At 39.3% G+C, this 576,716-nt stretch overlaps 2 protein-coding genes and 7 long non-coding RNA genes across 25 annotated transcripts; 3 read left to right on the top strand and 6 right to left on the bottom strand.

Moving 5' to 3' along the window:
- Nucleotides 1-16,796: 16,796 nt before the first annotated feature.
- Nucleotides 16,797-137,395, bottom strand: LOC140631498 (uncharacterized). The gene is made up of 4 exons (XR_012029042.1): nucleotides 137,346-137,395; nucleotides 29,050-29,132; nucleotides 17,977-18,099; nucleotides 16,797-17,508 (listed from the first exon to the last, which is right to left on the bottom strand). It is a non-coding gene; the product is annotated as an uncharacterized lncRNA (long non-coding RNA).
- Nucleotides 86,642-111,599, top strand: LOC140631902 (uncharacterized). 2 transcript variants are annotated; one of them, XR_012029445.1, is made up of 5 exons: nucleotides 86,642-86,801; nucleotides 87,103-87,181; nucleotides 89,652-89,714; nucleotides 91,693-91,817; nucleotides 110,161-111,599. It is a non-coding gene; the product is annotated as an uncharacterized lncRNA (long non-coding RNA). The 2 variants fall into 2 exon arrangements; XR_012029444.1 differs by having other exon boundaries at nucleotides 91,693-91,854; nucleotides 110,161-111,595.
- Nucleotides 137,396-154,999: 17,604 nt separating the features above from the next.
- LOC140631901 (uncharacterized) lies at nucleotides 155,000-238,388 on the top strand. The gene is made up of 4 exons (XR_012029443.1): nucleotides 155,000-155,148; nucleotides 165,879-166,083; nucleotides 191,691-191,881; nucleotides 238,181-238,388. It is a non-coding gene; the product is annotated as an uncharacterized lncRNA (long non-coding RNA).
- LOC140631497 (uncharacterized) lies at nucleotides 176,715-187,753 on the bottom strand. Its single transcript, XR_012029041.1, has 3 exons — nucleotides 187,645-187,753; nucleotides 178,201-178,336; nucleotides 176,715-176,906 (listed from the first exon to the last, which is right to left on the bottom strand). It is a non-coding gene; the product is annotated as an uncharacterized lncRNA (long non-coding RNA).
- Nucleotides 238,389-254,634: 16,246 nt separating the features above from the next.
- ZNF365 (zinc finger protein 365) lies at nucleotides 254,635-370,477 on the bottom strand. 6 transcript variants are annotated; one of them, XR_012029438.1, is made up of 7 exons: nucleotides 370,319-370,477; nucleotides 367,978-368,736; nucleotides 356,180-356,360; nucleotides 282,554-282,780; nucleotides 265,865-266,068; nucleotides 262,857-262,923; nucleotides 257,834-261,841 (listed from the first exon to the last, which is right to left on the bottom strand). XR_012029438.1 is itself a non-coding variant. In XM_072823231.1 (5 exons), the coding sequence occupies exons 2-5, from the start codon at nucleotides 368,721-368,723 to the stop codon at nucleotides 348,645-348,647; spliced, it is 972 nt and encodes a 323-aa protein (XP_072679332.1). In that variant the 5' UTR covers nucleotides 368,724-368,736; nucleotides 370,319-370,477; the 3' UTR covers nucleotides 345,636-348,644. The 6 variants fall into 6 exon arrangements, 4 of the variants coding, with proteins under 4 accessions (XP_072679330.1, XP_072679332.1, XP_072679329.1 ...); XR_012029439.1 differs by lacking the exon at nucleotides 262,857-262,923; XM_072823231.1 differs by lacking the exons at nucleotides 257,834-261,841; nucleotides 262,857-262,923; nucleotides 265,865-266,068; nucleotides 282,554-282,780 and adding exons at nucleotides 345,636-348,651; nucleotides 349,372-349,409.
- A 6,857-nt stretch (nucleotides 370,478-377,334) lies between these two features.
- On the bottom strand, nucleotides 377,335-437,617 carry LOC140631899 (uncharacterized). 2 transcript variants are annotated; one of them, XR_012029441.1, is made up of 4 exons: nucleotides 437,183-437,617; nucleotides 382,146-382,380; nucleotides 380,700-380,800; nucleotides 377,335-377,677 (listed from the first exon to the last, which is right to left on the bottom strand). It is a non-coding gene; the product is annotated as an uncharacterized lncRNA (long non-coding RNA). The 2 variants fall into 2 exon arrangements; XR_012029440.1 differs by lacking the exons at nucleotides 377,335-377,677; nucleotides 380,700-380,800; nucleotides 382,146-382,380 and adding exons at nucleotides 403,198-404,209; nucleotides 424,805-424,999.
- On the top strand, nucleotides 437,133-517,095 carry RTKN2 (rhotekin 2). Of its 10 annotated transcripts, none has more exons than XM_072823221.1 (13): nucleotides 437,135-437,294; nucleotides 443,885-444,081; nucleotides 458,034-458,092; nucleotides 463,544-463,597; nucleotides 464,918-465,035; nucleotides 467,441-467,623; nucleotides 477,253-477,347; nucleotides 487,726-487,832; nucleotides 488,735-488,866; nucleotides 500,243-500,408; nucleotides 504,505-504,612; nucleotides 505,894-506,425; nucleotides 512,697-512,751. In XM_072823221.1, the coding sequence occupies exons 1-13, from the start codon at nucleotides 437,235-437,237 to the stop codon at nucleotides 512,734-512,736; spliced, it is 1,851 nt and encodes a 616-aa protein (XP_072679322.1). In that variant the 5' UTR covers nucleotides 437,135-437,234; the 3' UTR covers nucleotides 512,737-512,751. The 10 variants fall into 10 exon arrangements, 7 of the variants coding, with proteins under 7 accessions (XP_072679325.1, XP_072679322.1, XP_072679321.1 ...); XM_072823220.1 differs by lacking the exon at nucleotides 512,697-512,751 and adding an exon at nucleotides 516,208-517,095 and having other exon boundaries at nucleotides 437,136-437,294; XR_012029437.1 differs by lacking the exon at nucleotides 512,697-512,751 and adding an exon at nucleotides 516,208-516,344 and having other exon boundaries at nucleotides 437,137-437,294; nucleotides 505,894-506,505.
- LOC140631900 (uncharacterized) lies at nucleotides 451,190-498,741 on the bottom strand. Its single transcript, XR_012029442.1, has 3 exons — nucleotides 498,583-498,741; nucleotides 455,435-455,503; nucleotides 451,190-451,343 (listed from the first exon to the last, which is right to left on the bottom strand). It is a non-coding gene; the product is annotated as an uncharacterized lncRNA (long non-coding RNA).
- Nucleotides 517,096-518,445: 1,350 nt separating the features above from the next.
- Nucleotides 518,446-525,118, bottom strand: LOC140631896 (uncharacterized). Its single transcript, XR_012029434.1, has 4 exons — nucleotides 524,959-525,118; nucleotides 520,100-520,823; nucleotides 519,937-519,993; nucleotides 518,446-518,913 (listed from the first exon to the last, which is right to left on the bottom strand). It is a non-coding gene; the product is annotated as an uncharacterized lncRNA (long non-coding RNA).
- Between the last annotated feature and the right edge of the window lie 51,598 nt (nucleotides 525,119-576,716).

The following is a 576,716-nucleotide window of genomic DNA, read 5'->3' as shown; positions in this document are numbered from 1 at the left end:
TAAAAAGCAATCCCAGGTTTTCTGCTTTGTTCAGGTGCTACTGTACAATGTATAAGTCGTAATGCTAATGCCCTGGACCTGACTCTTCTGACAGTGCTGCCAGAATAATGGACAGTTGATAAAAGAACCAACCGATCAAGGAGCTGTGTATGTGTGAGTCAATGAAGATAAATGATATTTCACTGTGAAAATAGTACCTAGTCACTATTTCATAATTGAAAATCCCCCTCTCTTTCACACCCACTAGTCAAGCTTCTCTTCAATTTAATATTTAAAATAAAATAGTTCAGCTCTCCAGGGGCCACGGGACTTCCCCGGTACCACAGGGTGTGATGTGTCTCTTCACACCTCTAGGCTGGGGAAACCCCACACTGGGCAAAGGGCCAGTTTTAGAACCAGCAGCTCATTGAGAAGATTCGGAATCTAAGGGGCCATGGAGAGACAATTAGAGGAAGGAGACAAATACAGGGAAACAGTACCTGAAGCTGGCACTCTGGCCAAGCTAACCATTATCTCGCCATACTAGAAAGGGGCATGGGATCCGTGAATGAGGCAGTATGGAATTTAGGAAAATACATTATTCTGCACAAGTAAAAGGTAATTTCATGGATGGCAACCCTTGGGAGAAGATAAGGCCATTTATTTTAAGTGACTCAAAGAGATGGCATATGAACTGAGAGAAAGTCATTCTCAAAACCTCCTAGTCACACCACTTAGGAACAAAAGCCAGCCCAAATGATGGAAGGGGCTCTTGGAAAGCATCTGGTTTATCCTCCGACTCAGGTGCAGGAATATCTTTCAGGGGCTCTTGACTGATGGTCCCCCCGACTTTGCATCTGGCCCTAGTGGTGCCAGAGTGCCCATTGCTGAACACACGTGGGTGAGACAGCCACCCCTTGGCTGGACAGTGCAATTGGTAAAAGAGTTCTTCATGTCAAGATGAAATTGCCTTCCTCTAATCTGCAGCCAGAGTTCTTCCTTTGACATACAACACGTCATCTCTCCCTTTCTAACGACTCATTCCAAATATTGAAGACCCTCTTATAAGTTCTAAGTTTTCTCTTCTGCGTGCCAAGCATGTCAGATGTTTCAGTTCTTTTCATGTTTACAGTTCTCACTGTGCTAGTCATCCTTTTCTAGATTCATTTAGTTTATGGTGGTCCTTCATGAAACCCAGGGCTGGGAATGGAACATAATCCTCTGATAGGGTCACCTCAGGCTAAGAACTGTTTGCTTTTTTATGGCACAGGATGTGGTTTGTCTTGGTAAATGCACCATGTCAGCTTGAGAAGAATTGTATTTTGCTGTTGTTGGATGAAGTAGTCTATAGATATCTGTTATATCCAGTTGATTGATAGTGTTGTTCAGTTCAACTATGTCCTTAACTGATTTTCTGTCTGCTGGATCTGTCCATTTCTGATAGAGGGGTGTTGAAGTCTTTAAGAGTGGGTTCATCTGTTTCTCCTTGCCGTTCTATCAGTTTTTGCCTCATTTAGTTGGATGCTGTATTGTTAGGCACATATATGTTAAAGATTGTTGTTTTCTTGGAGAACTGCCCCTTTGTCATGTGTAATGCCCTTCTTTATCCCTGTTTCTTTTTTAAATTTTCTTTCTTTGAAGTCTGCTCTGTCTAAAATTAACATAGCTACTTCTGCTTTCTTTTGATTAGTGTTAGCATGGTATATTTTGCTCTATGCATTTACTTTCAATCTATATGTGTCTTTATAGTTAAGGCTGGTTACAACATATATTTGGGTCTTGTTTTTAAGCCATTCTGACAATATCTGTCTTTTAATTGGTACATTTAGACCATTGATGTTCAAGGTGATTACTGACGTAGTTGGAATAATATCTACCATATTTGTTATGTTTTCTATTTGTTGCCCTTATTCTTTGTTCTTATTTTTGTCTTCCACTTTTTTCCTGCTTTTTGTGGTAAAAATTGAACATTTTTAGAACATTTTATAGAACTCCATTTTATATCCTTTCTTAGCATATCATTTATACTTCTTTTTTTAAAGTAATGCCCTAGAGATTGCAATCTGCATGTATAGCTGCCCAAGCGTACTTTTACATAATGCTATGCCACTTCACAGGTAGTGTAAATACCTTATAATAGTAAATGAGTCCTAATTCCTCCCTTTCATTCTTTTTTTAGAAAAGATTTTATTTGAGAGAGAGAGAGAGAGAGAGAGAGAATACAAGTGCGAATGGGGTAGGGGTCCAGGCAGAAAGAGCAGGAGAAGCAGACTCCTTGCTGAGCAGGGAGCTGGTGCAGGACTCAATCCTAGGATCTTGGGATCACAACCTGAGCTAAAGGCAGACACTTAACCAAATGAGCCACGTGGGTCTCCCCCTGCCCCATTCTTTATATCATTGCTGTTATAGACAAGCACATATAATTGAGTCTATTGTTGCTAGTAATAATTATTGTTGTTAATATATTGTTATTATTTTGAACAAGCTTATATGTTAGACCAATGAAGAATAAAAAATAAAAGTTTGTATATTACCTTCATATTTCTCTTTTGATACTCTTCCTTTATGTAGATCTGAGTGACCTATATATTTTCCTTCTCTCTAAAGAACTTTATTTAATATTTCTTGCAAGACAGGACTTATTGGCAACAAATTTCCCCCATTTTCATTTTTCTGGGAAGATCTTTATTTTTCCTTCACTTTTAAGAGATAATTTAACAAGATATGAGATTCTAGATTGGTCATATTATTCTCTCTACACTTTAAATATATCACTCTACTCTCTTGTTGCTTGCATGGTTTCTGAGAAGTTGGGTGTAATTCTTTTTTTTTTTCTCTATAGGTAACATGCTTTTCCGATCTGGTGGCTGCAGAGGCTTCTTCTTTTTCCTCCTTCTCCTCCTCCTCCTCCTCCTCCTCCGCCTCCTCCTCCTCCTCTTCTTCTTCTACAAGATTTTATTTATTTATTCATAAGAGACACAGAGACAGGCAGAGACAGGAAGAGGGAGAAGCAGGCTCCCTGAGGGGAACCTGATGTGGGCCTCGATCCCAGGACCCTGGGAACACTACCTGAGCCAAAGGCAGATGCTCAACCACTGAGCCACCCAGGTGTCCCTCCCCTTTGGCTTCTTTAAGAATTTTTTTCTTTGTCTTTGATTTTCTGTAGTTTTAAAATGATATGCCTATTTTTTTCCTTTTTCTTTTTTTCCCCTCTGTTTGGAATTTATCCTGCTTTGTGTTCTTTGAACTTTGTGGATCTGTGGTTTTGTGTCTGACATGAATTTGGGGGGAAATTCTGTCATTATTCTTTCAAATATTTTTTCTGTTTCCTTCTTTCTTCTCCTATGGTATTCCCATCACACACTTACTACACCTTCTTAGTTGTCTCACAGTCCTTGGAAATTCTGTCGCCCCCCCCCCCCCCGTTTTGGTGGTTTCTATTAAGATATCCTCAAGCTTAGCAATTCTTCCCTCAGCCACATCCAGTCCACTAATAAGCCCATCAAAGGCGTTCTTCATTTCTGTTACAGTGTTTTTGCTCTAAAGCATTTCTTTTTGGTTCTTAGGATTTCCATCTCTCTGCTTACATTGCCCATCTGTTCTTGCATGCTGTCTACTTTATCCATTATAGCCCTTAGCATATTAATCATGGTTGTTTTAAATTCCTGGTCTGATAATTCCAGCATCCCTGCAAGTCTGGTTCTGATGCTTACTTTATTTCTTCACATTGTGTTTTTTGCCTTTTAATGCCTTGGAATTTTTTCTTGATAGCTGCACATGGTGTACTGAGTAAAAGAAACTACTATAAATAGGCCATAGTAATGTGGTGGTGAGGTGTAGGGAGGGAGAAGTGATCTATAGTCAGTGATTAGGTCTCAGTCTTTCAGTGAGCCATTGCTTCTAGAGTGAACTTCACAAGTCTTTCTCAGTTTTTCCTCCTCCCTTAGGTGGGATAAGATGACTAGAGTAGGCTAGAATTGGGTACTTTTCCCAGGTCAGTGAAACTTTGATAATAATGCATAAGGTTAGGCTCTGGTTAACTAGTTTTCCCTGAGCACTGGCCTTATTAAGAAGCACAGCATGCTGTGGTATATTTCCAAATGGTTCTTTTCTTCTTCCCTCTCCGGTCTTGGGACAGTGGTTTGTTTACCTTGTGTCCTCCCACTTCTTGAGGATCCAAGAAGAGTTGTAGATTTTTCAGTCTGTTTATCTTTTTACTTGATGTTAGGATGCAGTAGAAACTTCTAAGTTCCTTACATGTGGAACCAGAAACTGGAAGTTTATTTGCTTTTTTAGATACCTGTATTGCCCTAGTGGCTTATATTAAACTTGTCACATGAGACTTATTTGCTGCTTTTTAAAATTTGTTTTAATATGACCCATTATAAGTCAGCTTCCTCTCATACTATATCTGTAATAAAAATTATATATATATATGCATGTGTGTGTTCATATTTTATATATATTTACATATATATTTAAATTTGTTTTTCAATACTAGCTCAATTTTCCAATTTCCCTGCCTGCTTAGCATTATGAAATGTAGATTCGATAGACATGTTTTTGCTATTTCTACCTCAAGTCATTAATACAGATATGTCAATGGGAGGAGTGCAGCACACAACAGGTGATACCCAATAGTTAATTTGCTCTGCTGTTAAACCATTCAACTCTTCTATATCCTTTGAGCTATTCCCAGAACCCCACCACATTTTTCTATCTTGTCTGCAAGGTTTTCACCACCAGTAGTGTTAAAATGCTTTGCTGGAATGAGGATATACCCCAACTCCATGATGTTTCCTGGTCTAATTGCTTATTAAAGATGAGTTTGTTGCAACTTTGTGAATTCTGTTGGTCTCTTTCTGAACCCAATTTCTTCCTAATGACCATCACTTTATTTTTTTTTCTTTAAATATTTTTATTTATTCATTCATGAGAGACAGAGACAGAGAGAGAGAGAGAGGCGCAGAGACACAGGCAGAGGGAGACGCAGGCTCCATGCAGGGAGCCCAACGCGGGACTCGATCCCGGGAATCCAGGATCATGACCTGGGCCGAAGGCAGGCGCCAAACCACTGAGCCACCCAGGGATCCCCATCACTTTATTTTTTAAGTGTTCTAAGACACATCAGGACATAACCCAAGTTACTGTCTCATTTCCCTGTTATGCTTAGTTTTATGACTTTAAGCAAGTCAGTTTGTCTCTTTTACCCTCTGTTTTTTAAACCTGTAATATTATGACCTTGATTATTTCTAGAATTTTATAATTTGGGGCCATCTGTTTAACATCCTATTCTTTAATATTTCTAGAAATGATGTGGTTTCTAGATTCTGCTTTTTCCTCTCCTACCCTGTACCTTCCCTTTGAAATCAGAGGCTTTGATCCATCCTCAGTCTTTCTTCTTGATTTCTTAAATGTTACTGACTATGGTGCTCTGATTACATTTGAAATGTTACTTTTCTCTGTCTCTCTCTCTCTCTCTCTCTGTGTGTGTGTGTGTGTGTGTGACACATAGGGTATAATTCTCACTTAACAGTTATTTTCTAATATCTATTTTAAACTTCAGTGCCCTCTTTTTAAAATAAATTTTAAAGTTTTTATTCAAATTCCAATTTATTAACATATAGTATATTAGTATCAGGTGTACAATATAGTAATTCAACACTTCCATATAACACCCAGTGCTCATCACAGTGCACTCCTTCATCTCCATCACCTATTTAACACATCCCCCCATCCACCCTCCTCTAGTGACCATCAGTTTGTTCTCTATAGTTTAGTCTGTTTCATGGTTTGCCTCTCTCTCTCTTTTGTTCCCCTTTGCAAGTTTGTTTTGTTTCTCAAATTCCACATATAAGTGAAATCTTATGCTCTTTGTCTTTCTCTGACTGATTTGTTTTGCTTAGTGTAATATTCTCCGGCTCCATCCATATTGTGCAAATGGCAAGATTTCATTCTTTTTGGTGGCCAAATAGTATTCCATTGTATATATACCACATCTTCTTTATCCATTCATCTATTGGTGGACACTTTGGCTGTTTCCATAATTTGGCCATTGTAGATAATGCTGCTATAAACATCAGGATGCATGTATCCCTTTGAATTAGTATTTTTGTATTCTTTGGGTAAATACCTATTAGTGTAATTGCTGGATTATAGGATATTTCTATTTTTAACTTTTTGAGGAAACTACACTGTTTTCCACAGTGGCTATACCAGTTTGCAGTCCCACCAATGGTGCAAGAAGGTTCCTTTTTTGCCACATCCTTGGCAATACCTATTGTTTCTTGTGTTCTTGATTTTAGCCGTTCTGACAGGTGTGAGTAGATATCTCATTGTAGTTTTGATTTGTAGTTTCCTGATGATCAGTGATATGCATCTTTTCATATGTCTGTTGGCTATCTGGATGTCTTCTTTGGAAAATGTCTGTTCTTGTCTTCTGCCCATTTTTAATTAGATTTTTATTTTTGGAGGGTGGTGAGTTTAAGAAGTTTAAGTTCTTTATATATTTTATCTATTTTACTTTATATATTTTACTAACCCTTTGTCAGATGTGTCATTTGCAAACATCTCCCATTCCAGAAACTGCCCTTTAATTTTATTCATTGTCTCCTTCACTGAGCAGAAGCTTTGTATTTTGATGTAGTCCTAATAATTTATTTTTGCTTTTGTTTCCCTTGCCTCAGGAGACACATCTAGTAAGATGTTTCTATGGCCATTGTCCAAAATTCTAGGATTTTTATGGTTTCAAGACATTCAATGCCCTCTTAATGGTAACTGCCTTATCTTTTCCCATTTGAAAATTGTTCTTTCTGGTGAATAGGTGACTGTAAAACAGTACTAACCTAATTTGGTAATTACTCTTTTTTGCTGGATTATCCTTCAAAAGATTGTTGGCTACTTCAGTCTCCTCATCATTTCCCTTAAACTGTGCCCACCACCAAACAAAAGAGATATTTTGATAAAGTTTCACCACTGCCGAGGATATTCTAAAGAATTTGCTGGAGGCTCTGAAGGAAATGACAAAAGAGTTCTCCATGTTTTAAGCAATAGCAGCATCCTTAGGACAAATGTACCCTTGTCCGAACTACCTACCTAGAACCAATTCTAGGTTGAAAAGTTTTTTATGTTTGTTTAAAAACCAGCGGTGGTGCTTTCCATCGATCTCCCAGATATCCTAAACCACAGATACTGACTGTTCTTTCACTTGGCCTGGAAAACAGCACTTGATTGTTACAATTTTGATATCTAGGATTAGGTCTAATTTTCACTCTACTTTTGGTTTAGTCAGCTCTGACTTGAGTTATTCGGATTTGAAGGTATCACTGAACAGACTGGGCCTTAATTAGCTTCCTTGGGAACCTATCCCTTCATAGTCTATGTGATTACAGGTATCTTTGATAATCTCATTTGGTTTCAGAAGATTTTGGTCTAAAAAGTAGATTCAAAATGTAAATATATGAAATCATCAGTTTTAGAAGTGCATGGAAAACTATGTTATATAGATATAAATAAAGTGGTTTGCTCCAGCTAGTTGGGAGTGTTGTCCTAAGTCCTTCTGATGCTAAGTCTTGCTAAGGCCCTGAAGGCATTTAATTTTTTTTTTTTAATTCATGAGGGATACACAGAGAAAAGCAGACACATAGGCAGAGGGAGAAGCAGGCTTCCTGCAGGCAGCCCGATGTGGGACTTGATCCCAGGACCCTGAGATCACAACATGAGCTGAAGGCAGATGCTCAACCACTGAGCCATCCAGGTGCCCCGGGACAAAAAATTGCCATGTACTTTTTCCCCTTACCAAGGTAGGAAATATTTATTCAGAGCCCTTTTAGGATATTGTCCTTATTCAAGAAGGAGTAAGAAAGGGAGCATTGTTAAAGTGACTCTGAAATGGGGTTCAGAGAAGGCATGGTCACCGACCATCAGAAGAGAGATTTTTAGCTCTGGGAATCTTGGGGTATTAAGAATGCTACATTATTTTCTTTCATAAGATTTTCTTTTTTTAAGATTTTATTTATTTATTTATTCATGAGAGAAACAGAGAGAGAGAGAGGCAGAGCCACAGGCAGAGAGAGCGGCAGGCTCCATGCAGGGAGCCTGACGTGAGACTCGATCCTGGGTCTCCAGGATCATGCCCTGGGCTGAAGGCAGCGCTAAACCGCTGAGCTACCCGGGCTGCCCGTCTTTTGTAAGATTTTCTAATATAATAAGCATAGAGCTATGCACCACAACTTTGTTACTGGAAAAAAAAATATGTGTGGGTCAGTTGATATTTTAGTTGTTTAATCACATTTAAAATCATTTCTATAAAAAGACAATTTATGATAAACCATTTAATAGAACCAAATACTGTTTTTTAATTTATAATACCTGTCTGTATCTGGATATATTTTTGTATGTTCACAGCTTTCTCATTTCTCCATAAAATTTGTGCACAAGACATATTATATCTTAGTTTATAGGAATAAAAGCCTCAAATTGTAGCCACTTTCTTATAGACAAATCTCTTTATTTCTGTCAAACTATTTTACAACTTTCATAGTTCTTCTCCTTGAGGCTTTTGATGCTCCTTTGCCTGTGACTTTAGGAGCAGCATATTGTGGCCCCTCTTAACAATTGTAGGCGGTTGTGGGTGACTGAGGGGAAATAGAGAATCTTTAAGTGGTGAACCTGAAGAGCCTCAAAGCCTTCATTCACCACGAAGGAGGCTGGATTTTCTGATCACGTGGATTTCAGAATATCTGGTTCTGCTCAGACTGATGTGGCAGCACGGAGTATGACGATAAATCAGCTGAGCTTATCAAAGAGCTGCACAGTGTCCTACAGATAACTGGGAATTGATAAGAGCTTGATGCTGCTGGTGGTTAAATAAGCTTATGAATGTAAATTTAGAACCTGGAACATATGCTAATGGGGATAGTACCTTGTCAGTGAGAATGCTTTGGGCTCCCAGAAAACAAACTGTAAGTCTCTTAAATAAGGAGGGATTTATTATCTCACAGAATAAAAAGCCTAGAGGTAGGGCAGTTTTGGGATTGGTTAATTCAGTGGTTTCAACAATGGTGAATCAAGACCCCAGTTTCTCTTTTGCTATTTTCAACATGTAGGCCTTTTCCTAGGTTTATACCCTCATGGTTGCAAGATGGGTACTCATGCTGCAGGCATCATATCCTCATCTGTTTTCTTTGAAATGAAGAAAAAGATAGTTTCCCAATTTGTGTCTTATGAAGGAAGAAAACTTCTGCAGAGTCCTTAGCAGACTTCCCTTCATGAATCATTGGTCAGAATTATTTTGCATCCTTATTCTTAAACCAATTATTGGGATGCCTGGGGGCTCAGTTGGTTAAGCGTTTGACTCCCAATCTCAGCTCAGGTCTTGATCTCAGGTTCATGAGTTCAAGCCCCACAGTTGGGCTCTGTGCTGGGTGTGGAACCTACTTAAAAATGAAAAACAAACAAAAAAACCCAAACCAATTACTGATTTAGGAAGTCAAGTTATTATGATTGGATTAGATTAAGACTCACTTCTGGTCATTTAAAGGGGTATTTTGTTGAGTATATGATCATATAGAGGGTGAGCAAGATCAGGGCTTAATTAACAAAGGGGAACTGGGGCAAACTGTTGTAGGGTGGGCAACCAATAGTGTCTGTCACAAGTGCTTTCTCTTTGAACAGCATACCTCTTATCTCACGTAATAAAATGAGTCTAGGACATCAAAGTGAAAGGGCGATTCTTTTCATGCCATACCATATTGGAACCAAGTTAGAAGAACTTTGCATGAAAAATGGAAGTCATACTTCTGCTTCTGTGTAACAGCAAGAAGAAAATCTTCAGGTTTTCATCAAAATAGAAACAAGGGAACACCGAAGACACTATTCATTGACCACTCAGCTGCCATTTTCACCCTCTTTACTTTTTGATCCTTGCTAATGAAACTTCATCTCTTCTGGCAGCATCATACTGACTGTAGGGTTTGCATCATGATTCTCCAGGCTGGTCACAGTAATCTTACAACTAGATGCCCACAGTTCTAGTTTTCCTCAATGGAGTAGGAGCCATATGATGTAGTTCTGGCCAGCAAGTAGAAATCCTCTGAGAATGAGACTTCTGGGAAAGCTTTTGTTTCCTTGATAAATGGGACAAGTGTTAGAAGAGAGCTTACTGGGGCCTTCAGTCCTCTCTTCTTCCTGCCATGAATGTAAATGTGATGTCAGGTGCTATAGTAGCTCTCTTGACAACATGTGATAATGATCACGGGGAAAAAACTGCACATTAGCAAATGGTACAACAAAAAGATTTAAAAAAATATCCTGAGTCACAAGACCAAGCCTGGAACTGCGTACTTTCAAATTTCTGGTTATGTGAAATAACTTCTCATTGTTTAAGTGACTGGAGTTGGGTATCCTATTACTTGCAACTTAATGCATACTGTTACAAAAGCAATGAATGATATCTTCTGTGGTTTCTATCCTATCACCTCTCTCCCCCCAGCTCTCTTCCATTTTAATTTTACTTGGACTCTGGCATCCGAGAGCCTGAATAACTTGCCCACAGCTATACAGCCCTTCAACTCTTCACGCTCAGGTCACTTCATTCTTACATACCCTTAACACTTTAGGATCTACTCTACTTTCTACTTCTTTTCTATACCATTTCATGTTTTCTTTCCCAGTTCCTTCAGAGCAGTGTCTGGGTCTCTTATTCTTCTGTTGTTGATTACTATATTCAGTGTAGAGGGGGTTCTCAGTGACAGGGAAGTGAATGAATACTGTGACTTCCCTTCTTTATCTCAGCCAGCAGGGAGGGGAGTAAGCAAATGACTTATCTTTAGAAGATACAAACTTACCACCTTTTTCATCTCTAAGTAGGAAAACAGCAACCATGGAATATCCTGTGGAGACTATTTCAGATTACATCACTAGTCATAGGAAGTGGACATTTTTGAATTTTGGTTACATATCAAAATTTCTATTTCTCTTCTTTATGAACAACTTAGATGTAGGATTGGGTCTGTAACCATCCTTTGATGGTTAGATTGAAACAAAGCATTTTAGGGAAGCACTCTCATGTATTTGAGTTACAGTTGGCAAATGTGGAATAAGGGAACTTCATAGCTTAGGGAAGATTTCCAATGGACATGGTGCCTTTGGGGGTGGTTGGATTGCTACAGCTAAAAAATTCCCTTGCATGAGTTTGTCATTTCAGGGGATTTTGGTCATGATTCAGTGAAGTGGAACTTTTCAGTTGAAATGAGAATCTCATGGTCTCTGAATCTTTGCTCATAGCCAGGGTGACACCTTGTGTGTATTAATGCCCATCACCAGCTTTGCACTTGTCCCTGATTATGGCACATGGCTCTCACTGGGGCACCTTCTCATCCAAAGCCTCGGCTGCTATTTATTCCTCTAATAAGCACAAGTGCTTTTTGTGGTTGGGAGATGTAGCTCCAATACAGTGCTTTATACTGAAGACTGTGGGTTTTCCTTAAGGTAACTGTGGGTGGCCCTTCCATTTATTTTCTTGCTTCCTTTTTGTTTCTGTAAATTCTGCCCTCCACTTTCCCCTGAAGCACATGCTGTTCATGTAATCTGAATGGCCATTTAGAGGAAAGATCAGAAGTTTGTTGTTTCATTACCAACATAAATCAAAACTTTGTGTTCGCACTGCAATCTGAGTGAGCCCAGGAATAGCTTTGGGATTGCTAAGTGTCTGGAGAGCACTGACTACACAGACATGTTTTGAAGCTGGCTATAATAGTTTCTACAGCTGTTAACAGTTCATAGAAGAATGGCAGCATTATATATCAGTGTTTAAAATGTGCATGACTTGCATTGCACAGAAGTCAGATTGGGATAGAATCAGATTTTTTTTTCTGAAACTTGGCCAGGAAAGTCTTTAATAACTAGAGAAATTCTTTTCACTGCTGAAATCAACATGAAGGACATTGTGTTATTATAATTGCTATAGCTCACCATGAAAGTTGTCTTTGTATGAGTGGATGTACGGGCTGTACTGTTTTGTTTTTATTTATTCTGCATTCTTTATTCTAATGTCCTTTCCTTTTTCCTGACCAGAAAGATTGTTATTGAGCCCTTCACAAAGCTGAAATAATGCAGTGTGTTAAAAAAAATGTTAACAATTCAAAGAAGTTATAAAAATTTATAAGTTGGCTGAATGCTTGAGAAATTTCTGCATATTTTAATATAAATAGGTAATGCAAATATTTGTTCTTTGCATTGAGAGGTGAGTCTCTGTTTTCCAAAAGGCCCTGCTATTTACATTAGAGTCACTTTATTGTTTTGAAATAAGGACAGTTTCCATTTTGAATGATGGCAAAAGATTAAATATCATGATTATCAAATACAAAAAAAGCCTTAAAAGTTAGATTTGTTACTGCATCATGGGGTTAAAAAATTTCCAGAAATCAGTAGGAATTGCTTCATGATTAGAATTCCCGTGCTGGTAACTTGCTCAATAATTTTTTTGAGATTTCCAAGTTGAGATTGAGGTTTCACATATGATAGGAACTATTTGGACCAGCTCTGTACCCTGTCAATTTTACTGTCTCTTTAAAGACTTAATTGCCAGACTTAATTCAAGGTAGGAGTGGGAGAGATATCTTGGTAGAATATATATAAATAAAGAAAAATAAATTAAGTAAAAATTAGAAAAAAAATCAAATTGTGAAAGAGCTCCTTCTATTGAACTACCACATCAAGATGCATACATTTTGAATGACTATGGGTCAGAGATCTTTGCAGAAGGTATAAGATCTAAGGTCTAAGGCCTTTGATCTTTCTGAAGTAGCATGCCAAGGCTCATCCAGTGGGAAGCCAGCACCATCCTGGTGGCACTACCTAGGGGAAACCCACCTGGTGGAGTCAGTGTCCAGAGGTGAAGTTGAGATGCTCTGGGGATCATGTTCCAGGCATGAGATAACAGCATCCTGGACACTATTCCAGTGGTCTGTTCCTCCATAAGCGATGCAGGCTGTTAGATCAACTTGAAGATCTGGGAAAACCTCAGCACAACTTTGAGGTTCCTTTGAGAGTGCTAAGGAATTCTCATACCTCACCTTTGTCAGCTCCTCGTTTACCAGCAAATGCTTTAGCAAATAGTCATCAGGATGATAGAGGGAGACAATGGGAAAGTATGAAGGAAGACTTTGAGGGTGAAGGGAATGCCTCCCACAGACTTGACACACCAGCCTCACAGATTTATCCAGATAGCATTTGGCTGCCATCACCTGACATCTTCACACTCGTGGCATGGGGGTCATGTCATCTGTGAAGCCAGTTTGCATCTTCCCATTGGCCTATGCTTCTCTTATGCTTGTGGAAACTAAGGACACATCTGGAGTTTACCTTTCCTTGGAAAAAGTGACTGGCCTGAAATTAAATTGATAACATTTTCCAGGAAGAACTGCCACAAAAACATGAATTTTCACTTTCCAAACTAAGAGGCCCTATGTGATTGAGAAGATTAATGGCTGACGTTTTTGTTCATTGCTTATGATGTGCCAAGCACTGTATTGTCTTTATTTTTATTTTTATTATTATTTTTTTTTGTATCAGTCTTGTTTAAAAACAGGGATGTCAGTGGATATCATGATCAGCAGAATGGAATGTAAAAGTAGTTTGATGCAATGGAGCATAGGCCACAGGTGAACTAGAAAATAAGTAGGGAAAGTAGACTCAAATCCGGGTTTCTTCAGACACTGAGAATCCTTGGTAAATACATTCCCCTCATTCATGCCTGGTTTTGTTATAAAATAAGAATAAACACTAGCCTGGAATATACAATTCCCATTTCTCAGTCAGGAAATGGCTCTACAGCAGTGGTTTTGTTTTGGTTTTTGTCTTTTCAGACTAACGGAACTCTTAAGAATTGAGAAGTGAGTGCTATGAGCTCTTCAAGAAAGTACACACACATATATGCAGGCAAACTGTGGCACACAAGTTCTGGGGTTGCCAGCTGCAGGAAATTCAGAGAGAGAGAGAGAGAGAGAGAGCGCCCAATGTACTTTCCCAGCTATAGGAAAGGGAGCAAACAACAAAACATGTTTCACTGAGGTGGGAGCCGGTGCTGGGTATGACTAGCTGTAGGTGTCAAAGCCTAAGCATGAGGACTGAAATTTAACAGTATAATACCCATCTAGAGACTCTTGGATTGCCAAGAAAGGAGCCAAGAGAAGGCATCTGGAATTATATGAGATGAAATTACTTGGGACTGGTTTAGAAGGTGCAGACCAGGCCACAAAGAAAGCCCAATAACCAAAACTAGGGTCAGAGCTGAATGGGCTCAGGATTGCTTAGCAAAATTTTCCCATCCATGAGATACTTGGCTTCAGATCCTGGCAGTTAAGCTTAAGCCCTCAAATAGGGCAGTGTGAGCCTGACTCTGGGATTCTGGTGGGAAAGAGAGAGCTGGGCAAAGACTGCCTAGTTAGTACAACCCTGGTGTAATTTCTCATGAAAGCTTTAGTAACTTGGCTAAGGGTATGGGTGAATTACATATTCAAAGCTTCTTAACACATTAACTTTGAAATTAGAGAATGTTCTTACTAGGTATTTATCCAAAGAATACAAACATTGTAATCCAAAGGAGCACCTGCACCTCAGTATTTATAGCAGCAATGTCCGCAATAGCCAAACTATGGAAAGAGCCCAGATGTCCATCAACAGAAGAATGAATAAAGAAGAGGTGGTATATGTACAGTGGAATATTACTAAGACAGCAAAAGGATGAAATCTTTTACAAGGATGTGGATGGAACTGGAGTGTATTATGCTAAGCAAAATAAGTCAATCAGAGAAAGGTAACTATCATATGGCTTCACTCATATGTGGAATTTAAGAAACCAGAGTAATATAGGGGAAGGGAGGGAAATAAAATCAGAGAGGGAAACAAACCATAAGAGACTTTTAACTATAGCAAATGAAATGAGGGTTGCTGGAGGGGAGGTGGGGATGGGGAAACTGGGTGCTAGGCATTAAGGAGGGCATGTGATATAATGAGCATTGGATGTTATATGCAACTAATGATTAATTGAACTTACATCTGAAACTAATGACATATATATATATGTTAACTAATTGAATTTAAATAAAATATTAAAAAGGAAAAAATAGAGAATGTTCTTTACTTCTTGTACTTTTGTCATCTTATGGATTTGTCCATTTATTTACAATTACCTTTAGCCTGCTACTTCTGTACCATCAGCCAGTTCATTTCCAGGCTCTCATTGGGAGACCCACTGGTCTTCATGCTGTGGCCTTTCTCCACAAAATAGAAATTTGTCAGCATCTGTTAGTCCACCAAACAGTTTGGGAATTTTTCTGGTCTGTAAAATCTAAATATTGAGAACTATTGGATTATAGTGTCCTTGATTGGGTAGAGTAAGTACTCAAGAAATATTTATAGTTATAGTGAATAAATGAGTAAATGAGACATGAATTATATCACGTAAAACCAAGGGCTTAAATACCCTAAAAGGTATGAGGTATGCCTACCTCACTTTGATATCTCTTAAAAGCTTAAGGTGGAAGCAGGTTGAAGTCCACCTGTGCATGGTAAATTAGTAGACTGGGCTATCTTGACTATTCAACAGAGTAGAATAGATAATCTACTGGCAGTTTTTGTTGATGGCATTCAGTATATTAAAATAGTGCTGTTGTCTTTGGTAAAGTACTGATTGTTTTCAGGAATTTTGACAGAGAGCATGCATAAAGAGACAGCTTAGCTGATGAGGTAAATAGGGTCAGAAAAGATTCCCAGTTCTGACTCACACTGGTGAATGCTGTTTCATAGCGTTCCTCTGTGGCCTAAATCACGAATGCTTAACAGCAATTAATTACACTGCTGTAGGAGCTTAAGTAAGTGCTAGCTGAAATTTAAGATGTAAAATTTGAGAAGTCATGAATACAATGGAGATTAGAGGGAACAAGTAAGGAGATATGAAGGAGATTCATAATTCTGGCATAAAGGCCAGACCAAATACTGTAAGAGCTTTTGTGCTTGAAATGATCAAAGTTCTCTTCTTCAGATTAGATTAAAATTATAAAGGGGAGGCTTTTCTCCCCTTCGATGACTGCATTTAGCAAGAGATTAGTTGCTTAAATTTACCCCTTGACCAGTAGAAAGAAACACAATGTAACTCGAAGTCTAAATCAATGTAATTTAAAATATAATATGTGTGTATGGGAGTGTCCATGGTAAATTAGATGACTGTGGTTTTGAAGAAGGAATAGGATTGAAGAGATTCTTGTCAAATAGGAAAGAATCAATAAGTAGACAAATTTTCTCATTAAGAAATGGAGCTCCACATTTCTGAGGTAAATGGTAATGTAAAAGTGACTGAAAAAATATATCACTCCTCATACAGATTCATAATGCTTTTAAGTGGCTGAGGGATATGTGTGTGTGTGTGTGTGTGTGTGTGTTGCACATGCATCACAAAGCACAGTGTAGTAAGAAAAGAAGAAACCATGAGAGACAGGACAGAGATCATTTGGCTAGGGGTAATCCTACTAATTCATCTCTGTTTCTCCATTAGAACCTCAACTTCTCACCACCTCTTGATGCCCACACTTTCTGCCCAGGTGAGAACCCAGTTACTTCCAAAATGGATGAAACACTTAATCCTCCTTTCATCTTTGGAGCAGTTGGTGGGGATCAGGACAAAGGGGAAGACTGAGGTGTCTTTTTTTTTTAATTTATTTTTATTGGTGTTCAATTTACTAACACACAGAATAACCCCCAGTGCCCGTCACCCATTCACTCCTACCCCCCGCCCTCCTCCCCTTCTACCACCCCTAGTTCGTTTCCCAGAGTTAGCAGTCTTTACGTTCTGTCTCCCTTTCTGATATTTCCCACACATTTCTTCTTAAAGGCAGTGTCTTAAGTGTCTTAAAGGCAGGAGCTCAGCCTGGTTAACCAAAGCCTGGATTATATATGAGGTTCAGATGATTATGGAACACTTTGGGATTCTAAGATGTTGTATGTCGTGGGTATCTTTTCCTTTTTAAAAATTTATTCATCTTTATCAAGTGGTCACTTATAGGGTAAATGTGGCAGATTGTATTTTCCATAAATGACCAAATCAAGTTTTTTCATCCCACACAATCTTATCATATACAACCTTGACTTTCCTTTGTTAAATGGTGGGATCTATGTTTTCCCCCCTTAGGCTGGTTTATCATTATGGTGGAAGTGACACCACATGACTTCTGAGGCTAGATCATAAAACATAAACAACTTCCTCCTAGGTTTCTTGAGATCTTTGCCTTGGGAGCCCTAAACCCCAATGTAGGAAGTCAAAAGGTCTCCATGCTGTGAGGAAGCCCAGGTCACTTGTAGGCCTTCTGGTTGACAGCCAGCATCAGCCACCAGAAATGTGAGTGAAAAATGCCTCCAGACGATTCTAGGTTCTGGGAGTTGAATCACACAAAGCCTTTAGTTCCTTCTTGCTGAGGTTCCAGATGTCATAGAGCAGAATAAAAGCATTCCTACTCTGCCCTTTCCAAGTTTCTGGTACACAGAATCAGTGAGAATAATAAAATGGTTATTTTATGAAGCTGGGTTTGGGGTAATTTGTTATGCTGTGGTTGTAACTAGAACAGTAAGAAAAAAAAATAAAGAACAGTAAGCACTAATGACCTTTTGCAGTTCATCTGTCTGTTTTGGCAAGATCGGTATTGTAAAGAAGGGAGGGAGGGAATGATCATTGTTTAGAAGGCCCTTGTAGGTGATTTACATATATTATCTCATTTGATCTTCCTAATGACATTGCAAAATTAACATTAGCAACTCTATTATCCAGAGAACTAAGGCTCAGAGAGGTTAACTGATTTCCCCAAGGTCATACAACTAGAAAGCAAACCTATTTTTTTGTGGCTCTGTAGTTCAAAGGATTTCCCCTAGCATATGAAGCTTCCCTAGGCTGGGTGGGAGCCTCTGCAGTATCATAGGAAAAATGAATTCTGCTGTCTAGCTTACCTCTCCATCAGATGGCACCCTTGATGAACAACTGGGACAGGAGATGGGAGGGAGATGAGGAAAGACATGGCCTCTGCGTTTGCAGCAGTGATCAGCATTTTGGTGGCTAGACAACTGTAAGTCCTATGGAAAGATAAAAGCAACACAAGGCAGTGACTGATCTAGCACTGTGGACCTTAACAGAGGGGATGAGCCACTTTGGAGTCTTGGGCAAGTAGGTGACCTCCTGGTGATTTTCTTTCTAACTGATGAAAGTGGGGGGGGGGTGCATATCTCCCACTTCTCCCAGATAGTCTTGCTTTATGCTCATTTTCCCAGGGAAATTATTAATAGCATTTCCTTTTAGTGTCAAGTCTCCTGTTTTGGATGATAAATTACATGGTCACCCTAGGGTGGTGCTTTCAAATTGAACTTTTTCAGGTGAAATACTATTGAGTAACAATGTGAAGTGGCATGAAAGCCATGACTCATGGCCCCAAACAAGTAGCAGAGTGTGTTATTTCAGTGAAAAACTTGTCAAAGTTTTGAAAAAACTTTGAAAAAAAGGTAAATAGTGATTTTGTTTGACATAAGTGAATGTTTATTGGGATCAACTGTGTGCCACAATTAAAAATCTGAATTGACAAAAACAAACAATAAACCCTTGCCAAACCAACCAACCAACCAACCACTATTGAATTGGTCAACTAAATTGATCTAATTGGTTTGTGTCTGGCCAAAGTGGCAAGGACAGTCCGTACCTGTCTTGAGGAAAATGAAGGTAAATAAATCTGATGCAAGAACCAGCTATATATCTCAAAGTGTGGTGCACAAACCTTGGGCATCAAACTTACTTGGGGCAGGGGATGAGCAATGGAGAGTGGAGCTTAAAATGTAGATTCTGGGTCTCTACCCCAGCTTCCAGAATCATTCTCATTAAAGGGCTCAGTTCTTGACATTTAGAGCAAGTTCACCAGTTAATTCTGCTGTACTCTAAAAGTTTGAGGATATCTGAGACTAGGTGCTTAGAACCAAGGAAACACTGAGGCCCTAGAGAAAGTTCATTATTTGGGGAATGTTGTTAGTTTTTTTATTTAAAGTTGATTTAAAATCACAAGTATGTACAGAACTTGGACCAATGGACTGATCCCAGGTGCAGTATTAACCTCAGTCAGCACTATGAAAAGAATATAAAGCTAGTCTTAATTCCAAACCACTTCCCCACATTATAAACCCACCCACAAGGATGGGGAAAGGGTTGCATCATTATATTACAAGAAAAGGGGATATGTTTAAACATAAGTTTTTTTTTTTCATTATCACCTCTGTCTTTGGGATTAATCCCATAGATTTGCTAACTACTCTCTAACAATATTTTGGAGCTGCAGAAAATGAGGAGCTGTGTTGGTTAGAGTTTGGTCCATTTTGGCCAATTCTTATAAAGATGGGCAGAAGGGACAGAGGTAAAAATGGTGCCCTGCAAATTTAAGGTGGTATAGATTGCATATTTCACTCTCTGGAGATAGTTTGTGCCTATGTAAACAGAACTTTGCAGCAGAGTGAAAGAGCTAGGATATTAGAGCTGAAATGGAGTTTTGAGTTCATCAAACCCAGCCTTCTTATATAGATGGATAAAGTGGGGCCCAGAAAAAGGAAATGGCTGGAATAAATCCTGGCTTTGCTGCTTTCTATGTCTGTAGTCTTGGACAAGGCCCTACTTGGCACTTGTCATCTCTGAAATACAGGATGATAATGCCTACTTTTTGTAGTTTTGGGGGAAGAGAAAGTGAAATGAAAGAATGTACATCAAGTGCTGAGTACACCACCTGACACCTTGTTGAGGTGCTGTTTTTTATTATTATTAGTTAAAGTCATAGAGCTAGTTAATGACAGATCAGGGCCCAGGCCCCCACTTTCCAACACTCTGCATTTTCTGTGGTATCCACAGGGTTCCAGAGATTACACGAGATACCTGTGTGTTTCCACATCATCAAATGCTATTTTAAGACCTTTCAGAAGGGCCCCAGGACAATGGGCTCTGGCTGGCTGCCTCCAGCCGTACAGTCTGTTCTCAGGGGTGTGTGGCTTCTGGGCTCTGGCTGGCCATCTGTCTGTGCCCCACAGGGCCCGGTGCTACTGGCCCCATCGCTGCTCCTAAACCACATAGTGGTGTGAAAGGGGGGCTGAGGCCACAGATGCTAGAGCCACTATGAGGGGAGCATTCCTCAGTTGTGAGAAAACCAGGAGGCCTGGGAAGTGTAGGGGTAAAGTATGTGGGTTCTGAAGGCAAACTGCCTGGCGCCACGACTTACTGGTTATGGGGCTTGAGTAAGTTACTTGCCCTTGAAAAAAAAGCCTCAGTTTTTCTCATCTATAAAATCTGTAACAAGAGTGCCTACTTCACAGGGTTATCGTGAGGGTCAGTGAGGAGATTCACACACAGCAAAGAGCCTGGACCATAGTCTACAACTGGTGACTTATTGTTGACTTTGAATGACAGCTCATGAATTTAGAGGGGAATTAGTATATAGAGAACTTCTTGATGGAAGAGACAAAAGTCAGAACAGAGAATTGTCATTTATAATGAGTAATGCAGTAGTATTTTGAATATCATAGAAAGGTAAGGCTGAAATTGAGAATTGGTTGAAAATACTGTATAGCCATTGGTGAAACAAGTTACAAAAACTGGCAGTAGCTTTGCAAAGGAAGAACTGGAAGTGTTTTCTACACTTTTCTGCTTTATGAGGTCCTCCTCTTCCACCCATATGCCTACTTTCCCCTCAGAGTTTGCTATGGTATTTAAGGAATTGGTGTACAAATAAATATAAAGTTTCTATCCATGTTTATTAGCCTACAGTGTAGGGACTTTGAAAGAACTTTTAATGAAAAATAAATTACATCAATAGAATTTATTAGCATCTGTAGTATTTAATTAAATAATAGAAGCCTGCTGGCTACCATATAGTAGGCGAGTGAAATGTATTTTGCTAGGTTTTATAATGAAGGGAAAACTACCAACTCTCTTTAAAATAATTGTTGATATAGGTTAACCAATTTGGGTGATGACTAATGTAAACCTCTAGCTTCCTGATACTTCTGCCATGGTGGATATTTACTCATCAGGTTAGGCCAGGTAATGCTGAGGTGACAAGAACTCTGAAAACTCTCAATGGCCTAAACGAGATTTATTTCTTCCTTATGAGACATGCCCATTTCAGTTTGTCTAGGTCTCAGCTCCAAATTGGCCTCCTTGGGGCCCTGGGCTAATGGAGCTGCCACCATGGGACATGTTGCCAATTATCATGGCTCAGAGAAACAGGATAGTGGATTGAGCCCAGGGTCCTAAAGCTCCCACCTGGAAGGGGCATGCATCATTTCAGCTCAAAATGTCACTAGCAAAAGCATGGACATACCCCACTGTAAGGAAGCAGAAAAGTACAGCTGTGCCATATGTTTGGCTAGAGAACAGAAATGCTGGGTGATTAGCACTAATACTACCACATTTATGTCTAAGTCTTACCAGCCGTAAACTTCTGGAAGGTAATGACACTGACTCATTCCTCTGTTTTTCAGCACCAGCCTGCAGTGGGGGAGCAATATGTGTTAGGTAACTGGCTGCCTGCAGAGCTTAGCATGGGAATGACAAAAGATGGAAAAGAGAACCAGACAACTTGGCCTTCTTTCCCCCTCCTATTTGGCACACCCGTCCTTCCCTTGTGCTGGAGTTCTGACTGCAGCCGGAAAATGGAGATATTATTATTCCCCTGTAAAGACGGAGTGAGATGGCATTATGTGAAAGCCATTGGTCAACTTGGGCTTGTGGCCCTGGCTAGTGCCCAGTGTCCTTTCTGGGGGCCCAAATGTGTCCACTGCTCTACTTTGCTGCCACACTGAGGCTGCTGTCCACAAGCAAAGCCTTACTGTGCACTCAGTTTCCTCTGATCTATCCCCCACTTTTCTCTTCAGATGTCCGTATTGAGACTTACTTGCCCTGTATCCTGTGTCTTCAGGATAGAATATGATAAAATAATCTCTATTAATTCATTAATAGATAATAATGAGTTAAAAAAATCCCCCCAAACCCAACAATTGCTCAACTGAAGGGGTAGTTCACCCAAGGTAAACTGCCGACAGTCACAGATTCTCCATGTGTTCAGAATAAAAGGTACCTTAGAGATCATTTACTATGATAGTTTTCAACCTTTTTTTTTTTCTCCAACTGAAAGATAATTCAGGACACCACCTACAAAACAAAAAGGGCTCTGCTCTGATTGAGAGGAGGTGGGCAGCACCTTCCTGCTCAGCAGCTCTCCTCAACCAAAAAGCCCTAAAGACATGTGCAGAATTCCACTGATTCTAGACTAATGCTCTGGTTTTGCAGAACAAGACTCAGAGGAAGGGACCAAGGATCCCCCAGATAGGTAGGACTGGGGTCCAAACACCACTGTCATGTGGGTTCTGATCCAGACTGTCTATTCTGACAGACCTACTTGGGAGAAGGTGGTAGCCAGAGCAGACAGGGTTATTTTTGATGACTCATAGAATTTGTTCATCTAAGGGCAAAGCAAGTACGTGTGTGTGTGCATGTGTGTGCGTGTTTCTTCTAAGGATCTGAGTGATTCTAACCAGAGATAATAAGATACAAAAACTTTTACCTCCAAGCTACTGGTTTGAATGTAGTACATACTGTTAGTAATTCAAGGTCATTATCCTGTGATGGGTTATCGAAGGCCTATGTGAAACGTGTGGGATTTTTATGAGCTTGTTTTTATTATAGTAGAATGTTTAAAGGCCCCTTATGTACAAAGCACTTTGAAAACTCTAATGGGGCCTCATAATCACCCGCATAATTATGAAGGTCAAATTGTGCTGAACAAACTTGAGAGCTATTTTTGAACAAATTAGTGGATGAACAGAACAATATAAAAAACCCCCACAATTCTTTTGGTCACCCCTTTTAGCCCTTCTGGGTACAACAAAATCTTAGAGCTAGAGAAAATTGCTACTCTGATGGATTTCCCCACTTTGTTGGAAACCCAAGGAGGTTTTCTTTCCCTGGGTTTAAGATACAGAATGGACAGAATGTAGGCTAGGTTTCCGAGTAAAGAGTTGGTTGTCATGAGTATTGAGATGTATTCGCTAAGGAAACTTGTTTCAGTTTGTTTTTACCCCGGTGCGCCATTACTCCACAGTCTACATGTGCCCCTCAGGAGCAGGTCGGGCCTCACCGGATGTCCTTCTATAGAGACGCCTGCTGCTTTCACTTACCATCCAGTTTTCCATCTCACACTAGGAAACTGCAAGGTTAGAAAAACAATGGACCATTTCCTTCCTCTTTCTTTAAACTGAGAGGCTGAAAGGAGAGGACTTCATATTCATTACTCACAAGCCAGACTTCAGGATAAAGGTCATTACAGTTCAAGTGTAACAAAAGTGAAAATCCACCAGTCTCAGTGGGTCCCCAGCCCCACTGGGGTCAAATAAGCACTCGTCCTGTCATTAGGGTCCTGTCTTAACCCCAGGCTTGCCCTAGCTTTGCAAGGATTTCGGGCTGACATTTGGAATCCGAACTTTCTAAGTAAGAGCTTAAAAGGGGCACCTGGGTGGCTCAGTGGTGGAGCGTCTGCTTCTGGCTCAGGTTGTGATCCTGGGATCCTGGGATTGAGTCCCGCTGGCTCCCCGCAGGGCTCCTGCTTCTCCCTCTGCCTATGTCTCTGCCTCTCTCTCTCTGTGTCTCTCATGAATTAAAAAAAAAGGGGGTTTAAAATTATGGGCATGGGGAGGAGGATGAAAGGGCTCAGAACAGCCTCAAGTTGGGGAAAGTCTTCCCTTCTATAGGGCCTTGGCCCCCAGGTGACCTAAAACTGTCATTGTTGTCACTGGTTGTGGCAAGTATATTTCTTAGAACCCCAGATTTGAGTGCTTCCATTGAGCAGTTAAGATGGGTTTTCCTGACATTTTCTGTTTCCTCTCTGTAATACCCTTTGGTGTACACTGTTTTCTCGTGGCTAGACACTTTGTGGCCAGAAAACCCTCCCTGATGGGTGATATAGGCACCCCAGTGGCCGCATTTCCTCATCACGCTGAAAGGGAGAAGGAAACCACCTTCTAACAAGTCACACCAGGCTCCCAGGGTGTGCTATTTATGCTAAGGAGTAGCTATCATGTTTTCTACAAGCCAGACTCTCACCACACTTGACATCCACAGAGCCAGAAGTCACAAGCTACAGTGGTGTGACCATGGGAGCAATGAGAGAGATGCAATGAGAAACTGCATCATTAATACAGAGAATGCTGATAAAGCCTGCAGAGCCCACAAGCAGGACTATAGTAGGGCTTTCGGGGAGCCGAAAGGTGTGTTTGCCATTGTGGTCCCCTCCTCCATAAAAATTAGATAAATAAGTAAATAATTAAGTTTCATGCTTGCATAGGTATAAAGATAGCATATTAATGTTACGTATTATATTTCTTCTGACCTAAACGTTCCCTTTCCTCTTATTTTAAAGGAAATTAAAAGATTTTTGGGGTCTCCTAAAAGTCTTTTGAGATGTAAGCAGTGTCTCTGTTGTAATTAATGGATAAATGAGCCCTGCCAACAGGAAGCTTCCTTGGTACAAATTGGAGAGACTGAATATTTATGAATTAGGCTGGTTTCATTAGTTTAAATGACAATGCAAATTGTAAGTGGTCTTCAGTCATAAAATGAGAGAGATTATTTAAACGTGTTATAAATCCACAAACCAAGTTCTCACAGTTAGCAATAGTCTTGTATATAGACCTTTGATATTTCAAAGTAAATTTTGAATGTTTGGTTTGGGAGCAAAAACCAGGACTGTTATAAATGTTAAGGTGGTGTGGCCTTGAATCAGAATCCTGTTCCAGTACACAGACTCAGGCAAGCTACTTTATTCTTCTGTGCCTTGGCTTCCATCTCTGTAAATGAGATGTGATGAAAGCTACTTCTCATAAGGTTACAGGGAGGATGAGATGAAGTCATATTTGTAAGGCATTTAGTATAATGTCTCAGGTATTGTAAATGTCCAGTACATGCTAGTTATTATAACTACTATTATTACCATCATCATGAAATACTGTTATATCCTGTTGATAAGATGAAGAAACTCAAGGTCTTCCATCCATTATTTTGCTGGACAATCATTTTGCTAAACTCAGGTAATAAGTCATTTTAAAAAAGGATTTATCTGAGATTAGAATTAACAGCACATGAAGAGAAAATAGGAAGTGATATGGAAGGTTCAAAGATAATTAAAATACAGATCCTGGCCTCAGGAAGAGTACTTCATAGTTAGGAAGACAAGACACACCCAAACGGGGTCAGAGACAGTCAAAATGGCACAAGCAAGCTCAAAGGCCTGCTCAGCGGAAAAGGATTTCCAAGAGGGGAAATTGCTCCAGACTTTTACTCAGAAGCACCTACCACAGCCTATCTAGAACTGCCAAAGTTCAGTTTGGATAATTGTCCTCTATTTCAACCGAGTAGGGGCAAAGGTGGGTGTGACGTTGCCGCTGCTGCCACACTGGCAGACTAGGATGGATGGAACTCGGAGGTACCCAGCTGGAAATAGGACAGAATGAGCAGCAAAAACAAACACATGGGCTATGTGGCCACTGCAGCAGTCCCAGCACTTATTTGGATCATACTTTATACAGTGCTTTTAATTTTTAGAGATTTATACATTTGTATTTTTCACCATTAAAATTATATACTCTACAAGGATTGCAATTATTATTTTCATTTAAGGATAAGGCAGTTGGACCTGATTGACTTATCTAGTAGCATATTGCTAGGTTTGGGACCTTTAGGGGTGGAACTCAGATCTGCGAATGCCCTGTCTTTGTTGAATTACCACCAAATCTTCATGTTGACCATAAAAATAATGTGTTGACCATAACAATAATGGAGTATTTCCTGATCCCCTACTATCTCTTTGGCACATGTACTGTTTCTCATGGCTTTCTTATACGGTGAGGCTTCCTAATTCCATTTATAGTTGAGGAAACCTAGTCTCCTCCATGACAAGTAACTTATTCCAGGTTCTATTTCTCATAAATTGAGAGCTTACTCTTGATTTGTCTGATTTTCAGGGTCAAGTTCTTTTCTCTATACATCTTTCTCATTAGTTCTTGGGGTTTGGTTGGATATAATTTTACTTTAATCTTTCATGAATATTGACCCATATGATAAACAAGTAAAGATTATTCTAAGATAATATCCAATGACTTCAGAAAGATGCCTTTGAAAATAATCCCTAGTGTTGTTTACACAAATGAGATTTTTCAAAAATTAGGCTGAGGCATAGGAAAAACATTATGAATCCCACCCTTATACTTGATCACAGTAAGATTATGTGAGTGTCTGGAGGATTTAAGTCTGCAGGTCTGGGCTAGATGGTGTCAACCTTTGTTTTCACCTTGCTGAGTGAGGTAAGAGGAGCCTTTGGGCTGAGCTCATGTTGGAGAACCATTGCCACTTGGTAAGTTGCCTGCCTAGAATGTTTTCCTGTTTATTCATGAGGTCGTCTGAAACACTGAGTTCTCTGCCACACGTCTTATGTAGCTTTCAATGTAGATAGTGTTGAATATGACACTCCCACCCATCAGAGTGAGAGCAGATTGGAAATGGTGGAGACTAGTTGTGAATTGGTCTTTTTTTTTTTTTTTAAGATTTTACTTATTTATTCATGGGAGACACACACACACAGAGAGGCAGAGACGGGCAGAGAGAGAAGCAGGCTCCATGCAGGGAGCCCGACGTGGGACTCGATCCCAGGTCTCCAGAATCACACCCTGGGCTGAAGGCAGGCGCTAAACCACTGAGCCACCCAGGCTGCCCGTGAATTGGTCTTTTATCCCTGGACCTCAACCTTGTCTCCATGTAAAGGATTCGTGATTCACAAAGGCTTGCCTATATGTTAAAACAGTACTCATGTCCCACCTCAGTGATGTTTCGTATTGCTTTTGTGAGCCTAAGTTTCTTTTAAATTCAATAAGTAATAATTTTGAAAAATAAAATTCTTCATGAGCATCCCAAGTCAAGTTTAAAGTTTGAAAGGAAGTCTACAATAACTCTTTTTAAGCATGTGGAAGCATCTGTTAAGAATGCAGCTGGCTGGGGCACCTGGGTGGCTCAGTCGGTAGAATGGCTGGCTCTTGATCTCAGGTCTTGATCTCAGGGTGGAGCCTACTTAAAAAAGTGCAGCTGGCCATTTATTACTGTTTTGTATTAGCTAATTGGAAAACACCTAAATTATAACTAGTCACCCCCGCAGTTCAGGGTTGATTAAACAGCCCATGACACTTTTTCCCTCATAGGCTGTCTCAGGAGTAATTATAATGACTTGCCCATTGGATTGAGTTAATTGTTCCTTATTCTTTCTAGTGTTCCTCTCTGCAAATGTCCTAAAAATATCATACCATCTTGCACCATTTTCTCCCTGCATATTTCACAATGGACATATATAACCAGGAAAGTTTAAGCAATTGTTTGGTTTGGTTCTTTCAAAGGAATAGATAAATCATCATGCTACAACTTGAGAGAGGAAATGACAGTTTTTATCTTTATTCAGGTACCCTATATTTACATGAGACCACAAAAAGTTACTGACAGGATGTTATTGATTGCATTTACCCAACTGGGGACTGAAATGGGGCCCTGCTATACCACATGGCATGCTCTTCTTTTCATTCTTGCCTGGAAACTTGATGCCAGATCTTCTGGACGCTCATATGAAATTGAGAATTTTTAGAATAGAGATTTCAGGCCTTCTGACAGATTTCCCATTAATTATTCTTCTAATTTAGCTCCTTTTTCTCTGTGCCAGTCAGTTACAATATCTCTTTTGTTGGATGCTTGACTAAGTGCTTGAAGGAACTAAGTGAAGATCAAATATTCATTGTTGTAACTAAGGTTGACTGAGTACCAGGCCCTCTTGTAAGTTATTTAAGTGTATTCACTCATTTAATCCTTACAACTTTATGAGGGAGGATATTTTAATTTTTATTTTCCATTTTTATTCTTATTTTATGGGACAGGAAACTGAGACATACTGATTTGTGATTTACCTAAGGCAAAGGCCTTCCCCCTGCCTCCCTCCCCTCCTTTTTCCTCCCCTCCCCTATTTTTTCCTTCCCCTTCCCATCCCTACCTTTTCCCTTTGTTCTTCCTCCTTTCCCCTTTTCCCTCTCCATACCCCTCTTTTGTTCCCATCTCCATCTCTTTCCATCCATCCATGTATCCATCCAAGTCCAGTTGAGCACTTAGAGTGTGCTAAGCAGTATTGTAGGTACTGGAGCTGACAGTGAACACAGCAGACAAAATCCATGCACTCATGGGACTAAACCACTACTATCCTATAATACTCCAGCTTACACCTCTCCTCTAAGGAGCTTTTCCAGGTTAATTACACCTAACTGCTAACCCATCTGGATGATCTCAATCTACTTTCCATTTTAATTCACTTGAGTAATCACAAACTTCAAAATTTTAGCTAGTGTGACTGCTTCAAAACCTTTCTGTGCCAATAGGCAGTATCTCTCTTTATCTTAGGCACCTTGGTGCATGGTCTTACCTCCCGCGAGGGGTCACAGAATTCAGTGTAACTGGGAGACTGTTTGTGTTGCAATGAGAGAGAGATAATCTGGGACATGACTGGACCCACTTCAGTAAGAGAAGCTAATTTGGATTTCCGGAATGACATTTGCTATTTGGGAGTGGGACGTTTAATCCCAAAAACCATGGATCATGCCATCTTTGGACATCAGCCCGAGTTTTATTAAAACATTCGCCCCTAGGGAGAATTTCTAGATATTTTGATTATGATCAATTAAACTCGCTTTTTCCTCTCTAACTTTCTCACTTCTCACGTGACACTTCTCATGTCTGCTAGTATAGGGGAAGCCATACCTTTTATATATTTTCAAAATCTGACTTAGCAAAAGTATAACTGGAGATACAGTAAGTATGGGTTTAGTTGGATATATTTACATGGTTTTCCATCCCTTCCATGTCCTGCCTAATTATCCCAGTATACATGTCTTCCAGGAATATTTCTGTTGTCCAATGTGCCAGCTTACCTCATATCTTGATACAGATTCAGACAAAGGTTCTGTCTTAATATTAATATGTCTGATGGTCCCCAGTACTGGAAGCACGTGGACTGTAGAAGAGAAACAAGGTTTGAGATATATAGAGTTGAAAGCTAGTCTGTGGATTATTCTTCTAAGCCTACAGCATATATATATGCTGTAGGCTTAGAAGAATATATAGACTTCATAGAGATCTTCCCAAAGTTGACAATAATCCTAAATATACATATGGTATTACCAGCAATAATAAAAACAAATTTTGACCAACTATCTGAAAGAAAGATTTTTCTTTCTGTTCTCTCTCTTAAAAAATATAAAATCATTGTCCTAGGAAGGGGTGATGAAAGAATATGTAGCCAAAAGTGTATGAATAAATATTATGTTAGGCAGTTAATTAATGAAAAATATTATGTTCTCTTTTCTGGATTTTGTGACACTATGGTATTTCTCAGCTTTTAATGTTTTTATTTTGTTGTAATTCTCAATAAATACTTACTTTTATACCTAGTTTTAATTTGCAATTTGTGTTCTTCAAAAAGATCACTCCCCCATTATATAAATTTTATTTTTTCAAAGCCTGAATTCACCCAGTTTAGGAATGACTTGACACAAAGCAAAATGTGTGTGTGTGAAAACAGTCTTCGACCTTTCCTGAACCAGTTACTTATTAAGATTTTTCTTGGTCAAATATAAGAGAACACTAAAAGTTAAAGACACTTTGGAAAATTTCTAATATGTCTCCTCTTCTGAAATAAAAGGAGAAACATGCATATAGGTGAGTAGTAGTGTTCTCAGCCATAGGCTTCAATAGATGTGTAAAAAAACCTTTTTTTTTTTTTTTTTTTTTTTTTTTGTAGATGGGAATGGATTCACAGGGGAATAGTCACAGCTCCCAAATCTATGTGCATTTAATTGGGGATGCTGTTGTGCTTTGGTGAAAAGAGTATGGATTTGAAATCAGAATACCTGGTTTTGTATTTGTCCTAGCTCATCTCTCGTTAGCTATGTGGCCTCCATAGGACATGATCTTTCAGAGCATCATTTTCATTAACTGTAAAATAGGAATGATAATAATATCAGCTTCAACTACTTCATAAATTGTTTTCTGGGTCAAACAAGATCAATGGAAAAATGTATTGTAATCTGTGAGGTACTTTACATAAATAAGTACTCTCTCCTTCCTTCTTCTCTTTGGAGGTCCCACTTTTACTGGCAGGATGATATGTTGTATCTACCTGGCTGTAAGGAAGACAGATGCTAATGCCTATGTTACTAGGAAACTAAACATTGTTTTCAATTTTCCCTCGGGAGAGAACATTTATTTTATAAAAAATATATATTTTAGTTCCTGGATTTGAGGAGAGAAAGAAACCAAGATGGAAGGTATTCCTTTAAACCAATGTTAAAAACAAAACAGTGAATTGTCAGCATCCCCAAGTCTTGCCTTATGCCATCAGCCCTTAAAATTCAGCATGAAAAAATCTTAACTGTCCTTAAAGTCACCTCATTCCTTCTGCAGAGGGAAGGCTTTTAGAATATGATGACACATATGTGAGGAGTGCGGTCTCTTGAAATATTTTCTTTGGGAGAAAAAGTAGAGGAAAAAAGAGTACTATCTTGAATTTTTCTTGAGTTGAGATTATTGAACAAGTAGTATATTAAATGGAGTAGAATGTTCTTAATGAAGGTATTTCATATTTTAAATGTTTGTCACATCTATTGATTAACTATTGATATGCACGTATTAATTACAATAAGCCATAAAGGACTGATTGATTTTTATCCATGCAGATTATTTTATGAGCCTCTGGGTCTCTGCCTTGGAAACAGAATGAACCTCTCCCAAAATGTATCCAAAATGGATACGGTTCGGAGATAATGAAGGGTGTGTGTGTGTGTGTGTGTGTGTGTGTGTGTGTTTTCTTTTTTCACGTTTTCCTTACTTCTTTGCAACCTTCCATCTATTGCTGCAGTGGAATTTATTACTTTAGGAAAAGGCTAAAATAGTTGATCCCAAGAAGTCAACTGAGTTTCTGAATTTATTTTTTAAAGTCATCAGAGAGACATACTCTGGACAGCTGAGACTTTTGCTATAAAAGCCTGATCTCCAAAAGCTTAAGATTTTAGAAGTTTGAATACATAGTGTTTATGCCAAACCATAGAGTGAGCAGGAATGATTTATGACAATTTTTTTGCCCAAGAGAGATCAGGTTTGATCTCCTCAGTTACCCATGAAGAGAAATAGAAGTTAGAGGCTTGTGAGCAGCTGGAGCAAATTTTTAGTGCTCTGCTTCCCTCTTACAGAGCCTTTGGAGAACCTGAGGATAGGATAGGATAGGATAGGATAGGATAGGATAGGATAGGATAGATAGGATGGGATGGGATGGGATGAGACGGGACAGGATAAGATAGGATAGATTTGGGGCCTTGAACCTTGCTTCATGATGAAGCTCAAGAAAAAGGAGCAATTCGTGTAGGTAAGTTCCCATTCCAGAGTGGTTCTGCAGAGCAAAGTATAAAAGGCAAACAGGAAAGTCTCGGTAGAGAAAAATCTTAAGTAGCACTCCAGAAAGCTTGCAGCCCTGGACATTCTAGAGAGTCAGAAATTTCCCATTCCCCCTAGATGAGCATATAAGAGTGGGCATTTGCATTTACCATTTTTTAACATGTAAAGTTTGTAACTGCTACAAGAGTGAATCATTGCAATCTAATTTTCCTTCCTCATGACTGGTTGTCAAATAACTCAAAGTCTCAGGAGTCATCTCTGTGACCTTCAAGGACCCATCAACCTGAGAAAAGAGCAGGAAGATGAAGAGTTTTCAATCATGGATACCACAGTGGCAGGTCACAAGAATCATAGAAAAAGTCCCACTGGAAGTCAGTGTGGATGGATGCTGATAGGTGAGGTTGACATTACATGGTACTCACCAGCAATGCCACATCAGTTGGTGTCTGTTCTGATTGGTTGGTACATATACCTTATTGTTTGTTGAATATTTTGAGAATCATACCTACTGATGACTTTGTCCTAATACCAGGAAGTTTCTTTTTTTTCTTTTTTTTTAATTTTTATTTATTTATGATAGTCACACAGAAAGAGAGAGAGAGAGAGAGGCAGAGACACAGGCAGAGGGAGAAGCAGGCTCCATGCACCGGGAGCCTGACGTGGGACTCGATCCCGGGTCTCCAGGATCGCGCCCTGGGCCAAAGGCGGGCACTAAACCGCTGAGCCACCCAGGGATCCCCACCAGGAAGTTTCAAAAGCCCCTTCCCCCAACTTGGATCACCCCACAGATATAGAATAAAAGAAAAGTATGGGAGCATCCTGAAATGATGATGATTCCCTCCCAAGGAGACTGGAATAAACTAGTGACTAAGTTCACCTTGATTGTCAAGCTTAAGTTTTCCACTATCAGTTGGTGAACAAATTTAAGTTCATTTACACTGAATAATAAGGGCTCCATTTTTTAACATGTAAATTTCAATACTGCTACAAATGTGAATCACTATATTCTAGCTTTTGCTTCTCCTATCTAGATGTCACAAGTGCCTCCAGGCCTCTAAAGCCATTGGGCATTATGGTTGGGGAAGTCTAAAGGGAAACATGTTCTGCAATTTTAGGGAGTGGAAAAGAGGGCTCAGTGATGGTGTGTTACCGCAGTGGAGTTGGACTTGCAGGCTGGCCTAGTGGAACTTTACTTTTCCAATTTGTAAGCATTGAGAAGAATTTGTCAAACCCCACAACAGATAAGAAGGTAAATGATAAGTCTCTTTCACAGGGATTAAAACCAAGACAGCTCAATATCAGATGGGGAAAAAAGCAGCTGGAAGAAGAGTAGAAAAAAGAAAACAAAATACTAGAAAGGAAATGGACTGATGACCATAACTTACCATGGAGTTAATTAAAGGGGCTTAAATAATCTTTGAGGGAAGGGATTTTATCAGCATGTCTCAGGATGAAATTTTAAAAGAAATAAATATTTTGAGTCTATGTTTGAAAGCAACAGATAAATTTGGAGGAATTTAGGGCATGGTCTTTGTAGAAAAGTTATATGCTCCTTAAAAAAATGTTCTATTTGCCTGGATAGACTACGACAGGGTCATTGGATGTCTCTGGTTAGGACCCCAGGGGAGAGATATGTTCATCAGATCAAGGGTGAGTTCCTCATATGGAAGTAGTATGGATACTGTTAGACATTGGGATGGGTGATTGGTCAGGGTGATGGAATCTCTTCTCCAGAGGTTATGAAAACCAGGAAACATTTACATTGGTCTATTTGAGTTTTAAACTATTTCAAAGCAGGAGGAAGAAAAGAGGGTAAAGCAGCTGGGTCAGATGTAGTGAGAATCCTGGGCCGGTGCTATACTAGATTGTCTTCAAATACGAATTACCTATATTTGAAATTTAAACAGTTACAGAATTTTCACTTAAAATAGTGGATAACCAAAATAAGTAAGAATGAAGAGAGCATGGGGAAATATTATGGACAAGAGACAAAGAGAATTGGTCTGATTGGTCTCAACGTTTAATTTTAAGAGTCAATATGTTTTCAAAATTCCACTGGAAGACATTCCATCAGATTGCTACAAAATATCATCAAGCGGCTCTAATAATGATATTCAAGGCAACCTACAAACCTCCCAGGAATTTGCTACACTAAAAACTGACTTGTGAAAGGTATTCTTCATTCGGGATCTCCAGGTTTCAGGGTAGTTTCTAGAAAATTTGTATAGGATCAGGATCACTTTTAGGTTGTACAAGGCCCTAGAAAAATATGTTTTGCAAGGCTTTATTTATATAAACACTTTGATTAAAAAAAGTTAATGGACCCGTGTGAGGTATAATCATTTATCACTGATGACTTAGAATGATGGGTAAAGAAGTGATACTAACACGTTTGTTTACTGTCCAGTCAGCGCTTGTGAAGAGGCGACACTGCAGTGGTGGGAACACTGACATGCCAGCCAATGCCCGGCTGGAACCCCAAAGTGGACAGTTAACTCACCGCCCTGAATAATCCTATGTCCAATGTGAGTGAGTCACCCAAAGTCAGTGTGCCAACACCTACTCTGGCAGCCCAATCGTATGTGAAGAAACAGCATGCTTGCTGGTGGGGGGTGACCTGTTTGCCAGGCTAACCTCCTGGAACAGATCTGGACCACAGGTCCCAGACAACCAAGAGGTGTGAGGTCAGGGGTTCCTTGGAGGGGGGGTGCGCATCTGCTGGATGCCACCCTAGGACAGAGCTGTTGGAGAGTGCCCTGAAAAGAAGAGGTGGGGGCCAGGGCCTCTGCAGGCACTGGTCTGGGATGGCGCTGCTGGACTCTTATGGCACTGCCATCCCTGGGAGACCCCAGGCACCTGAGGAAGACTTAAAAAAATTTGCACAATGAGGCAGCCCGGGGTGGAGGGCTCAGCGGTTTAGCGTCCCAGGATGCTGGAGTCCCGGGATGGGGTCCCGAGTCGGGCTCCCTGCATGGAGCCTGCTTCTCCCTCTGCCTGTGTCTCTGCCTCTCTCTCTTGTCTCTCATGAATAAGTAAGTAAAAATCTTAAATAAAAGAAAGAAAGAAAGAAAGAAAGAAAGAAAGAAAGAAAGAAAGAAAGAAAGATTTGCACAGACTTCCAAAGCACAGGTGCTCTGAATTGTGGCTGGGATTGGGCTACTTGCCTGGGTCTAAGGGTGGTACTATGTGGGGTGTTGGGTTGTAGATTCGGAAGCATGTAGAGTTCATATGTATATGGCCATACTGTTGACTCAAAACTGGGTATACGTTAGACCTTCAGCAATGTTCTGTCAGAGTGAAGGGGTATAATTTTCCAAAAAATGCAGCTATATAATAATTTGTAAAAAAAAAAAAAATAATTTGTTAGGGGAAGCATACATATGTGTGTGTATTCTCCTAATGCACATGTGTGTTCATATATATTTATATACACATGCATATAAAATAATATATAAACACATAATTCATTTTATAAATTTTTATGAACTTGCATAAACTTAAATACATGTGTATCTTTCACACATATCTTTCATCTGAAAAATTGGGCTTCATTAATTCATTTGACTCTATTTTTTATTCATATACACCTATTTATTGCAAAACAACTGTTTTCATGTTTTTGATCCAATAAATTATTTCAATATGAGAAATCATGACACTAATCTTCATTTTTTCACTTTTTAAAAGTAATCTGAATGCTCAAAATAGGTCTTAAACTCACAACCTTGAGCTCAAGAGTCACAAGCTCTACAGACTGAGCCAGGCAGGTGCCCCTCGTTTCTTCAGTTCATAAGGGAGCTGAGTGGGTATACTGACAACATACTGATTTCTCGTTACGACCATATTTTCTTTATGACTGATACTTTAGTGTAATTTTGTACAATGTAGAAGATTTCTTATTAATTTGACTCTGCTTGTCTACCCTGACTTTTCCTTTTCAGTATATAGTACTTCTTGTTATATTTTCAAGAGAATACTTTATAAAGAAAAATTATTCAGCAAATGAAGGAAATGAAAACCCCAATGGATGTTGTGTAAGAATAGAATTGTATCATTACCAATGAAATATTCTTTCCTATAAACAAAATGAGGAACCATACAGAGAAGTATTAAGTATGCTTAAATATGCTGAGGTCTTGGAAATTTTAGCAAGAAGAAGAACATGCATCATTGCATGTGTTTAAGGGGTATAACTCTCTTGTTCTCTACATTCACTGGAATTTTGAGAAGTAGTACCAAATATATGTTTTGAGCTTTGTCAACTCTGAACTCAGTAGTAAGGCACCTGGTTTGGTGGCCATATCTCAAGTATGAAGAGAGACAATACAGGTTCAGAGTGGACTTCATGGTGAGGCCTGGTGAATATGGGCCTTGAGGTCTGGGCAGTGGTTTGGAAACTGGAGTAGTGGATGTGATGGGGTGCTGCCCAGATGCCCCTTCAGGAGGAGACAGATACACATGGCCCAGCTGTAGGGAGGGTTGGCTGCTGATGGAGCTCCGCTGAATCTGTCTCTGAGAGCTGCCTCTTGCCAAAGGTTATACCTCTCTCCGGGGGAAGCTCACCTCCAGTGACTGGTCAGTGTGGTGTGGAATGGAGTGCACAACACCTTGACACAATTTCTGACACCCTGAAGGGCCACCTCAGCTCCAGAGGAGCTTCAGGTAGGATCCACTGGGGCCTCAGTTCTGGACACATCATGGTTCAACTTCACCCTTTGCCCAATCCTGCACCCCTCGCTCCCTCATGGGTCTTCCCAAGAGCTCCCCAGTAAGCATTCTGCACACAAATCACAGCTTCTCATTGTCTCTTCCCAGGATCCCTGACTTAGGACAATGTCAGGCTTTCCTGCAGAGGGTGACTTTGGGAAACAGATGAGACATCCAGTCGACTGTGTGTTGTGTTAAATGTAGGGGCAAGCAACATAGAAGTGTGGAAAGGATTCAGTATAGTAGACAAAGGGGCGGGTCTGGGGGATGATGAGGATCTGCCATTTTGAGCATGGAGCAGCCTTCTGGCCAAATCAGGTCAGATTACCAAAGTTTTCTGTATATTTAGGGACCGTATTATAATAAGAAATGTAACTGAAAGAAGTCAGTTTATAATGTGCTCTCATTTTTAGATGCAAATCCCATCACTAGTGAGCCTTGTCTTTTGATTTTTTTTTTCAAGAAATCAGGATAGATCTGAGAAGATTGTCTACATAAGCAATCTCCACATGCATTTGCCAAATAGCTGGTAAGGGTTAAAAGTCTCACTCTTCCTTTTGTTCCTGCTTGCCCCTATGTGAAAAGTCTACTAAGTACCAGAGATTATGTGTGTGGTCTCTGAGTCTCACAACAACCCTGCAAGGCAGTATTAATATCCCAGTCTTAGGGAGAGGGAAACTGAGCCTTGGGAGGATGGAGGGATTTGCCTAGTGAGTAAGGGGGAAAGATGGGATCCAATCCTGGATTTCTTTAACTTGAAGTCTTCTGCTGCTCACATCAGATGAGCAGGTCTCATGGAGCCCATGATCTGGGCCTCATGCTCTAGGGCTCTGACTCACCACCAGGCCTAACCGGTGACCAAGACATGTGTTAATTAACCCTTACAAGTCATCTGTTCAAATAACCCAAGCTGCCACTCAGTAACCTAGCAGTCGATTTAAACAACTGTTCCTTCTTCAGTAACAATAATAATCACAAGAAGCATTTCTATTTTTATTATTTGCAAAGCCCTTTCTATGTGTCGTATTGTCTGAGCTTCACAACAGAGCTGTGCGGTAAGTGTAACAAAGCACTAGCCGCATTCTATGGACGGAGGAACGGAGGCTCAGGGAAGATCATGTGCTCACATTCACTTGACTCAATGGGGGTAAGACCGGGCCCTGACCTCCCATGTTCCCTTTTGTGTTCCTTGTAGCTTCTCTGAAGCTACTTACTTACGCATCTGAGAGGGAATGAGGCTCTGAAGAGAATGTTACCTCTGTCTTTGACCTTGGTTGAACCAAATGCTCTGTAAATACACCAAGGTTGTCTGTGAACAATTCATCAGCCAAGAAATAAAAGTGGCATGTTCAAAATGATTAGAACCGAGGTTTGACCCTACTGTAACTTGCTGTGTAGACACCAAAATTCTGGCACCCTCGTACTTGACTATAATTATCTCTAATTATCATTCCATTCTGGTGGATGCTTTCTACTTTTATCAAAACCTGATCTTTCCCCCTCATGTCACCTGCAAGGCCCTTTTTCTACACTCCCCAGGATTTGTCATTTCAAGTTGATTGCCATGTCTCACCAGCAAAAAACTCCTGGCTTAGTGAGACAAGTACCTTCTTCTCTGTACTTGGGGTTTTATATCATTGTTTACCTGACACTTTGTACTCTCATAAGTTTTAAGGATTTTCTTTGATTTTTTTTTTCTGTCTTTCTGATGCCATATCACCAAAATAACAATGATTTCTAAGCACTATCGTTTGTATTGGGTTCCTGGCTTTGCAATATACCTGGTATTTGTTAGCACCACAACCCTGCAGGAAAAAGGAAGAGAGATGAAGAGTATTTATAATGGGGGAAAAATGGGATATACCAAATGGGGATGGGAAGAAGTGTAGGAAGAAAGGGGAGGAGCAGAAACAGCCTTCGTGAGAAAATACTTCCTCTGGGCTTGGTCAGACATTGGGGCGTCTCTGTTTCTGAGAAAAACTCGCCCCTCCATTAAAAAAAAAAAAAAAAAACTCCATGAAAGTGAATTGTGTATGAAGGAAAAATGACCTCACACATTACTCTGCTTTCTGTAAAGTAAAAAAAAAAAAAAAAAAATCATGGTTGAAAATTTACAAGGAAAACAATTTAATTTCTCTATTTCTCTTGCCATATGATTTTCAAGATTAGCCAACACTTGGATCATTCCTACTAAGTGTCTGTCCTTATTGACCTCATTTCTATTTCCCAATCACTTTATTTAGCAGCTTGCTAAATATAATGCCCCTTCACCCTGGGTCCTTTTTTAAACAGAAGAAGGATGAGACAGGAAGTGGTGATATAATTTCCCTGGATTCACACTGCGTGTTAACAGCAGAGGCCAAGCCTGTGTCAGGAGTCAGATCAGCCCTTTCCCCACTTCTGCTCTAGGGCACAAATCATAGGAGGCAGACCACCCCTCCAGCCTGAAGACTTTATCAGAGGTGAAGGATTTAGTCCTATAGAACAGGGGTGGGCAGACCACAGCCAAGGGCCAAAGCTGGCCTGCTGTCTGTTTTTCTTGTGGCCCAAAAGGTAAGCTTTTTTTTGTGTGTGTGTGTGTATTTTATTCGAATTTTAAAAATCACAAGGAGAGTACTATTTCACGACACACGAAAATTACATGAAATCAGCCTTTTGTGTCCACAAATACAATTGTACTGGGACATAGCCATGCTTGTTTGCTTACATACTGATGCTGTCTTTGGCTGCTTTCGTGCTACGATGGAAGAGTTGAGTGGTTGCAACAGAAACTTGAAAAGCCTAAAATAGTTTATAATTTGTAAATTAGATGGCCTGCAAAGCCTAAAATATTCACCATAGTGCCTTTTATAGAAAAAGCTTGCTGACCCCTGATACAGAAGATTCTGAGGGATGAGGCATGAAATAAGTATTCATTTTTTGGCTCACGCCCGGGGCCCCTGTCTGTCAGCAAAGGGAGGCAGCAGGGGTGGGGCAGTGGATGAAGCTGCAGAAAGTGTAGTTTTTCTCACACTAGGTCCTGTGTGAATCCCTAAGAATATAAAGGCACCTCCCCCCCCCCTTTTCAAAGCGATTCTGAGTTTTTCAGTTATGAGAGAGGAAACGGACACTTATGGGAGTTCAGTGATTTCCTGAAAGCTATACAGCCAGTCAGTGGCCCGTCTGTGACTTAAGCCCAGAGCTTTTCATTCAAGGCAGGGTGTGCTTCTGCGAGCTGGGGCAGAGAGAAGCCGCCCTTGCTGGCGAGACCCCTCCATGGAGAAGCAGAGAAGGGCTTCCCCCGGGGGGGGTCCCCCGGTACTCCTGAACGGCACCTCCCTTGTGTCCTTAGCGTGCTCTGCTAAGCCTGGCCGTGCTAAGGACCCATGCAGTCGCATCTTATTTCAGCAACTGGAGTATGAGGCCTTTGAATAGGGTTTCCAGATTTAACAAATTAACATTCAAGATGCCCAGTTAAATTTGAATTTCAAATAAATACTTTTTTAGTTCATGTATGTCCCATGCAGTATTTGAATCTATTTGTATGAGATATATTTAAAAAAGTTACATTAAGAATTGTTTATTGCTTATCTGAAATTCCAGTTTAACTGGGCATTTTGTATTTTCTCTGTTGACTCTTCGTTTGAGGGCAGGGATCAGGGACTCTATCTCTTTCTTCCCACGTTGCCATCACTCCCACACCCAGTCCCACTGTGCCTTACACTGTGCCTTTCGAAGATACTTGGGTACTAAATTTAATGAAAACCACCCTCTTTCAGGCTAAGCACTTAGCTCCCACCAAGGCTGAGGAGGCAAACATGCAAATAGATTCATTTCACTATATTCTGATACCCACTAACGGCAGGATGAGCCAAGAGCTGCGAGGATCTCAGGGAGGGAGCCCCCTCAGCCTTCAGAATAGGCTTCCCAGAGGATGTGATCCCCAGGGTGACTTTTGAAGTCAGGGTAGGAGTTGACAGACCAGGCAGGGGAGGGGGGTTGGGGAGAGGGAGCAGCAGCAGGTCCCAAGTCCTAACTATATAAAAGGGAGTGGTATGCTCAGGAATGGAGAGATAAGCTGGGTGATTGGTGAGCTAGGATTTGGGACACAAGAGGCACTTGATAAACAGTGATTCAGAGATTCATCCCAAATGCTAAATTAGGTAGCTCCGTAGAAGTGACCCTGGAGTTAAGACCACACATAGTCTTTGTTCTCACTTCTGTGACTCTAACTGCCAATGCTTGGGCCACTAAGCCCACAGACTTTTCAATCAAGCAAATGTTCTTGGAAAGTGCCTGTTTGCTTCTGGTTAGCTTCATGGCATGTCCTTCACCGTGGCATGAAAGAAATCCCATAGTGAGATCTAATATTCACTTACTATTCTTGACCTAGCGATGGGAGGAGACTCATGGCCTGCCTGGGCCTGAAGCTGGGCATTTAATCTACCTTGAGGCTCCAAATGGCCAGGAGTGACTGACTCTGTGATATAAAGGAGTCCATTGTTCGTCGTCCTGATTCCTATTATCATCAACCTCATGTCTTGCTGTCCTTAGTCTTTCCAAACAACATCAAAAGATAATATGTGTGGTGTCTTCTATGTGTTCCTCTTCTCCACGTTTCCATCTTGCTGGGCACCCCAGGAGGCTGTACTGTATGGACAGTTTTAATGGACCACTTTGCCCTCACTTTGGAAGCTAGGCAGTCAGTGAGGTGGCTCTCTCCCACTGAGTCACTTGAAGTTCAAAGTGTCCTGCTACAAAAGGCCCCAGGTTTCATCAAGTATCTTCTCCATACAGCAGCCCTTTCTGGTTCCAGTAAGTGCCTCTCTCCTTGGTCTTCCACTACTGCAGGCTTGGGTAGTCATAACTTCCCACTCCTGCTTGCCATTGGGTATGCATTTTTCATGGGTGGTTTTCCTAAACACTGCCCACACCTTGATAAATAGTCATCACTTTATTAAACTTTCCTCAATTACTGTTTGAGTGTGCCATTTGTTTCTTGATGGGACCCTGACTGATACAGATAAAACTAGTATGACAACAATCATTTATTTGCTTAGTAATTCCTATTTATAATACTAAAGATGGAGGAAAGGTTAATTCAAGGACATGCCATACTTCACTCTACCATCCACTTTGAACAACATTTATTATGTAAGGAAATATGCTGGTTTGGAAAATAAATCGCATTTCAACTTAGTTAATATCTCTAGGGAGTCTCTGGTAGTCAAACAAAACCAAGTGAATTGTTCAATAGAGTTGCTATTTCTTTTGCAAGTGCATATGAGTTTTGATGTCAGAAAGATTTAGTTTTGAATCTGAGCTCTTTTAGTTACTACCTTGTGGTTATCGGATGAGTTGCTTCTCTTGGCCTTATCTATAACATGGGAGTGATAATTCCTCCCTCACACAGTGGTTATAAAAATAAGATGAGATATTGGGTAAATGACCTGGATAAACATTTTTCCAAAGAAGATGTACAAATGGCAAATAGGGACATAAAAAAGTGTTTAACATCACTAGTCATCAGGGAAATGCAAATCAAAACCATGAAGAGATATCATTTCATAATTGTTAAGATGAATATTATGAAAAAGACAAGAGCTAACAAACTTTGGTGAGAATGTGGAGAAAAAGAACCCCTTCTGCACTTTTGGTGGGAATGTAAATTGGTACATTCACTTTGGAAAACAGTATGGTGGTTCCTCAAAAAATAAAAAATACAACTATCATATAATCCAACAATTCCACTCCTGGATATATATATGAAGGATATGAAAACAGGATCTCAAAGAGAAATATCTGTACTTCCATTTTCATTGCAGCATTATTCACAATAGCCAAGATATGGAAACAACCTACATGCCTGGCAATGGATGAATGTGGTGTTTATACAATGGAATATTATTTAGCCATAAAAAGAAGGAAATCCTGCCATTTGCAACAATGTTGATGAATCTGTAGGGCATTATGTTAAGTAAAATAAATCAGACAGAGTAAGATAAATATTGTATGGTATCATTCATGTGTGGAATCTTTAAAAAAAAAGTCAATCTCATATAAACAGAGAGTAAAATGGTTGCTGGGATGTGGGGAAGGGGCAAACAGGAAAATGTAGGTCAAAGGGTACCAATTCTGTTATAGGTTCTGAGGATCCAACGTACAGAATGGTGACTATAATAAATAATACCATATTGTATACTTGAAACATCCTGATAGTAGAACTTAAGTGTTCTCACCACACACACACACACACACACACACACACACACACGTGCACAGATTAAATGAGATAATGTTTATAAAGCATTTAGTTTGTTGCCCTGTACCTAATAGGATTCTTGAAATGCCTGAATGATACATGAGTATTTACCCAAAAAACTAATTCAAAGGGATAAGGCACCCTGTATTTATTGCAGCATTATTTACAGAAGCCCAATTATGGAAGCAGCCCAAGTGTCCATTGATAGATGAACAGATAAAGAAAAAGTGGTATATACACACAAAAGAATATTTTTTAGCCATTGAAAAGAATGAACTCTTGCCATTTGCAACAATGTGGATGGAGCTAGAGAGTATTATGCTAAGTGAAATAAGTCAGTTCGAGAAAGACACCATTATGATTTCACTCATTTGTGGAACTTAAACAAAACAAATGAACAAAGAGAAATAAGAGAGAGATAAATCAAGAATCAGACTCTTGACTATAAAGAACCAACTGATTATTACCAGAGGAGAAATGGGTCGGGGGAATGGGTGAAATAGGTGATGGGGATTAAGGAGGGCACTTGTGATGAGCCCTTGGTGTTGTATGGAATTGTTGAGTCACTATACTGTAGACCTGAAACTAATATAACACTGTATGTTAACTATCCTGGAGTTAAAATAAAAAGGTTTTTTAAAAAGATTTTATTTATTTATTCATGAGAGACACAGAGAGAGAGAGAGAGAGGCAGAGACACAGGCAGAGGGAGAAGCAGGCTCCATGCAGGGAGCCCGACATGAGACTCGATCCCGGGACTCCAGGATCATGCCCCAGGCCGAAGGCAGGTGCTAAACCCGCTGAGCCACTCAGGGATCCCCCAAAATAAAAAGCTTAATAAAAAAATGCCTAAGTAATGCTTACAGACACATCATTTTTATTGTGTCCAACAATAAGCCTTGGATTCTAGAGAAGCACCTTCCAAGAGAATTTTCTGCAGTGATGGAACTGTTCTATGTTTGTACTGTCTAATATGCACATGTTGGATATTTGAAATGTGGATAGTGTGACTTAAAAGATGAATTTTTAATTTTATTTAATTCTAATTAAATTAAAATAGCCACATATGGCTCATGGCTACCATTTTGGACTATGTAGTTCTAGAAAGTGAAGATGAAGATAACCAGTAATTTTGTAAGATCATCTATGCCATTTGGACATGTGAACATAAAAGCCATCAGTAGGATAAAATCAGAAGTATCAACTGTTCATGCTCCTAGAAACTGACATGATAATAGTGTATGTAGTACTCATATAACATTTTTCCTGTATGGGACAGATTGAAGTTATATGCAAACACATAAATATACACACACTTAAAGGGAATATTTTAGGTAAATTTATTTTAAATCAGATTATCTGGATAATTACCTCAATTCCTCGTTTTGCTTTAGTTCAGATATTAATATGAAGACTTCTCTGCCCCTTGCCCTTCCAGAGTCCATGGTGGGCATACTTAACAATATAGCACTTATTCCTGCCAAGCCCAGTTGGGCCTCCCAATCCTCAACAAGACAATGGAGGCCGGTACAACCCATTGATTGAAACTGACATATGAGATAAAGCCCATTTCCCACCTTAGATTTAGATACATTCTTTTAAGGGAGTGCTTGGGTAATCTAGAAAGAAAAGTAGCAAATGACATAATAAAAAATAAATATATTTAGAGTTATAGGATTTTAGAGTCAGAGAAGCCTCAAAGCATTGTCTAATTTTTCTTGGACTTATTTGTCTATACACAAATGTACTGTATTTGCTGCGTGTCTTCCGATTATACTCCACCCACCCCTGCTCAGATCCAGTGTCCACCATTCTCCACCCAGCTACGTACCTTGGAAGGCTAACCTGTGAACTGATCACTGGGCTTCCTTGCCCTGGGCTTTCTGTTGTAATTGGCCATTTGGAGACACCAGCAGGAGATCTGGCAATCAGGTGAGGTGACATTGGTGTATTTATTCCACTGACTCCCTTCCTGAGGGGACAACGTGGACTTTCTGGATCCTAAGACTGTGAATCATAGCTCCTGTCACCTGTTGAGGACCCTCTCCTCCTACTTCTCTGTTTCCTTGGAAACTGCTCCTTCTCATTGCCTCTTAGGGCCTAGGGAGGATAAAGGGAGTGCTGCTACACTCTTTCTTCTTTAACCATACCCTGGCCACTCCTCTAAAGAGAGTCTCATTATCATAAACTGTCCTCATACCCCACAATTTGAGTGTGCCATTACTTTCTGCTGGTACTTTGAGTATCAGGATGCCCTCTCTCTGGGCCTTGCTTCCAAATGGCAATTGCTACAGGGATAATTTAGGACATTGCTTTTTAGAGCAGTTGTTTAATCTCCCTGCCTTACCAGACATCAACTTAGACCCCTCTGGAGTGAGTCATTCTATTTGTGTGGGTGGGGCTAGTTAAAAAAATTTAAGAATTTTCTCAAAAGTCCAAGTGCAGAGCCCCAAATAAAATAAACAACTGAAAAAAAACCAACCAGGACTGTGCATTTAGATGCCTTGGACAGTGACCCACAGCCCAGCCCCTCCTTTCTGGGCAGGATGTGGTCAGAGTACTATACACGGTTAAGAAATTTCCCTTTTGAGCCTCTTCATCATGTAGTGTGGTGTGGATGAAATCAATTCCAAGTAATACCTAGAAGTTAAGGTATCATGTGAACAATATTAGTAGGAGAGCTTTGACAGAGTCAGGATGGCGTGTTAATTTTCTTCTGACCCAAAGATTGTTAAAAATGGCTCTTGGTAGGACTCCCTTTCTTTATTTTGGTCCCAAGCAGAAAAGGACTGGCTTTCTGTGGCATGCAATGATAGATGGTGACCCACCTGGACTCTTGTCTGTCTGGTGTCATGCTTTAAGAGTGCTAAAAGCTCCCTGCCCCAAAATACCTTTCTTCCCAGAAGTTCTGTCATAATTCCAGAAATTTCCATTATGTGTATGTTACCTTAATGGTATTACTGAGTTAAGGTATCATTTTCTGGGAAAAGGACATGACATATCAGGTGGTTGATGTCCTGGCAGAAATAAACATATGTGGTTTAAACAATTACCTCCTGGCCTCATGTGCAGAGAAATGGGGAAATGGGAACCCTGGTTGGGAAGGAGGTAAACAAAGGTGTGAGGCTTACAAAATCACTCAGGAACAGAGGCCTATTAGGGAGAACAACACAATGGTGTAGGTGGTGACCACGAAGGTTCTGGGATGCCTGGGTGTGCTGGCCTGTGATCAACACTGTCATCAAAGATGAACTCTGCGAAAACATGACACAACAGTCTATGTAAAGTGTTCAGGTTAAAGCTTAATAAATCTATTTCCTTTTCTGCTTCATCCATAATGTGGCTGAAAGCTGTCCCAGCTAGGAGACTATCAAAGGCTACCTAAGGATGTGTCTGATATTGAAGAACTAAACCGTTATGATCAATCAGGAGCCAGAATGGCAATTATCTGTCAGGCTGCCAGTCATTAATTGGTAGTAGCTGCATGAAGTGTTGTAGTTGATATGGAATGTGAGGTGGCATCTAGTCACAGTGAATAAGAATGACATTGTAGATTAGTGGTGGGCTTGTGGGTGTGAGCTTGGACTTGAAGGGCGGAGGAGGTGATAGACATGCTGCACGTTTGCCAGACCCACCAAGGGCCTTTTTCTGCCTTATTCCACACTCAAACTGTAATTTCTGGGTTTTCTGGGGCCTGAGACTTGCTTCCAGAATCCCTAGTACTGCCTTCCTGGGAATATACTGTTACTGGATGAGTTTACAAAGAGTATATGCGTTAATCTTTTTCACCTCTTCCTACGATTAAGCCTCTAATTCAGCGTAGATGTCGGTCGATAGCCTCTAATTCAGGGTAGATGCCAGTCGATGGCTTGGGAATTTAGGCTGTGATGGAATGGGCCAAGAAGCGTGGTCTTCAAAAGGAATGGCTGGTGAGGAACCCATCTTCCTATCCTTATTTTCCCATTTCATACCTCTAAACTGAGTCAGGACTACGGGAAGGCCTAGGAGACATCCTTGCCTCTTTCTGTTCCTTCACATTCTCCATCCAACCTCTCTGGAAGAGCTGACATAATCTGTGCTGATGTGACCACTTCTCATCACCTCCACCACCACCACTCCAGCCCACCTGGTGCCATCTCTCATCTGGTCCGCTGTCGTAGATTCCTATCTGGCTCCCTGTATTCACTCCTGTGCCCTGCAGCCTGTCCTCCACACACATTTTAAAAATGTGAATCGGATCGCATTCTTCTGCTTACCACCCTCCGATGGCTTTCCGGCACAGTTGGAGTACAATCAGAAGGCCTCACCATGGCCTCAAATATCCACGTGATTTATGCTCTGCTCCTTGTGATTTGGTCTCTCTGGCCTCGTCTCGCCCATTCTCTTCCTCTCTCCCTCTCTTCAAGCCACCCTGGCCTGCCTTCTGTTCCGCCATCTTGCCAAACTCATTTCCACCTCAGCCCCTTTGCCAGGTATGTTCTCCCCCTAGAGCTTCATGTGGCTTTCTCATTAATTCAGGTCTTATTCAAATGTTACCTTCTTCCTTGCCTTCTTTATCTGAAGTGACATCTCTTCCCCATGTTACTCCCTATTCTCTGAACTTTAGTTTTTCTCGATGCTGCTGCTCATTACTGCTGAATATCACATTAACTAGTTATTTATGTATAGATTTTCTTTCCTCCTCCCTGGAATATAAGTCTTTGAGGGAAGGAACTTGTTCGTTGTTGTCATGTTTAGAAGAATGCCTAGAACATAGTAGGTACTCAGGAAATATTTATCAAATGAATGTATGGATTTTAAAAGTGAGGGGTCTTCTCTAGGCCATGGGATTGCATGTTATTTCATGTGGAGGATCAAGATAGTGTGTGAATCCACGGCAAGGAGTGTGGTGCCTGAGGCCAGGATCAGCTAATGGGTAAGCGCTGATTGGGAAGCCACACGGCTGGGTAACAGTCAGAAAGTACAGAGCTTCCAGGGAATTGTGAGTCAATGTCAGAATCCAAGTGAATGATTATGACAGCAGATAAGAGTTTCTAGCACAAAGAAGTTAACACTGAGACACTTTCTCAAATGGAAAGCTTCCTAAATTCTTATGCCTGGAGGAGGGACCACAACATGGGGGTCTTGAGTAGGGTCGGGAGTTGAGCTCAGTTCAGAGATGGTAAACAGGGTAATCCAAGGTATTTGGAGCTAGAAGCCTATCTGCTATGAAGTCATCACCAACCAATCCATTTAATTCTACAGAATCTGGGGAGAGACTCCTGCCTTCTGAGATCAGCTCCTAACGCGCTACAACTTTGCAGATGTTTTCCCCAAAACCAGTACATCAGAGGAGATGTCATGGTACTGATGATCCCCAAGAGACCAGAGATCAATGAGTTCTGTGTCCCACTTACATCTCATGTTGGGGAACTCCACTCAGCATCAGGGGCCTCTGTGCTGGCTGGGAATCCCCACTGCAGCATCAGTCTCTGCAGGGTTGGGCTGCAAGCTGCTTTTTAGATTAACCACACAGCCTTGTGAGGAGACAAAGTTGTGTTGCCTCTGATGAGAAACAAAGCCATTGATGCTGACATATCTGGAAAATGGGAAGGTTTCTAGAGGTTGGAAGCAAATATCCAAGCTGGAAGTATGGCTTGTATTGACCTTTGTGTGCCCCCATCTTCAACTTTTGTTTGTACATTTCCAGGCTCTATGTAGAAAGAGGTACCTTGCTGTGTGTTTGTAACTCAGCCCATCAGTAGAGGGTAAGGAACAAAAAGGTTTGGCATGGCTTTCAGAGGAAGTAAGGTAAAGATTCTTCTCCCCCGGTCTACTAAGTAAACTGCTTAGGCCTTTCATGACTCAGAAACCACAGACCCACAGACAACATGCATCTATTCATTCTTGTCTACAAATATTGATGGAGAGCCTATTGTGTGACTAACACGGTGCTTGGGTTGAAGATGTAATGGTAAAATAAGATTAACTCCCTCCCCTCAAAAACAGATAATCCCACTCTGGTGTGGAACATTCTACAAAATGAAGGGCAGCATAGTCTAGCAATAAGGAATGTAAACTGAGTTTTGCCACTCACCAGGCTGTGTGATCTTACACAAGTCACTTCCCTTCTGTTTCAGTTTTCTCATGTATATTTCAAGGAAATTACCCATGTTATGGGATTTAATAAAGTAACACCTATCAAGTGTTTAGCCCATGTGCTAAATGTAAGCTATGGCTCTGGCTATGATTTTATAATAAGAGTTGGCAGGTAATGCTGTGGGAGCACATTTACGTATCGAAATACCATATTTCTAGACATATGTATTTACATTCAAGGCCAAGCCTAGAAAAAAACTTGAGTAATTAGAGATATCTTTTTTTTTTTTTTGCTTCTTGCCCAAGAGCCTCTCTATCCAAATCTATTTTCTTCCTCTTTCTGGAAGCCCTGAGTGCCCTGGATCTCTCCCTGATTTTCTCCATCAATACTTCTCTCAGTGGATTGGCAGATCAGAAGGAATCAATCCAAGCAAGATATGCATGTCATGTTGTCATTGATTTAGAGCATTGCCCTTCCTGGAGGTGTTCACATATCACCCAAAGAATGGCATCATTTCAGGTGTCAGTAAAGCTGCCTTTTCTGAAAGTAATGAAAGAGCTTGGTATTTGTACAGGAAGAGACAGATAGATTGATGGAATGGTCTCAACAACTGACTCATGAACACATGGGAACTTGGTTCACAACAGAGATGGCAATACAAACCTACAGAGAGAGAAAGAATTATTCAAGGGCTGGGATGATTGACGGAAACAGGAAATCCCTACCTCACATGTTAGACACAAGTAAATTCCAGATGGAAATAAGACTCATATATGAGAAGGAAAATTCAAAACTTTGAGGAGGAAGCATAGAGAACTTTTAAAAATAGGGGCTTATGTTTCAAAAGGCATACACCAAAAGGAAGCAGTTTTAAAATAAGACTATGTTGAAATATTAAACATCTGTACCAACAAAGACACAATAAACAAAGTTAAAGTACAAGCTTGAGACTGAAAAAAAAATATCAGGATGCCTATAACCGCAAAGAATTCTTAATAAAAGTTTATTTTTAAAAATTCCTCTGAATCAATAAGAAAAGATAATCTAAGAATGGACAAATAATATGAACTGGACACTCAGAAAAAGAAACTCAATCTCATTAACAACAAGAGAAATTAAAGTTAAAACCAAAGTGTGATACTGTTTTATACCCATGAGGCTGGCCAACACGATAATATCTTCCAAAACCAGTTTTAGCGAGGCTGTGGGGAAGTACATCTCACAAATTGCTGGTTAGGGTGCAAGTCAGGAAGACTACTCAAGAAACCACACTGGCAGTATCTCTTAAAATTGAAGAAGTGCATATCCTGAGACCGAGAAATTCTACTTATAAGTCTACATCCTGGAAAATCTCTTGCATGTGTATACAAAGTAACAGGCACAAGAATGATCATTGCATCCTTGTAAAGACAAGGAAGCTGGAAGGAATTAATGCCTATCCATAACAGGATAGACAAGTAAGTTGTGAATTAGTCATATAATGCAATCTTACACAGCACTTAATTACAATGAGTGAGATAGAGCTACATGTATCAATATGGATCAATCTCTGAAAGATAACAGTGGCATGCAAATAGCAAACTATAGAAGGGTCTGAATTATATGATATTGTTTAGGTAAAAATATAAAAACACACCAAACTTTACATGGTTAACATTATATACTTATTATATGTACATTATATTGTGTACTTATGATATGTTTATATATGTCACTTATATGTGCTTATTACATATATATATCTAAATCATATGTTTTTTCAAAATACACTATCTTATTTGTGTAAAAATACATAGAAAGTATGTATTTCTGCATGGGCAGAACAGATATTAACTGGAGGGCAGTTTGGAGATGGATGAAGGAGAAATAGTTTGGCAAGGGAGAGCTTCAATCAAATTTGAACGAAGTACGATCAAATGCCATAATTAAATCTATGTTGTTGCTGGTATATGCACAGATGTTAATACATATGTTTTCCATATGTTTGGCATTTTAAAATAAAAAGAACTGGTTCCCTTTTTTGATGCCCAGGCTGGCCTTCCTTATGGCTTTCCCAGTTAGGTCTCCAAGAGGATATTGTTGTGTTAATAGGGGCCTATTTAGTACTTCCTGGATCTGTAGTACTTGGTTTGAGTCTACATCATGTTCTCTTCTTTGGAGATGGGGCTCATCTAGGGCAGAGATGCCATGTATATATGTGTAGTCCCTTCACTTCCCAAAGATGCTGGCCAAATGGGGTCTGAAATGCGGTCCCTGCTCTGCTCCCCTAACGATGGCCCTCGACACAGAACTGCACACCTTGTATGCAGCATCCAACTAGAGTAGGCTAATTTTGCTAATTCAAGTGCCTAGGGAAGAGTCTTTCTAATCTGACCACATGGTAGGCAGCTCCTTTTTCTATGTGCACAAAGGCACACCCTGGAGGAAGAGCAGACTTGACCTAGGAGGTCACCCAGGGTTTCCCAGACTTCTTGGAGTAGGTATTAACCCAGTCTTTGACTAGAAGGTTGAAAACATGCTTATCCTGTGTGGGACAGCCAGACAGAGGATGGAGGAAGATCTGACTGGCTCACTAGTCCCTATCTCAGTTATGGGCCTGGCACGGGTTTTCTCAACATTCCCTAAGTCCACAGCACACAGGAGCTAGTCATGTCCTGTGGACCTGCACCCTCCAAACCAAGAAGTACCCACATTGAAGAACACTTGGCAAATTCTTTTATACATTTCTGGGCATTTTTTGATGAACTTGAATGGGAAAGTGTGATCAATGTGTAATGAATTAGACCTTTGCTGGGAGGACAAATAGGTGCTAGCAGCTATCTGAGGTGAAGAGTTTTGATTTAATTTATTTTACCTGGTGTGTTTACTTAGCATCTGCTTTACTAGCTATGGAGTAGAAAATAAACAGGTACTTACATTCTATGCTCCAAAAGCTGCAACAAATCCTTTAAAAATCTGTATTGATCCTGCTCTGAAGATAATACTTATTGGATCAATATATTATAGTTGAATCCTTCTGCCTATATAAAGATATAGCTATAACTTAGAGTCAAAATAGTCCAGAGACTACAAAGTATCAGATTCATCACTGGTCCATTTTTCTTTTCAAGTAATCATCCAAGAGAATTCTGTTGAGTGCCCACTATGTGCTAGTGCCAAGAATTGAAGATTGAATAATAAATTGTTTCTTTTTTCAAGGAAGTCAGATTTTCAGAGAATTATACCTTGATGTTTTAAAAGAGTAAGAGAAGGGAACCCAGGAGACTGTGAGTGTCTAACTCAGCAGCTGGTGAGGGGATATCTGAACTGGACTAGAGTCTGCAGTGGGGAAGGGCATTCCAGGTAGAGGAAGCAGTCTGATCAAAGGCCTGTATATGGCATCTTTTGGGCTTTTTTGTCCATCCAGGTGTCATTTTCCTTTTCTTGATAATCCCTTGGGAACTCCCCCCTCCTCCTTTGAGAGCAGTCTTGGTGGAACTGTCAAACAAGGGACCCTGAGATCCAAGCCAATGGCCATTGAGCCAAGCAAGGCCCATGGAGTTCTCTTGCCCAGGAATTTGACTCTTTAGCCCAGTTATTGAAACAAAGAAAAGTGGTCATTGCAGGTCACTACATCTGAATGTTCATAGTTCCTACCTGGGATCCCAGATTTATTCTGGTTCCCAACTTTTTTCATGCTTGATTCTTTAGCTTTTCCTTCAATTCTGTAAGCTATCTCATATCCTTACAATAAAATCTATTTTGCTTGTTATCCAGAATTAGTATCTGTTGCTTACAACTGAAAAAAACCCTAACTGATACAGGAGGGGAAAATCAGTGCTGGAAACTATCAGTAGAAGTCTAGGAAGTCTACTTTTTATCTGCCAGAATTTCTTAAGGAGAATTTCCAAATCCTTCAGAGGTGGGAGAGGAAAGGAAGGAAGGAAGGAAGGAAGGAAGGAAGGAAGGAAGGAAGGAAAGAAGGAAGGAAGGAAGGAAGGAAGGAAGGAAGGAAGGAAGGAAGAAAAGAAAGAAAGAAGAAAGAAAGAAAGAAAGAAAGAAAGAAAGAAAGAAAGAAAGAAAGAAAGAAAGAAAGAAAAGGGAAAGAGGGACACCTGGGTGGTTCAGTGGTTGAGCATCTGCCTTTGGCTCAAGTCGTGATCTCCTCAGGGAGCCTGCGTCTCCCTCTGCCTATGTCCCTGCCTTTCTCTCTGTGTCTCTCATGAATAAATAAATAAAATCTTAAAAAAAAAAGAAAAGAAAGAAAAAAGAGAATAAGGCATGGGGGAAGGAAGGAAGGAAAGAAAGAAAAGGGAAGGAAAGACAAGCAGATTTCTCTTCCACGCCACAAGTAGGCACCTTCCCAGGTAGTGTGACGGGAAAGCACATTCCTGAGGATGGCTGGGCTGAGGGAGGACCCCATCGGCATCACTTGACCTGCTGCTGGCCAGCCTTGGTCTCTCTTTCCCCGGAGTGGCTGTTACATACAACGTGCAGGAGGAAAAGGAATGGTTCACTGCTATTTCACACAGAACCCAGATGGAATCTGCCAGAGACTGCTCTGCATCCGGAGACAATTTACCTGGTTGGCCCTCAGGGCAAAATGTGGGTGACAAAGAGCCGGGGATGTCAGAGTTTGAGCCTGAGGCTGGCTGACTCTCTGAGCTTCTAGCCTACACACCCAAGGTCTATACTGAAGTGGAAACAATTAAAAGCTCTGGCTTTTTCATGGTATTGTAATTACAGCAACATCTCTGGTACAAATTATGACTCACTCACTGTTCTAGCAGTTAGCATCTGGACTGCCACCAAGGAAACCCTTTGGAGGTTGCAGAGCGGTAGCCCTGGGTGCCCTCAGAAAGCTCCTGAGGAAGAAAGAGGCTTTGCTCAAAGCAGGGAGGGGGGAGGGGTCTGCTCTTCATAGACGAGGCATCCCACTGACAATACGTGGGCTCTGACACCCCCTGGAAAGTCATTGGTAGTTACAAGGCTTTACTCTTGTTTTCGCTATTGTGTATATTGCTATTATCAGAATTTAGCTGCAAAATGATCATGGGAGTTTAGTCTGTAGGGAAGTGCCTTATGAATTTTGGGCAATTTTTTTTTTTTTTTACTTACATTAAATTTGTCTTTCTTTACCACTTCTCTGTTAAAGACAACCAAGGGAGGACTTCCTTTGGCAGGTATATAGAATGTAGTGTCTAAGAGAAAGCAATCAATCCTAAATTTTGTAGCAGTTCTGGGAGCATCAGGAATTTCTTCTGATAAGTACTGGTTCAAGTACTCTCGGGTTGCCTCCAGTAGCAGTCACAAATTTGCCAGGGACAAAAATCCAGGCTTGAACTGATTCAATCACAGTGGAGAATTTACTGTCTCTGGCCATTGAAAACCTAGATGCCAATTTGGCATTGACTCCATTTGGAGTTGAAGTGTCTCTGTTTTTAATCCTACCCTTTCCTGTGTCAGAGTTATTCCCAGGCCCCACATCACACCCCCAGAAACTCCAGGTTTATCCCATCGCAAGGCCAAACCCATCAGAGGAGAGCAAATATTTTGATCCAGAATGTCGTGTCAGATCCCTGAAATTCACCATATGGGACCAACTTAGGCCACATGCACACTCCTGAATGGATCTCTGTGACCAGAGAGGGCCACAATCCCATTGGCTTAAACATAAGGTATGGGTGGAATCTCACAGCCTGTGGGGCTGAGAATCAGAGACGATGGACCACCACAAACAAACTTCATGTAAACAATTCCAATAAATCAGTGCCTTTGCAGGAGGAGAGGGGAATAGTTGCTGGAGAGGAAAATCGCACATGTCCTCTTTAGTCTGGGCACCTCTAAATGTAGTCTGAAGACCCCAAGGATGGCAGAGGGAATGGGGCCTCTGCCCCGAAGTGTTGCCCTCATTTCTTTCAGTTAACTCCAAAAATTCCTAAATTCTTCTAAACCCAGAAATCCATGGAGAGCAGCCACATTGTGGGGGTGGGGGGGGGGCAGCGGCGATGGAAAATGAACTAATGCATAATCAGAAGGTTTTCCTGAAAGATTAGATCTTCCAACTACTTGCAAATCTCCCCAGAGCATATGAAACAGGATTCAAATATTCATTTTCTCTGAAGGGATTTTGCAAGATAGAATTATGCGATCTAATAATTTTTTAAATAGGCTCCTGAAAACAACTCCCATTGACCAAAGGCCTACTCTATGCTAGACTCAGTATTAGATGCTCAGTTAATTATTTTCCACAGCAACCCTTTGGGGAAAAATACCATCATTTCCTTTATAATCCAGATAAAGGAACTGTAGATCAGAGAGCTTAAGTAAGTTTCTGGGTCCAGCCAGGATTGAAGCCCAGCCTGTTCAACCTCAGAGCCCCAGGCATTGTTCATCCTCCGTGGTATTAGACATGACAGAGGAACTCCATCTCCCTTCTCCACAAGGGATGAGAAAGTCTCTCTGTGCTGTTGGGACAAATTTTTATACTTTTTGTAGCTAGGAGAGGGAGAATAGTCCTGAACAATTTCTGGAGCATCAACTGGAGTTGGGCCACTGGGAGTGGAGGGAAAAATCCTTTGTAGTAGACTTTGAGTGGAGGAGAATATGATTTCTCAGGCCTCTTATCAGATTCAACTCGTGCACCGGGTTGTGCATACAAGGGCAATCAGTGCCGACAAGAGTGCTGGAGGTCAGCATTAGCAGACATCACATGGCTCTCCACCTGCCTCACAGCTACTCCCAAGCACTAATGAAATGATGCATCAAAAAGCTGCCCTGACTCACTACTGGAGTCTGTCCACGCCAGCCTCTGCCACCCCCGCTCCACAGAGACCACACTTACTAAGATCACTGAAAATCCTCTTGCTCCTAAACCCACGCGGAAATTCTCTGTGACTCTTTCTGGTCTCTGCGGTGCTTGATCCAATGGGCCATTCTATGCTCTATATCCTCTCCAGCAAGCCATAGCGTCACTGCTGGACTGTCTTCTCTTCCAGGACGTTTCTAGGACGTTTCTTAAATGGGCAGGAGATCCTAAGTGTTCTGTCTGGGATTGATGACCTTGTGGATGACAGATCGAGACCCCGAGCAGTTCCACTTGTCTCTGTGTGTTCCCTATGCAGGAATTCCATTCAATAGGTTCAAATCTCAAGTCTGGAGGTTTTTATAAATAACCTGACTTTTGCATAAAGGTCATCCAACAAGAGCACTGGACACACAAATCTCTGATCCTCTGCCCATTGCAGCGTGTTTATAACATATTTTGAACTGTGATGTATGGATTTTTGTCATCGATTTAAGGCAAGCACAATACATCTTTCCTCATTTAAATAGAATTTAATAAGGACGCAGTTCAATAAGTGCTGGAGGACTGACAATAATACTAAAGTATCACAGAAGTCTTGGCTACAGAAAGTGGCTAAGGGACAGGAGGAAGAGGTTGTGGTGATTAGGAACCTAGAACTTGGAGAAGAAGACACACGGAGAGCTAAGGCTTAGGCTGCTTAGGAGGGGCCATGTGGTGTTGGGGTCTCTGAGGGAGTTCTGGTTGTGCAGGAAAAACTGTGGGAACAGGGACCAGTAGCTGCTGCTGAGGTAAAGGCCAGAGAATAGAAACAATATAAACAAAAAGCAAGACAGGAACGAGCAAGTCTCCTCTCCTGTCCCACCAGTCTCTGTTCTGCCCCTCTAAGCACCTAAAAGGATCAGCTGGCCAAAGTGCAACAGGTTTGCTAAATCCCAGCCCCAGTATTACAAAACAGAGCACTGAAGAATGGATGGCAGCTATGAGACAACAGCTTCATAAACACACACCTCTGACCCACTCACTCTCACTGCTGTCTTTGAACTTTCTGCAAGAAGCGTTCTTTGTCCAGAATTTCCATTTCCCCAACCCTGCGAATCATTATCCCTAATCACACACACACACACACACACACACACAAAATCCAAGTCTCTATTTCCTTCATGAGATCTTCCTGAATTGATCACAGAAAAAAAAGAGGGCTGTCCTTGCCCATTGTGCTGCATGTACTGCTCTCCAACTGTGCCTACTACTAACATGATGAAAATCCATCTTCTCTGGCTGTGTTTCCTTTGTGGCTTAAGGGTGTCCTGTGCACTCAGTGTACGAGGAGTTACTGAGGAGTCACCTCCCAGCTGTGTGCAAACAAATGCTTCCTTTTCTTTATGAAAGCACTTATGTTTCTTTGGCAAATTCCCATTCCCTCTTGGAGGAAAGGATACTAAATTTCATCCAAACTGTAAAAATAGGTTGGATCCTAAGAATTTTAAGTTGCTAATGGTTTAGAATAGTCTCATTTCAAATGAATATTCAGTCCACGTCAGGTGTTTTTATACTTAGCTATTGTCCAATTTAAAACATCAATTTCATGCTTTCTATTTCTTAAGGATTTTCCTTCCCTCCCTCTGGGATCTTGAGCTTGCCTATGCACCTCCATTGCAGGGAGGGGAGGAAGTTCTCTTGCAAGTGAAGGTATGTGACTAGAAAGAAAATTGATCAGCTGGAATGGAGTCAAGTATTCTCCAGCAGATCCCAGGCACTGGTGTCTTGCTGGTCTGCTGTCAGGTGCTGGTGATGCCAGCTGTCCTGACAGGTGGCTCTCTTGGCCTGGACGTTACCTGCTGCTGCTTACTCATGGGGCATGTTGGATGATACATTCTAGCCTGAAAGTGTCAGGGCACCATTGGATAGTATCACTTCGTTTCCCTCATCCTTGGAGAGCAGACTCCACAGGCCCCACCACGCTCCTCCTTCCAACATTGGAAATTTCTGGGGTGTTGCTATCTGCCCTCTGCTACTCGCCTTCCTGTACCAGTCTCAGGCATTTTACTCTTGAGCTCATTTGTCATCCTTCCCCTGCTACCCCCTGCTATCACAAGGCACTGATCCTACAGGCTGTGTTGCCCAGGCTCCCAGGTCAGCTGGATTTTGTCCAGAATCAGCAAGTGGGAGGATTGGCAGGAGATTGGAGGTTGTGGCTGGCATTGCTGACAGCCATGAGGTGTCCTCTGTGGCTCCAGCTCCCACTGGATGTGTGTTCCACAGTCCTTGGCTTCTGCATCCCAGTGACACCACCTCCATCCTTTTCTCTCCATTCTAGAGCTAGTATTCATTCCTACTTTGCTAACTTCTGGGTTGTCTCATTATTCCGTTTGACTCTTGGCTTCTTCATCACCTATATGGCAATTCCTTGCCCTAAATTCCTTCTGTAATAAATACTTAAGTGGATTCTGTTTTTCTGTTTCCTGAGGCCCAGCCTGGCCTAGCTCATTGGGAACCTTGGGACCCCCCTGCACATCTACCTTGGTTCTATGAAAAACACATGTTTGCCAAATCTCACTTGCTATGAGTGTCATATATGTCCCTGTATAAGATATGCCTATAGCCTAAGGTTTTAAAGATATTCTTAGAAAACTGTAGGATCTGGGGTATATGCCCATGCCACCATTGTGTTGGATCAAATTAAACGAATATCAAAGGAAATCTTGCATTAGCAGAAGGCATTTCAAAAGAGAAACTTGCATTCTTTTAGGAATATGGTCCTGCAGAGAGAAAAGAAAGATCTCTCTCTAAATGATACAGTATTCCTGGATATTCCTAAACCGTCTGGTAGAAGTTACCTCCTTTCCCAGTGACCTACACCTCCATCTTGTTAACATATGCTTCCCTGAGAGTAAAGTGTACTCCATGGAGATCCATTTGTTTTTCTTTTCATTTCTGCCCCCCTCACCCTGTAATCTAAAAGATACCTTGAAAAACAGAGTGGCTCCATGGAGCCACTTCTTTTTTTTTTAATAAATTAATTTTTTATTGGTGTTCAATTTGTCAACATACAGAATAACACCCAGTGCTCATCCCGTCAAGTGCCCACCTCAGTGCCCGCCACCCAGTCACCCCCACCCCCCGCCGACCTCACCTTCCACCACCCCTAGTTCGTTTTCCCATGGATCCACTTCAAATGGAACTGATTCAAAGTAAAACAAAACAAAAGTCCCACTAAACTAAAACACAGCCCATTAGTTCTAATTCTATATGTTATGCTCAACACAATGGATTAAAACTGTGACATGCACACTTATCAAGTCTAGAACTTGCCACAGCCCCTTTAGTTTTATTTTTATTGTCTGAAATTCTCCAACGATTCAATGTCACTTTTTCTCTTTGGGATCATTAATTTTCAGAGTTAGATAGAGATCAATAGTCATAGTTTGAAATTGGCATCTTTGGAGGAGAAATATGTTGTGCCACTGTACATAGATTGGATGGTGCCTCAGTTGAGAAAATGGTGTGCTCTTTCATGGTTGCGTTCATCGACAGTACCTTGAGCATTATTTTATTCTGTTGTGACGACTCTGACAGTCTTTTGTAGTATCTTATCTATCACCAAGTTTTCTTTCCTCTCCTTTCATATTGGGTCTCTGGAGTGGAACTTTATTTAAAAGGCCCTGACATGAGAAAGAATGGCCGTGGCCAGGCCATTCTCCTTTAGCACCATGGAAGGTTGCCAAATGGTCAAACACCCAAGTCAAGGACTCAGTCTAGTGCCTGTGCAGCCAAGGTGTGGCTTTCAAAGTAATCAACCTCAATTGGGGGACTATATGACAATGGATATTTTGATCTTATAAAACCCTGGGCAAAGTCGACAGTCACTTCCCTGAGCATGGTTGCTGACTGACTCTTGGCTCGGGCAGCTGCTCAGAGTCACCCCATCTGGGAGGGAGAAATTCATTTTATTACTTGTCCTTTCAACAAATATTTCTTAAGTACCAATAATGTGCCAGGTGCTATAAACACACAACACAATTGATAAAAATTTCTGCCTTCATAGAAATTATATGTATGTGTGCGTGTATACATAGACAATAAAAAATTAACCAAGGCATTATCTATCTATCTATCTATCTACCTATCTATCTATCATCTATCTATCTATCTATCTATCTATCTATCTATCTATCTTTTAGATGCTGAAAATATTACAAAGAAAATATACCAGAAAAGGTTGACCAAAGTATGTGTATGGGAGGAGAGTTGCCATTTTAAACTGAGTGGCCAGGGAAGGCATTACTGGCAAGGTGACATTTGATCAGAGACCTGAAAGAAGAACAGGAATAACCCAGGCAGATATTTGGGGAACAGCAAATTCCAAGTTTCTGGGGCAGAAGCATGCTTGAAGAATCAGCAAAATGGCCATGGTAGCTCAAGCCAAATGGTTGGAGGAGAGTAGTAGGAACTGAGTTCAGAAACATAGCAAGGACCAGATTGTCCAGAGCAAAAACTGACTCAGGTCTGCCAGATACTGTTATTTAGTGCAATAAAGAAGCTCATGTATTAACATATCATAAATTTGGACTTATTTAATTTTTATTCACTGTATTACAATATAGTTGGTTTCTTTTTAAACCTCATGTATTTTATTTTATGTACTTAAAATGTTATTTTGGAATCTATAGACTTCAACTGTCTGCCAAAGAGATTTCACATCACAAATAAAGTTCAGAATTCTGGATGCAGGGCCTTTAAGTTAGTATGGGACTTAAGCTTTTCCTCAGAGATATAATGAATGATCACTCTGGCTGTCATGTTGAGTATAGACTAAAGATGGACAAGGTTGGGGACATGGGACAAGTTAGGAAGCCAGGACAGCAATTCAGGCAAGACTTGATGACAGCTTGAACCAGAGTAGTAGCAGTGGAGGTAGTAGGAAAAGGCCAAATCCTAGAGAGATTTTGAAGATAAAGCTAACAGGATTTACTGATGGATTGGACATGAGCTTAGAGGGAAAAGGAATCAAGGGTGACCATGAGATTTTTGTCCTTAGCAACTGGAAGGATGAAGTTGCTTTCCTCTGAGGTAGGGAAGTATGCTGAGGTAGGAAAGTATTTTATATATATATATATATATATATATATATATATATATATATATATTCCCCTGCCAGGGAGGAGAGTGGGGAAGATCAGATTTCGTTTTTGTACATCTTATGTTTGAAATGTTCCCAAGTGGAAATGTCACATAGACAGTTAGAAGCAGAAGTCTGGAAGGGTTGGGGGGGGGGGCAGTCATGCTGGAAATACAAAGTTGAGAATCATCAGTCTACACCTGCAGTTAAAGCTGTGTGACCAGATGAGATTGTTACCCTAGAAAGTGATATACATGGAAAAGAGATGGGTTTTGATGGCTGTTACCTGGGGTCACCTAATGTTTAGGATTTGCAAAGAAGAGAATTCAGCCAGGGAGAGCAGCCAGTAATTTAGGAGGAAATTAGGAAGGTTTGATGTCCCTGAACCCAAAGGAAGAAAATGTCAAAGAGGAGCGATTACCTGTTACATGCTGCTGATATGTCAAGTAAGATGAGTCCTGAGTTGACTGTGGATTTAGCAACTTGGAATTCATTAGTGACCTCGAAGAGAGTTTTAGCCAAATGACCAGAACAAAAATCCTATTGGAATGGGTTCAAGAAAGAATAAGGAGAGGGAAGTTGCAAACAATGGGAAGAGGAAACTCCTTTCAGATATTTCCCTCAAAGGGAAACAGAATATTTAGATTATAGCTGGGGGGGGGGGTGTATGAAGATCAAACTTTTTTTTTTTTTGATATGGGGGAAATTTTAGCATATTTGAACATTGATAGGAATGATTTAAAGAGAGGTCACTCAGTTTACTAAGGTAATATGGAGGCCATCATTGAAGCAATGTCTTTGGGTAGGTAAGACTGGTAACAACTAGAGGGAGAACAGACAGGTTGCCCTTAAACAGAACCTGAAGAGTTCTCCCATAGTAACAGGAGGGAGGGCAGAGTATAAGGGCAGACTATTAAAGGGAGCAGTGGTATTGCAACATGTGGAATTTCTCTTCTGATTCCCACCATTTTCTTAAGAGAAATAAGAAGCATGGTAATCAACAAAAAATGAGAATGGATAGGGAGAAGAGGGTGGAGATTTGAAAAGAGAGGAAGAGTGCTGTGTGGTTGTCTAGTATTGTGGAAGAGTGAATGGAACAGCAAAATGCAGTAGGATTGCCAAGCAGCATTCAGGACCCCCTTGGTTTTAGTGGTCAAGCATTTAAAATGAACCTCTTCAAAATGTTATATTTTTCCCCAGTCATATTCAACTCTTTGGGTACAGGCCAGAAATAGGTAGGGAGTTAGATTCAATCAAGATTGGGTTTTGTTATATAAGTGAGTTGAAGGGAGGACAGAGCAAGAGAACTGAGGGTAGATCCAAGGGAATAACTAATCAACTATGATATTTAAGTAAAGGAATGAGTGTATGAAGGTGGTGTGGATAGTGAAAAGGTGGAAGAACCTAACAGATCGTAGGTTCTAATGCAGTGCGACAATTTTCAGAATCAAGGCCCTAGAGGGAGAGAGCTGGAACAATAAGAGGTGGGGGACAGAGGGTAGGATAGTTAAAATAGAGATTATGGAAGTGATGTGGCTATTGGTAAGGACTAGGTCAAAGTATGACCTTGAGAAAGAGGATCTGAGTTAGGGTGGAGAGGGGAGGAGGTCAAGGAACCAAGAGTCCAGACTCTTAGATAGATCATCTACTTAAATAAATATTGAAACCACTAAGAATTAGGTCAGGAGTAATGTTGACAATGATAGTAATTAATCCTGGAGATCAGTTCTTTATGAAAAAGGGGTGGTGGTAAACATAGGTTTTTAGATGTGTGCAGAAGAGTATGAGACATTGTCAAAGAGCATATGATTTAAAGCTGGTGTCTGCATAGTGATCTTCTGTTTGCCAGGATCAAGGTAATAACACAAACTCTCTCAACTCTGTCTCTGGGAGCTCTCTTCATTGAGTAGGTAGATGGGGGAAGCATATAATTATCCTTGTCTTTTTTTCGGGGGGGGGGCGATTTTATATTTTTCATCTTCCTCTTGGTGATTTATTTTTTTCATCATTCACTAGGGTGACAGACACTCTTTGTGAGTGATAGTGAGGGTTGACCTAACTTTTATCACTAACTCTCTTTTACCTAGTCACCTTCTCGCTACTGGTGGCTATGTGACACCATTCTGGCCAATGACAACCAAGCAGAAGTAATTGAGTGAGGTTTCTGAGAAAGTTTTTCCTTTACTGAGAAAAAGAGACAGACTCAGTAGTCATTTCCCTTTTACTCTTTGCCCTTTCTTCTTCTTTTCCTTTCTGCAAAGCAGATGGGCAGCCCCAAGGTGCAGCAATCATCTTGTAACCACGAGTGACAAGTGGCAGAACAGAAAGATTGTAAGAATCTGGGTTCCTGATTCCACTGGGGAGCCACTGCCTCAGCGCTAACTCTTACCTCTGGAGTCCTTGTTATGTGAGACAAACAAATTCCTTTTCCTTAAAGCCAGAACACTAGCTTGTTTTTTTTTTTATTTGCAACTTACTGCTTCCCTAACTAATAAAGCTACTTTCTTATGAAGATAGAAATGCTAGTCGGTTGGATTTTATTTTTAAAGATTTTATTTATTTACTCATGAGAGACAGAGAGAGGCAGAGACACAGGCAGAGGGAGAAGCAGGCTCCATGCAGGGAGCCCGACGTGGAACTCGATCCCGCGTCTCCAGGATCACGCCCTGGGTCGAAGGCGGCGCTAAACTGCTGAGCCAGCTGGGCTGCCCATAGTCAGTTGGATTTAAGAGGGAAATGTTTACTTGACTCTACCTCTTCTTTGGGTTACTGCCTTATCCTCCTTTCTCACTTCACTGTCAGATTATTGGATGAGTAGCCCACCCATGCTTTCTCCATTTCTTTGTGGTCCACCACGTACCAGAACTTTAGAGTTGATCTCTAGATAACTTCCACAGAAACTATTATAACTAACATTACTGATGACCCTACGGCATCTCTTTGATCCTTATCCTTCTTGAAACCTTTGTTGGCTCAACTGGCCATTTCCTCCTCCTCTTCCTCCATGGGCTTTGGCCATACCACTCTTCCCTAGTAGAAGTTCTCAACTTCTTTTTTTTTTTTTTTTTAAGATTTTATTTATTTATTCATGAGAGTCAGAGAGAGAGAGAGAGAGAGAGAGAGGCAGACACAGGCAAAGGGAGAAGCAGGACCCTAGGATCACAACCCAAACCAAAGGTACTCGCTCAACCACTGAGCCACTGAGGCACTCCCGAAGTTCTCAGCTTCTTAATTATTCTCTTGACTTTTTTCATAGCTCCTTGTCATCTGCCTAACTCTCACAATTCTTCCCTAGTATACTCCCCTCGGTCCTCTCCTCCTGTTCCCCCTCCCCCACTTTCCTTTCTTTCACTCTCTAGGTTTTCCCAGGATGCTTTCATACACTACTAGGTCTCTACTTGTTTTTAAAAGGTCAGCGATTTATAAGTTTATCGTTTCATTCCAGACCTCTCATTAGAGCTTTAGATGCCTATTTTTAACTGCTTCCAGAACACCTTACTTCAAATATTACTTTATTAAAACTGGATTTAATCCCGTTTTTCAGAAATCCTGCCTATTTTTTTCCAATTTCGTTTCTTCGGTCACCACCATTCATCCAAGTGCCCAAGTAAGGATCATTAAGGCAACTTCAACTCTACTTTCTTCTCCTCTCATTTTTTCATATCCATTTGGTGAATAGCTCCATTAATTTGTTCCTTGGAAATATTTCTCAAACATCTTTTCTCTTCTCCATTTTCATCATCTCTACCTCTGTTTAGGAACTGCCTTACCTGTATACTCTCCCTTGGCTCATTCCAGTAGCGAAAGGTTTTCTCTCCATTTATAGCAAGAGCCATCCTCAACTTTTAGAAAAGGTTATCAATCCTTTCTCTGACTTGATTATCTACGAAGACAAAAAGACCTGTGATATGAAGAGAGGAAGCAACATGAAGGGTGGATGGCTTGAAGATGAAATGTAGCCTTGGGACAGCCCAGGTGGCTCAGCAGTTTAGTGCTGCCTTCAGCCCAGGGCCTGATCCTGGGGACCCGGGATCAAGTCCCATGTTGGGCTCCCTGCATGGAGCCTGCTTCTCCCTCTGCCTGTGTCTCTGCCTCTCTCTCTCTCTCTGTCTCTCATGAATAAATAATAATAAAAAACTTAAATAAAAAGGTTAGATTTTAACCTTGTATCAAACAGATCTGCAGAGCGCTAGCTAAAAAAGAGATGATCAAGGGTCTTAGTCTTCACTCAGGAGATGTTTCTGTCTCATGTCAATACTGAGAAGAGTGAGTTGTACTTCTCTTAGGCAATCAGTAACCAACATCTAGAGAATTTATTTTTAATTCTTGATTTGTGGCTCAACCCCAGATGAAGCCTTTTGATCCTTGTTTTTCATTTTTCATTGGCTCCACATATATTTTATACTCTTTATATTTATGTATCTTTGGGTGTTACCTTTACTTTTCTCTGGAACAAGCTGAAAACAAACAAATATATAAATAGTATAGGTTCTCATTATGTCTTTTCCTAGCTATTATGATATTGGCCTTCCTTGCCCACCTCATATCTCTCCTTCTATATATCCTTTACTTATTTGTTTTCTTGAGATGGAGAGATGGAGAGAGGGTAGAGGCAGAGGGAGAGAGAGAATCTTCTTTTTGTTTTTTGTTTTACTTAAATTCAAGTTAGCTAACATATAGTGTAGTATTAATTTTGGGGTAGAATTTAGTGTTTCATTATTTGCATATAACACTCAGTGCTCATTCCATCACGTGCCCTCCTTAATGCCTATCACCCAGTTACCCCATCTTCCCTCTCACCTCTCCTCCAGCAACCCTTAGTTCTCTATAGTTAAGAGTCTTTTATGGTTTGTCCCCCTTTCTGCCTTTGTCCTATTTTATTTTTCTTTCCCTTCCCCTATGTTGATCAGTTTTGTTTCTTAAATTCCACGAGTGAAATCATATGGTATTTATTTTTCTCTGACTTATTTCACTTAGTATAATACCTTCTGATTCCATCCATGTCATTTCAAATGGCAAGATTTCATTCTTTTTGATGCCTGAATTATATTACATTATATAATATATATATAAGAATAATATTCCATTATATATAATGGAATATATACACACACACCACAATCTTCTTTATCCATTCACCTGTCGATGGACATCTAGGCTCTTTCCATAGTTTGGCTTTTGTGGACATTGCTGCAATAAACATTTGGGTGCATATGCCAAATACCTAGTTGTGCAATGGCTGAATTGTAGGGTAGTTCTATTTTTAACTTTTTGAGGAAACTCCATATTGTTTTCCAGAGTGGCTGCACCAGTTTCCACTCTCACCAATAGTATAAGAGGGTTCCTCTTGAGAGAGAGAAACTCAAGTAGGCTCCCTGCCCAGCATGAAGCCTAACACAGGACTTGATCTCATGATCCTGAGATCATGACCTGAGCTGAAATCAAGAGTCAGATGGTTAACCAACTGAACCACCCAGGCACCCCTATCTTTTATTTATTAATCACATTATTCTTCTGCTTAAGAGCATTTAGTAGTTTCCTTCATTGCTCTTTAATGGGATATATATATATTTATATATATAAATATGGGATATATAAATATAAATATATATTTATATATAAATGTGGGATAAATATAAATATATATTTATATAAATATAAATATATATATATTTATCTTCTGATCTCTCTCTCTATATATATATATTTCCTGTCACAATCCTACAATTATCTTTTCCCAACCGTGGCCCACTAGCCTCCTCCATGCTTTTTTCTAACTATGCCAAGCCACTCACTTGGAAATGTGTTTCATGCATCTAAGCTTCATTTTGTTCAAAATAGTAAATATAGTTGTTTATGCATAGATGCTGTGCCTGATACTCACTCAATGCTCATGACACTTATTCGACTCCTATTCATTCTTTAAGACCCAAAGCAAAAGTTACCTTCTTTGTGGTGCCTTTCCTCATTCCTTCTAAAAAGTTTTTCTTTCCTTTAAGTACTCCCATAATACCTTCAGATTCTTTTGCTAATAGTAATTATCACTCTGTATTTTATTAATTTGTTCCTTTGCACATTACTTAACTATTTGTTTTAATTCATCTTTATACTTTCCTTGGCATAGTGTAGTGCTTAATAAGTTTGTTTTGATTGTGCAAGTGAACACTACAGTGTTTTCTGGTAGATGTCTGTGGCTGACATTTCACCACCTCATGTGATACTGTGGCCACATGACTTTTTGGATTTGTGGGGTTTGTTCAGTTACAATAGTAAGTCACTTTTTTAGAAGAGTTTTGATTCCAATAATAGATTTATTGAGTCATAATTGTCATCCCTAGGTCAAAATAACTAGAATACAGCATACTGACTGCCCCTAGTATCTTTTGGGTTCCACCATTCTATCTTTAAAAAAAATCATTCCATCAATCTATGAGAGAATCTCAGTGATTAGGAGGTTAATGAGAAATTAGTGATAGTAGGAAGTCTTGAATTAAAATTGGAAATGAGGGCTATTATTATGGATTCTTTTTTTTAAAAGATTTTATTTATTTATTCATGAGAGACACACACAGAGAGAGAGAGAGAGAGAGAGAGGCAGAGACACAGGCAGAGGGAGAAGCAGGCTCCATGCAGGGAGCCCGATGCAGGACTCCATCCTGAGACTCCAGGATCAGGCCCTGGGCTGAAGGTAGTCGCTAAACCACTGAGCCACCCAGGGATCTCCTATTATTATGGATTCTATATTTATGGTAGATAATTAAATAGGAACCATTATAAACTGAGCGATTTTTGAAAAATAGATTTTGGTATGTTTTACTGGCTACTCCTCAGACATAGCACCTGTTTTCCAGCAATGTACTAGTCATTTTAGGTGTCTGTATCTTCTTCCCTCAACTAGATTAAAGGTAATGTAAGATCAGGGATCACACATTACCTACTACTAGCCATGAACTGAGCATACTGATAGCAGATTACCACCTGCCATAGCCCTTTCAAACATGCGCACGATGTAGGAGAGATTCTTACTGCATCATGGGAATACAGTTTAAACTGCCATGAAAGTGGAACATCCGTCTTCTTCCTCCTGCCATGAGGCCCAGTGTGTTTTGTTTTGTTTTCTCCATATTTGGCTCTGTGGGAAGTCATCTGATCTTGGGCCCTTGCCAGGGACTAATGGGCACATGAGATCTTGAGGGTTCTGATCCAACATGCAATGGAAAAAAAAAAAAAAAAAAAACCCAACCAACTGATAGACTTTTGTCAAGGCAGAGAATATATTCAAGAAATAAAACATTCTCAAAATGAGGATTTTCCTGACCCTGGCCTAAAGTCAATGAGGATTTTCCTGACCCTGGCCTAAAGTAGTTACAGCATTCGTGCAAAAGGATCTCCTGGAGACAAAAACCAGGAAATATTAAACATAAGTTTTCTGTTAGGAACACTTAAAATTGTTATACTTTTAAGGGGAAGAGCTGACCTAGAAAGTGAGGATGCGCTTTTAGGAGAGCTTGTCCTGGTAACCTTTCAGTGCTATTTAGCTCTAGCATTGAAGTGCATGCAGAGGTTAAGTACACCGCCTGTAACTATGACATTAGGAAAAATGGAAAAAAAAACATAAATACACAAAATCAATCTGCTATCGCACCAAGAAAACATAGATTAAACCAAAACAATACAGTTAGCTTCTATATGTGTTAAAAACAAGAGGAAAAAAACCCAACGTTAATGTTATTATGCCAGTTTGAATCCCAAAAGGATCAAATAGTAGTTGAGAGTGGTTCTAGTTATGAAAAGATGAATATTTAGCAAATACATTTTCTTTCTTTTTTTTTTTTTTTTGCAAATATATTTTCTTCATTGATATTAGACTATGGGCATCCATGGGAGCCAGACTGTTTATAGTCTCTAATTTGTATTTTTTCTCTTTCTTTCTTTCTTTCTTTCTTTCTTTCTTTCTTTCTTTCTTTCTTTCTTTCTTTCTTTCTTTTCTTTCTTTCTTTTCTTTCTTTCTTTCTTCTTTCTTTTCTTTCTTTCTTTTCTTTTTCTTTCCTTTCTTCTTTCTTCTTTCTTTCTTCTTTTTCTTTCTTTTTTTTTTTTTTTTTTTGCATCAGTAGAGTAGGGGTGGGCAGGGTAAAAATAGTCTCACACTAATTTTAGATAATTTACATAACATTCTTAGAACATGATCTCTCTTTGACTTTCATGAAATGAGCAAGTGGGCCAAGGAGAACAGGATAAAAATGAAGCATTTTTGTGTGGATCGTTCAGTCTTTGCTGGCATAATACATCTATAAGGCATACTTGAAAAAGTAACTTAGAAGGCCCTTATTGTATATGTCAGGTGGTTGCTTCTCTATTTAATAACCTTAGACAAGACTAAATGTTAGAGAAGAAGCTTCCAATGTTTCTCTGCAAAATGTTGGTTATGTATTGACGATATAGGATAGAACTCAAAGTGATGGAAAGATTCCATCACTGTGAGTAGCTACAGTTCCTAATAAATGATAAGGAACAGGACTGCGATTTGCAGCTCCCCTGTGTGATGTAGGCATGTGGAGAGAGAGTGGCAAAAGGGATTGAATGGATTGATTATATGTTTTGAAGTTCTCTGATCTTTTTTCCTGTGTTTCTGAGTAAAGTACAGTGACTACTATATCTCTTACAATAAACATAGAGGTTTGTATGCTGCCCATATTCAGAAGTAAGCCAATCTTCTTTGCTTAAAGTACCCGGAATCTTATAAAAAAATTAAATATTACAAAATTAAGTTTTCAAACAAAAACACGCTTGTATTTTCAAGTAATGCAATTATTCTATCAACTTAACCCAATGCCTCAAATGACTTAGAATACCTTCTACTCTTCTTAAAGCTTTTATTTTTTTTAGCCAGCTAGTACAGAACAATAGTGAAGTTCATGAAATTTACCCAAACACAGAACCTTTTAAATACGTTAGCAATGTTTAAGGAAAATCCATGGATCAAGGACACCAGTAGTTGTGTATCAAATGCCAGCAGGCCAAGAGTTACTGCTATGTAGCATTTCACAGTGAGAATCTGGCCATCCTCATGTCTATCTACATATATACATCAACTTTTCTCTAACTCAAATCCCTTAATGCCAATCTGGTTCTAATTTTATTAAAATTTTGTCAAAGCTGTTCCTGGACTGGAAACTTGCCTGCTGAGTTTTAGCCCAAGGCAGATTTTAATGGCCAAGTTCTACAGGCATCAAAGGGAGGAGGAGTTAGTAGGAGAGTGCTGTCTTTTCCTGAACGTGACAGCCTGCTCTCGTACAAAAATTCCATAGAAGTGTCGCAAGTTAGTAGACTGGAACATCTCTGACAGGCAGCCTGGAGTTTCATTACGCCTCTCTCTTCCGTAGTGCCACCTCAGCACAGGCATTTCGTGCCCTTATAAGTTTTAAATGCTTGAAGTGATCAAAGCATTTGGAAGTCGACGCTAATTGCACCTGTTCCTTCCACACAAATTGTGCTTCTCATGTATTAACTTACTTCTTCTTAACTTGTATTTAGTTTTGGTTATTCACTAATCATTCATTTTCCCATTTCTCTTATCCCCGAATGAGACTCATGAAGACAAAGGGGATTGAGATGCCTGGATTGCCTCAATGAATTCCAAATTATTGTGAAGATTTGAGTTTTGCTAAAAGTTTTTGTTTATTTAATTTTATTTTTTAAAAGATTTTATTTATTTATGTATTTATTTATTGTGTGGAAATGGGGGGAGGGGCAGAGGGAGAAGAGAGACAATCCCAAGCAGACTCTGTACTGAGCCTGAAGCCAGATGTGGAGCTCCATCCCATGACCCTGAGATAATAACCCAAGCCAAAATCATGAGTTGGTCACTCAATCGAGTCACCCAGGTGCCCCATTTTCTAAAAGTTTTAAATGAGAAAGCAATGCATGGACAGCCCATGGTCCAAGTTTCACCTTTACATTGTCCTTATTTTGCAAGGGGCATAATTTTAACGAAGTCAGGTTAAAGACAGAGAGGCACAGGACATGATTACATTATTAAATTTTCTGGAGGTGGATGCTAAGGGATACAGTTGGACCAATTATGCTAACAGGCACCTCCTTACTGATTGGGGTGGTTCAGAAGTAAATAATTCTCAACCAGAAAGGGGTTGACCAAAATCTACACATTAGTAGTTGGTTCAGGAATAGCCATGCAAAGCCCAGCTTCAGGGTTGATTGACAGTTTCACTCTGGCTAGCCTCCTGAAGCTCAAGGAAGCCAAAGAAAGGAGACTCAGCAGAAGCTGAAGCTACCCAGCTTCTATATGATAATTCGTGGTCCCAGTTGTATGTGTGAATGGGGGAAGGAGGAAGGGCAGTTAAAGGTTATAGGAAACTTCCTCAGAGGGGTCATGACTCAGGCAACAGGTGAATCTATTTGGAGAAAGGTCAAACAGTATAAAAATCATCACAGACCCACCAGTATCCTTCCCCTCCAGCCACCCACACTAATCAGCAATAAGTTCATGTATTCTGGGCCATCTGCAAAAGGAAAATGACAATACAAGGTTAGGATTAATTTTCCCTTCCTCTATGGCATTGACTCCTGGCATCTTCTCTGCCTTTGTTTTCAGCAAGTGTAGACTCATGGGCTCATCACCAGGAGTCCTATTAGTTGGTACAAAGTGTCTTGAAAGTCAGTTGGAGAAGGACAATCATCATATGGTTTCACTCATACAGGGAATACAAAAAATAGTGAAAGGGATTATGAGGGAGAGGAGGGAAGATGAGTGGGACAAATTAGAGAGGGTGACAAAACATGAAGGACTCCTAACTCTAGGAAATGAACAAATGGTAGTGGAAGGGAATGGGGTACCTGGATGATAGGCACTGACGAGGGCACTTGACAGGATGAGCACTGGGTGTTCTACTATATGTTGGCAAATCGAACTTCAATTAAAAAAAAAAAACTAAAAAACAAATAAGAAAGTGTCTTGAAAAAACAGTCAGCTGCTACTATCTTAGACTAAGTCCCTCCCAGAGCAATCAAATAAGAATTTCTGAGAATGAGACCTGTAGAGCTGTTTGTTTGTTTTAAAGCTTTATGTATTTATTTGAGAGAGAGAGTGAATGCAAGTAGAGGGAATAGAAGAGGGGGAAGGAGAAGCAGACTTCCCTTGAGCAGAGAGCCTTATGTGGGGCTTGATCTCAGGATCTTGAGACTTCTGACCTGAGCCAAAGGCAGACACTTAACCTACTGAGCCACCCGGGTGCCCCAACAGCTGTTGTTAACAGTACCCCGGGTGATTCTAACTTATAACAAGGGCTGAGAAACAAAGAACCAGAGCATTACACAATTCAATATACCTTATGGATGTAGAATGAATGCAAGGCTCCTGAATACAAGCAAAGCTAGCACTGTTTTCCCCCATCTGTTTAGAAAGCTATCTATCCAGACATTTACTAAGGGTAGGTCATATCTAGGTTTTGGGTTAGGCATAGAATTCTCACAGTTTATGTGCATGAGAATGGCTTGGGACCTCATTAAAATAAAAAGTCTGGTTCACTAGGTCTAGGGTGAAGCTGAGTTTCTGTGTGTCCTGCAATCGTCCGGGTGATACTAGAGCTGTTGGCCTGTAGACCACACTTTGAGTAGCAAGGCTAAGAAGGCTCTTTTCCTCCTTCCTGCAGCAATTTCTTATGCTTCCTTCAGGGTTGACACAAAGCCCATTTGGACAGAGAAGTCTGCCTCCCCATCCCCCCCACCCCACCACCTGGGGTCCTTTTCTTCTCATCAAAATCTTATCCTTGAAGAGAATAAACATATAAACATGTTTTATAAGGACAATGATAGTGGCTTTGCTTTAACTATTTAGTTCTGCTCCCTCCCACTCTTCCCCACCTCCATCCCCATCTTTTTGACTAGGTTATAAAAACTTAAACTACGCTTTTCCTGAAAATATTTCAGGGACCCATGAGGCTACATGAGAGATAGATCTTTAGGGGTTGGGGAAGGGGCAGGAGGACCAACACCTTGGTAAAGCCTCTAAAGGTCACACCATATAGCAAGAATAAATGACATTTGTACCTTTGTCTCACAGATGCTTTGTGTACTGATAGCTTATCTCATTGTAACAAAATTGTGACCAAAGTGAAGATATGTTTCTTCTTGGCAATTCCTATGAGCTAATATGCACAGCGTGTTTTTTACAAAGTATTTTTATTATAGAGAATTTTAGCATACCCTAAAAGTAGAGCACTATGTGCCCATCACTCAGCCTCAGCAAAAATTAGCCCATGGCTGGTCTTACTCCATTCATACCTCTACATACTTCCCCTAAATCCTAGATAGCACATCAATTACAGAATGCTGTGTATGAGCCAGGCATCATTCAAGTGATTTACATACATTAGCTCCTTTAATCCTCATCACACCCTTATTAGGGAGGCTTGATTATTATCACCATTTTACAGATGATAAACAGAGGCACAAAAAGCTTAAGTGTCTTGCCCAGAGTCCTACAGCTAGGAAGTAATGGAGTTGGTACTTGAGCCCAGGCAGTCTGTCTCTGGAGGAAATATTTGGAACCACTAGACTATACTGCCCAACTGATCAAGATTGGGGAAATTGAGCCTTTCTTTTTCCAACACTTAGGGCCTCTGCTTCCCCTGAAAGGCACTAGTGATATTTCAGCTTTGAGTTTGTACTCAATGCTAGCAGCCTACCTACAATGTTCCTTGGGGAAAATGAAGCAACTTTCCCAGTTCCACTTTTTTTTTCCAGGGCCATGTATATGGAGCTGTGGGTCCCAGGATGATCAAGCTTCCTGGCTCTGTTGCCCTTCAGGGTTTTTGATAGTTCGGTTGCCTATAACATTTATGGCATGCTATGTAGAAAAGGAAAAATGGTACAGTAGGATCTTATTTTTGTGAAGAAACATAGTATATAACAATATTTATATCCAGACACAGACAAGATGTATACACATAGATGCACACCAGACACGTACACAAAGACTCATACCAAAGATACACACAGATGCACACAATGTTTACACAGAAACATACACACACAGAAATACCCAGATAAATTTGCTGTTATCCTTCCATATAATTTTCTTTGCTGTTAAAAGCAAAGCTAGTAAATGTTCTTTGTTCCATTTTCCCTTCTGTTGGTTTAAAATTATATGCTCCATTTCTATTCTGTTATTGGTTGAAGGGGTTTTTTTTTACATTGTGGTTTTCATTACATACCCATCAACATATATTTTTATAATAAAGACAAGAGTTATAATCAGTCTCTGTCCCTCTCTAGATGACGACAAGAATCTTTACTTTTCTTTGTGCTTCCTCTACTTTCAATGTTCATATAATACAGAAGGTGATTGAAATTGTTCCAATAGTCCTTTAAAATAAATACTTATTTAGAATTAATCCAGTCATTGTATTCTTTGCTTGTAAGTGTTTCTGACATCCCACTCCTTTCTTCTATGTTCATTTGTTTCTCAGTTGGAGTACGTTCTGAAGTATTTCTTTAGAGTGAGTGCTAAGCCTTCTGAGATTTAAATATTGGAAGATTTTTAAAAATTTTTATTTCTTAAAAAGTAGTTTTCTTTTAGTATTTTATGTCTTCTTGAGTTCCTGAAATTTTACTGTGATGTCTATAGATTAAGTTTAAAAAATCCTGTTGTGCATTATGAGTAGTGGCACTCATTTGATCTGAGGATGCTTATCTTTTTTTGGTTCTGGAAGGTTCTTGGTGATAATTCCCTCAAACACTGCCTTTTTTTCCATTCTCTCTGTTCTCGGAATAGTAAATTTCCCAATTATCATCCTTTGACCCTGTAGGTTCTTGTTATTTATTTTACTTCTGGCTATTCTATATGCTCCACAATGCACGGTTATTTTTACTTTAAGTGATTAAAAGCATTTTAAAGAAATTTGGACATACTGCACATATATGAAAACATTTTCAAAATAATGTTTGATATACTGACATATTTCCCTTTCTGGAGTTCTTCATTTCTTCCTGCAGAGCCAGGTTTTCATCTGATGCAATTTCTCTACACCTGCAGAACTTCCCTTTGCATTCCATGAGGCGTTGTCTGCCAGAGAAAGACTCTTTCTGCTTTTGTCTGTCTAATAATGTCTTTACTTCTCCTTCACTTTTGAAAGATATACTCACTGGATATGGGATTCAGAGTTGTCAGAGTTTTTTCTTTCAGCTTTAAAGATGTCAGGCCATTGTCTTCTGGCCCCTATTTTTTTTTTGGCCCCTATTTTTGATGAAAAACTAGTTCTCATTCTTTTTATTCTTTTCTTATATAAAATATGTGCCTCCTCCTACCTTCTGAAGCCCTCATTTGCTTTCAGGATGTTCTGGTTTAGTTTTTTGCTTATTTTCCACTATTGGACTATAAGTGTGGATTTTGGTTTGTTTTCAGATTGTTTGGGGTTTGCTGGTCTTGTATCTGTGGGTTGGTATCTTTCAACCATTTTGAAAAAATTTCAGCCATTATCTCTTCAAATACTTCTTCTGTCCCTTTCTTTTTTTTTTTTTTTTTCTCTTTCTGGAATCCCAGTTACACACACACACACACACACACAAACACACACACGTGTGTGTATATATATATGTATACATATATGTGTGTATATATGTATATACATGGTCTATTATATATATTGTGAATATTTCCCTCCATATTATATCTTCCAATCTTGTTTATAGTGTTTTTTTCCCCCATCTTGGCATGAATTTGAATATCTTATATTGACATCATTGTATAAGAATATTACAACTGCAGGGGAGCCTGAGTGCCTCAGTTGGTTAAGCATTTGCTTTCAGCTCAGGTCGTGATCCCAGGGTCCTGGGATTAGCCCCACATGAGGGTTCCTGCTCAGTGGGGAGTATGCTTCTCTCTCTCCCTCTGCCACTCCCTCTCCTTACTCATACTCTTTCTCTCTCTCTCAAATAAATAAATGAATTTTTTAAAAAGAATATTATAACTCCATACTAGTCTATTTTTTTTAGATTCAGGCATTATGATCAACATGTGAAATTGGGCAGCATACATATGCCGTTGTCAATTTTAAAATAGTTTAACAGTCAATTGAGATAGAAACACATAGTGTGCCATGTTGGGAATGCATGTTGGAGATAGTTAAAGTTGTAGATGTTTTTATACACTGTGGGTAAAATGTATAAATACTTAAAATACTTATTCACTTATATATTAGAGTTCACTGTAAGTTTTGGTTCAAAAAATTCTCTTCCTAAAATTGTTGTAAAACCACTGATCTAGATGATACTTTGGCATTAGGTTTTGACTGGTCGTATTTATGTGAAAGTCTGATCTGATTGTTGTTTGGACTTTAGTTTTGTTCTGTTTTAACTGAAGGAACATTCTTTTGCTATTATCTTTCCATGATAGGAACTTAGTTCAATATTCTTGGTGGCTCACTGGGGACAGATCTGCTCTGAATCCTAGTCAAATTTTCTGCCCTAAGAAGCTAGTGTGGTCTCCCAAAGATTTTTTTTTTTTTTTTTTTTAGCTGTTCTGACCCAGGGGAGAGCTCTAGGTAAGCCAGAGGACCTTGAGATTAATGTTTTTAAAATTATAAAAATTTAAAAAATGAATTAATATTAAACATAAGGTGGCTGCATCCCTAGATAAAGCAGACAACTTCCCAAATTTTAATAAACATTAATGAGCATTTATGGAATACCCTTGCTAAATTGAAATAAAATGGTTCTTTTATGGTGTTGGCTATTTAAGTTACTTTTTAGAATGTTTGGTTTGGAACCATATTATTTAGGTTAATTTACCTGTGAAATTAGCATATGGGTCTGAGTTTATCCAGTTTTTCTTTCCCTAAAGATCAGAGCCAGATTAACTGTGGCACTAATGAAAAGTAGCTTCATCCACTATCCTTTACTTGCATGGACACCCACCCCCACCCCCACCAAGAGGCCTTGCCAAGGATTGGAGAGTGTTCTGATGGGGAGGGGAGCCAGGTTACAACCACAGAGTACTTCCATATAAGCACTTCTGCTAAATTACTAGAGAGAAAAGATCTAATTTCTAAACCTCCGGATTTGTGTGTGTGTATGATTTATTTTCTCATTCTAAATTGAAATTCACACCAGTCACTAAGCTCCTAAACTATATAAGCCTCAGGTTCCACATAGACTCATATCCACCCCTCATACTGATGGGTGTATTGTTTTTTATATTACATTTTTTTTCTGACTATGAAACTATAGTAAGGAACCAGTATCTTACATGGTGCCATTGTATGGATTTAAAAAGTCATCCTGTGAACAGAGGCAGTGCATGGCCCTTAGCTCAGAATGCTCCATAGACTTGATTCCCTTCTGCAGGGTATAACTGCACAATTGCATGTGGCAGCCTGAGGTCCATGTGAAGATTTAGAAAATGCAGAGAACTTTATAAAAGGAAACAAATATTACTTATAATTCTACCTAAAAATAAGTAGAGTTCACATTTTAATGTGCTACACACACACATGCACACACATACAACTGGTATCATATGCATATACAATTTTTATTACCTTTTTTGTATAGCATTAAGAATGTTCTCATGTAGTAAAATACTCCTTCTAATTGGCTATTCCTTAATTAATTTTCCATTTTTCTAATATTGGTTATTTAGTTTGATATCTACTTTTTCTATTATAAATAACATGATATGGAACATCTCTATGCATACAGTTTGATTCCAGCTTCTTAATATCTCTTTATGACAGATCCTTGGGAGGGCAATTATGGGTCAAATGATTTAAGCTTTTATTTTAAAGCATTTGAGGCATGTTCTCAAATCGTTTTCCTAAAATGTGATTCAAACACATGGGCTACCATGAGCTCATTCTACTCAATGCCTCCATGGCATAGTTTTAATAAAGACAGCAGCACTTATTCAGTCTGCCCCTTTAGTCTCTGTGATCATCTACAGTACTGATTTGGTTAAGTAGCTCTAAACTAGAATAACAGTTCACCCAAGACAATTTAATGTCTGACCTAAATTTTGCAAAACTATCTTATTTCTTCACCCTAGAGTGAAGCAGACACTCCTGTCTGACAGCATTATAAGTAACTCAGGTCAAAGTATTGATCAGGAGTGGATATGTTGCTTTCCAGTGGGAGGATAAGGATGGAGAAGCCAATCTATTATTACCTCTATCAGCTATCTCACTGAAAAGCAACTGGGCTAATGATACTAACTTATAATTGTCAATTTGTTTTAGCTAGAAAGTAAGTAATAACTCATTGTGTTGTCATGGCATCTAGTAAGAGGATACCATTGAGGATGTCAGTTTCCAAATTTGATGCTCTTCTTCACATACATTTTTTCAAAAGAGAAACAAAACCCAATCTTTCCTTAGATAAAAAGCATGGATGTCTCTTCAGCCTCTCTTTCTGATCTCTAAGAACACAGATTTTGTCATTTGATTAGAATTCTCTTCTGACGACCTGATCTTTGCTAGTGTCAGAGCTCTGCCTCCTCAGCTAGATTCTGTAGAATTAATCAGGGACTAATTGGGGCCCTTGCTTCCATAAAATAGAATCATAAAACCTTAGGGAACCTGAACAAACCTTTGAAATCCTGTTGTTCAGAATTGTTAACCTGTAGTCTTTAGACTGAATCTGACCTATAGTTATATTTAGTTTGGTTTATAGTATTTTTATATCTTAGGAATAATTCTAGCTAATATTTATTAAGCATTTACTATGCATTATCCCTTCACATGTGTTGTGTTATTTAATCCTGACAATAATCTTATGAGATGGGTATTATTATTGTCTTTATTTTACAGATGAGAAAACCGAGGCCTAGCAATGTTAAGGAACTTGCCAAATACTGAAGTCAGTAAGATTTGAACTTGGATTTGAACTCAGGCAGGATAGCTCCCGAACTTAACTTCTTAACTGCTACAAGGAATGAGGTGTCAACTTAAAAAAAGAAGCAGAAGAAGGAGAAGAAGAAGGAGAAGAAGAAGGAGAAGGAGAAGAAGGAGAAGAACAAGAAGAAGAAGAAGAAGAAGAAGAAGAAGAAGAAGAAGTCATCGAAGAAGTCGTCAAATCATTTCACAGAATCATGATTCATGTCCTCCCTTGAACGATTATAACATATGGTGAGCACCCACTAGAGGTGAAGAGTGTTCTCTCCTTTTGATATGATAAATGTTCTTGAATTTGCCTTTCTTTCATATAGCCTACTTTTCTGATATGTACAGTAGCTTGACCCTTGTTGCTTTTTCTTCATAAAGTGTGCATTTATGACCCCTGATCTAATTCAGTGGTTTTTTTATCTGGGGTGATTTTGCATCCCTATCCCAGAGGACATTTGACAATGTGTAGAGATATGTCTGATGGTCCCAACTGCAGCGGGGTAGGGTCGGGGAGCTACTGGTGTCTAGTGGGTAAATGCCAGGGAGGCTGCTAAACATCTATAGAATTATCTGATACAAAATACCAGTAGAGTTGAGGTTGAGAAATTCTGATCTAATTCAATCTCCCCAACTCATAGGTGGCAAAAAATGAGATCAGGAAGGACATGACTTGCTCCAGATCCCACAACAAGTCAAAATCAAGGGTGGGAGAGTCCACATATCTTAGTTCTCCCTGACCATTTCCAGATTATAAGACCTTGAAGGGAGATTTTTGGAAATATCTTTCTAGTTTGCTTTGTTCAAAATGAGAAAAAGAGAACTAAATAGTACAATTGTTGTGAAAAATCTACATTGTCTAATCGATTGGTTGTAAGATTTGCTAATTAAGAACTCTCTAATTAGCCTTAAGTAAAAAATTGTATGCTTCAAAGTAGCTGGCAGGATCCAACTATAAATCACACTCTTTTCAAAGAATCTATAATGTGTATTTATTATATAATGTCCTAAGTCACATGTTGGCTGGGAATATTATTGCTTTTTCTTCATAAAGTGTGCAGCTTACAAGGAAGAGGAGAGACACTACTTTCAGTTTTGTTTCGATTAATAAACAAGACCAGGAAATTCACAAGAAATCTCTAAACTATATCCTTTATTGTGACTTTTTATGATTTTGTAGTCAGGTGAGAGAAGGTGGTAGTAGCAGCTCAAATCTCTGAACTTCTTTGCTATGCATAGATTACATTCAGACTGTTGCCATGGTTCAACAGGTTAAGTATTTCTAAGATTTCTTGAAGACCTGAAATGGGTTACATAGACCAATTGTCTTTGTTAGCCTATTTACTCAAAGGCAGGAGAGAAGACAGAGCTGAGAGCTTCAAAAACATACAAAGGATGTAATCATAGCTAAAATTTCCTACATGGCAGTCACCACCAAGTAAGTGTGATTATTTAATTTAATTTCACTTAACTAGTGTTTTCTGCACTGACCTCTGTTGATACATAAGGAAAAATCTGTATCTTACAAAATCAAAAAGCCAAAATAGAAGAGTTCCAGGGTTGGTTAATTTAGTGCCTTCAAGGACTCAAGTTTTTCCATCATTTTAGGCTGCCCTTCTTAGGGTGGTTGGATTAGTTCTCAGGGGAGATAGCCTGAGGTAGCAACACAGCTGCTGTAGTTCCAGCCATCACATCTTCTCATGAGAATTTATGGAGGAAAAAAAAGATCATTACTTTCTCTGTGTGTGTGTCTCTTGCTTTTTTTTAAAATTCAGTGCAAAAACCTTTCCACAGCCCCCCTTCACAGCTGATTGGCCACAATTATGTCATTTATCTATTCCTTAGTCGCTCCCTTGTGTAGGGACCGGAGTTACCATATGGGTGCAGTGAAACACTGGACTGTGAGGAGTAATGTTAGTTGAACAAGATCAGGGTTCTACCAACAGAAAGAAAGGAGATAACTGACAGGTAGTTAGGAAACCATAGGTCTCTTATAACAATTTTGAGTTGGGTGGAGTTTCTGTTGTTTCTGCCTTAACACTGGGCATGATAGCAGCCCTTTTCTAAGCAAGTGGGTCAGATTCCATGCAGTAGAATTACCTAGTTCAATTCTTAGGGGCCCAGGACAAACTAGTGCCTCCTTTAAGCAAAGATAGGCTGAAAGGGTGCATTTATGCCATGCCACCCCACCCCACCTGGGAGGCCCGGGAGCTGGAGCCCTACATGCTGGCCATTGCCAGGCAGGCAGTCCCCTGGTGCTCTTTCCTCTGCCCAACAGCAGTGCCTGCTGGAGAGCACGCCATGGCTCCACAGGCTGACACCAGGAAAGAACCAAACTCTATTCACAATTAGCTGATAGGCTCTCCCTCTCAAAACCAAGGCAGGGCTTGGGTCTTCCTCACCCACAGTGGTGACCTATTTTCTCCTTTGAGACTTGCCTTGAGGATCATTTTCACCCGATTTCACCTGAATTAACACTGCTGAGGAATCCAGTAATGAATGCTCTTATACTCCATGGTTGCTTCCTTCCACTGTGATAGTCTATACTCCTGGACAGCAAAGCAGTATTTACATTGGCTATAGATAGACACTAGAGTCTGCGTTGGAATCCTAACTCCAGCAACTGCTAGTGGGGGACCTGGTGAGTTACTTAATTTCTCTAAATTCCAGTCTCCCCTGCTGGAAAATACTGTAGATAATGATAATAGTAATGTCTGTCTCTCAAAGTGGTGTTACTTGTGCAGATTAAATGAAAATATGTGTGTAAGGTGTTTAGAACAGCTCCTGACACATGGCAGGACTCAAGGAATAGTCACTATTAACATTATTATTTGGGAAATATGCACAAATTCTGGAGTGTTCATAACCGACCCTTTCATACACTACAGTGTCAAGATCTAGAAATCAGACAAATAGCTTTCTTCTAATTTTGGCTGAACCTCTAAGCCTCAATTTTGCCCCCTAAAAAATGTCTTGTAAGTGTAAAACAAGACTGTTGTGAGAATTTAATAAAATGGTACACCTCATGTTTAATTAAATACAATACGTGTTCCAGTTTTCAGAGACAATGTGTCTTTGCTGTGTCAGGGCTCATTGTATCCATATTTCCTGAGCTCTTCTGATTTGGGTTTTTTTTTCTCCCTCTCCCTCCCCTCTCAGGAGCCCTCTCCCAGCAGCTCCAGAGATTGTGGAAGTTTATTTAAACTTCTGATTTACAAACTGGCTGTCCTCCCCCACTCTTCAAAGCCCTGGGCCTAATTGGAATGCAAATGTCTCCCCTGGTAGCTGAGCATTGCTTCTGTCACCAGGGGAAGGCCCTTGGCCATCCAGGGCAGGATGGTAGGCAAAAAAGACCCCACCCGCAGGCTCTCCATCTTTGTGGGGAGAAACAGTGATGATGTATGAGACAGTGATGCCTTTGGAGTCCAAGGAGGACATGACAGACGGGATAATATGGGAGGAAAATACTGTCTTCATAATGGAGACGGATGGCCTTTGCTTGTCTTCCTGGCATTGTTAGGGTTGGGGCTGAGCCGGGCCTTCTTCATTTGGTGGCAGGTTGGGTATGTCATCCACGCTGCCCTCAGTGGTAGTCTTCAACCAAGGGGTGAGGGTGGGAGAAACAAACAGAGGGGTTTGTGGGGGCGTTGAGTGCCAGGCCTCAACCCCCCTTGGCTTTGACATGCATGTCAGGAATGACAGGCCTCTCTTGATCTGTTCAAAATTGCTGGCTTTGGGTTTTTTGGCTTCCACCTTAAGTCCTCTCTGCCCCACAAGCCCCCAATAAAAAATAACTGTGTTAAACTAAAAACTCTAAAATTAAAAAAAAAAAAAAAAGAAAGTCCCCAGATCCTTTACCTAACAACTCCTACACCCCCTCAGGCCTCTACTTGGCCGCAGGAAAGAAAGCCTAAAACTAGAGTAGGAATGTCATCTTTAGAAATCATCTTTTGGAGCAGTTTTATTAATTTCACTTCTCTGTGGTTACCACATGTTTGGGGAAGACAATTGGTTTCACAGATCTGTGTGGGAGGCTGAAGATTTGGCTCTGAGGCGGCAGAGAAAACCTACAGCAAGAACAGACTCACTAATTGACACACAGCAAAGATATTCTTTAAGGAAACTTTTCTCGTGGTGCCTGGTGGTTTTTTTTTTTATTTAATTTTTAATTTTTAAGTTAATTGTATTTTTTAAAAGAGAGGCTCTATTTTTATTTTCCCTCCACCCATCCATTTCCCACCCCGACTCCCTCCCCACAATTTCCACTTCCGAAGTGAAAGGGAAGACTACACCAAGTATTAAGTTGGAATTTTGGCTTCAAAGTCTCTGCCAGTGGCTACCAAAGTGTCCAAAGCCGGGGTTCCAACAGAAATGAGCCCTTGCTGGGGTGCTTGGGTGGTTCAGTCCGTTAAGTGCCTGAGTCTTGATCTTAGCTCAGGTCTTGATCTCAAGGTCATAAGTTCAAGCCCAGCGGTTGCTTGGGCTTCCATCTCAGACGCCTCCAGCTGAGGTGTCTCTGGTCTGAGCATGGTCTCAGCAAGGTAGGAGGAAACAGGTGATTCAGGTCAGTTCATGAGCACTCTTGTATTTGGGAGAAGCTGGCTCACAGCTATGGAGGGTGCCGTTATAGGACCTCCTTAGTATGTTTTTAAGAAAGAGGGGACTGTACTATGGGATGGTTTTTGAGATGTCAGCTTGAATGACTACATCATCCAGATAGAAATCAGTACTGATTCTAAATAAATAATAGGCAAGGAGGAAAAAAACCCACAAAACTCAATCATTCGATCTGTGGGTGGTGGTGGGTGAGTAGCTGCTGTTTTAGAGCTTTGAATGTGGGTCCCTTGGCATCAACTTTATTTAAAATAGAGTAGTAGCTCTTCACGCTCTCTGAAAAGTTAATAGCCCACCTTAAAGAAGCTGGTAGTCCCACAGCGCTTTTACATTACTAATTATACTGCCCTTGTGGGAGGAGGAGTACATGGCCCTTTAGAGAACTCACAGAAGACAGTGTTCCTCCCTAGCAGCTTCCATGATGACTTGAGCTGGGTAAGAGGTTGATCAGCAGATGTTTGGGAACCTGATGTGAAAGAGACAGGAGTGGGTACAGGGACTTGTCTTTGCCCAAACATGTAAGAAATCCCTCCGGTATGGTCGAAGGCAGCCACGGTCACTTTTCCCTTCCCTCTGTTCTTTCATTTGCTCTGTCCTTTCATTTGCTCCGTCCTCTACTTCTTTGTATGGTGCAATCAGATCCAAAGTGAGCCAGGAGGGGCTGGTCCCCACTATCATGGTCCTGCCCCAAGGTTTCCCTGACTAGCGTGAAGGTAAATGGCTTGCCCGGGATGGTCATGTGTGTGAGTCCCAAAGAACTGGTTCTGTGAGGTTATGGGATGGGAGAGAGGCGCCTGCAAAGTCCGGGCGTGGGTGGCAGGTCCGTCCAAGTTCAGACGATGACAAGAAAACTGCTATGGGGCTCATCTAGAGGCTCCTGGGGTGAGGATTTGAATCTTTGCTCTGCTGTTTTGTGACCTTGGCTGAGATCAAAACTCTCCCCAGAAAAATGGGAGTTCCAGCATGTCAGCCTGCCAAAGAGGGGTATTATTTCAAACGCTGAAGTATTATATTAAAAAAAAAAAAAGAAAGAAAAAAAAGCGCAACCCAGGGGAAGGAAGGAAAAAGGGGGCTGTGAGTGGAGAGGAAGTGACACATTTCATGAAATCGGAGCTTTTTAAGGTTGTTTTGGGCACAGTTTCAAGAGGAAGTGCCGGTTATTAAGACAAACAATTGCTAATCTAATCTCTATCAAGAGACATATTTAAGTTCAAGCACACATTTTTTTTTTTTTTGCCTCTTCTGGATTTTCAATTGAATGCTGGAATATGAGTATAAATCCAATGGAAGCAAAACAATTTACAGAAGAACCATTTCTGATCTCTGCTACATGTATGAAGTTGAAGAAAATTGATCAGCAATCCAGAACAATCTAATTTTTTTGGACTTCTGCCTAAAGCCTACTTTCCTAATTAACTAATTAATTAATCTTCCTTTAACTTTAACTTCCTCCTTTGAAGGCTTCCCATACCCTTGTTCTTAGCCTGCCTTCCTTCAGGCTGTGAGGCCCCTCAGGCACACCTCCATCGTGACCACAGCATGCCCTGCTGGAATGGCTTGGTTACTTGTCTGCTTTCTCTACCATCCTGGCTTCTTGGAGATTGAAAACACCTGGCCCATGTTAGCAGCACTAAACATTAGGCTGATGCTGAATGTAGAGGGGATATAGAGAGATAAGGATCATCCCCCTATTAGTTTTGTAGTGCCGTGTAATGAATTATCACAAAGGGAGTTGCTTAAAACAACATTCATTTCTTAATACCATTTAATTTACTAATGATTTCCATGCGTCAGGAGACTGGTGGGTCTCCTGCCTAAGGTCTCAGAAGAGATGCAACCAGGTGGTAACCTGGGCTACAGTCTCTCCTGGGGGCTCTGAGGATGATCTTTTCCAAGCTCATTGAGGTTGTTGTTTAGAATTCATTTCCTTGTAGTTGAATGATTGCGGGTCTCTGCTTCTTACGAGCTGTTGGCTGGAAGCCACCCTGAGATCCTAGAAGCCACCAGCACTTCACAACATGGATGTTTACCATGAAGACGAGGCTGGTAGGAGAACCTTTCTCACTGCAAATGGTTGGCCAGGATAGAATCCACATAACATAATGTAGTCAAAGGAGTGACAGCTCATCACCTTTACCTACTCTGTTAAAACCAATTCCCAAGTCTGGCCTCTACTCAAGGGAGAGGATTATTCAAGGGCATAAACCAATGGGGTCAAGCTTAGGGTATGTCTGCCTCAATCTCTATACATAACGGATTCCACTATTACGAGAACTTTCACTCAAAAAAAAAAAAAAAAAGGCTGTTTCTTTGTCTTTGAGGCTTGCAGGAGAATAGCGTACTATTTCCAGTCCGTGCTCTATTATCTGAATCAGCTTCTGTATTTCGTGATTGCTTGTTCAGAAAATAAGGATGGCAATCTGATATTTATCAGATCACGTGCTGTGTAAGAGTCCTCAAGTTAGTTACTCAACTCTTGGTTCTCGGCTCCAATTCCACCCTTCTGTAGTCTCTGTGATGCTGGCACTCTGCAAATTGTCTCTCCTTTGTTAGCTGGCTTCCTGTAGGTCTTTCCAATAGGAGGCAGGAGGGAAGGAGAGAGGAGAGGACACTTGTTTCTTCTTCTTTGGTTGCTCATGCCAGCAGTACTCCTTCACCCAGCAGTGGTAGTTGGTTCAGGTTCAGCTTCCTCCAGAACTTCCACAGCCAGCTTCACTGGTCCCCCTCAGAGAGCAGCACGCGGTGGACAGTGCTCCCTTCATGGAGTTCTGAGCCCCAGCTCCATGGGATCTTTCTCTAAGCCTGGAGATTCGGATCACCCCCATTCTTTTCTCTCTCTTCTCCTTAGTGGGGATGGCGAGTGCCTGCATGTATCACCTTGGTATTATTTCCCGTTTTCATTTTGCTTTTTTAGTCCTCCAACACCTATTTAACCAGATCCCTGCATTATATTCTCTCTGTTAAAATACCTAGTATGGTTCATTTTTCTGATTGACCCCTGACAGAGGATTATAATTTTCATACAAATTGCCAAGAAATTACAGGGTTTTGATAACTGCTGTTGGAAATCTGTACACCAAAGAAACTGACATTTAGCAAACAGTTGAAACCCATTTTCTGGTTTCCAAGTTGATGCTTTTAGAGTGTTGGGCCTATGGTTGACTTCACTAGCCTGTTTAAGGCTTCCTGACTAGCAATAGATATAAATAGGCTCACCAGGGTGATTCATTTACTCCCCAAATTACAGTGAATCATGACTGAAGAGACTCTAGGCCCTGAGAAGCCCAGACTTAAAGTCAGGAAAGCTGTTCGTGAGAAGTTATGGAATATATTCAGATATCCCCATTTCACAGATGAGGAAACAGAGTTCTTTCCATCCAAGGCCTTCTTGTCAGTAGAAGGCTTTGAGTCAGGCTCAAAGAGCTACAAATGTCTTCTCACTTGGCCCCTGGACTGGTTCCTCTTCCTGGGTTCTATACCTTCTTTAATGGCATCCATAGCCAAGGTTGAAATGCAAATTATTGAAAGCTGACTCTGGCCATCCTGAAATTAGGATCCTCCAGAATGTCTCCTTCATTCGTATTCTATAGTCTCTGAGTTCCCTTTGCCATTGTTACCTCCTACCCCTGGCTATTAACATAGCCTTCTGATCAGTCTCTTTGCTGTTCTGCATTTGGTCCACTGCTACCAGAAAGACGGATCACACATATAACTCAGAATATTACTCCTCTCTTCGGAAACCTTCAGTAGCTCCCTATGACCTACAGCGTAACACTCAAACCTCTCAGCTGGGAAGGTAAAAAACTTCCTTCAAAGTTTGATCTCAAACTTTGTTCCTAGACATACCTCCTGTTTTTTCCTGTTAGATATCCTTCCTGCCAGCTAGACCTGTCCACAGCCTTGAGTACCTGGCCTAGGGTCCTGCTGAACTATACTTCCTCCTGCGGCAGTTCACACACCCCCTTTGCCTGGACTCCTCCTCCCCGACCCCATCTCCCCTCCCTAAAGACCCTCTCACATTCCATTTCCTCCACTCAGCCTTCCTTGATTCTCCTAACTGAATAATCTCTTCTTTCTACTTTCTGAAATGAGCACAGAAGACACACGTGGATAGATGAGAATTGCAGGAGCCAGACAGCTAACACCTGACAATGGCCTGTTCTGTTCCCTGGCACGGTATGTACTCTTGACCTGCATCATCTCCTCTAATCCTCATGGAGATCCTCTGAGATACTGACTTCCATTTTTATTGCCGAGGAAGCCGATTTAGTAAGATTGCATAAATTGTTCAAGATTTCATAGCTCATTCTCTGTCTTATATAAATTATTTGTATTCCTTCTTATTTATCCTCCAAATGAGAACAGGGAGCATTCCTCGTTCAGCTATGACCCTCTAGTCTAAGCTTATGGAGTATCTTGTGCGTGGTCGGCAATAAATCATTGATTTGCTGAAAAGTCTCAGAATTCACAACTTTCACCACCAAATTGTTTTGTCATATTCGTTGGTGCAGAATTTTACTTTATTTTATTTTTTTTGGTTGTAGTTCAAGCACACACCTGTGTTCTATGTAATGTAAGTGGAGATGGAGGACAAAGAAGGAGTGTTTCTAAGAAATTTGGAATAAATTATTTCCTGTTTTCCTTCTGCTGTAATTTGAGAGATAGTACTTATTTGGCAGGGGTTCCCGAATGTCTCTGCTTTAAGAAATTCAGGAGCACTTTCAATTTGTAAAGAAACTGCTCATCATGCACAGAATCCTTCTGAAAGTCTGCTAGTGATCACTTTGTTTTCAAAGTTTGAATTTTAGCTTATCAGCAGGGCATTGCCTGATCCACAATGAGGGAGGCACGTCCCTTTGGAAAAACTGAATGTAGCCAGGATCGGGGTGGGAATTATTCAAAAGCTGCTCAAATGACTTATTAAACAAAAAGTCAGGAGCATAGATTCAAGGTCACGAGTTAGAACCTTGAAGTCTCTTGGAAATAATAAGGCTGACCTTTTTGAGGGCAGCTTTGGGGAGATGGTTGTATAGATATAACTCCTCGAGACTTACATGCAGAGAGGCGCATTTTTGGTAAATGCATTCTGTTGCCTTTTGCTCTGCTTTCAGAGCTGCGAGAGCTGTGGGAACCACTCCTGGATTTGAGATAGATTTCAAAGAACCAAGGGCTCCTTATGCAGCCCCACATCCGGGTGGCCATTTCGTATTCTTGTGAGGGGCCCGGGGAACAGAGATGGAAGTGTCTGAGGTGCGGGGGAGGAGGGAGGAAGTTCAGGAAAGAGGCTAGGGTAACCAGACTGCTTGTCAAACAAGTGGAGGAGGCGTGGGGGGAAATAGTCATTCAGCATTTCTCTTTCTCTTTTCTGGACACCTTGTCCAGGATCCATTCCTCTGACCCTTGATGAGGGATGGTGGCTATAATAAAGTATCCCCCTCTTTGTACAGACAGGTATACCATGAATGACCTGCCTCTGATGGGATCAGGGTTTCAAGGATTTCCTGCACTGAGCATGAAATCCTGTTGCTCTCTCCTCACTGTTCTGGCTTCAGTTAGAGTTGTTCTGCATCATTGATAGGGCAGGGGTAACTGGTCACGATTGGACTATACCCTTCTTGAAAGTGTTACTAAAGTTGGGTGCCTTGATTGGCCCTAGCCCACTGGGCTATGTGTGCACAGGCTTTTGAACTTGCATTGGCAAGCTCTTTGACCTGGCTCCACAGTTCTTTAGGCCAAGGCCCTCAGAAGACAGGGATGCAGATTTGCTGGCCGACACTGGCAAGGAGACCTGAGTTCTTCTATTGCTGGTCCCATGGACAGGCTAAGCAGGCAGCCCAGCCACCTATGCACTGTGGTTCAAAGGATGCTGAAAGTTGGGGCAACCATATCATTTATCATAAACATGGGTGATTTCTGAGAGTGGAAAGAGGCACTAATTAATAATAATGTTGGGGCCGCAAGCCCAACTGCAATTGTCTCTGGAAAACCTGGAATCACTATACTGAAAGGTACCTTGACTTCTAATCAATTCAACAACATTTCTTAAGCATCTCTGCATGAGGCTTTGTCCCCTTCCATAATTGGACACAGGTATGTCAAGAAGCAATGCCAAGATAGAGGGTTAAGTGCAATCATGGAAGCAGGAGCAAACAGGCAACAAAAGGAAGGCAAGGTTACTCTCCAGGGCAGGGGTGAAGAGGATACATAGGGAAGACATCAACAAGCAAGGGGTTTTGAAAGACATGTTTCAGAGGTGTACAGATGGCAGAGGGATTTCTAGAAAGGAAGAACAAGTGTAAAGTCACAGATACTTGAAGGCACATAGCACATTTGATGGATTGTAAGAAGATGGAGAGTGGTGTGTGAAATAGGAGTGCCAGGAGACAAAGCTAAACAAAGCCAGGCCATGAGCTGCCCATAGGCCATGCAGGACAGCTTGGATGTGCTTACAGCAGGGTTAGCAATTGCACCTTGTGAGCTAAATCTAGTCCACCCCTTGTTTATGTCAATCAAGTTTTATTAGACTACAACCAAGCTCACTCATCATGTATCATATATGGCTACTTCACCCTACAACAATAGAGTTGAGGAGTTGCAACAGACTACATGGCCCATGAAACCTGAAATATCTGCTTTTTCTTTACAGAGAAAGTTTGATGACCCCTAGCTAAGAGCCATGGTAGACCACTGAAGGACTTCAAGTAATAATGTGAGCATATCTCTGATTTAGAAAGATCTCATGGGGTAGGAGGGAGGATATATTGCTGGGGGAAGAAAGGTGGGAGGCCACTGTGATAGACTTTTCGTCATGCAATCAACCTTACTGAGGACCCACCAGATGCCAGACATGGTGCCAGGCATTGAGGACACAATCCACTCCTCATGCCCATCACAAACAAGACAAGAAAAGGTAAGGACCTGTACCTGTACCGAGGCAATACAAATGATGATGGGTAAGAGAGGGTGAACCAGAGGGAGGTTTTGAGATATGAAGAAGAGATTTTAGGGCTCTAAGTTTGGGATGAGGTGGTTGGGGGTGGCCTTCTCTGAAAGGGGGACACTTAAGGAGAAGCAGGTTTACTTCTGCTTAGCTCCCTCTGGCCTCCTTGAACTCACTACATTTGTCCTATTGGATAAAGTTCATAGGAGCTTTCTAGAAGCATAGGTGTTTTAACTGAATTCAGCTTTATCTGGTACTGACACCTAAGCAAGAACTAATTGCACAGAATGTACACCATCTTCATTCCTTTTCCCCTAGAAAAGAGCTAAGCCCTGACTGAATCTGGAGGAAGAAGTCCTGTTTTAGGCCCATGGGAAATCTCTGCTAGAAGTGCTCCTCTAAGCCAGCAGGTGGAAAGGACTGGCTTCCTTATGCTGGTACCACCAGTACCAGATTGACTTCCTAGAACATAACTGGTGCTCCATAAATATGCACTGGATGAAATTCTGAGGTTGAATTGCTTAGGATCCTAGCAAAATGAATGGTGAACTCCAGGGCTTCAACTGGCGGTGGGGGTGGGGGGTATAGCTACAGAGGTGAGGGCAGGTGCGTGGAAGCAACGGGGATGGTGATGCAACCAGAGACTAGCAACAATGGGAACTGTTTCCTCTTTGAGACCTGAGGGGGAAGGAAAGGTGTCACCAACCCAGTGTGAGTCATCGCCATAAAAGAGAGGCACCATTCAGAGAGAGCTGAGGCTAGCTGAGGCTGCAAGGAATTTCAACCACTCAGGAAACTACAACTTGTCATGGAGGGGGAAGAGAGGGGAATCAGGACTCCAATCTTTCACTCTTCCTTTTGTGTTGCTTATGTGTCCCACTGGCTGAACCGAATCAGGACTCCCAGAACAGGGAGGCCAGGATAACATAGCAGCCATCCTCTTGGCACAAAGAGCTGGGAACAGAAGAGTCTTTCTCATTTCTTTTAGTTTTGCAGAACTCAGGTCTGGTCACACTTGTTCTACTGAGTTGTTAGTAGCAGTGTTGAAGTACGTGGACAAACATATCATTATTTAGCTAACTAAATACTTATTGTTCTTATATTTCTGTAAATAGTCCCAGCATGCCTAACAAGTGCCAGGTGCTCACATACAGACATGACTAGAGATCTCGCACAGACAGCACCATATGGAGCATCCTCGTACGTAAAGCTTTTTGTGTATTCCAGAAGCATAGATCCCTGGAAGTGGGATCCTGCCAAGTGGAATTCACAGTGTACACTCTGATAGAACTGGACAAATCACCTTTCTGAAAAGGCCAATGTATACTCTAAGGGTGTTTGCACATGCCCACTTCACTACACTGTCTTCCTGGTCACTGGTGAGGTTAAGCATTTTTTTTTTTTCATATTTTGATCAGTCCTTTGAAATTTTTCTTTGGTGAAACATAGTGGTTTAGAGTTTAGTGCCTGAAACCAAGCTGCTATGTGGATTCAAACTCTGCCCTTGCCTCTTTTTTTTTTTTTTTTTTTTTTTTTTGCCCTTGCCTCTTATTGGCTGTGTGACCTTAGGCAAGTTATTTAACCCCTTGCCCCCTACCCCCATTCTTCATGTGTGAAGTGAAGATAATGATGTTATCTACCCTTTGGGGTTTTAGAGATTGTTAAGTGTCTGGAACATACTGAGTTTGATGTAAGAATTAGCTATCATGATATTTGCCCACATCTTTGGCCCATTTTTCTCTCCTAGGGATATTGAAGTGTGACCAGGGCTAAGGACCACCAGATAGAAGACAGCACATTTCTGTAGCTCTCATCCTATTGCTGAAATTAGACCTTTCTGCTATCCGTGTAACATGACCCTGCACTGACATGGTAACACTTCACTTTCCTACCTGGACCATAGCCAAGGGTATGTTTTGAGTGGGCAGAGGGTCATCTGACTGTGCTGGTTCTTCCAGTGTCTGGGGTTCTGGGACACTGGTATTTGACTGAGGTTCTCTGAGAGTCAGTTTTGCACCAGGGAAGGACAGCCAGCTCCTGCGTGCTCGCTGCTCTGAGTGAGCCCAGACACCTGTAAGCTCAGCCAGCCTTTTCTCAGGCAGCCACCAGATGGAACTGCTCTGGAGCTTTGGGCCTGCAGGAGCCCAGGTGCTCTACACACTCCCTTGCAGCGGCTGAGGGCTGTGGTTGTGGCTGCCTGAGCTATTGCTGCCTTTGGGGAGATCACACGCCCACAAGGGGAATGCCTCAAGTTGCTGAAAAAAAAATTGAAGGAGGAAGAGAAGGGCGGCTTCCTTTATAGGCCAGCCTCACAGTTACGCAACTCTGACTGTACAGTTTCAGATTTTCCATACGAGTGAATGTCACCTGAAGGTAGACTGAAAAGTTTGTACCATAGTCACAGGAAAGTTCAAAGGTATGAGTGTGTGTTAACTTGAGCAGAGATGAATGCATGTGCAGAGTCCTACGGTGAGGGTGAGGCTTACACAGGTGATGGAGGGAAGCCACGGCAAGCCACCAGCACAGCCAGCACTGGCGCCAGCGCCACTCTTCTCCACTCATGCCAGCTATGCACCAGGAATTGTCCCATGTGCTAGCTCTAATTCTCATCAGTATACAGCAAGGAACATAATAGCTCAATTTCAGTGATGAGGAAAATTAATTAATCTCGTCATGACCGAGATCCATCAGCTGGAAAGCGGCAAGTGGCATTTTGAGAGCAGATCTTTCTGGTGTCAGAGACAATGTTCTTCCCACTGAGTGGTGCATGGGATTGCAGAGTTTAGAAGTAGAGGGGCTTTATTTATTTATTTATTTATTTATTTATTTATTTATTTAATTTATTTTCTTGAGAGAGAGAGAGGGAGGAAAAGAGAGAATGTGTGTGTGAGTAGGGGGCAGGGGGCTTAGAGGGAGAGAATCTTGAGCAGAGACCACACTGAGTGTGGAGCCTGATGCGGGGCTCCATCTCACGACCCTGAGATCATGACCTGAGAGGAAATCAAGAGTCGGTCGCTTAACCAACTAAGCCACCCAGGCACCCTCAGAAGGGGAAGGGCCTTTAGAACTCATGATTCCTCTGTGCCCGAGATCACAAAGTTAGTCAGTGGCACCACTGGAACTAGAATCTTCTGTGTCTTATTCAAGTACATTTCCCAGCAGATGAGTTTATTTCATAAAAGTCTTAGCTAAAAGAAGTGGTTAATGAATAAGCAACATGTAATAGCTGGGAGTCAGCTGGGGAAGCTGGCAAGGAGTTATAGGTCGTAGATTGAGATTCTGGTTCTACTGCTTCCTAGCTATATAGGCAAGTTACATAACTTATGTGAGCCTCAGTCTGTTGTCTGTAAAATGGTAATAAAAATAACACTGAAATAAAAATACGGAAAAGGAGTTGATATAAGATATATGGCATACAGTAGGTCCTTAAGTTGTCTCTAGAAGGACAATTTTGAAATAATGTCAGATCCAGGATTTTTTTTTTTTAGCTCAAAGCATCTTGAAAGTGAGATCTGAAAAGGTAGGGGCTATTTGTTGAAACTGGGAACTGTGCAATGCTTAGCTCAGAATATAGGTTTTAGACTCAAGGCTGCATACATTCAAATATTGATGCCATTACTGGTTAGTTGTGTGACCTCAGGCAAGTCATCTAACTTCCCTATGCCTCAGTAACTCATCTGCGATTGACAGTCATCATGATATTCATTTCATTAAAGATGTGCATAGGTTAAATGAGACAATGCAGGAAAAGCATGAGCATGGTGTATTGATGTAGCAGATACACAGCAAATGTTAGTTATCATTGTAAGAATCAGGTAACCTAGGATCTGAGAGTAGAACTAATATCATATGGTCATAATAAATATATAACCAGAAAGATCTGCTCAGTGAATTCATAGTAGATTTTGTAAAATAGTAACCAACTGTCCTGTCTATACATAACTTGATTTTGGGGATCAACTCCAATACTATTGATGTAATTTGGCAGTCATTTTTAACTGGCTATTTAAAAAATAAGTGATAGTTTTTCTGAAGGCATACAAAAGGGAGACCTGCACTCTATATCCACACTAATGATGGTATAGGAATCACTACTTTTCTAGAGGACAATTGAACAATGTTTGAAAAATAATAGAAATGTACCTATTATTTGAACCATGCTTTGGCTTTACTTAAGAAAATAGTTGAGGGTGTCCACAAAGATTCATTCATATATTTCTTCAAAGGTACTAAGTACCTACTGCATGCTCTTGGTATGCTCTGCGATAGCATGGTGAAAAATGGAGTCACAGATGCTGCCCTCACAAAACTTATAATCTATTAGGGAAGACTGCCATTAGACAAAGAATTATATGACCAATTAATGAATCACAAATGTTAAATGCAACAAAGGAGCTGTGTAGGAGCCACAAGCACAAACAAACAAGGGACCTGATCCAATCCAGACAGTCTTGGAAGGCTTCCTGAAGAAACTCCATTTCAGCTGAGACTGGAGAGACTTTAAGTGGAGGGTGGGGAGGAGCGCTCCTGGTAGATGAGCCAAAGCCAGGTTCCCTCCAACTACGGAGTGTTGACGGATTTGGAAGAGGCTGTGAGGAGTCTGTTCAGAAGGCTTTGGCCATACAGATGCCCATCACAGAATTAATTACAAGAGTGCAAGCCTGAAAAACCAAACAAAATCCAAGCCCTAAATGTCTAGCAATAAATACTGGTTTAAAAAGTTGTGGTACATCCATTTAAAGGAATCTAGCAGCTCTATACAGCCTCCCATAGCATAGAAGACTATTTTAATGATAAGAAATATATGATACACTGTTTTATGAGCAAAAGTTACAAAACTATATGTGCTGTATAATTCTATTTTCATTAAAGAAGAATAGTATGTATAGCCATAGAGAAATCCAGGAGCAGTTTACTGACATGTTAACAGTAACTATTTCTGGATGGTGAGGTACTTAATAGGATTTTTCATTTTCTTTTGTTTATCTATACTTTATAATCACCACATACTCACAGACAGTGTGACTATGTTACTTTTGTGACAAAACATTTTTTCCCCCTGAGGATATGTGGGGAAGTATACAGGGCTCTAGAACTGGCACTTTCAACCTTGGGACCCCGGGTACATTTTTGTGAGCTTAACCTGCCTCTTTGCAGAATGTGGTTGTTGTGTGGATTAAATAATACAATGCCTAGAAAGTGCTTAGCACAGAGTCTAGCCCATTTGTAACAGCTTGACAATGTTAGCTAGTAATATTAAAAAGAAATATAACCAATGTTTATAAACACTCTCTAGAAGTGCTTCTTTAGGTTGCTTGGTTTTGCATTTAGGAAGGTGTTAGGGGAAGTAAGTCCCATTCTACAGTCATGGTTGCCCATGTTGTACCTGTGTGGATAGCAGGGAGGGGTGAGGAAGAGTGCCCAGAAATAGACTGGGACAGAGCAGACCAAAGGTTTCCATAGCAAACCATGAGACTGGCAGATTCTCTCCATAGCCCACACCCAATTCCCTTCTCCCCTCTCTCCACCTCCTACCCTTTCCTCTCACATTCCTCCCACCATCTCTTTCCTATAGTCTCTGCTGAGTTGTAAATTCTTCTCAGGCCAGAGACCATGCATTAGGCAGGATGTACATCAGGTTCTCCGTAGCACACATCTACTACTGCTATGTTGTGTGCACCTGCTGCCCTTGATTGTTAGAAGCAGGGAGACTTGTTAGAGATTCCCCCCCATGGGGTGTGACATTAAATGGGAGTGGTAGGAGGGAAATGGAAAAATAGACATATGCAAGAGTTATTTCAGGAGAAAAATAAAAGATCTTGGTGAAGAATGATGAGAACACAAACCTTAGAGTCAAACAGACCTGAGTTTAAATCCCAGTCCTATTTTTTTTAAAGCTACTTTTAGCTTCACTTTCCAATATCAGGCAAATTCTTTATCTCTTCTTGGCCCCTGTCTTCTCACTTATGGAGACAATATTGTCTACCCCCTTGCCTGTTGTGAGGATTAAATGAGACTGGAGGGTGATGATAACTGTGGTACCTGGCATTCTATGTAGTATCATTTTCTTCCCTCTTGGGTTTTCAGAACATGGTTGACAGATAGAGGAATGATGGTACCCTTCAGAAAACAAGGGAAGCAGCAAGCCATTCTATTTTATAGGTAAAGATGAGTTTGACTTTGGGCATGTTGACATCGAGTGGCCGTTAAGACAGCCAGATGGAAATTTCCATCAGGTAACTGAAATGAAGGATAGACAGAAATTTCTGAACCATCTTCATAATTTATGCCCATCATTATGGAGGTTGATAGGAAGAAATAAGCACTGTGAAGGAGAGATCCAGAGAGGAAAAGAAGAAAGACAACATTCAGAGTTCAAGACTGTTGAGGGGGCTGTTTCAAAGTTTGATACAGTTGGGTGAAGTTGGGTAAAGATAAGAATCACCGGAATTAAGGAGATCAAGAAACTATACCTACACCTGTTTTGCAGGAAAAAGTTCTAAGAACCTTCGACATAATCCATCTGGTAGAGCCAATATAAATGCTTCTCTGCCTTCTGAATATGCCAGGCACATTCCCCCTATTTATGCTGGTTGTTATTCACCACCCAGGAAGCTCTGTCAGGATTGTGGCAATCTTTCAAGGTTCAGTACAGGTCCTACCACCATGGATACTTTCTCCTCTCTCTAACCCACCATAGTCCAACTGTCCTGCTCCTAAACTCCTAAAGCATTTCCTGACTACTGCTCCTTTAGCATTTATTCTTTATGGTGGGGATAGGAAGTGGATTTCATCCCACATACCAATACTGGTCAGCAACCAATGGCTGCAGAGAATTCTAAGACATTTTTCAGATTCAATGGGAATAAGCCATGGTCAATATGTATGTCTGTCAGGAGCACTGGAAGGAGAGGGTGGTACATGTGCTAAGTACTTGCTGACCATAGCAAATGACTACCTCAGTTTGAGTTCCCCCAAAAGAAGATGCCAAGACAAAGGCTTGGGTTCAGGTAGTTAATTTGGGAAAAGAATCTTAGAACCCACAAATGACAAAGTGTGGAAGATGAGACAAAGAAGGGAGAGAAGTCAAAAAAGTGTCTGGTAAAATGTGGGCTACCACTGCTGCACAATCGTTCTAAGGACTCTCTGGGAATCTGTGTGATCTACTTCAGAATTCTCCATCAGAGTGTGGAAGGCTGGGCGTTGACAGAGGGTTGTCCCTGTGCTGTCAGGGAAAACCTCAGGAAGAAATCAGAGCGATACAGACTTGAGTAAAAGGCTGTCAGTGAAATGTGGTAAAGGGTCTCTCACAGGTGCAGCCTGATAAGTACGTCCAGGGTGTCCACAGGTCCACTACAATGGCCTGGTCCTGTTGCCTTCTCATCTCATCTCATTTCTGTTAGCTGCTGAAGGCAGAGCCTCGTGAAAAGCAGATGGCACAGTGCCTAACACCTAAAAAGTGTTCTGTCATTATAAAGTAAATGACTGTTGATTAGTCTATGCAAAGAGAGAAAAGGGGCAATGATGAGATTCACGAATCAGAGTTTCTGGCTTCAAGTCCAAGACTGGCTCCATCCTCCGCTTATGTATCCAGCTGTTTGGCCAAAGTAGCATGCTTCTCATTTATATCATTTTTTATCACACAAGTATCACTCAGGAGGCTGGAGAATAAGTGAGACAGCATGTTCCCAGGAAAACAACTTTGGGTTCTGGGAAAAAGTGGAGGATGTTTTAGTGAAGGCTCTTTAACTCAGATTGCCCTCCCACAAACGGAGCAGCACAGATTGCCCTGGGAGGTAGTTGAAAGCGCTTCTTCGAGATGGGGTACTGGGCCAACCGATCACACAATATTTATGCCCTTTACATTTTAAAACTCTCCTTTTTGTCAAAAGTGCTTCCATCTTAACTTGCCACAGATGATGATTACAATTGCTAATTCAACCAAACACAAATGCTTTAAGAGGTGTGTACACCTGCAGAAATCTGCACCAGAATCTCACTGCTATGAACTGGGTTGAGACCCTGCAAAAGTACATTCAAGCTCTAATGTGACTGTATTTGGAGATACAGCCTATAAAGAAGTAGCTAAGGTTAAATGAGATGGTGGGGGGCTGATCTGATAGATTACACTAATCTTTAACTCCTTAAAGGAAAAGACCAGAGAACTAGTGCTCTTGTGCATGTTCTTTCTGTCTGTCTCTCTCTCTGTTGCTCCCTTTCTGAATCTCCCATCCCCACCTCTCTCTACCATGTGAGGACATAGGAAGAAGATGGCTCCCGTTAGCCAGGAAGACTCCTTCACCAGAGACTGAATTGGCTGGCACTTTGATCTTGGGCTGAGCCTCCAGAAAGAAAATAGTTTCTGCTGGGTAAGCCACTCAGTCTGTGGCATTTTGTTATGGCAGCCTTAGCTGACTAATACAATCACCCTGGCCCATCTGCAGTGGTTCATCCTGAAGTCCCAGAAATAGTGCTACCAAAATGAGCCTTACACTGGAGGATGGCTTTCTCATCTAAAAGCCTCACTATGATTTCCACAATGCCCTTGAGGGAGAGATTGGCCAGGAATATTCATGCCCGTCTCAGAATCAGAGAGTTACGGTTCTCTAGCATTTAGTGTGATGCCTGGCTCACAGCAGAAGCTTGATAAGTGTTTGGTGGATGTAACCTTTGAGCATCTCAAGTCTGAAATGGACATTTTCCATCTCCTCTCCCAGGGCTTTTTATTTTCTTCAGCATTGCCTTTTCTCTAATGTCACATAGTTTAAGGTGCTAAGAAAGCACTTCTCATAGCTACCTTCAGTTGTAATCTGGAATTGAAGTCCTAGCTGAGTCCTAACAGGCTCTAACTGGGCCAGTTAAAAGTTTGGGATTCATTTGGGATTCCCCTACCAAAAGTTTCAGACCCACCTAGTTTATTTGGGAGGTATGGGAAACACCAGTACTATGGTAGAGAGACAGCAGGGAAAGGAAGGCAGCCGATCAAATTGTGTTATCACACAGGTCACCACTATGGTCCACAGGAGCTCAACGCCCCTAGGGAACTTAAGAGATCATGCTAGAACGCATGCCTCAGAATTAACCCCCCACCCTGCCAACCAAGGCTCAAGGGGGCCAGGAAAGGTATACACCAACTCCTGTCGGTTACTAGTTGGAGGCCACTCCTAGAGGATATTTCTTCCCCAACATATCTGGCACGCCAGAACACAGCAGGCAGAAGGTCTCAGGTCAAGTCTTGGCATTTGGAAGTTGAGCTCCTAGATGCTGAAACAGTGAGGACCCAGCACATACGGATACACCATCTGCTATCTGTAAGAGAAAGTCTAGTGCCCAAGCTCATTAAATGAGTTGATATTTGTAATGTACTCAGAACACTGTAGAGTGTACAAATGCTCTGAGCGTGGCAGATTATATTGTCCGTACACAGACACAGTGGTTTTTTGATCCCATATGCTCTTCAATAACCTTGTCATTCCCTTGGGGCGCCTGGGTGATTCAGTGGGTCAAGCGTCTGCCTTTGGCTCAGGTCATAATTCCAGGGTCCTGGGATCGAGCCCCACATTGGGCTCCCTGCTCAGTGGGGAGTCTGCTTCTCCCTCTTGCTCTGCCCCTCCCCCATTCATGCATGCTCTCTCACTCTTTCTCTCAAATAAATAAATAAAATCTTAAAAAAAAAAAAAAAAAAGGGAAACTTGCCATTCCCTGATAAGGGGGAGAATCTGTTTCTCTTTCTCCTGAACCAGTGGGACATTGTGACTGCCTCAATGGACATAGTGCTACAGAAGTGAAGCTGCTGGCTTAAGAGTCTAGGTCATGTGGATCTACCTATGTTTAGGTCTCTTTCTCTCTGTGTGTATGTATATAGACACACACACACACACACACACGCACACACACACATGCATGCACCTTGGGATCCCTGCCCTAGACTGCCACACTAGAAGGATCACATGAAGATAAAACACAGGAACAGAGGGATGGCCAAGGAGCCAGTGCCAGATGGGTGAGCAGAGAAGCCTCTGCAAAGACTCAAGCCATGGCCATCTAATAACTACAAGCACAGGGCGGACCTTGAGCCCTGTCCAATGACACAGATAGGCCCAATGACACCGGGCCTGAATTCCTGATCCACAGAAACAGTGAGACATAATAAATGATCATTGTTATTTTAAGATACTACGTTTTGAGATAACTTCGTATGTCTCCATAGAAACTGGAACAGTGCTTGATAAATAAAATAAATACAATCTCACCTCCTCTACTCACAACCCCTCCTAAGATATGAAAAGAAACCTTCATATTCTGGATTTCATAGTCTAGCAGATGGTCATAGCCCAAGCTCATGTTTCCTAAAAGTCAGATTCTCAGTGTTGATATGGTAAGGTTTTATGTAAGGCTGGTATGTTAAGGGTAATGTGCAAAGGTTAGGTTTAGTCCTGGACTGCTTGCTGTGCTGACTCCTCATCCATTTTGCTCATCTTCTACCCAGTAGCTGCCGGCTTGTCTGGTCACTCACCTCCAGCTCCAGAAGTACGCCCTAAATGGTCTAAGCCAGCAAGATGTCCCAGATTTTTGGCCATAGCGATTGGACCACACAGGTCAGGCACAAGCCAATCAGCATCTGGCTTTCCCTTAGGATTGGTTAGGGATGCTATAATCAGTACCACATCTAGGACTTTTGCTGGGAATTCTGGGACATAGGATCATTCTTCCTCTGGGAAGTGGGAGGTACAATCATGAGGCAAGACAGCCTGAGGATGGAGCTTACATACAAAAGAGGCAAGATTGAAAGAATCACATAGAAATTAGTCTAGAGCCTTGATCAAACCATGCCTAAAGCCAAGACTACATCTGCATTTTCAGGTGTGGGAACCAAGTCATCTTTATTGTTTAAACCACTTTGGTATAGATTTTCTATTACATGTAACCCAGTGTTCTAACTAATTCAGATAACAACACGCTAGCCACTGATACTAGAAATCTTCTCCAGAGGTGGAAAACAGGAATAATATTTAATTTATATAAAATTTCCTAACATTCCCTTTGGACATGTTTTGCTAAAACCTGGAGTTTTTCCAACAAAATAACTACCATTTTCGGGCTACCTCTTAGATGTAAGTGTGTATATGTTGCATAAAAGTCCCAGAGAAGGATTTGTTCCTGACCTCTCTCCTAGCTTCTGGTGGCCTCAGGCACTCGTTGTCTTGTGGACGGCCATCTTCTCCCTGTCACTTCAGATCATTTTCTCTCTCTGGGTGGTTGTCTTTGTGTCCACATTTCCCCCTTTTTTAAAAGTTATTTATTTATTTATTTATTTATTTATTTATTTATTTATTTATTTATGAGACACACACACACACACACACACACACAGACACACACACACAGAGGCAGAGACACAGGCAGAGGGAGAAGCAGGCTCCATGCAGGGAGCCCGATGCGGGACTCGATCCCGGGACCCCAGGATCACACCCTGGGCAGAAGGCAGGTGCTAAACCACTGAGCCATCCAGGGACCCCCTACTGGGAAAAAGGGGGATCCCTGGGTGGCTCAGCGGTTTAGCGCCTGCCTTCGGCCCAGGGTGTGATCCTGGGGTCCCGGGATCGAGTCCCGCATCGGGCTCCCTGCATGGAGCCTGCTTCTCCCTCTGCCTGTGTCTCTGCCTCTCTCTCTCAGTCTCTATCTCTCATGAATAAGTAAGTAAAATCTTAAAAAATAAAAAGATACCAGTCATATTGGAATAGGCCCCTTCCTATTTTAACTTGATTACCTCTACATGGACCTGATTTCCAAATAGGGCTGCATTCTGAGGTACTGGGCATTAGAAATTCAACATATTTGGATTGGGGGATACAATTCAACTCAGAACAGTGGGGTAGAGGGAGTGACTTGAGAGGATGTATATGGAAATGACATGACATCAAATGTAGAAAAGTTAAAAAAAAAAAACTTTATCAAACATAGTTCAGAGTTGTCCACGTGTAAGAAGGCCTTGCTTTGATTTGTAGAAGGGAAGGCATGGGTTCCTGACAGAAGACACTTTCTCTGCCGAGACACAGTGATGAAGATGAAAGAATCCGAGCTAGGTTCCTAAAACACAGAGCCTTTTTTTTCCTAGCCTAGATGTTTCCATTACAACAATCTCTGTTTTGTTTGGTAAATTTTTTTAAGGGAATCCACACAAAGCTTTCTCATTGCATCCAACTGAATGAAATTTATGAAGCTTCTTGCACAGTGTGTTCATTGTTTGGATTGGGATAATTGAAGTGTCAGGAATATTTGCCTATTGAAAACAACTCAGGAAGGCCCTGAACACCCAGCCGGGCTGGGGCCACAAGTCATACCACATTCAGGACAGCAATTTCCTAATGTCATTGACAGCAGTGGTATCTTCCCAGGTAAACTAATTTCACAGTTGGGGAGGAGCACTGGATTAGGAGTCAGAGAGCCTTATTTCTAATACGAACTTCACAATTCACTCACCGTTGGACTAACTGCGGATAAATCATTTAACCTCTCCGGGCTTCAGAGTTGACCTGAATAGCATGGTCTTAATCTACTGCACAAGAGATATTCAGGGGTGCTGTGTAACTCAGAAGGGAGAATCTATGTGAAGATACTCTATGGAGCGTAAAATGTTACACAAATATGTGCTACAGGTGATAAAAGCAAATCATTTCTACTTTCTCTCAGGGGATGACATTGAGCTAAGGAATCCTACTGGGTCAATATTCTGGTTTGCCATTTTCTCCCCAAGGTCTGTTCACCGTTTTCTGCCTACACTTCCTTATCTTGTGGTTTCTGCTTGGGCTTGGCCAATGAGAACTGTTCTTAAGAAATGGGAAGGTGTGAGGAGAGCAAAGCTGAGGTATATGTATTGCTCTCGTTCTCTCCTGGACCATTGAAGGTTAAGGCAGTAGCTGGTTCTCCTATAACCACTTGCTCTATGGCCCTCACTAGGCTCCAGGTAACATCATTCCCTCTTCTCCTTTTCAGGTTGAGGAGGATGGTTCATCCCTGATGCCTGTCTCTGTAAACAGCCCCTTTATGATCACTCTTTTGCCCTTTGAATGTACCATCTGATTCCCAAAGGATGCTGAATGTGGCCATGATGACCCCCATGTGGACACTAACTGAACTCTTCCTGAGTGAAGAATTCTCTCTCTTGTTTGGGATAGTCTGTATTTTCTCTTGTTTTGAGCTGTTGGGCAGGATTCTCTTATAGAAATGAGCACAACTGGATCTCAAAGAATTATAGGGATATGGAAGCTTTTGCTGTTTCCCTTCCATCAGTTGAAGGGAGGCTAGGGCTTTGCTTGTTCTTTCTCTGGTCCCTCCCGCCTCTCCCTGCATTGGGACACCCCCAAGTTCATCCCATCCTTTTCTCACACCCATCCCTTCTGCTCTCAACCAGCCTGCAGGCAGGTTACTCTTTGGTGTACCCTTTGGTGCTTGAGAAGATCTTTGGTGAGACTCACTGAATCTCCACATGGGATATAGACTCTTTTCTCTCTTCTACTCCCAACCCCCAGGTTCCCTGCTTCTCTTCAAGCTGCCCAGGATTGGCATTTTGACTCCTACTTACCATTTCTGCTCCTGTGTGCAAGTAGGCACCATGAACCATTGCTTCTTTCCTTCAAAATATTTCTTGCATTCCTCTTTGCACTGTTATCATTTCGGCTCAGAGCTCTCTGGGCTGCCTGCGTGTTAGTATCAGTATTTCCAACTGGCCTTTCTTTTGACAGTCTGTCCCCAACTCAAGACTGCCCATAGACTTTTAACACTTTAGCTTTCCTGAAACCTGGCTTTCATTGTTCCCCTTGTCTATATGAAGTTCGATGACTCTCTGCTGCCCCAGAGAGTCAGAATCTGAACTCCTGTTCTTGGCAAAGTAATGCACAGTCTACTTCTTGGCCTATTTATTCCCTGAAAAACCTGCTCTGCTCTCTCTCCCTTCTGACCACACCGGGGGCTTTCCAGCCTCCAGCCCAGTGTTCACGTCCTGCCCCACTCCAGGAGTGCCCCCCTTCCACTTCCCCTAGTGAACACCACCCTTTCTTCAGAGCTGAACTCCAATGCTGCTTGCTCTCTGAACCTTGGCTACTACAAGCCATGGTGATATTCCCTTCCTTTGGAGTCCTGTAGGAAATCCTAGAACATGTTTGCTGAACTTCAACTCCTAAGGATGTTGTTTACACTAGTCATTTGAGACTTATCTCATGTTTTGGCCCATGTCCTGCATGGTAGTAGGCCCATATCCTTTATTGAATGAACATATAAATACACAAAATACATTGGCTTATTCAAATTGCTGATTCTTTTTTTTTTAAGATTTATTTATTTATTTATTTGAGAAAAAGAGAGAGAGAGAGAGGATGAATGGGGAGGCGCAGAGGGAGAGAATCCTCAAGCAGACTCCCTGCTCAGCACAGAGCCCCGCACAGGGCTCCATCTCAGGACTCATGAGATCATGACCTGGGCTGAAACTGAGAGTTGGAGACTAACTGATTGAGCCACCCAGACACCCCTTAAAGTGCCGATTCTTTAAAGGACTGGGCACCCACATGTATTTTTCATATTGTTGGGTCTGTGGCCCTAAAGCCACATGTTTACTCAGTTGGGTATTGGGTCCAAGAAGGAACAGTGATAATGATGATGACAATACAATTTAATATACCTACCATACACTTAACGGGATGAGCACTGGGTGTTATGGTATATGTTGGCAAATTGAACTCCAATAAAAATATATGCAAAAAAAAATTCCATGAAATAAATAAATAAATAATATGCCTACCATTTATTGAGAATCTACTATGTGCCAGTACTTCACATACACGATCTATTTTTATGCTTATAATCAACTAGTGAAATAAGTATTGTTATTATCTCTGTATAATCAGGGAATGAAGGCTCAGAGCAATTAAGTAAATTGCTCCAAATCATACATCTAGTTGGGGGCAAGGCTGAGTATGAACTCAGTCTGATGATGCTAAAGCCTCTTCTACCAACCAAACACCTGGCCGAGTTTGGAAGTCTCCTGTAGGCATCCAGGGCTGTACCATGTGTAAATGTCTTTGTAGATCATGTCTATCTTATCTCCCTTCTCCTGAGAGCAGGATACTGTCTTAAAGCTCTCTCTGTACACCACCCCGCCCCCTGCCACCCCCCTCAGATGCCGAGGACAGTGCCTGGCACGTCGGAGTTTGTTCATTTGTTCCCAGCTCTAACCCACTCCATGCCTGAATTGCAAGTGTTTCTTGTAGAAGGACCTAGCCAGGGTTGTGTTACGGCTTTGAGTAGGAATTCTCTTTCCACCCCACCCACATTATAAAACCTTTAGTTTATCTGGTTACTTGTCTTTGGAGCTCTCCTCTTGCTATGCTTCGTTCTGCGTCAAATTCGCCAAGCTGGCAGTGTTGCCCAGAATCCTCTTCCCTGCATGGTGCCAGGTCAGGGCTGGCCACGAGAGGCATTGGCTTGGTGTCGGGAAGGCAGAGGGGAAGCAACAGCAACTCTGCAGACTGGTGTAGGGTGCCAGGCAAGGCCCCGAGCTCACGCTGACCCAGTGGCTCATCTCTTTGGCGTTCAGCAGCACCTGAGCCTGCACTTCCCCCAGCTCCCACCCAGTCTCCTCCTCCAGACTCTCTGAGCCACAAGCTGGCTCCACGGAGAAGGTTCGAGATTTGCAGGTGCCCTGTGTTGTCCAAGTTGCTGGCTGGGAGAGACTGTCACGGGTCCCGGCCTATTCTTTTTGGCTCTGTGCTTCCTGTGCTTTCAGTTTGGGTTGCTTGCCTCACGTTAAGTCCTGGGTCCTGTTTTGATCACCAGAGCTGCTAACCTACAGTGAGCTGAGGCCCCCACCAGATGCAGAGGCAACCACCTACAACTGACTCCACTAGCCTACGTAGTTGTGAAAGGTCTAATCCTTAGGACAAATCCCTTGCTCTGTGTCACTCCGAGCAGCTCTGCTTCTCTGATAAGACTCTGGCTGATACAGCCTTCCTACACAGGTCCTGGGGTACATCTTGTCCTTGGTCTGCCCCAGAGAAATTTGTTCATGGTGATTGGGTGAAATCACCATCAAAGCAGAAAGAAACCCAGGATTGGTGAGCCTCTCATAGCCTTTCTGATTTTCTCCCACAAGACTGTGGTGTTGTTTCTAGAGGCAGGAGCTAGATCAGATCTGACTCGTAGTGAAACCCAGTGTAAGAGGCCACAGAATTACTCAAGGCTGTACCTGCCCAAGCAAACCTGAGCTGAACTCAGCTCTGCTGTCACTGCTTTTGGAGGTTGTGCAGCCACCCCCAACCTCTTTATGGTTGCTCTCAGATGTCACAGGCCTCCAGCTCCTGTGCATGGAGCTGGGCTTGTGATCAGTCACAGTTGGAATGGAGTAAGGAGTTACCTATAGTAAGTGCTAGGGGACTGATGCTTAAAGGTACTTGCCTTCAACCAGGTATTTTAGAGTCTCAAATTTCACCATTAGAGAGTCTTTCCTTTGGATTACTCTTCCTGATGTTTGTTATTAAAATGACATATGCCTTTGATGAAGGGATCATCATATACTGAATTCAAATCCTATATCTGCCCTTTAAAATAGCTATGAGACTTCAATACAATCATTATTAATCTCTTCAAGCTGCATTTTCCTCACCTATTAAAATGGGAATAAGAATATCTAATTTGATATATGTCTTAGTCTGTTCAGGCTATTATAACAAAAATTCATTGGCTGAGTGGCTTATAAACAACAGAAATTTATTCTCACACTCTAGAGGCTGGGAAGTCCAAGATCAAGATCCTGGCAGGTTCTGTGTCTGGTGAGGACCTGCCTGCTTCCTGATTAGTGGATGGCCATCACCTGATATGTCCTCACATGATGCAAGGGGCAAGGAACCTCTCCAGGAGCCTTTTAGAAGGACACTAATCCTATTCATGAGGGCTCCATTCTCATCACCTGCTGTCCTCCCAGAGGCCCCATCTCCTGATACCGTCACAATGAGAGTTTGGATTTTGACATATGAATTTAGGGGGAGGAACAAACATGCAAGTCCCTCATAGTACGCAAGCTAAAAGTACCTGGCACAATGCCTGGCACATAGTTGATGTTGAGTAAAGGCTAGCATTTACTCCTGATTTCCTTCCCCGAACTCAGTAATGCATTGGGATTTGTAGTGGGGCCATCATTCCTACACTCATCACAACTAAGGTTTAGTGAGTGAGTGTGTGAGGGTTTGCTGTGAATGTGTGTACATGAGTTTGATGGGATAGGAGGGGGAAAGAGAGACAGAGACAGATAGAAAGAGATTAGAGGGAGAGAGAGAAATCTGGAGGGGAGGCAGGCAGAGAGAGAGAGAATCTCAAGCAGACTCCCTGCTGAGCCTAGAGCCCAACTTGGGGCTCAACCCCATGACCCTGAGATCATGACCTGAGCCAAAATAAAGAGTTGGTTGCTCAACCCACTAAGCCACTGAGGTGCCCCTATTCTTATTTATTTTTAGTTTATTCTTTTCTTGGAAACTTTGGAAATCTGTTGAAAATGTAAGCTAAATCTTACAACCCTTAGAACATGTCGACTCTTCATACTATACTTGGCATTTGATCCGAACCCTAATCCTCGCCTGGTACTCCACACCCTGGCCCCAATCTACCCCTCCTCCCTCAGCTTCATTTCCCTTTTCTCCCCCCATCACTCACTACATTTCAGCCACATTAGAATTCTCCCAGAATCTCAGATCAGAGAACTGAAGACTTCGTCCTGCTTCTCTCTTCTCCCCTCTCCTCTGCCCCTTTCTTCCCTCCCTACCTCTCTCCCTTATTCTTCTGGCTCACTCCTCTCCAGCCTTCATATCTCTCTTCATATGTGATTTTCTCAGGGAGACTTTCCTCCTAGGCCCACCTTTTATTCTTTCTCATAGAAGATCTCTCCTATGCTTTCTTCTTAGAGCCTGTGTCACACGGAATTATGTGCATAGTTGCTTTCTGAACCATTTCTCCCTCTTCTATGGAGGGGACATAACAGTCTTATGGCCCTATTGTATGGCCAGCAGCTAGCCCACTGCCTGACATGCAGATTTCCATGATGTTTGCTAATGATGAATGAGTATTCCACATTGTAATCCTGGGATAAATCAAACCATATGGAACTCACATTTTTTTTCAACTTTTAGAAACTGTTCATTTTTTTTTTCCCAACCTTATTTGCATTTTGCTTGTCTTTGTGGAAGAGCAGCTTAAGACCACTCAATGGTTGTTTGTCCCCATTCATTTGGTGGCCTGGGCAGTGGAAGCTGGCAGGCTGAGTGCTCCAGTCTTTAGTAGGAAGCTGCTGAGTAGGTACCGAGGCACCGGCACCCCTCCAGACCAGTCCCCAACTTCAGATTGAGTAGCAGGGAACCCAAGAGCCAGGGCAGTGCATTCACCCTGAAATTCCCCTGGGTGCAGCCTTTGCAGCAGCAACCTGCCCTTCCTCTCCAGTCTCTTCAGGCTTTCTGTAGAAGGAGGTATGAAGCAGGACCTCCCATAGGTGGTTAGCCCCTGGGATCAGTAACCACCAGAAGACACTGGGGAGGCTGCCTGGATCTGGTTGGCAAAGGTTCTAGAGGTGAAGTGGCCCACAGTAGGAGTGGTTCCCAGAGCAGCAGCAAAATTCAGCTCAGCTTATTGGCTGATATTCCTGGAGGATATGATGCTCACAATACCCAGGTTTTCAATAGCAACAATGGTGTGATCTGCCAGCAGAAGCTTCTCCCAGGTTCTCTTCAGATTTAGGTTGTAGATGACCTCACTTTTCCCTTTGCAGACCTATTGTTCCATATGGAAGCCAAGGTTAGTGCTGCCCAAGTGGGTTCTTGTTGCAAGGGACTTGAAGGCATCCTCCTCCTTCACTGGCAGGATGTCAAGGGTTCCAGACATTGTGAAGTTTTCCCTTTAGGTTACTCTGGGAATGCAAAACGATGCTGTGTGGAGCCCCCCTGGGTAGTATGGAAATAGGTGGAATTCACATTTTCTCTCCTCACAGAGGAATCATAGATCTTGCGTTTTACAATCCCAGAATCTTAGAAAAGCCACCTAGAAAACTGAGATCCAGTTAATCTCCAGATTTAATTTTTTGTTTGTCTCCTTATATTTTTTCTTAAAATCAAGGTATAACTTAATGCAGAGTAAACTGCACAAATACTAAATGCATAGAAGGTGAATTTTTCATAGGTATCTCCCCATGGAAGCATCACCCCAATCAAGATCAAGAATATCCTAGAACCCAGTGGGCTCCTTTGTACCCTTCTGGTTCCCTAACACCCTCCCTGCCCCAGCTGGCCAGGTTACCTGGAGATCCACTGATTTCCATCTCTGTAGGTTAGTTTTAGCTGCTTCAGAACCTCATGCACATGGAATCATACAGCATGTATGTTTTTGTTTCTGCTTCTTTTCCTCGGTATGTTTTGAGATCCATCATGTTGCTGTACATAACAATAATTTCTTGAGTAGTACTTTGTTGAACATATATACTACAATCAATGTGTTCTATACTGTTAGACGTTCAGTTGTTTTCAGCTTTGACTATTATGAATAAAGCTGCTATGAATATTCTTGCACAGATGTCTTGGTGGGCGTGTCTTTGGGGATAGAACAAGGAGCGGAATTGGTGGGTCTCTGTCGTTAAATCAGGTTCATCTGTCCTGTGGTGCATTTTTCAAAAAGTCCTGACACATCTCAATCTAAACTTACAACTGAGATGAGCTGGGTCAACATCCACATTGCACCAGGCTTCTGGTCTGTGAGGAATCCTTTCTATGGTTTTTAAGTGCACTTCAGGAGTTTGGGTCAAAGTCATTTTACTATTTGACACTGAATCTGTGTGCTGACAGGCCTGCGCAACACAAAAAATCATAACTTGAAGGAGTTCTGCCTTTTGAAGCTTCGGCAGGAACCATGATAAGTCATCTCAAAGATGGCCCTCTGAGCCAATAAAAAGACATTATTTGTTTAAGTCAGTGACCTACAGAAACATTTCTAGGACTCGCTTTTTCCAATGACAGTGATCTGAAGGCAATCGTTTGGGCTGTTCCTATAAAATGGGATAACTGTTACTAATGTGTCATTTATTCACTGATTTCTACTATTGCCAATAGTAATACTGAGTGTCTGCTATAGCGTAGTCATGGAAGACTTCCTGACATAACCGTGTGGTGATCTTTTTTTCTTTCTACAGGATCACATGGAGTTAATAAGCTGTGACCATTGAACAACATTCACTAAATTCTGTGTGTCCTTTTCCCAAAAGATAAATTACACTGAAGGAGGAAAAATATAACGCCTGTAGATTCTTTCACTCAAGGCCTCCTTGTCTAGGAAGGGCGCTTGCTTATTGTCTCACATTTCTCTCAGAGAATTCACAAACATACCTCAATGCCTTCACAAGGAAAGGAAAGCTCAGAATCTGTTCCCAGGGGAGGCGGTAAGTGTAGTTGGAATCTCTTCCACATTGGAGGCACTGGACTGACTGCTTCCCTAGACCACAGACAGGACTGAGACCTCCCCATGGCTACCTCTAAGAACTCGAGAGGCTTATCAGTGTGGGGGGCTGGGACCACCCAACAGGGGAAGACTAGAATGTCCAGTAGAGAAACTACTGAATACAGGATATATCTGAATATCTGAATCATGCTCTAAGTGGAAACCCAGAGACAACCACATCATTTGGATACCTCTAAGGATTCCTGAAACATCTTTCCCATTGCAATGGCACTCCAGAAATAGGAGGCAGCCCCCAATTTTGGCTAAATTCTAAAATAGCATTAAATGATTTCATTCCATCCTCACTAGAAGCTTACTGGAAGCAGACAGGCTCATCCCTAATGATAATGGTGGAATGGGGATTTGAACCCAGGCAGCCCAACTCCAGACAGCCTGATGGGTGTCTGGAGAGAAGTAGGTTCCAACATAGGGTGACACCTTCCAATCTCCACCATACCTTTTTAAACTTCATCTGAAAATATCCTACAAGGCACCTTTACCACACAGAGGAGATGAAGAAACAAATAAATACGAGGGAGGAGGAAATGGAAAATAAAACCCCCACTGGGTCTGGCTATTAATGTGTCTGCGCTGTTCCTACACTTGAATAGATCTGGTTCTGAGTCTGCTACTGAAAAGGAACCAAAAATGACCTTGAATTGAAACTCTTGCCTAGGAAGGTGCTGTGATGAGCTCAGAGAGACCACAGCACATCTCTGCAAGGGCTCTGAGCACCACCGTCATGGTTGCTTCCAGCGGGCTGAGGGAGTGTCGGTTAGGTGGTTTCCGGTTCCGGTGACCTGCCTCGCTGTCAACGCCAAGCCTGGGTTTTCCTCTCTACAGGATGGAGAGGATGGGAGGTGAGATGGTCTTTCCAAGGGAGAGACTCTTCCATCAGTGCCTTCTTAAGATGTGTTGCCCTTGTGAAGGTGGAACCCCAGGTAACAGGAACATGGGTTAGGGTTCTCTTGAGCAAATACCAATGCCAGCCAAGCCCTCCCTGGCCTCATTTTCTATTCTTTTCATTTACTCTGCCTTGGCCACACTGGTCCTTTTGCTCTTCCTGGAACATGCCAGGCACATCCCTGCCTCAAGGCCTTTGCACATGTTCTTTCTTCTGCCTGGAACCCTTTTCCCTGGATAACTCCTTGGCTGGCTGGCTTTCTTTTTTTCTTTTCTTTCTTTCTTTCTTTCTTTCTTTCTTTCTTTCTTTCTTTCTTTCTTTCTTTCTTTCTTTCTTTCTTTTTCTTTCTTTCTTTCTCTCTCTCAAATCTCTCCTCAAATATCCCCTTCTCAGCATGACCTTCCCTAGTTACATTTTCTAGCCATAATGGCATTCTGAATTTCCACCCTTCTCCCCCTCTGACACACACACACACACACACACACACACGTTCCCTCTCCTCTTCCCTGCTTTTGTTTACTTAGCACACCCCACTATCCCATCTACCATATATTTTACTGATTTCTCCTGTTTTTTGACTGTCTTGCCTAATTGAAAGTAAGTTCTATGAGGGCAAGGATTTTTGTCTGCTTGGTTCTGTATTCTAGCTCCTAGAATAGTATGTAGCCAAAGCTCAATAAAAACAGGTTGAGTGAATTAGTGAGTGGATTAATGAATCCTTACTCTGTGATTTAATGAAGAGTCAACCTTTCACAAATTAGTTAACTTTTTCTGTGCCTCATTTCTACAATGGTAAAATTGAGATGATAATCCTTCCCTTCCCCTTGTGAGTTTTAAACAAAATTACAGAAGTACACACCTCCACAATATTTGCATGTACTCAATGATTTACTTTGTGAGTTCAACGGGAGTAATACAAGTAATAGAAGCAAACATTTGGCAGGGTCAGGGACTGCTTTAAGCATTTAACGTACCTTAATTCATTTAAGTCATATAACATCCCATAAGGTATTATTCCCATCATACTTATTTGAGAAATAAAGAAACTGCGGGACAAACTTGCCCAGGGCCCTATAACTAGAAAATCACTGGGGCACATGAGTGGCTCATTTGGTTAGGTGTCTGCGTTTGTCTCAGGTCATGATCCCAGGAGTCTGGGATTGAGCCCTGTGTCAGGATCCCTGCTCAGTGGGCAGTCTGCTTCTCCCTCTGGCCCTCCCCCATCCAACCCCTGCTCATACTCTCTCTTGCTCTTTCTCTCAAATGAATAAATTTTAAAAATCTAAAAAAAAAAAAAATCACTGAGTCTGGGATTTTAACTGAAGCCCATCTGTCTCCAAAGTCCGTAACTTAGCCATATCACCACACTGCTTCCCCTTGGCAAGAAGAGACAATTAATATAATACAGGCATAGAAAAAAATGTATTCAAGTAGTGAAAACTCCAATTTACAGTTTAATTTTTAAGCTACTGGAATATCTTCATGGATCAAGCATGATAATTATTCAATTTCTAAATGAGTTGAAATATTTAGAGAGTGGCCAAAATTGTATTTAACTCCAAGCCATGAAACATCTTTGGCCATGAAATACTACCATTGAGGAGATATTTGGAAACTGTGTTTTATTTAGACACAGTCTATATGAACCAATACATTTACATTTTTAAATAAAGAGCAGTGTCATTTAGTTTCCAAAGCTGAGTGGAAACAAAAACTAGGGCCACGTAGACACACCCTACTCTGAGCACCTGCTTTTGAGGTGGCCTAAAATCCTATCCTGTTTTTCTTGTGAATTGGCTTCCATCACTTGTGACTCCAGTGCCTCATCAGCAGCAACCAGTCTTTCATTGCCTGTTTTAGGTTTGGTTGTTCAAATGCTGGGTCTTGCTAATGGGAGAGAGCTCGGGGAATCTCTGTCTTCTCCATTCATGGTGTTGGTTCTATAAGTCACTGTATACTAGACAAGGGGGCTCACACGCACACTTTCCAAGTAGTCTTTAAAGGCTTTCAGTTCCCTTTTTTCTTTTTTTGGTTTCTATTGCCTTCCCAGTAGTGGCTAAGACATTGCCAGTTTGTCTTTCTTCTCATGATTTCTCTAGAAGGCTTCATGGCCCAGGGAAGAGTTCAGCGGGAACCCAGTTTTAATTTCTCATTATTTTCAGTCTGGCTCTTTTTCTTGTGAGGAATAGTAAGCTATTCAACCCAGCTTGAGACAAAGGGTTTTAGCTCATTGTATTATTTCACAGTATTTTTATTTTTATTTACTTATTTATTTTTAAAGATTCATTTATTTATTTTAGAGAGAGAGAGAGAACCTGGCAAGGGGAGAGTAGAGAGAGAGAGGGAGAGAAGTAGACTCTCTGCTGAGTGTAGAGCCCTGAGTGGGGCTTGATCTCATGACCCTGAGATCATAACCTGAGCAAAAATCAAGAGCCAGCCTCTTAACCAGCTGAGGTGTTCAGGCACCCCTGTCACATCATTTTTAAATAATAAAGGAGTTTTTATGGAAATCCAAGAACAGATATTAAGTCTTGGTCTCAAGGAGCCCAGAGCCAATGGTGACTCTAGATTCACAAGGGCTTCTGCGTGTTCAGCTGCAGGAATTCATGGATCTTTGGTTTCTATGATTAGGCAACACACTACATGTCTACTTCTGGTCCCAGTACTAATTGATGGCTTTGTTTGCTTCTAGTTCAGGGGCTTAAGAGAGAATGTGATTGATCCAGTCTATCTTTTAAGGCAGACTGTAATTCCCTGACTGGCAGATGGATTGTGTACAGTCAGCCCAGGGACCTGGGCCAGGGCCAATTATTGATGGACAGAGGAGGTGGGGCACTGAGTACTTAACAGTCTGGGCCTGCCCCTCCAGCAGGAAGTGTGGGCAGGGTGGATCCCCACAGAAGAGGCTGTGGGTGTGTTGGCACAGTACTGACCTTTCCAGAATACCATCTTGTAAAACAATGATGTGTTACCCAAATCACACAGTGTTATACCAAGGTAAGAAGTTGTTATATTGACAAAGATACAGATGCAACTCAAAAGACATCTACAAAGCCACATGCATGCATCTTTGCCGTTAGCATGCTTAAAACATGAAACAAATGTCATTATTTGTTTGTGATATGTTTTATCTAAAAACGTTCATCCTTTTGTCTGACAAGTCTAGCTGTTAAAACCCCATGGCTTTCTCAGTCAGGGCCTCCAAGTTTTGGTGAGCAGATTGCACTCAGCACAACTTTAGTTGATACCATTCATAGAGATTTCAATGTGATAACCAAACTGAAGCTGTATTAACCTTTGCAGTTTCCCAACTAGTTATTGAGGTTTTGCTGTGATTGAGCTGGTCAAAACCCACTGATTTCTTATTATCTTGACTAAGGATCCAGTGTGCCATGCGCCACAGCCTTAAACACAAACAGAATAGATTCATGGCTTCAGAGGTCCCTTGTGTCACAAATATGGTGCCCATGATGCCGGTGAGTTTTTCTCTGGGGATTGGCCCACTGTTACCCAGGGCCCCTGAAAAACAGGAGACATATAGTGGGGACGTTTTGATCAAGGTGAGAATGTTAAAGAGCACAGGACCAGATCCAGGTCTGGATGCATTGCTGCAATGGGAGGAGTTATGATGGAGGTGGTGGTGGGGGGAATGCTGATATAAAGGTGCAAGACATGACAAACTTGACCTGCATTCTAATCCTGGCATGGATCAAAACCCCCTAAACATGGATCAAATCCTTACACTTAAGGTAATTGGCCTAAGGCAAGTTGAGTCACTACCCGCAGAAGGCGTCAGTGATCTGTGTTTGTATGAACTGCACTCTCTTTCCTTGGGTCCCCAGCAGAAACCAGTCTCTCCTGTCACTGAAGAGCCACAGACCTCCAGCTGTGCTTCTCTGTGGCCCACATCACTTTCTACCTGTATTAATGATCTGATTTTTCCCCACTCTTCTGACAGACATTTCTTTCAAGAAAACATTAGCTCCTGATTCATCCTGGTGTTTCTACCATGGCTTGAAACATAGGCTTCAAATAAATATTGGTTGGATAAATGGGAATAAGAACCTAAACTGCCTTTCCAGTCACCAGATCAACTGTGTTCCAATGTTGCTTCACTGTTCTCTCCATACACTTGACAGTATATGGCACAGGAAGACGGTCAAGGGAGATGACTGCCGATTGAAGTTAATTTCAGTTGTTGAGTTCATTTAAATTTTTCAAATGTCTCTAATGTAGATGCTATGAAACACTATCAGTATGTCCTATAATACATGGAAGGGCACATGGGCCTAGTTAATTACCAGCATGAGGATGGAATTCCGTGCAGATCAGGAAAGCTCTCTGTGTATAGAGAAGGTGGAGGAGAAGGGGGAGAGGAGGGTAATAGTGACATTTCTTGACGATTTACCATGTGCCAGGCTTCATTATAAACATTACATACGTTAACTCATTGTTATGGGGAAGGTACTATTGTCCCATTTTACAGATGAATCTGGCACAAAACAAAGCAGGTTGTCCTGTGGTCCATGCTGTCTGAACTGTTGGGTTCTGCAACTCCCTTCTCCTTCTCTTTCTCCTTTCTCCCTCTCATTATGTTTGCACCTTATAAATTCAAAATATTATTTGATAAATGTTAAATATTGCTAAATATAAAAATATGGTTTAGTTAAGAATCATTTCTTCACTCATTCATTTATTCACAAAATTTTGTGGACCATGATGATATGTCAGAGACTTCTCCAGCAGGGAATGTATTTGCCTTCTCAGAAAGCCTTGAGTGGTCAAAGATGAGGTGATGATCATGTCTGATATTTTATCATATAGAGGCCATGCTGGCTCTTTCCTGCCCATGCTGAAGGTTAAATTTTTTTATATTCTTCAAAATAAAGTTCAGTAAGATAGACAAATCCATTTTTGATTGATATTAATACTTCTCAGGGCATAATTTTGGTACAGTATTTTTCAGAACAAAACAAAACATTCCTTCACTGGCATGTGAGGATGGGGAGAGATGCAGTGAAGGCAGGAGTCAGGCAGCCCTGGCCTACCACAGCTCTGTGTATGCCTGCTTGGGCAGATCTGTTTTTCCAGTCATGCCAGATGAAGTAGTGCACTGCCTCAAATCCGTGCTGACTTTCAAAGACACTACAGAGCCTCCTCTGTTATTTGGCTAAACAATTCCCGCTTCCTGGAAGGATCCCTTTTCGGATCCCACATTTTTGGTGGGTGACAGAGAAAACCTCCTCATTGTGAGCTGGAGGCCGTGTCTAAGATAGAGTGGCCAAGTCAACTGGCAGAAAGGCTTGACTTGGTCCTTACAGACAAAAGAATTCACTCTTCCCGGATCTTAGGTGTCATGTGTACACACTGCTCAAAGAACAGAGAGAAAAGTGGAGAATTAAGGTAGCATCCAGAGTTCTGGTTTGGCAAGATGCGTACTTCCCGATAACATAACACTATTCCTAGTATCCACATACCTAGAACAGCCAGGCATATAGTGACACTCAGAAATATTTGTGGAGTGGATGGGTGAATAGAAAAAAGTCTAGAAACGTATCAACTATAAATATTAAAAATAATTATCTCTTTACTTTTATTTATTTTTTCTTTCAAGCTTTTATTTAAATTCTAGTTAGTTAACATATAGTGTTATATTGATTTCAGGAGTAGAATTTAGTGATTCACCACTTACATACAACACCCAGTGCTCATCATAGCAAGTGTTCTGGAATGATCTCTTTAATAGCTACAGATTCTGATTTTTCTATTATAAATATATTATTTGTGTAAAATCATTTAAAAAAATATAACCCCAATTTTACAGGAGATTACTGTAGCTAAAGTGAGGGCAAAGTTTGGACTGGGATTTGCTGGCTGTATTATTGTCAAGCTCAGCTTGATTGTCAGTAGTATAGCTAAAACTCTTGTGGATAAGTTCCTGGAAAACTGGGTTCTAGCTAACAGAGAAGTAACTACTTTGTTCTGTACGCAAAGGGTTTCTTGAAATCACAGAATATTAGAGGTCATCTTGCCCAATCTTCTTAGTTTTCAGATGATTTGAGCCCAAAAAGCCTTGAGGCTTTGGCTTTGAGCAAGCCAGTGATGAAACTAGGTGTTAGAACTTGGCTGTCTGGACTGTAAGCACGTTTCCCCATTTTGCACAGTCAGTCATAAACCCAGCAAGACATTGGAGACATACTCAACTGGGTAATTGAGGAAAATTTAATAAAGGATTATTTAAAAGATATAGACAGAGTTAAGAAGACAGGCAAAGGAAGTGAAGCACTGCAGATCATGCAAAAACGAAGAGCTGTTACTCGCATAAGCCCAAGGGAGGCAAGGGCAGGAGCAGTTCCAGGCTCCCAGTAGGGAGGGGCACCAAGAAGTCACTCACCAGGCATTGGGCCTTGGGTAGAGGGACACAGCCCATGGGCAGCAGCCTGAGGGTGGGGGGGGACAAATAGCCCAACCTCATTTTTTTTCCCAAATGGAAGCCAAAGGTCAAGTAAGCTTGTTGACTCAAAGAGGACAATAGAGCAGGGCACAGAGCAGAGTGAGGAAGGGTAGGAAGTGGACTCAGAGTTGAACTATCCATCACATGCGCCCTCTAGAAGATAATCCTGATCCTACCTTCCCTCTCACTTCAGCTTTAAATCAGCAATAACCTGGATAATTAAGACAATTTTTAAAAATTCTTATTATGCAAATAGTATATATCTATAACAGAAAAGCCAGAATATGTAACTGCAATTATTTTCAACATTTATGATATTTATATTTGTAGGCTTTTTCTATTTGTTCATGTATGCATTCATTCATGCCACAAATATTTATTGAATGTCAATGTTCACACTCTTCTAGGCAACATATATATTGAAACAAAGAAAAAAGACAAAACCTTTTTCCCTCAAGGAGCTAACATTCTAGTGGGGATGAGTCACAATAAACAAGGTAAATAACCCAATTGATAGTTTATGAGATAATGTTAAGTAGTAAGAAGAAAAATAAAGCAAGGAAATAGAGTAAGACTGTACTTGGAGAGGTATTATAATTTTAAATAAGGTGGCCAGCGTGTGTGTGTTTGTGTGTGTTTGTGTGTGTGTGTGTGTGTGTGTGTGTGTGTGTGAAAAGAGAAAGAGACAAAGCAATGATTATTTGTAGGGCTTTTCCTCTGGCTAATTGCTGAGTGTTCAGGTAATGGGGAGCGTAGGTGGCGTGACTTCCCCCCCTCCCTCGCAGTTTCAAAATGTCTCTGTTTAGATTTTTTAAAGGGCAAAGCTTTCTCCACTTCTTATATTAACCATTTAAAAAGTGCCACGGGGAATCCTCCGTGCAAGTTAATTAGCCAAGTTCTTGATGTCTATCTGTCCCTTTCTAGCTGGGTGATTTGGGGGAGGTCAGTTTACCTCTCTGAGGCTCAAATTCCTCATGGGCAAAAACAAGGGCTTTGGGGACAATTAAAGGAAATGAGATGAGATCTGTGAGGGACCAGCACACAGTTGATGGTCAGTAGGTGGTGGCTTCTTTCCTTCTCTGGACAGAACTATGTGAAAGGCATGTTCTGGTAAAAGTAGACTCAAGATCCACAGAACTGGAAAGTCTGCTAAACAGTCTTTCTTTAATAATAAATTTATTTTTTATTGGTGTTCAATTTGCCAACATACAGAATAACACCCAGTGCTCAACAGTCTCTTAATGTTAATAGCTGGCATCAATTGGCCACTTAGGTATGCAGTGGAGGCTGAGACGCCCCCTTACACAGATGACAGGTCTTAGAAACAAGGCTTGTCTCCAAATGTGCCTGCCAACAAAGCCAGTGCTCTCTTCATCAGGTGCTGTGTCCCTCCTCTCCCTTTTCCTACTCTGTCTCCATAAGGAAGGGTTAAGGTTGGGTTAAGCCAAAGTGTAGGAAACAGTTTTCTCATAGTCCGAAAGCCCATGAAGACTTTAGACTACCAGCTCTATTATGACCCTGGAAAAGCTTCTTTGCTAAATCCTACCAATGCAGTGGTTCTAAAGATGGGTTGCTCGGCTGATTATCTGTGGATTACGTGGGCAGTTAAAAAAGAAAAGCCAGAACTTTACCCCTGAAATCTGAGTTAAGCAGGCCTGGGGAAAGGCCTGTCTATATGTTTTCAATATGGCCCCTTGTGTTTCTGGTATGAACCGGGTTTGGACAACACCTCCCAAACTAATGCACCTCCAAGATCTTCTGTTTCCTTTTCCCAGCTGCCACCAGAATTTTCCAAATGGTTGTGAGCATGCTGAGGAATCTGACACAGGCTTCATCCAACTCCTTTGATAAAAGTCCTGGGACGGGCCAAGGTCTAGATGTCTTGAAGCACTAAGAGGAGAGACTTCTTCCTGGTCAGTCCATCAGTCAGTGTTCTTTGGCCACCATAAGAACAACCCATCAGCTCTACTATCCTACAGTCCATAGCTTCTATAAAAACATTATGAGATACCTTGTTAAAAGCCTTGCCAAAATCAAGGCACACAATGTCTGTGCTGCTCCTTGGCTTCACACACTAGAAACACCATTAAAAACAAAGTATGACGGCACAACTCTTTATCAGTGAACCCACACTAACTTCTTTTCCAGAAGCTCAGAAGTATTTTTTTTTTTTTTAAGAAACAGAAGAGCCTACTATCTTCTTGGTAGGTTTCCACAAATGTGAGCTGGAAAATGGTGCTCACGTAAGTCAGTAGTAAAATCAATTTGGGCCTCACTTAGCTCTAAGACTGCATTTCCATCAAGAACAAGGGCTCAGATTATCAGCATATCTAGGAACTTTGGAGAGCAGGTTGCTGAGAAAAATGTGCTGGAGTAACTAATATAGTGGTCTTGAAGGCATACATTTTGTACCTTTCTTTGATAATCAAGAAAGGTGAAAGCTACACAATCATTCATATTAAGTGTAGATCATTTAATTAGTCTGCACTGGCAACTCTGAACCATTATCCATGCTACTGCTTTCTCCATAACAGCAAATGTGGGGCCAATGTTCCTAATTAGAAGAAAGTTTTCTTGTTATTTTATGTTTTTTATTTTAATTTGTTTGTTAGATGAGTTGGTCTTTCCTTACACTTGGGTCTAAAGTGACTCTCAATTCCTTATGACTCTTTCTGTGCCACAGCCAGTACTTTGAAAGTAAATTTTATTCTCTGAAGGATATGGCTTAATCAACATTGCCCAATATGTCCGATCTCTGTATTACCTTTCATCTCAGTGCTCATACTTTAGATCCAGAGTGAAACCCTTTATTTGGCTCATTTATCCTATGGTTCCCTATTTGAATGAAACCCTCTCTATAAAAACCAATGCATTCAAAAATTGTAGCAGAAATACAAGCTTGAAGAAGTATTCTTTACTTTTGTAGGGGATTCACTATGTGATCCTTTAAGTAATGAACACAGCCAAGAAAATATATTTAAATCTATGCTTTCATTTTCATAACTGCGTGTGTCACATATGCTAGGCTGTATTTGTAAAGATTGTCTTGTCATTGTCCATTAGCTACTTTCTTTTCTTCTAAAATACCAAGCCCATATATTCCTTGGTCGTGTATAAATTATGATTTCAAGTTATTATTTTTCTGGGTATTATTTTTTAATCATTGAAGAACACGAAAAAAATTGAAGAATAATAATGATAGTCAGCATCTAGTGAGTGCATTGACACCAGACACTGCTCTCTAAATGCCATGCATGCGTCCAGTTATTAAAACCACATATTAAATTATAACATTAAGCTACCATTATTATTCCATCTTTATCTTTGACCATTTTGCTTTTTTTCCCCTGAAATATCATCCCAAATATTATAACTTAGAGAAAGCCAGTATTTTTCTCCCTTGGAAAAAAAGAATTCCAATATATTAATAAAATACTTTCTCATTGCTCTTTTGGCTTCCCAAGTAAGCTTGTCCTAAGGCTGCATGAATGAGTCTTTAATGTAAAGGCTGGAAATTTTTATCAAGGATAGTATTAGATCTATGCTACTAGACCCAGAATGGGATTTAAAGATTGAGCACTTATGCTATATAGGACAATATGCTAGACATTAGGGATACAAGGATAAATAACACATACATTCAGATTCCTCTTCAATGTCCATTACAATAAGTTTTTTTAAAGATTTTATTTATTTATTCATGAGAGACACAGGGAGAGAGACAAAGACATAGGCAGAGTGAGAAGCAGGCTCCTCGCAGGGAGCCTGTTGTGAGATTTGATCCTGGACCCCCAGATCATGCCCTGAGCCAAAAGCAAATGTTCAACCCCTGAGCCACCCAGGCATCCCACCATTACAATAAATTAAGTGCAGGTTCCACTTAGGCCTTTGGGCAAATGTGCTGGTGCATTTTAGAGGCAGATTTCCTCTGCCCAAGGCTGGCCCCAACTCTCTGAGTCTCCCTTAGTCTTTCATTTGTACTATTCTAGAAGACTACTTGTGTTTTCATTGGGCTACTCCATGCTCTACCACTTGATCTGGATCCAAGGCTCTTGGTGGCACAAAATCCATTTACTCTCCAATCTATTCCCGAAGACTCTTTCTGCTAAGTGGATTCCTTATGTCTCACACCCTTGAACTACCTGGTCTTTTAGGGGGGAATTCATCTACAGACAGTGATGGTTATCTGGGCCAGTACAGATATTATTAAGTGGTGATGCTCTCATCCAGTCTAGGGCTCATGACACTCTTTTTGGGTGTTCTTTCTTCCAAAGTGGGCAGGAGGTCCACCTCGTGATTTCTCTGAAAAAACTGTTAAATATTTTGTCTCTCCAGCTTCCTTCTACTTCATCCTTTGACCCAATATTTGCAACGTAATTTGTCAAGGCCAATTCCTATAAAATAATAATGCCCCACTCAGTCTTTGATCTAGATGTGGGCTAGATTTTCAGCAACCATGGAAATAATTGGGAGGAGGAGTGGGGGTGTGAGGGAATAAAACCTCAGAGCAGCCAAAATAGCAGTCATCAAGGCCATGCTCTAAAGCCTGTAGGCTTCTAGGCTCAGTGTGTTAGCTGCCTATTGGTGCTGTAACAAATCACCCCCAGCTTAGTAGTTTAAAACAACACATATTTATTCTTACAATTTTGGAGGTCAGAAGTTTGGAATGGGTCTCACTGGGCTAAAGTCAGGTGCTAGGAGGCTGTATTCCTTTTTGAAGTTTCTCAGGGAGACTTCGTTTGCTTTCTTTTGCCAGCTTCTAGCTCTCAGCTGCCTGAATTCTTTGGTTTGTAGCCACCTTCCATTTTCAAAACCAGTCATGGTAGGCTGAGTCTTCCTTATGTTAGATCACTCCAACACTCCTGCTCTTCTCCTTCATTTATAAGGAAATTTGTGATTATATTGAGCTCACCCCGTAATCCAGAACGACTTTCATATCTCAAGGTCAGCTGATCAGCAACCTAAATTCCTCCAGCCCATTAACATAAGATACCCAGGGATTCCAGGGATTAGGACAAAATCATCTTTGCCAGGGACATTATTTTGACTTCTACACCCATGCTCAACTGTACACCTCATTAGTCCACAGTAATACAAATCCAGTTATTTAGGGTGTGAGCTGTTCAAAGTAGGGGGCACTGTGAGTGGCAGACAATTCTCTGCAATAGGAAGTGAGAGCTGGGAGCCTAATGTCAAAAAAAAGATCAAAACCGAAAGTCAGCCATAGAACCAGCAAATTGCAGGAGTCTGAGGTCACAGAGCATGGAGAACATTCTATCTACTTCAGTGGTTCCTGGGAATGTTCTGTTTTATGGCACCGTGCTTTAAATGCTGTTCAAAATTGTGACCCTGAGTCATTAAGAAAATGTTGTATTCAATTTAAAAAGCAAGTAGCACACCACATTTTAAAAAAAGGATTTAAAAAATAAAATCATAAAACATTCAGAGGAAATCTAGTGAATATTCATCAGATTTCTCAATGAGAAAGGATTCTCTAAGCAGGAAAACAAAGGAAGAGATAAAAGAAGAAAAGGAGCCATATTTTTATATAAATACATATTAATATTGATGCCTTAAAATGAAATTATTTAATAATATGCTATGAGCAAGTTAAAAGGTAAGCAGGAAGTTGTGCATATTATTTGTCATATAGTAATCTTAGCAGAATTCACAGAAATCCATGAGAAAAATATTAAAGCTACAATAGAAAAATGGGCATATTACATGAGAAAATAGTGGAAAATTTGTATATAAAAATGTTTATATTTAATGGTAGTAAAAGGTCAAAACAGCTATGCAGTTTTAACTTACCAAATTAACAGTCATTTTTAAAAAATGATATTTAATGCTGGTGAGGGTGTGGTAAAATAATATCTTTATAAATTACTGGGAGTATATAAATGATACAAATCCTTTGGAAGGCAATTTGACTGTATGTGTCAAGATCCTGCAGATATTTATATATTTTGACATATGAATTCCACATACAGGTATCTGTTCAAAAGAAATAAAAATAGAGACAAAGATTTCTGCAAAAAGATGCTCATGTTTATTTATAATTTTAAAAAACCCTGCTTTATCTAATGAAGGTAATGGTTAAGTGAAGTATGATATATTTATATTATTTTTTTAAGATTTTAGTTACTAAAAAAAATATTTTATTTACTTACTCATGAGAGACACACAGAGAGGCAGAGACACAGACAGAGGGAGAAGCAGGTTCCCTGCAGGGAGCCCCATAAGGGACTCGATCCCAAGACCCCAGGATCATGCTCCAAGCTGAAGGCAGATGCTCAACCACTGAGCCACCCAAGTACCCCAATATGTTTATATTATAGTCAGATCCATTAAAATGTACTTTCAAAGAATGTTTGATGACATAGAAAACATTAAGTGACTTGTGAAATATTAAAAAAAATACCTCAGCATATATTAGATGCAGAGTAAGATATGGAAAAATATACAAATGTTAATAGTTACAGATTTGTGAGTAAGTAGGCCTTATTTTTTCTTTTCTAAATTTATATACTTTAAAATAGGCCTGTGTTTACTTTTATACTCAGAATGCATTGTTTTGTTTTTAATAATCAAAAGTAGAGATGTGTGTAGTACATTTTAGAAAGATTTTTAGATAAAATTGCTGAATGATTTTGGTGTTTAAGATTCAGTTATGTGAATAATTCATCTATGTGCAGTCCTGTCTCCCAAGTGTGTGGATAAGACAATGTACTTTGAATATACTGGCTTATGTTAATGCAAAGTAAAACTCTAAATTCATAGAATTGGTTAAGTGCTTGGCTCATCAGAGCATTTTCCAAAGTGTGTTTAGGAAAATGGAGTGTTTTGAGTTGTTCTCTGACAAAAAGAATTTGGAGTTCAGATGAAATTGGGACATACAGTCTTCTATATTCTCTTTTTGGAGGGTCACAATTTACATTTTCAAGGCTCTGAAAAGTCCTACAGAAATGAATCTTCTGTCTTTTTTTTTTTTTTTTGAAGCATGGTTGACACATAAATTACATTAGTTTCAGGTGTACAACATAGTGATTTGACAAGTCTGTATGTCATACTGTGCTCACCGCAAGTATAGCCACCATCTGTCACCATACAATGTTACTACAATGCCACTGACTATATTCCCTATGCTGTGCCTTTCATTCCCAGGACTTATTCATTCCATAGAAACCTGCTTGGTTTTGTTTCAAGCAGAATTTCCCAAAGTAGTGCTCTTCAGAATTCTATTGACTAACACCTATTAACATTTTCCCCGCCCAAATCATGTGTCACGTATGTTACACACTTTGGAAAATCATGGGTTTAAGGAAAGCTCAGTTGACTCACTTTTGCTCACAGTTTAAACTATGAGGCTAGAAGATGTGAGTCCAGTTTTGAAAATCTTTTCTAGAAGTGTCAGGAAAATTCTAGCTGAAAGGATAATAAGGTTCTGACTGGGCAAACTTGAAGCTCTGTGTGGTCACTCTTTGCTTGGGAGGACCTTGAGCTGTATTTCAAGTTGCGAGATTACCCGCTCCCAACATCCCACATTCCGTCACCAGTCCCAGCCAGTGAATAGCTGCCAGCCCCAAGTATTCGGAGTTGTTGTGCTCCGAATGTTTTCCTTTCTGAGCACACTGGACCCAAAGGGGCTGGGACTTTCCAGGTATGAAACTTGAAGGGAGAATACTTCTCTAACTTCCTGCTCCGGGTTGCAGAATAACGTGCAATCCCATAGTTACACCTGGAATATCTGGGTGCGACGATAGGGTCCGTTGCTAGGAAGTCAGACTTATACTCATGGGGTCATGGGGTCACCAGAGTATGGTGCAGACAAGTTGTTCGGTGTTTCAGTGAGTGGCCTCTGAGTGCCTTCTCTCTGTCTGGTCTTTTGTCCTCTTCCCACAAGGTCCTTTTCATCCTTTTGAACCCATGGGCTTTTCTTCAAGATTCAGGATGCCAGGAGATGTGCTCTTTTAGGAGCTGGAGGAGTCACACTGTGATCTTCAGGTCCATTCAAAAAAATGTCTTTGGCTCATATTGATATCCTCAGACAGCATTCTGTTATACATCCAGAATCTCTCTTTTATCTGGCTTCAGCAGATTCCCAGGAAAAGGTGGAAGTGGGTAAGAGGGAGGGGAAGACTCTGGTGAGAAACCTATGCCATCCTGCTCAGCTCCACAGGTCCCAATGACACTAGGGTAACCTGGGAGTTTGTGATCACCTTATCCAGTGACCTGTGGATATCTAGGGTTTAGTGGACAGAGGAGCATTCAGAGAGCCCTCTAGATCCACATTTGCCACTGCAACCATAGTGATCCTGCTTTTTAATGTTAAGGTAAGATTTAGTTCTAAAACAGATCCCTGCTGCTAAAAGAAAAAAAATGGAAGCCAATGGATAGTCCAGCTTTATGCATGAATCTCTCTGCAACAAGCAGTCATGTAGCTTCTTCCCACACTCCTCCAGTGATGGGAGCTTATTACCATTCCATATTTGGTCGTATAGTATATGAAACAGAAATTTGATTCCCTGAGACTCCTACCCATTTGTCCTAGTTCTGCTTTCTGGAGACAGATGGAAACAGTTTAAACCAATTTCCAGCTTTAATCTCTAGCAGGGTAAAGACTGTCAATTTTGATTTTTGCATCTTTGGAACAAACTCTGGCACATAGTGGGAGCTTAATAAGTGATTAATAAATGAATGCATGACTACACTTGTCTGTTGTAATATTACCATATGACTTGAATCCTAAAAATGACACAGCTAAGGGCTCATGTGATAACAACCTCCCTACCCTTCTAAGTCAGTGTCCTCTCTGTCAAAGAAGTCTGGGGTAGAATAGCAATATGCTAAGGATCTTTGGGTATGGGGCAGGAGACTTGGGTTTTATTCTGCTTAGTGCTTCCAAAAAAAAAGCTAAAATGAACACTGCATAAAAGGCAACTTGACACCCTCTTGTCAGGGAATAAAGTATGACCCAAGTGTGAGGGTCATTCATGAGGGTCATGCTCACGTATCCTCATCATTGGTGGTCACCAGTGTAGTAGGCTTGAGAGGCACTGGAAAGTCCCACCAGCTCCCATGGTAAGACCAGAAACTTCACCATTAGTGATTCCTTTGGATTAAGTACTTCTCTTTCTTCTAAATGTAAACACTATTCAGATTGAGTTGCCAACATGTTGGAGTGAATTAGCTGACTGGGTTATTTACCTTAAGGATAAGAGTTCTTTAAGATATTAGATTCCAAGGGATAGGGAGCAGGCATGGGGAAAGAACTGGGTATTAGAGTGACAAGAGGCACAGGCAAGTTAGCTGGAGGGTGAAATAAAGTACATTTTGTTTAACTCAATACAGGTACAGGCTCCATGCAAGCTGTTGTAGTTTCAAAAAGGCTGTTAATGGGGAAGGTGTTGGTCTGGCTCCATGGAAACCTATTGAAACTGCAGACAACACTCACCCGCCATTGTGAGTTTTCCATATGAATTTGATGTAACAGCACCAGTGTGCTCAAACAGTTTGGAAGATAGGGGCTAGATATGTTCAAATATCTGTCAGGCTGGTAGGGAAGATGTCCAAGCTTGCCTGTGACCATCCTCTCACCACAGAAGGGAAAAACCAATCCCTGACAAGCACGAGGCTGATTATCAGCCGTGTGATGAAGTGTTACTTCCTGTGCAGGACATTCACAATTCTTGAGAAATTCTTTCCCAATCCGAGTGAGTGACAGTTTTAGAAAATGAAGGCCTTTGTTTTCTTCCTCTAAGTGTGAGCTCCATCCTTCCCTTCACTTCTCCCAAATCATACACCTACCTCAGAGGGAAGATTTGATTGGGGAGTGTGTACCCACACTGTGGGTAAGAGGTAGTAGTCAAAAAAATGAATTTACCTGCCCTAATAGAACTTGAATTACCCATACAGACATCTCTTCCATGGTCCTTGCAGCCAAATGCTGCTTTTTGTTCCTTTCCAGATAATGCTACTAATATCATTATCCATGTGGGGGTGTGTTTACTATTCTGAGATCACATTAACATTACTCATTTAACGATCTGCAATGTTTTGAAACCAACATGTCTCACCATATCCCAGAGTGGGATTTTTTTTCTCTACTGATGCTTTGATTGATAAGGACCACCCATGACCATGACCTTTAAGATGCACCATCTGTAGGGTGTGAGATTGGGGCTCAAGGAGGCAAAGGCCACCCTATCAGCAGCAGGATCACTGTTGACTCCCGCTCAGCAAATGACAGTACACACTTCACGGCAGGTTGGATGCTCTCTGCACCAGTGTGAGGGCTCAGGAAGCTGCTCTGAGCTGCTCACACTGAGCAACTGACACTGAAACTGTTGCTGGCAAAGGTGGCTTCTTGAATTTTCCATTTTGGTTGATTAGAAGGATAATGAGGCACTGTGTTCATGTACTGATCATCCATAGAAAAAAATGCCTGTTTTATGGCAGGCCTGGGGCTCAGGGTGAGGGGAAAGACTGAGAGCACATCATACCCAATCTTAAGGAGTTTTCAGTCTAGCCGAGAGACAGACATGCAACCAAGTGTGGTAGATACCTTACAGAGATATACTGTGGCAGATCAGAGAAAGTAGGCTGCTGTCTGGGATGGGGGTCGGGGACAGTTAGAGAAGACAGGAGAGAGAGAATGCTTGGACTGGGCCTCCAAGAAGAAATAGGCACTTGTATAGGTGGGAATGAGACACAAATGCAAAACACATATATTCACATTTGCAAATATGTAGAATGGCATGATGCTTTGGGAGGACTTCTAAAAGTTTGATGGCCAGGGTCTAAGTTGGAGTGAGGGAGGGGAGAAGAATAGAAATGAAATAGGGAGGCCAGGTCAAAGAGCCCCTTGCAGGCTCTGCAAAGGGTTTGTATTCTACTTTGTAAACAATGGGAGCCACCAGCTAGACATTAAGTAAGGTAGTGACTTATTGGATCTTCATTTTAGGTATCTGAGAGGAGAATGGGTCTGAGAGTGGAAAGACAGGAGTCAGGAAAATGCGCTGGGAGCCTATCAAGATAATTTAAGGAAGATGTGAGAGTTGCAACTGAGATAGTGGGAGTGTGAAAGGAGCAGAGAAGTTTTGGAAAGACAAGACCACCCAAGACCTGGTGGATGTGTAGAAGGAGGAAGGATCATGAGGTAATGGGAAATGAGAAACCCAAGGTGACACCCAGAGTCCTGTTTGAGTGACTACAGAAGATACAGGGAGGAGAGAGTGTAAGGAATGAACTCAATTTTGTGCCAGCTGAATTTGAGATACCTGTGGGATGCCCAAGGGGAGGGGCCCAGCAGGCACTTGCTGATGTGGGTTCGATGCTCATAAACTAGATCAGAGATGAGGAGAAAAACATGAAAGTTGTTTACATGTTAGGTAGTTAAAACCAGGGCAGAGGATGGCCATGTCCTCTGAGAAGGATGGACAACCAGAGATAGATCTTTTGACACAGCCTCTGAAAGCAGCAGCTCAAGGAAAAGAGGCCAAAAAAGAGAAACTGTGAAAGAGAAGAAAGGAAAAGTAGTTACAAGGAGACAGAGAGGCAGGGAAGAGGCTTTTGAGGTTGAAGAGACTGATCAACAGTGTCAGAATCTTTGGGGAGGCTAGTGAGGGACAGGCAGGGGGCCCCCATGGGAGAGGGCCTCAGGTAGTGCTGGGGGGACCCACTACAGTGGGGAGGTCAAAGTCAAGTGCGAGGGAGCAGGTGGGAAGTGAGTAAATGTAGACTGAGCATCGACAATACCTGTGGAAGGCTTTCCTGTGAAAAGGAGACAGCTGATTTTGTCTGCAAGTCATTTCGTAAGCGAAAAGGCTAGGGCAGCCTGATGAGACAAGAAAGATTCCAAAGTAGAGATTTAAACGACCAAGCACTTGCCGCTATGTTCTTGGCCCTGGGATGGGCGCTTTGTCATCATTACCTTGAGTATTTGTCTTTCGTCTCACTTTTGTTTTCTTCCATGTCTTCTGCTGCTTTCCCCATCCCCTACACACACACACACACACACACACACACGCACATCAGACCCCAACTCTACTGATGTTGGGTTTGCTCCTGGAGAGCATTCAGGGTCTGGATGCAACCTGAGAAATATAAGATCATCTCAACATTTTTTAATAAACAAGGGTAATAAAAATAAATGTTAAACAGTAAGAAATCGTGTCATTAAACCCTAATCAGCCATAAAAGAACTTAAGAAGGTTGTCAGAATGGAAATAGGGGTACAGTCCCACCATGTCAGAGTGAAGCAGACACATGGCAAATGACACGTGGCAAATGAGGGTCTTAGGAGGTGGTGGCGCCCGGCATCCATCACACAGCGCTTGCCTGCCCTGGGTTGTTTTTAACGGCATATCCTACACCCAGCCTCTTCTAATTGTGTAATTGTGGAGTGGTAATCACCTATTTCAAAGGACGGGGAGCCTAAGACAACTGTCCGCAGATGGACAATAATAGAGAAGACACACGTTCCTGAGTGCAGAGGAGGTGAATTGAAAGAAGTAACGGGCGGAACACCCGTCAGGGTTTCCAACTTCTCTAACGTGGAAGGAGTCATTAGGTGAATAAATAGCACACTCCCACTCACCCTAGCAGAAGCCAGAATGACCCAGTGGGTAGACTGGGAGTAGTAATAGAAGTTCTAAGTGTTTCCGCATCGAGTTTTTAATAGAGCTCAGGATCCAGTGGGGCCCTAGACAATTTGTGAAGTAGGCCAAGTTTGGTTCCTCTGGTGGCTTCTTCCAGCATTCTTCCTCCCTCCTAGACGACAGTTTCTATATTATAAGCTTGGAGGAAGTAGCAGGCACTGGACTAAGCATATCGAACATATTCACTCATTGGTGTCTTACAAGCCATCTACTGGGATAGCTACTATCATCATCTCCATTTTACAGATGAAGAAACTGATGTTTGTGGGATTAAGTAACCTGATCAAGACACATTGTTAGGTGATCCAGGTGTTTCTGATTCTCATGTCTGTGCTTTTAATCACTTAGCAATAAGGCTGTAGCCAAGATATAATCTTTGAGCTTTGTCCTCAGTTGGCTGTTTTCTCTTAAAGTGTTACTCCTCCCAAAGTTTCTTGGTACTGGAAAAGGCTTCAAGAATCTCGAATTTCGAATTTGACACAAGTCACTTCCTGCTCTGATATATAATGTATTCATGAAAACATATGAAAATGGAAAGGATGGATATCAAACAATAGACTTAGATACTATTTGTTTAAGGCATGGAAGGACTCCCAGAGATTTAAAACATAATTATAGAAATGCTAACTATGCCTTGCCTTCTGGATACTATATTTGACACTACACTTCCAGATTTCACTGTGCCTTTAATTTGTTCTTTTTCTTCATTATTGAACATACAATCAAACTATCCTCCACTGAACATCCAATTGAGGCCAAAGACTGGCCACTTTTAGCACACCTAATCATTTCTATTTTCATCTTGATCTTATTAAATTGATGAGACCTCTCTGCTTATTTTCACTAATATCAGCATTTTCTTTTTCTGTTTCCCACTCATTTTTGTAAATGAGTATTTGAATAATGAGACGTGAACCTTCCATTACCAAGATGACGTTGCTGTCACAACTAAGCAGTCATGCAGCTCCAGTAGAGGAAATTTCCCAGTGTTGTTTTGTTAGCTAACGAATGAGCATCTAAACTCAGCATGTGGAAAACAATTTAGGGGTAGGCGTGTCTAAGGTATTGAAAGTGTGGGCTGTAAGATAGTTAGACATGACAGTCAAAGACTATGAATAGATCGGTTTAGCAAAATTTTAAGTAGGGTCTACTCTGTGCTCAGCCTTGTGCTAGGCCTGTGGATGCTAAGAATGACCTGCCATTCCATGATCCTTTTGAATGATCGAGAGGGCATGGCATCAAATTTCTTTCATCAGACTTTCCAGGTGGCCACTGCATGGCCTTTTTGATATGAAGGGGCTCAGTTCACATTTATTAAGATACATTAGGTGCTGGGACTAGTCCAAGGGAAGAAGAGACAGAATGAGAGACCTGGTGATGTGCCCTAAGGAGCTTCCATACCAATAGGGACACAGACAGATAAACAGATAACTTGAATTATACCAGTGAATGTGCTGATAGAGTACAAAAGGGCAGGGCAGTAACAGATTTGCTCAAATCCTGGTGTGATTTTGGTTTTCCCTCAAAGGTAAATAAAACCACTTCTTACTCTAATTATCGGCCAGCCTGAAACTCTTTGAGGGAGGTCCTGATCAGATAAAAACAAAAGTAATGCTCTGCGTTAGCAGTCAACCCCCAAGGTTCATGATGCACAAACTATATTTCTAATTAGGCTCCACTGAATGAAGTTAATTTATCCACAGGTATAATCCTATCACAGGAGTGAGATCCACCAAGCTGACCAGATTCAATCTTCAGACAGATTCATTTTCCTAGAATGGGAGAAGTAGAGTAGAGTAATCCTGTTGTGATCTGCAGAGGTCTTCTACATGAGGGGAATAGCCATCCCTGCCCTTTTCAAAAGCACATGAGCTGTAGCTGGACCTGCATAAACCCTCCGCCTGAAGCAGCTTGCTTCCCTCCCCAGGTGCCAGCAGACCACCTACCTCCTCCTGTTATTATTCTCCATCTCACTGTGGCACATCCAACTTCTCTGGTTTTTCACAGCTCAACTGCCCAAATGTATCACTTCTTACCTTTACTTTTAATAGCTCCATTGAGATATAATTCTCACATCACACAGTTCACCCAATTAAAGCCACTTCTACGACTTCCAGCATATCCACAGTCATATATCCATCACCACTATCCATTTTAGAAACTTTCACCATTCCAGAAAGAAATCCTCCACTCCTTGGCCATCACTCTCCAATTTCCTGTGCCCCTCAGCCCCAGACCATCATCTCTCTGTCTCTATATATTTGCCTATGCCAGATATTTTATATACATGGAAGCACACGATATGTGGTTCTTCATGACTGGCTTCCTTCACTGCTTACCTTCTACCTCATGACCTGTCACATGCTTGTCTGACCTCAGAACCTGCTCTTTGGACACCATGTAGGTATATTCCTCATGGCTTCATGTACTACCAGTTAGAACCCTACCACTAATTAGAATCCAATGTGCCTCAATATTCAAGTGGCCACATAGTCAGCTCTGGGAGTATCCTTGAGCTATGCCTAAGCCTTTCCCTTGGCACACCAGAGAACCAGGAGAAAATATGGGAAAAGTGACTTCCCCGCTTCATGGGTTAAGGGATTGCATGTCCCCTTGGGGGACCAAAAGAGCTTATATTACAGAATACAAAAATTTCCTGGACACGTGTACTACAATTCACCAAGTTCCCTTGTGGATCATCATTTCTGTTGGACCCATGAATCGTCTTAACACATTTATCTGCATTTATTTGGAAAATGCTTTGTCACCACAAAGGGAGAAATCTTGCTTATACCATCTGCCAGCAGAAAGAGAAACAACTGTCTCTTGCTGGCCCATTATTTCTCTTAAAGAAGGCATTGACTACACAGGTTGAAATGAGAATGGTGATGTGGATTATCTTGAAATCTTTCAATCTCTCTGGCTACTTGAGTTGTCCAGGAAACACAGCAGTGACTAGACATGAGGGACCTTATGATAGGGTTGTGAGTTCAGACACCCCCGGTGTGGGGCTTGTGCAAAGAGGAAACTAAGAGGAGGAACTATTCATCAGTACCCATCTTCACCCACGCGTCTATAATTACCAACAACGGTTGCAGTGCAACCTAAAAACATAAACACAGTGAGTTGGCTGAAGCTGAGGGCTCTATTTATAGCCTCCATGGACCTACTAATAGCCTTAACCCCCTCCTTGAAACAGACCCCAAATTGGGAGCAGAACGCAAAGGGGCAGTCTCAGTCATGAGGTGAAGTAATGACTCTACCCCTCCAGTTCAACATGGTCCACGTATGAATGGCCATCAAAAACACCTAGCCATTCTGAGAGAGGCATATAGCAAAAATAAACACTTTTCTGGGCAGGCCAGACGAGAACACAGAGCCAAAGGATTTCCAACTCAGACTTCAAAATTATAGGGTTTAATTGGGAGGTGTGACAGGGGCACGTCATCCTTGCTTGGACATTTGACCTGAACCGCATTTGTTCAGGCAAGACAGGAAGTGGCCAAGAAGTGTGACATAGTGGAAAAAGCTGGGGCCAGGGAGTCAGGCAGCTCCACATTTAGCTGGGTGGCCTTGAATGAGTTTCCTGATCTCTGTGAACCTCAGTTTCCTCCTCTGTAAAATGGGATTACTAAAAATATCTACCTCATAGGGAGCTGTTAGAATCATATATGGCATATAGATCCTTAAATGGGATTAAAAAAAAGATTTATTTATTTATTGTTAGAGGCAGAGAGAGAAAGAGAAAGGGGGGTGAGCAAGCAGGGGAGGGGGAGAGGGAGAGGGAAAGAGAAAGAATCTTTAGTAGCCTCCCTAGACTCCTGTTGAGCGCAGAGCCTGACCCAGGACTTGATCCCATGACACTGAGATCATGACCTGAGCTGAAACCAAGAGTCAGACACTTAACTGACTGAGCCACCCTGGTGCCCTCTTGAATGGGATTTTTAAATGAGCATAATTACTAATGATGCATTATCATGAATCAGGATTTCTGAAAGATTTGGTTGACATATCTCACAGTGGGTTAATCCTGCCATGTCTTTGAAATGGTCTATATTATTTTTTTTAAAAAAAGCTTTAAAGAATTGAGAGATATTTTTAGAGATCCTTCTACATAGAGCCTACAAAGCTATTTTGGAAAGTTGAAATAGTTTAGTTTGCTGTATATTATGTATTTTCAATATTCAAAGATAATATCTATTTATATAGAATAGTTGCAAATTCCATTTCTTGCACATTTTAATAAGCAACCCATTTGATGGGATCATTAGATTATACTGTATCTATTTTAATGTTCAGGAAAACAAAGCATAGAAATTCTCTATCTAGGTAGAATTTTATTTAATCTTAAAGAGGATCAGAGATGTCATTGTAACCAATCTTCCATCCCTTCAATCATTTATAACATCCCTGAGACCTGGGCACCCAGCTCCTGCTTGAGCCTTTCAGAAACGGGCCCAGAGGCAATCCATTCCATTTTGAGGGCCACAGACATGGTTAAGAAGTTCTTCCTTCCACTGAGTCCAGTTAGATCTCTTTTACTCTCATTCATTGTCCCTGCTTATCCAGTAAGAAAAAAAAAAAAAAAAAAAAAAAACAGAACAAATGCTTTCCTGTACATGATGGCCCTCAAAGTTCAGAAAAAAGAGACCAGAGCTTTTCACGTCTTCTCTCCAGGCAAACATTCTTGGTTCTCTCATCAAGCCATGAGAAAACTCCTGATCTCTTGTTCAGTTAAATTCCTTTTTGGGGGTTTGTTTGTTTATTTATGAGCATCGTGAGTCAATCTTCTTCTTTCTCTTTCAAGCTGCCTTGACTCTTTACATGTGGACTAAATCTAAGCATGTAAACCACGTGCAATAACATTTTCTTCTCTGTCCCTCAGCGATGTTGAACCCCTCTCATTCCCAAGTTTAAATTTGTTGATATATGTTAGGGAATCAGATCTCACTTTGCTTTTATGGGAATCCAAGCTAGAAATGGTTTGGAGGTAAATCTGTGTGCATGCTTATGCGTGCATACACACACACACACACACACACACACACACACATGCATGCACATACACACACAAAATGTAGGGTATTCCAATGTCAAAAAGAAATTAATTTTTAGTTATCTCACTTCGGGTTTCTGCATAAATATAGTTGACTATCCCTTTGCTCTTGGGGGCCTCATACACATTTGTGTGTAGGTTTACATAAAGTCTCAAGCCACAAAGTCCTCTGGTATAGTCCTTGTACCAAGACCCAATGGATACGCACTTGCTAATAGTTCTTGTACTTCACGGTGATAATGACAGCAATGGTAACAATAGCACCAATGACACTCATAAGTTATTTGGTGGCTTACTTGCTTAGCTTTGCTAACCCCATTATAAGAAAACATCTATCTTCCTAATAAGAAAAAAATATGTGATAGATGTTATTATCCCCATTTACAGATGGGAAAATCAAGTTCCCAAATGGGTAACCTTGTCCAGGATCCCAGGATGAATAGTTGGCCACTGTCACTGTCAGGGTGGTTGTTGAAGTCAAAAGAACAGCTGGATTCCAAGCAGCTTGCTGTTTAGTTATGTAAAGTCGGGGGCTCTCAGACATGTTAAGCAAAGAAGGATTCTCTAAAGCATGGACTCAAGGAGTGTGTCATTACCACATCCAGTTGGGACCAAGACAAAGACACCAGGGCAGAGGCTGAGCACCCCTCCAAGACCACCAGAGGGTCTCCAATATAGGTGTGAGGGACACAGCCCAGGGATGAGTCCAGAAAGGGCTAAGTGAGGAAAGGATAAAAGGAAGAGATTTTTCTATTTGCTCAGAGCATAGAATTACATATACCATAGCTGGGGTCCACTGCCAATGTCAGCATATACATGCTAGGGGTATCCATTTACAGACCACGGAGGGGGCAAATGAGATTACTTCTTATCTGATGTTTAAAGTCTCATTTGCCATTGTCCACTGGAAAGCTTGGCAAGTACCTGGTGTGCTGCAATACTGTGTCTTTGCAAATTGGGCTCAAGGCATTTTGTGAATTATTTTTTTAAAGGAATTGTGGTTTTTTGTTTTTGGGTTGTTTTTTTTGAAATAGTTTATTTATTTATTCATGAGAGACACACACACACAGAAGCGAGACATAGGCAGAGGGAGAAGCAGGCTCCCTGTGGGGACCCTGATGTGGGACTCAATCCCAGGATTCCAGGATCACCATCTGAGCCAGAGGGAGATGCTCAACCACTGAGCCACCCAGGTGTCCGAACATTTTGTGAACTAAATCACACTTAAAATGAACTAGGATACTTGGCTCCTTAATGATGTTAATTATAATATATAATATTACACAATAATCATGACAGTAAACATTGTTAATTATTCCATAAGGTGAAGAATTGTTGCAGAATCATTCCCAAGTTCCTTTTTAAAATCTAAACATCAATTTGAGGCATCAGATCACCTCTTGTTCACATCCCATAGTTTCTAACATCTACCTCAAACATGGTGAAAACAATAATCAAGCCATGAGCCACAGAGACTTCTATGGTAAACATTTACATTTTGATGTCTTTTTCGTTTTCAATCTTTCTCATGTATATTCCCATAGCTAATGTGGATTAAGTTGTTCAAACTTAGGGGTGCCTGGGTGGCTCAGTCAGTTAAGTGTCTGACTCTTGATTTCAGCTCAGGTCAGGATCTCAGGGTCATGAGCCCCTGAATCGGGCTCCATGGTCAGCAGGGAGTCTGCTTGAAAGTCTCTCTCTCCCTCTGTCCACCCTCCCCCCTACCCACTCATGCCCGTGCACACTCTCTCTAAAATAAATAAATAAGTAAATAAATCTTTTTTAAAACTCAATTGTTCACACTTACACAGGTGGAGTGTTTTGTAGTTTATGAAATTGTTCTCTATCAGCAACACCTGTGGACAGAGAAGGGACAATGAGGCTTGGAGAGAAGTAGCTTAGCTAAGTTCACCCAGCTAGAAAATGGTAAAATCAAGATTTTAATCCAGTCATTTTTAAGTATAGCACATCGAGAAACTTCTAAAGCCAAACAATAGATGGTTTTTGAGCTATTTTGAGGCGAAACGGTAACTGGCGTTTAAAGATACTACATCTCTTAGCAACCACAGGATTTCCATGGAGTTCGTCTGATTTTCAGTAAGATTCACACCCCGAACCAGGCTAGCCAGCATTAAATTGATGCTCTGTGCAAGTTCCCAGAGGCCGTTGTGCAACATAACACATTCACTGTTTCTGAGTAGAGAGGAGATGACTAATGGGCATGTCATCAGCCAGAAATGGATAGAAAAATTTTTGCCCTTTCTCTGATAGTGAGTTAACCAGTGCAATCAACCACTAGAAGGGCAAGAATAAACCCTAGTTCACAACCCCAAAGGGAGGCGCAACACGAATTTCAGATGCTTTCTCTTCGAACTTCTCACCACAGCCGGGTGCTGTGCTATTCTAAATAATCTGTTCATTTCTGTGCAGCTGGAAAAAAAGCAATCCTTGCTATTCCAGTAACAGAAGTTTGGACAGAGAAGCATGATCTTTGTTTTCCCTTCCCTGCTGATACATCTATTTTACACTTCTTTGTTTGCATATTTATTCATCTTTGCACAAATACAATAAACACTATAAAGGCAATTTGTCCTAAAAAAAACTACAGCTGTGATCTCACCATTTGAACTCATCAACTGGTTTCATTTTGGGGTTTTCTGCAGGTGTGGGCAGGTACACAGGATGGAGGTCTGCTTTTGTGTTTCTGCTTAGTATGAGGATGAAAACCATCTTCATGCTCTGAGCAAACTTGCTAATACCTTTTCACTGATCCTGAAAACGTAGCAATGATGTAGAGCAACCGTAGCTTGCATTCATATAGGAGTTAAAGTCACAAAGGTAAGAACTTTGGGGGAAAACCCAAGATCTAACTGGGTGAGAATATTCACTTTGCTAGGAGAGATGGCCCTCCCTGCTCTGCACGGGGTCCCTTGCACTCAGAGGGTCCTACATGCAGCCAGAGCACACTCGGCCATGCCGCTGTGACCCTTATTTGTGTCAGGCACAGCCGTGCACACGGGCAGTACCAGCACGGGGCAGCCATGTGTCTGCACTCAGAAAGTCCAGAATCTAAAGGTGAGGACAGATGCTGAAACAATCATTGCAATGCAGTGGAGAACAGACTACAGAGAGGGAAGGCTCTGAGCCTTTAGAGAAGGGAGTAGTGACCCCAGAGACTCCAAGAAGTCCCCCCAGAGAGGGAGGTTTTGGGGGAAATTGGTTCAAATATAGGCACATTTACTATTCTGGAAATATTTCCCCTAAATAACGCCTCTCTCCATCCTCTCTTTTATTATCTCCCCATTTGTATCTCCTCCCCGCCTATCTCCCCAGGCTCCCCATTCTCTGCTGGGGAAAGACGGCTTACTTTGCAGATGGGTAGAAAATAGTAGCCCAGCATGTTCTGGTCCACCTGACATACCTGCCGTCTTCCCTGACTTCTACTCTCTCTGGGGGCCAATTAAGTTGTTGTTGTTGCTATTTTGCTACTTCCGTCTCCAGTTCCTGTTTGCTGGGAGTTGTATGTAAAGCAAAGACAGACGGTGTTGAGACAGTGCTCAAGGAAGCCAGATGATGGATGCTGTCCACTGTAAAATCAATGTAAAATTACCACGGATTAGTATATAATTGAATCTGCATCCAAAGCTGTGAATTGATTGCTCTTTTCCTTTTAGGCATTCTACCTCCAGAGATCAGAGACGAGGAGTTTTTAATATGCTTTTCTCCGTCATGGGCTCTGGAAGGATGTACAATCCATGGTCCAGATCTGTGACCTCCAGTCAGGATGCAACTATCCTGAAGGCAACCAGACAACCCCCTATCCTCCTATGGAACAATCACCCAGTTATCTGGTAAGGCAGCAAAGCCTAGAGAGTCGAGTACAGAAATGTTCTACTGGCTCCTGCTCTAGTCATTGTCAGGCTCATCTCCCAGCACCTATGGATCCACCTCACATGACCTGCTTCTTCAAATTCCTTCATTCAAGTTATCTTTTCCCTTGATGGCTTTTATGTCCCATAAATGAGTTTGGCTTTTCCTATCTAGAGGGTTCCTCCCACCAGGGGTGGCAACCAGGGGTGGAGGATAGCGCATTCCTATCGTCCAGAGAATGTGAGTCAAGGGGTAGCCCTGCAAATAGTGCTACATGCACTCTGAGCATCCTCCCTGCCCACTCTTTTCAGAGACCCTTCAGTGTCCTCCGGGAATATCAAGACCTGGAATGTTAGATTCTCAAATGGAGATGGGTTGCTGTCTTGCTACCCTACCTGGTTCCAGCTGCCTCCAGATAATTTCCTGGTTCCAGCTAGCTGCCTCAGGGCCTGATCTGAGCTAGTTCTCCATCACAGCTTCGGATGGAAAAAGACACAGAGAAGATCTGATGGTTCTACTTGTGCCCTGCAAATTCCTCTCTGCTTATATCAGACCCCTTCCTGCAGCTGCTCCCATGTCCACATGTGCAAATGGGGTGTGGGCTTCCACTGTGTCACAGTGTTAGGAATTCTTTTTTCTTTTTTAAAAAAGATTTTATTTATTCATGAGAGACAGAGAGAGGGGGTGGGGGGCAGAGGGACAAGCAGGCTCCATGCAGGGAGCCCGACATGGGACTCAATCCCGGGTCTCCAGGACCACGTCCTGGGCTGAAGGCGGCGCTAAACTGCTGAGCCACCTGGGCTGTCCTCTTCCTTTTTTTCTGGAAGCATATATAACATACAATGTTATATGAGTTACAGGGGTATAACATATTGATTCAACAATTCTATACATTATTCAGTGCTCACCACAAGCGTAGTCGTCATCTGTCACCATACGGCGTTATTGCAATATTATTGACTATATTCCTAATGCTGTATTTTTTATCTCCATGACTTACTTATTTTATAACTGGAAGTTTGTAGCTCTTAATCCCTTTTATTTTGGTCATCTCCTCCATACCTCCCTTCTGGCAACCATAGTTCATTCTTCGTATTTAAGAGCCTGGTTTCTGTTTGTTTTGTTTTTTAGATTGCACATATAAGTGAAATCATATGGTATTTGACTTTTTTTGTCTGACCTATTTTACTTCGTATAATACCCTCTAGGTCCATCCTTGTTGTCGCCGGTGGCAAGATTTCATTGGTCGTGTGTGTGTGTGTGTGTGTGTGTGTGTGTGTGTGTGACATCTTTATCCATTCATCTATTGATGGACATTTGGACTGCTTCCATATGTTGCCTACTGTAATTGAAGCTGCAATAAACATAGAGGTGTATATATCTTTTCAAATGAGTGTTTTTGTTTTCTTTAGGTAAATACTCGGTAGTGAGATTATTGGATCATAGGGCCGTTCTATATTTAATTTTTTAAAGATTTTATTTATTTATTCATGAGAGACACATAGAGAGAGGCAGAGACACAGGCAGAGAGAGAAGCAGGCTCTCTACAGGGAGCCCAATGTGGGACTCAATCCTAGGACCCCGGGATCACGCCTTGAGCCAAAGGCAGACGCTCAACCATTGAGCCACCCAGGCGTTCCTATTTTTAATTTTTAAAGTAACCACCATACCCTTTCCACAGTGGCTGCACCAGCTTGCATTTCCATCTATAGTAAACGGGGGGTTCTTTTTCTCCACGTCCTTGCTAACATTTGTTTCCTGTGTTTTTGATTCTAGCCACTCTGACAGGTATAAGGCAACATGTCACTATGGTTTTGATTTGCATTTCCCTGATGATTAGTGATATTGGGCATATTTTCACATGTCTTTTGGTTATCTGTATGTCTTCTTTGGAAAAAGGTCTATTCAGGTCCTCTGCCTATTTTAAACTGGATTATTTGTGAGGTTTTTTTTGTTTATTTTTTATTTTATTTTATTTTTTAGTGTTGAGTTGTATAAATTCAATTCAGTTGTATTCAGTTTGGATATTAACCCCTTATTGGGTGTATCACTTGCAAATATCTTCTCCCATTCTTTAGGTTGCCTTTTTGTTTTGTTGGTGGTTTCCTTCACTTTTTTTTTTTCCACAAAAAAGCTTTTTATTTTAGTGTTGTCTCAATAGTTTATTCTTATTTTTGTTTCCCTTGCCTTGGGAGACATATCTAGAAAAATGTTGGTAAGTCCAATGTCAAAGAGATACTGCCTATGTTTTTCTAGGAATTTTATGGTTTTGGATCATGAATTTAGGTCTTTAATCCATTTTGAGTTTATTGTGCATGGTATAAGAATGTGGTCTAGTTTCATTCTTCTGCATGTGGCTGTCCAGTGTTCCCAATACCATTTATTGACGAGACTGTCTTTTCTCCATTGTATATTCTTGCCTCCTTTGTCATAGATTAATTGATCATATAAGTGTGGATTTATTTCTGTCCAATTGATCTATTTTTGTGCCAATACCTTCCTGTTTTGATTCTGGTGGCTTTGTAATATATTTTGAAATCTGGGACTAGTACACATAGCTTTGTCCTTCTTTCTCAAGATTGCTTTGTTGCAGTGTTTCGAATTCTTTGAGTGCATTCTGAGGACCCACTTGAATTTAGGCTCATGTGACACCTAAGAGAAACTCCTCAAATACCTTCCACTCAGCAGGTAAATTTTGCATCCTTATTGAATTATTTGAAATTACTTTGGTTTTTTGGCTAGTGAATCCTACTGTTATCCAGATGTAACTCAGGATATAAATAAGATAGAAGCTCAACCAACGTTAGTGGGAGAGCAAGAGCGAGAGATGAAATGCTGTAAGATAAGTGCTAAAATCCTGATGTGAAACACAAGGTAAAAAGGTAGCTGACACCTGGAAAATGTAATGCCCTTGCAAAGTGGCAAAGAACCTAGGAAAGTGGATAGACCCCAGGTACATCCTGGCTTCAGCACTTCTTAGTTATCCAGCATTGGTCAAGTTGCTTAATTGCTCTCATCCTGTTTCCTCGTCCATAAAATCTATCCCATATGATTTTAGGGATTAAACAAGATAATACAGGCAGAAAAACTTTGCATGGAACACATCGAGCTTAACAGACATGGACTACTATTATTACAGAAGTTCTCACAGCGAGTATGCGATGGAGCCACGTCTGATTCCAAAACCCTTGGGCTGTATCTACGAAGCCACGTGTGTGGCCGTCCCTGTCCTTCCTCTCAGAGTACAGTTCTAGGAAGTCAACACGTCACTGCCTGCTGAATCACGCCTGACATGGATCTGGCTCTGAGCAACACGTGCTTCCAGCTCTGCAGTTGCCTGGGTCTTGCCTCCCCACCAGCTCAGGGGGCAGCTGAGGAAGTTCGTGGGCCTTGCCACGAGGATTGCTCAAGAGGGCCCGGCAGGGACCACAGGGGCTGCTTCATGCCAGACCCTGAGAACTTCTGCCATGGGAATGGGTAGGGTGGGGTAGGGTGTGGTGGGGAGGTGAGGGGCTGTGTACCACCGAGTGCCTGCGGAGGGAGGTTGGGAAACCAACAGAACCACTCTCTAGCCAAACCACAATCTATGCAGATCTTCTAAAGAGAAGCTAAATGATGAGAATCTCTCAATCCAGGAAGATGGTGATTTATATGGCCAAAACTCTAAAAAAGAAAAAAAAAAGCAAACGGAATTGAGAGTATAACCACAAACACAAGCCATACCACCAAATGGCACAGTGTTCAGACTAGAGGGAAACCATTCAGACTCCAGTGCTTAGTTAAGGACAAGATAAGGGAATGTCAAATTATGAAGTGGGTATGGAAGAAACAATGAATATATTGCTTATTAAATGGCATAGTTAAAATATATTCCTTGTTATTTATACCCTGTCTGTTTCCAAAGTAAGGATGTGAAACTGCAGCTCAGAATGAAAACTGCCTTGGGAAAAACAAAATGAAGTACTTGTCCCAGACCACCCTGAAGTGTGAAGGCATTTCAATCCTCATAGGTTCCCAGCGTGCAGGGCCCCACATCCATAGATGCCACAAAGCTAAATAAAGTTTGGCAAATTCTTCCTCCAGACTCATTTACAAACAAGGAAACTGAAGCCCAGGGAGGGAAGGAATGTTCTAAGGAGCACAGCCACTCAGGGTATCAATGAGAGTCCAATTGGGAAAAGAGACACAGCACGGAGGGAAACAGAGGAAAGTTCATGCGAGGAATTGGTTGCACAGGTAATAGGGATGTGGGAAAGCCAACAGGCCATCGAGACAACACGAGATTGCCAACAGCAGAGAGCCGACCATCCCTGCTGGAAGGAAAAGAGGAGAAAGCAGAGTTGCAGGAGGCCAGATGTCACGCTCCTGGCACAAGCCTCGTCCTGTGAGAACTGGTACCACCAAGGTTAGAGACCGCGGCCTGGGATGCTCCCTGAGGCAGAGAGGAAGGAGGAGAAATATCCTGGCTTTCTCCTCACTCCCCCTCTCCAGTCACCTTTCAATACCTCCCACTGGTCAGACCCAGCAAGAAGCCAGGAGCCACAGTGGGAGTGGGAGATGCAAAAGCGGGGTAAAGACCACGGCTCAGGCCTGTGGCCACACTGTCCATCATTAGACACTCGTTTCTTGGGCACCGCTCTGGGCGACACCGCTGTCTGGGCAGAACACAGGAATCTCTTGGTAGCAACCATCAGAGCTGCCTCTCGAGTGGCAGCTATGGGGACCGTGTCCCAGTTTGCCAGTGAGTGTGCTCCTGAGAGGTCTCGGGATCAGGGCAAGGCTCACACGTAGAGGCTCACTGTTATCAATCTTTCTAGATAGCGTTTTAAAAAATGCATTTGTTTGGATTTCCATAGATTGAGTTGATTATTTTCTCCTCCTCTTCCCTAGATTTTATTCATTTATTCATGAGAGACACAGAGAGAGAGACAGAGACTAGGCAGAGGAAGAAGCAGGCTCCCTGTGGGGAGCCCGATGCAGGACTCGATCCCAGGACCCTAGGATCATACCCTGAGCCAAAGGCAGACGCTCAACCACTGAGCCACCCAGGCATCCCGATTTTTCTTTTTCTTTATGAGAGGGACTTTCGGGAAATACAGAAGTCCTAAAATTTTAAGTTTAGAGTGGAAGCATTACCAGGAAGCGGTTTGTGGGGGGAAGGACTTTAACCCCTTAAAATAGCCACTGGCTCCCCTAAGCTATCCCAAATAGACACAAGTGTTGAAGTAAAACACTGAACCTCTGCATATGCAGCTTCAAGACAGGTTTCTAATCTCTGCCTTGCAAGTAGATTATTGCCCCTGAGACCTCTCTGTATAGAACTTCTAGAGCAGCATTTGCCAAGAGGCAGGGGCAAATTTTGGGATGTTGGTCAGCTTGCTCACCACAGGCACTAACCATTCGGGAGGCAAGGGTGCTGCCAAAACACTGTCCTGAGACCTCTTATGTGCCAACAGTTAATCCTTTCAATGCTGCATTTTCAAGGTGATAGTGGGAGGGTTAGTGGAGTGGTAGGGCAGCGACAGTTTGCCCACTGATTCAGAAGCATCTCAATAGTTTCTTGTATTTAAAGATTTTATTTATTTATTTGAGAGAAAGAGAGCGTGAGAGAGGGCACACAAGTTAGGGAGGAGGAGGGAGGGGCAGAGGGAGAGGGACAAGCAGACACCCCTCAGAGCAGGGAACCCAAGGCCAAGCTCAATTCCAGAACCCTTAGATCACGACCTGAGCTGAAAAAAGACAGACGCTTAACCAACCGAGCCATCCAGGTGCCCCCATCTCAGTGGTTGGATAGCCAGGTGGCCACACTGGTGCATACTACTGAATATGGACATTGCTGTGAGGTTCCTGACACAGGGTGCTCACTGACAGAATGGAGAGCCCTTTCAGGTGGCCCAGCAAAAGAGTCCTAGCAGCTGGAGCGGAGCTTGTCTGTACTCCTCTGTTTCTCTCCAGGCCCACTGCTGACTCCAGGGCCGTGACATCTCTAACTTGTGCTCAGGGTTTGGTCCCCAGCACAGCGTGGGGCACACAGGTAAGGAAAGTGAACTTGGAAGCTCATGGAACAGATGAGCTCCCTCCCTCCAGGACAAGTTTTGTTTTTTTTTGTTTTTTTTTTTTTTTCCAAGATCTTCCAGAAAAAGCAGAACCTTTGCCCAGACAGGGCAAGTATGTCACAAAGTTCTGCTTTCACTGTGTGTTAAGTGGAAATGATTAGGCAAGCGAGTAGTAAGAGATTCCTCTCTGCATTTCCTCTGTTTTGGGAGGTCCTGCCTGGGCTTCTGCACACTCAGATCGACAGTACAAACTGCCATGATTTGCACTGATAACCCCAGGATGCCTCACTTATCTGTCATCAGGACTTATCCACAGAGAATGCTGCTAATGGGGCCACTTCCTGCAAACATATGTCAGTGTGAGTGTGTGTATGTTCAGGACTGACTTGAAGGAGTTAGTGTTGACAAAAGAGTTAGGGCTTGTTTCAAGTGCCTGTGGCTAACCAAGTGCTGTCCTTGAGCTGTGAAATCTGGACTAGGTTCATAAAACTACTGCCCCTAAGACCACAGCTACTGTCTTCATCCCCACACTCATTCACTGGGTACTGATTCTGTGCTAGGTTAGACATTCTACATCCGAGATGCAATCAGTAGCTCTGCATCATCTCATTCTCCCAATTTTACAAATGAGCAAACTGAGCAAATATCCTCAGCTCTCATGGGGGCCTGTGGGGGTAACCTAATTGCCCACCTCCAGGCGCTTCCCAGCTCAACTGGACTGGCAGGCATATGAAACAGGTGAAACATTTTGGTTGGTTGAGTTTTAGACTGAGAATTGGTAGACCTGTCAGAGGTTCTCAAGCCTGGCAGCATTTTTTAGAATCCCCTGGAAACATCTCTAAAAACATCAATGTTGGGGTCTCTCCCCAAATCAATTAAATCACATTTGTTAAGGATGCAGCCTGGGCATTGTTTTTTGTTGTGTTTTTAACTCGCCAGGTGATTCTAATGAGCCTCCAAGGCTGGTAACCACTATCATGGACTCTAGTTTCGACTCATCTTTTTGGGCATTTACCTTGAGCTGCCTTAGCTGTAAAAAGGACTTCACGGTGGCAGGAGCTCACCTCTCAGAAACGGGAGCAGGAGTGCAGGAGCTATCATAAGAGGAGCCCTAGTGCTGGAGTTCCAGTTTCCAGCTATGTGACTGCTGCGGGCAAGCTACCTAACCTTTCTTGGTCTCAGGCAATAACTGAACTGACATGGCTTGTGTGAGTTAAATCATGACAATTTAACAAGATGGCCCAAAGAGAACATTTAGACCTGGCATAGAGGAAGCACCCGTTGCATGTGAGCTGTTCGTGTTGTCAGAGTTCCCTGAGTTCTTTGGAAGTGCTGTCTACCCAAGACAGTGGTTGTCTAGTAATGATTCAGTCAGTATTGTTGTAGTGAATTGTGGTTCTCAAGTCCTTAGACATGGAAAATGTTGCCTAAATTAAGCGGAAGGGAAGAAAAAGGATGGACCTAGGGGACCCAGAAGCAGGAGGCGTTTCCCAATAGCAGGGAAAAGTTGGTCTAATTGACTTCCTCAGGTAGAATCATCACAAACCAGCTGAACGAGTCACAGTTTCCCCTAGCAGTTAGGTTAGCTTGGGAGGAGTTTTGTAGATGCCCCTCGCACACAGAGTCCCTGGGGTTTAGATGCACTTCAGCTGAAAGGCATCAACTAGTATGGACAATGAACCTGAGGCTTTGAGTCGGCTGCAAGGCAAAGAAACACCAGCAGCTCAGGAATGAAGACTAACCCACTATCTGGGTTCACCATGAATTGATGCTCTGGGCTCCCCATACATGCAGAGCATCTCCACTAGCTGTCAGCACATCAGTAAGACTCTGCAAGGTGAAAGCAAACCTTGTGCCCTGGCTGTTCAGAGTCCTGGTGATGCAATAGTCTAACCCAATAACAGAGGAGGCCAGACTGCCTAGTTGGAAAATAAAGCCCGTTTAAATGACTTTAAGAAGGAAAAAAAAAAGGAGGGGGGATTTCACAGGTCTGAACACAGGAAGCGTAAGTTCAGATATCTCCTTTGTTGTCTTTCTGTGGAAGTCACGCCATTCTTTCCACCATAGAACGTTATTTAGCTACATTTGGAAAGCCAAGTGGCTCCCCATTCCCACTGGGTTTCTTTCTCTTTCCTACAGAATTATATAATGTTGAAGAGCCTAGAACATGGGTTCTGAGCAGGACCCCCATGGCAGCTAAGCATGGCTGGCTTGGGGTCTAGACTCAGGAAATTGCAGTCTGGGACCCCATTCAACAGCCTCTCAGACCACAACATCCCATGCTCGCAGGAAAAATAAAAGCCAACATTTAAAATTTAAAAGCCAAGAACAACAGAACTTGTGGTTGAAGTTACCTATTCACCATTTCCTCCTCTGTTACTCAAACCTAACTTTATAACTATAACTGTGTCTATTTAGTAACTGCTTGGTACTCTGTCCCAGGGTTCACAGAAATGGGCCAGGGGACCCTGGTGGATCTTCACATACTCTTTGACGTAGGTGCTGAAGGCCTCCTTATTGGGCTTAGAATAGTTATGATAACTCCCCTAGGCTCCTGCTACAGGAGCATATACATTTCAGGGTGTTAAGCTGGAAGAGTTATGGTGTCATATGTTGGGGGATCTAGGTTCCCATTGGAATCTTCTCAGGAAGGACTCTCTGCCAAAAGAAGACGGTATGACTCTCCAATTATTGTAAAGAGGAAGGCAGGCTAGCCAGCCAAAATGAGATAGGACATTCATCTTAGGGAGCGAAGCCATTTCTGGGTTATGTAATAGACCAGCAGCTGGTGTCTTTCAGAATCCAGTTGAGAAACCAACTAAGCTACAAACCCAACCGATAATCCCTTGGTACCTGACAGCAATCACATTCACAGAGACTGAACATAATGAATTCAAATAGTAATGAGGACCTTAAAACAAGTACAATGCCCATCCCAGTCCAACAGCACTGGACAAGAACAGTGTGGAACGTAGAGAAGAGCCTAGAAGAAGAGGACCAAGTGGGGCCTGGTGAAAGGTGATCTGTAAATGCTGGCTGGTGGTCCCTGCCGGGCCGTGTGGGAAGCCCCTAGGTGTATACTCAGCCCATAGCTGTCTGCAGGCACTGCCTTCCTCTCTGAGCTCCCTCTACTCTTTGCAGGTTAAAGCCCCACCTGCACAAGAGTGGAAGGGCTGTGAGGGACATGCCCGGTGGTCCGCAGGCAGTGGCATGAGGACGTTTATATCACACAATACTCGGAATCTGTCTCATAAAATCTCTTAGATGTATTTCTTCTCCTAACTGCTTTCCTGCAGGACCTTCACATGGGCTTCTTTTCCCATGATTCTTCCCCAAAGCAGTTCTCAGCCCAACTCCCACCTTTTGCTTCTTTCTCTCCTGGATGTTTTCCTGTAACATTGAAATCCTGCCCCTTTATCTGAAGAGCTTTCCCACTGTCTCACAGAACTAGGGCATCAGCCTGGCACCCAGCCTGCAAGGCTCCCTTCTGGCCCAGGCAGGTTCATTGAAGCGCATCCCAGCTGCACAGCCCTTCCTACGAAGCGTGTCTGCATGGGGGGCACAGATTCACTCACTCACCACGTCCTTGTAGGAGGTGCACCTTGTGGTAGGCTTCTCTTCTGGAAGACAAAACAGACAAATATCTCTGCCCTTGGAGCTCCCATTCTAACAGGGGAACGAAGTTTTATCTAACACATACACACCTGCAAACACGTTATTTGGTAATTGATTTCCACGTGTGCATGTGCATGTGTGTGCATGTGTGACTGTGTGCATGTGTGTGTGTGTGTGTGTATAAATCAATAGGTAAATCTAAGTCAGTCTCTAGCATGTGGGTTCTGTCATCCTCAGCAAGTCCTTCTGGCATTTTCTTTGTCTCTTGCTTTTCCCCTGAGAGATGGTAGGTGAGCAGGGCCCAGCTCAGCTAGGGTGATTCCTACAGGGGTTGTGGGGAACACACTATTTGAAGGCCTCTTACTTCAGATACAGTACTTAGGAGACTATAGCCTGGAGGGGCATAGCAGAGCCAGGTGAGACAACCATCGTGGAGTTGGGGGGAAGACAATGCCTTGGAGGCAAGGTGCAATATAGCAGTCAAGAAATCAGAACACACAAAGCAAGGAGTGGTGGAACAGCAAATGGGAAGTGGTCCCCAGCAACACTGGAGGCAGAAGAGGTGATGTTTTCGTCAGGTGTGGAGGGATAGCCAGGTTCACTGAAGGGTCTAGGTACACACTCTATCCTGAAGAAAGGTCCTTTCTCCTCTTCCTCTCCCTCAGCTCTTCCAATCCTCCTCTTCCTCTCCTCTTCCTCTCCCTCACAGCTCTTCCAATCCTTCCCCACAAACCCTATAATGGAAACAGGAATCTTGTCTGTCTTGCTCAGAATAATGCTTTGCAAATAGTGGGTACATGCTAGGCGGTGACTGGTGGGCTGAATGATGGGCTTACTCCTCCTAAGCCTTTGCAGCCCACCTCAGCTCCCTGATTTCTTCGGAACTGAAGCCCTCAGTCACCTGGCATGAAGTTCTTATAGCATGGAAAGCACACAGAACCAAATCCTGACTCTGACTCTTACCAGATGTTTCCAAACTACTTAAATTATCTCCACCCTCAATTTTCTCATCTGCAAAGGGGGATATTCCTCACAGGTTGGTAGTGAGAACCATGGGAACAATGTGTAGGCACAGAAGTCCCCGGCACATTAATGCATGAATTCAGCACTTCTCTTGCACTGCTACATTTGATGCCTCTTTTGTAATTGCTTCCAATTCTTTAAGTTTTCCACTTAACAATAATAGGAATGGCCCTCATTTGTGGAGCAACTTCCCTCCAGCCCTGCACACTGCAGCTGTTGCATGCATACATTATCTTTAATGATCATATCCTCCATGGGAGGCAGGCCCTCTTATCCCCATTTGTGGAACAAGGAAACAGAAGCTGGGACAGGAAAAGGGGATCAATCAGGCTTGCCTCTGTTGTCAGTGCTGGAGTTGGAATTTGAAATTGGATTCATCTGCCAAGTGGCTTTGCTGGCCTCCTAGCCTAGAGCATACACTTAGGCTGTATGGCTATGCTAAGTTCAAGGCCAGCCATCACATCTATGTTTTTTTTAGGTTTTGCTCTATTTTATTATGTTTAAATTTTATTTTTTGTTTTATTGGGGTATAATTGACAATTAAAATTTTATGTAGTTAAAGTGTGTGACTTAATGTTTGGATATAGGCATACTTTGGTATATTCACGATCAAGCCTCACATGATTACCTTTTTTTGCTGTGAGAACACTTACGATACACATTTTAACCAATCCCAAGTATACAACACAGTGTGGTTACCTCTAGTCACCATGACGTACACTAGATCTCCTGGATTTATTCATCTTGCATAACTGAAACTTTGTACCCTTGACCAACATCTCCCCATTTCCCCTTCCCCCAGCCCCTGGAAACCACTGTTCCACTCTGTGTTTTTATGAGTTTGTCTATTTTAAACAGGAATGACGTCTTCATCATCTGTGTCTCCAATAACTCTTATAGTATAGATATCAATATATTTGTTTGGTTTTAAACATTCTAGGAGAAATAGTATCAAGACTGAAGATGCAGAAGCTCATTTGCTAGCTCTAAAACTTTATGATGCTCTTTACAGACTGCAGTCTCTTGACTCAGAGAGGTTAAGTAAACTAAAAGTATGAATAATCTCAAGAAAGTGGTATATTCCTGCATGATAAAAGATACAAGGGATGCTGGAGGAACATCCCAGGGTATATGGGATGCTGTCCAGAAGAACAAACACTTTCCCTGGCCTGTTTGGACTATGGGTTAGACTGGGTTGGCATGTGATGCCTTGCTTGGCAAGACAGGACAAGAAATGAATCAATTGCCCAGCGCGATGGTATGTGCTATTTCCAAGCTGCCTAGCTCATGAGTACTGCACAATCCAGCAGCCCACTCTAATTTGTCACACCAAAGGCTGCCTTCTTAGTAAACAGTTGTCCACACTTCTGTTCGTTCTGAGTCACCACTTAGTGTTCAAACTGAAATGCCAGCGCAGTCCTTGGAATACACCATGCAGTGTGAAACCGAGGGAGGTGGGGTTGGGTGGGATGGCACTTCCCGTGGAAACTTCCGTGTCCTGCAACGGAGCCAGAACCTCCAGCTGGAGTTCTGCAAGGATGGCTGCAGGGCAGCCCCTGTTGATAGCTATCCTCTGTAGGTGAATCTCCTCTCTTTATGACTGAGGAAACGGGATGAACTGGTTCAGTGACTTGCCCAAGGTCTCCCAAGTCCTTTCATGACTGGGCTCTTACCTCTCCTATGTTATCCCCCATCTCATCCCACATGTATTTTTTTATGATTGTGTTCAGTGGCAAGTAACAAAAAGCTCAATTAATCCATTGCTTAGACAAACTGGGAGGTTAATTTTTTTACTTTTTACTTTTTTTTTTTTTTTTTTGGTAGCCAAGGTTGCTATGATGACTCCATGATATCTTTAGGAATCCAGGATCCTATCTTTATCCTATGGCTTTTTTCCCACATGCTTGTCATCCAGTGGTCACCAAATGGCTACTCCTTTACCGTATCTACATTCCAGTCTGGAAAAAACATAGGAGTGATGGATAATGAAGTATTCACTAACCAAGGCTGCCCCTTTTACTGAGCTTTTCTGGAAGCCCTCCTTAGTGACTCTTACTTGTGTCTCCTTGGTCAGATGGGATTATATGGATGCCTACAGTGGCAAAAAGAATTGGAGACTGTTTGTTTAATTGGGCATATTGAAATTCACAATACAACCAGGGTTTGATTAATGAGGAAAAGGGGGAATTGATAATGGGTAGGTATATGGCAGCGTCTACCATATTCAGGAAATGTGTCTCATTTATTATTCTCCCTCTGGGGCTTAGCTTAAGGCATGGCACATAGTAGGCACTCAATAAGAGTCCAAGTAAGAGAGGAAGTTTTCTGATCCTTAGACCAATGCTACTTGCCCAATGTGACTCAGCACATCTTTGACCTTTCAGACATGAAGCAAAGCCTTCTGGGGATGGGGAAAAATAACAGGGTGAGATCACTGGGGGTTGGGGATGGGATAAATCTCAGACATACTTACTGCTCAGCTGGAAACACTCAACTTAGCAATGCCTGGGAGCTAGAAAAGAGGAAAAGAAGGGTCCTCCTGAGAAGTATAACTGTATGTTGTCTGTAGAGCTCCTATTCTCAAATCAAAAAGAACCTGTTGGTCACTATAAGACTGTAAGAGCCTCATTAGGTTTGTGGGACATCTTCATCCCATTTTCCTTTCTTTGTAGTTGAGAATTCCTCTGCTACAGAACTAGGCTGTCTTTTGTCCTCTAAGGCCAAGCACTATTTCTGTATGTCATGCTTGTTTCCAGCTTTTCACAATTATAAACAACTTTGCAATAAACATCCTTGAAATAAATCTTTGGGTTCATCCTTGTGCATCTTAATTATTATTAGTCTAAATTCCAAAAAGTAGAAATGCTCATTTTTAAGGACTCCAATGAGCATTGTCTAACTTCCAGAAAGTCTAGTTACTTTACACTTCCATCAGTCATAAATGGAAAAGTCTTCCATCTTTCCAGCAGTGGTTGACCTTTCCTTCTGAAAGCTTCAATTGTCTGGCACTCATTCTGAGGGTCTAGTCCTTCTTCCTCTCCTCCAAAATAACAGCAGAATAACTCCAAACTGAAAACAGATATGGAGGACACCTGGTGTTAACATGTTTCAATTTCCTGACTTGATTGTAAATTTCACTTCAGAAAGAATGTGGTTCTAGACTGTGTACATAAAGGAAACATTCATTAAACGCTTGATGAGGGAACTCTGAGATGGTTCCATGGGCTCAGCTGGGATCCTAAGGGTCATTCTTGACCTGTTTATTGTTCTCCATCAAGTCATCAAGTCCTGTCAATTTGACCTCCTAAATACAAAGGTATTACCTTTTCCTCTTCTGAATCATCTTTGCATTTGCCTCTGACTCAATCATGTCCTCTTCATCTCCCCCCATTGCTTATCTTGCCATTCGTTTCTTTCCTACTATGCCTTCAATCCATTCTCCACATAGCTCCAGATTGATTTTTCTAAATACCTATGACCATGTCAAAACCAGCTTCACCCCTTTTTTAAACCTGTGCTCACAACCTAGCAACTACCTAAGGTGCTATTTTCCCTCACGTCCATGTGCAAAATAAAGATTCCATAAATGAGACTTATTGAAAGGAGTCTCCTTTGTTCACTATTTCCCTCCCCTTTCTTCAGAGAGCCATCTTAAAAACCACCTAGTTGAACTTCTACATTTTATAGATGAGGACACTGGAGAGCTCACACCTAAAACACCATTCCTTTCCACCTCAAATAGCAAACTTACATTCCCTGTTAAGATTCAGCTCATTTCACTCAGAATAATACCCTCCAGTTCCATTCTCTTTCCAGGAAGGCTTGTGACACCCTCTCTTTTTAGCCCAGGCTAGGGGCCCTTTCTACATGTCCTCATAGCAAGCTGTGCTCACCCTTTCTTTACATGGTGACTGTTTTTTTCATTTATCTTTTAATCTTCCTCAACTAGACTGTAAATTCCTTGAGGGCAAGGATTGTGCTTTGTTCATCTTTCTATAGACTCTCAACAGTGCACATATTCAATGATGGCTACATAAATGTTTATTGAGTGAATAAATGAATGCCTGGTTACAGATAGAGAAAACACACTGATAGTGACTGTCTCCAAGATGTATAGACAAGATTACTAGCTTCCCTCTTTCACATCCATGTGATGTGGGTGCCTTCCTTTCAGTGAAATACCTAAGAAGGTTAGGGCCAAGTGGGGCTTCCATTTGGTAAAGGCTTTTTCCTTCTAGACAGTGGTCTAGAAGGAAAACCATTGTCTAGAAGGAAAACCAAACCAAATTTGTGGGATAACGAAACCAAATCATCACCTCACCTGTGTACAATGTGACAGGGTTTGAAAACATTTACGTTTCAATAGCTATATTTTCTAAATCTATCATTCATTAAGAGCTTACGATGTACTGGTCCTATTTAATTCATGGTGCATATTTTTCATCTATTCCTTACAACAGTCCTAAGTGTTTAGTGCAAATTAGATTTACAAATTTACATATCAAAAATTTCAGAGGTGGAGAGGTGAGAAACCTGGCCAAAGCCCTGTGGCTAGTAATTGGTTCAAAACTGGTATTTCAGCCTCTAGGGCTCACATCCTTAATTTTAACCTGACACCCTTTCCAAGCAATCTTCTTACCCACCCCACAAAGCTGATGGAGCTTGTGCCCCTGTGCCCACCTTACTTATGAGGACACTGAGCCTGAGCGGTAACAGAACATACCCAACACCACCTGGTTAGGACCTTGAGGCAGGTGGGACAGGATTACAGGTCTCCTGACTCTTAGAACTCTTGTCTGTTTAGTGGACACAATTTAAAAAAAAACGATCATGACAGTGTAACGGGTTTGTTTAATGATACATGAAGTTTATTAAGAGCCCCAGCTGCTGTGGTCCTGCAAACCCCCAGGCTCTGGGCAGGCCCTTTGCTCAGGCATTCTAAAGAAACGGCTCCCTCTTTAGGCCAACTGGAAAAACAGCAGGGACTCTGGGCACACAGCCCCCAAACTCCCCTGAGCACCTGCCAGCGTGGTGGAACTCGGCCAGGTATATTTTGGATGTCTTCAAACGTTTGTCGTCGTTGTTGTCGTCGTCATTGTCATTGTTGCTGTTGAGTGCCCATTAAGAGATCATATATTATCCGGGACTGTGCAGTTGAAAAATGGTTTGGTGGCTAGTATTAAATCACACATTAATCTCATCTCTGTGAGTTTGTAATGCCTTCCTACAAGGGAAGCTGATTGCCTCTTTTTCTCCATCTCCATCATGATGGAAAATAAGAGGGAGGAGAACTGAAGCTGCAGAGGGAGGTGATCTGGAAGGGGCAGATTCTGAGCTATAGCCCATGGGTGGGTTGGCCTGTTGCTGACCAGATGGCGGAGATGGGAAGTGGCTGGGCTCCAGGGCCTCTGTGATGCAAACCTTCTGCTGCGTCTAAGGAGCAAGAGTGGAGGAGGAGGGGTGAGAAGATGGAGGGAAAAACAGGGTGTGACTTGGACAAATATGAAGACCCAAGACACAAAACACAGGTTGAGATATCTCTTCCACGCTTAGAACTAATTAATATTATTGACTAGATGCTCATAAAATATTTGATCTGGAAGGATTCTAGTGTCACCAAATCCAAATTCACCTCCTAAATTCTCATCCACTCATTGGACACAAGTGGTTCCCCCAAAATCCATATTCCCTTTCTTTTAGAGAAAATTTTAGGATGTGTACATTGCCGACCAATTTCCTTTCTGTGTGGAGAGCTGGAATGTCATACAGTTATAGCCCCAAAGTAGAGACTTGCTGTCAGAGAGCCCCCACTGACACAGCTTGAAGCCTTTTATTGCACCATAGAATGAGTCGCACTTCTGAATATTGGATAAGCAACTGATACCAGATCCTCTGTAAGGCCACCTGGATGGCCCCAGGGTATCCACATGCCCTCCCAGTGATGCAAACACCCAGTGGAATGTGCCCTTTCCCCCACTGGCACAGGGATTCCCAAGATTGAGAATGAACATTTAGCCTCCACTGTGAAGCAGTTGGCAATTTCTAATCCTCTTGGGCCCTTATTGCTCCCTTCTCTGAAATGAGAAGTTTGACAAGGATAGCTCCTAGCTATGCTGTCCAGAATCTAGAAGACCCTGGGGTGCAAGCCCTTCAGTCTATCTCATGGACTAAAGAGGCTCTATTGGGTATCCACCAAATATTTAGAGTCCAAAGCTAAAAATATGTTTGAAAACTACTGGACTACATGATCCCTGCTTTGGTTCACTCACTTATTCATTCATTCAACAAACATTTATTGAGCACTTGTTGTGTGTAGGGTACTGTTGTCAAGGAAACAACGTGAGTGAAAAACAGATTCCTTTGTGCAATAGAAGCTATAACTTAAAATCAGGACTATATGGCTTTCTACTATAGATGTGACCTTGGACACAGAGACCACATCCTCATCCAAAACATACTTTTGCACACATTTAACTTCCTGTTTTCTGGTTGTCTCACTTCCTCTTGAGAACTTGAAGCTTGATTGTTGAATACATGGTATTCACCTAGACCCAAAGTGTTAAGGAATATGATTTTCCTAACTAGGAATTAGGGCAATTTTTCTGACAAAAGAGGCTTTTAAAAAATGATTCATTTATTTATAGGAAAATTTGTCTGAAAGATATAAAAATATCATGTTTTGTGAATCCTACTTGACAGATTTTTTTAATGAAAAGAATAAGATTTCATGGGAAGAAATATCAAATATATCATAACAATGCAGTTAACATATTATTTGTGTAGTCTTCTTCATCATTGGTCCACAGGTGGACTGATTGAGGGCTGATCCATGACAGGTATTTTTCTAGGCATATATGCATCTGTTGCCTCATCTAATCACTTAAGCTGCCCAGCAATCCTGTGAGAGCTATTTACCAATTTTTAGAGATAATGACACTAAAGCTCAATATCTTTCTGAAGTTCACAAAGCCAGTTAGAAATCCATGTTTGAAATCCATTGCCGTCTCATCCTAAAGCCTGTCTTTATTATTTCTATCACATGGTGCAACCTTCCCTCTTACTCAATATTATTTGTTCCCAGTGCCTTGCAATCACCTTTAGGCACATCTCTGAGTAATCATTAGGAAAACCAAGTAATATTGTATCATTTAAAAGGTCACAAGAGGCTCTCTAACTCTGTTCAGCAGTGAAGGGACAAATGTGTACATGTCCTGATTTAGCACTCAGGAATTTAGGAATCTAGGTACCAATATTTTCTGCTGTGCATAATTTCATCTTGTTCCAATTAACTACCAAGTTCACCCTACATTAAGGACACAAAATCTTTTAAAAATGGGATTTTAGAACAAAGCAGTTAAAGGTTTGCAAAAAGAATGAAATAATTTCCCCCTAGATTATCCCATTTAGGGCCTTTTGCACCCCAGTAAATCAGGGATAATGATGAAGACTAGTATATTCTATGTCCTCAAGGTCTTCATGATTAAGACTTTTCATATATAATTTCCTGGAATACAACTATAAAATTCTACATCAAAGTGACTATTATCAGTAAAAATTTTCTTAGAGAATTTTCCTTTGTAGAGCAAAAATAAGCTTCTCCAAAATTCTTGCATGAGCACACATATGCACCTTTGGCTTTCGATGCCAACATTTTCTATTTTCTAACCAAATAGGGCCCAACCTTGCCCTTTTCTCTCTCCACTGTTTCGAAATCAATGGTAAAGATGGAGAATAGTCAATGTTGAAAAAGGACGAAGTTGGTGGATCCACATTTCCCAATTTTAAAACCTACTACAAAACTATAGTAATCAAAACAGAGTGGTACTAGCAAGGAATAGACACAGAGGTCAAAGGGATACAATTGGGAGTCCAGAAATAAACTCTTACATTTAAGGTCAATTGATTTTTTACAAAGACACCAACACAATTCAATGGAGAAAAAATAGTCTTTCAACAAATGGTGCTTGGATAACTGCATACACACATGCAAAAGAATGAAGTTGAACCTCTACCTCAACTTACATAAAAATGAACTCAAAATGCATCATAGACTTAGACGTAAGAGCTAAAACTATAAAACTCCTAGAAGAAAACCTAAGAGTTAGTCTCTGTGATCTTGGATTTAGGCAATGGTTTCTAAAAGCACAACAGAGAAAAATAAATTTTAAAAACTGCAATTCATCACAATGAAAACTTTTGTTCTTCAAAGAACAATCAAGAAAGTGAAAAGAAAAATACATAATGGAATAACATATTTACAAACCAAGGAAATTGATAAGGAACTTATATCCAGGATATGTATAGAGGTCTTGCAACCCTATGGTAAAAAGAAAAATAAGTAATTCAAAAGTAAATAGGATTTGAAAAGACATTTTTTTCCAAAGAAGATAAATAACCATTAAACACATAAAAGTATGCTCAACATTATTAGGGTCAATGAAATGTAAATCAAAACCACAGTGAGATACTACTTCACACCCTCTAGGATGACTAAAATAAAGAAGACAGATAATTAAGTGTTGGTAAGGATATGGAATTTTCAGAACCCTCACATATTGCCAGTTGGATTGTAAAATGGTGCAACCACTTTGGGAAATAGTTTGTTAGTCCCTCAAAATATAAAAACAGAGTTACCAAATGACCCAGCAACTCCACTCCTAGGTATATACCCAAGGGAATTGAAAACATTATGTCCACACAAAAGCCTGTATAAGAATGTTCATAGCAGCATAATTCATAATAGTCAAAAAATGAGGGACGCCTGGGTGGCTCAGGGGTTGAGCCTCTGCCTTCGCTCAAGGTGATGATCCTGGGGTTCTGGGATTGAATCCCATATCCAGCTCCCCACAGAGAGCCTGCTTCTCCCTCTGCCTGTGTCTGCCTCTCTCTCTCTCTCACTCTCTCTCTGTATCTCATAAATAAATAAATAAATAAATAAATAATAAATAAATAAATAAAATCTTTTTAAAAAAATGAAAACAATACAAATGTCTGTCAGTTGAGGAATGAATAAATAAAATGTGTTATATCCATATGAAAAAAATATTATTCAGCAATACAGAGGATAAAATATCAACACATTACAATTGCAACATATTACAGCTACAATAGAGATGAACCTCAAAAACACTGTACTAAGAAGCCATTTATAAAAGGTCATATATTGCATAATTCCACTTATGCGGAATGTCTAGAATAGAAAGTATTAAAAAAAAAAAAAAGAAAGTATTTAGTGGCTGCCAGGAGTGGGCAGTAGAGAATGACTACTAATGGGTATGGGGTTTCTTTTGGGGGCTCTGAAATTAGTTAGTAGTGATGATTGCACAGCTTTGTAAACATACTAAAAACTACTGAATTGTAGTCTTGCAAATGATGAATTCATGGTACGTTAATTAAATCTCAAAAAGGCTGCTTTTAAAAAATCAATGGTAATATCATAAAACAAGAATCAGTAAGACAGAGATGCTGCTGCCCAGCCATATCTGCTTCTCTTTCTCCTCCCGTGCATACAACTAAATTATTTCTTCCAGAGTCCCTTGCAGCTAACTGTGGCCAAGTGGCTGGATTCCATCCAGCAGAATGTGAATCAAGGTGATACGTACACTTTCAGGCCTGGCCAATAAAAATTTAAATCTTTCCAATAAAAATCTTACAGTGAAGAAAACTCAAAGGAAATAGAAGGTGGTAGAACCTTAACATGGCTGAAGCCTGAATCCCTGAATGACTAGATGAGAGTCATAGTTCATTCCACTGAACTATGACATGTGTAAGGAATATACCTTTATTGTCTTTAACCATGAGATCTGGAGGTTTGTTACAACACTTAGCTTGCCCTAACCAATAAAACAAATATGAAAATTATGACTCAAGATCTATAAGGTGTCTTAAGAATCATTTATTTTTAACTGATAAAGTTGACCTTATACGAGTAGAAATATTGGTATCCTTCAAGGACAGGCATGAATCTTAGAAATCGTACATTCAAACATAATCAAATTTGTCTGCAAAGCATTTGGGAAAAAATTACAAAATCATTTAAATATCTTTAGTAATAGTTTATAAATATGAAAATATTTCAGTATCTTATAATATCAACTTCCATATGAACTGAAGAACTTCAGATGTGTTATTTGTATAATTCTTTCAAGCTTATGCCATTGGCATTATAACATTGGCATCCATTCTCACCAGTTATGTTATAGTTATTTGATAATTTATAAAAAATATTCTTAGAACTTATATGTTTTATACCTCCAAAGTTAGCATTAATAATGTTTTATGACCATATCAATAATCTTATCAAGTGTCATATAGTTTATAAGAGAAAACAACAACCACAACCACATAACCATTAGTTAGCAGAATGTCAAGGTCAAAAACTTTCATATTAATTCCAGTGCTAATTTTTAAAAACCCAGCTTTAGTGAGCTATAATTATATAATTCCATTCATATGAAATACCTATAACATTCATTTATTTTACATGTACAATTAAATGATTTTTTAGTAAATTTGAAGAGTTGTTCAACCAACTCCACCATCCAGTTTTAGAACATGTCCATCATCCAAAAAATATCCTTCATTTCTGTTTGTAGTGAACCTCCATTCTTTCCCCCAGCCTCAAGCAATCACTAATTTACTTTCTAAGCCTATAAAATTGTTTTCTGGACACTTCATATTACATATAACTTTTTGCACCCGGTTTCTTTTAGTTAACATAATGTTTGGGGGGGGGTGGTCATCCATGTAGTAGTAGTTAGTTCCTTTTTATTGCTGACTAGAATTCTATTGTGTGATGCACCAGAGTTTGTTTATCCACCCACCAGTTAAATAGCATTTGAGTTTTTCCTGGTTTGGGTTATTATGAACGATGTCACTATCAATATTTGTGCATAAGTTTTTTGTGAATATAAACTTTCATTTCTTTTGAATAAATGTATAGGAGTAAGATCGTTAAATTGAATGATAAACATTTGCTTATAATAAAACTGCCAAAATGTTTTCCAAATCAGCTGTACCAGTAATGTGTGAAAGTTTCAGTTCTTCTGCATCCTTATCAGGAATTTTTTTAAACCTATTTTAATGGGTATGTAATTGTATTTCACTGTAGTTTTAACTTTCATTTCCTTAGTGACTGAATATGCTGAACATCTTTTCATTTACTTGTTTGCTGTAAATACATTTTCTTTGGTGAAATGGCTGCTCAAATCTTTTGTCTATTCTCTATTTGGGCTGTTTGCTTTCTTCTTATTGAATTGTAAGAGTTCTTTATGTATTCTGGATGCAAGTCCCATATCAGTTATGTGATTTGCAAATATTTTCACTCATCTGTGGATTGTCTTTTCCATTTTTAATAGTACTTTTTGAAGCATTAATATTTTCATTTTGATGAAGTCCAGTTTACCAATTTTTTCTTTTATCAATCATGCTTTTGATGTCATATCTAAAAACTCTTTGCCTAACAGAATCACAAAGATTTTTCTCCTATGTTTTCCCCTCAAACTTTTATCATTTTGCTCTCACATTTAGGTATATAATCTATTTTGAGTACATGTTTTATATGGTGTGAAATTAGGGCTCAAATTCATTTTTGTGCACGTGCATATCCAGTTGCCCCAGTACCATTTGTTGAAAAGATAATTCTTTCCCCACTTATTTGCCTTGATCTTTTTGTTGAAAATCAATTGACTATAAATAAGGTGGATTCCTGGATTATCAATTCTGATCCATTGATTTATAGGTCCATCCATATGCTAATACTCTAGTGTTAACTTTTAAGACACAACACTATGATAGAGGCAACTTTTTATACTAACAGTAAGCTAAATCTATCTTAGTGGTGAGGTGCAATGTTTTGCCCCATACCTGAAACTTCTGGAACAATAGTGTTTTTTTTTTTATTATTATTCACATTGATATAAAATTAGGTTTGAGAGAGGTGGAAATCAGAGGTGCAGTCTAAATATCTGGAACTTATAACCGTGTCTTATATAAGAATATGTGAATTGCTACAAATTGCATTTTTAAAGGAATATTTGTAATAAATTTCTTCAATATGATATTGAAAGCTATCAGATTGACAGCCAGTTTGTGCTTATCTAATATAAGAAATACTATCAAATTTTCCACTTTGAGTAACATTTACATCACTATTGCTGTATATTATTGAACCTAAGATACCATTAATTATAAAATGCACCACTTTTAAGTCTACTCCAGGAAAGAAAAGAAATGCTTTGGTTTCAAATGCATACTGCCATAACTGAAAAAAAAAAGCACTCTAGTTCCAGAGATGTAAAATTATAAGTAAATGTGCATCTTTAAATTGATGAGATATAATGTTTCAGGGGCAAAATGTTACTTTTGAATTGTCACATTTCTTCCAAAAGAACTATTGCTATTGTGGGATCTCTTTAAAATTGTATTTTTTTCTCCTTTGCTTTGTATACATTTTGACAATAAAATAAAATTATATAATTATTTCCAGGTTTTTGAATATATTTCAAATAATTTTGACGTAGAAGATTGCATCTAGGCATCTTTAGATACATAGTATATCTGTGTCTCCATGAATCCTTAATATTTCTTCAGCCAGTGAGATCCTATCATTTGAATACAAGTGCATCCTTATCTTAATGCCCACCAGTTTGAATTATTTTGAAATTATTTACTAGTCATTGGAACTTATGGAATAGACCAATGATTTATAGCAACCCTGGGACAGCATATTTGAAATCTGGATAATCCCAGAAAATTTGGGATGTAGACTCTATACCATGGGCATTAGTCACTGGCGGGACTGCTGAGAAGCCACAAGCTCAGCCTTCTGTGGAATGTACATTCCAGTGTCAAAGAATTGCCAGATGTGAATAGATCCCTGTCATTTTCTCCAGGACCGAATTCCTACCATGAAGCTGGAGATGCAAATAGTCTGAGCAGTTGCTTACACGGGGTCATCCCAGGGGCACTGCAACTGTCCTCACTTCCACCAAATCTCTCGCTTATTGGCCTACTCCAGTGCCTTGGTATCACCCCTTCAAGGTGACGCCCTACCTCTAGAGAGTTACTGTCTATGGAGAGATGATATCTATTAGATATCATTGTTTATTACTGGCCTGGAGAAAAACAGGAGAAAGTCAGGGTGTGGGGCATCAGGTCCCCCAGGTTTTTCTACTCATAAGAAAGCTGAGACATGCTTGGGCTCACTTAAAAAAGAAGAGGAACTACTAGGTAGCAGATATTATAAGGAAATCTGGACTGAACCAAGAATTTCAAAGTTGTCCAGAGTCTGATGTTTCTCTAGGGAACACCTCAGGATCCCTGGTTCCTGGTCTGTATGGTCTTCTCATGTTGAGTCTGCTTCTCTCTGCACATCTGCTGTCCTCCACTGTCACCATGGACAAGCTAATCTTTAATATATTTTCATGTCCAATTTTTTAATAAGTAGCTAGGTTCTACTCAACCTAGCTGAGTAGAACCTTTCTCACCTGGCCACGTAATAGGCCACCTGATGGGCCATAATAAGCCAACACAAGGGTAGCCAATAACCAGTCCATGGCCACTTCTAGCCCCTGAGCAGTGGTGGCACTGTTGTCTAGAGCTGGAACTGTCAGAGAGATAGGACATAGAAGACACTGACACCAGGGAGAGTAAGCAGTGGGGAAGGGAGGAGTAGGGCACTGCAGATAAACTTTGTCTTTGAGGTCCTGTATATAAAATGCTTTGCATCTAAGTGCTGTGAAGGCCACTGTTGAAGAGTAAGGTGTTTTTCCTAGCAGACAATTTTGTCTCTGGATAACCCATGGCAGTTTGTATCTGACAACAGTTTTTCTCATAACAAATGAACAAGCATGGTGTCTTAGCCTGGATTTTTCCAAAAGGAGAGCCTCAGACAAAGGCTTTTATACAGGTGATTTATCACGTGATCCCAGGGAGCAATGATGGATGGGAGAGTAAAAAAGGAACGAAGGGAGTCGATGCCAAGATTTTTCTGGAACTTGGCCCATGCTGTAGGCAACTGGTGCTTGATCCTTCCAGGGCGTTTTGAGGAACTTTGTAGGATGTGGTCTCAGAAACATCTACATTAAGAAGAAAGGAGGAAACATTTATTCACTGAATCCCATCCCCTATTGGTAAGGGAGCTCTACGTTTCCATGATACCCATGTATAAGGACAGAGCTGTTTCTACCTAGAGTCAGAGGAGCAGTGAGAAAAGTATGACCACAGACCTGTTTGACTGAACCGGCACAAAGCCGGTCCAAACTTTCAGGGAACTGGTTTCTGCTGTAGTGCCTGGTGTAAGAGATCTCCAACATGATCAATGATATGAGTAAACCTCTCTCTTGGGAAGGAAATACATTTTCATCTGGTCCAGAGAACTTGATTTTATTTGGCATGCAAAAAATCTCAACCATGTCAATTTCCTTCATTTCCCAAGGAGGAAAACTCTAATTTTTTTTTTTTTTTTTTTAATGATAGGCACACAGTGAGAGAGAGAGGCAGAGACACAGGCAGAGGGAGAAGCAGGCTCCATGCACTGGGAGCCCGACATGGGATTCGATCCCAGGTCCCCAGGATTGCGCCCTGGGCCAAAGGCAGGCGCCAAACCACTGCGCCACCCAGGGATCCCAAGGAGGAAAACTCTAAATCACAAACTTACACATTAGTTATCTACTCCTTAGGGAGCTTGGCCTCTCTTAGGAATTGCTACACACACACACACACACACACACACACACTGTATTACACAACTCCAAAAGATGTCATTCACATCCCAATCCATAGAGTTCTGTAAAGCCACAGGGTTATATACAGTGGCCCGACTCAGGATTTCTCCTGGATTTTCCCACTGACCATGACCAGTGGAAAGTGAAAGTAGAATCCACTTTCAAATAATAAAAATCATCCCCAGGAGGCATAACATCCCATCATTAGTACTGTGTCCCCTTATTCAAATGCTCTCAACTTTATTAAAATGTGAGTATCTCTCAATGGGAAGTGATTTAATCTGTTATTAGTTACTTCTATTTTAGCTAAGTGAAGAATCAAGTTTTTGATGGGAGAGAAAGTAGGGAGCATGAATGAGAGGACTGAATACTGGAAGAGGAGGGGTAGAGAGTGTGTGTCTAGAAGTTTCTAAAGACATATTTTAGTTACTTCACAGTTTGAGCTGGGACTGACCTTTCTCAGGCTGGTTGAATATTGTCCAGAGCAGTATAATTCCCCGACACTTCATATTCTACAGCTTGACATCAACCACATTGTTTCATCTATGCCTTTATGGAATCTTCAGAAGCTACGTGTCATGAGAATTTCAAAGTTAAGGAAGATAGGAACACTTAGGGTATATCGAAGCCATCTATGGGGACTTACAGATTCCAAGGTGTTTATAGTCTAAGATCATGGCATCAACACAGACTAAGAGAGAGACCAATGGATAGTCATGTGCTAAAAGAGTGGTATTGGAACAAAGAGGATGTAATAGAAAGTTCGGAGAAACCATAAAGATTATCTTAGAACCCAAAGCCCTGAAGTTTTGACAAATGCTTGGTCAAATCTGATCTGCTGCCTGTTCTCATAAATAAAGTTTTATTGGCACACTGCCACACCCATTTATTTACCAATGGTCAGTGGCTGCTTTTAAGCTACCTTGGCAGAGACTATAGGGTCACAAAAACTAAAATAGTCACCACCCAGCCCCTTATGAATAAGTTTGTCAATCCCCGGGTAATCTATCCTCTCTCTGTGTTGATATTCCTGTTTTGTTTCTTTACAAGGCAAAGATTTGCCATTGATTGCGAGCCACAGTGAGGAACCACTCTTTGAATTTTCAGCTGAGTTATCCCAGAACAATAGAATGGAATATTCAGACAGAAGCTGCCTCAACCTCCCCATTTAAGGATCTTTTTCTGGAGGGGCTACAGCATTCATTCCATCAGTTGACAGACCCAGAGCATCATCAGTGGAGTGCCAGGCACCAAGGTAGGTACTGGGGAAATAAAGTTGGATAAAACATGCTCACCTCATCGTTCTGTGTCAGTGGTGCCTACAAAGGCCACACGAGGCAGTTGGCACCTGTGACCTAGTCTTCCTTTTCCGTCTCTCCTTTCTCTCTTTCATCTCTCTCCCTCTCATCTCCCCCTCCACCTTGACTCTCTCCTGTCTTTTCCTTTCATCCTCTCTCTTGCCTATAACTCAGGCCTGCTAGTGCCACCCAGTGGCTCTGACAGGCATTACTCGGACTTGCAGACTGCCCTCAGGGTGGGGGATGACCACGGGGAAGTGGGTGAGAGCCTGTAATTTGAGAGCCAGGGACTAGATCTAGAAGGCTCTAGTGCATTTTGCAATTATCTCCTGATTGTTCAAAGCATTAATTTTTAACGTCATTTTAATACCTTGGTGTAAACGAAGAGACGAAGGTAGGTTTGTTAGAAAGAGAGAGATCCAGAGTTCCCTAAAAGCTGAAGTTAAAGAACTAAATGCATAGGGCTCTGAGCAGAACTCGCACAGTCACAAAGGTGTTATTTAGATGGGATATGATATGGATGGAATACTATCTGCAGTGATGGCTTTAGGACTGTAAGCAGTTTATTGAGCTATCCCAATGGGGTTAAGGGAATTGGCTCTCACATAGACGATTTCCCTGCAAGGCTGTTGTCCAGAGCCCTTTGGATTCTTGCAGGGCTGGCCTGAGACCCTTGCTGATTCCTTCCCTCCTGCCACGCCTCTGCCTCTGAGGAATGGACTGCAGGGTGGGGTGGGGAAATGACTGTGGTTGCCTCTAAGAAGGCTGGTTCTTAGGACATTGAGTAAGCTGGGGCGGGGCGGGCGTAGCCACTATCTTAGAAGGAGGGTTCTGCCTGCTGTTTGAGAAAATTCTGGGGCAGCATGAAGAGTCCCAGTGTACATTCTGCTATATGATGCTGGCGGCCTGTCCAGTCCTAGCCTTAGGACAGACATCCTCGATCCATGGCCAGGTGGATTTCTGTTGGTGCAAGGGAGGCTGCCTAGCCTTTCCTAGCCTCCCAGAATCCACTCAAGGATACCGGCTGTCCTCAAGCGATACTTACACTGTGACTTTAATTTTCTGACTTGCCCAAATTATTTTTTTTCTCTTGGAGGAATCTGGGTCTCAGAGTTCAATCTCAGTAAGCACCAGACTTGTCCAGGTGAAATGGAAGTTCTAGCACTAGCCTTTTAAACGTCAGAAGAAAGAAGAAGAGGCCACTGTCTAGTATCATCACATTTTTGGGTGGAAAAGTAGTTATTTGAATTATAGTAGTGTTTGAAAGATTTCCCTGTCCTAAACCATCTCTTCCACTTATATGCCTGAAGCTCAAGAATTCACCATGAGAAATTCATTTTTGGGGTAAAGCATTGACCTGTCCTCCATGACTTCTCTTAAAATAAAAACGCTCCAAAGGACCTTCCCCATAAAGTCACTAGCCATCTACGGGTATGGCTTCTGAGTTGAAAAGTGCCAATCAGCTTAGTACTTTGGAGTCTTCTCTGAAACTAGTAATAAGTTTGCCTTTATTTTCACAGTTAAACTTACCAAAGAAGTTATCAGTCACGAACACAATATTTTTAATGCTTAAGTTTAGTATTTTATTTTACTTTTAAAGATTTATTTTTATTTATTTTAGAGAGAGTGGGGGCAGTGGCAGAGGTAGAGGGAGAGAGAGTCTTAATCCAACTCTGCACTCAGCATGGAACCCTTCATTACAACATGACTTCAGAAATGCATTGCTTTATTACTTATGTCTCAAGTTATGTAGTTTAGCCCATGTAGATATATATTGTTTTGCCTACCTACCTGGAAGGTCAACAGCTTTGCAATCCCCAGTGGTAGGTATGGTGCTGGGCAGATGATAGTTACTCAATTGTCTATTAAATGGGTCAACTAAAGGCAATAGAAAAATAAATAAATAAATAAATAAATAAATAAATAAATAAATAATGTGATAGTTAGACCTATGCTTAGAGGAAAGGTCACATATACATTTTGAGGTCTCTATTCTTTGACCCCAAAGGAGAGGTCTTATTGAACAAACTGACCACATTTGGCAGCTAAAACATGAAACCCTGGTCCTTTAGAATCAAGGAAGTAACACAAACCAATATTTCCAAAAAGTTCAGCTCACATGAAGTGCTAATTCTGTCCTTGTCACCATGACTATATGTTTGTTGTCAGGACTTGAAGTGGATAATGAAGGTGGTTGAGGGGAGAAAGGGCCCCCAACTGGCCTGAAGGGAAGGACCCCTCTGAGTCATCCATGAGTCAGGGTCTTTGATTGGGCCCATCAGGAAAGGATTCAGTTAATGAAAATGAGTATCAACTAGAGATATACTGTACTAGAAAACTGATCATTAGGATATTAACTCTGGTTCAGAATGAGGTTGAACCATATAAAAACTGTTGATCTTTGGCTAATTTAAACTAAAAATAATTTCTGGGTGCCTGGGTGGCTTAGTGAGTTAAATGTCTGCCCTCGGCTCAGATCATGATTTCAGGGTTCTGAGATGAAGCCCCACATCAGGTTCCCTGCCCAGTGGGGAATCTGCTTCTCCCTCTCCCTCTGCTGCTCCTCCTGCTTATACTTTCTCTCTCTCTCTCTCTCTCTGTCAAATCTTTTTCAAAAAATTTTAAAAAATAAACTACAAAACAATTTCCATTTGATTCATGCTAATGTTAACTCTCATAAAGTTGAATGCACAGTTCTCATTTCCTTGCTGAGTGTGTTAACATCATGGCTGTAGATACATTTGGTTGGAACATTCACTTACACAAGGCAAATCATAATTTTTAGTAACAATAGAATGCCATAATTTAAATTTTACCTTAGAAGTTATCTATTTGAAAAGTCCTTACTCTTATAAATGTGCATCGATGTAGAAATCTTTTGTCAGTCTACCCTGCTCTTCCAAACATTTTTGACACCATACTATAACTTTGATGAAATTTAAGGTTGTTGTAAATAGGAAAGGCCATTTTAAATAAGCTTTCTTCCCAATTCTTTTCTCTCCAGGTTTATTATTTTTTTTAATGGAGGTGTTTGCTCTATTCTGTTTTCTCTAGTGGATTTTTGTGACATTTTAGGATTCTCAAGAGGATTGAGTGTCTTCATCCTACCCACTCCCTCTCCCCTGCTGCACACAACATTATTACTCTATTTACCTTCTGTCTCCTTTCCCTAACTGAAAATGAAGGTAATATTTACTCACCCCTCTTTCTTGCTCAGTGAGATAGCAACAACCCAACAGCACCGAAGGAGTGTAACATTGGAGCTTGTTTTCTCAGCAAGTGCATTGTGGAAGGATTTGTCAGCCCCAGAGCAGAGGTCCATGGCTCTGATAATTTGTCATCAGGCTCAGAATGTGGAGTTTGGAGTTTTTATCTAAGTTATGGCAGTTACTCTTGGAATACTTTTAGTAAAATCTATTGAACTTTTAGCTTGGCCATTTATTCCCATAATACTTACATTGAAACTCTTATTTACCCCTACCAGGCTTAGCTGATTTATCAGATTCTTTAAAAATTGGGTTGTATTTCTTTCCAGTGGTTCCGATTCTTTAAGTTCTCCATAAACTTATGTTTGTTTGGTTTTTGCTGTGAGGATTTGACAGCAAGTAGCTATTGAGGGCTTAGTATCCTCTGAGAGATGCTAACTCCTCTGAACTGTCACTCAGTGGTGCCACCAAGGCAGTAGATAGCCTGCCTTCTAGTGTCCAACCTAGCTGGAAAAGAACTGATTTGATCTCTGGGTAAGCAGAATTAGAAGAGTCCAGAATGTACCCTTTAGTCAGCAAATGAAGTCTGTTGCTCTATTGGGTACAACTGGATATCTCTCACCGGACCAACAGTGCTGGACGTGGTAGTCATTATAGAGCACAGTCTTTGTCTCAAGAAATATACTTGAACTGTTGAAGCAAAACAACGTATATGAGAACTTTAGATAAAAATTAACTGCTATATGATATAGCACTTTCTCTATATCCAAAGACAGCACTGTAATTATCTTTTCTATTCCTTAAATCTATGCAACTTACTTTGTAAGATCATGATGTGGTGAAACTGAATAATGGATGAAGGCACAAAGAATTTAAGTTTTAGGATTAGTTTCATCAACAACCAGCTATAAACTCTTAGAAGAAAATTTTTGCGGCTTATGAATTATTAGACAATAATTTCTTAAATATGGCACCAAAAGTACAAAGAGAAAAGAAAAATGATAAGTTGAACTTACTCAAAATAAAAACCTTCTGATCTGCAGAGATACTGTCAACAGAATGAAAACACAAGCTAGGGGTATCTGAGTCATTCAATGGTTGAGCATCTGCCTTTGGCTCAGGTCTTGATCCTGGGGTCCTGGGATGGAGTCCTGCATCGGGCTCCCCACAAGGAGCCTACCTCTCCCTCTCCCTATGTCCCTGCCTCTCTCTGTGTGTCTCATGAATAAAACAAACAAACAAACAAACAAACAAAAAACAAAAATGAAAACACAAGCTACATACTGGGAGAAATATTGTAAAGCAAGTATCTGATAAAGGACTTATATCCAGAATATGTAAAGAACTCTTGCAATTCAATAAGAAAATAATCCACTTTTAAAAAATAGGGAAAACATTGAACAGATCTTTTTCCACCATCTCTTCTTTCTTTACCCAATAAGATATACATATGGCAAAAAAGTACCTGAAAAGATATTCAATCTCTTTTGTCATTTGGGCAGCGGAAATTAAAACCACAATGAGATACTACTACACACTCTATTAGAATGGCTAAAGTCTAATATCAGTGATAATATCAGTGCTGACAAGGATGCAGAGCAACTGCAACTCTCATACATCACTGGTGGGAACGCAAAATGATACGGCTAACTTGGAAAACAGTCCTTTATAAAGACAAACACACACCATTTGACCATTTACCCAAGAGAATGGAAAGTTACGTTCACATCAAAACCTCTACACAAATCTTTGGGTGGCTTTGTTGATATTGGAAACAATCAAATATCCTTTGATGGGTGAATGGATAAACAAACTCTAGGGAGATCCACACGATGGAATACTTCTCAGTAATAAAAGGGACCTGACTACTGTAGCATGCTGCAACATCGATGAATGTCTAATGCACTATGCTAAGTGAAAGAAGTCAGATGCAAAAGGCTCCACTGATACGATGTGGATCAGATGATTCCACTGATACGAAGCAAAAGTTAAAAAAAAAAGGAATGTCAGCAGTAAAAGCAGAACTACAGGACTGAAAAGAGATCAGGGGTTAACAGGAGCTGGAGTAAGACTTGAGGTTGACTGAAAGGAGCATCAGAGAATCTTTCTGGGGGACAGATCTGTTCTCTACCTTGATTGTGGTGGTTCTTATATGACTATATGTTGTCAAAACTCAGAATTGTAATGGCAAAACATGAGACTATCAACATATATATATTATACATCAGTTTTTTTAACGGAAAAAATGAAGTGTCTGCCTCAGTTGCACATTTATCAAATAGGAGTGATGCAGTTGTTACTGATGATAATGATGATCTTAATCAAGCTCACATGATTTGAGGAGTTTCTGCAAATGAAAACAAATCTGAGTGCTTTGCAATGCATGAAATGCTATACAATTGCTAGATATTATTAGATTTTTCTGTTTTGTTTTTGTATTCAGCTACCTCACTTAAACTCCTATTATTTATAAAAGTTTGTCCATTGACTCCCTCAACTTTTCAAAATAAATTATCAAATAGGCTACAAAAGACAGTTAATCTCTTCCTTTCCAGTCTTAGATCTTTTTTTATAACTTCTTTGCTTATTTTCTTGTGTTGGTTAAGACTGCCAAGTCAATGTTGAATAACAGATGTGGTAATAGACATTCTTGTCTTATTCCTAACTAAAGAAAGAAGTTTATAAAATTTGAAAATTGAATATGATTTTTGATGGGTTTGGTAGATACCCTTCATCAGTTGAAGGAAGCTTCTTTTTACTACTGTTTCTTAAGAGGTTTTTTTTTTAAGTGAATGTTTTTCCTGCATCTACTGAGATCATTATATCATTCAAACTTTTTTAAAAAATTATTTATTTATTTGAATGAGAGAGAGAGAGAGTGAGCAGGGGGAGGAGCAGAGGGAGAGGGAGAGAATACCAAGCAGACTCCCTGCTGAGCAGGGAACCTGACACAGGGCTCAGTCCCAGGACCCTGAGATCATGACCTGAGCCAAAATCAAGAATCGGCCACTTAACTGACTGAGTACCCAGGCACCCCCAATCTCTTTAATAACAATATTTGTTACCTATTATATTTCAGAGCCTCCATTTTTATACTCTTGTGTTCCCTTTTCTAGACAATGTCTAATCTCCTAAAGGGTACAGACTTTGCCTTTTTGTCACTGTGTCTCCATCACCTAGTCCAGGTCTGATTTAAACAGAACGTTTATCCCTAGAAATTTACTCATCTGTCGAGAGAGGATAGCACTCCAACTACCTGTGGAGGACTAGAGAGCTCAGAATCTTCTTCTTCCATTAGAATTCTAAACCCTTAGTCTTAAGACTAGCCTCAGCTCACTCAGCCATCTGTATCTCACATTCTTTTTGCCCCGAAACTAGACAGATTTTTTTTACATAGTTAATAGGAGTGCAAATACTTTTTCAGCCTTCCTCAGGCCCTGCTGCAAATTTACATTTATTTTGATATCTCTCTTTCCTTATCAAGAGTGGGTTATGTAGGTTGTATCTAGAAGCCAGAAGAAGCATTCTTCAAAGATCAGGGTATGAGCAGAAGAGAGAAAGATTGCTGGTAGCACCTGCAGATGTGTAGCAGGAAGTTTGCCTCTGTAACACGGGATGTGATGGAGACAGCTGGTTGTGGACCAGGTGGCCAACCTCAGCCTAGCTTTAGTTTGAGAGAGTTTAGTCTCTCTAGGCTTCTGCTCAGAGAGGAGACTGGGGAGATGGTGTAGTGTGTGGATAGAAGCAACACCATGGACTCTGGACAAGTGGCCCTAAGTTCAGTTCTTGGCTGTGACAAGTAGTGACTAGGTAACCATAGAAAAGCCACTTACCCTCTCTATTTTTGGTTTCCTCTTCTCTAAAACAGGTCTAGAAATAGGTGGTTTTGAGTGCCTGTCATGACAGACTCTTAAAAAATGCTGGCTCTGATTTCAATAGTGATCACTGAGGCCCAATGTGATGTGAGAAAATAGGTTCCTCCGTAAGAGGGCACTTAGAGGTTTTTAAAATTTTTGTTTTGTTTCAGATTTGTATCATGAAGCAAAAATATATAATTTAAAAATGCAGTTATTAAGATGCAGAACAAAGAGAATCATGACTCATATTTCACAATTTACAGAGCTTATTTATTGTTTCATGTTCTGCAATACTTCAGGCAGTTATATAAACCCCCACCCCCTTTCATGGTGCCAAGATATGACATCAGGAAACTAGGGAGGAAGCATTTTGGGGTGGGGGGGGATGATATGCTGTAATGACAAGGCATATGCTCTTTTGATATTAATGTCCTGCCACTTACCTTGGATAAAGCAATCCCAAATGCCGACTGATACCAGGAAACAGGTTTTGTTTTTTGTTTTTTGTTTTGTTTTGTTTTGTTTTTTTCCATTATGGTTGTTCTAAATCTAAATTTCTAAGAGATCTTTAGATAAAGTTAGGAGCCATTGTCATCCTGGCCTGTAGTCAGGCACTGGATTTAAGCCCTTGGTTAATTCCCATTTGTACTGGCTTCCAAATCTTTCATTTCTTGAAGTCATAGCCTGGACTTCCCCACTTCTCTGGGAATAAATTTTCTTAGACGCTGGTTCTCCTATAACATTCTTCTTTCCAAAGGCTACATTTCCCCCCCTCTTATCTATCCAGTAAGAAAGGAATCATTCACCAGACTCTCTTGTCTCTATCCCTTTGCCTCCGACTCACCTCACCGAACTCCCAGCGCCTCCTCTCCTGGGAGGCTGCCCTGTCTTCCAGCCAGGACCATTTGTGTGCCATTTTCATCTGGATCGTTTTAACTTACCATTGCCTTGCCTCCATGAGGGTGACTTCTCCATCTTGCTGTTCTTCATTCTTCTCTTTCTGGATTCATGAGATGGAGAGGATTATAACCTCTTGGCATCTTGGAAAGATATCTGTTACTAGGTTAACCTGTGTTTGTGTCTGTTAAGAGGAAGTGCTTCGATATACCCTGGAATTGAAGCAAGAGTCTAAGAGAAAGCTCAAGGAACAGAACAAAAATGGTTGCTAAGTTGCATTTTAAGAGGCAGAGTCTTGCTCACGGAATTTCTGTCCAGATCCATGACGGCTGGATATGTGAGTATGCTATTGCTACTGAGAGAGTGTTTAGTTGATGATGTTGAGAAGAGTTCTGATCTGACTGCTCTTGGGTTTCATTCAATGTTTTTCACAAGGATAATGGTGGGCTACTTCCAGAGGCAGCCTTGGAGGCCTGGGGCAAAAACCAAAACCAAACACAAACATAAAACAAACAAGCAAACACCAGTCCAGGTAAAACTGGGATTCAGGCACCATTTCCCAAAGACTCCCTGCTTGCCTTTTCTGTGCTACTTTCTGCTTCCCCTCCTGTCTTCTGCAATCCTCTGATTTCAGAGAAAGGACTTACCATGAGCCATTTATATCTGTATGGGAATCAACATTCTTTTTCTTAACATCTCCAATGCATTTTAGTATCTTAAGATTTATCTCCAACTATGAAAGAACAGTCTTTAATTTCTTTGACCTCATGAAGAAAATTTTAAATATCAATAAGCATTTGGGGAATGTCCAGAAAGAAAAGAAAATAGAAAAGGGTATTTCCTGATGTTCCTGAGGTTATACTGTACCAGAAAACGAATTACTTTGTCTGAAATCACCACCTTCTCTTTTTGGTTGAATATCCCCATGTCTGAGCTGAGAGGAGCCTATGTATCTTATGACTCGTTTTCCCTAATGCACATCCACTATCCCTGCTGGGACCATGGTAGATTGGGCTATGGAGGGGCATTTGATCCAAATGGAATCAATTCAAAAGGTAAGCTTGGCCAAAGAGATTCTTTCTTGGGGGATTTGAGATGGTGACCTGAAGTGACTGAGACATTTAGCTATGGGGAGCAGAGCAGAAAGACCCTGTCAGCCATGGCTGAAGCTGGAGCTAGTAGGGGTTGGGGGTGTGAAAGCCATGGAGAAAACCAAAGCTGTAGGGAAGCAGAAATCTTGAGCCAAGAGAAGAAGCTATAATAGATCCTTATTACCTGTATGTTCCATTTTTGTGAATTTGATTGTTAAAATCTATCACCCTCAATCAGTACTCACAGTACTTTTGTAGTTATTTTCAGGCATGAGCAAAGTGGTGAAAACCTAGAGTCACTCAGCACTGTGTTTCCAACTGAGGCTGAACCAGGTGACACTCGCCTTCTTGTTTGAGCTTCCATGCTATTAAAAAGTGTCCTTTCCACAGTTGATTAAGTGCCAGGTTTTCCACATTTTTCTGATTTTGTTGGTAATTTCATTGTTTAAAATGACCCTAAGCATAGTCCTGAAGTGCTGTCTAGTGTTATGAAAGCTCAGGAGGCTGTGATATTCTTTACAGATAAAAAACATGTATTAGAAAAGTTTCCTTTAGGCATGGGTTAGATTGCTATTGGCTGTGAGTTCAATGTTAATGAATCAATAATATATATTCATAAAGTGCCTTAAAACAGAAATGCAAGGGTTGCAACATAAAACAAGGGTTGTTCAGTCAGCAAACATGTTGGGATCAGAGGTTTGCAGGAATGTAATCCTGTATTTTCCCTACAAGTAATTAGCTCAGCATTTACTAATTCAGTGATTGTGTGATTTTAGAGGACATAACTTCTGTGAATAATGAGAATTAAGTATGTTTGCAGAGAAGAGAAAGAAGCAAATTCAGAGAAAAGCAGATGACAGACTGAGCTGCTCCAGAGAGACAGAGGAGATGCTGTCTCCCAGCATCTGGGAGACTCTGGTGGCTCCCAGTCTGGTGGCTCCCAGTTTCAAGCTCAGTTCCTTTGAGAACCAACTGAAACTCATCTCAACAGCATCTCAATACTTTTATAACCTTTATTTAAGCTTGCTTGAGTTTCCTCTCCTTGCAAACAATGAATTTTTGACTAAAAAGCATATTCTTTATATTACTATCCTTAGCTCCCTTGGAAAGAAGCAGTGGTCTCCCCATTTGAGGACTGGCCAAGGGTCACAATGAAGTCCATGCCTCATGGCTGCTAAGGCTGCAGTGGCAGTCAGGTGCTGCCTCAGAAAACCAACATTCCCCTCATCTCAGGGAGGTCTATGTTCTGACTAAATGCTCAATGACACCTGAAAAGAGAGTTTGAGGACTTAAGCTTTAAAAAAACAAACCCAAACTCTGGTTTCAGTGTGAGTTATTGATGACAAATACATTACAGCAACTTGCTTTGGCTTCTAATTTGAAGGATGCCAGTTTTAGGATAGTTTGTTTTCTTTGTTGGGAGACACATTTTTGAAAACATGTTCCAGTCTGAACACCCCTTAGGTAAGGACTGTTTATTTGGCAAAGCTGTGTGTCCCCACATGGGAAATTATATATAAAGAGAAGCACCAGACTGTGCAGGAAAAAAAAGTTTTAATTTTCTCTAAGGTTGTGACCTGGTTGAGGGAACAGGTTCTTCCCCACATACTTGGTTTGATGGCCACAGAAAGTACATACTCTGAGACAGGAAACCATCAAAATCCTAGAGGAGAACACAGGCAGCAATCTCCTTGACCTTGGTGGTAGCAACTTCTTATTAGACACATCACTGGAGACAAGGGAAACAAAAGCAAAAATGAACTATTGGGACTTCATCAAGATAAAAACCTTCTGCACAGTGAAGGAAACAATCAACAAAATTAAAAGGGAACCTAAGGAATGGGAGAAGATTATTTGCAAACCACATATCTGATAAAGGGTTAGTATCCAAAATCTATAAAGAATGTATCAAACTCAATACTCAAAAAACGAATAATTCAGTTAAGAGAAGGGCAGAAGATATGAATAGACACTTTTCCAAAGAAGACTAACAGACACATGAAAAATTGCTCCTCATCAGTCATCATCAGGGAAATGAAAATCAAAGCTATAATGAGATATCACCTCATACCAGTCAGAATGGCTAAAATTAACAACACAAGAAACAACAGGTATTGGTGAGGATGTGGAGAAAGGGGAGCCCTCTTGCACTGTTGGTGGGAATGCAAACCACCAGAGTTGGGGCAGCTATTCTGGAGAACAGTTTGGAGGTTCCTCAAAAAGTTAAAAATAGAACTACCCTACAATCCAGCAATTGCACTACCAGGTATTTATCCAAAGGATGCAAAATTACAGATGTGAAGGGGTACATGCACCCGATATTTAAAGCAGCATTATTAACAATAGCCAAAGTATGGAGAGAGCCCAAATGTCCATTGATTGATGAATGGATAAAGAAGATGTGGTGTATATATACAATGGAATATTACTCAGCCATCAAAAACAATGAAATCTTGCCATTTGCAGCATGGTGGATGGAGCTACAGTGTATTATGCTAAGTGAAATAAGTAAGTCAGAGAAAGACAAATACCATTTGATTTCACTCATATATGGAATTTTCTTTTAAAGATTTTCTATATTTGAGAGAGAGAGAGAGACAAGGAGAGAGAGAGAGAGAGAATCTGAAGCAGACTCCATGCTGAGCACAGAGCCCAACTTGGGACTCGATCCCACGATGGAGAGATCATGACCTGAGTTGAAACCAAGAACTGGACACCCAACCAACTGAGTCACCGAGGTGTCCCTCACTCATATGTAGGACTTAAGACAGAAAATAGATGATCATATGGGAAGGGGGGAAAGAAGAAAAGGAGAGAGGTGACTCTTAACAAAAAGAGCAAACTGAGAGTTGATTGAGGGGGGTGGATGGGGATTGGGCTAGATGTGTGAGGAGTATAAGGAGGGCATGTGTGATGAGCACTGAGTGCTGTATGTAAATGATGAATCACTGAATTCTACTCTGAAAACCAATATTGCACTGGAGGTTAACTAACAATATTTAAATAAAAAAAAGTAGGAGCACCTGGGTGGCTCAGTTGGTTAAGCCTCTGCCTTTGGCTCAGGGTCCTGGGATCAAGCCCCATGTTGGGCTCCCTTCTCAGCAAGGAGGCTGCTTCTCCCGTTGTCCCTGTCCCTGCTCATGCTTGTGTTCTCCGTCTCTATGAAATAAATAGATAAAATCTTTTTTAAAAAGTACATATTCAGTGTGTCCAAGTACCAAGCCCAGGTTTCATGGCGCTTTCTTAGCCCTCTATGGTCTCTGGTTTGTGTTGACTCCACCCCACACTTCCCTATCTCTCATTCTCCAAAAGTGCAATCTCCATTCCAATCAATTGTGTATCCCACTAACACATCAAACTGTTTCTCTGCCCATGCGATCTCTCACGTCTGTCTTATCTGCTTCTGAGCTGCCAGATTCTTCCCTTCAGAGCCAATGCAGTTGCTCCTCCCAGGGATCTCTCATTGGTTTTATGAGTTTCTCGTGCTGCAACCCCATCCCTTCTCTCTGAGCCCATCTGGTTCTTTGAAGACAACCTTTTCCTATAACCTACAGCATTTCCTAATGAGGCTGACGCTAAGAATAATGAATGTTACAATTCTCAACTCAAGGATTGTATTAGTACAGAGGGGTAATAATAATTTCAAGGCCACTTAAAATCCCTAATTTTCCAAAGCATGGTTGATTTGAGGTCAGCCTTATTGCTTGGGGATCCTGGGGCACATTAGCCCTTATTAATTTCCGTGGTCATCCCAGCACATGGAATAAGTTAGTTTAGCTCATATGGCTAAATTTTTCATTCCCAAAGAGTAATTTTGTTAGTGCCAACTTGAAAATAATACTACATTGTCTTTGGGGAAGACTTTCCCCAAGTAATGTAAATCCCTTTTTTTTGCTAGCTCATTCAGTCTCATAAAAGATTTCTGAGGTGGGGAATCCTCTTCTTTTAAGGCAAAGACACTGAGGCCTGACAGGAATAGTTTACACTGAAAGAAAGTAGAGGCTAAGAGAGAGAAGACATTTTATGTTTAGGTCCATGTGTAGCAAGAGAAACCATGGAAGCCTCACGCCCCTGGGAGGGAGGGCTACCCTAGACAGTTGGGCAGACTGTACCCTGCATAGAGCGGTGCTTCCTGAAGTTGACCTGTTCACCCAGATGTGGTGGCCCTGCCTAGAGGACCTAGCCTGAGAAGAAGTAAAAGCTAGAGACTGAGGGTGCTTCATTTTAGTCATCTCCATGGACATGAAATCTGGATGGCTTCTGCTCTCTTTTCACCCTTACTTAGGTCATAGAGATGGGAGAGTTTGTCAGGCTTGTCTTCCCAGTCTCCTCTTAACAGGGTTTTCATTTCTACAGAAGCCCAAGCCAAGAATTCTTAAAGGGTCAGACTTTCAGACACATTTGGTTACTGTGCAGCCTGTGTCAGAAATAGAGAGGCCACATCCCAAAGAGATCTGAGGCCAAGATCTATGCATTATGGACTTAACTCCTGACACATTTGGCACAAGTTGAAAAATGAAAGAAAAAAATCCCGCCCACTGTCTCGAGAGGCCTTGGGCAGGAACATACAAGGCAAAATGTTCTAGTTGTAGACAAGAAAATGCTGGAGAGTTAGCAAGGGATGAGCTGGTCAGGAAATATCTATTTCCTGTGGGTACTCCCCAAAGTTCTCCCACTCTGGCCAACCCCAGTTGCAGATGATAGATCCAACAAAACACTGTACCAATGTGAGCACCCCTGGCTCACAGAGCTCCAGTCAGCTGTGCCATTGACCCCACTTGCCCATGCAGAACCTTCTGGGTTTCTTTCTGAGGCAAAGGATGTTCCTATAAGCCAGCAAGAAAGATTGGGATTGGAAACATGGCATTCTGAAATCAAGGGCAGGCGAATGTATAAGCTGTGGCTAAAGATAAATTTCCTGACTCTTTCAGGCGCAAACAAGAATTTAGGTTGACTTTACTACAAAAAAGATGGCTCAAGGGAAATGGTTTTTATTTAATAATGGATGTTTTTCAATACCATGGTATAAGAATTCTGTGATTCACCTCCACTCAAATGAAAACCTACTCCTTGAATTTGCTGCATTAATGGGAATCCGTATGCTAAGTCCATTAACCACAATCATTGTTTTCAGGGTAAGTCAGACTTGTCTCTTAAATTAAGAAAAAAAAGGGGGAAGAAAAGCAATCACAGCAAGGAGTCATGTGGAGATGCCTTGCCTGTAGTGAAAAGGGAAGTATGTTTTCTCTGAGCAGCCCACACAAAATCAGATATTTAATATGATTACTGAGAAGACGGAAAAGGTTTTCAGGAATGATTCTTGTGGCTCAGCTCCTAGTAGCCTGCAAAGGAATAAGTAGGAAGTAGGGGCCTGGCCAGCCCATTAAAAGGAGGCTGAAAGCCAGGCTCCCTGACCCCGCTGGGCAGACCCGTGAGACGGAGGGTACAGTGGATGGATGAGGCTGGCAAGAGACTGCATACCAACCTACTAAGCAACCAACTTATTTTTAAGCACATACTACATAAGGGCACCCAAATGCAGGGTAACCTCACCCTCAGGAAGTGGTTTTATTTTGGATGTTTGGCTAACCAGGAAAATAGGAAATATTGGGTTGGCTAAACAGGTGATAGAAGAGCGGAGGCAGGAGGACAGGACAACGCGAGCCAGAAGCCTCCACCAGCCCCTGGATCGAAGGTACAAAGGCCACATTTCCAGAAGTCCAGGGCCTGGGGTTAGGAGGCAGAAGTGGAACTATGCTGGGTGTGTCTTGTGAAGGCCCCAGCCATGGAGGAGGGCAGGTACTGCCGCAGACTCAAGGAAGAAACCCCTTGTCTTGCCCTCACCCCCATGCTTCTCTCCGGGGCGCTGCCCCTGCCATTACCACACCAGGCACCCAGGAGCCATCAAACAGGAGCCTGGAAAGGCCGCCACGGGGCAGTCCCCCTCGAAGCAGGGCAGGGCAGGGGAAAGGCAAAGAATGGACGGGGGGCAAACACGCCCCAGCTGGGCACCATGAACATGCTTGGATCCTTTTTCACCTTCAACCACAATGACTTCACCTCGCCCTGGGCCAGACCATGACAAATGGATCATAAGCCACAAATGTTGGTCGAATGGATTCTGGGGTCAACGTCTGCCTCATCCTCTCACCAACCACTTAACCCCCTCTGGGTCTATCTCAAGACCCTTTCCAGGAGGTGCTTAATTCTTACAGGTGGCAAGGAACTATAGTACACATAGGCTGAAAACATGCTTGTCTCTTCACAGGAGCCCGGGAACTGACTGCCCTCACTCCTGTTCCCTGGGAACAATCCCAGGATCTAAGTAGCCCCATGGCCAAGTCAGCAGCATTTTGTCTGGCTTACGTTTCATCCACTGTAAGCTCTGACAAAACTGGCTGAGTAAAGATTCTGAGGCTCCAACATGCCTAAATTCATGCTCTCACTGCCTTAGTGATAGCTCGCGAAGCCCTCCCATGTGAATGTTTCTCTGAGTTGATGTCACAGGCCCTTCTTGTTGAAGTCAGTCTTATCAATATTATCAATTCAGAGGTTTTGGTGTTCCTTACCAGCTGTAGTACCTCAGACAGGTCGCTTAACTTCTTTAAATCTATTTCCTTATCTATACAGTGAGAACAAACATAGGACTACTGAGTGGATTAAAGGAGAGGATGTCTATTAAAGTGCCTGTCTAGGTGCCTGGTGCACAAACTGTGCTCAACACATGACATGGCTTCCATTGTATTGTCAAGATTCTTCCGGTTGTACAGAAGCCCAGCTAAACCTCACTTAAACAAAAAGTTTTTGGTTTCAGAAGCATCTGGATCTATGGCTCATCCAAGGTCCTCACTGTAGTTTAAATCACTTGTATTTATGTTCCTCTGATTGCTTTCATCCTCAGACTATCCCCCATGAGATGACAAAATGGGTGCTGAGCCATCCTCCCAGCCGAGCAGCCACAGGAGAAAGAGACACCAAGAGAACCTCCTGGAATGAGATTTCATTGGCCTGGTTGGATCTCATGTCCAGCTGTGAGTCAGTCACTGGGGCTGGAGGATGGAATATTCTGGTTGGCCAGATCTGGATCCTATGTCCACATAGACTGAGAATAAGAATGGTCAAGTCTCCAAATGGAAATGGAAGAGCTGCTTTTTTTTTTTTTTTCAGAAGGAGAAATTGATACTAGGAAGGTGAAAACAAGCTATTTTCACAGCTGCTTGTGTTCCATTATTATTACTACAATTTACTATTATTATGGTAAATAATAGTAAAAATAAATTACAGCAAATAAATTAACAAATAATACTATTTAATATTATGCTACCATCCCCACTACTGCACTCTATAATTAGTACAAAACTCTGGAGGATTACTTGGTGAACAATGGGACTGACAGGTGAGTAAAAGGAAAATCATAGAAAGTCAGAAAAAAGCTATAGCAGGAGAAAAAGGATCCTGGATAGAAGGAAATAAGATGAAAGAGCTCTGAGTAGTAGATGAGAAATTAAAGCAAAGCCTAATGTGGTCAGTTCTAGAAGATGATTGAAACATATTTCAAAACCAAAAGCTAACTTATGGGCAGTGCTATCTTGTAGTTGCTAAACTAAAACCATTGTTCAGTGATTGTGCATATAAAGCTTCGACGGCCATCAAATCTCATGTGATGTATGCCGTCAGCATGCACGTGGTCTCTCTGCACTGATCCAGAAATCTCTGAAACAAGCCAGCAACTCTCCCTGCCCAGGAACCCCATGTCCACAAACACCTTGCTGCAGGCACAGTCAGCAATACCTTCTTCCCAGAGAGGCCTCAGGACGCTGGGACATTCTCATTTTTTCCTTTCCACTATCTTAAGTGAAATAGGTATGGGATGTATTGCTCCTGGCAGCAGGTTCAGTAGCTATAACCTATAGTGAAACGTTGTTTGGCTATTTGGCAATACTACACTATCCTTGAACAATTGATTCATTCCAAGGTTAATGATGTACGTAGGTGTATAAATGTTGAGAGAAGTCAGCTGACTGGGCCAAGCAGATTCTTCAGTTTGATGTGAGCAAAATATATGTTCTCTGCTTGTTTGATTTTTTTTCTCTGCTTGTTTGAGTTTTTAAAAAAGATTCTACAATGGTTAGATCACATAGGCTCCAATGAGAAAGAACACCTGTAAGGTAACACCTGTAAGGTAAGGACTTCAGATAGCCTCATTGAGGGCATGAGGGAATGTATTTGCTGGACTTCCAGTAGTGTTCTGGGGGAACTAGTCAAGTAGTACAGATGAGGTCTGATAGGCTCACCAAATAGACAAGAATAATATGACTTTACATTTCTAGAGTTTTTAGACTTTCCCAACCACTTGAAATGTAGTAATTCTCTCAAACACCTCACAGGCAGGTAGGGCTGACATCTAATTGAGGTGCCCCCCCCACACACCTTCTTCTGTAACAACACAAACAGAATGAAAACATTCTTCACTCATGTTGAGAAAAGACAGTCATTTGGTTTTCTAAGGCTTTTTTTTTTTCTTTCATATTTTGAAGGGTGGTGTAGACCAGATTAAAAAACATGGCTCAGGGAAGCCAGAAATCATTCCCCCAAGTGTTTATTAAGTGAATCACAAATTCATTCAGCATGACTGCTCACCCAGAGAAACAAAGGCAAAATGGTAACAAGCTGTGAGCCTCCAAGTACCTTCGACGTTAGGTTCTCTCTGGGAAAGGGTCACAAGTGTAATCATTTCCAGCTGTCCCTCCTCTCTTCCGCTGTCAGTGGAAATATCCAGGCAGGATGAATACACTTTCTGACTAGACTCCGGAATGACCTAGACAGCTTTTTGGAAATTCAGGATATACTTTTCCTGAAGCTTCTTAATTTCTCCCATCCCTCCCTGATTGAAAACATCATTTATCCCATTACAGCATGTGGAAAGGAGGGGAGGGGGGAGCAGCAGACGGGATCTGAATTCAGGATAAAAATTACTCTGAGAGTTTATTATTCTCATCCATAACAGATGACAATTTTCATGTCATTTAGCTGTTTCCAGAACGGAATCACCCAGAGAGATATTAAGTACTATTTTTCATACTATTTATCTTGTGGGCCCCAATGAGACATGTACACCTACATTTAATAACGTGACCCACAGCTTGCCCATTTCCTGGAAATGTTTGGTAGGCATTATTGCCCTGGCCACACGTGAAAGAATTCCCCTCCTTCACTTATACTGGGGTGGGTTCCAGAGACTTGGACTCACTTCAGTGTCTGAGAACTGTCTGGAGCCCTCAATTCTAAAGAAATTTGTGGATTCGAGTTTCTGAAGTAACTCTATTCCTCATTTGTTGGGTGACAGCCACTTAATGCCATGACTCTTCCATCAGCTCTTACATAGGCTCAGCCCTCTCTGATTTGGAAATCTCTTTGAAACTCTAAGATGATGTGTCATTTCAAGGGCAAAAAAGCAAAAATGTTATAAATATGGGCAGATGCTGGAGTCCCAAGGATTTTCATCAGGCTGTAGCCCCCTAGCTGCTGACATCAGCAATGTGGTTCTTATTACACACTTGGGTTTCAGACTGGTACTTTCCAAGTATCATTTCTACTTTATGTAAAGAACATGGATTCAACACAGCTTCTGTTGAGCTAATGGATAATATTTGAAATGAATCTTTCTCTCAGTCATTCCTACAAATTAGTGAGAGGACTGGACCACTAACCCATTTCCAGGGACAAAGGTAAAGGGCAAGAATCTGACTGTCAATTCATCAGAACTGAAATTGTCTTTCAGTAGTTCAAACACCCAGATGGCTCCAAATCTACTGGATAACTTAGAGCTTTCTCTTTTTTTAAGTATTTATTTATTCATGAGAGACACAGAGGGAGAGGCAGAGACACAGGTAGAGGGAGAAGCAGGCTCCATGCAGGAAGCCCAATCTGGGACTCCATCCTGGAACTCCAGGATCACGCCCTGAGCCAAAGGCAGATGCTCAACTGCTGAGCCTCCCAGGCATCTCATCTTAGAACTTTCTAAGGCATTAGTAAAGGGAAAGCAACAAGCATCACTTAAAAAAAAAATCAGAGCATTCAGGTAGAAACTAACCATTCTGTCCAGAAATAACCTGCTCTCAATCTGCACTTTTAAGTGAACAGGTTGTTCTTTTGTTTTGTTTAAGACTTTATTTATTCATGAAAGACCCAGAGACATAGACAGAGGGAGAAGCAGGCTCCTTGCAGGGAGCCTGATGTGGGATTCAATCCCCAGACTGAGATCACACCCTGAGCCGAAGGCGGATGCTCAAACCCTGAGCCACCCAGGCATCGCTAAGTGAACGGCTTGTTAACTTGGATGGATTAAGGATACAAGTCCTCTTAAAAATTACCTCTTCAGCAAATACCAATCCAATAGGGTCAAGCTCCTGGCTACGTTCTATATAGGCATGATCTCCCATATCCTTCACAACTGTCCCATGAGGTCCGTACTTCCCGGCCCATTTTACAGATGAAGATATCAAGGCAAAGCCTGATTAGGTAATTTGCCCAAGTTCCCACAGAAAGTAAGGGGCAGAACTAGGAACATGAAAACAGTCCCAATTGACTTTAAACCCTCTTAACCATCTTGTTATACTGCCTTGAATGATAGGACAAATCTCATGGCCTCAGTGGATTAGAATTCAAAAAGAGGGGATCCCTGGGTGGCTCAGCAGTTTAGCGCCTGCCTTTGGCCCAGGGCACGATCCTGGAGTCCCAGGATCGAGTCCCACATCGGGGTCCCTGCATGGAGCCTGCTTCTCCCTCCTCCTGTGTCTCTGCCTCTCAATCTCTCTCTCTCTCTCTATCATAAATAAATAAATCTTTAAAAAAATTAAAATTCAAAAAGAAATAACAATTGTTACTGAATATTTCACCTCACGTGTCATCTGTGGCTACGCTTTCCCTCTCTCCGGCCTCCTACTTGCTAGGCTTCTAATGATACTTACATTTTTCATTTAACAAATCTCCTTCTGCACTTTACCTCTTTTTTTTTTTTTTCACTTGAGTGATGCATGTTTCTTATCAGCAACAGAGCATCCGGGAGGGATCTGCACACAGCAAGGTAAGAGGAGTCTTCGCAATTCAGTTTGGTTGTAAACTTGACACATGCTGCAAGTCCTAATGGAGCCTCATGCCTGTAGAAGTCTCTGGTTTTCCACTCCCAAGATTTCTCAGCCTCCACAAGTACATTTCTTATCTCCACATGAGCAAGTTAGTGCTTCAAAGCAGAATCCAATTTTGTGATTTTTATGCCATTTAGAGAACAATAAATAATTTTTGCTCTGTGAAAAATGCGTACAATAAGCTACCATTTCTTTTTTCTTAAACATTTATTTATTTATTTGAGAGAGAGAGAGAGATAGAAAGTGAGCATGAGTAGGGGGAGAGGCAGAGGGGAGGGAGAGAGAAAATTCCAAGCAAGCAAACTCCTCGCTGAGTGAGGAGCCTGACTCCAGGGTCATGATCTCATGACTCTCAAATCACAACATGAGCTGAAACCAAGAGTCAAATGCTTAACACACTGAATCACCCAAGTGCCCCACTAAACTAACATTTCTTATTTTGAAAAAAAGAACACATACACTCACTATAGATCTAGATTTAGATCTATGCATTGATGTGCCTAAACATTATCTAAGAATTAAAAGCAGCAGTTAGAGGATCCCTGAGTGGCTCAGTGGTTTAGCGCCTGCCTTTGGCCCAGGGCGCGATCCTGGAGTCCCGGGATCGAGTCCAGCGTCGGGCTCCCAGCATGGGGTCTGCTTCTCCCTCTGCCTGTGTCTCTGCCTCTCTCTCTCTCTCTATGTCTATCATGAATAAATAAATAAATAAATAAATAAATAAATAAATAAATATATAAATCTTTAAAAAAAATAAAAGCAGCAGTTAGTTCTGGAGGTGCTGGTGATGGGAAGTAGCATCCAAGCAGAGGAGGAATGGAGTATTAGGTGAGAGGGAGACTTCTCACTCAACCCCTTTTCTTACTTTTTGGTGTTTGAAACATGAGAAATCACTGACTACTCAAAAAAAAAAAAAAACAATAAGTTGAAGAAAAAAATTCTGTTTTACATGAAGGCAATCAGAGATTACAATGTCACCATAAATTAGTCATTCAGGAATTAGGTTAGTCTAGAGACAAATTTTCACAGGCAATGAATGGCAGTTAAAAGGCTAAGAAGATGTGGTTCCCTTACTGCACACACAAACCACATGACTCCAGTAAGACTTTAGAAAACTGATATACTAAGAGCAAAATTTACCAAGTTGTGTCAAATATGAACAGGCTCTCAAACAATAAAAACAGTAAGTTGGACCACTGCAGGACTTCTGAGAGCCTTTAAGTGCCATGTTGCATTGAGACCTCAGGAGGTCTTGAGGGGATGGGTAGTGTTGTCTAAAATTATCGAACAATGGAATACCACCCCCCTTTAGGAGTAACTTACATGATTAATGTTCTATGGAATACACTTTGGAAAATGCTAGGCTGTCGAAGATCCTTCCAAACAAGAGATCTGTCTCAACTCTATGTGGAACACTGAGTTCCACAGAGAAGTATTGTTATCACCACCTCATTCACCAATGTAGTGTATCTTTGACCACAATCTTCCTTTGGATAAAAAGTACATGTTCAGGTCACTGCTGAGCAAGTCAGTGGAATGCTGAGAGCCCATCTGTGTAAGGTGCTTGGGCGCTGGGCCTACAGAAGGAGGAGGCTGACAAGTGGGATCAACCCGCTTCCCACAGCAGGGAGAGGAGCAAAGACATCACAGGGGCTGGTTCTAATTCCAAATATGACATGACCTCCTTTACTGTAATTTCAGAAGTGCTCATTTTGAGCTGGATGGCCCCATAACCACCACTTCTGAATCTAACTGAACGTGAGCGCTGGCCTTTGACGGCAGCACAGCTCATCACCCTTCAGGGCAGGGTAGTATCAGTGGATGACAGAGGCCTGACCATGGCATGAGGCACAGAGAGCATTTTCATCTATGTAAATGTGTAGCTTAACTCTTGTGTTATGGCCCAAAAGCAGAGGGCCCAAGCAGCCACCCCTCCGTGTGCTGCGACTAGTCAGGGAGTAGGTCCCCGTGTGCACAGTGCACAGCAGCACTCCGGTCCACTCACCCAGCAGGGAGAAGCTCGGAGAAGTGAAAGATTCTCTGTAAGTGAACCTTTTAAACTGACACATGCGATGAAAATAAAAAACAATGACCACTTTGAGATTTAATAAAACATTTTTACATAGGTCCTTGTCTCTTCATCACATGCTTGAGAGGGAAGGAAGTTCTCACGTTTCCATTTCACAGAAAACCAAAGACTCAAGAGAGCCTTACTTAGTGTACCTTGGTTATGCAGCCAGCACATAATAATGTGGGGAATCCAATCTACCTATTCTGGGGCCAAATCTCACATTCATTTTATTTTATTTTATTTTATTTTATTTATTTTATTTTATTTTATTTTATTTCATTTTATTTTTTTATTTTATTTTATTCACTTTTTAGAAGGATGCTTTAAAAAATTATTTTACTTGGGAGAGAGAGAGAGAGAGATAGAGAGGAGAGAGATAGCAAGAGCAGTGGGCAAAGGGAGAAGCAGACTCCCTGCTGAGCCAGGAGTCTGACTTGGGGCTTAACCCCAGGACCTTGGTATGATGACCTGAGCTGAAGGCAGATGCTTAGCCTACTGAACCACCCAGGCACCCCCCTCCCCTTGGACACATCCATCTTAGTATACCTCAGTTACATGGACAGAGCTGCTCTATGAGGGATTTATTCTCATATCTCACTAAGAGACAGCATTATGAATTCAGAAGGCCCTCTTCCTGGCTTCCCTACACACACCTTGGCTCCCTTCCTTCACATCAGCAGCACCTTGTTTGAAGAGCTTACAAATGGCTACTAGAAGATGTGTAGATGAGGTCCAGAGGGTTGTCAGGGTCTGAGTAGGAGTCCTTCAGTGGGTGAGATGAGGACCTGGGTTTCTTCCACATGGTGGTTCTCAAACAAGGGTGCGCAGAATAACCACCTGAGCGAATGTCAATGATGCAGATTGCCTGGCTCCATCACCAGATATTCTGCTTCACTAGGTTTCAGGCAGAGTCTGAGTGTCTGCATGGTTCTTTTAATGATTTTGTTTATTTATTTAGCACAGGCAGGGGGGTGGGGTGGGGGCAGAGAAGCAGGCTGGGGAGAAGGAGAGGGGGGAGGAGAGAGAGAGAGAGAGAGAATCCTAAGCAGACTCCTCACTGAGCGGAAGCCCCACATGGGACTGGATCTCATGACCACGAGATCATGATCTGAGCCGAGACCAAGAGTCAGATGCTCAACGGACTGAGCCATCCAGGTGGCCCTAGAATGTCTGTAGTTTTAATGAGTCTCCTGGGTGATTCAGTTCCACAGTTCAAGTCCACCCTTCTACAGTTCTAGGAATATGTGGTGTTATCAGAGTAAGTCTAGTGTTTTAAATAATTATGCATCCTACTCATCAATAGCTCTTTGAGTTTGTTTAATTGCACAATCAGTGATCAATCAACATTCAATTCAGTTCAGTAAACGTCTCATTTATTTCACGCAAGGCTCTGTATGAGGCTCTCATACAGATATGATATCTGAATATACAACATGATATCTGAATTCTACAAACTTACCTTATTAGATGAGAGGGATGTGCACACAAATCACATGATTCAATGATTCTAAAAATCAGAATTATTGGCACATTTCTGAAACACAGAAAAGAAAGGATTTATCCTGCCTGGAAGCCTTGGAACGCTCTCAGAGGTGGCATCATTTAGGCTGAGCCTGCTCTCAACAGGTAGGAACAAAGAAGAGGCATTTTAGCAGGAAGGGACACTATGAGCAAAGATAAGGCAACAGGAAAATATAAATGTGTTCTACGAACCCTGAGAAGAGCATCTATGATAGGAAAGTAGAGGTAGTTAATAAAAACAGCTTTTAGGTGCTTGGCTTTTTACACTATTTCATTTAATCTGTTCAACTACCTGTTATGTGGGAGAGTCACTCCTATATTAAAGATGGAAATACTGACTTGTTAAAGAAAAAAAGCCCACAGGACCTAGAACAAAATGCTAATTTTGGGTGATGAGGGGGATAACGGGATCATAGAATGTTGTTACTGCTATTGTCAATGTAGAAAGGGAGTATTAGTGGTTGACAAGGCCATGTGGAGTAGGAAAAGAAGCATATGGAAACACACCATACCAAGGTGCAAAATTCTATGTGAACTCATGCTTCCTTTAACAATGTACATGTATTATCCAGTTCTGCTATTTAGTACTCTCACCACTCATTCTCACTGTGCATTGCTAATGCTCAGATTTGGCTCTCTCTCACTTTCCTCCATTAAAGGATCTCAAGATCCTTTGGAAGGTAGCTGATTTCATGTCTTGGGGCTCAGAGAAAGTCAGGATGGGTCTGGGACAAGCTGTGCAGCCACATAGTGTGCAAACTTTTATAAAATGCCAGAGGCAATGATCAAAGGACAAAAGAGCCAACTTAAAGGGGCTTCCCTTGGCCAAGCTGATTCAAAGATGAATTAGCCTCTTGTAGAAAGGAGCATTGACCACACTGACTCAATCCCTTCTCTCTCTGGAAATTAATTGTGCCAACCAGTGCTTCCTAAATTTTTCATTTCATGGGACATGGAGAGAGGGATAACATTTATCTAATGACACATTAATTCATGGCACACTAAAGGCTGCCCTCCCCTAGGGCTCCCAAGCACTGAGGATCCAAGCAGCTCAGGGTAGAGGGGTCTTTGTCTTGGCACCCTGTAATCATTGGTAGCAATGGGGAATGGCACACAGTAGGCTGGTTGCAAAGTTTGGCTCTAGATGACCCTTTTAAGTATGATAAAATAGCAATCTTATATTCAATAAGATACCAAAAAGTTTATATTCAAGTAAGGTTTATATTCATTTTCAGTAATGCCAAGAGGCCAAATCACAATATCTCAAATGACAAGACAATGTGTGAAGTACTGTTAGCTGTGCCCAATTAAAGAAGAAATCATTTCCAGAAAGGCACTAGGTTTGAAAAATTTAAATCTACATGGAAAACAGAAAATTAGAACTCCTATGTTGTAATAAGTGAAGCATATTTATAAAAAGGAACTTGGTTAAAAAAAGAAACAGAGAAAAAGAACTACCTTAGATGCTATAGCAGGACAAATGTCAATTCTTTGATTACTCAGACAAGGTACCCGGATTCTTCTCCTTTGGTCAGATGAGATTAAAACCACTAAAATTTCATTATTGGATTGTTTGTTTCTTTGCTGTTGAGTTTAATAAGTTCTTTATAGATCTTGGATACTAGCTCTTTATCTGATAGGTCATTTGCAAATATCTTCTCCCATTCCGCAGGTTGTCTTTTAGTTTTGTTGACTGTTTCTTTTGCTGTGCATAAGCTTTTAATCTTGATGAGGCCCTAATAGTTCATTTTTGCTTTTGTTTCCCTTGCCTTCATAGATGTATCTTGCAAGAAGTTGATGTCCACAATAGTCAAACTGTGGAAGGAGCCTTGGTGTCCATCGAAAGATGAATGGATAAGGAAGGTGTGGTCTCTGTATACAATGGAATATTCCTCAGCCATTAGAAATGACAAATACCCACCATTTGCTTTGACGTGGAGGGACCTGGAGGGTATTATGCTGAGTGAAGTAAGTCAATCGGAGAAGGACAAACATATGGTTTCATTCATTTGGGGAATATAAAAAATAGTGAAAGGGATTATAGGGTAAAGGAGAGAAAATGAGTGGGAAATATCAGTGAGGAAGACAGAACATAAGAGACTCCTAACTCTGGGAAACGAACAAGGGGGAGTAGAAAGGGAAGTGGGCGGGGGGATGGGGTCACTGGGTGACAGGCACTGAGGGGGCACTTGACAGGATGAGCACTGGGTGTATGCTATATGTTGGCAAATCAAACTCCAATAAAAAAAGTATACCAAAAAAAAAAAAAACCACTAAAATTACTGTAACTTTCAGAAGGCAAACCTAGAAAGAAATGCAAATAAAATAATGGTATTTAAATCTAAAGTATTAAGAATACAGTAACTACTTTTCATATCAGGGTACACATCAGCTTTTTATCATTTCAGTAGTACTCATGTCTTCTTTTTAAGTGTTTAAATTCTAAAGATAGTTTATTATGGTAGGATTGTGGTTTTAACCAAATATTTTGAAGTATTTGCATTAGCAACCAGTATTTAAAAATTTGGGAAATTTTATTTTGATAGCTACATATGTTTTCAATTTTTTTCTGTTTTGAAGTATGTACAAATTTTTAAAGGAATATTGATTGTTTAAGGATAAGGAAATCCTAATTATCTGACAATTCATAAGAATATTAAGCTGGTATTAAAGCACAAAATAATGAGTACCAAAGGATGCTCAAATATCAAAGACTAACTATCACAATAGCTCTCATTTAATTTAAGGAGCATACATCAATTAATTAATTAATTTATTATTGAGATATAATCAATATATAACATTGTATTCACTTTAGGCATACACCATGATTTGATGTATGTGTATATTGTAAAATGAACACTGCAATACTTAGTTATTGTCCGTCCCCACATAGAGTTACAAGTAATTCGTGTATGAGATGAGAACTTTTAAGATCAACTTCTAGCAACTTCCAAATATACAATGCAGTATTAGTAAGTATAATCACTATGTTGTACATTACATCCCAAAAACTTCTTTATTTTGTAAGTAAAAGTTTGTGCTTTTTGACCTTCCCCCCTTTCACCCATCCCCTCACCAATCTATTCTCTGTGTCTGTAAGTTTGGGGGATTCTTTTGTTTGTTGTTTTGCTTTTGTTTTGTTTTAGACACCATATTTAAGTGAGACAATATAGTGTTTATTTTTCCTGTTTGGCTTATTTCACTTAACATAAGGCCTCACGGTCCATCCATATTGTTGCAAATGGCAGGATTTCTTGCTCTTTTTCATTGCTGAATAATATTCCCATACAATATTTCCTTTTTCTTTTTTTAAGATTTTATTTATTTATTCATGAGAGACACACAGTGAGAGGCAAGAGACACAAGGAAGAGGGAGAAGCAGACTCTATGCAGGGAGCCCAATGTGGGACTCAATCCTGGGACTCCAGGATCATGCCCTGAGCTGAAGGCATACACTCAACCTCTGAGCCACCCAGGCATCCTCCCACACATTATTTTCTTAAGTGAAAAAGAAAAACACAAATTAAAAGCCCATCCCCACTTGCTCCACCCTGAAAACCCCATCCCCATTTGCCCCACTGCACTTCTTAAGACACCACATCTCCCCACAAAGTACAAGGCAGGCAAATCAACACAGTTACTCAAGCACAGAGCTGAGGCTTTTTGTCTTCTGACCCCTGGCTCAGTAGTTTCTTCCATGCCTCATGCAACAGTGTGATAGAGGCATAAGTAATGGGACAGGTAAAGGGGACTTAGTCATGGGAAGCCTTGACAATCCTGATCATCTAACACAGGTGGTGAAATATGATGGGACGTGTACTGGAAAAGAGATATGGTTTATTACCTTATGTCTGTGAGCTACTAGTGGGTGACGGGGGGCAATGTCTTATTTTCCCTATGCCTCATTTTCCTCACTGGTTCAATGCTGTGTTTAGAACTGCATTTTCTTCTCTTTTCTATTTTTAAGATTTTATTTATTTATTTGAGGGAGAGAAAGCACAAGCAGAGAAAGGAGCAGAGGGAGAAGGAGAAGCAGACTCCCTGCTGAGCAAGAACCCTGATGCGGAGCTCTATCCCAGGACCCTGAGCTCTATCCCAGGACCCTGAGACCATGACCTGAGCCAAAGGCAGATGCTTAACCAACTGAACAACCCAGGCATCCCTAGAATTGTATTTTCTAATGTCTCTTCCAAATTCTCTAATTCTATGAAATTTTGTAAAGGAGCCTGATTAACTTCTGGAGTAGAGAGAGCTTACTAAACTTGTAGGCCCAGTTCCTAAGTAACCCACCCCAGGATTTACCAACAGGAGTACAAGTATACTCAACATGGTCCAAGAAGGGTCTATAGTCTTCTCTCCTCTTCAGTTTTTCAGACATTAACTGAAATCTTTTGTATCATCTTAGTGTTCTTCCTATTCTCTTTGTTCTTATGGGGCTACTCTTTTGCAATAACTTTATTGGCTTTTGGAAGGCAGAGAAAATGTTTGGGTCAGACAGTCATCTTAACTGGCACCTCATCATTTGATTTTTGAGTAGCATTGCCTTACAGGAGCCTGATGTCCTACTTCCTCTTCCTGTCAGAGATACTTGCACATAGTAGTTAAAGTAACAGTCTGAATTAATGAATAAATTTAAGTTTTATTTATTTGAATTTAGACAATTGTGTTCTTTAAAACACAAAGATTTCACATCAGCCTTAAGAGTCTCAGATGCTACTTACCCTACTTGCCAGTATTTTTTGTGCCTTTGGTTTTGGTTTAATATCCCATTTCCCTCCATTTTAAACCAAGCTTGGAAGAGAAGGAGTATCTCAAATATTAGAGGCAGTAGTAAAATTGTCATGATAAAGCTTTGGCCCGTATCAGTGGTTCTCAAATTTTAGCCTGCATCAGAATCACCTGGAGGGCTTGTTAAAGACTGCTAGACCCCAGCCCTAGAGTGTCTGGCTCAGTATGTCTGGAGTAAGATCTGAGAACTTCTTTTCTAGCAAGTTCCCAGGTGGAGTCAATGATGATATTCCAGGGACAATACTTTGAGAGTCATAAGCCTACGTGAAATACAGCATTTAGGTATTAAGTAGATAAGTGATTTATTTATTCACTTAATAAATATTGTTGAATACTTATTTTGTATTGAGCATTGTTATAGGCACAGGTGCAAAAGAAGGTGGGAGGGGTTTCTGCTCACAAGGAACCATTCTGAGGGAATTCTTTAGTTTTTAAGTAGAAGTCTGCTCAGCACAGAAAGTCTCTTCATGGTGCTTTGTAGTATATCATGTCCATTCCCTTCCTTGTGCCTCGCTGAGGTTGCCTTATTTGTTTGTTTTTCCTTTCAACTTTATTGAGATATAATTGATACCCAATACTGTACTGTATAAATTTAAGACATATACCATAATAACTTGACATATGTATATATTATGAAGTGATAACCAAACAAATTTAGTGAACATCTATCACCCTCACTGGTGCTCTCTTCCTCCTCTTAAGTGGAAAGCCCCTTCTCTCCAACAGTTCCAAGTCTTGCCTATACCTCTACTCTGTTTCTCTCTCTTCTGGAGCCCAGTCCTTGACCATCGTTGTCCACCTTCACTTCCACCATGGAGTTATGAGTTCCTAACATACCATTTACCCTTTATTCTACACTGTTCTGTATCTCCAAATGCTTCATTTGTGCCCTCATCATCTGGAGCCCCTACAAGGCCATGGGCCATAAATTACATTCCTTCCCAACTCTAGCCCTCGGTTCCTTAAGGAGTGAGAAACACTTTAGGAGCTAAATTTGAACTTATTGATAGATTTGCTTGGAATCCCAACCTCCCTTCTAGAGGAGCTGGGGTAGAATTGAAATCGCCATCACTAAAACAACCAGTCAGACCACATGGTCAGACAGAGTTTGTGGTGACCAGGGTGGAGTCAAGAGATTAGAGACCAGGAAATGGGTGTTTGGGTTAGGATTGTACTAATTGGAAAGAAGCCAAGAGCAGTCAATTTCCCTTTCAGTATAAAATTCACTTTCTAAACAGGGTTTGTGCCTAAAAAATGTAACGTGGTCAGAATGAACTGGAGAATAAGTTATGGAATCAAATGGCCATCTGTTTTCTTGACTAGTATATCTTAATTTTGCTGAAAATTAGTTCTGAACCAGTTATAACTGAATAAATAGGTTTGAGATCACATTTTTATTACAATTGGGTGAACTGGAAATTAACTGTCACAGTCTGGTTCAAATACATTCAGATAAAAAGGAAACCCAATTCATCCAGAAATAGAATGTTACATAGAAATAGAAGAAGAGTATTTTAAAGCTGGAAGAATCTTTGAGATCCTTCCAGAATAATAGTATCAGATAGTGGTTATGTGTGAGGCTTTGACCTGGAGCTTGATCTAACCCAGAGTGAATTTTTATTCTGCCTCCTACTATCATGTGAGTTTAGGAAAATTTCCTCATCTCTCCAAGCCTCCATTTCCTTATGTATACAGAATTAGAGATTAAAAAGCATCACTTATTAAAGAATTAGTGGGAGAAATAAATGTACAATCATGTACATGAAGCTTCTAGTACAATGTCTAGCATACAGTAATAGCTCAATAAATGGCGGTTACTATGTCATCCAATCCTATCATTTTACGGATGAAGAAACTGAGGCTCAAGTTATTGAAGTAAATCAGAGACAAAGCTAAGACAAGAACTTGGAATTTCTGAATTCCAACCCAACACTCTATTCAGAGTAACTTACCATTCTATCACTTACTCCGTAATTTGGATCTTTCGAGTGTGTAATTTGTGAAAATTTAAACTGGGCTGAAATACATGTTTTCCTACTTTCTGTGAAAATTGGATTTCAAGTTGAACATATATAAATTACCTATGAAAAGGGCAATTTTCAAGGTCTTTAATAGTATCATTTAATATATCAACCATAAACTTATTATTTATAAACTAATTACAAGTCATTCTTAACTGTTTAATTGAAAGATCTTATTCTTGGCAGCGCTAATTTGAATGTTGACAAAATTGGTCTGAATTGTGGTACACACTTACATGTGCCCAGTAAAAACTGATGTCCTCCAGTCATTCCACCTATCAACGCAGGAAGTCACCAACCCAAGGTGCCCCTCATGGAACAGTTATCTCTTGTGAGTAATTTCAGTGAGAGCAAAGTCATTACACCTAACACATCTAGCTCTGTGTTTTATTCTTGTGATAGTCAAAATGTCCTTCAAGCTCCCAGATAATCTTAAATCCAGCATCTATGCGGCACTTAATTTATTCCAGAGGTTGCAGCCATCACTGATCAACCAAAGAGTTTCTCCTCCTTGTCAGCGACAGAGCCTGGGGAAGTTGTAGCTTGTTTATTTTGCATTGTAAGCATAGCCAGATTCCAGGTACTTCATCTAGTCCAAATGGGAGCCAGTTGTCATGGACCTAATAGGTATTCAATATCATAGTTGAATTAAAGAGTCAAAGATATGTAGTAATCCTTTCTTGTGAGGTGTGTTGATAAAAGAGATTAAAATTTCATTTTACGGGCACCTGGGCAACTCAGTGGTTGAGCATCTGCCTTTGGCTCAGGTCATGATCCCGGGATCCCGGAATTGAGTTCCACATCAGGCTCCCTGCGGGGAGCCTGTTTTCTCCCTCTGCCTATGTCTCTGACTCTCCTCTGTGTCCCTCATAAATAATATCTTAAAAAAATAAATAAAATTTCATTTTAGAAATGACTCTGCAAAGAGTATATCCATGAAGAAGCCTTGCCCTAATGAAAAAGAAACAGAGCTGGACAAATTCTTTTTTTAAAAGATTTATTTATTCATGATAGACACAGAGATTGAGAGAGAGGCAGAGACACAGGAGGAGGGAGAAGCAGGCTCCATGCCGGGAGCCCGATGTGGGACTCGATCCCGGGACTCCAGGATCGTGCCCTGGGCCAAAGGCAGGCGCCAAACCGCTGAGCCACCCAGGGATCCCCTGGACAAATTTTTTAATGACAGTATGATTCCAGATAAAAGATGTATTGGCCAGAATAATTTGGGGTACAAGAAAGAGAAACCTACTTGAGAAGAAAAGGGAAATATATTGGTTTATGAACCTGTGGGAGGATAGAATGAGGTTGGCTGAACTCAGGGACTGCAGGGCTACTGACTCTCTCTCCACTCATTCTCAGACCAGCTTTTCCACAAGGCAGGAAATGCATCTGTCATCAGTCATGGGTTCATATCTTTTACAGCTTTGGGAAAAGAGAAATTAGGTCCTCTTCACTCTTTTTCAGTTGAAATAAATTAGGGAAGAACTCTGAAAGGCCTGACTTGAGCCACGTGCCCCCCCCCCCCCCCCCCCAGGGACAATCGTCATGACCAGGGATGTGCGGTACCCATGAAAGGGGATACCTTTCTGAGTACACAAAATTTGTCTACGACTGCCAGCGTTTTTGAGTCCTTCATTTGTGCCAGGCATATGAACTCTCATTTACTTCTAAGATAAGGATCATGAATATAGGAGGTGTCTGTAAGGAAGCATCAAATTGTTCTGAGGGGTACAAGGGAGCCTGGCCTGGAAGAAGAAAGAGGAGCCCTAAATCACCTTGAAAATGAAAAACTGGACCCCCACAGCAGGGTACCTCCTCTACTCCTGAATCAAGAGTGAGCTTCAAAGGCAATCCCCTTTACCATCACCGCCAGCTCTCAATACCTTTCTGAACTGGGGTGGATTCAGGATCTAGAGTTTACACAAGTCATGATCCCTCTCTAAGAAAAAGAATATTGAAACACTTTACTTTTGCAAATTTTACAACATACAACCATGCAAACACATCATGAGTGCCCCTTAGCTAAGTCCCAAAATACAAGCTTCATTGGTTTCATGATGAATCCACCTCTGGTAACATGTATCACAGCAAACTGCAGTTGGAGCTAGAACTTAATTGACATCTAGGAGCTCAAATACATGTCCTTTTTCTTTTTTTTTTTTTTTTTTTTTTAGAACACCACCCAGTAGGACCACTCCCCACTGGCACTTGTCTTTTGAGAACTTCTACAATTCAGGCTCTTTACTAATTTACAATGTCCTTCTACCTCAATTAACTCAAATCCTGGAAATGCTCTTTGTAACTTTTGCAATTATCTGAAACTGACTTCCACCCTCCCATACATGCATGATTTTTCTTTCTTTAGTAAAGTATGGTCACTGATTAAGGAGATATCGGCTTGAGAACCTCACTTATTTCAAGGCAAACACGTTGACCTCGGTGTCACAGGCTTGAACCTGACATTCCAGCCACAGCACTGCTGAAACTGATAGTCTAGTCATGTAGGGGATTTTCCTGACTCCGTGTCTGTCTCCCCATGGCTGTTTATTTGTACTGCTGTCTGCTTTGGTTTGGGACACTGACCTTATAAGCTGCTTCCTCAGCCCAAGACTGCAGCCAGAAAACTAGTAGGAGTTTCCCTCTGTGTTCCTCACAGCCAACTGGAAGGAATTGGCTATTAATTCACACTGTGTAATTGGAGAGAGAGACAGAGAGACAGAGAAAGAGCGAGATTGAGAGAGGGGAGATTTTTAAAATCCACACCAAGCCAGCTGTGGCTCTCTGGACAGCTGAGTCATAGACAACCAGGCAGTTCAATTGGAAGGCACACTGTACATGCTAACTCTTGGGTTCCGGCTAGGGCGGCGGATAGTCCAATTAAAAGAGAAGGGGGATAAAAAAAAAAAGAAAGAAAGAAAGAAGAAAGAAAGAAAGAAAGAAAGAAAGAAAGAAAGAAAGAAAGAAAGAAAGCCACAATTTAATCTCAGCTAGCACTTCATTCTGAGACTCGCTGTGATCAGGACTAGAAGCTGGTTCCCCTATAAATGAGATTCTATCCTCATGTGGTTAGTCGAGAATCAAAGAGAAATCTGAGTATTGCTATTTTGTTTTTTTAATACATAAATTACAATAATTGCTAGAAGATGCTGGCTGCTGACTTTTATTGGAACTGGCTAAAGGTTGTCTTGAAATGTCGGCCCCTGAGTCACAAGTTCATAATTAGCTGTGTCATGGCCAGACTTGGCAATCTCACAATGTATAAGAAGGTCATTATTATAGAAATAATTGGAGTGATGGTTGTAGGTCTAAAATTTGTCTGAAATGAAAAAATAGTTGCCAAAGGATGGCAAAGGCAGGTTTAAAAGAATCTAGGGAACATAGATATGAACATAGTGTACTACCATTGTCCTGGACAGGGAATTTATTCCAGATAGCATTTCCTGGGTAGTGGAATAATAATGCCCACTTGTAGTGGGATCTGTTCATTGGAGTCATCACTGGTTTGTTGTATTCGTGATACAAGGGCAATCTTCATGGAATCTATCAACAGGCTGCCATCACCCCTTAGTTCTATGGCTATTGAGAGTCCAAATCCATCTTGTCTACCCAAAGTTCTAAATAACTCCCAGGTCTGTTCTTTCCACTTCTATGCTCAGAGTATGATGTATTCCAGAAGAAAACCATAGGGCCATGCTGATAGGATTTCCCATGAATCCCCACCATCAAGAACCAGCTGGGCCCAAGGCTAGGCAGTGTTCCCTTTAGTCATCTTTTCTTGCTGCTGTCTTGTTCCCACAAGGTATTTCTCCCCTTCTGGACAGACTAGACAGATAAAGGTGTGTGTGTGTGTGTGTGTGTGTGTGTGTGTGTGTGTGTGATGAGGAGATGAGCACCAAGGTCTCCTCTCTGTGGAGGACCTCGGCATACTCCTGCTTGAGGCCTCAGCTGCCATCATCCTCTCCTTCTGTCCAACTCCAGATCCTGTTTTGCTCTAGGTTAGTGGTTTCCCATTCAATCTAAACTAGAATCATCTAAAAAAAAAATAATAAAATAAATAAACTAGAATCATCTGAGGCACTTTAAAAAGTACAGCTATCAGGGGTTCTCAGTCAGTTGAGTGGCCAATTCTTGATTTGGGCTCTGGTCATTATCCCAGAGTCCTGGGATCAAACCCCACATCTGGCTCCACGCTCAGCGTGGAGCCTGCTCAAGCATTCTCCCTCTTCCACTGCCCCTCCCCTGCTCTTGTGTGTGTGTGTGTGTGTGTGTGTGTGTGTGTGTGTGTAAGTGCTCTCTCATAAATAAATAAATAAATATTAAAAAAAATGTTAAAGGTACAGACATCAGAGCACCATCCTACCTCCAAATTTTAAAGCTTCTCACATAATGTGAAATCACCAGCCATCTCTCAATTGCTTTCTTACTAAGGCTACATGGTATTTCAGGGTCTAGCATGTAAAGGTCCTATAACATTTAGCAGAAGCTCTTACACAGTACATGGAAAATCTTGGTTAACAATCACTCCGGCTAGCATAATTAAATTAATTTTGGTTTTGTCTGCTTCTAAGGAGAAGGAAGAAAGCCTGAGCTGTAGTCCAGACTCTGCTTGTAAAGGTTTGGGCAAGTAATTTATTCTCTTTGGAGCTGTATTTCCTCTCCTAGAAAAATTAATTGTTTAAATTAGATACTCTTTAAGATTTCTTTCAGTTCTAGGCTATCAGGATTATAAAATTCAATGGGCTTTTGTTCAGTACTATTATTAAATCAGGCTATCGTTTATCAGCTGTGAGACCCTGGGTGGCTCATCCATTTTCTCCAGGCTCCTCAGGTCCACATGTGTGAAATCAGATGGGAAGACCAGGTCCAGGTTTCCAAATCTAATTTGCAGAACATCCCTAGCCCAAGAAATGCAAAACAGATTTCCAGTGCACAGCAAAGAATCTGACAAATCTTGAAGTAACAAACCTAGGCTGACTCTCTGTAACTCCGAAATTTTCAGTTATCTGACCGTGAAGCTACTGCTTTCTTATAAATCCAATTGACATCACATAGAACTAACTGTGATACCTGATGATCAGATCTCTTCCACTTCTTAAGGTTTACTGCTTTATGGTCAAGGCCAGCAAGTTTATTAGATAAAGGAATGAATAATTTACTGTTCTTTTGACATGTAAAATAGAAAATTATTTATTCACTGCTCCACCCCAGCCTTTGGCTGCCCAGCAGGTCAGGACACAATCTGACACTAGGACCTTTTGGGGCTTGCCTACTTTTGAGAAGACAATTTTTGTAATGAGATGAAATGTCACAAGTCATTCTGGCTCAAGTCTAAAATGGATTCTAACTCTCTTCACTGTAACCTGTATGAAACAGGTCATGTACAAAAGAAGTAAACAAAAGTTGCTCACTTTCTTTAGTTTGATCAAATAAGACCAATTTCACATAATCAAGAAGTTTAGAATCAAAGAAATCACCTATGGAGGCAACATAGAGGGTCAAAAACGGGTCTAAATTTAGACTTCTTGGCTGGCCAGGTAACGGGCTCCTCATTTCATTTTTTTGTGCCTTGGTTTTCTCATCTGTAAGATGGAGGTAATAATTGTTCCTAACAAGAATGCCTTAATTATAGGAATAAGTGACTTAATATGTGTAAAGTACTTAGAACAATGTTAGCACATGGTAAGCACTTAATCTTTGTTTTTACCTGGACCACGAATCACCACTTTGTGATCAATGTTAAATACATCTTGTAGACCTATTTTACCTGACCCACAAAATGAGTATAATTTTAGCACTTGAATGCATTGTAGTAGGGCTTATACTCTCTAGTTTGCCTCAGGCCCCATCTCTCCCTGTTGTCATATCTGACCATTGTTACCTGCTGGGCCCCGAGTCTAGAGTGCCGACTTACTAAGGCAGAAACTGTCAGTGTCATGTTTCAATGCTGACTCATCAGTGCCTGATATGTAGAGGGGGCTTTATTAGTATTTGTTGAATGAACAAATAAGTACACACGAAACCTTTCTATAATATCCTGTGCAAGCAGTTGTTTTAGCTTCTATATCAACATCTCCATGATAGGGCAGTCAGTATCTCTCATTCTGTATTTGGAGATTTCTTCTTGTTGGGAATCTATCTGTACATTGAGCTTTTTAACTCATTCAATTCTCTGATATTTTGAAGCTAGAGGACACACTAGAGAGAATCTGGTCCAATTCTCTTAACGCTTGTCGGGAGGCCCAGTGACTCTCAAAAAGTGATGGCCCATTGCTGTGATCCCAGCCTATGAGTATACACTTCCTTCATGAATCATCATGCACCTTTGTAGTGTGATTTGAGAGTCTCTAATGCCTTAAAATATCAGCTCCTCCGCAGTCATTCAACTGCCCTTTGATTCCTGAAGAACTTTCCAAATCTATTAGATAATCTTCTCTTGAAATGTAATCATGAGTTCTTCCTTTGTCACCCAATACCTCAGTTACTAATTAATCCTTTGATGAGGATGAAAATGAACAAGAAGAATGGAACACAGGATAGGCCCTGAGGGGAGAGACACATGTTTTGGGGATGAGGGTCTAGGCAGGAGAACAGAGGAGGGGGCACTGGAACCAAGCCTCATCTTCTTCACAAGGCCAGACACACGCCAGATACACATGCAGTCCGGTCAGGATATTGCTCAACATTCCCTGGGGAAAGGATGGGAGTGGGGGAATAGGCAGTGGTTAATTTAATATAATCAACATGCAATAGGCTTCTTCATCATTAAAGGGAAAAGAAAAAAGAAGAAAAAAGAATCTACCAGTATACTTTCTAGAGAATCTCAGCTCTAGCTGGAAATGGTTTCAGGGAAAGTGAGATGATGCAAGTCCAGCTCAGCTGGAATCGCCCTCATTCCTTGGCTCCCCATCAAACAATAGAAATCTTTCATCAGAGATTGCGTCTCTCTTTCTCTCTCCCTTTCTCCCTGGAGTAGTGACTCTTAAATCCTTTTGATCATGGTCCTCTTGAGGCTCTGGTAAAAGTTATAAATGCTCTCCCAGAAAAAAATGTACAAAAATGAAGAATTTTGCACACAACCTCAGGCACTATCCTCATCCCCTAAAACCAGTGCTCATGGACTCAAGTTAGGAATCTCTACTCTTTAATGTCTGAGGGATGTGTTGGGGTCTTTTCCCTCTTGCCCCATATATTACGTGGGGCATTCCTGGGGAAGAGTAGAAGGCAAGTGTGTCCTGAGAACCTTGCAGTAATGGTAATACACCCAACCAATTCTCTGAACCTTCCAGTAGGAAAGTCCTTATCTTTCTGCTCATGCCACCCTATATCTAATTTTATGCTTGTGGTGACCACTCTGTATTATAACTACCCATTTACCTGTCTACACCATTCTCTGTGAGCTCTGTGAGCAAGGTCAGGCTTTGATTCATATCTTCATGGTTGTATCCTCAGTGACTGGAACATAGGATCTCAGTCCATTTTTGTGGGAGGGAAGGTAGTGGGGAGAGAAGGAAGAAAAGGAAGAGAAAAAGTATGACGATATCCACGGGGTTCTCTAGAACTTTTCCAACTTCTAATTCAATAATGGGGAATTAGGTGAGAAGGATGATCTGGATTTACACCACAGGTGGTCCCTCTGGTATGTTAGTATAGTTGGCCATCAGAGTAATAGAAGACTAGACATTGAGCTACATTTTTTTTTTCAACAATATCCGTGTCCTTGGAAAAACAGTCATGATGTTGGGCCTATTGAAAGCCCTTCAAAAGAAAGAAAAATTAGCTGGAGTAGCTAAGAAACTACCAAACAGGATGAAGCTTTTGAAGAATTCAGTGTGTTTGGCTAATGGGGATTTTAGTAACTGCCTTGCCTTCTCCCTCTCCCATCCCTGATTCTACCTGGGCAGGGATGGTGTAAGAAGAGAATGTATGGGTGGAGGGAGGCACCCAAAGGGAAGGCATGGCTAGAGTGTAGTAGAATTACAATTACACTGAGTCATAATAGGAGTAAGTAGATTGGTGTCCAGGCTTTACTGTCTCATCTCCATTAGCTCCTTTAGCACACATGTTGGTTTTATTCTATCAGCATCCATTCATACCTACACTGGTAACAATAAAATAGCCTCTGGGGAGTGACTACACTGAAACTCGAAATCCTAGATCTAGGTAGTTATGGTTGTCTGACCCTTTATTTCTAGAGATAACATGTGGATCAGATCTGGTTAATCATGTATTGTAGCTTTTCAATCATAACAATCCACTTTCAGGAGCCATAAGACCTAAGCCCAACCAATGAGTCAATTCTGGGATACTTGTAGGAATTATTAGAAAGAGAAGCCCTCTTTCCGTTTGACTGGAAGCCAGGAGGATAGAAGCCTGGATCTGCTGGGAGCCATGAATGGAGAAGGCAAGTTGTGTATGGAGCCAAGACAGAGCAAAGTAGGTCAGAGATGAAGAACAATTGGGTCTTGGGGGCAGTTTGAAGCCTTGTATCCACTTCTTCTGAAGCTTTCCAGACCCTCCTTTCTTTGGTGAATGTTGGAGCCTAAGTCAATCTGAGTTGGGTTTCTGATCTTATGAATAGAGGAGTCTTGTCTGCTATTTCTCTTTCTGCCCTCTCAGTTTCTGGTAAGAACCTACCATTGCAGCTCTGACTTTGGTAGATTTCTTCCTCCCTCTCCCTATCTTATTACATTAATGCTATTTCTTTGGTGTCTTTAATAAAGCTATTTCCATTTCGGAATATGAATGGGTGGTCTCCTATTAGACCATAGGCTAGGAAACTGTCTCTGGGGTTTGAAGTGTCCAGGAATCCAACGAACTCCCTGGAAGGCAGGAAGGATGCAGGATTCTCTGTCCAAAGATATTAGAATGCAGCGCTTTGGTTGAGGAGTTTAATTCCTGTGTTAACCCATCCTGAGCAGCCTGCCAATCTGATACTGAGCATAAGATATGCCATTGATTGCAAACTTGAAAAATAGAAAGAGTGGAGTGTGTCAGGAAGAAAGGAAGAATGGTAGAAGCATTTAGCAATTTTTTAGGGCAGAAATACCAAAATAACTCTTAGAACATAAACAAACAAATGATTGTGAGTTATTAAATAAATTAAATTTAGTGTATTATGCTTTAAAAAGCACAGCATGCACAATACATTTAAGTACTATTTTTTATCTACTTCAATACTGCAAAATTTTCTAAAGATTTGGCATGGAAGATAATAAGGTTTGATTATCTGGAAAATTTGCTTGTATGCAATACCTCTTTCTCTGATAATGCCTGACAAATTGAATACTACTACATTAGACATTATCTTGCCAAAACATGAATTCTTTAAAAGTTCCCTTTGTAAGTATATCTTAAAGGATTGTAGGGAAGTATTTCTTACATTTTGAAAGTAGAAGTCATATCTAAAATGCTATCTCATATGCATATCTCCCAGGGTCACCAAAAATTCTGGGACCAAATGCTAATGATCAGTGGGCAAGGTGATAGATAGTGAGATGTCCAGTACTGGTCTTTTCACTCTTAGCCAAACAACCTCTTTCCCATCTAGGTCTTATGAAACAGTGCTCCCCAAATCTCAAGTCCTAGAGAAGTGGGCCTCTGAGATGCATCGAGAGAGAGCAGGACATCTTACTACATCCTCTCACACAGAGCCACTAGCCTATTTAAGAATAAAGAAATTAAGAGGCCCACACATCTAGTCAGAGGCCAAGGCCCAGAGGAGACTCAGAAATTCCTGGCTTGGACAAATAAACTCTGATTCTCATCAGTTCCTACTGCCAACCAAATGGTGACAGATTGAGTCCTTTAAAACACTCCAAGGCAGACGACATGTCAACCAGCACCACCTAGTGGAACAGAAGTTTTCATAAACTCATAACCTTATCTTTACTCTTACAAGATTGTTTATTCATTCAACTATTGACTTGTGAGAGCTGATTTTGCATCACACGCATTACAGGAAAAGTTGGAAAATTACAAAGAATAGAGATTGGGTATGCCAAGAGCTGAAAATATTCTGATCTTTGGAATGCTCCAGAAATGTGGGGAGAGAGAACTGAAATAAAATCATCAACCATCACTGGGATTTAAATTTATAAAAAACAGGTAGCATGTATTCTAAAGGGTTCAAGGAGAGCATTACTTTTGAAAGTAAAAGCCGTATTTAAAATTCAGTCTCAAGGTTAAAAAAGGAAAAAATATATAGATATTTAGAGGAACACCCTACTTTCGGTTCTGCCTATTCCTCTCCATCCAGTGATCATTTGTATTCAGTCAGTAAGAGAGAGGCCATGAGAATTTGTTGATGAACAAGAGATCAAAATACATAGAAGCTAATCTGGAGACTTCCTGTTGAAAACTGTATTCCAACCCTTAACACAGAACCAGAAAAATTGTGATTCTTGCCTATTGCTCTCTTAATTGTGGTTGGCAGATTGGGGAAAAAATATAATTGGATTAATTGCCAAGCCTCCCCTTGTCCCACATATCATTAGAATAGCCTGATTGATGTCTGGTTATGAACTTCTTTTTTTTTTTTTTGGTTGGTTATGAACTTTTAAGTATATATGCATACTTAGGACTCTTGAGTGCAAATACACAAAACCCCAACTGCAACTAGCTCAGTCCAGTAAAAAAGGGTTTATTGGAAGGTTTTTCTGGAGATATTTTATGTAATCAAAGAAATCGTTGAACATCAAACTGTGGTCATGGGAGCAGTACCTCTGGATCTCATGACCAATGTGATCCAGGGGTGGGCTTTCTTGCCTCATCCTTGTCTTTGATCTCTGTCCGGGTCAATTTCACACTTTCTCATGGCAAACCAGTTTTTCCTTTATGATAAGAAATATGACCATTCAAATCTCTATTTTCAAATCTCTATTTTCACAGCTTCTGCCACCGAAGAGAGGCTGGCCCTCTTTCCTCAACTCTGATTTTTAAAATTCCATGGAAGGACTGATTGGCTGAGGTCAGATGCCTACAGATGCTGTGCTGATAGTGCTGCAGATACCCTTACAAATTACGAAATAATGGCATTTTGGAATCACCACTACAACCTCCAATGAGACCTCACATCAGCCAATTCCTCACATTAGAAATCCTTCTTCATTGTGGGGGCTCTTCTCAAATACCTCCTATATATTCCTGACCATCTAGAATTCAATAGGGATGGACCATGTGCCAGGGAAAACCAAAATTGCTTACATGAAACAGAGAACAGCTGAAGTCCAAACCACATCCATACTCAAATGGGGGAGCAAGATAGTTTTAAGCATAAGAGCATTGATTCAGAACTGAACAGAATCATAATGTTGCATGTTAATTGGGCTAAGAAGCCAGAAAGTGTTTCTACCTAGGCAGGTGCACACGAGAAGAAAAACAGAGGAAGTGGATTTTTTTTTTTTACCTATGCCTAGGCTCCTTGAGTCGTGAGACAGGAATGTCTCCAGAGGGAGGTAGCAAGTGTTGGATTTGGGACAGAAAATTTAGAGTTTCTTGTGGTTGTTATGTCCCTCCATTAGTCATGTCTCAAGGTTTTAAAATAATAGCCTAGACACAGCACAGTCCTATTGTGAGTTTTTGTTCCCCTTACCTGGAATGCCTCACATTGTAAGTCTAGACACTTTTGCAACCAAATTAAGTCAAATTGGATTACATAGTTCTCAAAAGTAAGAAATGAAAACAATAGATTTAATCTTCAAATGGTTGAATTGGTGTGTTCTTGTTCTACTTATCAGCTAGTATAGACCCTGAAAATCAATCTAATGGAAGATAGCATTGAAATTGTGATTTTGATTTGCCAAAGTATAAAAGACTGTATCAATTTTTTCCTCTTTATCCCATTCAGATCAGGATTTCTCAGTCAGTAATTGCAGTGAACCCAGAAGAAGAGGTGATGAGGAGAGGAGAAGATATCAGTTAAGGAATGAAATATAAGAGCCCAAGAAATGGGTAACTAATTTCACAACCACTATGAATAGTTATTTTATCCAAAAAGCAATAAACTATTATTTAAATGGCAGCTTATGCAAGAATTGAGAAGGTATTAATACAAAGATAAGGAGATTCCACCTTTGGTAAAAAAGATAATACCAGTAAGCCAATAGAATGATGAAATGAACTACAGGAAAATGGAGAGTATTATCAGCAGAAGGGATCTTTGATGGAAAATAGAGTAGGTTGCATCACAGGGCACCTGATGAAACTCGTAACCCATCAGAATGAAGCTCTGTTTTAAGAGAGATTGTGGTAAAGGGAGATGAGATGAAGCGATAGAACCATGGATTCAAGTATGGGTTGAACTACCTAATAGGACAACATTTGTGATGGTTACAATGAAATGTTTCACTGCAAGCCCTAATTTTCTTCTATAAAATAATTGCTTTCTGATACTAAAGAGCAAAAATTTCATTGGTTGGTACTAAACTATATTTCTGGTGCCAACATAAGAAAAATAAGCTACCACAAAATAATTTGAAGTCCACTCTTTGAAGATAAAGAATTATAAAGCCTACCACACTATTAAAGATGTTGTAACTGGTCCTTTGGGGGAAATAGAACTTCACATTTTGACATAGTATACCCAGAAACTCCATTATATTTTTTCTTCATCAGAATTTGGTGCATACCTGATGTAGAAAAGATTTAATTTTTAAATAATCTTTCATGTGTCCCGTACAAGAATGCTGAGGCAAATATTCAGGGAGAGGAGCTAGATGATGAGAAGGACTCTGAAGGGAGTAGAAAACAGAAGATAGTCTTGGGAGGGTAAACTAGGGATTGTTACATCTACATTATTGGAATTAAGTTCTCAGTTGAAAAATTTGTATACATTAATTGCTTATCATATCGGTTCTAGAAATAATTGCATTGGACTCGGGAGATACAAATATAAAAAGAGCAGCATTTCCTCTGCCCTGTAGAACCCAAAATCTCTCATTCAGGGTCAACTTATTTCACTCCTATATTAGTCAGGGATCATGTGGTTGCAAAAAACAGAAATATACTCAAGTCTCTTAGGCAAAGAGAATTAGTAGGATTAGAATCCTGAAAATAGGAACATCCAAATATCTCTCTCTCTTCTCCCCCTAACTCTACTCTTTTATTCATAGAGTGACTACAACTGCTTTCCTGATATTAGGGCCTTAGCTTTTGAAGCAAGACTTTATAGTCGTAGCACCTGTTGCTTAGTCCCTTTGCACCCAATTCCAAGTCAATGAGAAAGAGACTCTAATAGAAACAATTCAGAGAAGATATTGATTCCTGAAGTAAACAAATATTATTGAGCATATACTATGTGCTAGACACTATTCAAGACCCTGGAGCTCCACAGTGGACAACATTGATATATCATGTGCTTATATTTAGTATCAGGATAGGGTAGGGTGCAGCACGGATAATAAAGAGTGAGTTTTATAATGGTTGCTCAAGGATGATAAGTATTAGATATCTGACAAAGCATCTCTGAGAAGGTGAGAGTTGAGCAGGAGCCCTAAGAAAGCAAGAGAACCAGCCATGAGAATACGTGGGAGAAGATCCTTTTGGTGAAGGGCCAGCAAGTGTAGGAGCCCTGAAATGGGGCCAATAAGATCCCTGAGACTGAAGCAGACTAAGCAACAAAAGAGTGGCCTGCAAAGAGGTCCAAGGTGGAACCAGTACACAGCCACGTAGACTGTGCTGAAGTCTTGGGAAGCCATTAGAGGGATTTGGGTGGGAGGGTGTCAAGACCCAACTTTTATCATACAGTGAAGTTTGCCCAAGATTATCCAGCCTGTAAGTAGCAGATCCAAGATTCAAGCCCAAGCAGTTTGGTACCAGAGTCCAAGTTCTTAATTACCATTTGACTCCCTTTAATTATGATGCAGGGTCTCATAATGAGATTTTCAGGAAAGTTTTCAGATAGTCTAAAACTTCATCCATTCTTCCAAATATATTGGGCTTGCACTCTGAAGGCAATGATAGAAAATCTAGCAGTTGGGGCCTTTTTAAAAAAAAAATTATTTATTTATTTATTTATTTATTTATTTATTTATTTATGACACAGAAAGAGGCAGAGACATAGGCAGAGGGAGAAGCAGGCTTCCCACAGGGAGCCTGATGCAGGACTCGATCCCAGGATCCTGGGGTCATGACCTGAGGCAGACAATCGCTGAGCCAGCCAGGTGCCCCGAGCTGGGGCCTATTTCATCATCAAAACACACATGCACCTTTGCTACGACAACTCCATTCAGTTAATTTGCCATTGAAAGTCCTAGTTTCATTTATCAAATATCCATAGTACTATTCAGAACAGGTTCTTCTCTTGCTGTTCAGTTACTTTCCCTATACCTTCCAAAAGCAGCATGTAGATTACCTTTTTTAAGCAAGAAGGGGAAAAGCCACTTAACCAGAATCACATAGCAAAGTAGGGACTATGCTGGCAACAGCATTTCAGAAATGGTGCAAGAAAGTAAACTGCAAATGGATGGCTTCTGTGAGACTGCTCCACTTGCAGGAATCTCTAAAGTATATCAACAAAATAGGAACCTACTTTCTTTAGAACAGAGTCATTGTCAAAGTGTGTGTCCTTTGTTCAAGAGTGAATGTGTTTACATGATGCATGCTCAGAGTAAAAGAATGCACAGCATAGAAAGCAGAGCACACAAGAAACCAATTCTTTCCTTCAAATTGTAAGACACCTTGATGGACTGATTCCAATTGACCAGAAGCCTTGATTTACTAAAATTGCAGCCTTGTGTCTGTTTGTATGAGGAAGAATCAGATAACATGGCAACATCTTTATTTTACTTTTTATTTTATTATCAATAACTCCAACCCTAATTAGGGTGTCACGCACTTGCAGATTCAGCCCCATTTACTTCAACAGCAGGACTAAATGGTTAGAATTCATATTTAACTGGATTCATTTGTTCACCTCAAAAATATTGTTTGAGTACTTACTACATGTCAGGCACCATCCTAGGCCCTGAAGACACAACTTTGAATGTCCTAAAGGCCCTTCTCTCATGAAGCTTACATTGAAGGGAGATAGACAAAAAATAAACAAGTCAATATATAACATATTGGTTAGTGATACATGCTGCAAGTGAAAAAAGCAAAGCAGTGCAAGGGTGAAAGGCTAAGGGGAGAGTGGGAGTGATTTTTTTTAATCAAGTGTGGTCATGGGAGGGCTCTCTGATTAGGTGAAAGCTGAGCAAAGATCTGGTCTAGACTATGACCTGATGATAGAAAAAGTTGCATTTAGTTGCCATATTCTGTTAAGCCAAGGAAAAAGATGGATGCATTTCAAGAACTGTTTTGGCAAGATTTTTAAAGAAAACATTAACCCTCAGCTAATTAGAAAATCCAATTAACCAGAATTCCTCCTCATCCTATTTCCTAGGCATTGCGGTTATAAGAAAGCAGCAATATATACATTTAAGTATCCTTAGTCATTTATCCAGAGACCACAAGCTATTGTGGGAAAAGAATTATTTTAAAAATAATTGAAGAGAAGGGGCTATGTAATTGGTGGGCTTTGCTTAGAACTCCAAGTCTCTCATAGTGGTTTTGAGTCAGTTGGTTAACCTACCCAAGTTCCACTTTGTCTATGGAAAAATGATCACAACACCTACCTTCTGGACTGGCCATAAGGATTAAATCGGACTCTATATATAAGATCTGGACATCGAGGATGTACCTAAGACCATGTTAAAAACATGTCCCCTAAAATCTCTAGAGAATTATTAATACATGAAGAATGTCACAAATCAATGTAATAAACATAAAATTTTATTTCATTTCCCAGAAACAGAACTGTAAATTTTAGGATATCCAGGAAACCAGCACTTAATTGCACGTAAGATTCATTGAAATGATTATACTACTGCATTGTTGGTGTCGGTCTCCCATCTGGACTATTTGTTTAAAATCTTTTATTCCAACTAAATAATCAGGTCAATGGATAATAATGAGAATGAGTACCATGTCTGGAATTTGATGTGGAGCCCTAACATTATAATAGCCAGTCAAGCATGCTAAGCAATATACTTGGATACAACCTCTCATGGTCTGCAAGATTTTCCCTTGGTCTAGTGGGGTGGGTCTGAGATAGGCATCCATGAATTTCCATGTAACACTCTTTACAACAATTTTGGAAACCCAGTACATACTTCATTGGATTTCCTTAAAATAGAATGGATAGGACCTTCTCAGTTCTATTTTAAACTCACTAGTGTATTATTCTTCCTTTTATTGCATATTTACAGCATTAGGATTTAAAAAAAAATTCCTGCATCCTGTCTAGTACTTGGTGCTCCATGTGGTGGTTTCATTATAATATATGAATGAGCTATTTTCTCATTTCTGTTAGTTATTTGAGGAGGCTAGTGGCATGAGAGCTCTAGGGTGCTCATTATTCTGCTCTTTCCAAAATTATTTTTAAATTTTCCATGGACAAATCTAGCAAAGGAGGTTGAACCACTGTTGAACATCATCATGCTATCCTTACCCCAAAACCTTTCTTCAGAGGTTCATGCCATTTTTACAGATGTGATTCTAGACTTTTTCAAAATGGAAAGTAATATCTTGCTTCATTATAAACCCACTTTGACCATGGGTGTGAACTTTACTTGAGCTGGTATTGTGTGCATACCTGGAGTGAATTTCACTGACTTGACATCTGAGAATTTTCTTTAAGTTTTGTAGGGAGTCAACCCACTTATAGAAGAACCAGAGCACCTAATATTTGTCCACTATTTCAGAGGTCCTTGTATGCTTAGTAGCCCTGGCAAATGTGGACTTGTCAGCTTTGATTCCCAATACCAAGTGTGAAGTAAATGGGAAGCATTGAACCTAGTTAGATGGACATTCTGATAAAGTGATAATAATCAAATCTGTATGAAGAAGTCTATTGCTGAAATGAGTGTCACATTTAAATAATACTTTGTACCTCATTATTGAACTTTACACAATACTTTTAAGCACATTGGCTTATACGATCATCGCAAGTCAATGTGGAGGAAATTACCGTGTTCATTTTACAGGCAAGAAAATTCAAGGCTTAAGAAGTTAACCAATTTGTCCAAGATTATACAGCTAGTAAATGTCAACTGGAACCAAACCCAGGTCGTCAGGGTTCAAATCTCCTGCTGTCCCCTTTTCCCCAAAGTCATCCAATTTCTATACCCTATAGATATACTTCATCATTAGTTCCTTACATCAGCTACCAACTTTAAAAAAAGATTTATTTATTTACTTACTTACTTACTTACTTACTTATTTACTTATTTATGAGACAGAGTGCACAGTGGGTGAGGGGCAGAGAGATAGAATCTCAAACAGACTCCTCGCTGAGTGTGTAACCCAATGCAGGGCTCCATCTCATGACCTTGAAATCATGAACTAAGCTGAAACCAAGAGTTGGAAGCTTAACTGACTGAGCCACCCAGGCATGCCCCCAACTTTTTTTTTTTAAAAAAAGATTCATCCATTCATTCATGAGAGACACAGAGAGAAGCAGAGGGAGAAGCAGGTAGGCTCCCTACAGGAACCTGATGAGGGACTCGATCCTGGAACTCCAGGATCATGCCCTGAGCTGAAAGTAGACACTCAACTACTGAGCCACCCAGGTGTCCTCCCCAATTTTTTTTAATGCTATTTTGCCTTATCACTAGACTTCTGATTTTCAGGTAGCTGATAGGTCATAGATCCTTAAAAAATCTCTAAAGTCTAAAATGGACTTTCTATTGAAAAAGATAGGGAGCAGATTGGCAGATAATAAAATTACAGCAGAACACATGTAGTTCTGGGGCTTAATGACAAAAGAAGACCTTTAATATCTCTTTCTGTCCTTGTGAGTTACCTCAAACCCTTTTCTACTCTTCAAAACCCATCCTGTCATCCCAAATTATGGTGGGATCCTTCAGCATTTACTATCTAGTCCTTCAGTGTATTGCTATCACTATTTGGATCCTTCAACATTTACTCTTTAGATCACTCATTGTATGTTTCATGATGAATGCCTCATGTTATTGACTTTATTATTATTGTTGTTGTTGTTGTTGTTGTTGTTGCTGTCATCCTGAATCGCCTCTCTACTAGAGGCTAAGATGGTAAAAAGAAAGCAAGAGCCATATCTTAAACTTTTCTCAATTCCTTAAATTTAAGGTTGCTTATCAAAATATTAATAAAAATGGAACCAGATAAAATATGTTGTTATAGCTATGATAATTAGCTAATATAACTGATTATGTTGGGTAGTCATGTGATCCAGAAAGGCCATGGAGATATAAATAGATTCATTCTAGAAAAGCTTTTGTTTCCTTTTAAAATGGTCAAAGAGAAGAGAACTTGCTGGCTCATGCTTTTTCTTTTTTCTTGAATTGGATGTGGACATATGGTCTGGCCCTGTAATGGCCATAATGTGACATGAGGCACTAGGCATTAGATTAATAAAGATACCAGCCAAAAATCGAAAGAAAAATCCTTTGTCATTGATGACATCAAGGAGCCGCCACACACATCAGTACAAGCCATCCCCTCCCTCTAGTCTTTTTATTAATGAGACATCACAGGGATCCCTGGGTGGTGCAGCAGTTTGGCGCCTGCCTTTGGCCCAGGGCGTGATCCTGGAGACCCGGGATCGAATCCCACATCCGGCTCCCGGTGCATGGAGCCTGCTTCTCCCTCTGCCTATGTCTCTGCCTCTCTCTCTTTCTCTCTCTGTGACTATCATAAATAAATAAAAATTAAAAAAAAAAAACAAAAAAAATGAGACATCACATATGTGCATTGGGTAAGCGATTTCTAACTCCAACTATATATATTCAAAGTTTCATACTGAAGTTGAACCACACATTTATCTTTGAGCTTCCCAATAGGCAAGACAACAACAACAAAAAGAGATACTTGATCAATTATTTGTCATTGTCCTTAATGAGAAAAACATCAGTTACTCAAGGAAAGCACTGCTTTTCATGGAGCTTTGTTTTTCAAGAAATGTCTCAGGAAGGGCACCAAAGAAAGACACCAAATTATGTAGAAAATATATTCAAATTGTATGTCCACATTTAATGCAAAATTACATTTCATGCAGTTGTTTCTTGGAGCACTTTTTAATGTATATCAACGACATAATACCAAACCCACATTCAACGAAAATAATTATGTAAGAGATACAGGATTTTGCCATTTGTGATAATATGCATGGACCTAGAGGGCATTACGCTAAGTGAGATAAGTCAGAAAAAGCATTACGCTAAGTGAGATAAGTCAGAAAAAGACAAATACCATATGATTTCACTTATGCGTGGAGTCTAAAAACACAACAAATTAATAAACAAACAAACAAAAAGCAGACTCAGACCTATAAATACAGAAAACAGATGATTGCCAGAGAGGCAGGGAGGTGTGGGGATGGGGAAAATGAGTGAAGGGGAGTGGGAGAAACAGGCTTCCAGTTATGGAATGGATAAGTCATGGGGATAAAAGGTACAATATAGGGAATATAATCAATGGTATTATAATAGTGATGTATGGTGACAGATGGTAGCCATACTTACAGTGAGCATGTTATAATGTTAAAATTTGTTGAATCATTATGTTGTAGCCCTGAAACTAATGTAATATTGTATGTAAGCTATACTCAAAAAACAAACAAAAACAAACCTAAATAATAAGGGAAAAAAGAGAGAGAGAGACATATAGGGCCACACTGCATTTAATAGTGTTGTGTTGGGCTTTGAAGTCATATAAACAATAAATAATATTGCTTATTTCTCCATCTAAGAAATTTTGATCCATCTAGGTTACCATATGATCAATGGAGGACAAAACATTGTTCCCTATTATATAAAGTTTTACAAGACAAATTACTCTACTATGTAAACTTCCGAAAATATTGCTGTGGAGGAAAGAGGTTTTAGGATCTGATTGGCTTCTCTAGTCTTCTATGACTTCATTAATTAAATCATTGCTTAACTGTCTTTTTTCCTGGTTAGATGAAGTCTGAAGAAGTTCATTTAATTGGGTCTTAGTCTATCAGACAAACCCAGCTGGCCTATTGCTGAATTAGGGAGAGAGGAAATACTGACTCAACCCATTTGAGCAGAGAGCAGCGTGGGCAGGGAGGGTCAACCTTACACATCTTTTATTGCAAAATAGTTCCAAATCTCTTGAGACTGGATGAGTGGGAGAGAATGGATTATGCTTCTGAAGTAGAAACTATCTAGGAGGACAGGATAACAATCCTCCGTACAAAAAAAAAAAAAAAAAAAAAAAAGAATGAGAGCCTGCCTTCAACATAGGCCACCATTTGACCATTTGGGTATCTGTGCAACAATTGGGAGTTTCTAAGCCTTAAGAATCTGCAATCATTAATACAAAACTGGAACTAATCTTAGCCTTGGTATTTTGGAATTGGCCCTGTGATCCATAAGTGACTCATTGAGGAAATACTTGGGCATGCCGCACAATATGAGGGCAATATTTTAACGACAGATAAACATGTATTACATGGGGAAGAATCATAAATGAAAGGAAAATAAATTAAGGAGTCAAGAACCAGAGGGAGGCTCACAGCAAGAGGCAGATACCATTACCCTGGAAGTGAAACGCCAGCACTTTGGAAACAAAACATATGTGCTGGAATCATCAATGAACTTGAAATGAGACTTAAGAAATACCCGCACCAGTTTGCCTTCCCTTCCTTTTGTGCTTACTGCATGCCAAATAGTTGAATATAAAGTGTTTTAATGGATGTAAGAACATTTTACAAATTAAGTGCTCTGAAAATATAAGCCATTATCATCATTATTGGGAAAGAGTAGACCACCATGTTACTCAGATGGTGATGTCTAATAACCAAATAGTTTCCCCAGAAGGAAGCTATGAAATTCTAAATGAAATTAAAATACACACACACACACACACACACACACACAGACTTTTCAGTATTTGGTCTTGAACTGGGTTATAGCTTACTACCAATAAGAATTCCTTTTCAACATTCAGGGTGTTCAGATTGTGGTAACCAGGAAGGAGAATGTACTTTTCTGCACTTTCAAAAGAGCAGAAAGAAGCTGAGCCATGGCCCATAGTTCCTAGGTGAGGGTTGGCAAACCAGCAGAGTATTGCCCTTTCTCCTCCCACACTGGTGGCAGACATTGATAATCCATCACGACACTCTGCTAATCTCATCAACAGCCTTAGAATTCTTGTTCACACAGTCTTCTTGGAAGCTACTATCAACTAATCAGTACTCTAAGCTGAAAACCTAATTACCATCTTGGCCCTAGGTGTCCTGGAGTTCTATTTTAGCTCTCTACTCACCCTGATTCGCGGAGTGGCTCCAACTCTGAGGAGCCCATTAAATAGACATATCCACTTAAGGAATAATAATTATGCCAATGATAAAAAAAAAAAACACCCAGAACAACAATAATGATAATAATAATACCTGCCATTTAGTTAGCCCTTACTATGTTCCAGGAACAGGATGAAGTGCTTTACAAACTCTTATGACCTCCATTTTACAGACAGGAAAACTGAGCATAAGTTAGTAACTTACCCAGACTCACAGAGTTAAACCCAGTTCTCTGACTCCAGGGCCGCCACTGTTAACCACACAATGAGCAGAACTTGAGGTACTAACCAGGGGCTTTATAACATGGTGAATTATCTGCATCTGTATCAGAGCCTCTGTTAATTAGAGAAGAAATTCTACCCTTCGTTTTTTGGAGGAAGCTGGTAGGTCTGTGTACCTCCTGAGAAGTGACACTTGCTGAAGTTTGAGGTTACTCTAGACAAAGAGAGAAATCCAGTCATCTCAGACTTCAAAGTATTTATTTGAACTCAGCAAAGTTCTCACAGTTTACACAAAAAGATTTCTGTAGGAAATCAGGATGTCATCTCTTGACTTCACATGTACAGTCATCCTCTCCCTACCCCCCAACCCTCTCCACCCCGACCCCAACCCTAACCCCAAGAGCTTGGCCAATTGTCACAAAAGTGGAGTATGTGCTGATTTCAGAGCAAAATGTCTTCAAATGCAGTGGGAAGACCAATCAGGCTATCTTGGCTTTCAAGAGCTATTTTAGTAAGTATTCTCTTAGAAAATGAGAATTTTGTTCAGATACTAGATAATATTCCAGTCTTGATCACATCCGGGACACGACTTGAGTTTTGTCTTTCCGGAAGTATCATTTATGGACATGGGAACACAGCCAGGGGAAAAAACACACAAAGGTTTACAGCTTTCCAAGTTTTTCTTGTGGTGAATAAAGGCAAAATTAAAACAACCAACTTCAAAGTGATGATACATCCCGTTTTATCACTAAAACCCAGTATCTTCAGATTTCCTGCTAGCCAACAAAGATTACTGAAAGCGTGATAACAAGATAGGACACAGAGAATAATCAATTATTGAATCATTCTCTTAGTTACGAGTCTCAGAAGGAGTAGGTACATTTCTTCTGATGGCGTGGGTGAAACAGTTTTTGTTAATTTCTGTTTTTATTTGTGCTTTCCTTCCCCCACCTCCACCCTGCACACTTAAGCACGCCCATGTATTCTTTGCTGCTCCTAATCATTTTTGCTATCTCTGCTTTAAAGTTTCCATCGAAAGTTGTCCTCCTGGGGCACCTGGGTGGCTCAGTCAGTTAAGTGTCTTGACTCTTGGTTTCGCCTCAGGCCATGATCTCAGGGTTGTGAGACTGAGCCCCATGTCAGGCTCTGTGCTCAGTGGGGAGTCTACTTGACTTTCTCTCTCCCTCTCCTTCTGCTCCTCTGGCTTGTGCTCACTCTCTTTCTCTCAAATAAATAAATGAATCTTAAAAGAAAAAAACCTGTCTTCCTTGAGTCACTTACCCTTTGCTAAAAGATCAATAGATTAAATCTGGCTAAAGTATTAGTCCAGATTTAATAATCTTGGTATTTCTAGCAGCATGTCTGGGCTCATGGGAATATGAATTGGAGTAGGAAGAAAGGGCTTTCTGAAGCTCACTTACAAATTAAATTATTTAGGCAGGCGGCCTCCTGATTATGAGGAGAGACAGGACCTGTGCTAAGCTGAGGTGGATTGAGGTTTTTTTTCCAAGCTCTCCCTTTCTAACCTTGAGTCTCATAAGCGAGACAAAGGGACATCCCCCAACTATCCTACACCTCTGGCTGGAAATGATGCAGACAGCTCATAAGCTAGAAGCAGAGGTGGCTACCAAACCACTGCCAACCCCAAGGGAGAGGGCAGCTTCTGTGTGCCTGTGCTAGCGGGTGGAAAGCAGCAGTCCCCATCATGCCCGGAACATCTATGACTGTAGTGGCAGTTGAGCCATTGAGAGGAACAATTACAAGGCCCTGCTGACGTCAATTCTTGGAAAAGCACTTCGCCTGTTTTAAAAAGCTGCGGCCCATCGATTGTATTAAGCCACATCACTTAAAGTAATCAAGGTGATCTATATGTATAATAATAGGCAGGGTACTTGTCATTTCTGTTTCTGCTTCACAAGTACGTGAAGGCAGGGAGCCAACCAGAGTTGCTCTGCTCAGAAAAATTACTAGTTTTCTCTGCTCCTCTCCTACCCTTCTTGTTGTTCCTTATCTTGATTACTCCTGTTTGTCTTTGAGACCAAGTGTATATATACTGTCCTGCCTTCAAATTCCACCGTCGTCTCTTAATAGATGTGTGACTTTTTGTCAAGTTCCTTAATCACTCTCTTCCAAGAAATTTTTTTTACACGCATGTGATACCGTTTCAGTTCTGCCTGCTTTTATGTTTCACAACTTATTATTCTTTTCAAGAGTATTATTTCTTCATTTATATCAGAAATGCTAAGCATACGTGTTTGTGTTCTGTTTTCTCATTTATTTAAGTTGACATCCAACAAAATGGACTTTTCCGATGTAGGGTCTTGTGCATTTTGACACACATACAGATTCATGTAAACTTCACTGCTACTGCATAAGGAACCTCTGAGTAGAGATTTAAAACATTCTTGGACATCTACTCAGGAAGTGATTATGAGGCAACCACACTGAGAAAGAAGTGGGGGTGGGGTGAAGAGGAGAAGGAAGACTGTGTTCTTTTTTTTTAATCAAACTTAAATTCAATTTTTTTCCTCCATGTCTAAAACCAAATATGAACCCTAAGGACTTGCGTTCTTTGTGGAAATACTAACATACCAGAACTATATTTGCAGAGTACTATTTTAAACCCTTGATGGCACAGGCGCTATTTTAGTTACCAGTGGAGAAACCAGGTCTCCAAGTGGTTAAGAACTCGTTTCTTCGGCTCTTAACTATACATGCCAGGTGACATACTAAGCATTTTCTATACACGAGACAAGACTTGATCAAGCAGATCCTACATTTTCTGGGTGAGGTAATATCCCACACTGGAAGGCAGAGTAGAGCCAGGATTCACCAGCAGGCATCTGGAGTCCTTGTCCAATGCTATTAACCACTGACCATAGATAGACACTTCGAATCCCATGGTCTCTTATTAAATTGTGACTTTCATTAAGTTACTTACACTCTTCCAAAAAAATTTTTTTACATTCATGTGATACCATTTTAGTTCTGCCTGCTATTATGTTTCACAATCTTATTCTTCTTTTTAAGAGTATTATTTCTTCATTTATATCCAAAATGCTGTGTATAAAGTTGTGGGTTTTTTTACAAAAGATTTTATTTATTTATTCATGAGACACACAGAGAGAGGCAGAGACACAGGCAGAGGGAGAAGCAGGCTTCATGCAGGGAGCCCGATGTGGGACTTGATCCCAGGACTCCAGGATCATGACCTGAGCCAAAGGCAGATGCTCAACCACTGAACCACCCAGGTGCCCCACTATGTATAAAGCTTTAATTCTATTTTTAAAAATTAACATCCAATAAAACTGACTCTTTGATGTTCAGTTCTATGCATCTTAACACACCTATAGATTCCTGTTAAACTTCTCCCCAGTGCCTTCAAGATGCCCAGTGCTGCCCCCTCCTTACTCACACCCTCCTCCTACCCCATTCCCCTGGCAACCATCAACCTTTCCCCCATCATCTTAATTTAGTCTTTTCTAGAATGTCATTAATTGAAACCATACGGTATGCAACCTCTTAAGACTCTCGCTGACTCAGCACGAAACCTTTGCTATTCACCCATGTTGTTGCACGTATCATTAATTTATTTATATAAAAAAAGATTTATTTGAGAGAGAGAGTGCATGGCAGGGAGAGGTGAGGGGGAGAGAGACAGAGAATCCTAAGCAGACTCCCCACTGAGCGTGGAGCCTGACGTAGGGTTCATTTCACAACCCTGAGATCATGGCCTGAGCTGAAACCAAGAGTCAGTCGCTTAACCAACTAAACCACTCAGTTGCCCTTAACTCATTCCTTTTCATTCCTGAATGGTATTTCATTGTATCACAATTTGATCATCTACTGATCTGTTGCAGGACATTTGTGGGGGGTTTTCCAGCTTAGGGCAATTAAATTCATTCTCACTAACAATATATGACAGCTCCAGGTACTCTGCATCCTTCTCAGCACTTGACATTGTCCATATTTTTTTTTTCGATTAGAACATTTCTTGATGATGGAATTATACTGGGAAACAATCACAACAAAGAGTAATCTTTCAAACAGAATAGTTTGCCAAGTGAAACATTCCTTTAAAATATAGCATGCGAAAGATTGTCAAGTATGTCAGTATGGAAGCCCTTGGATTTATATATAGACATTTCAGCAGTATTTTACACACATTCCAGTCCACATCACATTGTTACTGATGTGTATGAGTGTATCAATATTTTTTATTTTAGTTATTCTTATAGGTGTGGTGGATCTCATCATGCTTTTCATTTCCATTTCCCTGTTAATGGTGTTGAGCATCCTTCCTTATCCTTATGTGCCATCTATATATCATCTTTGGTGAAGTATAGTTCAAGTCCTTTGCCCATTTTTTAATTGGGTAGTTTGTTTTCTTATTTTTAAGTTTTGAGAATTCTTCATATATTCTGGAAACAAGTCCTTTGGCATATATGTGACTTGTAATTATTTCTCCAAGTGTATAACTTGGCTTTTCATTCTATTAACAGTATCTTTGATAGAGCAAATGTTTTTAATGTTGATGAAATCCAGCTTACACTTATTTTTTTCTTTTTATGGATCATGCATCTTGTGTTAAATTTAAGAATGTTTTCTCTAACTCTAAGTCACAAAGATTTTTTTCTATGCTTCCTTTAAAAAGTTTTATAGTTGTACGTGTAAAATTTATCATCGATTTTTAACATTGGTATGGGCTGTGAGGTTTATGTCAAGGTTCATTATCTTGCTTAGGGATATCCAACTGTTTCATCACCATTTGTTGAAAAGACTATATTTTCTTTACTGAATTGCATTTCCATCTTGGTCAAATGCCCATGGACCATATTTTTGTGCATCTTCTTCTGAACTCTTGTTCTGTACATTGATCTATATGTTTATGCCTTCACCAATGTCACATGTCTTGATTACTGTAGGTTTTTTTAAAGATTTTTATTTATTCATGAGATACACAGAGAGAGACAGAGACATAGGCAGAGAGAGAAGCAGGTCCCCGAGGGGAGCCTGATGTGGGACTCAATCCCAGGATCCCAGGATCAAGACCTGAACCAGAGGCAGATGCTCATTCACTGAGCTACCCAGGTATCCCTACTGCAGTTTTATAGTAAGTCTTAAAAAAAGGGAACTTTCAGTCCTCCAACTTTGTTCTTCTTTTTCAAAATGTTTTGGCTAATCCAGTGCCTTTCCCTTTCTATATAAATGTTAGAATCAGTGTTTCTGTATTTACAAAACACACACACACACACACACACACAACTCCACTGTTATTGCATTAAAATTATAGATCGATTTGAGAATTGACATCTTAACTCTTCTGGAGTCTTCCAATCCACTGAGAATAACCCAAGAGATTTAAAAGAACACAGTATGTCTCTCTTTTATTTGTGTCTTCTTGGATTTCTTTCATCAGCATTTTGTAGATCTAAGCCTACACATGATTTTTAGATTTAAACCTAAATAGTTCATTTTGGGAGGAATCTGTGGAAATTGCTATTATTTTATTTATATCTGTTTCAATTTCTGTATTGTTGGCATATATAAATATGATTGATTTTTGTGTGTTGACTTTATAGACTGCAATCTTGCTAAATTCAGCTGTAGAAACTTTTGTGGAGGTTCCATGTCATTTCCTATACAGATAATTTTCTATGTAGGAAATGTCAACTATAAATAGGGATGTTTTACTTCTTCCTTTCCAATCTGTAGATCTTTTATTTATTTTTCTTTCTTGTTTTTCATTGCCTAGAACCTCCAGTATAATAACAAATAGGATTGGTGAGAATAGGATTCTTATTTTTTCCTAGTTTGGAAGGCTAGTATTCACTCTCACCAGTAAGTATGATATTAGCTTTAGGATCCTTGTAGATGCCCTCTATTAGGTTTAAAAAGTTTCCTTCTATTCCTAACTTGCTGATTTTTTTTTAAAAATGTTAAGATTTTATTTATTAATTCATGAGAGACACAGAGAAAGAGACAGAGACATAGGCAGAGAGAGAAGCAGGCCCCATGCAAGGAGCTCAATGTGAGACTCAATCCTGGGACTCCAGGATCACGCCCTGGGCCAAAGGTAGACGCTCAACTGCTGAGCCATTCAGGAATCCCTTATCATGAATAGATGTTGAGTTTCGTAAAGTGTTTTTTTCCTTCATCAACTTACATGATTATGTGGGTTTTTTTCTTTTGGTCTATTAATATGGTGGCTTACATACAGTAATTGCTTTTATTTTATTCTATTAAAAAATTTTGAAATTGTGGTAAAATACTCATAACACAAAATTTACCATTTTAGCCATTTTTAAGTGTGTAGCTCAGTGTCAAAAGTACACTGTTGTGCAACCAATACTACCATTGATCTCAAAAGTTTTTTTCATGCTTGCAGTGCATTTATTTTGTACTCCTACTTTATCAACCTTTCCCTCTCCCTGAGATCTCTGATATCATTTCTCTTCCATTGGATAGTTTCCTTTAGCATTTCTTTTAGAGCAGGTCTGCTTGTGATGCAGTCTTTTAGTTTTTCTACATTGAGAAATGCTACTTCACTTTCCTTCTTGACAATAAAATAGTCACTGGATAGAATATTTTCACTGGTTATTAATTTGGAGTTGACTTTTTTTTTTCCAACCCTTTAAAATGTTATATCACTTTTTTCTGGCCTACCTAGTTTCTGATGAGAAATCTACCACCATTTGTATCCTTGCCCCTCTATGTGAGGGACATACTCATATACTGGTTTCTTCTGACTGATTTCAGGATTATTTTCTTTCAGCCACTTGATTATGCTGGGTTTAGAGATGGACTTCTTTGAATTTATTCTGTTTGGAATTTACTGAGTTTTTTGGATTCAAAAAATGTCTTTTTGCAGCCATTATTCCTTCAAATAATTTTTCTACTCCCTGCTCTTTCTTCTCCTTTTCAGAGAGTCTGATGATACAACATTCATGTTAGAGCTTTTGGTATTTCCCACAGTTCCCTGAAGCTCTGTTCATTTTTTAAAAATCTTTTTCTTCTGTGCTGTTAATATTTCATGATTTGCATTGATCTATTTTTCCTCTGTCATTTCTGTTTAACTATTGAGCCCATCCAGTGAATTTTTCAGTTTGGACATTTTATTTTTCACTTTTTAAAATATCCATTTGATTCTCCTTAGTATCTTCTATTTCTTTTCTGAGATAATCTGCCTTTCTATTTGTTTCAAGAGCATTTACCCTTCTTTCTTACAGATAATCTGTATTATCTCAGAGTTGACACCTGTTCATTGTGTTTTCCTGGAGAGTTAAGATTTCGCTGGGTTTTCTCTCTCTCTGCCCCCCTCTCCTAAATAGCTCTGGATTGAGTCCTAGACATTTAGAATGTTATGTTATGAGATTTGGAATCTTGTTTAAATCCTGAGGGAAATGACTTTTTTGTTTTGGCAGGCAACTGTCCAGGTTCCGTTCAAGCCACAAGTTCTGACTTGCCTTCTATGGGCTATGTTTCCAGAGTCAGTTCAATTTCAGAGTGTTTTCAGTGTTATTCAGTCCCAAACATGTACCACCCAGTGGCCAGTCTGGTACTTGGGATGTGGCCTAACTTGTCACCTGGTCTTCTAATCCTAGGGTATACTCAGGTCCATATATGTGCATATCAGAGGTAGGCCCAGTATTCATTCACAATGCTTTCTCTCTGCCATTTCACCAATATGCTTCAACTCACTGGGACTTCCAGTCAGAAATTGAATCTTTATTTCTTCTACTCTGCAGGGCACTTCTTGTGACTAGGGTCAAGCAGAAAAAGGAGAGAGAGAAACAAAACAAAACAAAACAAAACAAAAAAACACTGTTACTCTTTTATTGTCTGGGGTTTGAATGGGAGAAAATGGGGCCAAAACTTGGAGTCTTCTCCACTCTCTCTGTTTCATATAATCTCCTTTTCCCTGTCTCTTGAAATAGCAATTTAGACCTTCTCTTAGTTCTCGTCCTGACAGCAGCCAGGGTGCCTTTCAGATTTTGGGCTGCATTCAAGGTCAGGCTCTGTAAAACTGCAGGAAGAAACTGGTAAATTTATCAGTTTAGGGTAAATTTCAGATTCAGGTCTTATTCCTCAATCTGCATGCTACTGTTTATTTTTTAAAGGTTTCACACAGCTGCCTCATTCAATCAGTCCAGGACTTACAATAGCATTCAGTAAAAGAGATGGGGTGCAGTGTGCTTATTCCATCTTTCTTAGACCAGAACTTTAAGTCTACACACTTAAAGCTATATTCATTTTTTTTAAGTTTTTTTTTATTTATTTATGATAGTCACAGAGAGAGAGAGAGGCAGAGACACAGGCAGAGGGAGAAGCAGGCTCCATGCACCGAGAGCCCGATGTGGGACTCGATCCTGGGTCTCCAGGATCACGCCCTGGGCCAAAGGCAGGTGCTAACCCGCTGCGCCACCCAGGGATCCCTTAAAGCTATATTCAAATGTGCATTATTTTTCATTTCATCTGGAGTGATTTTATAGCCTAATTGTTGATTTCATAGGCTGTCCTTCATTTACTTATAGGCTGTGAATGAAAATGGTCTTGATGTCAATTCTTCCACTTACTGCTGCATGACCTTAAGTAAATTACTTATTTAAACTCTCTGTATCAGTAAACTTATCTATATGATATGGATACAGGCCAGAAAGAGAGGGAGAAAAAAGGGGAGGAGGAAGAGGGGGAAGAGAGGAGCAAGGGGTAATTAGTTAAAAGGCTATTGCAGTCCTGGAAAAAAATAATGGTGGTTTGAACTAGGGTATTAGTGGTGGTAACATGGAGAGCCTCTTTGGCTTTCCTCCATCCTATATTCATAGTCTATTCATCCTAATGTTCAAGATGAATAAGAGGATGTGGTCCAAAAGAAAAAAAGAAGAAAAAAAAAAAAACCCTACTGTTTCAGTTCTTTTTTTCTGCTGCTTCAAAAACAACCTTGATTTATGTTAAATTTTAGTATGAGGAACTGGGTTTGTTTGCTCTAGAGAAAGCTCAAGGGTGGGGCAGAAGGGTCTTGAAGATAGGATAGTTGTCTTCAAAAGGCTAAAGAACATTGTCTATGAGAAGAATCACTAAATGTATGCTAAGCAAGTGAGCAGGCACAAATAGAACTACAGGAAAGACATTATAGGAGTCAGTTTAGTTTAATACCTGGATGAACTTTATAATTATTAAAGCTGTCTAAAATGAAATGGGCAGATTTGGGCACAGGAGAATATTGGTTGTGGGAGGCGTCCAATCAGAGGATGTTTCATGTTCCTTTTGGGTTTGAGAATTGTCATCAGCTCTCCATTTAATAGGTATACATCATGATCATGTTTTGGTGGTATGAGGAACAGAGACATGAGGCTTGTGAAAGATGATAATGCTTTTGGCAATAGATATATTTTGTTATTTTACCCCCTTACGCTGGCTTTGTCTTCTTCACTTTGTGTGTTCAAACAGAGGAAGCAGCTTAAGTCAGTGACAGCCATTTTGCATAAGAATTGATTCTACTCTGTCTTTCCACCTTGTTTCTTAAAGCATAATTTGTTAAGTGCTTAGGATAGTACCAGGCCCAATGTTAAGTATTCTAAATAAATTATCTCATTATATATTCACAATATTTTGAGAAACCTATTACCATCATCATTGTTGTGCACATGAAAAAACAAGGCTTAGAGATATCATAGTTTACTTGAGTTTACATGACTATATATGCAGAATAATGGTCCCCCAAAGATGTCCATGTCCCAGCTCCTGGAAACTGAATACGTTACCTTACATAGCAAGGGGACCTTGCAGATGTAATGAAGTTAAAGATCTTGAGATGGGAAGAACATCCTGGATTATCCAGATGGACCTAGTATAAGTCACATGGGTCCTTAAAATAGGAAGGTCAGAATCAGAGAAAATGTAACTACAGAAGCAGAATCAGAGAGAGATTTAAAGACACTATTTTGCTGGCTTTGAAGATAAAGGAAGACACCATGACCCAAATAATAATACAGGTGGTCTCCAGAAATTGGAAAACGCAAGAAAATAGATACTTCCTTAGAATGTTCAGAAGGAACCAGAGCTGCCAACACCTTAATTTCACCCCAGTTAGACCCATTTTGTAGCCACTTAGTTTGAACTAAGTGGAAGACGTGAGCTTTAGAGCATATGCATCATAGAGCATTTGCTTTAATGCTGACCTTGGTTTTAGTGTCCTGTACACACAGACACATCTAAACCGCACAGATTGCCCACATATTACAGATGACTTCTTTCTGGGAATTTCATAATCATGGAGGCTGTGAGCAGGAGGGGGAATGCACTGTTAACAGTTCTATGTCATTCATGGCTTGGATTCAGAATTAGAATTTTAATGGGACCATCAAAGTCCTTTTATCTCATCTCTGCTTCTGAGGCTTGACCTTCCTCCACAGTGTTCTTGTCAATGGTTGTCCAGCCCTGCTTCCACACCTCCAGTGACTGGAATTGCACATCTCTTTTGGAAAGCCATGCTATCTTAAAGCAACTCTGTTAGAAATTTCTATTTCAGATTGATCAAAAAAATCTTTCTTGCAACTGCTATCTGTGGGTTCCAGTCCTATTATTTGTTGGCACATGGAATTAGTTTTTATTGATTTTGCATTGGGTGGAATGTTAAAGTAGATGGCCTCTAAGATTTTATTTATTTATTCATGAGAGAGAGAGAGAGAGAGAAGCAGAGATGCAGGCAGAGAGACAGGCAGGCTCCCAGCAGGGATCCCGACTGGAACTTGATTCCAGGATCCGGAGATCATGACCTAAGCCAAAGGCAGACACTCAACCACTGAGCTACCCAGGTGTCCCAAGTGGATGGCCTCTAAACAGCCTTTTAACTCTTACGATTCAAGCCTGATCCTTATCTAGGACATTAATACCAGTCTTGTAGGTTTTCTGTGAGAATTAGAGCTAATGTTTATAAAATATTCAGCCTGCCAAAGATTTTCATAAAAGATGATGATGATGACATAGTTTCACAAATCTGAGGGTAGCTTTTCTCATCTTTTGTAGTTTTTTAGTCACCAGACTAAATCCTTCTCCCCAAATCCCATACAGTGCCTTCAAATGCTCACATATGTGAAATTGTGTTAAGTACTCCACGCTCCTATCCTTTAAATATGCTCCAATTTGACAATATCCCTCAAATTATGAGTCTAGATCTCACCATTAAATCACTTCATTGTCTTGTGTGTTTTCCTAATACTTAGGGTAAGACTAGCCACAGTGGAGTGAGTAGAAAGAGGATACTGAACAGTCAGATAGGCTTGCATGGATGGTGGTAGAAGGACTCAGGGGGCTTAGGGCTGCCTACAGCAAGAGGAAGGCAGTCGTGATTTGGATCAGGAGTGGGGAGTAAATAAGAATATCCAAATGGTGCAATAGGTACAGAATAAATAAGTGGTAGGGATTCAAAGACAAATTTCACTTTCTTCATAGTCTTGTTTTTGACATACAACTCAGGCATATATGGACATTTCAATTGGACGTGTCAAAAACAAAGTTGTTACAAAATTTACTGGCAACAAAGAAGAGAGTTGAACTTTGCAACTGGAACATCTGTTTTCATTGTCTAAAACCAATTTGAAAGAACTTGGCTCACAACTTGAGCTACCTGTTACATATTGTTCTGATTGGTCTGGCTGCTGCTTCTTTTGATAACCAAGAATTCTTCCTTTTTCTCATTAGAACTCAATATGCACTTGAACACAGTCATTGACTCCAACCATACTCCAATCACACTTGAGACGGTACCTGACCGTCTCAAATATTCTTTAGTTAATCTTCCTATTAGGTATTATTAATCATGAAATACCATCTCCCACCACACTTAGTATGACTACTTGACAACGTTCAGTGAATCAAATCTTTTAGATAAAGTCACAAATTGATTTACTTTAGATTATGAACATATGCAATTATATTCATTGGAAGCACCCAAATTCTGACTAATGAGCTTGCATCAAGAAGTTAATAGTAATGAAATGGACTTGTACCATAGACTCAATATTCTTGATCAGACTTTCCTTTCCTTTGAATCAAGTGAAGAGAAAACTACTTAACCAGCTTTTCAGTCAGCTTGATTCCTCACCCATTATACAGACTACAGTAATAATTTGTGATTAGCAAAATCAGCAGCTATGGTGAAAATTATTTTTAAAAACCCATTATGCTTATAATAATCCACAAATCTAGAAATATCATAAATTACCTCTACAAGAACATTCATAGTGAAATGAAATGAACAGACCAAATGAGTGAAATTGGGTCAATAGGGCTTACCTGTGGTGGGAAAAAGCACCTGAGGCCTCAGAGTGAGACATTTTCAAGTCATTGGCCAAAAAGAATGAACAATTATTTAAATAAGCCTAACAGTTTGCCACATGTGGTGCTTTCACCCTAATCCCTAATTGATTATCTTTAGAGATGGGGTCTTAGGGAGGTAATGAGGTTTAGAAGAGGTCATGAGGGTGGACACACATCATGGAATATAAGGAAAGATCAGAGAAATTGCTTTTCTTTTTTCCCCATGAGTACATAAGGAGGAGTCACTTGAGCACACAGAGAGATGATAGCTGCCTAAAAGCCAAGAAAAGAGGCCTCAGAATGAAACCAACCCTGCTGGCATCTTGATCTTGGACTTCCCAGCTTGCAGAACTGTAAGAAATAAGTTTCTGTCATTTAAGCTACTCAGGCTATGGTATTTTGTTATGGCAGCCCAAGCTAAGACACAAATTAAATTAAATACCTACCCTCTCCCAACACTCCCAACACTTCTCCAACAGGGAAATAAAGATGAGTAGAACACAGTCTCTGCTCCTCAAGAGTGGAGAGGCTTTCGAACAAGTAGTGATGGCCATGTCCTAGCCGCCATAACAGCATTCAAGAGGGGAGCTCACTACTGTCAAGAGAGGCCAGGAAAACCTTCCCCAAAAGGGAGATTATTTAAGTAGGATCCTGAAGGATGGTCAGGAGTTTGCCTGATGTTCAAGGGGTTCTAGTGGGCAAGAACATCATGGACAGAGGAAATGGCCCACGAGAGAGTATGGTAGGGCAGAAGGGAAACATCAAAGACTGTACTTCACTGCTTCTAGGCCACACGATTTTTCCTTTTTTAAGACCTCAGAGGTTGAGATTTAGCTTACAATTGATGATAAGTTACAGTTTACTTGATGGTGTTTTTTTCCCGTCTTTCTTTAGCACAACATAAAATAATGATATGTTTCACCACCAGTGGACCATTAGATTTGGTGAAATAAGGCAGTTCATTTTAGCTGGAGCAAAAGATACAGCACAAAGGAAGAGATCCTAAGAGCAGCAGAGCTCATAACTAGAAGGGTTTTGCCATCTGTCTCCTAAGAACTGGGGCTCCTTTGAGATGTTTCAAGCAGATTTATGTACTAGACTCTTTCTGAGGTAGAGGGACAATCAGAAGGCTAATGACATACACTGTCCTGGCAAGAATTAAGTAGCCTGATCTAAAAAAGCAGCGATGGCTATAGAGAAGAGCTATTTAGAATGACCATGGCCAGCTCACCAGAAGGCACCTGAGGAAGGGATTTAGGATGACTCCCAGGTTTCTGATCTGTAGAGCTTGAGGGATGGAGACAGTCAGTAAGATGAGCAATATGAAGTGAAGAATGTGGCCATGGAGAGAAAGAGGAAGGAGGTTGGTGTTGTGATGCCATGAGAAATAAAGACGGGGGTACAAAGTTGGCATTAGAAACAGGGACCTGAAATCAGAGGAGAATCAGTGCAGAAGCTGGAGCTTTGAGGGCCATGCATATTCTGTAGGAATGTTAACAGCAGCCATGGGCATGGTCAAGCTTATCCAGGAAGAGACTGTCAGATGTATTGAATGAAAGAGAGCTGATGGTGAAATCCGGAGAAGTCCAACATAAGAGAAGCAGATAAAGGAAAAAAATAGTTTACCCAAAGACCTCCCTATGCTCTATTTTGCACAAACAGAAAAATCTACAGACCAAACCAGTTCTGGGACATTGCCTTAGATGTCTCCCAGTTTACTATATATCAGCTTGATTTCACCTGCAGTCTCCTCGCTTGTGAATTACTGGTTTGGTACCATGGCTCCAGAGGAGGACAGGGAAACAAAAAAACTGAAAGGAGCCTTTAAAGGCAATATCGAAGACTCAAGAAGGCAGCAAATTTCAAAGGTCAAAGGCAGTTAAGAGGAAGATGCCAGCACATGTAAGAAAAGTGGCAAGCTTCATGAAGTTGGAATGCCTAAAGAGGAGTTCTTTTAATCTGATTCCTCAGCAGGACTGCAGAAGGTCAAAAGGCATGCCTGTGTACTTGTCTATCCTCTAGCAGCCACAGAGTAAGTGAATTCTGCATCTTAGGTGTCCTTCTCACCATGATTATGCTCATTGTTTTTTTATTTTTTTTTTAAGATTTTATTTATTTATTCATGAGAGACACAGAGAGAGGCAGAGACATAGGTAGAGGGAGAAGCAGGCTCCCTATGGGGAGCCTGATGCAGGACTCAATCCCAGGACCCTGGGGTCATGACCTGAGCCAAAGGCAGATAGATGCTCAGCCACTGAGCCACCCAAGTGTCCTGACTATGCTCATTCTTTTCAGTCTCCAAGGGGGTAAAATCTAATGGGAAGGATAGGACTTCAGAGCCAGTAAGATCTGGGTTCAAATTTGGGCTGTGTTACATATTAACTGTGTGGTCTTGAGGAAATTAGGTGATCACTTCAAGTCTCCATGCTCTCATCAGTAAAATGGGGGAACCTACATCTCCTGGTTGTTGTACAACTAGTTACCTAATATTGAGAGAGTATTACCATTAATACTGAACTCAAATCCAATCGTCTTTAGAGCCAATGTTCCAGTATGAAGAACCTACTCTCTACCACCATTTCCCCACATATCAATCCCACCCTGCTCTAATGGTGTTTTGAGAAAACTGCTGGCTTTTCAAAAATTCTTATTAACTGTGGGGGATGAAACATCCACAACCCTCCATTCTTCCCCTCAAGGGATTTATAAGCAATTAAAAGATAAAGTACAGAACATTAAAAATAATTAACAAAACTATAATTTAACTATGTATTCACAGGCTTGTGAATGTACAGAAAAATTCATGGAAAGACACACATCAAACTGGTAACAATGGGTATTTCCAAGTAAACCATGGATTGGGAGAGTTTATCGTACAGTTTTAATTTTACTGATTTAAGAGTTAAATAGAATGAGAGGGCCAGATAAAAAGATAACTAGTTATAAGTGTAACAGCATAAAGAAAAGAGGGCTTCCTTTGGCCAATGCGAAGGGTACTACTGGCTGGGACAGCAGCAGGAAAGATGGCAGAGAGATAGGACAGCACAGATGAGTTTAATGGACCATGGAGACAGCAGTGTACCCAAAACAGACCATTTGAGTAGACATGGAGTGGGAGATAAGCTGGGGGTACTAAATTGATGCCAAGTAATGGAGGGAGTTGAATGCGAGGCTAAAATATTTGGATTTTTAGTGCCCAAACAAAGCACACACCAACACTGTCATAAAGCCTTCAGTCTGTCTCTCCAACTAATTTATCCTGAATCCCAATCAGATCTTAGACAGTTTCAGCTAAGTCATCAGGGCTAGTTGTAAGCAAGAAAAGCACAGTCTCAACAAGTTGCCATTGTGAATCCATAGGCACTGGGGAGCCATTGAAGGTTCTTGAGCAGTGGAAAAACTGTATTAGGAGTATTTGTCTACAGAAACAAAGTGCTCTAATGGGGGCCATTGTTGTATAATAAATACAGCTTTGTTTAAAGTGTATCTTTCCCTTACACTTGCCATGCCTTGAACGATGGTCTGTTTGTGGTGGTTTTTGGCCTGAGTCATCACCCACTGTTTGGTCTACCATGAGTGTAGCAGGTTTAAGAGTCAAGGTAAAAGCACAGTGAGAGTGAGCTCCAGATTCTGTGTGACCTGGCCCAACTAAGCCTGAACTGTTTAATTTGCATTCAAGAGATGAGACAAGATTCTGTTTTTTAAAGATGATAATAGCTAAGGCAAGCACTTGATGGGATGAGTACCGGGTATTATACTGTATGTTGGCAAGTTGAATTTAAATAAAATATTTTAAAAATAATAAAGATGATAATAGGTAACCAAGTATCATAGACTCGATGTGAATAATCTATAAAAATTCACTTCCATCTCTTTGTGTCTGAAATGTTCTGTGTATAAAATGCTCATGTGGAATACTCCTTTTATTACTTCTATAAATAAACTATATTCCTTTTGACTCAAATACTTTATATTAGTCATAGTTCAAATCTCTGAGTTTTCAGTTTTAAAACTCAATTTTCTTAGGAGTCGGAGAGTTTTTTTTTACATGCAAGCTTGTCAAGCACATTTTTCCCAGGCCTGAATGCAAGCATCAGACAATGTCTGACAGGATCTCAGCTGGGGTTCCCCGCTGGCTGGGACCAGAAACATTTAGTCACCACAAAGATACCAGATACTGTGGTTTGGGTTTCCACGTTAAACAAAGGGTTAAATAGGGGGGGAAACAAACAAAAAGCAAAACTAAAAAGCACAACTTGGACGGGCTCCAAAGGGAAACTTCAATGAGATGTGTTCTGCTAGAGATTGACTCAGTTAAGTGCTTGAGACTTCCCTTGAACTTCCAGGACTTCTCCTCATTTTGTGTTAATTTTTATAGTATTTAGTAGATGCCAGACACTGTTCTAAGCATTTTCTATCTACCCGTCCGTCCATCCATCCATCCATCCATCCATCTGTAGATCTATAAATACCTATATAATCTTACTGGGTAGGTACTATTCTTTTCTACATTTTGAAAATGGAGACACTGGGGCACCGAGGCTTGAGTAACATGCCCGAGTTCACCCAGACTAGTTAGCCTTAAAGTCATTGTTTGAACCCAGGCTGACTCCAAAGTCCGTGGCCTTGGCCACAGTGCCCCAGGACTGTTTAGATTTTATATGGTGAGAAGGTGTATGTATGGGGGTCCCCTCATCTTCACCCATAGGTATTTCCTTCCAATACCTGAGATTCTCCTCATTTGTTATGAATGTGGTTCTTTCCAGCTCCTTCGATAATCCCTCGCCCCAGGCCTCACCAGCTCCCTCAGTCTCTCTTCCCAGAAGCTCCTTCCTTGGCACAGATGTTCCAAGGATGTTCCTTCTTAAAAAGCCAAACCATTTAGTTGAACTTGGTCTCTCATCCTCCCCGCTCCCTCACTTTACCACCAATCTTCTTAGAAAGGCCATCAGAATTATTCCTTGTGGATGCCTGAGCACCTTGCACTCAGGTTTCTGTGTCAAAGTTCTCATGTGATCACCTTCTCAGAAGCCACCTAGGCCTCAGAGCCACCAGCATTGATGGCTTTCTCATGGTTTTTTATTAGCCAAATATCTGTGTTGCATTTGACCCTGCAGATCACACCTTCCTTCAAAGTCCCGGCTTCCTCAAGGGCTGTGACAAGGCGCCTCTTGCTCATGTTCCTTTGTCGCCTGCCACCCCTCCCCTGTCCCCTGTGCTAACCCAGCACTCCTGGTCCCCCTGCTCTCCCCTCCTGCTCCCTGCACCTGCTTCCCTGGAGTGCATCCACACCACACACCCACGACTTAAATTATGACGTCCTTCTGCATCACTGTTTCTAGTCCAATCCCCCTTTGCAATCTAAATCTGCATTTCCAGCACTGTCTGGAGGCTTCATGTGTGGCAAAGTAAACTCAGGCAGATCCCCCAGAACTCTCATTTCACGTGGCAGGGTCTCACTAACTGTCCATTAAATACCTCAAGGATCAACACGGGCTTACTTCTGCCTACAAGAACTATAAGTTCTCATTGCTCACAGCCCAGTGAACATTAAAAAAAATGAACAGGGAATATAAAGTGTAAATATGAATCAGATGGAGAAGGAAAGAACAGTTCATATTTTATGTGGAGTATAATGACTCACCAGGACACCCTTTCATGTATTACTGATGTCTTCATTCCTTTCCCTCTTGATGGTTTTGAAAGAGCCACCATACTTTATACCCTATTCTGTAATTTCCACTGTCTCCTTAGATTGTCCCTCAAGGTTCACCAGGATTTCTGCAGATGAAAACTTTGGGGCCCCTTCCTTTCAAACAACACATTTGAAACTGTTTTCTCTTATTTGGTTAATATCAGGGAGGACGGGTCAAAACTTGTACTTCTGCAACAAAACTCGAGTTTAGCAACAAACTTGAAAGGACTGGGATCCGTTAAGAATTGTCTCTTTGCACAACCAAAAGCTGTAGAATAGAGCTGAAAAGAGATCTGTAGGCAAAAGAAACCCATCCAAACCCAGAGCAGATGATCCTCCTTGATCTCCGAGAATGGATGTTGCATGGCCTTCCTTGGTAACTCATCCTGTCAATGAAACATTTACAGACTCTTAGAACTGAAAGCAATAGGCTTAAATTGCCTGCAGAGATATTCAAAAGTGTTTTGGCTGCTTGTCCGAGGGAGCTGCTTCAGAACTATGGAGCCAAGTAGGCTTGCCCTGATTCAACAGAGAAGGATAGGTTGTCAAGGGCATGTTCTAAGGAAGCTCTAACTTTCCCCCAAGACCAGGGAGGAAACCATCCTGAGGGCAGTGTGAATCCTAACTCCTAGTGTCTAGTGGGTCTGTTAAATATGTGAGTCCTTGAGCAACCACACAGGACAGGAGCCGAGCAAGAAGGACCAAAGGAGTAGCTCAGATTATCCTGTGCTCTATCAGGGGGCACCGACAGGATCGGGACACTGCAGAGATTCATAAGTGACTGGATGGGGCCCCTGGTGGGTAAATGGAGACTCTCTCAAGTGGGCAGGCTCTAATTAACCACTTAATATTTCCCCTCACAGTGTCATTCTTTGTGGCACAAACCCTCAGAAACTTGTCCCCAGGCCTTCCTCCTCAAGGAGAGACCACCAGGCCACGCAGAGCCCTGATTGCATGTCTGCTCCCCAATTTTGCATGTGGCTTTACTGACCCTACAGCTCTTGCCAGAGGATGGAGCCTCTGCCAGGGAAAACAGTAATGGTGTTTGCATAGCACCTTGACCGGGATCTTTATCCCATTTGGTCATCTTCCAATTCCGTTCTTTCGACTACTCACACTTTTGTGTTTAAAAGTGTAAATCAGAAAAAAAAAAAAGTGTAAATCAGGGACATTTAGGTGGCTCAGTGGTTGAGCATCTGCCTTTGGCTCAGGTCATTATCCCAGGGTCCTGGGATCGAGTCCCGCATCAGGCTCCCTGCTAGGAACCTGCTTCTCTCTCTGCCAATGTCTCTGCTTCTCTGTGTCTCGAATGAATGAATGAATGAATGAATGAATGAATGAATAAATAAATAAATAAATCATTCCACTTTTCCCCCTCCTTCTTTCTCTTCATGTATTTAAGTGTTTTTCTCCCACTGAGCTGTAATTTCTTCCCACGCCCCATAGATTGCCACCTTGCCAGCACCTTGCCTATCCATAGTGGGCATTTCACAGACACTTTTTGAATGAATAAGCAAATGTCAACACCCCCTTCTGCTTTCTCAGCCAAGTCAAATCCATCCCTCCTTTTTTATAGGGAGGGCTTAAGTCCTAAATCTCGTAGACACAATAGCGATTTTCCACTTTTTTCCCTCCCTCCCTTTTCTTCTCTTTTTCCAACATGACATTCAGAACACACACTGGAAGACTACAGGCCCTTTCCTCAACTCTGTTCAACTTTAAGGATCACCTCCAGACAGGAGCCTTGTCTAGCCTCTGGGGGCCCAGAAATATCTTTCTTTCCAAGAAGAGGTCAGATCAGTTTGGTGGTCCCAGTTCTCACCCTCCAGAGACCTGGCTTTAGTTCTTAATTCACAGATACATGTCCTTCTTCCTCAGCACATCACAGTCCAGAGTGTGGGGGAAGGACACAAGAAGCCGGCAATCAAAATAGCCAACAATTCGAAGTGGAGCTTCCCATGACCCATGGCACAGAGCTGAAGGGCAGGTGATGGCCACTGCCTGGGGGTCCATCCTCAGGGATCAGCAGCCACAAAGTTGGACTGCCCACCAAGGCTCCTACCAGACCTCAGCAGAGGACCTGAACTCTGACCCCTAGTCTGTCACCAACCAGTGGTGTGACTTTGAATAAAGAATTTAACCTCTCTGAGTCTATTTCTCCCTCTCTGAAATTGGCATAAATGTAATTTTCTTACTACAACATAGATGTTCATGTTTCCTCATCTACATTTAATTTTCTGGGAAACCTAAAATGACACAAAATGAGCACCAATGTGAAAAAAGCACCAGAAGTCTATAGAATGAAAATCAGTTGCCCAAGTTTACACAGCATTTTCCAGAGCCTCATCCAACCTAGAATCCAGTTTCTAACTATTCTACTCCAAAGGCCCCTGACTCCCAGACTGCAGGTAAAAACACCTAGAAACTGAAAGACACTAGGTTTGATGCATTGTTATTATTATAGTTATAATCAATATAAGGACTGTTATGGGTTCTTGCCCTATGGTATTATGGCTGGCTTATATGCTTTTACCTTAGTTTTTTAAAAATAGAAATGACAAAATTTTGTTATTTAAAAAACCACATTTTTATGCTTCCTCTGCTTTATTTTTAATAGACAAAATGATGACAGAAACTTTTAAGTTGTGAAGCATGTTCCCATCCTACATAGATCCACCTGTGTGCAGATACTATGGCTCCAAGAAGACTCATATCAACTCGAAGATAGAAATTATTGGCTACCATCTTCCCCTAATCCCCAAATCCTTCATGGATGTTAGCTCAAGTCCACTGAATAATGGGCAAAGAACAAAGGTAGAATTCTTGGTGAGAGCTCTGCAGGGCAACCCAAAGTGGGGAAATATCTGCCAGCAGTTCTTCTGGGGCTTGCACAATTACTAAAATGAGAAAAAATAAGGTATGGAGAGGGGAACTAAACATCTGGGGAAGATAAGGAGGAAATTAGCAAACCCAAGAATTAAAAAAACAACAAAAAAACCCGAAAAACTATTGTCCAGAAAAGAGCATAGCACTTCAAAACAGATGTTTTGACTTGAAATTTTCCAGAATGGAACAAGTGAGAGGGAAGAAGCAGACCAAAAACCAGAGCACAGTGAGTGAGAACATCCTACAACAGCCACCAGCCCTCAAAGAGTTAACACACATTTGGAGAAGGATCAGGCCCTCATCTTTTACTTCTGAACTCTGATCCCTTCAAAACATGCTTAATTGTCTGACAATAGCTTCATATGCAAGGATTGGCTTGCTTAGTAGCCAACTCCCCCAGTAAGACCCACGTATGGAACACACCAAACCAAAGGCAAATCTCCTTTGACAAGAGAGTGATTCTGGGTGGGGAGGAGGGAAGAGCGTCGCCCCCTGGAAGGGTTAAGTTACAAACACAGCTGATGGTCCAAGTTAGACCATCATATGCCACCATCAGCCACCATATGGCTGAAAAGTGGTTGTTTTCTCCTGCTCCTTTCTGTTATCTGAGTTGGGAGACACCTGACCTGGAGTGAATCTTATGAAAGTCACAGTGAAGTGTCCATTGAAGATGAGATGGAGAACGTGCAGAGCTTCTACAACTGAAAGAGACATTGCCTGTCGTTGGCCTCCTGGGTACATGTACACACTGAAGGGTTTTTAAAGTTCAGAGCAGGACTGAACCAGTCTTAAATGATTTTTACATAGTCATGGCCACAATATAATAGTATTTTTATTCAAGCATCCTTTAGCCCTAGGCAGCTAGTGAGAAATTTTACTGACTTGACCATGTTTTCTTATATATTAATAAGGCAGTTCTTTCATGTTCTAATACACATCTGATTCCATACCACGCTTGTCCAAAAAATATATGATGAGAGAGCCGTGTGTGGAATTTCAGGTTTTATGGTAGCCTTTTTTAAAAAGTAGCTTTTTTAAAAGGTAGAAAGAAATAGATAAAGTTAATTTTAACAATGTATTTAACGTTATATATTCAAAATGAACATTTCAATATGTAATCAACATAAAGTAATAATGGGATATTCACAATTTTCTTTTGCACTAAGCCTTCAAAATGTGATGTGTCCTGTTCACTTATAGCACATCTCAATCTGGACTAACCATATTTCAAGACAATAGCCACATGTGACTAATGGCTACTATATTGGACGGTATAGGTCTGGACTGTCATCGGGGTATCACAGGGGTTGACAGGATTATTTTCCTTTTACCCCTTATTTTTGGAACACTGTACCTTAAATCTTGTTGCAAGAGCTGCCGACTATGTTTCATCTAACTTATCACAGAACATAATATGTAACCTCAGTTGAAGCAAAAGTAAATTTTATGCAGCAATGAAAGTTTGATGGCACTCCTGTGAAAGAGACAATATGTCAACGTATCCTGACTTACCTGTTAGGAACTACTGATATAGTGAGGGACACAGTGCCACCCAGAAACGCATGCCAGGATTTGACTCTTTAAAAAAAAAAAAAAAAAGATTTTATTTATTTCTTTATTTATTTGAAAGAGGAAGTGCAAATGCATGAACAAGGAGAGGGGCAGAGGGAGAGAATCCCAAGCAGACTCCCCACTGAGCCTGGAGCCCAACTCAGGGTTCAGTCCCAGGACCCTGAAATCATGACGTGAACTGAAACCAAGAGTCTGATACTCAGCTGACTGAGCCACCCAGGTGCTCTGCCAGGATTTGACTTCTAACGAAGCATTGAGGGTTTAGTGATTAGGAGAGTTAAAGACCAGGAAATTACATATATGTATAACATATGTAATATGAATGCGTGGTTATCTACATTTTATATTTATTTACATAGTATGAAAACTGGCTAGAGCATTAAATAACCTTTCATCCAAAATCATTTAATATTTTCATCATTGAGATGTTTTAAGACTGTTGATTGTTAATACATGTGCTATGTAAATAATATTTACTTTAAAGTTTAAAATGTGCCCATGCTGAAAAAAACTAGTAAATTAACTATGGATATAGAGGTCAAAGGAAAGCGTTCTTGCCTTCTGGCAGAATAATTCACATTTTTGAACAATTGCCAAAACACTTAAAGAACATGCATTTGCATTCTGCATTTAATGTAACAACAAAAAACATAATTTAGATATACTTCTCCTTATTAATCTGCTTTTCTGAAGTCAGTTTTAAGTATGTTGGTCCTCCCTCTCCCTTTGTTTTTCCCCTGGGATGGTACCGGACCACAATGAGGCCATAATTGGAGAACATAGAAGGATTGATTTGAAAATGTCACAAATGTTGTTAATAAACTCGCATTGACATAAAAGGTTCATTAATTCATTCTTCAGGCAATCAAGTTCACCATGTCTAGGGTATATTGTAGAGAATGAAACTAAATGGCTGAAAAGGCATATAAAAGGCATTTTTGAATATTTTTAAAAGTGAAATAGCAAAAGATGTAAATCTCGGAGTTAGAGTTGCCAAAATACATTAGGCCTTTATGTATACAACATTTCAGCCAAACAGCTCTGAAAAAAAATCCTTTGCCCACAGAAGAGTGTTCTTTTCACTCCCTAGTAATCTCAATTCCCAGCTAAATCTTCAGTTAAATTTAATCTATGCAAATTACAGTGAATTTGTTCTGATGATCAAAGACAATAAAAAAAGGAAATAAACTGCATATTCCTTAAGTCACTCCGTTCATTCTAAAAGATTATTTTTATAACTGATGTTAAACCGACTTGATTTTCACAGTTGCTTTCAATTAGATCAAATGGCTCTTTTTGGAGCATACAAAAAACAGAAAGGTATAAAAACAAACTTTTTAAAGTGGATAAAGTGCTACCCACAACTTCATTAGATGTATTTTTCCACTGCATACTATTTATTAGCATAGTGTGTCATTAGCCTTGATCATACACCGTCCAGAAGTTAAACTAGCATTGAGAAATTTTTTCATTTTGCCATACAATTATTCCATTAGTATTTTGTTTGTCAACTGAGAAAAACTGAGTGCCTCTATGAGATGTAGGTTAACCATGCAGTTAACCTCTGCATGAAACTTACAGTCTGGCTAAACGAAGTCATTATAGAATTATGGAACCTCTTTGTCATAAACTGCTTTTTATTTAAAAAAAAAAAAAAGACCAAATTTTTCTGAGGATAAAAGAAATAAAAAATGTAAATATCTTTACACAGTTTGGAATTATTTGTTAGAAGGCGCTACTTTGACTCTCAATATCTCAGCTAGTCAATCTAACTGGTAGTTATAATTAACAGTAACACATATGCCTTGAGTGAATAGGTTTTTTGAGGAACTCAAAGAAAGGGGTTCACCTTTTACATATGGATAGTTTATTTATTTATTTTTATTAAAGATTTTATTTATTCATAGAGACAGAGAGAGAGGCAGAGACACAGGCAGAGGGAGAAGCAGGCTCCATACAGGATGCCTGACGTGGGACTCGATCCCGGGTCTCCAGGATCACGCCCCAGGCTGCAGGCGGCGCTAAACCGCTGCGCCACCGGGGCTGCCTGATAGTTTATTTTTTAATTTAAATTCAATTAATTAACAGTGTATTACTAGCTTCAGAATAGAAGTCAGTGATTCATCAGCCTTATATAACACCCAGTGTTCATTTCATCATGTGCCCTCATTAATGTTCATCACCCAGTTACCCCATCCTTCACCCCCTACCCCTCCAGCAACCCTCAGTTTGTTTCCTATGATTAAGAGTCTCTTATGATTTGTCTTCTTCTCTGATTTCATCTTATTTTTTCCTCTTTCCCTATGCGCCTTTGTTTTGTTTCTTAAATTCATATATGAGTGAATTTATATGATAATTTTCTTTCTCTGATTGACTAACTTCACTTAACGCTCTCTAGTTCCATCCATGTCATTGCAAATAGCAAGATTTCTTTTTTTTTAAGATTTTATTTATTTATTCATGAAAGAGAGAGAGGCAGAGACATAGGCAGAGGGAGAAGCAGGCTCCTCATAGGGACTTGACTGGGACCAGGGCCATGCCCCAAGCCAAAGGAAGATACTCAACCGCTGAGCCACCCAGGGGTCCTAGCAAGATTTCATTTTTGATGGCTGTATATATATTCCGTTATATATATGTCTATATATATACACACACACCATTTTACATATAATATATATATATATTTATTTATGCCACATCTTCTTTATCCATTCATCTATCGACAGACATGTGGGCTTTTTCCATAGTTTGGCTATTATGAACATTGCTGCTGTAAACATTGGGGTGCAGGTGCCCCTTTGGATCACTACATTTGTATCTTTGGGGTAGATATCTAGTAGTTCAATTGCTGGGTCATAGGGTAGCTCTAATTTAAACTTTTTGAGGAAGTTTTCCAGAGGGCTGCACCAGCTTGCATTCCCACCAACAGTGTAAGGGGGTTGCATCCTCACCAACATCTGTCATTTCCTGACTTGTTAATTTTAGCCATTCTGACCGGTGTGAAGTGGTATCTTATTGTGGTTTTGATTTGTATTTCCCCGATGCCAAGTGATAGCGAGCATTTTTAGTGTGTTTGTTGGACATTTGTATATCTTCTTTGAAGAAATGCCCATTTCTTGATTAGATTATTTGTTCTTTGGGTGTTGAGATTGGTAAGTTCTTTATAGATTTTGGATAATAGCCCTTGATCTGATAAGACATCTGCAAACATCTTCTCCCATTCTATCAGTTGTCTTTTGGTTTTGTCAACTTTCCTTTGCTGTGCAAAGGTTTTTTATCTTTACATCTGGATAGTTTAGAGCCTAGTTTGTCTGACAGAAGGGAAAGATGGAAGAAGCTAGAGTGGGATTCCATCGAAAGAGGAACTTGGAACCAGAAATGAGGATAGAATTGCAGCCCTGGGGAATGTGTACAAATCTTGAGAAGTCTGTGGCTGGAAGGGCTCAAGCTGACTTCTGGAATGCAGAGATCTAAGGAGAAGATCTATGCCCACCTGAGGGTGACTGATCCCCAAGTCTAAGTGAGGCTGTGGCTGAAAAGAGGAGGCCTTCCATTTTAGCTACAAGAAGACTCTCTAAACCTTATATTCCTAAAACAATACTGCATTCAAATTTCACTCAAGCAGCGCTCACTCTGTAATAGGTGCCTGTTAAATGCAATTGAAAAACTAACTTAACAAAGCTAGGGGAGGTCGGCACAAACAAACATGGGCTGATCAAAATCAGGAACACAAAGATCTGCACAAAATTATTTGACTTACTTTTCTTAGCCAACTTATCTTGGAAGGTAACGTTTTTTCTTCAGCCAGCCCAGGTATTCATATATATTCCAATACACTATACATTCAAAAGAAAACTAAATCTGACTTGAATCAGTAGTAACACACTAATTACTGAAGAAGAAGTTAGATTCTTTTCTCAAGACTCCCAAGAACAATTTCCAAATAAACCCACCACAAAATCCACCACTACTTTGTTGGTAATTGGCTTCTGAAAATGGCATTGTTACTGGACGGGCTATCATTAAGGAATCATAGTAGCAACTTGGTCTTATGACAACTTTGCCTCATGGTTGCATTCTTGAATGGTCACCAATAACAGTGACTTTCTCCTGTAACCAGGAGTACCTGATTTCACGTGCTTGTAACTTGTTAACCAATAATTCATCTTACAAGAAGTAAGCCACTGTCATCATTGGAGTTGAAATAAAAACTCCGTTTTTCATGTTGCTATTTTAAGAGAGGGCATTGTTAAGGATAGCCCAAAATTTTGCTATCCAGTGACATAATATATTCAATATGCACAATTATAGCAAGCTCTTACTTTTGAGGCAGTAAATTCAGAGACAGCTCATTGTTAAAGAAACTGGACAACAGTTTCATCCCCAACTCTCTACTTATGGAAATGAAATAATCAGAAATGGGTAAAAGAGTCTGTCCTTGTGGCAGCAAAGAAAAGCTAGGCTATTAACCTACCCATGGCATGCGAATTATAAAGGGTTTGGGGGATGGTTCTTTGAGTTAAAAGATATATTTCATAACTATAATTTATAATATGCTACAAAAAATTAAATACAGGAAGCCCAGGACTCATTGTCACATAATTAATATATAATGGGAAAATGAATGATACGAGAACATCAAGGAGCTTGTCTTTATACAATACAATCTCCTGCCTTTCTCTCTCTCTTTCTCTCTCTCTCTTTCTCTCTCTCTCTCTTTCTCTCCCCACTTCCCTCCCTGTCTCACTGAGGTACATGGAATAATTCAAAGAAGACTTCAGTGTCAAACAGACCTGGGTTAGAATCCCATATCTGTCACTTCCTAGTGATACGGATCTGGACAAATTACCTAAGTCCACTGAGCCTTAGTTTTCTCATCTAGAAAATGAAGATAATTTTCATTAGAATGATACTAAAGTATTTACTTTCAAGGCAAGGATTAAATGAGATTACATGTAAACACCTGTTACAAAGAGAATACTCAGCAGGTGCTTATGAAACTTTCTTTTCTTCTCCTTTAAAGACAAACTACATTACAACACATTCCTCTTTAATCAGAAAGTTATCACTGAATACTTCCTCTATGGATAATCTGGAGATAAAGGGGAATATTATATCTTCTTAGGAAGATAAGACAAACACACTAACTTCATACATGTTTACTTAATATGTATGCAAATCCTATATGGCTGTTCTCCCATGGACAGATGCTGTTGTCTTACACAGACTTCGAGGTCTAACTCAGCATAGATTTAGTCCCAAATAGCAAATCCATTCCTTTAAGCATTGGCAAGCAATGCAGATTTTACTGAAACATTGTGAGCAGACAGGGGAGAGGGTTAGAAGTCAGACCAGATGGAAATCAGCCTCAATAAACTCCTATTTGAACCTTTGTATTTTTTTTTCTCACAGCTCCTTTTTGATGCCAATCACTTTCCCTTTAGAATCCATTGTCCAGGGACACCTGGGTGGCTCAGTGGTTTAGCGCCTGCCTTCAGCCCAGGGCATGATCCTGGAGTCCCAGGATTGAGTCCCACATCAGGCTCCCTGCATAGAGCCTGCTTCTCCCTCTGCTTGTGTCTCTGCCTCTCTCTCTGTGTCTCTCATGAATAAATAAATAAAATATTTTTAAAAATCCATTCTCCAAATCTCTGCTGCTGTCCCAAACAATTCAAAGTGGTGTGTGCTACAAAATGAAGCAAAAGCTGTTATAATTAACTAGGCTAAAGTTCTCTGGAAGTCAGTTATGCAACTGTCTGTGGTCATCCCAACACGCTCTTTGGGGTAAGGATGTCATCTTCAAACCCGAATGACTTATCTAATTATTCACTTATCAAAAACAAATATGTCGGGACGCCTGGGTGGCTCAGTGGTTGAGCCTTTGCAGGGAGCCTGCTTCTCCCTCTGCCTGTGTCTCTGCCTCTCTCTCTCTGTATCTATCATGAATAAATAAATACAATCTTTAAAAAAAAACTAAAAACAAAAACAAACATTTCTGGCATAGAGGAGTGGGGATTGAAATTCTATGCTAAGAATATATAGGACTTTCTCCGTGCCTTTGCTTTTACAATACACAAGGCAAGTGTGGTGGAAGATAGGTTGTAAAAAGCACAGTATGCGGTAGATTTATTACTGATCTTCTCTATGACAGGAAAGTAAAGAGCTCCTGTATATAGGAAATTTCCTATAGAATGTTGTTATGAGTAACTCACTTTTGGGAAAGAAGATGGAAAAATTGAAGTAATTGTTTTGGATTGGAATATAAAACATATATTATTTAATCAAATATATCTTTGTGTCGGTCAATGAGACATGGACAGAAGTGTTCCAAATTACTGGTATTTGCCTTCTGAGGAGGTGGTAAACAATTGATCCAATAATTCAGGGCCAAATGGACGAAATGAGCTATGTAGACAGAATCAAGCCCCTGATAAATAGGAGTGGAGAATGCTAGAAACAACTGAAGTACCTACTTGCCACATAATATAGGGAATCATGCTGTGGAAATCTTCCAACTCTGGGTTGAGGGCTTCTAGTCTGTGGCCAGTGGGAAACCACTGTGATTCATGAAGAGGGAAGTAAAATGGTATGATTGTTTTTTTGTGAAGATTACTTTGAAAACTCTACAAAATAGCTTAGCCTTGGAGAGAAGGAAGACAGGGAGGCCAAGTGTAAGGGTCTAGATTGGCTAGTGTGGTAAAAAAGGAATGCACACAAGTGTTGAGAATCAACCTCCGGAAACTTCTCTTTGAACTTTTTTACTTTCTCCCACAGACTTTTTTTAGATACCTTTCCCATCAGAACTCATTCTCCAAATCTCTGAAAAACGATTTCAAGAAAATTGCTGACTGATCAGATGTAGAGGAAGAAGTGCAAAAGGGAAGAGTCAAATACAACTCTGATCTAGATTTCAAGTTACTGAAATGAGTAATGTCATTTATAGAAATGAGGAACTGGAGATAAGAGGCTAATCTGTGGTTAGGGGCAAAGCAAAATTAGTTAGGTGAGAAACATTTAATACGTGCTAATCACTGGGCCAGGTGCCGGGGATTCAGGCACAAGAAAACTCAACTTGATCCTTGGCCTCACAGAGCTCACAGACAAGGGAAAAGATCAACATTGGATAGTCACACATAGTTTACTAAATAACAATAGGTGTAATAAATTCTACAGGGTTGTCAAAGAATAAATAGTATTCTGTGTTGTAGTTAGACTACAGACTTAGAAATCGTCAAGCCATCTTTTATCTTTAAATAACTACAGGGAGAAGAAAAAGGAGCAAGCAGCTCTCAGGGCTCAGAAATTATCCCATATTCACAGCAGTGTTATTTCCAAAAAGTGGAAGTAACAGAGAGGTCCATCAACTGATAAATGGGCAAATAAAATGTGGTACATCCATACAATAGAATATTATGCAGTCATAAAAAGGAATGAAGTACTGATTCATGCCATAATATGGATGAACTCTGAAAACGTTTTGCTAGGTGAGAGAACTTGGTCACAAAGTATCACATATTGTGTGATTCTATTTCTTTGAAATGTCCCCAACAGGCAAATCTATAGGTACAGAAAGCTGGTTAGTGGTCACCTAGGGCTGGGGGCAGAGAGTAAGTGGAAAGACTGGGTAGTGACAGCTAAGAAATATCACATTTCTTGACCATAGGGAATATTGCACAACTCTCAATGTACCCATACCATTAAACTGTATATGTAAATGGGTGAATTTTATTGCATATAAGTTATATCATATGAGAGATTTTTTTAATTACTTTTATGGCAAAACAAAGAGGTGAGCTATAGGAGGGAAAGATTTTTTGAAAACCTAAAAGAGTTCATTTTAAGTTCTGTTATATCTGAAATAGTTAACAATAGATATAATTCATGAACAGTCTTCTACACCAACCATGATTTATGCTTTTCCACAATTATCTAAACATTGAGGTTTCAATGTCAGATGGGTAATGATATCTCTGTCTTAAAACAGTATAACAACTTTGCATGCTAGCAAGCAGAGCGTATCACATTTGATCATACTTAGGACCTCTACTTAGGCACCGAGTCACCTAACTGAAGCTCTTGGTTCAGTTCACTAAGTTGTAAATTCAGCTTCCTTATCAGTATTTTACAAATGGTTTCTGAAAAACAAAATATTTTTAGTCCCAATTGATGTGCTTCATGATTTCCCTTTAATTGAAACTGACTTCCTTCTTAAAGGGTGACATTTATTTCTTTTTTTTTTTCCTCAAAAAAATTTTAAAAACTTTTCCTACACCAGGTGCTAAGATAGCCTACAATGGGGAGCCAATGTAGTCTGGGTAGTCAGAGAATGCTTCCGTAAGGAAGTGCTACTTAAGCTGGGATCTGCAGGAGCCTGATAGTGAAGAAGGAGTGTTTCAGAGAGGGAACAACATATGAAAGGACAGAAGAGACCCTGTACATCTTGAAGGTTGCTGGTTCATGGCAGGTGATGAAGTACCCAAGTAGCATCATCAGATGGGTGGTTTCAGATACTGGATTGTAGATCAGGATAAAAAGAGTCTTACACTGTTATCAGAATGAAAGTGAGCACAGAGAAGAAAGCAAGTACAATGTGAGTACTGGCACAGGAGAAATGCATACTATTAAAGAGAAAGCTATGGAAGAGGAGCTGAGGCATGATGACTGGACAGTTAGGAGGGAAATCAGAGAAGAGCAAAGTCACAGGGAGAGAAGAAGATGGGGTTTCCAAGATGGATGAAAATTAGAAAAGGCCTAGAGTTTGTCAATAAAAGCTCAGGAGACTTTAGTGTTTTTAATAACTATCTAAGTATCCTCTCTGTAATATTTGGCTAACTCTTCTCCATAGTAAGAAATAGAGAAAATAGGGGTGCCTGGGTGGCTCAGTCAGGTAAGTGATCAACTCTTGGTTCAGCTCAGGTCATGATCTCAGGATCATGAGATGGAGCCCCGCATCGGGCTCTGTGCTGGGTGTGGAGCCTGCTTAAGATTTTCTCTCTCCCTTCCCTCTGCCCCTTCCCCTGGCCTCTCTCTCCTTCTCTTAAAAAAAAAAATTTTTTTTAATGGGGAAAATAGCTGAGAATCAAAAACACAACACTAGGTCTCAGGCTGTTCTGATGGGACTGCAGGAACATGATGACCTAACATACTTCTTACAAAGTGAGTATTTGTAGTGACATGCACTCTAGTTGATACTGATTCAGGGGAAAATAAGTAAAACATGCAGACATATAAAAAAAATGCTCAAAGAGTTATTTTAGAGGACAAAACTCAGGTTTTTCTTAAGCATTTTTATTGGACTAAAATGAAAACAAAGGCTAACTTAAAATCCAGGGGTGGGGAATAAGAAGTAGCACTGAAATTCATTTAACATTAAGCAGAAACAGTTGAGTTACATGTTGATTTTCAATGGCTTTTTTCTGTTTTCCTTCATTCATTTATTGATCCTTCCATCAACAGTTACTTGAGCCCCCCCCACCCCCCCCCCGCCACCACCACCACCACCATATAAGTGGAAGGCTTCACTTCCTTTTGGAAATATAGACCTTTCTGTTGAGCACGGTGCTTCCACAAACACAAGAAGTCCTCTGATTCAGAGGAAGTGACACGAGAGTCCATATTTCAATAGTGCTTTAGCAGTGAACTAGCAAGACTGTTTCAAGGATGACACCATGAAATTAGGCTTTAAAACTGATGTGGGGGTGAGGAGCAGGATGACAACAATGAAACAAATGAAGTAAAGACCCTTGGCTGTTGGATTCCTTTCCTATCACTGCTGTTACAAATTACCACAAACTTCATTGCTTAAAAGAACACAACTGTATTCTGTTACAGTTCTGGAGGTCACACATCCAAAATCAGTTCACTGAGCTTAAGTCAGAGTGTGGGCAGGGATGGTTCCTTCTAGAGTCTCTAGGGAAGAATCTGTTTCCCTGCCTTTTCCAGCTTCTGGAGGATGATGCCTGCATTCCTTGGCTCATGGCTCCTTCCTCCCATCACTCCAAACTCTTACTTCTGTTATCACTTCTCCTACTTCCTCCTTTGACTTTCTTGGCTCCCTCATACAAGGACCCTTGTGAACATTTAGGGACCATCTAGATAATACAAGATAATCTCTCCATCTCAAGATCCTTATCCTAATCACTTCTGCAAATCCCTCTTGCCATACAAGGTAATATTCACATTTTCTGAGAATTGGGATGTGGACATCTTTTGGGGACCATTGTTCAGCCTCCCATGGGTGACTTTCCAGCCCTTGATTTACCTTCTTTGAGAGTTAACTCTTCATCCACAACCAGGATGGACTCTTGCAAGTGTGTCCTATACCTCTCAGCCAGAGCTATTTGAACCAGGGGAGGACACTCTCTCTCTCCAGTAGACTTACAATGAGGACACAGATGCCAGGATGCCTGCTGGAGTTATCCGACTCAGCTGTACAGAAACATGAAGCCCAGCTGGGATTTCAGCTTTGTCTCGGGTGCATTTTGAATGTTGTGCTAACTTAAGAAGTTGCCCACAAGTTATAAGTTATGAACACTGACAGGATGGAAGCCAGTTTAATTTGTATTTCAGTCTCAGGGCTTCTTTGTCTTGTTTGCAAAGTTTAGAGACATTTAGAAAAGTTTTGCCAACCATTAAAACTTGCCAATCATTCCTTCCTGTCACTCAATAATATCACACAAATTGTTATAAAGTGAACCCAATGGGGAAATTCAAAGTCAAGATTAATGTCCCACTTATTTGTATAAGTAAACTCAGTGGTTCATTTATCAGCTCCCACTAAGTTGCATTAAGTGTCTCTCCAGATTATAAATCGTTCTTATTAAACCAGAAACATTTCAGTGGCAAGGCTGGTCATAATAGCTAGGAAGATAACTCACCCCAAATGCTCTTAAGCCAGGGGAGTCTGTATCACCTTTACTCTAAAATCAAAGATTCTTTATTATTAGCCACACATTATTTCTCCTTCACTAAAAATATTTGATTTTCACATTGGTAAAATCACCATAATGAAAATTACTAATTTTCCTCTTTATGTTAAATTCTTCTTAAATGTTTTGCTTCCCCCATTACCTTCTACCCTCCACTAACCAAGACATAACCAAAGACAAAAATGCCCATTGCAGAACCATACTTGGATTTTTTTTTTTTTTAAGGCTAAGAGTTTCTTGGCTCACTAAGGCCATCTTGATGTGTGGTGCAAGACAAGAAGGTGCTATGCTTCCTCTAAAGATCTTAACGGCAATGGCTGGGCCCTGGAACCACATTCTAAATTATCCATTGTCCTTTGTAGGCATCTGCTGTGCCCCATCGTGTCAGATAACCACAGCTAACATTTTGTGGGCAAACATGGTCCCATTCATTCCATCAAGCAGTGAATAATTCATATAGCAAGTTTAACCCTGGGCAAAATACACTGACATCAGGAGGCATTAAACTGGAGTCTTTCAAGGAACAAAATGGTTATTCATGCTTTCAATGTGAACCCTTAAATCTTGCCAGTTAAGTTAAAGAATGAATTAACTCAATTCATCAGACATATCACACGAGTCCATAGTAACACAATTGCACGAGCAAGTTTCTTATTTGGAGTATTTCTACCTGAGGACGGAAATGCCAGTTACTGTGTCAAGCAAGTCTATACCGGTTGGGGGTGGGGGTGGTGCTGGGGAAACACTACCTCTTTTCAGAGCCCTTAAAAGTAAATGATTTCCATTTATCATTTTTGTTTCATCTTATTCCAAAATCCCCCTGTCTTTATTATTTTGTCACCCATCTGTAGCCAAAAGAAAGGTTTAAGGGTTGCTGGCTTTTCTCTACAGCAACTAACTTGTGCCTGGAGATGATGGACTTGGATATATCCGACATTTGTTGGTTATTGCTGGATATGTGTCCACTATTTGCTTTTTAAAAGGACATGAATGCTGGCTACATGTGCCTTTTGGAATTAATTTTCCAGAGCCAAAGACACAATATACTTGACTACTCCTGAAATGGTGCTTCCCTTTGGCCTCCAGTCTCAGCTCTGGCTCCAGATAAGAATGGTCTCCCATAGACACCTGACTTAGCCAAAATTCTGTCCAAATGGGTCTCGGAGGAGAGGAAAAAATTCTCCAAAAGGTGGAGCAAGAAAAGGGAGGTTTCCAAACTATATGCACACATATTTTCCAATCACCTTCCTCCTAGCACCTGACCCATCCTTTGTCTTCAAGTAGGAAGGGAGAGCCTTGGCTCCATTTCCTCAGCACCTGCAGAGACCCTTTATTGTGAGACCATATCATCATGTTTAAGGTTTCCATCAGACTGAAGAAATCCGAGGAAAAGCGTAAAGAGGATGACAACCAAATGCACATAAGAGGGAAATAATCAATAAAACAACAGGCTGAAATGTCAAAATGGCCATTAAAATTGAGGTACTTTACAGCATCATGGTATTCCTGTTGCAGAACTCCTTCCCCCATGCCCCAAGTTTTAGGTGTCTTAGGTAAAGGGCAAATCCCTGTCAGTTGACGTTAGACTTTCAGCATTCAACATAGGAGAGTATTTGAGGATATAAGAGATGCAAAGGTAGGGAGAGGGGAGACCAACATGCTGGAAGATCATGATGGGATCTTTCTCTCTAGGGAAAAGACAAAAGAATAAAATCCTAGGTGAAGTATGTATTTAAGGCTTGTAACAAACCTACCTTTTTAGGCACCTCTCCCATACTTTTCCCATATAAACCTTCTCTAGCCAACTGGGTCTCTCAACATGCCTTGGAATTGCCAGATACAATTCAAAAGTATTTGCAATCTAAGGAGGTACATATCCACAGTGAAAATGAATAAGGAAATGAATAACTAACATTTTTTTTTCCCAGAAAGTGCTAATTTTCACCAAGAATCAAATAAGTTTCATCATTGTAACTCTCTATGGTTTTCAGTAAAGACAGAATCAACACAGGGGCATTTGTTCTTGTGCAGGTTAATATAAGGCTAAAGTGTGTTTCTCAACACTCTTCAAACAGTCCCACTCTGTGTCTTCTACCCCTCTATCCAGTAGTAAAACAAGAGGAAAGGGGAAATATGATTAATCCATTGATCTCATTTTAGGTGGATAAACGATTTCAATATAGACTTTACCTTGCCCACTATAAGAAGGTAGCAGAGATCAGGGGGGAAAGAAAAGAATAGCATAAATATCTTATGGGGAAAATTGGTGAAATCTGATTATTGACTGAGACTTACCTAATAGTCTTGTATCACTGTAAGTACCTGATCTTGATAAACATACTGTGCATATATAAGAGAAATGTCTTAATTCTTAGAAAGTTAACCCTGGAGTATTTAAGGGTAAAGCGGCATGATGTCTTCAACTTACTCTCAAAGGGATCAGAAAAAAGAACACGAGAGAGAAAACAATAAAACAAATGGGGAAAATGTAAACAATGAATGACTCTGGGAAAAGAAGGATACAGAAATTGTTCATGTTTCATTTTCACAACTTATTGTAAGTTTGAAATTAGATCAAGTAAAAAGTTTGAGATTAAAACGTTCACAGGGTTAAGTTTCAGGATCTCGTGGGAAAAAATGACGGCCTATAATGGTGAGAAACAACTTTGGAGATCTGTCAGACAAGTCCCTTCAATTCAGGGACAGGAAGATTGAGGCTGACTGGGGCAAGAACCCGCACGAGCATCTATCAAAGACCAAGTACAAGCGCGTAGCACCAAGCCCACGGTCTCCCAGTCGAATATCTTTCGCCCAGGCTTCCCCTCTGTCCCCACAGAATTCTTCTTGACTAATTTATGTCTCCTCTGATTACTTTCTCCGACTTTCTCAACTTCACTCAAATCATTTTTAAACACTTCTCCCAAAGTGTATTTCATGCACAGCACACTAATTCTGCAGGATTTTAATAGATGTTATATAAAGAAGTCTGTGCCCAAATAAGCTTGGGAAATACGCAGTCAAATAAGGTAAAACAGACATCTCAAGGCCTTTCAAATGATAATGTGCACATTGTGGGGTAGCTGGGGGTACAGCATAAAGCATTTTCCAAACGTATTTGGACAGGGAAGGCTCTTCCTCCCACCCCACCCCACCCCAGTCCTGGGGCTACACACCCCAACACATTTTAGAACAGCTAGTGGAGAGCAGCACATGAATCATGAGTAAATGCTGCACGACAGATGCCACGTGTCATTTCTCCCATTCAGCATGACGAAGCTCCACGACTCCGGGACCGTGGGGACTTCTTACACAGCTGCTAAAGGAGAGATGGAACCCAGGGCTGAGCCCTAATTCTGGCTCTGAATTGACAAACGACAACTCTGGACAAATCAGCAAATCCCTTTGAGCTTGTTTCTTCATCTGTAGAGGAGAGATAACATCTATATCGCAGAGTGCTCTGTGCGGGCTAGCCGATTTTATCTGTGAAAGTTCTTTGTGATCTACAGACTGTTCCTTCAACAGTAAGGTGGCAGGCGGCTGTTGCAGGAAAGGTGAGGGTGGTCTCTGAAAAAGAAGCTGAAATAAAATACTGCTGCACGTGGTGGAAGAGTACAGGACGTGGTTTGCATCGACGGTCCTCTTGCAGAAAAAGTAGTCTGTATGCAGTTCCAGACTTGTTAAGGACTACGTGCGTAAGTCGGTTTGAAAAACAAAGAAAAGGACCGAGCAGATGCTGGGAAGTGCTTAAGATACAACTAGGGAAATGCACGCTTTGGATTTTGGTTTGTCATTCTTGGGCAAGGGACACTGCTGTGACACCTCCATCATCATTTTGCATGGTATTTTAACTAAAAGATCTCAGCTCCCTAAAAGGCAGCTCTTTCTCTCTGGCAGAAGGAGTTTCCCTTGCATTCAGCCGGGTTGGAGGGAGCCACGGTGACAGCCCACCACCCGCACATGGTCTCAGCGGGGACAGTCCTTCAGCCTCCGATCACCTCACATCCCCTGGAGCCACCGTGTCCGGTTCCTGGACCCCACCACAGCCAAGACATTTTGACCAGTGCATCTCCCAGTACCTAAGCCAGTTGCACGGTGGTTTTTGATATCCCATGGATGCAGAACATTTACAACCTTGAGATTCTCTTAAATAAGTGATTTGATTTTATTCCTCTTCACAATAGTTCTTTGGGGCGGGCTTGACTGCTGCGGTCATCCCCATTGTAGAGCTGAGGACGCTGAGGCCCAGGGGGGTGAGTATGTTCCCAAACTGAGGTCCCAGTGCTGAGATGAGCTTCGGCTGATTCCTGGGCCCGCACACCGACCCCTGGTCCAGGCTGCGCCCAAATCTTCAGCTCCAGCATCTTGCCCGCCAGGTAGAGGCAGCAGCAGTAGCAGGGCTGGTCTCTCATTTTAGTGAAGAAAAAAAACAAAAGTGGATTATCCAGTGTGGTAGCCCTAAGTGTCCCCCAAACCTCTCCCTGCCTGGGTACTTCAGTGCTAAGAACTGCACCCACGAAACAATCGTCCTGCCGAGTTCCTTTCCCCGATGCCCTGCTTTACTGTGCAAAGTCTCCCAGAAGGTCACACCGCAAACAGACCCAAAGGAAGAGGAGAGGAGAGGAGAGAGCAATTGGCAGTTGTCTAAGGGGCTATGAACAAACCAGAAGGCTAGGCCTGGGAGGAGGGAAAGCTGTGATGACCGGAGGGGGCGGGGCAAGGGCGGCTTGGGTTGGGTGCCCCTTCTCCCCACAGGCCCTGAAGGCAAAGGAGTGGCATTGAAAAGACTCCCGAGCCCTGGGTGCTGAACGAATTGGGCCCAAAGCACTGCTCTAAGGTGCTGTGTCTCCAGGGTCTGGGGGGTGTCTGCTTGCATATGTGAATTCCAGAGGGGATGGGAGGCTTTTATTAAAATTCAGGATCCTACGGAACACAGAAGGCCACAAGCCAAGGAAAGGAAGTGGTGGAAACAATTAAGAAATCTAAGCAGAAACGGTTGCCCGAGAGAGGGCCGCAACTGTTCTTTCGACCACATCCGATCTTTGCTTCAAATTGTTATGCAGGACAGTAATTGTCTCCTGGGAGGGCAAGAGGCAAACCGGGCCGGGCTGGCCTCTAATAGGTTTCAACAGCAAAGCACCCTCATAAATAGTGCATATTGTGAAACCAGAGTTTTTTTCCTTTTCCAGGAGACCTCTCCCAACCCTCCTCCTTTAATTAAAGAAACGTGGCTTACCAAGAAACAAATACCTCTTTTCATAAGGCATTAAGTATGGATTAAGGAGGAAAAAAGAAAGGAAAGAGGATTCTACATGGAAGAAGTGAACTTTCAATGAGCCATTGATGCCGAGGCTGTGACATACAGATAATTCCATGTCTGTGATCGCCAGCACCACCTGCCGAGTCCCCGGCATCCCCTGTCTGGCATGCGACAACATCGTGCCCCCAGGCCCCTGGCTAGACTGAAGTGCGAATCAGCTGGACTCAGTCTGGAGCAAACCTCTGCTCTCCTTAGTCTGGTTTCTCACCAGCCCCGATTTGTTACCTGCACCAGCCACTCCAGTTTTGTTCACACTGTATTTTCTTGTGCCATCTGGTGGATTTCAAGTGAATTTGCAGAAGAATTAAAAAAAAAAAAAAAAAAAAAAAAAACGAAAACAAAACAAAACCAAAAAACCCCAACCCAGTTCCACTTAAATGTGGACTAGTTTCATTTCCAGACTCACCTCAGAGAATCATGATGACACCTCTAAGGCAACAGTTTTCTTGATCTTTTCTAATTAGTTTGCCTGTGTGCTTCACCCATTGACTTTTTAAAAAGTCACTTATGGTTTCAAAATTAGCAAATCAAGCACGTGGTATAAAATTCAAAAGGTGCACATGGTGAAAAAAGTCTCTCCCTTTGGTCACCCAGTCCCTGGTCTAAGAGGTGACCACCAGTTACCTTATTCCAGGAATGTACAGCACACATGTATGTCTTTAACAAACTTGTGCATGTTTTATATCCTGATTTGTTCGCTTTTTCCGCTGACTGTATCTCAGAGAGCTTTGCCTCATTGTTCTGGGCAGCTCCCTCATGGTCGCTTGCATACTATGATGGACATTATGCAACCAGTCCCTTTTCTATAGATATTTAAGCAGCTTTTAATTTCCCGATATTCAAAATAATATCACAGTGAATAGTCTTGTACCTCTGTTACTTCACTCCAGTAAAAGTATATCTCCAGGTAAGTCCTAAAAGTGGTATCTCTAGATCAAAGGACATTAGAGGCATTTTGATTGTGGAGAGTCACCTTCAGGTTACTCTTCAAAGGAAGCAACAGTGTCTGCCTCTATTAGCAATGTAAGAGCGTGCCCATGTCCTGGACTCCGGCCCTCGGCATGTTATCTACCTTTTGGATCTCTGTCTATGTGTGAGAAGTGGTATCACGCTGAGGTTTTTTAAACAAATTCCGAGAGGTTTGAGCATCACTTCATACACTTAACAATCTATCTGTATTTTCTTTTCATTGCTCACTCATTTTCCTGGCCCATTTTCCCACTGAGTCGTTAGCTTGCTTACTTATTTGTAGGTCTTTGTTTATTAACAAAATTAGTTCTATCAGGTGGAAATTTTGTTCCCAATTTGTTATTTGTCTTTTCATTTATGATATGCTTTTCCATGAAGACTTTTTTCTTATCATACTGTCAAATCTCTCAATCTCTCCCCTGGACATTAGAATCAGTCTAATTTAAATAACTTTACAAACTATTGGTGTCTCTCTTGGGATTACATTATAGTTCTAAATTAATTAACGGAGAGTTATCATCTGTGTAGTATAGTCTTCCTCTCTTAGGATATGGTATGTTTTCTATTTGTTAAAATGTTGTTTTTTAAAAAAAAAAACTATTTTATTTATTTGAGAGAGAGAGAGAGAATGAGTGAGGGAGGGGCAGAAGCAGAGGGAGCAGCAGACTCTCCGCTGAGCAAGGAACCTGATGCAAGGCTCTGTCTCAGGACCCTGAGATCATGACTTGAACCTAAGGCATACGCTTACCACCTGAGCCACAGGCACCCCTTGTTAAAGTTTTTCTTTTGTATTCTTCGATGCTGCTGTCCAGCTGTTCATTTTTCCTGTAGTACTTATCACATTGTATTACTCTTTATCATTCAACTATTTAATATATTTATTCTTTCCTGTCTGTCTCTTCCAACTGAAATGTAAGATCTATAAGAATGAGGATCATTACCTATTTGTTCACTGATCTAAATACTTAAAACAGTGCTTGGCACATAATAGGCACTTAATAAATACTTGTTGAATGAATGAATGAATGAATCAGTCAATTTATCAATCAGTCAATCAATGGCAGGCTCTTCTTCGTGGCCCATTTTGTCCATGGGAAATACTCATGCATTCTTGACTCTGGTCCAGGCCATTCCCAGCACAGCTTTTCTCCTGTTGGACCCTGGGAATACTGCGCCCAACCATGTCCTCTGAACCCCTGACTGCTCAGGATCTGTTTCATACAAGCCCACTGTGCTCAACAAACAACTTGGAGACTCTCAACCTCTGAGTGGTCCCAGCAAAGCCCCTCATCTAATGTAAGATAGAACTGTACACCTAACCTTTCTCAAAATTATAGAGGGAGGCCTCTCATTATTCCAAAGTGGATGCTCATTCCAAAGCAAACTTTTCTCTATTCCCCTTTATCTCTCTTGACTTCTCCATCCTTTTTTAAAGGTTAAAATTGTGATCAATCACCAGAAAGCTGGGCTTTATTTTAAAATGTGGGAGCACTTTGGCTTTTTGACTTGGGGTTCCAGTTTTAAACTGAAACAGAAAGAATTATACTTTATAATTATAAAGTATATTTATACTTTTATATAAAGTATTATTATACTTTAATATCTTGCTACATACAATTTTATAAACAGTATAGAATCTTTTTTTGTGTGTTTAAAACTTACAATGAATGGTTTTATAGTGTAGGCAACACTCTGCAGTTTGATTTTCTCAATCGACATTCTATCTTCAAGAACTATCATGTAGATACACAACGATCTAGTTCATTCATTTTAATTGCTGTCTAGTATTCCATTATATGCCACAACTGACTTTCCATTCTTCCATTCATGGATATTTGAGTTGTTTTCAATTTAAATTTCAATTTAATATTACCAATTGCTAACACATCCTTATATACGTCCCCTTGGGCACATGCAAAATAATACATCCAGGATATACACCTACAAGTAAATTTGTTGATTATGCACACTTTCAATTTTAAGAGTTATTGCAACATTGCTCTTCAAATTACACTCCCACCAGCAAAATACTAGAATTCCCTTTTCTCTAAATAGTCACTTCCTGGCCAACTCTGATGATAGTCACAATTCTTAATTTCTACCAATTTTATATGTGTAAATAGTATCTTGTTTAAAAATTGAATTTCTTTGGTTACCAGTGAGAGTATCTTTTTATATTTATATGTAAAAATTTATTGAGATAACTGTAGATTCATTTGCTATTGTAAAAAATAATATGAAGGGATTTTTTTGTACATTTTCCCATTTTCCCTGTGGTAACATTTTGCAGAGCTATAATATAACAACACATCCAGAATATTGACATTGATACATTACTGAACTTATTCTGATTTTCCCAGTTTTACTTGTACTCATTTACATTTGTGTGCATGCCATTTTCTTTTTAATATTTGCTATTCAAATTTACTCTTCTGAGAATTGACTATTTGTAGCCTTGATGATTTTCTTTCAGGGTTTGCTTTTGGTTTTTTTGTTTGTTTGTTTGTTTTGGTCTTTTTATTTATATGTAACATAGGTCATTCTAGATTACAATCTTTCATCTCTCATATGCATTAAAATACAGTACCTTTGTTCCTTCTACTTTGTCAATTATATTTTAACTTTATTGTGATTTTAAAAAACACTGAGTAGTCAAATTTAATATTTTTTTATTTCAGTTTAAGCTTTTGAATTTTGCCAAGAGAAATCATTCCCTATCCTGAGATCCTAAAATATTCCCTAATATCTTCTTCTAATGCTTTTTAAAGTTCTTTTTCATATTGTATTTTTTCCATTGGGAGATTGTTTTTATGTACGGTGTGAGGTATTGATCTAATTATAATTTTTTTTGTAGGAAAACCAATTTTTCATATGAAGGGTTATTTATTAGTTCATCCCCTCTCTCTGATTTATCTCATTTTTCCCCCTCCACTGTTACAGAACTAGGGCCCATATATGCTTGGTTTCACTTCTAGGTTCTCTATTCTGTCCTGATGATCTATTTTTCTATCCATGTACCAACACCATCTTACCTTAATTACTATGGCTTTATAACAATCTGGATATGAGATAGCATAGGCCTGCATTTTCTGTTCTTATTTGTGAATAGTGTTAGCTATAGACTATTGTTTTATTATTTTCTGACTTCTTTATGAAAAATACAATTTTTTAAGTTTCCTGAAAAATTCAATCCCTTTATTGACACAGAATTGAACTTACAGACAGCAAATTTTCCACTGAGTACTGCTTTTAGCTACATTTTAAAATGTAATACTATTGTTTTAACTTAGTACTAAATAGTTTTTAATTTCCATATTTGTCCTCTTTAACACTTGAGGTTTTTAGAAGTATGTTTACCCCCTAAAGGTATGACAGCTGCTTGTTGTTTGTAACAGTCTTTTTATTGTTTTTTTTTTCTAATTTAATTATTTCTTTGTGGTTAGATAACATAGACCATATGAATATATTCTTTGGAATTTGTTGAGACTATTCTCATGACCTAGTATGTGATTAATTTTTATAAATACTCAATGGGTGCTTTAAAAGAATGCATTCTTGGTCTCTTGTGTACAAGGCTCTGTATCTACCCTTAGATCGAGCTTTGAAGTTATGTGGTGCAAATCTTCTACACTTTTACTAGTTTTCTTTTGTCTACTTGATCTATCGAGTTCTGAGAGAAATAGATTAGAACCTCCTGCTATGATTCTGGATTAGCCTCTCTTCGTGGTTCTCTCAAATGTTTTATGTATTTTGAGCCTGGCTCATTAGAAGTACGTAGGCTCATGATTTATATATCTTCCTGGTCGATTGCTAAACTACCCCCTCACTTTCCAAGGTCCACAGTCCGCAGAAAGCATCTGTTTGTTCCTGAAACACATAAATCACAAAATATTTCAAATTGCTGGTGTCAGTGTGCAGCTGATCTACTGAGAAGTAGATTAAGTGAGAACTTGGGCCACTCCGTGCAGCATACTCCAAGTGGAGCAGCAATAACAATGGACTCATATCCCATGCAGAACTATACATATAGAGAAGAGAAACATTTTTAGATCGTTATTGACTATTATAATCCTTAAACATTGGTACAACTCCAAATTTGTTTTTATTATTTATTTTAAACACTATTTATTGATACCAGTGATTCTTCCTGAAACATGCCAGAGAATAGAGCTAGTTTAAAATAAAATGTTTTCCTTCACTATCTGCAGTCCACTTTGGTATCATCAGCCTATACACACTATCCTCCAAATGGGAGCTTCTTGAAATGTTTGTCCTCCTCCTTCATAATGAGGCAAACTCTACCCATCTGTCAAGACTTGGTTCAAGCCCCATTCGGTGTCCCAGAGTGCTCTATGTATGAAAGCTCTGAAGACAAATTGTTTCAGAATCAAATTCAAGTTTCCCATTTAATTGCTATGGACTATAGAGAGGTTAAGAAATAGGACTGCATCCTCTCTGCATCTATTTTTACATAGATTAAATGGGGCTAAGGCCTGTCTCAGAGACTTGTCTGGAAGGTTAAGGACAGTTATTATTTTTTTTTAGGATAGTTAATATAAAGAAAAATGTGATGGTTCTAGAACTTAGTTATCCCCTCCTTCTTTTCCTTCCTTCAATATTATACCTGGAGAACCTGGTAAAACCTGTGCTGCTTTTCCATCTCTGGTCTCATATTGGGGAGAATGAAAAAGTTTCCTACACAGTTGCTTTCTATCTTTTCAAATCCCTGAATTCTTTCTCCTTCAGAAGACTAAGAGAACTCCACGAAGGCAGGGAATGTTCCCCATCTCTTTATATCCCCAATGGTGCTCAGAAGAACACCGAGTTCACAGTAGGAGACATAGAAAATATTTGTTGATAAAAGGAATAAAATAAAATTTACCTAATTAATTCTCTTTGTCTTGCTCAACTTTTGGCAGAGATTATAACTGGCAGAGGAAACCACCTAACTAGAAAAAAAGGAAAAAAAAAAAAAAAAAAGAGCCTGGTAATGACTTTTTTTCCACAGCTGAATTCCTGTACCCAAGTCTCACTAACAAGGAGAGAAAAACCAAATAGGAAGAAAAAAAAAATCAAATATTTGCCCATAGCTTCTGCTACCAAATTTCCTAGGAAAAAAATTAAATTTCTTATTCACTAAGTTTGAATCTACAGATGAGAATTTCAATGATTTCTTTCCTTTGGAGAGTTCCTATTATAGCAGGCATAGGTTTCCTAAATACAAAGAGAGGTGATGTGGGCCTATGGAGGTGTGAGCCTCTCTGTATCCTATCCATAGAGACTAGCAGATAGCCTGAAACAAAGGAAGATTCCAGGAGAGGTAGCAAATGAATAAGTCAATGAATGAATAAAGTAGTGATGCCTAAACAACTATGTAAGTCCAGTGCCGGATGTCTACCCCCAGGCAGGTTGTGATGTCTATTTTCAGTGCTGCCAAATTCTGGAATGCAAACTAGGCAGTGGCCTAGCCCCAGGGGAGCTCCAGCAGAGAAAGCAGTTGCTCTGAGATATATTCAACTTTGTCAACAGACCAATGGGGTGCCTGCAACCTCTAGAGCTTCGGTCCCTTGGAAGTCTGAACTAGGCCAGGGTGGGCCATGGCAAACGTGAACAGCGAAGAATCACATTCCTAGGTTCTGCCCCCTTCTCTTTTCCATGGTTCTGTGTTCTTCCTCTACTTCCCACCTCTGGCTTCTAGAGCCCGGAGCCCTACACCCATCTGTACTGGAGTACTGTATTCTCCTCCTCTAAAAGAAAAGAGAGGATAATGTTCATGCGTCAAAGGCAATGAGACAGAATGGGAGGCAGGGAAAGAGGTAGAGGAAAGTAGCGGAGAACAAAGGATATCAATGTCTGTTTTATTCAGACAATGTAGGACACTGCACTGGGCACTGTTAATACGTTATCTCATTTAATCCCCTCAATTAAGCTATGGGGTCAGTATTATTATGCCCAGAGAGGTTGAGTAATGTGCAGAAGCTAATACCACTAGGGACAAGACACAGACCTCAGATTCAGGTGTGTCTGATTCCAAAGCCAAAGTCTCCATGACCTTATGCCAAATAAATTGTTGGATTAATTTTCCAAATGGTGTTAGAGAGCTGTCTAGTATTAGCTTAAAATACAAAGAGGTCATAAAATCTGGTGACACAGATAGATAAATTTTTTTTTATAGATTGAACCAACTTGGTTACTTCTTTGGGGGCATGCTAAAGAAACAAGTTCATTAAGCGCAAATCAGAGACACAAAATAAGGCAATATATCACAGGTGCATGTACAAGAATTGATGGAAACACTGCATTCACAAATCGTGTTTCTTGTAGTTTTGCACAGTGTGTTGAGATATATATTTTTAACAAGAAACAACACAGTGAGTACATTATGCAAAATCATTGAACATATCTTGTCTTTTTTATGACCATTATCTATTTATCTTGTATAATTACCTACGTTTCCAGACTTTTTGCCCATCCTGCATAATCCAGAAATCAAAGGGTAACCTGAACCCAAAAGAGTAATTGCATAATGAGTTTTAGACAGTGTGAGAGAGAAGTAGGATAGATATTTTTGGAATAGCAAGGATTCCTAAAATCACACTGCATAAGAGATTTTCTGTTCTTCCCCCATGCAGGATGGGATTAATTCTGGGCCCACTTTTCACCTGATGCAAATGGTCTGACTCTACTGCCACCTCATGCTGAGTCTCCAAACTTATCTGTAGGAAGAGGACCTTAGAAATCAGTGATTGCATTAGCAAAAGTCCTGGAATCCAAGCCTATGAGACAATGGCCATCCCTATCTTCTCATTATTGGCTGGACTGGAATCATAGCGGGTGCTGTGCTCAGATCACCTCCCCCACTCCACCCCCACTCCTCCACTTGAGTGCCCTATACAGTAAACAATGGCAGAGGCTGGTGAAAATAAGAATGAAAGAGTTAATTAAGCTGTGGTCCTCAGCACAAGTCTGTAACATCGATCTTATGGAATCTCAATAAATGCTTACAACTCATCACTACTAAGAATCTAATTAGACATTTATTGCTTATGTAATTCTGAATTAATGGCATAGCAACAAGATTTATATCTCACATATTTGTTACACCTCAGCACTCTCCACTTTAATAATCAATTGATATTTAGTTAACATATATTAACTATCTTATTAAAACTAAATTAAATGCTATTCTGATTTGATTTTATTAAATAAATGTTGGCAACACTAATGAGGTGCGGGCCATTTAAATCATGAGAGAACAGCCAAATCCAGCCCCTCTGCTAAGTGAAGTAATTTCAGAGTGAAAAAAAATGAGCAGATGTGTTTCTCAACTTGACAATTTCATAAATACTGAAGAACTCTGTCATGACGGATTCCTGACCAATATCTCGAAAGAGATGGGAAAAAATTTCCATTATATGCTTCATTTCTAATAAGGCTGTGCTAAATATGCCTCAGGGGGAAAAACACTTCCCCTTTGGCCTCTGTTGTAAGGTCACTGATTTTGCGGAGAGCAAGACCGCATTTATCTCATGAGAGGAATTCAGCTTAGCCCTCAACTTCTCTGGTAAGAGTACTTTTGAAACAAATACAACTGGACTTCCTTAAGCAACTGATTATTTCTCTTTGGGTGGGAAACTAGATTTTGTTCTATCCAGGGAATAGCACTGAAGAAATAAATTACTCAATAAATACCCATTCATTTAACCATAATTGAGCACCTGCTATGTCCCAAACTAAATAGAGTACGATCCTATCTTAGAGGAACAAATATTCTGAAGTTTATTCTACTCACTGGGCCTGGTTCCATGAAAAATATAAAGCATAAGGACTGAGCTGTGCCCTCAAGAAATTTGTATCATTAGGAAAAAAAGTCAGATGTATGAAAATTACCTGCAACTCATGTATCAGAAGTCTGAACCCACGCTGCTTTAGCTCAAGTGTCTTGTAAAGTGCCCAGCATGTAAAACATACTTAATAAATACTTGTTGAACAAATAAAAAGCTCTTCTGGCACAATGAACATGTGATTTTCTGGATCTAAGGCCTCATGCAAAAGCATGCCATCTGAAGTTCATTCTTCCAAAACTGCAGATTCCTAGTCATAAAAAACAAAAGTAAAGGTAGAACAGTTGACAGTGGTATCTAGGTGCCAGCAACAATAGTTAAAAAAGTGAATACAACCATGTGTCTTGGCCAACAATTGTGCTGGCAACCCTTCACTTATGTGCTGCCAAATTATGATTGATGTGTAGAGCTTGTTCTTTTACAACTGAGAATTCATACTGTTCCAGAAAAATCTGTAATTGGGAACTTGAGCTCAGTAGGAAGCTCAGGAAGGGAATCATACATCTTGGTTTGCACGGGATGGTCTTTGTTTTTACCTGCTTTCCTGATGTAATGATTAATCGCACCAACTTTCACTCTCGAGGGTGTGCTGATCCACATGATAAATTGTATAATCACCATGAGTACAAGCTAAAGCCTGTACAACCAAAAACCTGAGGCAGGGCTTCCGGTTAAGGAGATAGATTGCACACACTTTCACTTCACTTTTGGCAGCTATGTTCTTTTCACGTGTTTAAGATTTTTAGTACTTTCATTTTATAGAATATAGCTATAGCTATCATCTATACTTTGTCTACCCGTTGACTCTAAAATTTAGAGTACTCGTGGTAAGTAATATTACCAATTATTAAATATTCTGGTTTTTCCCCTCTGTGGGAGGAATATATACATATCCCTGTATATTGAAGTCAGAAGTAAGCCATATTACTCACTTTGGCCAATGTGGGTGGAAGTGATATGTGCCATTTCCAGCCAGAAGTTTAAAGTAATAACACATGTATCACTATCTCTTCTCCTTCTTCCATGAGATAATAAATGTTCCAGCTATGGTTGGTCCATCAGTCTGGATCCCAGAGTGAAAGTGACATAAAGCGGAGTGACAGCCACCCCACAATGGATATGTAATGAAAACAAGAAATAGACCTTTGTTGCAAGCCATGATATTTGGGAGCCAGGTGTTATCTCAGTATAGGCTTGTCCATCCTGACTGATACAAAAGTTATTAATGGACACAAAGTGTTATTGTAAACAACAGCAGCAGCAACATAAACTAAAGTTGCATTGACTCTAGGGTTCATTAGTGGAAAGCAAGGAAATTGCTATTGAAGGTGAAAGGATGAAGAACCATATCCTTAATGATCTTGTAGCTTTAGAAGAAGATGTGAGCAAACAGTATTTTAGGAGCTTTAGCTGGTTGTTACTAGACCCCTTTGGCAAAAAAAAAAAAAAAAAAAAAAGAGATATGAGCTCAAAAAGAATTGATCAGTCTGGAAAGAGGAAAAAGAGAGAGAGAGAATTCAGAAACTTGGGAATTTTTACAGTTTGGAAGATATAATTGATTCTTATTTCCACTCAGTAAAGCATAGAAAAAGACTATCTTTGAATAAAAAAAAAAATTCCTACTAACATTTAGCCTTGTGTCAAAAACCAAATTGCTGTATGTCATTTGCGGAAACTTTAACCTATGAATATGGCATCTAGTAAGTCCTTTTAATCAGACAAAATGGCTCAAGAAGAGATTAAGAATGTGAGTCTCCTAGAGAAATCAGATAGAGACAAGCTACTAGCAATTAAACATCTACAGACACATATTTCAAAACAGAATAGGAATTTTTTGACAAGAATCAAATAGATAAGTTACAAGTTGAAAGCACTGTGCTACCAGGAGAACCACGAGTCTAGATCCAAAGAGATTGTTCGAGATTTAGAACAACCCTTGCCTTTCCTCCCATCCTTCCTGCTTGAGCTTGAAGTAGGGGACTAACACTCTTCAGCCTATAGAAGACCATGTTCTACAATTCTCTGTGAGACATAATCAAAGAGAACAGTGGAAAGAAAAGTCTTCCCAAATGATAGGGCCAAGGACTAAGGAGAAAAATGTCTAGGAGCTATTCCCAGGGAGTAGAATCAACATCTAATCAAGAAATCCTACCCTCTCCCAGACAACATATGTCCAAGAGGATCTTAGAATTTGTAGAGACTGTTGACATCTGGGTGTCTTTGGAACAAAAAGAGCTACATCCAGATCTGATACAGAGACCACCTCATATCACCTGGAGCTACTGGTCTTTGTTTTAGAAGTACAGGTAAAGACCAAGTTTCTGTTTGAGACTTCTGGTTGTCTCTCTTGGAGATGGAGGAGTACACTCAGCATGTGGAAAGGAGGTTACTGAATAACTGAATGATAGAAAAGTGGCCTATGGGAATTTGTATTACTGTTCATCAAATATTTTTGTTTCATCTCTGTAGTGTCTCTCTCTGTGGGAAGATTACACACACCCTTTGTTTTCAAATAAGGAGTGATTTGGCCAATAAGATGTGGATTAAAGTGATGAATTCCTGGGTAGAGTGTCAAGAAACATGGATCACAAATCTCTTTTCTCTCTGCCATGAGGCTGACAATATTCCAGACATACTGAAATGGAAGTAGCATATATCTGAGTGTCAGTTGGCCTGTGATGGACATTTAAGGTGAGCAAGAAATAAACTCTTGTTGTTGGAAGCAACTGAGACTTGGGGTCATTTGCAGCACAACCTAGCTTATTCTGTCATGGCCATAAACAATGCTAATGATATTAAGATTATATAAAGATTATTCACCATAATCCCAAGTAATGTAATTGGACCTATAAAGAAGAAGATATAATTGCACATGCCTAAAAGAGAAAGCTCCAAGTACTTAGTGATACACAATCTTGCTTCCTGTTTGAATTATGACTTTCTTACAAGTATTTAGTTTTTCCTGGACTTTCTAGTTGCCTATATTTTCTGCCCTGGAAAATTTGGGGATCTTTATTTTATTCTTGGTGTTCTAAAGTTTCATCAGGATAGGTTTAAATGAGGATCTCTTTTCATTTATTCTGCCTCAACACTGTCTTCCTGAATACAGTTTCCTTCCCTCCATTCTCTCATCTCAAAAACTTATTCCAGACTTGCATCCATTATTTAGCTCTCCACCTTATGTTCCCACTTGCAGTTTTCTTAGAATTACATTATGATCTGTAGTTTCCATTAGACTATGAGGCATGTGAGTACAGGGACTGAGTCTTGCTCCATTTTCTATGCCTCACATAGCATAGTAATTAGGGCAGAGAATAAACTTAATAGCAAAATACTGAATTTTTTACCTTTTATATGCTTCTGGTGACAAAAGTACTTAATCATAAAATGGTAAATTGGATTTTAAGAGACTACTATCTTCAGCTTTCAGTAATGAATGACGAACACTGTCCACTAAGACCCACAAAGCAGAATAGGAAATGTGAATGGGTTCCAGTGTATAGATGCTCTCATAGCATGAAGCAGTTATATTGTGTTTCTCTGCCTTCTAAAATCCAAACCATGGGGATCCCTGTGTGGCGCAGCGGTTTAGCGCCTGCCTTTGGCCCAGGGCGCGATCCTGGAGACCCAGGATCAAATCCCACATCAGGCTCCCGGTGCATGGAGCCTGCTTCTCCCTCTGCCTGTGTCTCTGCCTCTCTCTCTCTCACTGTGTGCCTATCATAAATAAATAAAAATTTAAAAAAAAAAATAAATAAAATAAAATCCAAACCATGCTGAAACAGCATTCTTCTGTTATACCAGGGCTGATTCAACTACAGAACCAATTCAAAGTCTTGGTACAGTTCAGCATCTAATTTTACTTCCTGAACTATCTGACTTAAACATTCCAGCCTTTCTCCAGAGCTTCCATGGAAGAGGAATTAGAGAAGTCTGTATTTGGACTTCCTAGCACAAGATCTTAGTTTATCTTGCTGGCTTCTTTGACATCTGTCAGAACAAATCTACTCTAGATCTAACTTTAGTCAGGGCTTGATGGAGTGAGCAAAAAGTATATGGTGGAATTTCTAAGCTTCAAGAAAATTTCTCAACCCTCCAAAATATCTATTCAATTGTCATCTGGTTCCCCAAATTAAGTCTTTAATCTTCAGCTTAGAAATTTAGAAAACCAAGTTTTTAATACCTGGAAGGAAATGTTACATAAAAGTCCAACTGTGGAATACCTTGCCCCTCAAACCAGACTCTGTGGAAACTCTATGGAATTTGGATTATTTTGAGGAACATAGTTTGAAAACCAAAGTTTAAGGCTATATCTATCTAGCGAGACTTGCATAAAAGCAACTAAAATGTGTCACCAGTCAGTGATACTTCAAGGTAGAGGAATTTGAGGTCCTTTCCTAAGAGAAGATTTTTCTCCTGAGTGCAAAGAGTATGATAGACAACTGGTCTTTGGAGCACAGGGACCCTTTCCTCATCCCACAGACAACAGACATGGGATGGGTACACCAAATGTTCTTCAATGTGCCTCTTCACAACTTCTCAGAGGGTAAACCCTGATCTTGGCTACCTCTGTTATAGTATCCTAATACCCCTCAGATGCAGGAGCTTCAATAAGATCCATGTGAGTTTTAAGAGGGGCTCCATAAATACAAATTGAATAGAAGTTTTAGGCAGCCAAGAGTCTGCTAGCTTTCTGGAAGATTCCAGTCCAGCCCCCACACTACCCAGCTGCCTGCACCTGATTGGCCTTTTGAATAATTGATCACAGCTGGTGGCTTAATTGGGCCTGTCACAGGAAGGCCAGCTCCTTTTAGACACAAGGTTCCATCCTGCACAGTGCCCTCGGGGCCAGTGAACTCACTGGGAGGAAATGTGACTCCCACTTCTCCAGTTAAAGAACTTGGGGCATTTCCTAGATGGAGCTGCATGCCAGGAATCTGGCCTCAGCTTGGTGGGCTTGAGAGAAGAATGCTAGGTCCCTCCTTTCTACTTTGAATCTCTAGTTTTGTATGATTTGCTTTTTAAGGTTGCATGAGGTGAAAGTGGTTTTCTTTAATATCAGTTCATGGCAGGGAAGTCTGAATTAATGGAAGTTCCAACTATATGCCATTCTAAATATCTGTTTATTGGATCCAAGTCATCCCAATAGCAAGGCCTCTGGCCCCAAACCAGTTTGTGAAGAGGTAAGAGATGATAGCTAACTTTTGGCCCTTTATGACTGACACAAGGAGCTGACCATGGAGCAAGACCACATCTTGCCAGGGTGGTCCTGAGGGCTTCATGAAGGGAAGAGGGTAAGTGGTGGAACTCTGTGGTAAAGTGTATCCTCATCAGGATATAGACTAACAGGCATTGTCTGAGGGGACGCTGCTTACTTGAGGATGAAGAAGCAGATAAGGAGGGTTGGCAATGGAAATGGCTAATAAAAAGCTGGTTACGTTGGTAGGGCAGGACCGAAAGAAATTAAGGATGGCACGTCCAGTTTAACTGGTGCTATGGCACTATGAACTCTACAGGACAGAGCTGTGTCCTCTTCTTCATGGTTATGTCAATTTAGGGGAAAATATGTTCCGTTTTGAAGTTGTCTGAAATTCCCATAGGATAGTCAAATAAAGACTATCATGAAGAAATTGAATATACTCTACCCCTATCTCCCTCCCTCTCCCCGTGACACACACACACACACACACACACACACACGGCAAAAAGTATAATTTTCCATGACAAATTAACTGAGTCTGTAAAAACACATTAAGGCAAAAAATATATATATGAATAACTAAATAGGGGATCCCTGGGTGGCTCAGTGGTTTAGCGCTGCCTTGGGCCCCAGGCATGATCCTGGAGTCCCGGGATCGAGTCCCATATGGGTGCTCCCTGCATGGAGCCTGCTTCTCCCTCTGCCTGTGTCTATGTCTCTGTCTCTCTCTCTCTCTCTCTCATAAATAAATAAATAAATAAATAAATAAATAAATAAATAAATAAATAAAATCTTTTTTAAAAAAGAATAACTAAATAAACAAACTGAAATTTCAACAACTCCGCCAAGAAATTGAAAGACAACCTAATTACAATAGGGACATTTTTTGCCAATCTACTGCCCTTTTTCTAGGCTAACAGAAGCCTAATTTTGTGTGCTCTGGTCCACATGGTCATGTCCTTCAAGAAAAAGGGACTTCTGCCCATGGCCATGGGAATCTCATTCTACACTCTGACGATTGGTTAAGCATGTACATATGATATAATCCTGGCCAAAGAGACATGAGAAAACTGATGACTTCTAGAAAAGTTTTTTGCTTGTTCTTTAAAAGAGATATGTGGTGAGGGAGGGGCACTCCCTTGTCTGACTCTCTCAATTTTGTAATGTCAGTGTATGACTCCTCCAACGTGATATACATTTTGTGACAATGAGGAGACAAGACTAAGACAAAAGTCAACATGCTTTTCCATCAAATGTTAGTGTTCAAAGATAGCCCTGAGTTTTAATGCTGTTAAGGAGTTACTGAATTACCAGCCTCCCTCAGGACTTCCCATTACAAGAGATGATAAAATTATTTCGTAAGCTTTTTTTTGCTTGGATTTCTGCTACTGGGAGCCAGAAAGCATCCAAACTGATATACTAATAAACCCATACTGGGACAATTGATGAATGACTTAGTAATAAATCCAACACTGGGCAGCCCTGGTGGCGCAGTGGTTTAGCACCGCCTGCAGCCCGGGGTGTGATCCTGGAGACCTGGAATCGAGTCCCACGCCAGGCTCCCTGCATGGGGCCTGCTTCTCCTTCTGCCTGTGTCTCTGCCACCCCCCCTCTATGAATAAAAAAATAAAAATCTTTTTAAAAAATCATCTTAAATCCAACACTTATAGTGCTTACTCTTTGTCAGTCATGGTTCTAAGGGTTTTAGCCAATTTAATCCTTATAACAATTATAAGAAGAAGATACTATTGTTTTTATTTCCCAGATGAAGAACTTTGTTACAGTGAGGTTAAATCATTTGTTCAATGTCACAAACCTAACTAGTGGTTCAACTAATATTACAAAGATAGGCACAGTTTGGCCCCAAAATCTGAGCTCCAATAACCAGGAAGTTAGACTGCCTCTCAGATTGACGAATAGGATCTGGGTTACTCTTATTCAAAGCCCATTACTGGGAATCATTATGAATAGCAAAGGAGAAGTCAGAGCAACACAGTTTTCACTTCCTCTTCAGTGAAATTCTTTCCACTCACTCTCTGCAACATCACCAGGTTCCTCACTATCTCCTGGTTCTACCCCAAAGCAAAATCTTTGCTCAGATATTCCTTTATCCTAATGGTATAAATGATTAAATATCAGGAGTGTTTAGGTATTAACCACAATCAGAGCCTACAACCCAGCCTGAATTTTTGCATCTGCTTGCCTGAACTTAGTTGCTAAACAGTTCATTAAACTCAGATTTATTGAGAGCTGAGATTACACAGAAGGAAGCAATATCCCTTCCCCCAAGGGCCTATGGTCAGTGAGAAGAAACAGGAAATGAAACTAAAAATGATCATGAAATCAAGGATGTAAGTTATAGATAATGGTGGTTGCCTCTTGAAAAGGCACTTGGGGGAGTGAGGGTGGAGTACTGCAAGGAAGGAACTGACAAGAATTGTTTCCACTCTAAGTCTGTTTAATGCTGTTCTGCTCTCTCTGAATTTTTTCCCATATGCATGTACTATCTATTCAAAAATAATTAGAAAAGTTTAAAGCTCAATAAAATGTGACAAACTCATTTAGAGGTATAACCAATATGCTTTGAGCATACAAAGAAGTAAAAAAGACAGGAAAAGGTATTAGTTTGCTAGAGCTGCTGTAAGAGAGTACCACACATTGGGTGGCTTAAACGATAGAAATTTACTATTTCACAATTCTGGAGGTCAGCAGTCCAAGATCAACATATCCACAGGCTCATTCTGTGAAAGTGAGGGCAGAAGCTAGTCTAGGCCTCTGTCCTAGCTTCCGATGGCCTCAGGCATTCTTTGGCTTATACACAGATACCTTCTCTCTGTGCATGTCTGTTTCTGTGCCCAAATTCCCTCTTTTTATAAGGACTCCAGTCATATAGGATTTGGGCCCACTCTTACAATCTCATTTTAACTTGATTACCTCTATAGAGACCCTGTTTCCCCATAAGGTCACATTCTGAAGTCCTGGGGGTTAGGACTTCAACATATGAATTTGGGGGGGTTGGTGGAGCACAATTCAACCCCTAACTAAATTTATAGGAATGTTTCTGGAAAAGATCTATTCCTTCAATATGATACTGTCAGGAGACCATTTGGAGGCTTCTTGTCCTAGAACACTAAATTTTCTCAAGTCCTGATAACAAGTAACCCCTTGACATTTTGATATGGTGGGTGAGACCACATGGACTCGGCTTTGAGGGGCACAACTTGGCAAGTGGTAAGTGTAACACATGACAAGCACATACTGAGTCAGCGAGCCTGGTATCTAGGCAACAGGCAGCTTATAATGCTGTGTGCCCTAGTTCTGGCTCACTTCCCCCATGTAGCTACAAAATCAGAAAAGGCATATTGTCGAAGCTTGAACACTTACAGGCAATTTCCATTCTTATGCTACTGATACTGCAGTTGTGAAAACATAAGGAGTCTCTGGTGGTTGATTCAACTTGTACCAATTTCTAGAATTTTATTTTATAATCAAATAGCGTATCCCACTGAAGAGAGTGTTGCCTCGTGCAGAGACAAGACAATTTCAAAATCCTGTTCAAGTTACATTTATAATAAAAATTCAAGATAAAGTAATGTTTTCTCTCTCATTGACGTTAAGAGTGTGACTCAAAGGTTGGAATGCTAAAGAGGGCAAGAAGTTAGAGAACAATCATGAGGATTGTTGTACATCTGTGCCAGAATATAGGCAAGGGTGGGTATACAATGGGCAGCCTGGATATTGCAATAGTAATATGAATATAATATGGTCAGAAATTAATATGAATAAAGGAAATATGAATTTTAAAGTTAATAAGTATTGTGAGTAGCATTAAAATTAATAAGTGAATTAAAATTAATCACATATATTAAGATTAGTATATATTATATACATTAAAATTAAAAAGTATTCTGAACATGGATACCAGTAAAAATAAGAAAATACAAATCAATCGAAAAATCCATTAATGTGTTTTTTTCAATTAATTGATCTGTTACATAAGAACTTAGTAAAGTGGAATTTCAAATCAGCATGAGAAACATAGGCCATCTCTCTGATCCCTGCCTTAGTATATATTAACATAATATACTAACAAAAATGTTTAATAGTTTAAAAAATTATACATGAAAAATTTGAGTCCATTAAGGGAACCGAACTACAGATGAAAGTATATAAACAGTTAAAACTTTCCATGTTAATAAATTGAAAATGCAAACACGCTAACTTTTTATACATGAAAAGTAGATGCAGACCTGACTAAGCATGGCGGACCCAACATTGGTTGTAGCACAGAAGGTATGTATAAATTGGTACAACATTTCTGTGGGTCAATTTGGCAAGGATATCCTAAGATATCCTAAGTTTATCCAGAAGGAAAATATCATAGATATATGCTGTAGCAGATGTGGTCAGTGCCTGTCCATGTCCCTCCTGTGCACACCACCTGGTTTCCAGCTGCCAGCACTGGCCACACTCTGCCTGCGGTCTTTCTGGGTACGGAAGCGTGCCAGATTACACAGGAGGCTGGAGAAAAGTTCCAAGTAGGACTCAACTAATGATACCCAGAAGTTAAGGATTCCTCAGCGTCACTTGGGACAACTGTGAGGAGAGTTCTTTCTAGACCCCAAAGGTCACAGTGGAATTGAGCCTGGCTGCCCATGGTGGTAACCTGCTCATTGACACCCCACCTGTATTGACTTTCTTCCCTTCCCTTCTCACTCTCCTTACTGATTTTTTCACCCTTCCTGAATCACTCCCAAATAAGCGACTGGTGCTCAGGTCCTTATTTCCAGGTCAGCATTTGGCGGAACTTCACCAAAGATATGGGCAAACGTTTATTGAAAAGGATATTCATCACAGTGTCATTTACACTACTAGAAAACTGGAAGTATCATATATAAATAATAAAAATAATAATAGGCTCATAAGTATTACAATACAGCATATACCCACTAAAATATGATAGAAAGGGGTGGGAAGGGGTAAAACAGGCAGAGCACAGAGGATTTTTAGAATAGTGAAAATACTCTGCATGATATCATAATGATGGATAATGTCATTATGGTCCAAACCCATGGAACATGCAACACCAAGAATGAACCCTAAGGTCAACTATGAACTTTGATAATATTATGTCAACATAGGGTTATCAAGTGTTACAAATGTACCACTCCGGTGGGGGATGTTAATAGTTGGGGAGGAATATCTGTTTGGAGGCAGGAGGTACATGGGAAATCTCTGCAACTTCTCCCTCAATTTTGCTATGAACTTTAAATTGCTCTAAGAAACATAGTGTTAATAAAAACTTATGATATAAGAATATTTAATGTCTGGAGAAGGAAAGTGGTATCGTGTAATGTTAAATCACAGATTCTGGAATGAGCCATCTTCTGATTCCACCAACTATTTGCTTCATGACTTCAAGCATGAAGCCCCCTTTAATTGTCTGTTTCCTCACATGTAAAATGAGTGGCAATAGTATCTCCTAGGGTTACTATGAAGAATACATCTTAGCACTGAGCCTGGCACACAGTAGTAATAATTACCAATAATAATCATTACCATCATAAAATACGTTAATATATTATAAAGTTTAAAATACAGGAGCGCTAGGGTGGCTCAGTTGATTAAGTGTCCGACAACTCTTGATTTCAGCTCAGATCATGATCTCAGGGTCCTGAGATTGAGCCTCATGTCAGGCTCTGTGTTCAGCAGGGAGTCTGCTTGTCCCTCTGCCTCCCCCTCTGCCCTCCCTCTTTCCCCTTCACCCCCTCCCCGTTCACATGTACTCTTTCTCAAATCAATCAATCTGCAAAGTTTAAAATACAAGTTTATAAAACAATAGGTTCTATCATTTTAACACACACATGCATATACACACAAAACATACATATAAAAATCTTCACACCCATATATACTTATAGACATAGGAAATATATACAAAAAATATTGGCTGTGCACGTCTGTTGTGTGCTAAGATGATGGATTTTTTCTATGTGCTTTTCTAGATGTTTCTTACTTTTATGATTGTTATTTTTTGTATTCAAATGGCAAAAGTTAAAATGAACTTTATGAATAATTTTAAAGTATATAAAGAATGTAATTTCACAAAATTTCATCACATAAAAACATAGTTTTTAACCTAAAGTTACTGAATGATGAGATCCAAGAGACTACTGCTGTTTGGGGAACTCAATATTTTGAGAACTGAGGGGGCACTCAGTCAGGTTTATACTGTGGATGATGGGCCTCAGTGTCAACAAAATAAAGTGTACTGTCACAGAGCCATGCAAACACAGACATTGCCCAAAGACTGAAACTGAAGGATACTGCTATGACAGATCCTTGATCATTCGGGAACCTTCCGTGTTTAAGCATCAAAAGCAAGCAAAGAAGCTTAAAGCATGATTCATAGCACCAAAATGGGTGAATTGCTTCCGAAAGAGTGATTTCATTTTCTCAAATAGTTCTGTACTTCTTCAGAATTTCTGATTACATAAAGTGTAGGCCAGGCCACAGTGGAAAATAAGTCCAGTTTCTCTGTGAGGCCTAATAAATTGATTTTCTCAGGATGCTCATGAATTCCCAGGAGTTTTATATGGGAGTTTGGTAAATATCTTCAACAACTTTCTGGTACTCAGTCATCTAACCGGTTAAAATAAAATAATCAAAACTTCACAGTTAGCTTCCACTCCTTCCAAATTACCCATAAATTGTCAAAGGTCAAGGGCATCAGAATTAAGAAAACCCACAATTTTGATCACTTTTTGCATTGACTCATGCAATGAATTAATTTGAAAGTGTTACCATCTAAATTCTGATGAATCATAAAACAAAAGAAGAAAACACTAAGCTTCTCATTGGATTTGGAAAATAAAACATAAAAACATATTTCTTTTTTTCATTATAGGTGCCCTACCTGTGGCAAATGAATCACACTTTTTTTTTTTTAGATTTAAAGCAAATTTCTTAGATTATTTTACTTTCAGTGAATGGTTAATATATGTTCAATTTAACAAGGTTTTTTTTTTTTTTTTCTTGTGAAAAGCTTCAATCAGACCAGACCTCTGTCAGGTTGCCACTTGGATAATCTACTGAATGCCTCTGGCTGGGCAAGAGCTTGAGAAAAGTTTGAAGATTAAGAAAGTAAAATACAGTACATACTGAGTGTGAGAAGGAGGCTAGAGCTACAGACCAAGAAGCAGAAGATTGACACCCCTTGCTGAACATGACATCAAATAGATTATGTGACCTGACAATTAACGACTAATCTTCTGACTTCAGCTGTCAGGTCTGTAGCATGAGGGGCCATAAGGTAGTGATCCTGCTACTCACCAGCTCTAAAATTATGGCTTTTCAGCAGGATATGACCAACCTGGAGTTTGCAGATGAATGCATCTGTCAAACTCCAGTGGAACAGAGGAAGGAGAAAGAAAGCTAAAATGAATCGATTTCACTGCTTCTAAGTGCAGACTCTGTTGGAGGCATTACCCCACAAGTCCTGCCACCAAACGCAGGAGACAAATCGATATCCATTCATTCAAGAACTGTTTTTTGAACAGCTGCTGTGACTTAGGCTGTGTGCAAGGAGCTTGGGATGCCACTGTAAGCCAGATAAACACTTCTTACCTCCATGGAACTCCTATTCCACCAGTGGAGACAGATTACACACAAAGTGACTTCATTATGATCCTCTTATGTGTTGGGAAGAAATAGGACAAGGGAGCTTTGAGTGGGAGATCATGTAATGAGGTCTTACAGAATATGGGCTCATATCAGGAATGGCTTTTTTTAGATAATCATATTTGCAATGAGATATTAAACATGAGTAAGAATTGTCTAGGCAGGCAGATGAAATGATACATGTAAGGACTCAAAGCATAAAAGAACACAGTAAGTCCAGAGGACATTGGAATCCTTATCCTACAGGAGAGGCCTAGATGTATATTTGTCTCAAGTCAAATGTCTCATGGCTAGCAGTTGGGAGTGATAATATTAGGGCTATTTGAGCTCAGAGACTTTTAATTTTCCTGATAAAGTGTGCCTGGTTTCTCTTTGATGACTCCATCAATATCTTGTTAGAGTCAGAGTTTTGAAGTGGCCCCAAAATGGACACAGTTTGAGTCTCTCACCCATTGGAAGAAGACCTAATAGATCATCCAAACGCACCCTGGAAAGGTGTGTCCAAGGTTGAGTAAGGTCATCTTTAGGTATCCCACAGCAGGAAGAATTGGGAAAGAGCTAGACAAAGGGCTGTATCTTTCTTGCTCCTACAAAGATAGAGAAAGTATTCGTGCATTTTGCAAAGCCCAAGGGAACACTGGGCATTATGTTTACATTGTGCAAAAGATCTCCATTCTGACTTGTTTACCATCTTGGAAGTTTCTAGTTACTGCCTAATGACACTTCTAACCAACCCTCAACGTGCCAAGTTGATTATAGTTATTACTAAGCTGAAGGTTAGGAAATTGCTCATAAGAAATCTGCATCCTGTCATGAACCAAAGCTGCACATATTTGTCCTAGTTCTTTCTCTGAGTGCAGATAAACATTTCCCCATGTCAGGGGGCTGTTCAACATTTCAATGGCCTAGTGGGATGCTCTTTTGAGCCCAGAGGGCAATTACTAAAACTTAAGGTAAGTAGGGAAGCGAACAGAAGACGTGATTGCCAGTCCAAACAAGTGAGGTCCAGGGGACGGCTTACGTTGCGCGTTAAGTATAATCTTCCAGCTTTGACAAGAAGGTGAGGTGACCAGTAATTAGCCATTCAAGCGAACCCTAAGCAGCGTGACTGGGATGGGAAGTAGGCGGCTGCCCGGCCCACATTTTCTGGCATTTGAGAGCTTTGCAGGCAGGAACTCATCTTGAGCCTAATAAAATGATTTGCTAGAGTGAAGTTGTTTGTTGATTTGTTTTTGAATATGTGTATTTTAACAACCCCCCTCCCCCCCAAATATTGGCAGAGATGGAAAAGGGCACAAGGTAAGCAATCTACAACAAGGCCTTGGAAAGACGGAAACTGGTGTGGCTCATCTTTTATGGCCTCCTACTGCTGCCTGAGCACAACTCTCCTCGCTCCTTTTGCTCAGCGCATGGTGCATATCCACCCCAAGCTGGCAGAGATAGATCTCTGGTAGCTGTCAGGGAATCCTTCCCATCAGCAAGGCATTCAACAAATACTTAAAATAGATGCAAATCTCAGTCTATAAATTCATGTGTTCAAGAAACATGAATATTTTAGATTTCCTTACATCAAATTAAATTTGGATTCTGAGTAACCAGCCCACCAAGCTGGCAGGAAATTTAACCCAGCCATGCTGGGACAGCTCCCACACCCCACACACAGAGATTCTACAAAAGTCTGGTCTTACGCAGTGTAGAAGCATTGGGAAGACTCCTCCAGTACTTGTCATCTGTCTGCACTGGTTAGTGTTGAGATAGCAATTGTCCCCAGTGTAGGTGACCCAGCCAGATTCCACTTCTGTTGCTTCCAGGCCACATGTAGGGTGAGGTTCTCTGGGGAAGTGAGGAGACCTGCTCCAGGGGTCTAGCCCACTTCTGGGTACATACACCCCCACCCCCACCCCAAGCAGTGTTGCATAACTGCACTGTGTCTGCAGACCCCCATAGCTCATGGTGGCCATGAGTCTGTCCTCCTTCCCTGGTCTTCTTAACTCATTCTTTGAAAAGCAGGCTTTCTCTTTTCTTGCCTCAAGCAAGAAATAACAAGCCTGACTACATGTTTGAAATGAAGAGAAAGTGAAAAACATACAGAAAGCAAACACAGTTTAATTCACCAGTCAGCTATATGTGTGTGTGTGTGTGTGTGCGCGCGCGCGTGTGCATGTAGGTGGGTAGTGGGCAGGTATGTGTGTCCTGTGGGCGTGTGTGTAGGAGGGGAGGTAAGGGCTATCACAGCTACATAGATATCAGGTGAGGATCTCATAGACTCAAAATCCTCTTTTTATATTGATTGGTGGTGGCAGTCCAACCCTATGCAAAATACCCCTGTGTACACTGGAGTTTGAGAATCACTGAGTTAAAGCAAAAGAAGTATTGGATAGAAGCCAGACGTGAGCAGTGGAAGGAACACTCAGAGGCAGAGTCCCAAGTCCTTGAAGGGGGCATGATAGAGACATGAGCTGGATGCAAGGACTGTGAGAAGTAAGCTACACATTAAAAGCCCAGGAGCACAACATCCTGACCTTGTGGCTTCCAAGACCTAGAGGCAAACAGATCAAGAGTCGCAGATACTGAGCATGCGCTCTCCTCTTCCACCTCTGCCCAGGGTAACCCCTAGACTCATTATAATGTATGTGCCCTGTGGGTACAGCCACATTCCCTCCATGAAGAAAGGCTGCCATGATGGTTCTTGTACAAATCTTGTAGGGGCAAAAATCCTCCCTCCCAGCCTGTTGGAGGTATCCCCCAAATGATCGGAAGCAGCCTCCACAAAAGACCACTTTACTGCTCAGTCACAGTTCCTCCTAGCCCAGAGAGTCCCTGTAGTATCCAACCCCAAAACAACCACAGAGCTGGTTCATCTCACAGAAATCTGCACACTCTCCCACCTTGAGAGTGGACCTTTGCTTTAACAAACTGCTTTGTGCTTGCTACTTTCCTTCTGGCTGTCTTTATTTGAGCACAGATCCCTCATAAATCCTGTCTTGGGGAATCCAAGGGCTGAGACCTCCTTTCACAGAACACAGGCTGTCCCAAACATAACAGAAGGAACAAGAAGAAAGTCTATTTTCAAATTTTCAAATGTCTACCTAAATTCCCTAGTAGTAAAAAGATGTTGGAGAATACTAAAGTATTCAAAATGCAAGACTTACACCATTCTGAATTAATATAACCTAAATACGTGATGATTGGTTTGCTTATTAAAGGAGAGAATTCAGATATTTTGTGCAGGGATTAAATTCTAATTTAAGTTTTGTAAGTTTTTCCCCTTTTCTTCTGTGTTCTGTAGTTTTACTGTGTAAGGATTTATTATTTTCTCTTTAATCCTATTAGTGTACTTGTAGAGACCATTCAATTCCAGGATTGTCTTTTCTTCAACTCTGGAAAATTTTACAGTCAGCTATTAATTTAATTAGGACTGAAGTGACTTTATTTCAGTTAGTTATCCTTATTGAGCAGCTACACCTGAGGCACGGTATTTACTGGAGTGGGATCGGATGGGCATGGATAAGTCTTTGCAATGCCAAAGGGGAAGATCTCTGAGTGGAAGTGAGGTAGTATAAGAAATATATTTAGTCCTTGTCCCTGGTTCCTGGCACAGAGTTCCTAAAGCCTTGGGATTTCCTAAGTGATATGAGCATCTTTTGTCATTCATACAAGTCCTTTTCAGCACACCTGAGTTTATGCTAATAAGGTGACTTAAGGTGGGGCCTCTAGATAGCCTCAAAATGAGGCTGGTCACCAGAAGGACCAAATGATTAGAGGGCTGGAAATTAAACTATAAAAACTCTTGAACAAGACTTGATGAGGTTCTAGGTTGGTGAATACTTAGCAGTGCTGGAAGCATTGGCATACCTGGAGAGGGCCTGGAAGCTCCATGCTCCTTCCCCCATACGTTGTTCTATGCATCTCTTCCCTCCTGCTATACCTTTTATATAAACCAGTAAACAGGGCAGCCCTGGTGGCACAGTGGTTTAGTGCCACCTGCAGCCTGGAGTGTGATCCTGGAGACCCAGGATCGAGTCCCACGTCGGGCTCCCTGCATAGAGCCTGCTTCTTCCTCTGCCTCTCTCTGTGTGTCTCTATGAATAAATAGATAAAAATCTTTTAAAAAAATAAGTAATGTTTCCCTAAATTATTGCAAATTATCAAACTTGAGGAGGAGGTCAAAGGAACCCTCATTCATAGCTGGCCAGTCAGAAGTACAGGTGACAGCCTGCCCTTGAGATTGCCATCTGAAGTGAAAGCAGTCTTGTGGGACTGGACCCTTCACCTTTGGGTCAAAATTGATTTAAATTTGTGAGTCATTCAGTCAGTCTCTGCCAAGAATTAGAGAGTTGTTTGGTGTGGGAAAAATGCCTACATATATGGTGACCAGGAGTGAAGTGTTCTGAGTTGACTGTAGTGAGCAAAGGAGAGCAGAAGAGTTTTCCATCACAGGAACATCGGAAGGAACACCAAGACAGGGTATCACAGCTACATCCTTCTCTGAAGAGGTGGATGGAGTTTGCTCATCTGCATGGTAAAAATATTCAAAGGTCTTTCTTTTTTCAGACAAGATCTTACTCAGGAGTCCAACATGTGAAACAGTGGCATTCCTCTTTCTCATCTGCCTGCAGCAGCCCTTAAATTCCAGAAACATCCCTGGAGCAATGACAGACACAGCCAGTTCTGCTACCTTTTTCACTGCTGGTTTCGTGGCCCACACGTGATAGAATGCCCTGTGGAGGCTAATGAAACTGACTTTTAAAGAATCTGATCTTCCAGAGAGCAAAAGTATATTTGTCTTTGAGGCCTACCTCTATCACAGTTCTGGAGAGTCAACTCCAGAAGAATCTGTTAGTTACGCAGATGTGATTGTGTCATTAGAAGAAAGCTTGGGTCTCTCTCTGAGGTGGAAGAGGTATTTGGGTCTAAACTTAGTGTCACAGGGAGACCCTTGGATGGCAGAGAAGATTTGCAGGCAATGACTTGAATTGTTTGACTCTGAACTTTTATTATGATATAGAAAGACTTTTGGTGGGGCATGCCCTCAGTTTATCACCAGTTCTATCATTCCCAGCTGCCTTACACCTGGCTAGATTCACATATTTATGGTGTCTGCCTGGTTGGTTTGGCATCTGAATTTGTGGACCCCTGGCCTACAAGGAAAGACCGCACTGCCTCTGGATTTACCTACATCAATGAGGCAAAGAATCCTTCACACACATTCCATATTCTCCTTTGACCAATATTCTGTAATTTGTACTCCTTTCTCCCAACCCCACTGTCAAAAGTAATCTCTGTTAACCCTATTGTCCATATTTCCACAGACACCTGGACAATGTCATGTCTTCAAAAAGTGTCCAATAATTAATCTTTGACTTGTTCTCAGTTTGAATCAGCTCTACCCACCATGGTGTCTAGAACAGAGCCATTGTATGGCTCCTATTTCCATTACCATCTACTTCCATTAATATGACCACTCCCAAGGGCTTTTTGGGCATAGGGAAAAGGGCAGATCACTCATATGAGGTGATATTTGCTTGAAAGGAACACAATGTAAAAAAGAAAGGTGTAGAATATAATAGATTCTCATCTTTAAAAGAGAAATGGATGGGATGCCTGGGTGGCTCAGTGGTTGAGTATCTGCCTTAGGCTCAGGGCGCACTCCTGGGGTCAGGGATGGGGTCCCACATTGGGCTCCCTGCGAGGAGTCCACTTCTCCCACTGCCTATGTCTCTGCCTCTCTCTCTCTCTCTCTCTCTTTCTCTCTCTCTTTCTCTCTGTCTCTCATGAATAAATAAATAAAATATTTAAAAAGAGAGAGAGAGAAATGGGCTTCCTTCTTGTTGCTGATGGATCAAGAGGAGGGAAACACGAGAAGGAGTGCTTATGCTGGGAAACCAATTGCTTGCTCCACCCCTCCAGTCTTGTATGGGCTCTGATGCGTTGCTGGTTATTATAACAACACAGTCCAATCCCTCAACCCAGATGACAGCTCTGTGTTCATCCCAGACCATTTTGGAACACCAGGCAAGGCTCAATAGTGCTTCTCCAGCTATGAAGTAGGAAGGAGGGTATCACCACCATGAATGGAGTTAGTGTGTAGAACAAATAGATCATAGCAAAACCACAAGCAATGCTAGGCTACATTCATTTAAATAAAGAAAGCCGACATCTTTTCCCAGGCTGGAAACAGAAATTGCATTAATGTGCTACTAATTACAATCAGGACTCTATCACTCTGACTTCTTATTCAGTACCAATTTTTGTGATCTCATATTAAAAATCATATACTCCTTTGCATTTCCCTAAATACTTTAATCGGTACATTTTAGTCTGGATGTGTGTACATTCTCTGTTACCTCCCATCTGGGTGTAATTTTCCATAGTCTCCCCTGACGATCTGCATTTTCTCCTTCAAGTCCCTCCTCTAAACCCACTTCTGTGGATCTTGCCTTCACATTATGCCATTAAAAGCTCCAGCTGGAAGGAAGTGCCTCTGAATGGAGTCCAAGAGAAGAAACAAAGAAAATGGAAACCAGATGCCATTTAAGTCATCCCCGTGTGAGTCATCATTCTCTCCTGGAAAGTGTCTATCTTAATGATGTACATCTCTTTAATGTGAAGCCCACCAGGCAAAAACCCTTCCTCTTAATCTCTGTATGTTTTAGCCATCATCAGTAAACCTAGATATTCTGAATATTATTGGCATATAGTAAATTTATACATAGTCCTAGTAATCTGCTAGATTTTAGATCCAACATAAGACTGTCCTTTCCTTTCTGTGTCATTTACTCACTCTTATTCCAGCTTCCTTGCTACCCTTCCTCACCAACTACCCTCAGGACTTGAAGAGAAAGCTCTAGTTTTATAAAGCATGGCTTAAAATTGATTAAAAACAAACAGAGCAGCCTGGGTGGCTCAGTGGTCTAGTGCCGCCTTCAGTCCAGGGCCTGATCCTGGAGATCTGGGATCGAGTCCCAAGTTGGGCTCCCTGCACGGAGTCTGCTTCACCCTCTGCCTGTATCTCTGCCTCTCTGTCTGTCTCTCTCTCTCACTCTCTCTCTCTCTCTCTCTCTCACATTGTGTCTCTCGTGAATAAATAACTAAAGTCTTTAAAAACAAACAAACAGACAAATAACAGCAAGCCTTTAACCTCCAGAGGATATTGATTTTCATGGGTACCTTTCCTGCTTTTCAACACTATCTCAATCCTATTTCTATGTAATAGATCGTATCATCCCTGAACTTGAAATCTGACTCATTTGTTCATTTGGGTAGCACAACAAGCCCAAATCCTCTTAATTTTATCCAAAAGACAAAAAAGGAGCAAAAGGAATCTCCCATTTTCCCAGAGCAACTTTGACAAACAACTTTTGAGATACTTAAAGAACAGTATTCAATCAAACCAGTGGCAAAATTGGCAAGATTCAATTTTGTCTTAAAAATTCTATCTATCCACAATATTATATGTGTGTGTGTTCAAGACTGAACACATGCATTTACCTATACTCTCAAAATTCTGCTGAAGAGTCAGCAAAGGGAATGCATTGAAAACCATGTTGGAGATGAAAAGAGGACTGTCAGCTGAGATTTGATAATTTTCTGTAAGATGGAAAGGAAGTGAATAGAATTGAGGGATGAAGCAAAACAGAGAAAGCAGCATCCCAGATTTACTCAGGAGAAGGCTATAGAAAGGACAGAGATATTCTTTGCAAAGAAGACTTGGGGAATCTCCACACTGAGCATTAACACATTTTGAGCTCAGGATTGGAAAAGGAGCCCAAATCAAGGTTGTTCTGAGAGCAGGTGTACCATTTGGCCTTTCTCATCCTTATTCGTCTTTCCGTATGTGCAAATAGGCTGGCAAGAGAAAATTTGGAAACTTCACTGGCTCCCCAAGATCTCCCCTATGAAGAAAATAAGATTGCTACCTGGGCAGAACTAAGGCTTTTTGTTTGGGATTTGGTGTTCCACAGTGAAGCCCTCTGTGTTTGGTGTTTTGAGGGGCAAACAACACCATCTGCATGATTCCCTATGCTAATACCCTAAAGGACAGTTTGTCAGTTGACATGACCACCCATGTACACAGTCAGTCTCCACCTTGAGAGAGAGATGCTAATTGAGGAAATACGTCTAGCCAGTGGCAGAGAACCTCACTACTCACACCCAGACACCTTTATTAATTACCTAGTTTTTCTTTCTTCTATCAAGGTGATAGAAGTGGGAGATGTGGGCTGAAGGAGAACTCATGAGTATGATGTTAGGGGATACTATCTAGAACCAAAGGCTCAAGAAACAGAGTTTAAAATATTGTATAAAGTCATAATCATTGTGGGTTGCCCTCTCACATCCATCTCCTCTTCATGTGGCCAGTAGAACTCTGATCTTGCTTGTGAGTAACCATTCCTCTTCCACTCTTAGACAACATATTTTGGATGAATCTGACTGTAACCTCTGTCCCCAGGATGGACTATGGACCTAGACCTAGGCCAAATTGTGTGATCCAGGCCCTTGGCCACGATCACTGGTTTTGAAAGGAGCTAGCCAAGCTCACCTGTTTATAAATATTCCCTCCTTCTTTCTCACTTCCATGGGAAGAGTATACTTCCTCATTCTGTTGATTTGGGGTGCAGTCATGTGACTTTATTAGCTAATGGGATGTACTTATTATATAACTGGTCTTGTGCTCCTGGGCCTCTGTCATCATTAGTCCCAGGAGGAACATGAGAGACACATGCAGCATCCCTGAGCTAGCCCAGCCCAGAGCTCTGACCAGTCCCAACCAAGATCAGCAGAGCCATTCAGCCAAGCCCAGCCTAGATCAGCTGACTTCAGCCAACCACAGATACATGAGTTAAAGATATACTTGTTATTGTAGAACACCGAGACTCTGTGTGTGTGTGTGTGTGTCTGTGCATGCGTGTGCACATGCACTCAGCATTATTGTGGCCACAGTTAAATAGCATCAGAATAAAGGCATATGCATTCTTTCCTACTAGTCTAGCATCTAAGAGGATATGAAGCTACAGCTCCTGCGGGTGTGACCACCACAAAGGGTACAAGAATGAAGCTAACATACTGAAGAGAGCTGAGCTGGAACCAAGTCCTGCTCACAGTGTTTGAGCTCTGAATGCAGCTTTCCTAATAGCAGTTCTGCCTCTAATCTTAGAGTTTATATGAGCCCATAAAATCCCCTTTTATTACTCAAATAGCATTTATTTGGCTCTTTTTTCCCACTTGAAATCAGAAGAATATTAACTGATACCAAAATCTACAGGTAGCCAGTGGGAAAGCCAAAATGATTAACACAAGTCAGAAGGGGAGAAGGATGTGTGTGTGGGGGGTGGGGGGGCATGAACGAATTCCTCACCTTACACCGTGTAGCCAATCCAATGTTCAAATCAAGAAATATAAATAGAGGCATATTTTCTGGACTTAGAAGAGATGAGCATGGGAAGGGACTAAAATCAGAAACAAACAAAGTTAGTGCCATTTTTTTTTTTATCCTCTATAGGTTTGCACAGCCCAAAGAACAGCTACTAGCCATGGGGGCTACTCAAATTTAAATTCATTAAAATTAAGTGAAATGGGGACCCCTGGGTGGCTCAGGAGTTGAGCGCCTGCCTTCAGCCCAGGGCATGATCCTGGAGTCCTGGGATCGAGTCCTACATCAGGCTCCTGGCATGGAGCCTGCTTCTCCCTCTGCCTATGTCTCTGTCTCACTCTCTCTGTGTCTCTCATGAATAAATAAATAAAATCTTTAAAAAAAATTTAAGTGAAATGTTAAATCTAGTTCCTCATTCACAGTAGCAGCATTTCTAGTGCTTAACATCACATGTATCTGGTGGCTTCCTACCAGACGGTACAGATGTAGAGTATTTCCATCATTGCAGAGAGTTCAATTGGACAATGCAATGATAGAGCGTCACATGTCACCATGTAAAGTTAATCAACCAAACACCAAAAGTTTGACCATATCACTCACAATTGTACCATAGGGCTTTAAGGGGATGGGTCCTGGACAGAAACTGCTGTGTTCAAATCCCAGCTCTGACACTTACAAATTGCAGACCCATGGGCAAGTCACCAATCTTTCTAAGCATTAACTCCCTTACTTGTAAACGGTAATATACACACAGACCTATCTTACAGCATTGTTGTCAGCATCAAATTAAATATTATATATTTAATATGCTATTACGTATGTTGTGCTTCTAAAAGTGCCTAGCAGTTGGTAAGCACTTGGCAATTTTTTTTAAGATTTTATTTATTTATTTATGAGAGACACAGAGAGAAGCAGAGACACAGGCAGAGGGAGAAGCAGGCTCCATGCAGGGAGCCCGATGCGGGACTCCATCCAGGATCCCAGGATCACGCCCTGAGCCGAAGGCAGACGCTCAACCACTGAGCCACCCAGGCATCCCAGCACTTGGTAATTATTATTATTTGTTATCCTCCTGTAAGTTAGATTTTATTTTACCAAATGTGCATATTTTAAATAAACTATATGTATACATGTAAGATTTAGATATCCATATTTATACATAATGTGTAATATTTTGTTTTTTATATGTGACATATTACCTATATCTAGCTCAGCTCCAGTTCATGGGCTATAAACACTTTCATTTTCTTCTATATACATTCCTATATTTTCCAAATATTTACACGGTCATGTATTGTCTATCATCAGAAAAAACAAAATTTTCATTTTTCAAGATACCAACATATTTTGAGATGAATAACGTGCTACATCTGGATCATTCGCTTTGGCTGATTTGGTCCACAGGGGCCTATTATATAATCTCCGTCATTAGTCAATTAGGGCTTCGTGACCTCTTTCCTGGACTATTACAAAATCCTCCTGCCTGGTCCCCTCGCCCTGGCCAGCTCTGCGCTGGCTTCCCAGTCTCTCCACAGTGCTTCCAGAGTGACCCTTCCACGCACAACACTTACGACACTCCTCTGCTAAGACTTGCCAGTGCTTACCCACCCCTTACAAGGGCCTGGCCCCTGACACTTGCCTGCCTTCCCAGTCTCCTATCATGCCAAGTGGCATCCGCTACAAGGGGGGACACTCTTCTGCACCTTTTCCATCTAGAAAAGTTCCATTTATTCGGCAAGACCCACCTAATGCCAGCCTTCTGTGAAGGTTTTCTAGGTTCCCACAGCAGAGTCAGGGCTCCCACATCAATTGGCACCTCTGACTCACAGCTGGTTCTACTGAACAGCAACCATTAGTTTACATTCTTGACTCACCCTCGATTACATATTCCTTGAGGGTGTGGCATCTTTGCCCTTCCGTGTGCAGCCCAGAAATTGGCTCCAAATAGTACTCAGCAAACAGCTGTTGCACAGCTACATGAAGGGAGAACTTGTTTTAAAATAACTTCTATTATCTTACCCAAATGATAAGGGTTCATGGTAGAAAAATTAGGAAGTTCAGACAAATCAAACACAGAAAATGTAAAGCATACATAATGCCACCTCTCAGTACTGTTTAACACCTGGAAAATTCTATGGGCTACTTTAGGGGTTCTCAAAATTCCTCAGTTCATGGCACTCAGTGTTTCAATAATTTTTTTCTGGTACTTTAAATCCATATAAATTGCATCTATTATGTAGTTAGGTTCAAACAACTTAATAGTAGTAGTTCACACCGTGTCCAGAAGTGTCGCTTATATTTCTCTTGAAATTTTAAAATCCCCTGTGGGGCCCAGGTGAATTCCCTACAGTGGCCTAGGATGCCTTGGCGTGTAGTTTAAGAACCACTGGTCTACACTGTCTGAGACATCTTTTATTATTTTTTTTATTTTTAAAAGATTTTATTTATTTACTCATGAGAGATACAGAAAGAGAGGCAGAGACACAGGCAGAGGGAGAAGTGGCTCCCCTTGGGGAGCCCGATGCGGGACTCAATCCTGGGACTCCAGGATCACACCCTGAGCCAAAGGCAGACAGACACTCAACTGCTGAGCCACCAAGGCATCCTATGAGAGATCTTTTGTTTTTATTTTTTTTTATTGTTGGATTATTTACATTTATTTTTAAACAGCAACTGTACTTTTGGTCAACCTGCATCTTAATCGTATTATAAATTTCAGGACAGTTTAAGAATATAGAGACTTAAAAGTTGTTCCCATTATAATAAGTTCTTAGAAAATGTAAAGAATAAATTCTCATTTAATGATTCATCCTAGTACTACCTGAGAAATCTATAGCATTTATATATCACCTCAGCCATGAGGGACATTCAAAATAACAAAGACCGCATCCTTTTGTTAATAAACGCTCTGTGCTGGGTACAGAGCCTGGGGAGATCTCTTAAAACAAAAGATTTTGTTATACTATATAAACTTTTGTTAATCTGTTATTTCCAGTTGATAATAAATAAAAAAACAATTTCCCTCTTGGTAGTTGCTTATCTGACAATGTCTAATATCTGATGAACGCCTACTTTGTTTCTTATGAGGGAAGTATAACACTATAGCATTATCTTCCTGAAGAAACTGAGGCACTAAGAATTTAAGAAACTTGCCCCATATCCCACAGCTAGTATGTAGTCCAACCAGGTTGTCAACTCAAGACATTGGGTTCTAGAATCTCTACTCTTAACTACCTTCCTCTAATGCCTTTTAACATTCACAGCATCATTTCAATGGGGGACTCAAGATGCAATGGTATCCTCTATTCTATATTACATTATAATTTACATATTTGTACTATGATTTATTTTACCAAATCCCAAATATTAGACATTTAAATTCTTTCCAGTTTTTCACTGTTCTCAGGTACCTTGAAATGAACATCTTTGTAACTTAATCAATCCCTATATGCTTTTATGTTTATTTCCTTGGAGGAAAATTTCTTTTTTTTTTTTAATTTTTATTTATTTATGATAGTCACAGAGAGAGAGAGAGAGGCAGAGACACAGGCAGAGGGAGAAGCAGGCTCCATGCACCGGGAGCCCGACGTGGGATTCGATCCCGGGTCTCCAGGATCGCGCCCTGGGCCAAAGGCAGGCGCCAAACCGCTGCGCCACCCAGGGATCCCACCTTGGAGGAAAATTTCTAAAAGTAGAATTGCATTGTCAAAGGGTAACATATGCAAACTCCATGGTTTTTGGTACATATTATCAAATTATTCTACCAGAGGAGGATAAATATGTATTCTACTCTGTTTTTTCTCATCCTTATTGAGTATTTTCATTATTTGGAAAAAAAAAAAAAGCATTCCCAGTAAATTAAGGGGAAAAGTTGTAGCTTATTGTTTGTTAATTTGCACTGCTTAATGTTTAAGGAGGTTGAGCATTTTTATTTTAATAACTAGAATTTATTTTTTACTTTAGAAGAGGCAAAGCCTTAGTGACAAGACAGCAGCTGAGACGTGTTTGGAAAGCCCCTTGCTGGACCTAGGTAGGTTTCATTCACATTCACTTCAAACCACTCCACAATCCAGATCCCATGTTGCTCAGGCAATGAGGAGTGATGCTTGCTGTAACACGTGGTCTACATTATCCAAGATGGCATTATTTCTGCATTTTAGTCTGCTTAAGGTAGGAAAATATACTCTCCTCTTAGAAACACTGCCACAACAAAGATCAGGTTTATGGAATGGTAAAAAGAATGGTAGACAAGGATTCAGGGGATCTTGGGTGCAGTCCTGCTGTGACCACAGGAGAATCATTTATCATCTGTTAGTTTCAACTTGTCTACTAAAATGGCCAATCCTTACGAATCGAACTTCAACAAAAAAATACATTAATTAATTAGTTTTAAAAATGACCAATCCTTTTCAAACTTTTCACAGAAATAGTACAAAGATACCAGAGAGTGAAAATTAATTCCTAGGGTTAGTACCTGGGATGTATTGACCCCAAAAGACTCATTGTAGATGTGCAGTTTTTCTCTCCTTTAAAATTCAGGCCCGGGGTACCTGGGTGGCTCTGTTGGTTAATCATCCAACTCTGGATTTTGGCTTAGGTCATGATCTCAAGGTTGTGAGACTGAGCCTCGAGTCAGGCTCCACACTGGGTATGGAGCCTACTTAAGGTTCTCTCCTCTCCCTCTCTCTCTACTCACTCACCCCCCTCAAAATTCAGGCCCAAAGTGCCTTCTTCCCCATAAGATGTTGATGTTTTTAATAGATAAACATGTTTTGCTTATTTCTTCTCTTTGTTATTTTTTCTCACAATCTGGGGAGATGTGTCATAATTTAATATGTAGCTTCAACGACCTGACACATTGCCATGTACTCCACTTTGAGAATTCTCTCCAAGATTCCTTCAACTTTGATCAGTAGAAGAGTCTAGAGAACAAGATCTGCTTTGTAGTTAACAGTGAAATGCGAGTTCATTATGCTGAGGGACAGTTCATTTTCCTGTTTTTTTCCTTCCCATCAAGTTCCTTGATCTCTGATACAGGATCCTTCCAACCAGCCCAGACCATAACTGACTATCACTGAATAGGCTGGCAAGTTAGGTCCATATGCTAAAATCACTACTACTACTACTACTACTACTACTACTACTACTACTGCTGCTGCTGCTGCTGCTACTACTAGTCGCACCTTCCTCCTGAAAGCAACACAAAGCTTTCTCACAGAACTTCCTTCATTCTAATCTGAATCTGTTTATTGATAGAAGTAATGTGATGCAGTAATGGAGAAACACTGTTCTTGGCAAAGAAAAATCTAGGCTGATTTGCCCATCTTCCATCTTGGGCAAATAGCAACTTCCCTGAAACTCAGTTTCTGCATTGACAAAATAGACCTGACAGGTGTCTGATGACGAACAGATAAACAAACCTTGGGGCTAGGGATAGGTATGATTTTTATTTTTAAATATCCATCCTTAATCCATAATGAAGAACAGATTACTTAGGCATGGCAATCCTTCAGTTTGGAATGCGGGGCGTTGGGAATCACGTTCCAGCTCCAAGAAGACCGACCGCTCGGCTGGGTGCTGGTGCCGACCTGCCCAGACTAGTTCTCACCAGACACAGGTGAAACCTTCTTGAAACAATGATGGGCATTGTTGAGCGGGGTGGGGCGAGAAGGGGAACATGGGTAACTACCAGTGGACCTCAGCCAAGCCCCCATGTGGCAAGCACAGCTGTTTCTCTCGTGATTCCGTTTTCTGATTAAGAAGTCATGCTAAGCTATAAGAGTTAAAACTCTGGAGGCATCGAAGCCTCCAAGCTGTCCAGGGGCAGGCAGTAGATGCCTCGGCTGGTTGCAGGGAACCAGGGGGCAGAGCCTCAGCACCAGCTTCCACTTTTCTGCGGCCTCCAGCCCTCACCCTTGCCCTCCACCGAGCAAGTCGTGTCAGGGAGGAGTGGAAGCCAACCTTCATCTCACCGCCAAGCCATGGAGGACCCTTGAGGCTAAATGAGAAAGACTATTAACTAGAAGCTCAAATTGAGCAAGTCAAGAGAGGAGGCAAGCACAGCCGGAGACCACAAGCAAAACAAGGGTACGAATCATGGTAGGTGGACAGCACAGGCACCACGGCCATCAGCCGACAGAGGGCATCAGGACCCACATAGGAACAAGTGGCAGAGAAAGAGCCCAGGAAAAAGGCACCAATCCCTAGATCACCCATGTCTGGGGATGCTCACAGTGTCGCCTTCCAGTCTGCAGCCACTGCTATTCTGGAACTTTCTGTGCCGAAGCTTCACTTGGCACAAGGATAGATGTTTGTAGGTCTAAAACCTGGGCAGTGAGAAAGACTCCTCTGTTGGAGAAAACAAACAACAAATCTCCAAATTTGATGAGTTGCCCCCCTGTTCCCCAAATAGTGGTTTGTTTTAGAAAACACCTTTGTCTCAAGTACATGCAATGAACGTAGAAAAATGAACTTTATATCATGGGAGTTTGTGTGTTTCCTAAAGTAGAACAAGTCACTCATATTCATTTTATTTACCAAAACTGTATCTAAGTCACACATATTAAAATTAGTTTTCCCAGATTGGCTTCTTACCATCTTTAGTTACATGTGCATGCTATGTCAGTCAGTCATCTGTCACTAGTTGTTTTGTTTGTTCATTTATTTTTGTTGAGGTGTTTTTTGGTTTTGTTTCTTTGTTTTTCTTCTCCTAGCTTTATTTACAGAGGTGCAAAGTGGCAGAGTAACAGCATAGCCTCTGGTGTCAAACCCCAACCTCTACCCTAAGGGCATAATTTGCCAAGCTCGGTATAAAATGAAAAGTGCAGGTCTCTTTGTACACAAATTATTACGAATTTCAAGACAGTGGGGCACCTGGGTGGTTAAGTCCATTAAAGCATCTGACTCTTGATTTTAGCTCAGATCATGATCCCAGGGTTGTGAGATCAAGCCCTGGGTCAGGCTTAAGATTCTCTCTCTCTCTCTCTCTCTCTCTCTCTCTTCCCAACCCTTAAAAATATCAAATAAAAAAAAATTTCAAGACAGTGACCTCTGAGCATTAAACCAAATACAGAGCTTCTATGTCCACAGGGCCAGTATGACTCCCCAGGTCACATGTCCGTAAAGCCAGTATGGAGGCTTCAATGCCTCAGGAGTTTTAAATCTTATACCTTATAATCTTATAAACCAGGCTTGCTGTCCCAAGCTAACTATATGACTTGAGAATGTCACCCTCACAAGCCTCAGTCTTCTTATCTTTAAATTTTTTTTAAAGATTTTATTTATTTATTCATAAAGACAGAGAGAGAGAGGCAGAGACACAGGCAGAAGGGAGAAGCAGGCATCATACAGAGAGCCTGATGTGGGACTCGATCCAGGGTCTCCAGGATCACGCTCTGGGCTGCAGGCGGCGCTAAACCGCTGCGCCACCGGGGCTGCCCCGTCTTCTTATCTTTAAATTAGAGACAATAGTAGTGCTTAGGTCACAAGAGTTGTGGAACGATTAAATCACATATTTGTAAAGTGCTTTGTACAGTGCCCAGCACATAACGAGTTTAAACATTATCAGCTATTGCTATCACCAATGACCTGCTAATATCATAATATGCTTCAGAACCTCAATTAAAACAATGAGATACCACTATATGCCTATTAGAATGGCCAAAGTCTGGAACACTGACAACACCAAATACTCACAAGAATATTGAGCAACAGGAATTCTCATTCCTGGTGGCAATGTAGAAAGTTAAAACTACTTTGGAAAACAGTTTGGTGGTTTCCTGCAAAACTAAACATACTCTACCATACAATCCACTAGAGCCAGCAATCACGCTCCTTGGTATTTACTTAAAGGAGTGAAAACTTATGTTTACACAAAAACCCACACATGGACATTTACAGCAGCTTTATTCATAGTTGTCAAAATTTGGAAGTAGCCAAGATGTCCTTCAGTAGGTGAATGGGTAAACTGTGCTACAACCAAACAAAAGGAAACTTAAATGCATATTACAAAGTAAAAGGAACCAATCTGAAAGGCTATATACTGCATGATTGCAACGATATGATATTCTGGAAAAGCCAACACTGTGGAGACAGTAAAAAGATCAGTGGTTGCTAGGGGTTGCAGGGTGGAGGGAAGAATGCATGGGTGGAACACAAAATTCTTAGGGCTGTGGACATACTGCATATGATACCATAATGATGGATACATTCATTATACATTTGTCCAAATCCATAGCATGTGCAAGACCAAGAGTGAACCCTAATGTAAGCTACGGACTCTGGATGATGAAGATGATGATGTGTCCATGTAGGTTCATCATTGGTAATAAATGTATCACTCTGATAGGGGGTGTTGTTAAGAGGGGGGCTATGCATGTTTGGGGGCAGGGAGTGTATGGGAAATCTCTGTCCCTTCTTTTTAATTTTGCTGTGAACCTAAAAGTGCTCTTAAAAAATGAAGTCTTGGAAAAAAAATAAAGAAACTCATTATCCAAACAAAATGAGGCATCAAGGGAATTATCAGGTAATGGAGGACAATCACCACCACACTCTTCTTTCTGCTTTTCTTTGAATTATCTGAGCAAGAAAGCTTTGACATAAATTACCCAAATGATTACTTTTATTATTCCCATTCACTTTGGCAATGAGTAGATCTGGTCAGATAAAATTTAATAGGAAGTTGTAAAAATATATAGTAAAGGTCAGATGTTCTATGTAAAATGAATCAGGCTAAGACTCACAAAAGAGTTGAGGAGCTACAAAATCTGGAGATTTGAAAAACTAATTTCAGGGGACTCATTTTTTCAAGAGAGAAGGTGCTAGTGACAATTTTGAGATGACTGCCATTTATGGTCACTTTGGACAGATCTCAGCAATAAAAGCCTACATAAAAATTCTGTTCCTTTAAAGAAAACTTGTAGGTCAAGGATAAAACTGTTTTAATTAAACTTTTATAGTATAAACTATTCCAACAATACATAAAAGTGCATGAATAATGCACTCACCTCATGGATTTATCAAATCTTGTCTCTATATATTTGTTTCAGATTTTAAGATTTTTATTGTAAATTATAAAAACAAAATGAATGCCTATTTTCATATAAAAAGAACCACAACGCACTTGTAACCGCCATTCAGATAAAGAAACAGAACCTAGGCACCTACCCTGAAAGCCCTCCATGGACTCTTGCCCACCCACAAGCTCTCCCCTTTCCCCCAAAGTAACCACTTTCCTGACTCATAGAACTCAGCAAAGAGAAAATTTTAATTTTGATCTGAGACAAAGAGAGAAAGCGTAATAAATTCTGGCCATAGATACCAAAATAACACAACTGATAAATAGTATCATATGTATGAACTAAAATCCAAAAAAAAAAAAAAAAGTAGAAATTTCTCTTGGGCAATAAAATACTTCCTTTACTCCCCCTCGGATGATTGAGAGCCTTCGTCTCCCTTCCCTTCTCTCACATATGGACTCAACATTTTCCAGATTGGACCCATTTTGGCATTTTGCAACCTATTCTACCTCTAACAGTGAAAACATACTGGCTCTGTTTCTGTAATTATTTAGCTAAAGCCACACAAACTGGGCCATGTTCAAAGTTAGAAAAAATAATTAGCTAGTATGTTAGGGTCCTGCTTCTAAGGGTCCTCTCTTCTATCAGTGACTGTATTTTCAATATCAAGGTAAACATATGTCATGTTTTACTTTTATTTTTATGTTAAAGAGTGTGTGTTGAATAAAGTTGCTAGTGCCTGTGTGAAATTGTCTCTTATCCCCACATTGGATGGATCTATAGTCAGAACTTAGGTGAAGCCAATGCTTTCATTTTGCCAGATCCATGGTCCTTTAGATTTATAAGAGACCTTAGACCTTCTTAACCTCTCCCAACTTGGGGTGCTGAGACCTGCAATAGATACATAATAATACCTTCCTTAAAGAGGACAGTCTCTCTCTCTCTCTCTCTCTCTCTCTCTCTCTCTTTCTCTCTCTCTCTCTCTATATATATATGTATGTATTATATATGTATATATGTATTAGTCAGGACTAGATGCAAGTAAAAGAAAAACAACTTAAAATAGTTTAGGCTAATATGAGAATTTATGGGCTCATGTAACCAAACTGCCAAAAAAAAGGGTACAAATGACTACAATACTTTCAAAATTATTTTTGTCTCTTAGCTCTGCCTCCACATTGATATGTCAGCTTTCTTATCTCCAGCTGGCTTTCAGAATCTGAAGCTAGAGTCATAATTGCCCCACTCTGGGCTCACATCTTTGAGCCTCACCTTCCAAAAGAGAAAGAAGCTTTCTCTCCACTCCTCCACTCCTGATGAAAATAAATCTTGAATGTACATATTTGTCCAAAAAAACTCTGCAAATGTACAATTAAGATATGTGCATTTCATTGTATATGATTTTTATGTCAAAAGGAAAACCCACTGTAAACAAATATTGAACTCTACTTGAATGTATTATAAAGTGTACTAATGTCTGTGTACTAATGTCTGTGATCTACTCTGAAATGTACAAAATAATTTGAATTAATAGCTGGATAAAAGGATGCATAGATTAGATAGATAGATAGATAGATAGATAGATAGATAGATAGATGATAAATCAAATGTAGTAAGATGCTAAATGATAAGAGTTTAGGTGGTGGGTGTTCACTATAAAACTCTTTTAGAATTTGTTTGAGAATTTTCATAAAAAAGTGTTGTGTACAGGGAGATAAATCCTGAGGAAGGAATCTAGTTAGACCCACTTGGGTGCCCCTCACAGCCTTGACCTAAAGTGAGGTATGAGACTCTGCTCAGTTTAGGTCAACTTACCTACCATTAAGCCCTCCACTGAGGCCAGCAAGGCAGTGTCACACAGCTCTGTCCAGGACACACAATAGAGCAGGGAGTGGAAGGTTGAGAATTTGTGAAGAAAATCATCTCCTCCCCTCAAAGAAAGGACTATGGCACAGACATGGTTACTGGGGCACATCACAAGGCAGGTAGCCACCCTACTGTGACACCCTGACAGTCTTCAGAACAATAGGACAGATAGTCTTTTCACTATGACTGCATGTCTCCTTGCCAATCACAAATCAAAACTAATCACAGAAGACCTGACTTTTCTTAGCTGGTGATTTTAAAACACATGCCACAAGGAGTAGGAAAAGTTAACAGAACATGGCAAAGAGTATAAGTGACCAGTATTTCAGAGCAAAGACTAAGGAAAAGCAAGCTTTTAATCATTTGCTAGACATTAGCATAAGGCTGAATCAGTTTATGCCACTCAGCAAGCACGTGGCTCCTGTAAAGCCCAGATCTACATTAAAAACAACAACAGCAGCAACAACATCTGGAGTGTACAGGTATTTTGGCTACGTTAGGTTAGGTTAGGAAAAGAAAAGTTTAGCCTTTTGCTCCCAGCCAAAGGAGGACTTAAGGAAGTACTCTTTAGGGTAAAATTATTCATTAAAATGTGTTTTTGTGCTGTTATTAAAAGGCCGACATTTCTCCTTGACTTTCTTCCTCATGATGTCCAACTTTCAGAGATTGGATTTTATCAGGAATTTTAATAGTCAGCATTAGGAGGTAATACACCCTTGCCTAAAAATTCAAAACACATTTGCATAGTTTTTAATTGACAGGAACATGAGGTCAAGTTTGTTAAATGAAGCCGTGTGTCCTCAAGTTGGCTGAGAATGGATACACATAAGCCAAGGCCGTCTCGGCATTTTGTCTTTTCTATGTGATTTAGGAGCATCCTCCACGCTCCTCTGCTCTTCCCTTCACTATCACCTCCCACACATCAAACCCAGTAACTTGGGCCGCTGGTGTCCGTCCAGGCCAGAGCAGGAGGAGAGGAGTTCCAGATTCAGCCAGCACTTCCACCCAGGCTGGTGCAGAAGCCCAGAGCTGTACAAAATGACTGGCAACAAGGGAGTCCACTGTGCTGGCTTGTTTGAATGGATCTTATCCACCCCCTCCTCAAGTTTACAGCCATTAATTTCTGCAAGATCTGCAGCAGCAGTCCTCAAATCTTATCATGATTTTGAAAATCCCTGGAAGCTCTATATCTGAAACTGTTGCTATGTTTCTTTCTGCCTATTCCTCCAAAGTTATAAATATAAACCTAAGTAGCAATAATGGTAAGAGCGTCAGCTACCGCTGACATCGAACTTAGACACCAGGTGCTATGCTACTCCCTTTACTAGCTCATTTACTCTTCTTAGCAGCCCAGTGATGTAGTTTCTATTATTATCTCTCTGCTCTGTCCAGGACACACAATAGAGCAGGGAGTGGAAGGTTGAGAACTTGTGAAGTTCTCCATTCTACAGATGGAAAAATTGAGGCATGTAAAAGTTATGCAGCTTGGCCCAAGTCACATGGCTAGAAAGTGGCATGATTCAAAGCCAAGGACATGCTCTTAACTACTATGCTAGGAAATTAAAGCAATCAAAGGAATTGAAAAGTTAAGTGTCTGGCCCAAGATCATACAGAGGCAGAGATTGGAAACCTGAATTTGTTACTCGAAATTCTGGGTCCTTTTCTTATATGGAACAAATAGAATGATGGGGCTTCTGAGGAACTTCTCATAAAGAAGGGACAGAGGAGAGAGCCACACCAGAGTATGTTAACTTGGGTTTTCAATTCTGCACTGACAGAGTTTGGCTAAAGGTCACAAACTGTGTCTATGGGAATTATCTAAAAAAGACCAAGGGATCTGGCCAAATCTGCTCAACCCTAATCTATAAACGTATGAGGTAGGGACTGCAAGATGCAGGATCTCTTTGTTTTATCTCATGATTTCCCCAGATGGAGACCCTACTGTGGTGTGATGGCAGCCAATGGAGACAGGGAAGAATGAGATTAGCTAAATAGATTGCAGACCTCTACTTTGAATCAGTGGTTCTCAGCTAAGAACTTTGCATGCCTGATTCTTTTTTTGTTGGAAAAATTTCCGATATATGCAAAAGTAGAGAAATTGGTACAATGAGCCCCATGTACCCATCACCCCCACTTGAATGATTATCACTATCTTGCCATTCTTGCTTCATGGATTTCTTTTTTTTTTTAAGATTTTATTTTTATTTATTTATTTATTTATTTATTTATTTATTTATTTATTCATTCATTCATTCATTCACGAGAGACACACACACAGAGAGAGGCAGAGACACAGGCAGAGGGAGAAGTAGGCTCCATGGATTTCTTTAAAAGTCGAAATTGTAAGACTCTACCCTGGGAGGGTCTTATTTAATAGATGGCATTCGGGAATTTATCTTTTTCAAGACTCTCCAGTGGATTCCAGGAGATGCCAGGTTGGAACTGCTGAAACTCTGGTCCTGGAACTGGGCACTGCATTTGCCTAGAGGAGGTAAGAAGGCTTCTCCAGTGTCAATGGCGTGATGCTCCATGACTTAGAGAAGGAACTCAAACATCAGAGGTTTATCTGTCAGGGCCTAGGCAGGAAAGAATTCATTTCAGATTATTTGAATGAAGAGTCTGTAATGGTAGGACAGAGGTGAGAGTAGGGATAAGAAAAAACGAAGGGGGTTAAGGTGCTCAGAGACCAACAATGAGAGAAGGCCATCATCTGTCCTAGGGGATAGGGCCCAGAGGAGGATACAGAGGTCCTAGAGTCTAGTGAGAGCTGGAATCCTCCTAAATTAGGGGCTGCTTAGCAGGCGCTTTAATTTGGAGAAATTAGGCACAGTTACTTCTTTTTTAATTTTTTTTAAGATTTTATTTATTTATGAGAGAGGCAGAGATATAGGCAGAGGGAGAAGCAGGATTCCTGCAGGAAGGCCAATGAGGGACTCGATCCCAGGACCCTGGAATCATGACCTGAACCAAAGGCAGATGTTCAACCCCTGAGCCACCCAGGTGTCCCAAGGCACAGCTACTTCTAAAGACACACTACAGAAGCGCAGGGTTTGAAAGATCTACACTGATCTCACTCTCTTCCCACCCTCTTACCTAGGCCTCCCACTGGTCAAAGTGGACAGCAAGTGAGGCAAGGCAGGAGATGCCACAGCAAGGGCCAGCCTCTGGGGGCCAAGAGTAGGGCTAAGGAAGGCAAAGAACACATCCAGGGAGCAGAGCAAGGTGGGAAATGGGAGCAGAGAATAATCAGTCAGGAGAACAATCATTCCTTCAGAGTCCTGAAATAAGAGAAAATAGTCACCTCTTCCGGGAGTTTGATGTTTTTCAACCCTGGAAGAAGCCAAGTCTAAGAGTAAAGGGACTGTCTGATTGTTGGTTATATCAACCACAAACCTTTGTCATGGGTGGCTTGGAGTATGCTTTAGTGTAACAGCCAGCCTGAGCTCCTCCTCCCCCCCCCAAAAAAGTCAAGCTGGAAGGTGGGGGAGGGGCGTAAAAATCCAAGGACTGTAATCATTACCGATTTAAGTTGTCGCAGTGGAGAAACCTTGCTCACTTTTCTGTAAGTTAACATTATTGACTGGCCAGAGGGACATTAGTTCTCAGCGAAATGTATTAGAGGCGATTATTCTCTGTTTACCACTTATTCTCAATTTACCAACTAAAAGGACAATGTAGGGGTTCCTATCACAGAACTTTTATGGAGCCCATTTTCCCCTTGAAATCTTGAAGTCTATTATTTGCAAGTTGTTTAAAAGCTAGCATTTCAGTTTTCAAAGCTACAATCGCATTTATTTTTTTGGTTAAGAAGCAGAAGAAAAACAACTCCCTAGGTCGAAGTTAATCTTTTCAACTCCTTCTCCCCAAGGGATATATACATATGCATGTTTGCACCTCTAGACTCAGGAAACGGGTCAAGCAATGTAACTCCACAGGTTTAGGTGACTGTATTAAGACCTGAGTACCCTAACAGAGGCAGAAGTGCCCAGGAAGTAGAAATTCTGAGCAGCCGTCTTTGAAAGGGTCATTGATCAAGTGGAGTGTGTCCAAAGGAAGGGGTGACCAGGATGACAACAGACTTCGAGGGGGTCTGATTGCCATCTTCAAGCTTCTGGAGAAATGGAATGGCCAATTAAATTGTTTCAATAGGCAGGACTAGAGCCGGTCATTATAGAAAAACCACTTTTACCCCACAAGGAAGATTTTAATTGCCTGATTGATTCACTGCTCCAGTGCCTGGCTCAGAGCTTGACATATAAAGGGTGCCCAATAATATCTGTTAGACAGATGGTAATCTCTGATACTGGTCGGTGGTGAAACTTGCCACTGTCAAACTAGAGAGCTATCTGTCACTGGTTAAAGTCCAGATGAGCATTTGTAAGGAACACTATAGAGGGTATCCCTATAACAAAAAATTATATTTATTTCATTTCTGGAATTGATTGATTCTAAAGCTAATGCTACTAAGTTTGACTAGGACTTGGTTGGAGGTGAAAGTTAAGAAAGTCAGAGCAAGTCTATCCTCATTCTTGGGACCAATTAGGAGTAGAAGATAAATCCCACAAATCCTTCCAAAGTGGGGGATAAATGTGGCAGAGAAATAAAATCTGATCTGATTCAACAATAATAAAACAAATAATCCAATTAAAAATATTACTACAGATGCTGGATTATAATGTACATCTGAAATGTATATAATGTTATACACCAATTTTACCTCAAAATTTTTGCCATTTAAAAAAAATGGGCCAAAAACCTTAATAGACACCTCACCAAAAAAGATATACAAATGGCAAACAAGCATATGAAAAGATGATCCACATCATATGTCATCAGGGAAATGCAAATTAAAATAACAATGGCATACCAATAGAATGGCCAAAATCCAGAACACTGACAACACCAAATGCTCACAGGGATGCAGAGCAACAGGATCTCTCATTCACTGCTGGTGACAATGCAGAAAAAAATATTTTGGAAGCCGGTTTGGCAGTTTCCTATAAAATTAAACATACTCTTACCATACAATCCAGCAGAACTGGCAATTGCACATCTTGGCCTTTATCCAAAGAAGATGAAAATTTATGTCCCCATAAAAACCTCCTCACAGATGTTTAGAGCAGGAGTTAGGGTTCATAGTTGCCAAAACTCGGAAGCAACCAAGACGTCCTTCAACAGATGAACGGGTAAATAAACTGGTACATCCAGACAATGGACTATTTGTTATTCAGCACTAAAATGAAATGATCTATCAAGCCATGAAAAGAAATAGAAGACACTTAAATGCAAAGTGATAGAAGCCAATCTGAGAAGGCTGTATACTTTATAGTTCCAACTATATGATATTCTGGAAAAGGCAAAACTACAGAGACAATAAAAAAATCAGTGGTTGCCAGGGTTGGGTGGTTGGGGAAGGAATGACTAGATGGAGCATAGAGGATTTTTAGGGCAGTGAAAATACTTGGTACAATACCGTAATGATGTAAATATGTCATTATACAATTGTCCAAACCCACAGAATGTACCAAGTGTGAACCATAATGTAAACAATGGACTTTGGGTGATTATGATGTATCAATATAAGTGCACCAATTATAGTAAATATACCACTCTAGTGGGGGATTTTTATAATGAGGGGGACTCTGCATATGTAGGTGCAGGGGTATATGGGAAATCTCTTTACCTTCACCAACTTGTGACCTTAAAACTACTCTAAAAAAATAAAATCTTGGTTAAAACAACATAACTATGTGGGGGCTCCCTGAAAAGTCATCTGAATATTTTCATTTGGTGGAAAAGAGGAAATCAGGAGTTGAATTCACTACAGCCTATCCTGGGAGGTGGATTTCAGGAGGCAGGGCGAGTTTGCAAGGTGTAGGCACAGGAAACCCAAGGGGATTATTTAGAAGTTGATCTTTAAGCACCTGAAACAAAATTAGTACTCCAAACCCCTAAGGATAACACCGAAGAAAATGAATCCATCATTTCAACATTAGCAGTCATAGCATATGACTGTGAGTGTTTCCCTCCACCACATCTACCACCAAGTGAACACCTTTAAATATCCTCCTGATCTCGCACACAGATAATTAAAGAGTGCACTCTGATTGCTCATCTCATCTGTTCAATAGATGTGAGTCAATGTATGGAATTTACACTCTGGCTGTGGTTCATCTCTGAGCATTCAATCTAGCAGGGAAATTTTCCTTTTCTCTTTCTACTCAGGGTCCTAGTTCTTTAAATTCTATCCTTATTGGCAGGCTGTTGTCATGGAGAAAAATAACTTTAAGTAGCTCTTTGAAAAGCTTTGAGTTGCTGTTCCCTGCTATTTAAAGATCCCCCAGTAAAGCGAAAAGTACACTCTGCTTCCATATAAGGCTCTACCACTCCTAGGCGAGAGTGTCACCGGGGCCTGATTCCATGTGCTCCTAGCAGAACATGACATGTCCTGAACATCTGGGGATCACATTTATTAAGCATGTGTACCCAAGAAAGCAAAAGAAAATCAGAAATCAGAACTCTACTATCTGAAATCTTTGGCCAACCACGCTTCTGAGTCATTATGAACTGAAGCAAATAAGACAAGCCAAATCTTATAATCACCACCTATTTTGCCTCCCACGTGGAGCGTTGCTCTATGTGGCCTTGGAACTAATTGCCATAATCCATTTCCCTGCCACCTCCTCATCAAGTACTCAGTATCTAAAACTTTCCTCATTTCAATTCACAAGCTAGACACTTAAGATATGTCTAGCTCCCAGGTGGATACGACAGGGGATACTGAAGTATAGAATAAGGTCTCAATACTGTACGATTTGAGGGATAAAACAATGCAGATAAAATAAATGAAACACCAAATAAATAAATAAATAAATAAATAAATAAATAAATAAATAAAACACCAAACACACTTGAAACACTAAGTGATACAGAATATTAGTGATTCCCAACTTTATGGCTGGACTCAATCATGAAGATATTTTAAAAACACACATTCCCAGACCCATGCACCTCATCTACTGAATCAGAAACTCTAGAAGGAAGCTCTGGGATCAACAAGGTTCTGCTCTAAGTGCATGACTGCGTTCTGGAAGACTTCTGACAAGAACAACCTCTCTGGTCCTCAATTTACTCCTTTGTAAAAAGAAGTGTGGTAATCTAGCTGGCCTCTGAATTTCTGCTTTCTCTGACATCCCATGATGTTATGATTTAAAGTACCAATATGTATAGCTTAGATAATAATCAATATTAAACATTAAAGAGGGCTTCATGGATAATGAGGGACTTGGAGCGCATGCGTGCACACACACACACACACACACACACATACACACAAAGATTCCAATGCATGCATGATGCCTCAAAGCGTGGACTTCAGAATCAGACATCATTGGATTTGAATCTAGTTCTGCCACATTCTGGCTGGATGACGTTAGCCAAGTAATTTATCTCTGCCCCCACCCGCCCAGTGATCCATTTCTTATCTATAAAATGTGAATAATAGTAGTACCACCTACTTCCTGGAGTTGTAACAAGCACTCAAAGAAACAATGTCTATACAGCACATAGTAACTGCTCAATAGTTATTGACTATTATTAACTAACAGCATTATTCTCGTTATTGGTGAAGAGAAAAGAATAAGGAATTCCAGTTGGAGCAGATCTTGGACAAATACATATCAGTCCTTAAGGAGCGTGGCATGCTGGCTGAGGGGAAGAAACTGGCCTGACTCTGTTGGAGGGAGAAAGATAAGTTTGGATAGCTACGGTGAGGTCACATTAGCCAGTTTGTTGTGCAAAACACTTGGCTAGAGAAGACCTCTCCACTCCCTCCAAACAGATGCTTCCTCAGTTCTCTCAATCCACACACTACTACTAAAACAGATCCTTGAACATCAGCTACTCAAGCAAGAGCTTTTTCTCCTCTCCTCCTGCACAGAAAGAATCCAGATGGAGTCTCTTTCTACAGCTGATCTGGTTATGCCAGGATGGATCACATGCAACATCACAGGCTTGAACCAGAGCTTTCAAGGAAGTGGGGCTGTGGCTGGTATGGAGATGATGTGGCCTCCCACTGGGGTCAGAAGAGCAGGATGGTAGCCAGATTACCACTTGGAAGAGGGATCTGTGCTCACCATTTTGTTTGCTATAGGTATGTTCTATCCCTGTCTAGAAAGCGAGTTCATCCTTCAATGAACCAGCAGGTTCAGGGAGGAATACATGGGGAAGAACTGCATAGAGAAGAAGTCAGGATATATATATATAGGGTTGAGGACCTAGAATGTTTCATCTTCATTCCTAAGTGTCCACGTATTTTAAAATAAATATTACTCTTGTTTTCAATTTGTTTATACTTGAGACCAAGAGAATCGTCGAAATAGTTTGTCTTCTTGGTTGTCAAAGAAAATGTTTTGCCCTTCTCAAAAAGGGGCTTTTCTACTTCACATGGAATATTGTGCCTCATCAAGTAAATATTAGGTTTTAAAGGAATGGCTGCAGAGATTGCATCCGAGTTTGAGAGACTGCTTTATCTTTGTTTCATTCTGTGATTTACTGAGTATCTAACATCGAGGAAGCACTTTGCCAAGAAGGGGGGCAGAGATTCACAAGTGAGTAAAATAATGGATTCCTAGGCCTGCTTGCAAAGGTTTTCTTTCTGTAGTACCAGGGTGGGGTCCAGGAATGTGAATTTTAGCAAAGCTCTAGTTGAATCTGAATGATCAGACTATGCTTTTAGAAACACTAATATAAAAGATCCAAAGATGAATATGGAATATCTCTGCTTCAAGAAATTTACAATGATCTCTTAGACCTTTCAAGTAGCCAAATGCAAAGCTACTTCCAAGTAGCCTTCCAAGTAGCCAAATACCTTCCAAGTAGCCAAAGCTGGTAGCCAATGATTCCAACTTTCATCCCTCCTCTCTCCCCTCAACCAGTTTACCCACTGTCTGTATACTTTGCACAAGGAACATAGCTGGCACTGGTAGAAAAAATAAAACAGAAAGCCCTCTCCCTCTAAAAGCTTGTATTTCAGAAGCTCATAATCACTAAAATCTGCCACGGTGAAGTGAGCATAAGCTACCCTCTGACATATATGCATCTTATATAATAGGCCCACATAGGGCAATTTCCTTATCCTAATTCAGCAGTCTCTTAAATAAGCATACGAGATTAATTTCAAAAAGTTCATTTGGTAATGAATGTGAGAAAGTAGAGTCCACAGAGGCAAAACATGCAGACTGCACTGATTTATTTACTCACTACTCTGTATTGAGCACTGGGCCAAGTTCTCAGGAGTATCATAATTAAAAATGAGATGATGGTTTTGAAGGATTGCAATATTCAGATTGTGTTGGCCAGGGTCTGTTTGGCTTCCAGGAATAGCAGAGCAAATAATAGTGGCGCAAAAAATAAAGACATTAAATTAAATAAAGAGAAGAGTGGTCATTCCAGAGCTGGTTCTTCAGTTACATTCTCAAGAGCACTGGGTCGGCATCTCCAACAGTCTCCTGGGTTTCCCATTTTGTTCACAAGATGGTTCTGCAGATCCCGGCATTACATCCTTCATAACCTCATCCCAAAGAAGGACAAGGGAGAAGCCAAGGCCAAGAGGGGGTCTCCACACACCCTTTCCCCTTTGTCATGGAGCATACATCTCATAAGATACCAGTATATTTCCCCTTACATCTCATTGACTAGAACTGGGTCATTTTTCTCATCCTTAGCTGCAAGAGAGGCTGGGAAAGGAAGGGTTGTTGGGTAGCCAGGCAACATCTTCTTTTAACAGAGATTAAATGATTATAAAATACTAAAGATGTAGTATTTAACAAGTTGCTCAATCACATGAGTGCTTCTGGAATAAAGAAAAAAGGAACACATATGGCATGCTGGAAAATTTAAAGAGAGAGAGACAGAGAACCACTAGATGAAAGATGAGGGGGATTCAAGTTGATGGAGAATAGAGGTGGAGGGTCTTTCAGGTAAGAAAAGAACTCAAGAAAATTATAAATGGCATTAAATGATCTGTAATGACTGGAAAACATTGCAATCTCAACAGCACCAAGGTTATAGCCTTACCAATATTTATATTAGCATTAGGATCATTTTCTTATTTTTCCATGACGGATAACTTTAAATGAACAATATCTTTTACTTGATGTATGTGTGTGTGTGTGTGTGTGTGTGTGTGTGTGTGTGTGATATTTCCCAAGAAGTGATCCAGCTATTCAGACAAAATGGATGCAAGTTAGCTGGTTACATCACAGAAATTTCCATTCTGAAGTGCGGAATGGAAAGAGGCAGGCACATTCTTTCCATTTGATGCTTCTCCTAATGAAGTTTTCTAAATGTCTGTGAGAGGTGTACTGAGGGGGAAATGCTAGTGCCAGCTATCAACTATCTGTGATATTCTAAGCTCAGAAGGCACCAAAATTCTGAATTATGAGAACATGCCAGAATCTATACGAGTGGAAAATAACCGTGTCTCTGAAATCTGCTGCTTAGATGGAGAAGAGCAAAGCCTTAGAAAAAGTAATGCTGGATCTAATATAGTATCTCTTCTCTAGCCCGTTATACTACATCTTACCCTCAACTTTCTTTTATGTCTTGTTAAAGCTCACAATTATTTTACTGATGTGTTTGTTTACCTGATTTTTGTTATTTTTCCCCCTAACATAGTACCTCCATGAGGACAGATCATATATCATTGTTCAACATTGCATCTCCAGCATTGTCACAGGCCCGGGGACTCTCAATATTTATTAAATAACTGCACGAGTGAATAAATGTTCCTGTTAACTAATTTTCCAGAAAGTTACATGACATCTACAAAGCTGTCCAGCACTGGCTGTCTTTTCATCAGGCCCATGTTATGCATCACAGCAGGAATCCTACCAGGTGTGGAACATGTTCAGCAAACAAAATGTATCAAACCAAACATCACCACCCAGTCAATAGGAGAAGAAACGTCACTGGAATACCTCCAAACCAAGCCAAGTGGTTTGCTGCAGGTTAAGGAAAGCTGATTCATTATCAGCTGTCACCCCCTAGTGGTGAAGAATATACTTATCAGGGTTCCCCATTTCTGGTTCTTTTTAAAAGAGAGGAAAGAAGCTAAAAGAGGGATTTTTGCAGAAAAGTGCTTTTGCTATCAATCTCACAACCACTGAATTGCCTATAATGCAGACACACATATACATGTAAATTTAGAAGGAAAAGGGTGCATGAGTTACATTATACCCTAATGTCCTGGCTGTTTGTTAACTTACTGGAAAACACAGCTGGTGTTAAAAATACCTTGCCAAAAATTCCTTTTGAACTTTATCTGCTCCTGTCATTTCACGTGCTTATGGAACCCTTTTCTAAGAAAGATTTAAAATAGCTATTTATTCTCAAAGCCTCAGAAATAGTGAAAATAATGTGTTATAGAAGAATTGAGATTTCAGAGAAGAATATTGATTTCCCATTTAAAATTTGACATTTACTCTGTTATATGAACGGATCTTCCTGAAAGCAAGAAAATCATGATGAAGTTACTCTAAAGCCTGCCATAGATCAACTTTTTAAGATAAATTTCAGAAACTGTGTTAAAAAAATTCAGCCACACTGTTACTTACAAATCATTAGTTGCAAAACAGCCAGTTACTTAACCAAATTAAACTCTTCCCCGATTCCATTCAATCCTAGCCCCAAACACCCACAGAAACCTATACTTGTGTCTATGGGTATAAATTGAGGAAAGCTTTTTTAAAAATAAGCCATCCCAAATGATCTCTAATCCTGAAAGTATTATCAGAGCAAAGAATATATTTTTTCATATACACATTTTAATTTGGTACTGATTCTCCCTCTTACCTAGAGGGAGGTTATAATGAATATATAAGAGAATTTAGAGTGAATATCATCTGCTTATAGGACTCATTTGAAGTGTCTGAAGCATGTGTGTACACGTGTGTGTACTAGGAACACCTTTTTGAGCACCAACTATATACCATGCATTGAACTTGGCATATAATCTTCCCAATCAACCTATGGAATAGACACATTATTTTCACTATTTCACCAGACTTCTCTGACCAGCCTGTTCAGATATATTAAATTCCTGGCCCAAGGTTGCCGATTGTGGGAATAGATCTTACTGGTTTCCAATTAGCTATCCTTTTAGAATTTTTCATTTAATTGGTACTATTCAACAAGTAGGAACATAGTAAGTGCAAGACATTGGGCATCGAAGGGGTTAAGGAGGAATCAAACAATTTCAGGGAATACTTCTCTCTTACAGACTAAAAACTGAAGAAAATCATTCTACCTTAAGAAGTAGTGAACCTAACTGATGACTAGAGTTTTACAGGGCATCAAAATTATTATTACATTAATGTAATATTAACTATTAATTAATGTTACATTTTTCATTGACAATCTGGACATATTCTAGAATTTTCTTATTTAACCAAACCTCAGTCATTACTTCTTTCATTGACAGTTGCTTTCATTTTCCCTAAATGCAAAGTATAGTGCACTGAGTTTTCTTTTCAATCATCAAGAAAATAACTTAATTAAGGATTTTAGTTACTTTAGTACCAGTTAACCAATATTTTATTCTATTAAATTTGTGTGGCCATTGGAACTTTCCCATCTGTCTATAAGAAAATTCTCATGGTCTGGAAAATTGGCTGCTTGCCTGGTGGGATTGCAAGTAACATGCTAATTGTAGTATCTTCTCTAATACACCAGATGGCGGTGGCTCCTTTATATGTACAAAAGTGAACCTCACAAAGATGTTCAGACTAGTGCATTAGTTAGGTTAAGAAAGTCAGTCTTGAAGAATTACAGTATGGAAAAACAAATACTAAAGTAATTATTTCTATCACCTGCAGGCGTAAAATCTTACCTTCCAAGCATCAAGGGGAGAGCACAACATGCCATAGGAACATTAGAATGAGTAACTTGTACTAATGCTGAAAAATCATTTTGATATAACTAATCTTTTGTTCAATATTTTGGAGACAGCATCATATTTGAACATGCCCTTCATCCACGTGGCTTATGGGAAACAAACCAAAGTAGACTGAGTCAATATGTTTAAAAAAAAAAAAAGAGTTTCATGGTCTTCTTTCAGTGGAAGGATTCAAGTATTATCAGTAGTCTGGAGGCAAATGTGGCTGTAAAGATGCATGGTAAAAATGACTTTCAAGCCAGTGAACAGAAAGAATGACAATTGGGACGGGTCTCCTTTCTGGCAATCAAACCATTTCAGATTTCCCTTGACTGGGAACAAAGAATTTTCCCAGAGTCTGTCTGGTGAGATTAAAAGCATACATTTCTACAGCACCTCAGTATTTCTTGTTCATTGTTGTCCTTTAATTTTTTTGAAAATGAGCTGCGAGGATTCCTCAGTGCTGACACTAGAGAGTCTTACACTGCTCCAGCACTTAAATCCCACAAGCAATCAATATAAAAGGGCTCACAGAAATACATGGAGGGCATCTGTGAGGCAATAATAAAACCTCTTTATTGGGAATTAGCATTCGGAAAGTAAAGCTTACCAGCTCTGAACACTAGGAAAGCTGGCCTCTAGCCTCCCCCCTCCCCGGGGAAGGTCCTTGGTCCACTGGGGACCTCAGTTCCTCCACCCACCAGACACGGACACATGGGCACCTGGGGTGGCGCGCCCATCTCAAGGCCCTTCCCGGATCTCCTTAGCGAGGCCTCCAAAGAAGGCTCAGACCTCACCTCCGACGGGGTCTTATTATTTATTTGTTCCCTTGTGTGTTGTCTATCTCCCCTTTGTATGAGAGGAAAAAAACTTCCTCTCACTTCTGCACCTGGGGTCCTCAAAATCAAATGGACAAAAGATTAACAGGAGACAAAAGGTTATTTCACACGCATATGTAGGGAGGGCCTCAAGAAATGAAGTGAGAATCCCAAAGGAACCCTTAGACCACGGACCTAGACACCATTTTTTTTTTTTTTTTTTTTTTTACCATGTAGACATGCTTTATTTCCTTCTTATTTTTTAAAGTTTGTTTTTTTAATAATAAATTTTTTATTGGTGTCCAATTTGCCAACATACAGAATAATACCCAGTGCTCAACCCATCAAGTGCCCCCCTCAGTGCCTGTCACCCATTCACCCCCACCCCCTGCCCTCCTCCCCTAGTTCGTTTCCCAGAGTTAGGAGTCTTTATGTTCTGTCTCTGTGTCCCTGTGGGCACTATGTGTCCCTGTGGGCACTATGTCTGTCTCAGGTGATAAAGGCTGTTTTTCTCCTCCTGATACAGGAGGGTGGAGAGGGGACACATTCATGAAGGTAATTTTGTATTCACTTTTAGATAGATGAGGGAGGCTAAGGAGCTTTTTACCTACATCTGCTGCGTCTTAGTTCAGGTCAAAATAATATTTCTGCCAAAGTGGCAAATTTTGGGGCAGCATATTCTGGTCCCCTTCACCTTCTGGAATACAAGCTCCAGAACATCTTCTACAATGCACCGAGGAACATGTCCTGCTCACTGCTCTATCCAGGGGACCTAGAAAATGCCTGGAGGACTCAGTAAGCAATGTTGATACATGAATAGATGAATTTCTTCAATATGTAGTGCTAAATACATGAAAGAATGAATTCATGATTTGTAAATGTTTGATCTTCTAAACAAATTTGCTCCAACGTGTCTTGTCAGCAGATGGGTTTGTGAGAAGAAATTAAAACTGCTCAAGGAGGATATCTAGAGTTTGTACCCTGCAATGGGGACACTAATTTTGTTCTGATTTCTGGGATACTTCCTTGCTTGGTTGACTAATATCCTATGACAACATCCTTGAACTGATGCACACTCTCCAGCTTCATGTTGAACCAGCTTGGCTCGGTTTTCTGAGTAGGTGAGGTCATTGCCTGATTTGGGTGCTTACCCTGCTTACTGACATTCTTGATGCCTTCATTCTGTTGGCTTCAGAGCTTGTTAATATACCAGAGAGAAAATTCAAGAAGGCTCTTGAGCTATTTAAACTACAGAATGGATATCCCTGGGTGGCGCAGCGGTTTTGCGCCTGCCTTTGGCCCAGGGCGCGATCCTAGAGACCCGGGATCGAATCCCACGTGAGGCTCCCGGTGCATGGATGGAGCCTGCTTCTCCCTCTGCCTGTGTCTCTGCCTCTCTCTCTCTCTGTGTGTGACTATCATAAATAAATAAATATTTAAAAAAAAAAAAACAACTACAGGATGAAGGAATTCTCAGGCCCTTCCTGAGCGGAGGTGTCAATTTAGAGCAGGCACTACACAGAACCCTTCAGGATCTAAGATTGAGTACAGTGTACCCAAGACAATCTTCATATATATTATAATCTAGTGGCAGACCAGCCCCACCAATATTTTTCTGCCCACAATCTAATTTTATTTGTTTTCTGTTTGATTCTTACCTCCCCAGTTTGGACAGGGGAGAAAAAAAAAAAAAGGTTGGGTATTTTGAAGGGTCATTTGAGCAATCTTAGAACTGAAAGCTATCCTGCTGATCATCTAATATAGTGTTTCCCAAACTTGTCTGAACATTAGAATCATCCAAGGTGCTGGTTAAAAAAGTCATTTCTCAGGCCTCACCCTGTTGATTTGAATTCAGTAGATCTGGGTGAGGCAAGTGATAGCTGTATTTTTAACAAGTGCCCCAGGCAATCCTCATATTTAAGCAAGTTTGGGAAACACCAATCTAATACAACTTTTTCATCTGGCTATTCATCTGGATCACATGGCTCAAGAATCTTCATGTTTCTTGACCTCATTCTTTTTCTAATGCCACCTGGCCTCCACTAAATCTCCATCCCACTCGGCAGCCAACCCCCACCACCACCCTACCCGGCAAAAAAAAAAACAAAACAAAAAAAAAAAAAGGTTTTAAAATCATGCAGCAAGAGAACTGAACACCTAGAAATGCTTCCTCAGTATTTCCAGTAAAAATATTAGCTGACTTCTTTCAATACTCCCTCATTGTGAAACTTTTTTTTCAAAATCTCTCTACTCAATAGTGTGTGTGTGTATGTGTGTATGGTTCAAATTAACATCCAGACTTTAGAAGCAAGCTCCACAAATGACATCTCATGATGTTCTCTGGACTAGCCCGTGGTTCTATGGAGTTGGCCTTCGGTCTCTTCAATCCTGATCTGGAATGTTGTCAGGTTTCACTTGGTTTATCTATCTGGTGTGTAAGAGAATCTGGGAGGTAGGTGTTGAGGGCAGTGTTTTCATCATCAGGAAATAAGAACAATTACTGATCTGCTTTCACTAATGCAGTCCATCTGTGCATGAGCAATTTGTATGGTTTTTCCTAAGAAGGATATCATACTCTCCATATATTTATGTGCTTAATACTTGTGCTCACAGAGACAGAAATATCCAGCCAGCTGAAAGCAGGTGATTCAACTGACTTTTGATGACTCAGCCTGCCTTGATGGCCATAGTTGGTGAATCATCTGTCTACCGTCTGAGGAAATTCATTTCAGGAACTTAAATTCTGGGGACCTCCAAAAGCTCATTAAGTTCATAAGTAATTTGTTGGTTCTAGTTGAGTTATCCTAGCCTTTTCCTTAACACTGTTACTATCCCTCCTCAAAGAAACCCAACTGAACTTAAAAGATATCAAGCAGCAGGTCCTAGAGGAACATATCATATCTATGGTGAACTTGTACTTAACTTTTGGTTTGATGTGTCTGGTAATCTGGGATTTCAGGGGAAACCCAAAGTACGAAGTGGTTTTGCCAAGGACAAATCCACAGATTTGTTAAACCTCATGATGAATGAAAAATAAGTAGAAAAAGAAAAGTGAGTAGAAATATATGCCTAGTCTGTGTTTACTGAGAGAGCGCAGTGTAAATTTTAAAACTTACAGTAAAATGTGCTAGGGAGTGAAATTTTTATATACTGTTTGATATAAAGAAGTATGTTTTCTACCTATATTCTCTTCAATCCTATTGATATATTTGAAAGTCTCTCAGATCATGAACCTTATCTTAATTGGCTTCTACAAAATTGCTCACCTTCCGTTATCATAATAGCATTAGTAGTTGCTATTGTTAGTGAGCACTTACTTTTTTACCCAGTATTGGGCTAACTTGAAAATATGGACGTATTAATTTATTTGGAGTGGTCTAAAAAGTGGTGGCCTTTTAAGGAACTTAAAAATATTAATTATTTGTTTAAGTGAGGAATTTAGAAAGAGAACCCAGATATTATCAATGACCAATCTTTCTGTGCTAGATTTATGAAGGCCAAAGTGTCTATTTCAGTGAAATACTCTCTGGAAATCAGACTCCAAGATGGAAAAGACCAGGTTTCTCAAACTATAGCAGGAACACTAACATTCTATCATCCCTAAGGTTGCTCCTTACTCTGGAAGATTCTGAGGGCTGAGTCAGATAGAATATTGGCTCAAATTTCTCCTGCAGCTGGTGAGCACTTGTCTGGGGCCACACAACAAAGACAGTATGGGAAACATGAAAAATGTTCTCCTAAAGTGTCTTCTATTTGCCTCTTTGAATCCAGCAGTGCTAATGCAGGCATAGGCTGAACTCACTAACAGAGTCCATGGTTGGAGCGCTGTAGCTTCCAGGTTTGGGCATGTCCACTCATGAGCAATACTCCCAGAAGCCCTGTGTCACAGACACCACACAGAAAACCATTTTAAAGGAAAGTTTATAGATCTTCCAATTCTTTCCTTTCACATTTGAGAAAGCTGAGATTCCAATAGGCGATTCGCCAAAGATCATAGGGCATTTGTGAAGAACCATAGCATGACCTCAGGTCTCCCATTCTTTCTTCTATATCAAATCTTTTTTTTTTTTTTTAAGTATAACTTTTGGATCTCAGTATCATTACTGGAGTCTCCATTTGCAGTGGGTATTAAAAAAAAGCAAATGACAACAAAAAAGAACAAATGATACTTAAGCCTATTTTCAATGGCAGACTGGAAAATTTATCAGATTATTCTTTCTATGAAATCCTCCTTAAAATTTTCCCCATTCTTACCTCATTCTTATATCCAGAAGCTCATGACCTGTTTTGCTTTGTTGTTATCACTGAAAGATTATTTTGTTACACATACCGTTTGACCTAGAAATTCATCATAGACATATACTCCCCAAAGTATTACTGGAATCGACATTGTGGCAATGATTAAAACCATCAAAAACAGGATATATCCATCATAGGGAACTGGTTTAAAAAATTGCATTAGAGACATACGTAGTCCATGTTGCCATTAAAAAATAAAAAAAGAAAGAAAGAAAAGATTTCTACTCATTGATACAAAGAGATGTTTGGGATATGTCATAAAGTAAACCAAGAACAGTATGCATGTGTGTAGGATGACTGCATGGGTTTGTTTTTAAGTGTTCATATACATACATATCTTTGTTTCTATATAGAAAATTCTGGAAGGATACCCAAGAGTGGGTACTGTTTTTATTATTCACACTATTACTTGATGATTTCATAAGTAATAAGAAAGATAAGATAAAGGGAAAGCCATTATGTTTTTCTAAATCTGAGACTGTTGGCCAAAATCAATAGATTTGGCCTATTTGTACAAAGAAGTTAGTCCTCCCCAACAGGGCTGCTGGAACTGCAACCAGGGAAACATGATAGAGACAGATGGTGAAACACTTGATTTTTACCAAGTGCTTTGGTTTTCCCCTTTGGCCAAACACATTTAAGAGCCATTTAAAAGGGAAATGCTATAATTACACCCTACATGATAAATAAAAACAGCAGCAAAATGATAGGATTGAATTCTTAATCCTTATTACCACCTTCTCGGAAGATGGGTGTGACAGCCACTCATTCAGGAATACACCTTAAGCCACACCTTGTTTGTCATATTACATCTTGTTTGTCAGATACCTTATGTTTGGTGTTACAGCAGAAAGAAAAATAACCAAAGAAATTTCACCCAGCAAGCTATCCAGGTTAGCTAAGCAGTTGCACAGACCCACAAACATGGCCAATGTCTTTCTCTTCCCTATTTTGGCAACTTGCACTTTGGTGATGAGTGATGGGTGACTGTTTATAAATGTCACCAAACTAGCGTTTCCAGTTTTCTCCAGAATTTTAGCATGTGGCAGATAAAGCTTAAGGTAAAAACCTCACAAAGGTCCATTCCATTTGATTTATATTATTAATATTAAAATGAGGGGGGCCTTCACTCATTTAAGGAAGATGGGAATCTCATGGAAATACAATCTTTTAAAACCTTTCTCAAAAGCAGTTTCAGGTCTACTAAACAAGAACATTAAAAATGTCTTTACTCGGGGCCTAAGTGGCTCAGTGGTTGAGTGTCTTTCTTTGGCTCAGGTTGTGATCTCTGGGTCCTGGGATCATGTCTCGTGTTGGGCTCCCTGTGAGGAGCCTGCTTCTCCCTCTGCCTATGTCTCTGCCTCTTTCTATCTCTCATGAATAAATAAATAAAATCTTTTTTTTAATGTCTTTACTTTTTACTCTCATGCAGTGTTGGTGGGAATGTAAATTCGTACAGCTATGGAGGTTTCTCAAAAAATTAAAAATAGAACTACCATATGACCCAATAATTCCACTGCAGGGTATTTACCCAAAGGAAATGAGGCACTAATTTGAAAAAATACATGCACCCATGTGTTTATTACAGCATTATTTATAATAGTCAAGATAATGAAAACAACATAAGTGTCCACTGATAGATAAATAAAGAAGATGTGGCATATATATGTACACACACACACACAGGAATATTATGAAGCCATAAAAAGGATGAGATCAGGCCATCTGAGACAACATGGATGGATGTAGAGTGTGTTATGCTAAGTGAAATAAATCAGACTGAGAAAGACAAATGCTATATGATTCCACTCACATGTGGAATCTGAAACACAAAGAAAGAATAAACAAAGAGTAGAATCAGACCTATAAATACAAAAAGCAAACTGATGGTTTCTAGTGGGGAAAGGGTTGGGGGATTGGGCAAAATGGGTGAAAGAGAGTGGGGGGCACAGGCTTCCAGTTGTAGAATGAGTAAGTCACAAGAATAAAAGGCCCAGCATAGGGAATATAATCATATTGTAATAGCATTGTATGGTGACAGAGGGTAGCTACATTTGTAGTGAGCACAGCATAACAGATAAAGAAGTTGAATTACTACATTGTACACCTGAAACTAATGTAACATTGTGTGTCAACTATACAAAAAAAAAAACTTTTTAAATGTCTTTACTTGTTGATATAACGATTTTACATCTATACTTTGATCCTAACCACATAATCAAAGAGGTAGACAAGATTTATTATTATAGTGGAGTCATGCTTATATAGACCAGTAAGAGTTAAATCAGCTGTAGCAAAATCAGTAAAATTCATATGACAGGATAATACAGTATCATTAAGAATATCAATGACAAGATTCATATAAACTATGCACATCAATACCATTCCAATGTTGTTATTTTTAATGCTGTCACTCTCCTGAGATTTGGGATGATTTTATGCTTTTCTGTACTTTCTAAGTTTCCTACAATGACTATTTCTCATTACCAGAAAAACATAAAGGTAAAAATGTCACCAATTTTCAGGACAGTTTGCTCAGTAACTACCACCTGCCCATTGGCCTGCATTCACCACCATGTCAGCATCAGCACCATCATTGTAAGCACGCCACCAAACTGAGATTGAACCTGAGTAGCTTCTATGGTAAGCAATGCTGGGGCAAGAAAGCCAGAACTTTAACTTTTCCTCAGTTCCAATTATGCCTTCTAGTGGTAGGCAAATATCTAGATTCAGTCTGTCTTGGTTTCCAAGAAGCAAAAGAAAGACAGTAACCCCAAGCCCATCAATAAGAAAGAAGTCTATTTCTCCTCCTGACATTACAAGCCAATTCCTGAGACTTCTGAAGTTTCAGAAGTTAGAAGTTAGAAGAATGACACGTTGGATGTTACTATGTCCCCAATAAGTTGAACTGTGGAAAACTAAGATATGAACATCTAGACAGTTCTACCCCACAACACACAGATACACACACACACACACACACACACACACACACAGAGTTCAAGAGTAATAGACTGACCCAAACTTGTTACCAACAATTAGATAAAATTGTTTATCTCCTAATTTATTTGAAAGGACAAAATCTAGTTTTTCTTGGGGTGGTTCTTGAATAGGGATGTGTGAAGGAAGAACCAAAAGGATTCACTAATCCCCCAAGGAAGTTTATGGTAAAGGATCTCTTTAAATAGCAAATATGCTTATAACAATTCAGTTTTTAACATAACAAAGATTTGAGTTCCTAGAGGCATAGGACTAAACAGCAATTAGTACCTACTTGGTCAGCACCAGCAATATGTGAAACAGGGTTTCTCAAATGGGTCAAGGCTGAGCCTGGGACACACCCTACTAGACAGTAACGTAGGTGATAGTGACAACCACTTCTCACTCTGTACATCCACTTGATTTACCAGGGGGCTGAGATGCTTCTGGAAAGAACTTAGTGTCCATAACTAGAGATGACACCACAGGCAATCCTGGTTGGAGTCAGAATCAGCACCCAGAGGTGTGCTAGAGTCCACTCCTGCCAGCTAGAGAGGCCATCGTGCACTTCTCTTCCCAGCTCCCTGTTCAGTGGCTGCACATTTGTAGGCTGAAACTGACTATGGTGTGGGTATTTAAACCATGGAAAGCATCAAATGCTATAAATCAGGGCCTTCCCCACACCTCCCTCCCAAACCAGTCGTTAGTATTTACCAGCATACCATTGGGAGAGTCCCTGAAAGAGAACACATCTAGGGTATGGGGTGTCAGGAGGGGCAAGCCACAATCAGCAATATGGTGTGGAGCTGTTACTCAGGTGAGTTTTACCCCATCGATCCCATAGCGCCGCTATGGGCCCCTCTAATGTTGGGCTAGAAAGACAGGCTGTGAGATCTAGCATGTGTTTCTGAGTACATATCTACATTCTAGGAGTCTTTAAAAACTGAGTATTTCCAACCTCACAATAGTACTATCAATATTCTCACTGAAGAGCTATGGTAGGAGAGGCCACGTAAAGAGAGTATCATAATATCCACATTCTGACATGCTTCCTACTAGGTTCTGTCTCTGGAAAGACCATGCGGGGAATCAATTACACAGCAAGCCAAGTGAGAGTCTAAAAACTGTTTCTGTGACTTAGCCTGTGAGTAAAGCTCCAGAGTCCTGTACCACTCCTGGTTTTTCATCAACTGACCTCGGTGATGTTCAAATACAGTGACTATGAATTTTCCCATATGTTTAGGTCTCCAGAGCCATTTCTCAGTAACTCCGAAGACTGTTCTACAAGAGGAGGGCAACTCTGATCTGCCACTGACTACAGCAACAGAACCAATGAAGATTCCTTCTAGCATCTAGAAGAGCGCCAATAGAGAGGGACAGGAGCTGTTTCCCCCCTCATTTCATAGGCTGTGCTTAGCAGGGCTCTGCATTCCTCTGGGTTAACACTGTGAAGTGAGGAAAGGCAAGGATACAAATTACCCAAGTGGGAGGTAAAAGGAAAAGTACTAAGTATTAAGGGAGCACACTGGGAAATAGTGTTTCCTGCTGGGAGAAATCAGAAAACTTCCCAGGAGGAAACTGGTATTTGAATTGGGACTTAAAGGCAAAGTAGGCTTTTAGTTACTGATGTGGAGGAAGGGGAGTGTCTGGCAAAAAGTATTCTAGGTCACGAAGACAGCGTAGGCAGAAGTACTGTATCATTTATACTGTTTATTTTGTGTATTCTGATGTTTTGCCATCTTAAAAACCTTTCTGGCTGGGGAGAGACTGCCTGTCCTGGGACTAATCAATTCTTAGACCTAGCAAGCACCTACTGGGAACCTGCCCTTGATATGCAAACCAACCAATCTAGAGCCCATTCTCCTCTATCTGGCCAGTGCACGTTAAGAGGCAATATTCTTCAGCCTTACTCTTCCCCGGGCTAGGTCCCAGGCAACTAGAGACCACCCCAAAGGCTCACAGCCTTTCAAAATTATTCACAGTAGCCAATCCTAAGCTGTTTACCATGTCTTGCCTTGCTTCCCCTACAGAAACCCCCAAAAAGGCTCTGTATAGGCTTTCCTCTGGCCTCGGTCTTAGGCCATCTGACCAAAATCTGGCATTCCTCCCATGGCCCTGGCTGGCTGGTGTGACTTCAGTCTCTAGGACCTGTGATTACAACACATTTAGTCTTCCTGAACTTCTCCTGTTTTCCCTCTGGTGACCACCTGATGGACCATCTCATAAAAGAATACCCAACAACTATAAAGGGAGGAAGTTCCGGTATGTTGGGCTGTGCATGTTTAGGAGGGGAAACTGAAGGTTTGTTGACTAGTTTGTGGAAGATCTGGACTGCTGTGATGTAAAACAAACCACAGAAGCTTCTGAACAGGGCAGTAGCAGGTGCAGAGCTGTGTTTCCAGCTACTGTGGCACTGGACAAGGCTGTGGCAGGGAGTCTAAAGAATGTGGAGCCATCCAGAGGAGCTGGCACCAAAACACAGAGGAAGAAGGGAGAGTTAAGGACTAGAAGTCAGTGATGCCATCAATAGAGAAAGTGAACTACATAAGCTAGTTTGGGAACAGAGATGAAGAGTTTGGTTCTTGAGTTACAAGAATCAAAATTCTAGTATAGGCTTTAGCTTAAAGGGAAGGATTCATAACATTTTGACTGATTGTTGACAAGTTACCATTCTAGAGTCAAAATGAAAACCTGTTGTAACATGATTGTTTTGACTTGCATTTCTTTAATTATAACAAACTTGAGCATCTTTTTGTTCATGAACTCATTTATTCCGCAAATACTTATTGAATTTCTACTAGGTGTCGGTACCAGTCTGTGTAAGGGATAGAGCAGGAAATGCAAGGAACAAAATTCCCTGATCTCTTGGACCTTGGCTTTTAGTGAAGAGCAATGAATAATAACTAAAGAAATAAAAAAAATAGATATTGTATCCAATGGTGATCAGTGTTATGATGAAAAGTAAGGCAGGAAAGGGAAATTAAAAATGCTGGCAGTTGAGGGTATGATTTTACATAGGGACATCTCATAAGAAAGTGGCATTTCAGCAAAATCTTCACAGGTAAGAGTATGAGCCAAAAGGAGATCTGTCAAAAGAACAATTTAGGCAGAAGGAACAGTAAGCATGAAAGCCTTTGCCTAATTCCTAATTTTCAATTCCCTCTTTTCAAATACTTATTGAGAATTCATTGTTAGTGCTGGGAACCACCTGTTCACATGCACATTTTCCCTTAGGTTTCCTGTCTTCCTACAGGAATTAGAGTTCTTTGCATGTTAAAGAAATTGGCTCTTTTTTATGGCTGAATAATATTCCAGTGTATGTGTGTTGTGTGTGCATGTACGTGTACTACATTGTCTTCATACATTCTTTCACTGATGGAATTAAAAGAAGAGAGAAGAAGAAATTGGCCCTTGCCTAGAATATATATTACAAATATTTTCATCATTTATGTTTGCAGGTGTATCACCATATATTTATCATATATGAGTATATGTCATGTTTAGACATAATTGCTGCACAGAACTATTAAATTTTGTAATAAAATTTATCAACCTTTTCTTTATTGCTTCTTGGTTTTGTGTTTTATTAAGAAAGTTCATCCACACTCCAAGGATAAAGAAAAATTTATTCTTTTTTTTGTTCTTTTAATTTTATGGTTAAGTGAAAAAAGACATTCAGAACTTGCATCCTCTGGAACTTATATTGTAATAAATACAATAAGGTTTACTGTTTACAAAGCAAAGGACTCTTGAAATTAAAAAACTTCCAAGATCCAGGGGCACCTGGGTGGTTCAGTTGATTAAGCTTCTGCCTTCGGCTCAGGTCATGATCTTGGGGTCCTGGGATTGAGCCCTGAATGGGGCTCCCTGCTCACTGGGGAGTCTGCTTCTCCCTCTCCATCTGCTCTTCCCCCTAGCTTGTTCTCTCTCCCTCTCAAATAAATAAATAAAATCTTTAAAAATAAATAAATAATAAATTTAAAACTTCAAGATAAAAAATGGATTTCTAAATATGATATAGCAGGCAAGGTTGTGTTGAAATTAACTGGAAAAGGTCCTATTAAATTTGACACTCTGATATCACCAGCCATCCCCCCAGTCTCATTTCCCACATTGCTTCTGTTGCACTCAAGTTTTACAAGATGACTATAGATATTCAGCAAAATATTTCCGTGTTAAAATAAGTTTGGAGATTTTGGAATATTACTTTTTTTTTTAACTCTAGGACAATTGAAATCCTTTAATAATATCACTGAGAATCTCCAACAGGAGCACTTTTGTTTCACAAGGCAGCTTAGGAACCAGTGTGCTCGTGCTCAGCCTGGAGCAGTGGTTCTTAGCCTTGGTTACAAGAAGTCAATCTTTCTATGTATCTCTCAATGATACATAGAGAGATTTTTATAACAGACTGTTCAACCTCATGCCTGTTCTACTGAATCAGAATCAGTGAGGATGACATGCAGAAGTTTTTAAAGCTCTCACTGACTGGTATTTTGCAATACTGATCCAGAGTGGACAGAGGTTCTGCTAGAGAATTAGCCCTGCAGAAAATTATTTGAATGTCTATTTTCTCAATTCTCCCAAGGATGGGACAAAGCTATCACAGTTCTTGGTGCATAAGAGGGAATTAATTCATTCTGTATAATAAATTACTGAGGGCATTATTATTAATTCTTTCCCAAAGCCCAGGTTGAAAAGAGCTAGTCTATACGATGTAATAACTACAATAGAGCTATATACATGGCTCCTGTGAGAAGAAAAAAATCTACCCCCTTATATCTTACCATCTTATATCTCTTACAAACAACACTAAATGTTGAAGCTGGTAGCAAAGATGGGCAGGAGGACAAAAGTCAAACTAAATTTCATTGGACCAGCACACTCACTTGTGGCTGATCAAATTAACAGGGTTTTCAGAAATTTGGCCTGATCAATCAGTTTTTATTCTCTCTACACACAATAATGTTTGATATGGTCTGTTATAAAAGCTCATTTATAACAGAGTCATTTGTAATAAGATCTAATTTTTTTCTTTTCTAACCTCATGCCTTTATCTTTGTTTATAATTATTTCCTCCACAGGTATCTCAAAAGAAAGTATGATATACTTTAGACTCCATGAACTTTAACGCATTGTGCAAAACTAGGTACATTCAATTTTGATATTAAGAATGATTTTAATAATCTGAGTAACCTAATGTATAATCATAATGCCAAATATATCATGCTTATTATTATAATTATTTCTCTCTCTAAATCAATTGGTTTGTAAGCTCAAAGAGCGCATTTCATTATGTCCTAATTGGATTCACAGAGCTGTGATCTCCTTGTAACCCTAATCCCTATTACAAAATGGAAAAATCATCATTAAATTTGATTTATACACTCCTTTTGGGTAGTGTCACCTACATTACCCTCATGGCAAGGATTTTCTATTAAAATCTCTCTCTGAACTAAGAATTCTAGTCATCTGGAAAACCAACATGAGCACATCTTATATGCTAGTCAGTATAAAAATTTAACACTTTAATTCCTGGCTATCAAAACTAATACTCAGTCAAAGCCTGAATCGCTAAAAACCACAATTAAGAAAGCAGATTCTGAAAAGCATTACTCTCATGAAATGCTCTGTGAAGAGCACTGTTTTAGGGTCAAATAAGTTTAGGTGATGTTGAAATTCACAATATATCGTAGTATCTTATCTCCTTTATTTTTTTTTTTTTTTTTTTTCTTTTTTTCTTTTTTTTTTCTTATCTCCTTTAGAGCTCCTGTGGGTTTTTCTTAGGTTTCTATTCAAATTCTTTCAAACTCATTAGACCAGAAATTCTTTTTGAGTGTCTTATTTAGTGACATCCTACAGAACAGTTTGGAAATTGATGAGTTGGACTAATATTTATGGAACATCTATTATATGTGCTAGTTCTCACAATGAATTCATTCAACATTATAATAAATCCCTTCTTAGCTGGTACCAAAATACTGTATGAAATTGTCCATTAACGAGGTCTAGATATTTCCTTCTTCAGACAATAAGTCACAGGGAAGTCTTTAAGACACCAGAAGATCTGCTGGATTCAATCTCATAGACAGCTCTTTCTCTTTCTTGTGACTATGGAGTTATCTGTGAACACTTGGTTTTATGTTCAGTGGATGTGGTAACATTTAACTCACAATGGACAACTTAGATCGAATGGTCACATGGTGACCTGTTTCAGCATTTACTCTTCACTAGGACTGAATAGAACATTAAGAATTATTTCATAAATAAAGAATAAATATTTTCAGAAGGGCATGACTTTTCTCTAAAATCCTATGGATCTGCACTGTGATTATCTTATATGTGTTTCTCAAATCTCCATACAGTATCTCTAGCTGCTGGTTTGCCTGGGCATAAGGCTCAAAGAGTAGAGTAGCATGCACAGCAGTATGGACCAGCTAGGCCCCTTCAAAATTTGCAAACTGACAGGTCATTACTTAATGGGTCAAAGTAGTATATCCAAATGTGGTGTATGTTGCCTTTAAAATCTATAGAAAATGAGTGGGAAATATCAGAGAGGGAGAGAGAACATGAGAGACTCCTAACTCTGGGAAATGAACAAGGGGTGGTGGAAAGGGAGGTGGGCCAGTGGTGGGGGTGACTGGGTGATGGGCACTGAGGGGGGCACTTGATGGGATGAGCACTGGGTGTTATGCTATATGTTAGCAAATTGAACTCCAATAAAAAAATCTATAGAAACCCACCCAATATTGTACCTTCCTAATGGTAAGGGTATAAAAGCAGATTATATTTATACTATACTATATAAAGTATAGTAATTTGTCTTCCATTTTTTAGGAAATATCATATCTCCCAGGCCACTCAATCCCCAGAAATTCTACCAAGAAGCCATGACTTGAATATTCATGTGGTGTTTCTCCCACCTCCAGTATGCAGGTATTTTATCAAGGCATCTAAAGTACTTGTTACTTCCTACTCACCTGGTCCAATCAGCGTGAGTCATCATACGGATGGACACACCATCCTGTAGAAAATAGTGGGAAAATCTTGGTCTCTTTGGGCTAGATTATTGTCCAAAACCAGAATATTGACATAGCTGTGAATGAAAATGATGAAGGTATACTGCTGTCCCTTGCAGATCAAAGCAAACTGCATTTGATGTGTTTTACTATTCAGAATAGAGAGGGAGAAACATTATCCAGATCAATGCTGAGTAGCAGCTGTTGTTCCAGCAAAGAGTCCATACCTGTAATATCTGCAGTTGTAATTGCAATAATCTGCTGTTATTATTCCAGACTCCTCTGTATTCTGTATAGACCAAGCAGATGAGTTAATGTTGACATGAAATGAATTAATAGCCCCGCAGCTTTCAAGAGTTTGATGGTGGAGCTGATCCTTGCAATTACTTCAGGGATCCAAAATTAATCACTGTTTACTATTTGGAGGAAGCAAATAATGGACAAGAATTTCCTTTTGGTCTTTCCTATCATAAAAGTCTTTACCCCAGGGATACCTGGGTGGCTAGGTGGTTGAGCATCTGCCTTCAGCTCAAGGTGTGATCCTGTGGTCCTGGGATCGAGTCCTGCACTGGGTTCCCCAAGGGGAGCCTGGTTCTCCCTCTGCCTAGCCTCTGCCTCTCTCTGTGTGTCTCTCTGAATAAATGAATAAAATCTTTTTTAAAAAAGTCTTTACTCCAGAGGTTATAGGATGCCAATGTGAGGGGATTGCCAGTAGCCCATTAAATCTACTTCAGCCATGCTTTTTGAGATTAACAGTACAGTTTTGCAGACCTCTTAGGCCAGCTGTGATATGAACTTAGGTTAATACTCCATTTTCTACCTAAATTCTAAAGTCCCCATTCTAACTAATGTACCATAGGAATATTTAGGGCCCTTACTGATTTGCATTGGCTCAGAGCCAGTGAAAAACAATTTCTGAAAATTTGGGGTATTTTACTTATGTACTGCAAATCACCCTGGTAAGTTCCCATAGATTCCTTTGAAAAATGCTAGGTAACAGATTTACAGTACATAATTGTGCCATTGTTTTAAGATCCTTCATCAAGTTGAGGGCCCCCCATTCACAGGGCCCTGTGAACTAGCTCAGATTGGAAATTGTGGGTGAGAATATGACTATCGATGACTTAGGTCTCTTATCATCAAACCAAATGGCTACCTATCTATTTCAGTCCAAGATACATCATAATAAATCAGGTGTCTGTGGGTAAAACTATTCTGAATACTGCTTTGGTCCTACCACTTCCTACAGTAACCACATCTACTTTGTCTCTAGAAATTAAGTGCTGCCACTCCACTTCTCCCACTCCAGGATCCCCTCATCCTCACTACAATGAAAGAGTAGAGCCCTTTTCAGTTATAGCATTTCCCATCATTATCTTTGAATTGCAGAAGACAGCTATTGAAAAGCTTTCCAAGAATACATATTCTTTTTTTCATTGCCTTGGTTATGAAGTGTCCAATGGACCTTCTGAGAGAATAAAGTGAAAGAGTGGGGAGCAGGCCACACATGATATACCCATTCCAATATTCTGTCCTCCTACACCTTTAGATTCATACTTCTATGTTATATCAGGAATGTTCTAGCAACTCAACTTCATTTAATGTAGGTCACCATTGATTTCAGTTAAAATCAACTAAACCAAATAAAGCCACTCTCAGTTGTTTAAGTTAACACAATGAATCCAGAATTTCTGGAAAGTACCTCAATAAAAAATGCTGATCTGTTCCTAATTGGTCTAGTATACTTGTAATCCATTCTCACACATATTCTCCAAGTTTCTACCATTATAAATCAGCCACATTACGCAATTCTTTTGGCATTTAAGCTTCCCCCTATTGGTTAGACTTTGTAGTTGTTCCCCTCTAGCATGTTGGGGATTTCACTCTGGTTGCCAATTTAGAGGCAGTATAGGGTAGGGATGGATGGGTCTTAAAAAAGATCAGCATCCCCTTCCAAAGTAATTGCCTAAGGTAAAGTTGTAATAGAATTGTCAAGCAAGGGGAAATCAGAAAAGCAGTAAGGCTTAGTGGGATTTGAGGGATTTACTCATGCAAATTTCCCAATTCCAATTCTTAGGGTCTCAATCAATGCTATAATTTTTGTAAAAGATATCTATGCTTATATTATCACTCAGCAATATGTAGAATCACACTTTAACTATATTTTTAAGATATGTTAATGCCACAATTATAAGAGATAGTGTATTTTAAGGACAATATGAATTATGATTTTTCAACTATGTCTAAACCTAAGAATTTAAAACCCTGAGCTTGTAAGTTCAGTTAAAATTTGCACTAGCCATTTTTATTATTCTTACCTTAACAATGAATTGTAACAGTCACTTGGCTTCCAATCAAAATAAATGAAATAGATAAATACATATTTTGCCAGTGAATGTCATGAATTATCACTATCAGTTATCAATGACCTTAAACCTAAGTAGGGCACATTCCCATCTTGGAGAGTTTGTTTCCTGGAACTGCTTCTGGTACAAAATGCTTTCTCAATAAGAGTTCAGAAAGAAAAACAGAAACTACTCTAGAAGGGATTAAGTGCTTATCAGACCTAATTAGGAAATTAGGCTCTTATAAAACCATTGGAAGGGACAGAAGAGAGAAAGTCAGAGAAGGCCATCACTTGTTTTCAAGTTCACTGCCAATTTTCAGGGAATCAGGATATTACTTCAATCATCCAGGCCAAGAACTCAAAAAGCTGCCAGAAACAGAGGAGATTGCCAAGTATTCTATTTGCTTTCCTTTATTTTGTGCTTCCTTGCAGTTATGTGGACACCACTGAAATGTGAGAATTTAGGTGCATCATTTCTGGGTTAGGAAAAAGAAAATTCCATGTAATTCTCTTGTCTTTTCACTTCTGTGACATGGTAATCTAGAAGGATGCAAGTTTCAGTGTGTGCCATTACAAAGATGGTGATAGCTCTATCAGCCTGGATCCCTAAATAACTGTACACTAAAGTATTCTATCAACCCATGGTGAATATCAGGTGTTCAAATGAAAAAAAAACTTTTTTGTGTTAAGCAATTAGATTTCAGGGTTAATTTATTGCTGAAGAATAATAACCTGTGTATGCTGACTAATACAGATACTAGTGGTCATAGCTGCCTACAGTACTGAAGTAACAGGTGGCAGTTAATCTGGAGGTTGTTGAAAAATTTCATACCTGCCCAAACTAATGTATGTGCCTGATGTCTTAAAAAGAATCACAGGCTCTACTTCCCTCTGCCTTCCAAACTGTGTATGGGTACCTCTCACTAGCAGGTATAAATTGGAACTCAATTGGCAGGAAATTCTGGGTAATAGTTTCAAGGCTTCTAGTCCCTGATATATGGGGATACAAAGAAAATAGGCTAGAAGGTGTTGAGTACCAACAGACAATCTGAAAGAATATATATAAAGACAAAAACAGCAACTTAAGGATATAACCATAAAACAGAAAATGATAAAGAATGAAAAGATTTTCAAAAAAAGAAACAAAATATGGAGAAATTTTTTTTTGAGAAACTTAAAAACTTAAGCATTAAATGGAAAACTCATGGCTAGATAAAATGGCAGATTAGATATAGCTAAAGGAATTGTTATTGATTGGGAAGAGTGTCAAAACTGTATCCGAAATTCAACTCAGAGAGACAAAGTCATTGAATATGTGAAGAAGTTAAGAGGAAAGATAGAATGAGGACTAATACATGTTCTCTCATGTTTCCAGAAGTAGATAAATTAGAAAAGCAAATAGATTCTAAAACCAGTATTTGTTGAGACTTCTCTGTCTCAATTGTTGAAAGAACGCAGTTGAAAGAACAGTTCCCAAATTCAAGAAGTCCAATTTACCCCCAAACTATAAAACACAATGAAATCCATAACTAGGCCCACTGTGGTAAAATTTCAGAACACTATACCAAAAACAAACAAAAAAGATCTTAAAAAAAGCCAGAGAGAAAAGAAAGATCACTCACCAAGGAAGGAAAATTAGAGTGACAACTAACTTCTGAACAGTAACAATGTAAATAAGAAGAGAATGGAATGATACCTTCAATGTGCAGAGAGAAAAGAACTACCAATATAGTGTTCAGAATGCAATGAAACTCTTTCATGACTGAGAGAGAATAAAGGGTTTATTTAGATAAATAAAAACTGAGTTTAATCCAGAATGAGAATAGAGTGGATAACCTCCAAACAAATAGCAGAAGAAATAAGAATAAGAAAAACTCAATCCAAAATGAAAGGCAAAAAGAGGGAAAAATTTTAAAGGAAGACAAATAGAAATTACATAAGAAGGTGGGGGTATTAATACAGATATATAAGTCACCATATCATTATAAATAGTTGAAAATCTCAAATCAAAAAGCAAGTAATCAGACCAGAAAAAAAATCAGTTATATGTTATTTATGAAAGACATACCCAAAACTTAAGGACAAGGAAGACTGACAGTAATAGGATAGAAAGAGAACCAAGCACATATCCACTCAAATTAGGAGCTGTTGCTCTATAAACATCAGATAAAATTGACTTTAAGACCAAAAAAAACGGGATTCCTGGGTGGCTCAGTGGTTTAATGCCTGCCTTTGGCCCAGGCCATGATCCTGGAGTCCTGGGATCGAGTCCCACAACAGGATCCCTGCATGGAACCTGCTTCTCCCTCTGCCTGTGTCTCTGCTTCTCTCTCTCCCTCTGTGTCTCTTGTGAATGAATAAATAAAATCTTTAAAAAAAAAAACTTTAACAGAGATAAAAAGGACCATTATATAACAATGAAAGAATTATTCAGGAAGGCACAAAATGCCAAATTTTTTGTACCTAATAATATAGCCTAAAATAAAGTGGACATCGACAGAACTAATGGGTGAAGTTGAAGCAACATTATAGTAAAAGATTTTAGCACGGTTTTTTCAATAGTTAATGGATCACAGAGGCAAAATAATTTCAGTAGGAATATAGATGATATAATGAATAGTCAAATAAATAATTTTATATGTATGTGATTTGCAGCCAACATCCGGAGAATATATTTTTTCAATATATATAAATACTGATCATGTGCTAGGCCATAAAGCTAGCATCAACAAATTCCGAACGACTAGTGTCAAAGCATCACATATTCTATCTTGTATATAACAAATTCATGACTAATTACAAAATATAAAAAGAGGGAAAAATCCTTTCAATTGGAAATTAAAAATACACTTTCAAGTACTTATGGGCCAAAAAGAAAGCATAATAAAAATAGAAAATGCTTAGAATTGAAAATTATAAAAACATTTCACACCGAAATTTGTGGGATATAAGTAAAGAGGTACTAAAAGGGAAAGCTATAGCCTTCATTGCTTATCTTAGAAAAGAAGAAAACCTAAAACAATGAGCTAAATTTACAATTTAAGAAATTAGAAAAGCAATAACAGAAAAAATTCAAATAAAGTAGAAGATAAAACATAACAAAAGTAAAGTTAATGAAATATAAAAAGGAAAAGAGCAGTAGAAAGAAACAACAAAGGAAAGACTTTATTCCTTAAAAACATTAATAAGACAATAAGCTTCTGACAAAATTAATCAAGGACAAAAGAGAGAAGACAAAGATAAATTATTTTGAAAAACTTGAAAGCTTAATTAAGTGTATAAATTAGAAAGGAAAACTGCAGTATACCAAAATTGACAAAGTCAAGAAGTAAAGGACCTGAATAATCCTATGACTGATACAAAATTGAATCAGCAGTTTAAAAATCTTCTCACCAAAAAAAACTAAAAAAATATAGCCCCAGGTGGTTTTACAGGTGCATTCCAACAAATATTTATTATGAATTAATTTCAAATTTTCATAAACTGTTCCAGAAAATAGTAAATTATAATCTAACTTTGATATCCAAATAAGACAATGTCAACGTAAGAAAGGCAAATTATAGGCCAATCAATCTCCACTCAAATGCAATAAAGTGTATAAAAATAATATATACCGACCACATAGAATCTATTCCAGGAATTTAGGTTTAGTTAATATTATAACATAAAACAATATAAGCTACCATACTTCTCTATATTTAGAGGTTAAAGCAGAAAAACAGAATAAAACTCATTAGGTATAAAAGAAAACATCCCTTCAAATTTGCATGTATTTGTGGTATACATAATGAAAAAGAAAATCTCTTAGCAACCAAAACTTGAAAGGAACTATAATAACCTAGAATGGGTACATACCTAAAACCTATAGCAATTATCATACTCACTAATAAAACATTAATACATGAGGCTATCTCCATGACCTTGAAGAAACAAAAATGTACCAAGCATAAACCTCTTGAAAAATGACTAAATTTACATTTTGACCTTCTGCTCATCCAAACATAAAAAATACAAAAAAAAACAAAACAAACCAAAACCCACAAAACCGTGAGAAAATCAGAGAAAGATAGAAAATCAGAGAAGATAAAGATCTTCTACAGGTTAATTTTTTAAAAGAGAAAGAGAAAGTTAATTCAACAGAAAGTAGGCAGTTAACATTTAAAAATCAAACAAACTTGTAATCATGGAATTAAATTGAAACAAAAATGAAATCCCAATACATATCCAACAAAATGCCTACAATTAAAAAGACTGACAACGTGTAGTACTGACAAGGAGGTGAATAAGAGCAACATTCATACCTGTTGGAGTGATGACAAATTAGTAAACTACTTCAGAAAACAACTTGTAATTACCCAGCAAAGTTAAATGTGCATTTCCTAACATAGCAATTCCATGCATATGAATGTGTGCTGGAGAAAGTATTGTGCATTTGCACCTAGAAAATGTGCAAGAATGTTCACATCAACATTGTTACCAATAGAGTTAATACGCATATCAGAACTCACAAAATAGAGACCGACCTATCCCCCCCCAGTCCGCCTCACGGCCTGCATTTCCAGAAACGCCTCACTGTCCAGGAAACCTAACATACACGCATCACCATCCTCCAACTGAGCTTTAGCTAGCTTACTTTACTTTAGAAAAGGATGTGCTAGCCTTAGAAAGAAATCCCCAGCGTCCTAACCAGTCATGACCTCTTTGTGCATCACTGCTTCTAACGTTCTATAAAAGTCACCTTTGCCCAAAATCCCTGAGGGAAGAGTACTCCACTCCCTGTGAGGCACTGGACCCCCCACTCCCAATCCATGGATTGTTTTCTCTTGAATAAAGAACATCAAACTCATTACTAAGTTGTATTATTTTGTCATTTGACACTAGTTATAGCAAAAACTAAAACGCATCCAAATACCATCAACAGTAGAATGGATTTTTAAAAAATAATTGCAGTGCATTCATATAATAGAACACCCTGCAACCAAGAAATTGAATGAAATGCAGGTAATAAGTATGAATCTCAAATAAAGAAACATTAAAAAAAGAGAAAACAATCACAAATGATACATAGAGTAAAATAGCATTTTAAAAAATTTCTGAAACAAAACTAAAGAGAGTACTGTTTGTAGACTTTAAAATTCCTTATAAATGTTCTGTATCTTAAACTAGGTAGGGACACTTAAGGGTTCATTTTATTATTTTCCAGATAATAACTCCATATATTATATATACTCCTTTGTATGTATAATGTAGTTCACATTTTTAATGTAAAATAGATCTATGTGTTTTTCAGCCATTTTTAGTTGTTAAAGTATTGTTTCTTTAAATAATTGCTAAAATTTATTGAGCTTTCACTACTTACCTGAGGTTGTGCTCGGCTCTTTATGTGTATTATCTATATTAATCCTCACAGCAGGTCCTTGAGATAAGAACTATTTCTATGTGGACTTCATATACATGTAAATGTAAGCTTAGAGAAGTAATTTGCCCAAGGTGACAAAAGTAGTAAATAGTGGATCCGGTATTAATCTGACTACATAGCCTAAATCAGAACGAGTATATACCATCTTTAAAAATGACACAGTCCTGAGATTGGTCAGTAGACCTATGTTATACAATCTTTGGGAATAGGCTGTATCAAAGCAGAATGTATACACTTGCTGTTGGCTTTCCTCTCCTAAGAAACACTGACCAGAGTTGAGTCTTTCAGTGATATATTCAAATATCCTCACTAAAAGACTGCTTAAAATCCCTCTTGACTGTAATCATGTTGGATCCTACTTTTTACTCCATTAGTTATTTGTGCATTTTTGTCATCGTATTCAATTTTTATACATTTAAATCAATTTTCATGATGTGAAACATTTAGTTGATTGATTCCAAAATCAAAATTATGAAACACAGTAATTCAGAGAAGTCTTAGTTGTATCCCTGTCACCTCCTTCCCCTTCTCTCCCTTCCTTTAAAAGGAGAACTAATTTTTATTAGTTTTTAGTTTATCTTTCCATGGTTTCCTTTTACAAATACATTATTTCCCGAGGCACTTGGGTGGCTCAGTTAAGCATCTGACTCTTAGCTAAGGTCTTGATCTCAGGTTTATGAATTCAAGCCTCACTGGGAATGAAGCCTACTTATAAAACAATAAAAAAAAATACATACTTCCTATTCCTCCCTTTCTCTTTTTGTGTAATGGTGGCATACACAATATACACACAGATTCATTCTGATTTAGCTATTTTTTTATACAGACGCATTCTAAGAGGAAAGTAAGTTTCTAAAGAAAAGTAAATTTGTTCCCTGTTTTCAAGGAGTTTCAATTTTAAGAAAAATTAAGAGACTCAGGTTGTAGTTCTTTTTCTGCTAATAACGCTCCATGTGATTCTTGGAAAATTACACTATTAATTCATATCATAGTTTCCCCATGTGTAAAAAAGAAAGGAGAGTCCTATCCATCTCCAATAAAACATGCCACAATAATGTCTGAGTTGTGGATGATGATGCGCATCATGCTTTAGTTAGCTATTACAAGGGTTCACAATGTTGCCCCAAAATATGCTCCTTTAGCATATTGATTATTTTGAATTAAAGGTCCCTGAGAAACAGCCAATGCAAAAAGAATACTCTGACTTTCCTCTCCCCTCCTGAAAGCAGAAGATTAATCTGACATGTAAAAGTTACCCTGTCTGTACCAGGAGGGTAGAAACCATCCTTATCATCAGACAGGGAATTTAGGACTAATAAGGCTATATGAACAAATCTTGTTACTTCTTCACCATTTTATTATCCTCAGACCAATTTCTTTGCTTTGTCAGTTCTTCATACATTTCTTGTTTCTTTGTCTAAAAAGTATCATGGCTTCCTGCTTTTGGTCACTCTTTGAGTCTCATTCCCTTGTGAGACTCCCCTACATACACATATAATTAAAATTGTTTTTCTCTTGTTAATCCATTTTTTATTATGGGGCAGGGGGGAGATGTCACCGTCAAGAACCCAGAAAGATAGAGGGAAAAAGTATATTTCCTCCTCTACAATATCTGACAACTGCAATGCTTTAATGTTTTTATTATGATGAGCTGATTTTCATTTTTTCTCACTTTCCACATCCTTCAGAGGTAAAGTCTGTAGAAAAGAACTTTAGTTGACTCAAACATGGCATTAGCAAAGAAATGAGAATGGACATTTTGTTCATGTTTAGGGTAGTTTTTATTTATGAAAGAGTACTGAACATTTTACCCACTGTAATCATTACCAGTATGTTTAAAAATGACTACTAGGGCACAAAGCACTAAAACAATCCATTCTAAGCACTTTAGACAGGATGCCCAGTAATACTCAGCATTAGGCTGATGTATGAATAAACATTGTAATGACGTAAATAAGGAGAAAGGTAGCATGTTTAATTCAAGTAGATTCAAGGAATTGATGATCAATGTTGGACATTTTTAGGAGCAATATAAGTGGTTATTTGGTAAACAAAGTAAATACATTTCTTGTGGCTGATTCTCTTTAATAGAAATGCATACTTTAATATTATTTCCAATAATACTTTTGTGAACAAAATAGGTCTATTAGGTCTCAAATCTGAAATTCTCTGGGTTACTGAACTACAGTGGGGCATTGCCTTCAAGGGTTTTTATAATTGGTTTGGAGAAGCACATCAAATCACAGTAATAACCTCATGCTGTATGATTACATATCCGCTCAATTTGCTTTTCTCTCTCTCTTTCCCTCTCTCTCATAAGACTTCCATGTGAATAGAAAAAGTTTATTTTGAGTGGTCAGGTATCACCTAATATTTCAGGATTTAAAGCTTTTCAAAAATATTTAATCCATTCTTATTCCTATTTTCTGTCATCAAGAAATTGGAAGTAATAGACTCTCTTCTTAAGATATCAGACATATGTTTTTTATCTTATTTTGATTTTTTTAAAGATTTTATTTATTTATTAATTAGAGACACTGAGAAAGAGGCAGAGACATAGGCAGAGAGAGAAGCAGGCTCCCTGTGGGGAGCCTGATGTGGGGACTTGATCCCAGGACCCCAGGATCATGACCTGAGCTGAAGGCAGATGCTCAACGATGGAGTCCTCCAGACATCCCAGACGTGTGTTTTTTTAAATTCAGTATTAGGAAAACATAGGGATATTTCAGATAAAGATAATTCTTCAGAGAATGACTACCTCGAGAAAATACTCCCCCCCCCCTTTTTTTTTGTTAGGAGAACATCACTGGACTACAAATAATCATTCTTCCACTAGGAGCTATTTCTTGCATTTAGCTCACTCTGTGTTCAGCTTATGCTGTTATAGTTTCATAATAGGGTTTTGTTTTTCTGATAATATTCCATTTGATCAGATGGAAGCCTAAGACACTTGTTTTGTGTTGGAAACCTGTGCTGGGGAGGGATGAGAGATCTGCACTGCTCAGAGCTGAAGGTGATCCAAGAAACAGAATCTGGAGTGAAACCAAAATGAAAAGCCAGAGAAATCATGTGATCAAAATGTCAATTCAAAAAGCAAGATAAGAACATCTAGTTCTGGGTGGAATGGAGTAGTATGAGGCTGACCAATGCTTCCTTCAAGAACAACTACAAATACTATTTAACATATAGATTCATTCACTTAAAGACATCAGCCAGTTGCTGAATTAAAGAAGACAAGAATGGCTAAATTTCTCAAGAGGACAGAACTTCAGCTCATTGTCAATCTAGGGTGACTTTTTCCTTTGGGACATATGCAGATTTGAAGAGATTGGCAATCTGAGATTTTTCCCAGACAGCGGTGGGAAAGAAAAGCCCACAGAGATTTTAATGGTCTTGTGGGGCTGCAGAATGTTATTAGAGGCTTAGGGACCTCAAACACACAGTCTCTCAAGACATTTGCTAATTTCTGAGGCTATGAGGGCAAGTGTTTAAAAACCTAAGCATAAAAACTCTGAAACACAAAGTAACATTTGTTTTTCATGGACTTCTGGGAAACAAAGAGTAGACTTTAGGACTTGGAAGCTAAGCCAAAACCTCTGAAAATCAGAGGAAGTTTTCCACTGTTTCATAATGCTGAAGGGACAACAGTTAGATCCTGTAAACAGTAAACACACCACCAAGCATTCAGTTGGAAACCCTGAAGGACAACACCTCAATAACAAACCAGAGGTATGCTAAATCTTACCAATACTAAAAATCAGTCTCAACTCAGCTCAGTATCTGATTATCTTAAGATAATTAGTCACAATTTCATTTGCCTAGCAGAGGAAAAGATGAACCCACGTGAAGGAAGAAAAAGTCATTTTGGGGTAGCCCGGGTGGCTAAGTGGTTTAGCACTGCCTTCAGCCCAGGGCGTGATCCTGGAGACCTGGGATCAAGTCCCACGTCGGGCTTGGAGTGAAACCAAAATGAAAAGCATGGAGCCTACTTCTCCCTCTGCCTGTGTCTCTGCCTCTCTCTCTCTCTCTCTCTCTCTGTGCCTATCATGAATAAATAAATAAAATCTTTTAAAAAAAAAGAGGTCATTTGGAGGTACATAATTTTTATATACAATGACCAGCATTCAAAGAAAAATTTCTAGACATGCTGTGTGTGAGTCAGGACCATATTATGAAAACCAAAAGAAAAAATATTCAGTAGAAATAGCACCACAGGTGATACAGATACTGCATTTAGTAGACAAGGACTTTAAAATAACTGTGATTAATATGTTCAAGAATATATAGAAAATATTTTTTTCAGAGAAAATAAATGTTAAAATGGAGAATTTTCAGAGAATTTTATTTTATTTATTTTATTTATTTTTTTTGAGAATTTTAATCTCTAAAAAGGATCCAATGAAAACTTTAGAATTTTAAAATACATATGATATTTTGTTTAGTAGAGATTAGACACAGAAGACAGGATCAATGAACTGGAAGAATGACCAATAAAAAAACATCCAAACTGAAGCATAGAGCAAATAGGAATGGAAAATAATAGAAAAACCACAAGAGATATGTGGGACACAGCAAAAAGTATTAATACATATAATATGAAACCCTAGAAAGACAGGAGAAAATGAGGCAGAAATACTCAAAGATATAAAAGCCAAGAATTTTCCTAATTTGAAAAATGATATCAACACACAAAATCATGACATTCTGGCACAGATTCAAGAATAAACCATAAGCAACATAAATATAAAGAAAACCATACTGAGGCACATCATGATAAAACTGCTTTATTTTTTTTTAAGATGTTATTTATTTATTCATGAGAGACACAGAGAGAGGCAGAGACACAGGCAGAGGGAAAAGGAGAAGCAGGCTCCTCGCAAGGAGCCAGATCAGGAATTCCAGGATCATGCCCTGGGCTGAAAGTAGATGCTCAACCACTGAGCTCAGCATCCCAATAAAACTACTTTAAACCAAGAGCAAGTCAAGGGAAAGAATCTAGGTACATAGCAAAGGCCAGAAACTAGAAAAGGCTGTCTGAACAACAAAAAAAGATGATTACCCGGAAGCTCCACCGGGTGGTACACTTAGCAGACTATTTCAGAGATGAAGGTGAAAGCTCTTGAGAACAGGACAGGATAACCTTGAGCTTTACTCTTAGTTCACTTATGTTAAGAAGCCTAAAAACCATGATAAAATCCCGAGCAAGTTTCACACTAATTAATTTGAGTCACAACCAGTTTTCTATTATATCCAATAAATTAATTTATATAACGTATTGTTTGAGAAACACTTTAAGTTTCAGGAAGTGTTTGCTATTTGCTGGGTATCCTAAAGATCGAGGACTACTATCCCTGTTTCTCTCAGTAGTCCAGCCTCAGAAAATCTAGGCTAAAGAAGGGAAGATCTAGAGTATAGGAGTATTGCCTAGGGGGCACTTTCTCCCTTTCTCTCTCTTTATAAGTGTAAATCAGAAATTCTATAAGGGATGGTGAGAAGTGGGCCAGTAATTGCATATTAAATGGCTCTCCACGTATTTCTATACCCCTAATTAAGAGCTACTTCTCTATATGGATGCAAATGAATCATCCAGGAATCCTATTAAAATGCAGATTCCATTCAATAGTTCTGGGGAGGGACCTGGGATTCTGTATTTCTAACAAACTGCTAAGTGATGCTTGTGCACAGATGATTTTAAGAAACAAGGTTTTAGGTAAATTCAAAAATAACCTAAAAATAGGCCACTCCAGCTGTTAACTGTGAGCAGTTTTAAGATAGAGTATTTGAAGTTCTCCTAAGGAGAGAGAGGGGTGCCCAGTGGTTGTACTTTCGAAGTGTTTCCTAAAGTATATTCTGAACACTAACTACTTTTGTAGTTGCAAAAGATGTTACTGTGTGCTTTCTAGAACTAAACAGATCCATGGTCAGATAAGTTTGGGAAGCATTTGTTTACTTTTCTCCCCTCTAGGAGATTCACAATGCACATTTGCATTTTAATGATTCTGGACTACTTGCCATAGGGAAATGTGTTTAACCTGCTAACTCATTTATTTAACTATTAACATTCTGAGAAACAGGTGTTCCATGGAACCAACTTTGGGAAATGTAGCCATACACTACAGTAGTAGTTTTCAAACTGTGGTCTGTATCGGAATTAGCCAGAGAGCTGACACAGATGCCACAGCTTGCTGAAGTAGGACAGGTCCTAAGCCTTTGTAGTTTCACCAAATTCCCCAGGTGATCATAATTCCCACCAATGTTTGAGAATCACTGCTATAGAGTAATCTCAGAAGAATTTGTGGGGATCCCTGGGTGGCTCAGCGGTTTAGTGCCTGCCTTCATTTGGCCCGGGGCGTGATCCTGGAGTCCTGGGATGGAGTCCCACGTTGGGTGGTCTGCATGGAGCCTGCTTCTCCCTCTGCCTATGTCTCTGCCTCTCTCTCTCTGCCTCTCATGAACAAATAAATTTTAAAAAATCTTTTTTTTAAAAAAAAAAAAAAAGAAGAATTTGTTACCATCTGGGGTCACGGAGCTACCTGTGAGCTCAGCTTCCATCTTGCAGAAACCTATGCTATCCGGGGGAAGACCAGTATCAGCTATGAACTACTGTCATCTGAGAAAGAACATTCAGACCACATGAAGCACTCAAAGATTCCTCTCTCTCTATTCCACATACTGGAGGGAGTCTTCCAAGTCTCTTTTCCTATTTTGTAACCTCCCAGTCAACAGAGAGGGAGCTACTCCTTAGCTCTGCTCTAGATCAGATCTCCTAAGAAGAGTTCTTTCTAGAACCAACTCATTTGTTCATTGAACAAATCTTCGTCAATCAGGATCTGGTTGTATTCAGTGAAAAAAGACAGGCAAGGCACTCCCATGAGGCAGGGGCAGCGGGCAGCCATTCAACAAGTAAACAAATAATTTCAGATAGTAATCCATGTCATGAAGAAGATAAATAGTGTCACAGGGGAGAATGACTGAATCAGGGATTCTGTTTACATACTGTGGTCCTGGAAGACTGCAAAAGCCCTAAGGCCAGTCAGGGTAATGTGGACACCATTCCAGAGGCCGACAGTGACTGAGATTGGCCTTGATGGTTCAGAAAACTTCACCAGTCACTTCGAATATATGTGGTCAGGAGGCAGCCTATATCCCTTGTATGTACTACAGTGATTGGCTTGTACAGAGGCCCAATGAATAAGGTGAAATGGCTGGTTGGATGGATGCATTCCTAGATGTGTAGTTAATTCTAGTGATTTCGCAGACAGGCAAACGTGGCTTGTATATTACACAAGTGAAACAAAATTATTTCCCAGGTCTCACTGGTCCTCGTGCCTTCTACCCCTATGACTCTGCTCAGACTTCCTAAAATGCTCTCCTTTCTTCTGTCACTCCCGATCTGACTCATCCTTCAGATGCCACTTCCTCTTTGATCCTCCCCAGCTGGAAGAAAATGTACGTTCTCACTGTTCTTTCCTTTTTCTTTTTTCTTTCTTTCTCTCTTTTTTTCTTTTAACATATCTGACGGCACTGATGCTCACATACTCTGCAAACACTCATTACTGAAGACCCATTCTGTACCAGGGACTGCACTTGGCACTGGGGACATACTGGGGATAAAAGATGTAGACATGGCCTCTTGTTCATGGAATGACGAACTAGGGAAGGAGGCAGGTGTGAGTCAAGGAATCACATTATTAGGTCTAAAGAGGCACTTGGGATTAGTCCTACTGGGGAAAGGTACGTGGTGTTTTAAGAGTTACAAGACTGCCTTGGGGAAGTGACAATTCACCTGGAATCTGAAGGCTGAGTAGAAATTAACCAGGTGGAGAAGAAAAAGAAGAGCATTCCAGGCAGAGGGCATAATCTGCTATAACTGCTGTGTAGGGGGAGGGCAGGGTATTTGAGGGCTCTGGAAGGAAGCCAGTGGCTGGTGAGGGGCAAGTCAGCACTGAGGAGGAACTAGAGGAAATAGGAGAGGGAGGCCAGAGTCAGAGCACAAAGGCAAGCTTGGGGCATTGTTCTGCATCCCCACTCATTTGCCATCCCCCCACCTCAAACTTCTTTGTGTTTATGCTAGGGTGTCCCTCCCCAGTAGAAATCCGCTTCCCTCCATTAGCCCTGTGTTTAGGATTATATAAAAAATTTCAGCTATGCTGTCAAGTTACAGGTAGATTTAAATAGGGATAAAATCAAAAGGGTGCATTCTTGAGAATGAGGGAAATGGACACCCTTGCCTTGAACAAAGACAAGGGATTGAGATATATAAAATCACCTATTTCTGTGATATACCCAGTAAGGTAAATGTAGTGCCCCTCTCTCATCAGTCTGCGAACTACCAATTTGAAGTGTCTAAAAATGTGGGCGGTAAACTCTGACAGATCTGAAACTGGAATTTCTTGCCAAGCTGGGCTGGCTCTGTTACAAGGAGGATATCAAGAATTTACAAAGTGGTGATATTTATATCCCCCCACAGCAGCTTGCATTAAAGAGGTGCAATCGTTGATAATAAATATTAAACTGAATTTTAGGACATTGGGAACCATTGTGTGACCAACAAATGCACAGACTTAGGGCCATTTTCTGGGACTCTTTCAAGGAGATGGCACAATGTAGTGAAAAGAACACAGGATGAGATTCGGGAAGATGGTATTCTGGGTCTCACTCTGGCTTTGTCATGAAGGAGCTCTTGGGCCCTGGACAACATTTCCCAACAATTACAAGCCCCACCTTCATTTATGTAAAATATGGTGAAGTCACAGTCTTAAGTATTGTCAGGAGGCAAAAGTCAAGTATCATTAAAACCACCTGAAAAATGCTTGAGGAAGGCAGCACGATAATGGAGCCTGATATACTACATGTTCTCTCTAATTCCCTCCCAACCCCAACATTGGACAGCATCACTGTTGACTCAACTGAACACGAGATGAAGGGCTGGCTTGCATTCAGGGGCTCTGTTGTAACCAAAAAAGCATACCTTCTCTTTAAACACTAAAACCACATTCAGTGAGGTGAGATGCTTCTCAAGAAGCCCATGGTCCCCACTGAAGGAAGAATGCCAAGTGTCTATTTCCCATTTTCCCTGTTTCTGCATGTGCTAAAAGGAGAAAATGATACCTCCTCATCCCTACCCACTTCAAAAGCATTTTATGAGGTTAAACTGTGGAAACAAGTCACTGGAGATTTCACAAAGTCCAAGTCAGTGAAGGAAAATTTCCAAAATCAGTTTGTCACATCAATATTGTTTGACGCAGCCAACATTTACAATAATAGAGTCTCAGCACATATGATAGAACCCCAGGGCTCAGTGTTCTTTGAGGAATCCAGTCTGATTCCCTACCCAAAGCTGAATCCCATCAACCACAAAGTGACGGGAAGCTCACTTTTCAAAAGGTGACCTACTTTGTGTTGCACTTATTTTTCATTCAATGACTTAATGTCTGCTCTTGTAGAACTTTCACTGGCTGATTTTAGTAGTGCCTCGTGTAACTACACGAAATAAATATTCTTACATGTGGCAGCACTTCAGATATTCAGGGATAGCAATCATGTCTCCTCTTCCCACAGGGCAGGGGTACCAAAACTCTCATTCAACATCCCCAACACCTGCCTCCCTATATACAAAACTTATCAGTGTCCCCACTACAGTGTGGGCAGTAGAGCTAGGCCTGCCTATATGTGAGTTTCCTCTAAGAGAAAAACTTGCTTCTTGGAATGGCTTAAAATGTCTTAAAATAATGGCTACAAATGCAGAGTAAACACATCATAGCGCTACATAGTAAAGATCCTTTTTTCTTTTTAAATAAAGAGTGAGGGTGTGTGTGTCAGGGAGAAGGGGAGAGGGAAGGGGAGAGAGAGAATCTCAGGCCGACTTCGCTGCTGAGCGCAGAGCCTGATATGGGGCTCTATCTCACAACCCTGAGATCAACACCTGAGTCAAAATCAAAAGTTGGATGCTCAACTGACTGTGCTACCGAGGCATCCTAAAGATCTTTTTCTTAAATGAAAATTTCAGATGTGTCCATTTTATTGATATAGAGCATGGACAGAAAGGAATGAAAAAAAGTTCACCACTTTAATTCCATACACATAAGAAAAATCCAGTTTCTAAAGCTCTCCCTCATTTAAATTTTGAAGTTGTTCCAGGGCTTGCATTTGGGCCTGCATGTATACCATCCTGGAATTCATTTTTTAAGGATCCAGCCTAAAAAGAATCAAGATACTGGGATTTATTTATGTTTTCTAATGCCCAGAGATAATTGAGAATGTTACACTTATTTTTCAAGAATATTATAACCTGGTGAATCCAGCAACTTTAACAGGAATACGTGTAAGAACAGATATCTCCCTAAAAGCTCTAAATGGTCCTAAACGAAAGGCATCCCCCAAATTTTCCTAATTCCATGGTTCTTAAAAGACCAATGGCTGAGTAACCTACCAGTGATACACAGTATTTCTCTCCATTATCTATTGTAATCACTCTCTGGGTCTTGCAATGACTGACATGTATAGCCTATATAAGCTGGGATATACACTGTGAAATCTGTTCATGGTTTTTGCTAAGAGTTGCCAAGTTTAAAAATAGAGTGTAGGAAAATTACTCATAGTGTGGAGGAAGATGGGAGAAAAGCACCAAATGGGCTTTTAATGAGGACTTCTCAGTGTGAACATATGTAAAAAGAACTTTTAGATATAGGCATTGTGATAAATAAAAATGATCATGCTAAGTTCTCAAGAAAGATTATAGGTACAAGGGCATGGTGATTTTATGTACAGTGAGCAGCTTATTCACGATAAACCATTTTGTTTCCTGTTAATGGACCGACACACTTGGCTCCCAAGAAACATTTCAACTGGACAAAACATACCAACACATTATTCATAAATATAGCTTTATTATTATAATATTTATTTCATAATCTAAAAACTTTTTCTTTTCAATTCTGGGAAAAGAACATTCCAACTTCCATACAACTGATCTACCCTGCAGAATGCTGGAAAACAGTGTCTAAGCAACCTGAATTTTGCAGTTGAAAATCTATAACCTAGTTTGGGAAGAAAGAATGAAAGACCAGTTCAAAGAAAGATTTCTTCCTTACAAAACAAATAATAAAATTAGATCCATTCTTCAGTTTAGCCTTGAACATGTTTTCCCAGAAACTTTGGTAATTTCTTCAAAAATCAACTCGCAGGCTGACTGCCCATGTGGACAAAAAATATATATATATTTAAAAATAAGACCCAAGTGAGACATGGTACATGGCTCAGGCCATGGCATGTAAGTGGAATATTCCTTAGAGTGAGCCAGCTCCCATGTTTCAACAGCAAATTTATGTCTCTAAGGAAGATACATTTCCTTATATGAAGGTGAGAATACATTTCCTTATATGAAGGTGAGAATTTAGTTGGAATTAAAAAGAACTTTTTAATATAGTAACTCTTAAAATCATTTGTCTTGGGTAATGTATATAGAGTAGATATGACATTATGGTGCTTTCTGAAGATCACGGAGTACCACTGTCAAAGAGGGCTGTCATGCCCTCTAGGCATATTAAATAAAAACTGAAAATGTGGGTTACATTAAATAAAACAAAAAAAAAATCTGGCTATACCACCTTTAAAAACAAGTTGTTGTCATTGCACACACATGTTACGGGACAAAGGGCATGCAATACAACTAACAAGTCAATTTTTTAGTATGTAAAAGGCTAGAGTGCAATCATGGTATAAACATCAATAATAAATAACTTTGTAGGAGACTAACTCTCCAAATAAATAATTGTAACATTACAATTTTTACAATGTTAGCCTAAACAGTGATATTCACTTCACAGCAATGTTTTTTCCCCACTTGATAGTTACCTATACACCATATGAATGGCCCACCCCTGTGAGCCAGATGTCAAAGCGAAGGTCAAAAATCAACATTTTCACTATGATAGGTTCAAAATGTTTGTATAATGATAAGTTACACTTTTCAGTTTACTGGCATTTTAATAACTGCTTAATACCTATTTTTTATGATTGATAATCTGATGCTTATTGCAATAACAATCATCCTACTAATGTTAATTAAGTTACAGTTTTAATTTTCAAAATAAGAGAATTCAACTTACATGAACTAACGTATATAGTTTAAAAACCACCCACCACAAACACACACCTTTTGCAGGAGTATTTAAAAATAAATTATTAATATACTCAACATATATATTTTGTGTTATATATATATGTATACATTTGTGGACATAACTACTCTGTTTTCCAGAAGGATGTCAGCACTTGTAAACTCTACAGAAGACCTGATGATATTGTTAACATTAAAAAAAAAATGGAAATTCATTCTTGAAGAAAATCATAAAGCAGAAGGTTCTTAACAGATGGTTCTTTGTGGAAACAAAGGCTATTTTAGGGAGGGAGAGGAGGACAGTCTCAGACTGTGGATCCCACATGCACCGTTTGTTTCAGAAACTACTTTAGAAAGCAGTGTACAGTGAACGCTTCACACACCTGGTTGAAAGGTAAGGATGTATATTTAGTCATCAAAGGGCACAGGAGCAGTGGGAGGTGGAAAAATGAGACCAGCAAGTGGATAGTCATGCCTACAGCCCATAGAGGCTGTTGCTACTACCAGGGAAGCAGATCTTGGGAAAGGGCTGAGTAACATCTGCCATGTTTCCAGGCTGGCTCATGATACACTAGACGTGCCATCCACCAGTGCTCCGGCCCTGCAGACCTGCAACTGGTGATGGGCGCTGATCAAAGACTTTTAAGATTTTAAGGTTTTTAGGGGGGTTTTCTGCGCCAACCACAGGTAACACTAACAGCTCTGAAGATAGAGGCTGCAGCTCAGTCTTGGGGTGCAGAATGGTCAGCTGAAGGAGAGCAGAGGCGCCCCAAAGCCAGAATAAACATACATCCAGACAATCAACAAACCTGAATCAAACTAACTAGGAATGAGAACTGAAGTCTAACAAAACGAGTCCTGGAAGCAACCCAGACATTGAAAGCTCGATTAACCAGAATACTTGGGGAAACAGGAATCCTTATTTTGGATGCTTTCAAAATAACTGAGGGCAAAGTTAAAAGTTATTACTATTTCACTGCTATTAAGAGAATTTTGCATTCCCATCCTTTGCCCCACAAGTTAGGGAGCAGCAGACACAGAAGACTTTTCTCCTCGTGTCTGAATCTTGTGTGGCCCCTGCACAGAACCCCAGATGCAGAAACTACTGGAGAGTGGTCAATTTATTTAACAACTTGGGAGCTTTCTTTTATTAAAATTTTGGGAGAAGACTTTTCATTTTTTTCCTCAAATCTTTCTATAATCTGCCTCTTGCTTCTAAAAGGAGCCTATAAATAATTTTAGGAGCCTATAATAAATTTCTGGTTCCCCAAGATTCCCCTTTCAAAAATTCTGGTTAATCCAGGTGCCTGTATGGATGTGAAATAAATGTGTTATGCCCTTCTTTTTCCCAATGTGTCTTACTATGGGATGCATCCAAAAGGGCATTGTTGGCTCCCAGAACAACATTCTGCAAAGCCCAGCAATGGTAGTCCAGGGCCACGACCCTTTCAGATGATGTTCACAATTGCTGTTGGCTTTTTTTTGGCCACTTTGGGCCTGATGTTGCCTTTCCGGCTAAAACCCAGAGGCTCCCCTTTCTTCGATGGTCTGCAGAGTTCTCTTGGGGACTCAGCCTGTTCATGAATGGACTTAGCAGGCTGCATGCTGGTTCTGTCATCCTTGGCTTTTCTCAGGTAGCTCCTTCCTTTTGGATGAAAATGGGTCTTGAGATCAACGTGGTTGCACACAGGATGTGGGTGCCCTCTACTTCTACAGACAGTTGAGCAGAAGGAGATGAGCAGAAAGAAAGATTTTGTTTAGAACCTTAAAAGAAAAAAAAAAAAAAAACCATCCATGGCACAATCACTCCTGCACACTAGAGTGACAATAATGCTGCCAGTATTATACCAATAAAAGTTGGTATTTTTCTTTCAAATAGTCCTGTGGTCTTCCTGAAATGAACTCATGATGCCACATTCCCAGGAGGATATTACTGTTTCTATTACCAGTGACCAAACTGAGACACTGAAAATGTAAGGGACTATCCAAGATAATACATACAGCTGGTCTGTGGAAAAGATGAGACTCGAATCCAAACCTCTTGACTCTTTAAGTGATTATACGTAGTAGTAGTAGTAGTAGTAGTAGTAGTAGTAGTAATAGTAGTAGAACAACTATAAAATGTGATTCCTAGCATAAATTTATACATATATTTATATTATATATACCTAATATAGTATACTACATTAATACTACTACACAGCTATTATGATTACACTACACCCCAATAAGAGAAAGTTCCACTACAAGATACTGTGAAAATACTCCTGCACAACTATCATTACTGCCATATACTAACAGGCTATTAGCATAGTTAAAAGTTGTATCCACAATTTACAAAATTGGGTACCTGGGCAGGTAAGGTACATTTTCATCTGAGACTCTCAAATCCATTTATAATACAGATATTATATATAAAACATAACAGGAAAATACATTATGCAAACATTATCAAATGGCCCAAGTATAAAAAGATATACATACAGGCATTTGGGTTTCCTATTTGATGAGATATCTGTAAGCTGAAGGAAAACAAATAAGAAAAAACATTACTTCCCTTGAAGGTTGGATTTGGCTTTAAAAATCTTTCTCACTCGTGTTTAAGAAACCATTCCCATTAAAGGAAGCCAGGGATTGTTATCAGTAGCATGCCCATGGCACCTTCCACTGGGGCCAGGGAACAAGAACATCTCCTGCTCAGCCTCTGCTTCTTCAGGGAGCCTCTGTAGCTCCCTGTTCTGAGATTTCCAAGAAGCCTTTATCAGTAGATCTAAAAAATTTCAAAATGTCAAAGAGCCCTCTAATGGAGCAACATTTAAAGAAATATGTCTTTTAAAACTAGACTGATATGCCATTATTTCTTGATTCATTCAGGCGGCATGTGAAGCTAATTTACTACAGCTGTGGTTGGTCACAGTGTATCAACTAAAGGGAAAATTGGCATAAAATGTTTATTGCCTAAAATACATCATTTCTAAAGTGGGAGCATATGAGGACCAACTCCACAACTGTCCCTGAGGCCATCTATCATTGAGATTACTTTCCACTCCCAATAAAGTATCTGCATGCACTTTTGTGGCTGGGCTCAAATATCATTTGCAGAACAAATTGGTAAATATCATTTTGTGAGCCAGATGTCACCGTTCACTTTAGAGGCAAAGCCAGTGAATTCCCAACCTTTTCAGTTCCTGACCTCCCTCATATAGCCTTCACTATAAGAATTGCTGCCACATCAGCAAACAGACCAACAGAAGAGGATGCTAAAGAATATGTGTAGAGGGATCCCTGGGTGGCGCAGTGGTTTGGCGCCTGCCTTTGGCCCAGGGCGTGATCCTGGAGACCCCGGATCGAATCCCACATCGGGCTCCCGGTGCATGGAGCCTGCTTCTCCCTCTGCCTATGTCTCTGCCTCTCTCTCTCTCTCTGTGTGACTATCATAAATAAATAAAAATTAAAAAAAAAAAAAAAAGAATATGTGTAGAAAGGGCCACTCTGGTATTGGGGCCCCATGTGGCCAAGATATGAGTCCTTCTTTATTCAAATAATCAGAGAAACCAGGCTCAGCATAATGGGGTCACTCTCCCAGGTCTTCTGCCTGCAGCTCGAGCTTGAGTCAGCAGCAAGTCAGAAAGAAGTTTTCCTAAACCAACTTTTGAGGCTCATGTCCTCAGAAAGGCAAGATGAGATAAGCTTTATTGCGGACCTTGTTCCCACTGGCTAGATTCAACAGGAGATGAATAAAGGTGGACAGAAAAAGGCACCTTCCTTATAGAAGGGTCCTGAGGTCATGCAATACACAAAGAACTTGGGACAGATGGCTCAGGCAAACATCAGGCTGGCGGTTTCTGGAAAGCCCAAAGGTACCAGCATTTCCATCTTCCCGCTGTGGCCCCACGACCACCAATAAGGGTTTCTCAGCTGGGCTCCCTGAAAGGACTTTAGTATGTATATATGTAAACTGTGTTTAAAAAAAAAAAAGGTTTAGAGAGTTTTTCTTCCTTTAAAAGTTGCTTTTTAAAATTATTCCTGCTTTTTGGTCAGCCCAGGCGGTTCAGTGGTTTAGCGCTGCCTTCAGCCCAGGGTGTGATCCCGGAGATCTGGGATTGAGTCTCACGTCGGGCTCCCTGCATGGAACCTGCTTCTCCCACTGCCTGTGTCTCTGCCTCTCTCTCTGTGTGTGTCTCTCATGAATAAATAAATAAAATCTTTAAAAAGAAAAATAAATAAAATTATTCCTGCTTTTTAAAATTATTCTTAAGGCATAACAATTTTTTCACTTTATGTATGTATATAAGCATGCAGTTTGATGATGTGTTGCATATGTATATATAATACTCTTTGGAATTTTATGTAAAGTTAAGTGTGTGTGTGTGTGTGTGTGTGTGTGTGTTTATATGCATATACATACTTTCCTCCCTGGGGAAAAAGCCAACAATGTTATCAAATGTTCAAAGAAGTCCCCAACTTCCAAAATGCTTTGAGAACCAAAACTTTGGTGCCTTTGAATGTCACTGATGGACCCTGCTGAGACCTCAGGAAATTAGAAGAGTTTACTGTGTATTACTGAAAAGGAAATGTACAAATAAATACGGGTAAAGATGAATCAGAAACCCCACCTTATACACGTATATACAGATACCATAACTTGGGCAGGTGTGTATGTCACACACTGGCTAAAATGTTGACCATATAACCACCACAATTAACCCTAAAAACAACCCTAGGAGGTAAGCACTGTCATCCCCATTCTACAGATGTAGAAAGTGAGGCCGAAGAGTTAAGTAGCTGGTTTGATACTGAAATGCTTTACCAGTTTTTGAGCTGGGCTTCAAACCCAAGTTAGCACATTCTAAGTCTGAGCAAGACTTCACTCTGCCCTGCCTCCTTGAAGAGTGTGTGTTTGTGTAAGAGCCAGCATGTTCGTACAAAAAAGTTAAATGGAATCTGTGGCTGGATTAGAATTTCTCCAGTGATCCTACAGATCATGAGGCTGGGGTAGGGTGGAGCCTCATGTGCCCTCCTCCCTGTGAACACAAGAGGCCACTGTTCCTTCTTGTCCCATAGCCTTAGGCAGATGGAAACCCCCGTCCCCCTGTCCCCCTTAGCTTACCTCCCCCTGCCTCTACTTTCTCTTAGTCCAAATACTTTGTATGAGGATAGAGATCAAGAGAGTCCTTAAGGAAGATTCTGGGTTGGAAGAATATAAGTAAGTGCACTGAGAGCCAAAGTGAGTACAAATATGGGGTCTCCAGTTGCTCCAGGGTGGAGACACTGGACACCCAGTCCTCCTTTCACCTCCCCTCTATGTATTTTAGCAGTGCTGTTACTCAACTGCTGGGACCAAAATCTTGAATTCATTCTTGATTCCTCCCTTTCCTTCACCTGCTAAAACTGAATCCTTCAGCAAGTCCAACTGGTTTAGTTTACGCTATCCCCAGGATCTATCCTGTGCCCACCATTTCTCTCTGCCTCCACTCTCCCCAAGCGGCCATCCCCTGCCACACCATAGTGGCCTTCTAACCTGTCTCTCAGTCCTGCAACCCTCTAGGGTATTCCCCACTCACCAGCCAGAGTGATTTTGCTAAACACAGATCCCCTCCAGCTTTCAACCTTCCAATGGCTTCCCTCTATGCTCTGCAACCCATTTAAGCTCCTTCTGTGATTCAGAAGCCCTGCCACAATCTAGAGCCTTCCTGCATCTCTGACTTCAGCTTGTTACTCGAATGTGCCAAGCTTGTCCCCTCCTAAGCCACTTCCCAATTTTCACTGAGCCGTCGAGGTCCTCTTATGCAGCTCCCAGTCCCAATGTAGCCTCCTCTGCAAGGCTTCTCCTGATCACGGAGGGATAGTGGGCCACTCTCACACATCCTCTTACTTCTTTCTTTACAGGGGTTGAGATCATCCTAGTTATGTGCTGCCTTGTTTCTGGTGGCACTGCCCTTCCTCACTGAGGGCAGGGGCCTCACCCACCCCATTTGCCCTGAGCCCTCAGTACCCAGTCGGGGCTGTGTCCCCAGTAAATACATATGGAACGCATGGCCGCTAGCCCCGAGTTAGCAACCTGCAAGAAATGAATGCAACACTTAAAATAAGATTACCCAAGCTGTTTCATAGCCTTCCCTTTGAGCAGTTCAGTGCATGATTCAGGCAGATGGGATATTAGGTCACTTTATGTCTAATTCGACAGCATTTTTCAGAGCATAAAGACAAATATCTGAGTAAGCATGTTACATTTTTAGAAATCAGCCAGGTGAAAAAAGAACACAAATGCTCAAGGGAATTAAGGGGGAAAATACAGATGCCGAAACATCATTGCAGAAAAGGCACTAAATGTGAGGGGGAGTTTTGCTAAGGCATAAAACAATCTTAAAGCTAGAACACACTTTGGAAAGAAGCAACTCATACATCAATCTAGAAATTTCAGTGCTGTCTGGAGGTGGTAATAAGAAAAAGAGGGAAGAGGGCAGACAGTGATTCTGCAGTGCAGCCTTAGGGGAGATGAAGAGCCAGCCCAAGCTGAGGATGGCTTCCAAGCTGTCGTGGGCTGCAGCGTGGAGGCTATGGGTCAGAACACCTTGCTCCAACTTGGGGCACACTGGGGCAAGGAGCTCTCCTGGGAAGGGCTGAGGATCCAGAAGCTAGGGCTGCTCAGGGCTCTGTGCCCTCACTAAGCTGGGCCAAGTCAGTCAACAAAGCAATGATTCCAAGCTTTTCCTGCTAAAAGATCCAAGTTCTTCTGTCTGTGGACAGCCACAGCAACCCTGGGAGGCCAGACTTAGCACTTGCATTACATCAAAGACACTGTTTCCAATTTCATAGATGCATCTATACTATTAAGATTAAAGAGATGGAGGATAAGGGAGTAGTGGTCTGAGGGTCTGTAGACTACATGGTCACGTGCGATGCTATTGTCCAAAGAGGAGCTTGGAGGACTTCCATGAACATGGGGAAGATGTGTCTCCACTCAATCCTTTCAGAAACAATGAGCCTCATTTTCAGTCTTCTCAGGGCAATGTATCCTCCCGACAACAGTCATACAGTCCATCTCATGTGGCGTGACCGTGTCCTACTCACAGACAGCTCTCACTTCTACATTCCCCACAATCATCTTAACTGCATTGTACTTTATTTCAATTAGTCCATTCTTCCTCAGGTAGATCACGTCTGATGAAGGCAGATTGTGTCACTTTTGGGACATAGGAAGCATAAACATAAATATGGACTAATTTCCTGCTGTATATGTATGTATGGATGTATGTGTACATGTGTGTCTGTTTATCTATGTGTCTATGTGTATACTTGTGTGCACTGCGTGCGTTCAGGCACACACACACATATAACCTCGTATATACACAGCTGACTAGAAGAGCGGAGAACCGTCCAACTTTTGACGGTGTGTACCATCTGGTGAAAATAATCATTGGCAATGTCTCTTAAAAGATGCTTAATTTTCAAGCTGGAAAAATAAGCTGAGCAGAGGAAAACAAGCACAGAAATATAAATAAGAGAGAATGAATATGCTGCTTCTCTTCGTCCTTGCCTTCCACTGCTTTCTCCCTTTCTTTAAGATCCTCTTGTCTTGGTACAGTAGAATTTTACCCATTTCTTAGCTCTGGGTTATCTGTAAGCCTAAAACTTAATAATGCTACACTTTTAGAATTCTTAACCAAATCAGGTGATGATCAGAGAATTTAGGAGGCCAAGATGCTAGCGAGCATCTAGTCCAACTGCTTTATTTTATAGAAGAATTATAGGCCCAGGAAGACGAGGAGTAGGGTTGGAATGATCTGGAAGCCAGGCCTTTTCACCTCACATTAGGCTCCATGATCTCATGCCACACTCCCTCCTGATAGAGAGCAGGGTGGGAAGAAGGCAGAAAGGAGTTCAGAGTATCCCTCTAGCCATAGTTAGTTATGACTGGACTCACAGTTTCCCAAGGAGATGAGAGAAAAATCGAGGAAGAAAGTATAAGCTCCCTCTCCGGAGACCACGAACACCAACAGGAAAATAATAAACATGTCACTGTGGCTGAAACTGCTTTGATTACAGTTACTGGAACCTCACAGAGGTAACAAACTTATTTCTTTCCAGTCTACTTTTGTTCCTGACTGGAAAGTTCTAGAGTTCCTGCTGCCACACTGCATGGAGTGTACATTACAGTACGGTTATATAACACTTCTTCACTTCTTCTTCCCCCCCCTCCCCATTTTTTTCCTGTTGTCTATCTGTCCCTCCCACCTTCCTTCCTTTATCTGCCTGCTTTTCATCTCATTCTTTCTTTTTTAATCTTGTTTCCGTTCAATCTTGGCTTCCAGAATGCTCAAACTAAACATTTTAATCAACCAGTAGCAATTTTACCAACATTTTGGCTAGCATAAATGTTTCCTATTTTTCTTTTCCTTATGTGTACAGTCCATTTGGGGGGGAAGTAAAAGAATCATTTTAGAATCTTTTGGGGAAGGGCTAAGCGTAAGTAAAGTTGAAGAGATCATGAAAATGTTAAAAATAAACCACTGTGGGGTTTCAAAAATCCTTTGTTTGGCTTTGTTGCTGATATCAAAAAAATTGTTTGGAGGGTTCATCTCCCTCATTTGGGCGTGGTTATTTGTATCTCTCCCCACCCCCAAAGAGACCAGGGAATCTTGATCAAGCTACTTAGTAGCATCTGGACCTTCAGCCATATTCACGGTTCTTATCTGGACTCTCAGGTGTTTCTTAGGTCTCTGAAATAACATATAAAATTGTATACAAAAATGTATTATAGAACTGCCACCTGTGAAATTTTCTAAGAATTTCTGAAAATCTACTTAAAGAATGTTTCACCTATAAAGTCTATCACATAGTGCCATCCTTCCCCTTAAGGAAAAAAAAGAGGTACGTGGTTAGATTTTGCTGTTACAAGGAAAGGCCAAAGCTTTCTTAAGATTCTCCTGAAGAGCTCCAGAACAGGCTAATTCCTTCCAATCTACTTGAGCACCCAGGTCGAGACCGATGAGTTCTTTGGCCACTTCTAATACTGTTAATCTATAATATAAAACTATTTCTACCTATCCATCTTGGTGTGGAGTGGCAGGGCAAAGACAACTGTGCATCACGGATTTTGCTTATTTCCCATGTCCTGGATTCACTTGCATCACTTCATACCATAGGCATGGCCGGTGCTGTGCTTTCAAATGAGGTCTAGAAGGTTCCTGCAAGTCACTCCCCAGCTCCCCTTTCCTGGGTCCTTGACCCCATCGGTCTCATCCTACCCAAGGCCTGCACGCCTGGTGGCTGGGCCTGCGTGACTTACCACGTGCTCACTGATGTCTCGGCAGAGGCCGGCGGACTGCTGGCTCTGATAGTACTCTAACTGCTTTTCCGCCAGTTCTACCCGTTGCAACAGATTCTCAATAAAGTCCTGGAGCCGAGCTTTCCCTTGAACCTCCTTCTCAGCTGCTGCTTCCAGGAAATGGTTGAATGTAACAACTTCTCTGCAAGGCAAAAATGTCAGAACACAAGGTGGAGAAATCAGACAGGCATTCATTAATTTGACACATATTTATTGAGTGCTTACTACATGTGGGGCACTGTCCTTGGCTGGGCGCTCGCAGCATTGGCGAAACACATGAAGTTACATTGCAGTGATTACATTTGGAGGTTACATTTCGGTAGAAAGAGTCATTATCAAGTACAGAAATAAATATCTATGTCAGTGATGATAAGCACTAAGGAAAAAACTGAAATTGGGTGCAAGAGAACAGAACTGGTAACAGAGGAAGGGAAAGTGTGAACGGTGTTTTAGAAAGAGGTCAGGATGGAGAAACGTGAACAGATTTCTGCTGAAAGGAGGCAAGGAATAAGCCAGGCAGATTCCTGGATAGAGCAGGCCAGGCCTTCGCGGGACACACCGATGGTGGGATGCGTGGTTGGAGCACGGCAGGCAAGAGGAGGATGGTAGGCGGGGGCGTGCGGCCACCCCAGATTTTCTTACAAATGACATGGGAAGCCATTGGCTGCTTCTGAGAAAAGTTCTGACTTTCATTTTAAAAGTCTAGCTGTTGGGTGAGAAGAGAGCACAGGGAGGGAAGGTATGGAAACAAAGGCCATGCTGAGCACTGAAGGGCATAAAATGAGTCACCTTGTCCAACTGTGTCTTTTTGAGCTAAAAGTGAAACAGCCCAAGAAATGCCATCCTGAGGTAGACCTCGGGTCTGTGGGAAAGCTATTTTAGCTGAAAGAGGAGAATCAATGTGCAGGCTATCCTTCCCCCCCCAAAAAAGTTGAGCAGAATACCTCAAACAATATGCCTTTACCTACATAATTCATTCTGAGTCACAAATCCAGACATTTTAATCACTGTATTAGAATTTTATATCTCGTTATTCCTAACGCACATATGAAAATAATACTTTCCCAATTTATAATGAAAGCAACTCTTTATAAAAATTTAAATGCATTAGAAATATTAAGAAGAAAATACCATCTGAAAACCCATTATCCTGAGACAACCATCTGTAACAGTTTGGTAGCCATTCTCATGAGCAACTTCTACAAACACACATATGCACAGGTGCGTGCCCTTTTTCTCAGGCCAAGCATCAGGTCATCAGCATGACCTATCATCACAACTCTGCATCCAGTTCTCAATAAGAAATTATGAGGATCCTTTCAGCCTTTCCCTTTGTATGTTTTGCCATGCCCACCCGGGGTAATGAATTCCATCATTTTACTACCTGGTGGATATAGTGTTCCTTTTATAGGTCTTCAGAATCTCTCTTGATCGTCAAGGAGGAGCACTCCCTCCTTTTTCTGGCCATGTTCAACTTACACAGAACCAAGATTCTAAGGACTGCTCATTATCCTCGCAGACTCTTTCATTTCAGATTAAGAAATCCTATTTTAAAAAAATCTAATCTCATCCTGGGGTCCTGGGATTGAGTCCTGCAACAGGTTCCCTCTGCCTGTCTCTTGTCTCTCTGTGTCTCTCATGAATAAATAAATAAAATCTTAAAAAAAAAAAAATCTAACCTCATGCAGTTGTTCTAGATAGTTGATGAAATCCATTGCCTTCTGTGTACCTTCCACTTAGCTCCATAATTTCTGGAGAGCAGAACTTCAGGTAAGTCTGACTCGTGAAATTTTGCAAAAGGTTTCCGTAAAATAGCTGGTAGTAGTTTCCAGCTCCTTTTTTCTACACAACTAGTCAGTGACTCACTTTTACAATTAGTTGTGATTTTTTTTCTCTCACAAATGTCACACTTGGCTATGCGGAAACTTTTCAGACACTTCCTACAGAGTCAAACGTCTCTGCAAAACCTTGGAAAATTATATATTTATAAAAATAGAAAAGAGACTGGTTCTGACATGATTCATCACAGATTGCTTATTATACTAGCCCCTTTTTTTTTCTAGTTTCCTTTCCAGGATCAAACCTAAACCCCAATCCCATAATAATTCTATTCCTTCTCAGTAGCTAAGAAATATTCACATAAAAGAAATGAATCCTTTTGGAAAACAGTTTTTCTCCCTTCATCAAGTCTCAAGTTTATTTCCAGATGTTTCCGTATGAGCCCTAAGTGGAAGACGTGCACTTTCCAAACTGTTGAAGCCACAGACACCAGCCAATTTTCAAGCTCTATCATCATAGAGCTTTGATCTGCCTCCTAAGTAACTTTAAATGAGAGCAAAATAATGGAGAGTCCGTCCGGGTGCTACATCCAGCATGCTACATGCTACATCCACTCATGCTCTGAGGAACAGTTGATTTCCTTTAGAAAACAGACCCCAAGAATATGGCTATTTCTTCCTCTTCTTGACATTAAGGCTCCCATCCATTCAGAATCAAGTCCACTGTAGAGACTTTGTAGGTGATATTTAGGATACCTGAATCATGACACAAGTCTCCAAACTGTACGTATAGGGAAAATAACAAAACCGACAACCCTCTCCCCTACCCAAAAGAAAAACAGAGAAAAAGAGCTCATGTATTTTTTCAATTCATTTTGGTTTATAGTATTTACTATATTATAAACATTTTACATTTATTTGGGGAAACATAAAAATTGGCTTATTAAAATATCTAAAACTGAGCAAGGGCCAAATCAGCTTTTTTGTTCTCTGCTCTAAACCCATCACTCAATATAATACATGACATGTAATGTTAAATACATATTTCTTGTAATGAATATTTTCAAAGGACAAGGAAGAAACAAAAAATGACTCATAATCCCAATACCCAGAGGTAACTACTATCAACATCCTAGTATATTTTTCCAGTCTTTTTTTTTTCTATGCATATTTACTATTTGGGGGCTCTCAGGCTGTAAGCTTAGAATGTAAAACAGCAATATTTGACAGCTTAATCCCACAGGATTAACATCTCAAAAGCAAGAAAACAAATCTTGAGTACAGTACAGTTGATGACTGTGGCTATATTTTTAAATCATGTAATGTTCTGCTACTGGTTCTATATAAAACTTTTGCAAATTAACATTAGTGCTCCTAGCTGATCCTGGAGTGTTATGCCATGTTGTAGAAGAGAAGCATCTCTTTCTAACCTCTCTCTCATCCAATTACCTTGTGCCCTGAAGCTGAGAAGTTAACACCCTTTGCATTTTTCAACCAACCTGGCGTCAATACTAACTTAATTTCAGTTTATGAGTGTTTCACATCAACTAAAAAAAGAAAAAGAAAAGACAGTTAAAACAAGCCTGATGATTTAATTTTAAATAAGATGTTATACAAGACAACAGCTAGAGGACTGCCTCATGCTGAGAATATGTTTGGGTGTCTGTATTATATAAAAACAGTAACAAAACCCAGTGACTAATTATGGACTAGCATGTGTATACAACTTCAGATTCCCCTTTCACATCCTGTTCAATCTGGGCTGACAATATCCAGAAACACCTCATTTCCCCCAAGGAATCATGGGAATTTCCTGAATGAAAGAGAACGAGGTTTGACCACTTTACATTTATAATCTCTTGAATAATTAGACCAAACAGTAAAATATCCATTCAAAGGGTAAGACAGACCAATAGATTTCAATATAAGGGAGAACAAGATATTCACTGACAGGATTTCAGATTGCAATCTCCATGATTCTTGGAGAAACTACCAATTGTCAACTTTTGACACAGTATCTAAGCAGAATATCTTCTGTTCTCTAAAAAAAACTATTAAAGCACCCCTCCCTTTTCTTACTACATATGTATATATGTGGTTGGATTTCCTTCATCTATTTCAACCAAAACAACATATTTTTGCAACACGCTAAATGCAAAGTAACAAGGTCCAGCTGCCTTCTATTTAAGTCCAATATTAAATATATTTGCAAAACTTATAAAACCACGTGACTCTTTTAGCTAAATTGTTTTTGGGAAAATAGTTATTTTTCATAGAAACATGTTATTTATATTAACAAGTAACAGGTTTCTTATTGCTATTTTTAAATAAATTACTCATTGTTTTTTATAAGTTTTGATTTCTAACACAGTAAATGTTGGTAGACAAAACTCATGCAAACAACAACTCTTGGAGGCCCTCAGATTATTTTTTTAGCAACATAAGGAGAAGTGGGGTCAACAAGTTTGAGAAGTGCTGCCAGGCTGCGTACAAATTATCCTGAACCTCAGAATTCGGGAGAGGGGTGGACAAGGAGGGCTGGAACCCCAGTAAGATGTAGTCACCGTCCACACGTTTATTTGTTTCACTATTTGGTAACTCAACAAACATTTATTGAATTAGCTTAGGTACTGGGCTTGGTGTTGGGACATTCAGGAATCCATGGCTGTCCTCATGAAGCTTACTGCTTAACCCAGGGTCAGCCCACTTTTTCTGTAAAGGACCGGGTAGTATATTTTGGGCTCTGCAGGCCATATGATCTCTATCACACTTACTCAACTCTGCCTAACACAAAGGAACCATAGAAGCTGTGTAACAATAAAACCTTATGGACACTGAAAATTGAATTTCATGTACTATCCATATATTGTGAATTATTATTTTTCCCTTGAATTTTTTTTTTTTCAGGTTAAAAATGCTTAGCTCACAAGCTCCTCAAAAACAGACAGCAGGCTGGATCAGGCTGGTGGTGCGCTAAGTTGATAGAGTGGGAGAAGCAAACATTAAAAGAAACAAATGCTGCAATAAATATGTAATTAACAAAGCTGAGCTGAATGACTAAAAGAAAGAATAATATGATGTCATCAGAGAGAAGAGGAGGAGACATGTGTGGTTTTATTTTAGGTTCTCAACCCTGTGACTTAGAATACAAGGGGAAGACTGAAGGGCCAGATGGAAGAAAAGACAGCCTGAGTGAAATCCCATCAGGCTGTGGTGAAAACCAGCTTTGGGGAAACGGATTTTATGCCACTTCCAGCCCCAACTTTGATTTCTCATATACATATTTTCTAAAAAGGCTAAATATGATAGAATGCAAGGTTTTAAGCCTTGGTGGAAAAGATGCTTATTTAAATCAGTATTTGATACTAAAGGAAAAAGTACCAGTATAGGATTAGAAACGGCCTGAAGCTCACCATTAGGCAGAAAGACTTGCAGAGCTAGAAATCTGTTAGTATCCTGAGATTCAGAAACAAAAAGGGCATCTAATGAAATAGCCCTTTCAGTGTAATCAAAGCTTTATTTAGAAAAAGTATTTGTTACCTCATGTATTCATTCATTTACAGGATTAAGGTCTGAAACAGGTGATATTTATTTATTTTTTTTACAGACTGAACCCCCCCCCCCCCCCGTTACTTCTTCTGAGGTGGCTTAAAGATAGGATAATTCAGAAAAAATTAAAGGTACATGATCATGTGACAAATCCACTCTAAAAGCAGGTGTAGAGATAGAGGGAAATGTGTATTAATGCACCGTGGTGTTCACTGCAATTTTACATACCCATTGAACCATGCATTGTTAATAGGAGACAACACACTGATCATATCATGTACTGTAATTTACAGTTATTTCCCTGTTTCCAGCTTTCATGGCCATCTTATAGCCTTATGGTCCCCTTGGGCCTCATAAATGCACATCACCTCCCTCTCTGCTGCAGCACCAGGGAACTCCATTCAGCTTGTGAGCCAATTCTTACTTCTGCACATGCTGTTCTCTCACTGGGGTCCCTCCCCCTGCCTCTCCTTAGCCCCAGTTCTTAGTGCACCTTCTAACCTCAGGGCTCTTGTGTTAGAAAGCTTTTCCACACATGCCTAGGTGTGGGTTAGGTGACCTGCTGTGTGCTCCCGCAGAACGTTACATCCTATCAGATCGCAAACTGCAGACAGCACTAGTTATGCCATTTACCCCCATTCCATTGTGACATCTGGGTGGTCAGGGACCTTGCTTGCTCTTTCACTGTGGTAGCCCCAGCACCAAACACGAGCCCAGCACACAATAGGGGCACAACAGATTTCTGCTGAATGCACAAAATGTACAACCACATCTTTAGTGGAAAATCTTTAACTGACAAAAAGAGCCTGAGGTTTCTTTTTATCTTTTTCCAGACAAGTACTGGGGCATAAAACCAAACAGTAGTCCACAATCCAGGTACCTCCCACAGGACTGAGGGTGGGATCTAAATTGATGCTTCTCTTCTATTCTTAAACAACACTTTAAAATCAGCTTCTCCTCCCAAAGGCAAAGCTCTACCAAGTTATTTAAATTTCATTTTACATTACTGATTTATGAACCTCTTTGGAGGTATGTGAAATGGTAAAAATACCTCTGGCTAAAAATAGGCTAGCTATTGATCACAGAGCACCTCAGACAGACCCTAATGTCAGCGAGGAGGCAAATCCTGAAGATGGAGCCAACTACCTTCCAGTGCTGGGAGTCTGGCTGCAAATCTGGGGCTTGTGATAGGCTCCTGTGTACCCCACGGAGCCAAAGAGGCTGGAATCTGCACCTGCTGTCCATCTGAAGCCATGTCATCTCTACTTTTGTTGGCCCTTTGCCTCACCTTTCTCTTTTAGGCTTCTTTGACTAAACCAAAAGGCATATAGTTCTCACTAAGAGCTTAAAAAATAACTCTAATGAGAAAGTCAAATGACTCTTGTTGGTAATAAGTAGATCAACACTACATCTAAGCCCCTTGGTCCAGAGAGAGAAAGGAGGTACACTGACATTAGACAGGGAAAAACAATATTTTCCTTGGTCTCCAACTTTTACCATCTATCGGGGGGCATGTTTGATGTTAAAACATTAGTTTTAAGTCTGCATGGAAAGTAGCCTGGAAGGAGAGAACCTCATTTATACAAACACACTAAAATGTGGAGCAAACAGACCCCTCCCTGTCCCACTGAACCTTACATGTAACATGATTTTTCCTGGCCTGTTTCCTAGCTATGGATCCATCTGGAGACCAAGTTGTCTACTCACTGCTTTAGCTGATCAAAAATGGGAATGCTATAATTAAGTGGCAAGGCGGTTTAGCTGTGCAAAGCAAGTTACCAAGTCAAACTTACCTCTTAAAGGCCAGCATCCCTTTTAAAAAGCCAGCTTTGGATAGAAACCTAAAGGCACGTTTCCTGACTCAGGCCATCCCTTTATGCTTCTTTTATCATACCCCTAACAGTCCGTTTAATGTTTAATTTTACCTTCTGTTCTCTTCCTGCCATGAAAGCAGAAACTAGACTCATTCAGTCTACCACTGTACGACCTAGAACAGTACCTGGCACTCAGCAGGCACCTAGTGTAAGCTTTATCTCCTGGCTGACTCCCAGCTGGGAACAGGGCAAATAATGAAGGAAGAAGGGAAAGATGATTTCTATCATAGCTCACAAGGGAGTAGGATGAAGACGAGATAGAATTACAGAGGCCCCTCACCATAATCACAGGCTGGCAGTAGCATATGCTCCATTTGACTGGCCACGGACATCCAGAGTCAAGTTAAAAGCCCTGGGCTGGTATTCCAGAGCTTAATATCATAACCACACTTACGACGCCAACATTTTCCTATTTCCCAACACCTTTGATGCCAGCTGAATTTTCCTTTAATCCCATCAGAAAAATAAATGATGTCACCATAGCAGCTCTCTCAAAACAGCAAAGAAGCCAGCCCATTCCAAAATGGGCCAGATTCAGTATTACATAAGTCTTGACGCTTTGGGCAAATACCACATTTTCAAAAGTCTGGCTGCGACACAGTGAATTAATGGAAAAAGCACTCAGCAGAGAGACAGAGAATATGGGTTTCAATTTCAGCTCTACTACTTAATTTTTGTTCTTGGGCGAGTCATTCCACTGTTCTGGGCCTTATTTTCCACCTCTTTAAATGAGTGTTATCCTGAAGGAGACAAGGGGTACCTTCCAGTTCCAAAAATCACACGATGTCCTCCGGAGGCCACCTCTAATAGTTCTTCTCCCTGCTGTCCCTTCAATGTTACTCACCTCTGGCCACCCATGCAAATACTGCCCTTCATCCGTACTTCCTCAGTTTGGCTTCTCCACATTAAAAAACAAAAAAAATTCTGTTCTCTAATGGTTTATCATCTTGAAACCACACCTTATATTTCACCATTTGTTCTAACTACCTTGGGTCCAAACATGGACATGTTCACAGGTATGTTTTATTCTTCCTATGTAGGATGTTAGCTCCCTAGGGGAAAATAGCATGAATTTTATGTTCCTCATATACACCTAGCATAATGCCAGGCACATCACAGGTCCTTAGTTAGGGTTTACCAAAGGAGGTACAGAAAAACTTGGGATTGCCATTATTACAAAGATGTGCTCCAAACTTCGGATGACCAACTTAACTACAAATCAGCTACCATCCAAGTCTGTCCATTCTTATTAAAGGATATCTTACTGCAAGGTTGGCTGGGATTGATTTACCTGATTAGGGCAGTGCTACCCTATAGCTTTTGAATAAGTAAATGCCTGCCTCAGTAGGACTTTTAAAGTCGCAGAAACTTCGTAAAGATGATGTACAATATCTCTCTTGGATTTGCACCCCAGAAACGCACTCTCTCCAGGGATACAATGAGGCTCACCAGCACAAAAAAGTACAAGATCTTGCCTACTTAAACCATCTCCTCTGTTACAGAGCTTATATAGGACTTCTACAATGCAAGGTGATTCCACCTATAGACAGCCCCAGAGTCTTTCATTTTGGCTTGAAAGAAAGGATTTTAAAGTTGAGAGAACAAATCCGTAAGCAGAAGAGCCTCATGAAAAACCCATAACCAACTGAGCCTCATAAGCCTCACCCTAAAGATTTTAAAGTTGAGGGGAAAAATCCATACACGAGAGCCTCATGTAGAGATGTATGCGGGTTTTTTTTTTAAAACTGAATCTACCATGTGTCTCAAAGAGTCTCCAGAGTTTAAGTCCACTTCGAATTGGACTGTAACACTTGCTTTCTCTCATAAATGAATCTTGAGAGCTCCTTTGGAAGGGTTTAGTAGGGCAGCACAACTCCTGGTTTGTTCTCTGGCCAAACAGGATCTTCCCATATCTAAAAGGTCACCTCTTAGGTGGAAAACACAGCTCTGTGAGGGATGGTGAGGAGGGAAGGGGCACGTCCCAGCCAGGCAAAGCTCATCAAATTAACGTGGTTTCAATGGCATGGCAGATGGGCAGCTGGCTTGCTCTGCATCCCCATTTGGAGGCAAGGGTGGGTGTCTGTGAGGCCGAACCCTACAGACCGAGGGAGCTGGCCACAGTCACCCTCTCAGACCAAGAGCTCTAGTGTCTTTCCTATAAACAAGACTCTTTCAGTGCTATTTTATGTACAGAAAGAGTGATTATTTGAGACTTGAATAGAGAAACTGACGGGACAGGCAAAATGAAGGCTTAAAAAAAATGAAGACTTTGTTAATTTTATGTTTAAAAGTTTAAGGCAGTTTCACTGTACTTTAAGGTTTTTTTTTTTTTCAGTATTATTGCTTCCCCCCCCGCCAGTAGTCCAAAATGACATACTAAAAACCAATTCATAATTCATCTTCAGATATACTGACAAAACCTAAAGATATATGCACAGGGATGTTAACTGAGGCACTATTTTTAATACTGGAAAATAGAACAAAACCATGTATTCATTAACAGAAAACTGAAGAAATCGGCCACGATGCAACACACCACAGAATACCATACAATAGCCAAAAGGAATGACATAATCCTATATTTAGTGCGTGAAAAAGGGGCAGCCTGGGTGGCTCAGAGGTTTAGTGTGTGAAAGATGCCTACAACATACCAGGATAAAACAAAAACAAATGCAGAATAGTATGTGTCATGATTCCATCTGGGAAAATATAGTAACTCTGTACAAAGTACATAAGATTGTACTGACATAGGAGAGGTCTGGAAGGACATCCAATGAGCTACACAGTAACTGTCTCTGGAAGACAGAGCAGGGTATGCTTGGAGAGGAAGGGACACTTTTAATACATACAGTTCTACCCTGCTAAATTTTTTTTTACAAGCATGTATTACTTTTTGAAGTGGTCCTCAGGTGACAACACTGGATTAATATCATAACTGATCCATGCATGGCCCACTTTTACTAAGTTAGTTAACCAGAGATTTTTAATAAGAAGACACTCTGGAACCCACAACCCCAAATAAAAGATCCTTGACGATAATCTAGATCTAATTATATGACCCTCCCTTCCATCATACTGGCTTCTCTGCAGGCAACCACCAGCAAATTCATCCTTCTAAATTCACTATTACTTGTATAATTAATAAGTGAAATATGACAGATATGTGCAAACACTTAGTTTGTTTTCCTTTTCAATTCACTGCTCTTCAAACAGAAATACCACAAATTTAATTCTAAGCTTTCCTTGGCACATAGGGGAACCCCATTTTTCCAGGGATGCAATGTTAATCACCCCGGTGTCTGCAATGGGTCATCATCATGGCACTACCTTCTCCCTGAGAAACTCCAGAAGCTAAGAGAGAGACATTTTTCATTATAGATCATTTCCCTAAAAGCAAAGTAGATCTGTGGCTTTTTCGAATCTGTCTCCACAATGCAATCTAAAAAATTTCTAGTTGATCAAAGCAGACTTTACCTGTAGGTACAATGTAGGTGATGTTTATATACTAGGTGATGATCTCTTTACTATATAGGGGTTCTCAGCCTCTCGACAAATGGAGAAGCTTTAATTACTACATGTTAAGAGACAATACATGATAAAAGAGTGCTAGGGGACACAGAAAGTATGAAATTAAGTCTACCTCTATTATATAATCCAAATTAATTGAATCCTTCCTTCTAAGTTATCCTAGTGTATGCCCTTTGATTTTTATGCCCTTTGATTCTATGAATTCTCAGCCTCCATTTAAAATTAAATCCAGCATTCTGCATTTGGGGAATACACTGCACTGTTATGTATGATTTTCTAGTTTGAGTTGAAGCTATACTTACTGATAAGGGAATGCTTTTCCAAGTATGAGGTCTTTTAAAGTAATAGTTTCTCTGACCACCTATATCTTGTGAAAACCACTTGTCAACTCTTTGCAAGCAGGCCTGACTTACTCTTGTATCACATATCATTTTACAAAAAGAAAATTCTCAAATTTAAATCACAGAAGTCAGCAGTATCAGAAGTCTCTTCTGGGTTCTTCCAAATAAAAGCTATAATTAAATGGATTCTCAGCTACCAACATTTAATTAACACAAGCAGATAATCCAAAATGGCAAAGCAGCCAAAATTACTGGTATTTAGGGCATATTTTTATACTTGAACAAGACAGCACCTCCTGTTCTTGACTCTGCTACATGGGGGCGATCAAGAAGCAATGGCTGGGTTAGCGCCCCCTCTCTGCCTTCCCATTCGCCGCCCCGGCTCACCAGTCGGTGACAGGAACGGAGCCCACCGTGGACAGACTGTGCTACTCCTCTCTGTAAAAACGTTCTGTAGTTCCCGAGGCGAGAATGGGCTGAATATTTTGACTTTCCTGCTGCTGGGTTGCAGACTATACCCAGAGAGGTAAGTAAGATCAAAAGCCTTGTGCATGCTACTTGCAACTGTCTCAATGAGAAATGCAGCCAAAGCACCTGCAAGCAATAAACAGCAATCCTGGCTCTACAGGTGCTTGTAACTTGGGGGTGGGGTGGGGAGATGCCTAAAGTGAAGGCACAGCACCACTTACTCTTCCTTCCTGAGCAGCTCCTCCTCCGACTCGGTCAGCCGCTGCCGGAGGGCCGCGATCATCTCCACGGCCACGTCCACCTGCCGGTTCAGGGCCCGCTCCCGCCTCTGCACTTCTTGCTTTTTCTGCGTCAGCTGCACAAAGGCAGCCCGGACTTCCAACAGTTCGGCGGTTTTCTGGGCCAGCTCTTTGGTGAGTTTATCGATTCTCTTCTCGATGGTCCTGTCCACGGCCTCGACCATCCGGTTGAACTTTTCTCTGACGTGAGCCTCGAAAGCCGCTTTGGTGTCGGAGGCGGCGGGCAGGCCAGGGCTGGCGCGCGGCCCCTCCAGCGGGTCTGCGCGCAGGTCGGCCGCCGTGTAGGTCTGCAGGTAGGACACGGGCCGCTCGGCCACCACCTCCAGCGGCTTCCGGTCCAGGGAGTGTTCGTGCGAAATGCTGTAGAAGCTCACGTAGCTGGGTTTCTGCTTCGCCACGTGGCCGCTGCCCTGCAGTTTCCCGGGCTTCAGGGGTTCTGAGGCCGTGACCAGGTCCGTGTCTTTGAGGGACGGAAAGAGGCTGCATTTTGTCAAGAGGGTTCTTTCCTGGTAGCTGTGGCTGAATTCCAGATGGGCCCTCAGCGAAGATAGACTTCTAAATCTGGTGTGGTCGCCACACCTCGGGCAGCGGAACGGCAGGCACACAGCGACATTCTCCAAGGACTCCTGCCAGGGGTATCTGCTGTCCTCAAAAGCCTTCTGTTGCATCACTCTTCAAGTCCTGCACAGGGGACAAATAAAACAGGTAGATCATAAGCCCGTTTAAAACACGCCCCTGAAATGCTCCTGGCCGCTCATCTCCACCAGGGCAGGGGCTTTGGCCTTCAAATGGCTTTTGCACACACTGTCTTACGTTAAAGTTGAAACCTGCCATCTGGGGGCCCACATCCAGCCGCATTCACTCATTTCTGTGACACCTGCTGCTGCTTTTGCACAAAAGGCAAAGGTGAGTAGTTGAGCCAGAACCTCGAGAGCCTGAAGAGCCAAAAGCACTTACTGCTTGGCCTCTACACAAAAGCCTGCCAACCCCTGTCCAGGATCTGGAAGGTGGGTAACTCCTCTTTTTGCAGATGAGAAAACTGGAGCAAGGAGGTACAGTAATTAATTCAAAGCCAGATGGCAAGTGGCAGATTCCGAAGTGGAATTCAAGTATCCTGCCCTCCTGAATTTATTAATACACTAACTGCAAACCTATGCCCTATTTTACTGATACACTCCTGATAAGCATGAATTCCAAAAAAGAGAGAGAGAGAGAACTTACATGAATTGTCAAAATTTGTCCTGAGAGAGCAAGTTCACTGATCTTCCTTCAACCATAGGGAAGATACTACTCAAGTTAGGCACAGTGGCATTAAACATGCCATCAGCGGGAAATTTTTCAACCTCAGATTTTGCCTTTGCTTACTGCTCTGATGCCATAAATCAAAATGTTATTGTAACAATAATAGCCGCCCATATTCCAAATTTACTGACATTTGGGAACTCAAGATCACAGATATGTTTTGACCCAAGTGGGGCTCTGGCTCTGGCCAAGACATTATAAAAATACAGTTCTGAATGGATTTATTTCGTCTCTGATCCTGTTTTTACACTTGAACCAGGCAGGTATCAGTATAACTCTTTTGAGGACAGGAAGTTCTTATTTCCTTGTAGGAATTTATCATCTTAGCCCTAGCAACAGATGACTGCTAGCAGCCTTACTCTGCAAACAGGGCTTACCTACTGCCTCCAGGAATGGTTTCTACTTAAACGTAACACGCACTGGGCCCCCAAAAGAGGAAGCTCAACTAAGGGACTAGACTGGAAAGTGCAGTTATTGGGCTCTCAACCTCTTCAAAAGTCCAGGCGCAGACGGTCCCCAGCCGGCCAGGCAAAGCCTCCAGGTCCACCAGCCTCCGGCCCCCTAGAGAGGGGACCTCTTCCTGCGCTACGCCGGGCTGTTTGGGGGCCAGTTCTGTGCAGACGGGATGCAAGCCCTGGCCCGAAAAGGCAGCAGAGAGGTGAGGGCAGGGGAAGTCGGGGTTCCAGGGGGCCACGGGAGAGGCTGGCATCCCTGAATGGGGAAATGCGTAATCACCCGCTCCGGGGTACTCCTGCCTTCAGGGCCCCAGCGCAGACCCCGGGCCACAGGGCTGCAGGCACAGCCCTGATCTCCTGGGCCCGCGAAGGCGCCGCCCCGAGGGTCCCGGCCCCCGCCGCGCGGAGAGGACGCGCCCCTGCCCTGCCCTGCCCTGCCCTGCGCTCCCCTGCCCTCCCCTCCCCTCCCCTCCCCTCCCCTCCCCGGCCCGGCCGCCGCCACTCACCCGACTTGTTGCTGCAGCTGCAGCCGCTGCTGCTGCCGCGGCGGCCGGTGCTGGTGCTGCGGGAGCGAAGCGGTTTTCAGCAGAGCCGTAAATCAGGCTGAGCGGGGCCCGCGCCGCCCCCCGCGCCCCCCCGCGCCCCCGCGCCGGGACCGGCGGCGTCCAGGGCGGAGCGTGGCGCGGCTGCGGGCGCCCCGGGGGGGGAGGCCCGGGGAGGCCCGGGGAGGCCTGGGGCGCCGCGGCCCCGCCAGCGCCGGCCCCGCGAGCGCCGAGCCGCGCCGCTCTGCCCCGCGCGGGGGAGCCCCGAGCGCCCGCCCCCAGCGGCGGAGCGGGATGCGGCCCCGGCGCCCGCTGACATCACGCGGGGAGACGCCGCGATCGCTCCGGGGGGGAGGGGGGGGGCGGGGGGCAGGCGTGCCGGGCTCGGAGGCGCGGCGCTCCCGCAGGCCCTGCCCAGCTCCAGTTTGCACTTTCCAGCTACTGGGGAGCGGGAGGGGGTGGGGGTGGGCGAGGGCGAGGGCGACGGCGAGGCGCGGCTCCGGGGACCTCCCCTGACCGGCTGTAGGGAGGTGCGGGGTGCTTTCAGGACCTCTCCGTCCTGAGCAACCGGGCCGGGGGTGTCCCCAGATGACCTCGAGTCTACCCTCGCCTTACGAGACGAGCACCCCGATGCTAGGTTAGCCGGCAGAACTAAATCTGGCAAAGTGTGTGGGGTGTGAATAAATAACAACGAGAGGCCCCCCCGCCCCCTCCCCCTCCCCCCTCCCGCCGCCCCCGCCCCCGCCCCCGGATCTCTAGGGGACGCGCCTCTGCCTCCTGGGTCCGCAGGCACCCAGACCCCGCCCCTCCCCGCAGGAGAAGCTTTCTCTTCCTAAACAGGTTTCTTTCCTTCTGAAAGACCCTGGTGACTCAGCTTTTTATTTTAACCTGTTTGGGGGGTATTCCTAGTCTAACTCTTGAAATAAGAAGCCAGGATAAAAGTTAGTGCTGGGTTTTTTTGTTAGAGAGGTTCTGTTCATCTGTATAGATATTTCAGTGCATCTTCTGGGCTCTTAAAGGGTGTCTCTGTTCTCAGAGCTTACTATATTACTCCTTCCAAAACTGATTTTATTTCCATTGTAAATGTCTCCATAATTATCTTAGATTTTGTTTATTTATTCTGGACAAGCGAATCGTCACATCCATGTAATTAAGAGCCCGAGCTCTGGAGTCAGACATGATTCAAATCCTAATTCTGGGTTTCAGATCCTGACTTCTAGGACCTGCCACAAGTTAAACTTTTCTGTGCCCTGCATTTCTCATCTGTGAAATGGAGAGGATCAGCACCTACCTCTTAATGTGGTGATGAGGATCAAATGAGGTTGTGAGGGTAAAACACACTCTGACCGGACACACACTGATAAAATCAGCTCTCATTATTTTAGTTACAAGAGAGGAGACTGCACTTAAAAAAAAAAAAAAAGAAGGGGAACTAATGTGTACTCATTTCCATGTAAAGGGTGACATGGGCTGTCTTGCTGGGGTGCATTCCCTTTGAAAATATTTCATTGAATTTATCTGATGACTCTCTCAAAAATGTTTATTCCAAAAATCAGTTCACTTGGTAAAATAATTTTAAGTGTGAAATGTGCATGTAATGGAGGGCAACCTCATCTTGGTCATCTAGCAGATGGGAGCAGCATACAGGGTTAGCCTCTCTCTCAGGGGCTTCCTGGCACCTGCCTTAGAATATGCCAAAGTAGCCCTTGATAAAAAAAGCTCTTGGGTTCAGGCTCCTCCCATTTCTTAGGCAATTTCCTGCCTCTGGTCCTTGAGTTTCTCCCCTGTAAAAATTAGAGGATGGCGATTTTCAAGGTCCCCTTTCACTCTTAAAGTATCAAGGAGAGTATCAAACAATTATGGAGAAGTTGTACTATGTAAGATGTAGAGTTGAAGATTGTGGGAGATTCAACTTTGATAGAGGTGTTCAGGACCTAACAGTTTACACCAGTTGTTCTCAAGGGATAGCCTCCCACTTCCAACCAGCAGCTAAGCATTATTACCTAGCTAATAGTTAGAAATGCAAATCATGTGCCTCACACCAAACCTACCAAATCAGAAACTGAAGTGGGAGCAAGCAATCTGTGGTTTAACAAGTCGTGCAGGTAATTCTGATGAATACTAGTTTTAGGAACCTCTCATTTACACAGTACTTCATTTACTGTCTACAACAAACCAAAAGGTGTGTTATCTCCATGATCATTGTGTTTATGCTGGGCACCGTACTAAGCATTTTATTATCTCATTTAATCTTTCCGACACCTGTGAGGGGGAGGGGACCTTGTGCACTCGGTTTCAGCCACATTGGTATTCCCTTACTTCTCCAAGAGTCCAGTTTTCCAATCTCAGGTCCTTCTTTTCCAGATAATGCCTATTTATGCTTCAGGGCTCAACTTCCTTGCCCCCTTTCCCAGGAGGTCCACCCTGATTCTGCCCAGCTAGGCCAGCTCCTGCTAGTAAAATTTATCACAACAGACTTTATCACAATGGAATTATTTGTGTAGCTACTTATTTAATTATTTATGTCCAGTATTCAATCACAAGTTACATGAGTCAGGGACCCTCTCTGTCTTACTCTTCAGTGTATTCTCAGTACCTATCACATACAAAGTGCTCAGTAAATATTTCTTGAAGAATGAATGTTGAAAATGAATTCCCTTTCTACTTACTAGCAAGCTGAGGCTCAAAAAAGCTAAGTAATTTTCCCAAAATCACACATCTAGAAAGTATTAAAGCCAGGACTCCAAACTCCAGACTTTTAACCACTATTCTCATAGCCATTCTAATTTCTGACACAGAAAATAAAGTTCTGAGAGAGAAAATGACTTCCCTGAAGTCATATAGCTAGTAAATAATAGAATTAGAATTCATGTTTTCTAGTATTTATATTCTTTTATACTGCATTATGCTGCGTTATCCCACCCTTTAGGAACTTACAACTAGTGGGATGGACAAGGCATAGATATAGGACAAGTTCAATTCATAGTAAAAGAAATTAAGTGGGACATATCCACAGGGCCTGGTATCATGCCTAGTACATAGTAGATGTTCAGTAAATGTCCACTGAGTGAATAATGATCATAGCTTCTACCTTTGGAATGTTTACAACGTGTCTCCTGCTACTAAATGTCCTGCTACTGGGTGTTTATGCGCGTATCTAATGTTTCTCAAAGTAAGGCCCTTGAAGTCTGGGAAGCTTGTTAAAATGCAGATGTCTGGGATTCAGACCTAATCTGGAATCTATGGGTGTGGGTCTTGAGAATCTGCGTTTTCACCTATCTCCAGGTGACTCTCACGTTCCCTAAAATCTGAGAAATAATTCATTGTTAAAATAACCATTCAAGGCAGACATTGGTAGCACAAGGGAGAAATGCCACTTTAGATAAAATGAAAGTTGCTGAAGGTCACATCACTAACAAGCATCAGAGATAGTAAGGATTTGAATCGTTTTGACTCCAAAAGCCTGTGCTGCCACTGCGAAAGAAGTGAGGGATGGAGAGAGGAAAAGATGATGGGCAGGATGGAAGAATAGGCAAGGAGGAGGAGAGAAGGAAGGCCAAATGCTTAATAGGGAAAATAGATCTCATTAAAGAGGGAAAGAGACTATTGGACGGGTTTGTCAAAGCAACCTTGCTGAAAGCCCTGGGAACTGAATGGAGACTTATGGGCTGCCCTGCCCCGCTCCTTATCTAATAGCATCCACTCATTGTGATCAGGACAGCCTTTCAAACACAGGTTTCTTGGACCGCAGAGGCTTTTTAAGTGACAAATGCATTTTATTAAATATGGTGATTACATTTGCCAAAAAGGGACTTTAGAAGGACAGAACACAGACCCTCTCAAATGGAATAAGCTCCCCAGATAAGAGGAGGACCCCAGATCAGATTCCCGTTACCTTTTCCATGACTGCAGCAAGTATCTGTGCAGTTGTGAGTTGCAGAGTTGCAGAGCTAGTAAGTGGCCTGAAGATCAGAGGCAGTCCTCTGCAATCAAACAAATCATTTGACACAGAATGTCAGGTAATTATGAAAATCCAAGGAGGATATGAGTAAACTTGCTCCAGAATGACTTTAAGTATTGACTTTACATAGCACATAAGTTCTTTGTTGCTACATCTTTATCTCCCTAATGCACCTAATTGCATTTATGTATTCTGTTTTTCAAACAAGTAATAATGGCATGCCTACTATGTTCCATTACTAATCACTAGCATCATTTCAGCTTTAGAGTCGGAGCTCTAATCTGGCTTTAAAGCCTCCACCAGAATAATCTACTAGAAAACTCTATTTCTGCTAAATTTCGTTGGCATGGCAACCACCAAGCAACACCATGGAGAGTGCCTTAAATCCCACAGCAGTCTGTTAGCCTGAGTCAGTCTGCAGAGAGGAGGCCATATAGAGAAGCTAAAAATAGACAACTTACAGCAAGATGCCCTGCACCCCTACCACCCACGAGGATTACCACTTACTTGCTCCCCTTGCTGGGGTCAAATGTGGGCCATAGGAAGGAATGAGGATTCCAGTGCCTGGACTAGGAATTTGGAGACCAAGATCTAAGGCCAGCTCCACCCGCTAATGAGCTGTGTGAGGTTCTCTTTGGGTGGGGCAACATCTCTGGGTTTTATAGTTTTCATCTGTAAAGGGCAGGAGCCGGTATGGATTAAGGACTTTCCAGTGCCGCAGGCCTAGTCTGATGTGTTTGTCACTGCCTTCCTACCATGGGTGGAGTGGCTAGGGGAGAAGATATGGCAGGCAGTCGTAATGGTGGTGAACTTTGTCAACAGGCAATTTGGCAAAAATCGTTTGTTGTCATCTCTTCTGGTAATAACTGCTAATGTGTATCAAGTATTTAACGATGTGCCAAGGATGGTTCTAAATGGTTTTCACAGATTATGCTATTTTACCTTCCTAATGAGGCCAGGGGAAAGGCATTACTGGATCCCTATTTTATATAGGAGTAAACTGAGTCACAGAGATGCAAAGTAAACAGATCATTTTCACAGAAATAGCAAATTATATCGCTAGGATTTGAACTTGGAACCCCCAAATTCAAAACCAACATGCTTGACCATGATTCTGTGCCTCCATCATTGCCTGGCACCCTAAGGGCTCTCAAAAAGTAATTGTTGAGGGGCAGCCCCGGTGGCCCAGCAGTTTAGTGCAGCCTAGGGTGTGATCCTGAAGACCCTGGATCAAGTCCCACGTCCGGCTCTCTGCATGGTGCCTGCTTCTCTCTCTGCCTCTCTCTCTCTCTGTCTCCATGAATAAATAAATAAATAAATAATCTTAAAAAAAAAGTAATTGTTGAATGTGCAGTAAGTGATCAGTAGGCTAAAAGCTTCTCGGAACCTATTATTCATAAATCTTCAAGCCCTTTTCTTTCTTGGTAGTTTATTATGTGAAGAGAAACCTTTGAGACATCTCCCCTGAGCGAAATGGTTGTGGGAGAGCTAGAAAACATGTTGCTATGGACTAAAATATACAGAAAAAGATAGAGTTAAAATAGGGGGATTGTTAGATAATGAGTTTGAATTATGTAATTATGTGAGGATTGAATTATGAAACTGATGTTCTGTCAAAATAGGGCCTGTTTTCTAGGACATAGAATACATAGGCAATTTTGCTCCACTATTTTAGGTGAAATTTTGTTTCTAGAAGCAGAGAGGGAAAAGAGAACACTTATAACTATAGGCAAGAGAGAACTGAACCTGAAAATAAAATACAGGTTATAGAAATAATTCTTATTAGGAAGAAGGATTGCCCCCTGCCCTACTCCCCCCTACCCTCATCCCCAGCAATGCAGGACTGATTTCCTAGGTTATGCTAAGAGATGTATTGTACTAGGTGACTCAAGGCTAAGATCATAAGGTGATTTTAAAAGACAGTTTCTTTGGAACATGACTATTATAAAGTGAAAATGAGTAGTGTTTTTAAGTCTCTACCATCTAGTCTACTTCCTCTGTAAAAATGAGTTGTTCGATTAAACTTTTTATTGGAGACATACACAGATAATAACTTTTCATATCATAAGTGTAAATCATAATGAATTTTCAACACTAGATACACTCAAGTGAGCAGCATCCAGATCAAGAAACAGCAATCCTTTGCTTCCCAGAACACTCCTTTGTATTCCTATCAAGTACTCATCCTTTCTTCCCCTGGGGTAACCATCATCCCGACTGCTAATAGCATGGGTTGGGCCTGCCTCTGTGTGCTTTATGTTAATGAAATCATAGTGCATGTACCCTTTTTGGTTTTGATAGATACTGCCTAAAACTGTTCAAAAATATTATCCCAGTTTATAAACCTACCAGCAATATGGAAGGGTCCCAAACACTACACATCCTCTCCAACTCTTGGGATTTTCTGGGATTAATTGAGCCATTCTGGTAGATATGTACTGATAATCTCAGCATGGTTTAATTTACAAGTCCCTGATGGGAGATGAAGTTGAAGTGCTCATTCACACATTTTTCTGTATATTTGATATTATCTTGTGAAATGTTCAAATCTTTTCCTCATTTTTCTTTTGGGTTGTCTACCTTATTCTTATAGTTATATATATTCTTATATATATATATATATATATTCTTATAGTGGAAGTTTGCGTTCTAGATATGAATCCCTTGTTATACATACATATGGGGACTTTTTTCTTTATGGTTAGCGCATTTTATGTCTTGTTTAAGAACTCTCTAACTTTGGGCAGCCCGGGTGGCTCAGCGGTTTAGTGCTACATTCAGCCCAGGGCATGATCCTGGAGACCTGGGATCGAGTCCTACGTCAGGCTCCCTGCATGTAGCCTGCTTCTCCCTCTGCCTGTCTCTCTCTCTCTCTCTCTCCTCTGTCTCTCATGAATAAATAAATAAAAATCTTAAAAAAAAAAATAACTTCTTCAAGGTCATGAAGATGTGTTCCTGTGCTGTCCTCCAAACGCAATATTGTTTAATTTTAACATTTAAATCTACAATCCATCTGAAATTAATATCTGAGTAATAGGAGAGAAAGTGGTCCATAAATATATATTTTCACATACCCAATTCATCCAGCGACATTTATTGAATATATTTTTCTTCACTTATTGCATTATTGCCTTTGTCATGAATCAGCTGACCATTTTTGTGTGGGTTCTCTAATCTAGTTAATTGGTTAGTTTATGTAACTTTGGTTCAATTCCATGAGGTCTTCATTACTATAGCTTTATGATTGGTTTTGTTCTCAAATACAATGAATCTTCGAACTTTGCTCTTCCTCTTCAATTACCTTAGAGATCCTTGGCCCTTTGCATTTCCATATGAATTTTAGAATCACCTTGTCAATTTCTCTAAAAAAAAAAAAAAAATCTGGTGGGATTTTGATTGGATAGTGTTAATTTATAGATTAATTTGCAAAGAACTGACACATTGAGCTATCTAAATATTAAAAGTGTTTTTCTAAGTTTATTTGGATATTAGTTTATCTCAAGAATGTTTATACTTTTTAATATTTAGGCATTGCAAATCTCTTGTTCCCGTGTAGTTTATATATATATTTTAAAGATTTTATTTATTTATTTATTCATGAGAGACAGAGGCACAGACATAGGCAGAGGGAGAAGCAGACTCCCTGTGGGGAGCCTGATGTGGAACTCGATCCCAGGACCCCTGGATCATGCCCTGAGCCAAAGGAAGATGCTCAACCACTGAGCCACCCAGACAACCTGGTAGTATATATTTTGATACTATTGTATATAGTATATTTTAAAATATAATTTTGTATTTGTGAATGATATATAGAAATACAAATGATTTTTAAATAATCTTATATCCAACAACATTGCAGATTTCAATTATTAGTTCAAATAGTTTATAGATTCTTTTGAATTTTTGTGGAATATAATCATGCAGTCTACAAATACTGACAGCTTTCTTTCTTTCTTTCAAATCCTAATATCTTTTTTAAAAATTGCAATAGTTAGGACCTCCAGTAAAATATTGAATATAAGTAGTAATAGCTGGCATTCTTGTCTCATTCCCAATCATAGAAGGAAAGTTTTCAATTTTTCACCATTAAGTTTGGTGTTAGCTCTTGATTTTTTTAACACTTTTTTTTTTAAATTTTTTTTAACACTTTTTTTTAAAGATTTATTTATTTATGATAGACAGAGAGAGAGAGTGAGAGAGTGAGAGAGAGAAATGCAGAGACCCAGGAGGAAGGAGAAGCAGGCTCCATGCTGGGAGCCCGATGCGGGACTCAATCCGGGGACTCCAGGATTGTGCCCAGGGCCAAATGCAGGCGCCAAACCACTGAGCCACCCAGGGATCCCCTTGATTTTTTTTAATATTCTTCATTTGTTTTAGAAAGTTTGCCTATTATTCTGTTTGTGAAGACTATTTCTTAACATGAGGGAGAGATGAGTTTTGTCAAATTGTTTTTTCTGTATTCATTGAGATGTTCATTTAAACGTTCTCTTTGTTTTTAGTTAATATGATTGGATTAATTTTCAAATGTTAAGCCAATCTTACATTCCCACAATAGGTTCAGTTTATGTCACTAGGGTCAATTGTTTAAAATTTTGTTAAAAATGTTTACATCTATGTTCATGAGAGATTGGTCTGCAATTCTTTCTTGTAATGTCCTTGTCAGGTTTTGAAATTGTGGTTATATTTGTCTCATAAAACTTGCATTTGAAAAACAGTCTGTTTTCTGAAAGAGTTTGCAAGATTTGTGTAATTTTTTTTTTCCTTAAATTTTGCAAGAATTTACCAGTGACACCATGTAAACCTAGAATTTTCTTTGGGGGAGATTTTAAAATAATGGGTTAACTATTTTTAATAGATATTGAATTATTCAGATTTTCTACTTTTGACAGTTTGGATAAGTTGGATTTTTCTAGGAATTTATCCATTTCACCTAAATTGTCAAATTCATTGTTGTTAAATTATTTAATTACCGAGTAGTTGCATTATTCTAGGTATATATATTTTTAAAGATTTTATTTATTTATTCATGAGAGACACAGAGAGAGAGGCACAGGGAGAAGCAGACTCCTCACAGGGAGCCCAATTGTAGGCTCGATCCCCAGACCCAGAATCACGCCCTGAGCTGAAGGCAGATGCTCAACCGCTGGGCCACCCAGGCATCCCTATTGTAGTTATATTTTTGTCATTGATTTCTACTTTGATTCTATTGTGGAAAAATAGCACACTAAGACTGACATAAAGAATGTTAAGACTTTATAATTTCAGCAAAGATCAATTTGCACTTGAAAAGAAGGTGAATTCTATCGTCCTTTGATGCAGTATTCTATGTAAGTCAGATCAAGTTGGTCGATTGTGTTATGTTTTTACATAGACTTTTTTGTTAAGCTATTTTATAAGCTATTAAATGAAATATACTAAAGTTTTACATTAAGAGTATGGCTTTGTTCATTGCTATTTCTAATTCTGTCCATTTCTGCTTCAATATTTGAAGCTCTATTAAGTAGTACGTGCAAATCTAGGATTGTATAATAGCATCCTGCTGGATTCCCCCTTTTATAATTACAAAACAACTGTCTTTATCTGTGATAATTCTTTTTTTGCATTAGGTCTACCGTGTCTGATTTTAATATAGATATACCACTTTTCTTTTGGTTTAGTGTTTTTGTGGCTTTGTTGTTGTTGTTGTTCTTTTACTATCCACTTTTCTGTGTTTTTATCTTTAAAGGGTGAGTCTTTAGGCACAATAAAGTTGTTTAATTCAATCTGACAACCGTAAACCTTGGTGTATTTAGTTCATTTATGCTTAATGTAATTACTTGGATAGTTGAGTTTATATATGCCATGTTGCCATTTATTTTTTTTTAAAAGCTTTTTTTAGATTTTATTTATTTATTTATTAGAAAGAGATTGAGAGAGAAAGAGAGAGCAGATGGAGGAGCAGAGGGAGAGGGACGAGCGGACTCAGTGTTGAGCCCAGAGCCTGACATGGGTATTGTTTCCATGACCGAGATTATTATGTGAGCCGAAATTAAGAGTCAGACACTTAAATAACTGAGCCACCCAGGAGCCCACCATTCATTTTCTATTGAAGCTATCTGTTTTATGTTACTTTTTTTCTATTTTTCTTTCCTTCCTTAGGACTAATTGAACTTTTAAAAATTATTATTCCATTTATCCCTTCTATTATCTTATATTTTTGGTCATTAACTATTCATATAGTGGTTCGCCTAGATATACAACATACATTCTCGTCTTATAATAGACTAAGACAAGTTGCAACTTTACTATTACCTATCTCTCACTTTGTGTTATTGTTCTACATATAATATTAAACCTCATTTGACATTATGATTATTGTTTTGTACAATTCATATTTGTATTTACCAATTAAGTTTCTTTTTCTGTTGTTCTTCATTCTCTTCTGCATTTTCATGTTTTTATTTGGAATCATTTTCCTTCTGTCTGAAGATATTTCTTTAATTTACCTTTAGAGAAGACCTTGTATCAGTAAATTCCCTTAATTTTGTTTGTCTGAAAAATGTGCTTATTTCACCATCATTGTTAAGATATCTTCACCGAATATAGAATTGTAGGTTAGAAATAATTTTATTTTAGCTTTCTAAAGATCTCATCAATAATTGTCTTTCATTGTGTGAGGGCAGTTGTAGGGTACTATCAAGATTCTTCTTCTAAGATGGAGGTACTTACTCTCCTCTAGCCAGGAGTATTGCATGCTGACAGAGCATAGTTTGGTCCCTCCCTATGAATCACCTTTGGATGAAGACAGTGCCTTGTTCAGGTAAATATGTTGTGGAAACCAGCTTGAGATAGGACCCCTTCCCAAGTGTGCGAAATTGCAGGATATTTCACCTTGCTTTGTAGAAGCCTAACTTCTACAAAGTAGAAGTAGAGGGACTTTGTAGAGGGACATAGCTTTAGAATCCCCTGTGCTTTTGAGGCTCCCCATGGCTGGCTCCAGTTTGTCACTCCAGCCCCCATGATCCTAAAGCTTACTGGTTTTCTTTACCCTGAGCAAAGGCATTCCTTTTGGCTAAACCAGACCTTTATCCTGAACCCAGGATCACCAATGCCTCCATGGAAAGAAGAGCTGGTGACTGACAGCTCATCTGGCAAAGTTCTTTACTCTCTATGAATGCATCATAGTCACCTAGTCCTTGTTAGCAACCAAATGTTTGGATCCCCACAAAATATGTATGTTGAAGCCCTAAGCCCCAATATGGTAGTATCTGGAGATGGAGCTTTGGGAGATACTTAGTGTTAGATGAAGTCGTGAGAGAGGGACCTTCATTATGAGATTCGTTCACTCTCATAAGAGAAGAGACACCAGGAAGCTTGCTCTCTTTCTCTCCCTCTTCATAAATGCACAACACGGAAAGGCCATGTGAGCATACGACAAGAAGCTGACTATCTGCAAGATGGTAAGAGCCATCTCACCAGACTGTACTGGTACTCTGATCTTGGATTTCCAACTTCTAGAAATGCGAGAAAATTTCTGTTGTTTAAGCCACCCAGTTCAAGGTATTTTGTTATGGCAGCCTGAACAGACTAAGATAGTCTTGCTTCCATAGATCACTGAGGTTTTTAAAAGTTTGATTTTTAGAATTTACTTGGCCTTTTCTAGTTTTACAATATAGCATTAGCCTGAAATGACCTATTATGTCTTACTGGGAAGTGGTTGAAGTTTTTAAATCAGATTTTCCTGTTGTTCTCAATATGTAAGTTATTTCATTAGTTTTGCTGCATACTTATGTTGCCCCCCAATATCCATTCTTCCCCCTCTTCCCTAGTGAAAGAACCCTCAACTCTTACCTGAGTACATGGCTGCCCAGAGTAAAGACTACATTCTTCATCCTCCATTGCAGCTAGGTGTGGATCCTTTTTCCCTTAGAATGTGAGCAGAAATTATGTGGACAACTTCCTGGTGGTATCTTCAAAGAAAGAAATCTGCTCTTGCCTCCTTCTTTCCACCTTCCCACAGATTGGAATACACATTGTGGTAGTGTGCCATCTTGTATTACATCTTTACTTGGGACAAAGGCAACACCTTAGGAAAAGAGGAGTAAAAAGGGGAGCTGGTCCCCACATTTTCAGTGAGCAGAAGCACCATACCAGCTCAGAATTTTACTTGAGAGAGAAATCTCATTTTTATGGTTTATACCATTAATGCTCCCCCCCCCACACTTGTACTCTTGCCTTTAATTTATCTCCTTTTAAAAACAGTTCTCTTGAGGTATAATTGACATACAATAAACTACACATATTCAAAGTATACAATTTTATAACCATTAATTTTTTTTGTCTCTGTCACATGTGGCTGAACTTAATCCCAACTAACATAATTATAATACCCTCATTATTTGGTGTTAGAATGTTGGTATTTGTGAATACATGAATTCATCCAACAAAGTATTCACTATGTGTTATGCCAGGCCTTGGTTATGCAAACTTGAAAAATTATGGCTCAGAGACTACATTTAAAACCATATTATTTGGCCTAATTTGGGAGGGCCCATGTGGCAGTAGCTGCCAGGAGCTGAGTAAAAGTTGCCCTTGTTAGATGACACTTTGACTTTTTCTTCTGGGCAACTTCACTATTTAATTTTACCTACCTGGTCACTATTAGAATTAAAGTTTGAGACTCTTCAGATAGAGATTCTAAGATAGAAGACACACTCCTTGTCTTCAGTATGCTTATATTTTAGAGGAGTGATGATCAGATATGACAGTCACTATAACATAACATGGGTTGTCAATCTACAGCCTGTGGATCAAATCTGTCCTACCATCCCTTTTTGTAAATGTTTTATTAGAACACAATCCTGTCCATATATTGACTTACTGTTCACGGCTTTCACACTACTGTGGCAGAGGTACACGGTTGTGGACTGTATAGCTCCTGACATAGATTTCTATGGCAGCTATAACAAACTGGGTGGCTAAAAGCAAAAATTAAATCTTTTACAGTTTTGAAGGTTAGAAGTACAAAGTCTCAAGGTGTTAGTATGGCTACATTCCCTACAGGGACTCTAGAGAGCAATCCACTTTTTATTCACTCCAGTCTCTGTCTCTGTGGTCACATTGCTTCTTCCTCTTTTACCTGTCTTCTCCTTTCTGTGTCTTTTATAAATCATTTGTCATTGAATTTAGGCCCCACCTGGATAATTCAGGATGCTTTCCTCATCCCAAGATCCACTATATCTGCAAGAATCTTTTTTTTTTTTTTAAATCAGGCGACATTCTCAGGTTCCTAGCTTTAAGACATGGATCTTCTTAGGGTCTACCATTCAGCCTACTACACTCTCAAAACCTAAAATACTAATTATTTAGTCTTTCACAGAAAACGATTCCTGATCTACACTATAGGGTAGTGAAAAGAAGAAGGCCGTTTAACTCAGACTACTGGAAGTGGGAGATTAAGAATACTTTATCCCTAGAGGAAATGCGAGCTGAATCTTGATGGTCAGATTTGATTTAGCCAGATTTGGGGAGTGTTGAAGACACATGAGAATAGGAGGAAGAGGACAAGTACTTCAAGCAGGGAGAATAGAAGAATGTACAGGAGGAATAAAACTGTGTGGTATATAGGTTAATACAAGTAGCTCAGCATGGCTATTGTTGCAGGTACATATGGGAGAGAGGGGATGGTCAGTTCATTAGAACCCAAGCTAAAAATTTTGTACATAATCTAAAATATCATAGGGAACAATGATGAATTTTAAATCAGGGAGAAAGGCAATGAAATTTGCATTTTATAGGGATCAATTGGAAAAGAGTTGGAGAAGAGTAAGAATAAGAGAGTTGAGTCAGGAGACAATGGAGAGGCTATCACAGGACTCAGAAAGCTGTTATGAGCACCTGAACTGAACTGAAGTGTGGTAGTGGAGATGGAAAAAATATGGGACTTAAATGGAATTTAGGAGGTAGAATCAGCAGGACAGGGAGGTTTTTTTTTTTTTGTTTTTTTTTTAATGGCTGTGGCAAGAGATGAAGACATAAGATGACTCCCAACTTTCTGGATTGGAAAAGTGGGTAGATATTTGTGCTGAAAATGAAGATAGAACATACAGTAGAGCAGATTTAGAGGGAAAGATGGACAGTTCCATGATGCACCTGCTGAGCTGGGGGTAAGATGATGTTTAATATTCTGAACATGTTTGAGTTGTGGACATCTAGCTGAATCCACTGAATAAGTCCTTGTGTACATGGATATGACAATTAGGAAGATACTAGGAGTGGAAGGATAAGTTTCATTATTATTTTTATCCCTTTTGAAGAAGACATTTTAATTATCCTTATCAGTTCCAAATCTTTCCATGTAGAATGAGGTAAAGACATTTTCTTTAAATTGGTAAGATTAAAGGACACTAGGATGTTACTCTTTACAATAATATTGTATATGTTCATTACTATCAGGTAATGAAAATCAACCACTACTTCACTTGTATTTCTCTTCCTACTTTACAAATACTAATTAGTATTCAAGTCACTAATGCATGGTGAGTAAGAGCTTCACAGAGATTATTCATATACTTCCTGGTTGCTGGGGATCCAATTTATCCACACAGTGGTTGGAACACACAGGAAGTGACTAACACAAGGGTTAAGTTGCATGATGAAATAAGCAAAGCAAGTAGAATTTCCCTGATATGAAAATTTATCAGGAAGAAAGAACACAAAAATTTCTCCTTTGGGATCAGTTTTCAGATATTTTCCAGGGCTTGATTATTTATTTAGTTTCTATCTACATACACAATTTTAATCGTATATATCTTAATAAGATGCATTTCTCATTTCTCCTTCTTGTTGCCAACTTGTGGTTATTTGCAAAGAAAGATTCTGTGATATCATTTATTCACTCAGGTATTGCACTATCACATGTGATCCTGGTTTATGGAATGCTAGACATGGAAACTAAGTTCAGCACACCATGCTCTATCTGATCTCAAGAACAGCTAGAAATCTTCCCATCACCACCCTCAAATGTCCTAGCCCTAGACTGAGTCCTTCTTATCCTTAGATTAGGAAAACTTTCCCCCACTGTACCATCGCTATTAATTCTCCAGAATTATTTTTTCATCACAGGACCTTGTTTGCTTCCTTATTAAATTGAGCACAACATGTATTATCTATTTTATCTCAGTCAGACTCAAGAGGAATTTAATTTTCTTGATCTTTATTATTTTAAAAGCCTTATTTGTCCTTTGAAAAAATTTTTTTAGCTTTATTGTTTCTTTCCTACCTTAAAACCCTATCTCTCTAGTGCCTTTAGTTTATTTTGCTGAACTTTTTTTTTTTTTTAATTTTCATTTATTTATGATAGTCACAGAGAGAGAGAGAGAGGCGCAGAGACACAGGCAGAGGGAGAAGCAGGCTCCATGCACCGGGAGCCCGACGTGGGATTCGATCCCGGGTCTCCAGGATCGCGCCCTGGGCCAAAGGCAGGCGCCAAACCGCTGCGCCACCCAGGGATCCCTATTTTGCTGAACTTTTAAGTGTTCTTGAGATGTAGTCTAAGAATTCACTCCTTTTTTGTTATTTATTCTTTAGTAGTGGAAGTATTTAAGGCTAATACTTTCATTCTTTACCATGGCTTTTGCAGCAGTGTCTCATAGATTTTGATCGGAAGTGATTTCATTATATTGCTTTCTAAACAGTTCATAGTTTACTTTGAAACCATCGTTAATCCAATGGTTATTTAGAAGTGTATTTCTCAGTGTCCAAGTAGTTGAAATGTGAACACATTTCATCATGTAATATCTGATACGTTCAAAAGACTATATGTAAGAGCACCCATCAACAGAACTAAAAAATGGAATATTAACAGTATCACTGAAGCCCACCTATGTGCTTTCTTTTCCTTTCTACTGATCAGTTTGACTACCCTAAAATAAAGCCAATTGGCTCATTACTCTGGTTTTATAATGACTCTTAATAACTTAAAAAACTCCCATGTTATTTTATTTCTTAAAGAGAATATCAGGAATAATGACATAGTCAGGAACTCCAAGGTCCTGTCCCTCAATATTGAAAACCCACAAAAATTGTCAGAATCTACTGGAACTCTGGAAAGCAGTCAATAGCTTACAGCAATCAAGCAAATACTTAACTAAGAAGAAGCAACCAAAACCTGGTGGAAGATCTCTGTGGCATTTCTAACTTCCTTTTGTCCCTGAGGTAAAAACACTAACTACTTCCTCAGCTGAGCGGTGCTCTGGAAGACCACAGCCCATGGAACAAGGAGAGCTGATCTTGTTCTCAAAGAATTTTGCTTGTGGTTTGACCCATCTGGCTACTCCCTGAAGGACCAGACAAGGGCTTGCCTTTACTTTGCCTAAGTTGGAACTCTCTTGGAGCATAGAAGCTGCAACATGGAGGGATTTTTCAAAAACATTTACAAGCACGGGCTCAGTGGTTGAGCGTCTGCCTTTGGCTTAGGTCATGATCCTGGGGTCCTTGGATGGAGTCCTGCATCAGGCTCCCTTCAGGGAGCCTGCTTTTCTCAGTGCCTATGTCTCTGCCTCTCTCTCTCTCTCTCTCTCTCTCTCTCTCTCATTTGCAGGTAGAATTATTACTTTCTGGGACTAAGGATATCAGTTGAGGCAAACAACTGGCACTCCAAAAAGCCTGGGAGAAAGGCTGAGAAGTGAGATCCTTTGAGGAAGAAGAGTCTTGAAAATCTTCTGCATCAATCTGGGACTCTAGAAGGCTACATGGGTGCCCAGGATGGAATTCTCACACTTTGCCAGTGAGAACCTAAAATGGTATAGCCACTGGGTGAAACAGTTTAGTAGACCTTTAATAAGTTAAATGTAGGGGCAGCCCAGGTGGCTCAGTGGTTTAGTGTCACCTTCGGCCCAAGGTGTGGTCCTGGAGACCCAGGATCGAGTCCCACATTGGGCTCCCTGCATGGAATGGAGCCTGCTTCTCCCCCTGCCTGTGTCTGTGCCTCTCTCTGTCTCTGTCTCTGTGTCTCTCATTAATAAATAAATCTTAAAAAAAAAAAAAAGTTAAACATAGAATCACCATATGACTCGGCAATTACCATATAACTCCACTCCTAGGTATGTGCCCATAAGAAATGAAAACCAGCGTTCAAACAAATTTGTGCAGCAGTATTCATAGTAGCACTATCAGGAGAGCCATAAGGTAGAAGCCACCCAGAAACTATCATACAAATGTAGCATATTTTGTACAATGGAGTATTACTTAGCCATAAGGACTCATAAAGTCCTGATACATGCTATAACATGAATGAAACATTAAAAAAGCCATATACTCCATATTTCCATTTATATGAAATAACCCAGAATAGGCCAATTCATAGAAACAGAAAGCAGATCAGTGTTTGCCAAGAGTTGTGGGGAAGGAGGAATGGAGATTAACTACTTAATAGGTTTGGGATTTCCTTTTGGGGTGATGAAAATGTTCTGGAATAGACGATCATGGTGGCTGCTCAGCAGTGGAAATGCACTAAGTGTCTCTGAACTGTACACTTGAAAATGGTTACAATGATAAATTTTATATGTATTTATTCACAATTAAAAAAATAATTGAAGGGGCACTTGTGTGGCTCTGTGGGTTCTATGTCCAACTTTTGATCTCAGCTGAGGTCTGGATCTCAGGGTTGTAAGTTCAAGCTCCACTGGGTGTGGAACCTACTTAAAAATTAAAAAAAAATTAAAATAAGTGAAAAAAGTAGTGTCTGGGTTCATTTTAGGTCATTGTTTCTCCATATATAATTTTTAAATAGGCTTGTCAATATCCTGACATCTTCACATTAGTAAATCTTTCAGTCTATTAACATAGCATCAGTCTCATGATGTCTGGGTGGTTCAGTGGTTGAGCATCTGCCTTTGGCTCAGGGTGTGATCCTGAGATTGAGTCCACATCAGCCTCCCTGCAGGGAGCCTGCTTCTCCCTCTACCTATGTCCCTGCCTCTCTCTCTCTGTCTCTCTTGAATAAATAAATAAAATCTTAAAAACAAAACAAACCAAAAAAACCCATAGTAACAGTGTCTAAGTTCTCTTTGCACCTTTTATTTAATGTTTTAGTTTTAATTTTTTCTCTTTAAAGAAGTTGCTCTCTTTGTTAGATTTAGTCCTAGGCACCTTACATTTTACAATAATGTTTCTGTAAAATTTCATATACATGAGTATATGAGCATACTCATAATGTATGGCTTGATGAATTAACACAGAATACACTCGAGTGAACATTAACCAAATCTAGAACTTGAACATTACCAGCACACCTCCGCCAGAAGTTTCCTTTGTATTTCCTCCAGTCACTAACTACACTCTGCCCAAAAGGAGCTATACTTTTCACTTCTAATTTAATGTAGCTCAATTTTTCAATGCTTTCATTGTAATGAATGACTTCTGTTTCCTGATTAAGAAATCCACCCCTCGAGTTTATTAAGATATTCTTTCATATTATTATATTTGAGACACTTCCATGGTGACTTCTTTTGGGCTCATAATTTATGTGAATGTATTTGCTTCATCTTCAAAAATTAGGGGTATTTTCTAGTTTTTATTATTGATTTCTGGTCTAATCCTACCACAATCAAAGAGCATGTTCTCTCTGTTTTCAATCCTGGCACATTTGTAGACACTTGCTTTATGGCCTAGCCTGTGGTCAACAAAGTTATATTCCAACATACGCCTGGAAAAATGTGAATTCTAACATCACTGTTGGGTTGAGTGTTCTATATAATGCAATTTAGGGCAAATCTGTTAATCCCATTATTTAAATCTTTTTTTTTTTTTTAAGATTTTATTTATTTATTCATGAGAGACACAGGCAGAGGGAGAAGCAGGCTCCCTGCAGGGAGCCCGACAGGGGACTCGATCCCAGGTCTCCAGAATCATGCCCTGGGCTGAAGGCAGCACTAAACCACTGGGCCACCAGGGCTGCCCTAAATCTTCTTTATATTTAATGTTTTGTGTTTTTTTTCCTTTAACCTTTCCTTTCTTTTTCTTTCTTTCTTTTTCTTTTCTTTTCTTTTTTCTTTTCTTTCTTTCTTTCTTTCTTTCTTTCTTTCTTTCTTTCTTTCTTTCTTTCTTTCTTTCTTTCTTTCCTTCCTTCCTTCCTTCCTTCCTTCCTTCCTTCCTTCCTTCCTTCCTTCCATAAGAATGCTTGAGATCTACTCAGCAACTTTCAAGTATACAATACAATATTGCTAACAACAGTCACTATGCTATATATTAGATCCTTGGAACTTATTCATTTTATAACTGAAAGTTTGTACTCTTTGACCTACATCTCTCCATTTCTCCCACTGTAAGCCTCTGGCAAACATCATTCTACTCTGCCTTTAGGAGTTTGATTTTTTAAGATTCTACATATAAGTGATACTGTATAGTATTTGTCTTTCTCTGGCTTATTTCCCTTAGCAAAGTGCCCTCTAGTTTCATCCATGTTGTTGCAATAGTAGAATTTCTTTCTTTCTCATAGCTGAATAAGATTCTGTTGTATATACATGCCACATCTTCTTTATCCATTCATTTATCCATGGGCCTTAGGTTGTTTTCATATCTTAGCTATTGTGAGTAATCCTGCAGTAAACATGGGAGTACAGATATCTCTTGAGATACCGATTTCATTTCCTTTGAATATATACCCAGAAGGATTGTTGGATCATATGGTAGCTCTATTTTTAATTTTTTGAGGAACTGTTTTCCATAATGGCTGTACCAATTTACATTTCTAACCAACGTTGTACAGCAATGAATTTTTGACTGCTTATTTTTTATCACTTAGTGAAAGAAGTATGTAAATTTTCTCATTCTTCTTATGGACTTGGATATTTCTCTTTTTAGGTCTGTAAGTATTGTTTTATATATTTAAGAGACATATAGCCAAATGCAGTATACAGATCTTGTTTCTACTCTGATTGAAAAATATATGTTAAGACAACAAGGACATTGGAATACAGGCTATACATTGGATGATATTAAGGAACCATTGTTAAATTTGTTAAATATGGTTATATCTACTAGAAGTACAGGCTTTATAGAATTTGCTCATAGAGCAAATTGAAAAGACTGAGAAATATGTTTAAGATTTTTAAACCAAAGAACTCTTCTTACAAAGATACATTGAAGGATCCCTGGGTGGTTCAGTGGTTTGGCTCCTGCCTTCAGCCCAGGGTGTGATCCTGGAGACCCGGGATCCGGTCCTGCATCGGGCTCCTTCCATGGAGCCTGCTTCTCCCTCTGCCTCTCTCTCTCTCTCTCTGTCTCTCATGAATAAATGAATGAAATCTTAAAACAAAACAAAACAAAGATACATTGATAGGAATCAACTAAAAAGGCTGTGAGCCACACAATAAAAGAAAAGAATTGTGAGGACATTAAACTAGATGTGGCTTTTGTAGGCTGACGATGTTTTAGGTGAAATGGGAACTAATATTTTTCCTCTGTTCCGTGAGTTTGAAGCCACTCCAGAGAAGCATTTACAACATTTGTGCAGAAATACTAAAAATACTATTTGCCAGTTGCCTGAGCACACCTCATTATAGTCCATATAATAAGTACTGACTTTTCCTATTTTCAGATGTGGAAACCAAGGTTGAGACTAAGATATTACAGCTTATATCTAGTGTAATGACAGCAGCAATGCTTTACTGAGGAAATATTGTGGGACAAGCAGGATGCCAAGTATTTTATCAACATGGATTGCAAAGAATGAGCTCACAAGGAAGGTCTGATTATATCCATTTGACAGATGTGAAAACTGAGTTTCTGAAAGCTTAAGTGACCTGCCCAAAGCTTTACTCTAAGTGTTGGGTAGCTAGGATTTATTCCTTGTTCAGTTTGGTTCCAAACTCTACAGTCTTTCTTGTGTATAAAAAAGCCATCGATTGCATGAGCTTCAGATTAAAATGATCATTCATTTAACTACATTCATATGAGGTTGTTTTAGAACATATTATTTTTAAAATGTTCTTTTTCATTTTCTTTGCTGTTTTCTCTCTTTGCCATTTAATTAGTTTTGAAAAATTAAAAAAAGTAATGTTTGTATTGTTTTTTAAAAAAAGATCAAATAGTAAGATATAGGTAAAAGCCCCCCATATTCTTTCCAGAGATGACCCCTGATAAATTTCTTACATAGTCTTTTTTCAGAAGTTTCCTGCCTGTATTCAAGTATACACACATAGATTTTTTTAATGATTTCTCATAAACTCTACAATGATTGGATGTTCAATTTATGATGTGAAATTCTTTTCAAGGAGCATGCCTATCCTGTTTGCTTACTTGCAAACAGTTGTAATCATACAACTTGATATTTCTTTTTCCTTGAGGAAAAAGATGATTAAATACAGGGAATGTGTTAAAATGGGAATTTACTAACATGGATGGGCCTAGAGGATATAATGCTAAGCAAAAAAAGCTCAGAGAATGAAAAACACCATATGATTTCACTCATATGTGGAGTTTAAGAAACAAAACAAATAAACAAAGAGACAGACCAGAAACAAAGCAAAATAAAACAAAAAAAACACCCAGACTTTTTTTTTTTTTTTTGAAGATTTTATTTATTCATGAGACACACAGAAAGAGAGGCAGAGACTAGGCAGAGGGGGAAGCAGGCTTCCTGTGGCGAGCCGAATGTGGGACTTGATCCCAGGACCCCAGGATCACGTCCTGAACCAAAGGCAGACGTTCAACCACTGAGCCACCCAGGTGCTCCCAAACCCAGACTCTTAAATACAGAGAACTAACTGGTGGTTGCCAGAGGGGAAGTGGGGGGATTGATGAAGTAGATAAAGGGGATTAAGTGTATGTTCATCTTGATGAGAACTGACAAATATATAGCACTGCTGAACCATTGTATTGCAGACCTGAAACTAATATAACATTGTATGTTAATTATACTTAAATAAAAAAAACAAAATATATAGTAAATATATAGTATACTAAAAGGGGGATTTGACTAAGGATTTATTGGAATGAGGGTAAAATTCCTCTAAGTGGAAGTGCTGACTTAAATAATATGCCTTTTAAATTTTGATATATATTGTCAAAATGCTCTCTAAATAGTTCTTTAAAAAAAAGATTTTATTTATTTGACAGAGAGAGAGAGAGAGCAAGAGAGAGCGTGCACAAACAGGGACAGAACAGGCAGAGGCAGAGGGAGAAGCAGGCTCCCTGCTGAGTAAGGAGCTCCAAGTGGGGCTGGATACCAGGACCCTGGGATCATGACCTGAGCCAAGCGAGACACTTAACCCCCTAAGCCACCCAAGTGCTCTTTAAAAAGTTCTTTAAATGTATAATCCCACAGGCTTATAGTACCCTCTCCACACACAAATTCCCATTGTGAAAGTTACTAATGTTCTACCTATGGAAAACATAATTTGTAAAGTGACATATCTTGTTCTTCATTTGCATTCTGAAATTATGACTGTGTTTAGCATCAGATATTTCTTTTACTTATGAATTGCCCATCTAAGAACTTGCCCCACCTTTCTTACCACAGCCGTCTGTAATGATTCCACCTCTGGGTCCCAGATGCTGTGGGACTATTATTTATGGCTCTATATTACTGGGTGTAAAAACTGTAAAATAAAAGTTTGTTGCTGCTCGTTGTACAGTTGTGTTATATATTGGTCCTTAAGAACTGTCTTATGGGGGGGGGGGAAGAACTGTCTTATGGGATGACCAGAGAGGGGGTTAGAGAGTGTAGTAGATTGCCTGCAAAGATAACTGTCCCTCCCATCAAGCACTGAAGACTAGTTTACTTCCCCTTGACTCTAGCTGATCTGGGGTCTTGCTGTAACCTATAGAACACAGGGAAAGTAATTAGGCAGGAAGCTAGGCAGGAGCAACAGGGGCATGGACCTCCGAGGTGCTGATGGGGCACCCCAACCGAGGACCGCGGGGGACCCTCCCATTCCACCCATGGAGCGGCAGATTTGTGGTCATAGCATCCCAGCGGAAGAGTTAAGTTTGTTGTGCTTTTTGCAGTTCTGCAGAAAGCAGCCTCCTGTCCTTATTTGACCGATGTCTCTAGAATAGAAATAACGTTGCCTGTTTCCTACCCCTGCAGGGATTTTGAATGCATCTTGGGAAAGGACATGCGTAGTTGGCTAATTATTATATAATCCAGTCCTGTCATTCAAATGTTGCAACTCTAGGACCCACCCAAAAGAAAAAAAAAATGATAAAAGCCCACACCCTGAGTTTCTGGGGCCTTTGTCTCTCTTGACTGGCCGGCTCCTCCCTTGGAGTGTACCTTAATAGAACTTTGCTCTGCTTTACTTTCATTTCTCAGTCCTGTGATTCTTTACTGTGGCCACAAAGAGAACTAAGGCTTCTTCTTTCCTTTCCCATCTCACTCCCCCTAACAGAGGCGAGGCTGGACAGGTTGTCGCCCCAGCCCTTAAGAAGTCTGGTGGCTTCTGCTTTCACTTGTTTATGGGGGTAACATGAGTTGAACCATAATAGTATGAGAGAGTGAGAGAGAAAGAGAGAGACCCAGCCAGCTCCCAGCCATGCCAGTCACCTCTCTGGTGTGCCCGGCAAGGGGCTGAAGCCATCTGGGACACTCTGTGTCACACATAGCTTCCAGCTGACTGTGGGCATAGGAGGGATCCCAGTCAATACCATGACAAGAGGAAGAGCCATCAACTGAGCCCAGCTCACTCTCAGAATCATCAAAATAAAATAGGTAACTGAAATTACAATAGAGACTAAGAGAGCAACTGGAGACAGAAAATCGTGTGAAATACAAAATGAAAACCAATTGCCAAGGCTTCTCAGTGTAGGTAGACGGGGAAGGTCCCAGACCAACAGGAGAATACAAAACTCTGACCCGGAGTTAGGGTTCAATTGCTAGGACCCATATTCCAGGTCTATGTTTCCAAAGAAACTTTGTGTGATGATGGAAACATTCATCTGTGGCTCTTGGGCATATGAAATGTGGCTAGTGCCTCTGTGGAGCTGAATTTTAAATTTTATGTAATGTTAATTAATTACATTCAAATTTAAATAGCCCCATGTGGCTAGCGAATGCTGCTACTATATCATGCAACAGACTTCACTCTGATGAAGGGATAAAAATCAACAACTTGCCCCCAAATTGTGTCTTTTCATCTGCTTCCTTCTCGGAATTCTGACAGAAACCTTATTACTAAGACCTTGATCTGCTCAATTCCCAGAGAACTGCTTACAATGACCATATAATCTGTCAACATTTCCACTTGGAGAACCAAGAATCAGAAGTGGGTTTCCCCTGGTTGCAGTTTCTGAGTAAGCAGAGGTGAGGCTGGGAATTACAGCTTAAAAAAATGTCTTTGCCTTTTATTCTATGTCTATAAATAGTTTGAGGTGAAAGCACCTATTATAAAGGACATTTCTAAGAACTTTAATTAAGGTATTGAAATTCAAACTCAAACTTCTATAGATGATTGCTATGTTTCCCAAACTTCTTTCCATATAGAAATATTTCATGTGTATGACTTCTATTAACCTCTTGCAAAAGCAATAGGACACATTTTGGGAATGCTTTTTTAGAAAACTGCAGAATTTTTATTAAACTGGGCTAAATGTCATTATGAAATATTGAACACTTCAACCATGAATACTACATGATAACTTTCCAAAATCAATTCCATTTCCTTAATTAGAAAATTAATCATTTGAGATTATTAAACAAATATGAGGCAGGATTAAAATGATGATTTTCATTTCCTTATGGGTTAATTTTTAAATATTTAACAAAACTAGGATAATAGTCTTCTCAGAGAAGGCAAGATTTTAGCCGAGATTTGATTTAATTATATGGTAACTAGACTCCAAATTTTTAAAATTGTTTTTTAACATTCCTACCTCCTGAAGGCAATATTGACATTCACATGAACAAAATCATCCTTCTTTTATACCCACCACCTGGCAATCAGCCATGATTTTTCAAAGAGCCAAGGACAAACAATTATTTCAAGGACACTTTTTTGCTAGAGAGAAATTCTTACTTTCTTTTTTTTTTTTTAATTTTTATTTATTTATGATAGTCACAGAGAGAGAGAGAGAGAGAGGCAGAGACACAGGCAGAGGGAGAAGCAGGCTCCATGCACAGGGAGCCCGACGTGGGATTCGATCCCGGGTCTCCAGGATTGCGCCCTGGGCCAAAGGCAGGCGCCAAACCGCTGCGCCACCCAGGGATCCCAAATTCTTACTTTCTTAAAGAGAGAATAGAATTTGTTCCAGAGTTCCGTGGATTGTCAGATTAAGGCCCTCCACTCCAAATTCCTATTCATGTGAATTTTACTGTTGGTAGCAATCCTCACAGATCATCTTTCTCAATGGTTCTCATGTTGGCTGCATATTAGAATGGGGTGGGGGTGGGAGCTTTTAAAAAATACAGATTTCTGGGCCCTACTTCAGACTGATCTCAGCAGGAGGCAGGGTAGGGGTGAGAAGGAGTAAGCATAGATATCCCTAAAGCCACTTGGGAGATTTAATGATTATTACCCTACTGAGTTAGTACATCCTGCTACTTAACAGACATAGGGACTGAGGACCAGCCAGGTAAGTGGGATGTCACCTTTTTGTTTCTTACTTATGAGGACATTAGGACTGAAGCAGCCTGAAGTGGTGGCTTTCCAGCTTGTACTTGAGTCACCAGGGTTTCCAGTGGATGTCTTCAGTGCCACCTCAGGGGTTAAAAGGGGAGAGTAGGGGAAGGGGCTAATCTTCCACTGGAACACCCCTCCTAGTTGTTTGTATATTGAGGTCCTTCATATTTTGTATGGAGAGTTCCACTGCTAAAGTATGCCAAGTCTGAAATATCGCCCCTCAAAAAATATGAACATCATGTGTCCACTTCTGAGATGTTTATCAAAACCTCTTGGGAGCCAGACACCAGTTCAACTATTAATGAAATGTAAAAGCACTTACAAGAACAGAGGACTGACATTTTCCCCCCAAGTGTTTGATGAGCTCTAAAGGGCTTCTAAGCTCAAATATTTGCACCTATGAAAAATATGTGTCAGGATACAAGTGCACATTTTTAAGATGTATTTCATTTTTCTGTAACTAACTTAATTTCTATTTTTATGTACTATTATCCTGATAATCCAATGCAGTCTGCCCATGCCCATGGTTGTGTCTAATCCAGGGGATGTAATGAATTCCAAGGCATCTGGTCCCTGGTCCTTTTCTGTCCCGGGACAGAAATATCTGAAATATCCTCTTTCCTACCTGGCCTCAGATCATGGGTACATGTGGAGCCTGTTTCTTCCTGACAACAAAGTCACTTAGGTCCAGCTCTCTCTGTCAACAGCTTTTGCCCATACTTGGTCTCTCAGGAAAGCATTCTACTGCTTTCCAAGCTCTCCTGGGTTTGGGGGGACCATGTGAACAGTCTTAGGCTCCACTGTGCAGAGACTCCTCCCCCATTATCTCCTCTCTTGTTTCTCCACCACGATGCTAAAAGGGCACCCATCAGGCTTGCTGCCTTTCCTGGCTCCAGGAGGAGCAGCCCCAGCAGTGGGGACCAAGGCCCAGGCTCCCTCTCCAGAAAATAACAGTGTCTAAGTGTGCTCTGATTCTTCTTTCTTATGGACACGGAAGCTGAAAGGATGGGAAATATTGTCTTGACCTGAGGATATTTTCTTTGTTACTCTGTTCTGGAGTCTTCAAAATCCAGGGTCTTGCAACTCAAAACACCTTTTCTTTCAAGGCAATTATTTTTGCTATCATTCCAAAGGCCTACTTTAATACCCAAGCACAGAGAATCGCCTACTTGTGCTTCCTTTCTCTTGTGTCAGCTTTTCCAAGAAGCTGTCTCAGTGGCAGTGAGGAGAGTCACAAGAGGCAAAGGAGGATGGTGGGGGTGGGGTGGGGGGAGAGGACACACACATCAGTTAATACCTCAATATCGAATCTTTCTACACATGCATAAAGGGGAAACGGTGATCGGATTTTGATCAATTTCTTGACCTCCCTTCAACGCTCATCACTGTTTCATACTTTTCCCCTGGCTACATATATTCTCTAGTGTCTAGCAATAGGAATTCATAATATAAATCACAGAATTTCCATATGATACATGACTACGCTGTCATTTATTATCATATTAAATTGATACTAAAGGACTTGAATAAAATATTTTGATTCTGGACATTGGAAATGTTAATGTGCCCACCTGATCACTCTTGGTTGTAAGGGAAACCGCCCCACCTGCTCCTCCTGTCGCAGGAGGGTGGGGATGAGGCTTGCTGGACCACGAGGTCCTGCCATTGATTGACTCAGGAGTGAGTAACAGATGGAAGAGTAAACAAACAGGAGACTTAACCAACAACCCACTATCTGTACAGATAGGCTTGATGGAAAAATGAGCAGGGCAAAATTTGAAATTTGTACTAAAAACCCAGAGATCATGAGACAGTAAGGGTGAGAGCTCAGTTACAAGGTCATAAGGTAAAATTGACACTGGAGGAGCCACGTGAGAAATAGGAAGCTGAAAGTATGAGGGAGCAGAAGTTAAGAACAAGTAGAGAGAGCGATAGAAGGCAGAGTGAAAAGACAGATGGAGGGAAGTCTTGGCAGCTGCCTCGGATGCAGACCCACACTCCAGCCTGTTCCACAAAGGGCTTGCCCTAACCCGACCAGACTCCTAGATTGCCAAGACAATTTCCTTGTCATTCTCTGTAAATCCTGTCAGTAAGCCCTTTGCATGGTCTGGCCTCAGGGGCTCCCTTTCTTGCAACTGTTACAAGAGTATATAGACTATGAGCCCAATTTTATATTTTTAATATGTACTTACATGTATGTGTGCATGTGAAGTAGAGTCACAAACTTACTAACAGTATTCTTAGATGTAACAAGGTCATGTGACCTCTTTATTTCTTCATTAATTGACCTACTTTGATTACCCAAAAGATACTAATCACTGGATGCCTCAGACCATTAAACTTGGCAATGTTCCTGTCTGCTGTGGCATAATGGCTACATCCAGTTTACATATTCATTTACAGTTCAATCCTCTAGGTTTTTGTTAAAGATATCTCTCATGTAGACAAAAATAACACATTTATAAAGTTATCTAATGTACTCCTGTTTGTGATAGCAAAATTTTATCTGTGCCCATCCATAAGGAAGGAGTTGAATAAGTTTATGAAGCATCGTTACAATGAAATACTCTCCAAAAAAAAATGAGTACATTATACACTATATGGATTTGGAAATCCCACTAATGTATTTTGAATGAGAAAAAAATAGTTATGCTACCTTTGATTTAAGACAGTGAAAAATAGGATTAAGAATATATATTTACATTTGCTAGTAATAGCATAAACTCTGGAAAGATACACCAGAAGTCAACTAAAATAATATCCTTTGGGAGGAGTGTTCTTGGGGGACTAGCAATGGGGTGTAGGGAAGCAGGACTTATTTCTGTAAATCTCTGTACATTGGTTCAGTTTATGTATCATATCATGTGAATATATTGTTATAAAAATGAAGCATATTTTAAAAAGCAATTAGCATTCAACCAATGATGGTGATCTAAATAGTATCTTTACCCTGCTAGGTAAAAAGACTTGTCCTTCAGACTTACCCTAATTTTCCGTTTTGGGATAGATGAAGGTATCTCATGGTGGTGGAGTGAGGGGAACTTGGATGCCTGCCAGTGACCTCTCTTTTTTGCCTGGTCATGCTTTCCTTCCTGGCATCTGCAGCTGAAGTTGGCAACTGTTGTCCTCTACTGTCTGGTCTTTCTTAATGGGTCTGGCTGAGTGGTGCTACCAAGCTGACTTAGTCTTAGGATTTGTTGGTGCTCAAGGCTTCCTAGGTCTCACCCATATCTTCCATCTGGCTCTACTTTGGGTCTAATGCCATTGCCTCTGCTATAGGACCATCCTGCTCATGCCTGCTGACTTCTACAGAGCAATCTTAATGTTTGATCCTTATTCCCTACCTCATTTCCCACTTCCACTTTCAGGAAACCCTGGGACCAATCAGTGACACACAGGAATTAGAAGAGTTCTAATATAAAAAGTTCTGATATAAAAATACAGAAAGCTGTATTTCTGTCTATATCTACCATGGAGAGAACTTTCCAATTCACATTGATGTGGCCACCCCCCGCCAGAGTGTGGCTGGTATGTGAAAAACTTGCAAGGCTATCTCCCCCAGAGGCCCAAATTTGAATTTGTACAAACTTCTGTCCTTAGTATTCCCTTCCACTTTTCTTATATCACTGGCTTTGGCCCAGAGAAGGAAGTTTTGTTTTATAATTTTTACTTTTAAAAGGAGCAAATGTTTTTTAGATGTCTATTTTCTGTTATGACTGGAGAGAACATGGGAGTTTGATGTATTATCCTTTGTACTCTCCTGAATTTTTTTTTAACTTGAGGGGAAAAATTCATTTGAGCTTTAGATTTAATGATGTTTTGGGGCCATTTTAGAGCTATTTTTTGAGGGGACAAACTGGGATTTGATTCAGGATTATGATTGATTTGTGAACTGCACAGATGAGATAGGGAGGGATTTATGAAATTAAAAATGGAAGATAACTTCCAACACACATACTCACACACACACACAGAGTACATCAGTCATTGGTTTTTATTGTTGTTGTTGTTTTTTTCCTCCACTATCCAGAATATTGTTTCAAATCACTAGTTTATTTGGCTAGTTCAAATCCAGCCTAGGAAACAGATAAGACAGCTTACATGGCTCTTCCATAAATCTAGCTTTCCTCGGGCATCAAAATTTGGTTTTTGAAGTCCATTCATTTGGTTAAGAGAATGCTGACCTTCTTCCTTAGAAATACATTTTATTTAAGGAAAAAAATGTACTCAGAAAAATACTACCTCTTTGGGAATCTTGGCCTTCAGATCTTCAAATCTGCTTTCAGATTTCTTTTATTTATTTTATTTTTTTATTTTATTTTATTTTTTTTTATTGGTGTTCAATTTACTAACATACAGAATAACCCCCAGTGCCCGTCACCCATTCACTCCCACCCCCCGCCCTCCTCCCCTTCTACCACCCCTAGTTCGTTTCCCAGAGTTAGCAGTCTTTACGTTCTGTCTCCCTTTCTGATATTTCCCACACATTTCTTCTCCCTTCCCTTATATTCCCTTTCACTATTATTTATATTCCCCAAATGAATGAGAACATATAATGTTTGTCCTTCTCCGACTGACTTACTTCACTCAGCATAATACCCTCCAGTTCCATCCACGTTGAAGCAAATGGTGGGTATTTGTCATTTCTAATAGCTGAGTAATATTCCATTGTATACATAAACCACATCTTCTTTATCCATTCATCTTTCGATGGACACCGAGGCTCCTTCCACAATTTGGCAATCGTGGCCATTGCTGCTATAAACATCGGGGTGGAGGTGTCCCGGCGTTTCACTGCATCTGTATCTTTGGGGTAAATCCCCAATAGTGCAATTGCTGGGTCGTAGGGCAGGTCTATTTTTAACTCTTTGAGGAACCTCCACACAGTTTTCCAGAGTGGCTGCACCAGTTCACATTCCCACCAACAGTGTAAGAGGGTTCCCTTTTCTCCGCATCCTCTCCAACATTTGTTGTTTCCTGCCTTGTTAATTTGCCCCATTCTCACCGGTGTGAGGTGGTATCTCATTGTGGTTTTGATTTGTATTTCCCTGATGGCAAGTGATGCAGAGCATTTTCTCATATGCATGTTGGCCATGTTTATGTCTTCCTCTGTGAGATTTCTCTTCATGTCTTTTGCCCATTTCATGATTGGATTGTTTGTTTCTTTGGTGTTGAGTTTAATAAGTTCTTTATAGATCTTGGAAACTAGCCCTTTATCTGATACGTCATTTGCAAATATCTTCTCCCATTCTGTAGGTTGTCTTTTAGTTTTGTTGACTGTATCCTTTGCTGTGCAAAAGCTTCTTATCTTGATGAAATCCCAATAGTTCATTTTTGCTTTTGTTTCTTTTGCCTTCGTGGATGTATCTTGCAAGAAGTTACTGTGGCCGAGTTCAAAAAGGGTGTTGCCTGTGTTCTTCTCTAGGATTTTGATGGAATCTTGTCTCACATTTAGATCTTTCATCCATTTTGAGTTTATCTTTGTGTATATGGTGAGAGAGAGTGGTCTAGTTTCATTCTTCTGCATGTGGATGTCCAATTTTCCCAGCACCATTTATTGAAGAGACTGTCTTTCTTCCAATGGATAGTCTTTCCTCCTTTATCGAATATTAGTTCACCATAAAGTTCAGGGTCCGCTTCTGGGTTCTCTATTCTGTTCCACTGATCTATGTGTCTGTTTTTGTGCCAGTACCACACTGTCTTGATGACCACAGCTTTGTAGTACAACCTGAAATCTGGCATTGTGATGCCCCCAGATATGGTTTTCTTTTTTAAAATTCCCCTGGCTATTCGGGGTCTTTTCTGATTCCACACAAATCTTAAAATAATTTGTTCTAACTCTCTGAAGAAAGTCCATGGTATTTTGATAGGGATTGCGTTAAACGTGTAACTTGCCCTGGGTAACATTGACATTTTCACAATATTAATTCTGCCAATCCATGAGCATGGAATATTTTTCCATGTCTTTGTGTCTTCCTCAATTTCTTTCAGAAGTGTTCTATAGTTTTGAGGGTATAGATCCTTTACATCTTTGGTTAGGTTTATTCCTAGGTATCTTATGCTTTTGGGTGCAATTGTAAATGGGATTGACTCCTTAATTTCTCTTTCTTCAGTCTCATTGTTAGTGTATAGAAATGCCACTGATTTCTGGGCATTGATTTTGTATCCTGCCATGCTACCGAATTGCTGTATGAGTTCTAGTAATCTTGGGGTGGAGACTTTTGGGTTTTCTATGTAGAGTATCATGTCATCGGCGAAGAGGGAGAGTTTGACTTCTTCTTTGCCAATTTGAATGCCTTTAATGTCTTTTTGTTGTCTGATTGCTGAGGCTAGGACAGATCAACAGAACCAGGAGTTGGTTCTTTGAAAGAATTAATAAGATAGATAAACCATTAGCCAGCCTTATTAAAAAGAAGAGAGAGAGGACTCAAATTAATAAAATCATGAATGAGAAAGGAGAGATCACTACCAACACCAAGGAAATACAAACGATTTTAAAAACATATTATGAACAGCTATACGCCAATAAATTAGGCAATCTAGAAGAAATGGACACATTCCTGGAAAGCCACAAACTACCAAAACTGGAACAGGAAGAAATAGAAAACCTGAACAGGCCAATAACCAGGGAGGAAATTGAAGCAGTCATCAAAAACCTCCCAAGACACAAGAGTCCAGGGCCAGATGGCTTCCCAGGGGAATTTTATCAAACGTTTAAAGAAGAAACCATACCTATTCTCCTAAAGCTGTTTGGAAAGATAGAAAGAGATGGAGTACTTCCAAATTCGTTCTATGAGGCCAGCATCACCTTAATTCCAAAACCAGACAAAGACCCCACCAAAAAGGAGAATTACAGACCAATATCCCTGATGAACATGGATGCAAAAATTCTCAACAAGATACTAGCCAATAGGATCCAACAGTACATTAAGAAAATTATTCACCATGACCAAGTAGGATTTATCCCTGGGACACAAGGCTGGTTCAACACCCGTAAAACAATCAATGTGATTCATCATATCAGCAAGAGAAAAACCAAGAACTATATGATCCTCTCATTAGATGCAGAGAAAGCATTTGACAAAATACAGCATCCATTCCTGATCAAAACTCTTCAGAGTGTAGGGATAGAGGGAACATTCCTTGACATCTTAAAAGCCATCTATGAAAAGCCCACAGCAAATATCATTCTCAATGGGGAAGCACTAGGAGCCTTTCCCCTAAGATCAGGAACAAGACAGGGATGTCCACTCTCACCACTGCTATTCAACATAGTACAGATTTCTTTTATATAGAAAATAACTTTTGGGTTTGTAAGCCACTGTAATTGGGTTTCTTTTAATACCAACCTGAAGCAGTCATAGGCAGGAATTTGTTCATTCATTTACTCATTTATTCAACAGATTATTATTGGGCATCCAGATTCCAGGAAGTGCACTAAGTACTGAGTATTCTGGGACCATATATTGGAATAATGAACCTTTTAAAAGAATAGTAACAACAATTAACAATATTATGCTGGGTCCCTTTTCCACTTGCCCCTCTAAATCCACTCCTCGTGCATCCTGCTCTGTGCCCCTGCAGGGCTGACCCATGTGAATGTCATCACTGTGTATTCCCTAACTCTTTCACTCTAGTTAGGTTATTTTCCCCCAGTTCTTTCCCTGTGGGATTTCCATAAACTGGCTTCATCCATTTACTGAAAGTCACAGCTCCTGTCAGGCAGCCCTCTCCAACCATTCTCTCTGTCTTCAGGTTCTGACAACTGCTCCCTTTTCTTATTAGTTCAGGCCCCATTGTACTTAGCTCAGGTCTCACTACATTCTTCCCAGACATTTATAGAGTTCCTTTCCAAAACTCTTCTCAAACTAATCACCTGGAATGTGCCACCTGTTTCTTTTGGGGAACCCTAATGACACAGCTCTCATTTATCAAGAACTTCTTTTGGGCTACACACTGCTTATGCCATTTCATTTGAATCTTGTCCACACTTAACCAAGTTAGGCTGATGAACAGAAGTTAACTATAACCACGTGGTTAACTAGATTTTATTTTCCTAACCAGGAATCTTATAGAGATAGGTTTGCCCTTATAAAAAACAAAAACAAAAACAGTATATTTGGCACTTAACATGGGTGTACCCCTCCATCTTGCTCCCCTCCTCAGCTTTTCTTTCTGTGCCTCTTGTCCACAGAATCAGGTGCTGCCTCTCGGGGTTCAAGGCTCCCTCCTCTGGTACCTGACTCTGGTCTGTCACACCAGCACTGCTCCTTGCTCCAGCCACAGTTACCTTCCCTATGAAAGGAGGGGCAAGTTATTAAGATAACAACACCACAGCACTTGCTGCTAAGTATTAATTACTCCCTCTCTGGGGGGCGGGTAGCAAGAACTCTTGTTGACCTAGTACCTTAATTTAAACAAGTGCTTAACCTGTACTAGTAGTTTTAGAGACTGCTGTGATGATTTAAAGACATGTTTTAGTGGTTATGTTATTATTGACCGCAGACCCAGTGGTACAGAGTGGTCTTACGCAAGGCATTAGAAAAACTCTCATATTTGGTTTTATGAAAAAATTCTGTGGCAGTTCTCCACCAGAGTAATTTGATTCCTGAAATCGTTTTCCCTCATGTGTCTTCACAAATTCTGAGTTACATATTCCACATGAGGAGAGGAATTCCCCAAGCAACACGTAGAATTAACAGAGGTAAGAAAGAAAATCATTTTTGGTGGTGGAACAATACTCCCTGTTACCTTTCATTTGAGTAGAAAAAGCCCAGCCAAGTCCATTTATCATTATCAAGGACAATAAGTAATTTCACTTCCTAAACACTTTCACATTCTCTTCCCACATTATAATACAATTTTTAAAAAGAGCTGTGTCCAAAAGTACATTCAGTATGTTTCCCTAGACAACAGACATTCTACATTGAGTATGTGTTTCTAGTATTACTGGGAGGCAGGGGAAAAAGATTCAAATGATTTGAATTGTATAACAAAACCTGCATGCTGGGAACTCTTTGGGTCACAATTCCAAAAGCAGCCCTCCAAATATGCATGTCCTGTTTGCATTATCCAAACAATTTTGGAGTGGTTTAGTGTATCCTAACAGAAGCCTTGTTTATACAGAATGATAACGATGGCCAAGAATTCTGCCAAAAACATTTTGTAGCACAGGTATGAGGCTTGCCTGAAGTACAGAACTCAAAAAAATCCAGTAGTCATCTGGTTTAGCTTGGTTCATTTAATCCCAGTATAAAGTTTTCAAAAAAATGTGGAATCCCTTGCAATATTCCACATATGATGGTGGAGAGAAATGTACTACTCACTCCTATGAATTTTCCTTGACTACTGCAGTAATAAGATAGATACTAAAGACTAGAATAACTCTGACAGTTTTAAAACATGGGACAAATCATAAGACACTTTTAATCACAGGAAACCAAGGGTCGCTGGAGGGGTGCGGTGGGGGATGGGGTAACTGGGTGATGGGCATTAAGGAGGGCACGTGATGTAATGAGCACTGGGTGTTGTATAAGACTGATGAATCACTAACCTCTATCTCTGAAACCAATAATACATTATATGTTAATTAATTGAATTTAAATAAAATTTTAAAAAATTAAAAAATTCAGAAATAAAATTAAATAATAAAACATGGCTGCAAATTCTTTGATGCTCCTCCCATTGAGAGTTGGGAGCTTGGCCCTTCTCTTTGAATTTGAAAACCTAGTGACAATTTTGACCAAGAGAGTAGAGCAGAAGGAATGCTTTGTGATTTAGAAGTCTGGGTCATAAAAGGCCATGTGGGCAAGCCTTGTTTGCTGGAACATTTTTCTTTTTCTTCTTCTTTTTATTAAATTTGTTTTCATTTAAGTTCGATTTGCCAACATACAGTATATACACCCAGTACTCATCCCATCAAGTGTCAAATTTGAGAGGGAGACAAACCGTGAGAGACTCCTAACTCTGGGAAATAAGCAAAGGGTTGCGGAAGGGGAGGTAAGCAGGGGGTTAGGGTAATTGGGTGATGGGCACTGAGGAGGGCACTTGGAACATTTTTCTTAGAGACTTGAACCTCTCTGTTAGAATCTGACATATTGAGTCTGCCATGCTGGGAAGGCCTGGAGTAGGCATTCCAGTTGATGGTCTCAGCTGAGTCCAGGCTCCCAGTCATCCATCCCTACCAAGGACACATGAATGAAAATGACTTGGACCTTCCAGCCCAGCCCACATTTTCCAGCTGAATACTATTAAGCAAACAGAAAATCCTCTAGGCAACCTCTGCCTGAAATCCTGAACCACAAAATTGTGAGATATTGTTTTAGCTACCAACATTTGGGGAGGTTTGTTTTATAGAAATAGATAACTAGAACCACTGCCTCCTAAGTTATCTTAGTCTTTGATCGGCATGCCACTATTAAGCAACCTAGCTCTATCTAATAGACAAGAATCTGAACCACAAAATCACACAGTAATGCAGTGCTGGAGCTTGATTTCAGTGATTACTGAGAACTATGTGTTCTTTCTTCACTATGACATCTTTTCATGCTTGTTATAAAATTTTCAAACTAGAATATTAAAAACAACCAAGTCCACTGGCTCTCAAATTGTGTTCTCTGGAACCATAGGGTTCCAAAAAAGGTGACTCAAGGATAGAATTGCCAAGCAAGGGAAGTTCTGGCTCTGTTTCAATCCACATTTGTTCTGCTTTTAGTAGCTGCATAAGACATTAATATTTCACTTAAGAGATCTTTTAAAAAATGTTTCATTACTAAAACAAAACTGTCAAACAAAAAAGTGTTCAAAACAGTGATCTCATCTGAAATTCTCATTTTATAATTAAAAAGCCAAGTCCTGTGACTACACTTACCATGGTGAACAGAGTAATCTATGTAATTGTTGAATCAATATGTTGCAGGCTTGAAATTAATACAACGTTGTATGTTAATTGTACTTCAATTTAAAAAAGCCACATCCTGAGAAACAAAGCATCTTATTCAGTATTATATCGAGTTATGGGCCAAATTCTGATTCCTATCACATTGATTTTACCATGATTACACAACTAGCCCGTGTCATGAATATTAGCCAGACCAAACATTAAGGTGAGTTAATTTATCCAATCAATATTTTACTGAACACTCGTCAGGTACCAGTTCCCAAAGCAGGTGGAGATGTGGTGTTGAACATTGGTGTACATGGTCATTGCTCCCATTGGTGTGACCACTTGACAGGAAATAATTATCAACCAGTAATCCACATGCTTCCTTTCTATAAATGGCTTTGGCGTCTGTCACAACCTTATTCATAACAAGAGCTATGAATAGGGAAATGTTAAAGTCATATCATTTAGTCTCTTGCTGAAGACAAATGTCAATTTGTAAGAGAAAGAGAAGGAAGGGTGCAGAAACTATAATATTCTAGAAATAGTAATAATTAGCTCCCAATTAAGCAGAGAGGGCCATGTGCATAAGAGTATAAGGCAGCCTGGAATTTTTAAGTTGTTATAAAATTATCAAAATGAATCTTCAGTAAGTTTTACGTACTTCTTTAAGTTGCTTATTCAATTTTGTTTGAGAACATCTCCTTAATTGTTCCAAGAATTTTTTCAAGTACTACATGATTCAGGGAGCATTTACATAATATGCTCTATAAATATTAAACTAAACTTAAGTAGGAATGTGAGACAGTTTTGAAAAAGAAATGGGCCACTTGAGAGGGTATCTGGACATGGGTAATCTCCAAGTACCTACAGGCATAGAGATAACATATCAAAATATCTCATCGAGTCATAAAAATTCAATCTCTTCAGGCAAACCAGTTATAGAACTTGTGAACCAAATAACTCTTTATGACTCAGATAACACCATGGACTCTTCACTTTTAAAGGTGCAAAAAGATGTTTTAAACTTTTTAATTTAAATTTAAATAGGCAAAGTTCTGCCTGAACTCTTGAGAAAGTCTAGCTATAAGAACAATCTTTCCAACACATTCTCTTTTTTAAAAGACTCCAGCTTTGGCAAAATCATCTTCAGTTCATCTACAAATATTTTACTTTGCATAGTCCCAATTTAAACTGAAAGTATTTTTTCTTTTTTGGTAGAAAAAACTTATTTGTCTGGCATTGTCATCATGGGATACTGTGCTACTATAAACTAAAATTCCAGAAAGTGAACATATGTAGTTTGTACAAATTATTGATTTTCACATCTATAAAAAATAAACAAAAATATCTCTTACAAATTTATTTTATTCTTTTAAAAATTGCTATTTTATTTATTTTCATTGAGGTATAATTGACATATTATATTAGTTTCAGGTATACAACATAATGACTTGGTATGTATATAAGTACCACATCTTTATCCATTTATCCATTTATGCACACTCAGGTCATTTTCATATCTTAGCTATTGTAAATAATGCTGCAATGAACACAGGCATCCATATGTCTTTTTGAATTAGTATTTTCTTTTTCTTTGAATAAATATCCAAAAGTGAAATTCCTGGATATGGTAGTTCCATTTTTAATTTTTTAAGGAACTTTCATACTATTTTTCATAGAGGCTGCACCAATTTACAGTCCAAACCAACAGTCACCAGGGTTCCCTTTCCTCCATATCCTTGTCAACTATTTCTTGTCTTTTTGATAATAACCATCGTAACAGGTGTGAAGTAATAACTCAGTGTGGTTTTGATTTGCATTTCCCCAATTAGGGATGTTGAGCATCTCTTCATCTGTCTATCTGTTGGTCACCAGTATGCCTTCTTTGGAAAAATGTCTATTCAGATCCTCTACCCATTTTTAAATTGAATTGCTTGGTATTTTTTTTTTTTTACTATGGAGTTGTACAAGTTCTTTATATGTTTTGAATATTAACCCTTTATTAGATATATGATTTGCAAACTTTTTTCTATTCAGTAGATTGTCTTTTTTTTTAATGATTTTATTTATTTATTCATAGAGACACACAGAGAGAGAGAGAGAGAGAGGCAGAGGCACAGGCAGAGGGAGAAGCAAGCTCCATGCAGGGAGCCTGATGTGGGACTCGATCCAGGGTCCCCAGGATCAAACCCGGGGCTGCAGGCAGCGTTAAACCGCTGTGCCACCGGGGCTGCCCAGTAGATTGTCTTTTTATTTTGTTGATGGCTTCCTTTGCTGTGAAGAAGCCTTTTAGTTTGATATAGTCCCACTTATTTATTTTTGCTTTTTAAGTCAGATCCAAAAAATTATCACGAAGACTCATGTCAAGGACTTTACACCTATGTTTTCTTCTAGAAGTTTTATGGCTCCAGGTCTTACATTCAATCCTTTACTTCAGTTTGAGTTAATTTTTGTGTACAGTATAACGGTCTAGTTTGATGCTTTTGCACATGCTGTTCAGCTTTCCCAACACCATTATTGGAGAAGCTGTCTTTTCCCCATTGCACATTCTTGACTTCTTCATTGTAAACTAATTGACCATATATGCATGGATTTCTCACCCTAATTTATGCTGATGATTACTTAATCTTTGGTGATTTGAATGAAATAACAAAGATTGAGCCTCAGCATCACATTGCAAATATTTATTCTCATTGTTTACGATAGCATAAATCATGAAAAATACGGGGTTGGGTCTCTAGTAATGCTTGAGCAAAACCTTGAAAATGCTTTTAAAATCAATCTTATATGTGAGTTTTTTACTCCCATTTGTTTAAAAATAAAAAATAAACCTCATACACATATATAAACACACACACACACGCATAGTTACATATATTTATCTATCCCCCCAAATCACAGATTTTTGTGATTACAGCCTTTTTTCTTGAAGCTTTATATATCATGCTGTTAGTACAGAAACCCATCCCAAAGACAGTACTCAATAAATATTTGTTGACAGAGTAGATAATAAATAGTACTTTATATAGCATCTCACCTACATTGATTAACTTCGTCTTGTTTTTCACAGCAACCTTATGACAAAAGAAGGTCAACTTAAAAAATGAGGCTTAGAATATTTGTCACTTTTACAGTCATAGTATTATTATGTGGTGGAACCAGAACTGAACTTCTTTGACAGAGTCCTATCCCCTTTTCCATTCCTGGACCTAATTCTTCTCGTAGGAGGAAATAAAAGCTTTCAGGCTTTTTATTGTTATTGTTTTTATTCCAGCAAAATAAATCTGTGTTATATTTATTCTCTAGCACTTTTCTCATTTGTTTCACAATACTTACACAATCTGTAATTCCCTCTATATGTGCGTATTTGCTTGTTTATTGTCTGTGTCTCCTACCTAACTGTAAGTTCTACATGAGCTGGGAGCTGGTCACTTTCATTACCCAGACCCCAACCCAGTGCCTTTTGCATAGAAGGCATAACATATGTTGACATAACAGAAATGTTTCCATTCTGTCTTCAGTCCCTAACTACAATAGTGTTAAGAAGCATGTTGATCGTGTGCGGCAGGTAGTGCTGAGGAGATGAGGTGTCACAGTTGGCACCACAACCAGGCACCTCAGATCCTATCTTGCAAACTGACTACACTCTCAAAGCCGAGTAACTGACATTAATTATCAAATATTAGCTTTCTGTCTCATTTGAATGTTGTTTTCCAAATGAGTCTGACATTTTGGTCTGTGACTGATTACCTACATAGGAAAAATAAAAGTTTAGAATCCTTATAACTTGCAGGACTTCCTTCGATTATTTTAAGTTTTATTTTTTTAATTTTAAAAATAAAACAAGTACCTGATACAAAACTCAAAGAAATACTATATTAAAAATAATTCTTCCACAAATCTGGTCCCATTTCCAGAGAAAATCTCTTGTGTAGTTCCTTGTAAATCCTTTCACAAAGGTGTGATTAATTTACTCCTGTATGTAGATACATGCATGTATGTGTGTCTGTGTGTGATCTTATAATTTATTACCCAAATCAAGAACACTTTTGAGGGTGAAAGAAGGTGCTATTAATAATCATGTAGGGACAGCAAGCACAAACCAAGATTGTCCTTAGCAAACCTCAACAACATGTTTACCCAACCTTGAAGTGCTACCCTAACCTTGGTAGTGTCTGCATCAGGATCGTGCCCGTTAAGGGCCTGGTTTGCTGACCTGTCCAGATGTTCTGTCCTTTTGCTTTAGAGCTTGGTCTGTGATGAAGATTTTTCTGGTCCGTAGGGAAAAAAGAATTAAAATCCAATTTTGAGATTTGTTTTAAAGCTAAATTGATTCAATTTAAAATTTTACATCATATTCTGAGATTATGCTCTTCCCACTCTTTTTAGTACTTAAATGTCATTTCAAGTGTGTGATGGAAGACATCATTTTTTCTTCAAATTTTTTTGATGTCAGTTATAGTTTGGAATTCAGTTACAAGGAACAATAACCCATTAAAATAGGTCTAGCAAAAGACTGGTAGTAGGTAGTCATGAGCCCCTATGAAGGTTCAGTGGTGTCACCAAAGACTCAGGCTCCTTCTAAAGCTCTGCTCCTCCATCCTTAGCATGATACTTCCTCAATTCATGATAGACAGGCAAGGCAATTCAAGGCATCACATTCAAGTTCCAAGCAGAAAAGTAAAGGGAAAGGGACTTATTCATAATGCTTAGTTGACTAAGAATTTGGCAGAAGGAGCCCTCCCTAGTAGATGTCCTTTTATATTTCATTAGACAGAACTGGGTCATGTAATGCCCTTCAGACGACTCACTGACCAGGGGACACAGCTGGAGAGCTGTTTCAAAACAAATCCCTATCATGTGATACCTCTGCTCTAACCTTCAGTGGACTCTCGGTTGTGCTTGGGGTAAAAGCCAAAGTCCACCCTGGCTCTATACCATCCAACCTTCACCAGTGTATTCCCTGTTGATCTTTCCCTCACTCATTCTCACCCTCATTCATCCTATTCCAAACACCCTGCCTGGCCTCTTTGCTGTTCTTTGAATGCACCCAGCATGCCTCCTCCTAAAGGCTTCTATGCTTGAAGCGACCTCTGCTTCCAGATGCCAGGGTGACTCACTCCCCTTTCACTGAGGCTGTCTCTAGCCATGTAAAGAAACCACCATCCTCCACCTTGGCCTGCCCCTTCCTACCTCATTGTGCTCAATTTTTCTCCCTAGCTCACCATCTGGCATACTGTATTTGCTTATGTATATAGTTAACTGTTTTCTCTCACTAGAATATAAGCTTCTCAAGGGCAGGGGCTTGGTCTGTTTTGTTCACTGCTGTATCCCTAATGCTTAGGATGGTGCCTGACTCATAGTAGATGTTTGATGACACATAGAATCAATGGATCAATGAATCCATTGGTCTTGAGTCTCATGATTTACCCTTAGGCTAGAAGTAAAGGCCTACCCTTCCTAAGTTCAAGAGATCTCCTCTCTAACTGAAGGAGTCTGACTCTTGGGATGGTAGAAAACGCTGACAGGTAGGTAACAGGCAGTGTCTGCTACAAGGCTCTTACTTAGGAAATTGAAGTATTGAAAACCAAATTTGGTTCCACTCTATCTATCTATCTATCTATCTATCTATCTATCTATCTATCTATCTATTTATATTTTTTAAAAAAATTAAATTTAAATTCAATTTGCCAACATATAGTGTAACACCCAGTGCTCATCCCACTAAGTGCCCTCCTTAATGCCTGTGACCTAGTCTATTTAAAAACAAACACCAAAACTATAGTATCTAGAAATCTTCCTGGGCACTGACACTATTGCCTTCCCCTAGCTTGCTTCTGCTCTGCCCCACCTACAGAGCTGCTGACTTTAATCCTCACCCCTGCTGGGTTGGGTGACCCTTCTGGGACACTTCTTAGCTGTCCACCTTCTCTTCCTTAAACCCTGACAGTCTCCACTTCCCAGGGCTGCCCTGTGGGTAGCTCTTTTCTCCACTCTCTAATCCCCCCAGCTGTTGAAAATGAGACCCAAACAAATAAACCACTGTTGTTTTTTTTTAACTATACATTTCTAAGAAGCCAACCAACACTAAACTCTAATAACTACATCACTCAAGATTGAAACAAAATCTATTAGATACATCAAAACAAAATATACTAGAAGCCATGTATGAAATGTTTTATTGCATGTGTCTTCAGAATTTCCAAAAGATAAAGTCTCACTCTACTTGTTACTAATTTGAATCAAGATTTTAGTCCTCAGTCATTGATCGCCTTTGGAAATGTAATTAGATTCAAAGTAACATTTTCCAAATTGTTGTTTTAACTCTCACAAATTGTTTCTTGCCTCTGAAGTTTACCTCTCTGCCTCCACTCCTCCCCACCCCAACCCAGATGTTACAAACTTGTGTGCGGGCAATCTAAGATTGTTTTTTTAGCAATATGATGACCAAATGTTAGGAAATTGGTAGCATTATGCCTAATTCTGTGTTGCACAATTCAGAGAGTGGATGTGTATCTACAATGTGTAAAATAGCCAGTGGGGTTGTGGGTGGGAGACAGGGGAAGGAAGGCAGATTCCCCCCCATCTCTGGTGTGCACAGAACATCTGCTCCTTTATGTTAAATGGAAAATCAGGCTCATCACAGCACGATAAACCAACTTCTGAGGTATAATTGGGTATTTAATATTCAAAAGAAATAAAATGCTCTGTAAAAGCAATTTTCTCTTGGCAAGTGGGACTTCCCTTTTGAAATTTTGTATAAGATTAAATAACATTTATCACTATTTCGACACTGGATTTCAAAACAAACCTAAAAGTGTTTTATAGTGATTTGGTCTTAAGATGATAAAGAGACTGATGGCCCCGTTGAGGAGAAATGATGTGTAAATTTTCACAGAGTAAGGTGATGTCACCACCATTGAATGGAATGTCTCCAACCCCTTGGTCTATTTCCTACATGTATATGTAAACATGTGTGCTGAACATACATTCCATTTGGTTAAATATCCATAAACTGCTGAAGAACTGATTGGGGCAATACTATCTGGGATTTATGGAATGACAGATCTTTTTCTTTTCTTTTCTTTTCTTTTCTTTTCTTTTCTTTTCTTTTCTTTTCTTTTCTTTTCTTTTCTTTTCTTTTTTAAAGTAGGCTTCACACTGGGTGTGGAGCCCAATGTGGGGCTTGAACTCACAACCCTGAGATCAAGAAATGAGTTGAGATCAAGAGTTGGACACTGGGGATGCCTGGGTGGCTCAATGGTTGAGCATCTGCCTTTGGCTCAGGTTGTGATCCTGCAGGTCTGGGGATTGAGTCCCGCATTGGGCTCCCCATAGGGAGCCTCCTTCTCCCTCTGCATGTGTCCCTGACTCTTTCTCTGTGTCTCTCATGAATAAATAAATAAAATCTTAAAAACAAACAAAAAAAGAGTTGGACACGTAACTGACTGAGTCACCGGTCAACCCATGTCGCCCCATGGAGTTACAAATCTTAACAGAACTTCCCTTAATGGTGTGGAATTCAGAGGAAGGGAGATCCCTTTTGTTCAGAGTGGTAAATTAAGGTGAGTACTTTTATCCCAATATATATTAAATTGAAATAATTTTTCTTTCTTTGTGCTGGGTGTTCCACTTCACTGACTGCAGTAAGTTGAATATCCAGTTAGGTTAGCACCACCAAAGAACATTCTGTCTTCTAAATAAATACTTGGGTTCATCTACAAAAGGTTGAAACTTTCCAATAAAAGCAAATACAAAGACATACTTTAAATAAGCTGCATGAGCCCTCCCATAGTTTCCTATGTCAGACTCCCAGAGAAAGCCCATTATTCCTCCAAATGAGTTTTCTGATCACTTAAACAAATAGAGCGTTCAGTTCCTCTCATTACTTGTCATAATGAATATTCTTAAATTAATGTACCACACAGTTAATATGTATGACATTGTTGTTTTCTTACAGATTTGCTGTCAAACTTTGAAATAAACAGGTCCATAGTGAGAGAATAGATCTATATGGTTTCAAATATTTCCAAAGCTCATTTCTATTCCTTCCACTGTAATTTCTGAAAGAATAACAGAAGCATAATAAGGGCTTCCTTTCTTGAATATAACTTCCTGAATCTACTGAGAAATATAGGACACTAAAAACGCTAAGCCTCAAAACTGAAATCTTCCAGTATAGGACACTAAAAATGCTAAGCCTCAAAACTGAAATCTTCCAACATTTATCAACAAATATTAGCTTCTCCATCATGCTCAGAAGTGGCTTTAAATAGACATTAGAATTTTCCATTGCTATCAATGTGGTTTATAGAAGTGAAAAGATGGAAAAGAGATGAGAATCTCCTTCATTCCTAAAGGGCAAGATGCTTTTTTTAAATTTTTTTTTTTTTTGGCAAGATGCTTTCTAAGATGAAATTCAAGATGTGTATACATATAGGTCTATTCCAAGTTAATATGAACATTAGGACACATTTTGAAATATGTACATTTTTAAGAGGAGGACTTAAGTGAATGTGTATTTATTAAATAAAAGATACTAAGAGATAAAGTGATTTTTTAAAAGAAGTATAGGTGTTAAGTTCAGGATGATCAGTAGTCTGACACAGGTTATCCTCTCATGATAGGACGTGTCTCAGGGGAAATTTTCTCTCCTCAACTTTAACCTCCCTAGGTAAGGTCTGTTCCCTCACTTTCTCCATTTCATTTTCTGAACTTTACTGTACTATTCAGTGGGGGCTTCGTAATGCAGATTTTCACAATAATTATAGTAAATGAGTATGAATGGGTCCTAGAAGACTCAAAGGAAGATCAAGAGAGCTTTAGTCTTAAAAAGAAATGAGTATGGTCAAAACAACACAACTTAGGAAAGCCCTAAATGAACTTGTAACTTTAAAAACATAGCTTTCTTGGTGAACTCACTGGGAGGAAAAAAGAGCTAAATGTATCCCTAGAAAATGGGTTGTTAACTAAAAGGCAGTTAATTTTAGGGGAACATTTTCCAAACGTGATGACTCTGATTATTCAGTATTAAAATCAGGTCTTTTTTTGGCAATAATTAGAAAACTGGGTCAGTTGTCAATTTCACAATGGGTCAAAATTAAAAGGCCTCGCTTTTTGGCCTTTTTCATACCCATTGGAGATATTCATAACATAATAGAATAATCCATTTTAATCTGTACAGAATCTTGGAAAAGTCCTACTCTATCTACTCTCCCTGCTTCCCAACCCACTCCCTGTTTATCTTCTGATGAGAGAATAGAGAGGCCAGAGAGCTTGTGGAAGGCCACCAGCGGAGTTGGAAGTAGCCTAGGATCCAGCATAGGAACCAAGAGTTCACTTGCTTCTGACTTTGCTCAGGAAGTTCTCACCATTTCAACTTTCTAAAACACAGTCGTCATCTTACCAATTCTTGGAAAGTTTTGTGGAAGCTTTCACCTCACCCTGCCTCTGCCACTCCTTTGTAAGACCACGATACACAATACGCAGGACACCTGTCTGCTACATAGTAATCGCTGATTTCCTTTTCCTCCTTCATTAGACTGGGAGGACAGGTATTGCGCATCTGACTTTCTGTATCTTCAGTGCCTACATGATATCCAGAAATATTAGGATCTTAATGATCTATGTATTTAAAAGTTTCATTCAATAGTTATAGTCTCCTCCTTTCTTCTTCTTTTTTTTTTTTTATAGTCTTATTTCTAAGACTACATTTTCCCCTATACATTCTATGCTTAGGCAATATAAACATTTATTTTTAAGATTTTATTTTTTAAGCAATCTCTACACCCAACATGGGGCTTGCACTCCTAGCCCTGAGGTCAAGAGTCTACACCAACTGGGCCAGCCAGGTGTCCCATGTAAACATTTATTTTTATTATTGCACCAAAATTTTGGACTTTTTGTTGCATATTTGTCTTGCTTGTCTATATAAGATCCATTTTCATTGTCAGTTAGCATTATTGGGAAATAGTGTGTGGTTGTGTCGGGTGGAATCAACCTTCAGCTCCAGTGGTCTCAGGAGACCTGGTCACTATCTCATGTCTTTGGCTGGAGAAATTGTATAGAACTCAAGAAGATGAATCTCACTAAATCCTAGAACGCTTTGGAAACTCTTTTGGAGAAAATTCTCCTTAAGGTAAAACTGGTATCAGTAAATTTGATGTTAGTTTATAACTGTCTGGGGCCACTACCTAGAGCCTGAGAGTGCAGCCAACACTGAGAGAAAAAGAGTTGTGGGGAAAAACAGATAAACATTTGATAGTATCCCTCATTATTTTGAACCTAACCATACCTGGAATCAGTATTATCAATTACAATGCCTTTGGCTACATATAACAAAACATTGCAATAGAAGTGATCATTGCATTTCAGCTAACAAAGAGTTCAGGGGTAGATTGTTCCAGATTTGCCCCACATCTCTTGCGTAACCGTGGCAGCATCACATCCTCACGCAGCCATGACTAAAAATAGCAAAGAAAAGTCCTTTTGGGGGTTCCAAGTTGACTTTTAGTATCTCATTGGCCAGGATTAGGTCACATGCCCATACTCTAGCTACAAGGGAAGTTGGGAAGCTGGGTAGGTCACTTTCGACCTGCCCAGTGAGAGATGGGCCTTTCTGGCAAGTGAAAGAATGGTTTGGGGTGGGATGTTGGGGACAGGGGGTGACCATTAGTAGGGTCTACTACACTGATTTTCCAAGTACCTGAGGAAAAATAGTTCATTTTTTTAAGCTACTTTGAATCAGCTTCTGTCCTTTGCAACCAATTATGCCCAATAAAATATTTCATTTTAAAAAATTATCTTATTATAAATCTTAAAACATTTAAGAGAAATTTCTTATAGATAAGTGTGCTATTACCAAAGAAATAAAAATTATAAAGATTGTTCAGTTTTAGAATATGAGTTTGCTGTCCATATCTTCATATAGGTGACTCAGACATTGCCATGTGTTAAGTAGACCACTCACGCATTTACTGAGAAGATAACTGAGCTGATATTTCACAAATAGAGTTTTGGGACAATTTCAGCATAAGATCAGTTAATATTTCATAGGGTTCTTCATCTTTATCTTGTTTTCAATTGTTGAGATAAAAATATTTTCAGAATTTAAGATTACTGGGCTCTTTCATCCACCACACATTCTGTAAATGCATGTCATTCCATTGCTCACTGTTTAAAAATTTTTTTACAGAAAAAGACCAAAGAGCATAGACACATAAAAGCTGAACTCAGATGACTGGCAGAATTGGGACTCAGAAATGTTCTTCTCTTCACATGCACAAAAAAACTAGGCTGCTTTCAGTAAAAATTTTATTTCTTTAGTGCATTTTTTGGTGATTAACTTTTTAAGGCTTGAATCATTTGCAAATTAGATATTCTTTCCAATTTTTTCTAAATGATGTTGCCTTATTTTTTCAAAAACCAGGACAGATGGCTTGTTTATTTTCAAATTTAATTATAGCTGTACATATGAGGAGCCAAATTGTTATTGCTTTTTGTATTAATTTTCTCAAAAATTTTCAGGCACTTTAGTAAATACTACATTTCCTCAGCTTTCATAATGGGTTCTGGAAATAGGTATCAGAAGGACAGCTGGACTAATTAGGAATGAGTATTATTTAAGAAATGAGCTTTGTACCCCAACCATGATGTAGAGAGATATTAAATTCTTCTGAGTATAACTATAGATTAGTGAATAAAACTATAATCTGATCAGGGAACTAAGATAAAGGCCAATCCTAACTGTAGTTTAGAAGTCTCTCTAAAGTCATTCCAATATTTTTTAAATCTATGATGTAATTCAAATTATATGTTAGACATAATATTTTTTAGTGCAATCAGTACCTAAAATATGAAGATGATAAAAATAGACAAATTGAGAAAAGTTGGGGATAAAATCAAACTTGAATGCGACCAGGCCTCCAGAGCTTCTCAACCTTAGCACTATTGACAATTTATCCAGATAATTCTTTGTTGGGGGAATGGGGTTGACCCACTTCCTGTAGGATGTTTAACAGCATCCCTGGCCTCTTCCCACTAGATACCAATAGAACTCCCCTTCATTGTGACAACCAAAAATGTTTCCAGGCATTGACAAATGTCCTCTGGGGTCAAAACTGCCTGGATTGAGAACTATTAGTCTAGATCCTACTCCAATTTACAAGAAGTTCAGAGGACAGAAGAATGGGACATGCAATCAACAAACCTACACTGTGGGAAGTTATGCAGATCAAATGATCTACTTTCTTTTCTGCAAATAAATTGTAGGAAAGAGTAAAAAAGGGATTAAAAGAGACTGAAAACGAGGCACCTGGGTGGCTCAGTTGGTTGAGCATCTGACTTCGGCATGGGTCCTGGGATTGATTGGGCCCTGTGTCCTCTGGCTTCCTGCTCTGCTGGGAGTCTGATTCTACCCCTCCTCCCTGCTCATGAAGTCTCTCTCTCAAATAAATAAAATCTTAAAAAAAAAAGACTCAAGAAGTGTATTAATCAATTTCAATATATGGATCATATTTTGACCTTGATTCATACAATGTAAAAATGTTATGCCGTGATAAGAGAACTATGAATTTGCTGGCTGGATATTTTATGACAGTAAGGAATTATTTAAATTATAGGACTGTGGTTATGTTCCTATGTCTTTTATAGAGCCTACTGAAATATTTTCAGAAGAGGTGATATGCTGTTTGGTATCTGCTTCCCATTCATCAGGGCTGGAGCTGGAAGGAGGGAGCAACTTAGATAAAGCAAGATTGATTATGATTTGATAGTGTTGAACCCAGGTGATGGATTCATGAGAATTCATTAAATTATTCTGCTTACTTAGAATAATGTTTAATATACACCATAATGAATTTTAGAATATTTAAACATCTTTTTTTAAATTAAACAATTTTAGCTTCATATACCATCCTTATACTAGCAGCTTAATTTTTTTTTACTGAATGATTTATTAGTTACTAAGTTTATTGTCAAGAGAAAACACAATGCATTTGCTTTAATCTACATTTGGCAGCTCTATTGGTCAACTTAAGTATTGTTAAGTCGCTATCTTATATTAAGTAGAGCAAAATCTGACACATGCCCAATATAGTAGTTTTCAGGTGGTGGCCTTTACCGATCCTAGAGATCCACAGAAGTACTTTCAAAAATATTTGATTCAAATATCAATGTTTTAAAATTTCCAATTACTTTTAAAAACTGCCATTTAAAAAACTCAATTTGAATATCTACCTATGTATTACCACATGTGCAGGCTAATTTGATTTTCCTAAGATTAAGAGTGAAGTTATTTCTGTTAACACTATTTTGTTAAATAAAAAACACCCTGAGAGTACAAGGTGAGTGGTTGAAAAGCAGTATAATTTCCATTACAGTTTATGTGAATCCAAATTTTTTCATTGTTTTCTAGCTCATGCCCAAGACATGGGTGTTTAAAGTACTTTATGACTGCAACTTGCAATCAATGCCCAATATTAATATTTTGTTTATTGTTATTTTGTATCAATGTAATACTATAGAAATGTTTGTAAATGTAATAAAATAATTTTATGCTAATCAAGTCACATTGTTTATACATTTGAAAACAAATGGTGGTGTTAGAGCAAGAAGTTTGAACATCAATGTCCATGTGGAAAGAATTGTCAAAGCAATCAGCTTTGAACAAACATACCAGGTGTATCTGAGGCAGGACCACATCTGGTGGTGAAGGAATGAAGGAGGAATGAAGCCTTATACATTAGACATTTTAGTCCATCTTAGAGCCCTATCAGGCCAAGAATTACATCTGGTTTGGTCACAACCATGTGCCCAGACTATTACTAAGGTAATGGAAGCTTTAGTTCTCACCTGAATCTTTATTAGCTCCTACCAAGACACTCTAAATTCAAACTTTAAAAATATCAGTCAGGATACCTGGAGAGAAGAGAAGTCAACTCAGGAAGATTGAAGAGATTCTAATGAAGGGCCTTCTCCCTGAGATATGAGCTGAGAGAAGGGAAACGACCAGCCATAGTGAGGTACCTAAGGTCTAGCAACAGGGGAAGCCATTGGTGTCCCTATGCCTAGAAAGGTAAAGAGAAGAAGTGATACTACTGAAACCCAAAGGCAGTTGGAGTCTTGAAGTAGGCATACAGCAAGGACTCAAAGCAGCAAGGAAGGAGGAAGAAACACAGACCCCTCTAGTCCCCCATCCTTCAACTACTACCAGTGCCTCCTTCTGGCTGAACCAACCAGAGGCCAGCAGCAAAGGAGCTTGGGAGATGCGGGTCACAGGGGTCAGCCTCCACAACACAGCCCAGGATAAGGGCAGAGAATGGATGATGGGCACGGATGAACAATGAATAATCAGAAACCGCCCTTTTCCCTCAAATTGGCAAAATGAATATTTAAAATCCTTAGGCTAATGATGTCATGGATTAAATAACAAAAGAATGAAATCAAGTAAATCCTTCAATCTTGGGTGACACTTGGGTGACCCATAGGAATTAAAAGCAATCCTTGTTTCAGCTTCTTAAAGATTCTGTTTATGTGAACAGGGTCTACATACTTCTAATAAGTTCAACATTTTCATCCTGTGGTGATCTGTTGATTCAACTTTGCTCTCTCCCTGGGGTGGCCATCTTGTACAGTGTGACTTGTACAGTGTGGCTCCAGGAACTTCAACTTTCAGTGGCATCTGCTGAGATGGCTACTATCTTGTCTGCTCCTTAATGACAGGTTCCCACCAGTTGCTGAGTGAGGATGTGCCCTCACTGCAAGGTCCCTTCAGGTCCACTTCTTTCTGCAACCCCAGTGCCACTCTTGAGGCATGCAGGGATCCACATGCTGCTCCCAAGCTATGCTGGGTTCTGGGAGGGCTAGCAAGGACTTGTCCCTCTGGGCATGGAAGGGGGTGCGGGGATCCTCTCCACTCCTACAAAGAGGTGAGGGAAACTGTTGATCCCTTTTCCAGCACATTTACTTACTGAGACAAGCATCCCTTCTCTGAGGCCTCACTGCTTCTCCAATCTCTATCCAGGAGTGAGTCCTAGGTCATCCTGATCTTGGAGCCTGATCTGGGGTTTCCTTCTTTCAGGGACACATAGTTTCTAAGCTCTCTTCACTTCTCCTCATACTTTTCACCTCTCCTAACCAGTTGAATCTTACCAAGTTTGAGAGTTGTGTCTGTGGTAGAAACTAGAGTTTTGACATTTTTTTTCTTTATAGCAAAAAAACATATGGCTCTAACCCTATCAGACACAGGCTCTCCTATTGTACTTCTCTTCTCTTCTCTTCTATCACAAGGGGAAAGGTAGTGTAGTAGGCTCTAGAGTCAAACAGACCTGGTTTAAGTCCCAGCCAGGTTGGCCATTTATTAGTTGTGTGAATTAAGCAAGATACTTAATTTGTGAGTCTTCCTCCCTTCCTCTCATGTATTCACCTGCCTCAGAGCTGTGAGGATCAAATAAGATAGAACATATATCACCCTAAATATCATCACTGCAGAATGAAAATACCAAGTAAATATTAGCTGCACCTGCTGTTATTATTATATGTAAAGTCTCTAATTCATACTTTATATCATGGAACTACTGAAAAGATTAAGTAGTACCCAAGCAAACAGATTTCAATTCCATTTTTAAGTGGGGAGAATATTTAGAAGGCATAGAAAACAAAAAAATGGAATGCTTTCATAAGCACATTATTTAGTTAGTATACTAAGGTCCATAGAAATAATTTAAGAGTAGGCACATAAGCTATGAAATCAAAGCCATTGGGAAGATACATATTACTTCTCAGTAATGTAGGTAAAAAAGGAATTGGCTCCAATTAAGTTAAATGATAAATTTAACATTAAGAATAATTGGTTAGAATTTTCAAGAATTGTGTTTTCAGGTTAATAATTCTGTTTATCTTAATTCTGCAGTTATTTTCACATTTTTCTATTTTAATGTTCACCTGTAACTTAGCAATTGCTAAATGAAGTGGTAAATTCTATAAATACATAGAGAGAATGACATTTCTCAAATACAGTAACCATACAAGAGCTTAACCCCTTGTCAGAAATCTACCATCTCTTCGACATGCCTATGAGTCAAAGACTTAATTCTTAAGAATTAAGACTTATTCTTAATCGATATTTCAGATTCTTATTCTTTACTATAGCTTGCAGGTAACATGTTTCTTGCTGATATTATATCTTCTGCTAAAAGATAAGTCAAATAATTTGATTCTTAATCTCTTGGGTTCTAGCTTAAATTAATAAGAGATTTGTATAGCAAACATAGAGTCACAAAAATTGAAACCAGGGTACAAAATAATTAAAAAATGAAAGATGTTTATGTACCCTTTTATACTTTTAGCTAAACATCTTGAAAATAATTTTCCCCTAATCAATAGTTTAATAATGAGAGGAATGTTTGTGCTCTGAAGTCAAATATCATTAATTGTAGAATAAATCAATTTTCATAAAATATATTAGAAGTAGAACTAATAAAATTACTGCAGTATTATCACATTAGTATACAATAATTAAAGAGAAAATGAGCACATCAAATTTAAAGGATGAAAACATGATTTATAATATCCATAAGGATTAACAACTTACAGCAGAATCACTTATTTATACAGTTTTGGTTTATTAAAAAATAGAAGTGTGAAATGACTAAGACTTATTGCTGACTGACCTATTTTAGAAAAAAGCAAGTTGATTATTAGGAAAGCAATTGAGAGCCAAGAGAAATAATCTATCCTAATTGATCATTAATTAATTTTGACTGGTTATTCTTGCTAGACATTTGTATGAAATTATTAATATCGAAAGTACTTCAATAATTTAGCCAAGTATTTGACATAAGTTATTTTAATGATACATGAAAGATATCTTGTTAACATTCTAGAATGAATAACTTTATTCATACCATCATAAATATGATGAACATAATAACAGTTTTAAATTTGTAGTCTCATTTTTTAAATTAATTACTATGGCATCAGGCTGACATTTTACCTAGTGTTGTATAACCTTTTGATATTAATCTTGTTAATTTAAGTTTTGAAATGTAGCCACAGAAATAAATAATGATGATCCTAAAAAATTATTTAATGTTACAAAGTATATGAGAGTATTGAGGCTGAGGGTGGAGGTGGCAAGGCTTTTTGTTGTATTTTTCATCTGAAAAATTAGAGACATTATATTCAACAGATGAAATTGTACATTTGATTATACTTCCAACTTTTGTCCAAAAAAACCTGCAAATAAATTCAACAGCATTGAGGCTGACTCTTGGCTTTAGACAGGAAAATGTGACTATTGTTCAAGAGCTTTATCTTAAAAGCTAGATCTTGGTTTATATATGAAGAGAAAAATTTCTGCTACTACAAAGAGGAAATAAAATTACTTTCTCAGTGGACGAAGGACTATATTTATTCTGTGGTGGGCACAGCTATAGCATAGTGCAATCAAGGAAGCACTTCATTTAAAAGACATTGCAACTGTCACAACCACTGAGCCCCTGGTTGATTACTGTCTTGTCTTATCCAGACTATGACAATTGGATCTTGGAGGCAGGAAAACAAGTAGCTTGGTAGGATCTTCAGTGCTGAGCATCTTTTCTTTTTCTCACCCTCTATCTCTCCATTTAACTGTCCGCCTGTCCGACAGCACTAATAACTTTTAGGCTCACAGTTGGAAAGACAAACCAGAGTAAGAACCTTTGATGTTGTCCTAGCAAGATAAACATATGGAGATGGCCTTTGGGGAGACCATGTATTGGAACGTGGATGAACTCTTGCCAATACTGTAAGCAGTATTGAAATGATGGAAAAAATAAATATTGCGGTAGTTCATCATTAACAATCAATTCAGGTCCTGAAGTAAATGTTGTCATGGAAAAGGCCACATCAGAAAACAACTGTGTGAATTTTTTTATCATATGTTGGAATTGTATATCATGCCATATAGTATTATCAATGTTTATACAAATACATAAGAAATAAAAGCTGGAAATTTATCATATTACCAAAGATGTTTTAGAAGGGATTATCAGGGATGCCTGGGCGGCTCCGTGGCTGGGCGCCTGCCTTCCGCTCAGGTCGTGATTCCGGGATCTGGGAGTGAGTCCCACATCGGGCTCCCTGCCAGGAGCCTGCTTCTCCCTCTGCCTATGTTTCTGCCTCTCTCTCAGTCTGTGTCTCTCATGAATAAATAAATAAATCTTAAAAAAAAAAGAGATTATCAGTATACCCCAGTAGTATATTAAAGGTACTTAATAAGCAGTAAATTCTTTTGTTATTTTTATGTTTTATAATGATTACATTGTTTCTACTCTCTTCTACAAAACTGCAGAATAGAACTATGTAGATATTCTCTAAAGCTTGTTCTAATTTCTAAAATTTTAATGATTAAATCTTCTTTGCTCTGAAAATTCTATAATACATTTTGCCAATAGTTATAAAATTCTGACCTGATTAAACCATAAAGAAGCCATCCACCCAGACCGTTTTTTGCTAACATTGCTTACAATAGATTTAATTCTATACCTTAGAAAAATATAGCATAGCATCTGCCTTGTACACTTGGTGATAATTACTAAACCATTCTCGTATTCAAAATATACCCAGTAAAATCTTCTATCTTTTAACAAATCCAATCTGCCATTCATTAAAATGAATTTTCTTGGACAATCAAAATTTTTTCAGGGGAAATATCTTGTTGAGTAATAAAAAGGTGGTTAAATGCTTAACCAATAATTTGTTTCCTCTAATGAGTTAAGATCTAGGAAAAAATCAATAAGATACATTAAGGGCATTTTAAGTATTTTTTTACTTCTACAGATACTTTCAACTTACACAACTCATTTTTGTTAACACTGCATTATGTTAAAAAGCAATTTATGATAATCCAGATTTCCATAGCCATTCTTGTAATTTTATTAATTTTATGAATTTGAAACACAGCTAATAGAGCCAAATTTAGTTTTCATCAATATGTCCAAAAGTGGAAACTAATTACAACTTAGATAATAAAATACATATAATTTTGTATGTAATTTCTATTATTAGCCTGATCATAAGAAAGTATTAAGCAAGGAAGCAAGGTAGAATTCAATTAAATAAGAACTATACAGAAAAATGAGATATTGGGCATTGGGAGGAAAATTCTTTCAGCAGGGAGATCACCAGTTTTCTTTTCTATTTAATATGAGTATTTTCCCTAGGTACAGCATTTTTTTGTTTTTAGATTTTATTTATTTATTCATGAGAGACACACAGAGAGAGAGAGAGAGAGAGAGAGAGAGAGGCAGAGACACAGGCAGAGGGAGAAACAGGCTCCGTGCAGGGAGCCCGATGTGGGACTTGATCCCCGGTCTCCAGGATCATACCCCGGGCTGAAGGTGGCACTAAACTGCTGGGCCACTGGGGCTGCCCCTAGGTACAGCATTTTAAAAGAATATTTTCATTAGACACTTTTAAAATATGAATCCAGTATATGATTAGTATGTGAATTCTTCAAAGTATTTAGTGTTACACATTAAGGAAGACACATTAAACTTGCAGGTAAAATCTCAGAATTTATTTATACCATGTTAGGGAGAAGGAGGGACATTGTTATCACAACATCCACAAAACAAAGAATTGAAACTCCAAATGATGAAGATATTGTTAGGACATAAAAAAATAAAGATGTATATCTGATGACTATATCCTCAAACCTACATAAGTATCCTTTCAAGAAGTCAGAACCATGGTATTTGAGTCACAAGTGACAACAAGTTTTGTTTGTTTGTTTGTTTGTTTTTGGTGACAAAGTTTCTTATTGATACTATACACTATCTTATACTTTATGTATTTCGGCTGAAGAATTTAGTGCATGTTTTATAAATGAATGGTTTCTGTAAGTAATAAAGAAATGGTTTGAATAAATGAAATTATCTTCATGGCAGAGTTAACAAATGGAAAAAATTAGAGCAGTGGTCATCAATAAGTAAGCTTTCATCTAGCATTAGCTATTATTTAACGCTTAATTGGAGCATAACTAGTCAGGAAAGCTTATACAGCTCAAAATGAATTCTAAATCTTTTAGATTTCCCATTGAAAACTGGTAAGGACAGAGATAAGTAATCCAATCCAGGTGTCTTACATGTAAGAAGGAGCTCAGATTTTCGTGTATAATTATTCATTACACATCATCATCATTATTGTGATAGCACCAGTCAACACAGCACTTTACAGAATTAAATGGAGCCTGCCCTACCTGCCTGGCCATTCATAATTCAGCAAATGACAAGCCAAAAACAACAATCCTGTAAGACCTGGAGTTCCTTCTCATGAACAATTTTAGTGTTCAGTTGATGGTCTTTGTGAACTAGTAGTGTACAGCTGCCAAATCGGCTCAAAAACTCTGGAAAGTGGTCACAGGATGTTTTCCTGCCTTTCATTTTCAGAAAATAATAGGAAGGGTATTTTTATAAGACTTTATAATTTATTCTTTCTAATGTGGCACTCTTGATGGAAGACCAGGGTCAACTCCAACAACTCGAAATTTTGTGGTGAGGAAATGGCTGAAGAAGTTTGGAAATAAAGCAGTCTAATAGGCTTGCTTGGCTCTGGAACTTACAGTAAGCAAGCCAACTTCATGATCACCTTGATATCACATACACAAAAAAATATAATTTTTAAGGCCACAAAATAAACTTTTTTTCTTCCAAAATTACCTTGGGTTTTATTTTTCTTAGTTTTAATTCTTTAACTTACAATAAAATTTCAAAAGCATTAAAGACTTTTTAAAGAAGTTTATGCTTGCAAAATAAAGTGTGTGTAGCTATTTAGATATTTTATTTTATTTATTTTTTATTTTTTATTTATTTTTTATTTTTTTATTGGAGTTCAATTTGCCAACATATAGCATAACACCCAGCGCTCATCCTGCCAAGTGCCCCCCTCAGTGAGCATCACCCAGTCACCCCAATTCCCCACCCACCTCTCTTTCCACTACCCCTTGTTCGTGTCCCAGAGTTAGGTATATTTAGATATTTTAGATGGACATGTCATTAGTTCATGCTGAAATGGTCAGTCTTCATTACACTATTAACTGATTTACTTCTTGGGTTTTCATAACTTCCTTAACATCTTCTTCTTGGGATTGGCCTTATATTGATTGGAATAAACCAATTCAATGTTGTTAATTATACTACTGGGATATATTTGCACCTCCTTTACATTTTTCAGACACCTTCACAAATGTTGGATACCAAAACCAAGCCTGTGCAGCAGACAGGGGAAGAATGATCAGTCCTACGTGACAGGTGAAGGAACTTGGGTTTAGAGACACCAAGCAACTCGGCAGGTGGATACTAGGTGGCAGGTCTAAGACTATACTTTATTTTATTATTTATTTTAAAGAATTTTTTAAAAAATTTTATTTATTTATGATAGTCACACAAAGAGAGAGAGGCAGAGAAACAGGCAAAGGGAGAAGCAGGCTCCATGCACCGGGAGCCCGACGTGGGATTCGATCCCGGGTCTCCAGGATCGCGCCCTGGGCCAAAGGCAGGCGCCAAACCGCGGCGCCACCCAGGGATCCCCGAAGACTATACTTTAAATCCTGTCTCTCGGTTTTGTACTTGCATAAGTCAGGGTGGCCTACATGATTCTGTTGCAACAAACAATTGCCCCCAGAGGCTCAAAACAGCAAAGACATATCTCTTGCTCTTAACACATGTCTATCACAAGATATCTGGGGCTCTCTTTAGTTCTGTCCCTCTGCAACCCAGGATATTGTACCATCCACTACCTGGAAAGTTGCTTGTCCCTGGGACAGAGGGAAACAAAATTGTAGCAAATTGCGCACTTGCTCTTAACGTTACTATACAGACACTTCTATTCATGGTTCATCAGCCAAAGCATGCCTCACAGTCATGGCTAACTGCAAGTGGGCAAACCTATGAGGAAATGAACCAGATTAGAAGTATTCTGTGAATGTCACCAATTACAATAGTCTTTCAAGGTACCAAGTATTCAATCCATTCTCCTTCCTATAGGCAATACATATTCACCCTCCCTGAAGAAGAAAACCCAAAAAGTGACATTTAGGGAGGAGGGCAAACACAAAGAACAGGATCTATGGATGAGACTACAGTGTAGTCCCTACATCACAGAGAAATGTGCTTCATGTCTGCTGTGGTTCCTCTTGAACCAAAAAAAACTTTAAACTAAAAGGTCAAGTCATCTGCTTGCCAAACACCCAGTATACGCTGGTGAAACATGTTCAGGGCAACTTCCAAAAAAAAAAAAAGAGAAAAATGGGAGACACAACACTTTTGTCTATAGCAAGTGTGAAATCCCAGAGGGCAGGTATTTTAAGAATCCTCTATCCCAAAGGGAGAGAAAAGGTTTTTTTTGTTTTGTTTTGTTTTGTTTTATTAGACCTACAAGGGGCTTTCCAATTTATTTATTCTCCATTGCTCTTTGTTCTATCTTCTGAAAAATTTCATCTTTGTACAAAGGTGAACAATGGTAACCTTACTGGGACCCTGAACAACTTTTTTCAGGTGGTAGGAGAAAAACAAAGATAATATAGCAATTTTCCCTTAAGACCAAATGTGTGCAGTTTAAGACTGCAGTGCAGAATATTATATACTTCTTATATTTTTGGTGTTTAAAATACTCTTTCCTCTGGACTTCTGTATCAGCAATATGGCAGTCTTCATGAACTGTGGTTCTTCTTATTATTGAACAAGTTTGTGTAAAACATAAATTTTCCATAAAGTCTAACTTTTGTAGCATTGCTAAAATCTCAGGAAAGAAGAAATATCTTTTAAAGAACTCAAACAACCAAAAGAACCCCAAAATAAACAAAACAACCAGGAGTTGAAAATGGAGCTATAAGCTATACCGGCACACATGCTATGCACATACACATGCGGTTTTGTTCTGCCAGTGGCAACTAGAAGGACCTGCACCCGAGATTTTGATATTAAACCTAGGAATTTGGGCTAAATGGTCTCCCATTTCTAGGGCCTTATGGATCCCAGCAAAAGCTTATGCAAATCTTCTTTGGAAGAAAGTTGAGGTTAGCTACCTTCGAAAGTTCAATGTAAGGTTACAGAACACAAGGAAACAAGTCACCATGAGTAAATGTCAGTGGAAACATAAATTAGTATCCTCAAAAATCACAAATATTAAATGACCAGATACAGAATGTCAATTATGAAAAATATTGAAATAAATTAAAAATAGAATCGGATGAATGCTCAGGCAACAAAAGATTACCCAAAGTGACAAGGAAGATATAAAACAGTAACAAAAGTAGACCTCTTATAAATGAAAAATATAATTGTTGAAAGAAAGAAACTCAGTGGTTAAATTTAAGGGAAAATTAGACTCAGATAAATAAATAGGAAGATGGAAAAAATACTCAGAATACAGCCACAAAGAGGCACGAAAATGGAGAATATAAAACAGTGGTTAGGAGATGAAGAAATAGGATAAGATTACATCTTACAATAGGATAAGATTTACAATAGGATAAGACTTACATCTAATTGTAGTCCCTAAATGACAGGACAGAGAGAACACAGGAGAGGCAATTTTTAAAGAGTTAATGCTTATAAATGAAGGCCATAAATCCAAAGTAACAAGATGTATATGTAGTGAGATAAAGAAGTGGTTAAACATTAGAAACATTTCCTTTAAAATCACGAAGAAGACAAGCATGTTCACTTTCTCAGTTCCCATTTAACACTGTATGAGCTGCTTGTCCTAGCCACTGCAGTAGGTCAGGTAAGAATAATACGAATTAGAAAAGAAAGAAACAAAATTGTTAAAATTCACACTTAGTTGTCTACATGGAATACCACCCCCTGCCCTCTGCAAACTTACCATTTATTAGAAATAATAAGAGAATTTAAGTTATCAAGGATCAACTGGTATTTGGATATAATACCAACTAAAGCAAATCGGGGTTATTTTTATACACTAGCCACAAACAGAAGACATATTTTAAAGCAATTATTTACAGCAGCAAGAAGAGATATAAGGAATCCAAAAATATATGGAACAAAAGATACGTAAAACCTCTATGGAAAAGGTACAAAGCTTTTACTGAAAGACATTAAGGAAGATCTACATTTGCAACATACATGATGTTCATGGATAGGAAATGCTCACGTAAGTTTCTTCTAAAGTCAATACAATTCTGATAAAAAAATTCCAACAGGCTTCTTTGCTGTTTCTTCAGAACTTGAGAAGTCAATTCAAAATTTTACCTGAGAGAGCAAAGGACCAGTAAGATCCAAGATAAAGAAAGAAGAAACCAATGGCGAATGTCTAGAAAGAGAACATCTCCAGAACAAAAGCAGGAAGAGAAGAATTTGTCCTCAGCCTAATTGATGGTACTATGCCATCATAGTACCATAGTACCATATGAAGAAAAAAAAAAATTACTGGAGAAGGAGTTGAGTCTGTCTGGGAAACACGAGTGGATAGGAGGGGCTGTGAGGGATGGTGGGAAGTGGAGGCAGCAGAATCAGAGAAAAATTGGAGGAAGTGAAGGGAGTCTGCAAGCATGTCTCTCTGTCAGACATAGACATAGCCAGGTTTTGCAGTGTGATGTTGTTAGATATCTAAATCAGCAGTTTTCCAAAATATTTGTTCAAAATTCCTAAAAGAATTAAATTTTTTTTTGCCTTTTAATGTATTCTTAAGGTGGAATTTGTTATGTTTTAGCATATATTTAAATAGTTACAAGGGATGTAATTGCTGGTGTACTGAAAATAATTATAATTTACAATTTAAATCATTATATTTACCAAGTGTATCTAATGGAATCCCAAATGTTAAAGATTTGATATTCAGCCACCATCAGAAAAGACATGAACCACTTTATCTCTAAATGGGAAATTTTACAAGTTTCTTTTCCTACTTGAACTTCTATTTTTATTCCACTTTCTCCATAGACTTTTATGCTTACATAAAATATTTTTGTGCTTGAGGTCTTCATTGCTCATCCTATAATGTTTCTCTTCAGCAAGCATATAAATGTAAATTGGAATTTTATACATTTTTACATTTCATGTGACTATAAGATTCAATGGTCAAGAGTTTTCTTTTGGTTTTCGTTATTAAAATTGTTAGTAGTAGACAATAACAAAATAAGCATATCACAAATTATAACAGATGAATATTAAACATTGAAAATAAAATTTCCCTGGAAATGAATCTCATAACGAGATAGATGATCCCTTTTTTCCTCCAATTAGTTAATGTATCCACGAGCAAATATTAATGATAGAATGAGATAGTTCTTTTTTTTTTTTTTAAAGGTTTTATTTATTTATTCATGAGAGACACAGAGAGGCACAGACATAGACAGAAGGAGAAGCAGGCTCCCTGTGGGGAGCGTGATGTGGAACTCGATCCCAGGACCCCTGAGCCCAAGGCTGATGCTCAGCCACTGAGCCACCCAGGCATCCCTAGAATGAGAGTTCTTAACATCAAGTCTACATGTGCTATGTAAGCCCCTGGTTCCTTGACTGTGGCAACGTCAACACCAATGAATTTAATTGTCCCTTTGGCCCCCAGATGGTTTTTATACCATACAGCAATGCTGTAGTAGGGATGGCTAACAGCGATACCTTTCTTTTGTCAAGTGGGAAAAGGTAGCTGAGAAAAGGAGACCAATGTGAGGCCCAGAGAGCAGGCACCTTAGATCAATTTTAAGATGAGGAATGCAAGTTGAAGATCTTAACAATGATTCCTTTAAAAACCTATAAAACTTTGGAAAGGTTTTTTGTGCCAAAGTTTGAGGACCACTGATTCAAGTCATGTAACTAATTCTTCTGGCTGATTTGCTTTCTCAGTAAGGAGCCTCTGATTTTAATGTCATTTGGATGTCCTCAGGCCTATGGGTAATACGCAGGTCGCATTAACAGTAACAGTTCAAACTGCACTTCACTTCGTCCCCACCTGCTGACAAACCTCTCATCCTTTGCAAATTCTACCTACTTCAACCTGCCATCCAAGCTCCCAAGCAATGGCTCCTCTTAAGTTTTCACAGATAAATCCACATGGCCAGTTTTCATCTCTCACTGGGCAAAGGCACCAATGCATCACAGCTGTACTTTCACACTTTCACATACTACAATGTACTGGAAATGAATCAAATGTAAGTCAAATTTTGGAAGCCAAAAAAATGTATTGTTATTTTGCTAAGTAAGTATCTTAAAATACCTCACATTCTCAGCATTGTTTAACTTGCGCAAGAATATTTCAAACATCTTAGAATGATTCCTCTTATGACATATTTGAAGCTCACAAAAGATTATATGCAATATATATATAAGTTACTAGGTAAACATTAAAATGAAAATCCAGGAACCCCTTACTTAGTTTAAAAACTAAAACATTACTAGCAGCATTTGCATGCTCTGTTTCCATCCCATCCCCTTGCCTTTCTCCCAGAGACAGTCACTATTTTGAGTTTTGCTCTTAGCACCCTCTTCCATTTTAAATAGAAGCTTTTTATCACACGTATATATTCCTAAACAATAGATTGTTTAGATTTTTCTTATTCAGCTTTGGAAAACTTTCATATTATATGTACTCCTGTGTAACTTGATTTCTTCATTCAATATTTTCAAGATTCAGCTATAATGTTACATACATCTATGGTTTACTTATTTTTACTGACATATTTTATTGGGTACACCATCACAATTTCTTTAATCCATTGTCCTGAAATGAACATTTGGATTGTTTTATATTTTTGCTATTACAAACATGTTGCTGGTACACATTTATAAGAATTTCCCTAAGTATATATGTACCTGAGAATGGAATGGCTTGGTGTACCAAATTTTTCCAAAGTAATTGCACAAATTTACATCACCTCCATCAGTGTATAATACCCTTTTGACTTGTAAATTCACCAGTCATTAATATTATCAAACTTCTTAATATATACCAATATGAGTAACTATAAAATATTGTCTTCTTGGGCTCTTAACCTGTAAATTGCAAATTTGCAAATTTACAGATTAAAATTGATGATAAAGTTGAGCAACTTTTTATGTTTTATTTGCCATTTGGGTTTTATCTCCCACAATATGTCTACCATAACATTTGACCAATTTCCAGTTGGATTTTTATTGATTTGTAGTTCTTTATAATCTAATCTAGGTACTAATTATTTTTCGGTGGTGGGTACATCTTGAATATAACTAACTCTATTCACATAAGCTTGTCTCATTCAGTTCTCAGGTATTGTACATCTGCCCATAGATGCTGATGTTTCCTTCCTACAGCAACAGTGCCTCAAGTTTGTGTGGATAACTAGTTTACAAAGCACTCTCACAAATCTTATCTCATTTGAGTCTCCCAACAACTTTTTAAAAACTAGCTGGGTATTATTATAGTTGTTTTATAGATAAGGACACTGAGTGGCTTGCCCAAGGTCATAGAGCTAATACATCCTCAGATTCTGTATTCCATATCCTCTTTATGATTATATGATGCTTCTGCTGTTTGTAGATTACCACCTCATCATTTAAGCAAATGCTGTACTTCTGCTTAGCATCTTTACTTCAGTGTCCTTTCTTTCTTCCCCCTCTTTTTGTATATAATTCAAAATATAGCTCTAGTATATGAAGTTCATTTTAAATGCATTACCTACAAGATAACAGATGAATAAAGGAAGCACTGAGAGAATTTTTAAGAGAGTCTAGGAGGATATTAGAAACCACAACAGTTATCTGTTCCCGGACAAACCACATTTTTAAACATAATGGGTCTATTATGTAAGAGACCTGATTAAGTTCAGTATTTTCCTTTCTTTTGGCCTTTGAGAGATGTAAAAAGATGAATGCAGGGATTAAGAGAAGAAAAATTTGCTTTGATAGTTATTAGTATTATCTAAATTGGCTGCCCTATGTCAAATACTGATTTTATATTTATTAATTATTAAATATTATCTATTTGTTATATTAGACATAACAAATACTTACAACTAGTCTTATGTGTTGAACCTATCATGGGAAGTAATATTGGTAGAACAGTAATCCCATCATTCACCTTTCATTTGAAGCTTTTACACCTGGACTATTGGGTGGGCATCCATTGACTGTGGGAGCCCAAGGAAGGTGTTAGCAGCTCTCAAATGAGAGATGCCCAAATGCTATTTTTCAAAGAACTGAAACAGTAAAAGATTATACTTCTTACTTTCTGGGAGTGGTTAAGTTCATTCATTCATTCATTCATTCATTCATTCATTCTTAAGCTGACCAAACTACTCATGTGAAATCTTTAACCTTTTGGTAGTTTCCATTTCTTTTTATGTGCACCACATACACCAGAGAAACCTATGTTTGATGTAACTACCAGAAGGACCTGGGGATAAATAAGGAAACATTTCTGCTCTGAGGTATTTTAATCACCATATAATAGTTCTATCTTAAGCACTTCCTGGACACATCCCTTGATGAATAATAAAGAGATAGGACTACATCATATCTTCTCCAAAGAGAAAAGTCTTTAATAGCAACTGTCAATTCCACAGATAATTACTAAATATGGTTTTTCTAGATCTCTTTCTTCAAGTATTATAAATAAATGCATCTCCAGTTAGTATTTACTCATCAAACATTCCTACAACCGTGTCCAATTTAAAACTGGTTGGCTTGCCTCTGTTTCCATGAAGTGATGGCTTCTATAAGTATTTTGCTTTGAGTCTGAGAGCTGTGTGTTATATGAAAAATAATATATGTCTGATGATGTGCTCCCTGTGTGTATTTCTTTTATGAGTCAGGGACTCTATAAGGCTCATGCAGCTCACTTTGAGTAGAGATAATTATACCACAAAGTGGTGAGCATAAGAGAGAGGTGTGCATTGGGGGAAGGGTACCTAATGACTTTGGAATTCAGATCTGTGTTTGGAGAGAATGAGGTGAACTCATTGTGTTGGTAATTTTGAGCTGTATGTATTTTATAGTTGTGTGTAAGGATATGGGTCATTTCTAATGACCCATACATTCCTAATGTAAGGGAACGGTCATTCCTAGCTGGGCAGCTTCTAGTATCATCTATTCCAGAGGGCCTCAAAGAAGCAAATTACCTAATTGAGAGGATGGGCACTCTTCATATTTTCAGAAGTAAATCTCCAAGCCAACTGCCTAAAAAAGAGCCTTGTGGATAATGTGACCATACAATTTATATATATATATATATATATATATATATATATATATATATATATACACACCCAATTATGGAAGGAAAAGGGCCTAAAGCCTTCTATGAGGTGATGGTGGGAGAGAGATGATTTGGTTCATTTTGCACTGTGGAGAAAAGAATGTCAGAAGTCAAGAGAAGAGTCCCGGGCAGCCCGGTGGCTCAGCGGTTTAACGCCGCCTTCAGCCCAGGGCATGATCCTGGAGACCCGGGATCGAGTCCCGCATCGGACTCCCTGCGTGGAGCCTGCTTCTCCCTCTGCCTGTGTTTCTGCCTCTTTGTCTCTCTGTGTGTCTCTCATGAATAAACAAATATGATCTTTAAAAAAAAAAAGAGAGAGAGGAGTCCTGTTGTCTTTTCAAGGATAGGCCAGGACACGGGATTGTAAGAACCTTACAAAGGGCCTGAAATCCTCAGCACTTAAAGATTCCATACCTTCCCATTATGATTAATAATAAAACCCTTTAAGGAGTCTTTGTTTCGGTTTTTAGGGACAGCCAAAAATGGGGCTTTGGGAAAAGACTACTTCACTCTGCCATCACCTTGGATGATGATCCAAGGTGGCTCGGTGGGGAAGGAGTAACGAGAAAGTATTTTGCAAGAAAAGAATAGACTACTTTCAAGAAAGAAGTCTTTGCCAGAAGAACAGACCACTTGGGCGTGTGTGGTGGGGGATCTGCGATCACAGAGCAACTCCTGGGGCTAAGAAAACACCTGTGAAACGCCAACGGCATCTCAGCAGCCGGACTGACCGAGTGACCCCGGCCGACCTGGCCGTGCGCGCTGGGACCGGGCCACAGGCACCTGCTGCCGCGTGGGTCCGCGAGGCGCCCGAGAGCCCGCCCGCACCGGGACGCGGGGAGAACGCGCTCCGCGCCGGGGACGCGCCTCGCACGCCACCAGCACAGACCCCGCGGGGTCGGGCGCTCCCCGCGCCGCCCTGCCCACTCGGGTCGCTGGCCCGCCCACACCCCGGTCGCTGCCTTAAGCCCGCCGGCCGCTCCCGCTCCCCGCTCCCGGCTCCGCGGCCGCTCCCCGCTCCGAGCCCCCCCGCGCGTGCGCCCTGCGGCTGGAAGCCCCCCGCGCCCCTCCCCCCGCGGCCCGACTTGGTACGGCCCGGACGGCGGTTGGCGTCCTCCGCGGCCCCGGCGAGCGGCGGGCTTTTCAAATCTCACCTTCGGAGGAGTGGCGGCGGCCCCGGCGGCGGCCCCGGCGGCGGCGCTGGACATGCAGGGGCCGAGCGGGAGGCGCCCCGAGCTGCGCCCGGCGGGCCTTCCCGCCCAGCAGGTGAGTCTGGCCTGGTGGTCGAGGCCCCGTGTCTCGCCCTCAGCCGCGGCCGGAAGCAGGGAAGGGCCGCGAGGCCGCCTTGCGGGGCTCCGCGGGGCCCGAGGGCTCCTCAGCCCCCACGGCCCGACCTCTCCCGGAGGGGGCCCGACGCACCTGCCCGCAGCTCCCGCCGCCCTCCGGGGCTCGGACCCCCCAACCCCGAGGCGATGCGGGGGGCGGGGGCATAGAGGCTCCGGCCTCCCCGAGCGGCGCGCCCGAGGCCCGGGCAAGACCGTGTGCTGGACGGGAATACGAGCCCTGGAGCCGCGGCCCCTCAGCACAGAAACTCGGGAGGGCGGGGTCGGAGGAGCAAACCGCCGCCCGGGAACTTGAGGAAAAGTTGCTTTGAGGGTGGACGCTTCTTGAATTGGAGAGGAGGGGCGTTTGCTGTTTCGCCATGTAAAGCGTGTGTTAGAAACCCTTTTACTTCACGGAGACTAACCTTTTTTTCCCCCTTAGGGAAATCAGTTCTTAAAATGTTATATTTGCCCCTTAACCATAACGTTGGAGTCTTAAAAGAAAACTGCTGTCATCAAGCTGGATCTTCACTTCTATTTTAACCTCCACCTTCTCTTACCGAATTCTGAGGAAGATTAAACCCTATGAAAATGCCAGTTTTGCAGGTCAAAATTGGTAGGCTATTAGCAATTTTATATGCTCCAGCCTGTTACCTTTGCTTAGAAACCTATTATCTTTTTTTTTTTTTTTTTGAGACCTCAAGTAGATACAAAATTGTTAGGAAATCTTCAATGATACTGAGAAAAATAAAGCAAGACATTAAGAGTCGTTATGCAGAAAAGTCTAACTCCTTTATTAGTAATGCTGTTTTTGAAATGCCGGCATTTCCAAAAATTTCAGACATTCTGATGTAAGATACTTTTTTTTTTAAGATTTTATTTATTTATTTATTTATTCATTCATTCATTCATGAGAGACACACACAGAGAGAGGCAGAGACACAGGCAGAGGGAGACGCAGGCTCCATGCAGGGAGCCTGACGTGGGACTCGATCCAGGGTCTCCAGGATCATGCCCTGGGCTGAAGGCGGTGCCAAACCGCTGAGCGCCCCCCCCCCGCCCCCTCCCCCGCCCCCCCCCCCCCCCCCCCCCCCCCCCCCCCCCCGTCTGCCCAAGATACTTCTTTTCTGTCCTGTCCCTTTTGTGCTTTGGCTGTCTCGATTGTTAACAAGATCTTGATTTCTAGTGAATTGGCAATTTGTTGAGGTTCTCGTGTGTGTTACACAGGTGTTTGTATAGTCGTTCAAGTAAATTTGTTTAGCTGCTTGTAGCAGTAATATTTAGGAATTATACAAAAGAGAGAAGAGGATAAGGTCATGAAAGAACCTTAGCTACATGGAATGAAAATAAATATTTAAATATGCACAAGGGCTGGATTATTTACATGTGAGAAAGTGTAATATTTAATGATTTTGAGGCATCAAGAAAATAGTTGAGTTGTGGAGTTCCTTCTGTTTGGATCTTGGATAAAAATTACGAAATAGTAATAGGTTTCAACCTAGTGTTTGCTGTTTTTCTTTTGACCTTAATGAACCTGCCATCTAATAGGGATAGGACCAAAGATTCTTGAGGTAGTTGGAACACTAGTAAAAAACCTGTACTTAAACCTTGGAGTCATCTGTGAGTACACACAGCATAGAGTATTCTATGCTTTGGAGTCAGATTCAGGTCAAATCTAACTCTGCTTGTTGTACAAAACCTTGAATACATTACCTGTTATTTCTAAATCCTTGGATTCCACAGTTGTGAAATGGGTAAAATGCTTATTCCAGAAAGTTCCTGGGAATTGAGAACCTCTTTAAAATACTTAGCATAGTACCTAACACTCAGAATGTGCTTGAGAGAAAACTGTTTTCTTACTATCTTTTGTCCCATTCACCTGAGATGTTTGGGCAGCAGGCCAAATCCAAGGACCCAGAGAGGTCTTGTAGGACCAGCCAAGAAGGTTCTTGGCTTCCTACAGGATGGAAACCCTACATGACCCACAGGAGGTGAAATAGTTTATTGAAGATACAGAGAGCAAATACAGATGAATGTCTAGGAGACTTGGAAAGAAAAGGAGCATATGTCTTAGTTTGGGGCCTGGGAGTTTTATTGAGGATGATGGTCTGGAGTATGTGTCTTCTCAGGCATCCAGAAAATGATTAGAACAAAGATTAGTACCCAAAGTGTCATTGCTGGGAGTGGGGGGTGGGGGTGGGTGTCTTCGCGTCAAGATGTGTAGCACTGGTAGTCTGGAACACACATACGGTAGATTCCTCCAGACATTTTCATCTGGTTCTTCCTTAGATGTTATCTGTTCTAGAGAAATCATGAGTTCCTTCCCGTACAGGGAGGATGTGCATTATTTGCACTATAAGGCATGTGTAAAGTGGGGTGTGGGTACAGGTCCTAGCAAGAATGGAAGCAGGAAAAGGAGCAAAAAGGTTTTTATGGAGTCCTTCAGTTTCCTTGTCTCATTATCTCATTTCAGTAATATATACAGAAACATGAATTATTTCTCTAATGCCATTCCCCAGAATGACCACTATTCATGATTTCTAGACTTTTTCTGTACATAACCAGTTCTTAAAATAACACACTATTTCTTTTACAAGGATGTATGCTATATATACTCTTGCAGTCTTTTTCATCATGGTCTCTTAGCTAACATGGTTTACCTATATCCATTAGGTGGGTGATAGCTTCTATATGGATTACTACAGTTGTCTTAGTGGCAGTGCAACATTTTTTTTTTTAAGTTGGCACTTAATTTCAAAACTAAGGCCATTTTCTTCGCACTTCCTTTGTTCCATTCTAGGTCTTCAAACCTAGTATAATCTAGATTTGCACTTTTAAATTCTTTCCCTATTTCATTTTTAGCGTTATCCTGTTAATTTTTATCAGCCTGACTTTATATACTTGCATGATAAGGACCGTGCCATAAGCCTCTGTTTGACTTATAAGGAAGCTCTTTAGAAAATTGAAGAAATGGCAAGAAGAAGATTTTTCTCCCATTCTTTGCTTTTTCTGGAGACTTGCTTTTAGACACTTCTACAAGGGATGGATATATGCTTTTGTCTGGAGTCCTACTGGGTCTTGACTCCGCCATTATGGTTGAGGCAGGAGCAGTAAAGATTTTAGCTCCCTACTGTTCCACTCCGAGGTTAGTAAACATCATCCTTAAATGCTCAGTTTGTGCCCTCATTAGATGATCATTGTTCTCACTGTGGATTAGCACATCAACTCTTACCCCAGGAGCACTTTGTACCCCTTACTAACCAAAATTAAGTTCTTTGATTCCATATAGACTTTCTTGGCTGGAGTCATCACTTGACCAGAGAAGTTTTCTCTGTGTGAAGTACAAATGTGTACTGAAAGAAGTTGCATGGAGAATACAAAACTGGCTAACATCATGGCTCTTTTTTTTTTTTTTTTTTTTAAACCCCAGTACATTCGAAAGCCCATACACTTAACAGTTCATCTTCCTCATGTCAGCCCTCCCAGATCCACATCTGCTCACTGTAGAATAGGGGAGATGAGGTTATAGTTAAATATGTATGTAAATTTGGCTGGGTTAGGGCTCAGCAAACTATATCTGTAAAAGAACAGAGAGTAAATATTTTCAGCTTTGTGGACCACATGGTCTTAGTTGAAATTACCTCTGCAATTGTAGTTTGAAAGTAGCCTTAGATCATACAAGTGGGCGTGACTGTACCACAGTACAAGTTTATTTACAAAAGACAGGCATTGACTGGGCTATAGTTTACTGATCTCTGCTCTAAAGGATAGAATTCTAATATTAATATCTATTAGATAGATCTCATTTCCTTAATGAATATTTAATCTCACAGATAAGGTGACTTAATAAACAAGCCCTAACTTTGCATTTCATTTCTGCACTATTTCCCAAGCCTCTATAATTTTAAAGTCTTTATCAGTGAGTGATGAGAAGACAATCTTCATTTATAAGATGGAAACCCAGGAAGCCCAAACTGATTCTTTAATGTATTTGTGGCCACCTACTGGTTCCTTAAGATTGTTGCAACTCTCCAGATTGTGATGGAATTTCAAGTACTACAGGAGTGGATCTCTACACTGGCTATACATTGAATCACCAGAGGAACTTAAGAAGAAACAAAACAAAACAAAACAAAAAACACCAAAAAACTCAGGCTCCACCTCCAGAAAGTCTAATTGTTTTGTGGTGAGTCTTCAGTTTAGGTAGTTTTATAAGGCCCTTCCCCTACGAGAGGTGATTCTAATGTGCAGCCAGCTTTAAGAATCGCTGTGCTGGTTCATCTGGCTGCCTCACAGTAACATTTAAAAAGCAAAATTGAATTTAATGGCACCAGATGGTATTTGTTTATATTTGAGTTGTGGGGTAAAGCTATTCATCCTGACTTCAAGTTGCTCCCTGTGTGCACTCTCTAATACTAACCAGCCTGCCAGAGTTTATTTCTATAGACATATGGGCCACATAGATAATTCTTATAATTAATTATTAATTACATTAAAGAAGAATTTACTTTGGGACTGGCAAAGTCATAAAAAGATGAAATGGAATTGTTGAAGTTCAGCCATGTTTAAAGAAGGAAAATCTGCAAACGACTACATTTATATGGTATGCCAGTTATGAGTTATACTACTAAAGATGGTTTTTATGTGGTAATTACATGATGTAATTACACAAGGTAATTAACCAGATCTGTTTTTCTGCATGTGAATAGTACTTTTGATTGATTTGGATAGTCAAGTTAAATCATCTACTGCAGCTTCTCTCCTAGGGCAATTTTCATAGACTTGCTCTTTTGACTTTTAGGTTTTCTTCTTGAAAAGATTGTCTTTTTAATGTATGGCACTTATTTTTTTAAAGATTTTATTTATTTTTTCATGAGAGACACACAGAGAGAGAGGCAGAGACACAGGCAGAGGGAGAAGCAGGCTCCATGCAGGGAGCCTGACGTGGAACTCGATCCCGGGACTCCAGGATCTTGCCCTGGGCCGAAGGCAGGTGCTAAACCACTGAGCCACCCAGGGATCCCCAATGTCTGGCACTTTTGTTGTTAGATTCCATTTACATTTTTTGATACAGATTTTGATCCAATTAAAAGTTTTTTTGCCACAGAAGCCAGGATGGTCACTTTACTTTTAGTAATAGACATTCTGGAGCATTATTATGTTTATAGTATAGTAAAGAGTATCCAATGATTTATAATTTTTTAAAAAGCTACTGTGAATTAACTCAGAATAAGTACATTTCAGTTTATAGAATTTTAATGTTATATGTGTAACTTGTGTATAGAACCAGGGCATTGCAAGACTTTCAGAACTAAAATGATTTAGTAATTTCATGATGACTTTTTTTTTTAAGGATTTATTTATTTATTAAATAGAGAGGCAGAGACATAGGCGGAGGGAGAAGCAGGCTCCTCACAGGGAGCCCAATGTGGACTCGATCCCCGATCCCGGGATCACAACCTGAACCGAAGGCAGGTGCCTAACCTGCTGAGCCACCTAGGCGTCCCTCATGGTGACTCTTAAAACTAAAGTAAACATATACAAAAGTACACTCTAAATATCCATTCCAAAATAATAAATAAATAAATAAATAAATATCCATTCCATCCAATAGCTAAAGCTTCTGACATTTTCTAGGCACAGTGCTTTCACCCTTCTGAGATTTTATTTACATTGCTTACCATGTCTGCTAAACCTTAGTCCCTTTCCCAGCTTCTTCTGTAGAAAATTTTTCCTTGGTTAATTCAGTGTCATCAAACACATCTTGCCATTCCACAATACAACTTATATAATACGTACATGTGCTGTGTTGTTGTTTACATTAGTTACTATATTCCTTAGGTTGTCCTAAAACAAGTTAACAAAACTGGGTGGCTTTAGACAGTAGAAATTTATTATCTCATCATTTTGGGGTCCAGAAGTATGAAATCAGGGTACCTACAGATCCATATTCCTGCTAAAGAGTGTGGGAAGAATTCTTCTTGCCTTTTCCAGCTTCCCATGGTTGCTTGGTGGTCCTTAGCTTGTAGACTCATGACTCCCATCTCTGCTTCAGTCTTTGCATGGAGTTCTCTCTGTTTCTTCACATGGCTTTTCCAGAAGAACAACAGTCACTAGATTTATGGCCCTCATGACTCCAGTATCCCCTCATCTTAACTAGTTATCTCTGCAAAACCCTGTATCTGAATAAGATCACATTCTGTGGTTCTGGGAGGACAGGAATATTTGGGGGACGTTATTCAAACTCGTGAAGTTATGCTAAGAATATGTAATGTTTCTCACACTTATTTCTGTTCTGTTTCTTCACTAGATTGTAAAGACTTCCAATAAAACAAGAAATTCAGGTTTTGCAAAGAGCATTTTCAAATAGCTGTATCTTTTGTGCTATCATACCTCAAAACTTTGTTACTTTCTCAATATGTTATAACATTAAAATGATGGCTAGTACATTTTCCATCTATTGGGGTAAAAAGAAATGTTATAATTTTGTATTTTTGCTATCTTTTAAAAATGCTTTCTCTCTCTTTTTTAAAGGACTGCAGTATTCAAGAAAAAATAGATTTAGAAATTCGAATGCGGGAAGGAATATGGAAACTCCTTTCTCTGAGCACTCAGAAAGACCAGATCTTGCATGCGGTTAAGAATCTCATGGTATGCAATGCTCGAATAATGGCTTACACATTGGAGTTACAGAAATTAGAAGAACAGATTGCAAATCAAATTGGAAGATGGTTAGTAGCATAGTTTTTCCTATGGCTTTTAATGTACTCAAGTATTTGAATTAAGAACACAATATAATTTGACTTTAATGTGAACTATCAAATCATCAAAGCTTTTAAAAAATAAATGCACTGAAGTAGTCTCTGATATTATAACATTTTGGCACTAGAACTCAGAGTATATGTTAAAGCAGCAGTTTTCACTAGGCCATTTTGTTGTAATCTAGATGGTAAAATGAAATGGTTAAGAAGCAGGAACTGAGGGAATATTTTGAAAAGGACCAAGACTGGGGCCTCTGGGTGGCTTAGTTGGTTAAGCCTCTGACTCATAGAGCTCTTCAGCTCAGATCAAGATCTCATTGTTGTGAGATTAAGCACTGCCTCCGCCTGGGCTCAATGTTCTAAGGAGTCTGCTTGAGATTCTCTCCCTTTCTGTCTGCCCCTATCCCCCCATGCTTCTGCATGCTCCCCCCCTCTCTCTCTCTGAAATGATAGATAAATAGGGATACCGGGATGGCTCAGTGGTTGAGCATCTGCCTTTGGCCAAGGGTGTGATCCTGGGATGGAGTCCCACATCGGGCTTCCTGCTTGGAGCCTGCTTCTCCATCTGCCTATGTCTCTGACTCTCTGTGTGTGTGTCTCTCATGAATAAATAAATAAAATCTTTAAAATAAATAAATATATAATAAGATGATAAATCTTTTTTTTAAAGGTCCAAGACTGATAGCTGAGTATATAGAAATGTGAATTTTTTAAAAAATAAATTGCTTAAAAAATGCTAATAAAGAGGTGCTAGCTGAGAGTAATTGGAACTTAGGTATAGAAATTGAAATGCACACTCCTTTCACATGGTGAACATAAGTCCTAGAGAGGCAAGCAAACTGACTCAAGGATGTCACTGGCTAGGGACAGAAGCTACGGAGAGGTTACTTAGGATTTGCTAAGTACGTTTTAGTCCTTGCTCTTTTGATTATTACTCTGTGCTGCCATTTGGTATCAGGTCTAGGATTTGTATATGAAATTTATATCCTGTCCTTTTTACAATACCAAGTCTTAACTTGAACCTAAAAACTGACACAGCTCAGTGACTAGATGTTAGTTTCTTTTCTAATATAAATGTTCTTACAACACCAGTTGTTGATCAGTTTAAAGCTCTAGCACTAGCGAAGAATTTCTCTTTATATGATAGTGGCCATTTTGCTGTTACCTCCACTAAATTCTTGAAACATAAGATAAAAACACAGATTACGAAAAGATTTTTGTAAAAATAAAAAGTTGATGAGATTGTGATAAAATAAAGACTTGTGTACAAAGTAACTACTGTTTATTTGCAGTACTCCTTTTGGATAGCTATTTTCTCTGTGCCAGAGTTCCTTCAGTATGACTGGCAAGATAATATTTACATTTTGAAAATTAAGATTATATTTAAAACCTAATCTGATACATTTTACATCATTATTATTCAACAAATGTCAAATTATTTTCGTTATTATATATCCCTGACATTATAAAATGAAATTACTCTTGTGTCACAATTTAGGAAAATATTTTTTCAGATGGACACACCATAGTTTGAGTCAGTGTCTCTCAAACTGGTTTGCATATATCAGTGAAAGTACATGACTATGTGTCAGGAGATATACAAAGCCATAGGATAAATATGGCAGGTCTTTTTTTTTTTTTTTAAGATTTTATTTATGAGAGAGGCAGAGACATAGAGGGAGAAGCAGACTCCCCATGGGGAACATGATGTGGGACTTGATCCCAGGACCCCGGGATCACCACCTGAGCCAAAGGCAGACACTCCACCACTGAGCCACCTAGGTGCCCTGGCAGATCTTTTTAAAACTATGAATTTTTAGGATAAAACATGAGAAATTTGGAACTAAGGTATTATTTGGGTAATTCTATTCACAGGGATATATGTTCTCGCCTAGTCCTTTTTTTTTAGATTTTATTTATTTATTCATGACAGACACAAAGAGAGAGAGAGAGGCAGAGACACAGGCAAAGGGAGAAGCAGGCTCCATGCAGGGAGCCCGATGTGGGACTCGATCCTGGGTCCCCAGGATCACACCCCGGGCTTCTGAAGGCAGCGCTAAACCGCTGGGCCACCGGGGCTGCCCTCCCCTAGTCAGTCAGTTATTAATTAATTAATTAATTAATTAATCTTATTTATTTATTTATTTATTTATTTATTTATTTATTTATGAATGATAGTCACACACAGAGAGAGAGAGAGAGGCAGAGACACCGGCGGAGGGAGAAGCAGGCTCCATGCACCGGGAGCCCGACGTGGGATTCGATCCCGGGTCTCCAGGATCGGGCCCTGGGCCAAAGGCAGGCGCTAAACCGCTGCGCCACCCAGAGATCCCCCCCTAGTCCTTTTTAAGGACATTTTTTTAAGAGAGGACTGTTTGAGTGGAAGAGTTTGAGAAGCACTGGTTTAAGTACAGTGTGGGGGATCCCTGGGTGGCGCAGCGGTTTAGCGCCTGCCTTTGGCCCAGGGCGCGATCCTGGAGACCCGGGATCGAATCCCACGTCGGGCTCCCGGTGCATGGAGCCTGCTTCTCCCTCTGCCTGCGTCTCTGCCTCTCTCTCTCTCTCTGTGACTATCAAAAATAAATAAAAATTAAAAAAAAAAAAAAAGTACGGTGTGGCACTCAACACTTGCTATTATATCACCTCTTATGGTTACATGCAGTACTCCTCTAGGAATTCATATGTTTTCATACTTATGTTCTTTACATATTTATAGTGAATTATGAATTGACCATTTTCTTAATTTGGTAGTATGACTTAGTGCTAAAGTTACCTATTTATGAAAATGTCAAATAAGCTTAATCCTTATTGGGTTTATATAAAAAAAGATAGGAAAAAATATCTGGGACTCTCAACTGGAAATGTGTGTGATTTTCAGTTTCTATAGGGATTATCTTCATTAGATGAAAATAGCTTTGCTGCTATACACACCTATTTGTTCATAATTCATGTAAAAATGTCTCCCCTAATTATAAAATTATTTATTTAAAGGAATCTGAATAACCTCTACTAATTCTTTTGTCTACAATTCCATTTTGTTATGTGCATATATAACCTGGTATCACTGATCAAATATAACTGGAAATTATAATACTTCTTATTACATAAAAATGATCTAAATATTAAGGAGAGTCTTACAGTAGTTTTCAGTGTCCAGAAGAAAGTTATGTAAATTATGCCATTTCATTAGTCAATCAAATATTTACTGAATAGTACTTGTAGAACGATTATTAAGTACTGTGTTGGTGTATACAAATTCAAAGAACAGAATTTGTCAAAATATGAAAATATTTGTATATTAACAGTAAAATATTTTACCTTTAGAGACTCAGTAGCCTGTTCCTTAGCTTTGTTTAATAGTCTTTAAGGTAGAAAAATGCTTTGTTTTTATATTGTTACCAGAGTTAAAATAGCATTTTAATGAGTCTACTGGCCGGCAGCCCCGGTGGTGCAGCGGTTTACTGCCGCCTGCAGCCCGGGGTGTGATCCTGGAAACCCGGATGAGTCCCACGTCGGGCTCCCTGTATGGAGCCTGCTTCTCCCTCTGCCTGTGTCTCTGCCTCTCTTTCTCTCTGTGTCTCTCATGAATAAATAAATAAAATCTTAAAAAACAAAACAAAACAATGAGTCTACTGGCTACCTCTAGTCTACCTTCTCTAAAATTTTATTATAAAATGTCAAAAAATAAAAACAGACAATACATCTAGGCTTTGTCAAAGAAGAATCAAGTCAGAACGAAATGGTAGACTTGAAAAAGATCTGATGAAAAAAAAAAGAAAAAGAAAAAGATCTGATGAAAGAATTGGATCTGAATCTTCTAGATTACGAAGGATGGATAAGGTTGGTTGGGTGAGTAGGAGGAAAGTTCACTCCAAGAAAGAAAAATAGCAAAATAAAAGCTCAGGATGAAAGATGACCATGAATTATTTAAGAGAAGTGAAGAGATGTATTTGGTTGAAGTTCAAGGTGAAGCCAGAGTTGAAAAACAAGGGGGAAGCAAGATTCAGGAAAGTTTAGAATGCTAGTTGGCAGGTTAAGAGTTATTAACTGACAGATTTCCGGGTCCCAGATATGCTAGGGTGTGCACAAATATTCCATTATAAACTGAGAGAGGTAGAAACCTCTTTATTAAAGACTTGGCAAATGGGATTTTGCAATATTAGATCATTGTTTCAAAGAACACACAGTGACTATGTGGCTAGGACACGAACCCTGATGACCTAAAAGCCTGAGTACTCCTCACTCATGTAGGAAGTCAATAGGTGTTAACTAATAGCCTTTGAAGTGCCAGATAATTGTGGTAAGGTGTTTGCAAATGTCACAATATAAACTGAGAGAGGTAGAAATTTAAATTCTTTTTAAACTTCCTAGCATGCTTTTTGTCACCTTCATGCCTATTCTTAGGTTCTGACTTTTGTTGGCCTCTATGCTTGTCATGTTACAGAGTGTCAATTATTGTTCCCTACTTTGTTTATAGGGAACTTTGTTTATAACTTTTTTTTAGTCAACTTTTAATTATGAAATTCATATGTAAAAAATAGAATAGTATGATAAAAATTGTAAGAATAGTATATTCTTTACCTAGATGGACCAGTTAATAGTTTACCATATTTATTCATCTACCCCCCATCTTTGTATTTATACACATATGCATATTCACACACATTCATTTTTTATATTGATTCATTTGAAAATAAGTTGCAGACAACATGGCATGTACATCTCAATGGTTCTAAAAACATCCTGTTACAGAGCCAAAATATGATTATCATATGTAAAATATTAACAGTAATTCCAATGTAATCATCTAATATTCAGTCTGAATTACTTTAAACTAGCTGTTAAAATCTTTTATAGTTGTTTTTCCCAAACCAGAACTCAATCAAGGTTCATGTAGTACATGGTTGATTTTGACTGTTTTCTTTTAATCATTTTACTTTTTTATAAAGACTTATTGCCATTAATAGAGTCTATACTTTACAAAATATCCTTTAAAAATATCCTGCATTTTTGGGACGTGTGGGTGGCTCAGTGGTTGAGCGTCTGCCTTTGGCTCAGGGCATGATCCTGGGGCGGGATCGAGCATGCGAGGAGCCTGCTTCTCCCTCTGCCTATGACTGTGTCTCATGAATAAATAAATAAAATCTTTTTTAAAAATCCTGCATTTTCTATTTATTTAATTATCTCTTTATGGTATCATTGAAAACTTTTCTCCTGTTTTCTGTTTTTGCTGCACCTGGAATTTGGGTCTAAAAGCTTATTTATAAGACTCAGGTTAAATATGTTTTTGGCAAGAATTTCTTTAGGGGAAGTTGAGTAAGATCGATGCTGCCAATGTGAATGTGATGGGATAATAACTGGCTCTATCACTGTACACTGCAGTTTGATCCCTTGGTTTGGATGACAGTTGCTTGATTTCTTCTTTGTGATAGAATGGTTTTTTACTTGCAGTTCTAAGTTATCTTTGGAACATTATGGGACTAGGAGAGTACTCTGTTATCTAAGTAGCTTTCACTTAGTGATTATATCTGTTTATGATCCTTGCCTATATTATTGTAATGGGGTTTGCAAATAGTGATTATCTAACACTATTATTTTTTCTACACTTTTTAGCTTCTGTAAGGAAAGGTATTCCTCTCCTTTCTCTCTCCATAGAATCATGGATTGTTATTTACTCAGTGTATTATCATTTATAGCCATTAATCTTTTTGATCGATAAATTGTCTAAAATTTGATGGAAATTCCTTCAGACTGACTTCTTTATTCTTTTAACTTACCTCTGTTAGTCCTTAAGAACTTCATTGGGCACCTGGGTGGCTCAGCCCGGTGAAGCGCTTGCCTTCAACTCAGGTCACAATCTCGGGGTCCTAGGATCCAGCTCCTTGTCCTCATCCTTGGGCTCACTGCTCAGTGGGAAGTCTGCTTCTCCCTTTGCTTCTGCCCACCCCCCACCCCCCTATGCACTCTCTCTCTCACTCTTTCCCTCAAATAAAAATACCAAGAAAAAAAAACTTTTGAAAAAAGAACTTCCTTAATTTCTAACACAAAAAAGATGACCCAGGCTTGTCCTGTATTTTCTGAGCCTCACACTTAGAATCAGCCATTTGTCTAATGAGTCCTGGTTCCCTTTAATGGTGAATGGTATTTTGAAATCAAGATCTGGGCACTGAGTGTGCTCATTGCTATTGGGAATCACTGTTTTTAGACCTTTATAGTAGACATAGCTATGGGAGAGACTTTTAAAAAAATTATGAGTTTATATTGATATTTGTAGGTTTTTGTTTTCTTGAATTTTTAGCTTTTTTCTTCTGAAAATCTTAATTCCTAATAACAGTAATTTGTTTCCTTATTTGTTTAATAATATGATTATATAGTTTCATAATTTTAGTATTAATATGATTATTGACAGTAAACCCACCTAGGCAACTTCAGGATTTCTTTGCAGGTCTTTTCTGACATTCAGAAATTATGAAAATTTTCTTGCCTACGAAAAGTTTGAAAGGATTGGATTGTACAAAGACTCAATATACCCACCACCTAGATTCTCCAATTAATATTTTAACTACATTTGCTTCATTCTAAATTCATACTTCCATTCATCTGTCAATTCATCTTACTTTTTGTGATGCAATTCAAAGAAAGTTCTTTTTGTGTGAGTGTGTGTCTATATCATGCAAACATCCTATACATCCTGTGGATAGACAGGAGACCATGATTAAAAGTTACTTAAAATGATCTTTTTCTTTCTGAATGGTTATGTTATCAATCTCCTAAACAGAGTCATCTATTATTTCAATTTGAATTTGCCTTTTTTTTTAACCCTTGGAATAAATTATCTTCTTGGATATGTACTGTTTCTTTTTCTCCAACTTGCAATTAGTAGCACCTACCTCTACCTTCCACTCTTATGTGGCAAGCATTGTGAACTGATTTTTTTTTTTTTTTTTTTTTTTTTTTTACCACCATAGGTTTTGCCTGTTCCAGAACTAAAATAGATGGAACTGTCTAGGATATACCCTGCTTTTGCCTTCAACATAATACTTGTGAGATTCATTATGTAACTAGTGATTTGCTCCTTTTTATTGATAAGGAGTATTCCCTTGTATGACTATACCATGGTGCCACTCCCTTGTAGTGTTGATTCATCTCTAATTTCTTCTTGCTTTTGGTTGCTTGCTCGTCCTTTCAGGTAGTTGTTTTTAAAGTAGTTTTTCCCGATTTTATGTTGTTTTCTGTGGGAAACAGAAGATGGAGAGGGAGAGTTTTTCTAATATGGGGTACTCAGTCATTACCAAAAGAGGAATTCAAAAAAAAAAAAAAAAAAAAGAGGAATTCATTTTTTGTCTGATCAAACAGATTATTTTTTTCAACTTTAAGGAATATTTTGTAATTTTCTTTCTGACTTAAATAGTCAATTTTCATAACTTCCAGGGGCTTTTAAAGTTATATTTCTTTTTACCATGATAAAAAGTTTAATATATATGTTCAAAAACATATGTTACTGTTTTTCAAGTCTTCTATAGCCTTGCTTATTTTTTGACCAGTTAAACTGTCTTGGACTGAAAGATAGGTTGAGATTTTTGTTACTAAGATTTTTCGGTCACCCCTTGTATATGTGGTACTTTCTGTTTTATGAAATACTTGATGTCTTAGCACTGTGTACATACATACATGTTGCTAATTGCATCCTTTAGTATTATGAAGTGTCCTTTTGTTGCTATTGTCTCATAGTGCTTTTAGATTCTGGGATTGCCTGTTAACAAAATCCTAATGCTGGGCATTTCTTAGTGTTTGCATTTGTTTGCTTTTTCTTTGCCCATCTCTTTATTTTAGTCTTTATGAATCACTTTGTTGGAGGTAAGTTTCCAACAGTATTCATCCCAGAGTTGGGTTTTACATTATGAGCATATCTGAAAATTCTAGGGGGGGTTAAGCCTATTTACATTTATATTACAGATATATTTAGTTTTGGCTTTGTCACTTTCTTTTATGTTATGTTGATTTATGTGTATTATAATTGTGATTTATGTTTTAGTATTTGATCTATTTGTTCTTTTTAATTTTTTTTAAAATTTAAGAGTTTTATTGGTTACAGTAGTTATTAGAACTTTTTATTTATTTATTTATTTATTTATTTATTAAAGATTTTTTATTTATTTATTCATAGAGAGAGAGAGACAGGCAGAGGGAGAAGCAGGCTCCACGCAGGGAGCCCGACGCGGGACTCGATCCCGGGTCTCCAGGATCACACCCCAGGCTGCAAACGGTGCTAAACCGCTAAGCCACCAGGGTTGCCCCAGAACTTTATATTAAAAAAAAAATAACTATACGGTAACTTTATAATGACTTTAGCTTCTTTTTTCCCCTTACTTAGGCTTTTACTATTTTGTTTTTTTCTACTTTTAATGATATTATTTGTCTTCACTTATCATTTCTGGGAAGATCAGTGAACTTATTTTCCCATATTTTCCTTCTCTAGTTTGCTATTTTATTTTGGTTGTTATTATTTTCCAGGCTGTGTTCTCCTTTGGTTGAGAAGATAATATTTACATGCTAATCTTGGTCTTGTTTCTCTCTTTTGTTTTAGTCTTTGATCTATTAAATATGTATAATGTTCACTACCTTTTTGTACTTTTCCAAAATTATCTCTTGTTTGGAGAAAGGTTATGATCTAGTAGATTTCTCAATGTGAGTATAGCTTTCTTCACATTCTTTTATGTTTAGAATGCTTTCTTTAGTGTTCGTACTTAAAAGCACAAAAATTTTAATGTCGAATATTCTTTCTTTTGTAAGTGACTTGGTCTTCTTGTCTAGAGGCTGAAAATAGTTTTCACTAAAAGTCTGATAATTTTATTGGAGTATGTTGAAGGGCTGAGCACTTTGGCTTACTTAAAACTCTTGTAATATGTAGATTCAAGTCTTCTATTTTCAGACACTTTTCCTGGAGTTAAAGCCTCTAGAATAAAGCATTTAGTGTCTCATTATTTTGTTTTTAGTATTTAAGGACTCCAATTACATATAAGTAGGATCTTCTTTGCCTGTCTTCTATGTCTATCACTTTCTCTTTGATGTTTTAAAAAAATCTTTATCTCATTTTTGTCTTTTTGGCTCTTCTCATTCTCATCCACTATGTCCCTTAATGTACTTTCAGTTTTATGTCTTCATCCTTGGACACTTTGTATTTTACTCTTCATTTCAGAAATTATTTTATTTTCCTTTTTCTAATTTCTTTCCTGTCTTTACCTCTCATTTTTTGTTCATATTTGCCTTTCATTTGTTCTTTACTAGTCTGCAGCTTTAGATGTCAGATTCCTCACTTCTTTCATATTTGTAATAGCTTATTTAACTGCACTTAATTCATTTTAGAGTATCATGTTTGTTACTTTATATATATATTTTTTTTGGGGGGGGGAGAGTGGTTGATGGAGTATTTTTATTAGCTGAAGCATTTTGACTCCTGCTTTCATTTTATAGTAGATTTCTATGGATGTTTGGGTCCCTTTTTTTTTTTTTTTTGTTTGGTCCCTGGTTCAAATATACAGGATGTAGAGTTTTCCTGGGCCAAGTGATGATGGGTAGGTAGAGGGGCTTTCTTGCTTGTTTATTTGTTTTTGTCTAATTGTGTTTTCTATTGGAACTATAAAGAGTAGTTTCTTTAATAAATGATGTCTTTGGGATGTTGGTTAGTTGGTTTCCCGATTTTTTGATACTATTTTATTTCTTGAGGCTTTTAACTTCAGTTGCTTCCTCTTCCTTCTCCTTCCTCTTCTTCTTCTTCATTTTCATGAGCAGACCTTCAAAGGATACCTCTTTCATTGTGTGTCTCTTTTCATAAGACTAACAGCTTCTGAACCAGAATTCTTTTTAGACTGCCTTCCTTTCAACTTCCTAGGAACCAGTGCTATGGTATCCATCAGGTCTTGTGTCCATTGTCTTTTCTTCTAGGAGAGAGATCACAAGTTGATACTGTGTTTTACAATGGGCACCTGACTTCCAGGAGCTGGCCTTGATGGTTTTAGTTACCAATTTTCCCACTTACATGTAAATTGAAGTTTGTTTTAGTCTCTGTTTTCTAGTTATGCTGTAAGTGTGGACGATAGGTGATTTTATTTGCTTTCCTTGTTGATCTGAAAGCTTTTGTAAGATACCTGAAGAAATTCAGATTTAGTGACCATTATCTTACAAGAACTAGGAAGTCATACTCTGATCACTTTAAAAATGTTTTAGTCCCTCTTCTACATAAGCTCCAAGTTAAATACTGAGGCCAAAAATATAAGAACACAAATATAAGGATTACATATGTTTCTAAGAATGACATAGAATACGTTTAAAATATTATTTCATTCGGTACCTATAAGCTAGGTAGATATTTCTTCTATTTTACAGATGATGATGCTTAGGCTAAGAAGTTAAAAGTAACTCTTCACCAGAACTAGTTAACAATGGTAAGAGTCAAACCTAAGATTTAGTCTGAATCTACTAAATACTCCACGCTCCATCAAAATGGGCACATAATTTCATTTCATTCATTATTCACTAAACATTTATTGAGTGTCTTTAAGGTGCTGAGCTATATACCACGTACTGGTGATTCAGCAGTGAACAACAACAACAAAAATCCCTATGCTTCTAGAGCTTACATTCATTCTAGTAATAATAGTCTCTCCTATGGCAACCTGCCAATGTATCTCTTGTCTTAACTTCTGAAATACTTTGATTTTGTAAAAACATTATTAGTCAAAGTCATTTGTAGCACCTAAGTATGTATATCATTCAACATAATTGTGATTTTAATAATGCCACACTAACCAGTTTCTCATATTCCAGTTGCCTGATTTATTGCTTATATACTAATAAACTGAAAAAAGAAAAAGTACAGATGGCAAGTAAAAATTGCATACTCCTGGTATTTCTACAACAAAATATGGTATATTAAAGAATTGATTTTATTTTTTAAACTTTATATTATTTGGTGTCTGTTGAAAGAGTTTATTATGTCAAGGTTTGAAATAGAAATGTCTTCCCAATTTAACATACTTATGAAGTTATTAATTTTATACCACATAATTTAAGATGTTTAAAATTCCACATTAAGCACTGCTGAATGTTTTAGTTTTCACTTATTTGCATAAGAAGTGAAGGATTTTATAACCTGCTTCCAAATAATGGAATCCTAGTTAGAATTCTTATAGTACTTCATTAAGAAAATATAAAATACTTTCATCATTGTGCAATTCCTCATTATACCTTGTTAATTTTGGCAAATAAATGATATTTTAAATTCCCATATTGAGTAATATAAAATAGGATAATCTGTACTTACTCAATTTTAATACGGATTTTTGAGCAACAAAGTGGTTGATGGGCACCCTCTGTTGGTCATTTTATTTACCTACAAGCAGAAATTAATAAAGCAAAATTAAAAGTTTGTCTTCAGTACTTTTATCTCTGTCCTTTAAATTAGCATTTACAAGTCTCACCAAAATAATGCTCTAAACTGAGTTTATAAGAATAAGGTATACTACTATTTAGCTGTGCTTGTTTGGATAATTTTGTGGTTATTTGCTTTTTCCTTAGGCTGGCTCTCTAATTGTAGCATTTAGAATTGGCATTAACATTGCAGATTTTCAAACAAGTATTTATTTAACTGTAGCAAACTATTAGCTACAGTAGCACATTATTAAACAGAGAATGTTTAACAATTTTATTGTCAATTTGGATTAATTAGAAAAACATCACATTTTAGCACCCTAAATAACAGTTTGAAGAATTATTTGAATTGAAAATAATACAGGCATCAGCAAAATGAGGCTGAATTACTTCAGTGTGTCTCTCATTTTTTAAAAAAGAGATTTAATTATTCTGTAAGATTATATGATTAAATGGATTTATATTATAGTTTGATAATATTTATATATAATAACTGTTGGCTGGCCCTAGAAATGCCTATGCAAGTACATTATAATTATAGAGAAGAAAGCTGTACTCTGCCTTGTGAATAGTTTGGTGGGATTTTTTTTTTTTTTTTTTTTTTTTTTTTTTTAGTTTTTTGGTGAATATTCAGCAAGTTTGCTTTTGGTGGCTCTTATATTTCAGAATTTCTCTTACCTGCTAAGACTTCATGTTTAATCCAATTTAGTAATACCTAATGGATCTCAACTTTAGCATAATCTATGGCCTATTCCATAGTGCTCAAATTACTCACTATATTAGAGCTTTCTTGTATTTCTTCATTGAAATAAGTACTTTAAGAGTTTGTATTATGCATTGCTCATATAGAAGGTGTTTTTAGAAATATTAACTTATAAATGCCAGCCGGCTGTATATATATTGTATTTTTCTTATACCGTTTTGGGGAAATTGAGATTTGTGTTTGATTTCTAGTGTGCCTTATAGTAGGCTATTCAATTGAACTTTTCACTCTGTGATGAATAATCAAGCTAATGTTCTGCAACATGACAAACTAAACTTGCGTATAAAATACTGAACATGACTCTTTTAAAATTTATGATTCAGTGCAACATTTTTGAATAATGAGTACTTTTATTTTGTACTTAGTGAATTCCTTGTTTTTAACTTAAATACTAATATGACCAGAGAGTAATTAGATAGGATCCTGAGAAATTTATGGCTTTAGGTCTACTACATTACTTTAGTTATACCTTACATGTAGTTGTATAAATACTATATACATATCCTATGTAAATTTATCCCCTTACGTACATCAGTGTATTATTTCAGCTCATTTGGTGTATATTTCACTTAAAATGCTTATGTGCTTAATCCAGTAAGAGAATGAGAGAAGTAGACTGATATTTTATCTTTAAATTTTAATGTATGATAAAGAATAACTATATAATCTTTCTAACATGCCTACTGAAATGCAATGAGATGGTGTCATACTCTTCTGAAAATTAGTCACACTTCAAAATTCCACCAATCTTTCTCCAAAAACTCTCTTAGAATCAAACAGTATCCAAATGGAAAGTTTTTATCTTATCATATATTTGAAGTATCTAATTAGCCAGTAGTTAATTAGGTAACCAAATTAAGTGGAGACCCCCTCCCCCCAAAAAAGTGCAAAGCAGAATAATCTGGGAAATATTGCTCCAGAAATGCAATACTAATTTCTAAATGTGGGATTATTAGGAAATAAGATATTGGAAAAGTATTCAAGGGTGGGATTGATTCGACTTAACCAGGAGATAATTATTTTGAGTTGTTTTTATGGTAATATATTCTAAAGTTAGATCTGGAAGTGTCTTATATACTAAGAATTTTACTTGAGACTTTTTCTATTTTCATGATAATGTTTTGCTCTCCATATTTTATTTTTCCTGCAGAGCCACCCCTTCCTTTAGCGCCTGAGTTATTGTTTTAGTATATAGTTTTTTTTTAATTTCAAAAAGAAATATTATATGATATTTCTGCATATAAATATATAGGACGTAACAAATGTTTGATATTTGTTAGATTTTTATAAGGATAAAGTACTCCTGAGCAGCAAGTTCATGGTTGGGAAGCTCTTTAGCTTTTTCAGGCAGCTATAATCTGGTAAGCTAGAAATGTGATTTATGAAATGGCAATCCAAGGTATTACACTTCCTGGGACCTGGACAAATCTTGTACATCTTGCTTATAAATAAGTGTTCACAGAAGGCTTTCATTGTACAGTAAGCCAGTATATAATCATCAGGGATGGAAAGCTTATATGAAAAATGAAAGAGTTCCTCTATATATTTCTCTTAAAGGCAACTAGCTGTTGACTAAACATTGTGAAGTTTGAGTGAAGTAGTTTATATTATCTGGAAGTCATTATGCATGGATATGTGTCTGTTTTTAATATTTAGGCATTTGTGAAAGATTGTTAAAATATTGCTTTAGAAAAGATCATGTTTTCATTCGTTTTTTTCCTTTTGACAGTGATGTGAATTTTGAAAGTAAAGAACGAACAGCATGTAAAGGCAAGATTGCCATATCAGGTATGCTATAGATGGATTGTTTTATATTGCTGAATAAATTCTTTAAAGTACCTACTTGGAGTTGTTGGAGGTTTTTTTTTTTAAGATTTTTATTTATTTATTCATGAGTAACACACACAGAGAGGCAGAGGGAGAAGCAGGCTCCATGCAGGGAGCCTGATGTGGGATCGATTCCAGGATTCCAGGGTCACACCCTGGGCCGAAGGCAGGTGCTAAGCCACTGAGCCACCCAGAGATCCCCAGAATTGGTGGGGTTTTAATTTCCTGCATCCGTTTTTTCCCTCTATTTTATTTTGCATGTATTTGTGCTAAAACACTGTTTTCATCATTTGCTGTATGTTTATGTAAGATTTTACAGTTTGGGAAAACTGTTTCGTGTACATTACATGTATTATGCAGTTTTCTCTTGAGTGCAGTTTTGTGAAATAGATAGGATAGTTCTTTTTCTAAACTTAGAGGTTAAATGACTTCCATTAAGTGGTTTAGCTGGGCTGCAAACTCAAATCTTTAACCTTCCATTCCTTTTCTGCTCAGAAGTTTCAATAATATTTCTAATGTTTGTCCAGGCTAGAGGTTCCATGAGGGTTGGAACTCTTGTTTGTTTTGTTCATCACAGTATACCCTGAAGCCAGAACAGTGCTTACACATAGTAGTTGCTCAGGGGTATTGATTGGATAGATGACTGCTTCTTGTTTTCCATAGGATACAAAACAAACTATCCCCCCCAAGAGTTTTCCATACTGACCCAACTGTTTTTCTAGCCATGTCTTCAACTCCTGCGCGTAAACGGTCTGTGTTAGTCAGACATTTCTCTCCCAGTTCTGTCAATACACTGCCTGCTTCTGACACCCAATTAGCTCTTGAAATAACTATATTATCTTCGGGATCTGTTTGCTCATCTATAAAGCCTTCCCTGTTATCATTCCAGCTGGAAATGATGTTTTCTTTCTTTGAATTCCTAATGCTAGATAGACGACCCTTTACCACTAGATGGCACTTATGCTGTGTTGTCTCAGTTTCTCCAAACTGTTAAGGAAACTAGACAGTGGCTTGGAGATGCCACAGAGTGAAATGAACGCAAGGCTAACTCGTGTACACTAGTTAGGTAATGTACCTTTTACAAATATTATCTCATCAGTACATTTTGGGAGCAACAGACCTCCATCAGCCCTTAAGTAATAACTAGCTTGTTTCATTGGCCAGAAGCCTTGTTCTCTTAGCTCCAGGGAACATGCTGCTGCATTTCAGGCTCTCTCACTCAAGGAACGGTTTTTAGAAATGTCTTTATGGATAAACAAAATTCTCATGCAGGAAGGATAGATTTGAATTTTATAATATGTAATTGTCCTAAATCATAGGAATTGCCCTCAGCAAAAAATTCTTCTGAAAAGTAACTGAACTATATAAAATCTGTTCCTTTTTTAATAGTTATTTATATTCATATTTTCATCTTTCCAGTTATAAGACTGGAAAAAAACATGTTTTATACCTCTTTTATGCTTTTGATGCCAAACACAGTACTTTTACATAGTAGTTGTGCACTATGTTCAATACATTTTAACGTGAATAAATAAAATATTTAAGATCTTTAAGGGAGATTTTTCTAAAAATACTTAAACATAATCCTCCATTTCTTGTTTCTGACTTAGTGCCACTAAGTATACAAGTGAAATATGTTAAATTGCTGTGAAGACTAAAATGACATGATAGAGTTAACATCTATTGACATTTTATAAGTTTATTAGCTATAGCAATTCATGATATTAATATTTACCGCACATTTAGAAGAGTGCTTAAGTAAAAGCATTTAAAGTAAGAGAAAAAAAATCTATTTTCCTGACCACAAATATTCAAGTGTAGAAATTAAACTTATTTCTGCATGTGTTCCTTCTTTCCAAAAGATAATTTTAAATTAACTTAAGGAACTGGAAGTCTCAGAAAATGGGATACATATGTAATTTCTTTTCATCTTTGCTTTGACTTAGTTATATCTTTTCTGTGTATTTGTAAACAATAAAAACAAAGAAAATTAAAAACTAATTCACTTTTATAAGTCCATTTTGACATTAGGATGACTTTTGTATTGATCAATATGAGTATTGGCAACAAAGGTTCATAATGTTTTGAGATTACATTGATTAACAGGTGATACCAGGGTTTTCCATTTCTAGCTTCACCACTCAATGGCCAGATCCTTTTAAAAATAAACAGATAATTCAGGCATATCTGATCATTCTTACTAAACATCAAATAATTGTACTGTGGCAATTGACTTAGCTTATTCAGTGACTACTAATTCAGTTTTTAAAGGCTAATCAATTCATAAAATGTCTCAATTTTTACTTCTGAAAATGATAGAGACTTTTAGGAGTTGATAGCATCAAGTTAGCCATTGTATTATGTATGTCTCTTTCAGTTTATTATATAAGGGTCAATGAAGACATAAAAAGAGGCAAAAGTAAGAGCACTGTAAGCTAAAGCCGAGTCAACCATTTGCAAGAATTTGAAAGGAATTTCTACTATTTGAAGCTGAATTAAAAATCATAGTTGGTAGGTTATACATCCTTTGTTATCTGAACAGTACCTGACCAGCTTGGAAATAGATAAGAAGTGTGTCCCTTCTCTTGAGAATTTGATATAGATAGGCATGGGAAAAGGCAAGACTGACCCCATGGGCTATTGGTGTGTAGCAGAGGAAGTCAGGGTTCATGTTCCTCCCAAGCCAGTGTAAATAGTTAATACTACCCTAATAGGGCAAGAACAGCTGTGAACAAGAACAGTTGTGAAATGAGATGAATCAGCAACTGTGGTCAAGCAAGAAGTAGGCTCTTTGACAGGGTATCAGCCAAGTCATAATTATAAAACAATAAAAGCAATCCTATTAAAATCAAGAACAAAGTAAAAATATCTATTATATCAATATAACTGACACAATTTTAAAAATTGTAGCTAAAATAGCAAGAATGAGAGATGAAACTACTGAAAAGAAATAGAGAAATTGAATACTATTTTAAAATAATAGATTACAGACCTAGAAAATCTAAGGAAATTTATTGAAACACTATTTGAACTAATAAAGAATTCAGTAGAAGTGGCTAGATTCAAGATAAATATACAAAAAGTGGTAAACTGCTCTCAAAACCAATATCTAGTTAGAAAATATGGCAAAAATTCTCTTTTACAATAAAAACAGCAAAAAACAAACATAAAATATCCCAAGAATAACCTTAATAAAAATGTAAACATAACTGTATCATGGTACTATATCTATTGACAGAATATTATAAAGTTCCAGTTCACAAATTAATTTGGATAATAGAATTCTAATAAAACATTTTGGAGGGGGAATTTGGACAGTATATTTCTAAAATTTGCATAAAGAAATTAGCAATTTAGAATAACATGCTTTGGAAGGATATATTTCTAGCAAATGGTACAGTATATTATAAAGATTCAGTAGTTATAATAGCATGGTATTAGTATTAGGATAGACAAAAACTGATAAATTATTCAATTAGATCTGTAAAGCATATACCCAAAGCACAGATACTTACTCATAAGGTCACATATGATAAAGATCCATTGAATCATTAAATCAATGAGTAAGGGAAGGCCTATTAGATGTATAAATGGAGCTGGAACAATTATTTTTATAAGAAGAATATATATATATATATATATTTTTACCTCATATACCCAAAATTCTCACATAGATTAAATAATTAACTTTTAAAAGTACAGAGCATAAACAATATGTTAAAAGAAAAGTGGATCATGGATACAAATATTCACTGAAATGGCAATACATGTTTTAACATTTTTCTTGTTACTTAGGAAAATGCAAATCTAAATAAATCTTGTCAGCTGGCTATTAAATTAGTAAATATGTTTTAAAAATTATGGTTGGATGTATATAAAGTGTTTAGCTTGGCATATGGAGAGAGCCTAATAAGTAACATTTTTAATCAAAATGGCTCAGGCAGCCGTGGAAGGAAACTCATATATACCTAGCTGGTTGGGTAGGGTAGAGACAAGGGAGTATTATAAAGGTTTTCTAGAAAGGAAATTAGAAATAGGCACTATGAACTTTAAAAAGGATTCTAAACAAATGAAAATCTAGACAAGATCATGGGACTTAAAGTGAAGCAAAACATAAATGTAGCCAAGAAGCTTATATTCATAAAGATTTGTAATTATTTTAAAGTGGCATAATTAACCGGTATGAAAATATGCATTTAAATACCATAAGTGTAATAGGGAAATATCGTTAAAATTTTTCCATAAAGGTTTAAAGTATTTATATTCTGAGTAATTAAAACTAATTTCAAAAAAATAAAAAAAGTAAAACTAATTTCACTTTATCATTGAACTTTCTACTGTATTGTGTTATGCTGTAATTCATACATCTTAATCTACTTGGTAGAACTTTGATTCTCTTTGAAAATGTATAGATACTGGAATGTCTGGGTGGCTCAGCAGTTGAGCAGCTGCCTTGGGCTCAGGGCGTGATACCGAGGTCCAGGGATCGAGTTCTGCATCAGGCTTCTTGCATGGAGCCTGCTTCTCCCTCTGCCTATGTCTCTGCCTCTCTCTCTGTGTGTGTCTCTCATGAATAAATAAATAAAATCTTTAAAAAAAGAAAATATATAGATACCATTAGAATATCAGAGGAAAATTGTTAATCTCGTATTTAAAGGGAATAATGAAGGAAAAATTTTGACTGTGTCAAAGATCTAGATTAACATCTAGAATAGATCATTAAAACAATTATTTTAAAGCTTGAAGAATATATGAATGAGAGAAAATATGTTTCTATCTCCTTTAAAACATATACCCTTTTCTTGGTCTCAAAGAAGGAATGCATTACTCTTTTCAGTTTTAGTTCTTAAGGGAAATGCTGTAGTTTGTAACATGAATATATAAAGATCTGAAAATTCTTTCCTAGACCAGTTAAATCTTCTTAATGGAAAGAGTTTGTATCTGTTTGTCATGAACAATGATCTTAGACAAGTCACTTTTCTTCATCTTTAAAGTTTGCAGAGTGGAAGTCCTGACGTCCTTTCTACCTATTATTTTCTGATTTTGAAATGTATTTACATTAGTTGCTACTGCTTACCCCAAATAGAAATTCAACAATTTCATCTATTTCAAAAACATAAATCACAAAATGAAAATGTTGTGGCATAAGCTTATTACAGACCTTACTTAATAATTTGTTGAATAATAGTTGATAGAGTTTTTGGTAAATTATTTAAATAACTTAATAGATTTTATATTCCTAGTCTAGGCAATTTTTGAGAAAATATTGCCTGGGTTAGAATACTTAAATGATAAATTTTATATTGGCTTTAATAGTCAGAATCCATTATTGAATTCAGAGGTTCATTTCACTCTAAGAAATGAAACTTATCAAGATTATTACCTGTCATTTCTTTTTCCCTTTCTTCATAGATATTCGAATACCACTAATGTGGAAAGACTCTGATCACTTCAGCAATAAGGAGCGTATGTATGATTTTAATTTATATTTGAAATGTTTTCTTTAAAGTATATAGTAAATTTGTGATTATTGGGGGGAAAAAAGCTGCTTCCACATTGAAATAAATTGATGTCATTTGGCAGAATAAATAATATCTTGCTGAACTGTGTTTTCTCAGTTTTAGTACAAATATGTTGTAATTACTTGATATTAATTAAGATAATGCCTATCTAATGTACTTTTAGTTGTTGATTGGAACCTATACAAGGAAAGTAACAGGTTGGGAAGGGAAGTGTGCAACAAAAGAAAATGTTAAGGCAGCATTTCTTTTTGACCAGAATCCAGGAGATCTTTTTTGCCTTGTTTTGTTACTTCAGATTATTTAGCAGAGTATAAGAGGGAAAGATTTTTACCTCAATCTGATTTTTTTTCCCCTTTAGCATTTTATGGCTTTATATAGTCTTCACAAATCCATGTAATGCTTAGGTCATAGAAATTAACCTCAAATGATTTCTAGCTGTTAGAGGCAAAGCGGAAAAGATATGATAATCCTTTATCTTTCTTGTCTATTGTGATAGCTTTGTTCCTCATACTTTTAAAAATTGAATCATATTGAGCATAATTAGTTTTATATGAAGAATCCAAAATCAGGTTAGTATATTTGTTATTCAATTAGGAAATATAATTTACTTTACAAAGGAATACATGTGAGGATTAAGCATATCTTTCTGATTACTATAGAGAATAAGTTTTTCTGAAGAGCTACATTTTCTCAATAATGAGGTTTTAGCCCTTTAATCACCCAGTACTTTTAAAAAACATCACCAAATTAAAAGGCTCAGCAGTTATGTTTTTTGTGTTCACATATCTACTTTTTATTGTTTTTGTGGTTTCCTCCCCTGCTGTCAGTTTGGTGGAAAATGTTTTGCTGTTGTTAACGTGTCTGCTCCTAACCTCTTATAATAGAAAACTTCTTCTTAAATAGGTATGGAAACCAAAATGAGAGAGGTAATAGTATATACACAGTAACAAAATGGATACTAATGAAAGCTTAGAGAGTTTTCTAGGAATAAAATTTATGAATGTGAGGCTTACTTTAGGCTACTGAGAGGCCAATATTTTCAACTTTATTTTTTGATACTCCTTGGTTTAATTGCTTTGTTCTGGTTGGGAAGGATGTGGACATATACTGACAGAACAGTCCCTATAAAAAGTTAAGGTATACAGTGTAACATGTATGAAAACAAGAGCCTATTAACAAATATTTGAACTAATTTGTCATTTTCAAGTAGATTTTAACATAACGTAGGCATGATTCATTTCATGGATCATTGTTTTTCCCCTAGGATCACAGCACTATGCCATTTTCTGTTTATTCAAAATGGGAGCCGAAGTTTTTGATACTGACATGATGATTGTGGATAAAACAATCACAGATATATGTTTTGAAAATGTAACTATATTGTAAGTATGTTTAAGTCTTCAGAGAATGAAAAAAAAAGTCTTCAGAAAATAATTTAAAGGAAGACAAAATTATTGAGGGTTTTGGATTAGTTTTGAACATTAAGATCTTTAAATGTTTAAATTGATTCTGAAAATTACTTTATTCAAAAGAAGCCCATTTTTGCATTTGAAATTTTTCAATGTAAAATAAAGTGGAAATCATATAATATTGGTAGTAAATATTTGACTCCTTGGATATGAGAAATTTTTGTAAACATTTATAGTTTATTATTAACCAAGCTATGAATACAATGGAATCTCATAACATTATTTTATATGGAGTGGATCTGGGCATAAAATAGGTTCTTACATCTCATATAGGGTATTTAGTTACAGAAACACTAAAATAGTTATAACAACTTTGTTTATAAGATAGTCCTGAAATAATGTACCATAGGGAAAGCACTTTGGTAAAATTTCGAGATGTTCTTTTTCTTATGGTGTACTTCTTTCATGTACTCCAAAACAATAAAAAATTGGGTGATCCTTAGGGCTGTTTTTATTGCCCCTGCTCTTTTACAGGCTCATTTTATTGTGGTCATAATACAGAACCAGAAGGAACTCCTCAGGTAGCCATAGAAATCATTTTTAACTAACATAAGTTTTTCCTGGCCTCTTTCAAAGGTTCTATTGGCCTAAATCAGTGTGTGACTTGTATTTCTTTCAGGGTTTCAAAAACACTGTCTTCATACCTAAATATTAATAGCTACTTAACTATTAAAATAAAATTGAACGTACATTTTTTTTTTCCATTTTCAGCTATGGAGCTAAACAGTTGAGTTTTGAGAGTAATTTTGCCACTCACATAACATTAGAAAAACTATTGCAAACCATGTTTTGTGGCTTCTGTCCAGTGTCCCATAAATAATTGTGTAGCATGGAAAAATAAAATGCATTGCTCTGAGTTATTAGCAGTTGTGTAGGCCTTCTTACAAACTATTGAACCAAAGGAATTTATTTAGGATCCTCAGAATATATTGCCAAATGCTTACATAGTTGAGACTGTAAAGAATAATTTTTCTTCCTTATCCAACTACATTTATCTCCATAATCAACTTTTGCTAGTGCATTTTTTTCTACCAAAATCATCCTATTAATGGGCTCTTTTCTTCACATCACTTTGCTATCATTTGTTTTTACCACAAAGACAAAATCATAAAATTTTTTTCATTGAACGAACAATGCAAGTTACTTGGGAAGACAACACATGATTTATAATTTTTGAAAAATTCTGTAAATATTTTAAATTGTTCCAAAAATAACTGCTGACAAATGTTCTAAATGTTGTTTAAAAATGTGCTTTTGTTACAATTGTTTTTAATAAGTATTCAATATTTATGAATCTCTGGTTTTTCTCTAAATATTGACATTTGTTAGTCATTACCAAGAATACTGTATGTTTAAAGGTTGCCAAGTAAACTATAAAACTATCTGGGAGTTATTTCTTGGATGTATCCAAAGTATAGATTGGCCATTTAAAAATCTCTGAGACTGACGGATCTTCCATCTAAGGCAACATCTACTGCTGATGGACCTCTCTTGTGGTTTTAAGTAACTTTTATTGTTAGTAACACCACCACAATCTTTTATGGTAAAGGTAGTTCATTGTGTCTAAAAAAGGGCAAAGCCAAGCTTAGCATTTGCTAAAAGTGCAGAATTTTTGCATATGAGTATAATAGTGTGTTGAATACCTTTTATGCAAGGTTAAAAATTAGAGACCACCAAAGCAGCACTCTCCCTCAAGAAGTTCCTGCCTTGCAATATAGCTCTTTGTATTGTTTCTTGCTTGTATGTTTGTTTTCCCCTAGATAACCAAACAGTGCAGCATTATTTTAGAGTTATTGGGAACAAAGGTAGGGTGGGGTGGGGAGGACGTGGTAGTGATTGGACTGTGACTCTTTATGAAAAAGAAATGAACACTGAAGTTTGCAACAGAAGAATCCTTTTATGTTTTCTTTGCTTTTTTGATTTTTAAGTCTTTCCCTTTTGGAGGAATAGTTATTTCAGGAAATCACACATATTATATAAATACCTTAAAAAGAGGTGTAACTGAAGGCAGGACAACAGGAAATAGCACTGGCAACAAGATGACCAGAGGGCATTATTCTTTTTCTTTAGGACTGTGCCTGCATATATTGGTTGCTTTGTGTTAACATGGCCCTACTTTAGAAGCTGGTAGCTCTGGAAGTTGCTATGACTGTCTCAGGTCCTTTAGATACTAAACAGGGGGAGATTCTGACTCATTAACATATATTAACATGAACGTTTCAATTTGTGATTTTAAATGTTATGAAAACACCAAAGGATGTTCCAATTTTATTTTCTACTGAGTTAAATTTCTAATGTTGTGAATACTCTTGATTTAGTAATGAAGCAGAGCCAGACTTTCAGGTAAAGGTGGAAGTATATAGCTGCTGTATAGAAGACTCTTCCATAACCAACACACCCAAAAAACTAGCTAAGAAATTGAAGACATCTATAAGTAAAGCAACAGGGAAGAAAATAAATTTGGTGCTTCAAGAAGATCATGAAACATGTTCATCCATTTCGTAAGTTTTTTAATACAGCATTTATAGTGACATAGGATTACTATATATCTGTGACATTTTAAAGTATTGTATGTGGAGTTTAAGTTTACATTTTAAATGGAAAAAGCATCCTGAAGCAGAAACAAAACACATTTATCCAGTTGAGGTCTCCTTAATACCTTCCTTTGAAAGTAGGAAGTTGAGGGACAGTGTGTTTTAGTGATTTGGAATTCCAGTATCTACCACAAAGCTGAAATATTTTTCTTAAAAAGGGACTGTCAAACTGCTTACTGCCTGTCAGTCTACTAACTGGATTTCTATATATGTCATGCGTTATTCTTACAGATTTTTAAAAATATTTTATATCTTTATAACAAAACTTCTTTACCATTATCATGTCTAACAACATAAAAAATAAATCTGTAATATCATCTGATATCCAGTCCATATTCAAATTGTCCCCATTATGAAAATGTCCTCTTGTAATTTGTTTGTGCAAATCAGGATCCAAATAAGGTCTACAGTGTGCTTAAGTGAGTCTTTTTATGTTTCTTTTAGTCTTTAATGATTTCCCTTCTACTTTTTTCTTGTCCTGTTTATTGAAGAAATCAGATATTGCAGAATTTCCCATATTTAAATTTAGCTAATGCCATCTTTGTCTTTCTTTTTAAACATCTTTTTCTATCTCCTGTGTTTCCCACAACTGGTAGTTAGATTAGGAGGACTGATTTGATTCAGGTTCTTTTTTAGATAATAATACTTCATATTAATTTTAGGTACTGGGGATCCCTGGGTGGCTCAGCGGTTTAAGTGCCCACCTTTGGCCCAGGGTGCGATCCTGGAGTCCTGGGATCGAGTCCCACATCGGGCTCCCAGCATGGAGCCTGCTTCTCCCTCTGCCTATGTCTCTGCCTCTCTCTCTCTCTCTCTCTCTCTCTCTCATAAATAAATAAATAAATAAATAAATAAATAAATAAATAAATCTTAAAAAAAAATAATTTTAGGTATGTCCTACTGTCTCCATTAGGAGGCCTTGTCCTTACAGTTTTATTAAAATTGTGCAGTGGGTTCAGGTGTTGCCAGCCTAATTCATCCATTATAAAGTTCTTTATCAATGTTTCATCTAATGGTTTTAGCAGCCGTTGTTGATAATTATTTCATTAGGGATTATAATTTGGTGACTTTCTAAATTTGTCATGCATATGTTTTTAAACTTTGAATTTTCTTAGAAAAGACTTTTCCTTCATGAACTGTGGATATAATTGGGAAAAATTGATGGGGGAAAGGGAGAAAAAAATGCTAGCTTCTTTTACTTACCCAGTTTTAGAATAATGAGTTGATATCCTAGCAACCATGGAGGTAATCAGTGTTTTCTCTTATTTGAACTCTTGAATTTTTGTATATGTTTGTGTTTCAATCTGTTATAGTTATTATTCTCTTTGAAGCCAAGTTGTCCCATCTTTGATCAGGGGGAACCCTTTCAACTGACTCCTGTAGCTTTTGACACAACCTAATCTCTGAAAGCTTCTTTACTTTCTGACACCAGCTGTTCCACATTCATCTTTTATTTTTCTGCCCAGACTTGGAGTCCCCATTTCTTCGAGGAGCCCTGGTTTCTTTCAGATATTTTCTTTAAACATTGTGTTTGTTACTTCACAAATAGTTTTATGTTTATGTTTCTTGGGAAAACTGTTGATCAGTCCACATTCTTAGAATTTCTTTGCATGTCTTGGTAGAGTTGGCTCTTCAGCATGTCAGTAACTTGACTAGAATTACAGAAAGCAAAATATTTCAGGTATATACACCCTGGAAATGTCAATCATCAGAACATAATTAAATAACTCTTCATGTCAGATACATTACGTATGGGAAATATCTTGGGATTCTAGCATTATAGTTCAGTCTCTTTTGATTGAGGCCTATGCTGAGAAACACATTTTACATCATGACTGAGTTTGCAGCAGCATAAGCAGAGAGATTTCATGAAGCAATACTTAGCCCTAGCTATTTATAATATAGTTTTCAGACCCTTTTTTATTTTTAAAAAATTCAGTTTATGAGTCATAAATCCATGTTACAATCCAATGGATGGGTTTTTCCCCCCATTTTCCACTGAAAAATAGTTACAAAAGATGTTAAGTCTTTCCTCGTATAAATATCATTAAAAAGTAGATAAGGGACCCATTCATTTTCTTCCTTTAGAATTAAGGCCTTCTTTTTCTAGATTAAGAGATGTCAAGAATTTACTACAGAGTTTAGTAGTTCTAAAACTTTTTTAAGCAGCAAAATTTATTTTGCTTTATTCAAAACAATGACAAGTTTTGGGCAAGTGACATTATTCCCTGGGTTTCAGTTTTCTCATATGAAAGGTAAAGATGCTTAGACACAATCATTTATTAGGAGCCTCCTTACAGACATTTCTAGGGTTTCATACACCTTAAAGCTTGTTAAAAAAGGAGTGAGCCTCAGACCTCATTTTAAAATATCATTATTTGGCGGTGAGTACTTAATTTTTATCCTGTCATGTATTATTTGTGTGACCCAGGGCAGAGTAATTTACTCTTGTGTCTTCTCTTTTCCTTCTGTAAAATGGGAATAATAATAATGTAATATCTAACTCCATAGGCTCATTATGAGATTCAAAAAAGATAAATCGGGGATGCCTCAGTGGCTCAGCAGTTGAGCATCTGCCTTTAGCCCAGGGCGTGATCCTGGAGTCCCGGGATCGGGTCCCACATGGGGCTCCCTGCATGGAGCCTGCTTCTCTCTCTGCCTATGTCTTTGCCTCTCTCTCTCTCTCTGTTTCTCATGAATAAATAAAAATTTTAAAAAACCAAAAAAGATAAATCCTAAACTTGGTGTATAGTAAGCATTTTAAAAATTCAGATATAAATTAACAAGTAACATATTAGCTTCAGGTGTGCAACATAACGATTCAGTTTTGTATACACTGAGAAAGGATTGCTACAATAAGTCTAGTTATGGTGCCTAGTAACTAGCTCACTGTACAAAGTTAAAGATTTTTTTCTTATGATGAGATCTTTTAAGATTTACTCTCTTAGCAGCTTTCAGATATTTAATTCAATATGATTGACTATAGTCATCATGCTGTAAATTACATACTCATAATTTATTTATTTTATGATTGGAAATGTACCTCTTGACTCCCTTTGCCTATTTTGCCTACCCCCCCAACACAACTCCCCTCTGACAGACACCAGTCTGTTTTCTGTATTTATTAGTTCTCTTTTACTTATTTTGTTTTTTAATTCCACATATAAGTGAAATCATATGGTATTTGTCTTTTTCTGTCTGACTTATTTCACTTAACATAATATCCTCATGGTCCATTCATATTTTTGCAAAAAGCAAGATTTCATTCTTTTTTATTATGACTGAGTAGTCATCTACTACATAAACATATCACATCTTCTTTATTCATCCATTAGTGGATACTTAGGTTGTTTCCATATCTTGGTTATTATAAATAATGCTATAGGGAACATAGGGATGCATACACTGTCTTTTTGAAATAGTGTTTTCATTTTCTTCAAATAAATGCCCAGTAGTCGAATTGTTACATGAAGCTAGAAAGCTTCTGCACAGTGAAGGAAATTATCAACAAAATGAACAGGCAGCCTACTGAATGAGACAAGATATTTTCAAATCATCTATTTGTTAAGGTTAATATTCATATACATTAAGAACTCTTAGAACTTAATAGAAAAAAAGAATCCAATTAAAATATAGGCAGAGGATCTGAATAGACATTGTTCCAAAGAAGATATACTGATGGCCAACAGAAACATGAAAAGAATCGTGGTCAGCATCAAAAATCATCAGGGAAATGCAAATCAAAACCACAGTGAGCTACCACTTCATAACGGTTAGAATGACTGTTACCAAAAAAAGGATAAGAAATAAATGTTGGTGAGCATGTGGAGAAAGGTGGAACCCTCATGCACTGTTGGTGGGAATGTAAATTGGTGCAACCACTATGGAAAACAGTATGGAGGTTCCTAAAAAATTAATAATTGGAAAAAATAAAAACAGTATTTAATCATTAAGTTTTTGCCATTATTGTTACTATTTTTACTTTTCTGAGACTAGTGCTTTTCCTTAACTTTTTTTCAAACTCATGCTTAAGTACTGCAATTTATTTTTTATTTTTTATTTTTTATTTTTTTTTAAGATTTTATTTATTTATTCATGAAAGACACACGGAGAGAGGCAGAGACACAGGCAGAGGGAGAAGCAGGCTCCTTGCAAGGAGCCTGATGTGGGACTTGATCCTGGATCCCAGGATCATGCTCTGAGCCGAAGGCAGACGCTCAACCACTGAGCCACTCAGGCGCCCCTTAAGTACTGCAATTTAAAAACAAGATGGGATTATAAAATATAGACGGATATTTTAAAATATAAAACCATTGCTTATAAATTCAAAGAAGATAATCTGAGTGATATTAGAACTTGCATTTAACCCATGTTCCTCTTTGAAGCCTGGAGGAATTTTTGAGCGTAGCAGTATTTGCATTAAGTTCTTGTCATTTTTAAAAGATTTTATTTGTTTATTTGACAGCAAGAGAGAGAAAGCATGAGTGGGGGTTGGGGGAAAGGCCCAAAGGGAGAAGCAGACTCTCCTCTGAGTAGGGAGCCTAATTGGGGCTCCATCCCAGGACACTGAGATGATGATCTGAGCTAAATAAAGGCAGACGCTTTACTGACTGAGCCACTCAGGTGCCTCAGTATTAAGTTCTTTTAAGTAACAAATGGCATATTTATCTTGAAGTGTTCATTCTCTTATTTAGATTTGTTATTCTACTTGGTTTATACCTGAATCCAAACACTAATTTTCATTATGAACATTGCCCATGCAACTTGTATGCCATTTGCTTATTTATACCAACTAAAGTTGATCAAAGGAAGAGTAAAATGTTTTACATTTCACTGATTCGTTCTGCTAATACCTGAATTCTACTGAGCTTCAGGTGTGAATCCAGCATATACTAGGTTAAACTCATAGCCCAGGATGACTCTTAATAATTCCTTAACTGACAGCTTCAGCACCATGATAGGAGTTTGAGGATAGCACTAGTGATCAAAATGCATAAGGAGATCAGGTTTGTTTCAATAGTGATCTTGTTCAATGAGAAGATTTCCAGTACAGCTTTTAATTTTCAACCAAAATGGGAATTAAAGGTCAAATTTGGGACATATATATCTTCTCTAATAATATGGCATGTGACCAAATATAGCTGTTCTTTCTGACAAAAAAGTACATTAACTACCATTAAAAGTAGTCATTTTTATTTTTCTTTTCATAGTATTTTTGGACCAATCTTCCCCCCCCCACACCCTAATGTTATAACAATTGGTCTATTTGATATTTAAAAATGTAGCTGATTTAAACTGTTGGGAACTCAATATTAGGGTTGGCCAAAAGGAATGAGTGTAATGTTTTAGTAAGAAAATGTTATCCTGACAGGAATGTTTTAAAAGTGAGATCATTGTTGGTTTTGGAAGCATTGGCATTGTAATTAGTCATGGTTTAAAAATGAAGTAACTTGAAATATCATCATAAAGTATTGTTTGATCCAAAAGAAGACAGTGAACATTTTTGGTAATTTTTAGCATGCTCCCTGATGTGATTCATTTATTCATTTTATTTGTGGAATTTCACTTACTGAAATTCCTTTAGCCAGATTTTCCCAGTGTCTCTAATAACTGAGTTCACTATTTTATGCTTCTTGAGAACTATTTAGTACACTATTTGGCACTGTGTAAATATACGTCATTTTAAACAATCATTTCAAGAAAACTGGTAAAATTCAGAGTGATTATTTGACAAAAAGGTATGTTAATTTTTTTAAAAAAGATACTATACTACATTTTAAATTAGATTGGAGCTATAGAACAAATATGTTAACCCTGTCTGGAATAAATGAGTTATTTATGTTCAAGGAACAATGAAGTTACTGTTTTGATTGTGTGAAAGATGATGCAGAGTTCAAACATAACCAAAGACATACTCAGCCATTGGGTGTCATTTCTTTATTTATTCATTTAATGATCTTAGAAATGATTATTCAGCAATTAAATCATATGGCACATTGGTTTCCAAGTTAATAATAAGTCATGTTCTCTGAACTCAAAATTCTTGCAGTGGTAAAATACAGTCACTTGTCTTTTAACAGAAAAAGTACCATAATTTTAAACTATTTCTTAATGAAATATAAAGGTAGTAAGTATAGTATAGTGGGGTTCTCCTTCCAATACACCACTTGCCTAGCCAAAGGCAGATCAATTATGTTCTCTGAACTTCAGTTTCTTCATCTGAAATATGGACCAAATTATTTGCCCTGCCTACCTCAAGTAGTTATTGTGAATCTTTAAAAAGATATTGTTTGTCAAAATACCTTAAACTGTACATATGTGGTATAATGCTTTGCATGTCTCTGATTTTTATGGGAGATTGCCATTGTACTACCACTTCACCACATTTATTATTTGATTACAAAAATAATCAAATAGAATCTAGAAGAGAAAAAAAGTTAATCATACTTCATTCCAAATCAAATACTTTTTATAATTTTGAACTGATAATTCCTTTTCTCTTACACATTGAGTACAAGGCTGGTGCCTTTAGCTCTTGCAACAGTGGAAATTTTTTGGTGCTTAGTGAACTTTTCCAGAAGTCTGCATATGAGTCTGACATTATGCCAGTTGCATTTGGAATTTAGTTTCAAATTGTAGTCATGCGTCATTTTGTTAAAAAATTTTTGCTGCATTTTAGAGACAGAAACATAAATTTTCCTATATAAATACTGACAAAGACATTGGGTATTGAGAGATATCGCTAGTCTATGGTGGTTGTATATTAAAACCTAAGATAAATCAGCCCATCATGCTGCACTTATGCAGTAAAGTATTTCAGTTATTTCTCAATAAAGCTGGAGAAGAAAACAAACCAATAGGTGTTCTCTAAGGGAATAATGTTCTGTAGGGTATGCATTGCACACCTACTACATATATACATACTTTTCTTTATAGTAGAGATTCTGTTAAAGACTTAGTAAGAGACAAAGGAGGTTTATGAAACATATCACCTGGCACAATTAATAAAGATTCCCATCAGACTTCTCTATTCTTCTTCAAAGTTTGTCTACATTACTGTCTGTCTCATTTTAATATGATTCCTGATGTTTTGAATGCTGAGGTTTTTACTATTTTGGAAAAAAAATGATAAAACCAAGAAAAAGTCTTGAACTAAAATTAAGATTACTAGCACAGAAAGTAGAATTATTTTTGAATGAGAATTCATGTTTTATCACCACAAAGTACCAGGATATGAAATTTAGCATCAGAATTTTTAGATGCTTTGGCAAGAGTGCTATTTTAACACAAGTAGCATAAAGGGGACTGTAATGAAAAAAGTGGAATTAGTAATGAAGTCCTCCATTTTCCCATATGATGTATAAAAACTCCAAATCTTTGAAGTTGGTAAACCAGAAGAAGATTCATTCTTACTCGCAGGAAGTAAATATGAATCAGATTGTATCACTAATTTTTTATTAACCTTCTCTAATGATTTCCTGTACACTTTGAATCAAATCCACTCTTCCTCCAAGGCTCCCAGCAGAGTCTGAGGGCTCTAATCCCTGTCTTTATCTCTGACCTTCTGTCCTAAGGTGATATTTCCCACTTGGCTCCCTATGCTTCAGCACATTGCTCTTCTTTCAGCCCTCTCAGCTTGGAATGTTTTCTTTGCTTGGTTCCATCCTTTTATGAGATCGTCACCATTACTCCTTAGCCCTTTTCTTCTTTCTCATGCTTAAAGTCTTCAGTTTTCTTATCCCCTTTGTTTCATAGAAAAGGTTGCATTATAACTTACAAATGCCATTATTTTATTCATCCCTCTGCTTAACTTTGTTTTCCCTCCCCCTTGCATCAGAACATAATACTGAGTCTTATTTACCATTAATGCCCATCACCTGGCATAGGACTTACACTTGATCTTAGCCAAAAGGCCGAGAAGCGATTGGCATAGGACTTAAAATATGTCAGATGTTCAGTTAATGTTTTTGAGTAAATGGAGATCTTTCAAAGAAACATTTGTGAGATAAACCAAATAACGTGGAGATTTTCTTCAGATAAAATAGCATAAAAAGATAAATGCACTAAGTTGATAATTCATTTATGTTTATAATCTGTCATCTATAACATTAAATGTGTTTTTCATTTTTTGTGGTTAAATATATATAAAATTTACAATTTTAACCATTTTTAAGTATGTAGTTCAGTGGCATTAAGTACATTCACAAATGTTGTACAACCATCTTCACCACCCATCCCCAGAACTTAATTTTCTCTTTCCAAACTGAAGTTCTATACCCAATAAAAAATAACACCCTGTTCCCCCCCTCCATCCAACCACTGGCATATTCTAACTCTACTTTTTGTTTCTATGAATTAGACCACTCTAGAGTCTTTACATGTGGAATCAAGCAGTATTTGTCTTTTCATGATTGGCTTATCACGTCTTTTCATGATTGGCTTATCACTTAGTGTAATGTCTTTAGTGTTAAATCCATTTTGTAGCCTGTGTTAGAATTTCCTTCCTTTTAAGGCTGAATAATATTCCATTGTAATGTATGTGCCACATTTTGTTTATCCTTTCATCCTTTGAATGGACGGTTGACCTTCTATTGTTTGGCTATTGTGAGTAATGCTTTGATTTATACAGGTGTACACATATCCATTTGAGTTCCTGTTTTAAATTCTTTTGTATATGTACCCAGAAGTGGAATTGCTGAATCATGTGGTAATTCTATTTCTAACTTTTTGAGGAACCAGCCACCATACCATTTTCCATAGTAGCTACAGCATTTTACTTTCTCATCAGCAATGTACAAAAGTTCCAGTTTGTCCACATCCTAGCCAACACAATTCTGTTTTTTTTTAAAGATTGTATTTATTTATTAATGAGAGATACACCGAGAGAAGCAGAGACATAGGGAGAAGCAAGCTTCCTGTGGGGAGCCTGATATGGAAATTGATCCCAGAACCCTAGGATCAGTATGTGAGCCAAAGGCAGATGCTCAACCACTGAGCCACCTAGGTGTCCGCCCCCCACTTTTTAAATAAAAGCCATCCCAGTGAATGTAAAGTGGTATCTCATTGTATTTTTTTAATTTTAATTTTTAAATATTTATTTATTTTAGAAAAAGAGGGGAGTGCCTAAGGGGGAAGAGGCAGAAGGAGACCCAGAGAATCTCAAGCAGACTCCTTGCTGAGCACAGAGCCAGATGCGGGGCTCAATCTAACAACCCCAAGATAATGACATGAGCCCAAACTAAGTGTTGGATGCTCAACCAACTGAGCCATCCAGCTGCCTCACTGATTGTTTGAACATATCTCATGTTTTTATTGGTCATTTGTATATCTTCTTTGGAGAAATGTTTTTATTGGTCTTGAGTATATTTCTTGTTTTTATTGGTCATTTGTATATCTTCTTTGAAGAAATGTCTATTCAAGATCTTAGCCTGTTTTTTTTATCAGGTTTATTTTCTATTGTTGAACATTAAATTATTTTATGTAGTAGAAAATACACTAAAACACTTAAAGTATGTCTTATTTCTCCCTATTATTAGCGGTGCAAAATATAATTTGCTAGCTCATGCTACTTTGACCTTGGAGAGTGCTGAGGATAGCTTTAAGACCCATAATCTGTCTATTAATGGAAATGGTGAGTACAGTTTATATTTTACTTATTACATATGTCAATAGATAACGTGGTGACAGTAATTATTTCTAGTTTTAATATGCTTCTCTGAATCAGATGTTGGCTTAAATAACATAGAGACATCCATGAATCTGTGGTTATCTTTTTCCTAATATGTCCATCCCTTTTCCCCAAAAGAGAAAAAAAATGTTTTCTTTTCTCCATGCCATTTGCCAGAGACTTGTTTGTGAGGCTAGCTTAGTGAGGACAGAAAGGTTTTGTGTATACTGAGTCTTTGTCTTTGACTTGAAATTGATTACTTTACCAACCCTCTAGCTGGCAGTCAAAGACCTGTCTTAGTTTTAAAGTCGAAACTGAGAAGCCAACCCTCCTGGTGGTAGAAACAGAGGATAAAGATGGTAGGGCTAAATTCATTTGAACCTCTTTCTCTCTGGATGATATTGATAGTTGTAGTTTATCCCAAAAAATAATATAGCAAGGTGAAGAAGGGAGCTTAGTGATTAGAAAGGTTTGTAAAATTTAATATGAGCATTCTCCATTCTCCCAGATTATTTTAGCTATGAGGAAAAATACAGAGTGGCGATGGCAGAGTAGTTCATAAATATAATTTGGGTTATTTATTCTTGTCCATTTTTTGAAGCAGAATATATAAAATTATATACTACCTTACTTATTGTTGTGAAGATGAATGGCTATCTTTACTGATGAAATAGATGACTTTACAACAATATTTTTTAAGTTTTGCGTTAAACATTACATTAAAAATACAGAAAAGTTCTTAACATGTAAATGTGCAGTGCAACAAATAATTATAACTACCTCCACGTCAAGAAAGAACATTGCCAATGTTACTTCTTAATTAATCTAGGTGTAAATGTGTACCAATTTTTATGGTATTCACTTCCTTGTGTTTTTTGGTTATACCACTTGTGTGTGCTTCTCTAAATAATATAATTTAGTTTTCTGTGATTTGAACTTCATATGGATAAAATCTCATTGTCTCCTTAGTGACTTGGTTTTTGTTTATTCAGTGTGTATAGATTTTATTGCTTATAGTATTTCATTGTATGATTATATCACTATTATTTATCTTTTATTCAATTATTTTTAATAGTTATAGGGTCTTTAGGTTTACTGTTTCTTGAGTCAGTTTTAGTAGGTTATATTTTTATACTTATGTGTCTGTTTTATCTAAAATTTGAGGTTCATTGGGGCACCTGGGTGGCTCAGTTGGTTAAGCATCCAACTCTTGATTTTGGCTCAGGTCATAATCTCAGGTCATGAGATTGATTGAGCCCTGTGTTGGGTTCCATGTTGAGTGTGGAACCTGCTTAAGATTCTCTCCCTATGCTCCTCCTTCCACCACTACCACTTGCACACACACATACACACACACACACACACACACTCTCTCTCTCTCTCTCAAAAAATAAAAATAAATAAAATTTGAAGTTAATAAACATTAACTTCTTCATGATAGCTTTGTTGAATTACCCCAGCATCTGTAGTGATGTCCCTCCTTTCCACCTGATACTGCCTTTTTGTACATTCTCTTTTTATTATCATACTTGCAGTAGGTTTGCCAGTGTTTTTATTCAGTGTCTGTTCTATATATTCTAATTATTTGTTAGAAATAATTATTATAGTCTATATACTCTATATTACTATGAGAGATGTGATCAAATCTGCTGTGATTGTAGATTTTTCTAGTTCTCCTAGTTATGTCTACTTTTGCTTTTTATTATTTGAGCCTTTGCTGTTCGCTACCCAAAGTCTTTTTTTTCTTTAAGGGGGCACCATGCTGGAGCCCAATGTGGGGCTTGAACTCACAATTCTGAGATCAAGACCTGAGCGGAGATTAAGAGTTGGACACTTAACCCAACTGAACTATCCAGGAGCCTCTGGATTTTAATTTTTTTCCAGTTTGATAATCTTTGTGGTTTTTTTAATGGCACATTTTTGGTCATTTTACATTTAATACCAAATAGATTATAAACCATATTATATGATATTAAATAATTGGGTTTAAATTTACCATCATATTCTGTGTTTGCTATTGGTCTTATCCATTTCATGGTGCGTTTTTTTGTTCTTTTTAAGGATTGATAGTTTTATCGTTTCACTTTTTCCATGTTCTAAGTAAAGTTATAATTCTTTTCTCCTCTTGCAGAAATTACCTCTAGAAATGTCATTAATCATACTTATTAAAGTCTAAAATTAAAAGACAGTTTTACCTTTTTCTTAGACAATGCAAAGACTTTAGAGCAGTTAAACTCCATTTCTCTGACCTATGTGCTATTGTTATATATTATAATTCTATTCGATTTTTAAATTTCACAAGATGTTTTATACATTTTGTATTTATTTAGATTTACCTATAAGTTTCTGTGTACTACTTGTATCTTATACCTTACATCTGGGATCATTTTCCTTATACTTGAAGTATAATCCTTGGAATTTCTTTTAGTGTGTTTCACTGGTATCATATTTCTTTGTTCTTTTGTTTGCCTAAAGATGACTCTTGTGTTTCATTCTTGAAAGGTATCTTTTATAGGCTAAAGGATTTTGACAATTTCAATTTTTTTAATATTAAAGATATAATTTCACTATCTTCTGGCTTCTTTTACTAGCTATTGAAAATTATTTGTTGGGACACCTGGGTGGCTCAGCAGTTGTGCAACTGCCTTTGGCTCAGGGCGTGATCCCTGAGTGCTGGGATTGAGTCCCACATCAGGTTCCTTGCAAGGAGCCTGTGTCTCTGTCTCTCTCTGTGTCTCTCATAAATAAATAAATAAAATCTTTTAAAAAAAGAAGAAGAAAATCATTTGTCAGTGTGTCAGTTCTGTGAAGGTAACTTTATTTTCCCCTTGTCTTCAGTTTTCTGAAGTTTCATTATGACATAGTGTAGAATTTTATTTCATTTATGCTGCTTTTGGAACTCTTTTAATTTCTTTAAATTACTCATTGGTGCCTTTCATTAGTTCTGGACAAAAATCTCACTTTTATACTTAGAGGGCCTCTGCTCTATTCTCTTGCTTTTCTCCTAGCATTCCTGTTAAACCTGTGTCAGTCCTTCTGGCTTTATCCTCTGTGTCTGTTCCCCTTTATAATATATTTTCATCTTTTTGTCTGTCTGATGCTTTTCTGGATTGTTTTGTGAACTATCTTCTCTCTCCTTTATTCTTTCTGTAGCTCTGTGTGATCTGCTGTTAAACCTTACAACCAAGAGTTCTTCATTTCTGTTCTTGTAGTTCTTGGCTCTAGAAGTTCTGTTTGACTTTTTTCAGATTTACTCTGGAACTTTGTATTTCCTGCATTTTATCTTTTAGTTTTTTAGTAAAAAAGCATGCATGGCTGTTTTATAGTCTGTGACTAATATTCCAGATATACAGTGTCTTTCTGGGTCTATTTCTGTTGGTTTTTTTTCTGGTGGTTCTCATGATATCTCAATTCCTTGCATGTCTGCTTATCTTCACGTTTGTCATTGTAATTGAAAGTTTACATACAGGAAAAAATTGATGCCTAATGTTTCTGTTTGTTTCTGGCAGGCATCTAGGGGGACTATTAGTCTAGGCCCATTTTCAAAGATCATGTCTGAGTCTCTCTGGATTCCTCCTATCCCACATCTCTAGGCAGTGAGAATCCTGGGCTTGGATTATTTCTGTTTCACCACTACCCTATTGGCAGTTCCTCCGGGTATCAGCCTAGCATGAGGAGGATCTCCCATTAAACTACTTTTACTGTTCAGACCCTAGACTTTGATTTCTGTTCTGCTTCCTCATCTTGTAGGATCATTAAATCATAAATTCAGACTTGCTGAAATGGGTAAATGCTCTCAGCACAAACACAACTTCTATGCTCACTTAACTCACTGGGTCTCATGTATCAGATTTGTTGTGGTAATTTCTTATGGTCTTATTACCTCTTTGTTGTTCTGGGAAGAATTTTTAAATCTATTTGATTCAGCATTTTCAGTAGTTTTCAGTGGGAAGATTGGTCTGAACAATTTAGCCCTGCATCACCAAAACTTAAAGTCTGTAATTGTATTAGCATTATCAATTTTATGAGAAAATCTAGCAGATGGAGTTTATGGTCATTTCATATGTGTCAATTCTCTAGAATTATCAACATTGTCATCATATGTCCGACTTGTCGAAGAGCTACAATTGGGCCATCACCAGGGAGGAGGTGGTGGTCAGGTCACAGCATAAGGCTTCTAAGGGTCCAGTAAGGATAGTGCCCACCCAGGGACCATGTGTGTATGGGGTAGGAGGGTTGGGCCTGATCTGGAATAAATCTATTGATGTTTCTTATAAAGAAGGAGGCTCTATGTATTCCAGTTATGGCCCTCACATTCTGGCCCTCTGCATCCACTACTTGGTCAGAAATTCCCATACATAGTGTCCTGTTCTGCACCCATGTACAACTCAGCAAAGCACCAGACTTAGAGGTTTCCATATCACAGAGGAGCAGAATGGACCATAGTTCCCTCAGGCAGCCAGGTCATTTACTAAGTGTCATCAAGGACAAAGACAGTGGTTGGCAAATTACAATCCTTTGACCCAATCTATCCTGCAGCCTATTTTTGTAAATAAATTTTACTGGAACACACAAAAAAATATGTGTCAGACACTGTTCTGTGAAATATTGTTTAGTCTTTAAAAAAATTCTGCAGTATGTGACAACGTGAATGCACCTTAAAGACATGCTAACTACAGTAGCCAGTCACAGGACAAATACTGCAGGATTCCACTGATATGAGGTATCTAAAGTAGTCAAATTCATAGAGACAAAGAATAGAATGTCAGTTACTAGGGGAAAGAAGGAGTTGCTAATTAACAGGTATAAAATTTCAGGTATGTAATGTGGATAAGTTCTGGAGATCTGCTATATAATGCATTGCCTATTGTCAACAGTACTGTATTATGCACTTAATAAGAGGATAGGCCTCCTGTTAGGTGTTCTTACCACAATAAAATGTAAATGAATAAAAAAAAAATTTTCAGCAGTGTTCATTCCTAGAATCTGTGAGATGTATCTATAAAGAAGCATTACAATTAAGTGATTAATAGTGTGGACTGTGGAGCTCTCCGCCTTGGACTCATATTCTAGTTCTACCACTGGCCCGCTCTGTGACCTTCACAAGTTCCTCATTGTATTGTCATTTACATTTTACAGATGGGTGAATTGCAGCCTAGAGAACATAACATGCTAGATCATGTAGCTAGCAAGTGGGTGAGTCAGACTTTAAATAATCCGGGACAGGCTGTGCTCTTTCTGCTATGCTTTCTGGTCAGGGATGATGACTGCTAAAGCACCTAAAGACTCAAAATACTATTGATGTGTGAATAATGGAATTGATGATGAAAGGCTCCATTCTTTCAACCAAATCATCTGAAAAGTTGTGGAAAGGAACATAATTCATAAATGAAGCATTAATTTTAGCAGTGATTCCTCGGTTGTCTTCAGTGTTCTATAAGATATTACTAGATTCTTACTTAATAAAATGCTCATGGGCAGATCAGCATGGGAATTGTGTGTTATGGCTCTGTTTTAGAGAAACACAATACAAACTAACATTAAAGACTGTGAAAAGACTTGTGCTTAAAGTTGACATTAAGTTAACAAAACTGTTGACATTGGAACTTGTAGACTCCACAGAAAAAAATGTAAGAAATGTAACCTAAGTGCCTCTTTACGTAATATGTATATTCCTAGGAGTGTAAATTATGTAAATTAAAACTTTGGGAATCATTCATATTTTGAAAATGAAATATTATAATTTAAAGAAAATTTTATACATTAGTTTATTCATTACTATAAATCTATGTTAATGCAGCAGGTTTATCTAAATAAAGTTATGTCAGTGTCTATAAAATTTATAACTCAATTTTATTATTCTTGATAATTGAAAGGAAAGTCTAAAACGATATCTTTATCACCAAGAAATTTTTATGCTTTTTATAAAACAATGAAACCACGTTGTGGAGATTGACTCACACATAACTGAGATGTTATCTGGATTCTTTCCCTTGCCTATGTTTTGTTTTTGTTGTTGCTGTCATTTTTAAACACCATTTTGTTCCCCATTTGAAACTACAAATGAATTAGATAAAATCTTTAAGTAGTGAGAAGTCAAATTGCTTTTTCACTTCCTGCTTAATTTCATCTTGTCCTAATGCCGCCCTTCGTTAGAAAAGCAGAATTAAGTATTTTGATTAGATATGTTGCACAAGGACAGAGACAGCTCTGAAAATGTAAAGGGTGTGGTTTTGAGAGTGAGACTGCCCTGAATAGGAAATTATGAGAAGCAGCTACTATGTGACAGACACAATGATAGACCATTTACACATTATCTTACTTGATTTTCACAACCCTCCTACCTAAGAAGGCAAAGACTTGATACTCAGGTGAAATGACTAGCCTGGATCCCATATTTCTTGTAGGAAGTCAAGAGAAGCAACTGTGACCCTACGCTTCAGTCCACAGGGGTCCTGAGCTGTAAAGAGACCTAGGTCAGAAAGGACAGATGACTGTAGAATATGGCAAGAGGTCTATAGAAAAAGGAGTTCTAAATCCAATACCCTTTTTCGAGGATTACAATCAGGAAGAAATTACTTTACTTTGCATGCTATGAAATCTAAACTTACTTTACCAGAGATGTGGATTGTTACATGTGGTATTTAGATTCCAAATACATTATTGATTGGATAAAATTCATGAACTTGTCTGAAAAACTAATCATCATTTATGATTCTATTTTTTTTAGAAAGTGTATCCTAACTTAAAAATAACTAGCTTACAGATATTTAGAACATAAGCCATTCATAAATCTGGGATTGCTGTATAAAGAAATTTGCTTTCAAACTTTAAATTTGTAAATCATAAAGTTGATTTCAGATGTATTACTCAGATGCCTGCTTTTATAGAATTTTTATTTCATTTCCTGCCTATTTTAGGAAAGGAGATTCTCATATATTTATTTATGCATGTGTTTTAGAATCATCGCCTGTATTGTATTTATGCATTTATTTCTCCCAGGTCAAACTCGTTATTTCTGAAAGATAGCAGCTTTTCCAAGATACTAATAAAAAAGATTTGAATAGTTCCAGACAATTTGTTTTGCTCTATTCTATAGTAGAATGATGAGCAAGCAGGTTGTTAAAAACTTTATTGTGTTACTTTGTATACTTCATTTTGCCTGGTCTTTTTCATATAACTGATGTACCAAACCTTGGCATGGCATCTATATATTATATAATTGTATTTTTACCTAAAAATGTTTTATTTTCCAGAGTTATTAAGACTTTTTGTTCAATAATAGTAACAGCCAGTGGTTAGCCATTTTATAGGCACTACCAACAGGGATGCAGTAAAAACTTTGAAAATCATTTTTGTTTGGTTTAGTGTGGGCAAAGGGCTGTATGTTGTTTTTATTTATACTCTAATACATGAAATCATGCAATACTTTCCTTCCATGCAGATGTGAAGGCTCTATTTTTTTATTTTTATTTTTTTTAGTTATTTATGATAGTCACACAGAGAGAGAGAGAGGAAGAGACACAGGTAGAGGGAGAAGCAGGCTCCATGCACCGGGAGCCCGACGTGGGATTCGATCCCGGGTCTCCAGGATTGCGCCCTGGGCCAAAGGCAGGCGCCAAACCGCTGCGCCACCCAGGGATCCCTGAAGGCTCTATTCTTACCTACCCACTACATTAAAGAAATATCTTAATGTTTTTTGAAAGAACTTTTTTTAAACAATTGAGAACTTACAGAAAAGTTATAAGTTAAATGTCAAGATCTTTTTCCCCCAGAATACATGAGAACAAGTTGTTTACATGTTTCTCCATTACCTCCAAATATATTAATATGTATTTCCTACTAACAGAACATTGGCTACATCACTACTGCTATCCAAGTCAGGAATTAATACATTACTACTATTTAATCATCAGACTATTAAAATAATACTGTTCATTGTCCCAATAATGTCTTTCATGACAAAAGGATCCAGTGTAGAATCATGCATTGCATTTAATTATCACACTTTCAGTTTCTTTCAAATGGGACTGGTTTTTCTGTCCTTTTTTGGCATTTATAACCTTGACATTTTTATTTTATTTACTTATTTATTAAGATTTATTTATTCGTTCATGAGAGACACACAGAGAGAGGCAGAGCATAGGCAGAGGGAGAAACAGTCTCCCCTTGGGAAGCCTAACACAGGACTCGATCCCACGACCCCGGGATCATGGCCTGAGTCAAAGGCAGATGCTCCACCACTGAGCCACCCAAGTGTGCCAGCCTTGACATTTTTAAACATCATGGTCAATTATTTTGCAGAAGATCCCTCAATTTGGGTTTGTCTGATGTTTTCTTGGGATAAGATTAAAGATGTGCATCTTTGGCAGAGAGTTCTTGCATTCTATCAAGTGGCATATAATTTTGATTCATCCCATTACTAGTGATTTTCACTTTGATCATTTGATTACTGTGGTGTCTGCCTACTGTCTCTACTATAAACTTGCTCCTTTGTTTCCCCTTTGTAAGTAATACATATTTTGTGTGGAGAAGGGTAGTGTCTTGAAACTATGTAAGTTGATTTCTTATTGGTCTTTCAACTTATTCATTGATTTATTTATATCAATATGGACTCATGTTTTCCTAATTTATTCAATGCTTCAAAATCTGTTAATATCATTGCTTATTTTAAGGTTCATGTTCCCAGTTTGGCCTATGTGAAAACATTCAAGATGGGTTCTGTTGTCTTTTTGACAATGTTCTCATCATTCAATCAAGTAGTTCCTTGCTTTATGTCATAACAAGATATTTCAGACTTATCAGGTACTTTGCTTGCCCCAGCCTTGGAGCCAGTCATTTCTCCAAGGAATGCTGGTTATTTTTAATGGTAATAATATTTAGAAGATATGATCTGGGCTCTAGGTACACTCACTGCTGTTAGTGGGATATAATCAGGGTGTTGTTTTCCCTGAGCCCTCTCAGTGGACACAGCTGCACATAGGCACATGTGTTGTCTTGTATTTTTTAATCTCTATAGGCTGGAAACCATGAGTCCACACCGGTGCACCCAGTTCCAATCCCAACAGTGCAGATTTCATTCTACACATTTGTAACTCCTTTTACCTGACAGAGAGAAAGCTGTCTTCTATTACTTTTAACACATATTCTTTGATCTGTCTTCCTAAAAGCAACCATTCTTCTATCTCCCCATATGGATGCTCTCTTCTCTCTGATGGATCTCTGACTCCTATTTCTAGGCTGTCTCTTGCCCCATGTGGATGCTCCTTACCTTGCTGAAGCTCACACAGCCCACATAGGCCTGCTCTCCTCAGGCTTTAAGTTCCTATGCCTGGCTGCCCTTTCCCTTACCCCATGTGGACACTCTCCTCAGCCTGCTGTGCCCTGACACCCCATGCCTAGTGCCTGTTCTCAGATGCCTTTTTAACTGGGCTCTGATACACTGTTCTGGGACACTGAATATATGGGTTATGTTTCACTGCTCTTGGACTCTGACTTCCATGGCAGAGTCACCTGCCAAATGTGTATACTGTCCTTACTCTTTGGGTTCTGATAACTTACATTAGGTAGCCACACCATGTAGACACTCTCCTCACTCTGCTTGGACCTCGACTCCCTGCACCATGATACCCTCTGAGGAGAAATTCCCCCGGGGCTCAGCTCCATGTCTTCCATCTTCCTCAGCCCATTCAGGCTCTGACACCTGGTGCCTGGCAGCTGTCCTCCTCGCCCTCCTCATCCTACTGGCTGTGGCACCTTGCTCTGGCACACCACAGCTCCTCCCATAAGCCCTGCAACAGAAGCCCATGTTGGTGGGCTCTACCCAGTGTTCAGTAATGGAAGGGGAAGAAGAGCCAAAAGGCTTAGGAAAATACTTTCCTAAGTATTTTCATGAAAATACTTTCATAAACTTGCATTTTGAAATATTTCAGAGAATCACTTTGCTAGCTATAATATTGAGAATCAGAGCAAAAAGTAGAATTTGACATTCAAGAACCATTTGTATATATTTTTTAAATTAGATGAGTTTACTTATATGCCCTGAACTACCTCCATTGATTAAATAATTTAAGATCAAATAAGAGATCAAGAGACTAGAAGTTCCGTGTCTATTCTAGGTGAGAGCATTTCATAAACTATCAGTTTAATGTCATCTTATCCTGGTCTACTTTCTCATATTTGATGTCATTAACTATGGTGCTGGTATTTGAGTAGGATAAACCTTTACATATATTGTTACATAAAGCAAAAAAAAAATGCAAAAGAAAAAAACATAAAAATGTATAATGACCTTAAATAAACATGTTTGTAACTTGATTTTTTTTCTATCTTGTTTAAATAGAAGAGTCTTCATTTTGGCTTCCCTTATATGGCAACATGTGCTGCCGACTAGTCGCCCAGCCAGCTTGTATGGCTGAGGATGCATTTGCAGGATTTCTTAATCAGCAGGTTGGAGGACTTTAAATATCCTACAATTATAGCTGCAATCTAGATCTTGATATACTGGCATTGTTTAGCTTTCTGATAATAAGAAGTATTTTTAAAAATCTTCTTTTAAATGACAGTTTTCTCCATGTTAAACATAGAATGGGGGTGAGAAGGCCAAAAGGGGAGGGGTCTTGATGGCTAAAGAGCTACCTCTCCAGGTGCCTCTGCTGCATAATAGCAGTGACAGGATAATGAGCTGCAGAGGACTCCTGTGGAAGCAGATGAGGACTGTTCCCCTCCTTTCATAGAAGGGCCTTTCTGGCAGACGGCTTTTGGCACAGTCTGAGCCTTTGGGCTTCCAAAGCTGCCTCTGTGCCACCTACTCCTGATTTATTTATAACCATAGTTATTTATATTCAGTAAATAATTAATTATGGGCTTCAATGAATCAATAACTTTTTTAAAAAGATTCCATTAAGAGGAAGGAAAATTTGCATTCTTACAAGGTAGTCAACATTTTCCAGTGTTCTGAGAACAGTAAAGGAAAATTATATTTTGAGTATTGAGTTATTTTTATATTTTTTTTTGAGTCATTAGATGGATTGCTGTGGAATTTTAAGCACTAATTTTGAATAGACTAGCTTTTCTAAAACTGCATTGATTTATGATTTTATGTGTGTAAAAGTTATGTGGTAATCGTTACCTCCATTTTGCTTAATGCTTTTGAGAATTCCAAACCTTTCTTCTGTGATATAACTTACTCTGATTTTGAACTATTGACTTATTGCACATTAAATTAATGGGTAACTCTATCATGTTTAAAATTTTTTTAAACTAATATAACTTTGATAATTGAAGTGTTTTGTTGAATTTAAAGATGATAAATAATGATTAAGGTTGATGGTTTCTTGAATGTTTTTCAGCAAATGGCAGAAAGCCTGATTAGTTGGAGAAGGTTGTATTGTGTTTTAAGAGGGGGTAAGCTCTATTGTTTTTACACTCCGGAAGAAATTGAAGCTAAAGTGGAACCAGCTTTGGTAGTGGCCATTAACAAGGTAAACAAAATGCTATTCTGAAGTACAGATACAACATTTTATAAAGTTTGTTCTTTTCTATACATTTCACATTGTTACCATCTTACGGACAGAAGGGAAAGACTGCGGAAAATAGGTTAGCTCGGAAAATAGGTTAGCTCAGGGGCGCTTGGGTGACTCAGTCCATTAAGCATCTGCCTTCAACTCAGGTCATGATCCCAGTGTCCTGGGACTGGGGCCCACAATGGGCTCCCTGCTCAGCTCAGTGGAGTCTGCTTCTCCCTCTCCTCCCTGCTTTGCTCTCTCTCTTGCTATCTCTTTCTCTCTCTCAAATAAATAAAATCATAAATAAAAATTAAAAGTTTAAAAAAATAAGTTCATAATGATAAATTAATCTTCTTTTTTCTTCCATTACAGAATTTATCTGGTAAAGGAAATATGGTATATTTCCATAGTAATTGGAAATTTATACCAGTAAATAGGTTTGAAAGCAGAGAATGTAACTCCACATTTAACATATTTAAATTTTTCGTGAATGTATTTAACTAAGATATTATATAAACATAAATTGCTAGCTCATGTTACAGTGATGCTTTTTGTAGTTAATATTCAAATGAACCCATAAAAAGACAATCCCGAGAATACTCCCTGATTTCTTATGGGACTGTTGGACAGTTGTCCAATCTTGGGTCAGAATAGGAAAGCCTGATCAGCCTCCACCAAGCACACATACACACACATGCACTTGCACATACACATACACCCCACACACATGCATACACACTCATGCACTTATCATCTTAAATTTATCTTTGTATGTTGTCCAAGCCTAGTGTTTATTAGAGGATTCCCCCTTTTTTTTGGCATTCCTACTCTAGAGTACTCTCATGGCATTTCTAGAGCATTTCTATCATATTTCCTGTCCATAGAATGTACTTGTTTCTAGTTGTTTTACTTTGCTTGCTTTTGGAGTGGTTGAAATGAAGTCTGTGGTAAAGTATGAGCCATCACATCTGTTAACTGTACATGTTCTACTTAACTTTAAGTTATCTTTTGAAAAAAAGTTGTATGTCCTGGAAAACAGGTGGATGCTGGTTTGCTTATCTATAAGGATTTAAGTTAATTTCTCTGATCTTTTCCAATAACATTTGGTCTGTTTCTATCCTGCTTTTAGAAATTATACTGCTTTTTCTTAAAGGAAATCCTTCAATGAGACCTTCTAAATTAAGTCCACTTAATTTATCCATTTTGTGTGTTAGAAAAATTAGTGTTGCTCTTAAACAATAAACCTCAATATTATATAACATGGTGAATTTATTTGGGTTTAGATAATTAGATTTATGAAAGTATGTTGTTTATTATTGGAAAATTGATATATTTTTTCATTACGTGCAATGCTTTGTTTATGCAGTGTCCACTTTTCCCCATCCTAGCCTTTTGAAAGTTTAGATGGGCAGAAAAATGGAAAGAATAGAATAATGAATACCTGTATACTCTTCACCTGGATTCTTTAGCTCTTGTTAATATTTTCTTATATTTCCTTTCTCTTTGCATAGTTTGAGAATTTTTTCAGAACCATTTGAAAGTAAGTGACAAACAGCATAACATTTCTTCCCTAAAATATTTCATCATGTTTCTCCTAAAAAATAGGACATTTTCTTCTTAACCATAATATTATCACATTCAAGAAATCTATTGTTGATAAAATAATATCTAATATAGAGAGCAAATCATCCCAATTGTCCCTAAAATGTTCTCCCTGATTTTTATATTTTGTTTGATCCAAGATCCCCATCAGGGATCACAAATTGCAACTAGTCACCATGTCCTTTGATTGTTTTCTTTTTACCTAAATTGGACCCATCACTCACTACTTTTTCTTTTTTTATCTTTTATTATATTGACATTTTGGAAAAATCCATGCCAGTCCCCACTTCTGTTTTTGACTAATTGTTTCAGTAGATTCAGGTAAATGTTTTTGACAAGAGTTCTGCATAGAGGATTTTGTGTAACCTAATTTTACTAGGTACCTAGGTAGTAAAAATGGAAATCTACCAATTTTTCTCTTATGTGTTGTACAATGGAATATGAATAGTCATAAAAGAAATTAAAATATAATCTAGACAAATGTTATTTTAAAATTTACTTGTTTTATTTGAAAACAGTTTTCAAGGTATTCATTTTTACCGTATCAAGTCCTTTATGGCAGACAGAGCGAGTAAGTCAGCCCTGTTTTATAGGTATGTTATTTCTGTTTTATAAGTGAAGAAACAGACTCACAGATCAGATAGAACTTGTCTAGCTAGTAAGTAAAATTATATGGCTCTCTGTTTTTCTATTTCCTCACAGACATACTGCTAGACTAGATTTGGAAGACAAAATTAGACTTTTTCCTATCTCCATACCCACTCTGAATAAGTTTTCAAAGAAGTAGCTCTGAAATAGGGTTCTGAGCCTGAAGCCACACTTTCTACCTCCAAGCAGTGGCTTAGACATGTGTTGCATCTTTACCATTTAATGTTAAGAGGGCAGTTATAGTGGAACCCCTCTGTTACTGTAACCAGGGTATCTGTATTTCTTGTCTGGTGACAAGGGTGTAATTCCAGAAAAGTGGTTAGTGTTTACATGGCCCTGCTGAATTGACTTTTTTTCCAATTGACTCACTTTTCCTTGTGGTGATAAAAGCTGGTGGCTTGGTGACTGATGCGATTCTGTAGTCAATCAGCTCCATTATTACAGTGACTGAAATCACCATACTTAGAAATCCCACTGGTGGTTTCACAGTTGACCATTACAGATTCACAGGAAAATGATGAATCTAGTGATACGTAGAGACTCGACCTTCGACTTGGGGATAGTGTGGGCTCTGTTTGATCCTGAGGACTGATGACATAAACTGTCAGTGTGCCTGACTTTTGTCTCAAGTACAAAAGAGAATTTTAAGATTAAGCCAGAAGTAAGGGTTAGGTTGAGAAGATTAATGTAATTTAGGTGCCAATCTCAATGACTGAGCTGATAACAAAGTGTTGTGATGTCACTGTCTTCATTTTCTGCAGTGCTAATCCCTGCCGCCTCTCTGTAGCAGCTTTCCTATTGGCAGTTCCTACTTCTCCCTTGGGTTTCCCTTGAACCTTTCATTCACATGAAAACTTCCCTTTAGCAGTAAACAGCCTGGTTTCTTTATTTAAATAGGACTACAGTCAGTCAAGAAGTCTATTTGTTATTTCTGAAAGCCTGGCTCCTGTGTCCTAATATCTTCTATTAAAGTAACTTTTACCTATTTTCTCTCAACTCAGACAATGATTCATATTTATGGAGAAGTGACATTTGCACACCACCTGCATTTAGCAGTTAACTGTTGCTGTCCAGTTGGCTTTATCTCTATTCTTCGTGGGGGGAGTTAAAGCTCTTTGTATTTAGTTTTTAATTTGCTTTGTGATGGTATAACTTACATAAAATACAGTTCACCAACTGTAAGTGTTCAATTTGATAATTTTGACAAATAAGATTGTGTAATCATTACTACAGTCATTATTGGATTATAGGGTTTTTTAAGCTTTTCTGTAAGAACAAATTTCAATTATACAGCAGTGTTATCAACTGTAGTCATCTCCAGACCTTATTTATCCTATAGTTGTGAGTCTGTAAAGTCTCTTATCTATATATTTTGCTGACCTGTTTGAACATATGTCTCTAACATTGGCACTTTATCCCCGAATACTTCAACATGCAACTCTTAAAAAATAGGAGCATCTAAAACAAAAGTGTGTGTGTGTTTATGAGTAAATGAAATTATAATACCATTATCATGTCTAACCAAATGAACAAAATTATTCTCTCATATCATTTAATAGTCCAGTCCATATTTTCATTTCCCCCATTTTCCCTAAAATGTCCTTTTAGCTTTTGCTTTCAATCTAGGAATGTTCAAGGATTATGCATTCTTCTAAACTTTAAATTAGGTCTAGAGGCTTGATTGGATTCATTCTAAACATTATTTATAAGAATGTTTCATGCATAATGACAGATACCTTTATAGGGCATTCTGTTTAGAAGCACATGATGTCAGGTTGTCTCATTATTGGCAATGTCATGTTTAATGACTTGGTTAAGATGGTGACCACTAGCTCCCTCCAACATAAAAGTAAGTTTTCTTCTTTACTGTTAGCAAGTAGTCAATGAGGTGATAGTTTGACACTGTGTGAATATCCTTGTTGTCCAGTAGTCTTTCACATAATGGTTTTAGTGACCTGATTGCCCTTGTCTGAATTGGTTATTACACTGGAGATTGCATATGTGGTTCTCATAATGTCCTTCATTTTACTTGTATTAGCTGGCATTCCTTTGTAAAGAAGGACTTTTTCTCATCAAGTAGGAATGAATGAATCCCAGTCCCTCCTGAAAAGATAGGATGAAACATTAGTGTTTTAATTACCAGTTTTCAGAGTGAAAAGTTGGTATTACTTACTGGTCTTGTATTGATATTGGCAGTATGTATTGGAGCAGTATTACTCCCTCCAGAGGAAGTAAATGAGTGTTGTGTCTGTTGTGTTCCCCTGGTATTAATGATAAACTCATAGATTTTTATTTATTCAGTGTTTTAAATTACTTGATTTTTAAATATAAGTTAGGTGCTTTAATTATTTGGCTTATTATGGAAATTTCCAAGGGATACATGCTATTAGTATATTCTTAAGTAAACAAGATCTTTGATAAATGCCAGCTCGGTATTTTCTGATATGTAGGGCAGATAAGCACCAAATAAAAATTTTAAAAATAGAGCTTTTGTTTCGGTTTTTAGTATACTTTCAATGCTAGGTCTCTAAGATATTTTAATGCATAATAAAGTTACATATTAAATACAAATCAGAGTTCTTTTCTTTTTGTTGTCTTCTCTCATGATTTAGAAGATAATTTTGTTTAATGCCACTTTAAAAATTATGTAGAAACATAAATTTTGCATTTGCTGAGGTATATAAATAATAGGTCTGTTATTTTGATCACAGGATCTATTCTCTAACTATAATTTTTGTTCTCCTAGATAGCATTTCCTTTAAAGCTAAGTCAGTTTATTAATTTTCATAGGGAGCCATCTGTGGAAATAGTCATATTAAGGAAAGAAAAGGCTAAGCTATTCCCCTCCTCTTTTCAATCCAAATTTGAAAGGATGGTTTACTTCAAAGTGATTGCTTCAACTTCAAAAAACTTCCCTATTAATGTTGCTGAGCAAGACATTCCCAATCAGAGGTACTTAACAGCGCCACTGAATCCTCTATACATTGTAAAAAACATTTTATTAGCAAAGGTTTTATCCATTGCCAGTGGGGTGGGGAGTGGAATGGAAAAGTGGTGTGAGTCTTTGCGATCAAAAGTCTTTTCTTGATTTAAATACTATACATCACTTCAATTTAATGAATAATAAAATTTGTATTAAATCAATATCACTACTTGGTGTGATAGAACTTTGTTAAATTGTCTTGAAATTGCTTTGAACCATTATGTTTGTTGTGAACGCTAGCAAGCAAGATTATTATGAAGCACATGAGATTTTCTTTTTCTGATTAGTCCTTTAATGTCTCAATCCTGTCAATGATTTAGATTGTCCTTTATTAAATGTAGCAAAAATAATTATTTAAACAAGCCTCTTCCTTTAGGAGTTTACATCTGATTTAATTGACATAAATTGAAAATAATTATATCACACTAATTCTTCATAATGCTTGGTTTAATTTATGGTTATGGTTTATGTATTCAAACAGTCCTTGCCATATGATTGTGAAAGTATACTTTGTCATTAGAGTGTATATAAGGTCTAAGACTTGTTTTTAGCCAACAACATTTTGTTTTCATTCCTAATTAATAAGATTTTAGACCAAACACCTTTCAAAGAACTCCTTTATTCTTATGATACGTTTGTGAGGAAGCTGTGAGTGAAATATTATCTCTGTGTTAAAGGTAGGAAAGCAGGCACTTAGTTTTTTGTACTCGTATTTTATTTTCACTTTTAGAGGGGAAAAGTTTAAAGATAATCTATAAAGGGAAGGGTAGAAATAAACTTATCTCTGCCCTCAAACATTGCCCCCACCATAGAATTATTTTGAAGCAAATCCTGTAGACTATATGATTTTATTTGTAAATATTAACAATTATCATACTTTAGAAAAATTTATAGTCGTATGTATAGTCAATATATCATCCAAAATTCAGTGTTCAATTTCCCAGTCTTGTAATTTTTAAAACAGGTTTTGAATCAGGATTTTGAAATAATTGCAGTTAATTGATTTGGTCTCTTAAATCTCTAAATCTGTTGGAGTACTCTAGCACTCTCGTGTGCTTGCTCTCTCTCTCTCTCTTGCTCTCTCGCTCACTCTCACACACAATTCATTGAAGAAATTGGATTATCTACCCTAAGAGTTTTCCATAGTCTGGATTTTGTTGCTTGCATCTTTGAATTGTCTTTTATTCTTCTATTTTTGGCACAGATTTAGGTTCGTTGGTTAGTTATTAACAACATGTCTTAGGAAATATTGTATACTTTTATTAGGAGGCACTTAAAGTTTTGTTTTTTTTTTTTCTTTTAGAGAGAGCAAGAGAGGGCATTAGTGGGGGGAGGGAGAGAATATGATGCAGACTCTGCCCTGAGTGTAGAGTCTGACATGGGGCTCTATCTCACGATCACAAGATCATGACCTGAGCCAAAACCAAAAATCCTATGCTTAACCAACTGAACCACCCAGACGCCCTCTATTGATTGGGAGGCAATTAATATGTCTGGGTCTTCTACTCATATTAACATCCATAGACGAGCATTGCTTAGATCCTTTATTTCATTGGATGTTGCAAACCAGTGATATTTCAATATTTTTTCTTCATTTATTAGCTGAGAAACTTCTACTTTATCAGCTATTTGGTTGAAGTACAATTCTTTTTTTTTTTTAAGATTTTATTTATTCATGAGAGAGAGAGAGAGAGAGGGTGGCAGAGGGAGAGGCAGGCTCCCCACAGAGCAAGGAACCTGAAATGGGGCTCAATTCCAGGACCCCCAGGATCACGACTTGAGCCAAAGGCAGATGCTCAACTGACTGAGCCACTCAGGTGCCCCTGAAGTACAATTCTTATAGGAAAGACAATCAAGACTAACTAGTTACCAAAATAATGAGGTGGTTCCCTTAGTATCCTTTGAAAGTGACAAATGAGTTCATTTTTAAATATCATTATGAGTTTATGGACATTCTTTAATGGATCAGTCCATTACCATTGATATTCTTACGTTCAGATGATCCCATCTTTGCCTACTGGAAGCCTCTTCAGTCCTTTTTTTTTTTTTTTTTTTTTCAAATTTATTTATGATAGTCACAGAGAGAGAGAGAGAGAGAGAGAGAGGCAGAGACAGAAGCAGGCTCCATGCATTGGGAGCCCGACGTGGGATTCGATCCCGGGTCTCCAGGATCGCGCCCTGGGCCAAAGGCAGGCGCCAAACTGCTGCGCCACCCAGGGATCCCCTCTTCAGTCCTTTTGATACAACCCTAGTGATCTTTCATTTCTGGGAGGAGAACATGTTCTGGGATTACCTGTACATTTCCTGGCCAAGGCTGAGAATTGGCCATCTCTGTAAAGAGCTCTGATCCCTTTTAGCAGGAAAGAATATTTAGAAAACATAATCTGGGTATATAGTAGACTTTTTAAAAGATCATATAGTCAAAAAGTAAGGCAGGAAATAGTTCATAAATCTAGTCCTGATTTACTAATCATCCATTATCACAGAAATGGAGAGGTTGAAGTACAGTTTTAATTCAAAATAATGAATGACAAAATAATGAAACAAATGAAACTTTTCTTTAATTTCAGAGTTAACTGTATTTTGTTACAAAATTTTCTCAGATTATATTTTTATTGACTTTACTTGGCCTTCTCAGTACCCCCCATCTCATGCAGTGGAAGTTTGCAGTTCAGTATGTGCTGACTCACAAAGTAGATCCAGCCAAGGATTAAAATTTCACAATGAATAGTCTCAAATCTGTCCACAAAGCAGTAGCAGTTGACTTTAAAACCTACCAAATCAATAAATGGTTTAGTCAGGAAACTCTGACTTTGGATAGAAAACTGATTTCAAACCATCGATGTCATCATCTATAAAGAATAGGACTAGGATCTTCTCTGGGATCAGAGTCTGTGAACCTATAACTGTCATTATCTTAGTTCTCTTATCTCGTTCATTTATTCTGCATATATGTTGCAAATACTTAGTATGTTAGGTGGTAGAAATAGAGCAAAAACACCCAAGCTTCTTGCTTTCGTACCCTGTGAAGAGCAGGTACTTCCCTCATCTATGTGTATTATGTGAGCACACAATGGTAACAGTCCTAAAGTGCACCTTGTGTTTTCTAATTCGCTCCTCCTTTGAGAAGTGCAGTCTTAAGTACTCTTACTGATACTTTGTCTACAACGAAAGACAACTTGTATAGACTTTCTGGCATTAACAGAAACATTATTTGTTTAATGACTTTTTCTTTGACATGCAGTTTTTTTGGTTGAAAAAATTCCCATTAGTTAAATTATTTGGGGTGATAAAATATAGAGAAGTTAATTCAAATGATCTACGTTGTGTTTCATTTGCACCTTTTAAAAGCTTCTCATGTTTTAAAAATTTAGTGGTATTTATGGTTCTCAGAGTTAATGGAGTGTATAATGTATAGTATTTTTATATTATTGCATTATATTCTCTTAGAAGGATATAAATGATCCGGTTCATCAGATTTTCTACATTAGCTATTTTCATTTGAAATGATATCTTGGTGTTATTAAAAATGTACATATTCATCTGTTAAAATCACACTTTCCTTATTTAAAAATTGAATCCATTTTAATCCTATATACAAAAGGTAGTCAGAAATTTGTATTAAGATAGATTTGGATGCAGGAAAGCAAAATTTCAACAAGAATCTTAATATTTCATTGTTTTTTTTAAATACTAACAGTAATAGAGGGTTCTTTTGCCCTCCTCCCCCACTGAGTCAGCCTTCAATAAATCTTATTGAGAGCATATTAAAGATTCTTCCTAGAGCTTAAGTCATTCTCTGCCAGTGATAATAAGCTTTCTATTTAAAGAGATGGATTATATGCATTTTCAGCCTCTAAGGATGCCATTTAGGGCACCATTTTGTTTTTATATTGTATAAATAATTACTTAAAAGAGTTAATTCACAAAGTTTATTGCCATGGCATAGGAATATAAAAAGACCCTGCTCTTTTAAATTACAATGTTGCCCATAAGTCCATTATAATCCTCTGAAGACACACACATACCTACATTTTAAAAATGATAGGATAGACTGTCTCTAAGATGATTACCAAATCCTTATGCTTTGTGATGCTCCAAACTTTTAAAGTTATGTTGCTACTTCATGCAGCATATATTTCTTCGCCCTGTGATTTTTGAATAAGAATTCCTTTTTTCAGCAAAGAACTTCTATAGTATATAGTAAGTAGTCCCTTCCTATCTGCAGGGGATGTGTTCCAAGGCCCCACTGGATGCTTTATACTGTGGATAGTACTGAACCCTGGTTATACTGTTTTTTCCTATACATACATACCTCTGATAAAGTTTAATTTCTAAATTAGGCACAGTAAAATATTAATAACAATAATAACTAATAAAATATAACAACATATTGTAATTAAGGTTATGTGAATATGGTCCTTCTATCTCTCACAATACCTTATTGTACTGTACTCACCCTTCTTGTGATGATGTGAGATGATAAAATACCTGTGTGACGAGAGGAAGTGAGGCGAATGATGTCAGCACTGTGATGGAGCCTTTGGCTACTTCTGACCTTCTGACCATATGTCAGGAGGATCATCTGCTTTTGGACGACAGTAGCCTGGGGGCAGCTGAAACTGCAGAAAGCAACAAATCGAGGATGAGGGGGAGCTAGCGTATATGGTGTTCATCTGCCTATGATATCTGCCATTCTTCAGGGAATGTATAGCATTTCTTTGTAACTCTTTGCTATTCTATAATGTCCACAGAGACATCATCATAGGTGTATGTTGGTTTTGGGCTGTGACTATCCACTCAATACTGAAAGAAGTGAGGAATTTCTTCTCACTCCTAATCAGCTTTTGTAACTGCCAGCTGAATATTCTTCTACATACTCTAGTAGATGTACACATTCCTCGAGAACTATTCTGCCTGTATAGTAGCCACTCGCCACCAGTGGCTTAGGCACTTAAAACGTGGCTAGTCCAAGTGGAGATGTGCTATAAGTATAAAATAGATACTGGATTTTAGAAACTTAGTGTGAAAAAGAAGGTGAGACAGCTTAAAAAACTTTTTTGCTTGCATGTTAAACTAATATTTTGGATGTGTTGGGTTACATAAAAACATTATCTTAAAATGTAATAATTAATACATAACGATTTTCACCATTTTTATTTTACCTTCTAATGTGGTTACTAGAAACTCGTAAGTTACATATGTGTCTCACATATTTCTAATGGAAAGCACTGCTTTAGATAATATCAGTCGTAATCCAAGGGACCAAATACCTATTATTGCATACATAGATAGTTGTATTCCAGACTTCTTTTCCCAAAACTCCTTGGAAACTACATGCAGTTGTTAGCTTGTCATGCGTTGTGGTGGTGCCTGTATGGCTTGGGAACAGACTTTTCTACATGTAGACACAATAAGCACCACAATGTCATACCTAGTACCACTCAGAAAAAGTTTAGGCTACCAACATGAATAAAAAACCATTGCCTTTGTTGTAGAGTCTTGCATTCAGCATTTGAAAAAAATAATTGTTACCATCAGGAAGGTTATAGTACTTCATGGATCTTTAGCTATGAACTTTGTAAATGAATGTTACATATGAAATAAATGTTAATGGGGAAAACCTAACTACTCTGCTGCAGTAAACACTAAGTTATGGTTTTACTGCTTTTAGTGATAACACTGTATATAATGCCTGAATATTAGAATAACAAACATACTTTACTGATTCTTTTATTTTATTACTGTTGGAAATGTAGTTAACATAATTCACATTACAGTTATGACACGCTGTACTTGTTTTATTGCAAATTTTAAGATGTATATAAAAGACAGCAAACTCCTACTTAAACAGATCAAAATAGGTTATGTTTAATCTCACATAATTTAATGTAAGTTCTCTATGTAGCATACTTTGAAACATTACTCAGTATTTTCATACAAAGCATTTATTATTGAGTCTGAATATTCAAAGTACTCAAAATTACATATTTTAAATGATCAGCAATAAGATGTATAATTGCATCTGGTATAAGTATGGTAGCTAAGCAGTACAACATTCACTTGATGATTACAAAAATATTCTTTTGTAAAAAACCAATTTTGTCTTAATTTTTAAGGAAACCAGAATTCGGGCAATGGATAAGGATGCCAAGAAAAAAATTCATAATTTCTCTGTCATCAACCCTGTTGCCGGACAGTCTGTAACTCATATTTTTGCAGTGGACAATAGAGAAGATCTTCAGAAATGGATGGAAGCCTTCTGGCAACATTTCTTTGATCTTAGTAAGTTGATGTTTGGATTTACTAGTAAAATATTCATGTGCATGAAAAGATGCACAAAGCAATCTAAATATTAAAATTATAATCTTATGGTTTCTCTCAAGAATTTTTTATGCTCTTGGATAAAATGATACAATCATCAATACATTGATGCCTTTCTCTCAACCTTTCCCTGACTTAATGTAGTTTATTATACTTTTGAATTCCTCCTATCCCTCCCTGTTACTTTTAAGTTTCTCTGGTCCCTAAAACAATTAGACCACATTTTTCAAAATATTGGGTTTTAATTGGTTAAGGCAGTATCTGTAGTTTAGAGATGATCCTAAAATATTGAAATGTTGAGGAAACTCATGTAACCCTCTGTTAACTCCAGATTCATTATAATATTATCGTGGACATCGTCCAAAGATTTTTTTTTAAACCATACATATGGTTTTTCAGTTTTAATAATACAGCCCATGATTATAAAAACAATGTGATAATAATAAAATATTCTCAATTTAAGAGGGAATTTTATCAACAAAATATTGAAGTTAAAATTGAAAATGTAGGCTATTGGTAATGGCTTGTTTCTAGTCAAATTAAGCCTTTTGTTACATTCAACCAGTATTTTATGTCTTTAGAATGTTTTTTTTATGGAATTATGAAAGGTAGCCATTTCTAAACAATAGAAAGTTATTTTTGAAACTCCTAGAAATAATCCTACAGAAATTTTAGGACTTCTTAAGATCTGTTTTGGGGAACTTTATAAAAGAGTTACTGCCTGCTATCCTCAGATTAATTTTTATAAGCTTACAGTGATCCATGCCCTGGTCAATTATTATAGTGATGGTTGGAGTGGGGGAAAGAAGAGAACTAAATGTATTGATTACCTTCCACATACCATATGGCTTCATTTATTTCTCCAAAGTCCAGAAAGGCAGAAATTATTTCTCTCTGCTCTAAAGTTGAGAAAATTGAGGCCTGAAAAGATTGCTGGTTTACTGCAGGAAACCAGAGGACTCCTTCTATAGCCTTATGGAATCCTTTAGGACTTGTTTTCCTTAAGTACTATCCCTAGGCACTGAATAGATGTTTAAATATTTGTTCCATGCTTATCAACATGCACTGCATTTTTTTTTATTTCAGCTGATCTTAGATGTGTAACTTAAAAGACAACAACTTCCTTTCGTTTGCTGATCACATCTGAAATTTTAACTGCTTTCCTAAATGCTTTGCTTTAGAGAGTCTGTCTTACAAAGACTATATTATTTTTAGAAGTGATTCTGCTATTTTAAACTTTTTATGTGTATAAAAACAGGAACAGGGGTGAAAGGAGGTAAAAATGCAGAATATTATGGTCTGGATATCAATTACTGCTAGATGATCTCATGTTTTTATTCTCTAGATTATGTAAAATAATTTATCATGCTAAAATGGAGTTGGAGGGATACAAATATCCAATTTTACTGTCAAAATAAGAAAGTGATGACAACTAGGTTCTCAGATCTAGCTATTTCTTTAGTATTTAATAATTTGTTGATAAAATCTGCTAATCTATGTAATTTTTTTAAAGTATAAATTCTACGAAATTTATACTTTAGAATTCATTGTGTATGAAAATATGAAGCAAAGGTGGAAATGTTTATACTATCCTAAAGATTGACTTGTAAGTGGTAAGCTTATTGTGATCTTAGGTGAAATCTGATATGTGGAACCAAGTAGAGGATAGATAGATATTCAAGGTAGAATAAGACTAATTTAATATTTAAAGCAAATTTCAATTACTTGTCTCTGCTTAAGAGTAGAAAATCAGGAGAAAATTACCATGAGAAAACATTAATGACACTAAGTCTGTTTAGCCTGCAGAGAAACAACCTGAGGAGTGGAGGTTGGAGGCAAAGGGGATGTAATAGCTAAGTTTTAATATTTGAGAGCTGACCAACATATAAAATAGGATTGGGATCCCTGGGTGGCGCAGCGGTTTAGTGCCTGCCTTTGGCCCAGGGCGCGATCCTGGAAACTCAGCATCGAATCCCACATCGGGCTCCCGGTGCATCGAGCCTGCTTCTCCCTGTGCTTGTGTCTCTGCCTCTCTCTCTCTCTGTGTGTGACTATCATAAATAAATAAAAATTATAAAAAAATAAAAAAATAAAAAAATAAAAAAAAATAAAATAGGATTGACATTGTTTTGGATGATCAAAAGGGGCTAGGCATGGTGGGCCAAAGATTTTTTTTGAGTATTTAATAATATATTATTGAGTTACATAAACAGCTTAACATAACAGATCATTTTGACTGGGACCATTATAGCAAATATTATTGTGGTAAGCATCTTCAATATACAGATTTTATGTGAGCACAACATAGCCATTTAATATTTCATACTGGGCCTTTATTTTTATGTTGGTATCAGGTATAACAGCACATACTAATTTATTCAGATAAAATAAACCTTTCCATTATAAAATTGACCAGCGAATATACCACCCTTGTACCTCTGACTTCAGTAACACATGGGATAATATGACTTTATAGTCGGGTCTTCAACGTGATTAGTATTCTGCTACCAGTTTAACAATGAAAAGCTTTCATCTATCAATGTAGAGAAAATACTACACTTTATAATTTGCCTAAGATTTGACAGAGAAATGTTTGCTAGTTCAAAGTATTTCATTATTTTTCTATTAGATAAGACCTTATTTTTTTCTGCCCCCAAGAAGGAAAAGCTGGCTTTTATATATTTATCTAAAAAAAGAAGTGGAGGGGAGGAATAAGTTATCAGATCTCAGATCCTACTAGATTTAAATTCTGCAGAGCAACCTTTGAAGCCTCAAACTCAAGATTTCATTCCCTTTATGAGATGCTATGTGGGCTATTTTGAAATTTTTACCATATTCTATACTTAGCATTGTAATAAAACATACTAAAAGGTTTTTTATGTTTCTTAGCTATTTAAGGTGATGGATTTAAAATTTATGCATATTACCATGTAACCATGGCTGTGTATTAGATTTAAAACAACAAAAATGAATAGATAATTTGACTGAACATGAAATGTCTTTTATTTTTAAGCTATGGAAAATAACTAAATTAGATATTGAGTATGGAAACTGAGACTATAATAAAAGGAAGAGGAATATAGATCATAAATCATTCCAAAAAGGCACGTGTGTATTACATTTAGTTTTCTACAGATGTAAGTTAGAGTATAAGAATTGTGAACCTCAATAACCTACTTTTATAACATGAATATAGAGACACGTAGTTGTTGTCCAACATGCAGGTACACAATAAATGTGGAAAGGTTAAATTGTTCATATGCCCTCAGAAGAAGTAAGTCTGAGCATTTTAAGATGAAAATAGTAAAACATAATTAAAAGAAAAATTAATGTTGACCACACTTTTAAATTTAACTTAAAAATTGAAACAACTTGTATTTTTTTATTCCTAGTGACTAATGGCTTTATTTAAAGTATCCTTCCTAAAATAAATTCCTTCCTAGAATTTTGACTGATGTGTCTTTATTATAGCAGGCTCTTATATACCTTTTACTTGAATGAAAATATAGCATTTTTCTAGAGTTGCATGATTTATGAAAAGCATAATCATTTGAAGAAATGATTGTTAAGTAAGCAATTCTTATTTCTCAACTAGAATTTTCAAAGGTAACACCATTTTTGAGAAGTACAGTTTCCTACTAGATAACTATATTTTATTTCAGTTGATTTTTACCTTTCAATTGTCTTAAATATTGGATTTTTTGTTTAATATTTTTTTATTTAATATTTAAAAGAGGAGAACTTGTACAAATTTTTGCCATGAATAGAAATTTCAGTTACCAACCATTTAGTGAAATAGTGCAGTATTTAATAGCTTAGAGATCTTAGCTTCTTATGTCTGTGCACAGAACTTTATTTTTCAAATAGATTACTTTTGTGCTTAGACTTGGACTTTAACATTATGGGTAGTACTGGATTTTTGTGTCTTCTTTAAGGCAATGCTTTATAAATTCACTCTTATTTTTCACAGCAAAAATATGTTGATATCTATTGAAAATGAAATATACGTCTTTACATTTATGTTTTAAACTAGGCTGCCTTTTTCTGTCTTTCTTAGGCCAATGGAAGCATTGTTGTGAAGAACTTATGAAAATTGAGATTATGTCACCACGGAAACCACCTTTGTTCTTGACAAAAGAGGCGACCTCAGTCTACCATGATATGAGTAAGTGGGGTTTGTCTTTTCTAAGCTGCAGGGTAACAAAAACAACATTGTCCATACTCAAGCAGCTTATTCTATTGACATTAAAATGCTAAAATTTTCAGGGCACAGTCAAAATGAATGAAAAAAGACTATGATTATAGACTAAGGAACTCATGTTTAATAGATGAATTAATACAAATTTAATGAATACACATTTTTCATAGTTTGAATGCTTAAGATCAAACAAAAATGTTAAGGCTTCAAAATGAATAAGGGTACACTGAAAATAAATATTAGCTGAGTAGCTGATGAAAATTCTGAAAACGTGAACTTAACAGATTCTAAAATATAATCATGTTTTGTAATTTTTTCTGTATTTTATTAAATTTGTTTTAAAGTAATGATAATAAATGAATATTAATAAATGGAAGCTTTCATCTCAGGTCAAAAAATTGGTTAGGTTTAATACTTTAGATTTTTTAAATTTCTAGACTCATTAATATTCCATTTTCCCGCACTTTGAAGGGTATTTATTTCTCTGTGGGATTGCCTGAGTGAACAGTGCTGTGAACAAACACAGGTCAACACTAAATTTTAGTCTATTTTGTCACCAATATATACTGTACACATACTTTAAAATGTTAGATTAAAAATGATACAACCAGTGATTCATTTAATACCAGTGATTCATTTAGTAGACATTTATCTCTATTCTCTTATTTTTCCCAAGGAAAAATTCATCCAGCATCCTTATCACCAAATTGGTATCAGGGCTTCACTGTTTCCTTGGGTTTCTGGTTTTGGATTATTTCCCTATTAACAGACTTTGTTAGTCTACAGGAAAAGATGCTAATTCAGTTACGCTTGCCTAAGTTTACATATCAGGCTTTTATTAAAAAAAAAAAAAAGAATTCACTCTTACCTAGAAGTCAGAATAGAATTTAAATCCTAGGAAAGTTATTTAATAAATATTTAATCTATAGATTGAAAAAAATCCTAGTGTAACCCCACTCCTTTGAAAACTGGTTTTTACTCATTTATTTAGGAATATATTTATGGGTGTGTGTGTGTGTGTGTGTGTGTGTGTGAGAGAGAGAGAGAGAGAGAGAGAGAGAGTGTGTGTGAACGATCTCCTTATTTTTTGGTTCTGTTGGTAGAGTTATTTTAAAACCAAAACCACTTGCTTACCCAATGTGCTTTTGATGACCGTTACAGATACTAGCTTAGAAAACAATAACTCACTCAAAGTGTGCACAGCTTTTGAATTTTTCCCCCATGTACTTTTTCTGGAAATTATTACAGGCATTGATTCACCTATAAAACTTGAAAGTTTAACTGATTCAATACAAAAAAACCTTGAAGAGACAAATGGACAGCTTCTTGTTGGTCAGCATGAAGAATCCTCACCACCTCTTTGGGCCAGCCTCTTTGATGGTAATCATCAAATGGTTATCCAGAAAAAGGTATTATCTCCTACAAGCAAGCAGTTACATGATGGGAAAGGGAAAAAAAGACGCGCTCCCCTTCCTCCTTCTGATCAAGCTCCATTCAGCTTAAAGACACAAAGCAACACAGACCAATTCGTTAAGGACAACTGGGAAAAAACAAGTGTATCTTGGACCTCGCCTTTGGATTCCAAATTATCAACCCTGATGCATCACTTGCAGAAACCAATGGCTGCTCCTCGAAAACTTCTTCCTGCCAGGAAAAATAATTTAAGTGATGGTGAACGCATGGACAGTAAAACCAGTTTTGAAGCCAAGCCAGTGCCAGCTCCAAGGCAGAAATCTGTCAAAGGCATGCTGGACCCCAGATCATGGCTGCAGGCGCAAGTGTAGGAGACCCTTAATGTACAAAGCATTTAACAAAATCTGTAGCTGTTAGGCTTCATTCAGAAACACTGGAGATACAGCAGTATGTAATCATGTTGGTAAATATGGTAGCGATTTACATCAATAATTAATAAGCTGTTAGGTATAAAAATGCTTTATAATGAAGAGGTAGGTTTCTCTTTTACTTCTGATCTTCAGAATATAAGTGATTTCCCTAGTAGAGTGTAAGAGGCAGTTTCTAGACAATATCCTAATTGTTGGAAGGGTTAATTTATTCCTAAATTAGTGCCAGCAGTGAGCAAGCACTAGGCAGAAGAAGGCATTAAAATTTCTTTGGGGAGAGACTGTCTAGTAATTTAAAATGGGTTAAATATGAGCCATATTCTCATTGTGAAAATTTTAATACTAATGGAATGTTTCAAAAGTTTTATTCAAACCACAAATTATAGAATCCACCCAAGAAAATTTCTCCTTAGCATTCTGGAATTCTCATCTAATGGTTCACTGGCTCTCATCTATTGTTTAACTCACTAGTTAACTCACTGACCTTTCACATTCCTGGGATAAATTTTGGAATATTAAATTCTTCATCTTTAAAGGGAATTTATAATGTGCTATTCAAAGTTGTTTCCTTGATGAGCCCTGAAATCCTGTTGACATTAACTCTCATAAGTGAAGCATAGCATTTATTAGTTTAGAAAAAAGGTAAATGAAATGTTCTTTATTTCCACTTTTCTATGCATGGTGCTAATTTCCATTGTGACATTGGAATTTGGGGAAGTGAGTAGCTGATTAACACCTTAAAATTCATTTAATACTTATTTAAAAAGCAGATGGCTGATTCAAAAATATCAGAAAAGTTGGCTATGATAATAATTTTCAGAATTAATCCTTTTAAAACATTTTAATTAAATTTCCTTTTTCTAGGAAGGGTTGATGTCTGCTATTGATATTATTCATTAAAAGTCATATTCTTATAACAATGACATCGGAATCATTTCCATAGGAGGTAATTTCCATAGCAACTAATCATAGTGACCCAAACAGGATTATGAAATCAAGTGAGGAATAAATAACAAGACAATGAATACCTTAAAGGAACAAAAACTGCGTTTTAAAAATAATAATGCTTCTTGTAAACAAGAACTGAGTAGTTTTAAAAATCAAATCAGAATTTCCAAATAAGACAGTATCCATAAGGTGTCAGCAATGGCACAAAAAAATCTGAAATCACACTGAACCCTAAATATCATTGTAAGAAATAAAAACACAAGAATTAAATTACTGCCCAGAGTATAATCTCTAGAGATATTTTTAAAGCTCATGAGAACTCTATTTGTATCAGAACTACATTATTACAAAGTAAAATGAACACTTGACAAAAAGTTACATTAATTTAAATGGAGCCTTTCATTATTTTTAGATAGCAGTCTGTCTTCATTTATATAGCGTGATGTAACTGCCAGGTTACTTTTGTGTTTGCCGGGTACTCCCAGTAAGAATTGCGACTCAAGGGAGTAATGATTCAAAAGGTCTCTTGTGACCAGCGACACCAGGATAGACATAGTCTTTGATGAGAAGGAAGCCCCATGTGCTTGCCTTAGAGGATTGTAGAGACAATCACATGTATGAAAACCTGCAAAGGTAGGATTAATTTGTTTTTTCTAACGAGGAGACTCTCATCAATTCTGTCGTGGTTGCTAATTCAGTAAATGACATATTAAAAATCTGCAGGATATTATTGTTGAATTTTTGTTTATTTTTTAAACCTCATCGCTGTTTTTGACAGCATTTGTGACTGTCAATGCCACTAAATTATTGAGCTGGAAGATGCTGCAGGCAAAATCGTTTCTGAAACTGGCTTCTAAGCTTTTTTTTTTTTTTTAGTCGAAGCCTTCCTTATAACAACCAGTGTTAAAACTTCCAAATTATATTCTTGTCATTTCCTCATGCATATTATATCGAGAAAGATTTAAGGTGTACTGGAAAGAGAATTTATTCATAGAGAAACTCCCTAGCAGTTGTGCCCTCAGTGGGACACTTTGAAACAAGGCTGAGGCCCTTCTTCCTAGAAATATTTATCCGAAGCCTGAATCAAGGACCACCTCCCCCCACAGTTATTCAGGCTGTTTCTGGAGCCCATCTTACTGTATGCTACAGAGCCTTTGGCATCAGGCTGAAGGCTTCAGCTTCACTTCCTTTAACGTAGTGTTCATTAAATGTTAGTTCACTTCCCCCAAGAGTTATAATACAGAGTCAGGGCTCCCTCCCTTCCTTCTCTCCTTCTTACAGGGCTCCCTCCCTTCCTTCTCTCCTTCTTACTCCCTTCCTTCCTTCCTTCCTTCCTTCCACAGTTAAAAAAAAATCTAAAAATACTTAAACACTGTCAAGGAGTTCGTCAAAAGAAGTATTTGTTTTCTCATTTCCTAAACCGGAAGTTTATGACAGATAAAAATATGTCATGTAATAAAAGACGTTTCAGCTTTTTATGAGCTGCCTTTTCACATTCCTTGTTTGTCCTTTTAATTTGTTTCTTGATATATGAAGACTATAAACTTGAAAACAAAGAGTTAGCTGTCAGATCTTGATAATAATATTATAATTAGAGAAACAGAAAGAATAGATATTTTATATTATGATAATTCTGATGATCTGAAGATAATGTCTCAGAAAATTGCATTTACATTTCAAGCTCTGGGACATAAATTACAACAGTATAAAGATAGTATTATTTTTACTTGCAACAAAGTGGTGAGCTTTTTTATTTAAACATCTTGCCAAGGACAAAGAAGGCATTTTGTTATTATAAACACATGCTTCCTAAGGTAAACAGTCTTTCAAAATATCAGGCATGCCAACTCTTGGTGAGTTTGGTTAAATCTGCCATACCCTCTGACTTCTTATAAGTGGGTGTGCATGTATGTGGAAAACTAATTTCATTTATTATAAATGCCTTATCTTTACCCTTTAAGACCCTATCAAGTACATTTTTCTGGTACCGTTTATTAAAAACGGGAGCTGCCTTGCGTTAGAGACGATTCATATAAGGTAGGTTAAGCAGTCAAGTATTTCCTTAGGCTTGTGTTCAGTGCCTCAGACACCTACTGAGAAGCTAATTAATTCAGTCCAAAATGAAATTATAGGGCAGTTTGGCACAATTTACGTTAAATGCCATTTGAATGTAATCACCTGTGTTACCATGAATAAGGAACGACTGTACTAGCTACAGATGGAATGCTGTACTGCGAACAAGAAGAGGAGTGCTTTGGCAGGAAAAATATCTGTCCCTGTGGTCAGAATTTACCAAAGCCCTTGTCTTTTTAAAAAGTGAATTATTGAACAGTAATTAAATTTTAACTGATGACCATTTATACAGTGTTCTGTTAGTCTTAAACTATAAAGTAGATGGAGTTTTCTTTGCACCTTGACATTTCAAAGGCATCACTATTTTTAAATGTTTACATGTTTAATGTAACTACTACACTGCAAATAATAGTTCACGAAAAAATAGTTTCTTTTGGATCACATATTTTTAGTTAACACTAGAAAAGGTGTTTGCTACCTTTGAAATTTTAAGTCAGGATTTCACTTGAAAATACGCTAGGGGATATTTTTTATGATATGCTTGTATAATTGGCATTTTTTATAATTTTTATTTTTTTTTTTTTTTAAGATTTTTTTTATTTATTCATGAGAGACACATAGAAAGAGAGAGGCAGAGACACAGGCAGAGGAAGAAACAGGCTCCACACAGGGGGCCCGACATGCGACTTGATCCCGGGTCTCCAGGATCAGGCCCTGGTCAGGCCCTGGGCTGAAGGCAGCACTAAACCACTGAACCACCCGGGCTACCCCCCCCTTTTTTTTTTTAAGACTTTATTTATTTATTCATGAGAGAGACAGAGAGAGAGGGAGGTAGAGACACAGGCAGAGGGAGAGGCAGGCTCCATGCAGGGAACCTGATGTGGGACTTGATCCCGGGATTCTAGGATCACGCCCTAGGCCAAAGACAGGTGCTAAACCACTGAGCCACCCAGGGATCCCCTAATTTTTATTTTTTAATTAAATTTTTAAATTTAATTAAATTTTAATTTTAATTTTGTAAATTTGTATTTTTTAATCAAGCATCTGGATTAAAACATATTCATGGGGTACCTGGGTGGCTCAGTCAGCTAAGCATCCAACTCTTGATTTCAGCTCAGGTTATGATTGCAAGGTTCTGAGATAGAGCCCCCACCCCCGAAGTTGGGCTCTGTGCGGGGCTCCTTCCCCCTCTGCCCCTCCCCCAACTCTGCTTGTATTCTCTCTGGAAAAAAAAAAAAGTATTCTATTATGGATATATATTTTTCAAAGTATCAAAAATTGGTAAGGAAGCCAAGCTCATGTGATTAAAATTTCTTTACAGCAAAGGAACTGAATCATGAAGTCGCTAACTTTTTCTTTAGGTACAACCTTCTTTCTGTGCTTGATTAATAAAAGTCAAATGTGAAATCAGCTTAACCAGAGAGAGACATACCCAAAACTGGTGCTAATTACTTTAAGACTAATATTCAATAACCTTGCTATAACTAACAATCATTAAAATGTTTATGTATAAACCTTCTTACAGTATATTCTTAAACATCCACTAAAATAACCTTAGTTTTAGGTTATTGATGTAGAATTTGCCCAGAGCTTTAGTTATTCTGATAATAAATTAGGGACCTAGGATACTCAGTTACTGTTAGCCACAAGGAGACTCCCTATTCTAATGTACCTCCCTCAGTGCTTAATTTATTCCCATGGAGCTCCTCAGGGGAGGGGGGAGAGAAATGAACAATCCTGGCTCAATTATATTATTTCGACATTTTATTCCTGAATCTGAAACATGACCATAAATATTTAACATTTCTTTTTTTAAAAAAGCATCCCTTTCTCTGAGATTTATTACATAAATATTTTTGTTTATCTGAATATAGGAAAAATACCAATCTTGGCAAGTTTGATAATTAGAAAACTAGGCAAAATCATTCCAAATCTCACTGAAAATTGTGTTTTAAATCACAGCAGTTTGCTTTCAGAGATATGGTAATCTCTTAATGTGACTACTAACAGAGAGATTGAAAAGATCTTGTATATACATAATTGCCATGTCACAAATATGTTTCAAGATATTAAAATATAATGTTTTAAACAAAAGGCAAAATCAGACCTATAAATACAGAAGACAGACTGATGGTTGTTGCCAGTGGGGACAGGGCTGGGGGGGATGGACAAAATGGGTGAAGGGGGGGAATGAGAGATATGGGCTTCAAGTTATGGAATGAATAAGGCATGGGAATAAAAGGCCCAACATTGGGAATATAGTCAATGATATTGTCATAGTAATGTATGGGGACAGAGAGTGGCTATACTTGTGAGCATAGCGCAGCCCATAGACTTGTCGAATAGCTCTTACACACCTGAAACTAATTAACATTGTGTGTCAACTATACTCAAAAAAAATGTTTTTTTTAAATAGATGGTTTTGTTGAAAATGGGCACTCTTCTGAGTGTTGTATTTTTATGTTTGTTTACTCAAAAACTTTTCTGTTTTTGTGAGTAGATTTTTGTTGAATTTAGCCATCTTAATAAACATATCTTAATTTACTTAGTTATGGCAATTTTAGTTTTATATTAAAGAGGAGAAAAAAAGTTAAGAGTTATCCATTCACTTGCCTCAAATATTATAACGTGTTTATATATGCATAATATAAAATTACAAATACATACATATACTCCATCAAGTCTTCAATCCAGATATTTTCCATTAGTCTTAAAGGATTATTTTTAAGTGCTGCCAATGCTGGGCAGAGTAAAAGTCCAAACCTCTTCACAGCTGACAGAAAGCTTCACAGCCCCCTTCTAACCTGCCCCGCCCTGCTAGGCACATTCCTCTTGTTGCTCTCAAGCATTTGGATGTTGCCTCAACAAGTTTTTGCTTGCTTGACATTTTCTTATGCTATTCTGCCTAGAATATCCTTCCTCCCTCTCTTCTTCATGCAATCTTCCCTCAGCACGCAGCCAGCAAATTTTATTCATTCTTCAGAATGGTAACACCTTTAAATTCCTCAAGACTTCATACCCTCTTTAACCTCTCCTTACTTTGTGCTTTACTTATACCTATACAGCCTAAGCCCTTGTTCATAGTTTTGTGTTCCCTTACATATGAGTTTTGTGAATTTGTTCCCTGCATTACAAATCATGATAAACTTGCCGACTTAAAACAACATTCACTATCTCACATTTCTTTAGATCAGAATTCTGGATGGGCTCCAGTAGGTTATCTGCTTGAGATCCCACAAGACCAACATGAAGGTGTCCACCAGCCTGGGCTCTCTATAATTTGGAGCCTCTGGGGGGAAATCTGCTTCAAGGCTTATCTGTTATTCATTCGGATATTGGCAGAATTCAGTTCCTACTACTTGTGGATCGACCAGGGGTCACTCTCAGCAACTGGAGATCACTCTCCAGTTTTTGCATGTGGTCACCTCAATCTTCAAAGCCAGCAACAATTCGTTAAGTCTGGTGAATTAAGTCCTCCCCATGGATGAGTTGAATCTATCTGATTCAAATCTGTCTGACTTTTCCAACCACTACCAGCTGAGGAAAACTGCTTTTTAAGGAGTTGTGTGAGTAGATGTAACCCACCAGGATAATTTCCCTTTTGATTAGTCCAAGGTCCACTGATTAGTAACCTTAATTACTAACATGAAGTATGCATGTGGAGAATATATGTATGCATGATAATTAATTACTTATCTCTTTTGCATATAATGTAATCATTATCATGGGCATGATATATTCTTAGGGCAGGACATCTTGGGGTACCGTTTTAGAATTCTGCTATCACAAATTAGACTTTTCAGGGACAGGGAAAATATTATTGACCTTTTAGTCCTGTCATACTGAAATGCTAATGGAGGAATAGTATTGGATAAATACGTATAGTGCACATGGATTCACTCAGTAGCCCACTAAGCAAATGTAGAAGACATGCCCAAGGTCACACTACATGTTAGTTAGGAGTGTGGATTCTGGAATTAGATCTGGATTAACTTCTAGCACTGCATGGCCTAACTGGGTGATTTGGGACTTTTTTTTTTTTAATATCATCAAAGTTTGGGAGTTTGAGGTTTTTCTAATCTTCAAGGTAAAAATAGTATTTGCTTCACAGGATAGCCGTGATTATTAAATAAGATAATGCATATAACAAACAAAACCCAGGGCCTGGGATATAAATTCTTACCTTGCTTCTATAGTGTGACATACAACATCGTAACAAATATATAAAGAAAGGAATGAGATACAGCTAATATATCCACATGCATACATATATTCTCCACATGCATACTTCATGTGAAAATATTGGACCTTAAGAGATATCTAAAAATGTGTCCATATACTTATTGCTCCTATATTAGAACCCTATCTTAGGCACCGTTGAGGTTTGCAAAATTAAAACGATGCTTATTCTTGAGAAGTTCACATAAGAGTTTGTAGGATCAATCATATTAGAGAATATTGAGGTGAATTACTGCTTGAATTTGCACTCTATGTATCTAACGTTAATATATCTGTACACAGACACTTAAAACAATCCCTATCTACCACCAGGGTACTTGAGAAATTAGTTGAAAAGATCATACATAAAACAACAATAGGCAATATAAAAGAGTATTCAGTATAACACAAACATCTAATTTTAAGTGTGAGAAATCAGAAAGGGGTATGAGAACTTTTACAAAACAATTTTCCAACAAGCGCAAAATGCCTATTGTATTTTATTTTATTAATACTAGTGTATAGTATTTTATTACTATAAAGAGTTAAGCAATGCAAAATTATACGCTGTAAGTATTTTCAGACAAAGTAAGAGCAAATCATAATAGGGAGATTTTTCAAATCTAGGAGAAATAAGTAAAATAGAAATCAGTTTATCCAGTAGACTCTCAGAGGAGTTTAATTTTATAGCGTTCAAATTTAAGGGGGAGTGTAGTCATGAAACTTGTGGAAAGTAATGGATTAGATAAGGCAGTGAGCCTATTTTTTAGGGTAAGAATCCACAGAACATGGTACAGATTGGCATGGAATAAAATTGGCAATGGGGGAAGGGTAGGATATGTTGAAGCACATGCAGGACCTTGAATGGCAGTTCAAGAAGATAAGACAAACTGAAGTAGGAATAGTTGACATCAGCAATAGAGTAGGCAGAGTTAGTGGAGAAAGTATTCAGTTTGTGAGTTGAGGGAATTAGATTCTAGTCTTTGATTTACCACTAACTAACCATGTTGCCTGGACAAGCTATTTACTCATCTGTTCAACTTTCTTATAAGTAAAGCCACTGGTAAGGCTGTTGGTATTTGTCTCATACTAATGTGGAGAGCCCTAGGCCCCTGAGTTGATACCCTTTGAGGTAGCAACCAAGAGAGTGATGCCAAAAGAGTGAGCCTCTGGTTCTCTTAATTCAGCTAGCGCAGCTCCACGGAGGACGGCCTTGTTTTAACCCCTCAGGGCAGTATCATAACAATCTCCGTTTTATAAATGAGCGATTTAAGGCACAGAACAAGTGAGTAACTTGCCTATGGTCTCATGGTGAGTGAGACAGGATTCGAACGTCATCATTCATGATCCACAGTGAGTGCTCAACTTCCTCATTGTACTCCCACCCTCTAATGTGAAAGAGAAAAAAAAAACAAAAACAAAACAAACAAAAAACCATTAAGGGCAGGTTTTGCCAGACTAGCTTCCAAACTTTTTCCCTAGTGATGTGGCCCCTTGGTATATCCCTTTGTTTTAAAGCCCCAGATAAAAATCCATTTCCTTCACAATAAGATCCAGCATATACTATTCTGGGCACAATGCTTGGCCTCCGGAGGCATTCAGGAGGCACCTGCTTTGGGTATATGTAAGCCTGAATCTACTATTAAGCTCTGGAAAGTGTAATAGAAATATGAAGGGGAAGAAAAGATAAATTCCTTCTAAGGAAATTGGAACTGGAAGAAGTTGGTATTTGAGCTAGACCTTGAAAAAAAAAAAAAAAAGGTGGAGGAATTTATTGAAAGGCTGCTGGAACCAGTTTGTCCAGGAAGGGTTGGACAGGCCGAGTCTGGGTCCTTAGCAACATAAAGTTGAAAGAATAAAGTCACGTTCTAGATTGTTAGAATAGTCTTTTAAAGTAGTAACTATATCAACCTATTAATACATTAATACTGTCTAACATTGGGGTTACAAAAAATAAATCACAACTTTTCATATCTAGAACTATGGTTCTAAACCAAGTGTGGAAAACCATGCAACCATGGTTTTCACCATGGAACATTTGACAATATCTGGAGACAGTTTTTATCACCATGCCTGGGGGCTTGGGGTGCCACTCAGATCTGTTGAGAAGAGACCAGGGATGCTGTTAACTATAAAGACATGTAGTTTTGGGCCATGCACATACAGGGAAGAGCATTCTGAACTAAGGGAACAGAACAAACTGTGGAACAGGAGTAGTGTGGTGGTTTAAAATACATCTACAAGTTGACACTTCTCTAGAAAAGTGAAGCCTCATTCCCCTCCCCTTGAATATGGACTTAGTGATTCATTCCTAACTGATAGACTATGGGCGAAGTGATGCTGTGCAGCTCATGACACTAGGTCATTATAAGGACAGCTTTGTGTTCCCTTACATATGAGTTTTGTGAATTTGTTCCCTGCATTACAAATCATGATAAACTTGCCGACTTAAAACAACATTCACTATCTCACATTTCTTTAGATCAGAATTCTGGATGGGCTCCAGTGGGTTATCTGCTTGAGATCCCACAAGACCAACATGAAGGTGTCCACCAGCCTGGCACTCTCTCCTGGATCGCTTACTTTGCAGGAATCCAGCATCTAGCCTCAAACAGCCCTGGAAGAGAAATGAAGAACTGAGACCTCCTCCCAGCAACAAGGACCGCCTTTTGAGTGAGCCACCTCAGGACCAGATCCCAGGTGTGACCTATCAGCCTCCTGAGAAAATCCAAGCCAGAACCATCCAGCTAAGCACTTCCTAAATTCCTGACCCACAAAAACTGGGAGTAAGACAGTAAATGCTTACTGTTTTAAACAGTCACTTTGGGGGGGGTAATTTGTTTCCATAGCAATAAATGGCCTTAAAAATATAGGGTATGCCGAGGGCTTGGAATGGTGCACACGAATGGGGATTAAAAATAATGTGGATGAGGCAATGGAGTCAGATGAACTGCCTTGAATGTCAAACTGAAGTGTTTGCCTTTCATTTGGTTTCTGAAGAAATCTACAATGTGGACTTAGTACATCCAGATCACATGTGACTTATTCTCTGTTAGAGCAGTAAGGGCAGGAGTGGCTATAGTTGGTATTGGGGAGCATGCTTGCCATGTCTCTAGAAGAAGAAAAACCGTAACCTGTACATGTCACTACTACATGCGAAGTCCATGGATGGCAGGGGCTAGTTTTGAGTCATGCTTTGTCAATATAAAGCTTCCCCTGGCTTGATTTAAAAAAAAGAGAGAGAGAAAGAATGAGAAAAAACTTCTCACATGTATCCAGGTCACTAATGTAACACCACCGACTTGATTGTTCTTACCCACCAGCCTCTTTGCAAGGAGAAGGTGACACATTAAATTGCTTCCACCTGTGACATCTGAGCATGACTGAGTTTATCAAATTCTCTTTTCAGTAGGCAAGAGGGAAGGAGAAGCCTGAAGGGTTGTGAAGAGTGACCCAGAGTGGTGAACAGATTGCAGGGAGGAAACATTCTGGGGCCCAAGGCAAACCTCATTTATCTGCGTCCACACCAAGTGCTTTGAATGGAGTTCATGATTCCTACTCCCCTCTGTGGGAAATTCAACTGTACTTTTTTTTTTTCATAATTTGTGATACCAAAAGTGCTTTTTAAATAGTCAATTATGAGAACAAACCTGACATCATCCTCAAATGAGTCATTCAGAGTTTTTTCAGGAAATTAGAGTAGTGTGCCCAGTATACTTCCACACCTTTGCTATATCATTGAGCAAAGCATCCCAAGAAATGAAACCCAGTAAAAATTCGGAGGTATGATTCCACTTTAGATTGATTTCAACCCAAGTCAATTACTAAAATAAAATGCTTAGAGAGCATTTGGGAGAGCATTTTGGGAGAGCCCAAAAAGTGTTAGACTAAGGGACCACAAGCCTTATCAACACCAGTGAAAATATTCTGTTTAATTTTCTACCATGAACTTCCTGGAAAGTGGTGGATAACTTGTACTATAAATGTAATTAGAAAAACACAACATGCATTCAGCCAACACTTTACTAGTCTCCATCATATGTAGGGCTCTGCCAGCTGCCTGGGCATGGGAAGATGAGGGGCTAGTCTCTGTCTCTCTCATGGATTTATAGATTAGTAGGATTGATTCGTGGGGTTTAGTTCCAGTGTCAGAAAAACCCACAAGTACTTTTCTGATCAGTAATAGCATGAAAATGACAAGTCTACATACTATGATTTTGTTTAAGCAGTAGGACCCCCCCCCCTTTTCAAACAAAATCTTATGGGGGCCTTTTAATAATAAAACACATCACAGTGCAACTATTCTGGAGTGAAAAAGGAGTAAGGAGCTCATGGCCTCCCCATCCTGCTTCCTACCTATCCCAGAAGCTGCTCTGTAGGACCTTGGAGTTTCCCACAGCAGTTTGAAAACCGTTAGTTTAAAGCATTCCTTAAGTCTTAGTGAGGTGCTGCTAGACATTCCATTTAGAAGCTGATGAGCTTTAGACTAATTCCTCTTTTTCCTTTTCACAATTAGTTGGAGCCTTTTAGAAACTTGCATTTGGACTGCTTAGTACTGGATTACTCAGTAGACAAAACTAAGCAAATCTCAATCCAACAACACACACGCACACACACACACACACACACACACACACACACATGACAGAGAGAGAGAGAGAGAGATCAACCAGATTTTTCAAGAAGAGAAAAAAAGAAACTGTTAATTCCAGTACACATATAAGCTTTAGGTTTAATGGGTTGTATTGTACTACTGTTTTTGAATTCTAAAAGGTGCAGAGAAGAGGGCCCCCAAGTGTCTCCCAAGGGCTTAAGTCCTCACTTATGAGCCCTGAACATATTTCGGGAACCAGGAATTAAGAAGAAAACATCTCTCCTTAAACTGCATGTGTCCTTTTCTCATGGGGCTCATAGCCACATTTCCTATCACACCAACTCCCATTCCAGGTAGGAAACATAAGAATGCCAACAGGTTCACTGTACTATCTTCCTCCCTGGTCACGAAGTCTCCATATTTGCCTCCTTCAAATCAAGAGGATGTTCCTTCGTCCGTCAATCCTGTTTCCAGTAAATCTCTCACTTAGCTCGTCCTCTTTAGCAAAACTTTACATAGAGGGGAACTCTCTTCGGAACTTCACAGTATGTAAATGCATCAAGTAGGAGCTTTAGTTGAATTATAGACTATTTCCTGAAGTGAAACACAAAACAAGGACAAAATACACACCTATGTGTCAAGAAGAGGTGAGAATGAGCTTGCCTGGAAGGGGAGGCAGGGGAGGAGAAGAGATACGAAGGTGTGATGGCCCAGCTCCCTCCCACAGTGAGTCCCATCTCAGTCTCTGCCAGTGCCCTGGTGAAAAGCACACTTCCAAGGGCTGCCTTAGGCCTGTCAGCAGAAGTCTGCTAAACTCCAGACCTCGTCAAAGAGTAATAATGAGACCTTCTTCAGAGGGTCATTGCAAGGATTCAGTGAGGAACTACATATAAAGCTATCTGCAAAGTTCCAAGGAAATAGTATGTGTCCGATAAATGTTAGCTGCTAAGGCTATTATTATTGTCCCAATCCCTGATGTTATTCAAAGCACAAGAAAACATCTGATATACTACTTACAAGACAACCCAGCTTGGGCTGGCTGCAAGGTGAGGAGCCAGTGGTTATGTGTAACTGCATTAACATGAATTCTGATGTTCGGTTAACCTGGGCTGTTCCTAAAGGAACTCCTCCTTTGATGTCTCACCACCAGTGGCTTTGCCAGGATCATTTTTTGAATCAGAGCCAGATGAACTGTTGCAATTAAATGCTTATTAGCTTATGACACGCACCTAAGTGCCAGTCAATTTAGAGAGGCTGCCAATCAAAAATGTGAGTTTTTATTTTTGCTATGGAGGTCTTTTTTAAGAATAATTGTAGAAGCGAGGAATGGCAAGCTAAATTACAAGATGAAGCAAGAGTCATCTGAAGTTGGCACTGAAATCAGAAATGTGGGTGGAAAATTAATTAAAGCAGGGAGGCACAAGCAAAGGGAAAGACATTAGCAAGATATCCGGGGAGTTGGGGATGCTGGTGGTGGTGGGGGACCCTGGACTGACCGTTGACCATTAGTGGTTTACCAATTAAATTTGACAGACATTTGGCTCATGAATGGTAAGATTTCTAATGAACTCAAGGCAAAAGAATATCTGGTAAAAGCTATACTTTTATTTAACTCACCTCAGTAATTAACAAGGCCTGTTAGTTTTCTTTAGCTCCATCTCTGGTTTGAGATCACTGTTAAATAATTATAAAAATATAAATAGAATGTTAGCATCTTGGGTGTATTTGGTTGTTGAGAAATCTTTCTTTAGAGAAAATATAACTTCACAATTGTACTCACTTAGGTTCCTTCAGGCTAGGAAGGAATCTCAAAGGCGATCTACTTTAACCACGCTCCAGAGGCAGAAGCCACTCCCAACAGTCCACAATGTCTGTGAATATCTAGCCTGTATTTGACATAGGTTTTGCTTGTTTTTTTTTTTTTAATCTTAACATTGTTTTTGGAACATTCAGCTTGACTTCTTATAAGTTCTAGTTCTAAGAAAGATCTTACATATAAAGACGGCACATCTTTCGTGAGACTTGCAACTTTTTCCACTGACTGTACTTTGTGATTCTGCTTGGTGGTGATTTTCTGGGTTTCTTCTTACATTTGTGGGACTAAAGGTGATTTTTTCAAAATAATAGTAATCAACTGCATAATTTCCAGGAATAGATACAGCCAGCAACCTCCCAATTCCTCTTCACACCGCATCTCAAATACTTCATTAAAACACGGATGCCAAACTTAAAAAACAGAATGTGGCATTTCTCTGGAAGAATATAAGCTTCATGAGGGAAAAGACATGTGCTTCCTTCTTGTATTCACAGCACCTAATACAGTACCTGACACATGATAATAGCCTTAGAAGAATACTTAAGAGGCATCAAATGAACGTTTGTTAGAGCTGTCACTGTTTATTATTTTTCATTCACCGTGTACCAGTAACTTCTTTTAATGATGTCTGCTATTTAGACTGTCACTTCATTGTTCATTAGTACATGACTTTGGTTAAGTGTATCTCCTGTGAAGAGAAATAATTTAACAAACTCTTATGGCATTCAACACGGATATTTCAGTTACTCAACTAATCCACCCACTGATAGAGTGAACTTTGAATTAAATCCTTTGAAGAATAAAGTCAAATAGATCTTGATAAGAATCAAAGGCTGTGGAAATCATGTTTGACAGAAGGCATGAACAAAAATGCTAAAATGAATACTGTTTGGGGAGAAACACTCATTTTATGGCAGCCTGAATGAAGAGTAATAGTTCAAGAGTATCAAAATGCCTGTATGATCAAAAGGCAGAAACAGCTTCTTTTTACTATGTCTTAATATTCCAGGACTCATGATATCCTGCCTACATGAGCACCTGTCTTTGTGGTAACTCAAAGTATTTGAACACCTTATCTCATCCAACCTCAAATTTCCTGTGAGGTAGGTAAGTGCTGAGAGCTCTTGGTGCTGTTTTCAAGACGAGGCAAGTGAGTTAGAGAGGCTGTTTACACACTCCAAATTTCACAGAGCCCTTAGGAGGAAGTGAACTTAAGAATTAGCAGTTAATTCCCAGTCATAGAAATCTGTTAGAGCTTGAAAGGACATTGCCAAGACCCTGGTCCAAAATGGGCTTTTCTGATAAGATGTATTTGTGATGACTTGATTCATTACACCAACCACACAAATTTTATGTAATTTTCTAGTTATAAAAGTAATACACATAGTAGTACATACATACATATATGTAATACATGGCACAAAAGGGTATTAAATTTAAAAACAAAAGACGTGTAGTAGTCTCTCCTTTTATATCCCAATGCCATTTTTGAGATTCCCATCACTCAGAGGTAACCACTGTTAATGGCTTTTAGTATGTATTTCCAAAAATTTCCTATGTAGCCAAAAGCGTGTGCATGTATATGTGTACGCACACATATACATGCAATTACATGTTTCGCTTCCTATTAAATAGCTACACTTGGAAGTTTTATAACCATTCCAAACTTAACATGACCTTCTACTCTTCTCTCCCAATCCTGATCTTCTCAGTTCACCTGGAGAATGCCAACTCCATGCTCCCAGTTGTGTGAGTCAAAACTCTTTGAGATCATCCTTGGCTTCTCTAGTTCCTCCCTACTCCATGTCTAATTCATCAGTAAATCTTGTTGGATGTATGTTTAAAATATGTCCACAATCCAAGCTCTTATCACCTCTCCATTGCTTCCACCCTCGTTCAAGCCATCATCATCTCTTGTCTGAATTATTACAGTTGTCTTCTAACTGATCTCCCTACTTCTGCTTAGCTTCCTATTATCTATGATCAGTCCTGCAGACAGAGAGATCCTGTCAAAAGACAATTTAAGATACACTGCATGCTTCTTCCCTACTCAGAAACCACCCAAAGGCTCTCCATTTAATTTAGATTAAAAAGGATGCCTGGGTGGCTCAGGGGTTGAGCGTCTGCCTTTGGCCCAGGGCATGATCCTGAAGTGGAGGGATCGAGTCCCACCCACCTCGGGCTCCCTGCCTGCTTCTCCCTCTGCCTATGTCTCTGCCTCTCTCTCTCTCTGTGTCTCTCATGAACAAATAAAATAAAATAAAATAAAAATTCAGAGTAAAAGCCAAACTTCTTACAATGACCTATTAGACTCTAAATGATCTGCTGACCCCTTACCTCTCTAATTTTATCTCCTACCACTCTTGAGACCCCTCACCCTCTCTACTTCAGACATGCTGACCTTTTTGCTGTTTTGAATATGCAAAGCATATTCCTGCCTTGGGGCCTTTGCACTTGCTGTTTCCTCTGCCTGGAATGTTCTTCCTCCAGTTTTCCTTCAAGTTTTAATGTGAATGTAACTTTCTCAGTACGTCCTGATTGCAACTCCTACTACACCCTTCCCTGCTCTAGTTGTCTCCTACAATTCATTTTTACTGATTTATCTTCGTTATCTATCTCTCGGACTTAGATTGCTTCCAAAGATGACTACTACATTAGCTGCCATCCCACATGCTCTTTTCTGAGGTGACATTGCCACTCCCCCATCAGGAAATGGAGTCTGTTTCCCCTCAGTCAGGTCTGGGCTTCTGCATTCTCTTGGAAGCCAACAAACAAGTAGGAAGGTCAACTACCCTGAGGCCACCAAGCCCGAAGGAATTTCAAGCTAGCCAAATGATGAGAGTCCACATCTGGGTAAGTACCAAGGCTCCAGACATGTAACTAAAGCCTTCTTGACTTTGAAAGCCTAGCTTATCACAGCTGAATGGACTCAAGTGAATGACTCAGCCAACACTATATGGAGCAGAGCTATCAAGCAAGGCTTGACTAAGCATTCCTGGCTCAGGAAAGAAGTTGTGTTTGAAGATGCCATGTTTTGGGATAGTTTATTACTAAACTATAGTTTAGTAGATATACAAAACATTCTCATACTAGAATGTTAAGTTCTGTAGATATACAAAAACATTCTCATACTAGAATGTTAAGTTCTGTGAGGACGAGGATTGTTATTGGTTTTGTTGTTTGCTGTATCCTCGCTGCCTATAGATAGTGTTTGGAACAAGGTAGGTACTCAGTAGACACCCGTTGAGTGAACAAATAAATAAATGAAAGGGAGAGACAACAGAAGAGAAATTACTAGAGCATCTGTGTTTCTTTCTAATGCTATGAAAGAATAGGATATGGAATCTTAACTATGGCAGTGAGAAGAGAAATTAGTGGCTGCTGTGCTGCCTGCAGGGCCAACTACCCAGGCTGGCCAGGGCACAGAGGAAGCTCGGCATTGCATCTGAAGAAAAGCAGGTTTATAGATACTCTCTTCAAAATTTTTATTTGAGCTATCAAATCAATCTTTTAATAAACCAGATAAACTTTTAATATGAAGTTTGTTTTCATAAATATAAGAGTAACACAGACACATTTAAGAATTTTAAACAGCACAGAAACTTGTGCAATGTAAAACAAGTCTCCGTTTTATCCCTCTGCTAGCAGTTCCCTCGGTAGTTGGTCTAGCAAATAATGTCTAGGCACAAGTGAGCTCTTAAGATTCCCCTTATTTTTTTTCCTTGTATCCCCTCTACACAATATATTAAAGAGGGTTTCCAGAATGTGTCTTAAACAACATTTAGCTTCTATTTACTGAATGTTATTATAGCCGTGGCCCATTTAATCCTTGCAACAAGCCAGTGAGGTAGGTACCATCATTATTCTCACTTTATACATGAGGAAATTGAGGCTTGAATAGGTGGCATAACTTGTCCAAAGTCAACACTTCGGACATGATAAATTGGAACTCTTAACTTCCTTCCTCTACGGCCTCTGTCACAGATACCAAACTCATTAGCCTTAAGTGCTACATTCTTATACTCCATTGCAGTATCAGGCCAGCAATTTTGAAACTATCTTCTCTGCATTCTAGGCTTGAGCAAATGATACATTTACTGAGGATAATGGGATACAGGTTTCTTCTATTGGGTTACAAGTCTGAGAAGGGGAAGAGTAAAAAATACCCTGTATTGTTGGATTGGAATTGGAAGTCTTATGACTCCTTTTTATTACATATGTATATCTATATCATAGCTCTATCCACTGCGAAGGCCTGGATATGACGACATACCAGTATCAGTGAGTATACCTAGTGCCCAGATCTTGGTTCTAAATACTCTTCTCCACTAAAAGAAACTGGAGTTCCTCATAGAAATGGCTGACACTATTGCTGGGATAGTGACAGCACAAGATAAGTCTGGAACACTTTGCTGCACCAGAAAGTACAGAAGTGCCCCAATAGCCAAAGCTGGAACCATGTGAGCAACAAAATAAAGTAGTATTAGATTATAACACAAAGTATAAAATAAATATGCATGAATCTATACTGCTGTAAATAAATGATTGAATAAATAACAGAATTCCAATATACGTTTATGTGATATATATTTTTATATATACTATATATATTCTATATACTGTGTATACATATACATACACATATAATTATACACACACACACACACACACAATTTATGTAGATACTTTCTTCTCCAGGAGATGGAACATAACCCTCCACTCCTTAGGCTGAGGCTACAGAGTGACTTTTTTCCAGAGAGAACAGTATGGGGAGGTGGAAAAAAGAGAGTAACTTCACCGTGGTGAGACTTGAGAAACTCTACCTCAGCCATGTGAGCTCTTTCACTTGGCTCCTGTGTTTCTTTACCATACCCTCAATGACTGTGCTTTTGTTTGAGTGCTTTCTTACTTTCTGATACCACAAAATTCTTCAGGCTCATCTGTGTATTTCCTGCCCCAGTCTTAGAATCAGGCATTTCTTCAAAGAACCCTGGTTTCGTTTACTCATTGTTACTGAGTATTCTTGCTTCTAGATCTCTCCACTGACAGAGCAAGAAAATGGGAACACATGAATGTATCCATATCTATAAATATTTCTACCTGTAATCATGTATTTATAGTAAGTTAAACATGAGTTTAATTTACATATCCAGCTCGAAACCATTACCACAGAGATCAGTGTAGCCACTTCCCCTTGATTGTATTAACTTCCTACTCAAATAGTGAGAAACCTGGCTCCCACCTCCACCATCATTTTGTCTAATTGTTCAATTCCAATGTACATGTAAAATGGCATGGCACTTTCAGTTTTAATCATTTTAATGAGTAGGTAGTAGTATCTTACTGAGGTTTCAATTTCCATCTTCCTAATGATTAAAGATGTTGAACTTCTTTTCATGTGCTCATTTGCCATCAGTACATCTTCTTTGGTGATGTATCTATTCAAGTCTTTTGCTCCTTTAAAAAACTGAATTGTTTTCTTATTATGTTCTGAAAGTTCTTCATATACTCTGGATATTTGGTTTGCAAATATTTTCTCCCAGTCTGTGCTTTGTCTCCTCATTCTCTGACCAGTGATTTTAATGTTGATGCAGTTGATTTATCAGTTTTTTATTTCATTATTCATATTTTTGGTATATGTATAAAGTCTGCCTAACCCAAGATCACTAAGGTTTTCTCATATGTTTTCTTCTAAAAGTTGAGTAGCTTTTAGGTTTCACATTTGGTCTCTGATCCATTTATAGCTTATTTTGTATGTGGTGTGACATATCAGTCAAAGTTCATTATTTCTATATGCATATTCAGTTATTCCAGCACCATTTATTGAAATGACTACTGTCTCTCCACTGATCTGCCTTTGCACATTTGTAGAGAATCAGTTGCCCATGCGTTCATAGGTCATTTTGACTTGGACACTCTCTATTTTGTTCCATTGATCTATTGTTCTGTCTTTATACTGATGACACACTGTCTTGATTACTCCAGCATTGTAGTAAGTCTTGAAATCAGATTGTTCGTCCTACAGCTTTATTCTTTTTCCAAGTTGTTTTGATTATTTGAAATCCTTTGCATTTCCATATGAATTTTAGAATCAGCTTGCTAGTTTCTACAAAATCCCTGCTGGCATTTTGATGGAGATTCCATTTAATCTCTAGATTAATTTGAGGCCTCAAACAATGAGGTGGGAAGTATAACATTCTCTTCAGTTTTCTGGAAGAACTTGTATAAAATTTTTGTTATTTATTCCTTACATGTTTCATAAAATTTACTAATAAAACTATCTGGGCCTGGATTGTTTTTCCTTTGAAAGATTTAATTCCTTTAATAGATACAGGGCTATTCAGTTTATCCATTTCTTCTTGAGAGAGTTTCATAATTTATGTCCTTCAAAAAATTTATTCATGTAATCTAAGTTGTTGATGTTGATATAACATTGTTTATAATATTCTTTTATTATTTTTAATATCTGCAGATTCCAGTGGTATCACTTCTCTTATTCCTGATGTTGATTATTTGTTTCTTCTCTTATTTTGTCCTGATCAATCTGACTAGAGATTTATTAAGTTTATGATCTCAAAAACAGCTTTTATTTTATTGGTTTTCTTTGTTGAGTTTTGTTTTCAAGACCATTCATTTCCATTTAATTTTCTATTATTTTCCCTCTGCTTACTTTAGTTTCATATGCCCTTCCTTTTCTAGTTTCCTAAGGTGGGAACTGAGTTCATTAAAATTTGAGACTGCTCTTCTTTTGTATTATAGGCATGTAGTGCATGGATTCCCCTCTAAGCCTGCCTTTCAGCATCTTACAAATTTTGACATGCTGTGTTTTCACTTTATTCAGTTCAAAATACTTTTAAATTTCCTGTTTTATTCCTTCACTGATCATAAGTTATTTAGAAAAGTGTTATCTAACTTCTAAACATTTGGAGATTTTTACAGATCTTTCTGGCATTGATTTCTAATTAATACCACTGTGTCAAGAAACATAGTTTGTATAGTTTGAATACTTGTAAATGTATTCAGATTTGATTTGTGGCCCAGAATGTTGTCACTCTTGATTAGTGTTTCACATGTGTACACTTGTGAAGAACATCTGTTCTTCTGTCATTGGGTAGAGTGTTCTATACATGTCAGTTAAGTCCAGTTGCTTGATTGTGTTATTCAAGTCTATCTACCTGTTATCTACCTTTTATTTACCAGTTTAATCAATTAGTGAGAGATGGATATTGAAATCTCTAACTGTAGTTGTGGATTTATTTATTTGTCCTTGTAGTTTTATCAATATTTACTCATATATTTTGAAATTCTGTAATAGATTCATAAAAGTTTAATATTTTCATATCCTTCTGATAAACTGATTCTTTTATCTTTGTGAAAAGACCTTCTTTCTCCCTGTCACTATTTCGCTCTGAAATCTACTTTATTTGATGTTAACGTAGCTGCTCTGGCTTTTTTTTTTTTTTTTAATGTTAGCATGGCACATCTCTTTTTAGCCTTTAACATCTTTGTACATTTAGCTCCATTTGTTCCTTATATTTAAAATGTGCTTCTTGTAGACATTATATAGTTCAGGTCTTGCTTTTTAATCCAGTCTGACAATCTCTGCTTTTTAACTAGACTCCCTATTTAGATAATTTGTGTTTAATGTGGTTAATGATATGATCAAGTTTAAGCCTGACATCTTGCTGTTTGTTTTCTATTTGTTCCATCAGTTCACTGTTCCCCCTTCCTTCTTTTTTGCCCATTTAGATTAGCTGAGTATTATAATAACAATTATTTTTACATTTTGTTATTCTTTTTTGATTTATGAGCTGTAACTCGTTTTAGAGGTTCTTCTAAGCTGCATAGTAAAGAACATCCTTTTATTTTTTATTTTTATTGTTTTTAAAGATTTTATTTATTCATGAGAGACACAGAGAGAGAGGCAGAGACAGGGGCAGAGGGAGAAGCAGGCTCCATGCAGGGAGCCCGACGTGGGACTCAATCCCGGGTCCCCAGGATCAGGCCCTGGACTGAAGGTGGCGCTAAACCGCTGAGCCACCCGGGCTGCCCAAGACCATCCTTTTAGATAAGCAATGGTATTTCTCTGCTATATAATGCCTATCTCTTAAAACTTTTACAGAAATAACATTTTGAATATCTACTATGTGCTACATATTCTTGAGCACTTTAAATACATTTACTCATGTAATGCAACAAAACTAAAAACAATCCCAGGAAGTTCAGGGTTACCTGAACTTAAGGTTACCACTCTTTCCCTAGCCCTAGATCTCTGAATCTTAGTGATCTCAAATCAATGTGGTAACTGCTTTATTTTAAATTGTATTTTGTGTTGTTTTTATTGTTATTATTTTAACTAACAAGCCTGTTTATGGTAGCTTAAGCATTAAATCATGAGATTTAATTTTAACTCTCATTAAATCATGAGAGTCTCTGCCTCTCTGTGTGTGTGTCTTTCATGAATCTCATGAATTCTCTTGAATTTTTTAAAGATTTGTTTATTTATTTATTTATTTATTTATTTGAGAGAGAGAGAAAGTACAAGCAGGGTGTGTGTGTGGGGGGGGGGGAGCAGCAGAGAGAGGGAGAAGCAGACTCCCTGCTGAGCAGGCAGCCAGATGTGGGGGTCAGTCCCAGGACCCTGAAATTATGACCCAAGCCAAAGGCAGATGCTTAACTGACTCAGCCACCTACGTGCTCCTCCTTGAATTTTTAAAATATTTGTTATAATTAAATTGTTATAATGAATTTTATTATTTGTACAATTATTTTTACTATTTCTATTTTTATTTTAATTCCAGTATAGTTAACATATAGTATTATATTTGTTTCTGGTGTATAATATACTGGTTAAACAATTCTGTATATTACTTAGTGCTCATCAAGATAAATGTACCCTTAATCCTTAATCCCCTTTACCTATTTCACCATCTCCCCTCCACCTCCCCTTTGGTAACCATCTGCTTGTTCTTTATAGTTAAAAGTCTGATTTTTGGGTTGTCTCTTTTGTTTATTTATTTTGTTTCTTGAATTCCACATATAAGTAAAATTATATGGTACTTGTCTTTCTCCTCACTGATTTTGCTTAGCATTATACTCTCTAGATCCATCCATGTTGTTGCAAATGGCAAGATTTCATTCTTTTTTTATGGCTGAGTTATATTCCATTGTATATATGCCACATCTTTTTTACTCATTCATCTAATGATGGACACTTGGGCTCCTTCCATAATTTAGCTATTGTAAATAATGCTGCAATAAAGATAGGGGTAAATTATTCTTTTGAATTGATGTCTTTGTATACTTTGAGTAAATGCCCAATATGGGATTACTGAATCACATAGTAGATCTATTTTTAATTTTTTGAGGAACTTCCATATAGTTTGTACTGAGTTCACCCACTGCACAAGGGTTCCTTTTTATCTGTATCCTCACCAACATTTATTCTTTGTGTTTTTTATTTTAGCCATTCTGACAGGTGTGAAGTTTTGGCTCATTGTGGTATTGATTTGCATTTCCCTGATGATGAGTGATCCTGAGTATCTTTTCCTGTAGCTCTTGGCCATCTTGATGTCTTCTTTGGTGGAATGTCTGTTCATGTTTCCTCCCCTTTTTAAATTGAATTATTTGGGGATGCCTGGGTGGCTCAGTGGTTGAATGCTTCCCTTCCACCTAGGGCATGATCCTGGAGTCCCAGGTCTCTGCTTCTCTCTGTGTGTGTCTCTCATGAATAAATAAATAAAATATTAAAAAAAATAAATTGAATTATTTGTTTTTTGGGGGTAGTAAGTTGCAGAAGTTCTTTATATATTTTATTTATTTATTTATTTATTTATTTATTTATTTTTAATTTTTATTTATTTGTGATAGTCACAGAGAGAGAATGAGGCAAAGACACAGGCAGAGGGAGAAGCAGGCTCCATGCACCGGGAGCCCGACATGGGATTCGATCCCGGGTCTCCAGGATCGTGCTCTGGGCCAAAGGCAGGCGCCAAACCGCTGCGCCACCCAGGGATCCCCTATATATTTTAGATACTACGTTTATCATATATGTCATTTTTGCAAATAATCTTCTCACATTCAGTAGATTATCTTTTAGTTTTGCTGATTGTTTGCTTCCCTGTGCAGAAGCTTTTGATTTTGATGTAGTCCCAATAGTTTATTTTTGCTTTGTTTCCTTTGCCTCAGGAGACATAGCTAGAAAAATGTTTGTATGGCTGATGTTAGAGAAATTATTGCCTGTGCTCTGTTCTAGGTGTTACACTTAGATCCTTAATCCATTTTGGGTTTATTTTTGTGTATGATGTAAGAGAATGGTCCAGTTTCATTTTTTTGCATCCAGCTATCCAGTTTTCCCAACACTATTTGTTGAAGAGATTGTCTTTTCCCATTGCATATTCTTGCTTCTTTGTCAAAGATTAATTGACCATATATATATATATATATATACTCATGGGTTTATTTCTGGGCTTACTATTTTGTTCCCTTGATCTATGTGTCTATTTTGTGCCAGTACCGTACTGCTTTGGTTACTACAGCTTTGTAGTATAACTTGAAATCTAGAATTGTGATACCTCCAGCTTTATTTTTCTTTTTCAATAGCTTTGGCTATTTGTTTTGTTTTGTTTTGTTTTGTTTTGTTTGTTTTTCTGGTGGTTCCATAAGATTTTAGGATCGTTTGTTCCAGTTTTTTGAAAAATGCTGTTGGTATTTTGATAGGGATTGCATTAAATCTGTAGATCACAGGGCATCTTGTGGCTTAGTGCATTAAATGTCCGACTCTTGGTTTCAGCTCTGGTCATGACCTCAGGGTCATTAGATCAAGGCCTGCATCAACTTCATATGCACATGGAGTCTGCTAGATTCTCTGCTTTTTTCTCTCCCTCTGTCCCTCCCCTCGGCTTGCATGTGTGCTCTCTCTCTCTCTCTCAAATAAATAAATAAATAAATAGAATCTTTAAAAAAAATCTATAGATTGCTTTGGGTAGTATAGACACTTTATCTTTTTTTTTTAAATAAATTTATTTTTTATTGGTGTTCAATTTACCAACATACAGAATAACACCCAGTGCTCATCCCGTCAAGTGCCCCCTTCAGTGTCCGTCACCCATTCACCCCCACCTCCCGCCCTCCTCCTTCCACCACCCCTAGTTCGTTTCCCAGAGTTAGGAGTCTTTATGTTCTGTCTCCCTTTCTGATATTTTCCACACATTTCTTCTCCCTTCCCTTATATTCCCTTTCACTATTATTTATATTCCCCAAATGAATGAGAACATATAATGTTTGTCCTTCTCCGACTGACTTACTTCACTCAGCATAATACCCTCCAGTTCCATCCACGTTGAAGCAAATGGTGGGTATTTGTCGTTTCTAATGGCTGAGGAATATTCCATTGTATACATAAACCACATCTTCTTTATCCATTCATCTTTCGATGGACACCGAGGCTCCTTCCACAGTTTGGCTATTGTGGACATTGCTGCTATAAACATTGGGGTGCAGGTGTCCCGGCGTTTCATTGCATCTGTATCTTTGGGGTAAATCCCCAACAGTGCAATTGCTGGGTCGTAGGGCAGGTCTATTTTTAACTCTTTGAGGAACCTCCACACAGTTTTCCAGAGTGGCTGCACCAGTTCACATTCCCACCCACAGTGTAAGAGGGTTCCCTTTTCTCCGCATCCTCTCCAACATTTGTGGTTTCCTGCCTTGTTAATTTTCCCCATTCTCCCTGGTGTGAGGTGGTATCTCATTGTGGTTTTGATTTGTAGTTCCCTGATGGCAAGTGATGCAGAGCATTTTCTCATATGCATGTTGGCCATGTCTATGTCTTCCTCTGTGAGATTTCTCTTCATGTCTTTTGCCCATTTCATGATTGGATTGTTTCTTTGGTGTTGAGTTTAATAAGTTCTTTATAGATCTTGGAAACTAGCCCTTTATCTGATACGTCATTTGCAAATATCTTCTCCCAATCTGTAGGTTGTCTTTTAGTTTTGTTGACTGTATCCTTTGCTGTGCAAAAGCTTCTTATCTTGATGAAGTCCCAATAGTTCATTTTTGCTTTTGTTTCTTTTGCCTTCGTGGATGTATCTTGCAAGAAGTTACTGTGGCCGAGTTCAAAAAGGGTGTTGCCTGTGTTCTCCTCTAGGATTTTGATGGAATCTTGTCTCACATTTAGATCTTTCATCCATTTTGAGTTTATCTTTGTGTATGGTGAAAGAGAGTGGTCTAGTTTCATTCTTCTGCATGTGGATGTCCAATTTTCCCAGCACCATTTATTGAAGAGACTGTCTTTCTTCCAATGGATAGTCTTTCCTCCTTTATCGAATATTAGTTGACCATAAAGTTCAGAGTCCACTTCTGGGTTCTCTATTCTGTTCCATTGATCTATGTAGACACTTTATCTTTTAAAAAAATCTATAGATTGCTTTGGGTAGTATAGACACTTTATAGACATTTTAACAATATTTATTCACCAAGCCTATGAGCATGGAGTACTTTTCCCATTTGTTTTTGTCGTCTTCAATTTCTTTCATCAATGTTTTATAGTTTTCAGAGTACAGATCTTTCACTTCTTTGGTTAAATTTATTCTTAATTATTTTATTGTTTTTGGTACAATTGTAAATGGGAAGGTTTTTAAATCTCTACTGTTTCGTTATTAGTGTATGGAAATGCAATGGATTTCTATACATTGATTTTGTATCATGCAAACTTAATTCATTTGTTAGTTCTAGTAGTATTTTGGTGAAGTCTTTGGGGTTTTCTATACGAAATATCATGTCATCTGCAAATAGTGAAAGTTTGATTTCTTCCTTACCAATTTTAATGCCTTTTATTCCTTTTTCTTGTCTGATTGCTGTGACTAGGACTTACAGTACTGTCTTGAATTTTTAATTTTATATTATTTGGGAAATTGTCATATCACGTGGCTCCATGCATGACCTTCTCAGTTCCTGGAAAATAACCCATCAAACCAAAATCATCGTATTAATTGTTTTAAATATTCTTCCACTGGATGTTAGGTTGAATTCCATCACTTCTGGGGTTCTTTACCAACTTTATCAGTCTTTTAAGTTCTCCTGAAAACGAAATACTAAAAAGTTATAATTTGTTTATAATTTTTAAATGTGGTATTGTCCCATGTAATATGGATGTACATTTTCTTGTCCCAAGAAAATACTGTACCAAAAGAATAAGAGTTCCTTGCTCAATGATTTCAGCTAATATGAATATATATTTAGCAGATTGGTGTATAACACTGGTTAAGTGTGATCCACAGATCCCTGGCTATGGAGGTAATGGGGTATCTCTGAGACCTTTTCAGCAATATGAGAAAGCAAAACAATTTTTAAAATAACACTAAAAAGATAAATTGCCTTCTTCACTATATTGATGTTTGCACTGATGGTAAAGAAGAAATAATGGATAAAACTGGCATCTTGGCAGGAACACCAGCTAGTAGTCATGCTATTTTTAACTGCCATGTAGAGGGAAAAAGAAGACAGTTTTGTTTAATGCCCTTGATGGAGCAGTTAAAAATTATTACGTTTATTAAATATTGACCCTTGATTACATGTATTTTTTAATATTCTATCTGATGAAATAAGTATGTATAAAGCACTGTGTCCCAAAGTATGATGGTTACCTTCAAGAGTGTGACTGCTTGAGTTGTAAGCCCCACTAGCCTCTCTCTCTCTGTCTCTCTCTTTCTCTTAAATGGAACATTTTTACTTAAAAGAATAACTGACAGACAAATTATGGTTATTTAGACTTGGTTATTTGGCAGACATTTTCTCAAAAATGAATGAAGTCAGCCTGTCACCACAGTCAGGCAATTGACAGTAATTTTTGCCAATGCTAAAATTTAAGCTTTCAAGTGAAAATTAGAATTTTAGAAAACTTGTATCTGTCACCATGAATGTGACAGTTTCTCGATACTTAAAATTCTTCAGATAAGATTGGTAGTGATACCTCCCAGCTTACACTGAGCCTGAGTCTCTGATAATTGCCCCTTCCTCTGTCCATGGGGTTTGATTATTTGCCTAGGCTATGCTCCTTCCCCATCAGTGTACTGGGGGACAGAAAGGGAAGTGGAGCACTGAGTGAATACCTATCTTATTCTCTTACAGTTCAAGTGGGGCCTAAAAAGTGCTGATGTCTCTCCAATGCCTGGTCCCATAATACATAATCTCTGTTACCATATTGGACCCAACTTTCCATCTAGTGGAAGTAACAGAGCAAGAATTGGTTTGCAGACTAAGAAGAGAATGAAACAGATAAACAAAGAGAGTAGAGTTGAGAGGCAGAGAGGAAAAAATAAATTCCCAGGGTTTCCCACAGACTTCCAATACTTGGTTTGAGCACAGTGAACCAGGGGGTTGTTTGTGGGTTCCATAGAATAGCCCACTATCAGAGTAATAAAGAATATCTTTTCCTTTAGCTAGCTTGAGTGGGTGGGTGTCTATTACTTGAAATCACATGAATCATTTATAGTTAATAAAGTAGAACATCTGTGATCCGTTATCAAACTTTGTTAAGTTTAATTACTTTTTTTTTATTTATTTATGATAGGCACACAGTGAGAGAGAGAGAGGCAGAGACACAGGCAGAGGGAGAAGCAGGCTCCATGCACCGGGAGCCCGATGTGGGATTCGATCCCGGGTCCCCAGGATCGCGCCCTGGGCCAAAGGCAGGCGCCAAACCGCTGCGCCACCCAGGGATCCCCCAAACTTTGTTAAGTTTATGATGTGCTCTACATTTTAGAGCATGATTAGGCTAGAAATACAAAGCCAATGTTTCCTGGAAATGCAAAGATACTATTTCTATATTGAAGTTAAGAAGAATTACCATAGGCTACACATGGATTAATTACTATCTTCAAAGAATTAGAGCTCTATCAAACATCTTACCACAAAATTATGCTGAACAAAATTTAATCTTTCTGTGACTGTTCAGAAGAATTTAGAATCTTTTAATGCTCCAGGGACATTACCATTTTATAAATTGCACAAAAAAAATCTCATTATTTCAGCTTTCTGATAGTTTGGATTCAGAATAAATGGGAATTTACTGTAATACTTTGAATTATTAAGTTCTAGGGAGCTCAAAGTACTTCAAATATATATGAATTATATCACTTATCTTTCTCAACAGTAGAATGAAATTTACAAATGGGAACGGCAATGGGTAGATTCAGGATACAAAGTCATGTTTCTCGATGTTCTAGTGAGTAATCCTTCTATTTGGCTATTCTGGCTTCCTTTTCTACTTAAAAGTATGGTTTTATTTTTCAGCTAAAGACCAAATAGGACTAAGGCCAGCAGCAAAGAATGTGGGCTATAATTTTATTTTATTATTAAGTACATAGTGATTTGATTATAGGTTTCAGCTCATAAATTTTCAGATGAACCTAGGTCCTGCAGTTTACTTTCACAAAAGAGAAGAACTCAAACATAGTGGGGAAAAAAATCAAATACATTTACATATAATCCTGGCATTTGTCAGAACTAAAAATATGCTTTAAAATATACAGGAAATAAAATATTTAATTAAAAATTGTTTTGCTCTAGTACTTAAACTAGAGCTCAGTATCCTATCGTTTGACTTTCTATTTATGGATTTTTTGTGACCAAATGTGTTTAAAATAAAAATCATCCTCTTGCCATCAAACTCCCTTCTGAACATCTCTCTCCCTTAAAATGTAATTAGTTTCTTTCTGCTACTAAAAAATTTAATGCTCTCTGAAGCCAAAGCTGATTTCTGTATCACCTGCTGTTTTGGAGTATCTGTACCTTTCCTCCTGCCAGTTAGCATGGATAATCAAAAGTGAACTGTAAGGAGAAATCTTCCATTTAGGAAACATCAATTTGTACTAAGTCTAGTCTAAAAGATTAATATGGAGCATGTGGTACATTCAATAGGAAGATGGCATTTAAATATTAATACTAGATAAATACACTCTTGCTGCTATCTTTGATAATTTATAAGTCATACACTTCTAGAAGGAAGTAAATCACTTTTTTCTTTTATGCTGTTGCTCAGTAACATTATACAGCAACATGTCAAACAAGGCACCATTTTCCTAGTCAGATCTGACAAGAGGAAGTGAAATATTGGGGTCCAATTTCAACCTCATTTCCTTACAGCCTAGATTTGTGTCACATGCCTGATCCTAACTGGTGCTTTCCAAATTAAATGTATATTTCTCAAACCAATATCTTAAGTGGTAATGTTCCAACAGTCCAAATGTCGATTACCAAAACAAACATTTGTTTCTCTAGTAAGTGTTTTCACACAAAAGCATTTGATTCACGTACTGCAGCAAACAAACATTTGCTTTAGGCAGTTAAGGCAGCCAAAAGTTCTTGCAGAAATATTTCACAGGCTGGCTGGCATCCCTCCCTAGAGCAGGGCTTGCTGAGGTCCGAGAATTGCTTGAGAAGCCAGTTGCTGACCAAGAGAATCCTTTGCAAGACATTGAGGCCATGAGGAGGCACAAGCATCTTCAAAACACATCTATCGAGAAAATGTGCTTCTAATTATGATATTTCCATTTGAAAATGTTTTCGTGTCTTCACAAAACTTCATTTGTTAATATAAATTCAACCTTTGGTGTAATCACAAAACTAAAATTTTATGAAAGTTTGCAAAGGCACTTTTCACATGAAAACATTCATATAGTTCAGGAATCATTATTTATGCAACAGCCCATGAGAGTTCATCACATAAATAGTCCTATTACTACATTAAAGTCTATTTTCTCTCTGAACAAGATGTAGATTATATGTGTAAATATGTTTTTCTTAAGCTCATGTCTACTTTGCTGTCAAGATGCAGCTTTCACATAAAAATCTTGTTTTCTATATTATTTAAATGCTTTTGGAATGAATCAATATTTCTGAGAAAGTCATTTACTTAAATACAAGTTCTTTAAAGCATGGGGAAATTGATTCTTAACTTCTGCTCCAAAGACAGAGTTTCCTAGCAACCAGGTCAAGATTGAGTCTTGGCTAGCTCTAAACTGAGACTAATTACTAGCTCACTTAAAAGCAAACTAAGAGGAGTTCTTCTTAGATAATTGAATGAATGAATGAATGAATGAAAGCACATACACACATGCACACACACAAAATATCACTTAGAATGTATTTGATGGAACACACGACAATTAGCTAATCAACTTTCAAGAAGAGCTTTCTGACTACTTTCCATGGGTTTGATTCTATTTTGGCATTGATGGGGTGGAGCAAGTATGATGCAGAGAGAAGGTAAGCAACTGTAATCATTAGAATAACGATTTAGCATGTATTATGGGCTGGTACACACAAGTGAAATAACTTGAAACATGGGCAGAAAATGGCAGATCAAGGTCGAACCCAGGTCTGTCTTATCTTAAAACCCTGTAAACTATATTGCCTTTACATGGGAAGCCCAAAGTGTTTCTTGTCTTCCAGAAAATTCCAACCTCACTGTAATGAAAACATATCAGAGTCTGTGCTAAGGATCTGACTTCATGAAGGAGATGGAGCTTCAAGCTTGGCCTTGAGACAGATTGGGAGAAATGGGAGCAAAAAAGGAGGATCTTTCGAGAAGAAGCAGCATAAGGGAGGTGGCATGATTTGGTATCTGTCATGCTTGGGGTGACAGGTTGGTGTACAGGATAGGCAGATTATGGAGGGCCTCACAAACCAGGCTGAGTTGCAGAAGTTTGACCCAGGAGGGAAATGTGGATTCATTCTATGTTTTTGAACATTGAAGACCTGATAATTATCCTCTATAATTACTAGAACAAAGGGAATATGCATTTTCTGTTGAAATAGCTACCGCCAATATTCTCTCCAAAAGGCTTGCCGTTTACACTACTGTCAATATGCCGATAGGATCTTAGAGTTTTCCATCTGCTGTATTTTCAAACATTTTAATATTTGCTAATTTTTTCTTTAAAATGATATCTCTTAAAAAAAATAAAATGATATCTCTTTTTAAAAATTTAGTACATCTCTGGTTTTTTTATATGATTGTGCATCTATTTATAGGCTTACTGAATATTTGCATTTATTTTTCTGTGAATTCATGTTTGTATTTTTTTCTTTTCTCATCCTTATGTGCAGTTTGGGGTTTTTTTTCCTTGTTGATTTATAAAAGCTCTTTATATATTTTGGTTTGTCTCTTTGTTTATCATATATTTGCAATATTTTCTCAGAGTATTGTTTTTCTTCCAACTTACAGTGTGTTGTTTTCCATATAGAAGTTTTTACCGTATATTTAGCTAAGGGTACAAATCTTTTTAAAAATAGATACTGTGCTTCATATGCCTATAAGGAAATGCCAACATTATATAAATATTCCAATATTTTCTCCTAGAACTTAAGTTTTTTAAATAGATTCACATTTCTATACATTTGATCCATCTGAAATATAATTTGATTTAGGTGTGAATTAGAAATTTATTTTTATTTTTGCTACTGATTTGATATGCCTGATTATCACATGTTAATTTTCTACATGTGGGTCTGTTTCTTATCTTTATTCTATTTCCTTATTCTATGATGAGATGGTCTTATTTTGGCTTAATTGCTATTGTTTTGTAAAAAAATAAAGTTCTGATAGAGCATAGTACAGTGGTTAAGAGCATAGATATAGCATATAGATAAGAGCACAAACCCTGGAGCCAGTTGACACTTTATTGTTTACTAGTACTGAGACAAGTTGCTTAATCTCTGGCCTCAGTTTCCCCATTTTGGAAATGAGGATAATAACAGGATGATTATGAGGATTTCATGAATTTTTCCTCCCCCCCCCTTTTAAAAAAGAGAGACAGCACGCATGTGCACACATGCACAAGTGGTGGAGGGGAGGGGTGTAGGGAGGGGAGGACAGAGAGAATTTTAAGCAGGCTCCATGCAGCGCAGAGCCCCAGGTCTCAATCTTAGGACCCTGAGATCATGACCAGAGCCAAAATCAAGAGTGGGGTACTTAACTGGCTGAGCCACCCAGGTGCCTTGGATTTCATGAATTTCTACATATAAAATATTTTGAGCACTATCTTGCATATAGTTAGCATTTATAAATGTGTTGGCTATTATTATTTGTCATAACTTCTTTCACCAAATTTTCTTGCTTTCCTATGCATCCTCTGGATGGCTTTTATAATTGGTTCCTAAGAGTACTAATGAAGAGATTTTCAAAAGACAATTCCCTTCCTGCAGTGAATCTGATGTCAGCTATTAAGATAATTCATTTTTCTGCCTGACACGTAGTAAGCACTCAATAAATGGCAATCTTTATTATAGTCATAGTTATTATTTTGGAAAGAATAGCAATGGTGCAAAATGAATACATTTTCCTCATAAGTCTCATTCTCCTCTGCCTGGAATGGAATCTAATGTAGAGAAGGGAAAGAAAGCTCAGATGTGAGGGGTATGGGAACAGAATGTGGAAGAGCTGCTTGTCTTAAATTTCTTTGGGGGAATTTGCAAATCAGTCTCTGTTGCCCATCAGAGCATTCTCCTCTGTGGCCCCTGCCTTTAAAGAGTTTTTGTAAGAATTAAAAAAAGCTAACCGTCCTCTGTATTTCATTCAGCCCCTTCCTCTTTGGGAGACATATCTCCCAAAGGCAGATATGTCTTTGGTTCATCAGAGATCTAGCAAGGGGTGGGGATGGGGGTGGCAGGGTGAATAATGCTCCCAAAAACTTCACTTGGGGATTAACACAGGCTTTAGCATAGAGTTGCTCTGCTGTTTTGCTAAGGCAGGAATCATTGACCAAAATGCCACAGGTGCCAGCAGGCAGAGCAAATCAGTGGTAGTCATGAACATTTCCCAGATTTTTGGAAAACCATATACCCCTTACCAGATTATTAGGTTAACATCTAAAATTTTTTTTAAAAGATTTTATTTATTTATTCATGAGAGACACAGGCAGAGGGAGAAGCAGGCTCCATGCAGGGAGCCCGACGTGGGACTTGATCCCAGGACTCCAGGATCAGGCCTGGGCTGAAGGCGGCGCTAAACTGCTGAGCCACCCGGGCTGCCCAACATCTAAAATTTTAATCATATGCTTAATCGTTATTTCGTAAAAAGTAGTAGTGTACTGTAAATGGTAACACTTTAAAGTCATTTACATCACTCTAATAGAATTTAGACCCCATAGCAATTTGATAACCACCATCAACCATAAAAAGAATACACAAACAAGTTCTTATTTGACGAAGAGAAATTTTACTTCCTTTTTCTCCCTGAACTCATATTTTAATTACTCTTTCCCCACAAAATTTTATTCACCTATAATGTTTGATTTAAAGTGTTTTATTCATCACACTTCCATACTTTTCTGCAACATAAATAAAAATACAAATTAAAAGTTAATTTCCTGTGACCATAAGGCCATAGGTCTTAAAATATTTTTCTTCTGGAAAAATTTATTAAAATAACCTGAATATAGTTATAAGTTTTATGAATAATTATTAAACATAAAATTTTACTTAAACTGCATACCTACACGAGATAGATGGGATTTTATTTCTTCCAATTAGTTCATGTATGCATGCATGAATATTATCTAGAATGAGGTAGGGTTCTGCACCAAATCTGTTCCTGTGTTTGAAGTTCATAGATATAAATGCTGAGAAAAATGGTTTATTAAATAAGTAAATGGGAATAGAATCCTTTTTTTTTTTTTTTTTTTTTTGTTATGGCAACATCAACATCAATACTGCAAATTGTCAGTTGTTCCCCAGAGGGTTGTAATACCCTGTAGCAATGCACGGTAGTAAGACCTGAGATGGGTCAAAGGTGTGCATTTCTTTTGCATAGCAGGTTGAGTTCTCTGGAAGCAGTTGCTGAGACAGAGTGTGGGAAGCGAGGTGTTTTCTTGGGATCACAAGTGCACAGAAGGAAGTGGGAGCAAGCCTGGATAAGAGGAAACTGATGAAGCCTTCTCAGCAGGCAGCTCTGAAATGAACACTACCCCTTAGAGCTGTCTTGGAGACAGGTACCCCACATGCTCCATTGCCAGATAGGGGGCTGTCCAGGGAAGGGTGTGACTTCAGTCAGGGTGGCCTCCTGCAGCTGAGGCCAACCCTGAAAGAGCTCCGCACAGAGTATACTGGTTTTCTAGGCCCACCATAACCAAAATACTGCAAACTTGGTGGCTTAAAGTAACAGAAATTTATTTCGTCCAGAAGTCCGAAATCAAGGTGTTGGAGGGGTTGGGGCCTTCGGGAGGTTCTGGGGTAGAATTTGTCCCATGTCTGTCTTGCTGATCCTGCTAGCTCCTGGTGCCCCTTGGCTTATACGCATCACTCTGCTCTCTGCTCCTGTCTTGACATGGCCTCCCCCTCTGTGTCTCCATGGCTGTTTTCTGCTTTCAGCTTCTTTATAAGGACATTTGCCATTGGATTGACTATCTCCTGTAACCCAGGAAGATCTTCTCTCAAGATCCCCACCTTAATTATATCTACAAAAACCTTTATCCCATGTTTTCTGAGGTGCCAGATGGACATATCTGTTGAGGGTCACCTTTCAATCCACCATGGGCAGCAAGTTCTTTGCCATTTACATTTCTGTGTCTACTGCAATTTGTGAGGTGGGAGAAAGGTGATCTTAAAGGGGACCTGAGAGAGAGAAAGGACACATGTGAGGGCTCAGAAGGCAAGCAGGTTGCCGAACAGATCAGCCTTAGAAATGAGAACATATGGAAGTTGGGTGTCTGGATATTGATACTTCTTGGAAAACCTTTGTGTATCCCCCAGGGTGACAAGTAACCCACTTTGAGGATTTAGTACAAGCTGACTGCTCCCATGCAGGAATACAGGCCTCAGATTGCTTGATCTCCAATTATTTAAAGAGAAAGTCACACTTTAAGTGCTATCTCCTTATGTTTAAATGTTGTTAACTAATTCAAAAGAAATAAACCATGTAGGCCCACGGAAAAATGTTTGTAGGCTGAATCTAAGCCCCTGAGGTAACCCATGCTCTATATTTCTTTCCTCCTACCACAGCAAATAGAAGAAAGATCAGTGCATCTTCCTCTGATGGCCTCAAATTTATCTTCTCACCTGGAGTGCTGCATCAGCCAGGGTTCCCCAGAGAAACAGAACCAATAAGATAAATGTGTATTTTTTTTTGATAAATGTGTATTTATGTGTGTGTATATTAAGAGATTTATTTTAAGAAATTGGCTCATCTGACTGTAGGGGCTGGCAAGTCTGAAATCCACAGGACAGTCTGGAAAGATGGAAATTCAGGCAGGCGTTCAAGCTGCAGTCCTGAGGCAGAACTTTTTCTTCTCCGGGACACCTCCGTTTTTGCTCTTAGGAACTTCCAGTGGACTGGACACGGCCTGCACATATGATCAAGCATAATCTGCTTTACTTCAAGTCACCTGAGTGTGGATGTCAAGCATATGGACAAAACAATCTTCACAGCAACACAACTAACTAACTGGGTACTAGAGTCTCACCAAGTCCGCGTGTAGAAGTAATCACAGCAGGAGCTGTTGCTTACTTTGTTGAACTGAAGAATCTGAAACGAAGGGATTGTACAGGCTACCTGGCTCAGTAGCACCTCATGGTATAGCAGAGGAAGGTGGACCCAGGAAGGTGAAGTGACTTCTCTGAGATCACACAGCTGGCTGGGGAAACGACAACCCAAAGCAATACTCTGGCCTTGCAGCACAGTGCTCTTTCCATTATTCTATCTTCATGCAACTCAATGTCTCAAGACCAAAATTGTGGCATTTAAGAGCACAGGAAGCATCTCAGGGGTTATACAGGCCAAACCTCTCATTTTATAATGAGGTCCAGAGGCATTAAGCCATAAGAATTTTGATTCCTAGTGAAGAGCATTTTCCACTATACTACATAGCCTTTCATACAAAGCAAAGATGATTGTACTCAACGTAAACTCATCTCTGTTAAGTTTTCTCTAAGACCAGAGCATAAATTTTCCTTGGTGACAGTGTTCTGCTTCCTTCTCCCATACCAGCCAGGATGCAGGATAGAGAGGACACAGAGATGGGCCTGAATAAATAAACCTTATTAAATAACCCTTGTCTACCATTAATTTCCCTCATCAATATACCTGTTTGCAATTTACCACTCCTAGAAACCCATACCCTTCCTTCCTAAAACCACAAAATCTCTTCCACCTCTCTGCCTCTTCCCCACCCCTAATAAAACAACAACAAAAAAAAAAAAAGGGAGAAAGAACGGATATAATTTTACAGCAGCATGGAGTTCACTGTTTCTCTAGGCAGTGAGGGGTAGAATAAAGTCTGTGGGTACCACATGTTCTCTGAAACAACAGCAAGGAAAAATAATGTAGCAAATTCTATTTATTTTCACAGCCAATTCTCTTCCCACAGAATCGAGGTCTAGAATCCTGATATCAAATTTAACAATACCCAATTCTTTATTTTCCAGGATAAAGAGGTTTGGGAAATGACCAGTGGAACTTTCCAGTTCAGTAGCCACAGTGGGGAGTGTACGTTGTTACACGATTGCAATGAAGTTTAGTAATGAGCATCACCATGGAAAATTAATAAAAGCTCAGTATAGCCCAGCCCATTCAAGTAATTGTCAATTAAGTCTACAATCAATACCGAGGTAATAGCTCATGAACGAGATAGTTGGGTACTTACTTCATTAATGTCGCAAATCGATGTCGACCATTTGGGAGTAAGTGCAGAGAAATGAGCTCATATACTGGAGGTAATCATATTTGGAGAATTTGCTGGCTAGAAGTTGACTTGGGGATCAGAGACTGCAAATAGACAAATGTCAAGGAATGGCCCAATCTGGTTAGTAAAGTGTTCTGTTTCCTAGAAGACGAAACCTTTGTTCCAACCCTTGATGCTGAGATCTTTTGAAAGGACCTTAGTCTCCTTTCCTGTGCTTGGAGCACTGATCAATTTCCTATTCACCTTGAGTCTACTGCAGGTATCTCTGTCCTCCTTCTGCTACTAAAAAATCGCTATAAATTTATTTCTTCTATGGTCCTTTGTATCACCAGGAAACCCTCCCTGAGCTAGGTCTGTTTATTCAACAGGTAGACCTTTAAGAGATGTTTGCCTAGAGGATAATCTCTTTAGGGTCTGCATTTGTTGGCACTGTGTCTTTGCCCTAGCCTCACCCTCTGGCCCCTCCTTCCCTGCACTACAATATCACTTAAAACAAATACATAATATGAAGTTAGAATGTATTCCTAAGCCTGAAACAATTATTAAATTATATGCCTAATGGAAGGAGCCTGATCACAGAGTATCTCAACAGTGCATGGTTGCTGACTTTCCAATCTAAGCTGAACACAGTACAAATCCAGCACAGTAATCATGCTGATAAATTCCACCAGCCCCTTATTGTCACCCAAATAATTTATTTTCTTGACCTTATTGTCTAAGAATTTATGGGTGTCCTTCTTGCCTCGTGTTCCTCCCCAGAATGTGCAGCCCACGGCATTGATAGTTCAGATGTAAGCATTTCACGAAATCCTTGTCCTGCTGTATGAAAAAGAGAGAGAGACAGGGCTGGGTCAGAAGGCTTGGAGGGGATTCTCATGCCAACTTTGTAGATTTGAGGCTCAACACCTTCTACAGCCTTCTTTGGCTTCTGAGGCATTTCATGAGGCTCATGTGTTTCGACACTTCCACTTGGGACTCACAGAAAAGCAGATCCATGGGCCAAGTGGAAATCGTAGGTAAGAGTATGGAAGGGGCTGCACTCTTAGCCCTCAATCTAAGAGCATCTCTTTAAAAGAAAAGTAGAGAAGAGACCAATAAGAGTTGGGGAAATGAATGTTTATTGGGCTCCTACTACTAGAGTCAAGCACAGAGCCATGGGCCCTAGTAACATCATCTCACAGAAAGAGCCCTTGCCCAGGAGGTCAGAGACAGGATTTAGAATCCGCCTGTGTGGCCTTGGAGAAGTCACTTAACCTGCACCGAGCCTCCATTTTCCCATCTACAAGCCATGTCAGGATCCAGAGAGACAATATACACTTGAAAAAAGATAAAAGTTCTCTCCCCTCAAGTGCTTGATATCATCAGAACATAGCACTGGTTATGTCGGCACGTCCAGGTCTGGGTGGAAAATCCAATGAATTTAAGCTGTATTTATAATCTTTCAAAAATGACAACATTTAAAAGAGACAGTTAAGTCTCTTTTAAACAGACAGTTTCTGTTTTTATTTCCCCATGGCTTTTTTCCTTTTCCAAACCAAGTGTTCTCCCCCAGGAAGAAGCAATTGGGATTCCATACTTCAGGTGACAGCAGTGGAGACATCCACCCTTGCTACTACCAGGAGAACTGTAAATTGGGGCACACAAACGCAGCCAGAGGAAACCATTTCCTAGGCTGTCACCCCATATGTCAGCCATCAGTCAGGAGCATGTTTTTACGGCCCAGGAAATGGGGGACCCCAGTGGAGCCGCCAGCAGGCCCTGGACGACCCCACCACAAACTGCGCACATTTTTCTGAGCTTGTTTGCCAAGAGATGCTTTCTTCACAGAGTTGAAATATGAGGTGTTTACTATAGCACTTCATGAAGATTCTCCCCTCATTACAAATCCCTCCTCTCTGGAGGTTTCCCTCCCCCTCATTTTGTTCCAGGGGGGCAGAAGCTTGCTCCACAAAGGGTGTGAAGGGACAGTGTTCCCCACCTTCTGAGTTAATTCCTTCCAAAAGTATGCAGGGTGTTTGCACGTGCCGGGCTCCACCAGACTCCAGCGTGACGGCGTCCCAGCCAGCTTGACCTTCCTTGGCTCCCCAGCCTCCCCCAGTCCCTCTACTGTTCTACACTGTCGCTGTCGTCACCAGCAAATGGCAGATCAGAATTCCTCCCTGGCCCGGTCTCCTTGGTGGGATTTTGTTCAGATGATGCCCAGATAATGCTCCCCGGAGGTGCTTCAAGAAACAGCTATTTGAAACTCACAACTGTGTTGTCTTAGGGGCGTTGTTATATACTATCTCACAGAAAACCTCTTTATGAAGACTATAAAAAAATTTCTTTGACTCAGTGCTAGAAAGAGCTGGGCCCTTCCTAAGTCCCTGGCTTCTTGTTATTGTTCTTAATTGTGTTTCTGTGAATCTAGCTGCTGAACTTTGCACTCTAGTCACCGGCTGCTAGTAGTTCTATCCAAAACTACTCATTAGGGGTTTTAACCATTTACTTTAACCCTAATTTTATCTTATTTCCCTTACCTTCACATTTTCTTTCTCTGATTTATTATTAAAATAAATTATTTTTAATATTTTTTTCATATTTTAATAATATATGTAGTTCTGTGTGAATTTCAAAGCAGTTTCTGAAATCCCTAAGAAGCAGACTATCAATTCCGACATTTATTGAGCACCTACTAGGTGCCAGGTATGATGCTTGTTCCTTAGGCACATAAATAAAAGTAACCCACCCTGCTGCCCCTGGGGAGCCCAAGGCTTGGTTTCCATGTACCCTGGGGGCTGGAAGCCACCACCAAGCAGGCCACGCTTGTGGGACCCTGGGGATGTGGGAGCCAGAAGCATGCCAAGGAAGGGCCACCTTCTCTGGTTCTGTGACTTATGGGTCATTGTTTCCTTCTCATACTTCCTCCAATGTGTGGGAATTGTTTTCTGAATGCTGACTATTTGTATCTGTCTTTCCTCTAGAATGTTAACTCTCTAGCACCACTCCTACCCAAGAATGCCAGGCAAGAGCAGGATCTCAGGTCATGTTCATTGACCAGACAGATGGATGCAGGAAAGTAGCTTTCCTGCCTAAATCCTCCAGTTTTTAAAATCACATTTAGCATAAATTCCAAATTCCTTACATTGGCCTGTAATAAGCTTCCTCATCTGGCATCCATCTACCTCCCCCCAACCCCCACCTTTTGATCTCCTTTGCTCTGCTGTCAACTTTCACCCTTTTACTATTCCTGGTGCTTAGGTTTACCCCCAGGATATGACAAGGCCAGATCCTTTCCTTCTTTCAAGTCTCAACTCAACTGTTAACCATTTTGAGAGGCTTTTCTCCCTGTGAAAGTACCACCACTGCCAGCCTCACCTCCATCACTATGGACTGAATGGCCCTGCTTTCTTTTCCTTCGGACCATTCACGTTGACGGCTGGTTCCTACACAGACTACTGAAATAGCCTGCTGATTGCACAAAGCCAAGTTTATTGCTTAGTGCAGTAAGAGATACTATCACTTTGATGGAATCATAGAAGCTCTTTAGAAAGGAGAGGTCAAGGGTGGAATATTGATAGGATTTGGAGGGTCTAGCTTAAGATGGATCTTTCAATGTGGAGCCCTGATTGGAGTTGTGCAAAGTGTGTGATACAATAGTCTAGGACTGATTACCACAGCGAGGTGTGGGCCTTGGAGGGGACCTTGAAGAATATCCTTCCTAGCTGGGTTGTTCAGAGAAGGGGATGACTACCGTGATGAGGACAAGTGAAGAGTCTGCTGCTCAGATAAATGGGTTTTAAGCGAGTTCCTAACACAAATAGTCACATTGTTTGCAACTTCATCTTTTGGGGCTGGAATTTTCCAGAGTATTGCAGTCATGTTAATGCTGAGTGCCAAAGAGTTTAATTGTGTTAGCATGAGCAGTACGCTGTGTGGCTATAATGGTTTTCATTCTCATTCATCACTCTATGAAATTATTATGTTTATCTATTTACCCTTTTATTGTCTGTCTCCCTACCACTACCACACACACTAATCCAATTTCACATGAATGTAATTCTCTATGCCGTTCATGTCTGTACCCACAGTACCTGCAGTGGGACCACTAAACGGCTACCGACTTTAAAATTTTTAAAGAAGAATCAGGACTTTGCCAAGGCTCAACGCCGGAGGCCACAGTGCTGAGCTCTGACTTGTCAATCACTGACTGAAGTCCTGAGGACCTCCTTGTCTGGTCAGAGGGAACCTGTACCTGGCAATGTGGGTATAGTGTTTGGACTAGGGTGCTCCCAGGGCCTAAAGGGCTTCATTTATTTATTTATTCGCTTGATCAGTAAGCCTTTCTGGAATCCCTCCTATGGGGCTGGCATGGTTCAGGACCTTCCATATCAACATCTGATGGCTAACTGCTGTCTGCAAGCAGAGGGGGGTCTGAGAAGCTCTGTTCCTCTCACTCTCCTGTATGCTGGGAATTAGCGTGAGCATTTTTCAGCCATTAAAAGACCTGCTGATGGACATTATTTAATGACAGGAAAATACAGAGTAGTAAATATATATGTAATGATATTTCAAATAAAGTGTTTTGTATGTCCGCACACACACACATACACACATACATGTAATGTTATAGGGGAAAAGCATAATAAAAACCGAATACTTGGATGTTTGGTATAATCCCAATTTTGCAAATACATGCCTGACAATAAACCACACATACAGATGTACATATGAAATAGACCAAAATGTTAACATGTTAGCATTGGTTAACAAATCTGGGTGGTAAAATGATGACTGGTTTTAATTTTATTTTTTCATATTTCTCTACACTTTTAACAGTGAATGTATGCTTTTTAAAAATGGTATTTGAAAATGTCACTTTGCTGTTTGAGGGTGGAAAGGGTGGGAGAGTTGCCAAACACATGATGCCCAGTTAGATTTGAATTTCAGACAAACGCGTCTTTCTAGTATAAGTACGAACCCAGCATCACATAGTACATAGGAATGCTACAAGGCGTTCCTTGCGTTTGTCTGAAAGTCACATTTCACTGGGTGCCCTGTGTTTTTTATTTGTTAAATCTGGCAACCCTGGGGGGTGGGGGCAGTTCATCAGTATCATCTTGGGAGACTGCACAGACTTGTTCTCTGCCCGTCACCCACCATCCCCCATGACCCCCACACAGCCAGCTTCAGATGTGTCTGCTTACCCATCTAACAACATGCAGAATTTGGAATCTCCAGAAGTTGTCCCAGAAGCAGGGGCAGGGGGGGAAAGTGGTATTGGGAGGTTCTGTGGTCTGACCAAGCTCCAAGGATGTTTCAGTCATGGCTGCCCTGGTCCCTCTGATAGAACTGTAAGGATAGCACTTCTGGAAGCTGCTGGGCCCTCCTGACTGTGTTCTGATTAGGCTGCCTTCCTAACTTCCTGCTCATGAAGGCACTGTGTGGGCTCCTCTGTGGGAAAGGGCAAACTGGCTGGCTATGCAGTTCTGGGGGCTGCTTGAGGCCTCTGGCCCTAAAGATAATCCTCTGAAGCCCTGGATCTCCCACAGACCCTGGGGTTGGGACAGAGGAAGGGTTGCCCCCTCCCGCCTCCAGAGCACAGCTGTCTTGGCAAAGCCACCTATGAAAGGCCAGGAGCCCGACTGAACTGTTCCACCCTCTGGAAGACTTTCCCCTCTGGTTTTACCACCGCAGCCAGGGAAGAATGCCTTTCCACCAGGGGACAGCTGTGTCCAGAGAGAATGGCCCTCTTTCGGGAGTGTAGTATCTAGGCCCCTGGTAGTGGCCATGCACCAGCCTGATACCAGAGCTGTGAGCAATCTGCTGCATTGCCCTTTTGGAAGACCACTGCCAAAGACCTAAAATAACCCCATGTGGCAACACCTCACAAAATAATACTGGAGATGCAAACAACTAAACATTAGCTGGGATTTGTAAACCAGACTTCAAAAAGGTGATAATTAACAAGGTGTAGGGCAAAGAGCAACAGAGAAGAAATAGTAGGCTTTTAAATAAGGCTCCCAGAGCCTGCAGGTCTCAGTTTCATCCTCTGCAAAATGGATGGGTTGAACAAGGCGATGGAAAAGTACCTTCTAATTTTGATGTTCTGGAACATTAATTTGGAGAATTAACTGGGGGTCAGTTTCTGAACCAGGGAAGCAGAACAATGATTCAAATAAACCCAACATCATTTGCTGAAACTTGCATCACAGAGGGAGTGGAGGGATCAGTATTCCCCCAGTGTTTACGTTGTACCAGCCATTTGTACATGTTTGATCTATGCTTTATAACAGCTCTTGGGACCGGTATTATTATCCTCATTTTCTATCCAGGGAAATGGAGCTAAAAGGAGGTTAAGTGACTTTCTTAAGATCACACAGCTGGCAAGCGCAGAGCCAGAATTTGAACGAAGTCTGTCTTCTCCTGAACCCGATGCCTGTCTACCACATCATGTAGGCCTTCATGGGCCCCACCTTCCAAGTTTCTTCTCACACTTATTGTCTGACCCCTGAAATATCTTGAATAACACCCGAAGCTTTTTAGTGTGCAAGGAAAGAGTGTACTTTAAGTACTCTGAGTCTCCCCTCCCCATCCCTTACTAAGAGAATAATAGTAGCCTGGGCATCCCAGCCACTAATCATTTCTCATGAATAGGTTTTGACTGGGCAAGTGAGGAGAGATGTGGGTGGCCTCTGCCTGAATGAAGTCACTGGGAAAGAAAAAGCCTGGAAAAGGAGGAGTCAGAAAGTCTACACTGATTGCAGAGTAAATATTCAAGCAAACTTTTTTGAATACGGTGATCAATCAGAGGGATTATTTGGCTACTATGGACCCTGATATTTGCAGGCCTCCAAGGGCTAGTCACAAGAAAAATATAAAGTAAAAGGATTGGAAACAACCAATGGCAAAGAATTTGGTTGGGCAGGAATAGAAAAGTTCCTTTATTTGTACGAGCAGCTGCCACTTAAATGGTGTCAGCCACTTCACTTGGAAGAGGTAGATCTTCTTGGGGTCAGTCGAGGGAAGAGCCCTTTTGGCTGTGAAAATGTGAGTCAGAAGGCACTCACCATCTTGAGCTCTTTAGCTCTTTGGATGGTGTCCTAAGTTGAGTTCTCCAGGGGCAGACTCTCAGCTGAGAGCCCTGAGGAAGTGGTTATTAGGGAAGTGTTTCCAAAGGAAATGAGTAAGGTTGGAGGAAGAAGGACAAGGAAAGGAAGGAAACCAAGTAAGGATATGAAGTAGCTTCACCATGATCCCTCGGAAAAAACTTTTCCATTTCATTTCACCTCCAGCCTGAGGCTCCTGTGTGCTCCTAGTGGAGCACACAGCAGGACTCTAGTGAATGGCAGTTGGGGGAAGATGTTAGATAGAAATTTCCAGACACTTCTAGCTCCAAGCAAAGGCAAGCCACACACTCCTACCCTCAGAGATCCTCAGGTGCCCACACTGTATCTCTCTCTCTACATCTTGGAGCACGCAACCAATCTCTGGAGAGTGAGTAGGTGAATCAAATGGACCTAGACCTGAACTCTTCCCTTTTGAAGATCTGATACACTGAGATGGGGTCTCAGTTTATTGGATCTGAATGAGGCCTACTTATAGGAAAGCTCAAGCTGGAAGAAATTCACCTTGAAGACAAGGTAGTATAGGTTTGTAAATGCCCCTATTAAATGATCTACCCTGGCATCATAGGTTCACTAGGGGACATTCACTGAATGTGTGAGGGAGGACATTATAACTTCAGGAGTCCAAAAGTAGAGCATACGTATACATGCATAACATTGAGATGCAAAGGTCACCCTCAAACATCTACTATAGTCTCTGCTGCAGGTAACATTATGGGAGCAGTGGGCATCATTGGGCTGGGAGAGCCACATCTTTTCAATGGTGACAGTCTAACATAGTCATTGCAGTGACATGGGATAAAAAGGGACATTTGTTAGTGGACTGGTTGATTTTACAGTTCCTCTCTGTGAAATACCAGAAAGCTCCCAACTAACTAAATAAACTAAATGCTAGTATTCTTGGACAATACAGCCAGGAGTTTCCAACATAAAGACATATTACTTTCTGCCACTATGGACATTTGGTGGCTCAATATGTTAATTTAGTTTTCAAAAACAGACCCGGTGAACTTAGGTTTCTAGTCCAACAAGTAAAGTGCTTGGAATCTTCACTTGTGTCTTCACAAGAAAAAAAGCTGAATCCACTGAAAATCAGCATCTCTTCTTAGATCTAACAAAGAATTGTGGTCACAGGGGAAACTGCTGCCTCAGTAATTAGACAGACAGGTGGTTGCAGAGAAGCACAGCTTACATGGAGCAGAAACACTTTACTGCAGCCAGTATTGATAGGAATATTCTAAACTATAACTAGCAAGTTGCTGAGGATTCAGTGTGGAGAAGCATGAAAGTCTGAAACTCTGAGAGTGTCCAACTTTAGGGAGGACTCCCTACATTTGTGAGTTTTGTCTCCCTGCGTTCTCCCAAGGCTCTCAATGTGAAGATGGAAGAAAAGTGCCCTCATGCTTCCAGCAGGGGGAAGGGCAAAATAGCCATTCTGAAATACAGCCAGAGCTCACTCTCCTCTCCATAAGACCTGCCTTCAAGGGAAACTAACATACAGTCTCCTCTACTGTGGTTTTACTGAAGCCTAACCACCCTGGGGAAAGGGAAAATACCCAACTCAGGCTCACTAAAAACCTAAAGTCTAATTATAGGACGACAGAAAATTCCCCTCCCCCTCCACCTTATTACCACATCAATCCAGCTCTAGTACTGTAACAGAGGATTGCAGCTGCAAAACTGCTGGCCTCAGACCCTTTTTAAAGTGTCTAGGAAAACCCAAACAACAAGGGAGAGAAAAACAAGGAAACTAGAAGGCATTTTATTTCCTGACACCACAGCTCCAGCAAACAATAACACCACCTCACTCCTAGTCAGATAAACATAGAACTTCACACAAAATGGCCAATCTAATTGAGCTCTTCTTACCCAGTACATCATGTCTGGTTTTCAACAAGAAATGACAAGGTGAGCTAAAGCAAAAGAAAAACACCCCTCATAGCCAGAAGAAATAAAATAAGCACCAGACATAGACACACCAGAGATTTTGGAATTAAAATCACTATGATTAATATGTTAAGGGCCTTAGTGGAAAAGTGGGCAACATGCAAAAACATATGGGCAATATAAACAGAGATATCAAAGCTCTAAGAAGGAAAAGGAAATGTTGGGGATCAAAAACTCCAAAATAAAGGAAGAATGCCTTTGGTGGGCTTATGAGCAGATGAGATACAGCCAAGGAAAGAATCAGGGGATTTGAAGATATGTCAATAAAAAACTTCAAAAACTGAAATGTAAGGAGAAAGAAAAAGGAACCAAATATAAAAACTATGGAGCTTTTACAAAAGGTATAACATGCATATAATGGGAATATTAGAAGGGGAAAAAAAGGGAGAAAAGGACAGAAGAACTATTTGAATGGTGATACTAGCTGAGAAGTTTCCAAATTAATGACAGACACCAAACTACAGATACAGAAAGCTCAGAGAACACCAAGCAGGAAAAATGCCAGAAAAAGCTACACCAATTATATCACATTTAAACTGAAGAAAGTCAAAGATTGAGAGAAAATATTGAAAGAAGCCAGAGAAGGAAAAGCAACTTAACAATAGAGGAATAATGATAAGAATTACATCAGACTACTCTTCAGATACGATACAAGTAAGAAGAGATTGGAGTGAAATATTTTAATGGTTGAAAAATAAAACAACAAAAAAACCCCCACCAACCTAGAAATGGTGATTACCCACCAGTGAAACTCTTCTTCAAAGGTGAAGAACAAATAAAGACTTTTTCAGACAAAAATTAAGGAAATTTGTTGCCTTGCAGGAAATGTTAAAAGTTCTTCAGAGGGAAGGAAAATAATATATGTCAGAAAATCAGACCCACATAAAGAAAAGAAGAGCATGAGAAAAGGAAAAAATGAAGGTAAAATAAAATATTTTTTCTTCTTATTATTTTTTAAAGATTTTATTTATTTATTTATTTATTTATTTATTTATTTATTTATTTATTTTAGAGAAAGAAAGCAAAGTGGGAGGGGGAAAGGGAGAGAGAATCTTGAGCAGACTCCACACTGAGCATGGAACCTGACTTGGGGCTCAGTCTCAGAACCCTGAGATCATGACCTGAGCTGAAACCAAGAGTTGGATACTCAACTGACTGGCACCTGGGTGCCCCTACTTATTCAATTCTTCTTAAAAATTATTTTATTTATTTATTTGACAGAGAGCAAGAGAGCACAATCAGGGAGAGTGACAGGCAGAGAGCGAGGTTTCCCAAGAAGAAGGACCCCAATGTAGGGCTTGAACATTGGAATTATGATCCGAGCTGAAGGCAGATATTTAACCAACTGACCCACCCGGTGCTCCTGTTTTTTTCTTCTTAATTGATCTAACAGATAACAGTGTCTTCAAAACCATAGCAACAGTGTTTTGGATATTTATATCTTATGGATAGCTGAAATAAATGGCCATGATATTAAAAGATACAGGAGAACAGAATTGGGGATGTACTGTTTTCTAGGTACTTACACTACCCATGAAGCGAAGCAGTATGGTGTTATTTGAAAGTGGGCTTGTTTTCCCTGAAAATGTATATTGCTAACTAGGGAAACCACTATAAAAAAATAGTTATAAAGAAGTATAATTGATATGTCAAGATAGGAGAGAAAATGGAATCATATAAAAAGTTCAATTAAAACCAGAGAAGGTGAAAAAAGAGTGGAAGATAAATAAAGAGAGGGAGGGCAGCGAATAGAAAAGAGTTACAAATACAGTAGATATTAATCCATTCGGATAATCAGTATAAATGTTAGTGATCTACATACAGCAATTAAAAGAGATTCTCATAGAGGATTTAACAACAGCCAAGGAAAACAAGACCCAACAAAATGTTGTCAGCAGGTAACCCACACACACAGATTGATGAAAAGTTAAGCAACAGATAAATATAGAGTATGCTAACATGAATCAAAAGAAACCTATAGTAGCTATATTTCAGGCAAAGTCAATTTCAGAATAAGGAAAGTTACCAAGGATAAGAGGGGAATTGCACAATGGGAAGGGGGCCAATTCTCTAAAAAGATACAGCAATCCTATCTGTGCTTGTGCCTGCTATGCAGCTGGGCTGTTGACTACCCAGAGTTAGTGCAGACCTCACAGATGAAGGCCTCAGTTCTCTGCAAAACTCCCCTCATTTAGACTCTAGCTGTAAGGCACAGGGTTCCCAGACTAAGTACACTTCTAAACGACTGGCACATTTGAGGGTTTCCATTTACCCCCTAGGTTAGATAAGTTGTCAGAATGACACAACACTCAGCTATGTGCTTTACTTTTTTTTAATTAGTTTTATTGTGAATAATACAAATCAGGACCAGTCAAATGAAAAGGCACATAGGGTGAGGTGAGGTCTGGGAGGGTCCCAGACATGAAGGTTCTTTGTCCTTAGGATATATCACCCACCTAACACATCAATGTATAATGACCAACTGGGACTCACTCAAGCCTCAGTATCCAGTTTTTATCAGTGTTTTATTATGTAGGCATGAAAGATCCAGTCATTGGTCACATGACTGAACTCAAACCTCTAATTCTCTTCACTTCCTGGAATATCACTATGAGTTACAGTAATTAAGATAATGTGATAGTGGCATAAGCATAGACAAATGAATTGTTAGAACAGAGTAGAGAGGCCATAAATAGATCTACTCCGTATACAGTCGTATGATTTACGGAAAACATCCTTTTTCAATTCAGTAATTCAGTGGAGAATAGTCAGCTTTTTCAATAAATGTTTCTGAAACCCCTCTCTGTACAAAAGGAAAAGGACAATCATTATTCACCCCATGTGTAAAAATTAACGCAAGGTAGATATAGACCTAAAGTTGAAATTTTCTAGAACAAAAGTATGTGTTATGTGTGTTCATGTTAATGATCTTAGGATAGATAAAGATTTTTAAACTGGACCAAAAGCACTAATTATAAAAAAGTTAATAGGTTGGAATTGATTTAATTAAGAACTTCTGTTTACAAAGGACTTCATCATAAGTAAGGATTTGAATCCAGAATATACTAAAAGCTCCTGCAAATAAATATTTGAAAGACCAAAAATTCACAATTAAAACTTCACAAAAGACTTTAAGAAGCAATTCGCAGAAGAGGATATCTAAATGACTAATTAGTATATGATAAAGTACTGAGCAGTATTATTCATCAGGGAAATGAAAACTAAAACCCCAGTAAAATAGTAGAATGTACCCATTAGAATGACTAAAATTGTACAAACTGGAAATACCCGGTGTTGTTGAGGATATGGAGCAACTGTAACTTGTATACATTGCTTATGGGAATATAAACTAATTTAAACATTTTATAAAACAACTCAGTAGTAATTACTAAATATACACCTGCTCTATGACCTAGAAATTCTGCTCTTAGATATATACCTAAAAGAACTGGGTAAATTTATCCACAAACAGTCATATACAAGAATGTAGCACTTTTACTCATCATAGACCAAACCGAGAAATCACCATCTCCTCTCCATCGACAGGAGAATGAATATATCCCGTGTGGTATATTCACACAATGAAATATCTCAGCAGTAAGAAAATGACAACTGTGGATACATGCAACAACATGGATGAATATTAAAAAATTATGTGGATGCAAGAAGTAAGACACACATTAGTATATACCCTTTGATTTCTTGTCTGAAACTCAACAACAAGCAAAACTAATCCATGACAGTAAAAGTCAGAATAGTGATTACCTCCAGGAGTGGGGAGACAACTGGCAAAGGACTTCAAGGGAAATTTCGGGTGATCGAAATGTTCTTATATCTTAATTTGCATTGTATTTCAAGTGCACAGACATGTAAAAATTCATCAATCTGTACACTTACGTTTTGTTAAGTGTATTGTAAATTATACCTCAATTTTAACAAAGAAGAAAAATTAGATATATTAAAGGTCTAACTAGAGCTGTTCATGCTAGTTATAAAGTCAAATGGCAAAAGACGAATGAAGCATTAAGTAAACTAAGAAACACCCTTGCTACAAAACATTATTTTTTTTAAAAAGGTCTTTAAAAAAAGATTTTCAAAGAATTTTTCATGACATGGAGAAACACTAAGGATATTACATGAATAAAGGTCAAAATGAGGGGCACCTGCGTGGCTCAGTTCATTAAGCATCCGACTCTTGGTTTTGGCTCAGGTCATGATCTCGGGGTTTGGGGATTGAACCCTGTGTGGGGCACTGGGCTCAGCATGGAGTCTGCTTTGGATTCTCCCTCCGTCTCCCCACTGCTCACTCTCTCTGTCTCAAATAAATAAATAAAGTCTTTAAAAAAGTAAAAATAAAAAAAATTGCAACACAAAATTACACCCAAAATTTTCACCCTATTTTATTTTACTTCATTCTTTTTTTATTGTGGTATAATTGACATATAACATTATATATTTTCAGGTGTACAACATAATAATTTGATATTTGTTTATATCACAAAATTATCACCACAATAGGTCTAGTTAATATTCACTACATATGTAATTATACAATTTTTTTCTTGTGATGAGATCTTTTAAGATCTACTCTCCTAGCAACTTTCAAATAAACAACACAGTATTAACTATGGTATCCATACTATATTTTACATCCCTATGACTTACGTATTTTATATTGTATCTTTTGATTTCCTACATCCGTTTTGCTCACCCCATCTCCCCCACTCTCTGCCTCTGACAACCATCAATCTGTGCTTTGTATATGTAATCTTGGGTTTGGAGAGAGTTTTTTTGTTTTGTTTTGTTTTGTTTTTAGATTCCACATATACGTGAGATCAGTCAGTATTTGTCTTTCTCTGTCTGACTATCTCATTTAGCATAATGCCCTCAAGTTTCATCCATGTTATTGCAAATGGCAAACTTTCATTCTTTTTATGGCTGAGTAATATTCCATTGCATACATACACTACATCTTTTTATCCATTCATCCATCAGTGGACACTTAGATTGTTTCCATATCTTGGCCTTTGTAAATAATGCTGTGATGAAGATGGAGGTACATATATCTTTTTGAGTTGATGTTTTTCTTTTCTTCAGATAAATACCCAGAAGTGGAATTGCTGGATCATATGGTAGTTATGTTTTTAATTTTTTGAGGAACCTTCATACTAATTTCCATAGTGGCTGCACCAATTTACATTCCAACCAAGAGTACACAAGGGTTCCCTTTTCTCCACATCCTCACTAGCATTTGTTATTTCTTATGTTTTTGATAATAACCTTTTTAACAGGCATAAGGCAATATCTTACTGTGGTTTTGATATTTATTTCCCTGATGACTAATGATGTTGAATGTCTTTTCATGTGTCTGTTGGCCATCTGTATACCTTCTTTGGAAAAATGTCTTTTCAGATCTTTTGTCCATTTTTTAACTGGATTGTTTTTTGCTATTGAGTTATATGATTTCTTTATTTATTTTGGATATTAACCTGTTATTGGATGTATGTATCACAAGCATTTTCTCCCTTTCAGTAGGCTATAGTTTGCCTTTTTATTTTGTTGATGATTTCCTTTGCTGTACAGAAGCTTTTTAGTTTGATATAGTCCCACTTGTGTATTTTTGCTTTTGGATTCAAATTAAAAAACCAATAATCAAATGGATAAAGATGTGTGTGTGTGTGTATGTGTGTGTATATATATGTATATATGTGTATATATATGATGATATGTGTGTATATATACGTGTGTGTATATACATATATACACACACATATATATACACTATATATACACAATGGATATATATATATATATATACACATATATATACACATATATAATGGAATGTTACTTAGCCATCAGAAAGGATGAATACTTACCATTTACATTGACTGGATGGAGCTGGAAGGTATTAGGCTGAGTGAAATAAGTCAATTGGAGAAAGAAAATTATATGATTTTGCTCGTACATGGAATATAATAAATAGTGCAGAGGATCATAGGGGAAGGAAGGGAAAACTGAATAGAAAGAAATAATAGAGGGAGACAAACCATAAGAGACTCTTAACTCTGGGAAACAAACTAAGGGTTACTGGAGGGGAAGTGAGTGGGGCGATGGGGTAACTGGGTGATGAGCCTTAAGGAGGGCATGTGATGTGATGAGCACTGAGTGTTATATGCCACTGATAAATTATTGAACACTACATCTGATAGTAATGAGGTACTATATGTTGACTTGTGGAATTTAAGTAAAAAATTAACCCCCCCAAAACCATCATCAAGACAGATGCCAAAGAGTTTACCACCTACCTATGTTTTCTTCTAGGAGTCTGATGGTTTCAGGTCTTACATTTAAATCTTTAACCCACTTTGAGTTAATTTTGTATGGTGTAAAATTGTGGTTGAGTTTCATTCTTTTTCATATACCTGTCCAGTTTCTCGAAAAACATTTATTGAAGATATTGTCTTTTCCCTTTAACTCCTATGTCAAAAAATTTCTTAAATTTTATTTATTTATTCATGAGAGATACAGAGAGAGAGAGAGAGAGAGAGAGAGGCAGAGACATAGGCAGAGGGAGAAGCAGGTTCTCTGCAGGAGCCTGATATGGGACTCGATCCCAGACCCTGGAATCACACCCTGAGTCAAAGGCAGACACTCAACCACTGAGCCACCCAGGCATCCCACTTCTTTGTCAAAAATTAACTGACCATATGTGAGTAGGTTTATTTCTGGGCTTTCTATTCTGTTTCACTGATCTATGTGTCTGTTTTTATGCCAAATACCATACTCCTTTTTTTACTAATAGCTTTGTAGTATGGTTTGGAATCAGAGAGTGTAAGGAAGCTCTGTTCCTTCCCAAGATTGCTTTGGCTGTTTGGGGTCTTTTGTGATTCAATGCAAAATGCAATGCATTTACTAAAATGCAAATTTTAGTATTGTTTGTTCTATTTCTCTGAAAAATGCCACTAGAGTTTTGATAAGGATTGCATAGAATCTTTAGATTACTTTGGATAGTAAGAATATTTTAACAGTATTAATACTTCTCTCCCAATATTATTTTAAACAGTTGGGGATTTTTAAAAACTGGTAACAAGTAAACTGAAATATTAGTGGCAGTTATATTTGGGTGGTAGGATTAGAGATGGTGACATGTTTAAAACATAGATGCAAATTCTTTGACCATATCATATCAAGAGGTGGTATCTATGCCCTTTCTCCTTGAATGTGGGTGGGTTTGGATCACTTTGGCTAACGAGTATAGTGGAAATGACCCTATGTGACTTCCAATGTGGGTTCATAAAAAGACTTCCACCATCATCCTGGGTCTCTGGAATACTCACTTGTGAATCCCCAACCTGCCAGTTATCAAATCCAACTACCCTGAGACTACCATGTTGTGAGAAGGACAAAGTCCTCACATAAAGAGGCCATGTGCAGGCTCTCCAGTCAACAGCTCCAGCTGAGCCCCACTACTGATTCATCTCAGCCTAAGCACCATGCATATGAATCCTCCACCTGGAGAAAATTCCAACTCCCAGACATGCAGTCTTTCATACCTGAGGTCCCAAACATCTTAGAACAGAAACAGCTGTTTCCAATGCCCTGTCTGAATTCCAAAGAGTTTGTGAGCAGAATAGAATGGCTGTTAATGACATTAATTCGGGGGTAGTTTGTTATTCAGCAATAAATAACTGGAAAAGAGGTGATATTGTCTTTAAAAAAAAAAAAAAAACTAAAGCAAAACATAAAAAGTTCAGAGTCTCAGCTGCTTTCCATAGTAGATCTTTCATTAGATCCGGAAGGAAGAAGAAATTGCTTGTCTTACCCTCAAATGGTCTTTCATGAAAAATGTATCTAATACCCCTTACCTGCCCTTATCTAAGAGATACCTGAAGATGAAGAATCTCAGTTAGCGAATGTTTGCTATGACGGGCACATGATTCTCTGCTCTCTTCCTGGGGCTAGCCTAGGATAGGATGAATTTTCCAGGTGGAGGACTGCTTTGGAAAGGCCATCAGTTGGGAGTTAACTTCATAGCACACTGATTACATTCCACACTGCCCTGTGTGGTCATAGCTCCCTCCAACACCGCCACAGTTAATAAGAATATTTGAAAAAGCCAGCTATACTTAATGAAAATTTATTAATCCAGATTTAAGCCAAAACGTCCTTGGTGGAAATCTTTTTAATATATTATGGGTTTAATTGTTAAGATTGTGGTAGCCACTACAACTAAATCCAAAAATCTATAGTGGTTTGAATTTAATAGAAGTACCAAGCATTTTTGCTCATGTAACAGTAATAGAAGGGAGATTATGTTGGTGGGATATCCAGAGACCCATTTGAATAGAGGTTGTGCTGTCTTTCACATGTGGCTTCCAAAGGCACCTTGGCAAGTTTCTCCATTTCAACCAGAAGGGGGAAAGAACACAAAACTGGGGGACCTGTGGCAGGTCTTATGGACCAAGACTAACAATGGAACACATTTTATGACATTGACTGGTACTCAGTCACATGGCCTCTCCCTAGGGCAAGGAGGCTTGGTAACCTAATCTGTGAGCCCAGGTAGAAGAGGCATCAAATATTGGTAAGCAGTTAATAGTTTCTGCCATAATAATTTCTATATTCAAAGGTAGATGAACAAAACTGAGTATTTAAAGAAAATCCAGCAGGCCCCCGCCTGGGTTCATTCTGAACATTGCTGATCATTGTTCAAGAGCTAAGTGAACAAAGATGAACATGACTCCATTCCAAATTCACAAGTATTATCTTTATTCAGTGTATTATCATCATCCACATATTTTTAAATGAAAGAAAACTCGAGAGCCTATTAACCATGTTGCCTATAGCAAGAAACATTCATATATATCATTTTATTTTATCCTCACAACAATCCTATGAGATGCATGTTTTTATTGTCTCCCTCCCACATTTTGCATATGAGGAAATGAGGTTTGGAAAGTAGAGGGGCTCATCCCAAGTGATAAAGCTGAACCTTTAATTCGGGTCCTTTTACTTCAGAACCCATGACCCATCAGTGTCTGTAGTGAGTTCTGATTAATAGATACAAACTCTGATTAATAGATACAAAGCCTGTCTGTATCTCCTCGGGTCTTTCCAACTACCAACATCTGCCTCCTTGTGCTTGAGGGTGTTCCCTTACTGCTGGAGAGGCTTTTACCAAACTTTTCCTTTTACCAGATGTGCTTTAACCAAATATGACTTGGGCTCCTCTGGGGCCTCTTTCTGACGAGGCTTCATTCTTGGGCTCTGTCCTTGTCCCATTTAGTCCAGTTTTAGCAAAATCCTGCTGGATCAGCTTAGTAAATGCCTCCACCCTTGCCATCTGATCAAAAATACAAAAACACGAGTTCAAAGAGATACCTGTGCCCTTGTGGTTATTGCAACATTATTTACGATAGCAAACTATGGAAGCAGCCCAAATGTCCATCAATAGATGAACAGGTAAAGAAGAGGTGGTATATATATGCAATGGAATATTACTCAGCCATGAAAAAGAATGGAGTCTTGCCATTTGCAACAACACAGTGGAGCTAGACAGTATAATGCTAAGCGAAGGAAGTCATTCAGAAAAAGACAAATAGCACATGATCTCACTCATACGTGGAATTTAAGAAACAAAACAGGGCACCTGGGTTGCTCAGTTGGTTAAGTGTCCAGCTCTTGATTTCAGCTCAGGTTATGATCTCAGGGTTGTGGGACTGAGTACTGCATTGAGCTCCACACTCAGTGGGGAGTCTGCTAAAGGTTCTCTCTCTCCCTCTCTCTGTGCCTCTGTTTGCATGCACTCTCCCTCTCTCTCTCTCTCAAATAAATTTTAAGAAAAGAGAAACAAAGGAGCAAAGGAAAAAAAGAGAAGGAGAAAGACAAACCAAGAAACAGACCCCTAACTATAGAGAACACATTGATGCTTACTAGAGGGGAGGTGAGCAGGAATGGGGGAAATAGCGGATGGGGACTAAGGAGTACACTTATCATGATGGAACAATAATTAAATGGAAAAGCAAAGCAAAACAAAACCAAAAAACCACAAAATTTTGATCCCCCACTCTGGCCTGTTTCAGCAAAAATCCCATCACAGTTGGTTCAGCCAGAATTCTCCTTACCTCGTGTTCCCTCTTAGTAATTCTCCCCCACTCTTCTTGTTGGCTATAAATCTTCGCTTGTCTTTGTTGTTGAGCCTGATCTCTCCTCTATGGCTAAGTCCTAGTGTAGTAACCCTCTTGAATAAAGTCTGCTTTACCATCTTTAACAAGTGTCATGAATAATATTTTTCATTAACAGAGATTTAGGCCCAGTTCTCCTTGATTTCACAGCCAATGGTATGGTCTCTAAACTTCTTTTTTTTTTCCTTAAGAATTTATTTATTTATTTAAGAGAAAGAGAGAGAGAGAGAGAGAACGGTAGGGGGAGGAGCAGAAGGAGAGAGAGAAGCAGAATCCCTACTGAGCAGGGAGCCCAACACAGGGCTTGATCTCAAGACTCTGAGATCGTAACCTGAGCCGAAGGCAGATGCTAAACTGATTGAACTATCCAGGTGCCCCTGGTGTCTAAACTTCTGACAGAAGATTTCTAAAAATTTCAAAACTTGAACAGTAAAACCATAAATAAATATGCTTAGAAACAAATACACAAATTTTACACATATTTTATGCGCAGTGAAATGGTTAAGAGAACTGACCATGGTACCAGCCTGCTTGGCTCCAAGTCCTGCTCCGCCACTCCTGAGCTGGAAAAGTCACTTAACTCACTGAGCCTCTGTTTCTTCATCTGTACAATAGAGATAATATCAGCATGTTTCTTATGGAGTCGTTGTGAAGATTCCATGAGTTAACATGTGAACACCTTGAACAATGTCCAAATACATTTATATCTTACACTAACAATGTCTAAACACTATTGTTTGCTATTATTATTACAGTATATACCATATTCATTACGAAGAATATTCCTCCTGAAAAAAAAAAATAAAAACGATCTGATAAATAATAGATAAAATGGAAGTGCAGAATTTTCTGCCTTCCTGAATTGGCTTGCACAGCCATTGGCCTCCCTAGCCTCTCCTTTGGATAACACTAGGCTGGCGTACACTCACCTTGATGGATGAAGGGCCATGAAGACTACAGTCAGGGCCTGTTAGGATGTGCTCACAGACTCAAGGCATGCCATCTTGGAAACATGCTCACAGTGAGGCCAAGTGTGCATTCCCAGTCACAGAGCCAGTGTGTGGCCAGCTCCTCACTGGGGCTAAGCACAGACTCATACTTCAGAGAGGCTTTTCCAGACCCACCTCTTCAACTAGCCTCATCACCCCCAGTATGCTTTGGTCCATTGCAAGTGATATTTTGTTCACAGCTCTTATCCCTTTCTGAAGGGATAAATTTCTTCATTTATTGTCTGCCCCTTCATCAGAATAAAGGATGTTGTGTATTTCATCCACCATGGTATTTCTAGTGGTTAACGCCCATGCCCTGTACAGAGAAGATGCTCAACAGGTATTTATGGAATCAATGAGTGATGGAATGAACCCTGAGATGCCCCAGGGACCACAAGAAACCATAAGTAGGAGAATGAACCCAAGAGCTTCTCCAAGCGACTCCTCCCCTATCTTTCCCCCTTGTCCCACATCCCTGTTCTATAGATGAGGACACTATAGCTCAGAATGGTTAGAAGATCCAAGGATGCACACAGGGTGGGACAGACGCCTCCTGACTCTTTGAAACACAGTGACCAAACCGTAGTGCTTTGCCCCACTGGAAGGAAACAGAAGAAGGCAGAAATATTCTATGTGGGTTTAATAGATTAGAAGATTGACAAACTAGCCCCATCATCTTTTCATTGTGTATCAGAACAAATCATGTCTTCTCTACGTGGTTTTGAAGTAGTTTTGACCTTGAAGGAGAGAGAGAAAGGAAGGAAGTGCTCTCCTGGGTCACATCAATTCCATTTGCCCAAAGATTTTGATGGGATACTAGATTCCAGGTCCATTTCAAGGGGCAAGAGGATTGGCCCACTGCACCTTTCCGTTCACATTTTTTTTTTTAGATTTTATTTATTTATTCATGAGAGACACAGAGAGAGAAAGAAAGAGGCAGAAACACAAGCAGAGGGATAAGCAGGCTCCATGCAGGGAGCCTGACGTGGGACCCGATCCCAGGTCCCCAGGATCAAGCCCTGGGTTGAAGGTGGTGCTAAACCGCTGAGCCACCAGGGCTGCTCCTGTTCACATTTCTTGAGGCTTTCCTTGATCTACTTCTGGATTACATTCCACCTGATTTTGCTCTACCTGCATTCTGGGTAAGCCTCACCTCCTACATATCTTTCCATATTTCCAACAAAAGTTTTCTCAGCTATTTACTGAGCTGGGATCTCTTGTATGCAGTGGCTTTTCCCCCCTTTCTGTGAAGACTTCAAATTTCTGAGTAGCTGTATTAGCCCCATGTTATAGTATTGAGACAGAGGCCCAGAAAACCTAAGGAATAATTTATCCAACTAAACCACAATACTAGAATTTGAAGCCAAATCCTTCAGTCCCGAGACCAATTCACATTCCACTGTATCAGACTGACTTCCTCTTACTGCCAGGTATATCAGTGAATATTGGATTTAACTGCAAATAACAGAATACTCAATTAGGAGCAGCCTCAACAAATGGAAAGTTTATTTTTCCCAAAGAACAGAATCAGGAGGCCAGGAATCAGGTCTAGTGCAGTGGTCCAACGATGCCAGTGGAGACTCCATTCTCTTTTTGTAAGATGGCTACTTCACCTCCAGCCTCGTGGCCACATCCCCAAAGAAAGAAAAAGGGGAAGAGGGGAAAAGGCCAAAAGAATATGTTGACTGGATCTGCCTTTTTCACAAGTCTTTTCTTTTTTTTTCATTCCAAAATTTCTGTTTATATCTCTTTGCCAGAACCATGTCATGGGGCTGATCCTTGCAGTACGGACGAAGAGAAGATTAGCTGGAGATGGGGTCAAACAACACATCTGCTCCATCTCAAAATCCTGGCTGAAAGTCCCTCTTTAAATACCTGCTTTTGCTGCCTCGTTGTTTTCTGACATTCTTCAGAAGCATCTGGCAGTTCTTTCAGTGAAGAGGCTAAGTTTTACCATCTCCTGTACCCCACGTGATTCCCCACACAGAACTGGTCTCAGCAGAAGGGCACAGGAGAAGAAGAGCCTCAGAAATGTGTGATGTTGGGGAGAAGACCCAGCCAAGGTCACGGGACACAGTCCTGAGGGCCTGGAATCCAGGTGAAGCCAGCTGCCTATTTGGGCCACTGAGGCATGCAGGACTCAGAGGAAGGTAGAATGGGTGTGAGCTGTCTTGGTCTGCCCAACCCAGTGGAGGGAAAGCCAAGGCATGAATTGATGCTGTATCAGGTTTTGTCATCTGTAGAAAGGACATGCTTGCACAAATAAGGATGACATTCTTTTTTTTTTAATATTTTATTTCTTTATTCATGAGAGACACAGAGAGAGCGCAAGAGAGGCAGAGACACAGGCAGAGGGAGAAGCAGGCTCCCTGCGAGGAGCCTGATGCTGGACTCTATCCCAGGACTCTGGGATCCCGATCTGAGCTGAAGGCAGAAGCTCAACCACTAAACCACCCAGACATCCCTGGTGTTCTTTTCTTTATTGCTTTCCCCACCACTCAAACTTTGTCTTAAAACTATGAACATTCAAAGAAGAAAGAATTCATGATCTCACTGCCCAGGTAATCCATGTTCATATTTTAAGAAATATAAGTACTTAATATATAAGTTTAGAAACTTCCAACAGTAGAGCAAGGTATGAAACAAAAGGTAAAAGCCTCACCCTTCAGACCCGTGTCTCTGCCCAAAGATAAATTATTTTTGATTTCTTGCAGAAAATTTGTTTACATATGTACCAATGTGCATGTCTGTTGGTCTACCTATCATCATCCATTTATATGTATCTCTTCCTGTAAAATTATAACATAAGAAGAATGATGCTGGACCCATGGTCTTATAACTGTCTTTTTTCTGTATCTGTGCACAAAACCATTTCATCTTCATGGCTGCACGAGAATCCATCACATGGGGGTCCCATACTTTAGCTTTTCGATCAGTTGTTACAAACCATATCTCAGTGAATACACCTGCACATACTTTTTTCTTTCACTTTGTTCTATTTTCATAACCATTTGGCGAGTCTTTCTCTCCCCAAGAGGTAGTTAAGTAATAGGAATATATTTCATATACATATTTCTTGACCAACATCTCTAGGTTTGTTTATATAGGCAAACTCCTAGCAGGATAGTTGCTGAATTAAACGACACATATCTGTATGCTTATAAGTTATGGAAATTTATTTCTTAGAGTTCTGGAAGCTGGGAAGTCCAAAGTTAAGGAGCCAACAGATTCAGCCTCTGGTGAGAACCCCTTCCTGGCTCAAAGAAGACTATCTTTGCTCTGTATCCTCTGGCGGGAGGGCTGAAGGAACTTTCTGGGGTCTCTTCTAGAAGGGCACTGATCTCATTCACAGGGCTCCATGCTCAGGACCTCATCGCCGCCAAAGTCCCCACCTCCTAATACCATCACATGAAGGGTGGGGAGGACTGAACATGGGAATGTGGGGAGGACCCAGATATGGTCAATGGGAGTACCTTTAAAACCAGATTGATCTTGCCAAGTTTCCTTCCAGCAACCCACCACAGCCGCAACCCCCCACGCGGCGGCCCAGCGTCTACTGGAGCTGGCCTCTCCAGTCTTCTCAGAATGCGCCTCCTCACTTTACTCTCTCACAGTCTGAGTTCCAAAAAGTCTCTTGTTGCTCTTTCATTTGCATGTCTTATGAGTAATGTTGAGTGTATTTTCATATTGACTGATGATGACTTTTGATTTCACTTTTTGGTAACTGACTGCTAATGACTGTTGTTTGTCATTTCTCTATTTTATTTGCATAAGCTTTTTAAAAATGAAAGAAATGAGCCCTTTTCCTGTCACATGAGTTACATATTTTCCCAACTTGTGATTTGTCTTTTCTCTCCATTTGTGGTGTATTTTTATCCCCCAAATTCCAGTGTGTATACAGTCAAACTTATCAGTCTTTTTTTCCTTTATGGCTCTGGGTTTTGAGCCCTACTTAGCAAGGACTTTCTAATTCCTGGTGTATGAATTTGGTCATTTATTCTTCCAGAATTTTTATAGTTTCTTTTTTACATTTGGATCTTTGATCCATCTGGAATTGATATTAATGTAATAAATGAGGCAGAGACCAGCTTTATTTTTCTTTCCAATTAGTCTGTTCCTCCAATACCATTTATTGACTAATCACCTTCTCCTCGCTATTTTGAAGTGTTACCATTTCAAACATCAAGTTTCCATATGAATTTGGTTTCATTTATGGACACTTCATTCTTATTCATTGATCTATTTTTGTCTCATAATGCACTGTTTTCATTATTACAACTTTAAAATGATTTTGGCATCAGCGTGGGCTGGTTCTTGTTGTGTTTTATTTTTAAGAAGTTTTCTGATTAATCTTAAACATTTGTTTCATACAAAAAAATTTTAATATCATTTTTTCAAGTTAAAAATTATTCTTTTAATTGAGATTTCATTATATTTATAAATGAATGTAAGAAGAATTGGTATCTTCCCATCAGAGACAAATACTTTGTCTTTTGATGTCTTAAGCCATCTTTGGGTCTGTTGATAGATGGCTAAAGTGTTTTTAAATAAAAGCCCTGCAAATTATATGTTACATTCATGTCACTTTATGGTTGCTATTTTAAATGATACCTTTTCTTTTACCACAATTTCTGACAAGTATGGTTTAGGAAACGCTATTGGTTTTATATATCTACTTTGCAACTCATCTCTGAATTCTCTCATTGTTTCATGTTGTTTTCCAGTGGTTTTCTCAGGTTTTTCTGTGCATGGCATTCTCTCTTAGAATGTAAATTATCCCCATCGCGGTAATATTTGTCAAATCACTTATGTGACTAATATTTGATGTCCCTATTCTATGGGAGGATGTGCTATGGTTGGGGTGCATGAAGTCAGTACCTTTGTACTTCCCTGTTCAAGTACCCCAAAAGCCTTGCACTCCCACTCAACCACCCACCCCTCTGCTCTTTCTCAGTTCCTAGAACACCCCATGCTCTCTTGTCTGTGAGATTTCATTTGCCTTATTTCTCTATTCATCACTTTCCAGATCTCTGCTTAAAAGTCACTTCCTCCAAGAAGCCTTCCCTGAATCCTCGTTGCAGTCACCATTCCCCTTGCTCTATGCTCTCACAGCTCTTTGTTATCTCTCGTAATACTCAACACATGTAGAAGCACTGCTTCCATATCTGTTTTCCTTGCTAAATGTCAAGCTCTAGAAAAAACAGAGACTGCTGCCTTCCTCAGAGCTATGATTGGGAATTCTTCACTATGCCCGGCACATGGGAGCCACCCAATGAGCATTTGCCAGATCGCAGCCTAAAGCAGCCTGCTGCAAATTTGTTGTTGTTGTTTTTTAAGATTTTATTTATTTATTCATGAGAGACACGCAGAGAGGGGCAGAGACAGAGGCAGAGGGATAAGCAGACACTCCGTGGGGAGCCTGATGTGGGACTGGATCCTAGGACCCCGGGATCAAGACTTGAGCCAAAGGCAGATGCTCAATTGCTGAGCCACCCAGGTGCCCCAAATTTGCTATTTTTGATGTTTTTGGTTTTATTCTTAAAACTCCAAGGAATTTGGCCTTCGATTACAGAACATATCTATGCTATTTTCATGATAAAAATCATGTTGCTTTTTTTAATGGAATAAATTAGGACCCCGGAGATGGACATGGTTTTTCCTTGCCTTTGTGAGCTGCGAGAGATTTAAACTCTCCATCTTGAACTTAAAAGATTAAGAACGATTTAGCTTCCCAGTAAAGTTATTCTATGGATCTTAGTTGGAGGTGAGTGGAGGAGCTTTATCATTCATGCTTTTCTGTGGCTTTTCTGTGGGCTCCTTCACGTCATCTGCGTGAGCAGGACACAGAAGTGCAGGCTGTGGTGAGGGGTTGGTGATGTCTGGCTGGACCACAGGCCCGCAGAGGAAACGGCCTGCTACAAACATGCCACAGGCTGTGTGTGTGGCGGTAGAGCAAGAATACACAATAAACAAATAAATGAACCTCCCAAAGATGTGCTGCTCCAAGTTTGGCTGATAGACCTGGAGAAGCTGGAGGACGGCAGTCACTGAAAGGCCAGGCACAGATGGAGAGCCCAAGTGCCCAGATGTGAGCCTCACGTTCACCCCCATCGAGAGCCTGACGGCAAAGGTGCAAATCCTGAGAGGTGAATTCCTGCTGGGTCCGCTCAGGGCAAGAGGCTGGGCCCTCCGACATGAGCCATTCGTCCTGTGTTCACGATCACAGTGCTCACTCTAGTTGGGTAGTTAGGGGCCAGTCACTTACTCTTTCTGAGTCCTGGTTTTCTCATCTAGAAGGAATTTCTTTTCTTTTCTTTTCTTTTTAAGATTTTATTTATTCATTCATAGAAACAGAGAGAGAGAGAGAGAGGCAGAGACACAGGCAGAAGGAGAAGCAGGCTCCATGCAGGGAGCCCGACGTGGGACTCGATCCTGGGTCTCCAAGATCACACCCCGGGCTGCAAGCGGTGCTAAACCACTGAGCCACTGGGGCTGCCCTACAAGGAATTTCGATGAAAAAATGAAATTATGCGTATGAAGAACTCAGTGCCTTGTTTGCACTGCAACAAATGAGCAAAAGGCATTAGTCTCCCAAGGTCTTTAAATCAGAGCGTGCAAAAAAGTCCAGTTTTCATCCACCGACACTGAATCCCCAGATCTAAGCTACTTGCTTAAGAAGACGCTCAACCTGGTGAAGACCATTGATCCTCGGTTCCCTTCTAGAACTTCCCAAATTCTTGGAAGCTTGACTTACTTCCTGAATATGACTTGGTTTAAGCACATGGGTGGAACATCCATCTTTTGGGAATCAGACACTATGTTAAAAGTGAGGGAGCATGCTCACAGCCTCTAGGAGGATGTTTTTCTACTATACAGCAAAACATCTGCCCTCTTAGAGCCTCTATGATAGAAGAGATGATGGTCTAAGACATGCTCTTAGAACCAGAAGGTCTGGGCTTGTCAGAAATGCTCTAGATGACCTTTGGCAAGTTGTTTAACCTCTCTGAGCTTTAGTGTCCACTGCTGTAAAGAAGGTGTAATCACATATCCCTGAAGGATTGTTATGAGAAAATTATATATGTGACAGCACTTAAACATAGTACCTGGTTACACACACACACACAGTGGAGGAGGAGAAATTGTAAATGAATCCTCCTGGGTCGTGAAAACTGGTCCCATTACTTTGCAGTCTCAGTTTCTCAGGAGAGAGCTTGGACACCCACACCTACCCTATTCTGATCCTCCCTCACTGGGTAGGCCCGCCTGCTATTCCACACACAGCAGTGTCCCACCCACACAGGGAGTAGAAGCCTAAGCTGGAAATCATTCCCATTCTGTTCTTGAAATCTGCAAAGTGTTGCTTCAGAAGAAAAGCAGAAGGGTGCTCTTGTTCAGTCCACGGGCACCAGTGGAGTAACTGAGGGCCAGCCCCACCTGGATCTGAGGCCAGGGGTGCATGCAGTTGAGGCCCCGGGCTGAGGATCCCTGCAGGGCAGAGCTGAGGGATAGAATGATGTGCCCTATGGGGGATCCGAGCCCTGCTGAGGAGATCCAGGCCTCACCCTCTATGTTAGGCAACCGGGGAAAAAAAATCCCACCTTGCCCAGAAGGTCAGTTGAGGGGGTAGGAAGAGAAGAAGTAGGCAGGAGTCTCCATCACACACGAGTGTGTTGGGAAGTCTGTTTGTGTGAACACTGACAGGCCTGGGCTGAGAGGTAGCCAGCCAGTGACCCCAAGCTGAGGCTGGAATGAGATGGGCCTGGACCAAAGCTTGCATCTTCCACCCGCTTCCCCAGGAGCCCTGTGGCGTGCCCTTAGCCTTTCTGTGCCTGCATCTACTTGTGTCTCCAGGTTGTTCCCAGGGCACGTTGGCTAAAAACATCTGAGGCTTGTAGCAAGGGGCTGATGCCCGGGAAGGACTTGGTAATCTCCCAGGAGCGGCGACAGCGTCGACAGTGTCACAGGGCCACTCATCAGCAGCGACGATGACGCTAGCCGCACAGGACCTTGCGGCTTAGGAAGGGTTTTCAGCCCGTGACAGCAGCACTGACAGGAGGCCAGGCAGGGGCTGTTGACACCACCCCCCTCAACCCCCACCCCCTCCACTCCCCTGTTTACAGATGAGTTACTGAGGCTTGGAGGCCGCAAACCCGCAAATCCACGTGTCTTTACTCTGCCTGCCATGTTATGTGTCAGTTAGTTTACTTCGTAAAGTAGGAATAATTTCAAATACACAAAATATGTCCTAATACATCACTACTTTGTTTCCACTCAAATTCAGTGAATATTAACGTTTTGCCATTTTGCCCCAGATTTCAAAAGTAGTACATTTTATAGGCTGCAAAAGGCCTCTTCCTCCTCCATCAGATTCTCCTTCCTCCCTCCTATAAATAACCTGATGTTGATGCTTTGCTGCTTAGGTCTTTATATATTTATGAACTATAGTCACAAGCAGTATTACCCTATTAGTTTATGTTTTTAATTCTTATCATACTGTGTGAACTTTTTTTGCAGTTTCTTTCCACTCAGCATCAAGTTTTTGGTTACTTCTTTACATGGGTACATAGACATTCAAAATATTCGTTGTCACCACTGTATACTAATCCATATGCTCACTTATCCACTCTTTGTTACTGGATCTTTATGTTGTTTTGCTTCTCTGGGTTCCTTCGTGCTGCAACAATATCCCCCTCCTTACTCCTTTTAGTACAAGAGTGAGGGTTTTCCGGATCCATCCAGAAGTGTTCTTACTGAATTTAGAGTAAGCACATCTACAACTTGACTAGATTTTGCCAAATTGCTTTCCAAGTTGTTTTGTTAGATTTATTCTTAGTTAACATTTGCTTTTATTGCTACTCTAAAGGAGAATTTTCTTCAAGTGTCATTTCCATTGTTGCTGGTAGATAAAAATATTATGAACTTGGGTGTTTTAATCTTATATCCGTCAAATGTGCTGGGCCCCTTCATTCATTATAATAATTTATCTGTAAATATTCTTGGATTTTCTGGATAAGCAATCATATTGTTACGAAAATTTCAATTTTATTTCTCTTTCTGAAGTTTATACCTTTCATTTCCTTTCCCTATCATACCACGGTGCAAAGGACCTACAGTATTATGTTCAATAAAAGCAATGGCGTGATGGTAAATATCTTTGTGTTCTCAAATCTTAAGAGTGCTAAAAACAAATAAAACCAATCTGATGATAGGAATCAGAATAGTGATTGCTACTGGGTCAGAGTAGGTCAGTTGACTGGGAAGTGTCATGAGAAAACTCTCTGCCAAAATAGAGATGTACTGTATTTTGTTCTTGGTCATGCTCACATGACTGCACACATTTATCAATGTTCACTGAACTGTACACTTAAGATCTGTACATTTTACTGTCATTTGCCCATTTTCTTCCTGATTTTTTATGAATCCAATATTTATTACCAACATAAAGTTTGCATTTTGAATTTACATTTTGCGTATAGAAATTTAATTTTTACATAGACAGGAAATCATTTTTTATAGTTTCTGAGTTTTGAATCACAGTTTGAATGACTTTCCCCACTCCCAGATTATAAAACAACATGAGAACATGTTTCCTTCTGTAAAATTAATCTGTGTATTGTTGTATATTGTTTGAGGTATGTGCCTACCTTAACTTTTTCCAAGTTAGTTTTTACATGTTATTACATTAAAAGAATTATTAATGTTTCACCAACTTTATATCTCTAGGATAAATTCTTCTTGGTAATAGTATAATATTGTTTTTAATACATTTCAAATATTCATGACATTTTAGTATATTATGCATGCACTTATATATATGAAGAATACATATTTATGTGTGTGTATAAATGTACATATATTCTATAATGTACATAAACTTCTACAATTTTCTGGAATTTTACTTAGGATTGCTGCATCTGGTTTATAAATGAGACTGATCTTTTTTTTTTTTTTTCCTTTCGCTGTCCTTTTTGAGTTTGGGTAATGAGGTCAAAATAAACTCATAAAAAGGATCAAGTAGTTTTTCTTCTTTTCAAGTCTCTGACGAAGTTCTTAAAACCATCTGGGCTCAGTGCTTTTTGTGGAGAACTATTTGACTCCTGATGAAACTTTTCATTGTCATTTGTATTTTTTTATTTCTTGGGAAATCTTTGTTAATTTCTATTTTTGTAGAAAAGAACTGCTTTCATCTAACTTTTCCAATGTAGAAGCTTAAAATTCATGCTATTCTCTAATAATTTAAAACATCTACTTCTTTCTCTTTCTTAATTCTATTTCTTGGTGCCTTCTCTTTTCTTTTGCCTCATTAATTGACAAACAACTTTAGGGTTTCATGTGACATTTTTGGCTGATCACTTGAATTTCAGAGTCAGGGTGGCAGGAAAAAGAAGGAGAGAAGGCCACAATAAGAAAAACTTGGGAAGAGTCTTCTGGTAATGCAGGGCGGCCACTGCATGCTTCTACCGGTCATCAAAAACTCAGTAATGGCCTCGTTTTCCTCAGCTATAGGGTAGGAATAGAGATAATAGCTACAACGCGGTGCTTGAGGATCAAATGAATCAATACCCAAAGACAAACCGACAAACAAAGCAAAACACGTAAAGCAGTGGCCAGCACACATGGAGATGTCACTCTGCATCATGAGTTGCTGTCGTTGTCACTGTGTGTAGAGGAGAAATAAAGTGACAAGCCCAGCTTTCAACTACAAGGACTGAGACGCTGAAAATATTTGGTCATGGATTCCTCCCACACTTGGTCCCTGAGTCCTCCTCTCCCCACCAAATCACTTCCCTCATGCTGAATACACTCCCAGTCTCCAGAGTCAAAGATGCAATTTCCATGGAGTGAGGTGGTGTGGCTTGGACATGGCCACAGAAACGTTGCAGAGACTTTCTGGAAGTTGCGTTCCAGCCTTACTTACACAATCAGATTTAACATAAAAGGCAGGACTTGATTACAAAATGTCCTAATTGTAGACTTAGTTCTTAATGTGTGCTTGATGATTTATTTGTTCATTTAGCTGAGTATTTAAATGACTATGATGTGTTGATCCTGAGTGAAAAAATAGTTAGATATATAGCCACCCCCAAATGATGAATGAAGTTTTGCCAGGAAGAGACTCAGTGTTGTCTGCTTTAGTGTTTGTGTTAAAGTTTGCATGCAGATACTGACCCGTCTGCAGCTGAGTCTGTACCTGTACTTGTACATTGACCAATTGGACCTTCTGGGGCTGTGCTGTTCGATGTAGGAACCACTAGCCACAGGTGGCTATTTAACTCTAAACAAATAAAAATGAAATAGAATTAAAGAGTCGGTTCCTCTATCCCATGAGGCACATTTCAAGGGCTCAGTAGCCACACTGACCGGTAGCTACAGTGTTGGAAAACTTTGAATTGTAAAACATTTCCACCGTCCAGGAAGTTCCACTGGACAGCTCTGTTCTAGAGAGAGTTTCAACAATAATTAAAATAGTAGTTCTTGAATGGATGCCTCAGGGAACAGATCACCTTGTCCTTACTTGGTTGGCTGAATGCCTAGAGTTATGGCTAGCATGATTAAAAATAGTTTGTTCTTTTAAGCAGGTTAAACAAATACTTTGGAATGTTTTTTATCCCAGGACTTAGCCTGGAGATTCCAAAATTTAGGAATTCTGAATTAGCAAAGTCCAAATTAATGTGATTTACTATACTCTCTGGGCCAACCTTGAAGGCTATGCTTTCTTTCACATTATTCCTGGCCAGAGGTCACCCCTTACCCTGCTCCCACCTCTTGCCCCTTATATACTTGTTGATGTAAATGATCATCCACTTCCTGGTCACTATCAGCCCTAAAACATTTGTCAACTTTGGCCACGTTCCTAGAATAAATCATTGGGCATTTTCATTGCTTTTGCACTAACTATGAGTGACATCTTTAGCAAAAGCACCCTCCTTCCCAACAGTATTTGCCAGCCAGGCCTGGTAAAAATAGATAAGTTATCATGATGTTTCCTGTTGTGTATGATTCAAGTATCAGATCTATAAATGCTGAATGTGTCATAGATGGAAGAACATTTTTTTTGATGTACTCATGGCAGTTCACGTGATATGGTGAAATCCACGTGAATCAGAGTGAAGGCAAGAGACCACAGGGCTTGGGTCCTTCCTGGGTCTGGAGGGTTAGGAGTAACAAAGGGATGACAGCCAGCAAGAAGAGGGTGAAGCCCAGGACATGTTGCTGCAATTGCTGCTGGTCCTTCCCCTGATAGGAAGAAGGATCTAGTGTCTTTTATCAGAATATCTGTCCGTTCTTCCCCCCAAAATCATGGTGACACGCTTGCTAGCACCTTATTCTCTTCTGTCTCTCCCACGTCCATCCTGAGCAGATGGTGTGGGTTGTAAACTAAGATCCCCACTGAAGTTCCTCAACCTCTCCCTGGCCCCGGTCTCTGGGACCCATTTAGAAGGGAGCACACGGGGGCGGGGTGGGTACTACTTTGCGAATACCTCCTTTCAGCTCATGACAAGCTGAACAAAACCAGGGGGAAGCCTGGAGGCAGAGGGTTAAAGGGATAGGCCATTAGAACTCTTTGTCCATCGTCATTCGGTGTCAGAACATGCTGCTCTCCCAGCTTCTTGGCCCTTCTGGAATAGGTGCCAACTGTCCCATTTAATCCATTGCTAAGTCTCCTCACCCTT

Source organism: Canis lupus, chromosome 4 (assembly GCF_048164855.1).
Source record: "Canis lupus baileyi chromosome 4, mCanLup2.hap1, whole genome shotgun sequence".
Classification (NCBI taxonomy): Eukaryota; Metazoa; Chordata; class Mammalia; order Carnivora; family Canidae; genus Canis; species Canis lupus.
This window is presented reverse-complemented; position numbering and strand designations above follow the sequence as displayed.

Coding starts and splice junctions, on each gene's coding strand:
- ZNF365 (XM_072823228.1), bottom strand. CDS start 368,723: ATGCAACAGAAGGCTTTTGAGGACAGCAGATACCCCTGGCAGGAGTCC. Junction 356,361..367,977: donor GAGCTGCTCAGGAAGGAAGA/GTAAGTGGTGCT, acceptor TTTGCCTTGCAG/AGAAGTTGTTACATTCAACC. Junction 349,410..356,179: donor GAGACATCAGTGAGCACGTG/GTAAGTCACGCA, acceptor GTTTTCCTTCAG/CTTACAGATATCTCATCAAA.
- RTKN2 (XM_072823220.1), top strand. CDS start 437,235: ATGCAGGGGCCGAGCGGGAGGCGCCCCGAGCTGCGCCCGGCGGGCCTT. Junction 458,093..463,543: donor AGGCAAGATTGCCATATCAG/GTATGCTATAGA, acceptor CTTTCTTCATAG/ATATTCGAATACCACTAATG. Junction 463,598..464,917: donor TCACTTCAGCAATAAGGAGC/GTATGTATGATT, acceptor TTTTTCCCCTAG/GATCACAGCACTATGCCATT.